We start from the raw sequence: 568609 nt of genomic DNA on the forward strand, positions 1-568609 counted from the left end.
TGAAGAGGAAGGAAGGATTGTGACATCTCTGCTGTTCTTTCCTTCTCTGTCCCTGCTAAAATACACTTTGGGAAAAATTAAAAGGGAAATGAAACTGCAAAGTGGGCTACACCCAGCTGGGAGGTGGTGGAGGTTGTGTGGGACCAGCAGTCCCACGCAGCCTGGAGGAGGAGGCGAAGCTGCAGGGCCTTGCCGGGCCCAGCTCCCCAGGGTTTATCTGACTGTCTGTTTTCATCATTTCTCTGTGAGAAGGGAAAGGGACCACACAGCAGCAGAAAGTCCTGGAAATCTGTGAGGGAGATCGTTCCCAGCTCCCTTCCCTCTGCCGTCACCCCTGTATACAATTGGCTATGGAGGATGTATGGCTCTGTATAGGTTCCAACTCAGTGAGATAACACCTCACAATTAAATTCCTAATAACAGCCAGCGAGTGCACTTTCCCAGCTCTGACCCTCCTGTCATGGTTGCACATGTGGTGGCTCTGATGGACCAAGTGGGCCAGGACTGCGGTCACCCCATCTCGACTGGCCTGTCTGCTCCATCCCCTCCATATCAGACACTGCTGTCTCTCCTCTGCTCCCGCTTCTGAGGCATCCTAAAGGTTGTTTGTGCCCTGTAACTTTTCCTTTTCTCAAAAAAAAAAAAACCACAAAACCAAAAAAACCCACAAAAAAATCCCAACCAAAAACTACAGTAGAAGCAGGGGGAGGAAATTGCTTCAAGTTTCTTAACTATCTCATGGAACAAAAATGCTTCTTAAGGCTGTTCAGGGAAAGAGAGGGTCAAATGTCTCTCATTAATGCTGATTTACTGAGAGGGCTAGGAAGTGGAAGAGAGAGACAGTCCAGCTGCCTGTTTCAGTGCACAAGGAGCTTGGTCTGGGATCCAGGCTGGGAGGCAAGGGCTGGTCTCCCCAGGATGCAATCAGGGTGGCGGGCTTACCAGCAGAAGGTACAGCAGGGTGCAGGCTGCTGTGCACCCACGCTGGGCTGCCTGCACCCCAGAGTAGACCTGACCTGCACTAATGCAGCAGAGCAGAGCTCTCTCGGCCCTCGGTTTGGAAATTCGGTGACTTTCTGAAGAGAATTGAGTCCTTCACAGGGAAGCTGGTGCTGGGTTGGGGCAGTTTCCTTGCACCAACCTCAGCCCATGCTGCCCTTCACTGGGCAGACTCCAGCCCCTGGGCAGCTGGAGCCTGGTGGAGAGAGGAAAGGGAGAAGGCTGGCCCAGATTTGAGGGTGTAAATCAGCAGGGTTCCTCTCTGGAGAGAGCTCAATTACATTGATTTACACTTGCTGCGGATTTGGTCCATTCAACCCAATTAAAACTCTAGAGGAAGTGCAGAGAGGCAGGATGTAATTACCCGCACTGGAATCCCAGTTCAGAACAGGAGGTAGAGCTCTCCGGATCAAATTAATCCCTGGTGTAACTCTGCCAAAGTTACACCAGGGCTATAATTGGCCTGAAACATTTTAACTATCTCATTTAATGTTATTCATGCTCTGCTGGAGATGAGAATGTTTATCCTAAATGAGAGACTCTAATGCTCCGTAGCAATAATAGAGTGTGAGGCTTATGCGGTTTCTCATTTACGAGGATGCTGGGGAGGCCAGATTGTCATGGAAGATGCGGCAGATCTGGACTCCCCAAATCTTTAACCATTTCTATGGCTCCTGTGGTAGCTGGTTTTCCCATTGTCCTTTCTCCAGTGTGCCCACCCTCCTCATTCCCAGGCTGCTTTTCCATCTCTTGGAGATGCTGGGGGCTTGTACCCCAGCCCCAGCCAGAGGCAGCAGTAGGAGGAGATGTAAAGCGGTAGAAAAGGGAATGGAAAGCACTGAGAGAGGCCCTTCAGGATTAAAGCTCCTATAAATCAGCAGAAGTGAGATTTCCCAGCAACCTACTTGCCTCCCCAGTGATGCTAAAAGAGGTGATTTCCATTGATGGATCCGTGGCCTTTCTCTCCATCACTCCAGGGAAGCAGCCCTCAGGCTCCTGCAAAAGGAGCAGAGTCAGTGCTGCAAGCAGCTCAGCAAGCACGCGGAGTGCCGCAGTCCCTGCTGCCAGCCGGACACCCCCATGGAGAGTGTTTCCAGCAGCCAGCCCTGGGTTACCCACCAGGCTCAGAGATGGTCCTGTGGTCATTTGAGCTGCCATTGAAGAGGAGGCCTGAGCACACTCCCCGTGGCAGAAGGGAGCAAGGAACTGTCACCTTCTGTGGGGAACGTGTCTCAGGAACCATGATCCATCCTGTTTTCCTTCCGTGGCGATGCCATTGGCCAGCCCAAGCACGCACCCTGCCACTTTGGAAGCAAAGCCTGTGGGTTACATTCCTCCTCCCTGCCACAGCTGTGCTCTGGCTGGTGGCAGCCTGCCAGGGACACAATCTGGCCCCGAACTCCCGCTGTGTGCCCCGCATCCTCCCAGAGCCAGCCCTGGCAGGTACCGCTCACTGCAGGCTCCGCATCGGCATTACCAGCCTTTTGGAGGATTGCGATTATCTGCCATTAAATTGTACTTCCACTCCCTAGGTTGTTTTTGAGACAGACCCCTGGTCTTTCCCTCTGCTCCCTTGCCAGTGGAAACCACAGGAAAGGCAGATCTGTTTGTTCCAAAGCAATTTTTAATGCCCTGTAGCTTAGTAGAGGCTTGAGCATTACAATTCATTCTGGCTCCTCTCTGTTCCTCAGAGGATATTAAATCCTTCTCTTGATACTTCCTCGCTCTTTGTAGATGTTACCCTAGTTTCAATTTCCAGGGCTTCCAGACTGTTTTTAACAATGCTGAGCTTTCAAGTTGCTTCCTTCAAACTTTCTCCAGCCATGTTTTCCCAGAGCCTAAATAGTTTTGATTATTCCCAGATGTTTTCAGTTTATTAACCCCAGAGTAGTATTGTGTAACTGCTTGGAAAGAAGACTGGTAGCAGGCATCCTGGGTTCCATTTCCTGGTTCACCAAATTACTTCCCGAGCAGAACATCTATGGGATTTATCCTACAGAAGCAATTCCATTAGTACCAGGTTATCTTGCTATAGAGAGCAGGACTAGAAGTGGCTGAAATCCTCTTACTAATAAAAATAACCCTCTGAAAGCATGGACCATTTTCTCCACCCAGTTTCTCCTTATCCTCTGTGCTGAGATTTCTAAGCAGAATGACACGTTGGGGCAACAAGCCCACAGGGAAGCCTTTGAGCAGGCATCACTGAGGCTGCCAGGCAGCACCTAAAGGAAAAGATCTTGTTCACCTCTAGACCAGGCTGGATTCAAGCTGTGGCCATCCCTACCCACCAGCCTGGCCAACAGCACAACAGCAGCTCTGCTCGGGCCAAGTTTTCCTTGGCCTGGGAGGATGTGTGCATGGATCCTGACAGGCCAAAGTGTGAGGACTGAGTTTTGCATAACTGGCTGAGCTCCTAGCAAACCTCTGCGGTCCTCCTGACTCCAGCAATCCTGCTGCTGTCATGCTTAAGCCATTGCATTGCTAAACACACATAAAAACCATCCCCATTCCTACTAGCAGAGAGCCAGGGTGTAGCTGAGCTGGCAGGAGATGTGGTTCCTCTAAACTATCCATAAATCTTCCTGAGATCACCCCAAATACCCCATATTTCTTGGTGCCTCCACCCTGCCGGATCCTTCCACTTTGGTTTCTCAGCCCAGTGGTCAGTGCTGCAAAGCCCAAGGTTACTGGGACAGATGCGAACACATCACACACCATCTCCCTCCCATATGTGGAGGACCACGCCTGGGCAGGGCAAGGAACAACCATAAAGGAGGAAAACAAGATAGGAAAAAGGGAAAAAAAAGCATCAAGAGTGAATATTCTTTTAGCAGAGGGCTAAGCTAAGGGACAAACCAACCTGCCCCAGCATGTCGCCATGACTGCAGCAGGTGAGAAGCAATCCAGCAGCATTAAGCCCTTGCGCAGTCAAAGTGACCTGCGGTACAAAGACCCTACCCAAGAAAAACATCCATGCCTCTGCCTGGGACACGGAGCATCCCCAGCACCCAGCCCCACCGTAGCAAGGTGCAGTGTAGTGCTGAGCAGTTGTGCCTCAGGCCAGCTGTGTCTGAGCTCCTCGGACCAGGGCTGCACCCAGAGAGGCTTAGAGCAGGGAGAAGGTTGAGGGAGGAGGACCAGAAAGCCAAGCTGTGAGTGAAGAGTGTCAGTGCTCGGAAAGCGCAACCAATTTGCTTTTAGTACAGTTCATGCCTCTCCAACAGTGCCTAGAATAACAAATTCCTTCCACCCTCCAAGCCTGAATGCTGAAGGAAGCTGCTGAGAAACTTAATTGATTAGCTGGATGCGTGCACAGAAAAAAATTGCCCAGTATCAAGGAAGTCACTGTCTTGACAGTTAATGCAGACACTGGTGGGAGATTAGAGAGACCAGCTGCAGTTTTTTATCACACAACCCCTTCTTTTAGTCTGGGAACAAGGCAAGGTCTGTTTTGATGGGGCAACCCATTTTGCAGCGGCATCAAGGGGGCTGGAGCATTAGGGCTGTGTCCACACTGCGCTCCCCACCCACCCAAGGCTCACTGAGCAGGCATGGCCCGACCCTCAGTCCCAGCACCTTCACCTAGGAAGGGCAGGGAAGCAGACTTCGGGCTGCCTGCACCGCTCACCCTCCCACTCTCCAGTCCCAGAGGTCCTGGCAGCCCTGGCAGCCCCTGAGCAGCAGCAGGAGATGCCCTGAGAGCAACTTCAGGGTGCAGTGGACAGAGCTGAGCACATTGGAAGAGCTGAGTTTCCAGATGCCTCACAGCATCATCCCCAAAAAAAGAAAGGTGTCCAGCTTCTCTAGCCCCTGCAATCATCTTCCCTCCTCCCAGCCCCTGCCTAGGCTTTCTGCTTTGCTCTCAGCATCTCTAGCGCTGCCCCGCCTGCCGCAGGGTCACCACCTGCAACCCTGTCACCGCACAGGATTGCTCTCCCTGTTTGGCAAAAGAAAACAAGAAGTCAAAGGCCTGCAGGGGCTGTGAACTTGCTTGTCATGTTCTCTGACAGTACCAAAACCTTTTGCTGCTTGTGTTTTTCCTAAACTGTCACCGCTTGTCACACCCCTCATTTAAACCCCTGATCCTGAAAGCTTCCCTGAGCCCGCTGCAAAACAAATGGAGAGAGCGCGGTCTGTTCTCCAAGGAGATGGGACACCACCACAAAAGCAATGAGGCTGACAATGCCAGAGCTCCCCAGAGCAGGTACAGGCAGAGCCAAGCATGCATGCCTGCGCTGTGTGGCTGCCAGAGGTGGGAGGCAGGCAGCTTGCTAACCCCTGGCTTCCTCCTCTCCCTCAAACTCCTCATCTCCTGCTTTTTGGCTTGGGGGAGGATAGAAGGGAAAGGAAAGGGCTCTGTCCTCCTGTTTGGTCTCTGCTGAGCAGTGCTGCTCTCCTGCCCACCATTTCCCCTATTGCTGCTATTTGCTATTTGACCTGAACAGCCCAGAGGAATTTTAGTCACGGTGCATTCCTAGCACAGCATCTGTTTTCTAGAGCAAAATGGGAACAGCTGCCAAGAAACAAATCTTCCCCTGACGCCTGGCACTTCTCATGGGTGGAACAAAACTTCTTGAAACCCCAGGGGAAAAACCACCAGAGCTCAGCTGCAGCAAACCCCATCCCACTCCAGCCCATCCCCTCCAGGGATTTTTACGGGGGGGGACACGACTCAGACAGAGACTAATGAACATCATGATAGCATCCATACGGTACCACTTTGAAAGCTTTGAGTGAAAGAGGAGCTAAAGAGAGATCTCTTCTTTAGCTGAAGGCAGAATGCTGTGGGAAAGAGTGCACTCTGGCTGAACCCCCCAGCCCCAGCATCCAAGTCCAACTGTGCCCATTGTCCTCCTGCCTGTCCAGGCCTGTTGTGCCTACTGTAACCGGGCAGGATAGAGTCAGGTAGATGGTGCTAACACAGGACACACCAAGTTCACACACGGCTTGCTGTGAAAGAGCTTTTGAGGCTTGTCAGGGCTAAGTGAGGTTTGTCCCCAAGAGCTGTGAGAAAGCCCAGTACTATCAGAGTCAGACTAGCGAGGAGGGATGCACACAGGGGCTGAGCTGGCTCTCAGGTTTCAGATGGAGCTGTCTATGTCCATGGGATTGCTGCATGCTTGAATAGCAGAGCTGACAGATGTACATAACCCCTTTCCCCGTGAAGGTTAATATCTCCCCCCAAGTATTAACCAAATGCCATGCCCACGGGTTTCTTCTCAGATTGCCTGGCTCAGCAGGTTTTTCAATGGAGGCTGAAGACTGACGCACAGAGTCTCTGGTTACCAGGAGGGGTAAGGACCAGAGTGGCTCAGGTAGCTGAGGCACTCAGGCAGAGCTCCAGCGATGCTTCAGAAGTGGCAGCATTACTGGGGAACAGGGAGGTGGTCAGAGATAGCCAGAGGGGAATTGAGGAAAGACTTGCTGGAGGCCTGGGACCAGCTTCCTTCCAGCTGAAGGAACAACACTTGCTCTGTAGTTGCTCACATCTTGAATGTGATAGACAGAATAAGGTCAGAAATACTGGTAACCCAGTTTCTTGGAGGGCTGATACCAGCTGACACCTGGTTTTTGCTGGTAACCTAGTTCCACCCTCGGTCATGATGCAGAAGGTAGACTTCAGACAATATCAAGACAATATGATTTTTCTTTTTCAACCTGATTGAGACCAGGGTTTATCTTGAGAGTACCCATTGCAGTTAGTGCTCAGCAGTCTTAGTCTGACAGCAAGAGGCCTGATGGAGGTTCAGCTTCACCTTCTCAGTGCATCATTTTAGCAGGATATGCTGGAACTGGCTTAGTCAGTAGCAGTGGTTCACTCAAGCAGGGGCACTGTTTCTCAGACCGTGAAGATTTTTAGGCATGAAGCATGTAGAGTTCACAGCTAGGACAGATGTAGCACCTATCTGCTAAAGCCTAAGGCAGTGACATCAGGTTAACCCCAGTTAAGATGCATTTAGGTTTTCTGTGAAGGTAATATGAAGTTCACATTGCAACACACATCACATCCTCAGTCCTTGAGAGTCCCAGGAGATTGCCGTGAATGCTGCAGAGTGACTGGAGCTACTGACTGCACGCAAGTCATGGCAGCACTTAGCTTGTAAGTTGAAGACGGCAGAAAAGCGTGATTGTTGAAAAAGGAAGAGTTCATTTGTGATCCAGGCTTTCAGGCCAGGTTTACATAGCAAGCCAGTCTCAGCAAGACTAGACTGCAGCTTCTCCTTCCGTTTCTTGGCTAGACCAGGCCGTTCTGTTATAACAACACAAGCAAAGTCCACCGTTGCAAACACCATCTGCTGAAGAGGAGGAAGGTTTCACACTGTGTCAGTCTTTTATCTCAGTGTAGGTTCTGCACAGGAGCTGGCTGAAGTTGGAAAAGCAAAGGAGACCCCAGCAACAGCTTTTCCTGGTGCTATCTGTGGGCAGTTACTCATTTGACTAGAATAGGACTTCAGAGAGGCATGACAGCACATAAGCAGGCCAGTCCCTCACACCACTCTTCAGGCTTTTGTTGAGGGTAATATCAGGGTTTTCCCTCACCAAACTGCATGAAGCCCAAGGCAACAGAAGCAGCCCCACTCAAGAGCTAAGCCAGCCCAGCTGAGCTCAGTCTTTCTGCTTTGGATCAGGTCACTCCAGCTGCAGAAGCAAAAAACAGCAAGGCTGGGACTGGCTGTATGAGGAACTGCTGCATACATCTTCCCTCCCATATCTGCACAGAGGTATGGCCATGCACAAGTCAGCAGCAGCAAGGTCAGCTTCTTAAACCATCCAACAGGTACTCAAGCTTTTCTGGAAACATCATCTTCAGACAACAGCTCAGCACCACTGTCAGTCTCAGCAGGTGAAGCAGGAACATCATTCTAGAGACTGTAGAGGAAATAACAGCAGATCAGAGCACATTTCTATAGCAATACAGTTTGCACACACCAGCCAGAGCAACCAACAGCAGAGACATCTCACAGCAGAGAGCAGCTACGCAGCTAGGGGTGCTGAAATGATCTATACCCCACAGCTCCGCATGGGGCTGAGCAGGATTGGGCCAGAGGGAGACCGGGCAAACACAAGACTGGACAGGAGCACAAGCCCTTTCCCTGGTTGGGCAGGAGAAGAGCGGGTGGGACTGGGCAGAAATGAGCCCTAACGGGGGCTGGCGACCAGCTGAGACCTCAGGCAGGATGGTGGGAAGTACAGTCCTCCTCTGCTCCCCAGGGACCTTGTTCTCATATGTCCTCCTCACAGATGCACCCTCATTTTCCCAGCCCTGAGTCTCCCCCATGCTGAGAAGGATGGCCCCTTTCCCCTGAGATCCCACACAGATGATGGTCCTGCTCCAGGGCAGATGCTTCAGGGTTTGGGATCTGGGACCCAGAGCATCAGATTTGCATGGAGGCTGGAGAGCAGCCACTGATCTCCACAGCCTGCAATACCCAGGGCTTCAGATCAAGTCCCTCTCAGCCTGGAGCCAAACCAGGATACAGCTCCATATCTTCAACAGCAAAAAGCTGAATCCGTAAAACTCATGTTGCCAGCTGTGTATCTGAACAGGAATTACACAGGGTTTCTGCTGCTGTAATGCACCAGGTGCCGGCAGTGCTACAGAGGCAGATGAGAAAGGAGGGGCAGTGGGCCAGGGACTGGGAGCCCTCACCTCTGAGGTGCTCAGAGAAAGGAGAGGCTCCTGATTCCTGCCCTGCTAATGTGCAGGCAAGGTACACCAGCAGTCAGCCAGCCCACAGCACCTTGCTCCTTTGAGCTCCCTGGCTCCTGCTGAGCTTTGACCACCGTGAACCTTAGGTCTGGGAAAGAAAAACATCATCAGGAGCACTCACGCCACTGACTCCCAGCATAGATGCCCTGGCCATGAACTGGTTTCCTACGGCACGAGGTGCTGGCCAAACCCAGACATCAAAGGTGGTGCCTGTGCCAAACTGCAGCCTCTTGGAGGAAGATGTTAGGGAAGCGATTATGAATTTGGAGCCTCCCAAAGCATGTTGGCAGCTGGATCCTCTGGATGAATAAAGCTCTGCCAAAAATTAAGATCTGTTTCTGCAAAGCTGAAACAGCAAACTTGTCTTTCCTCCTTCCCTTCCCAACCGTGTTGTTGTTTTAAATGTTTACAGAGGCCTTTATACTGTTTAAATAATGATTTGGGAGGGGGGGGATTGTTTTCACTTTTTTGCCAGCTGCTCCAAGTCAGCAGCACCACACACAACTTCCAGTAGATCAGGTGCTGTGGTTTAAGACAGTACCACCCATGCTGCCCTGGTTACCCCCACCTGAGTTTGCCTTCCCTACAGCTCATCTGGCAGAAGGAACCCCCACGACCTCCCCAACCCTCAGTCATGCCCCCACCAGGAAAGAGGGTGACCCAGAGACCAGTGAGGTGCAGCAGCTCCCTCTCTGCAGGCTCCACTGTATGTCCATGCAGGAGGAGTGCTGGCAAGGGCAGCCCCTGGTTTGCTAGATAAAGGGGTGCACGTCCAGCTCCCACCACACAGCCCCCCTCCAGCCCCCCAGCAGCACTCCCCAAGCCACAGAGCTCACCCACTGGTGCTGGTGCACACATACGTGCCGTGCAGCTGTGGTGGGGCTTTTTCCCCCATGACGTGGCAAGGAGAGGAGGAGGAGGATGCCACCACGGCTGAGTTCTCCCATCCCTGAGCACAAGTGCTACGGAAGATCAGCCATCTTCCGCGGTGCGTGTTCTCCCGCCCACCTCCTTCAGCAGCGAGGCTGCTCGAGATGACAGCTGAGGGGAGAAAGGAGAGCGCTTGAAATGTGCAGGGGGAGAGATGGCTGAAGACAGACCGACCTTTATGCAGCAGCAGACGCATTAGGTCAACAGCACAGCAGCAGCATATGTGTTGGTGGTTAAATCAGAAGGGCACAGGAGCCTCTCCCTCGTGGGCAGGTCTCCAAGAATTTGGGGGCTGTGTTGGGCTGATTGAGTTTTATATGCAACCTGGGAGAGGCTGAGGGGGAAAAGGAGTGAGGAAGGCTGTCAAGGAGAGCTGGAGGCTTTTTGCAGGATGTTTGGATTGAATGAAAGGAGAGAGGAGTACAAGCCATGCTGTGGAAGCAGGATGTGGGATAGAGAAAATGTTTATACAACCAACCGTGGGCTAATCCATGGGAGGCTTTGGAGACCATAAAAGCCATCTGCAAGTGGATAGATCACATTCTGTAGGAAACTGGTTGTTTAAAGCAATGCTACCCTCATTCTTTGATCTATTCTAAAAAGATCAGACTTGGGAGCCTGAAGAGAAGGAAAGAATAAGTAGATCCATCAGTTCTGCCCACACAGGCAGGGTGGGTAGGAAGGACCATTCACGATCTCTTCCTGTACAAGAACTTGGGGCCATCAAACAAAACTAACAGGAGCCAAATACAGAACAAACAGAAGGAAGCTGGTCCCTCTCGCAGCATGGGCTGACCTGTGCAAGTCCTCCCCACAGGGGGGAACAGCTGTTACAGGTTCACAGGGGAACTGGACAAGTTCATGGAACAGAAAGTTACCAAAATCTCCATTCGAGAGAAAACTCGACAGCAGAGGCACTGAACTGACACCTGGCTCTTGGAGATTGCACCCCTCAAATGACTGGTGGCTGCAGGGTGCTGGGAGATGTGTCATATGTAATCGCTCTGCTCTTGCACTTCCCTAGGCATCCATTTTGGACATCTCTCGGACACAGGACACTAGTCTGGTTGGCCCTTGGTCTGATGCCCTGCAGCAGAGCCCCCTCAAGGAGATGTCACCCAGAGGCTGCCCCCAACACATCTTACAGACAGCAGGAGGAATAACTAAGGGCCTTTAACCAACCTCTGTGATTTAGTGACGCTTCAGTTTACTACTTTGAACTTGGTCAAATTAGGTAGGCATTTTTCCTGCATAAAGGCATGAAAAATGACCTAACAGGTCCTGAAGTAATGTGACCTTTCATCACTCAAAGATCATCTTTCCCACTAAGCAATGCAAGTAGCAGAGATGCTATTCTTAAAAGTACCTCAAAACAATTATCTGCTTCCTCTCGTAGAAACGATGGGAAGCAAGAGGTGAGTCAGAGATACAGCATTTGCAATTCTCCATTTTCAGTCTTCAGTAGGAAGAAATGTTGGTGATTTGTATTGTGCTCTGACACTACTGCTTGACCTCTGTGCAGCTTATGCTAATTACTTGCAAGAATATGCTTGTTTGCTCCGTGCGTGCCTAGCATATTTCTTGTATCTGAGCTTGATAGATTAAATATTGCTTATATGACAGTGCAGATTGGGTTGACTGAATCAACGGCTGGTTGGCCGAGCAATCCAGGCAAACAGAAATGCTCTTTGTGATAAACGAGGACCTGAGAAGTTCCTCATTAATATTGCCTAGATATTTTTATACCAACTCACTCCCTTTCTGCTTACCATGCCTTTAATCTCTCAGGCTGACACAGAAAATAGAGAAGATCCATCTCTTTGCCCAAAGCAAGGTCAACTCTCAGTTCTTGGTCATTTTTTATCTAGCTTGGCCTTAAAGACCATCTGTGATGGAAATCTTACTCCTGGTTTTTCCTACCATCTTTGAGTGTACTTGTGTAGCTGTACACATCTTCCACCCCGGGTATGCTCTGAGGATATATATTTTAATTAAGCATATTCATCCATGAAGAAGCTGGATTCCTACTGCTATTGTTCAACAAGTGCATATGTCTGGCACCAGGATTTATCCATTCATACACCACCATTGGAACAATTTGTGTGTGCTCTCTGTTCTGATCGGTTCCTCCAAGGAACGAGGCTGTGAACGCAATCTGTCTAGCTCTGACAAGACGGTCACTTTGCCTAGCTGGGATATTAGACCTGAATCAATCAAGTCAGTCAATCACTTTGTCTCCATTCCCCTGACGTGATCTCCTCAAGCTCCATTCCCCATCACACTTGAAGACGGCACTTTAAGATTGGTTTTGTTGCACTGTGCCTAAAATTCTGCTGAGAAAAGGGGGAAGAAGGGGCAGGAACTGCTGAGGGAAGCCAGGAAGGAAACAGCGCTGGCCTAGGGCTGAGTGGCTGGAGTTGCCATTTCTTCTGCTGTTCAGCACCTTCGGGAGGAGAAAGGGAAACCTTTTCTGTTCTCCACCTGCAGGAATCCATACCATAGCCCTGCCTGCAGATGCCACCATGCTCCCCGAAAAGCCATCCCTTTGCTGCACAGATATTCTGTAAAGGTAAAAGTGTTATTCTGTGTACAAGGTTCAGCCTTTACACAGGCCCCGGTTACAGCAGAGCCTTTCTGAGCCTGCTAAAATTCTACGTAAGCACACAGGATGTGCTCAGGAGGAATGGGTTTAAGCGTGTATTTAACATTAAATGGAGGCTTAAGAGCTTTGCTGCTGAGAGGGAAGGACATTTTGTTTGCAGCATGCCTTGTCCTGCGTGGAAAGACGCTGCTTGTCTGCCTGCTGAGCTCCAAAGGGTGTTTCTGGTATTGTTTGGGACTGATCTGACGCAGGATTTGGGACCTCATGGCAGGCTTTTTTTAACACTACAGATCTTTTTTGCTCAGAAGTCTGGCACCTGAAATACCAGCAAGCAATCTCCAGCCATACCCCAGGGGACCATTCTTTGTGCACTGCGGTGCACACAGCATACGTAACAGAGCTAAGCATCAATCCAGCTACCCCCTGCACCTCAGCCTCTCCTCGTGTTTCGTATGCTCAAGCCATGCAGGGGGCTGGTGCCTGCCAGACGCAGTGAGCAATGGGGGACTCGCTTCTTAATGTGTTCGAATACCCTGGTTGCTTTCCCCAGCCATATGTCGAAGATGATAACCACAGCAGGGCGTCTCTGAATGAACGGATGCTTTGTTTCTCCAGGCTTTGTGGAACCCTGTCTGCAGGGTGGGACTGGGACAGGCAGAGGGGGAAATCAAGAGGAAATCAAATTGCTGTCAGTAAGCACAGAGAGTTTCTCCCTGGAGGGACTTACAGGCAGCCAAGAGGGGAAATGGGTGGGAAATTGGGAGGAGACCTTGTCCTTCAATTTAACCATGGGATCAAAGCCCAGCTGAAGCTGGAGAGGTTCTGTCATTGATTTCTGTTTGTCCTTCTGCCTTTCCCTTCTCTGTCACATATTCTGCCCGTTCTCCTGTTATCTGCTCTAGGGATAAGCAAATACCCCACAGCAGAGCTCAGACTTCTTTGTCGAGGGTAATGCTGTGGCTTTGCAGGACAGATACTGAAGCACCTTGAGAAAGCGGGAAGATGGGAGCTTAACGTAGCATGTTATTTGACAGGGGAAGCAATCCCCTCCAGATTCTCTGCTGGGAAGTTGACAGCAGCCCCAAAACGTTCACAAGTAGAGGATCTCCATGCCCTTTTAATAGCTTTCCTGGCTTGCTCAACCTCTCAAAGACTGGAGCAAGAAAATACTGTAACTGATGGAGATTGGCCACAGGAAATCTATCAAAATTATGTCCAAATTGCTTTTGGGAGCAGCATTGCAACTGCCTGAGGAAAGAGAACATGTTCAACCCGACGTGTTCAGACTAGACTGTAACTTCGTTCGCATCCCTCAGAAGGTTCACAGACTCTTTGGAAGAGCCACCATGTTCTGCTGACCTCTGGGAGGCTTTGCCGTGTACTGCAGCTCCCGAGCGAAGTTTGTACACCGAAAATGTGTGTGATGTGGACGCCCTCTAAAGGAGAGAGCTGAGAACTCGATTAAGTCCCACACAGGTGAAGTTGCAGAGATTTAGAGGAGCGTGGGCATGGGTGAGCCGATGATCATCTCTCTTCATCCAGGGTCTTTGTTCTGCCTCTAAAATACGCTTGGAAACATTATTCATGGTTGCAGTGCATAGATAATTACAGCCAATCGACTACACGCTTAGCTCCTGCCGTTCTCCTGAGCTTTTAATTGTTGAGTCAGTTCACTACTTGGTACCTGGCAAAGCTTATCCATTTATTTTTTTACAACTAGCAGACAGTTACTCTATGGTCTGAGCAGCTTCCACCCAAAAATCAAGATGGTGGCAAATCCCTCAGCACATCTGAGTCTAAGTCTTCTCTCCTTCCAGGATCTGAACTCTGCACAAGGGAGGATTTTAGTTGTTTTGTTTGATATTAAAAAAAACCCCTATGTCCCTTGGGAACTTAAAGGGCTAATTCTAGTTATGAGGTTTTATGTATTTACTTACTCAGAAAGTTAAAAGTAGTCAGGCAGATTGCCAGCCGCATCTTCACACAGCAAAGGCCACTGCACTGAAGGCTGCGTTAATTACTGCCATTCTGTGTCACTGCCTGCCTCCCCGCCAGGCCGAACACCCATGCAACAGGCTCCTGCAGGGCAGAAAGACGCTGAAGCGCTCTCGTGTCCTCATGCCAGAGCATGGGACTCCCTGCAGGCTCCTTCCTCCAGGCTCCTGCCCAGCCTGCCAGAGCAGCCTACGAGGCGTTCTGCAGCTAGCAAAGGGCACGGAGGGCTGGGGAAGACCTCGTAGTCAGCCACTTACGTTGGAAGTGGCTTATTTTTAACAACACATTGGCATCTCTTTACAGCCTTCTTATACCACTGTAAGGAAATAAAAAAAGATGCCTCTTGCAGTCTGTTGACTTTTTAAGAGAGATTTTCAAGAAACAACATGGGCCATTCTGGAGAGGAAAGGGCTCACGAGTCAGGTTAAATCAATGCTCTGGAAAAAAAATAAATCAGGTTCTAAAATAGGAACAAGGTCAGGAGGATCCAGGCACTAAAAATAAGCATGAAGTCATACTGCCTTTCCCTGGGAACTTGACTGCCTTGCCTGCAGAAGGGCCTCCTGGAGCACAGGGCCACCCGGTGCAGGCAGCAGCACGGAGCCACCTTGCTGCCATCAGAGGGAATCCAGGAGCAGAGAGACACCAGGCTCATCAGCAGCACTTCCCTCCAGCTCATGGCGCTCAGCTCTTTCAGATAACACGAGCTTTCACAGACTCAGCAGTCCAGGTGGCCAGGTCAGAAAACAGATGAGATGGCACATTGGACAACACCAACACTGGAAGCTCACTCTTGCTATTGCTGTGCAGAACCAGGAAATCTTCCACAAGCACATCTTTGATTCAAACCCTCCACTTCTCAGACATTTCAGGGGTGACACTGGTTAAACACAGGGCTTTCATCTGTACTCAGACTTCTCTGCTTTCAGACTCAGGTTTGCCTGCTTTCCATTTCCAGCCACAAGGGTGTGGATAAAACTTTTGGGCCAGAAAGTGGCTATTAGCTATTCTTATTTTTCTTCCCCTTGGTTCTGTTTACACATTGTTATTGTTCATAAGCTAAACGGGATCCTGCAGATTTCATTACAGGTTTTAACAGTGAAGGATAATACTAGAAGCATCACAAATTCAAAGCACGGCACACACATTCACTAACTAATCTCTGACTAATCCCCAATCTCCAGCTCATCGGTCTTTTTTGAAGTGTGCCCCTTCCTACACTAGCTAATACTTGTTCAGCCTTTTGAAGCATTTAGCATGCTAAGTACAATCATGCATATGTCTCTAGTAAACAGGGCACATGAAGAAGGAATAAATGCAATTAACAAGCAGCATGATGGTGCAAAAGTTCTGTGTATGGAGCGCAGGCCCAGCTCTGAGCTCACGTACCACCACCGAGGCTGACCCCAGCCACCTCCAGGCTTCCCTGCATTGCCTGCTGAGCCCTCAGCTGAGGTTACAGCTACAGAAGTGGCCTCTGGAAGAGTCAACTCTCACCCTAGTGCTAAATTAAACACACTTAGGTCTTTGTCTTCCTCTTCCCTCCACCCTAGCAGACACAGGATGGAGCGAGGGTATCGACCCTCCCCGTGGCCCCTGTCAGAGGCACCCCATCACCCTCACCCACCCCCTAGACGCCCACTGTCACACTCCAGGCCCACCCCTACCCCCCGAGGGCCGGGCCGGTGCCCCGGCCGTACGGAGGGCAGCGGGGCCGAGCAAGGCCGGCGGCGGAGGCTGCTGCCCGCCGCTGAGAGACGGGACTACCCTTCCCATCAGCCCCCGCGCCTCCCGCGAGCCTGGGCGGGCGCGCGCAGCCCGCGCCCCTTCCCTCTCCGCGTTCGCTTCCGGACGACATGGCGGCCGGGCTGCGGGCGGTGAGTAGGACGGGCCGCCATCGGCAGCCATCCGCGGGCACGGAGACCCCGGGGGACGCGGGGACAGCGGGAGAGGGTGCGGGGCACTCCTGCGCGCCGCCTCGGCTGTCTGTAAGGGTGCGGCGAGGCCTCGATGTCTGCCTGTGAGGACGTAATGGTGCCCCCCGTCCCCCATCCCCGGTGGGCAGAGGGAGGCAGGGCCGGGCTGCGCTGGGCCCCGCGGCTCCTGCCAGGACGGGCCTCCAGCCCTCTCCCTGAGGGGCGTGCTCCTGGCACCGCGGCCTGGGGTGGTATTTAATACAGCAGCTGGTGTGGCTCAGCCTGAGCGCTGCCATCACTACACTATGGGGGCTTGCCTTTAAGCACTCTGCAGGCAGCGAGGGTTAGGGGGCTGAGCCCGCCTTACCCAGCTCATTTGAGCGAGTACCCAGGCAGAAGGAGGCCTGCGAGCAGGCTGTACTCACCACGGGTCGCTGCTGCCCGGTGAGGAGCCGGCTAACCACAGGGTCAAGAAGAGGCTTGAGCTCTTGGGATGGCTCTGCATGGCCCAGGCGTGGCTGCTCCAGAAGCTGAGCTAGTGATGATAAAGTTATCCCTGTCTGAAATTAATCTTTCCTCTGTGGAAGCATGATTCTGAGGCTCAGCATTAAAGATGCAAAGGTAAAAAGAACCATCTGTTTCATGGACTAACTCTGTCCCTTTCCTCTGTTTCAGAGCACGGCATGTTATCAAGCAAGAATAAAAACACTCACCTGCCTGGGAAGCTGATTCCTTCCCTGAACTGACAGTAAACCTGCACAATGATGAGAAACATCAGCATCTGTCTTGTCCTGGTCCAGTTTTTTCCTGTTGCTGGGCTATGGAAGTGAGATTCATTCTGCTCTGTTAGATGATACCCTTCTATGTCCCTGGGGCTACTGGGAGGAGATGTAAAAGCTCAGTGGCTTGATTAATATAATTAAGCCAATCAAGGCTGTAGCTTTGTTGCAGCTGCCACCTGAGTGTGCAGCCCTTTGCTGCCATGGAGTACAAATTGAAAGGCAACACAGAGTGAATGGGAATTTTAGTGTTACTGGTGCCCAGTAGGGCACCTGCTTGTCAGCATGGTCAAAGATGAGCAAGAGTAGAAGGGATTAGAAGTAGGAGGGATTGGATGACAGCCCATCACGGGGACACTTGACACAGCTCATCTCATAACTGTATTTGTCACAGAAGTAGACTTAGTGAAAGAATAATTCTTCTGTTTGCCTACCTGGAGGTGCACTGAGACAGTTTCAAACTTGCATCAGGTTGCTGGGGGGTGGGGAGGTGCAGTTCACATGCACCAAAGGGTCATCCTGGAAAGGACACACCCTGAAGGTATGTGTCTGTCTTAGATCTGCTTGAATGCATTTCTCAAGATAAACCCATAGACTGTTTACATTCTGGATGAATGGATTATTCTTGCATGCAAGGAAGGAGTTAAAATGTTTCTGTATGATGATGAGGAGGATGTCTGCTTAAAATGGCTAAAAAGGGTCTAAACTACCAAAGTTTCAGGGCTGGTGGGGGTTTTTTTTCCTAAGCAAGGATTTAAATAGCATCCACCTCCCAAAGTTTCTTGTCTCCAAGTGAGACAACTCACTGGCAGACATGCTCCTTTGTCTCTGAGGGACAGGTTTCTGCTCTGCTAAGTTTGTGAGACAAAAATTGCCTCTCTCTGAATGGCAAACTTCTCTCTAGTTCTTGCTCTGTGATCCAGTGCTGGTTTTTGTCAGAAGGGGTGGAGAAGAAATGAGTGAAGGAAAAACTTTATTTGAAGTATTGTTGCTAACAGTGGTCAATGCAACTTGTATTTAGGAGGAAATCTTCCTGCAGAACCCTGGGGCTGTTACCTTCTCCCAAAGTCAGCTTTGGCAAGAGGGCAGCTGCTAAGTTGGCCATCAGGCTGCTAAGAGAATGCTTCATTATTGCATGCTGCTTCTTCTGAATTTATTAATTGGATGTCAGATCTGTAGGCAGCATGACTCATCTGCTGAGCAGAATACCTAGTCTTTGAATACTTACCAGGAAAAATACTAGTCATCAGGAAGAACACTGGTCATCAGCATGTTAGCGTCTGGGTGTCTTTGCTGTATGTAATTGTGTAGAACTTGAGCAGTTTATATAGCCAAGGGCAGGAGAGAAACCGAGCCTGTGATGTGCTGTTATCCCTGTCTGACAACTCAGCTGTGAGGGAAAAACAACTGTCCACTGAGGCTTATGTATTCCCCCGTAGCAGGTCTCCTGCCCTTGCGATGTGCGACTGCAGCACAAGTGCTGTCCCATATGCACGGGCTGTTCAGCAGCCAGCTGTCCAGAGCCCAGATACAGCAAGGTACAGGGAGTATCAGCACTGGCTGCTGTTGTCATAGCACAGTTTGGATCTACGAAGAGCTTTTAAGTTGCTTATCCAAACAGCGAGGCACAGCAGCAGGTTGAAGAGCAGATAAGAAAGGCGTTTTTATCTCGCCTGATGTACAGTCACTGAATACACACGCTGTAACAGCACTTTGTCTCTCGGTAGCTGACAGCTGCCTTCGGCTAAATCGTTTCATGCTTTATTTAACAGAATTTGTATTTGTTTGTAGAAGATCAATAACGTTCACTGACAGGCTGAACCGACAGACTTGACGACAGTGGACTTCCTTAAATTAAGGTTGGTATGTAAAGAGGAGGGAATGTACAAGCCAGCAGTCAGATTGGGTGCTCTGTCAGTACTGCTGTGTTCCAAGTCAGACCAGGCGCTGGGAAGAGCATGTGGGGCTTTTGGCTTCCAGGGAGTAAGGGGAAAAAGTGAAGAGGCAGCCTGCTGATAAATAGGAAAAGCAGAAGCTATTTGGTGATTTGGGAACAGAGAGGGGCAGGAATTGTTTCAGAACAGACTTGTTTAGGAAAGTTGTTACAGCATTGCTTTGTGGTGTCTCCCAGCTCTCAAAGGAAGATTGGAGTGGGTCTCACAAATGGCTGCTGCTGGCTGTAAAATGGCCACCTGTGCATAGCCGCAGGCTCCTCCTCGCTGCTCCGTGGTTGCTGCAACCACTTCATTGGTAAGTTCCCAGTAAAGCTGAAGAGGATTTGGGTACTAGTGCCATTGGCTTGCAGGGGGAGCAAGTTTTTGTCTCCTGAGACCTGTACTCTCAATTAAATAGTGCATATCAGGAACTTTTCAGCTTGCAGTTGCTTTGCTCTGACATTGTCTTTTTTTCCACTAGGACCTGATCTACAGGAGGAAAAAGTGGTTCCCTACTGTCTTCTCTTCCAGAATAAAATAAGTTATGGAAAATCTTGGGAGTTTAAGTTGGTTTTTGTTTGTTTTTAAAGGTTATCTGCTTGAACAGAAATGGGTTTGAGCAGGTAGGAAGGATTTTGGGTTAAAACGCTTCCTGAAATTCAAGCAGTTGTGAGCTTACCCTTCATAGCAAAACCTGCTCCTCCCTGATACCTGAAGACTTCAGTGTCTGCAGAGGCTGAAAGTTGAAGAAAAGCAATCTGTGGTAACTGTGACAAAACTGCTTACAACTAAGCTAGGCTTGGTGACAGAAATGGTTCTTGTGGTCCGCTTGGAAGCGCAAAGATAAGGGAGATGTGACAGGCAGTGGTACAGCCATGGGTTCTTTGGTAAGCCCTTAGAGTGGAGTGTGTTTAACTCCAGGGCCAGGCTACACCCTTGGCTAGAAATCCTCCCTTTTCGCAATGGGAAAGGAGGGTGTGCGTTGTAGTTCCTGACCTGCACAAACAGCTCTGCCCAGGAGCTGGATGGGATCCCTGGCAGGATGCTGTGCTTGTTTTTAAAACCTGTTCATTTTGCCCTGTGCGTTGAGGTGCTGCTGATCCCCACGTTACCTGTGCAGGCCGTGCTGAGGCTCAGCCAGAGCTGGTTCGAGGAGGTTTTTGGTGCCGTCTTGGTCGGGAGATGGCGAGGATCAGGTTTGTTCTTGTCATGAAAGAGGTTTTGCTGAGTGCTTGGAATAAAAAACAGGCCTAACAGGCTGCCTTGGTACCATTGTAAGGTGGCTCTGATGTGAACAAGCGTTAATTTGAGACCTGGGAACACAAGACAGGCTCCAAGCTAGAGATTACATCAGAAACGGGCTTACAGCCTAATCTTCTGTAATGCTCATTTGAACTGGCTGAAAGCAGCCTGCCCCGAGCTTGAGGGGCTCTGGAGGTTCCCTGGCTCATGGCCAGGCTCTCTCTCACCATCTCTGCAGTAGATCACTCCTCCCCAGCTGACGTACAGGGAGTAGCATCCCAAAGTGGAAACACCGCGCTCAGAGTTGCTCCCGCAGATCCGGGCACCAGGCCTAACCCTGCTCCCCTCCCTGCCTCTGTGGCCATTCTCCGGTTGAAGGTAGGGGGTCTCACCCCCACCCCATTTGCCAAAACAACAGAAAAGGGCCTAAAACCCCCAATCATTCAACATGTCTTTATACAAAGTGGGAAAGTGCCTTGGGTTACACCACTGCCGCTGCTGTGCCATATTGCCCCTCTGGCCACCACCAGCTGGAGTGGCCTCCCCAGCGGGTCTTCCTCAGCAGCGCTGCTTACACGGGATGGCTGAACAGTTCAAGACCTTCACCTCCCTCAGGGGTTTTTAGGAAGAAAAAAAAAATTAAGCTAGCAGGTTCCCTAACCCACCTGGCATGGGGCTTCCCCCTCAAAGCACTTGAGGGCACCACGTGCAAGAAAACCCCACCAAACCCAGTACCACATGCCTGGGCTGTAGGCCAGCTCTCTGAGGCCAGCCACGGTTCTGCTGTCCCAGCCGAGCTACGGTATCCCTACTCTTAGCTGATGGCTTTGAAGACCCTTCCTCGTCTGAAAACACCATGACCTGGAGAAGGGGGAAATGACAGGGCACACTGTGTGTCTGTCACAGGAGAGGGCAGCTGAGCCGCTGGCTTTCCCGCAGATCGTGGAGGCAAACAGATCCTTCTGGAAAGCGGCACACGTTGACCCAGAGCTGTCTTTCTGCAATCTGGGAGGGAGGTGTTCTCCAAACACACCACCTTCCTGTCACCTGGATGATCTAGTCTCCATCCTTCCAGTCCAAGGATTCATCACGCCCGTTATGGTCCCACCACGGTGACGAGCATTGGAGCTGGGGTGCAATGGCAAGGTGAAGGGTGTCTTCCATCCAGAGGCTGCCACACGTACACACCTCCAGCATCCTCTTCCAGTATCACCCTGTCCCTTCTGTGCTTCCCAGCCCTGTTCGCGGGGCTGGGAGCTCACAGCTATGTGCTGTGGAGCTTCTCGGTGCTCCAAAGGCCACGTTCAGTCTTGCTGAACCGTGAAACAAGTTGCCGGAGACTCCCGAGGAAACGCAGCATTTCTCTATACCAGCTTCATCTGGCCCCTTACCACCACCACCACCAGCCGCAGCGTGGAGGGTCTGCTCCTTGGGCTGGCTGGCCAGCTGGGGAGAGCCCTCAGGAGGGAGACGGTGGCCTTGGGGAAAAAGGAGGAGCCACCACAGAAGTCCTTGGACTTGCCCCCGTGGGCCACCGCCCGGCCTCACCGCTGGTAGAGAGTCATGATCCCTGCTCTGTGCAGGCTCCTCCACAGTGCCGCCTCCAGCATCATGTCGTGGTTAGCGTAGAACACCAGCGGTTTCTTCTCCAGCTCGTAGTAGTGGTCTGAGAACTGCTCGTAGTTGGCGGTGATGAACCCATAGGCACTGACCTGCAGGGAGGGAGGTGGGACAGACGGGTGAAGAATGGGGTGAGGGCTCAGCCCAAGATGCTCCATGCACCACCCAACCTCTGGGGACAGGGGGTAGCCACCAGCACACGCTGGTCCCCACCCACACTGGTCCCCACTAGTCACAAGCCCCCAGGAACCAAAGGGGGGGTCCCCTGGTCCCGGGGGGAAGGTGGCCCCATGGCCTCTTACCTGGTCGCAGGTGTGGAGCGCGGTGAGGAGCATGAGGGCGCCGGTGCTGGGCATGTAGAGTGAGCCGTACTGGGTGTTCAGGAGCTCCGACCGCAGGAACCTGCCGGCGGATGTGGTGGGTCAGGGGGGCTCACCGCCGGCACGGCACCGCAGCCCCCAGCACCAGACCCGGCAGCACCCAGCGCCTGTCCAGCCCCCACCGTGCACTTGGTGATGCCGGTGCCCGGTCTGGCAGGAGCACCGAGTGAAACACAGTGCTCGTCTGGATTCTCTGATGGCTACTACCAAGGTTCAGCTCTTTCGCTGCAGGTTGCTGAAAGGCACCTCCCTGCTGTTTGAAATCACCCCAACCCAGGCGCCTGCATTCATGAAAGGTAGGAAAAGACAATCCCTTTGGGCCCTGCCTCTGCTCCTGTTAGACCAGGTCAAAATTTCATCTATTTTGGGAGATGGGAGGCGAGTTGAGCACAGTCAGGCTCCCTGCCAGAAGGGGTCCTGAGCTGTGCTGCAGTGAATGGGAATGGCGGGGAACAAATCTCTCTGCTTTATCTGCAGAGAGCAGGACAGTGGTGGTTCCAGTGCCTGGGGAGGACTGGGACTGTGCTTTGATGCTGGGCAGCCACTGGTCTGTACTGGAGAGAGCAGTGGTGGGAGGCAGGCGGTCTGAGCCCAGCCTGGGGCAGAGCCGGGCAGCAGCCACGGTCCTCATCATCCTCACCTCGTTGTCAGGTACCGCAAGAAATCAGGATGCAGCAGCTTGAACTTCTCTGCAGATGCCTCTGGTCCGAAATACTTCCGTGGCCTGCAGCGGGGCGAGGAGAAGGGCAGAATGCACATCACGGGAGTCTCGGGGTACTTGGGGTCTATCCCCCCCAGGGCCAGATGTGGGGTGAGGGCAGGCAAGTCATGCTCCTTCCAGTGCGTCACCAAAGGTGCTGGGGGGATCTTGGGGGGCTACTCACTCATCCCCCTTGTCCGAGCCCTCGGGGACCGGGCTACCCTGGATGGCCGACTTCAGCATCACGTAGTCGCGGACGTCCGAGGGGATGAAGATGTACCTCAGGTCCTGCAGCAGGGACACAGATGTGGTGCTTGGGGGGTTTTGGGCACTGCCCATGCCAGCAGGGTGAGGGCTGAGGGGTCCTGAGATGGGGAGAAGGTTTGGGGGACAAGCCTGGCCTCAGGGGACAATTTGGGGTCACCTCCCCAACAAACCCTTGGGTTCTCACCTTGGCCTGGGGTATCTGGGTGAAGCCATACTCCTCGTATGCAATGAGGGAGTTCTTCATGGTGTTCACCGTGAAGCCGTAGAAGGAGATCTTGGTCCCAACATCCTCCTCGAAGCCTTTGATCACGGCACCATTGAGCCTGCAGGAAAAGGGCAGGACACATGTCCAGGGCCAGCCACTCCCCAGCACCCATGGTCCCATCCTGCCCGGGACCCATCCCCACCTGAAGACCAGGTCGTGATCATCGATCGCCTTGCCCTGCCGCGAGCCGTTGAGGATGCCGCCGTTGCCCACCACGGCGCAGCGGATGCAGCCCCTGGGGAAGGCGTCCCTGTCGAAGAGGTGCCTGTTGCTGGAGGTGTTGAGGAGCCGGAGGGTGCTGCCCACCACTGGAATGGAGCAGGATGCGGCCGGTCAGTGGGAAAAAGGTGTGCATCCACTCAGGTGAGCGTGTGCACACTTAAGCGTGCAACAGCATGCACAGAGAAGCTTGCACAAAGCACACCCAGGAGCAGCACACAAGAAAGCTCACACCATCCTCATGCGGGAGAGGGGTCTGCAGGCGGGATGGGGGATGCCAGCCAGACCATCCTCTCCCAGGCTTGGTGTCCCCCCCCTCGCAGCCCCCCCCGTACCGCAGCCAGCTCCAAACAGCAGCCACCCGAGGCTGTGCGAGGCACGGGGACGCGTCCCGACATCTCCAGCCCCAGCCCTGAGGATGCTGCTGCCCACACTGGCTGTGTCCCCTCCTGACAATGTCTCCTTGCAACTGCCACCGATTTGCTCCCCTGCACCGTCCCCAGCACTTCCCAGCCCAGGGATCGAAGCCGGCGGCTGCCGGGGAGAGCAGAGAGTGGGTTTGGGGTAGGAAGGGAAACAATCTCCATCCACAACAATGGAGCGGGTTGTCCGAGCTCCTCCGGCCCCAGTTAATAATCATGCACACACTGGAGCTTTTATTCAGGGAAAATGTCACAAGATGCAACAAGTGGCATTTGCAAAGCCGTTCCTTCTGCCCTGCACCCTGGGAGGCAGAGTGGGGAGCGATCAAGGTCCCCGGCTCCTCTGCAGGGTTCCTCTGCCTGCCCCATGCCTTCAGTCCCTTCTGCTGGGCTCGCCCCACACCCTCCCGGCGCCCCCGGCCCATCTGCTGCCATCCCCAGCCAGCGGGTCCCATACCTGCGTGGGACAAGCCTTGCCAGCCGTAGGGGACGTGTCTCGTCTTCAGCCTGTCCCAGGTCTCTGGGGTGAAGTGCTGGTCCCACATCAGCACGGGGGTGTCGAAGCGGAAGATCTCCCCAAACTTGGGGTCTGCCTTTGCTCTGGCCATCACCGAGCGGAGGCAGGTGCTGGGCTGGGGGGGAGGAAGACCTCGGTTCAGTCTCCAGCCTGGGTCCACCTTCCCCCCAACATCACCCCTCTGCAGGCACCGAGGACAGGACAAACCCAGGGACAGACACGCTCCTTGTCCATCACGTGTTCTGCTGGGTCACACGGGCAGGGCACTGCCTCATGCCTCAGTTTCCCCAGCTGCAAAACACCCTTTCGTGCCCAGCTCTTACACACATACACAAAAAAAAACCCCCAACAAACCCTTCCAGATGATGCTTCTCCTCCTCAGATTCCCCACATAGACCTTGAACCGACAAAATCCAGCAAGGAGGGGCACCGGGGGCACTAACCGTACTGTGCTAACGATTACCTGCTTTCTGCTGGGCTCGGGCTCCTCCAGCTCTGCAGAAGGCTTGAAGGACTTCCCGCTGTAAAAGGAACAAACACACAGCAGAGTTCAAGATCCACCCCTTGGGCAGAGGGCTACCAGCTCGTGCCGGGACCACCGCACGCCCCTTCCCCCTTACCTCTCTAAGCTGCCTTCAGGGGTCCATCTGCGGCTGCCGGCTTGGCGCGATGTCCCCGGCAGAGCCAGGACCAGTGGCTCTGGCTGCAGCAGGCTGGGAGAAGAAGCCAGCGGGGAGGGGGTCAGCCAGGGAGGTGACACAGAGTGACTGCACCCTGACACCCCCCCCACCCCTGAGAGCCACAGGGCAGGACCAAGTCACCTCACTCAGCACACCTCGACTGCTGCCTGCGCCCACCCAACTCCATCCGTGTGTTTCTGCAAGCAGAGCGCCGCAGATCTGCAAAACACTGGGTTTATGCAGAAAGCAGCCGCCATCTCCTGGTGGGTTCTACCTCCAGGACCCCCACGTACCAAAACCCGCACCCAGACCAGGCTGCAGCCTTGTGGGGACCCTGCTGAGACCTCCCCAGCTCTTCCCACCACCCCACCCCTCCCAAGCCCAAGCAGGAGGAGGGGGACGGGGCTAGGATGAGCCAGGCAGGACAGCAAGACATGTTTAGTTGCTACACTGGAGAAGCAATCGGGATCTGGAGGCTCTTGGGGTGTACGGGACCCCCTTTTTCCACGGGGCCGGCTGGGGCATGCCTTGATCCCCCACTCGTGCTGGGGATGGGGGCAGAGGGCTCCCTGCCCTCAGCACCTCGGGGTGCCCTGAGCCCCACGGCGGCCAGCCAGAGCAGACCCGGCCTCCGGCGGGGGTGGGGGGGGCACAGGGCTGGGGGCGAGCAGGGTCGCAGCCTGGCGAGCGGGAGGTGGGAGCCCACCGGAGGGGAACAGGCTCCCATTCATCCCCGCACAGAAGGGCCCTTCAGAGCCCCCCGGCGCCGCCTCCAGCCCAGCCGGCAGGTGCTCCGGCCAGAAGGGGGGTATTGTGGAGGAGACAAGGGCCCCCTTGTTACGGGATCTCTGCTTGGGAGCCTGGGGACAGGTAGAGGCAGGTGGGGAGCGGAGCTCTGCCTCCCCCCCGGCCCCCACCGGCGCGATGCCACCCGACGCAGCAGGCATTGGGTTTCCGTCCCCGCCACGGCCCCTGTCGACACCAGCAGCACCGACAGCCCTGCCCGGGAGTGGATCCAGACCCGTTTGCCACCCAAACCCCGCTCGGTGCCACCCCAGGGGTACGGCATGACATGGGGGGCACAGCCCAGCGCCCTGCCTGGGTGCTGGCACCAGGGACTGGAGCATCTCCCCAGGCGTGGACGGGCAGCCAGGGCCAAGCGCGCTTTAGTCCCAGCTCCCTCCTTGCCCATCCCCAGCACGGCCAGCTCTGGGCAGCGGATGGGGAGGGCAAAGGTGTCCCCCCCACGCAGGGGGCTGGGCGCTGCCAGCAGAGCCGGGCCCCTTTTAAGTCGAGCCAGTGCGTCCCATCCCAGGCAAGTCCCTTGCCTTGATGTCCCACAGAACACCAGCTCCCCAGCAAGAGCTGCTGCCCTGCAGAGCCCCTACCATTCACAACACACGCTCTCCAGCCGGAGGACAAGGTCACCCGGCTTCACCCTGCCCTGTGGCCACGTCCTGCCCTCCTAACGCGTGCAAAGAGCCAACCTGTTGCGTACAGGAGGGCTGACACGGGGCTGGCCCCAGAGCAGGGACAGGGCTCGGGCACGGTGGTGTCCTCACCTCCCCTTGAAGCCACCAGCCCATCCCTGAGGCTTGTCCCCGGAGCACCCAAGCTGGTGGAGAAGAGGGAGGGCAAACCCCCAGGAAGGTCCACCAAGGTAGGACTGAACCATCCCAGGGAGATGCCAGAGCTGCAGCTTTCTGCAGGGCCTTTCTGGTGTTATCACTGCAAGCATCTGAATAAACCCAGCCTGACCAAACTCGCCTGTTCCCTCGGCTCGGGGACGGGAGCAGAGCTGCCCTGGCAGGGTCTGTGCCCAGCAAGGCACCGGCTGGGACAGGCCATCCACAGGCTGTACGAGACCTCGCGGTTACGCTGGAGGCTGCTCTTTCAGCCCATCTCTGCCAGGAACAGGCAGCACACCCTGGCCAGAGCAAAGCCCACCCATGCAGGAGTCTTGCAGCAGCTACAAGGAGAGCTCAGCACCCTGGCTCAGCTCAGCTGCAGCGAACGGCCACAGGATCCTGCAGAGCTCACCCTCAGCGAGCTGCCCCAGCCCTGCTCGGTTCCTCCATCTCACAACGTGGGAGATCCACAGCCCACGTGCCTCGCGAGCAGGAGCTTATTGACGTTACCAGCACCCGAAGGACAGACCAGGGACCGAAGAAACCTCCCTGCTCCAGAGCCAGCTCCTGCAAAGCACTGAACCCCCTGCAGCAGCAAACCCCCTGCACGCAAAGCCCCTGGTTTGGTCACTCACCCTTTTTCTTGCCGCAGAGGCGCAGCCCACCACCGAACCCCAAGAGCTGTTCCCCTCACACACCATGTCCAGGCTCGTGCTGCCCCAGAGCTGCACCCAAACAGCCTCCCCAGCCCTTCCCCGTCAGGCTCACGAGCCCCAGCTGCACACCCCTGCCCACCCAGCCCTCCAAGCTCCCCCACTCTTGTTTCTTGGTGCAAATCCTTCCCTTTCCCCTCCCCGGCTCATCCCAGCGCCTGCAGGACAAGGCAAAGACCCGGGCACCGGCAGCGGGAGGGTGCTGTGGTACTTTCTGAAGTGCCGGGGATGCTGCGGGAGCGCCCAGGGCAGCGCCGGGGCTCAGACCCAGCTGAGCTCAGGCTGGCTGGAGGGAGGTGGGCGCCCGCAGCCCGGCAGGTTGCAGGATGGCACTTGCTCATCGCTTCTTCCAGGACTTGCGCTGACCCGATAAATCCAATCCCTGTGTCAGCACCTCCCGGCACTCGCATCCCAGCTGTTGGTGCTGGAGCCATCTCCCCAGCGTCGCGGCAGCTGTCCTGCCTGTGGCTGCGGCCCAAACCCTGCCCCGGCTGGGCCCCCCCACCAGACAGCAGCTCAGCAGCACATCGGGGAGCCAAATGCTTTGACGTCACCCACCAGGATGTGGCGAAGCACCTCGTGATGCTTGGTTGACTCAGAAGATGACAACCCTCCCCTGGACCGGCTGATGCACAATGAGGCTCTGGGGAAGGAGTGGCCCATGGCTGCCTGGGCACCAACTGACACAGCGGAACTAGCCAAGCCTGGGTATGCTCTCTCACCATCGTGGCATTCACAAATATGACGTCTCTGGTCCATGGCCACCCCCCCCTGTTTCCGGAAGATAACACGGCATATGAGTGTTGTGAGCACACAGTCTGGCCTTATCTTCAGCAAACACTCCCAGGGCCCCGCAGAGCCATTTGAGGGAGCCGAAGCAGCAACACGAGCACACTCTCAGAGGGCGTTTGCTCCATCCCACCACGAAGGGCTGAGCTCCAGAAAGCATCTTCCCCCAGTGCCGAGCCAGAGCGGCACGATGAGGCTGGCCAGAACTCCGCGTTCATCCCATCTGCCCTAATAATACAGCCACAAGCGGGCCCGGCAGCTTGCCGGCGGGGTTTCAGAGATGGCTGGGCAGGGAGCGGGACGGGGCTGTGCCCAGCCAAACCTGGGCGCTCCAGAGATTCGGCTCCCTGCAGCCCACTGACCGCAGGGTGTCTGGCTCTCTGCAGGCACGGGGCATTTCACCCATCTCTGCAGGGTCCTCACCGCTGCCACCAGCTTTGCACTGAACGGGAGGGGGGCTCGGCATCGCCGTGGGTATCTGGAGCAGCCAGCATCAGCCGCAGGCGTCAGCTTCGTCCCGACCCCCTCCATCCCTCCATAAACCTGCATGGAGACCCTGCTCACACAAACCTCTCTGCCGAAATGTGGCTGCCCGCACCGACACGTGAGCACCCCTGACCCTCCCTTTCTGCCCCAGCGGCAGGCAGAGCAGGCAGCGTGCGCTCTGCGATGGCACGTTAGCCGTGCGAAACACCGGCTGTCCCGGTTTCACCTCCAGACTCAGCCCCGCATCCGACGGCAGGGCAGCGCCGATTCCTCTGGGTGCACGGCTCAGGCTGGACAAGCAGCGATCATGGGGCGGCACGGTGGTAAACACAGGGAATCGGAGCGAACAGGGCTCGCTCTGGTTTGGCTCTAGCTTTAGCGGTTGGGTTAAAGCCAAGAGGAAAACCCCAGGAGAGGTTTGGAGCTCAGGCCAGCTCCCCGTTACCTCGCCCTGGGCTCCCCTCCTCTCTGGGGCTGGACGAGCTGACCGTCGGTCGTAGGGCAGGAGCCAGGGCTGGCTCTGCGGCAGAGGGAGCCGGTGCGGGGACAAGTCCAGGCAGGGTTAGGCAATGGCTGAGTTACCTGCAGCCTGCCATGTGGCGGGGGGAACCCGCTCCCGGCTCCCATCTCATGGGTCTCCTCCACACCCAGCTCCCAGGATGGACCAGGAGCGCACGGCTGGTTTCCATTCCCAGCACCAGCACAGTCCCTGGACACGTTCTGCTGCCCTTGTGGGCCTCAGTTTCCCCTCTCATGGACATGAAGCTCTTTGCAGGGAGCTGCTCCACACCGCAGCCACAACCTGCCCTGAGCACCGCGGTACGGGCTAACGCTGCTGCCGCCGGCACCACTGCTCACCCGGCACGGCCGAGGGTGGATGGGAACAACCCACCTCTGCCCGGGCTGCTGAGGACACCTCTGCTCCGCCAGCGCGGCAGGAGGGGATGTCCGCTCTGGGCAAGGAAAGCCCCCTGCTCCCAGCTGGGGAAGAGAGAGTGTCTGCACCCCAGGGCAGCCCAGCCAGCTGCACCCCCAGCAACTCCCAGCACAAATCTGCCCGCACCCAGCTCACCCCGTGCAGGACCGGCTCCGGTCCCCACAGCATCCTCCGCTCCCGGGCGGCACTGAGGCAGCTGGGTTCTGTCGCACCGACAGCACCCAAGAGCACCCAGCATGGAGGCGAGGGACACCCGTAGCGCTCTCTTGGCACGTTACCCCGTGCTCGCAGGAGAGGAGGGCGGCTGGTCCTGCAGGCCAAGTGCTGTGCAGGCTCCCTCACACCCTGCCTGCTCCGCTGCGCTCCCCGGGGCTCCCCGGGGGACCCCAGCACCCTCGCCCGTCTGGCACCGGGGAGACTCGGGAAGGGGCCTGGGGGAGGCGGAGGGTGCAGGCATGGCAGACGTGACCGCCAAGGGGGAGATGCAAATTGCTGGATTTGGGGAATGCTGCAGCCCCTGGGAGTTGGGAAGTGGGGGGCGGGCAGTCCCAGGGATCCGAGCAGGCTGCGGCAGCCATGCCCTCCTCTGTAGCTGGGGGGATCAGAGTGGTTCTATAGGGGCCAAACTCCCCCCCGGGGCACTCAGCCAGCTCCAGTCCTGTATCATCCCGGCGGGGACACACCGGGCTCACCGAGTCCAGCCGGCTGCTGAAGGGGGTCTGATCCTGCCGGGGGCTGAGCACCCTCAGCTGTCCCCAGCCCCAGCAATGGTTGATTTGCACGTTGACGGGCTGAACCCATGTGGGGACCCCTGCAACCCCCACGGCTCTGGGCTCCCACTCTGGGCACCCCTGGGCTCTGCTGCAGGCAGGACCCAGCACCCAGCACACCTCGGCGGGGGGGCAGAGCCTGCTGCACGTATGTTTCTCAAACCACCCAACAACCAGGGGCACGGCTGGGACCACGCACACTCAGGGGCCAGCACCAGCACCCCAATTCCCCCTCCCCTTCCCAGACCACCTTGTGCTGGATCTGCACATCCCTGCTCCCCCCCTCCCCAACCCCCTTACCTGGCCATGATCCGCTGGCCGGTGGGCGACTCCACCGTAGCGTAGTAGTGACCGTAGAGGAGCAGGGAGGACGTTAAACCTGCCAGGAGCAAAAGGCAGAGCCGTTTCCAGTGCGGGGACCCCATCCCAGGCACTTCAACCGCTGGAGCGGTGCAGGCAAGCGGGAGCGTGGGAGCCAGCGATGCCTGCACCGGGCACGCCGCCGTCCCGCCGATGCCGGAGAGGGGCCCGGCAAACTTCCCGGTCCCTCTCCCGACCCGGTGGGTATGGACACCGCTCCGGCCTGGCTCCGTCCTGCCCTGGGTGCCCAGCTGCACCTTGGAGCAGGCTGGGATATTCCTCCGGAGCGGAGGGAGGGAGGGTGTGAGCTGGAGGGAGGAGGCACCAGGCTGACTGGTTCAGACTTGCTGAGAAAAAAAGCACTTTTGAGCTGCTTTTTCTTTGAGCTGGGGATTAAACATTTACTCAAACCAGCAGGGAAACGAGCTTTTTTTTTTTGTGCCTTTTTTTTTTTCCTTTTTTTTTTTTTTTTGGCTCCTTTTCATGCCACCCACCTACAGCTCACAAAGCACGGAGGATCCCCTTTTCTGTAACTTTCTTGTTCAGCTAAAACACGCGCTCTCCCCGCCGGCTGTTTTGCCGCCAGCAGCGGGCACAGCCCACGCCAACACCGGTGACCCCGCGGGGTCGGAGCCGGCTGCCGTTTATGACAAATTTATCAGAAAATCCAGGCTCCGAAGTGAAGCCGGGGTCCAGCCCTGGGGTCCCCGACGGCAGCGCCGCGGCACGTACCCGCACCGAGCCGCTCGCAGGCAAACCTGCCGCCACGGGAGCAAATCTGGTGCAAAAGTGGAGAAAGGGGGGGACACACGCTGCCGGGGTGCTGCCCCCGGGTCCCTGCCCGCTTTCTGGCTGAACAGTTCCCCCACAACGTGGTTGTGCAGCAAACAAAACTGTTCAGGGCTTTGTGCTGAGTTCAAGGAATAGTTTGGGCTGGGGGAAAGGAAAAACGGGTTTGGGGGGCTTGGGGGGGGAATCCAAATGAAGCATTTTGATGTTTTCAGAAGGGAAGTGCTTCAGTTTCTTTCTTGAAAGAGTATTTTGACATTACTTTAGTTAAACTCATCTGAACAAAGAAAACAGCCCTGTGAATGAAAGGATATGCATACCAAAATGTTTGTTACAGCAGGGGAAGGGACTCGGTAGGGAAAACAAGCTTTTTCAGCTGATCTGCAGGGATTCGGGGGGGGGGGTGCTGGATTTTTAGGAAGCCACCAGACTCAGGGAGCAGCAGCATGGCGAGCCCTGCTCCACCCAAACCCTCAGCCCTGCGCCCGCGGCTCCCCCAGCACCCACAACTTGTTGCCCCAGGGTGTCACCCACCTCCAGCCCCTCCCCAAACACCGGCTGTTGTTATTCAGACCCAGAAACCCGGGGCCAAGCCCCATCCCTGCTCCCCGGTCGCACCCACGCACCCGCAGGCTGGCGTGTTCCCCGCTGCATTTTCCCCCCCCGCTTCTTACCCCCCAGATCCAACCACCCCCCACTTCCATTCCAGCCGCGTTTCCAATGACGCTGCTCATTCGACAGAATATAAACGCAAAAATAATTTCATATGAGTTTGCTTCAGTCTCCATTTGCTTGCAATTACTCCAAGTCCTCCGGATGCCGGCGTTGGTCCTCTGGGAATTTTGGCTGCGCAGGGATGGCGCCGTGCCGGCATCCACAAAGCGCCCAGGTCCCGTCGGTGGCGATGTCCCGGTGCGAACACGGGAGCAGGTCTGTGACACGGGGCTGGCAGTGGTGGCCTCGTCCTACTGGGAGAGCGGACATTGGACCTGGGTCACTACGAGGGGATGGCGGCCGGGCTGATTTTAAAGAAAATGGACAGGGAACAAGCCCGGCTGTCGCGCAGGGGCTGGGGAGCTGCGGCAGGCAGACTTAGCCGGGCACGGGACGTCTTGGGGAAGGAGAGAGCAGGCGAGAATCAGGAAGGCCAGGACAGACCATCGCTGCTTGGACAATGTCGTGTCTAAAGCCCAGCTGGAGCTAAAACTACAAAAGGCAAGGCAGGGAGTTAAAACTACAAAGGGCGGGCAGGAAGAGGGAGTTAACGCATACCCCAGCAGCAAAGGGCAGCTCAGAGAAACGGGGTGCACTGACGGAAGAATTTGAGGCTGTTCGCCTCTACCAGTAAAGCCTGCTCCCAGCCCCCACGACACTACCGTCGTCTAGAAGACTCAGGGTCAGCAGAGCGGGGACAAGAGTCTGGGGTGCTGCTGAAAGGTCCCCAGCCTGGAGCCTGTCCCCACCCAACGTGACTCGGGGGGATCACCCTTGTTTGCTCTGACGCGATGGATTCGCACCCTGCGACGCGGCGGGCGCCTCAACTCAAGTGCTCTTGACTCTGGCCCTCTGTTAATCACAGCTAATTATTACCAAGTGTTCTAGTAGGGCCCAAGGGACACAGCAGGGCTTGGCCCTGGAGGTGGACGACCGATGGTCCGGAGCGAGTGAGCTGGGCAAAGTCAGGAATTTGCCATCCGGAGACATTTATGGCCCAATTATGCAAACGCTGGTGAGCGGCAGGTTTGGTGCATTTGTCCAGAGGGATGGAGGAGCTGGTTTCTTCACGTCGCTCTCATCCCTCCATATCCTCCGTGACATGTGGTTTTCTACTGTTGGGGTTTTTTTTCAAAGGGTGAAAATGAGATGCGCAGTTCTTCATCTGCTCTACTTGTTTTGTGCTACAATGCATTTTGGCCCTTGCCCCAAAATTATGTGATGCTTAATTTAGAAGTTAAATAAGTGTGAAAACCTTTTAGGATGATAGCTGCCAAATAAAGATTAGGAAAAGAACACAAAAGAAATTTCAATGAAAAACAGAAAGTATCATTTTTAGCCCGGGCTTTTTATTCCAGTGATTACTTCTTGGAAACAAAACCCAAGCCATCCACATGGCTAGAGAGAGGAAAAGGAAAATAAGCACATTTTGCACCAGCTGGCTGTTGGCCACGGGTTGGTGGAGGAAAGTCTTGTGGTCTTTGCTATAATGAACTGTCCAGCTGGGAGAAAAAGACCTCCAAAAATCTCCTGGAGGATTTATATATCCCAATTTGTTCAAGCACAGGTCAGAGGTGTATTTAAGAAAGTGCCAAAAATCTGCTCATCGAAAACGTCCCTGAAATTCAAAGTCTGGAAGTAGGAATGCTTTGCTGTGTCAGCCCCGCCGGAGAACGTCAGGCCATATGGCTGCCTGCGGAGGCAAGGCCATCGCCTAATGAAAAATTCGTCAGCAGATGTCTGGGGAGGCTGACGCACAGCCCCTTCCCGACAGGGTGGGGAGCGCAGTGAGAGCGCGCCTCGGCCAAACCTCCTCTCGCCAGGTCCCCCGCAGAAACGGGGTCAGGCAAAGCACCTGCCTGCGCCAATGCTGCCTGGGCGGTGCTGTGGGTGCTCCCGGACAGTCTTTGCTTGGATTTTTAGGTGTCATGGCAACCAAAGTCAGGAGGTGCGCAGGGAAGTGACGGCACAGAGCATACTTGGACATGGGGACCCCAGCGCCCGCGTGACAACAGTGCGGTGGCAGCACTCAGCTGCGGGACCAGAGATGCTCAGGGCTGTGCTCAGCATCACCCCGTGGCAACTCTGGCTCCGAGCGAGGGGCTCTGCCTTTCTGCCTGCGCACAGCCCCACGCTGCGGGTAGGGAAAGGGCCTCGGGGATGCAGCTGTGCACCCCATCTTTGTGCCAATCTGGCAGGATGTGGCCCATTGGGGAAACACACCCTTTAGTCCCCTCCTGCTCCTCCCAAAAGCAGGCAAGTTGTGGGGACGAGCCAGGGGCTGAGGTGGCAGGTCGGGACCTCTCATGTGGTGGCAGGATGTGGCCTATGTTGGCTCGCTCCCCTCGGCGCTGCTGGGGCCCAGCCTGGCTCTTATCGCAGAGCCGTCTGCGCATGGCAGAGCCGTTGGTCAGCCCTGGACCATTGACCGGGGCCGAGATAAGCCGAACACACAACCCAAAGGCCATCCCCTCTCTGCTGGGCATGAGGCAGCCTGTGAGGCTCTGGGTTAGGCCCTGGAGGGGTGCAGAGCTGGGAAACACCTTTCAAAAATCAGGGTGACAATGAAAACTGCTGCTTTCCCTTTTCTTGCCAGCTCTGGACCAGGCAGAGCAGATGTGGACTGATCCTGCCCTGTTCTTAGCAGCATAAACAGTCCCTGAGGTCTGCTGAAACAGGGGAGCCTCAAAGCCACATGGCCCAGGGGCCAGGCCAGGCTCTGTCCCCGACGCACAAAGCTGGGCAGAGGGGACATCATCTCTGGGTGTGGGTGGGCGCCAGCCCCTTGACCGCCGGTGCAGTCCCACCTGACGCTGCAAGGCTGCGAGGGGAGGGATGGAGTGAGCCCTGGGATGTCCTCAGGACTCAGCAAATGTCTTTCCAGGATTTACCAGCCTGAGGGCTGGGTCAGACCAAGCTGGGAAAGTCCCACAGCACCCAGGGTCCTGCTGCTTGGCCTGGCAGAGGAGCCCAGACTACCACAGCCCCTTGGCGTGGGAAGCAAGGGCTGCTGCACCCCCAGGAGCTGTTTGCCTGCAGGGCCCTGCCCCAGCACCTGGAGATGAGGGCTCGCTGCAGGGGAGGTGCTCGGAGGAGGTCATCTGGTGCTTTTTGCACAACAAAGCCATGGGCTGCTCCTTTATCTTGTTCTCCCTCCCCTATTATCAATAGTTTTTCTGGTTCAACTGGATTTCCCTGCTGCCACATCCCCAACAAAGGAAGAAGGTCCACACAGTGGAGGTGAGGAGGGTGAACCCCCCAACCCTGCCTCAAACCCCTCTGCAATTGGGGAACACAAATAGCACCTGGTAAGTCAGCAGCACAGGGGGTTTTGTGCTGACCTGGAACAGGCACATGCCTCTGCTACGCTCCCACAGCACCCAGTCAGCCGCGGCTGCTCGAGAGCGACGCATCCGCAGGGAGCACCCGCTCCATGCTGGGAAGCCAGGCGCTGGTGTCCAGCTCTGGCGGCTCTGTGCCTCGGTTTCTTGCCTGGCAAGAAGAGAGACAGGAGTGACAAACTGGATGTGTCACCATGGCACAAGGCTGCCTTGAAGCCGTGTGTGGCACATGCAGCGGCTCTCCCTGGCACCTGGTTGGGTTTGGTCTTAACTGCCAGTGCTAGCAGGCACCCTGAGCCCCAGGACGTGGTGCAGAGCTCACCTCATCCCCGCTCCTGGTCAACCCAACTCTCCAGAGAGCAGGGACGAGGTGAGCTCTGCACCGCCACACGTCACCGAGGCGCATCCCCATTCCCCAGCCCAGCAAGTCCCCATCTGCTTCAGCCCCAGCCAAGGAGCTACGTGCCTGCAAACATGCAGCAGGACACAGTCCCTGCTTCTGCTAGAGAGGCAAGCAGTCACACCGCAAAAAGGGAAGAAGTGGAAACCAAACAAAATATTCAAAGCCCTGCCAGGAAGGTGACACCGCAAGAGCTCCTGGGTGACAAGTGGATTTGTTTCTCACAACATGCCAGGGAGTATCTAGAGGCTGTTAACTTCTGGGGAATTCAGGGAGGAGTTGGGCATGACTGTACTAACGGCTCACGGTACTCACCAACAGCTTCGCAAAAAAGCAGGGCTGATGCAACAGCAGCTTCCGCACACACTGAAGCACAGTTGTGTATTTCTTCCTCAAACCAGAGATCTCTCTTTAAATCAGGCAGACCCCGGAGCTCCCGGCTGGCAGTGGGGAAAGATGCTGCTGGTTGCTAGCACTGGCTACTGTGCCCAAGCATGAGGAGGAGTCGCTGTGTCCGAGGCATCTCTCGGGATGTCAGACCCGATTCCACTGTTGGTCCCTCCACTTGTGCTGCCTCCAGCGCCGCGCCATGTTGCACAAGCTGAGACTGCACCTTTGCACACACTTCACAGCTGCAAGAGTGGCACTCGCAGATACCAAACCTTCTCTACGCATGTCCCTACATACCCCGAGGAGCTCCCAGGCCATAAATCCTACAGGCAGGCGGGTGTTATAAAGTAAAAGGACACTGGGGGACAACAGTGTAGGCAGCTGCAGGGCTGTGCACGGCACTCAGACACTGCCTGTGTCAAACCTGGATGTGCCAGACACGGCATGATGCCGACAGGTCCCTGAACAGGAGCTGCCACCTGGTGGCACTGGGACAATCCCGCCGACTGCAAGGACCTGGACCCGGACATTTGGGGTGGCCTTGCACCATGGCACAGACTGCTCAGTCGTGCTGGGGAGGCTGGGCTGCTCTGGCACAGCCTGGCATTGCCGCTTTCTCCCTGGGACACACACCCAAGGTGAGGAACTCATCCAGGCTCTGAATCCTGGCTCTCGCCAAGGGTGCTCCAGCTGTAGCTGCCCCCCACAGGTTTTGCTACTCTAGTTTGTGCCGGGCTAGAAGTCAGCTGGGAAATGCCATCCCCAAACCCCCTCGACTTCCCACGGCCACTCTGGATGTGATGACACAAGGTCAAGTGGCTCTGGTGAGACGCAGCTCCAGGAGATGTGTCCCTGTATGCGCCATGCCTCAGCCAGCCCACAGTGGGACGGGATGTCTTGGTGCAGGGGGGACAGGAGCAAAGCGAGGAGGTGAACAGAACCGCCAGGCCAGAGTGCTTTTCTGGGGCCAGAGAGGATGTGGTTTGGAGCTTGCTGGGAAACTCCAGAGCACAGCACAGGCCCTTCCCAGCCAAGGTTACTCCTGACAGCATCAAACTATGCCAGCTGTGTTGGGAGGAAAGCCTGGAGGGAACAGGCTCTGCTGGTGGGGAAAGCCTCCGGGGAAGTTTCCTTCCCTTGATTCTGGGAAGCCTCAGCTGCACAGAGGAGCTGGGGGAAAGTGTGGGCTGGGGGCTGCCAGCCCATCCCTGAAGCCTCCTTGCCCACCATGATTCCCCTTGCTCAGCAGGACTCAGCCCCATCCCACTTCCCAGAGGAGAGGGAAACAAAAGAGGAGGAGGGGGAAGGGAAGGGTCTAAGAGAAACTTCTTCCAACTTCTCAGGAAGAGAAAAGCCCTATTCAGGCAGGAAGAATACCCGTGTGGAGCTGGTCACTAAGCAACTCGCAGCAATTTGGTACGGCCTGATGCACGGACAAGGAACAAAGCTGCCTCACTGCCCACCGAGAGCCCAGCCGAGTGAGCATGGGGCCGGAGAGCCTGCAGGGCCCGGGGACAGGGGACACCAGCCATGCAGAGCCACCGCAAGGGGCTGAGACATCCAGCGGGGTCCAGAGCTTCTGGGTGCAGGAGTTTGTCCTCAGTCGGCTCTGAGGATGACTGGCCTTCATCAGGCATCCCCTTCAGGGGGAGGATTTCTGGTCTGCTCCAAAGCCGGTGGCTCCTCATGGGTTTGGTGCTCACGCGGGGCTACAGACAATCATTCCCAACAGAGGCACAGTGCATTTCGGGTAACTCTCTGCTCCCACAGTGCGGGGTTTGTATGGGCACAGCAGCCAAACGCAGGCTACACCCTCTCCCAGATAAACCGAATTCTTCATTTAGATGATCAATGTGGGGGGTTGTCCTTTGCAAACAAGCTTAGCGAGACATGAGAAACTGCTTGGCCTCTCCGCACAAGGAAAAAAGGGACAAAAGAAATGAGGCCTGACAAACCCTGCTGACAATCCATGCTGAAATGCCTCCCTTGGAGCCCAGGGGGTCCCTGGAGACGCTGCTGCCCCCAGCAGAAATGCTGCACAGAAGAAAAACCACTCACAGCCAGAGCAGGTCCACTGGGACCAGTGAGTGTGCAGCTGGGCACCAGTCCAGAGCCTGATGAGCCTGGGGAGATGCACTGGACCTGCCTGGACACGGGAAGTGGCTTTTCACCTGTGTGCCGTTATGGGGGAAACAGCCAGCCCTTTGTGCATTTGTCTCCAGCATCTGAGATACTTGGAAAGCAGCTGTTGGGATAAGGACAAACTCGCCAGGTGTTTACCCACTTCCTCAGGGAGGTGTTTGGCCAGCTCTGATCCCCATCAGATAGCAAGGTGAACAAGTGGGGGACGCTCAGGTGTGTCCACACAAGCTGCAGAGCACCTGCAGATGGAGGTATTCTCATTAACACTCAGTTCTACCATTTCCTGGCTTCATCATCCACTATCTCAGCCTTTAAGCAACTGCTTTGGACGCACACTAAATAACCAGATCCCACAAGGCCGCAATGAAAAATCAGCTTGGCCAAAGTAGTGTCGTTTATTTTGCTTGCAAAACCCCTTTCAGAAGGCAAATATGCTGCAGGCTTGCTGGCTGCAACCAGGTCCCTCTCAGCACGATGGGGGACAGGCATGCCAGCCAGCAGTGAGGACAGACAGCATCCATCCCTGGACTTGGAGGACCTCCCTTGGCAAGAGAGCAAGCACAACCCTCCTGGCATAGCTGGGAGCCAAGCATGCCAAAGCCCAGCTAAGCAGAGACTCGGCACACCAGGACCGTGACATTACATTCACGTGTTCTGCAGCCAGAGGAGCCCCAGAGCAAGAGGCACCAAGTCCAGCATGCCTGCTGCACCATGGAAAGCATTTACCTGTCCTTGAGCTGATGGTGGTGCTCCTTCAGAGGTGTCGTGGCCACACTGGGAAGCAGAAGCAAGACACATTCCCTCTCAAATTAGTCACCTGGAAGTGTCCAGTTCATCCCTTTTATCTGCAGAGAGTGAGAGCAGCACCTCCAGGAATTAAGTCAACCTGAGACAGGATCTGTGTGTCCACCTCCATCCACTGGCTGCAGAGGGACCTTGCTTAGACAATACACCCAACTCCAAGAACGAGCACCACTAATAGAGAGGATCTACCCAGAACAGAAGTAGCCCCAGCCTGAGGAGCATCTCCTTGCAAAGAGAGAAAACCTGGACGAAGATACAGGACACTGGACCATATGCTACCCAGATCCATCCTGGATTCTTCTTTCCCAATACCAGTGCCTACAACCATCAGCAACAGTCTTGCAGCATAGACAGAAGGGACTTGTTTCTTGGCGTGCTGCATTTCCTTGCTGCTCTTCTCCTGGTCTTGTAGCATTTGCATATTTGTAGAAACATTGTGAGAGAACAGAGGTGCTGAAGGAGGGAAATATCTTTGTGAGGATGAAATGTGCCTGGAAGTCCAGAGCTAACCTTGGCTCTGGTGGTCCTCTTCCGTTCCCAGTGAGGTAGTGTTGAGATTTCCCAGGCAATGGCCCTTGCCACACAATCACGATCTCTGGTAAAGCTTCATGATGTTCTCATCATGAAGCTTTTTCCACACCTGCTTCTCCAGGTCGAAGTCATGGTTAGTGTAGAAAATCAGACGTTTCCAGTCCTTGTCATAGTAGTGATCTGAGTACTTCTCATGACCCTCCGTGATGTAGCCATAGGCGCTCACCTAGGGAAGATGGAGGGCTCACTGGGGAAAGGTACTGAGGACGGAGGGAGCTAAGTGAAATACAGGACAGTTCCCAAATGGGGAGGGAGCACAGGACAGGGAAGCCAGTCAGGGCCCCTCTGAGTGACCCTGCATGGGGGTCCAGAAGGACCAGACTGTGAGCACTGGCTCCAGAGAGCCTGCTCTCCTCCCACTGCCTCCCTGGGAAGCAGGAAGGTTCTCAGGCCACAGCACCCTTCACAACCTCTATGTGCACTATTTCGGAGCTGTTTCTCTTGTCTTCAACCTGCTCCCCCACAGCTGACAAGAACCCATAAGCCCCTCAAGGCAGGTAGTAGGCAGGGTCGGAGCCACTCCTGCTCTGCTGTTATCCATCCCCCCTGCCAGACAGTGCTGTGTGCAAGAGTCATCGTGCCCTTACCCGGTCACAGAGGTGGAGGGCTGTCAGCAGCAGGAAGGCCCCTGTTGTGGGTCTGTACAGCTGCCAGTAGGGCTTTTCCAGAGTTTTAGATTTTAAAAACCTGCAGCAGGAGAGAAGAAAGCACAGAGCAGTTGATGAGTGTGGTGGTTCAAGCTGGGCACACCTCATCCCTCTATGGCCCGTGTGGCATCTTCCCCCCTTGCAGTAGTTCATGGCCATATGGGGCATCTCAGACAAGCCATGAGTATGCCCACACGTTTTGGTACCACTGTGTGCTCAGTAAAGCGCAAGGCCAGCACAGAATGTTCCATCACCTGCATTGCAACCTAACCCCGGCTCTGCCCCAGCTTTACGGAAGAGGTAGGTCTTGAGGCCATGGGGATAAAGAGGGGGGGGGATAAAGGATCTATTATGTTAAAACCCACCCTTACAGCTGTCCTTTGCCTTGCAGCGCAGAAGTGGCTTTGAAGCTCCCTGGTATATTCTCCTCCCCATCCACATTCAGCAGTGAAATGAGATGTAGAAAAGGTGCAGAGGAAGGTCTCAAAACCTGCTAGGAGCTGCAGTGTTTTGTGCCAGCAGTTGTTAGGAAGGTAGAAGTCCACACCAGGAAAAAACAGCATTTGAGCCCTCTTGGCCTTGGAAAGGACCCAAGTCAGTGGGGAGACAGCAGAACGAGCAGGGAGGTGCAAGCCATCTGGCACTGCATTTGCCTTGTCTCAGAGAAGGCATAACTGCTCTCAAGGAGACCGAAGGGTAAATGCAGCCAAAGCAGGGCACAACAGGAGCTCTTCCTACACCTCCTGGTCACGTGTGGCCCATGACTGGCAGATCTTACAGTGTCCAGCAGGCTTGTGAAAAGGATTAGAGAGGTAAAGGCCTCAAGTTGTGCCAGGGGAGGTTTAGATTGGATATTAGGAAAAATTTATTCACAGAAAGGGTTGTCAAGCACTGGAACAGGGTGTCCAGGGAAGTGGTGGAGTCACCATCCCTGGAGATATTTAAAACATGCATAGATGTGCTACTTAGGGACGGTTTAGTGGTGGACTTGGCAGTGCTGAGTTAATGGTTGGACTTGATCTTAAAGGTCTTTTCAGACCTAAACTATTCTAGGATTCTATGAAAGGTTGGTCCTGAACTACAACTATTCTGGCACTTTAGCAACACTCCTCCCACATCTAACATTGCCACTTGCCCAGGACCTCTTTTGGATGCAGAAAGCCAGACTGTCCAACGGCTGTTACTTCTCCAGCTCACAGATGCTGGACGTCTACCCACCACTAACATCCCACTGCAGCACCGCAGAGCATTTTAACTAACTGCACACTGGTGAAGCCTACCCCAACCTGGTGGCGTGGCTAAACTGCAGTTACAAGGGAGTGAGCTGGGAGGAGAGAGCCCAGGGACAGACAGAGATGGTGCTGGTCAGAAAAAATAAGCCCGTTAGAGCACATAACCCACAGCTCACCTGTTTTTCATGTATCTGAGGAAATCAGGGTGAACCACCAGGTATTTCTCCATTGTGAAATCTTGATCAAATCTCTCCCGGGGCCTATGCCTAAGGACAGGAATGGGGAGACTCAGGACAAGCTCCTATATTGCATCATAGCTGGAAAGCATCAGCCCTGATGCACTTGGTGATAACAGAAGAACTACAAACACCATTACATTATTCTGCAACATTTCCCAGATTATGACAAAGCCTCCAAAACCTGTGTGCATTGCAGAGGAAGAGATCAGGGAGGAGAGGCAACAACAGGAGACAGGAGTATCAAAAGCATGTGTGTGTATAGGAAAGAACGGGTGAAACCAGGCATTCATCCATGAGTAGGCCACCACACACAGACACCAGACCAGACAACAGTGTATGTTCATCCCAAAGGACCACAAAGCTTTCTCCAAGCTCTGACCACACATCATCGAAATAGCTACTTCTGGGAAGGAGGTGTATTGGTTACAGCAGTGCTCAGAGCTGAGGAGGAAAGAAGATATTTCTCCAGCTAAATCTGCAATGGGAGGGAAGCTTTAACCTGGCTTTAACCTGGCCTGCACTTAAGCAGGGCTACTCGCTGTGGAGAGGAAGAGGGCAAGGCAGAGTTGGGGCCAGTTTGTTTTACCCGTAGTCGCTCAAGAATCCTTTGCTGATGTTCTTGTTCAGCAGAAGAGCCTCCATCCACTCATAGTCTCTAGCTCCCTCCAGGAAGTGAATGTACCTGACATGCTAAGAAAACAAGTGAGCATTAATGAACAGCACAAGAGAGACACATCTTTTAAAAAACAAAAAGCAAGCAGGCATCTAGGCTCACATCTGGGACACACATCTTTGGTCTGCAGCTTTGAACTACCCCACAGAAGCAGAACAGTATCTGATGTGCAGCTACTCCTACACACCAAAGGGATGGGGTAGGACTGACACAGCTTGTCACTGCAAATACTTACTCTGAGCGGAGCCAAGCCAACGCAGGTTCCCTCACTAGGGGTAATGCAACAGTGTTAGCTCAGCCCCTTTGCTCCGCATGCACGGCAAGATCAGGACAAGGCCACAGACTACCAGCATCCCGTCAAAGCTGTGCATGCATACAGCATGGGCGTGACTTACTTTTCCCCGTGGGATGTTGCTGAACCCTCTGTGCCCCAAGATCTGGAGAGAGGACACTAGGGAGTAGGCTGTGAATCCATAAAAGGAGGTTTTTGTTCCCACATCTTTTTCATAACCTTTGATTACAGCTCCGCTCACCCTGGCCAAGGAAATCAAGCAGAGGAGCAGAGTTAGCCGATGACCATTGAAAACCCTCACATCCATGTTTATAACAGGAAAAGACAGTGTTAGTTTGGAGGAAGGGAAGATTAGGCCCATTTTGAGCTATGCCTCTTGATCTACAGGACAACCACTTCCCCTTGCTTTGGAGATGACTCATCTGTGAACTCAGGCTCTTCCGGGGCATTTAGGAACTTTCCAAATCCTTTTTCGTTTTTCATCTCCTTGTGCCACCAGCCATTTTGGCACTTGGAAATCAGTGCAATACTAGAAGAGGTGAAGTGACCCAGCAGCAATTATCTGCTAGCCAGAATAGGTTAGCTGTGTATCTTCTAAGAAGGAAGCCTGCCTTACCGGAAGACGTAGTCATGGGAGTCAATCTCCTGGCCCATCCCAGAGTTATTCAATATTCCTCCATTCCCCACAACAGCACAGCTGATGCATGTCGGCGTGCTGCTGTTGCTGTTGGCCAAGAGCAGCTGCTGGTGAGGATTCGGGGGCAGCAGGGACATGACCTCCTCCACCACTGTGAAGCAAACATGGTGGAGAGTTAGCATCAAGAGCCTTCGGGATGGACACAGGGAAACCACCACAGTTTCCACCATGAGATCTACTTAGCCTGATGCCTTTGACAGGGAGATGCTGTAAATCTCCAGCTACTTGGCATAAGGTTCCTGTCCGTAGTTTGACCGTCCCATCCGGACACGCCCTGAGGGACTCACGTGAACGATTCAGCTCCATGAAGCCATACGGAGGTGCAAAATGTTCCAGGCGGTTCCACTCGCTATCATTGAAGTATCTCTTGTCTGTGAAGAGCATGATGTTGGGCAGGAAAAGATCTCGCAGCCAGTCAGACTTGGCAGCTTTGGCTTTCACTGATTCAGAGCAGGTCTTGAAAAACAAAAAGAAAACAATAAGGGCTGATTAGCAGGGAGCTGATAAACCTGAGTGCCAGTGCTTGCGTGCCTGTGTGTGAGAGTATCTGAAAGAAGTGTAGAAACTCCAGCAGTACATCATCCATTCCCCTCAGCGTCCCCATGAACATAAGGCATAATTTCAGCGCTACATCAATAACTAGTTGGTGGAAAGTCACCTACAAGGAAGCCAGGGTGACTTCAGGTCTCTGAGACTTTCCTCTTCAGAATAACAGGCCTGCAACGCTCATTTGTTTTCCTGGCTTTAGGCCTCATTAACTGAAGCAAATTAGTATCTGTCATCGGTCTAACCTAAACATATCAAGCAAGGCCAGCAACCTGTTGGCAATGCACCTCAGAAGGTCCTGGCCTCAGAGTTCATATGAACAAACACAGAGGAACGCATGGAATCAGATCACCATTATCACTCCCTTTAAAGATAAGAAAAATCAAGCCAACAACTTGTTCAATGTCATAAATTAATCACAGCAAAGTGTGTGGCTGAGAAGGGAATCCAAGCAAACTTACCCTCTCTAACAAGAGGGGTCACACTGCAGCAAGCAAGAGTTAGGCTGTGCGTGCAGATGGCAACTCCACTGTGCTGGATTTTCTGAGTTAATTTGGGCTCTACTTTCTTAAGGTATCTTCCCCAAATACCTACTGAAAGACAAAACAGGAGACCAAGTGGACCTGCATGCCCAGCAATGACCAGACTGCATTGCCAAAGCCTTGCTGTGTGCTCCACAGCTGAGCTGGATGCTCTGCTATGGGTGAGGATGACATCTGGTCGTAGCTTGAGGAGACAGCCCTCATTCTGCCTGTCACAACAGGAGTACAACGAGAAGAACATTGCAGAGGGTTTCATGTTGGCATCGTTTCATTCGCGGCACATTTCACGTCCAGAGACAGGGACATTCCCTTCCTGCTCAAGCTGTACTCTGTACTGTCCAAGGCTTGCTACTTCTTGTGCGCCACAGCTAGACTGGATCAATATCAGAGGAACTAGGAAAAAGTCTGATCATGTAGGAAACGAAGGAGGAGGGTGTGCTTCTAGTCACTCCCTCTCTCTGCAGAATTAGAGATCAGGTTTGGGAGTGAGACCCAACATGCGATGTCAGGATCCACATATTCACTAAAGACCCTTCTGTGCACATTTTCTCCTCTTTGCCCTATTGAGGAAGGGTTTTCCCCACTGTCTCAGCTGCTCTGCACACCCAGATGCTCTGCAGCCTCAGTTACACTGGAGGACGTTATCAGATTCCTGCTGTGAACTCTTGTCTCATGTTTCTCTGCCAGCTCCTGCTCTGCACTTCTGAGATGGCCGCACACACTCTGCAGCTCACAGGATGAGAAGATGCATGTGACAGTTGATGAGCAGGATCCTGGTGACCTAACCCACTGTGCCTACAGGCAGTAACACTGGGCAGGAGGGGTGAGGTACTGTCCCATATGGCACACGCAGCACTCTTAGCCACGTAACTTGCCCACTCCCATTTTTATTCTGGGTGCCTCAAGACCATGATGAGCCCAGGAAGAAGGATGCACATCCTGCACCACAAACTGGATCATGCGCCAGGCCCTTCTGCTGTGACTCAGTAAGGCTGGGCCAGCGCATGAGTTCAGGCATTTAACAGCCAAGTTCCACATTTAATAGGCAGAGATCTTCTGATATCTTTGGGGCCAGCTGCTCCTCTCAAGCAGCTCAATGCCATGCTGAAGAGCACATCCCACCAGCAAAAGAATGGCTTGCACTGCCAAAAGGGACAACGGGGATCAACATCAGAATATTGCCAAGGAGAGAGAACTCAAAAATAAAATATCCAAGCAATAAAACTCATCCCAGGGTCTTCATCGGCCCGGTTATCTACCTCTGCTCTTGACACATCTCCCAGGGCACCCTGGGGTCGGGGAATGAGATTAAATTTTTCAAGAGTAGCCCCTGCTCCACTGGGAGAGGTCTGAGCAGAATGACATGGCACCTCCAGCCCTGACAGTCCCCTAGAGCAACATCTGCATTCCCCCTAATGTCACATGGGAATGTGACATGCGACACTGAGACTTTAAATAGGCAAACAGCTCATCTAAAACCACCAAGCTACAACAGGCGCTTCCATCCTCTGCTCACCTGCCTACACCCTCCCTCCTGCCTGAGCACATGAGCAGTGTGTAAAGGCTACTTACACCCATGTATAAAGACCTTCCTCACTCCAGAGAGGGTTACCTGCCTGTCCAAGCCTCCCAGCAACAGGGGTGCTGGGGAAAACTGCTCTGGGTAAGCTTTACAAAGAGTTACCAGCATAAGATGGGGCACAGAGACAGTATTGTGCACCACAATCTGCCTCATCCGCTTGCTGAGAACTTTGCTATAGTTCACAACTTTCCTAAAGGCCCTGTTCCTGGACCCAAGTAATTATGAGATGCTCAAATTCCAGTTTCAATTAGTTCCAGACCCTCACAGCTACAAAGAAAAGGTCAAAAACATGGTCTGAACAAGAGTTCAGTGCCAAACAGAAAAGAAAAAGAGGCTTTCAATTCCATGGCTGTCAAAACAAACCTGATGGTGGGCACCAAACTTACCGTTTCGGAAGATCACATCAGTAATGAAACCTACACAGGCAGAGGTGATCACAAGAACTAGCCTACAGAACAACACTCCAAACAAGTAAGAAAACTGTGTAGCCATGCAAGTGCTACTGCCTTGACAGGTACAACTGTATCATTTGAGATTCTCATCTTCACCTTTACCAAAATACTTTATCTGTGCTGACCAGGCCTACAGTTGTTCCTATTTAACAAAAAGGAACAAAGCAAGACTTGTGGAAGGCCAGATCTGTTAGGAATTATTTGCTCTGCTGTGATGATGGTTCAATGCATAGCAAGAAAATCCTAGACAGCAAGCCAACATGCTGGGACCATCTGAGTTGTGGAGCTCTGAATGCGTAAAGAATCTGCCAGCTCACTACGTGTGTCTACATACGGGGTGGAAAAGGTGAATTGGCAACAGCTGGGAAAGACTCTCCTCTTGTTGATAATAAACCACAAGAACAGTAAAAAAAGGTTACTTTTTAACCATTAATTTAGACACACATACACATAGTTGAATTTTCGCCAATATTGACAGAAAACCTTAAAGATGGGAACAGTCCCCACCCTACCGCCTCCAAAGCAGGCAGGTATACGCTCATCAATCCTCACCGAACCCTTGTTCTTTGACCTTATTTTGACTTTAATACAAGCAACTGACAGCCTCTGTTCTTGTACACTGAGACCTTCCTTACCATCACTGCCAGCGTCATTCCTCAGTGCCTAGCACAGCACAAGCGTCACTGCTGCCAAAGCTTTGGGTGAACAGGCGCATGGAGGCATTCCTATTCCTGTTCCCTCACCATAACCCTGCTTGTTTTCTTTAGCTGGGCCACACAAAACAAAGATTAAAGCAAATCTGGGGATTGTAAACCTGAGTCTTCATAGGAAGGCAGATGTGCAGTTTCCCAAGAGATCGGGGGAGAAATGGGATGCCTGTACGAAGACTACCATTTAGTGTCAGACACCTAACACCTGCCCATAGGCATCACAAGACTAGGTGTGACTCAACTTACCTTAGGGTGCCACGTCACAGGGAACACCTACGCTGCATTGTGCACCTAAGTTCCCTATGCAATATATCAAGGACCCTAAGAGTGGGACCATCTTGTAGCACATCTAGGAGGAGAGATATTTTCCCCAGTTTCTGATGCACCTGAGCTCCAGAAAGGGCTGCTTGGGGTGACTTTCAAAAGAACCCATGGAAACACATGCAACTGCACTAAGTTCCCATACTGGAGCACGGTGGAGGACTGGCCAGGCTAATGGAGTCAAACATACAGATCTCCCTCTCTGCATCCCAGCAGCATCTGATTATACCAGTGAGTTGAACTACCAGCTTGGAGATTATCCTCGACTGCCAAAGGCATGCGTGCTCAGGGGACAGCAGACAAGGAGGTCAACAGGGACCCATCATTCTTGGTGAACGCATATGGCCATCATACCTACCGATGGTGGAGATGACTTGTCCAGCAGGTACTTGTCCTCAAAATCCCACCGCGGCTCAGACTTGAAGTCAGCAGCCCTCAGTTTCTTCTTTTCTGTCATTGCAGCAGCCTTTGGAACAGGTTTTACAGTTTTCACTGATGCAGGAGGCAATTTTGGCTTTGTTTGGTCTTTGGATATGTTGTTTTCAGGAGCTCCCTTCACCCCAGAGGATGGTTTCACTGCTGCCTTCTCCTTGGCTCCCTCCACCCTGGAAAGTGGTGTCACTACTCTCTTTTCCTTGGCTTCTTTCCCCTCTGGGGCTGGTCTCGTTGTTGTTTTCTCCTTATTCCCCTGTACCCTAGCGACTGTTTTCACTGTTGTCTTCTTGATTCTCTCCAACCGTGGGGATAGTTTCACAGTCAGATTCTCTTTGGCTTCCTCCACCCTCGCAACCGGTTTCATCATTTTCTTCTGCTCCTCCTTTCCTTCCCATCTTGGTGTCCTCTCAACCATAGCTTGTTCAAGCCTTGTGATGTCACTCCCCAAAGTCACCTTGAAAAAGCTCCTTGAGTTCCCGTTATCAGAATAGTTTAAACCCTGTTGCTCTTGGGTGTTCACTCGTAGCAAATCTGGGGCATGTTGGAAAGTGTTCAGTTGCCTGAATGCAATCAAAGGAAAAGCAGACACATCACACACACTTTCCACTTAACACTGAACACCTTCCAGCCCATTTCTAGCGCTCTTGACTCTGAGCTCCGTTCTGTGCTTCAGAGCAATCACTGCATACGACCATACTCAGAGGACCCTCTACTCTGCTCTTGTGAGACCCCACCTGGAGTACTGCGTCCAGCTCTGGGGGCCCCAGTACAGGAGAGACATCGAGCTGTTGGAGAGAGTCCAGAGGAGGCCACAAAGCTGATCAGAGGGCTGGAGCACCTCTCCTATGAGGACAGGCTGAGAGAGTTGGGATTGTTCAGCCTGGAGAAAAGAAGGCTCTGGGGAGATCTAATTGTGGCTGACCAGTACCTGAAGGGGCCTACAGGAAAGATGGTGAGGGACTGTTTATCAGGGAGTGTCGTGACAGGACAAGGGGTAAGGGGTTTAAGCTGAAGGAGGGTCGATTTAGGTTAGATGTTAGAAAGAAGTTCTTTACTGTTAGAGCGGTGAGGCACTGGCACAGGTTGCCCAGAGAGGTTGTGGATGCCCCATCCCTGGAAGTGCTGAAGACCAGGTTGGATGAGGCTTTGGGCAACATGGTCTAGTGGAGGGTGTCCCTGCCGCAGCAGGGGGGTTGGAACTAGATGATCTTTAAGGTCCCTTCCAACCCAAACCATTCCATGATTCTATGACTTGCCTTGGCAACTGCCACTGAGTTTCTGCAGGATGCTGTATGAATTCATTTTCAACTTCACCAAAGCGTTATTCAACTTCCCACGCCATTCTGGCCTGAATACCGCTTATCTCCCCACTGAGCAAATCCCAGAGGCTACATGCTCCTCTTTGGCACTTGGCTCATGAAACATCCACACTGGCAGAACTGCAAACCAGCAGAGAATAGCTCTGCCTTGCACTGGGCAGGATCCCTGGCAATGTCCCCAGAGCACTGCAGGACTGTTTGGGAGTTCCCAAGTTCAGGACATGGCACACACACACCATGAAGGCAGCCATCTGGTGCTCTACCTTCCTTGCCAGCAGAGCCAAGTGCTGCAGCAACGGAGCGTGAAGATCTCCTAGAATTCAGTAAGGGAAGTCTAGTAAGAAGTGGAATTCACTCCTTTACCATACATCACTTGGGCATTTAGGACTACAAGGATCTTCTTCCTCTCTTCCTCCCCCTTAGCCAGCTAATGCTATGGCATCACACGACACTTGCCAGGTACATGTCTTAAGACAGGCACTTTGAAGCTCTTAAAATACACTCTGAAGCTTAAAAATGTAAAAATCTCAGCATTTGCAGCAATCACCTATAATATTGCAGCTTCCCTGTTTCCCGATTTAGAGGCATAGGCAGGTACAAGGATATCACAGGAGGATACAGCTGCCAACAGCAGAAGAGCCACCTGCAACAAGACCGGGCTGAAACCCAGCAAAAAAAAAAATCAAGGCAGATGTGGTGGGGTTTTGTCCCAAACATTCATTCCTATCTGCTTGTGGCTGGAGCTGGCAAACAACTGCAGAAGCTCAATGATATTTACTGTCATTTTCCTTTCCATTTACAAAGCCCTAGGACAAATAGAAGATAAAGCCATGAAAATGCTGCTTTGTGTACTTTACGTTGCAAATAAAGGTACAGAAATAGAACTGACACACAGATAACCACATAAAGCTCGTGCCTAGTTGTGTTTTACTTAAGTTGCAAAAATACGGACATTTCCATTATCTGAAACTACAGCAGAATGAAATGGCTTCAAGCAGCTGGGCAGGGAGAGCCAGTTCTTCTCCCAGCTCTGCGATCAAGGACAACTCACTTCACTTCTCTACACCTCCTCCTTCTCTCCTTCCCCCCCCTGCCTCTGACCTCTCCAAATTGATAGCTGTCCTCAAGGTGTGGTCTCAAGTCACTGGAGCGAAACTCATGCCACCTCCAGAAGAGATGTAGGTGTTCCCAGCCTCACCCCTCCTGCCTGCCCCCACAGCATCAGCCCTGAAAGGTCCAGCTGAAAACTAACCCCACCAAGACAAGCCAGAGAAGCTCATCAGGAGAGCTGGGACCACATGAGGGCTGGTTTGGAGGCTGGGGAGCGGTGCTTCCTATACACAGCACGGGCACCAACACGTAGTGAGCCATGCTCGTAGTAGGAAAGGCTCAGGTATCTGCTGTGCTCATGCAAGGAACAGTGCTTCCTGCCAACAATGATGGAGACATTTTACTGCATTCTATACTGCAATTCCCTCCACAGCCATTCTTACAGGATTTACTTTAGCACTTACATAAAAAAGAACTATATATAGATCACATCTGCATGACCTTGGTCTCCCAATGTAAGTATGCAGCATATTTGTATTAGGAATCAGATGCTGAACTCACTATAAATTCAAAGGTATCCCACCAAATTCAATGTCTAGCAGACTAGGGCTGAATGAGATCCTTCTGGGAGCCAGAGGAAAAGCCAATACTACGTGGTGCCAACGTATGAAAACAGGTAGCATTAGTAAAGCAAAAGCTGCTGCTGCTACACAAGGAAACACTGGAAAGCAGCAATCAAGCAGAAGCAAGGATTTGACTGTGGATCTTCCAGCACCGTGCTCTGATTGTGGTCTGCTAAAGCAAAGCAGTCATCTAACTCAGATCAGAAGTGCACGTTTCAGGGTAAAAAGACACAGAGAGAAAGAAAGAGAGCACAAGCACTTTATCCAGACAGTGCATATCACAAGGAAGCAGGTCTCTTACCCAAGAATTCTTGTCTTCAACAAGCCAAACAAGGAGCTGAAATTAGCAATGAAGATGCAAAAGTGTGTTAAAACAATAAGCCAAATGAGGGCTCTGGGAATTTTAGGAAGCCTTCTCCTGAAAAACCACATGGTGAGATGCCCGAGAGTGACAGGAGGCTGTGCTGCTGATGCCGAGAGGCGCTCGCTAGGCACTGCTTTCCAAAGGTGTGTTGAATGAAAGGGCTGGTCTTCTCTCTGGACTTCCCTCCAAGAACACGCACACCCTCTCTCCCCACACTCCCAGACACCCTGCACACGGATCCAGTTTCTCAGACAAGACAGCAGCTTTGCACTGTTCCCATCTATCACCCTAAGCTTATTGCAACACAGAGTGGGGAAAGAAACACCTTTTACTGCGCACAACGGAAGTTCCCTATACTTTCCTCAACAAGGTTAGTCCTGTGTAAAAAGGAAAACCTTTACCTCTAATCTGGTGGAAGCATCACTGGGAACATTTAAATTATGGAAGTAGCCATAGTTACAAAGAAATCAGCTTTCAAACCACCACCTGCCCAAGGGCTCAGGCAAGATTCTAGGCATAACCATAAACAGATCTTTATTCTTCATGCAGTAACTGCTTGTAGATCCAACTGAGAAGCAATTCCTGCCCCCAAAGGCTGATGGCTAGATACGCATTCATTTAACCTTGTGATTGTTTTGAAACAAATCAAAGTAAGACTCCTTGCAAATCCACCGTAGAACAGAGGAGTTTGTGTTTAAAGGCAGATTAGAAGACAGGGCTTAGAGTCAGACAGTCCCTTCCCTCTCTAATAAAGCTGACCTGCCTTTAGAGCAACTGGAAAAACTTCAATCCAGCATTTCACTTGTCTGAAAGGTGCCAACCCCATCACAATCTAACCGCTACTGCTGACAAACTTGTTACACAGGCCTGCCAGCAGCTCAGGTTCCCAATCTGAATCAAAAGTGTGGCATTTCAGCTCTGAGTTGCTTGTACAGACAGCAACAATACACACTCTTCAGCTGCTCTTCTTTTTGAGCTCTCAGTCAAGCTGTCTCCAGTACCAACACTAGGACTGGTCTTTTACTTTTGGCTTTTGAACCATCCCATCGTTTCACATGGATCACCAAGTGGCCAGGAAATGACAGCTATGTGAGTTCAGCACTAAAACAGGACCTAGATGGATTTAAGTCTGTGGCTAGTTGTAGAATTTAAAAGAACTAGAATACCCTGGAGACCCCCCACAGTACTACCCCTTGAAATTCAGTTGGTTTCAAGGGAGCATCTAATACACCTGAATTTTTATTCCACATAACCCAAAATAAATTCAAAGTTTCTCGTATCTGTGAATCATGCCATCACGGACAGACAGACAACTGCCTTCTACACTACTGCCCTTAGTGGGACCCTGCTTATTCGGGTTTTGTACAGTACAACCAGGCTCTGCTCATCAACAGTGTTAGTTAAAACAGAGCTTCTCTAATGCCATGCGCACACGAAACGCTCCAAAGGTCAGGAATCCCTGTCGCAACTCTAGGGGTTTGCACTACACTTGATTTGAGCCATGAGTATGTTCAAACCTGGGATATGTTGCTTCTCATTGACAGGTAGCACCTGACAATCTCTCTCCCCATCCCAAGTTCCGTGAGACGTATCTCATCCTCTCCTCGTCATGAAAATCAGTGGTCTGCTGGGAGCTGAAGCTTTGGCAGTCCAGAATACATCTCCCCACCAGCCCAGGGAAAGATTAGAAGAGATGAACAGCACAGCCAGAGAAACACTTACCCGTACCACAGATGTAGTTTTATATGCTACAGCAAAGGGCTATTTTAACTCATGGGGAGCTGTTAAATATTAACCCTGACAGTTCAGGGGGAGATGGCCATATTGCTTCTCACAACATAGGCTGCTTTTGCACAGCTCTTATCAAAAATTAAGCTCAGATACAAAAAAGCTTTTGTTGACAATATCACAAATTTCAGCAGCTAACACTCACACTGTTACTGAATACACAGAGAACTGAAGATGTTTGCTTTAAGTTATAGGAAAGCTAGTCAACAGATTTCACACCTACGTTGTACCCCTCCACACCATCACAGCAAAAATCTGCAAGGATTCCCTCTACAAGGCTCAGCAGTAGCTGCATTTCTTTATTGTTCATACCTCCTGACAAGTTACTCTCTCTGGATTTAAGTGCAAGACATTGATTATCAGAGGGCCTAGGAGAGAAAAAAGAAACAATAACAGGTTTGAAAAGCCCCTGAAGAAACACAAGGGAGGTTGTTAGTCCTGGGTACAATCCTGCCTCCATCTACATCAAAATATTTCACTATTGCTCAAACTGAGCCTAGGATCAAAGGAAATCTGCCGAACAACTACAGGTGCTGACAAAGGGATCAGCCAAGATATTGCTGTATTCCCGGGCAGCCCTCACTAGCTCCACACAATTCTAGAAAGGTGGGGTACAGATCTGGGTGTGCAGCAGAAAACTAGCAACTCTGTGCCCACAAGATCTCCAACAGGACATTCTTACAGGAACAAGTATCAGTCCTGGAGCACTGACATGCAGCATACAGAGCAATGGCTTCACTTCAGCCTTCCTCTTTCAAGCCCTACGCACCTTAAGGCATACTGCTTGGAAGAAGCTGCTTGTGTGAGACAAGGCTTTTTTTGTTAATAGGGTCCCAAAGGGAAACTCTGAAGGTAGCAAACGTTTTCCTTCAACCTCCTCCATGTAACATTACTGCGAAACCAAGAGCCACAAGGGATAGCAAGATTCCTACAACCAGAAAAAGACAGCTTTCTTTGCTTTTAAGGAACTGTGCTGGCAATTGTGGAGAACATGTCTGTAGTACTCTATGTTCAGCAAAGACTGTGCTTGGGGGAATATCCAAATCTCTGGCAGGCACACAAGCCAAAAGCAGGCTATGCAAAACACACAGCTTTTCATCTTCTTGGTGTAAGACAAGAAAACCTAAAAAAACCCCTATCAGAATACTGCCTTTCACTTCCTTGGAGTATTATTTTATCATCCTCCAACCCCACTGCTGAAATCAGTCTGTCAGAGCTCAGGCAGCCGGCCTGGTTAGCTCAAACATGAGGTCAGACTGGGAAATGGGGATGTACTGTAACTCCTCAGGGATGGCCTGGTGAAAACTGAGGCCAAGAGCAGAACTGCTCCCTAATAAAGCTCTGTAAGAAGTATGATTCCTGGGATACCCCGGGCTCCCAGCCCACAGACAGGGAAACAAGTGAAGACTGCACCTAACATGGGGGTTGGCACCCTCTCAAGGGCCACAGGCCAGATGCCAGCCTCCTTTTTCAAACAAGAGGTTTTGCATGTTTCCCTGGCAGTCCCAGGAGATGCTGCTTCTCTCATGGTGCAGAGACTCTGAGCCCAGCACTGCTGCTCCATGTTCAGCATGTCCTACTACCAACGTCAATGCCCACACCAGAAGTTCTGTTCTTTAGTGCTGTGAAAACAAGACTTTTTTTTTAAAGCAAACTCTACCTGGGACCATCAAGTGATGAAGATTATCTGTTAGCCCTTTTCCATTTCCAACAGTCCATTTAATTCCACATCTACTTAATAGCCTTAGTTACATCCTGGACATATAAAAGGCAGATTTGCCTTTCTGTTTGTTTTGTTGTTTTTTTTTTTCCATAAACAAACTTTATCTCCATTAGATCTTAAGCTGTGTGTGTGTGTTGTGGGTGTCAGTTAGAGGCTGAACTATGCCAACAATTTATCTGTGTGCACATTCTCCAGAGGGCTGTGTATCAAATCTTGTTTACTTGCCTGTGCCCTGTGTGCTTTCTACTTTCCCATGGCTCTGGGCTAGGTAGGAGAGCATCACAAGATGCTTTAGGAACAGAGCTGTTCTACGAATTAATTGATCAAGCTTCACTGTAGGACAAACTTGTCTTTCCATGATGTCCACAACATACCAAAACCAGTACTTGACTGGAAGCCACTGGAATAAGGACCTGCTAATGAAACTGGGGATGTTTGGACTTGTTCACAATATTACTTGATGATCTAAGAACTGAGTGGGTTATAACTGGAAGAAAAAAAAAATGACATCGCCTGCAGCACGCTACTGCTCAGTGGTCATGCCTGTGGGTTAGCAAAGGCTAAGCTAGCAAAGGCTTGGCTTGGAAATGTTAGATTCTTGCTTTCCCCTCTCAGTTCAGTAGCCATCTTCAGAAGCACATGCCTTCAGGCTGGGGATCCAGGAGGGAAAGAAATTACAAGAGCAAATGCTGTAATCACAGCTATTTGTCTTGCTTTCACCAAACAAAACTGATAGCCCAACAACTCCCAAGTGTGCCTTAATTCCACATTCACTAGCCATTTTCCAGCAAGTCCCTTCTCTTCTGTGTTCTCTCAAAGACACCAAACACCCAGAGACAACAGCATTTATCAAGGCAAATCCCCCACCTCTTCTACCGCTGCACTTGCAAGAATACCCACAATTTAGTCCCATAGCAAAGCCTCAGAGAACTCCACCAGGAGGTGGGGGACAGCTTAGTAAACCAACTGGTCTGTGTTCTCCATGGGCTGAAATACCCCAGAAGAGAAAGAGACAGTGGCTTTCATGGTGGAACACTAGCAAGCACCTCCTCAGTGTCCACACAGAGTTGCAGAGAATGGAAAACTTGGGTTTGTTTTGGGTTTTTTTTATTAGTGCTGTTTTGTCTGCTTGGTATGCAGCTCCACCCAGCTAATGCCCCAATAAAGAAGCTGCCTTGAATCTATGTTGTAACAGCAGATGATGCGGGTCCAAGCTGGAATATTTCCCCCTCTCCCACATGGTAACGGGAACATAGGCAGGCTTCTCCAGCCAGCTCCCACGCACCAGGGAAAGTCCTTGCCTGGAGCAATCACTGGGACATGGGATATAAATGCTCTGAATTTGCCCATATTGCAGCCTCTGGTCACTGTAACTGGAGTTTGCAGTTCCTTCTGCAAGCACAATGACTACCCAGCTATTGAGCACGTTCCCTATGGCCACGGCTATAGCTGTTAACCTCTCTGCATTGAGTGAAGCAAACCAAGACTTCCATTACACTGCTTTTCTGCTTCTTGAGCTCTTCACCGTTCACCTCATCCCACTTCAGCTGCAACCATGAAATGGCTCTGGTCCCGGCATTCCTTCCTCAGATACACAAAGCTGAGAAGACTGATGAGCCACTTCATTTGAGAGAATTAAAAAAAAAAACCACAACAGAAAAATATACTCCCAGCAACAATGGCTGGAAATGTCAGCTGGTGTTACACAGGCTGGAAAGAACCAGGGCTCCTTTATCCAAATGCCTCCCTCAACAGCCTTTTGTCTGTGCCATCGCAGCAGGAAGCCCAGCATATCACCCGAGAGCTGACAGACAGAGACACGAAACTGACAGCACTTCAGGGCTAATTTGGGTTGTGGGTTTTTTCCCTTTAAAATCTATTTGATGGAAAGGATGAAAAAATTCTGTTCCTTGACTAGGAACGTCTCAGAGATGTTTCCCCAAGGAGTAAGGCAGTACTGCAGACAGGTAGAGGTAATTTATTAAACTCATAGCTAGCTGCCCCCCCATCAGAAAAAGCAACCTCTCCAGCTCCTGTCCCTGACAGCTGCCAGGAGTAGCAGCGTTCCAGGACTCTCCACTGCACAAGAGAGAAACACAAGAATCACAAAGCCCAAATCCCTCTCTGTATCCCTGGCAAAAAATGCAGGCATATTATCTCAGCACTTCACATCTGGCTGCTAAAAACAGGCCCTGCACAGATATGAATTACAGAATCACATCTGTGTGAGGGTCTATTAATTTTAGTGCCAGAAGTGAAATAATTCTTGCTAAAGGTCTTTCCCATAATCTTCCCACTGATTTAACATCAGAAACGATCCCTCTTGACATCTGGCAGGACAAATGTGCCATTTGGCATCCTTTGGGGTGAAAAGTGCTACAAGAATGCAAGATGTAAGCCTGCTTCTTGAATGGTATAAATCATCATGTCCCTGAATTACACTCGGAAAAAAGCGGCCTCACAGTGTGTTCCTCTCTGTTCCTGACTGATGGATGCGTTGGAGAAGTGCAGTCACATTTTTAGCTGCAAGAGCAGCACAGCCACAGGGTCCTGTGAGAAGCAAGATGGATTTACTGCTGGAAATCACATGCTTCTCTTCTCCCGCTTTTGTCTGCTGTCTTCTATTTAACAGTTCTCCTGCTTTATTTAGATACCCAGAGGGTCCTGCACACTATCTCCATCCTCTTCCTATTAACTTGGCAGAGGCTTTTGCCAGCCATGGAGAGAAAGTGATTCTTTGCCACCCCAGTTGCACAACATCTATCAACCTCATACTGGGAAAACCCCAGGCAAAGTAATTGGTGGGCAGGAGAGCAGCACACTGTGCTATTCTAGTGGCAATGCAAGATCCTTGTGCTCAGGAAGGGCATGCCATTCTCTCCTGATTCCCTGGGAGCTGCTTAGCATCTCTTCAATCAGGGTGTGTCTCACAGGCCTTAGATCTCAGGGAAGAACACTCCTCTTGCAGTTTCACCCAGGGCTGAAAGGATCAGCCAATCTGCTTCTAATAACGCTGCGCAATGACATTATTCATCTCGTCCCATGAGCTGCACTTCCTAAAGCTGGGTGTCACTCTAGTGAAAAGCATGGCATGGAGAAGTCAGGCAGGACATACACTGAGTGTGTTTGTTCCTACCTCTGCAGCTTGCACCTCAAGCCTTGCGTCCACATTTTTAGTTATCAAATGAGAATGATCAGGCCTACAACAGAATAGTCTAAGTTGTGTTGTTAACAGGATGATGACAAATTCAGGTGGTGTCCAGCCCTTGTGCTAATCTCCACTAGCCTGCCCTTACAGCTCTCTCCTATTTGTAGTGGGCATTTTGCACTCACTGAGACACTACCCATTCATCTAGAATGAGCTACACTGCAGAGCCACAGCAACAAAGGCTGGAAGAGACATCTTGAAAGGTCATCTCATGCAGCTTCAAGCTTCAGTGGTATCTAAACCAACTCCATGACTCCAAGCAGGTGTCAGCTGGGGCTTGTCTATCTTTCACCACTTGAGTTTCCCCTCCCCCTCCCTAGGCAATCTACACCACTGCATCACACTCCACTGACTGCCATCTAGGGTACCCCCTTTGCTCCACCCCACCATTCAACTTGGTCAATGTTTGAGTTCGTATTTACCCCTTGATATTGCAACCATAAGTAAATACAAGCCCGGTTAACAATGCACAAAACAATCAAGAGGACGCTGTGAGTTCCTTAGAAAAATAAGGGCTGTGGATAATGACTCTTCCGGTTCTTTAACTACAGGTGCTATTCTGTGAAACCATATGGTAAAGCGCTCTGAGAATCCAAGAGCAAATTACAAGCGCTTGGGTTTATAAACTTTAGATAATTTACCCTAAAGCACTTGTCAATTACCTTTTCTTCAGCTGATACTGAAAGGCGGTCATTGCTAAGAGGAATGTGAGCCATGCTACAGGACCACACACTTTTCCAGACAGAAGGTTTCTGAAATAAACAGAAAGGAGACAGAGCGGTAAAAGGCAGTTAATCACACAGAATTTAACCAACAGTCCTGCTTTTGCCCAGAGCTACATGGATGTCTCTTTGTTTTCAGCTTTCTGGCTCCACCAACACGTGCTCAGAACCCAGATGGCTGAAGCTACAATGCTCCGGCAGCTCACAAGGCTAAGGTGGGCTATTTGTTTTGCCACTGCCAAAGTATTTCACTGTTCTTCAGGAGGTCTATCTACTAAAAATACTTGGTTATGTCAAGTGCCCCACAAACACATTAAAACAACTACACTGTGTCATGGATGGAAGTTCCAGTCCTCCCTAAAACACAACTTGATTTGAGAATTAGCTTTATCTCACATCTACAAAACATCATTTTAACTCACATCTACAAAACACACATTGTCTCCTTCTCTTTCAAGATAAGTAGGTGGCATTTTCTTTGTGGAATTTCACATGGTTTGCTATCTAATCTACCCAGGAAAAAATGAATTTCCTGTCTTGTCATGTGGTTAGTCTTTGGGTTCTGTGTTATCCTGTAAAACAATTTATTGCCTAGGGATTGCAGCAGACTTGTAAGACAGTTTTTCTAGAAGGCCAGTTCCTTCAGTTGTTTACTGTTCTCTGTAGAACACTGTATTCAGCCAGCCTCTCACTTCTCTTAATATCAGCATTTGACAAGGTCTGGCCTTACAACTTCAAGTAAACCAGAAGACTGCAGTTCCATTTACACATAATTAACTAGTGCACACTTCACTAAAAAGGCCATTCGCTGTACATACCCCAGGTGCAAGTTTATCTGCTACAAACTTTGAAGTGCACCATTGGTCTCGAAAGTCAACAAAAACGGTCTCTTAAGACTGCCTGGTCTCGTGCCAGGGCCTCTGGGTGACATAAGCTCAGTCACAGATACCTGTTCTAACCTGCCCGCTCTGCTAACTGCACCCAAAATGCCAAAATCAAGACAGGCTTGGTGGTCACCAACATTAACAGGGTTTTCCCGCAGGCCAAATCAAGTCACACTCATACCTGCAAACCCTTGGTCACCAGTTTTATTAACCTGGCTTGACTCGGAGCGGAGTGATCCAGGTGATCAAATTGTGTTTCAACACTGCAATTAGCAAGTTGAATTGATGCATGGAGAAGAGATGAGCAGAACGGGCAAACAACAGACCATCTGTACACCATCCCTTCCTACGTGCACTGAAATAGAACTTTAAATAATGTACCTGTCAATACTAAGCTAATAGTAATACCAATATTGACATACCTGTCAATAATAAGCTAAGTAACCTGAGGAGCACACTCAGCACCTCAGCCACTCCTTTCTCCAAACCTAGCTGTACGCATGGCTATTTTGTGCTCACAAGAAGTAAAAGAATCAAGAACACAAGATGGGCAGCTAATGCAGAGTGTCCTGCCCTCCGGTAGACTTGTTTAGAGAGAGAAGAAAGATTTGTATGAGCTCTGCTATCCCACTACGCTGATAACCCCTAGGTTGAGGGGACAGAACCCTGCCATTATCATCACCGCTTGTTCTCTCACCTCAGGACAAGGTGGTAGATCAGTCTTGGGCTCCTAGATCCTAACTCCAAGTGTCATGTGTGTGCCCCCCTAGACATTGAAACAGTCACTTTTTCACAGCTGGGGGTGGTCAAGGGTTGCTGTGACTGCAGAGGGCAGGATAAAGCCCACCATACTTTAACACAATTAGCAAGAGGGTGTCTGCCTCATCTCTTGTTACAGAAAGGTGAAAAGGGACATCAACACCATTTTTACGGGCTTGTCAGTATAAATATTACCAAACTGTCATACATGATGCAGATCATTCCCAGGAACAGAGTATCCACTTGCAAACAATGAGGACAAGGCACCCTTTACTAAGAAAACATTTGTCACAAAAGGCTGTAGGAGGAGCTGGCAAAAAGGATGGTTGGGAGCCAGAGAGAGCAGGTGACGCTCCCACAGCTCCACGAGATCCTACCCAGACAGGCAGCATCGCTCGGCTGCAAAGACAGACCTTTGTTATGAAGGAGCCCGGGAACAGAGGGGCTTCCCAGGACAGCGCTTCTGCTAGAAACCAGTATAAAGGTACTGGATGCAGCTCCATCATCTTCTCTGCCTGTGCACCCACAGTTTTGCAGTGATAAAGATGACACCCTCAGTTGCATTAACGTCAGATTTTCTCCCCTAGTTCTGCTCTCCCGTGTGGATGTTCATTTGTGAGAACAGATAGAGAGGATAAAGGAAAGCGTGGGACCAGAGTTCCTTGCAGATCTCAGGGGGAGCTGGATCTTCCAGTTGCCTGAATGGCAGGTTAAATCAAACAGCCAAACAGAAAATTTCCCACCTCAACAGTGCTGATAGGAGTTTTTTAAAAAAACAAAGGAGATATATAGGACTGTGCCATTTCCTCGGGACATTTTAGGGAACCATCTCATCAACCCACTTGTAGCACTGCCAACTGAATAGTGCAACTGTAGAGCTGCCGAAACTGTCATGGTCTACACATAAAATGAGAGCAAAGGACTGAGGCTCAACACTCTTGAGTGTTCACAGGCAGCTTGAAAATAGCTGAAAGATAAAATTCCCCCCCCCCCCCCAAACATGTTTTCGGAACGCCTCTGCTCCTTTCTCAAGGTTGCTGGGTTCAGACACAGTGGTACTCCCCTTCACTAGCCTCATACAGCTCTATCCTGCCACAATGACAGCAGATGAGACACAGAAATCCCTCACTGCAGGACAAAGAAACACAGCCCTTACAGAAGAAAGAATCAGTAACACCCAACTTACAGTTTTCATGCAGTGCTGCCTGAAATAAAGTCTTCTTGCTCGTGCCAAAAGTCAAACTTCACCACTACAAAGTTGATTTAAGCGTGTGGGTGTGAAAATTTCGGCATAGTTTGTACAAAGAAAAGCTAGGGTTTGTATTTTCTCCACCCAGTTTCCACTGGTTTTGCCATTGCTAATATGCAGGTAACACCCTGTGTAACTCATCCAATAGCTTCACATCACAGTGGGAAAACAAACAAAACAAAGACCATGGAAGAGGAACAGACAACAGCAACCCGGCAGATCAAAACTCAAATACATCAACACACACAGAGATCTTTTAACAAAAAGCTAAAACAAAGTTCAGAGATCAATAGGTATGAGTCTCTCTCCCAGCCACTGTAACCACACAGAGATCACATCTTAGAAGTATTCAGAAACTCTAACTCCTCCATTTTGCAAAAGATATAGCTCTGACTTTTTGTGCAAGCAATAGATGCTGGGACAAGCCTAGGCAGTCAGTCATTCCACCTCCCTGCAAATCTGTTTCCCCAGGCAGTCCTGGTTTATCCATCCAGTCACATTTTCAGAAGTCCCTCTTCCCTCCAAAGGTCACAGTCATCTCCATTCTGGTTCTGATCAGGAGAAATTGCTCAGAAAATATGAGTTTTCCTATCTGTAGTCATTAGCTAAGTTTAGCCAGTCTCAGGGATGCTGGATAACAGGCAGATCATAACGTGCAGGACTCGTGAGAGATTTGCTAAGGAGAAAAGGACTGTGCACATCCTTCTTAATTCTCTCTGAAGCAAAACAGTACTTGAAGTCTTCCGTCGGAGCTATGCAGGACCCCTCCGCTGTTTGTATAAAACAACAGCACCATCCAGCGGATAAACTTGCTTTTCCTCTCCCACCACCTTGCGTTTACCTACATTTATCTACAGAAAATGTGGTATATAAATTTTCTTCTAATTGTGAGTACTTTACGGCTGCATTTACATTAACCTAGGGTAAGAAAAGGTGAGCCGTTTCAGGAGTGGTAAAAAGTAGGTTCATAAAGAACCATACTTTGTACTGCCAGGCAGCTCTGCCAGCAGCAAATTACACAGCACTGTCTCTCCCCAAGCGTGACGTTTCCTTGCACTGGGGCTGGAACCTTTTAACCACTGTAGAGGAGGAAAAATTGACCCCAACAGAGGTAAGGACTCATCACACCTCACCCTTGGATTTTACCACTGGGAACAACTCCACAGCTGCAGCGAGTCCACATGAGGCCACGTGGAGAAGGCACACAACCTCCCCTGCCACGTTGGGCCAGTTCGCACTGCCAATTTTGGAGATGTGTTGAGACTGCTTATGATTCCCCAGAACGATGTCAGTTGGCTGTTTCATCTCTTTCTATAGCGACATCCCTAACAATTTGGCTTAACGTTTGAAAACAGTTGCAATCTGTAGGTTTGCAAACAGTAGGTTTGCTATTACTATTCTCTCACAGAAAACAAAATCAATTATCCCCTTTGAGACAAATGAAGATGAAACAGACTGCAATACCTCCTCTTTGTTAGTTTATTGTTCCCAATGCAATTTAGCAGTTAACAAATGAGAATAGTACATAGCATTCCCAACAGCTGATCACACCATGACTCACTCACTACATACCCATATCTCAATGACTGCATTCCTGACCTACTTCAGAAATTAAAGCATTTCAGACAAGAGATTTTCCCCTTTAGAAAAAGGAGTGTCCCACAGTTATTCCAGTTGTTGGCTGACATCCAGTGATGGGATATGTTCGATGCACAAAAGATACATTCAAAGTTTAAAAAAAAAAAAAAAAATCACAAGGATTTCCCTGTTTTGCTCTGTTCTTGTCCTAGCAGAAAGCCAGATTCAAATCGATGATACTAGCACTCCATCTCCAGTCTCCTGAGCTTATCTTTAGGAATTCTTACAACCTAGTGCTGCTTCCATAACACAGTCTGAACACATAGTCACAGATTGGATTCCCTGCTGTTTCACTTGACATTTAGACAGGACTCCCAAGAAAGATCACATTCCTGGAACATGTCAAAACCCCTACAAAAACTCACCTTTGTAAGAAAAGCTTCAATCATATTATGGAGAAAGGAGAATAAAACAGAATTCACTTGCCACAAATAGAAGGTAGCAGACACTACTGTACGTTTTTCACCACCTCTAAGGTTCTGTTGGTCACACAACTTCCAGTGAAATGCAGGCAGAAAAGGCTACAATATCAAGGGGTTTATAGGTATTTGTCTCTTTGGCCCCTTTTTATATAGCCCTTGTGTCAAAATGTGATTCACCAGAAAAGGGTGGGTGGTAATAAAGGCAAAGCTGCCTTCTTAAAACAGGAGATGCTTATGCCATATATTCACTGCTTGATTACTACATAAATTCCTTATAGTCACCAGCTACTGCAAATTTCAGAGCTGGTTATTTCACTCTTCAGAGGAAATTATATTCTCTAAAATGGATTGTTATCTACAACATGATTTTTGAACATTGCTCCCACCATTCTTATGGGAATAAACCCAGTCTATTATAAATTCAGAGACTGTGCATTTAATTCCCTGTTAAATTCATGTAGCCTGCATACAGTGATTAAGAGACATGAGGGACTGGGGGGGGGGGGGGATCAAATCAGGAATGAGGGGTTTTTTAGTGTTATGGTAACTCCAAAACTGGTCTGGAAACTCCTACTTGTTCTCCTCTGGTGGATATTAATGAGAACTTTTGCCTTTGATTCATTCTGAGAAATGCCCCAGAGGAAAGCATTCAAAATATTTGACATAGTTTGCAAAAATCCCGTAACTCCCCTTAACAGCGCAGAAGGCAACGTAAGATGGAAAATAACCTTGTAGGTGCAAAAAGCAGAGGGTTTATGGTACGTAGGGGGCCACAGTCTTTCCCATCTATACTCCCACTTCCTTCAAAGGAAAGGACAGTGGAAACCCACTTCTTCACTACAGGATACACTTGGCAAGTTCACTGGCATGAGTCCTCCTACTGTTGGCTACACTGCTAATGCACTGGGCCAAGCCCCATTTACATAACTTACACCAGCTCTGGAGTGCAAAGCAGATGCTATCGCATCATGGAGTATAAAGTTTATTAATTCCAGAGGCAATCTATGCAAAAAAGCTCATTTAAAAGATCTGTGGAGAAAGTTTCCAAACCTGAAATCCCTATCAAAGCTACCTACAGAGCCAGAGGAGGGAAATTCTGCTTTCTCTTTCCCCTGCCTTCACCTCCCCACCTACTAAAGCTCCTTAACTAAACCATTCCAGACTTTTTTTAAACCTGGATCTCTGTTTAGCGCTCAAAGACTGCTTAAGCTTGAATGAGAAATTAAACATGTCCAAGAACACTGAGGAGCTAGAACAAAACGCTCTCATTCTCTGATCCACCCCAGATTAGATCAAGACAGCACAATCTTTTCCTTATCTGCAGGATCAAGAGTCGTAATACTAGATTACACTAAAGCATGCTTAGTGGGATGTCATAAATAAGAGCATCAGAAAAAAACGTGACTACAAAATATCACAGCAAAGATCTAGGATGAACTGTTCTTGCCAAGCCCGCCAGTGAGGGCAGCTGCACACGCTTCACAGTGCTTTGGGCACTTTTGGATGGACAGAAAATTAATTTCCCAAGGCGCCAGCGCAGGCAGATCCCAAGACCACCACTGAACACAGATCACTAAAGAACAGCTTAAACCACGGTCACCTCGACTTATCTCCCTGCACTCCCACCCCAAACCCACTGAAATGAACGCCCTGACCACTTCCATGGATTTTGGGCCTGGCCAAACACCCGGTGAAAACCATCAGCGCGCCGGCGGGTTAACCCGGACGCCTCACAACGCCGGAGCCGGGCGGGCTGCCCGCCAGCTGCCGAAGGGCTGGCAGGGAAGGTCCAACCCCTCTCCCCGCGGCACCCCGCCTCACAGGCACCGCCGGCCGCCAAACGGCCCTCTGCGGGCGGCCAGGAGCGCTGCCACGCATTCACCCAGAGCCTCCCCGCCGACGAGGCGGACCTCAGCCCCTGGGCCGGGCCGGGCCCGGCGCACCCCGCCGGCAGCAGCGCTCAGGGCCGCTCGCGACCGCCGCCATCTTCCTGTGAAGCGCGAAGAGCGGCCCCGCGCGCACACACACCGTACCCCACGTCAGGCAGGCGGCGGTGCTACGTCACTTGTCGCGCATGACGCCCAGCGCATGCGCGCTGCGCGATAACGGCGGTTTCCCCCTTTTCCCTGTCTGCCCCTCCCTTGCCGTGGCGGCTTACGGCGGCCGCCTGGGGACAATCCCGTCCCGTTTCGCGTTGCTGTACAAGTGCCCAATGGGGACACGCGTGTGTCCAATCGCGAGCGGCCTGGGGCAGCGCGTGGCTGGTTGCCATGGCAGCGGGCCCACTGGCCGGGCCCTCTCGTCCCCCGGTCGCCATCCCGAAGCGTCCGTGACAGCGTGGGCAGAAGCTGCTCCCGGCCACGGGAGCCATCCCGGGGTGGGGGGCAGACGTCGCCGAGACTGGCGCCCACAGGAGACCAGGCCTCCGTGTTATGAAGGGCCGTGAGAGGCCCCTCAGCACCGGCGCTGATTCGGGATCCTCCCACCCGAGATTGTGTCCCCAGAGCTTGTCAGCGGGGAGAGAGGTTCCCCCACGGCCCTCACAGCGTCCCCCCCTGCCCCGCTCCCCACAGTACGTTCCTACGGCCACGTTTGTACCCTGCAGGAGGCCAGGCATAAGCAGCCAGTATTCAAAGGCCAATAATACCCAGAAGGGGAGATCCTGCCATAGCAACGGGTGAAATTTCCTCTATAAATATTGATGAGTCCAGAGGGAAAAGGAAATGAGAAGCCGGCCAGCCACGTCGGGACGTCTCCCATCGCTGTGGGTCCCAGCGGCAGCCCGCGGCCTTGAGCGTCACCTCCCCGCTGCCGTCCACACACATGCCCAGCGGGCACCTCTTCATCACAGCCTGGCACCGCTCGCAGAGAAAACCCACCTTTTCAAACCCATGGGGTTTGCATCTGGACGTCCCTTTGTTTCATGTCTTGGGCATAGGCTTCTTTATTTAGCTTAATTTCTTTCTTAAAGGTGGGCCAAGTAAATGACAGGTCTTTTACCGCCGTCTTGCCATCAACAGCGTCTTAACATCTTAATATTTTGGTGGCGCTGCTCAGAGAAGGTGTGGGCAGGGCAGGTTTAAAGCCAGCTGCTCTTCCTCATTCAGCGTTAAGATTGCTGGCATAATGTGAAGCTAAGGAGTTTGAAGAATTTTTTAATTTTTTTTTTTTTTTCAGAAATGTTCCTATTGAGAGAAGGCCCAAATGTAAAAGAAGAAATATAAAAATACTTTGGAAATAAACTGTAAAGTCTACAAGACAAAGACTAAAAATCAACTAAACCTTAACTCTCATTTGCTTTTTCGAAAAGAGATCCTGCTTTCAGTTTTGAACTAGGGAGAAGTCCCATACACAAATTTTCTACATTTTCCCCTTTGGACATCTTCACAAAGGAAATTGTGGCCCAGGGACACAGCAAGCTGGCATGTTTCACATCATGAGACTCCTTTTCCCACTTAATTCCTTCATGATGAATAAGAAGAGATAATTTTCGGACATTAAATTTAGATTAAGTCATGACTGGTAGTAAAACCAGGTTGATCTCATAATAAATATGCCTTCACCTAAGTGAAAACAATTAGAAGATAAAATGATTCTTAAAAGTCAATGAGTACAGTGTTATAGAATATACTGTAGTGGGAAGCAGTGACCAGATAATGAGATATTTGGTTTCCCAGACCCAAAAGGATTACACAAAATAAAGCAAACCTAATCTTTTAAGAGATCATTGCCTAAAATTGGGTCAGAATATGTTGCCTCCCTTTGTCAGCAGTTATTAAAACGGAGAAAATCCTTCCTGATAATAAAGTATTTAACAGGATTTCGTAGGAGAGAGAAGTACACCAGAAGACATTCAGTTAAATTGGGAATGCCCATTGATTTACTCCAGCCAAACCACCAAGGATTGGTCAAGACCATTCAAAATACTTGATAAATTCACAGAGATTTCCCACATCATTTTGATATTAGGAGAACAGGATCTGAATTGGACACAATCACCCTTGTAAAAATGCCAGCCACCTTTCTGTACTACTTTTACCAGTGTCAAGAGACGAAGACATGTTTGTGTTTCCAGGCTGAAGTTAGCTGCTGTTTTCTCAGGCGTGAAGATGAGCTCAACGGGGTCAGCCGGAACCAACTTGGATTTGTTTCAAAAAGCCAGCGTGAAGGAGGGTGAAGTGTTCCTCCCAAGGAGATAAGAACGGCAGCTCACTTCTAATCGGAGCACTAATGCCTTGGCTTTGGCTATCCATTTTCTAACTGTAGGATCGGAAGCCTCTCTGCCAGGAGAGGTTGTGCAGTCTCCGTCTTTGGAGGTTTTCAAGACCTGACAGGATAAAGCCCTGACTAACCTGGCTTGGTCTCATAGCTGATGCTGCTTTGAGCAGGAGGTTGGACTACAGACCTCCTTAGGTCCCTTCCAACCTGAGTTATTCTCTGGTTCTCTTATTTTCATCTGTTTTACATAGATCATCTTTGGCTTTCTTCAGATATCAAACTGATAAAGTCTAGGTTTGAAAGTTCATTTTTATAAAGCGTGGCCAGAAAAAAGTTGTGAGTTTAACTGCTTTGTATGACTGAGACATATGACCCAGCCATAAAGAGGTAAAAATCTCTGTACGAGATGAAAATATCATGATAGCTCTTCAAGGAAAAATGATTAAAAGGGTGAGAAACTACAAGTCTTTTGAAATACATATCACAGGCCTATATGTGTTTGCAAAACAAACTGGGACTGCAAAAGAACTACCAAAACATGTTTATAGCACTGCAGCCTCCAGTGTCCTGCATAATAAGGGCCAAGATGACTTTTGGGCATAGTCTCCACTGGCTGCATGGTTATATATCATACAGTCTAAGCTGCTCCTTCATGTCTCCTTCAGACATCTCTCCAAATGTGTCACTTTTTTCCTTCATGAGCCTGAAGATGGCAGCCAGCTGCTCTCTCTGAACCCTGTCAAGAAGAAAAGGAGAAGTAGGAATAGCCAGTCCCCAGAAGGCACTTTGAGCAAGAACAGCACGCTGAAATGAAACACGAAGCCAAACGCAGGTCATTTTACAAGCCCTACTGACTGCAGGAAATCTGCCCATGTGAGATGAGAAAGAGATAGTCTCTGGTTCTCCTCCTCCACCTTCCCATCTATCCAATTATCCTGCACATCTCTCTGCAGTTCTTTAAATATGGAGATAAACCAGGCTGCTTTAAAGCCAGCTTTGGAATTTCTTAGGACTTATGTATGCTCAAAGTTTCAAGATAACTCAACCATGGAATTTCATAAAACCAACATGTCCCAGTTTAGCAGACTCCATAATGAAACTGGATTAGGCTTCATCAGCACAGCATCCTTTCATTCTGTAATGAGAGTACGTAGATACAGAGTAATTCAAGAATAACTACTAAATTTTAAGTGTATACCCTACCTTAAAACTAGAGGACTAGACTACCTTCCAGTGTGGACATGCCTTTAATCAGCCACTGGAAGATACGATCACAGGTGGAAATTTGGTTTGATTCAAGAGTTTATCTGCCAATGTCAAATGGTGAGATGGACTCGTGTAGCCAGTCCAGCAACGAGGTGTTCCCTGTGTGGGCAGAGGCTGATCGGTGGACCATCTAGCTCAGATTTCCATCCCTAAGAAGTCCCATGGTAGATGATTAACTCCCTTCTCCCCGCAACAGAGGATATCCTGATTTCTCCCTAAACCAAAGCAGTTAACCATTGGTGTATGTATGTCCTGCAGCACAAAGATTGGTATCTGTCACAGGGCTTTATTTGAAGCAGCTTTTATAGGAGGGCTTATGTTGTTCATACATCTAGTGATTGTCACTCAGGGATACAGAAGGGTGGGGAGCACAGGAGTGTCTTTGTTCGTGAGTAGCTCATGAACTGATGCAACTGTCTACAAAATCCTCTTTTAGGGCAAAATGAATGTGCACCTTGGCTCCAGTCGGGGTTGGCTGCTGGTTTGTTCTCACTGCCAGACTCCTACCTGATTGGGATCAGCCTGCAGCATTGCCTAGCACGTCTCATACCTGACTTTCCTGTGTGAGATTAAAAGAACTAATGAGGTTGTGGTGCTTTATGGCTGTATCAAGGGAGAGGCAATTTCTATTACTTCAAGGCTCATTTTGCCCCTGTGTGACTGTGGGGCCAGAATTCAGTGACAGCCCAGCAGCTCAGAGCACAGATCTGCCACAATTCCAGCTCTTCCTGCTTGGTTCATGTCTTTAGACCTCCCCTGGGCTAGAAAGACAGACTCTGGCTTTTACTTCCACATGGTCATCCTGTCAAGAGTCCTCTGTCCACATTACAGCCAGCTTTCCGCATAGGACTTTAGTACGCTGTAATTAATCCATTTAAATGCACACCATTAGTTAACCTGGGGTAGTCTTCCTGCAGGTCCTGTGTGGACAAGCTATTAGCTATTCCAGTAACAGGAGGGGTAGAAATACCTATTGACAAGCAAAACCAGGACACAATCTTTGCTTGAAAGAAGAGAGGACAGCATCAGAAGCAACCACAACATGAGCAAGATCAATGGAAGGAGACAGTCAGGAACAAGCAGAGGAGCCTTCGTGTGCTGAGCTCCTGCAGTGGGGCTCTGCATTTTCCCCTCTCCTGGGCTAAGCCCCAGCAGAAGCAGGAACAGCAGGCTGTCCTCCCAGCATCATTGCAGCAGGCAGGGCAGGAAAAACATAGATCCTGGCAAAAGAAAGCTCATTTGCCAGTTCTTTTCTATTGCAATTAAAATACAATTGTCCTAAGGCCAAATGTATCTTGGTAATGATGTGGGATGTTTTGGTTGTGAAAGCTCTGGCCACAGGCTGTCAAGCGCCTGGATTTGTCCATCTCTTCTGTAATTTTTTGCACTCACATGAGTAGCATCCAACTGCCCTTTCCAGACGAGAGGAAGGGAAGCACAGTCGTTAGCGATCAATATTTTATTTTAGATCACCGCTGGGCACCAGAGAGCACATTTCTAGTCTGGTGTGGAGAAATTCAATACACAGCTTTGCCTCGTGTCTGAAATGCATGCCAGCTAGGAGTGCTCCACACAGGTCTCCATCCCTCGCTCGTTATTTCACAGACATTAACACTGCTGAAACTTCCCCAAAGGTCCGTTTCCTTGTCTCCAAACCTCCAAAAATCAAGATCACAGACAATATTCACTCTGTTTTTTTAAGTGCAACATCAATGCATTTTGGCTCTCCCCTCAACTTTAAATATCATGACTGTGCATTTGAAAAACAGAAATAAAAAAAGAGCTGTTACTGCTGTTAGTTCTCTGTGCTACATAATCTACAACAAAGAGCAAAACAAAGATAAAGAGAGAAAAGAGCCTGGGAACAAAGAGTAAGGCATCAAAAACATGAAACTGATTACAAAAAGGAGCTTCTCCTATGAAGGGCAACCTTGTAAAACAACTTTGTCCTCCTCCAGATTGTATTTTTTTCTTTCAATGACTTCAGATCAAACCTACCCCATTCATAAGTAAAACCATTCTCCTTTCCCATAAGTGCTGTCCTCAAAACTATGTGGATTCAGGAGGTCAAACGGGATTTTACTTATTGCTGACAAAATAGATTAATTAAGGATTTTCAAAGCAGCCTAATTCTTCTTGATAGGCAATTGAATTTGCATACTTAACTCCCTTAGGCTTTTTCAGACATTTCCATCCATGACTTTTACAATTAACCAGAGGTTTGGGGCAGTGAGCCATGGGTACATTAAGGGAGAGCTGTGTTTCAGGAACTGTTAGGCACCCATGTTCACAGCAGCTGAATTCCTGGGCAGAGCTCTGCGTTTGGGAACATTGCTAATTGCTCCGCAGCCAAACAGGACCAGGATCCTGCTGCAACACTGCATTGCTCCAGCAGAAATACGTGAAAATCCCTGACTTTTGCCACTGGACTGACTATTGTTAAGGAAGCCAGTGGAATCATTTATGGGGTAAAAAGGCAGAGGAGGGCAGAATGTACCTCTAACCTAAAATCCAGATTTTCAACACAAATCTCTTGAGGAAGAAGTTGCAAGCTGCTGGAGTCACGGAGAACAAGCACAAAGCAAATAAACTATTCAAAGGTTTATTGGACCAAACAAAGGCAATTTTTACAGATTCAAGCCACTAGAATTACAGTCCTTTGTATAAGAGCCACCATCAGATACAAAACAAACAAAACAAACAAAAGTAAAAAATACCCAGACAGCCATTTGAGTTGAAGAAATAGTTTGACTCGCTGCCACTAGCAAAAATCTGGACTCAACTATAGACTTTGCTCGATGTACATATTGCCATGTAACTTAAACACAATGTATATAAGGCATTCTTTGCATAGTTGGGTGCTCAGGACACAGAGTCAGCCAGCCAGCACCGAGGGGAGACAGCGGCTGTACCAGCGGGATGTTGAAGCAGAGGGTCCAGATGTGCCTAAATTCATATGCAAACCACTAACCACGCTTGCAGTTGTCGGCTGGGAAGGGGCAGCCCAGCCTCTTCTAAAGCTGAAGCCTCCTGCTGTTCTTTAAATAAGCCCTTTTATGAAGAGTTTGCCAACCCCAGGCGCTGGAAAGGACAACTGTGTACAAGGTTTCAAGTATTGTCTGCATAGGAATTAAAAAGGAAAAAAAAAAAAAGAAAAAAGCAGCCTGTGGGTTTCTGATATGTTTGCAGTGTTAGCCAAGAGGCAGTTTTGTCCTGCAGTAAGAGAGAAACTTTGAAGGACACATCCCTACCCAGCCTGGTGTTTCTACAACATTGTTAGAGGACACGGGCCCTCTTCTCACTCTTGCAAACCAGCTGGGTTTGATTTGAAACCTCCCATGTCTGAAGCAGGTATACATGCCCAGCCAAATTAATCTTCGATACGTGACAGAGCTGAGAAGCAATGCTGATCTCTGGCTCCGGTGGACAAGCCACAGGGCTAGCAAGAGAAGAGGGCACTGGAACAGCAAGCAGGCAGAGAAATGGGGAGGGTGTCTCTTCCAGGACCCCCACAATCTCATCCTGAGCCAGAGGGAACCCTTGATGCCATAGCTACCTCCTTGGGTCTCTCCTCTTGGGAACCGGAGTAGGGAAAAGTGAGAATCCAGATATTAACAGCAGCCAAAGTGTGGTCTCCTAAACCTCCACCACAAGCAGAACAGCTAAACTATCAATCTTCGTCACTTCTCAAGTCATTCTGTCTACCTACAGAATCAGCTCTCTGCTAAAATAACTACAGAAGCAAGATTTGAGTCAGTCCAGGTCCCATCTGCCATCCCTCACTTGGACCTCACTTTCCCCCTCTGCCCCTCAGAATAAAGCAGCGTTGTACAACATTTGAAATCATAGGCAGTTCCAAACCCCCAGCAATAAAGAGGAGTTTGGCCCCAGGAAGAAACAACTTGATAGTCCAGGCTGGTCTGGGAGAGGAGCTACTGTTCGCCCACCCCAATAAAGGAACAACACAGATTTCATGGCAGCCTAATACATGATAATGAACACAACTAATAGACTCGCTGCATATTTAGTGTCTAATTTGGGTTCTGTTTGGGGGAGAAGGAGGAAGGTTCATCTCCTAGGACATCCCAGTCCCCCAAACACAACTCAAAGCCACTGCTTGGGCCCAGCCCCAGTCCATGGAGCCACACAACAGGATCTCCTCAAACTTGACACCACAGGAGTTTTTGAAGAGCTCAACTTCAGACCAAGAGGGGATCCCAAGTTTTGAGGGTTTATGGATTTCTCTTATGGGTGTGTTTAGTTGGTTTTGGTATTTCTCTCAAGCCTTTAAAGATGCCAAGGGATGCCTTTAGGAGGAGGCTAGGGATAACTTCATATAGTCTTCATTTCTGCAAAGAGAAACAGGGAGAGAAGAGAAATCATTTCAGTCATTTCACCCCTCAAGTTGGTTCATTACTATTCACATAAATGAGCAGAGGGAAAACTCAGTGTGTGTGTGTAGGAAGGCAAGACAACTTCCCACCTCAGGACAGAACAAGCCACTGTTTGCAAACCTCGTGCCTCCAAGGAGGAGGCACTTTGCGTCATCAACTGCAGCAAGATAGTTGAAACCCAATCAGAGGTATAAATCCTCTCATCTGGAACCAAATCTAAGTTACAACCCTTCTGACCTGCTGATGAGAGCTGGAGAAGCCCAGCTAATTGGAAGCCTTCATTAGCTCCAGGGGTTACTGCCTCACTGTCCTGTGCAGAGCCTCTTGGGCTGCTGGGACTCTTGACCAGCCCAGATTCCTCCTCCCACCTGCAGCCAGTCAAGCCAGGAACAAGTACTGGTTTCACAGGGCAGTGTGCCTGAACAGGTTGACCTTTCTCAATCTTCCTACAGGTGTGTCTGTTCAAGGGAAGAAGGCAAAAAACCCCAAGACACTCTGCAGATCACAAGGCTTCCTTCTGATGGGAACCTCTGCCTATGTCCCAGGGAGGGAGGGTGAGATGATCAGATGTGTTTAAGAGCGGGGACATCCTGGTACTCCCTGAGGTCTTGCAGCATGTTGTTAGAAGAGCCAGAGCTAAAAAATGTCGTCCCTTGTTCTCAGCTTGAACCTTTCAGACATTCTGCCCTTACTGCCCCAGCATCTCTCCTGGCCCAACCATCCACAATGGGAAACACCTGACAGTAGGCTGGGCAGCTGCCTACGGACACAGAGACCTGCACTGAGGTAGAGGGAAGCTACAACACACATTACCTGGGCGCTTATAAACACATACAGATGCACCCCAGCCTCATTCCTCCTGAATTCAATAGGGTTCACTGTCCATAACACCAGAACCCTATTTGAAAGTCCCCTACTCCTGCCAGCCACAGCACGAAGGCAACTTGCAGCCTCATTTCTTCCTTACTCTTCTGCCAAAGGTTGCCTTCTCCAGCAGCCTCAGAAGTGCAGCCGGCAATCCAGATCCCGGATGGAAGATGCAGAGTGAAGCATCACGTGGGACCAGGGTTACTCACGCAATGCTGTGGAGGCTCAGTGGCCAGCCCATTAGGACAAAGAAAGGAAATTCTCCGGAGTGGATAATCGCTCTGTGAGATTCGCAGCGCTGAGGATCGGATCATCCTGCTCAAGTCATGCAAGCATAATCAGATTTCACGCGCAAGGGCATAAGCTTGTTGCCACGGGGGCCCAGAAGGAGAGGTCCCCTCCAGCATGCCGCAGTTGGAGTAGCAAGGGATGGAGAATGTCAGGGAGGGTGGATGAGGCTTAGATGCAACCTGCAGCCCCTCACAGAGATACTCACCTCCAGGATAGGGCCAGGCCGACAGCTGGCATGAGAAGATCTTAAACCAAGCATGAACTTAATGGATAATGTCCATAAATTCCTCAACCTGCACATCAGGGATATCCCTTACTGCTCCTGTAGCAAGCTGTGAGGGGGAGTAGACTAAAGAGCATGAGGCAGTCCATCACTGGGGACATCAAGACTATATAACCCCCCAGGCTGAGAAGCTCTGGCATTGCTGCCACAGAGTCTGAAAGACTTAATTAGCTTGGGATGGAGGCTGAGAGCTGTGAGCCACTGCTTGTCCTCGGCTCTTCCCTCCTTTCTGTTCTCCTTGGATGATGAAATCAACCTGATCAGCGTGCTTTCCCCCAGCAGCACATCAATAAACCAGGTTAGGGTCTTCTTTTGCTGGAAGCTCAGATTCTCTCTTCAGATATAGATTATCCAAATCTCTCTGCTCTGGACCAATCTGAGGGTCAAGTCAGTGAATTGTATGATTTGTCAGCTAGACATGGTTCTGTGCAAGGAACAGCGGGAGAACGAGGAGCTCAGACAAGACCAGGTCCTTGATTATGAGAGGCGCTCAGGTACTGAAGGTCTTAAAAGACCACGCTTCTCCTGAAGTATGGAAACTGAGTGTCCTTCTGGTGGCCAGAGAAGCATTCTCCTCACTCCAGCTTAGCCATGGCATCAGCACAAAAGCACAGGCTACTTGTCTTTGAGAGCAGACAGCATCCCAGCACTGACAAACAGGGTGGACTGCTGGCATTCCCATGTGCATTTATCCCTCGTGCGTGCAAAATCCGCAGCAGGTCAGGAAATCCTGTAGCCCGTCCATAGACTATAGCTTTCCAAAGGAGTCCTGACCCACTCCAAGGAGATCCCAGAGCATCTTGCTGTAACCACCTCTGGTAATTGCTTGTGCCCTTTTCAGGGACAGTTACGCTCAGAAAGCTGATTTTCAAAAGTGAGGAGCAGTCCCAGCTCCTTCCCCTGGCAGAGGGTGCAGGTGTTTGGCTTCTCAGGAACATCAGTCCTCTGGTCTGAAACCCTGGCAAGGAGGGCAGATAGCAGTCTGGCTCCAGATGGGCTAGGATTGACCCTTTTGGGTCAAGAGCAGTGAGGAAAGGCCTGAGGTGCTGGGCAGACCTGGCAGTGGGTCAATCTCTCCCCCCAGGCAGTTCCCTCCAGTCTCACTGCTGGGTGGTCCCATCACCACCGCTTCCCATTTCTCTACCCTTGAGACAGCTACCATCTAATTTCTGGTAGTGACCATAATCCAGTCTTGTCCAGGATCAAGGTACTGTGGGAAGAATATGAGGAATGACATACTAAATCTAAGTTTTCCTGGTGGTCCCAGAAGTGTGGGCCAGTTGTTTCAGCCAATAGGTAAAACATGGAGAGAGAGGACAAATGTAGAACAGGGAGAGACAGTCAATGCCTAGAAAAGAGTGAGAGAGTGAGAGGTACCAAAGGGAGCATCTATCAACACAAATCTGAAATTCCTCCAGTAGGACAGAAAAGTCGAAAAGTACACACGACCTCGGGAAATACCCAGTGCTCCTCAGGAACACCAGGAAAGCAGTCGAGGCTGCTGGAGCCTGGGTGACCAGGCGTGACAAGTCCCATCGCCTTTAGGATAGGGGCCGGGAGGAGTCAGTTTGATCAGGGACTGCATCTCCCCCTGAGCAGACCTCACCCACCCTGTTTCAAGGCAGAATCCTCCCACATTTTCCAGCCACAGCAGCAATGCCCAAAAAGACCAGAGCACAGCCAGGAAGGTGGCTCAACCTCCTGGCCAGTTCAACCAAAAGGCCACGATCACCTCCTTCAGTTTTGTGCCCATGCCCTTGCAACACTCCTGACCCCCCCAGCTAATGCCACAACAGTGGGGGAAAGCCGTGGATGGGCCAGCCTGCACTTTCCTCCATGGCTCAGTGTTTGTGCTCCAGCTCGCTGTCTACCAGTTTGCGCCCAGCCTGGCGTGACGCCCCAATTCCCCACAGCCCTTGGTCTCCCCTGGCTGCAGGAGAGGCAGAGCCAGGCTCTCAGAGAGTTAGCAGATAGAGAACAGCAAGCTGCCCATGCTGCACAGGATTAAGCAGAAGCAGATGAAGACAAGTTGTGAGCACTGGGTGAGGGAGACATGGAGAAGCAGCCACAAGTTGGGACAATTCAGGACCTGAGCCAAAAGAAAAAACCCAGGAGCTCAAAGACAGAGTTGCTGTCTGGTCTAAATCTCATCCCAGGGCAGGGTCAGAGAGTCACACCCTGCAACGGCTGCGGGGGAGCTTGCAAAAGTTTCCTCTCTGGGATGGGAAAGGAGGAGATGGGGAAGGGGCTTCCTCGCCTCCTCTTCCCTGGTTTTCCGAGGGAGGCATCCTGAGTTGCTCAGGTTTTAAAGCTGCCGGGGGACTCATGACTCAATCAGATGCTCTATAAATAGGGCCAGAGCTCAACTCCACTGACATCTCGTAGGTCAGAGGACATTTTCCCAGGGGATATGGTGGAGGCAGGGAACAGCACTGGGCCATCAGGAGACTCTCTCCTCATACAGGCGGAGTCTGGCACCTACAGAAGGAGCATCAGAGCAGGGGGAGCTCAGCAGGGACCTCCTAACACACAGTGCCCCTTTCCTACAAGACGCAGGTGGGAAGGAAACATGCCTCATACTCTGGGTGTTTTGCAGCTGAAAGCAGCCTTGCCCATGATCGCTGCCATCCCCATGGCTGGTGGCCGCAGTGAAGCAGTGACCAACCTGACCTGTAGAGTCCCACAGCCCTAGGCTTTGCAGTCCCTTGCTGCTACTCCTCCTCCCTCAGCCCAGGACAACTATCGTGCTGCAGAAGATGAAAAGCAAACAAATAATAAAACCCCAAAGAAAGCCCAAACTTACCAGCTTCCCTCATCCAAAAGTAGCACCATGCTGGACAGGACAGGACAGCAAAGCTGCTGGGTTGGGGGTGAAGGTTAGCAGAAGAGAGGCCCAGATCCCATGCTATACAGAGGGGGGAAGCAAGCAAGCGAGCTAGGGCTATGTGATGGCAATGCAGGGGGTGGACAGGGACAGATGCAATGGAGAGCTCTCCTGAAATGCAGCCTCCCCCAGCCCAGTCCACCCACTTATTTTTGGAGGGTCAGTAGTGGAGATGTTCAAAATAGGTCAAGGTCTGTCAACACAGTCATTAAACCCCTGCAGCTGCTTCCTGCCCTTGTGTGCTCCAGAGTTGTCATCACAAGCATTGTCTCTTTCAAAACTGAGCTTCAGCACAGTTGTCCCTCAAGCCACAGCTGCATCCCCACTTTGACCCGGGACATCTGGCAGAGCAGGGAAAGGTCTCTCCTCTCTGCCGTTCCCTTAGAACCAGGGTCCATCCAGGGCATCTTTGCTGAAACTCCAAGGGTCCAAGCCTGGATGTATTCAGTGCCTCACAACCAAGAGGTACTCTGAACCCAGCTGGGGAGGAGACAGGTTTCCATTGCTAAATTACCACCAGGAAAAGGACTGAGTGCAACACTTGCAGCTATCCAATTCTCCTTGCGTGAATTCCAGCTTGCAGTTGAGCCCTAGGTTAACCTGGATTCAAGCAGTGTCTTCCCAACCCACCCATGGCTGGCCAGGAAATGAGAGGAGAGGATTGGGAGGCAGGGGGAGAATTTACTCCTGGAATGGGTCATCTGGCAGTGGGAACTGAGCCCATTAGCCAAGGAACCTGGGAAGCCATCCCTACCTTCTCAGTCTTACAGAGGCTGGACTGTAGTCTGGGGAATCACCTGCTCCATCCATGAGTGCACCAGCAAACAGTGGAGCATGTCCAAGCAGTTTGGTGCCATTCACTCAGACTTCGCTCAGGGGGTCTGCAAGGGTGCCCCAGTTGAGGCCCCACGGGGCAAATTCTGGCTCTCCACCCCCACCTCTTCCTAAACCCCAGAAATGAGAGAGGGGACAGAGAGGAGAGACCTTTCCACAGACCATCACATGGGATCTGCTCTCCTTTCTCCAGCCAACATCCCTAGTGAAGAGTGGCAAGGTCAGAGCACAGACAGCTCAACCCCTTGGCATCACCAAGGCCAACCAAGACTTGGTCAGGACACTGGAGGGCCCTTCCTCTTCCTCCCTCATCTGCACGAGGTGCTCAGCCCTTGTGGGCTGCGTCTCATGCCTACACAACTCAGCCCTGTCTGAACGGGGGCAAGTTACACCACTACAAGTCATATTTCTCAGCCTTAACGAGTGCTTTGCACCATCGCAGCTACAGTTGGCAACAGATGACCAAAAGCCTCAGGTGCAGAAGAGAAGGATTTGGGGAATACACTGTGCTGGCTTGACGAAGGGCTGCATCCTTCCCCTACACTCTTCCGCTTCCTGCCCAGAAGGAGCAAACACCACGTGCTGCTGTTCTAGAAGTACTGGCAACCCTGCAGGTGTGATCAAGCACAGCCACCACCCAAGCAGATGTGTTTGCCAACTAGATTTACTGTCCTCCTCCCTCACTGAAAAGTCTCTCTATTTTTTAAGACTGAAGTAACCAGAAGCAGGAAGTTGCATCACTCAGTAAAGGTCACATTCCTTCCCCTTTTAGTCCAGATTTAGCACTGGTTTGAAGCCACAAGACTCAAGTGAATACCAGGCAAGATAACCACAACTTCTGGAGTGATGCAGGTTAGAGCAGAAGTGGGATTTAGGTTAAATAACCCAATCTACTGCATGCCCGTCCTCTCCTGTCTAAAGTCTTACAGCTTTTCCTGGAAAAAGAAAGTAATTCCAAAATCATCGGTCCCCAAAATAGGACTCATGGACTACCAATCACCACAACAAGTAACCTCAAGGGGGTCTGAGGGACCCTATTGCATTTTTGGGAATTTTGCCTACAAGCTGTTTCACACAGGAACCTCTTGGGAAAACCGGAGGTCTGACAGGGCTAAGAGCAAAGACTAAGCCAGTGTCAGCTTTGGCTGCACACCTTAGGACTAACTACCCACTCACTCAGCAGCCCTAATTTTCCAAATCAGGAAACAGAAGTGGTCATGGGATGTCCAACTTCAGGCATCCAAGACGGAAGAGGTGAGCATCCGAACGTGAGAGCTCCCATTCGCCCCTGGGGTGCTCATGGAAAGCGAGATGGAGGCAGAGGGGAGCGGACTCATTAATCTGTTATGAGGAGGGAAGGGAGAGGGAGGTGGTGAGTGAGGTGGGACAGGCAGTCAACTGCAGCTCAGAGACAAACCCTCCCCCAGAAAATGAGACCCAAAAGCAAAAAAAAAACCACCAACCCAAAACCCCAACACATTAGCACATGTTATCAGTGGTACCACTACTTCTAAGAAGCAGCGTGTCCTTACCAAAAAGATTTGCAAGAATGTTTGTGGCCGAGGACCTAAGGTACTTGCTACAGAGATGTGAGATCAGAGGTCAGCTCAATCCTGCAACATAAAGGTGGCAAACCTGGGTCACAGCAGATCGGCAGCATGCTCAGGGTATGTGGAGCTGGGGAAAAGGATGACTCTGCCAAGTGAGAAGGATGCAGGACTGTGCTGAGCCACTGCGCTCAGCTTGCCCGGGAGCTTACCTGGCAGCAGCCCTGCCCCCTTACACCACCTGCGAGGCCTGAAATGAAGAGCTGCTGGTGCCGCAATGAAGATTTTGGGGGAAAAAAGTAAGCCAGCAACAAAGCGAGACAAAAATAATTCACAAAGCTGCCTTAAAGAAACAAACACCACAAATATGGAAGAGAAGAAAATAAAGGAGCAGTAGGAAAAACATGTTTGCCAATGGCTCTTGGTGTGGAAGGCTGCTGAGAGCCTCCGAGGGACCCCAACGTCCAGGCACTGTCCATTGGTCCTAGGTGCACTGTCCTGCCCTGGGACTGCTCCAGACAGACGTGAGCAGCAATGCCTGGGAGATCCCACATGCCCAGGAGAGGCCCACCACCCCCTGGAGCCAGTTCTACCATCCTGAGTACAAAGCCCCCATCCCACTGCTGTCTGTAGGCAATGTCCCCTCAGTGTCCCCAGGCCAGGTGACAGCAGGAACATTTGTTGCCACAGAGGAACCAGCCGAAGGCCCTACAGGACTCCTGGCCCTGAAAATCTGAGCAGCAATTGCTCAGCTGGTTTGGATGGAACTGCTGGTGCAAAGGGTTTGAATTTGCCTGCTGCAAGTAGACTTTTACACTGGTGCTTAGCAGGATCCTGAAAAGCAATTCCCATTGAGCCCCATGGGTTTCACTCACATTCATTCAGTTCATTTCACCACCACTCTCCCCAAGTGAAAATACAATGACACTGACAGACCTGTTTAGCATTTTACAGCTTCAGGCACGATAAAAATATAACAAAAGGAAGAAAGAAAACATTTTTCCTGATGTCACTAATGCAGAATCAACCCACTGCCAGAGGAAACCAGAGGTCAATTCTGTTGCTGACCTCCCAGTGCTTGCAGATCTTTGCTCCTAGCAGTGCTATAAGGCAGGTGAAGTCCAAGATCTGAGGGCAACTAGAGAGCCCAGAAACGAGGGGAGAAAGGGAAGACATCTGTTGTCAGGAAAATTGGGTTTGATGTGGAGAGAATGGCTGCAGACTCAGCTAGCGAAGGCAGCCTGCACGGAGCCCTGTGCACCACCAGAGCCTCCCCCAGGACCAGAGTGAGGACATGTCAGTGCCAGCCCTTGGGCAGGTCTCTGGATTTACGCTGTGTACCACAGTGCCCTGCTCATGCCATGGAGAGAAAGCCTGGCCAGCCAAGCCGCCAGCAACATGAAGATGTTGCCCAGAGGCCTCGAGGCCAGGTTTGCCAGCAGGATCACGTCTGACCCAGGGACAAGGTGTGATCCCTCTATCCTTGCCTTCCCTGCTGCACTCAAGTTTCCACTTAATCCGTGTCAGGCCTTTATACCATGCCAGTTGTGGTGGCATTCAAACCACAGCATCACAGGCAAGGAGTGACAAATTCCCCCCCATCATCCCAGGTGGTACACACCACTGGGCAAGGAATTGAGTCCCATAGCCCTTAGAACAGCAGCAGAGAGAACAAAATCTCCCAGGCTTGCCTCGAGCCACCACGGGGAAATTGGTTCCCTGCAGCTCACCCAAGAGGGAAGGGTACGAGCTGCACACAGGGAGCAGCCTGCCACAGAGCTTGCTTGTAGGGCAAAGCCGTCGGCTGCAGAGTTTGGTGTCTCTGGTTTAGCATGGGCTCTGGCTGCCTGTGGGTTGAAGGACTCCTGTTGCACATGAGCAGAGACTTCCCACTGGCAGCACAGACTGGCTTTGGATAGGGCTTTGCAGCTTGAGGTGCAAGGCTGGGTTTGATTTCCCTCCTATAGGCTTGGAAATCTTGAGCTAGAAAGCTTGGTTTTGGTAACAGGACAGGGTCTTCCTTTCTTCAGGCAGGGCTCAAGCTCAGGAGGAAGCTTTAGCAAAAAATGCGAGATGGTAAATTCTCCTTCTCTACCACGGCCACTACATGGCAAATCCCCACCCTCACTTACAGCCAAAGAGCCAGCCCTAGGTACAGACATTCCCAGTCTTAGCCTCGTCACAGTGAACTTTAAAACTCCACAGTCACTCACTTTGCTCCAGTATTTCTGAGCTATGCCCAAGTCCTCAGTTTGGAGACTATGCACAGGGTAAAAGGAGGGGAAGCAGCTAGAGACCAGGTCCTCAACAGATGTAAATCAACGTGGTACCAATGGGATCAGGGGAACTACATCAGTTTGCATCAGCCAGGAAATTTGCTCTAAGCATCCAGAGAAGGAGCTTGAACAGCTCCAAGGGTATATAGGGTCACAGAGTCTTCATCTCCTAAAACAGTGACATGAACTTTATTTGTTCTCATGTTTTCCTGGGTGGGAGAGATCTGGACCATGGTGCAATGAGATGTTGAGCCCAAGGCTACCAAGGTAGTTTGGGGGGGAAGAGAGGTGTGAACACACCCGGCTTGCTTCAAGAGGATGCCAACCAGATGGCCTTAGTCAAGAAGAAAAAGGAAACTCAACTTACCTTTGTTCTTCCTCAAGTTCTTCTTTGGTCATCATTGACTTGTACTGGTTTCCCCTCAGCTTTCCAGGACTGTATTTAAAAGAGAATGTCTCATCTGCAGCTGGAGAGTGGGAGAGGGAGAAACAAAGAAGAGCAAGAGATTGTGTGAGCCAGAGACCTCCCAAGAGCAATGATCAACAGCACTGGGCTTGTTCCCTTGAACTTCTCGCTGAGCCCTGCTGCCACGCATGCACCCTAAACACCATGATCACCCCAAAAAGATCACCCCATGATCACCACCAGTCAGGTCCGGTTTCCAGAAAGCCTGGGCAGTGTCGGGGAAGGCATGTGGATTGCAGTGGACAGCCAAGGTCTTGCTGGCCAGAGGACGGCAGGAGACCCAGCTGCAGCTAGCACTGGAAACAGTGAGGACTGCTGTGAGCAAGCAGGCCTGCTTGGAAGCAGATGCAAATAAATCCTACAGCACGGGAACCATATGCTATTGCTCTCTTTGCATTCAAAGCCTTGCAGGCCCATCTTGGCTTATGAAGACATGCTAATCCCGTCCTGATTAGCTCGCAGCATTTTCTGCTTCTCCTCTCCAGACCTGCATTCCTCCTCCCTCCCTCTCCTCATCCAGGGGCCCTTTCCCATGCTTGGGGCTCACAGATAGTGCCATGAGAAGAGCTGTCTCAGGCCACGCAGCCTAGCAGCTCCTGCAGCCCTCGACAAAGCTTGTGAAAAAAGGAGGTGTCACACTGCAAATCCCGGGGCTGCAAACAGAGCTGAGCCAAGGCAGCCCCAGGAGGACCAACACGGCTGGGTCCAAGTCCCTCTGTCACCAGCTGACAGACCTGAAGAGGAAACTGAGGTCTCCTTCTCCAGGCCTGGGTGCTCTTCTACCCAGCTCGCCAGCCTCAACCCTGTGCTAATTAGAGCACCGAAGCTCATGGACTGTGAGCCAAAGCTGATCCTTTTCCAATCGGATTTTGTTCGAGTGCTATTTGCTTTTAAAAACCTCTCCCCTGCTTTATCTTCCTACAGATGGGAGAAAACAACAGGAGTGGAGGTCAATCCAAAGGGCAGCCCAGGAAGAGCGGCTGCTTTGGTTAGTTGCCTTTATTGGTTATCTGTGGGCTGTTTATCTGTGAGCCTTTATCTCCCAAGGACTGCAGGACTCTGCTGCTTCACGTCAAGCACTGCTGTTTCCCCATCCACCCAGAAACATCTGCTGTTTCCACCGACCCTCGGAGCCCTGGGGATACTTCTAAGGGGTCCACAAAAGGAAGGTATTATTGTATTATCTGCATAGCCCTGAAAAATTGTACGTTATCCACAAACCAGATATCCAGGATGATACCTCCCAGCACCAGCAAGACCTCAAAGTGGTGAAACTCCCGACTTCTGTGGCAGGAGAGAAAGCCCCAACTTGTACGTAACCCATGGACCCATTCCCTGCCCCCAGCCACCTGGGAAGCCTCTTCCAATCCTCACCACTGCTATTGCGGGCACCACATTCATGAAATTCTCTCCTCCTCCACCTGCCCAAATGAAAACCACCCCACAGCCCCTCTCCTCCCTTCCTCACACCCAGAAGGATTCAGCATCAGCAGCTTCCCTCTATTTTTCTGGTCAATACTGCCCTTAAGGATTTTCTCCCTATGTCCAAGGTCAGCCGCTTGATTTAGCAATTTCTCCAACCCTAAGCTCACGCATGCACTCAGCTGCTGCCAGAGCTCTCGCAGACCTCGGGGACCCCCACGCAAAAGACAAGTCAGAGCCACATTTTGTAGATGGGGAAACTTGAGATCTCAAAAACAAGCTGTGCAAGGCTGCACGGGCAGGTATGGCACTGAGTGTACCGAGCACTGCAAGGTCGCTGCCACTAGCGTACGGAGCGTGCCCGGAGCCATGGTAGCGGGCTGGGAATTTAACAGAAACCTCCTCCCTGCAAATATCCACATTTCCTCCCTTCTTCTCTACGTCTCTGCATCCCTGATCTTGGGGAGCTTCCCTGGGAAGTCCGGGTGGATTACTGTTCAGTTACTGATGCAGAGTGTTTCTCTAATCCCAAAACACCATTGGGGCTCCCAGGGGAGCAACGAGACAGACCCTTTCCCTAGCATCTTCACAAGTGTCTGAACACAAGCACCCCAATGCTCCGGTCCTGCAGCCCCAAACATTCAGCTTGGCCATATCCCACTTCCCTCGGTGGGAAAACCCTCCGAATGGGCAGACAAACAAGTCTGGCCAGCTGGAAACAAACAGTAATGCTGCGGCTTATCAGCCCTTCGGGTGGCCATAGAAGTGCACGGAAAGAAAATTCAGCTGGCTGCTGCTTTGGGAGATATTAAGGAGAAAAACAAAAAGAAAAAAAAAAAAGAGGGTGTAACATCCTGTTTCTTACCCTGACACAGAGCAGGAGCCGTTTTGTTACCTTTGTATAGCTCGCCTGATTTCAAGGACAATTAAGATCATTTCCCTCATGTGGTTTTCTGCCAAGTAAATTGAGATTTGGGATTTTGCCTGTCCCAAAAAGGGCAGTTTAATTGCCACCCCACCAGAAAAGAATAAGGGAAGAGGGAGGTTAGGAGGCTTCCCATCTCCCTGCCCACATGTTGTGGTTAAAAAAGGAGCCAGCGTGCGGCTTTGGAAACCACTGGATGTTTTCTGAGCTCAGGAATTTTCTTTGCAGACTGAAAACAAACTTCAGGAAACACACGGAAAAAGGGAGGCTGGTTTTTCACGTGGACAGTGAAAACACTACAGAAATATGAGGTGACCTACTTCCTCAGAGCCTCCGTGAGTTCATATTAAAGAAAACATTTGTCTTTCACCTCTCTGCCCTTGCGTTGCCAGTGCCGCGACTCTGAGCTCGCAGGATGAAAGCAGCCCCTTGAACGCACCTCTGCTCCAAACACGCTCGCTCCAGCACACCCCGTGCACGCAGCAAGTACCTGCCTCCTCCCTGCCAGCTCCCTGTCCCGGGGATGGAATGGTGATGGACTGCCCATGCCATCCCCGTGTGCCCAAAGGGAATTTCTGCTCGTGGGCTTGCTGAGCAGCAGCAGCTCAGTGGCTTGAGCTGGGCCAGAACCAGGCAACGTGCAGGAGAAACGGTGAAGGAAGGATTAAGGCTGCTCCCCAGCAAAGCCAGGGCACCACTGTTATTCCCAGCTGCGCACCTCCTCATCATCAGACTGAGCTTTACTCAGTCTCATTATAAAACACCTCAGAAATGGTATAAATAATTCAAAAGAGCAGTTGGTGGCTGTTTGCAGGAGATGCTTAAGGAGGATGCTGGGCTAGCAATGACCCATGGCCAGGGACCGTCATCATCTCATCCCAAGCCACAGCCGCTTCGGGGTGATGCACAGCGGTGCTGGAGCAGCCCTGAAACAGGGCTGAACCAAAGGAGGCAGACCCTGGCAGAGAAGCGTTACTGAGCATCCATTTGGCAGGATATGTCCATCATTCCTCAGATGAGGTCTCCGACAGTCCTGCACAGTAACATCCCCGATCACCAGTGCTGTGAGGAAGCCTGATGGGGTGCAATAAGTGTCTTTTGGGAACCCTGTCTCCAAAGGCGCTTCCCCCACCTTGCAGGCATGGCACCGGAATTAAAATTCGATTCTCTGTGGCATTAGGCGTAATCCTCCTGAGCCAGGGGATTGCCACACAGCACCTAAAAAAGGGCAAGCGGAAAGTGGGGCAAGGAAGGAGGAACACCCCAAGCTCTCCTGCTGCCCTGGCTGCCCACGGGCACCCCGGGCAGGGGCTCCTGGGAACACCCCAGCATCTCCAGGGCTGCTCAGGAGAGCAGAGTCCCCTTCAGACACATACTCTTGCTTGGCACCATCTGTTTCATTTTCTTATGAGCACAGCAGTTGTCACCCCAATTAGTCAATTAATCATTTTCCAATCAACTAATTGGCTAATCAGTTAAACACAGCTCTGACTAAAGCCCCTGGAGATTGTCCTGGATGCAAAGAAGGAGCTTTTGGGGCAGCTTCATCACAAAGCTACCCCACGGCAAATAGCCCAAGGGCTTCAGGGGAAGCAAACGGGCTGCTGGCAGGGTAGGAATCTCCTTTGCATTTCCCAGAGGAAGGAGAATATCCCCAAGCACTCAGGGCTTCAGCCCCTCAAACCCATGTGTATCATTCCCGCAGGGTGCTGCCTTGCTCGGCACTCACCGTCCTCATCCTCTGGCTCTCTCACCACCAGTTTCTCATTTTCTGAGTCCAGATCTTCCTCCTGGAGGAGTTAAAAACAAAGCAGCCGTGAGGAGAAGGTGCTGTGCTAAACAACCCGTGCTCGGCCAGGGCACCAGAGCCCACAGGACAGAGACCAGAGTTCCCGAGGCGAGGGCTGGGTACCCCTTCCTTGCCTCCTTCACGGAGTAGGCCAAAAGGATGCTTGCTAACGAGCGAGGTTCGTTAGTCTGCTTTCTTCTCACTCTTCAGTGGAGGGGGATTTGGCCTTGCTTACTGCAGTCCCACCCAAAGGCTGTGAACTGCAAGTGCCTGCCATAGTCAAAGGAATATTAAGGTTTTCAAGAAGTACCTGGTAGCCCGGCATCCCCAGGTACAGTCTTGTGCCCGGGGACCAAGCCACAAGCTGCGGGGACTTCTCCTGCGTGTCCCCAGGCCAGGCTGGATGGGCCATCCCAGCACAAGCCACCTTGTAGCCACGGGCCAAGCGGCTGCTCTGAGCAGAGGAGCACTCGCCAGCCAGGACCAGTGGTCGAAGCCAGTGCTGGGGCGTTCGTGCTGGGGTGTTCGTGCTGGGACCCCCCCAGGTGCCCTCCCAGCCTTGCCTGGCAGAAACCTCCCGGGACACCGCTGGCTCCTGCCTGCAGACCCCAGCCCCTTGTTCCTCCAAGAAATGCCTGCCCACACGCGCTGCGGCGGCATGGCTGCTCTCTGGAGCACAGACAGGAGCAGTGACTAAACAGCACTTTTTTTTTTTTTTTTAAATGCCAAGAAATTTTGGAAGTTTTGGGGGCTGCTTGCCTCCTACGAGCTACAACAAGCTCTATCAAGCCCAGATTCCTTCCCCTTGCGGTACACACAGCAGAGAGTCATGCAAACGGCAAGCAGGGAGGGAGAGGAGCATTCCAGCTCTGGAGATAGGACAGGGACACGCAGCAATGCCCCCGTGTACATGCCTTCCTCCCACAAAGCGCAGCACCCAGTACCCTGGCTGCAACCCTCTGCAAACCGAGCCTGGAGGTCACCTCCCAAAGCATGCATCCTCCTGCATCCTCCTCAGCTCCACACATCCAATCCAAAGTGATGGGGCTGGCATGCAAAGGGCAAAGCAAAGCACAGGGGAGAGAAGAGAAGGAGCACAGAGGGAGCCCAGCAAGCCACCGCGCTATCGAGGGGACATGGGAAAAAGCTGGGGTGAAGGAAACCTGAGGGAAACAAAGATGGTCCAACAAGGACCCTGTGCAGAGCCGAGCGCTGGCTTTGCAGTGCACGTCTTTAGATAAACTGCTGGAGCGCAGTACGCAGCCCTGACCCAGAACTAGGTTAGTTTGTCATCGGTGAGGAATGCGCATTATTCACAGCCATTTGGCTTCCTCTCGCCACCCTCCTCTCGGGCTCCCCAGAAGGACACGTCGCCGAGACCCCCGCCCCCAGCAGCCACCACTATTTTGGGCCATGCTTCCAAACATGGACACTTCCTGCTGGACACCTGGGATTCCCCCAGGGATGGCTGGGAGTGGGACAGCACCCAAAGGAGCAGCCTCAGGAAGGGTGCGGGGAGGGGATGCCCAGCCCTGGCCCCGGGGACTTGGCCATGAGCCTGGGGCAGTGGTTCCCCATCACATCGTCTCTCCCTCTGAGCCAGGATGCCCCCAGGGAGACCCGACCCTTCCAGACCTGGCACAAGAAGGGACGTTTTATTCTGCTCCCTGCCCAGGCGTTAGGAACTGAGCATTGTTGAGCATTTAACAGTGGAAGCAAATACGAAATTTGGGTGTCAAACCTCCAAGGAAGGAAAATATCTCTGCTCCGGCCCAGAGGAAGAAACATTTGATGGGAGCCGAGGAGCAGCCGGGGATGCCAGGCTGGCAGGCGATGCAATGTGCCGCGGCTATGGCCGTGCTGGGAACCCCCTGCTCGTGGCAGCCAGTAGCTCACTGCAGCCCAACATTTTTCTGCTTGGATGGCTTAGAGGCAGATGCCAGCACCTCCCTTCCCCCCACGCTGCAGCCCCGGCCTCAACATCCCCGTCTGTCCGCTTCGCCGGGGCCACTCGCTCCCATCGCCCCCCCCACCAGAGCCACCCAGGCTGCCTTATCGTGACCCTTCTCACTGACCCCCTAGCTAGGCATCGCTCCCTGCTCAGCCGAGAAGCACGTTTGCACCTGGAGCACTAATTCTCTCCGCTTTAAACGGACCAAGCCATCAAAAGCCCACCCAAACCACCCCAGGGAGCGCAGTGGGCAGGCTTCGCCCCCTCCATGGCCGCTGCTACCCCAGGACGATGTCCCATCCACGCAGGGACACCGGCGCGCTGTTCATTGTGCCGCCCTCCCCAGGCCAGCCCTCCGTCCCACGCACCTCTGCCTTGCTGGAAAGCGCTGCGTGGCCGCATTCACCCTCCTCCGCTTGTCCCGTGTGCCCGAGGCTGGACGCAGGTGAGGGACCCAAAGGTGGTATCTGGAAAGAGGCAAAAGCTTTGAGCACAAACACCCCTGAGCCCTCCCTGTGCTTAACCACGCAGCCCCGGCAGCATCAGCACACGCAGACAAGTCTCCGGACGGCGCCTGAGCCCACGGTGCCTCCGATCCGTGTGCCAAACCATGGCATGGCTGCTGGAGGGAGGAACACCAGAGATCTTCAGTGCTCAGTGCTGGAGCCAGGGTTTGGAGCTCATGAGCTGCCCTCTGCAGCAGCCCCTTCCCACGCGACCAGGACCCTTGCGAGGAGCCGTCGGTGAGGGGGAGCAGCTCGGCCAGCACCGGGCTCGGCTGCCTGGGTGTCCTGGCAGGGCTGGAGGCAGCTGCCCGGGATGCTGATGCAGCAGATCAGGGACAGCAGGAAGAGAGACAGGAGGAACAGCACACGGTACGCTCAGTTCGTTAACGCTTGCAGGGCCTGCTCTGCCAGCTGCCTTCTCCATCACCAGGGAATAAATAGCCCCTTGAAACCCTCCTGCCCCCCCCGCTGCAATCCTGGAGCTGGGACTTCCCTGCCCTCTCAGCCCCACATCAGCTTTGAGCGCAGAATGGCCTCAATGCCCCATGCAAAACCTTCCTTCCCCTGCCCTCTCCCAGCCCAAACGCTTCTCAGCTGAACCTTTCCCCTCTGCGCCGGGAGGGCGGCCGCGGAGCAGGATACGCGTGGGCAGGGAGCGAGGACATGGTGTCCGTTGGCCTTGCAGTGAAATACCAGCACCGGGCTGGGAGCAGCCTCCAGGCTGGCTTGAAAAACTATCGCCCTGAGCCTGGCTGTGCCTGCAGCCCCTGCCAGCCGGGGCGGAGAGGAGAGCCCTCCCTGCCTGGAGCATCCCAACACCCCCAGGGAGCCTGCTCCAAATTTCAAGGCTCCTCAGCCCTGCTGTGGCCAGTGGGTGCTGCTGTGCCAGTTCCTCTCGCAGCCGTGGGGCAAGAGCAGCTGAGCCAGGGGCTGCTCCATGAGAGCAGGGCAGTGTCCTGCAGCTGGAAGACGGAGGAGGAAGGAGTTGAGGCAACGCTGGGAGACTTGGCAACCAAAGAGGACACTATGGCACCCCGGCACTGCTCTTCTACGCAAAGCACAGCTCAGAGGCAATACAGGGAGACTGTTTTGAGCAGTGGGGAGTGAGAGAAGCGAGGACCAGGGCCAGATGGCAGCAGGAGCTGCTGGAGAATCAGGGACCCGAGTGCTCCAGCCACCAGCCCATGAGCCAGCATCCCTCCACGGCTGCATGCCGACCAAGAAAGCTTCCCTGCAGAAAAAAAAAAAAAGGTGACAAGAAGCACTGCAAGGAGACTACGCATGTCATTATCCAGGAGCATCTGGAGGAGACTTGACATGAGCCGCCCAGGCCAGCTGCTGTGGCAAACAAAGATCGCATTACCGCCGGCATCGGCAAGAGGATGCGTTCGGCAGCAGCTGCCTGGCCCCGAGGCCACACGGGGCCGGGAACATGCCCTGCACTCCCTGCCTGCTCCCGCTTGCGGGCGGGATGGACCCAGCCCACTCCACAGCACATCCCGTGCCCGCTTACATCTGAATCATACCTCTGCACAGCTTGCCGGGGGCTTTGGAAAGCCCAGCGCCTGCCACCGCAGGGTTAAAATCCAACAAGTCATTTACCTTAAATACCAACATGGCAATACATCTATCTTGGCTTTTGGCAACTCTTGGCTTTAGAGCTGAAGCATTTGTTGGATCCTCAGAAACATGCTTTTGCCCTTTAGCTTCCATAGCCAACAAGTGGGATGCCCGTGCTTGAAGCTGACTGCAGCAGCAGAGGCTTTGCACCAAAGCAGGAGCGAGGACAAGACCTCCAGGGACATTTTGGGCACGGGCAGCACCAACCACAGACGGCCCCAAGTCACCCAGGGGAAAACAGCTCAGATGCAGGAGCTTGGTGTCATCCCCCAGATTTCCCCCTCGTGGGCTCTGCCGCCACTCCCAGCCCTACAGGAGACGGAGGCCGGGCTCCCCATCTGGTTTTCAGCTCATTTCTGGCCATTTCCTCCCCAGCACAAACCCCTCTGAGTAACGAGTTTCCCTTCTCAGAAGGGACACGAGGAGTCCACGGGGCTGGTGCGTTCCTCTCCCTTTCCTCGGTCATAGGGACAGCCCCGGCATCTGTGGGCAGGATAGGGACAAATGAGTGTCCCACTCCAGCTCCGGGAAAAGGGAAGATCCCAGCCTGCAAAACAGGGGGAGAAAGTTGTCTTGGATTAAACTCCCGGGCCCTGCATGTTGCCATTTATGGCTGCACTTTCTGCTCCAAGCCTGATGCAAGACATTGCAAGAGGGAAAGAAAGCAGATGGGAGACAGCCAGCCAGAAAGAGAAAAGCCAGGAGGAAAAGGGGAAGGAAAAAGCCTTTCAAAAAAAAAAAAAAAAAACCAACCCAACAACAACGTTGGGCAGAGTTTAGCAAAGCAAAGCAGCTGCTATGTCGGCAGCTCCCTTCCACCCCACTGCTGGGGCTCTCCATCCTCCTGCCAGCCAGAGAAGTGGCTGCTACAGAATGAGAGCAGTTTTCCTGCCCCAGGCGACGGTCCTGCCAGCCCCGGGGTGCCTGACGGGGCCGTGTCTCATACGGGGGCAGCGCTTCGCAGGTCTGCCCCCCCCAGAGCACAGGGAGCATCTGCCCAGTTCCCCATCACTGCTGCAAGCGAGGACGAGCCACGGAGCGGCCAGAGCCCCGCTGAAGCTCCGGGACCATCCAGCCCCCGGCGAGGGGTCAGGCAGCGCCAGGTCTGATGAGAAAAAACACCGGCACATCCCACGGCAGGGTGAGGAGTCCCGGCTTCGCAGTGCCCATCCCTGCAGGCACCATCACAGCCCGGCGCAGCACCCCCAGCATTGCACCCAGCCGGTTCGTCTGGTGCTCTCCCCCTTCTTGCTCTGGCCTCCAGCAAGCAAACACCAGAGGCATCAACACCGGGACATCTCTTGCTGCCACGGCCAGGCCAGATGGCATCCTTGGGCGGGGAGCAGGGGCAGGCAAAGCCTGCTCTCGCCTCGGAGGCTTACCCGGCAGCCGTTCATGTGGGTGGGCTCTTCAGAAGGCAGAGTCCTTGTGGCCTCTGCTCCAGCGGTGCACTGGCTCTGGGCAGGGGAGCAGGGGACTGAGCAGGGGACCGAGCAGGGGACCGACCTTCCCGAGCTGCCTTAGGGGCCACAACGTAAAGCTCCGCGCAACTGTGCCCCACACCGTGTCCTACCACCAGCCCTGTGCTCCAGCCGCACAACTGGGATGGAGGGGAGGGCATGACACACACGCAGGCTCCCCAGGGCGGTGGCACACATCCTGCCGCGCTTCCCAGAGACGATGCATTTGTTATCAGCACAGGCTGCACCGGGTGAGAGCTGGGGCACATCCAAGCAGTCGTGGGTCCAGCAGGAGAGCCCCACATCCCGCTGGCAGGGGCCTGCGCTGCTGCCCAGGCTGTAAAGAGGGGTAGCGCATCGCCGCATCCCTCCCCACTGCGACAGGAGCCCCAGCCCTGCGGCAGCACAGAGGCAGCCAGCACAGCCGCCAATTAAAGCCAGACTTAATTAGACACCCTCTCCCCTCCAGCAAGGGGAAGGCAGGCAGGAGGTATTAGAGGGGGAGATGCTGACTTCTTTAAATTTAAAGAGGGTCCCTGCCAGGAGCCGGGTGGTTTGTGCTTCTGCTGCCCGGTGTGTCCAAGGGTGCCGGGAGCCCCCACAGATTGGGGGGGGGGGGGAACGGGGGGGAACAGACACGGGATGGACAACGACAGGGGGGAACGGGACAGAGGAAAGGTGCTGGGAGCTTTGCAGAAGAGGCAGGTGACATCCCTTTCGTGCCTTTGCTATCTGGGTGACAGCACAGCACACTGTCCTGGACAGGCAGGGTTTGCGTGACTTGCCCTGGCCAGGACAAGCTGGGCACCTCCCAGTACAAGGCCCCCCCTTGACCGAATCACCTCCAGAGTTGTCCCCTCTTTCCCCACTGTCACCCACTTGAACCTGCTCTGTTTGAGCCACCAGCTGCAGTTAACCCTTAGCAAACCAGCCAGGCTGCTGTGCCCGACAGAGCGCCTGGCACTGCCCACCCACCCTCCCCATCTCCAGAGCACCCTGGCCAGGACAGCATCCCAGCAGCGGCTCGGGACCAGCACTGAAAACCCTGCCCCGTCGCTGCCATCTGCCATTTCCATGACGGAAACACTCATTAGAGAATTGAAGTTTTCTGACTGTTTCTTGTGAGAACAAGAGTCAGCAGTCCCAGCGATGCTGCAGTTCCCACCCAACGGCTTTTCATTAGGGGATCGCTTTGACAGCGCTGCCTCATCCATTAACAAGCTGGGGATGGGGATGAGATCAGACAGCGACACACTAATTAACTTTTTTTTCAGTGATGGGAGCCAGCAGAGACAAGGGGAACCACTACCAGTAGTTAATGGCAACAAAGACTCCCAGACTTCTTTTCCTGCTCTGCCACTGCTTCATTTTATAGCCATGGGCATGATGCTACAACGGTCCGTTCCCCCCGAGAGAGGGGCAGGGAAGCCTCGACCCACGCTGATTTTAGCAGCCGATTGCACATCGCAGGCTGCCCTGGCAGGAGGGAGGCTGAGCCGCAGAGCTGCCCCAGCTCAGGGTGCTCAGCAGATACGGGTTTGCGCAGGCAGGGAGAAGGGAAGGAAGGAAGGAGGCAGCGGGATGCACAGCTCCAGCCAGCCATTAAACACGCTAAGGCTGCTCTCCCTGAGCAGGTTCATCCATCAGCATTTTGGTCGAGTGGTTAATGGCTGCAGTGAATCTGAACCAGTCTGGTGCAGTACGTGCTGAGCAAACAGGAGGGGGGGGGGAAGAAAAAAAAAAAAAAAAAAAAGGAAAGCAAGCTCTCCGAGTGCCGAGCACAGCCCTCTGCTTGCTGATGTACCGAGTCAACCAAGAAGCCGGGAGCCTGCAGCAGCCTGCCGGGAGCCCGCAGCCGAGCGGACGGTGTCTGGGAGCCTCGTCTGCTGAGTCACATCAGGGGACCGCAGCCCTCGGCCGAGCCAAGCCAGGTTTGATAGGGCACGTTTCCACCAGCAGCCGCCCGCAAAGGGCTCGCTGCTCTGCCCAAGGCCAGTCCCATCCGTGCCTGTAACATCTGCTGGGCTTTGGCCTAAGCAGTGCTGGAGGAGGAGGATGAAGCAACTTTGAGGATATTTGCAGGGAGCAAAACCAGGGAACCCTGGGGAGAATCTGCAGAGCTGTGGATGGTCTCCCTCACTCTGTCCAAAGGATCGGCCCCCCCGGATCAGCAGCCTGAGCACCGCTCCCCGCTCACATGTGTGTGGTGCCTGCTGGAAACACACGTAATCCCTCCACCGTGCCACCCAGCACCACGGGACTGCCAGTCCCGGCCAGGCAGCCTGCACCGAGCAGTCCTGGCAGCTGTGAGATCACGTGCGGGCCAGCACTCCCAAACACTTACTCAGCAGTAAGAAGCATCCCTCCCCCCTTCCCACTGCTCTCCCGCCACCTCCCAGATCGCAGCCAACGCCTGGTCCCCGTCCTTCCCAAAGAGATGCTGCTCAGGTCCAGGGTGACTTGCCCTGCCTTGCTCCTACAGTGAGGGAACCATTCCCAGGAGGAAAAACCGGCCAAGACCCTACTCAGCTCTGGTGTCCCCTTTGCTCTGCTGCAAGAGGGGCTGAGGGCAGCGCAGCAGAGACCCTGGTCCCACGGAGCCCAGCCAGGCGTCTGGGGGACACAGGACCCCCCTGTGCCTTGAGCAAGGGCTCACCTCCAGGCATACAAACCCCTGTTACCACGCTGTGCCAAAGTGGGGATAAAGGAGCAGAGCCCATCCCTGAAGGCGATGAACATTGCAGCAGTGTCTGTCCAAAGAAATCGGGACTGAAGAGCAGCCAGAGGGGAGGAGAAACATTCCCGAGAAGACTCAAGCTAGCGAGACAGCAGAGGAATCCGTGAGCTCTGGCAGCACTGGATACAGCCGTCTGTCCCAACAGGGTGCTGCACTTCATCAGAGAGCGCTGGGTGCGCCCTGGGCCCCACAGCAGCTCCAGCCAGGTGGCCAACTTTGTTGCCAAGCTAGCCCAGCCGGGACCCAGCCGGCTAACGGCAGCCCAGGGGCTCTCCAGCTTGACAAAGATCCTGGTACTCAAAGGCACCAATAAATCATGAGGCAGAGGGACAGATGTGGCTTCCAGGACGCTGGGATGAGGGAGAGGGCTGCTCAAGAGCCGCACCCATGGCCAAGGGGTGCCAGAAAGGGGGAGAGAGAGCTCCAAGGCTCAGAAGTGACAAGGGGAGGTGAGGAGGGGCACGGGGAGGCAGACCCACGTCCCAGCCCCAAGAGCGGGTCAGGGCTCACCCCTGGGCGATGCAGAGCATCACGGTAACGAGGGGGGGTGCGCAACCCCCTGGGACTCGCCCAAGGCTGTCCAGTGAGTCAGTGGCGATACTTTCCAAGGCGAGGGCTGTCTGCACACTGCCCGGCAGCCTGGATACAGTCGCTGAGGATTACAAATGCTGCTAATAATAGCCAGGAGGCGCCTGGGCCCCGGGCCTGCGCTCCCCAGCTGAAACATGCTGCCTGCACACGGACGACGCATCCATCGCTCCTGGATTTCTGAGCCACTCCGTTATTCACTTCCCCCCCTTGGGACAAAGCCACCAACATCACGAGTTCGGGCACCTCGGGGTGTTACCGAGTCCCATCCAAGGCAGGCAAGAGCAGAGCAAGCTCTTTCCACAGACGCTGGGTCGCCCTTTTATTTTTAAACAAGATCCGGTGCTGGAGGAGGATTTATTGGGCATTTATAGGCATCACTGCCCCCCCTCCCCAGCCCCTCCAGTTCAGCCAGGGGTCAGACCTTGGGGCCAGCGTCCTGCTGGGGTTGGGAGGGAGGGGGAGGCCAGGCCCTTCCCCTGGGCAGGCAAGGGCAGCAACTGCGCTGGCAAGGGGACGGTTTGCTGCAACCCACGGAAAGAGGATGCAGACGGGCAGAATAAACACACACCAGCACCTGGACTGGCAATTGGAAGAAGGAGAAGACTCCCAGGGGCTGGATGCACAGACAGGAGAGGCCCACACTGACGCACGCTTCTCTTCCCTTAAATCTTCGCTATCCTGATTATTTCTAAGAGTATACCTTGGGGCGCGGCGGTGGAAAGGAGCCCAAAACACACCCACCCCCCCGCTGCCGCCCTCGGAGACAACGGCTTGTCCCCACCCGAGGTGCAAACCCCGGCTTTTCCCGGGACCTCCCTTGTTTGAGGGGAAAAGGCAGGCGCTGCGCTCCCGCTCTCCCACCCGCGGGGACGGCGGCAGCCGGGCAGGGACCGCGGCTGCGGGGACCCCAGCGGTCCCAGGGGACGGGGAGAGGCTCCGCAGGAGCCGGCCTTACCTTGCTCTCCGCATCCTCCCGGTGCCCGGGCTCCCGGGGCTCGGCGGGCGGCTGCCCGGAGATGATCTCGACCGCCGCGGGGCTGGGCTCGACCGCAGGGCCCGGCTCCGCCGCCGCCTCCCGCTGCTCGCCGGCCGCCTCCTTCCCCTCCTCGCCCGCCCCGACCTCCTCCACCGGCACCCGGCCCCCCTCGTCCTCCGGCCCCTCGGCCGGTCCCGGTCCCGGTCCCGCTCCCTCCGGCGCCGCCGCTTCTCCCCCGGAGCCGCCCTCCCGAGCTGGCTCAGCCGCCGCCGGCTCCCGGGGCCGCTCCGCCGCCCGCTCCCCCCCGCCTCCCCGCAGCCTCACGAAGACGGAGGCGAGGACGAGGGCCAGGACGGTGAAGAGCAGCGGGACGGCCAGGTACAAGTCCACGGCCACGTCCATCCTGCCCTGCTACCGGAGCCCGCCTGACCCGACTGCGCGGCCGCGGAGGGTGCGCGGCCAGCCCGCTCGGCCTGCGGCGGGGCTGGGCAGGCTCTGAGCCGGCTTTACCCGGCGTCATCTGCCTGGGCCCTGCCCACAGCCCCGGCCCCCCCCCCCCGCCCCAGTCTCCGCACCCACCTCCCGCACGGAGCCGGCAGCCAGAGCGATCCCCCCCCCCGCCGGGGATGCACACCCACCCCCGCTCCCATCCACGGGGGGGGATTTGGGCAAGGGGGAGCGGGTGAGGAAGGCTGCGTGCAAGCAGCCGGGCTCTGCCTGATGCGAGCGTCTGAGCCCGGACAGGAGGATCTTTCATTAGACGCTGCCCTATACCCAAAAAGCCGTTCCCAAACCGTTCTGCGCACACACTTGCATCGTTCCTAACTGTTTGACTTGGAAAGGTCTCTGTCTCCTCACCTCTGCCTCCTGGGGTGCTCGGTGTGGGCAGACAGGCACCCACACCTCGGTGAGCTCAGCACCGTTGCAGGGAGCTCTGTGCAGGTTGGGGGGTCCGCCGGCCTCCAGGCAGTGCGGTGCTTAATGAGCGTTTGCACCTTGTTAGCCCTTGGCTGGGTAGTGGTGAAGCTGGCAGGGCAAGGGAAGGCAGATCTGACTCTCCTTGGTGAGGAGCATCTGGCAGCGCATCTATGCCAAGCCTCAGAGCCTTGCTCCGCCTTCCCCAGGAGCTGCGGGCGATAGCAGCGGAACATTTTTGCCATAAACTGCTGTTGCACCCACAAAGTAAGCGGGTGCTGAGAGTAGCTGGGCTGCGAGAGCCTCCCCCGGGCACCTTGCTGCTGGTCTGTAAAGCAGGAGGCTCAACAAACCCGGGATGTGCCCAGAAGCCGTCACAAGCTGGCAAGGAGACTGGCCAAGGGGCTGTCAGGTCCTTCCAGACTCTGCCACCAAGGATTTCCTGCCTCTTGAGGCTGCTGGGAGGATTAGTCAACCTTTTACGAAGCAGGCTGAAATTAGAAGGCCTAAGCTATTCCTGCCAGGGTAAAACCAGCACGGAGCTTTCTCCCAGCTGTGTGTGAGGGAGCAGACGTGGGAATCCACCCCCAAAGTTTACTCCAGGGAAAAGACTTTGGAGATATCTCTGGGAGCAGAGATTTTTATTGACTGGCTAAAAACAAAACACGAACAAAGACGGGATTAAATCCCCAGGGTGGGAGGAAGGAAATGAAGCCATGATCCTCACTGCGGTTTGTCTTTATTGGTAATCCTATCAGGCAGGCAATCGTTAGCATATGGATAATTGTATTCTTAGTAACAACCAACCACGGTACTTAACTTCCCCTCTCCTGCATAGCTTTGCATTTCCTGGGCCGCCATCATCAGAGCTGCTCTAGAGCTCAGCCAAAACATCCAGGGACGGTAGCGTCACCGCGCTGTCTGGTTCAGCATCTTTATTGATGTACATTTGGTCTCTTCTTCTCCCTTCCTGTCCAAATCCACTCTTTAGCTTGGTGAAGGTACCAGCTTCCAAAAGTTTGACTCGCTAGACGGAAGTAGTGGAAAAGCAGGAGGAATGTGCCAGCCGGGAATGCTCCAGCAGGTAGATATAAATAGGGCTGGAGTACAGAGAGACTGAAATTCTCTCTCAAGCAGCTTCTGGAAAACCCTTCCAGGGGCAGAAGGAGCAAAGAGCCTCAGCCAAAGGGTTTAGGGCAGACCCTGTCCAACAGGACAGGGTGATCTTTGATTAGAGCCTGGCACAGCCTCGGGTACATGATACATCGCTGTGTGTTTGGGACGGCAGTTTGGGAATCAGCAGGTAATCGGATTTGTTTGTATTTCTCATGGGTTTAAGTAACCTTGGAGCTGAGCTGATCACCTGCAGAAGCCACAAAGGCATTACCCCAATTCCAACGCATCCCCTGCTTTCAGAGACTTGCTCCAAGCCCTGGAAATTGCTCAGAGCTACAGAAAACAATGAGGGGGGAAACTCATGGGGCTGGGTCTTTGCTCCCATGCTCACACGAACTGTCAATTTTGTGGACAAAGAGGAATTTTGGGTGAAACTGCCAGAAACTGGCCACTGGGGCCTGCTAGTAGGGTGACTTGGGGTGTTTTGGCCTCACACACTGATGTACAAGCTGTCACAGTGCCCTCGATTGCTGCCACCATCCAGGACATCATCTGCTCTTCTTCCATGGCTCCGTACGTTTGCCATGGCTCTCGGCTGGAAGCCTGTCAGAGGGTGTTTGCCCACGCAGGAACGCAGTGGCACGTGGCTTGCATTAACCCCGAGCACTTCAAGTACCCTCCCAAGCAGGATTTATCTCCACCTTACAAGAAGGGGTGCTGGCCCTCACGGCTTCTTCTGAAATCGGGATGACAGATGGGGAAACCGAATGGGAGCCACAGCCAGAGATGACCATTAGTGGCTTCTGCCTTCGGACCCGCAGTGATTCCCTATCAGGTTGCTGGAACAACTTGTAGGAGTCGTGAGAACCGCAGGGCTCAGACATCTCTGAAAAACAATGCTCCCAGTCTTGAGAGCAACAGCCAGGAGCATCAAGGACGCATCTGCAAGAACAGCTGCTCTAACCCAGCTAACTCCATACGGAATCGGCGACGGGGCTCAGCTCTCCACATCCACGCCCGGGGTGAGAGCTAGACTCTCCTGCAGAACGTGATCCGAAGGGGATGATGCCCCAAGCAGAAACCAGGCTCCGCAGGTCCCGTGTGACACCCTCTCGTCCCCTCCGCAGGTCTCCAGAGGCAACTGGATGGAGTAAACTTGTCGTGATGCAGCAAGGCTCCCACCGGGAGGCACAGAGGGTAGCTGTAGGGCTCCCCCACCAATTTACAACCCAAGATTAATGTCTCCAGCTCCCGCCACGGGACAGGAGGGGATGGATTCCCAGCCAGGCAGGCTCCCGGCCAGGGATCTCTGCCCCGCTCCTGCCCGCCAGCTCGGGGAAGGGTCGGGCTGCGGAGGGGCCGGCGCAGCCCCTGCACAGACCCTGCTGGCAAAGAGGAGGTCCGGGGGGGTGCAATCCTCCTTGAGTACGGCCCCTCCGTCCCAGCCCGGGGCCAGGCCGCCCCCCGGGGGTGCCAGCCTTGCCGTGGGCAGCGCGGAGCGGGGAAGCCGAATGAGGCGGCTGCCCTCTCTTGGGAGGAGAACAGCTCTGCACCGGCTGCGGCGGGGACAGGGCTGATGAGAAACGGCTCGCTGAGAGCTGGCCCCGCACAAAAGCTGCTTTTACAGGGCTGGGCGGGGGGAGCCAAGGGCTGGGTAACAGCTGAAGAGCTTTTACCAACAAAGGGGGGATTCAGGGGAGCCGCGGTGACAACTGCTGCGGGGAGCATCCCGCGCCACAGAAAACGCTGGGCTGCAAATCTGCCTGCGAGAGGGATTTAGCTGGGTCCCTGCAGCCCAGGCCGCTGTGGTCACAGCCCAGCACAGCTCCCATCCTCCCGGGTATAACGTGCTGAAAACCACTTCTGTAGGCACAAAAAAGACCCCATTTAGCAGGTTGCACGCTCTTACTGTCTCTCCCGGCACGTGAACCGTGCAGGCAGCGGCTGTACTGAGGTCCTCTGCTTACACAGATGCACCACTCCCACCCTAAGGGCTGAAGCCGAGTTCCAACGCCCCTCTCCTCCGCAGCTGTAACCCAAGCACGGGTCTACACAACTCTATGAAGTCAGGTGAGCAGATAACCGAGGCGAGCAGATACCTGCTGGTTTCTAGCAGGGGAAGCAGCAGCTGCTGGCTTGCGCAGACCTTAGCGACTTCAGACAGCGCCTGTTGGACAGACAATTCTGTGTTCCCAAGTCCTCCAAGAACCCACTTCCCCCCAAATAAAGCTTGGGCACAGATTGACCTTACACCTGGTCCAAACTCAGCTCATTTCTGCAAGCCCCAGTCATGCTCCTGGTCACCAAAATCACTTTTTCCTTGCCAAGAGCAGCAATGTCCTCTCTGCTTTGATGCCAGAATTAAGAAGCTCTCTCAGGAAATGTCACTGTACTTACTCTGTTCTTCAGCTGACGCAGGCTCAAAGGTCACTAACCTCACCTGGCTGTTCTTCATCTGCTTCTCCCCACCTGGCTATGTGCCAGCTTCCATGCTGCAGTGATGCTCAGAGCTGGTTAGTGGCAAGAGAGTGACCACCACCAGAGGAGTGCAGCTCACCAAGAGGTCTGAGCCAGCAGAGGGTGGGGATGGCCGTACCTTGCTCCCTCTGAACAGGATGATCCTACCAAAGAGCTCTTCTGTGAGTGCTTGTTCCAGTACCTTCTCCCTAAGCTCCCGTTACTAACCCCTTGCCTGCTAGGCCTCCGGTCTCACCCAGTACAGCTCTTCTTCCATCAGGCTAAAACTCATTTTCCAGCCTAACCCCTGAGCTAGGGCAGGCTCCGCGTTGCTCTTGATGGTCTTCAAAGTTTTGAACCAGCTGCACGATTGGCCTTGCCCGTGACAGCAAGCTGACACAAGCTGATAGTCCTAACAGTGAATCAAAAGCTCACAGATAACAGCAGCCAGTCCAGTCCTGACTGCAGCAAAACAGCTCAGACAAGACACAGCCGTGGGTCTAAACAAGGCAGCGTTGCAGCAGAAAAGCAATTCTGAAATTCTCCTCCAGCCCTGGTACACCTTCTCTACCTGCACAGCTGGGACACGGCTGCACCAACTGCTGCTCCTGCTGCCCTCCTCCTCCTCTGGCTGGCTGCAGATGCTCACTGCAGTGGCAGCCCCCCAGTTTCAGGTCCTTCTGTTGAAGGAAAGGACACACAGCAGTTACAGGCATCACGCACAGGTGGGAGCCACCAGCTTCCAAACCAGATGGGACACGGAACAATTATTTCCCTTGGAACACATTGCCTCAATTTACACTTCTCCTGAAACACAGGAGGTGCAGTCCCACAGAGGAGACTTTACATGCCTTGAAAAAAAAAAGATGAGATTCTGCAAGCATACTAATTTAATCCCAAACCCATCATAAAACATGGAGCTACTTAGTGCCGTGGCTAACAGGCAAGTAGGAATGCAACCCGGCCCCTTTGTTACCAGCTTTCTAACTGCCCCAAAAGAAATACCTGTAGTTATTTGCTTTTACATCAGACCGGAGAAGAGGAGCAAGAATGTCAGCAAGGGTGCAGCACAGACAGTCCAACCTCTGCGTTCCCACTCAGGTAACCCTGTCCTGTTGGCTCCCCGGCAGCAATTAAAAACTCAGTATGTCATCCTCCTTGCTGATTAGGATGCAATTGTCACAAAAAAGGAAGATAGGTAGATAAATCAGAGGAATAAAACCAAATCAAGTCCAGATTTCAAGACCACAGTGGCACTGATGGAGGTACCTGCAAATCAGGAGGAACAACGGGATTATCTTCAAGCTGGGAGCACACAAAATCACCTCTCGGGAATGAAGAGCAGGAGGAGATATGTTATAAGAGCATTTTGACAATAGCTCTGCATTGCTTTCAGCCACAATTCATATTGTTTTCTGGAATCGGGTCTCGTTAAATGCCAAGGACTGACACGCCTGGAGTGCCCACACGGGGAGCAGGAGCTCGTTTGTTAATTGTGGCTACATCGAGCTAGACAGCATTAGCAGAGGATGTGAACGGGGCACGGGGAGAGATCTTCTGAAGAGCAGTTGGAAAGGTGAAAAAAAATAAATTGGTTTTATAGGTGACAGTAAACAAGAAGAGTGTTTACATCAGTGTTTCGGAAGGGAAGGACAGAGGTTTATGCAGAAATGAGCAAACTCGCTGTCTGCTGCCACAAACCCATTTATCTTCCAAGGTGTTTCATCCTACTCGCATTAATATAAATATTTCAAAAGCCTCCAGGCTGCTGTCCCACACTCTGCTTCAGCTTATTTACCCACAGTTACTGGTTTCAACAAAGCTCAATAACAAAACATCCAAATTTTTCCACTACATAGCTAAACTCCTCCTGGCAGCCTCAGACTCACAGGAGAGCCCCTGGGGGCAGATCTCTCCCTGAACCCCAGATCCAGGGTGGGGGGAAACATCGGTCAGCTCTCTGCTGGGAGTCCAGCACTCCCACAGCAACTCCGCACCGCACGTTCGACCCAGGAGCTAAGCCAAAAGCCGTATGGGACACCTGGAAGATGAAACCCCCTCTCGCCAGTATGGGGTGATGAGAGATGCAGCATAAGGCTTCTTGTAATACAGCCCAGGGAGGGCAAGGAAGCAGCAACATGCACTAATTGCAGTCTGGTAACGAAGTTACGGACACAAACCTTCTCCCACAGCCCCAGCAGGTTCCAACACACCCCCCACCACACAGACATACTAATGACATGCAAGAAAGACCTGGAGGAAGACCCAAAGCACCCCATGGCTATTACCTGAACACCACCTAACATACAGCAGTACTCTGGGAAACAGAGGTGTACACCTGTAATTATTTTTTCAGATCATATTAAAAAAAACCCCAAAAAACCAGCCGACAGGATAATGCAAAATAATTGATTTTATTTAAAATAAAAAGCAAAACCACAATCATCCAAACAAGACAATTAAGAGTATCCCAGCTCTGCTGGATGGGGTGATAAAAGCAACTAAGGGCAGTGACAGGGCTTGGAGCTGACAGCGCAACTGTCAAATGAATCAGTTAAGCTCTTTCCTTCCCCCCCTTTGCAAGGGGGATGCCAAAACCTTCCCATTACAGTTAGCCCACACAGGCATTTCAGATCTGATTCAGTCCACAGTCTGGCTTCCTGCCCCACGATGGCCGGGGATTCAGGGAGAAGGGTCTAAGTTAATTATGAAAGAGGTTGCTGTCTTTCTTCTAAGCATTTGGAGAGGCTTTGCGTAACTGAGAAGACAAACTGGAGCCCACGTACCCGAGCTGGAGGAAGGTATGCCAGTGCTTCCTCGGCATCACCTGCTCCCACAGCACTTGTGCAGAGAACAGGTGCTGAGATCGGCGCGCCTGTTGGTCACATCTACGGTTCTGACAGGGTATTTACTCGTTTACTCCTGAACTGTCACAGCAGACAAGCCTGTATCAGTTACCAGACTGGAGAGCACGGCCAGAGCTCACAAATCCCTTTACCTTTCGCCAGAGCAGGCAGGACAATGACAGCGGTACGCACGGTGCGACTGGGAAGCCCAGAGTCCAAACCCAGCCCGTGGGTCCCTCAGCCTGTCCCTGGGGAACAGGGTAGCCCACAAAGCACCGGGCCGAGGCAGAGCAGCACTCGAGGAAGCGAGGGGCCCACCAGGTCTGGGTGCTGGACCCAGCAGCCTGCTACATCCAGGGGCTCTACAGTACACAACAGCAGTAGGGTGGGAACAAGGGACACGGATGCCCCAGAAGCACAAGCCTGGGGAGGCGGAAGCGCAAAACCCACTCTCCTCAGTCAGCCTCCCACAAGCACGCAGCTAGGCATGAGGGGGGCACAGTTTTTAACTTTATTCCCCGTTCACCCAGCCTGGCACGAGGGTCTGGGAAGCACCAGCTCCCCTCCTTCCTGTAAGGCCAGTGAAGCTCACTCCCTGATGAGAGATAATTTATTCTAGTCCTATTTAAAAAAAAAAATCCCGAGCTAGCAGGACCTCCTGTTTAGAGCAGGCCATGAAATGCCAACAGTTAAAACTCTGGTGAAAACAAAAAGCCTTGTTCTGCTACAATTTATGTACCACACAGCAATTCTGGAAGGGCCACCACAGAACACCACATGGCCAAGAGAGCTGAACAACATCCCCAATGTTTTCGGCTACGAAAAGCTAACAACAGGTTAGGAAGTCTCAGGTTGCTTAGGATGTCTGGAACACTTTCTGTGGGAGGACGACTTCAAAGCATCTTACACAGTAATTACATTTCAGCCTCACAACACCCCTGTGAGGTAGGTATTTTCCTCATCTACTGAAACAAAGACAGAAGCTCACCGATTTGGCTGAGGCAAGAGCCTGTAAGCGGAAGAACCGGAGATCCCAGGAGTCCAGATTCCCAGGGAGCCTAAACAGATGCACCTTTGTTTCATATTGGAAAGTGCCTCGTGGAGAAGTCAGTATAGCGTTGCTGGTATTGCGATGCCTGCAGTCCATTTCAAACACGCTGCTTTGCCAGGGATGTCAAACGAACACAGACTTCAATCTTGTTTTATTTCACACCATGGAAGAATTCATAGGCACAGAAAAACACTCTGGATCTTTCCCACTGTGCTTCTGGTGATAAAGGTGTAGCCTTCCTGGCACAGCGATCAGGTTTTCATGCACATGTAAGATTTTTAAGACTGCAAAAGTGAACCGTGCATGCCAAATGCGATTGCAAGCTACAGCATAAGCCATCTTCCTGTACGTACTAACCGTCAAGCCACCAAAGAGGGCAGCGGACAGTTCTCTGAGGGCTCCTCTCACAGTGACAGAGCTGAGGCTTCACCTCTCCAGGCCCCCACATTCTTCTAAAAGGCAGCAGCTGCAGCCTGCTCTGTCAGAGAAGACATACAGATTGTGCAGGCTCCCAGGCTGTTCAACCGAGCAGGAAAAAAGGCAACCTTGGCCAGAAATGCCAGGAGTTTGAGGTTTTCTTAAAATGAAGTAATATTGTGGAAGAATCTGCAGCAGTCTAAAGAGCAAGCGTGCTCATTTATGCCTGGCTATCACAGGAAATTCAGGAGTCTGAACAGCTAAGGAGTGTACCAAAAAAACCTTCCCCTCTCCACTTTTTTCACCACCACGCTGCTCCTATACAAAGTGACTGGCACGGAAGATTTGGTAACAGAGATCCTGACAAACGGACTTAGGATTCCCTTGTACAACAGGATATGGCCCGGTCTCCAAGAAGGGAGAGAGCATTTAAATAGGAAGAGACAAGGTTTAAAAAAAGATCAGAAAACCCAGACAAGTAATGTTCTGGGTTCCATCAAACCCAATGCGTGTAAGAAAGTCACAGTTAAGGCTGCCAATCTGCTTTTTAATTCTGCTACCAGTGCCTGGGCATTATTGCATGTTTATTACACGCACACCACCTCCGCTTTGGAGTTTCCTCTCCCAAAGAAGAACGGCTGAAGTGAGACCTAATTCCCACCTCCTAGGTCTGAGGAGAGCAGCCAAGGAAGCACCCCAACCCAGCTAGCTTCTGGTTGCGCTGTTCAGGTAGAGAAGGACATTTCCTTGCAGCACACCTTCAGCCAGACAGACCTCTTTGCTACCAGCACAAGCCCCTGCTAAAAAATACCCAGCAGCTCCAACAGATCCCTTGGGGATGAGAGCTTTACCTGGCGTAATACAAATGCATCTACGCAGACTTAAGCAACACATTGCATTTAAAAAAAAAATAAAAAAGCATAAAACAACAATATGTCCCCCTCCCAGTCCTTTAAAATTGGCACTGCAAGTTCTGGAAGTGTCTGAGCCCATAATCTCAAAGAAAAGCCATTTAGGTATGTGAACTGCACTGGCCTGAACAAGCCTACGGCCTCTAACTGCTTGGTATTTAAAGCCCAGCAACTATTGTTATCCTATGAGAGTCAGACTTTGTCAGTTGTTGCCTAGTGCTAAACATCATGCCTGCACCTAAAGGATTGTAATTACTGGCAAACGCTGACTTTTCCCCCCACAGTTTTTGCTGTGCAAGAAAATCCAGGATTCCTGCTCCATCGAGCTTCCTATTGCAAGGTGCTAGTGCATCTTTGCTACCAGTCATCGTAACAGACACAGAGCAAAAGTAAATGGACTGTTGCTGGTTAAGGTGTTGCACCTTAGATGTACACGTGTAGATTAAGACCACAAAAGATGCTTCAGGTTGGTGGTCACCTCTGCTGAATTTGCTTCAGGGTTTGGAGCATTCACACCACCTTCCCTTCCTGAAATTCTGATGCGAGATCCGCCGGACGTTCAGAGAGGCCAAAAGGGCTGGTGTTCCTTTCCTCAAGTGTACAGGACAACATGTAAACATATGACAGTGTCAAAGCAAGGCAGGTTTTTAGATTTACCTGCTGGTTTTAAAAAGAGTTCTTTAAAAACTGACCATCGTCTTCCTTGCCAGTTATGTGAACCATTAAATACTTGGCATGTCCTTACCCAAAGCTGGGTGATTAGTGCACTCACTTGGGGCGCAGAGGGGACAAAGCATTGCACAATAATGTAGAGAGTCAGGGCATTCCCCTAGAAGTTATTAAGGAGCCAACCTTTGACAGCACATAATGAAGATGGATGTCTGGATCGAGGAAGAGTGACAAAAAACTTAAGGACTGTGAGAAATAGAAGCAGAAGGGGGTAGGACAGAGCTGGCTGGCTGCTAACGGAGCTTCGATCGGCAGCTGCCTCTAGGTGGGTGTTGTAATCTCTCAGGGGTAGCTGCGGCCTCCGCAAGATTCCCTAATCCTGTCAAAAAAAGTACAACTGCCTGTCAACAACCATAGAATTTCCCCTCGTATCAGGACAAAAGATCACAGCATGCAGGTTAATTGTATGCTTGTTCTTCCTACAGAATTGTACAAGCTAGATAAGATTTTATGTTTGGAACTGTTTCTATCAACTTATCCATCACGCAGTTGGAACAGAAAGCCCACCCATCCTCACAGAGTGAAACAATCAACATACAGGAGGAAGAAGAGCGAAACCTGGAAAGCAAATGCTCTAGGCAACTTGCTAATTTTTAAAATTTAAGGTATTCAATTCAAAGTTTGAAGTGCAAACAACTTAAAAATGCACGGTATTTTCAGAAGAACAGATCTGAACATGTGCTCTGCATTTTTACGTGGGTTTTTTTTTTTTCTTTTGGTTTTTTGGTTTTTTTTTTTATTTTAAAAACAGGGTCTGCATTAAGGTTTGTTATCTCCTGCTGCTCATTCCCTGTCTGAAGTCACAACCGGCTGCTGAAATGGGATTTGACAATGTCATAACAAACAAATTGTTAAAACCCCCCACAGCAGGTCACTACAGCACTTGTATCCATGCCAAACCCGGAGCATCCAACAGCTCGGGAACTACACAGCACCCTAATACAGGCAGGCAGCTAATACAGCAGCACTGGTGAACCAAACTGGAAGGAGCTTGCTTAAGAATTCTGGCAAGCCTCTGCTGTATGAGAAAAACACTTCATTTAGCAAAGAATTTCTAAGTTCCTCCCTGCAGCGTACTCACAGATTTCCCAGTGTTTCACTGTTTTTAACCTGGCAAGTCCAGAGAACTTCCTTCCTTGACAACTTTACCCTAAGCAATATCTATTCTTGGTCTGCAATATTAATGTTCCCTCCCTCCAGACTGAGTAGAAACTTGCCTTTTTTTAAAAAAAATCAGTAAACACAGACATTTAGGATGAATTTTGCTTTTAACAGATAAGACAGTGGGCCAAATCAAAGTAATCCAGGCAACAATAAGAGAAACATACAACTACTTTAAGGTTTTCCATTTGCACAACAAGGCATCGAAACCTGAGCCTTGCCTGACCGTTCCTCATCTTTAACTGTTTATTATTCATTTGTGCTCTCTGAAGAGCACAGTTAAAATATCCAACCTCTCCCATTGGAAAAAATAAACCAAAGTACTTTCTCTCTTAATAGAGAGACAACTAGGAAAAGTAATAAAACTGTTTATTAAAATACAGTAAAAACCCTAATTTAAAAAAATATCGAGAATCTTAGTTTTCAGTTTGGAGCAATTAAAATAATTCATGGAGGGAAGACAGGAAGATACCACCACTGGCCAACTGCTTTACATTCTATAAGGGACCCCTTGCTCTCCATCCCTGATGAATCGCCCTATATTAACTCTGCCAGCTCTCCCTTGTATTGTCTTTTGCTTGTTTAAAACCCAACAGTTGCCATTGGGTCACCTGGAGGAGCTGCGTTCTTTGCTCACACAGTCGTCCTGGGAAGTTGTATCACCGTTACCCATCATACTGCATGTTCTCCTCTTTTTCCTCCGGTGCATCATCCCCTCTGTCTCAGAGCCAGAGTCACACTGAAGTATGAAGAGATGAGAACAGAATTCAGACAAACCTAGTAAACTGTGCAGTGGAATTCACTGTAAGAGCTACCTCAGCAATACTGAATAATCACTATTCAAAGAAAATGTTATTTTAGATGAGACACGTGAAATAAATTTTAAATCGTTTAAAAAATGCGAACAGGTATGTTCTTAGATTCTGTCACTGACTAAAGCTGGCTTGGGGCACTTAGGTGCCTAGAAAAGTCCCCTGTCATAACTGACAGTCTGTGTTTTGGATCTTGTTCCCCCTCCCCATTTTTAAAACATTCATTTTGCAGCCAGTTTACACAAGCACGGCTGAGCTAAATGAGCGACATATATACATATAATATAAACATATATCAAACAAACAAAATTCATTTAGCAATACAAACAGAGGCTTCAGCAAACACAACCAGTTAAGACCACAGGCTCCTCCACCACGTGGATTTATTTAGTTGCTTTCTATTAACTTCTTCCATAAGACACGAATATTAGGATGAGGACACATGATCAGGTATGGAAAAAACAATACAATTGCAGGATACGGATCACCTACTGTAGTAAAAAGCATTACCTCTGAATCAGAGTCTGAGGAGCTGGAACTTGAGGAACTGGAAGAATCGCTAGAACTATCGGAAGCAATACCAGTAGATTCCTGCAGGTCAACTGAATCAGCCAAAGCTGCCAAGTCAGGGTGTTCCTGCTTTAGGATCCTAAATACAGTTGAAATTTCAAGGTCAGCCTTTGAACAGTAAGGCTGCATGTAAAAGGGTATTTGGGGGTTTTGTTTTTAATAGAGAATACAAAAAGAAAGCTACTAAATCTCTTACCTGTACCATTTCCGTGACAATTTGGGTCTCCCTCTTACTGTCTTGTGCCACACCACGGGGAAGTTGGTACAGCTGGCAAAGTTTTGCGTGATGGCAATAGTTGTGTCAAGATTGAGAACCACATGCCACCAGCCACCTATAAATACACCATCAATGATCGTTTCTGGCTACGCTGCACAAAGCAAATTCAAGAACAGCCATGTACACTTTTCCCATAGCATAGGGGGAAATTGGACCTTATCTCCCAAACCCAGGTGAGTTTGCCACCACGTGGTCTTTCCTCAGTCTTGTTTCATCATTTGCTCCAGTGCTTTACAGATTCTTGTTACAGAAGGCTGCTCAATGCTCTGACCAAATTATCCAGCTCATAAAGAGCACTGAAGATCTGACCTGACAGCAATACACTGGCTACTGACAGCTTATTTAATAGCAAGAGCCGTTGTAACCCAGACCACACAGAGACCCTCTCTGTTAAGCTGGACAGCATTTTCCATGCTGATTTTGTAAGGTTCTTCTGACTACAGACTAACCTTTCATTTAAAAATAGATGCAAAATCGTTTCCCCACACAGGATAAAAATAGACAGTGGTATTCTTACAACCCACTTACAATCTCATAAAAAGACTAAGGCAACAGTTCCATTGAACTGTTGTTCAATGGAACCTGACAGTTACAAAATCTTAACAGAAGGTACACTGAGGAGTTACTAATAAATGCCAAGATAATCGCAAGGCACTCTTCAAACATGAAGTCAGCTGTATGTTAGAGACAAGCAACATGGATAGAAACTATGGGTGATGCTGCACAAAAACAATGCAAGATTTAGAAGCTAGAATTTGGCACTGAACTCACCCACTTTATCCACTAGCCACCTCACCTCCCAGCTATCATGGACACACAATGTGCTGCCACGTGACGAGAATGGCATCTTTACCAGATCATTCTTCGGCTTTTGATTTCAAATGCAAGATGAAGCATAACCACAGACAGGTGGGTGGAAAGCATCAGTGCCTTTAAGTAGTTCTTCTCCCAGAGCTAAGAAAAATTCCTATGCAGTCAGACTACCCAGGCTGCAAAATTCAGTCAAGAACTTGCTACAGTGTCTACCAACTCAAACATTTTTGTCTAAGAAGTTACTAGTACTCAAATGCCTCTATTATTTTGTGCCTTGATAGTTTCCTATTACTGTAATTTAATTCAGGATCACATTTCTGTGATGCTGCAACTGAGGTCCCATTTATTTTGACATCTGTACCACATGCAATCCTATGCTACAGGCCATATATGTTTCAGGACATTCAGAAAATAACTGAACGGTCTCAAAGAGAGCCTTGCAATATATAGCCCTTTTGAAACAGAGTAGTTTCTTTTGTAAGAGATGAGCCATATAAGCAAGCTGAAATATCCTCTTTCTACTGTACTACATAGGTTAAAAATATACTTTTCTCTCCCAGAGTTCCTCACTGGAGAGATTCGTACATACCTGGCACAAAGACTGTCTCGCCTGGTTTCTGTAAGATTTCCAGGGGTTTGAATTCAGGGGGCCAGGTGGGGAGCTGCGTCCTAGGATAGATGACATTGAACCAAGTGATAGCCTCGTCCTGCTGGTTCCCTCCCTCTTCTCGCGTCACTTTGATCAGCTCTCTGGGTGTGCTGGTGGGGAACAGGCACCAGCGCTTATGTCCCTGGACTAAGGCATTCCACGCACTAGTTCCCAAGGGATCGATGTGAATTCCTGTTCCAGAACGAGGTGGGCCCATCACAAACCATCTGCATGGGGGAAAAAATCCTTTAGTCATAAAGTGAGTAGCTAAGTTCTCTTTTCTTCACATCAGACAGAAAATTACAGCTCTTAATTGCACATATGGTTAGAAATCAAGGTAGTTACAGTTCCTTAATTTATCTTCTTGAGACCGTTAGGTTTACACTACAGCAAAGATACTATATGGGTTTAACCTAAAAATCAACGTGAATTGGGACAGGAATGATTCTGGAACAAGAAAGTGAAGACAGCTTTTTAAAACAAAATATAGCTATGGAATATAATCCATAAAATATATACTTATTTCAAGGTTTCTGAATGCCATTAAGTCATAACAGCCTGCATTAGAATTTTTACTATGCAGGAGGATTCTCCTAATCCTATGTTTTTCTAAAATTCACTACTCAAACAGATCCAGAACTGCAGAACAATGAGGAACAAACAAAAGGCAATATAAGTAAGGAACAGAGCAGAGTTATGCAACCCTGGCCTCCCTCTATGCCTTCTGTTCATTTACAACAGGCTTTTCATTCTAACATTTAACTAGCTGGAGCTTATCCTCCAGTGACCATTCAGGATTTGGTGTGTATATTTTCATTCCCCATTTGCAAGGGTTATTTCTCCCTGTGGAGAACTTTATCTGCTGTACGCATTTAACAGCAACAGCACCTTCAATTGCTCATTTTCCCTGTAACAGAACAATAAGATCTACCATACTAGGAAAAGCAGTGTAAGTGAGGTGACTTAATACCAGGTGTCAATAGGGAAAAATGGCAATAATTGTTTAATGGGCAGCAGAGAGGGTAGAAACTAAAGCACCAACAAAACCTCTCCATCATGTGGCTGACAGGCAGGCGATACCCAGCAAGAGGGGTTCGAAGGTTCAGAAAATATTGAAAGTCAGCAAGCTCTCCATCTCCCCTTTCCAAAGCAGGTGTCAATGAAGCTGCTTGCCAAGTATCATTTGTTAGCACCAATTGTAGGACTGTATGTTTGGCTACCAAGCTGCGCTCTTCCTACTTCACAAAGGAGCCATAAAAACGTAAAAAAGCAAGTGTTTGTCACTTCTATCATCAATTCAGTCTTTAGATTCATATTAGCCTTGGAAAGCTAATTAAACCAAGCAGAACAGTCAAAGGTTTTACTAAGAAGCCAGAAGAAATTAAACACATAAAGATCCGTGGTACACAAACAGATGCACCGTTCAATACCATTTTTCTGACTGTAACCTGAATCTACACACGCAGATTTAAACCCCCTTATTTAGCAACACTATCATTTACCAGCATCTTCCTCCAGGCGTTTAATTTACAATGAACGTAATCCAGTTCTCCACAAGACATCAAATTTACCATTAAAACCTTCAAATCCTGTAGCTTCAATTTAAAAGGAAAAAGCCCCTCCAAACTAAACCAGCTGATTCAGTAAATGGCTTCCAAAAGTTACTGCCCTTATTTTGAAAAGGAACAACTCCAATAAAGATGCTCTAAACTGCACGAGTTCTTATTTAAGATCTATACACTATCACCTCTCAGTCTAGAGGTCAATCTGTACAGTTCATATCCTGATCATATGATTAGAAAGCACCGCTTCCTGCTGGATTTTCAATTATGCTCTTAAACTGCTGGATACTCTTCATCCATTCCTGTACCCAGATGAAACCCCTAACTTGAGGGGGTATCTGTGTGTTCTCTTGCATCACTCATCTCTTAAAAAAAAAAAAAAAAAAAAAAAAAGATAACAACCTCAAACAAACCCAGATTTTCCAGAACAAAGTACAAGAATTGTGAATACCAAGATCACAAGCAAGGAGCTCAGCACGTACCCGTAGGTGGCAAGGGTGTGAGGGAAAGAGATATCAATGTAAGTCACAACTAGATTATCTATAACTTGGATAAATGAATCCCAGTTCTGTAAGCGTATTCAGTTTCTACTAGAGACTACACCTGGTGTGCTTTTGCATTTGGTGACAGCATTGTATGTTCTTCTTAGAAAAGAATTATAAAAAGGGTCTGTTACAAGACTGTAAAAACACCTACTTCAGCCATCTTCAATAGAATTAGTTTCATGCTTCACTCCTGCAAAAGCACAACTGGACTATAGAGGTGTGAAGGATGGCAAAGAAGAGAAAAGTACCATTATTCATTCCTTGTTCTACTTTATTAAAAAACCCAAAACAATGAAAAACCCACATCACAGTCTCATGTCACTCAAAGGGCAAAGCATTCTCTGACAATTACAATGTGGCTGTAAAGACTAATTACTTAGCAGCTCTTGCTCATGCTGCTATGAAGCATTACATTCACATAGACAGAAACCCCTTTTTTATCTAACAGCCCAAATACAAGGTTGTTGCATTTGATTTCAGGAATGAAGTGTCATCAGATGCAAAAAAAGAGTTGAAAAGACTACATAGATGTGAAATATTGTTCTCTCTCAAAATCATCTCAAGGGGAGCTAATAACTGGTCTCCACACTTCATACCAATCTAGCTTAAGATCTTTACCTTAAAAGGACTGACTCATAATTAAACAAAATTCCACACTGTACATAAACCACTAGTGCAAAATGCAGAAGCCAGTCCTGAGGTCCTTAAAATTTGAAAGCCAGAAGGCACGCATAGCAATAAATTAATCTTCATAACTTTCAGTAACTATGTAATTTTTTTTAAATCTAAAAAGTGAGGTAAACTGACTTAAGAAAAAAAAGAGCGTAAACTTGTAGCAACACTGGCGGCAGAACCAGAAATTGCAATATACAAATCCGCCCTTCCCTCCCTCTGGGTTACAGAGGCTCATTTCAAAAGAATGGATGTAAAGCTATCACTTTTGGTTTATATTCCTATTTAGGAACAGCTAATGAGATGGAAAATACCTAGTTTTATCTTGCTATGACTGTACTATACCTGTAGGGTGGCCTTCGCTTCTCCCCTGCATACTGAAACAGATCATCGGTGAAGAATTTGGGTACTTTGTAGTCCTCCAGGAGTTTCCTGCGCTTGGGATGCTCTCCATAACTGCTGTCAAAGATGTAGAGCGGGCTGTCATCGCGTGTGGTTTCCATATACTCTATGTAGTATTTCATCTTCATCTTCACAGAATAACCGTCATTGTCCTCTCCACATTTGAACTTCTGGTTCCTATACTTGCGTTTCAGTCGTTCCAATGTCCACTTCTCTTGGGCAGACCAGCCCACCTGAGCATTCAGCAAGACTACAGGCTTGTAAGGTTTTTCATAACGCTCGACAAATTCCTCCACTGTTAACTGCAGCGCGTCTGCCCTCTCCACGTTATCCTGTGAAACCAAGACAGAAATACAGAACAGATCCTAGGGCAGACTAGCATCCTCGGGCTGCGCTAAGTAAGCGCGGAGGAGCTTCACACTCATGCTTCGCTCCACACACCACCAGGGTATCAAGCTGCTTGCTGTTATTTTAAGCTCCCCGAGGCTGCAGTCCTATTTCTCATGGCCCGCTCCTTGCGCCCATCAGTAACAGCAGCAGCCCGAAGCCGTTCGGCACTCCTCCCCACCGAGGAGAGGCCGCCCCCGGCACGGCACGGATCCTGCTGCATTTCACGCCGGGACCCCGGGGAAGGCGGCTGGGAATTACGTGGGCGCCCCGGGACGGAGGGTGCCCGTCCCACCCCGGCGGGCCCGGCCCTGCCCTCCCCGCACCCCTCGCCACGTGGAGGGAGGAAAAAGCCGCGGGTGCTGCTTGAGCTCCCCCTCACCGCCCCGGCGTTCTCCCTCAGGGACCCCGCCCCGGCACCCCCAGGGAGCCCCGCCGGCTCTGAGGCAACCCCGGCCTCGGGAAAGGGCCCTTTTCCCCGGTCCCGTCAGACGCCCGCCACCCCCCCCGGTTCCCCTCAGGCCCCCCTCAGTGTCCGCCCCCAGGCTGCCATTCCCTCAGGCGAGGCGGGGCCGGCGCGCACCTTGCAGGCGGCGGGGCTGAGGGAGAAGGTCTCGCAGTAGTTGTGACGGGTCCAGTCCAACGAGTCCTTCAGCTCGGGCCGGGCGCTGCGTTTCGCCTCACGGATCCGCTTCTTACTCTTGTGATTCATGGCGGCGGTGATTAGCGACAACGCTGGGGGCCGTCACCATCCGCCGCCGCTGCCCTCGGCGTGCCCCAGGCCCCGCTCCGCGCCCGGCCCGGCCCGACCCGGCCGCCGCACCTTCGAGAAATTTCACCCCCTTGCCGCCGCTGTCGCCGCGACCCCGCCCCCGCCGCCCTGCCATTGGTCCGCTGCACAGCCGTCTTCCGCCACGCCTCGCCCGCCCTCCGGCGCTGATTGGCTGAGGCAGAGAAGAGGAGCCGCCGCGCCGCCATGTTGGGAAGGGAGGTGTTGCGGGACGCAGGAAGGAAACGCGGACGGCGGTCGCCCTTGGCCGCGCTGCCCCGCGCCTGCTCGCCGGCGTGGTCGTCCTGGGAATCCCCCACCGCTTCTCCCCTTCCCCCGGCGGGCCCGCGCTCCGTGCTCGCTGCTCCACTGACAGCGGCGAGCTGACCGCGCGTCACCCGGTTCGCGCGGGACTGCGCAGTGCCCCTCACGGCACCGGTCCGCGGAGACGAGCCCGTCAGGCCCCGCCGGAACAACGGTACGGGCGGGAACGGCCCGGTTTAACCGCGACGCTCGGGGGAAAGCCTCCCGCCGCGCGCTGAGCCACCAGCTCGCCGCCATCAGCCCCCACGGCGGCGCTCCGCGTGACGCCACCCCGGGAGAAGGCGCCGATTGGTCCGCGCGGCCTGGTAGCAGACGTGGCCGCTCGTGATTGGACGGCGGCGCAGCCATGGAGGAGCCGCGGCGGCGGCGGGGCGGCGTGCGGCGGTACCGCTTCAGCGAGGGGCCGGCGGCGCTGGCGCTGCGCATCCCCGAGGTACCTCCCCCGGGGGCGGGGTGGGGGGAAGCGGCACGGCGGTAAAACCGGAGCGGGGTGTCACCTTCCCGGCACCGCGCCCGGTGTGTTTCAGGTGCTGGACTCGCAGTATGGCATGTACGTGTGGCCCTGCGCCGTGGTCCTGGCCCAGTACCTCTGGGTCCACAGGAGAAGCCTGCCCGGCAAGCGAGTGCTGGAGGTAGGGCTGGGGGGGGCCCCTCGCACCGCACCCCCTCTTCCCTCAGCTGCAGGGGCTCGTCCCTCCGCCCGCTTCCCGCCTCCGTGAACACGCTGTGGTTTCAGGTGGGTGCCGGGGTGAGTCTTCCCGGTGTGGTGGCGGCCAAGTGCGGTGCTGAGGTGATCCTGTCCGACAGCGAGGAGCTGCCCCAGTGCCTGCGCAACTGCCGGAGAAGCTGCCTGATGAACCACCTGCCCCACGTACCGGTTATAGGGCTCACCTGGGGGCGGGTATCTCCAGAGCTGCTCTCTCTTGCTCCTGTGGACATTATTTTAGGGTCAGATGTCTTTTTTGACCCAAAAGGTACGTTAATGCTCTTGGGTATCTTTGTGACAAACTGCAAGGACTGGGAACACTGTCAAGAGATCAGGTGACAGCCTTTGTGCTGATGGTGTGCTCTATCAAACTTGTCATTCTTGGGGTAATGGCAGTATTGAACCACAATAAATATCCCAGAGGGTGAGAGAATAGAAAATGGAGTAGATAACTGCTTAAGGCCATGCTGCTCAGGTCTCTCGTACAGATGAGTTAGTTTTGTATTGATTTTTAATTGCCCTTTCATATAACAGGGCATATTTAACTGTACTTGGAATCCAGAGACTAACCAAGACTGCTTCATCTCCCCAAACTACACAGACTTTGAAGATATTTTAACTACAATTTACTTCTTGCTGGAAAAGAATCCACATGCTCAATTCTGGACTACTTATCAAGTCCGAAGGTAAACTTTTGCATATTTAAGGCTCAAATCTTAATTCCTGTCTTAGCTGTTAAGCAAGAGCATTAAACTTCTCAGACACACCACCACACTGATTCCAGTGAAGCTCCTCACAGGTTGTGTGAATCAGGCTGGTATTGGCCAAGTAAATCCTAGGGCTATCAGACAAAAACACCCAAACCAGAAAATAATCCAAGAACCACCAATTTACTGTTGACTAGAAAACTGTTACAAACTCCGTTTTGCGAACTCTTGTATTTAAGTTTGGTGACAGTCTCCTAGAATTACCACAGAAGTTATAACTTGGATTCTGTTTTCACACCCCGGTATTTCCTCCCCTCAGTGCGGACTGGTCTATTGAAGCCTTGCTCTGCAAATGGAAACTGAAGAACGTCCGCATTCCCTTACACTCATTCAGTGCAGACAAAGAGCACTTGGCCAGCTCTTCTCTTCCAGGAAGACATACGATTGAAATGATGATCATCTCACTAGCAAGATCAGATGGTACTTAAGTTTATTCCACTTGTTGGTTCCAATACAAGGTGACACTTAACTGTTTGCTGTAGCATGGATCTGCAGAAAACACTCCTGTTGACAGCAAACCCCATGCATGTTTTTGGGAAGCAGATCCCTTCAGCAGTAATTCTTAAAACATGCATTGTAAAAATAAAGCTGTTTAATTGTTTAGCTATGGCTTTTGAGAAATTTGTGCTGCTCCTCCTCAAAGACCACATAATAGTTCAAAGAGTCAATTCCATTATGTAAGCCACTACACAACATAGCTTAACAACCTGACAATCTACAAGATCCAACTTAAATTCACAACTTCAGGTATGAAGAAAAGTTAACTGTGCTCTTTCAAGATAAAAAATATTCCCATAAGATCTGGTTCCGAGGACTGAAGCTCTTTCCCAGAGATTCACATACAGAAGCCAGCCCCTTTGTTTTTAACTGAATCTGTGTAGACTGCCACTAGCCATGCAGTCCCAGAACATACAAACTCCTCAAATTTGTAGAAAAGTACTTTTAATCCTCAATCAAGCCAGACTGCAAGTATTCAGATGTTTCCATTCCCATTTAACATACATGCATAAAGTTAACAAGGCATAACAATAACCCTTGACACGTGATGGTTTAAGTTACAATCTGTTTGGTATCCAAATCAAGAAAAAAAGAATCATCATCACCATAAGATGAGCTACCATCAAGCAGCAGCCTGTTGAGTCAGGGCAAACACACAGCAAACGCAATTAGTACTGCTCAGTGTGTATCTTCCATAACAATGTCCAACGGACCTGTTTGATTTCTGTGTTTATACTTGCCATACAACATTCAGGTTAGTCACAATACTAGTTAAGTTTGCCCGTAGTAATTTAAAAGCAACCCCAGTGGATAAAATTTATAAGCAGTAAAATGCATTCGGTTACTATATAGAAGTTAAACATTGACAGTATAATTGCAGAAATCTTTTCAAGCTAAAAATAAGCTGACTCAGACATTAAGTTGAGAAAAGTTAACACAGAAAAATGTTTAATATTAACTACAGAGACAGTGGGTATAGTACAGAATGTCTTAAGCAAAAGATACACCAATCAGTACTTACAAAGGAATGAACCATTTCTTGTCTTAACATTACATTTTTCATATGTAAGTTCATATATGTAGGTTGGTAAGTTTTACCATTCTGGAAAAAATAAGGTGTGTATATCATCAGCTAGATGTGCTCACTGTATGCTCCATTATTTTTACGCAAGGCCCGGGTGACTGGAAGTGCAGTTGTCAGGCATTTTAATTAACTGGACAGCCATTTGTTTCTGCACGACAAGGCATCGTTACACAGGAGCAATCAGGAGAAAACAGGAAACAGCCAAGCACTCTGCACTGCAACACGCCACCTTAACAGCTAACCAGCATTACTCAACTGCTACACAACTGCGCCTAGTGCACAAAAATACATAAGAGAAGAGATTAGAATTGAGTCTGATAAAACAATCCTTTCAAATATCAATTGTCACCTGAAAAGATTTCTACCAATTTGAATTTGAAGATACTATTTGAATTCAAAGTAAAAAAAAAAAAAGAATTTACAGTAAATTTCAAATTGAAGTTTTGCAGAATTTTATTTAAGGAATGAAGACAAAATTGAGAATACTTTTTGACAGAGTTAGCTACTCAGCATATAATGGCTGCATGTTTCCTCAGTATGAAACTGGAGGCAGCAAGTTACCATCAGTTTAATTTCAAATAAAAGTCAGCACTATATAAACAAAAATGAAGTTTTACCTCAAATATCCAAGCCAATAATGAAATCGGTAGTCGTTCACTTCACTAAATTACAAGAAATTTGAATAACAGCAACAAAATGGCACATAAACTGTAAAATCTGCCACTTGAGGCGCAACTTAAACAAGTAAAAAGTTAGACAAAATGTTACAAAATAACCTTTTCAACAGCTGGTTGCTCGTGCCAGGGGTCTCTCCAAGGACTGAAGACTCAAGCGATCTTTTCCCCCCAAAGGCGTCCTTTATGTAGGTTCTCATTTATCTGATGCATCTAGGTTTGAAGAAAGAAAAGTTCAGCCAGGTTTCTACCTTGTCTCTCTTGGTTGTGTGGATGACTTCAGGTATACTTCTAGTTGTGTTTCAACTGGCTTTGCCTAATTTAAGTAAGTTTTAGGAATTTCCACAGTGTTCCACCTCCCCCCCCATGTGTTGCTTTATTTCAGAGGCCAAATGTAAGGTTCTGTCAAAGTATTTAGTTACAAAGAAGAGTAAGCATCAGGCTGTAGATCAAGCCACCATTAACTTCAATTCAGCCTGTTCAACGATAAATTATTAAAAGTTATGTAAAAGTTATAAAACTAGGACTTCTTCATAAAGACTTAACTAAACTCTAATTAGCATTCCAAACAGAAAGTGTGACTAATTTTGCTACAATTATCTAACTTCAGAGCTAGCTTAGGCCCTTTCCTTTTAAAAATAGGACCAAACAGTTTGAAGGGTTAAAGACACACTATCCTTTCCCCACCCGGTGTATCCTTAGATGCCTCTTCAAGATGTCGACTTGAGGAAAAACTAGTTTCCGTGGTTTTCTCGTTGCAAGGAATTTGCCACTTTTCTAGAACAGTTACCTCCAGTCAGTATAACGGCCACTGAACCGATCTTCCATTATAAAAGGATAGTGTATCTTTAACATTTAAAGACAAACCTGCTCCAATACACGCCCACAGAAACTGGTCCCTGGAGGATCAGCCAAATCAGTTAAAATCTGCAATACTGGCCAATATTCTTTTAGCAAACAGGAGACCGCAGCTTTAAAGGGGAAAATGCAGATGTTGGATAAATACAGTAAGAAATAGTCATTTTCATCATAGGTTGCGTCTCATACAATATTTTATTAAAACCAAGCGATTAATCTCTCAATAAAACATTTTCTCTGTAAAAAAAAAAAATTCTCAGTAGAAAGCCCTTCGGTATTAATTTCCCTAAACCAATAACGAAAAAGCACTGCTCAAGAAAAAAAAGCTAACAATGTGCCCCGTTAGGATTCACTTGGTTCAGGCTAATAACACTCTAAGAACTACCCAACACCCCATCTAAGTGCTATAATAAAGTAACATGCAACGTGTGCCGATTCTGAGGTACATTACCATGTTCCTAGGAGGATACAGCTCCTTCTTCTTCCGGAGACTTGGGAGGGCTCTTAGACCTGGATCTAGAGTTGGATTCCCTCTTTGAGGCAGGGGGAGGGCTTCTAGATCTAGACCGGGATCTTGACCTGGACCGGGATCTGGAGACGGACGAGGACTTTGACTTGGATCTCCTGGCAGACCTGGACTTCGAGGTGGAGCGAGACCGAGAGCGTGTGCGAGATCGGGATTTGGATCGACTGTAACGGGACCGACTACGGGATCTAGAACGGCTCCTGCTTCTAGATCGGCTGCGACGGCGTCTTCTAGGGCTAAAACATACCAGGAAGGAAAAAAAACCGCGTATTAAAAGTTGAACGCGGGCGGCGCAACAGACTTCAGCAACTACTGCGGGACAGGGAGGGCGGAACGGGACCCACGTGGGCAAGAAAACGAGTGTTAAGAGGGCGCCATTGTTCAGAGTGAGTGGCCGGGGGCTAAAACTACTACAGGGTGAATCCCTTCCGCTCCGAGGAAACTCCACGTGCCTTTAGTACTAAACCCCTACACCCCTCTTCCAACTCCACCGCGAAACTCACTCGGAAAAGGAAACAAAACCGAGCGGTACAGACGCACGCCTAAGCCTTATTACTGAAGTTCCGCTGCGCCCCTCCACCCGGCCAGGCGCTCACCTGCGGCTGCGGCGGCCGTAGCCACTGCTCCCGTAGCGGCGCGGCGGTGGGCCACGCCGGCTGTGGTGCGAGTCGGGAGGGCGGCCGTAGCGGGCCATCTGAACGCGGAGTTCGCGGCCATCCAGCACGGCCCCGTCCATGGCGTCCATCGCATCCTCGGCATCGCGTTTGTCGTGGAAACGGACGAAGGCGAAACCGCGGCTTTCCTTGGTGTAACGGTCCCGAGGGATGTAGACGTCGCCCACGCGGCCATACTTCTCGAAGACCCTCCGGAGCGTGTCCGGGGACGTACGGTAGGTCAGGTTGTCCACCTTGAGGGACGTCATGCCCTCCACGTCCGGCGGAGGGCGCCCGTAGCTCATGGCGGGCAATAGCCCCCGAGGGGCGGCGGTTGCTGAGGAGAAGAAACCCGAGGGAAGAGGGGCGAGTCAGGAGGCGGCGCGGCCCTGAGGGGGAAGCGCCTCACACCGGAGGGGGAGCGCCGGAACGGCGGCCCAGAAGAGTCCAGAAAGGCGAGGAGCTACAGGGCATAGGGGAACGCCGCGAGGTCCTCAGCAGAGAGGGAGGAGCAGGCACCCACCTCTGGGGTCCGGGGAGGAGGCGGCCTAAGGGCCGGAGCGGAGGCGAAGCGCTAGGACCGGCCGCCCCTGCCCGCTGCTGCGAGGAAATGAGCGGGGCGCCGCCCGCGCGCGCCTACTTAACGCCACAAAATGGCCGACGGCGACCCGGAAGCGAAAGAGCCGCCCGGCGCGCGCTGCCCCTCCCTCCCCGCGCCCGGCGCCGGCCTTCCCGAACGCGGCCTTGGCTTTGGTTTTTCTCCTTACCGGCCGTGGATCCCGGAGGCGGCCTGGAAGGGCGCAGGGAAAATCGCCCTCAAAATTAATAATTCGCCTCCTGTCGAAAGTGACCGTTAAGGCGGCTCCGCCGTGACCCGGAAGGACTAGGCGGAGGCGGGGAAATTTTGAACAATGTGTGCTGAAAACGGTAAAAAAAACGGAAATAAGGCGAGGCTTGTCTTTGCTAGGGGGAGGAGGGGCGGGAAACCCCTAGTCCCGTGGAAAAAAAAAAAAAAAAAAAAAAGCGTTAGCGAGAGGGAGCGCCTCTCGGGCGGGCGGGGACGTGACGGTTTAAAATGGCGGACGCGGAGCGGAGAGCGCTGTGAGGGGAGGCGGGTGGGGGGGTCTCGGTTCGGGCTGTGGTGAGGGTGTTTCTTTTGGGGTAGCCGCTGTGGGAGCTTTGCATCCTTCTCGCTCCTGCCGCAGTGTGTCCTCAAGCGGCCTGGTAGGCTGGTGCGGGCGCTTCTCGGGCTCTCTTTCATCTCCTACCGGTAGCGGTGCCAGGTGAAGCCTCCTCTGGACGGGCTGCTATGATGCACGCTGTGGTGTGTTGGCCGAGCAGTATAAGTGCTTCGTGGGCTGCCCTCTACCCTCCCGTTGCTGGTGAAGCGATCTCTGCCGGCTGCATCTGTGAGAGAGCTGTGGGCCGAGCTGGGAAACGTCAGAAATCCTCCTTTACACACAGCGCTCTCTGCGAGATCGTGCTTTGGCAGCAGGCGTGGTAAAATCGGAACGAGGGGTGAGGATTAGCGCAGCCCTTGTGTAAGGGTGATGAGCAGATTCCCTGAAGGTTGTCTAGGGAATTTGGCGAAAGCTGCTTCCCCCAGCTCATGAGTTGTTGTTCTATCACTTCAGGCACTGAATAAAACGCCCAAACTCCGGGCGTGAACTATAATACCAAGCTTTTATCTTACAACAATGATAAATGGTTCTGCTTAGCTGTTTTGTAATGCTATGTTAAAAAAAGAAACAAGATGCAGTTCTGTACTGATTTGTTTAATGTAGTAACAGTATTGATATGAGCAAGCAAACTCAGCTTTTAAGTCTTTATTCTTACTGTAATTGTGTTCAGTATTTTTTTTGTACTGAAGAAGTATAAAAATAAGCAGTGACATCGGTACAAACCTAGAAGCAATAGTTTGTTTCTTGCTACAAAAAAACCCTTAAGAAATCAAATAAACTAGTACTGGCTTTAACCTTTTGTATTGCTTCACGCTATATACTACTTTTTTTTTTCCCCCAGAGTATTTTGATTTAATTTTTTTTTTTATTCATCTGCTGAAGCATTTTCTCTAAGGAGAAATTTGAAGTTTATCTTTACGTTGGTTTCTGTAAAATGATGGGAGTTTCCTGTGCCCCTTATTCACTAGTTCCACAGTCACTTTGGATCAATACAAGTTGCTGTGGTCCAGCACACCAGCCCAGTTTGCCATGCAGCTAGGTGAATGTTTATGCTGGCACAAGGGGCAGAAGGCGTGAGTGGGACACAGTGCCTAGAGGATCTTAAAAATTAAATTTGTAATATAGAAAGGAAGAGAGCTTTGCTTGTGTTAAAAACAACCAACCAAAACCACCTTGATATTCTAAGTGGATCTTTGTAAAGCAGCCTCTGAATAATCATATTGACTTTCTTCCACAAGTAATAAATAAATGTGCATTTTTAGAAAATACAGCTCAGGAGTTAAAAAAGAGTTAAATATATAACAATAGCTGGGATATGGATTTTATTTAAGTCCTTTATTGTAGATAACAGAGGTAAAATTTGATTTACTTCAATTCTGTATTTCTTTCCTCTTTGGCCATGAGTTAAGTGGAGCTGATTTACCTGAATGCTCCAATGCTGACTTGGAGGCCCAACAGGATAGACACCAGAGATTAACAGTGAAACCAGCCTTTCAGTCCATGCAAGATGTGTGATCCTCTGTTTCAATTTTGCTGACATTTTAACAGACATTTTCAAAACTTAAAGTCAATTTGTCTTAAACTTATTATTTAAAAAAATACTGTGAAGTAAAATTAAGAGTATGTACTTGCTAAAAGGAATGTTGTTGTCACTGAGACTGCGAAAGGCAGAAGCCCTGTGCAGTGTGTGTTGGTGGCACTGAGAGACATAGGTTCTCCCGGGTGGGAATAATTTTCTCTTTGGAATGACTTTGTGTTTGTTTGAATTCAGCTAAGTAGTTTTCTTAGATGAGTTTCCAAGACCTGTTTATCTTGCGGGGTATTATTTAGTGAATAGAGATAGTAATTCTTAAAAACTACTATAAATCTTTTAAGAATTAGGAGAGTTCCACACTTTCAAGGAGAAAAAGAGTACTTCCCTGAAACTGCATTTCCCATGGTGCACAAGGCTGGGTCAGCTGATCTAGATTGTGAAATGTTCTTTATTTCCTGTCCAACATGCATTGAAATGACTCCTGTGTACCAATGTCTCATCTTTCCTTTGTCAGGTGATTTAAAAGCTGCGACCAGAGTTCTGATTTAGAACAATGACAAGAAACGGAGCTGCCGGAGCTGATTAACTAGCTTGATATTTGGAAAACTGCTTTGTTTGTGGGAAAGAGGTGTCCTGAAGAAGTAACATACTGCAGTCTGCCCTGTTAACTTCATGGGAAAAGGTAGAGAGAATCTTGATTTTTTTTTTACCTTCCGCACCAAACCTTTCTTTGAGGGTTTTTTTTTTTTCGAGTTACTGATTTTGCTATAAATTATTTAAAAGAGTTACCAGATTTCTTGATTGATCGATGGTTATGTCCTAGCAGCTAAAAAGTAGCCCTAAGTAATCATCATTTTTGAAGCTTTCTTTTTTGTTTTATTCTTTTTGCTTATTTCTTTTTAACAGAGTTTAAGAGGAAACTTTTAAAAGAAAATAGAGCTTTTCCAGGCTGAAGCTGAAGCGTTGGGAAGAAAACACAAAATGTCTCCTGAATCCAAAAAACTTTTCAACATAATTATTTTGGGACTCTCATTTATGTTTCTATTCACTGCTTTCCAAACATGTGGAAATATTGCGGTAGGTGGGAATTTCAAAACATACCACATTTCTGTCACAGTTATTCATCCTTTCTTGTCTTTTGTGTACTCTAATGTAAGAGTTGCTTTAATTGAGATTTTTTCAATGTGCAAAACACCTTGACATTTTGTCTCCTTTCTTTTGGTTTAGTCTTAACTAAATTAAGTTGGTTAACTGGGTAATTAAGCATGTTTTTTTTCTTGAAGGTAGCATAGCTACATATGTTGTAACTCTGCTTAGAAAGTAGAAGATTAATGAATCCTATCAAACGTTTGAACTTTAAAATAGTCTCTGTTTTGACACTTGGCAATATTTAACAATTGAATTACATTGGCTCTTCCATATTTCTGGTAATTCTGTGTAGTCCCTTTCAAAATGTTTGCCTAAGTTGTTATTATTAACCATGCCCCTAGTTTTTCCTAGATTGTTTTTCCTAATTTAACATATTTTTCTGCTCTAACAAGCTAGACATTGAGGGGGAGTATGAGGATAACATCTGACAAGTAGTCAGACTTCCACAATTGCTAGAACTGCCAAGTCACCTTCCATCTGAATAAGTAATTTACTGCTTTAGTATCGTGTATCTCTGTGCGTGCTGAAGCAAAATTGGGCGTAACATAACCCAAATTTGCTATTAAAAGCAGATTGTACTCTTACTACTTAAATTTTCGGAATCCTGCTAGACACACTCAGCCCGGATCCTCTAACTTGTGGAGTTGCTGACAGTGCTTTCAATATTTCAATATGCCTGAAGGACAGTTAGATTTCAACATACCTCTTGAGCCTACAAGTCTTACAACTTCTGTTTTCATGCATGCAAGAAGAATCCTTGCTGGGTTCAGACATATAAATGTCCTTCACTGCATTACAGAAATAATTACTTAGAATAGTTTTTGTAAAAGTCATAGTGCAGTGTGAGACTATACATAAGTAGAGCCCGGTGATCGTAGATGTTCTGCAATGAATTCACAGTATCTTGCTGAATTTGACCTAGTGATCATGCAGTCATGTAATTTATTGTCATTAAAGTCATTACAAGTGCCTTTCAATCAGATCTGCCTGCCAGTCCAACTAATTACATGGTCTCATAATGTCTAAAGCTGACTCAAGGGGAAAAAAAGGACTAGGGAAGTAACGGGAAGCCAAAAAGAATGGAAACTCTTATCAGAAGCTCATAGTTAGGTCAAATTAAGAGTATTTTGAAACTTCTCCTTTTTTCCCCACTTTTTAAATTAAAATAGTCATACTTATCTTCCTAAGAGAGGTGTTCAGTGAAACAAAAGTTTTGTGAAGTATTTTAAGGTCTCTGGTGAAATCATGTTGTAATTCTAAAGTACTGATCACTGCTTCAAACATAGACGTTTCCCTGCCAAATATCTCCTTCATCTTCCCTGTGGAGGTGTCGTGAGTCGTAATTGGCACTTTAAATTATTTTAAGTACTTTGTAGAGTCTATTAATGATTAATTCAAACGTTTGATACTGACTTCAAACTGATGCAGGTGTTCTCAAACTACAAGATATATGCTAACACATTACAATGTATGATTTTCTCCTCATAGCAAACTGTTATCACAAATTTAAACAACACGGATTTTCATGGCAGTGGCTACACAAGGTAATTTACACAGATCTTCTTACTACTTTGCTCCTTGCAGGGTGAAGGTAGTTGTAATTTCAGCTGGTAGAGATATACTCTCAAGAGATTGTAGTGTTCTGCTGACTTCACAATTTCATGACTTGCTTAAGGCAGTTTAAAAGTGGGCTTCTCACATTAACTCTAGTTCTGCAGTGAATTATTTCTAGTTGAACTATGTATTGCATGTTTTGCATGTTTTTTTTGTAGGGAGAAAAAACACCATATGGTCATCACATTCTCAGCATTTTATCTTAGGAGATGAAGAATGTGGAAGTTTTAAAGTAAATAAAACTGCTGACTAAGGCCTCGGTTGTTTGCCCGTGTACACCTTTGTGTGTTTGTGTAGGATACGTGGTGTGGATCAACTTCCAGGAAATGCTGCAACATAAATGTGAAAGGAGCAGTCAGAAAGATGAGAAGCAAAGCCACGACAAGCCATTCTGTTTGTTTATTGCTCTGGCATAGCCAAACTCGCCAAGTGTGATCAGGGACCTTTTGTACACCAAATTAAGTTGTCATATAGGAAAATTTGGTTGCTACTTTGAAGGGTTTACTATCTTAACTTAAACTAAAAATACAACTGGTACAAAATATATCTATAAAATTTCTGTGGTGTATTTGGCGGAAAATGAAAACCTCACTGATAGAGAATGTTCCAGAGCCTCATTCATCTAGAAGTACTGGGCACAAAAACCAGTAACTATTGTTAAGGCACGGTTTGACAAGTGCATATTGTAAATGACAAGACGTGCTTCCCTGCGATAGTTTGGGACTCTTCAGCAATCTAGGAAACTCTGTACACTCCTGTATTCCCATATAGAGTGCAAGGGGGGGAGGTAACGGAAGGAAGGAAATGTTTGACCGTGAAAGTTATGCAGTTACTTAAGTTATGTGTATACTTCACTTGATATTTTGGAATCAACTGAACATTCTTAAGTCAGTTGTACTTACACTCTATATTTTATTTTAAGTACTTAATCATCTCTGTTTATTTATCTAGCATGTCCATTATTTATGGAGTATTCTCTGCATCAAATCTTATATCACCTTCAGTAGTTGCGATAGCAGGACCTCAATTCTCCATGGTTATTAGTGGCATATTTTATAGGTAAGTATTAAGTTTGAATTTTTCTCTGCTTCTTTTGAAATCTTTCTTTCGTCACAACTAAGGTTCCCATTCCATTCGTGAAATTGTACTGGCTAAGGCAGGCATCTTGCAGAGATACTATCTGTATCAGTAGATGTGTAACTGCAGAGTAAATCAGCCTACTGGAAACAGAGTGTTTCTAGACTTTGCTGACTGTGGAGTTCAGGTTGTGGTCTGAGATTAATGACACTATATATATATATATACACACACAAATTCTACATGCTTAGTGGAGTAAAAAGATTACCTTTTCTCACATATGACCTAAACTATTTTCCAGTGTCACTTAGGAGAGAGTAGCTGATTTAGAAGAAGCTAAGTGAGATATCTGATTGTTAAAGAGCATTGTCCACTTTAAGTCTATATTCTATAAACTGATCTGTTCTATTCTAGCCTGTACATTGCAGTTTTTATCCAACCCACTACATGGGCTTTCTACACTGCTTCTGTATTTATTGGCATTGCAGCTGCTGGTAAGCACTTTTCTTATCCTGCTTGCTATTCTTTGGTACGTTTGTATATACCTCTAAAATATTTTTATTTCCTGAGCAATACATTGTGTATATTTCAGTACTCTGGACGGCACAGGGAAATTGCTTGACTATAAATTCTGATGAAAACACCATTGGAAGGAACAGTGGAGTATTTTGGGCACTCTTGCAGTCCAGGTAAGCTTCACTTTGTTGTTGTTGTTGTGTACACATTCTACTTTTTACGTTTTTTTGTAAGCGGGAGAAAGCATCAAAAATACTCCACTGGTACCTTGCAGTCAGTGAAGTGGGAGGGAAGGCCGGAAGCAACATTTCTATTGTTATTGTGCGTTACAGAACAACAAATGAATGTTATATATTGTGAGCCTCTGCTTTCAATGTGCTGAAAAGATACATTTCTATTAGGGGAGCATTTGACATCTGTAACAGAAATTTTGTTGATTGTGGAGGGCTGTGCTAATTTGTGTCAGAACCTGAATGCACTAATAAGCCCTAATGGCCTTGAAGAGCCTCACCTGGGGCCTCTACCACACCCTGCCCATCTGCCCATGGGCCCAGGAGCCCCATTTCAGCTCAGCCCTGGCCCTCCAGTTTCTCTGGAGCAGCATTGGAGGGCTGCTCGTCTCCAGCTCAGCTACAGCTTTGCCTGGCTCTGGGTGATCTAGACTGACTTTCCATCTTGGTTTTGTCCTGCCCTGGCACCGCAGACCTGCGTGGCAATCACCAGACATGACTCTGGCCTGTGGACTGAATTTCTGTCTTGACCTCTGACCTGCCTTGTCAACACAAACTTGTTTGATGGTCTGGACTTCTGCTTGACCCTGCCTACAATTTTTGGGTCTGCCCTGCTTGCCTCGCTGGTGTACTATGTGGCTGGGCTCTAGCTGGAGAGGTACCTTCTCTGCTGGATATGCTATCCTCCTTGACTCCTAGCCCTCCTTCCCTGAGAGAGCAGCCAGACTTTGCTGCTCCCTGACAGGTTGAACTGAAGATATTAAAGTTGGACCTGGCAATCAGAAAAGAGATCTTTGATCTTTGATCTCTTTCACAAAGAGTTCTCTGATATTAAGCTTTGAATGCTGCATCAACCAAAAAAGCCAACAAAAAGCTTGGCATCAAGATCGGTAGTGAGAACAAGGTAGTGGATGCTGTATTGTTGCCATTGAGTATTTTGTGCAGATACGGTTTATGCCTCTCAGGAGAGTGAAATGCAGTTAGGATATAGGAAAAAAATAACAAACGTGTGCAAGAAGATAGAGCTGCTCACTTGAAGAGAGACTAAAAAGGCTGGGACTCTTTCCTTTGGAGAAAAAGTGTCTGAGGAGGATTATACTGGTGGGTTACTAAAACACGAAGGCAGCAGGTGAGCTGAATGTAGAACTGTTGCTCACCAAATGCTGCTCTGCTACAATTCAGGTCACTTGGTGAAACTAGAAGAGGATTGGTTTGAAACAGAAAAGTGCTTCTTCACGCCATGGGTGATTAAACTTCTAGAACTTGCTGCTACAGGAGGGTGTAGAGTTGGATGGTGCCAGCGAGGTCAAAAGGAATCAAACAAATTCATGGGCAACAGATCCACACATGGTTCCTGAAGAGAGATACCTTTACCGCTCCTAATACAGCAGTTCTGGATATTGGGAGATAATCAGGGGAACAAATTGCAGAAAGTGGTGAGCCTGCACCAGGTGGCATTGCCAATGCTGTTGTGGGGACAGAATACTGGATTAGTAGAACATCAGTCTGAACCAATGGCATACTACTTGTGTTCCTTAAGTTTCAAGTTGCAGAATTAACATATCAGTGTGTTATCAGAGTAGCAATTTCCACAAACCCAACTAATCATGTGTTTTACAGTGAGTAAAATGCATGGCTTTATATGAGGAAACGTAACTCTAAGGCTGTCTTGAATCACTATTCATTTAGAATTACTATATTTCAGGAAACTGTAGGTAGGAACACAGAATTTCCCTTGAGCTGTTAACAACTGACTTAGCATTGCTGGGGTAATATTTCAGACAAGATACATGACTCTTCTAAGGAAGTATTACAAAATCATCTCCGTAAATATGTCAGCTTTCTAACCTATACCTTTCCAAAATTAGAGGCAACTTAGATGCAGATTTCCTAATTTTTGCTACACCTTGTGTCTTGATTGCTGAAAATGAATAGTCAGCATTATGGGGAAGAATCCACCACTGTGTGTGAAGTTTTATATAGAGTAAGCAGTTTGTGTGGAGAATGACTAGTGTCTTTATTTCTTTCACAATTGCATAGTACTGTTTTTTTGCATAGAATAGTATTACCGTGATGCTACAACCTTAATCTTACCACAAAAAGTGCTGTTCACCTTTGTTTTCCTTTTTGTTTACAGCTTGTTTTTTGGAAACCTCTATATATACTTCGCTTGGCAAGGAAAAACTCACATATCAGGTAGATATTGCTTGTTTATATGGGATGCCATCCTTTAAAATATGGGAACATGAATAAACCAGATGAAATAATGAACTAGAAAGTGGCAAGAAACTTATACAACAGCAGACTTTTTTCCCAATTTATAGTTTGATAGACTATTTTTGGAGTATGTTCTTGACTCAGAGTTCCATGGTACTCGTGGCCCTTGTATTATGTATGTTGTTTTCCTGCGTGCAATGTGCTTTGAGTACCTTTTTTTAGGATATTATCTATGAAATTATTCAGAATCCTAGAATAGGTATAGAATAACGTAACTTAAAACTTAGAATAAAGTTTTCCACAATAGCTACTCTGGGATTTTCTGTTTGCAGACATGCTTGTGCCAAAATATGCTTATTTTGGGGAAAGCTATTCTGGAATGGCTATATGTTTAATATATACACTATTCTGTTCCAAAGTAAGCTCCTGGTGTAGACAGTCCTTCTAAATCAGATTGGAGACTAATTAATCTATGAAATGAAGGAAAAGAAAGGAAAACCATCCCGGTTCACTTCATGGCTGCACTAATTATTGTGCTGGCACAAAGTAGTGAGATCTGCAGCTGGACTGAGGCTGGGCTGCTGCTGCTTAAACTGGCAGCACTGCTGGAAGAGTGTGTAAAGAACTTAGTCTTCCTTTCTTGACATAATTTATGAAGACTACTTCCTGATGGGATTGTAATTAATACTATAGGTTTTTTTCGTTTGACATCGCACTAGATTGGTAAAGAGCAGGAATTAGAGAACAGTGGACCTTATTCTTAGGAATAAGCTGGATAGTGGTTGGGACTGAGTGGTTTTAGAGCAGAGATCTCTGGCAATTGTTTAAGGCAAGGTAAGTGGGGGTATCAGCTAAGAAAACTGCAGTGGTGAAAATAGAACAGAGTCATAAGATTTTTAGTTATAAAAACTGAGCATTGCTGGAAAAAACACATTTTGTAAACAAATAGGGTTGATTGTCCCATTCTATAATGACTGTTAGAGTTTTTCTTAAAGTAAAATATCTACTAGAATGGTCAATTATTTTAACGTTTGAGAGGTGAGGATACTTCTACTGTAGTCAGTCAGGAATAAGATGTTAACTTTTAAATGATAATTATCAGGGCTCAGAAATACCGCCCTGTTGAGATGAATAGTCCACTTCATGCCTCTGTTAGATCCGTCTTTTCAGGTTCTCCACAGACAAGGGCTTGGTGTAGCGCAGCACAGGTTAATTTTTAAAAGTTATCTTCCACATTCCTTTGCCTTTAACACAAAGGTTTAAATGTTATTGAAAATATTGGAGACACTTTGAACCTGGTGGGCCTGAAATTCTGTGCATTCTAAATTTCATTGCAGAAATTCTTGCAGAATAGAGCAATTAACTATCAGGGAGTTCTGCTGTTTCATTTCCCCCCCTCTTTAGATGTCCTGAGACTCCTCTTTATTGAAAAAATGTTGATTATGGAAGATTTAACAGCATTTAAAAATCAATTCCTCCTTTCTTTTACTACCTATATAAAGATATTGTACGCATTTCAAGGTGAAGCACATACTCTCTTTTTGATCTGTAATCACACACAAGTTATTTTTAATTGACACAGAACAATTTTACATTTGTCCTTAAGCTAAAGGGGAAGTAAATACAAACGTAGGCAACATCTTCAGAATCATATGTTAGTTCAATCACAACTATTAGTTTTTTGGCTTTTTTTTTTCACTGCTTAGTATTTGTAAATGGGAGTGACTTTTGTGTTACTTGCTGGTGCCAAACAAGTCGGTTGCGCAGGGCAGCAGTTGCCTCCCTCCAGTTGCACTTGGTGTGCGGTGTCAGTGAGGTTTCAGTGGTTTTAAGGCCTTTGTAGTTCACAAGCCTACCAGTTTATGATGTTACAGCACTAATATTTCTGATGCTAGTAAGGAGCTTTTCTCTAGGGTTTTGGGGAATTTTGCTATGTCCATTCTGAATTATCTAAGTCTTGAAAGATGTGCTTTCTTCTGCTAATAATTTATGCACTTCCTTTGTTAATTGGCTCATCCTTGGTCATAACCTTTGCATGGCAGAAAATGCGAGTGACACTTGTTAATATGCCGATATTTTATTGGCATCGTTAAAGTGAGACAGGAATTTGCCAGCAACTGGGTACCTTTTGCTCCACGTGAAAGGTAAGTTAGAAAATTAGTATGCATTTTAAACACTCTTCCGTAGTATGTCTGTTTTAGTTCTTGGAAGGTAGTTGAATTGGTTCAAGTTGCTTTTGTGCATCTAGTTATGACTCTTGTTTGTTTTTCCACAGAGAGTGATCGCAGAACTGTCTTCATTGCTCTGACTGTTATCAGTCTTGTGGGCACAGTTCTGTTCTTTCTGATTAGGAAACAAGAGGACACAAAAGCTCCAGGGGAGGAAGATTCTGCTAGTGAAATCCTGGAGGACGGCTCGTAAGTGCTTATAACATGTTGTCACATACGCTCGTTTGTGCTCCTACTCCTCAATGGAACATCACGTTCACTTCCCCTCTGAACTGGAAACATAGATGTTATGAATAACCTGTAGAATTTACAGATTTAATAGAAAAGTGTCTGTACCTTAACAAGTGAGAATTAATGATCTTTATATGACATATTCTCAAGGGTGGAGTGTGGTACTGCACATTAAGTTTTCCATTAATGAGTAAGTGCCTTTGGAAAGGTATCTCTTTTTTTAACCTCTTTTCTGCACTGATTTTTATTAAATATGAATCTGCCTTTCATAGTCTATTTTGCCCTCAGTCAAGGACGAGAGGCGTGCCCTGAGGCATCAGTTTAAATATTTTTGTTTGATTTAAAGAACAATGAAAGTGTTAGAAAAAACATCAGTAAGTATGCCAGTGAAATAATCTTCAATGCTAAAAATGCTCAGAAGGAAGATTCTGTCAAGCAGGGTAATTTTTGAACAACATTCACTAGACAAGAAAGCAAGTAAGTTTTGTAGTTAGTAGTTTAGATTCTCAGAAACTTTAATAATACATTAGTATATTCCAGTACATAATGCTGGGCTAGAAAATGTGCAGAAAATTTGAAGAATGAAGCTGCCTTCTAGCACAGTGATACAATGTAGTTATTCTTTTTTCATTTTGATCAAGTCATTTATTTATCCAGGTCTGCACAAAACAAAATGATGAGAGCGGTGGCTGCCTTCAGTAAGTACTGTTTCACATAAGAGTTGTTTCAAAAAAATACTAACACATGCTTTCCAGTACAAATCACTTGGAACAAAAATTTGTGAACAGATAAGGTTTTAAGAATGCATTTCAGTTATTCCACTTTTAATATAGACTTTCAGGGCTGGCCCGCTTCGAAAAAGCAGGACAGCAGTGGTTTTCAGACAGAGATGACAGTTCACATAGGGACACAGGACTGAGGAGTTTTGAGCCTGATAGGAATTCAGCTGTCTATGCGAGCATTTGTGTTTTTGAGCCTAGCCAAAATTGAGCTTGCAACTGGAAAAGCTTGGGAACCACTGAACTACTCTGTGATCATGTTACTGTTGGTGTGCGATTGGTGTGAGCTGGCTCTCTGCACTTCACAAGTGCTCCTTTCAGGTGACAGGATCATACAAACAAAGCTTGACTGCAAGCAAAGAAAGTGAAGCAAACTTCACTTCAGTTACATACTAATACAGTCCAGGAGAAATTTGAAGGGGTGCTTCCTTGATGTAGTTTCAGATCCAAGCTATTTCACAACAGCTTCCTTCTGTAGATGAACTCCAGAAGAACAGGTCACCACTTGGGAAAGCTAGGGCATGAAAGTTTAAAAAAAAAAAAAAAAAAAATTAAGAAATGACTAACATAACAAGATAAAGGCAGAGTTATATGTTGTTTTGGTTTTGTCACCAAATGATAGCACTTAAACAACAACTTTGAACTGGAACATCTGCAGTTTCCATTGAAGTTTGATGTGGTTTGCCCGTGACTGTTAAGATTGTTTTGAGAATGTGGGGACCTTCACTGAGAATTTACTTATCCTTTCAGGAGACAATCACCATGAACTGAGAGACAGTACAAAAAGACAACGGACAGAAAATTGTCTGCTAATTGAAAACTGTGTATCCCCTCCTTAATATTCCCGGCCTTGCATTTCTTACAAAAAAAGGGTTTAAAATCACAGCATTTCTTTTAAATGACAGGTCAGGGTTGGTTTGTTGGCACTGTTTACTGTAATAAAGTCACAGTTGGCATAATTTTAACCTATTTTTGTGTTGAGCAAAGAGCAAAAGAAAGTGTAGATTATCTTAATAGAGTAATCAGAAGTTATATTAATTTCCATTATTTTGTCTTTACAGAGCAATCTATAAAGCTGAGCTTCACCAAACAAATGATGCTTCTCAGTGTTACAACAGCCTACACAGGTATGAAGCAAGCAGTGTGTGTCATCGTGTAGCAGTGTCAGGGCATTGTTTGGAATTTTAACTCCAGAGCAGGATCGCAATTTGTATCTCTGCAAAATTTACATAGCTGGCTTTTATGGGATTTGGCATTACACTATCAATAGACTGTAGGTTATGTTTAATGCAATTGCATCGCTTTTGAATTAAAATAACGTTTGTACGTTACACTTTCAGTGTCACCTTCATTAAGGCATGTGAGATTTCCAGCAGCCTTCACTTTAGTCTTGGTTCTACTGGGAAACAGTTCAGCCACTTTCAACTATTTTTGTCATTAGCATTTGCTGTGGCAGGACTTCTCTTTCTTTTTAACAGCTTTAGTTAAACCTGGTCTGCAATTGTTAGACCAAGGTATGAGTTGTGGAATAAAAAAACATTTATTTTTGCCATATACTAAAGTGATTCTTCCACAAAAACACTATAAAATGTTCAAAACATTACTGGGATCCTTTAACAGTTTTTGGGGGGTGTTTCTTGCTCCTTATTTGGCTTCAGATTCTGTTCTGTTCATGATCAAATTAAGTTTTAGGAAGAATAGATGCATTTTTAGAACCTCAACTCTGAATCACTATTATGAAAAATTGTTGTTAGCTCTTGTAGGTGAAAAGAAAGACTTAGATACGAACAAACTATAAGCAGTTCTATAACATCTGCTGAAGTTTGCAGTCAGCTTCTGGTGGAGAAATAGCAGTAGTAGCTTGCACCAGCTACTAATCTGAGGTACAGCTTACTTCACAGCATCTGAAGTGTTGTGTTAACCCAAATTAACTAATTTGAATTCCTCTTCGATATTTAGTGCGATGGGAATGTGAGGCAAGATAACAAGGGAAGGGAATCAGTCAGGTTTGTTTTGCCTGATTAATCTGAAATTTGGTTTTATAGGTAGCAGGAAAAAAAAAAAATCAGTCCAGCTTTGAAAAAAATAGCTGCTGCCATCTGGTGGCTCTTGGTCAATATTGCCACTTTATGTAGGAAAATACAAAATCCTGTAAGGCCAACACAGCCTTTATTTCAAAAATTGATGGTTGGATTATTAAGACTACTCAAAGTTCACCCCTTTTTGAGGGTATGCAGTTCATATTCCATGTTAGGTAGCCTGCTACATGTAGACCGGGATATGGTGTACCATATTTTTGCAGTAGCAAAAGCCAAAGGAGGTAAATTTTTGAACTTTGTTTTTTGAATTCCGTTTTTGAACTGTTTTTCTTTGTTTAGGCATAATGCTTTGCATCATTTTAAATATGCTTTCTATTGTGGAACTGGCATTTTTGCATTGATGGTTGCTTATAGTCATGGTCGTTGGACTCAACTATGTTACCTTTCCTCGCAGTAGTGGCAGTAGAAAGAAAGAAAGAACAGTTTTAAATAAAGAACAGTCTTTCTCAGTTTTAGTTCTTTATATATAGAAAAGTAGGCATCTTAGCTCTTTTGGTATTTGGGGGTGCAGGGAGTCTTTCTTAGGAATGCCATAACTTGGGGGGGGGTAAAAAACTTACACAGGAAATTCCAAAGTTCTTGAAAAGCAGAAATATAAATTATATGTAGAGTTTGTGTCAACAGAAGCAGTACTGAACCTAAGTACGTGTGACACTAATTAGTGACACAGTGTTTTTTTCTAATACAGTTTTTGTAAACTGGCATAGGAGCATATCATAATTACATAGTTTAAAATTCCTTAATTGCTTCTATTACACACACCTCATTTAAATATATGTATTTGAAAGGTACTTTAGGAAAAAAACAGCCTTTAGACATAAGGAATTTTTTAATAACTTTCATAATAGTTAATCTATCAATTTTGTTGGGTTTCTTTCAAAGGTTTGGTATTAACATTCTTTTCTGGAGTATACGGAACATGTATTGGTGCTGTGAATAGGTTTGGCAGTGAAGAGAAAAGCCTTATTGGTCTTTCTGGTATTTTTATTGGTGTTGGAGAAATTTTAGGTGAGTCTAATCTTCCTATCTTATAGACAAAAAAAGGATTAAGATGATGTAGTTACTCAAAATGTTTTGGGTTTTTTGTTTTATTTAACTGAATAGTGTCTTTCAAGCTTCCAGCAATGATTATGTAAGCCAAAAATGAAATATTAGAAATAAAATTGTCAACATGGCTCCTTATTGCACTGTGAATTACACTTTATGTAAAGTGAATGTGCACTAGGATGTGAAATACTGATGACTATGAATCCTAAGATTTTGCATTCTTTTTGGGTTAGTGCAAAGAAATACATAAAACTTAGAACGAGAGAAACACTAGACTACAATGTTATTAGGGAGCTTTCAGCATTGTGATATTCCGTTTTTAAATAGTATTCTGTTTACATTTTTATTATTTCTTAAGTGATCTTATAACTTTTATTAAAAAGTATTACGCTAAAGATTTCTTTCTTTAAAAAAGTTAGCTTGTGTTCAATGCGATCTGACATTTAAATAAAATTGAACACAGGTAATGTTCATCAAATTACTTTTTTTTGCTTAAACTCAATTACTGCAGTGTTTAAAAAAAAAAAAAAAAGCAAACCAAAAACCCCCCACAAAAAACCCCCACCACTGTCTTTGTTCACTAGGAACTTGGATCCACAGAGATGCATGTTTTTGCAATTAAGACCTAAGCACAAGGCTATCCATTTGCACTTAGTACTGTTGCAATGCTGAGTGGCTGCTGGGAAAATACTTGCAGAAAGGTTAAGTGTCTTCGTTGGCAATCATCTGATAAATCTCCTGCCCACATTTCCCAGACATTTATAGCAACCCAAAGGTTATGTCATCTGGCAAATGGGGCTGGCAGATCTGGCAAACTCCTTGGGATTGTGTTCACATCTGTCCATCTTGGTTATCCAATATGGGGAAGTTTATCATTTAAGCTTTCAGCTTCCCCCCCCCCAGTATTTTAAGTTTGGTTCTGTTCTTTACATCTTCAGTTCTGATTTAATTATCCAATCTTTCCCATTCATACAGGTGGAGGAATCTTTGGTTTACTGAGCAAGAATAATCGCTTTGGCAGGAACCCTATTGTGATGCTAGGCATCGTTGTCCATTTCATAGCCTTCTATTTAATTTTTTTCAACATGCCAAATGATGCCCCTATTGCTCCTATGGAAGGAACAGATGATGTTGCTTATATGATGCCAAGGTATGTGAACTTTTTCCTTTGACTGGTGTAACTCAAGACGTATATGAAGAGCTTGTTCCTGTAATAGAAAACTCCTTAAAGCTGCTTTTCTGTGTAGTGACTAACTCCATAGAAAAGGCTTCCAGGAATTCTGTTTTTGTTGAAGGTAGATATTCTGCCAGTGTGTGCCCAATTTAGGAATTTAAGTGGCATAAGACTAAAAAGCTTGAGGATCTTTTGTAGCAATTCTGTCATTGAGAACCGACATTCCTGATATCTAGTGCAATAGTGAGACCAGCAACTATTGTACTTGATGTCAGGAATTCAGTTTACTTTAAAACAACTTTGGGCTCAGTTTTGCTGCAGCAGGAAGCACCAGCCTTGCACTGTTGCACTGGTTCCCAAACTCTGAATGCTTGTTGTCAAGCCCACTTGGTCTAACTGGAGCCATGCTACCCCTGTCTCTTATACTGCTCAGTGTCAGGGGAAGAATATAGGGAGCTTTCTTATCTCATCATTGCAACTTTCTTTTGGGGTGCTTTTTTACCACTTTGTGTGAAAATGGCATTGTCAGTTTGTGGAGGCACAGCTGCTAACTTGCAGAAATAAGCATTTCTGCCTGTGCAGGTGACTATTCGTTATTTAAACTGGAGTATTTTACTGCAAAATGAATTGGTATTTCTCTGATATTCCTACAGTTTTTATGAACTCACCATGTGTGTCTCAGCTTTTAATCACTGCCTTGTGGGCTTTGTGACTCCAAGCACCAAAATGAGTTGTTCTGGTGGTTCTAATTTGGTGTAGAATTGACTGCAGGTAACAGTAACAGAAGTCTTGCATTCAAGAAATTAAAATCTGATGAAACTATTCTTTTTGCCAAGCCAAGCATTCCCAGTTCTTTTCCAGTGAAACTTAGTTTGATAACTTTCTTCCATTCTCACTTTCCAAAAAAGTCTGCCAAAAATAGTTTATAGACATATAAACTGTTTGAACGAGTGGCTTTTAAATTTGATTCACTTTCTCCTTCAGCAAAGAGGTGGCCATATTCTGCAGCTTTCTGTTGGGCCTGGGGGACAGCTGCTTTAATACCCAGCTCCTCAGTATTTTAGGATTCCTGTACTCAGAAGACAGCGCTCCTGCCTTTGCCATCTTTAAGTTTGTTCAGGTATTACATGACACAGCCTTTTGAAAGTATGACTGTTGGAATGTTATTGAAATACTGGGCTGGGTTTTTTTAATGAGCTGAGAAAAATTATGTTTCTGCAAAGGATTTCAACCTGGGTTTTTATCTTTCACAGGAGAGAGAAAAAGTTTTTTAGGTAGGAGTAGCTTTAATGTTTAGCTTGATGTGATTATATAATCGAACTGCTATTACTCACAAGTTCTGAGGGAAGTTAGAAGTGTTAGGAGTTGTAGTTTGAAGTCAAAAGGCTAGTATAGTTAACCAGACTTGGATTTTATGTAAATAACTATTTACTGAATTTATTTACTCAAAGTAGTCTTTGGCAGAGGGATGTGAGTTAAAAGGAAACAAGTTGTGTAACTAGTAGTTGAAGAGTTTGTGGATGTTATACCATATCACTGGGAGTTATCAGCGGGATATGCCAACAAAAGAAGAATTAAGTCATGTTTATCAGTCCTTAAGTTGTCAGAACACTAAAATAAATCTACCTATGCTAGCTGGAGACTTGATGAAAAGTCTTACTACAATGTGAATACAACTGCTGTATTTTGGATAGATCGCTTCACTCACAGGCGTTAATCTTGTTTGGTACCGAACTTCCTAGGTCAAGATCTGTGTGGATCAGAGTTATCAGTAGAAAAACAGTGGTGCAAAGCACTGAAACTGTTCTTGCTGTCACAGCAACAGCTAACGTGGGGAGCAGAGGTCAGAGTGTGTCTAGCTTAAAAGATGACAGCTGCTTGCTTCAAAAAGATTTTTTTTTTCCTTGTGCACTGCTCCATTTTTGTATCATTCTCAGTGATGGGTAAGAATTTGAGATAGACATGGAATATAAAGATTCTTTATATGAGCTCTAATGAAAATTTTACCCTTAAAGGAAAGATTGCAAGTAAGCAACACTGCTTGTCAAAGCCTCTAGTTATTTTGATATAGAATAGTTTGTGATGCTGTAAAACTGGAAGTAGTTTTCTGGATTTTATCTTAAAGCCTTGGCAGTGTTGTTTCTAGACAAACTATTTTCAAATAACAGAGAACTGCACTTGTGATGCTACAAAAACTTTTGAGTTTTGTGTTCATTTTCTGCAGTGAACACTATTTAAATAACAAGTAAAAGCTACATCTGTTGTATATCACATCAAGACATATGCTGAGGTATAATGAAGTTTTAAGATTATATATCTTCTGCAGAAGCATACTACTGAGGGTTGCATATTAAACTGTGTGTATGTCAATTTGATAATCCTTGTATAGTAATGCAATAGTGGATATCTCCACTGATAATCTTTTTACGTTGTGTTTTTTCTCTCAGTCCATCTGTGCTGCAGTTGCATATTTCTACAGCAACTACTTCCTTCTGCAGTGGCAACTCCTGATCATGGTGGTTGTGGGCTTCTTTGGAACAATTACCTTCTTTACAGTGGAGTGGGAGGCTGCAGCAGCTCTTGTTGCCCGCGGCTCGGACTACAGCAGCATTTGATCTAGATACCGTGCCTAGTCCAATGTGAGGAAAAACGCAGGCGCGTTTATTGTGAAGTGATGTGAGAAGGTGAAAAGATCAAGCTGCTGCAGAGGTTAAGATGGAAGAAGCTATTACTAAATCACCGTCAGTCTAACTGAATGTGAAACATGGGAGAAAAAAAAAATGCCAAATTTGAATGGCTTTTTTTCTTGCTTTAGTCAACTGAGCGTGATATGCATGTTCTTAAAAATCCAGTATTAGAAGTGGAAGGAAATGTAGAGATCTATGTATTGAACAAGTCTGTTCTGAGACATACATTTCAGAATGTAATTGCCTAATTTCACTCTACCATGCACTACAGAATTACAGTTTAGTTTTTTTCCCCTTAAATTATTTTTCCTATATTCTAGTTCTGCAGATGCTCAAATTCTTGTATTGAATGAGTGATATTTTAATAAGGTATGTTATATCACAGAGTGTGTCTGCACAACTGAGAAATCAATTTATGTCATTGACTTTTTCAACAATTAGATATGTAGAAGTATTTCTGTGGGAAATATTGCCTTAGTCTGTATCACCCAGTTTCTTGTTTTCCAACCATTTGTTTATTAATCTATTTCATCTGCTTAAATTTTAACAGATGCATGGATTTTTTTGAAGAAAGTGAATCAGGTTGTAGTGTGACACAAAAGATTTTACAAGAATTTGAAGAAGTTACCCTTAGCCATCTTAAGGATGTGATTCTGAGATCTGTGAAGTATTGATAATTGAGAACAGTCTCTTGGTTCAGCATCTCAGAATTGAACTGTGTTGGCATAGCTGCTGAAACTTTCTCAGGGTAATGCTACATGAAGGACCATAAGACATGGCTTCCCTCCCAGACTCCCAAATAGTTCTTTTTGAGATCTATGAAATTTTTCATCATAATCTGTGATGGGAGCATTGTCTAAGATAACTTTTTAAAAGTACAAATAGACTCAGAATGTGAACTGTAAGAATAATCTTGCAGTGTTTATTCTACTGCATAGTCTAAAAATACCTGAAACGCTTGATGTAAGTTGTTTCAGGATATTTTGGGAAGACTGTACTGTAATCTTATTCTACCAAATGCGAAACCAAGGATACTAGCATAGTAACTAAGTTTTAATCCAAAACTGTTATAGATGGTATAATACGGGCAGTGAAAGCACCTCACCTTGATTTTATCTGTCTACGTGACTCTGTAGTACTTGCAGTTATGTTTCTGTCTAGCAGGCAAACAAGATGCAACCGAGAGCAGGTATGGAACACTGAGAAGGCGTTTTTAGACACTCCGTGTAGCTATTTTTAGAAAAGTACTGTTCGCCAACCTTTTTTATGCACAGTCAGAATGTTAATGTCTTGTCTTTAAAGACAAGTTAAAAAAAGTTGACTTGGTATGTGTCAGTAGCTCCTGCATGTCATAACTACGTAGGTGTGCCCAAGGTTAAACTTGCTGAGGGAGTATGGTATCTCCTGTAACCTCTGCTGTCACTTTTGCTCTCACAGCACACGTAAGACACGACTCCCATGAACCACAGACCTCTTCACATGCAGTAAAACAGCAGAGAGGGATTATTTTACAGGCACATAGAAAGGGATTTTTAAATTCACTGCAGGTTTTTGCTGTGAGATCAGTAAGGTGTTAATGGGAGGATAAGAGGGCACCTGAACATTTGGCAAGCAAAGAAATCTGTGAGGATGACTGGGAAAGAAAGCCTTTGTGTATTCCCAGGAGATCTAATGAATGATGTAAAAGAGAATGAGACAGAACACGCGTTTGAGCGAGGGGTTACCAAAGCCATTCCAATTTGTCAGACAAACTGAAAAAGCATTCAGTATTCAATCAATATATATATGATTAATGTGACTAGCAGCACCCTAATGCCTCTCTCTTATCCATTCCTGTTATCCTCTAATTTGAAGCATACTGTTTTTATATACTGAGCTCTGTAAAAGGTGTAGATGATAGGATGCTGTCAGTGATTAGAATTCTCTTGTTGCTACACATTTGTATTTTCTCCCAAGTACCAAAAGGGATAAAGAGCTTTTTTAAGATAGGGAATTACTGACTTTTGTCTCCAAACTCTTCCTGGGACTTGTTTTTCTCATACATTTCAACAAGAGAAGAGACTTGAAAGTTCTCAAGGAACAATTTTGTCTTACAGTAGATGAAGGGGGGGGAGAAATGATTCTCAGGTCTTGTGATGATGAGTAACTTAGAAATGCTTTTAAAAATGCCATTTAACTGTAGCTAGGTTACAGCTCTTACGAGGTTGCTTTTTAAATTGATCCCTTTTAATGATGAACTTCTGTGATGTTCATCTGCTGTATAAGAATTATATGAACTATTTTATTAGAAAATAAAGAAAATTGCTAAGTTTATGTAGTTTCAAAAAGCATTTTGAGCCTGACTTTCAGGGATACTAATGAACTAGGACTTAAAGATTTTCAGTACCTCTGTGAATCTGATGCTTTACTTTTCTCTTTTTTTTCCCCTCTGTTCTGCTTGATCTGATAATATCAGATAATGTTAGAAGGCTGTTCAGAAGTATTTATTGGGTCATTAAAGTGAAGTATTACTGCTCTGTGACAAGTTTTACAAGAAATCGTGAAATTCTTAAACCTGCATCATGATAGCCAATTTTATGTTTTTGGGTTTTTTTTTTTACTATTGACTGTATAAGTATTGCTTTTGACATTTGTTCTGAAGAGACAGTTCTCAGTTATTCAAGCTGATGATGACACATGATTGCTTTTCACTTATTCATATTTCTTTGATTTGTCAGGAGGTGAAAAATCCACCCAGCTATACGCAGTTGTTAGTTTGGTCAAAATTTGTTGTATAGCAATATAAAGAATAGTAATGCTGACATCCATTTAGGGTTCGGTCTCTTAATCTTTTTTTCAGCATTTACCAGCCTTGAGGCTGCACCCTGTTCCTCTCACCTTGTTCTTCGAACAATTTCGTGTTAATCTGAACTGGGAGCATGCTGTTAAATTAAGTGGGTTTTGAAAAAAAGGCTTTTGCTGCATTTGTAGTATTGTGGGTTTGGTTTATATTAGGGATTTTATCTTTCTAAGTGAAATTACACATTAAGTTGCTCGGGTTTATTGAAAAGTCTTTCTTTTGTTTGTGTTTTTTTCCCCTCTTACCCTTTTAGGTTGTTACTAAGGTTAAATATCTTGACATATCACATCCCTAAGTTTTTCAAACAAATGCTAAAGAGGAAATTAAAACTGATATTCTTGACATTTGAATGCCAAAAGCTGCTACAAAGCAGTCCTTAATGCATATCATATAAGCATATCTATATTTTTGTCTTGCCAGTTGGTTTTCGTTTTGATATGTGAATGTATGGAAAGAACATTTCTACAACTATAGACCTTGCTCATGATTAAGGGATGTGCTATTACTTTTGTTGTGTTAATTTAATAAGGTACAATCTATATTAGCAAGTTGAGATAAGGAAGAGAGTCATTTACAACATGTTCTTTATAAATAATTCTAATCTATAAATTTCTGGAGATACAGGTAAAGTCAGAAGGGATATAAAAAAAAGCAAATAAACCCCAAACCAACCATAACCTTTACTGAGGTCCTTATCTTAGCAGGAAACCCTCCTGTGGTACAGTTATTAAAAAAAGAAGTCGTCTGCTGGTATAGTTCTTTCAGTTTCTGTGACCATTTTAAACTCTAATGGAAAGAGAACTAGTGGTCTAAGTTTATGGAAAAATAATTTAAATGTAGAAACCCATAGATTCAGGACCGTGTGTCAGTTAACCAGACTAGGAAACGCCATTTGACTTTTGGAACTCCACGAGTTTAGATCAGCTGGGGAAGGTGGTTCCCCGGACATCAACCTGACTAAGTGCCAGTAATTAATGTTGCAGAGGCTGCCTAGCAGCTTGCGTGTGAAAAGAACCTCAAAGATTGTTTTCTAGGGCAATGATTGATTGTTTGCTCTCAGTATAAGTCAGAACCACTGTGTTCAACGTCATGTCAATAGACACAATGCTCAGCTTTGACTCTTAATTGCGCCTGTACGTTAGTTAAGACATGACCTTACAATCACGACCATTAACTCTTCTAGAGAATTGTGTTTTTTGAAGACTTCATCTACACCACTATTTTCCTTGGAAGTCTTGTAGCTCCACTGATGCTAATTGAATGGCAGCAGCAGTTACTACTGTCTTTTCCTTGTTCCCTGGTGGGTCTTCTAACATGCTGGCAGAAATATTAACAAAATGGGAGAATTTAAAGATGGAGATGAAGTGGAGAAGTTAGCTGCTTAACAAGATACTTGCCATTCTGAAATGACCACACTGTTTCAGAAGCAAGGTTGAGACTGGCGTAGTTTTCACAGATAAATTCAGAATGATGCTTTGATAAGTTTAACGTCAGAGATTGTGTTAAGTACCACAGAGAAGCACTAGTGAGAGAGTGGAAAAAACATCCTTAAATTGCAATAGAGAGTAAATCTGGAACTGAGAATAATTCTCAGCGTGTGAAGGGGTGCTTTGTTCAATGGAGTCTGGGCATTTATAGCTGCTGCTGGCATCGACTCAATTCTTCTTTGTTTCATACTTGCTCTGCTATGTTATTTCACTGTTGATGTGTCTTCCTCCAACCTATCCTGTCTCTTTTGTTTACATTTGACACTGTAGAAGTATAATTTAAATGGTTGAAACTTTTGTTTTTACTTTAATAAAAGGTGTCTGGGTTAGAATTGGTGATAATTGAGACAGGCTCACACAATGATTATCCTAAGGAAAATGCTGACTTCAAGTGAGTGTACCTGACTCTTTACTGTATTTCTTTTCATGATCACAGCCATGCAAATAAAAGTGACTCACAGCCAATGTTTTTGTTAATATGCTTGTTAAGTGTCAGAATTGCTCTTGTTATGCCAGGGGCTTTGTAAAGGGTAAACACGGTTTTAACTGATGGATCTCAGAAGTGCTTTGTGGCACCTGTAAGGGCCTGCTTAGGAACATGAAAATGGTTTAGTGCTAAACTCTTTTGAACCACTTAATTCTAGTTGTGGCATAGGCTAGGAAAACGTATTGGGGAAATCCGGAGGGCTGCTTCAGTCCTGGCCTGTTTGCTTTCCTTGCCCTGTTTGAGAGCCTGTCTTCCAAAAACTGACCTGCTCGGCAAGAGGAGGTGTCTGATGTTATTTCTTCGTGGGTTCCTCTTCCACTATCCTTTCCCATGATTTTGGATATTTTTCGTCTAGCTTAAGTGCTGTATGTCTGATAGACTCTATAAAATTTGTCAGAATTGTGGATTATAGCTTGCTGTTTATCTAGAATTAAATATAGAGGGTTATTGTCCAGTCAAACTGCATGGCTAAAAGGCATGATTAAGTCCTGGCTTCCTACTGCGATTAAAGGGCATGGAGGGAGCAGCAGGGAACAGCTTTGCTGACTGTCGTTTGGCTGGATTGTACGTGAAAGAACCTGATTGCAGAGCTGAAGAAGCCCAGGGAAGGTAACAAGTGCCTCGTGCAAAGAGACCAGTACAGGCAAATTTTGCCTGCTGCATTTCTCCCTTGAGATTCGGTAATTTGCAGATTCATCAGAATCCACTGTGGTTCCACTAGTGTGATCTTTGGACGGCCTTGGTATTCTGATTTCTGAGAGAGAGAATCTGTATTCAATAGCTGACGGTAAAATCCTTTATGTGAACAAATAGAAAAGAACCTCGCAGGTCAGCTTTTGCGGCGCACAGCCCTTTGAATCTTTGGATAAAAGGATATTTAGGAGCTGACACTTCAAAGTTAGATCATGAAGGGGGGGGAAAAATAGGTGGTTTGTGCCTTAAATGAAAAAACATCATTCATTCTGTCATATTAAAGGGAAATTGCTATTTGTTAAGGTCACTTAGTAAAATTAGCTTCAATTAAGCATCCTTACTAAACGCAGTGGTGACTGCTTTTTGTCAGAGCCACTCATCTTGCGGTAATGCCTGACCTGCAGACTTTGTTATGATTATTAATCCTTGTAAAAAAAACAATTACACAGATAATAACCTGTTTAAAAGAGCCTCACCGCCATACATCATTATTTGTTTTGTGCTCACAGAAGTATAACCGTGGTACCGAGCTTTTGTTTAACAGCTCCGGTGCTGACTGATTATTTCCTCCGTAGCAATAAACCAGCGGGGGCTGCTCGGGGCTGCATGCTGTGCTCCTTTGCCACGGGACCGGGCGCTCGGTGCCAAAAGCAGGAGGCAGCGGAAAGAATCGCAGGCTGCTGGAGTGCCTCTGGCCTGTTCAAGCGGAGTGACTGACGGAGGAAAACACAGGCGGAGGATAGCAGTGAGTGCTCAGCCTTTTCCCTTGCTGCAATTTTTCTGTAGCGCTCATCTGAAATTTGCAGACTTCAGTTTCTAAACTTTCTTCCCATTACACATATACCTATAAAATATCTGTATAGGATATTAATGGCCACCGTTGTGTATTCCTAAGCTCAGCTTGACACAGGGTAAAACCAACACGTTTCTCAGCTGGCACTTCCATTTAGCTGTTGGTTTTTTTCTGTGTAGGTGACCCAGCCTTGCAGCACGATGAAAGTAGCTGCTTTTCCTCCCTGCAGGGCTGGGACTCCTCCTCTGCCTTGGGGGCAGCAGGCTAACAGCATGGGCATTGGGCTGATGCTCTCCCTTGGCACATTAGGGCACACAGCAGGGAATGCTAAACCCGCCAGTACAATGAGCACTTGTGCTGTAATTGGAAGTTTTGGAGAAAGTCGGGCGTGAGTGAGTCTGAAAAATGAGTGTTCGTATTCACATGCCATCCTTACCTCATTGCGGGGTGAAATAGAGCAGCAATCATAGGCAGATCTCAATGACATTTATGAATAATTATAATAATTATACTTCATAAGAGCTTAATTCTGCAAATTCTCAGACGTGTGGGTAAGACGCGAAGTGCTGCTGCCCTTTTGCAGTCAGTGGCAGAGGACAGTGCTCGGTGCCCCGGCGGGCGTTCATCAGTCGGTGTGGAGCAGCGCCTGCCTGCGCTTTCACGCTGGCGCTGCTGTCATTTGATACAGACATAAAAAATGACTGTAGGGGAAGGAAAGGGCATTATGCACACTGGGTTTCATTTCATGCAGAAAGCAATTGGATTTAAAAGTTTGCTAGCTGGTAAAAATATTTATGATGTTCTGCAACAAACAAATAAACCACCGGTCCCAGGGATTGGGAGGGGAGGAGGATGTGAAGTGCTGCAACACTGGAGCTTCGTGTTCGAGACATGCTTCCCGGCTGCGACACCTTTGTGCTGAGGGAGATCCAGGCACGGCGTGTAATGCTGTTAGTTAAGGAAAGTGCCTGTCAGGCTCCAGTGGAGAAGGGCCAGTGACTGACTGTAAATAGCCCTGAGGTCTTCCCAGGGTCGTGTTGCACCATTAAAAATTAAACTTTTTTTCAGATAGTGACAAAGTCTTAAGGTGGCGGGGCAGAAAAAAGGAGTGAGAATACCCTGGTAAGTTCTAAGCAGCCGAAAGCGCGGTTTGATGGTCAATATTTTCATGAGAGGCTATATTTAGTAAGAGTGATAATGTTCCTGGGTCACTGACTGAAACTCTCAAACGAATTTGTTTTGTCTCTGGTGGAATTAAAGGCTTAGGATATCGATAATACTTAGATGCAGAGACTGCTCGATATTTTCTACTGCAAAGTACTGCTGCGAAATACTTGATTTGTTTTTCCTCTGCCAATAAAATCCTCCCCCAAAAAACTTCATGCAGGAGATAAATATTGCAAAACAGGAGAATTTTGAAACGGAAAGTGCAGTGGTATGCCCAAGGCGACAGGCATCCTCATCGGTGGAGCTGGGATTAGCAGTTGGTTGCTCCCAGCTAATCCAGTGCAAATCTCCAGACAGCACTGCTGTCCTGGGAGCTGCTTGTAGCTGTAAAATACAGGATGTCAAATACTGTCCAAAAACTTAACACAAGCCTTCCTGCGCAAGGGTGGGGAAGTGGGATGATCCCACACCCTTCTGGGACGATAAGCAGAGGCAGGTTACAAGCGCTCGAGGGACTCGCTGGCTTGTGAAGCTGTTTGAGGACCTGCAGCAGCAGGGCCTCGGCGAGACACCAGCTCGTCCCTGGCTGGCTCATCCTAGTTCTGCTGGCCCGACTGCTGATGAGAAGGGCGGGCGTTTGGCCAGAGGGGAGCAGAGAGAAATGCACCGTATCCGCTCTGTTTGGCAGCGCTGTGGGAAAACCTCTGCAGAGAAACACCCTGAAATGGGTTTCTGCACCCAGGTGCTGTGAGACAGACCTTTGGGTCTTGCTGGCTTGACCCGGGCGCTCTTGGTGCCGGGGCTGTATGCGAGCGGTGCGTTGCCCTCTGATGAACCCTGCAGAAAGCTCGGTGCATGCTGAGTGCAAAGCAAACCGATTTAACAGGCAGGAGCTAAGGGAAGCAGCCCGGGGGTCTCCAACCCAAAGAACCCAGACTCTCCAAATCCAGGGTCTGGCTCTCCTCCGTGTAGCTGCAGAGGGTGCTCTCTACTCGCGTTGCTCCCGTCCGCCCCGACTGCTCCTGTCCTCCTGCTCTGTGCGGAGCCTCCCCAAGGTGCCCTTTCCGATCTCGCTCCCACCGCCAGAAACTGGCTTTCAATTAAATCCAGCTCAGGTCAGCTGTTGACAAGCAGCCTCCCTTGTAACTTGAGCAGGTTCCCAGCCAGCAGATTCTTGAAATGCATCTTAAAAAGAGAAAGGTTTGGGCTGTGAGCCAAGACAATTTTATTTATTTTTTTTCCCCCCCTTTCTCCTCCTTTCTTCTCTGTAGCAACTCTTTCTGCAGAGCTGTGACTCGGATGGGAGGTTGTGGGCACTGAGAGGTGATAGGGTGTGCGTAATGCTAATTAGCTGTTGTACCTGCACCACTTCCAGCATGTAAAACCCTGATAGACCTAGTTGTCATAATTAATGACCGCAGAAGAAGCAGAAGGGCTCTTAGACCTTGTGCTGGGGGATTTAAGCCAATTTCTAAGTATTAGAAACCAGGAACAGGCTTGATTTGAGGGCAGGTTGTCTCGTGTGTTTTGCAAAGGGTTTCTTGCATCCTCCTGAAGCAGCCAGAACATGATGGATGCTCTGTGGTTCAGGATGTGGGATACAGTTGCTCTCAAATATGGGCTTTTCCGATGGTGTTTCTGCATTCACCTCTGTGTCAATAATTACAATTGCCCTCCTGTCCTGGCTTTAGGCTGAGATAATTTTCTTTCTAGCAGTGGGTATAGTGCTGTGTTTTGGGTTTAGGATGAGAATAATGATAACATGTTGATGGTTTTAGTTGTTGCCAAGCAGTCAAGGACTTTGCAGCTTCTCCTGCTGCCCTGCCAATGTGAAGGTGGGGGGGCTCAAAAAGCTGGAAAGGGACACAGCCAGGACAGCTGGCCCAAACTGGCCAAAGGGATATTCCATACCATATGACGTCATGCTCTGTATGTAACTGCAGCGTTGGCTGAGAGACGGTTTGGCTTGAGAACTAGCTGAGTATTGGTTTTGGGTGGTGAGCAATTCTGCTGTGCATCAGTTGTTTTCTATATTCTTTTATTGTTGTTGTTATTATTCTCTTCCTTTTTTTGTCCTTAAACTGTCTTTATCTCAACCCAAGAGTTTTGCCCTATTTCTTTTTTTTCTTTTTTCTTTTTGATTCTCTCCCCCATCCCACTGCGGGGGGGAGCGAGCAAACGGCTGTGTGGTTGTTTTAGCTGCCTGCCACGTTAAACCACAACGCCTCTGTTAATAAGAAGGTGCTCGATACTATACAGCAGAGATGGAAGATGTGGTTTTTATTTTATTTTTGAGACCTTTGTAGCATACTTTTTACAGAGCAAAAGGAATGATGTTTGCTCTGAGGCGCTAGATGTGAGCAGCCCCATTCTCCTGTTGTCACAGGGCATAAACCTGGAATCACAGATGGGGTGGGAGAAGAATTCCAGCTGAGAGTCAGCAGGAGCCGCTGTCCCTGCTTGAACGGCTGCAGAGGCTGCAGGTCCTGGGTTCAGGGTCAGGTTGGGTGGGAAACCAGGGATCCAGAGAAACTGGGAGATGTGTGGAGCTGACCTCCTCTCCTCTGGGAAGGACTGGATTTTAGAGTGAGTCCTCCTAGCTGTGGAGGAGAGATTTGGAGAGGGGGGAGCCATAGGAAGGGATGGGGAGATGTATTGGTGGGAAATTCATGGCCAGCTGTGAAGCGACTGGTGGACAGGATGCCGGTCTGGATGTGCATTTGAGGATGAGGTTGATCCCAGAAACTTCCTCTACTCTTTGTGTGGTGGCAGCTTCATCCTGTTAGCTCAGGCAGGTGAGAGCCTCAGAGTATTATCCTCCGAGGATATTGTGTGGAATGGGAGGCACTTTGTGATGTTTTTGCATTTAATGGTTTCATTAAATCAGATTCATCAGAAGCCTGGCTGGGGAAAGGGGTTTGTGTGTGACCTCAATAGCACCTTCAGCCTCCCAGTGTGATGGCACAGGCAGCCAGGCTTGGAGCAGTGAAGCTGCAGGGTCCATGCTGGGCCTCACGTGCAGGAGGTGAGGTCCTACCTACCTGCCCTGCTTTTGGGGTGAGGATGTGCAGCAGGAATCGGTCCTGTGGCAGCTGCCTGGCTGTGGGGCATGGTGCCTCTGCAGAGCTCCTGACTGCCTTGGCAAAGCACCTGCAGATGAGTGGGTGGAAACAAGCAGGTGCTAAGAGCCCGAGGGGGGTAAAGGAATCCTTTTCTAGCTGCCTACAGCTGGCAATGAAGTCCTGAATGTAGCAGCATCTCTTCTCCCCAAGGCATCGTTCTTCCACCCACCAAGCTGGACCTGGGGCAGCCCACGGCCAGGCTTAGCTGAGCACCCAGCACTCATGTTGTGCCCTGCTAGGGCTGGCTTGTAGTAGCGCTCGCTGCCAGAGTTTATTGCTCTGTTTGGGCACATACAGCTGCTGACCTGCGTTTGGTTTCCCCCTTATCTAGTGGAGAGACAATTCCAGCCTCTGTAATTAATGAGTCTCTCCTGCCAGGGTCTTGGGTGAAGCATCAGCACAGGAAATTGGCCAGGCTAAGCTGTGTCCGTGCTTGGATCCTGGCTGTAAAGACAGACCTTAGCCAGCTGAGATGAATTGTGGTTTGGTTGCTGAATTAATTTTTCATCTTTGAGTCTAAAGGCAGATGCGGGAATAGCTCCTGTGCAGCCTGAGCTGCACACTTACCATGCTGCTCCTCTGCCTGGGCCCTCATCTGTTGCAAATATCCCATGTGCAACATGGATAAGAAAAGAAAGAATAAGGTTTGTTGGTCTGTATCTGGGCTTTGGTTTTGCAATGGCATTCGGGGACCACTCCAACACCACTCCCCAGGGAGATAGGGTTACAAGATAAGGGGTTAATTTTCAGAGAGCAAGCAGGCTGCTGCTAAAAGTCAACACAACTGCTCTGACCTGAGTTTGTTTAATCTCAGCAGCTCACCCTGGATGTTGATTTTGAGATGCTGTCGGGCTCCCAGGCACAGTGACAGTATGCACTGTGGCCATCGTTTCGGAGAAAAGCCAATTTACTTAGCTTGTAGCGAAGCATAAGGTTAAACATGCAGCAGGCTGCTTATTGTTTAGGGATGACTCCTGCTCCTGTCCCCTCGTGCTCACTGATTGCATCCTTTTGTAGGAACCTGGGTTCTGGCTGAATCCTCTCCACTGCCGTTGGGGTCAGCTGTGAAACCCTTCTCTGGGGCTGGCTGCTGCTGTGCGGTGCAGACGTGTCGCAGGAGCACCAGAGAGCTGAATAAATGACTGTGGAGTTGAATTGCCAATTCTTTGGAGCCATGTCCGTACAACCTGGGCCCTGGCTTTCCGAATGCTGTTGTTGCAATACAAATAATTACGTTGATGTGAAACGGCATGTCCTGTTGCGCAGAGCCGTGCTATGGATCTGTGGGTGGGTTTGTCAGTGAAAATGAACGTGCACTTTAGCTTTGCATCAACTCAGAGGTGCTCATGGACTGCACAGACAGGGGAGTTCTGCTCTCTCACTAGCCAAGGGTTTGTAGATCAGCTGCAAACTCCAAAAGCACAGAGAAACCACAGCTGATGAGAATTGCTGAGAGAGAAAAATCCAGAATCCATCCAGGTGCGGTTTCTGCTTTATTTTCACCTGTTGTGTTCACTTTGGAAGGGAGTAGAGGTAAACTGTGCTGGCCAGGATGGGACATGTCGAGTGGCAGCAGGCAGCTCAGGATGTGGCTCTCAGGCAGAGCAAGCACATGGTCAACACCACCTTCCCCTTCCTGCCGCTGCCCCAGGAGCAGCACTGGGAGATCCTGAAGGGAGGAAGGGAGTAGGACTGGGTTTGGCTTGGTTTTTTGCTCCCCAAAGCCAAATACTCTCTGAAATGCCATGCTGCACAGTAGACTGAGGTCAGGCTCTAGTTGTACGTGGCTGCAGTGCTGTGCTTGAGAGTGACGCCAGTACCAACAGCACAACCCTGTTCCCTGGCAGCAGAAGCAGCAGTAAAGACTTGTGCCTGTAGACAAAACAAGCAAAAACTCCCAAGTGGACTCTGGGTGATGAATGTGTGCGTTTCTTCCCTGCTTTCCTCTCTCTCCTTTACTTTCCCTGCTTCTCCTCTGCCTCCCCTATCACTTTTTTTCTTGCTCCTTCGTTCCCCTGTAGCTACTGCTTGGTAGGTAGCTGTGGTCACATCCATCTCAAAGGTTCAGCAGTGTCATCTCGTGCCGTGTCCATGCGTGGTACAGGTGAGGCAGTCTGGGGAGCTGAGCTCTGAGTTTCTAATCCTGGCTCCTTTGCTGGCCTTAGCCAGGTGCCTTACAGCAGGCAGGCTGGGACCGTTGCTAAAATACCCCACTTCTGGGGCAGCATGAGGCGTGCCGGGTGGATCACGTTCAAGGAAAAAACACTTGAAAATGAATTATTTAGACTTGCTGGCCAGCAACATGCAGCTTCAGTAGCTAGCTCTTCCCTGGGCTGGGAGCGATGTCTGCAGGAGCAGCCCTGCTTTGGGGCTGTGGTGGGACACGCTGGGGGGCAGGCAGGGTTTCCAGGTGTGATACCTGACTTCAGGCAGCCCAAACAAGCTGCCTTCTGCCTCGGAGGGGACTGGGTGTCTGCTGCTTGCCCGCAGCTCAAGGGGCAGCTGGGAGCAGGCGATGCTGCTGGCTGCGCTCGGTTATTTATGGGGGCTGCGTAAGGTAAGTGGGGAGCACCCACCTTCTCTGTGGAAGACGGGCTGAGAGGTTGACCTGCCAGTCGCACCCAGCTCCTGAAAGCCTCGTGGGCGTTAAAACCAATTCTTCACCTTATCAGGACATCTTTTTAGGTGCTGCCTGTGTCCCCAGCCCTGGGAAGAGCTGGGATCCCGTGTCCTATTGCAAGAGCAGCTGAGAGGAGTTTGGCTGCAGGGAAAGGCTGTGATGGTGCCGAGGACACAGGGGACACGGTTGCCTCTGCCTACAGTTTCTTCTGCCCTGGTTGCCTAACTTTTAAGGTGCTTTCGTGTGCCATTGTTGGCAAATAAGGATATTTTGGAGGCTGTTGGATGGCTGGGCAAGGACTGCAGCGGCTTCCCATAGCATCAGTGAATGTCTGCCAGCCCACCGCGAGGGAGGGAGCAGATCTGCTCAAGTTCCCCGAGGAGGAAAGATGCTGAGTGTGTTCAAGGGGAGGGCGGGTTTAAGCCTGTGCATGCGTGAGAGGGAAAGTGCATTTTGCAGAAGTAGCTTTTCCTGGCATTGCAGTTCATCTTGTTAATAAATCTCTTGTAACACCTCCCCACAGAGCCCCTCAAGAAATCTGCTAACCAGGAGAAAGTCGAGATCAAAGATAAGCCTCCTAATCCATTATCAGCAAATGCAATCAGACTCTCCATCTGCTATCAAAGGCCCCTGCAGCCCGACAACTGGGAGGCAGCCATCCGCTGCCTGCCTGCACAGATGCTTGGTCACCGCTGCCCCTCCGCTTGCCTCTCTCTAGATTCAGCCTGGTGTCATCTTAGATTAGTGGGCTTGTGTTCAAAGTCTGTGTCTTCTCTTGGGGAAAAAGCCAGGTAGAGCTGATGGGCTGAAGCACACACCTGCACCTTAGCTGAAAAATAAGCGCTGGGTGGTTTATAGAGCCATGCTCATTTTAGTGCTGTGGGCTCCGGTACAGAAGTAAGAGCCCTCTCTTGGTCAGGGTCGCTTTTGAGAGCGTCTGCAGGAGGAGGAGACAGAGGGGAAACTCTTGCGATGGGTTTTTATTAATGGCATGGGTGGGAGTGCTTGGTTCCTTTCCACCTCCCTCTGTGTTTGAGCTCAGACCCGTTTGGAGGGGAGCAGTGGCAGCCTGGGGTGCGCAGCTCCAGCACATCAGGTCTCTGTAGATGCTCACCGAGGAGAAGTTCTTGCCTTGGGGGAATTCACAGTCTAAGCTGAGGACCCTATTTTGCAGGTAGGGCGCAAAGGTGTTACCTGACTTTTCTACGGCGTTTGAGTGCGGAGCTGAGATTTGCAGGCAGGGGTGTGGTGTGCAGCTTTGTCCTTCCTACAAGACCATCTTTCCTGCCCTCTTACTCCTTGGGTTGGACATCACAGAATCCCGGACTGCCTGAGCTTGGCAGAGACCTCTGGAAGTCATCTGATCTGACCCTCTACTCAAGCGGGTCCACCCACAGCAGGTTGCCCAGGACTATGTCCAGCTGGCTTTTGGATATCTCCAAGGATGAAGACTCCACCACCTCTCTCATCCTCAGGTGCTCAGTGTGGTTTATGGCTGACTCCATGAGCAACATGGCAATCTGGCTCGGGGGGCTGCTCTAGTTGAAGGTGTCTGTGCTCATTGCAGCGGGGTTGGACAAGATGACCTTCAAAGGTCCCTTCCAACCCAAACTATTCTGTGATTCTATGACCCCTTGTGCCCAAGCTGCAGAAGCTTTGCCTCCCTTGGTGGCCCTCATTTGTCCCGGTGGTAGCGATGGAGCAGTAGTGGGACGGTTTGTTGGAGATCTGTCACGACTGCACCAGGCGTACAGCCGCGTGGGCACATTTCGGTCTGTGCCAACCCCATCGCGCTTTTCCCGCTGGCCACATGTTAAGGTTTGGGAACCTGGTAACGGTTCCTACTTCTTTCTCTATTCCTATTTCCTTTGAAATAGTCATTATTCAAAATAAAAACCTGTCCCAGGTAATTTCAGGATTCAACTTGCTGCACAAAATGAGCAAAGGAGTGAAAATAACAGCGGGTAAAGAATGGTTTAATTTAGTAACTCATTTTCTATAAAGTAATTATTTTTTTTTTCTAAAAACCTGGGATTTGCTAAAAGTATCACAATTACTATTTTCATTATGGCTACAGAATGGAGGCGCTCGTTTAATTAGCAAACATTTGGCATGCCTCTAAATAGGCTTTTAATTACATTAAAAGGACACTGTCAAGGTGTCTTTCATCATTTTTAATAGACCTGGATTCCCCCCCCCCCCTCGCAGTTGGATGCAACTGTTTGGGTTTGATTGGCTGTTTCAGACAAAACCTGGAGAAACTGTTTCCCTAGAAAAGAGAAATGAAAGGCTCGTTTGTCTGTTCGGAGCTGAGCTGTGGTCCTCTCGCCGCCTCTGTTTCTCCACTTGCTGGTAGCCTGCTTTGCAGCGTGCTGCAGGGAGGTGGGATCCCTGCACCCACGGCTCATTGCCCAGGGACCCTTTGGCCTTGGTGGCACCTCTCCTGCCCCAGCCAGCCCCAAGAGTCACCCCACGCTGTACACCCTGTGCTAAACCAGCAGGTTTTGCCCCATAAATCCCCCATGTGTTGTTCCCGGCCCCTCCCTGGTGAAGCAGATGCCGGTACTACAGCCTTACTGCTCCCAGCTGCTCCGAGGAGTAGCTCTCCTAATAAATCACTAGTGCTCTAACTGAGCTTGATGTGAGCTCCCGGAGGAAACTCAGCTCTGGGTGAGTTCCCCAGGCTCCTGCTTGCCTTCAGATACGCGGTGTGCTCCTTCCGCGGGCTGCAAGATGTTGTTGGCAGGGGCCAAACCTGATTAACCCTGGCCGGTGGCGGGGTGCTGCTTGTCCCCTGCCCGGTGCTGGGGAGGCTGGGCATGCCCGTGCTGTTGGTAAATGATAAATGAGGCTCTGAGCAGCAGCCCCAAGCGTGGCAGAGGCCGTTCGTCTGCATCCCCCTGGCAGGAGCTCAGGTTCCTGGCCCCGTTTTGGGGAAGGCTCTCTAATTGAAATAGATGGAAGTTGCTGCAGGCAGAGGCAGCCTGGCGTGAGCAAAGGCTTCCCGGGGTGCCCCCAAAGGGCAAGAAATAACAGCAAACCCGGGGGGGGGGTTGTGGGGGGGCAGTGCCGGTGGCAATTCCCAGCCCTGTGGGGATGTGTGACATGGGGGGTGGCACCGGGGCTGGCTGGGGACACGTGCTGGTCCTCTCTGCCCGCCTCTGAGCCGTGTGTCTGCTGTGCTCCTTGTGCCTCTTACGGGCTGAGCAACCGGACTGAGACGCCTCTGGTTTCATTTCTGCTTGTGTTTCAGTCATCATTACTGTCCTCTGAGGAGAAGGAGCTGCAGGGAATTAAAATATCTAGCATCTTTGCTTTAATATTATTGACTTTCTGCTCTGCCTGGTGCTGGCAGGGTTCCCTGTGGCCAAATCCTCCCCCAGCATGGTCTGAGTACCTCCTCTTGGGTTCCTCAAATTTTCCCCTTCTTTTTCTCCTCCACCCCATCCACCACCTGCCCGTTCTTCTTCCGGCTCCCCCACACAGTCCTCCTCCTGCGGTGACTGCCACCCCCCACGTGGCCTTGACCCCAAAGCAGATGGAGATGCGGAGCAGTGGGGAGCTGTGGGAGCCCAAGCTGGGCAGCAGAGGAGCCATGGCCTTTCCTCCATCCCTCTTGCTGGAAGGAATTGCTGCACAGCTCATCCACCCACCTTTCTGAAAGGGAAGCGATGCCCCTTCCTGCCTCCCGCCTCGGCACCAGCTCCAGTTTCCAGGGAGACAGCCGCTGGGAAAGCGCTGGAGCTGGCAGGATCGCACAGCTCCACGTCAGGCAGTGGGTACCCCAGGGGTCCCCTCCGCCCCAGCCTGTTTCTCACCCGGGGGGGACAGAGGGACCCGCTCCCCCAGGAGCAGCTCCTGTCCGTTTGTCCTGCTCGGTGTCGCTGTGTGACAGTTGCTGGGCGGAGGGGACAGTGCTGCAGGAGCTGCCCCTTTCCTGCGTCCCTCCTCGGGGCCATAAAGCCTCTTTGCTTTGCAGGAGTGGGGCCAGAGAGGGGTGCAGGAGCGGGGTCATGGTGGGAGCAGTGCTGCTGTGCTGCCTCCGTGACTGTCGGTGTCCCCTCTGCCCAGGGGTGCCTGTCCCCTGGAGCTACTGGGGGGGTGGATGCTGGGATGGAGGGGTAAAATCCAGCCTGGGCTGGTGCCCTGCGAATGTGGCTGCCCCGATGCTGCTCTGTGCCCCGTCCCTGGTGTCCTGGGGACCTGAGGTCCCCAAAGTGTAACCTGCACATCAGCTTCATCCCCACACCCACCACTGATGGAGAAGTGGAGCAAATGGTTGTGAATAACTATGATCACGGCTTTGCAAGGCTTCCATAAAATATGAATGCATGATAACATCTACATAAATTATTCAAGATAATCAGCACAGGGGATATTTCCCTGGCAATTTCATGTGGGCTCCTGGAGCTTGATTGTCCCACCCGCTGGGTATGCAGCAGAAAGGGAAGGTCCTGGGCATCCCAGGTCTTCCAGCTCCTCCCGTCGCTCTCCTTAGATTAGAAACTGTTCTCCCTCCTGCCTCGATGCACTTTCCCCCAGCTCCCAGCACTATTAACACCTCTAATTAGAGCTGCTTATTGATGTACTGCTGTTTGTCTAAGTGCAGCTGATCAAGGCAGAGAAGCTATCAAGCCTAAAAGTGAATTGCACCTCCCTGCCTTGCAGTGCAGCAGCCTGCACGCCCGACACGGTGCTTCTCAGGTCTGGGGGACCAAGGAGAAAAGAAGCAGGATAGGGAGGAAAGTGCAGAATAAGCGTGTGCTGCCGGCCAGCCGCGACTGTGCCTTGTGTCTGTGCAAGCGACTGCAGGTAATCCTGGCGTTTTCCTCGCTGGCAGTCGTTACACGAGCGTGCTGTGCACGCAGCATCCCTCCGGAGAAAGGTGTCCCTCGCGTGCATGCCTGTATTCAGTGTTGCCCCACAGGGAAAATACCCATCGGTGGAGCGGGTGCTCCGAGGCAGAGGTGTTTCTTTTGGGTGCTTACAGAAATACCTGCCCCGTGGGGTCACAGGAGCTGAGCACCCAGAAAGCAGGCCCAGCACCTGAGGATGGATGGATGGATGGATGGATGGATGGATGGATGGGTGCTCGCTGCAGGAGAGCCCTGAGCACAGGGAGCTTGTGGGTGTGAGCGTGGGGGCAGGATCCAAAACTTCCAAAGCAGCTGAGCATGGGGGTCCCCCCTGCAGCTGGGGTGCAGGGGGACACGGTCCTGTTCTCCCAGCACAAGTACCTTAAAGTGCCTGGATGTTTGCACCTCCGTAACACCACCCCCAGACGAGAGCAATTCCCGGTGCTGAGGCACTGTCCGAGGACGCGGCGGGTACTGGTGTAACTGGTGTAGGGACGGAGAAAGGAAGGTTAACGCAGCACCGTGAGAACAGGCGTTTGGACTCTGCCTCCTGCCAGCGGCTGGGCAAGAGCCGGTGCGGTGACCTGCACACACCGAGGCAGCTTTCCTGATCTCCTCGCCTTGCTTTGAACCCGCCGGCTCCTCCCGGAGCGCGCGCACTGGCGGGGGAAGGTGGCTCTTGGCTGCAGGGCCAAGCAACCGGGCGCTGCAGGAGGCAGGATGCCGGCTGTCCCTAAAGCATGGCGACCCCCCGGCACCTCTAACCATCAGACATCCTGGGGACAAGGTGGAGAGAGCGATGCGCTCCAGAAGGAGCGGTTCCCTTCCCCCTCGCCGTCGGGTTTTATTAATTCCTCACGCGGTGAAGTCTCTATTAATAATGGCTCTAGGATCTGGCTGGTAAGCTGGGTAATGAGATTCTCTACCTGCTGTTCCTGTGCTGCTGTGATTGTGTTTGGAGGACAAAATTCTATGTGGATTAATTAAAATGAAAAACAAAAGGGAAAAAAGGGGTTTGTTTGAATTATTTACTAGTTTCCATGAGACAAAGCAGTAATTGGAAGTGTCTTATTGCAGGTGTTTGGAGGGGGGGACGCTCCCTCCTCCGAGCGAGGAGCGAAGTCTGGTTATTTACTGGTGTTGGAGGAAATTTATCAATCCTCACGAATGCCGAGCACAGCTCCAATTGCTCCTCAATTTCCTGATTGTGATTTTCTCCTCTTGGTTTTGGAAATTCAGAAGAGACAGGCTCCGAGACAGCTTTGACGTGGGTGAATGTGGGAACACACGCTCCGCCAGCAGCGCGTTCTTCCCTCGTCTGTAAGTAAATGTAAGGGAAAAAACCCCGACCATCACGCCCTGAGGAGCTGCCTGTTCCCAGTTGGCTTTCCATCCCCACCAGCATCCCTCCGGGTCACATGAATGTCACCACGTGCCCCTTTCTGGATGCCCATCGTGCTGGGGAGATCCTGAGCCTGAAGCAAGGGGAATCCCCCCGGGATGGAGACAAGTGCCCCCTGGGGCTGGCTGAGGGCTCGTCCCCAACGGACACGTCTGGGACCCTCCCCCATGGCTGGATCTGACCCCAGGGAAAACCCGTCCCACCGCATCGGGGTCCCGTGGCCGAGGTGGCTTCAGCCCGGCCGGGCTCTGCCGGGGTGGGGATGGAGGGCTGGTGTGAAACCGGGTGTCGAGAGCCTTCTTCCTCCACAGACCCTCTTGGCTGATGGATCAGCAGTGTTTTAGGGAATTGCTCTGTGCTTTTACTGCTCTGTTACTCAACTGCTGTTCCCCCGATTGCCTCCATCTGTCTCCTCTCAACCAAGGTCCTCAGGAGCCACCTAAGTGACTTCAAAGGGAGCAGGACTTGTTTGAGATTGAGTTTTGCATTCCTCAGCCTCTGTGGCGGAGTGCCTGGTGACCTCATCTCCGGCTCCTGCAGCAGCTCACCTTCACCGGTTCGTCTATAGGAGAAGAATGATAGACAGAAAGAAAAATGAAAGAAAATGGTGCAAAAAATTCCATTTAGTAATATACGGTGTGATCAATATTCCTTTGTCTCCATATTCAAATTGTGAATCCTGCTGAGGAGAAACAGGTGGAGCTGCCGTGGTGGAGATGAGAAGTTAATCTTTAAAGCCAATAAAGATCTAGGACAGTGTAATTGCTTTAAGATTTGGTACTTCAGACTATTCAAACTTTCAATTTTTAACCCAACGACCTAGATCCTTGGCAATGCAGATGAGTCAAGATGAGGAGCAATGACACCTTGCTGTCCTGGAGAAAAGCCGTGGTGATGCTGTGCACCCTGGGATGCGGACCCTCGGGATCGCTCACGGCTCAGGGGTGGCAGGGGACACACGGGGGACGTGTGGGAGCTGGGTACTGCCTGTCCCCAAAGGAACAGGGGGAACAGAGGTGGTGAAGAGCGGGATGGGAAAGGATACAGGGAAAGGTGAAGGAGAATGCACAACCGGCATGGCAGGACAGGATTTGGCTGGGGGTTGGTGTTCATGAGGGTGGGTTTTGGCAGGTCCAGGCTGTGGCTGTGACGCAGGATTGCCCGGCTTCAGGAGCTCCCCTTTGCCTCTCTCCTGAGCAGGGATGCTGCTATTGCCCTGTGCATCTGCCTCTGCTGAGCACCCCCCCGTTGCACCCCGCAGCTGTGGGTGGTGGGAGTGCGGGGGCTCTCGCGGCCTCCATCCATGACGGCAGATCCACCCCGGGGCATCGAGGCTGGAGGAGGCAGAAACACCTTTCTCTCTTCTCCATTGTCCCCGCTGGGGCAAAGGGACAGGAGGCCATCCTGAAAGCAAGCCACGCACGGAAGCAAAGCAAACGAAGCAGCTAATTACAGGTGGTTATTCACCAAGGAGATTACTGGGGCTGGGGGCTGGGGGAGAGGGCTGCGACGGCTCCACATCCCTTGCGGGAAGCTCAGCCCAAGCTCCCGGACCCGTGCAAGGACTGGTCCCTTCGGGTGGCGGGGGAACAGGCACGCCGGGAAAGGTCCGGGGGGGTTAGGGGGTTAGATATCCTTTCCCAACAGCAGTTACCTCCTGGGAACACAAGCCCTGCCAGGTTGCTGCCTGTGCTGCTGCCCACGGTCCAGGCAGCCGAAGGGCGGGCAGGAGCAGCGCGGTGGGGAGGGCACCCCCGTGCTCCCCGGATATGCCCACGAGGTTTTTTGAGAAGGGCACCCCCAGATGCTCAGCGGGCGTGAAAGCCGCCCCATTTTCAGCCCAGACTAACGTTCTTGCTGTGGATGCAAAGACCTGGGTCTTGCTCCAGGCACTCTCTAGGAGAAGGTGGATCAGCCCTAACGGAGGTTGGCAAAGCACAGCACCCTTTCCCTTCCCTGCTGGGAGGCGGGCAGAATTACATCCCAATCTTTTCTGCTGTTGTGATTTTACAGTGTTTATATGGGCAGGAAGCACATTAGCGATGAGGTAGATCATTATGTGCTTACATTATCAGCAGTAAAGCAAAGTCGCTTTTAATTCCTAATTCCCCCATTGTCTGACACATTTCTCTGTGAGTTTTCTACCCGTCCATTTTTTTTTTTCCCTGGGTCTCCACTAATAGAAATTGCTTTGTTGTTAAACTCAATTTCACTCTTGACTGGATTGAAATATGCTTATTTCCCTTCTAAAATAATAATAATAATAAAAATCTAAAATGATTTCCACTCATTGTATATGAAAAGTGAACATTTTTCTTCATATGGCGTATCAGGTTTAAATGTCTGAGGGTTTCAGAGGTTTATTTTTTAATGGTCTAATTGCATGATCTCAGCCCATAGCTGGGGGCTTTCCAATTGTTGCTTTATGAATTTGAATAAGTCAGGACAATATATGATTTCCTGGGTGATTTTTGAAGTCTTTTGGCAGACAATGAGACTTCTCCCAGTCCATCCGAAGAGTGGAGGCAGTAGGATGCTCAGCAGCCTTCAGCATAGCTAGGGCTGGCGGGCACCCAAAGAAATCACCTCGAGCATCTCCCTGGAGAGGTCTGTGGGTTGATGCCTCCTCCTCAGCCCCTGGCTGCTCCGTGCTCGGAAAACCCCCAGCACCACCAGCTCCGGGGGCTGTGCCCTGTGCCTGCAGCTGACCTGACTTTCTGGATGGGGCTGAGAGGGTGAGGAAGGTGCTGGTGGGTCCCAGGGTCTACCAGGTGCTTTGTGTTAAGAGAGAGGCTTGATAACAAGAGCTGCCTGTGCTCAGTATCTGTCTCCATCAGTGCTGGGCTTGGTGGGATCCTGCTGCCGTGAGTTTTGGGGCTGCTGAGGTGCAGTAGCTTGGCTGAGCCCTGTGACAGACAGGCCTGGGCAGCATCCAGAGCCTGGGAGGGGGTCCATTCCCCCTGTTACTGAAGGGGTGACTGGAAGGAAGGCTCAGCAGGAGGTAGGAACCCCCAAATCCAGCTGGAGGTTCCTGATGTCCTTGCTTCAATGAGAGTACCCTGAGAGGGATCCTCAGCCCATGCTGGGCTCCCCTGCTCTCCCCCTTCCACCAGTTGCATCCAAAGCAGGACAGTGGAGGGACCCTGCTTGAGGCCTGATCCTGCCATGCCCGGTCCCCAGCACAGAGGCAGCCCGAGCATCCCCAAAATGCAGCTCTCCCAGTGAGATGCGGCTCAGTTCATTACTGGAGTGAAGCGCTGGCGTTTCTGCCGGGCTCTGGTGTGGTAGGACCATCACCTCCTGCATCTCCTCCTGCCAGCCCCTGGGGACCAACACCAGCAACGGCTGAGCGCTTTTCCCTGTTACCTGTGGGATAAGGGGAGTGAGACGCCCGGGCCAGTGTTGCAGAGACACCACGCGTGAATGCTCCCTTTGTGGGTAATGGATGGGTGTTAGTAGGCAACAGGGGAGTCTGTGGAGCCCCGGCTGCTGGTGGGGCTGTGTCACCTCCCTGGTTATAATGGTACAGGCTCTGCACCCTCCTCCCTGGGGACAGACAGGGTGAGAGCAATGGAACTGCTGTGGGACATCCCTGGGATGCGGCAGCCCAGGCAGCACCGGTGGAGAGCCGGGGTTTCGTTAGCCAAGGGGTAAGTGAAGGAGCGGGACGGGTTTATGAGATGTGAAATGAAATGCATGGCTCCCGTTGCAGAGCAATGCGCTCGCTGCCTGGCTGCAGAGCTGTGCTTGCTCATCAGCAGGAGAAGTGCTTTGCCTGGGGTACGGCAGTGTTTGGGGGTAACTTTGGGGGCTGCCTTGGCTGAGACAATGGAGCTTCTCTCCCCTTTGATGGGATGCACGGGATGGGGTGGGGAAGACGTGCCCACAGGTCCCCTTTGGGTGCTTGGACTGTGGCTGCTGGGCTTGGGGACACCCTGCACACGGGGCAGAGGCAGCAAACTCCTGGCAAACCCCAGCAGAAGGGCCGTGAGCACCATGTGGCAGCGGCAACTCTCCTGCAGTAATTAAAAGGCTGGAGAGTTCTTGCTCTCCTAACTCCTGACTTTATTTTCTTTAATTACAGCTGAAGCTTGATGTGCCTTGTCCCTCTTAATTTGGCTAATGCTGGTGCAAGCCTTCCAGCAGCTAACCGTGGTGACTCCCAGCTCTGGCACTCCCCGGATACGTTGCAGGGGGTGTAGGTGTCCTGCCCAGGCTTCCCGAGCTCACTTTGGGCTGTCGATATGAGCCCTGAGCCCCTGCGTAAGTCCATGCCCGTGCGGGAGGCTGTTGTAGGGGGAGTTACAAGGTCTCCCTTCTCACCAGCCTTGTGGTGCACCATCTTGCATCGTTCTTCTTTCTTGAGCTGAAACACTTCTCCAAATTGCGCATGTTGATGCCACCAGGTTTGGTGGCGATGTCATTTGGCTGAGCCTTGGGGCCGCGGGGGTATAAATTCCTCGTCGGGATGGCTGGGGGGGCACTGGTGGTCCCTTGAGACCCCCTGTATGGGGAGGCAGCGCTTGCCTTAGGAGCTCAGTGTAACGCACTAATAAGCCTGTTTTTCTTTGCGCCCTCCCCTGCGCGATGTCCTTTCGATGCTAATCCAATGGCTGAGCAACGCAGTGTCCTCCCCAGACCGTGCTGCGCTGGAAAACGCTGCTCAGCTGAGTGTGACAGCAAGGCAGAGGAGGAAGCAAACCTGAACTGGCAGCTTGGAGAAGTCTGCCTGGCAAAGGGACAGATCCAGCCCTTGGCTGACTACTTTTTTTTTTGTGGTTTTTTTTTTGTCTGTTTTTTTTTGGGGAGGTGTCTGGATCCAACCCAGAACGTGCTGCCCTGTCCCCTTCCCAGCAGAGGCTCTCTGGGGCGGTTTAGCCTCAAACAACCTCACCCAAAGGGAGGATGCTCTCTTCCCCTTGGGAGCTGTGGTTCAGCATCTCCCATTCTCCCAGCTGCTCTCGTTTCCCCAGGGCTCGGTCCCTTCTTGTTGCCCCTTCCCTGCCCGGGCTGGAGCTGGGCAGAGCTGCCCAGTGCTGTCACCGCTGCGTCTCTGTTCCCCGTGGGTGAATTGCAGCCCTGTTAATGCGCTGCGGGGATACGAATACATCTCGCTAATCTGCTGTACAGCTCTCCCTCTGTCTTTAATTTTTAATTGCTGCTCTTGTTTCCTCTGGGCATCTCCCTTTGCAGCAGGGCAGTCAGGAAACCTTTCTGACCGATAATGCTGGTTCAGGCTTTCCTTTTACCTTTTGTGTTTTCTTCTTGGTGAAGCCAGGGTCATTGCTGTTTTTAATTAACACGGTAAGAAAAATGCACTCATTTCTTTCTCCAAGAAGAGAAAGGGAAACTCAGCTTCCCTTCTGCTCTCAAAACACATAATCCTATTGGGACCTGAGGTGTGATCCTTACCTCTATTATTTTCCTCTGCTGTAAGTGAATTAGCAGTTAATGGAAGTGAAGCATCCACTGTGCTGACAGGCTTGCAAAGGCAGGAGCTTCCCGAATTCCCGACGCAGGGCTGTGCTGATGCTGCCCTGTGCTGACAGGAGCCGTAGGATCCCATGTCTGACCTGGCTGTGCACCCCCAGCCGGTACCCGAGCACCGGAGCTGTACGTCCTGTGCTGTGCTACCAGCACGGCGGGCTGCAGCGCTCCGTGGTGATTGCAGCCGCAGCCCGGCCAGGATTGCGATGCTGCTCCTGCTCCCCGAGCAGCACGGAGCGATCCGGTGAGCTGGGAGAGCCCGGCCTGACTGCTGAGGGCTGCAACCAGCCTCCAACCCTGCCCGATCTGTGTCCAGGGGATGCTGCTGGCTCTGGCCTTTCGGCTGTGCAGAAGCGCTGTGCCTCAGTGCTGGGCTCCCAGCTGCTGTCCTAGGGAAGCAGGGGCAGAGAGCAGTGTCTGCCTGGGGTTACGTTGCACCCCACCAAGACCTCAGCCGTGCAGACAGCCCCAGGGACCCTCCTGGTGGGTAAAACACCCCCCAGGGTAGTGTCAGTGACCTCTCGCAGCTGCCTTTTAGCTGAGCAGCACTTCTGGTTTTCAAGCTTCGAAGGGAAACGTTGCATCTTCTGGAGGCTGCAGTCGCAGGGGACTCTAAGACAGCAGACGAGCCTTTAACACCCATGGCTTCAGTGCTCTGGCAGCAGCAAGGCCATCTGTGCTGCTTGCTGCTGGAGGTGTTCCATCGGCCACGGACCCCCCCGGTTTCTCTTGGTCCCTTTCAGTGGTCTTGGAGACCCAGGTGGCTCCTGGGCTCCCTGAGGGTGGGGATGCAGAGGTGGCCTTAGGACACTGCCGTCCCCTCCCTGCTCTTTGCCCGCCGCCCTCTCCAAACGCTGACATAGGAGCACATTTAGGGCTGTTTTTGCTGCCCCTGGGGATAAGCAGAAAGCCTCGATGCATCGCAGGGGTGGAGCGGGGCTGCCTGTATGGGCACCACAGCCCTGTGGGAGCCCCCCGGACAGCGAGAGCGCGTCACAGCGCTGGCAGGCAGCTCCGCACCGGTGAGGCGGCTGGTGATGCTCACTGGCGCGGGAGATCGGTACCAGGCTCAAAGCCTTTCCGCCTTGTTGCTACAGAGATGGACAGAGGCGTGAATGCAGTAATTGAGGCTGAGCCAGCGATGGAGCTAAGTTGTTTTATATCAATAAAGAGCGCCTTGTACCCAGCAATGTCGCTTGAGGGGGACGGAGAAGTTACTGTGACTAAGTGATCTTATGCCCAAAGCATTTGGGCATTGCAGCTCATGCAATCAAATTATATTTCTTATCTCAAGGGCAAAATTGTGTGCAGGGAGAACTTGAGAAAGTAGCTTGTCGTAGCACATTACAGCTCAGTGGTTTGCTGTGATTCTCCTCCTCTGTGATCATTATTTTTACATGAAGACCCAGTAGCCTGAGGTTCAGGAGTAGGCTTTAAGACAAAACATGGGCAGAGTCTGAGCCCCAGGCTTTGGAAAGCACGGAAGAAGGGTCCTGGGCTGGAGTGGGGACTCTCTGGAGGGTCCTGGGGTGCCTTTGGAGCCCCAACAGCACTCAGACATTGCTCCCCAAAAGCCAACATAAACGCTGTCACCGTGACTTGTCTGGAGCTGCCCATGGGTGTGCTGCCTGCAGCTGAGCAGCTATGACGGTCAGGCTGTGCCCTTCATTGGGAGATGACATTTTAAGCTCTGTCTACGGTGGTTTACAGCCCACCTTGCATTTATAACCCCTTTTTTCCAGTTGTGGTCGTCTAAACCATGATGTTCTGCCCAGCAATGGCTGGGTTAGGGAGCTTTGGTGCTCACGGTAACATGGTTGCTCAAGACCTGTTGAAAATTGTCTCAGTGGTGCAGGGTGAGTCCTGGCTGCACGTGTCGGAGCTGGAACCCCGGAACCCCAGCTCTGCTGCGGGTTACAGGCGGGACTGTGGAGGTGGCTGGCTGGAGCCCGTACCAAAGATGCTCCATGCCTACCTCTGGCTGGGCAGGGGCTTTGACTGGTGGAAAACCAGTTTCTTTCATACCAGCCAGCTCCTGAGCTGGTTCTCACCATTCCCTGCTGCTGGCTGATTCATAATAATAACAAACATACATGTGTGTGTACACGTATAACTTCAGCATATTGATTTTTGGGGCCATTGCTTCTCAGCTGAAGCAATGATAGTTTACCGCTTTATTACCATCCTTGGATTTTAGATTTATTCCTCTAAACAGACAGCGAACTGGTAGTTAATTAAGCTTTTGTTTCCAGCAGCAGCACAGGGAAGGGACCGTCCGCTGCAGCGCTTCTCCTCGGGGGATGAAGGCCCCGTGGGGCCAGTGAACGCCACGTTCCCATCTGTGGGGTGATGGATCCTGCACGGGAACGGTGCTGGCAGGAGCTGGGAGCAGCAGAGGTAGGTCTGCCTGGCTCCCCGGCACCCTCCAGGCTGTGCGTACGGGATATGCCTTTCCCCATCTCCGGACAATCCCTCTCCCACGTGTCCTCATGGACTTGGGATGAGGCTGGATATTCTGCAACAAGAGGCAGGAGACCTGCAGCAAGGGGGGCAGTGGGCTGTGGTGGCCTCCCTCCCTCCCTCCCTCCCTCCCTTGCCTGGGCACGGAGGTGTCCCTGCACGTTGGGGATCTCCTGCTAATCGCTGGGTTTATGGGTTTTTTCACGTTGCTAATGGGGCTGTTAGAACATCAGTAATGCCTGTGTGCTGCCGTGCCGGGTAATGGACAGTTGCTGTCTAATGTGCTGGCTGGAGCCAAAATAAAAGCTTGTTGAATGGGGATTGCCTAGAGCAGACTTCTGCATTTTATTTTATTTTATATTTTTTGCTGGCTGGCGCTGCAACAGGTACCTGGAGGAAGCCAAGGAGGCTGAGTTGCCATCTGCCTGCCCGAGAAGTGGCCAGGCTCTCGGGGAGCCATTTCCAGCCCGAGGTCAGCCCTGGAGGGAGGTGTGGGGGGACACACACCATCTCCTCCCCAGTCCCTTCCTCCCCCCGCCCCCCGATGACCCTCACTCCTGAGTGTTACAGAATGACTGTGCCGTGCCTCACCATACCCCAGCCTTTTCCTGCTGGGACGCTGCTTGGCATGACCTGGCGCTTGCAGGATGCGTAGAAGGACCTCAGCACCATCCTTACAGAGGTGAGGGGGGGCTCCAGTCCCACAGCAAAATCCACCCCACGCTGAAACTCTTGTAACGCCCACTCTGCATCCCCCAGCACGAGATGCTCTGTTTTCCTCCCAGCCTCTCGGGAAGGCGCTGCCGGCTCCTGCACGCGGGAGGCAACGATTTGGCTGCTCTGTTGACCACTTCGTGTTGCGTGTTTACGTGCATTAGGAAGGATTCCAGCCCCATCGTGCTGAGCTGGGCTCAGAGCCTGCCTTCCGCTGCTGGAGTGATGTTCTCCAGAGTGGGAAGTGGGGAAACAATAGGCTCTTAAGGTGGTTTTACAGCTCGGATGGGGACGGAGGGTCTTGTGTCTGGGGAGCAGGCGCTGGGAATGGAGGGAGCAGGCAGGAACAAGGAGATGGGGTGGCAGGATCCCCACAGTGCCTTCACTAGTCTGCTGCCTCCCTCCTTTTCCAAACACCAGGTTAAGAAAACCAAGCGGTTTTCCACAGCTGGCCAGATGTGCTGAAAGACTCTCCGCTACACCTAAAATGACAAGGGCTGAGGTACCCCAGCTGGAGGTCGGTGTCTGTCCAGCCCAGCAGGTCTGCATGGTCATGTCCATGAGGTCCTCACGGGACAGACGTTGGGGATGGGTGTCCTTGCAGAGATGTTGGGCTGTTTGTATTGAAGAACAGGGAGAGCTGGCCCAAGGGTTTGAATTTGGCTTGATAGGGCTGACTGCTGCTTCTGAACCACCTTTTCTGCAAATCTTCAGTCTGTGTGTCCATCTGCCTCAGCCCAGTATTATCCTGCTCAGACCCGGTGTGGCAATGACTCCTTCCCTGTCCCCTACCCGTGAAAAGTGTGGACAAACACAAAAATCCTTTTACATTTATGAAACCCTAAAAGATACGTTTTTTCCATCTCACTTCTCCTTGACAAAAAGTGCTGTTTCATGGGGAGAAAGTGCTGTTTCATTGAAAATTTCCAGCTGTCTTTCACCTGTGAGCTCGCCTGTGGCTGATGCTGTTGCAGCATATGCTGCCTGGAGCTCTGCTGACCGAAGCCACCTCTGGTTTACATCAGGGAGAAGGAAGCAGAGTGAGTGCCTGGGATCCCTATGGAAATCAGAGTTACGGTGTCACAACAGTCATAATATGACATTTCCTCTTCATCAGCCTCATGGGAAAACAGCGGGATTCAGCACGAGCAAAGGAGCCCACAATTAGTTTATAAAACGGGGTGGTCGGCTGCTCGGTGCTGGGAGGGTGTTGTAGTTGCACAGCACTCACAGAGTAGAAGGCTGAGCCATGCCAGGTTGTTGGGGTTGGAGGAACGTTTCTCACCCGGGAAGCAAGCAGGATGGAGAAAGGCTGGGAAAGACCGTGGGAGGAGAGCATCCCACCACGGGGAAGGCAAAGGGTGGCTTTCCCCCAGTGTCACCCTGTGCTTTACGGTGCCCGCGGTGGTATCAGTTGCAGAGAGGGATGGCCAGCATGACACGAGGGGGGCTCTGTTTGCACCACTGCCGCCCCCAGACAAGAGCCTGGTCCTGCTCTGGAGCCGGCCACACGTGCACCCCGAGGACAACAGTCTCCTTCCAGCTCTCTGCAATTTTGTGCTCACCCCGTGGGGCGATGCATCCCCTCCCTCACCACCGGTGGGGTGCACCCGTGCCGGCTGGGCGCCCTCGAGTTGCGGGCTGGAAACGGGGCGCCTCTGGGCTCTGTGCGCTTTCGGCTCCAAGGCGTTGGGTGGCTTTTTGTGCCTGTCACCTTTTAACGTGAGCTGGGAGCACCTCTGCTGAGCTCAGCAGCTGCTGCTCCTGCCTCGGCTCTCATGGCCCCTTCTTTGTCTTCCCAAGGACGCCTCCCTGCCCCGGCCCCTCCGCGCCACCCTGGTCCTTTCGGCAGCACCCAGGGGTACCCGGGGACATTGGGAAGCCACGTTGCGGGCTGTGGTAGTGACGAAAACAGGGTGATGGAGAAGCAAAACTGCAGACTGGTGCTGTCAGAGCCAGACTCCAGACCCCCCTTTTCCCCAGAAGCGGGGCTCGCAGCCCCCAAAAGCAAACAGCACCCGCGGGGGCTGCACGGTGGCCTTTCTGGCGTGACCCCCGCCCCAAAAAGGGCCACCCCCGGCTCTCGAAGTCACCACGCCGGGGGGGCTGTCACCAGCCCCGGGACGCAGCCTCCCTCCCCGTCCCCAAACTGCCATCCTCCCCCGCAAACCCCGCCTCTCCGCCCGCGGGGGGCAGCCGCCCTCTTGCACAGCACCCCCCTACCCCCGGGAACACCCCCCCCCCCGGCCCCCCCCCCCCCGTTCCAGAGCCGGGCTGCCGCTAGATGGCACGCCGCGGCCGGCGCAGCCTCCGCGGGGCGGTGCGGGGCGGAGCTGCCTGCGCGGGGCTGCGCGGAGCAGCGCGGAGCGGGGCAGGGCAGGGCAGGGCGGGGCGCGGTGCCCCGTACGGGCTGCGCGGAGAGGAGCGGCCCGGCGATGGGCTCGGCCGGCAGCGGGTAGGGCTAGGGCGGGCGGGGAGGTTGCTCCGCGCCCGCTCCGCGCCCCGCCATGCGCCCCCGCGGAGCCCCGCGCTCCGCCCGCTGAGCCCCGCTTGCTGCCTCGGGGAGGGGGGAGGGGGGGGGGGAGTGCGGGGAGCCACCCCCTCCCCGCTCCCCTCGCAACTTTGAACGATGATCACAGTCAACGCGGATGGGAAGATAATGGTCAGAAGATGCCTCGTCACCTTGAGACCCTTTAGGTAAAGTTGGTGTTTTCTTGTCCCTCCTCCCGGCTCTGCCCCCCGCCTTGCTCAGCCCCTGCGCGGTGGGAAGCGGTTGTCGGAGCACATTTTGCGGGGGGGGGGGGGGCTGTGGCTCGCCGTTGGGGAGGGATTGAGCCCAGATTAGGATGTCAGGGATCCAGGCAAGTTTGCCCGCAGGTCAGCGTGCTGGTCCTGCAGCGCTCGCTGTCTGGTGGCTCCCAGTTCGCTCCTCACGGCTGTATCTTCTGGGGGTTACTTACAGGGCTGTTTGCCGCTGCCTTTTTGAATACCTGTCTCAGAGATGTTGGGGCTCACAGGGGAATCGGTTCCTCAGGTTCAAATCCACTCGTGCTGACGGGGATTTTGAAGCGCACCCTGAACTGGCAGCAGGGCTGGCTTGCTATCCGAGCCTGAAACCCTCCGGCTCCAGCACGCCTGTGCCCACCTATTGCTTTCTTCCCCTTGGTGTAACTCTCCCCATTTTTGCCTCCATGCATTCGCTTTCCCCCTCCAGTCCTTGCTCTCCAGCTTCCTTATGTCACCAGAGATGCGTTTTGGTTGCCCTCAGGCTCGAGACGTATGGGAGATACCGGTAACTGCTTGGTTTTGCTATGGGGAGAGGAACCAGAAACCCACAGAGGGGGAAGGTGCCGGGGGTGTAAAGCACAGGGTGGGGTGAGCCCAGCCTGGTGGATGCCAGCGCTCCCCGCTGTGTTTGGGGGTCGGGGATCACTGGAGGGATCCGCTTGCTGCCTTCTTGCATAGCTCAGGCTCCCGCCTGGAGCTGGGAAGGAAGATGGGGCTGTGCTCGCGCCGCTCGCTTGTGCTCAGCTTCGGAGATGTTGCCTGCCTCTTCCCTGGAGTCGCCGGCCTCTGTGCCGCTTGCCTGGAGGGATTCCTGCTGCTGGATCCCACGGCAGTGCCCTGGGGCTGGGGGACTGAGCCAAGGCGATGTTGGAAAGTGGTGGCGGGGCAGGGGCAGGAAGGGTTCCCACGGCTGGGGCTTGCTCCAAGCGTGGGGTGGGAGATGACTGAGAGAGGTGGGAAGGACACACGCACCCCAGGGGTGGCTATTTGCTTTCTTAAGTAGATTTGAAGTCCGTGGTGAGGAAGTGACTGGCCTGAGCACCGTTCTCCTCTGTGCCCCGGCCATCGCTCCCAGGGCAGGGGAAGCCCATTTTCAGTGGTGACCTGGGATCAGGCTGGGGGAGTGCAGGGACTGAGTTATAGGGTCGTCACAACGTCCCATTAGAGATGAGGATGTGTGTGGACGAGGGGTTTGTGGTGGTGGGACAGCACCAGGCTGGAGGGTCCCTGTGTGTCCATAGCAGAGCACCTCCATGGTCCTGTCTGTGTGCCCTGGGCTGGCTTCTGCTCTCAAACCAGTGTAGACCAGTAAGGGTGCCACTGGAACTAGCACAGTTACCCTGTTGTTAACCAGGCAGGCTTTCCCTGTGTGAGAGGAGAATTCTATTCATGAGACCCTCTCCTACCTGCCCCACAGTGTGCAGCTCTGCATCTCCTCCACGTTGGTGTCATGCCGAGCCTGACCCCTCTATGTCGTGGTCCTGTGTCACCTTGCTCCCAGCCCAGTGTGGGCAAGCGTTGGCACTGTGCCACTCCAGCCGTAACCCAGTGCAAATCAGCACTGCTCCCCTAAAATCAGCACTGCTCCCCTAAAATCAGCACTGCTCCCCTAAAATCAGCACATCATCTTCTCAGCTGATGTAAATCAGGGACTACCTTCAGGAGTGAGAGAAGATATTGGCAATCAGGATGGGTCCTGTAAATTGGGTGCTCGTTGCTGGTTGGGCAAAGCCTCGCTGCTCTATAGAAGCCCACGGTGTGGTCCTCTGCCTGGTGTAGATGCCTGGCAGCGGTGCCATCAGCAAACAGTGAAGAGGAAACCTGACCCTTTGCACCAAAACATTTCATTAAGCACGCTCCAGACATGCTTAGCAAAGCAATGCAAAGCCCTGAGCTGCGAAAGCACCTGCAGCAAATGGGAAGGGGAGGGAGAGAGCAAATCAGTGTAGGAATGGTTTGTAAAAATATCCAAGGATGGCTCTGACTTCATCTCAGCACCACAGGGTGTTTAGTTTGTGAGAGTGCCAGATTCGGGCACGAATTCACTGTGGAGCCCTGGTCCAGCTTACCCAGCTCTTGGTTTTGCAGAACGTGGGGAGTTCAGGCAAGTTTGTCAGCTGGAAGCCAAAGCCAGGCTCTTCTTGTGTCTATAACATTGGTCAGTAAGAGAATTCACTGTGGTGCTCTTTGTGGAGGAAGATTCCTGTGGCTGAGCACCGTTTCGACCGTGCCGCGATGGTGCTGGGCTCTGAGCAAAACAAGGTTTGCGGGAGAGGGAGCATCTTTTATTAGCCTGGCTGCTGCTGTTGGAGATTGTGGCTCAGCTTTTGGGATCAAGAGACTTGGGTGTTGAAAACTTGTCTAATAAAAGATATTACCTTTCCCTGTAGCCCTTGGGTTCCCTGTGCACCCGCATAATACTCTCCCCGTAGGTCCCAGCTGGGTGATGCAGCACTGTACCAGACAGACGCAGTGTCACAGCCCCGTTCCGCTGGGTGCTGCTGGCCTTCCTCCCCCCATCACCTCCCAGCTCATCGCTCAGACCCTCCTGGCCGCATCCAGCTTTCAGTTCCATGGGCCAAAATCTTCAATGACTGGGGCATCACTTCCAATTTTTACTAAAGACTTGGAGAATTTGGCTTCCTTCTCTTTTGGGCACCAAGCCAGAACCCAGAGCTGTAAACGTTTCAGTTTGGGGAGGGTGTGGAGAGGAACTTGGCACCAGAACCATGCCCAGGCGACAAATTAAACGTGATGTGGGATGACAGGCAAAGCCAGCATGCAGAGTAGATGTTATTTGGTCATTGGAGCTCCATGGTCTTCAGTGAGTGAGATCTGATTTTGAGAGCAGAGGACCCAGTGCATTTGATGGGCAATTTGGAAGATCTGGGGTCTGGTATGCTTTACCTCCTTCATGGTGTTTGTTTTCTGCACAGGGAGTTTCCATGCAGTTAAGGCTGCGTCAAGCGTTTTTATTCACCTGGAGAAGATCAGCATAAAGTAAAGGAGACAGGGTCCTCAGGCTGAGAGCCCATCCCTGCAACCTCCCTGCTCCCTGGAGCACTGCTGCTGGGCTGGATCTGCTTCTCTCCTAGGCACGTGAATTCTGGTTAGGCTCTGATCCGTCTTTTCTTAGGAAAAAAACATCCTGCATCTCCCCCGCTCTCTCTGTAATCCAGTCAAAATCAAGAAGATTTTGTCTCCTAATGAGATGCTAGAGCACAGATCACCTTTGAATCTTTTTCTTTACTTGCTCTTTTTCTTTCCTTCCTTTTTTTCTTTCTCCTCGGTGTTTCACTCCTTGACAGAGTATAATTATGAAGATTAAAATGCGTAAACAAGGTCTTGCATAATGATGAAGATATTGTCAATAGGAGGGGTGAGAGCGAGGAGCAGGATCAGCTCTGATTATTTAATCAGGTGATGTTTTGTTAAAATGCCCCTTGGGGGAAGAGGCAACTGGCAGCAGGATGGGGCCTTTGTACTGTGCTGTGCTCCCAGGGAAGACCCTCGGTCCTGGGGCACAGCTTGACCTCCTCCTTCAGCTTGTGCCTTCTCCGCTGTGCTGTTGTCCTCTCCTGCCAGGGAGGTGCCACGGCAGGCAGCTTTCCCCCTCTCCTGCTCTAAGGACAAATTCATCCCCCCAAGGCTGAGATGAGTGCTGCAGTCCCTGCCTCGCATTCCCGAGAGTCTCTTCCAGACCCAGCGCTGCGTGGCTGGGCGCACGATGTGATAATGGGAATGGGCCAATGTCCCCACGTCACCCCTTCCCCAAGCAATTTATGGGACACCGCGTTGCTTTGCGGCGTCAGGGGTGCTCCGCCGCCTCTGCAGCCAGCCCCGTGCCGGAGCTGGACCACAGCTCTCTGGAAACCCTTCTCCGAGGTCTGCTTTGGGAGAGGGGCTGGGGTCTGTAGCCATCTCCACGTGCAGACGCCAGAGCTTGATGGTTCATCAGCATCTGCCGGGGAGGGGATGGCTGTGCTCCGCTGGCGGCTGCTTCTAGGGCATGCCGGCTGTGCCTATAGCCAGACCTTCAGGGACAGGAGGCTGGATTAGCAAAGTGCACGATGCTTTTTGTAGCTTGTTTAAACTGCTTTCCGCCCCCCAGGGCAGGCTCATTCAGAAATAATAAAAGGGGCTTGAGCTGCTTCACTCCTGGAATGCCTGCACAGGGATGCCAGGCAATTTTACCGACGCGCTTGAGCGTCCCCTCTCCCCAGTGGGTCAGCTGTCCTGGTGCCTGGCTGCGGGTCTCCAGAAGGGTCGGTGAGTGTTTGCACTGGGGTGAGTGTGCCGCTCACAGAACTCGTTAATGCTAATGAGCCCTGGGTGTTGCTTTTTCTCTTGATTAGGAGGGAGGTAAGAAGGGGATCGGGAGCTGCACCGTGCTGCTTGTTCAGAGCCTGTGGCCAGGTGACCTTGATCTGCTGGGACCCAGCTGGGGACGGGGCAGGGTCGTTTCATGGGAATCAGGGGGACGGATGGGGGTTGGGTGCCCATTTGTGGTGGGCAGGGCTGATCCTCCTCGGAGCAGGCAGAGGAGACTCTTTGCTCTTGAGCTGCTTGATGCTGAGAGCAAAGCTGCCCTGGGTCTGGGGCTCAGGAGTGCGTCAGCTGTGTGACAGCATCGTCGGAGCTGGTGGGATGGAGGTAGGGAGCCCGTGGGGTCCCGTGAAGGCACCGTGTCTTGCCCAGGAGCCTCTCTGGGCAGGGGAAACCTGGTCATGCCGTGCTGGACCAGCAGGGACCTGCCCTGGGAGCTCCTCCAGCAGATCTCCTTGGGGAAGCCCAGTCCTTCTTGAGCTGCTTGATGCTGTACTTCAGCTCTGCACAACATCTCCTGTAGCTAACGAGTGCTTTGGAGCAAGTTACTTTATTTGCCAGCCCTTTCCAGCAACAGATAATTGTAATGCTGGCAATGTTGGAGCCAGGACTTAATGGCCGGCTCCTGATTCTCTGCCTTTTAACTACACAGTAGCGATTAGATGGAGGGCTGTGGCATTCCTTTGCAAGCCTTTCTCTGGAAAAGCCTGGTTTTGGTGTTGGGCAGCTGCGCTGTGTTTCTGTGCGTGGCTCCTGAGCCCTGCGGATAACGCTGTGAACCTGTAAAGGAGAGTTACTGCCTCCTGTCCTCGGTGGTCTGCTTCCCTTCGGCTCGGGGGTGCTGGGAAACGTCAGCGGGCACCCCTAGGGTCTTGCTCAGCTCCCTGTCCCGCATAGGATTTACCTATTTGAAGACAAACCTGTTGTTTCACAAGGCTGGCTGGCAGTTGTCTTGTCTTCTTTTCCTTGAAATTTTCCCCAGGTTTGGCCGGCCGAGATCCCCGGTGCGGCCCCGGCTCTGGGGGCTGTTGTCCGCGGCCCCTGGCTGTGGCTCTGCCGGAGCTTTGCCCCTGTGTCTGTTGGAGGATGCTGCACCTCCACGGAGACTCGGCGGCACCTCTGGGCGGTGGGAAGAGGCCAGGCATCTGTCCCTCGGCGCAGCGTGCTCCGTTTGCACGCCGGGGAAACGGGAAGGCTTGGCTTTCTGCTCCCTGATGCACAATAACCCTCCTGCTTGCACGGAGGTGCTGTCTTCAGCCTTTTCATCCCCCCAAAATGTTACTGGCCTGAATTTGGCCTGAATAGGAGCAGCGCTGAGAGCTCCTGCCAGTCTCACAGCTGGAGGTGACCACGAGCTCGGCTGGGAGCGACGTGTGGGTCGGCATCCTGCCCGGTGCATCCCTGTGGGAGCCGCTTTCCTGCCAGCCCGGACGAACAAAGCGGCGGTGAGATGGTCCCAGGCCACTGTGTGTGCGGCTAGTGCGGGTCCCTCCTGGTCCTGCTGGGCACGGGGCTGCCCGCGCCACGCGGGCGATGCCGGACACAATGGCAAATACCGGTGGCCTAGTTACAGGGGGAACAAAAGACCTTTTTTTTTTTTAAAAAAAAAAAAAAAAAAGGTTTATTTTTTAGCTCCTTTGGGAGGAAGGGAAGGTACAAGGTCTCTTCTTTCTCTGGACTCTCCCAGGAGGAAAACGGGTATTGTTTATTGTAGTGGTTCCTGTGGTCTGGGCTGGATCTAGTGGATCGTAAGGGCAGTCGTGGTCTGGCTTAGCTTTCCCACCTACGGTGCACGTCCTCCGCTCCCTCTCAAGGCTGCAGGGGTTTTGGAGGGTGTTGTCAGGCAAAACACACCTGCTCAGTGCCAAGGTTTGGGCAGAAGCATCTTGGGGGTCATCGTGAAGCGTGTTTGAGTCTGGCTGTGGTTGGGGTGAGGTACTGGTGTGCACTGGTGAGGGACTGGGGCTGCAGAGATGCTCCTTGTCTGGACTGGATGGGGTGAGCCACGGGGATGGAGCAGCTGGAAGGAGGCAGGGATTGTCCCGGCTGCCTCTTCCAGACATCCCAAAACAAAGCAGCCCCTGTTGCTGTGCGGAGGGGTTACCCCAGGGGGGCAGAGAGTGGTGGGGCTGTCCCAGGAGCGAGCCAGTTCCTCGTCACACCTCGCTACAGCTCTGCTTTCCCTCCCACAGGATATTCGTGCTGGGTATTGGATTTTTCACCCTGTGCTTCCTAATGACGTCGCTGGGAGGGCAGTTCTCAGCCAAGCGCCTGGGGGACTCACCCTTCACCATCCGGACCGAAGGTAAGCGTGGTTCTGTGCCTGTCTGTCCCGTGTGATGCTCGGTGACGCCTGCACGCGTGGTCCAGCCAAGCTGACGAGCACCAGGGATGCAGGGAGGATGGTGCTCGGATGTCTCCGTTCCCAAGGCTCCCTCCTGACCCGTTTCAGGGATGTCAGGATGGCTCAGGGTCCTGTTGGCCCTTCTTGCCATGGCACGGGGCGCTTTGCAGCCACGTGGCTAAAACCTGACTGCATTCGCATCCAGAGGTGTCCAGGCACAGCGGGGACGTGCCTGCTGGAGTGTGGATGCTGACCCTGGCTAGCAGCAGAGGGATGGGAAAACACCGGTGACTGGGGCTGACGGGATTCGGCCGCTGGCGGTGGCGTGGGTTGTGTGGGCTGCACCCGCTCTGACGTGCTGAGGGTTTGGCTCGTGTGCTTGGAGGGCTCCGTGGTTTTGGGCAGTTTTGGTCTGCGGGGAGTGGAAATTGTTCCTTAGGGGTGGGAAAATAAAAGGCCTTTGTGGTTTCAAGGAGGTACTGAAATGTAGAAGAGAAATAGTCTGATTCTTAGCAAGTGTGCTTTCTGTTACATTTTTTTAAAACACCTTTTTTGGTGAGATATGCAATCAGCTCAGGAGACAGCTTCTGTGGTGGGAGGGTCGTGTCCTGCCCTTGCTCTGGGACGATGCTGCTGCACTGAATTGAACTCGCCCTGACTTTTCCTTTGCGGTCCCAGCCTGGAACAGCACGACTGAGTCGCACAGAGGGCAATGCCCAGCTTGAACTCCGGTGAGCAGGGTGAGATAGGCTTGGTCAGGCTACTGTGGTCTTCTCCTCCGTACCGAAGGCGTGGAGGGATTTGAGCTCTCCAACCTTACCCGGAATGTGATTTTTTTGGGCATTAAATCCTTTCCTTGCGGTGCTGGTAGAAGTGCTAGTTGCTTTCCTACAGAAGGAGAGGACTAAAGCGATGGTTTTCAGAAGCTGTATGGTGCTTGTAAACTGCTTAGTTGACTTTCAGAGAGATTAATGTGCAGCCTGCAGCAGCTGGCTTTGTTTTCTCCCCCGTGGATGGAGCGCACGGCGGCTGGCGTTTCTCCCCCTGTGCTCCCCTAATTATTCCCATCACCGACTCCATTAAGCCCCTTCTCCGAGGGACTGGTGTTTGGCTGACCTCAGCCTGAGCAGGTTGCAGGATCAGTGCTTTTCGGTATTTTCTGCATGTTTTACCACGGTCAGGGTGAAGGGTGGGTGCTGTGTTGATGTCCCTGTGCCAAGCACACCTCCCCGGACGGCTGGTGAGTGCAGCCTGCTTAGAGGGGATTTCTTCCTTCTTGGGATGAGCAGCAGCACCTGAGGAGGGTGGGCAGAAGCCCCTGGACCACCACCTTCTCCAAACTTGGCTTTTGAGGGCATGGGTCCTGAAAAGATTCCCAAGTTCGGAATAAAAAGTGTCGCTTGTTACAGCTGCTTTCTGTCCCGGGAGAGCCCCGGTATCCCCAGGGAGTTTGCAGAGAACTGGAAGAAAGGCAAACAGGGACTGACTCGCTGTGGGACCAGCCCGAGCTGAGAGGCGGCACAGGTCGTGCTGCAACCAGCAGCAAAGGTTTCCAGAAACCTGCCGAAAGCCCCTGGTCCCACCCCGAGGACTCTAGAGTTGTGGTGAAATGATGGCAACGAGACAATTACTCAGCTGCTTTATGCTCTTTCTGGATGCCTTGGAGTGGAATAGCTTTTCCCGTCCTTATTCTTGTCATCGATTTAACCCAGATCTTTGAGCCTGCTGATTCCCATCCTTGCGTGTCTCTTGTTTACTGGGCACAATGTCAGCGCCGTCCTGGAGCTGGATCAAAAGAAACCTCATTTTTCAGGCTCTCACACCTCAGAATCCTCCACACTTACTGCTTTAGGTGATTAAATCAGGGTGCGTAAACGGATTCACCTTATTGCATCTGAGCAGAATCTGGCTCTGCTACGGGGTGTGCTCGAGCGCCTGCCTTGCTGGCCAGCAGGGATGCCCACTGCTTTGCTCTGATGCTGCGTGGGTCTGGATGTCGCTTTTGATAACGGCTGGTTGGACTCATTTAAAGAAGAAAACAAATTAATTATGACCTAGGTCCTCTAATTTTTCAAGCTTTTGGTCTCTTAAGGCAAGAGACTGGCTAAGGCAAGTCCTGCTTTGTTAGGAAGCTCAGAAATTCAATGTAAAACCTTTTTTTTTTTTTTTTTTAATTGGGTGGATTTGCCAAGCAAGGTATTGCTTCCAGATGAATTGCTGCAAATTTGGCTGTTGCTGTGTTTCTTGTTGGGGAAGATTTGGTTCATTTGTCGTCTCACGCACCGTTTTGAAACACGAAGCATCCTCTCTCCTGTCTCCGGAGGAAGGATGCCGTTTTGGAAGAAGGTTATATTCTTTGTCCCCGGGACTTGGCAGCCACAACCTGAGAGGCTTTTTCTAGCTCTCTAACACCGGGTTCAGGCTGTTGGGGTTCAGCCTTTCCCGTGATACTGGTACGTAGGGACTGGCCATCCTGCGCGGTGATGTAGCTGTTCTCAGCAGGGTTCCCTGCACACAGCTGCACGGGGTGAGAGACCCCGAAAGCGGAGCAGGACCAAGACCTCAGGGCATGTACAAGACCGGAGCTGGACAGGAGCCGGCCAATGTCACTGCAGACCCCTCTCTGTCACCTTTGAAAGGCTGTGGCTGTTGGGGGAGGCTGGGAAACTCGACTATCGCACCCGTGGAAAGAGGCAGGAGGGATGATGTATGCTGGGCAACCTCACCGGTGCCACTGGGAAATGGGGAGTCCAAGCCTCCGGGAAGCTGGTGAGGTGGGGAAACTCCATCCGTGGAGACTTTCAGAAGCCATCTGGCTGATGGGAGGCTGTGGGCAGCTCGGCCTGACCCCCAGGTCTGCTCCGCTTGGAGCAGGAGGTCGGGGAAGGGATGGCTGGGGTGATGCCGAGCTCACGTGGAGGAGCGCTGAATGCGCGTCGAAGTCGGTGCGGGTTGGTGGGAACAGAAATGGATGTGCTTCTGGTTAGTGCCGCCAAGTCTCGATAGGTCTGTTTGAATAACAAACTGGCATTTAATTAACATGCGTTATGGGTCCCAAGGAAACCCAAGAAATATTGCTGGTTGTTATCGTTGCCGTTAAGCGCACAATGCTGGTCTGAAGACGAGCTCAAAGGAGCAGGTTAATTTTACGGGGCTGATTAGCTCTTGATGTGAGTAATGGTGGGAATCGGGCCAGCGTTCGCACACACCTGCGCAATTTCAGGGCTGTTGGTTTCGGAGGAGTTACTGGGTGCGCGGCCTCAGGTTTGCCACGTGTTGAAGCACGGGCTTGAGTATCTCCCGGGACTGGGCTCCCAGCGTGGAACCCTCTGGAGCGCACTGGTGGTCCTGCCTGGGGAAGGCGCCTGGTCCCTGCTGCCGCTCTCTCTGCATCGCTCATTGAAGCGTCGGGTTTAACGGGCCCTTTCGAGCATTATTCGTTAATTGATTAATTTTGCATTGCAAGCTGGCAGCATGCTCTCCCTGTACGCCCTGGTGTGGGCTGCTTTACCAGCGTAGCTGGTGTGTTTAGTCGGGTGTGTTTGTGCCCAGCACGTGTCCGCTCCTGCGGTTCCTCCCCGGGGGGGATCCCGACTTTCGTGGCTGTTTGCTCTGGTCCTTGTTCCCGCGTGTCCTGCCGGGCTCAGCAGCGATGCTCTGCAAGCGGCGCTGCCCACGCGCTTAAATGCCTGCAGGGTTGGGGTGGCTGCAAGGAACCGGGGGGTCAAACCCAGCACCCGAGCACTTAAAAATCATTTGCGTTGGAGAAATCCTGTTGGGTTGTGGATAAGTGGTAAAGCTGATGGTTTGTGGCCCGGTCAAGGCTGGGGCTGTTCCTCTTTCTCCCTGGGTGTCCTGACCAGGCCAGCACTGAACCTCGGATATGGCAATCCAAGGGGAAGCTTATGAAAACGCCCCAGACTTGCCCAGAGCTTTCCTGGCTTCTGAACTGTGCGAGCGACCGATCAAGACCAAAATGAAGATAGATGTGAGGCAGGAGCATGGCAAGGAGAAATGGATAATGTCACAGTCCAAAAGATAATCTCATTTTTAATTTTATTTTTATATGTGAGTCCCCTTCTCAGAGGCTGTCTCCAAAAGCCAGGTTTCTCGGTGCGTGCCAGAAATCATTCCTCACATGGATTCTCTGCTTGGTGATTCGATGCAGCAGAGGCTTTGCGTCTTAACAATAAATAAAAAACCCCTTCTGAAATGCAAGTTATTTTATCCTAATCCGCTGCTGTCAAGTAAACACAGACAAAGGTTCCTTTGTTTTGAAATGGCCACCGAGAGAATTTGTTCTACAAACAAAGATCGAGATAAAAAAAGAGAACAGACAAGTCTATAAATTTTGAGTGTGGGAGATGCTTTGGGAAGGACTCTAGACTCGAGACACTGAGTCTTCTGTGCCCTCTTCTCTCCTCCTCTTTAGAATTTAAAATGTTTGTTGGTTTTTTTTTTTCCCCCCCAAGCATCTTTCTTTTGTTTTTGTTTTACTGCTGGAGTCAAGCTGTCTTGGGGCAGGGGGCTGATCCTGAAAAAGCACCAAAATCTTTAATCGTGGCGCTCGCGGTGCCGCTGGGGAGGGATTCGGCAGCGGTCCCTCTGCTTTTGGCGGTGATGTACATCCCGCTGGTGGAGCTTGCTGCTGCAGGGGATTAGCGGAGGAAAATAGGTTATTAAGTGTTAAAATGCGATTAGATGTGGCTGGAATATTGCCTGCAACTGCTGTAGCTAGTTTAAAAAATGGAAAGACTTCTGATTTCTCCTGCTGTTGAGTCCTGTGTGGTAGGGTACGAGGCGCTGGAGGAATTTGCTGCAGGTCCAGGGGGGATGTGTAGGACAGGTCCTCACGTCCCGAAACGGCTGGAGCCGAGCTCTGCCCTCGCTGTGGGCTGCTGATTCTTGCAAGAGGGCTCTGATTTAATTTCAGCTCACCTTGGTGGCACTTTAATACGGGTGCTTTGAGTGGTTCGTATAGATATAGATATCTCGGTGCTTGGGGTCTGCGTGCTGCAGCAGCAATTCTCGTGCTGAGGTCCTTGAATCTCGGTGCCTTTGGGAAGTGGTGGTTTGCTGAGCACTGGAGTTGTGTGTTTGCTGTTCCCATAACTGTCTTTTCAACCCGTTTTCAAGTGTTTCCTGCCTGGATTGGTGCTCAGCTTGAGAGCTCAGCACCTGCCTTTTGCCACCCCAAAACAGGCTCCCAGCAGCATCTCCAGCTGGTTTCTTGTTGGCGACCACAGTCGGGCTCCTGCGTTGCGTTTCCTCGACCGCTTTGGAAACAGGATCGGTGGGGACAGGGGACGAAGGAAGGACGAGGGTGGGGGAGGGCTGATTTTCCAGCACAAGCTGGAAAATGCAAGTGAGCGGCGAAGCGCATCCTCCGCAAGGCTGTTGCACCCTGTCCTAGGTTGCTGAGATACATTTTGGGGTCTGATCTCCTCGAGGCTGCAGGACACGGACCCTGATGGGATATTAAACAGCTCGTGGGCTGGGGGGGTTCCCAGTCCTGCGCCACACGGGCTTTCTGCGGCTGGGCGGTGGAAACTGCCGTGGCCTGCAAATCTCTCTGGAGGTGGGCAGCGCGCCGGCGCCTGGGGGGGACTTTCCTTGCTCTGCAGCACAGCAGAAGCGCAGGAGGCCAGAGAACAGCTTCTGCTGCACAAGCCGCTGAGATTTGGTCATTCACTTTTCATTTTGCAGGGAAAGAAAAAATAAATGTGGAAGAGTTATGGAGAAAGCCTGCTGGGGAAGTCCCCCCTTGCTGGGTTGGGATGTCTCGTCCTGGATGCAGGCTGTGGGTGAATCTGAGCAGCGCCGCTTTCCTGGGGCGTCAGAATGGCTCCGTCTCGTTGCGTTGGGGTACGGGGCTCTCAGGAGAGGTCCAGCAGACAACGGGCAAGGCACGTTGAACTGGAAATGGTGCTTAACATCACCTGGCAGAAATCCTGCCCTGGTCTCCCCAAACCCAGCACCCCTCCTGCGTTCCAGCTACTGGAGTGCTCTGCATCTCCCGCGGCTGTTGCTTGCTCCAGTTCCTGGAGTCTCACCTGTTTAAAGCAATTTCTTCCATCAATGAACACAGAAGAGGAGAGAGCGGGGCGATTGTTTTGGGCTGTGCAGCACAGCTGAATACTTTGGTGTCTGTGGCTTCTGTTTCTCTCCAGAGGGATGTTGGCGGAGGGGGGTGGAGGAGTGGGAATTGCGCTGCAGAAGATAACGGTGAAGGTTGCTCGGGGTTTTGTAGGGCATCTTTGCCGTTCCAGAGTCATAGTACCGTGAAGCAATGGGATCTCATGTTAGTTTAATCCCTCGAATGGCTCCCCGAGGAGTGGAGCAAAGAGGCCAAATAGAAATGTGAGAACCTACATGATCTCCTCGGAGGGGTCCTTTGCTCCTGCTCCTGTCTCTGCTGGTTTTCATTCTGCCCCAGCAGCATCCCGGCTGGGTTGGTGTCGCCAGGTACTGCTGCCGTTTGTTCTCACGGCAGATGCAGAAAGGTCAAGCTCAGATTCGCTAACGATCAGAGTGAGCTTGAATAACTCTGTCGTCCTCCCTTGCAGTCAGCCGCGCTGGGAGGGGAAGAGGAGGTCGTCTTCGTGCATGAGCCTGACCCGCTGCTTACCCCCTGCATGCGGCTCACGGCGAGGGAGGACAGCAGAGGAGGGGACGGCTTGGTTCGGCTTTGCCTGCAAGGTCCTTGGCTGCAGCGAGATGCTGCTCAGCCCAAAGCCGCTTTAAAGCAAAACACAGATGTGTTCGTGCTCACGTCCCAGTTCCCTCCGTTCTTGGGAAAGGCAATTTCCGGACCCATTTGCAAACTCTGGTCGCTGCCACTTGTGACAGATCCCAGTCTGCTCCTCAGTTTTCTTCTTGGCAGTGCACGTAGCTCTTCTGACAGGAGCTTGAGTTGGGCAAAATACCCGAAAGTTGCTTATGGCTTTGGCAGCCCCTTTTCTTACCTGACCTTGCTGGAGAGAGCACCTGGGAGCGAGAGCTTGGGCTGCTGCCTCCTTGAGACATGGCACACGACTGTACGGTTCCAGAGATGCTCACGTTCCCTTTGCTTTCAAAAAAATCATACGACTTACAAATTTATATCTTGCTGCCTTTAATGCACGGTGAAGGCGACAGGAGAACCGGTTGCAAAGACTCGTGTAACCGAATGATGGTGACGGGGGAACATGGGCAGAGCGAGCGAAGGAGCCGGGCAGACTCCGCTGTGCAAACTCAGCGCTAATTATTCCCAGTTTCTTCCCGAGCGAGTTATAACCCTCTCCCGGGCTGCTTCTGTTATGTTTTGATGTTGTCTGCTGAGCCGCTCTGGATAACTGTCTGCAGCGGCTTGTAAGCAGCTTGTCGGGATCTGCCGCTTGAGCGCGTCTCACCAAACGGCGCAGGCAGCGGACGGGATGCTTGTCCAGGCGGAGGGATGAGGCTGTTCCCATCATCTCAATCCAGAGGCTGTTCCCATCATCTCAATCCAGAAGCTGCTTATGCAAAACCCTCTCGAAAGGCAGAGGGAGGTTCCCCTCTGTGATCCCGTCTTCCCGCAGTGCCCGTGGGGCTGTTATCCGGAGCGTTTTCCTGGATCCCCGTGGCGAGGGTGTGGGTGAGCGGGTGCGTGTCGCCTCCCTGGCACCAGCTGGGACACGCGGATCCTGCGCGTCCCCAGTGCTTAGTTTTTCTGCTGCTGCATCCGGAGTTGGATTAGAGTCTCCTGCAGCCTGTGGGCCACAGGAGGGGTGCCAGCCAGGGGAGACCCATGGGGAGGAGCGTGCTCTGTGGCTCTTCGGTGCCCAGGGCTCATTTCCACCCTCGCTGCATCCGTCCCATCCAAAGCCGCTCAAGGAGCCTCGGAGGCTGGAGCAGCCAGCTGATGCAAAAAGTTGCCTGGTCGGTGTCATGCCGAGCTGGTCGGTACTGGGAGCACCTCCGTGGCAAAGAGCCGTGCTGGGGAAGATGGGCTTTTGCTTTTTCTTTCCCTGGAGAAATGCTGGGGCAGTGGGGCCAGCTCTCCGGAGAGATGCTCCGGAGAGATGTACAGAGATGCTGTGCTCTGGCAGCTCCCGCCGCTCAGGACCATTCTCTCGCTTCCTCGTTGTCCAAGCATCGGTGGGGATAAGGGGGTTAACAGAGACCTCTCTTAAGTAGATAACGCTGCAAGTGACAGCAATAATGACTTGTTATGCTCTTCCTCTTGAGTATGGAGAGGCTTCTTTAATTATAGGTTAAAGTGGTGCTCTGTGCCAAGGAATAGCTGTTGGTGATGGGTGCTGCTGGGAGTGATGGTGGGTGTCAGCTGCTCCCCTACACCCCGTGCAGCACCCCAGGGTGCGAGTGCCGAGAGGCTGGTGCTGGGCTTGCACCCCCATGGGCAACACAGCGGTGTCCTTAATCTGGATTTTTTGGGGGGGGCAGACCATTGCTTTGCCTGGGTGGAGACAGTAGGGGTTGATCAGAAGCATTGTGTGCTGTCCCATGCCTGCTGCTTCTGGTGTCCCCATGGGCCATCCCTCTGCGGTCCCCCGTCGAGTTGGTGGGTGTGTGCCGTGCTCCCATCTCCAGCCCACGTTTGGAAAAGGAGTTTGAAGTGGAAGTGTAAAGCTTTGCTGCTCTTATTAAATTGCTGTTGCAGGCAGGGAAACGAGTGCTGTGAAAATAAGGAAAATAAAGGCATCCGGGGGGGCTCCGCGTGACACCAGGGGTTACTGCCCACTTCTGCAGGGATGTACGGGGGGAGTAAAATGCAGATGGGTGCTTTGCAGGCCACAGAGGAGTAAGAAGTGTAAGGGCTGCCGTAGTAGCGGTTAAGGTTTAATCCACCCTGGGGACACATCTCTTACTGAAGAAGTGTCCGTTTGATACAATCGCTGCTCTGAATTGGATGCCTGCAGGCTTAAAAAGGAAAAAAAAAATGCCACCAAACTTATTGGAAGATGGAAGCGTGAATTCACAAGTGTTAAACTGGTGGAGCAGAGATGAAGATCTCGGTGCGGTGATGTGCACTGGCCCCTTCCCCGCCGTGTCGGAGGAGGGAGGAGCAGCATCCCACTGGCCCCGGCACTCCGTTATCTCCATAAGCAGCACCTCCCAGGGAATGATTAAATCAATTAATTGATTTTCTATAGCTCATAAGGAAGTCAAATGGCATTTCCATCAACATGTGATGAGCAAACACCCCACCACGGCCTGGAGGAATGTTAATGGCTCTTTATGCTTTTATTACCCCTTTTCACTCCTAAATCAAAATTCATCCTGAGCGCTGGAGGCAGCAGGTACTTCAGAAAATAAAACTAGCACAGTGGGAACCATAGCAGCCTCTGTAAAAGCGGGTTTTTCCCACTGATTTATTTGTTTCTCTGGCCTAAGCAAGAGACCAGGGCTCAGTTCAGCTTGGGCGGAGATTAGCTGAGGCTCATCCCGCGGCTCTGCCAGTGCCCCCGGCTCCTGCGGGCTCTGCTTTGGGCTGCTGCCCCGCGCTGCTGCCGGAAGGATCCGGCCGCTGGGCTCAGGGGAGGCTGATGGGTTTGGAGGAAGGGGATGATTTATTCGTCCCTGGAAACAGAGTGGCAGGATGCCCGGCACTGTTTGGCCAATATTTTTGGCTGAAGGAGAAATGATAAGCATTTTGGAAATGTTAAATTAGAGAGTTCTGTTTCTGAACCATAATGGTCTGGGGCAGCTGTAAATAAGGTTGTGGGCTCAAGCGCTGGATGTGCGGAGCCAGAGGGGCGATGGTGCTGCCGAGCCTCCCGAAACCTTCCTCTGGCTGATGGTGGGGCGTGCAAATCCCAGGTCGAATCCTTCCCCTGCCCAAGGGGTTTGGGCCGATTTCTTGCAATCCTTGGGGCATGGGCTCCTGATGATACAATTTTCCCCGGGTCAGCAACAAGGGCCGTTAGGAGAAGAACTAGTTGATGCCGCTGGAGAGATGCCTCTCTTGTAAAGACCAAGAACCAAAACAAGGGCTGGTGTCGGAGGGGGTCCCTGGGTCTGTGGAGCCACTCTGGGGGTTCCCCTGTGCTGCGGGACCGGCGCGTGCCGCTCATCGCCTGGAGCTGGGGGTCCCGGCTGCAAAACCGGGGTCCGGCTTTGCCCCTGGTGCCGAGAGCATCCAGCCTGGTGCAGAGTCCAGCCGTGCCCCAGGAGCCCCGGTGTCCTCTGGGCTTTGCTACTGGCAACTGCCCTTGAGCGAGCCCTGCCCTGGAGCCCGTGTGTTTTAGGAAGCAATTTAAAATCGATGTTAATCTTGTAGTTTGAAAGGCTCGCCTGCAGCGTGAGGTGTTTGGAGCACTGCAGAACAGCTTAAAATGCAATTTAAAATAGTGCTGGCTGGCAATAGAGGAGCAACTAAAAATACCCTGCTGGTACTTTAAAAAAAAAAAAAAAAAAGGTGAAAGGGGGATGAGAAGGAGGAAGAAGATGGGGTTAAAAAAATTAAATAAAAGCTGAACTGCAGCTTGTACTGGGGTTGTGTGTATTTGTCTCCTCTTCCCCAGCTACTCGCCATCCCCCAGCCCATCTCCTGGGACTGCTGTGGAGAGGAGGAGATGACCGAGCTCATTTTGCCGGGAGAGCGATGGCTTTTGGCAGGACTTGTGGGTCCGTCCCCTTGTCCCACAGGGGACACCTGGTCTCTGGTGTGTGTGTGGGGGGGTAAGAAGTAGTAAAAGTTGGGGGGAAGAGCCCTACGCTCCCTCTTGCAGTAATGAAACGCTGCTGCCTGTGAATGTAAATGTCTGTTTGTATTGCTCAGCTTCCTGCCTTTTCTTATTTATATGGAAATAGGGAGTGAACACGTGTTGGGGTGGAGATGGAGAGCCGCAGTCTGGAGGAGCAGCAGGAGCCCCTTCTGCAGGCTCAGTTTGGGGTCCCACAGCCGAAGGGCTGCCCTGAGGGGAGGAGCGAGACCCCAGACCTGGTGGGGTTGCTACAGGGACATGGGGCTGGCACCCCCATTCCCAGGCAGGAGGAGGCTGGTGGGACCTTGGGTGGGCGCTGGGGTTTGCTCAGGACCTCTCCGTGTCCTCTCTCTCTCTGACCCACCTCCTCCATGAAACCTCGTGCGGTGTCCCCCTCCCAGGGAAGGAGCTGCAGCGTGCTGGGGCGTGGGGCTGCGGAAGGGGAGCGGAGGACGGCTCTTCGCTCCTGAAGCCGATGGCAGCGCAGGAGAGCGGAGCCCAAGGATGTGGCTTCGCCGGGGCTGTCCGGGAGCGGGCTGGGATGAGTGGCGCCTGGCTGCAGCGCTGGCATGGCGCTTGTGGGAGCGATTTATGGGGCCGGATGGGATTGCTTCCCGTCTGCTGGTGCTGTTTTGGGCAACGCGCACGCCACGGCACAGCGGGCTCGCGCTTTCAGCAGGAGAACTTCTGCAGCACATCGGTCTTGCCCCAGGCACCGCTGGTGTGCGGGGGGCTGTAGGAAAGCTGGGGGGGGGTCTCTCGAGCCCGCGGCGGGGTTGCGATTGCTGTTATCGCATGGCTGCGTTAGCAGAGCCCTGGGGCTCCTGCCCGGCTCGGTTGTGGCTCGTGGCCACCAGCCCCGCGGTGCTGGAGCCGGCCGTGCAGGGCGTAGCGGGGCCTGACGGGCTCTGCCTGCCCGTGGGTGCAGTGAGAGGGAGCGAAAACATCCCTGAGGCTGCACATTTGCTGCTGATTGCACGGCAGTGACCGAGGAGATGGATAAATCCAGGGGGTAGATGATAGCAGGCAGGCGGGACATAATCTACTTTACCAGCCGGTGACTTAAGGCTGCTTAATTTGGCTGATTACCAGGGAACTACTTTGTTGCTGACCATTTCCAGCGGCTCAGCAGCAGATCGATGGTGCAACTGGAGCCGAACACAAGCGTCCGCTTCCCTGGCAGCCCCCAAGCTGCTTTGTGGACTGCTCCAGGTGCCAGTTGCTGCTGCTGGCGTGCCAGCTCCCTGTGCGGCTCCTTGTCCTGGGGCGCTGGCTAAGCAGGTCCATATTTTCTCCATATAACTTAAAATAATAAATCCGTACAAGTTTAATTGCAAATGGGTTGGTTTGCTGGAGGGAACAACTGTCTGGGTGCCCGTGCTGGAAAGCGGGTGCCCTTGAGGGGTGCAGCCACCCTAAGGGACCTCATCCATCCCTGGGGCAGCTTCCCCCCAGGGTGGGTGCCGAAGGGATGGGGACGGGAGGTGGCCAGCCTGAGCCTGGCCCCGGGCTTTCTTATTGCCAGTTAGTGCTGGGTCTCTGGGCTCCGAGAGCAATGGATTATGTGTCAGGGTTAGCTGGAGCCCTTGGCTAGTTGGCTCTTTGGTCTTTTAATCTGCTTGAATCAAAATCAATAGCGAAAGTAAATAGAAGAGGGTGGGAGGAGAAGAGAAGCGAAGGGCTGGTGCTTTATTCCCGAGAAACAGGGGAGGTGCTGGGGTGGGTGCCCTCCCGGGAGGATGGGGTTCCCAGGACAGCCCGGGGTACCAGCCACCCGGAGAGTCAGGCAGTGAGGTCTGGGTCCAGCTGCACCGCGGTGGGGATCCTCCAGTTTCTTCTCCAAGAAATCCTTCAAGAATACATTGTCCTTTTGAGGGGTTTAAGTTGCCTGGAGTTGTCCTTTAAAGGAGAAAAACAAAGCAAAGCAAATGATGCTTTAGATTGAAATTAATTCAGCTGGTATTTTCAATGGACATAAGTAATATCTTACCATCTCTGAGCAAATTCCCTTCTTGTACCGGAGCGTTCAGCTGTTGCGAGACAGCCAGGCAGGGATATGCCTTATGTCTGAGAAAGGGGGGAAAAATACCAACAACAAATCAGCCATATTAGGAACAGCGGAGATATATTGTGAAATTGCATTTTAAATGTCAGGGGGGTGTTTCACCGCCGTTCGCACCGATGTGGGTCGAGGCTGTGCCTCGGTCTCCCCCCAGGAGATGGGCTCTGGTGGCTGCCGGGTTAGGGAGGCTTTTGCTCCCGTTCCAACTGGACTGGTTTTTGGGTGGGAAAAGCTCCCTGTAAGCGACCAAGGTGGGATGCCACCTCTGCACCCGTGGGCTGGCACCGGGGTCCTGCACCCACTAGGAGGAAAACACAAGGGATGTGTTGGGCTGAGTGCTGGTGTGCAGCTCAAACCCCATTGCCCCAACGTGTTTCTCTTTCCCCATCTCGTCGTCATTAAGCCGGCACTGAGCTGTGTGAGAGCCCCCGAGCAGGATGAGTCCCAAGGATAGGGAGCTGTGCTCTGGGTCCAGCAGCTACGCAGGGCAAGGAGCTTGGAATCAGTCCAAGCGGGTAAAGGGAACGTGCCCCCAAAACGCAATTTTTTCTCCCAAAGGGTTTCGGCTCCTTTTGAAAACCTCCATCCCAGAGCCACAGGCAAACCCGTGTTACGGGGTGACATCCCGCACGCTCCCTTCGTGCTTGTGAAGTGCCGGGTAGAGATAGCTCCCGGCATGACCAACGATGGGTCGGCGTGGGGAGGACGCTCAGGATCCCAAAACGTGATGTCTGAGCAAGGAAACTCCTTCCCATCTGCTCCTTCCCCCGTGGAACAGCCTGGGCTTTGCCAGCGCCACTCCGCATCATCTCCGCTGGTCCCAGCCCCACGCCGGGCTGCCCGGCAGGGAGTTCCCCGCGCCATGGCAGTGCTGGAGGTGCTGCTCTCTCAGCTGCTCTCCGCTCCTGCGCGGTCGCCCTGAGGCAGCTGGCATTGAACTTCACCCTCGGGTCCAGGGCAGTCTGCACACGCAGCAAAACTTGCCCGCGCGTCCGTCCTGGCTCCCGTTCCTGGAGTTTTCGGTGGCAGGTAAAGGCAGGGGGTGGGACACCTGCCCAGGGATGTAGTTGCTCCAAGACGGTATTTTAAAGACAAGTGTGTCGTTAGTGAATTCCCCAGGGTTTCGACCCATCCAAATTTGAGCGTATTGGCTGTTGACTATTCCACTGGTTTCGCAGAGAAACTATTTCTTCTTCCACTAGACATCACCCTTAGGGGATGCTTTCTTTTTTTTCCCTGATTTCATCCAATTACTTAGCTGTATGCTCTTCTGAAGCACCATAAATAATTCTCCTCCCTCTGCTGTGTTTACCAGCATGTCTCATGAAATCCAGTAAGATATGATTGATTGCAATCATTATTTCCTAGTGCTGCTATGAAAACCTCTGTCAGGTTCAGTGATTGCCTTTAAAGAGTGGCTGCCACTCAGGAAAACTGTCAAAAACCTGTCATACTTTAGCAAACTCCAATGAATCTGTTGAGCAGTTTTACTTGTGTTTTCTTTCCCATCATTGCTGATTATCAAGGGTAATTAGAATATTTCTCCTTTGTAATTAGCAGCTTGCTTGCTTTTTTAAAAAAAGCAGTGGTTCGCAGGACTATTTTACTGGGGTTTTCTGCTCTCGAGTCAGATTTGGGTTTGTCCTGGCTGCCTGCAGGGCTGCTTGTGAGTCTCTTGAGGATCTTCATCGCTGGCTGAAGGGGAGACGCTGGGGGTGCCGGCCGGGCTCACCTCCATCCTCCGACTGCCCGTCGCTGGCGCGCGCTGTCAGGCAGCCGAGCAGCCGTTCGGCGGGTGTCTGGGTCTCCGCTTCAGGTTAACAAATTAATCCTGGCTCTTGCATTTTGAAAAGAGTCGCTTCAGCACTTTTCCTCCTTCCTTTTGGTTTTAATGAGACACACTTTCCAAGAGATGTAATAATCATTGCCAAAAATGTCAGAGCGTTCTTGTTATCCTCCTTAAGCTTCTGGAACAACAACACCACCAACAACAAAAAAAACCCCAGGAACAGAAAAAGAGAGGTGTTGATGAGGAAGGGCTTTGACTTCATCTCCTAGAGCCAGGGGAGGGCTGGGGGGAGATGTGCCCCGCGACAGCTCTGCTTTCTGGCAGGGTGCCCGAAAAGATAACCCAGTGAAGGCTGAGATTTTTTTTTTTTTTTTATTACTATTTTTACTCAGGATTTGGGGTGGGTTTTTTATTTCTTTATTAGAGAAGGAATATCTCCGCTCACTGTTGACAGCAGAGCTCAGAGCTTTGCTGCTGAGGAGCATCCTGGAATCGCTCGAAACCATATGGGAGATTGGATGGTGGCGGTGACACGAGGGGAAATCTCAGCGAAGCCGCGGGAGGGCTGGAGGGAACCGGGCTGGTGCTGAGGGCTCGGCTGCGGGGCTGGGGCTCGTGGCTCCGCTCGCTGCCGGCTTCTCCGGGATCCTGGGGGAAACGGTTTCATTCCCCAGTGGGAATATCCTTGTCGCTCCTTAGCGATTTGGGAGCAGAGCTGTCTTGTGGGGTGTGCTTCTGTGGTGAGGACTCGGAGCAGGCATCCTCGGCTGGATTGCCTGGGGTGTGGACGTAGCCCAAGCAGGAGGAAATCTCCATCTCCTGCTCCTGCTTGAGCATGGGGTGATCCCTGGGGAGCTTTGCCTGGGTGATGGGGACACAGACCTGAGCACCCCTGGGTGCCCGGCACGGACATCAGCTCACTGCTGCCTACTGGAAACCCTGTGTAGCTCCGTGCCTCAGTTTCCCTTGTCCCCCTGCCCAGGGCAGGACGAAACATCTTCAGTGGGGCTGGAGAGGCTCCTGGGACCCATCCGAAGCCCCTCGGAAAGGGCTTTCCCCAGGTATCCTCTGCGGGGACGAGCTCTGTACGTGCATCTGGGTTTTAATCAGGGGCCAGAGCGGTTTCTCTGCCCGGGCTTTGCGAGAAGCTATTTAAATTTCAAATGAGCTGCACCACTAAAGAGGCCTTCATAATTAAACAAATGCAGCCTGGCTACAAATGGGGGTGACAGCCCAGCCCTGAGTGGCAAAGGCAGCAGCGGCTCTCAATCATCTCCATTGCCTTCCCAGACACGATCCTTGCATCTTCCCGGTGAACCAGCATGACCTGACACCCCCCCCAAAAAAAAAACCAAGATGAGATCCAAATCCTTGGGCCAGGGGGACCACTCCATCCATGGAAACGTGGTGATTATGGTTTAAGTCCTTCTGGCCAGCTGTAGTGGTTATATCGGGTCCTTTTCCTGGCCTCCAGACTCACCAGCCAGCACAGGAGCATGCAAGAAGGATGTGCAGTCTCCATCTCCCTCAAAAACTGAGTTCAAGGTCTAAGCTCAGACCCGCTGGCAGCGCTGGGATGTCGGAGCAGGAGCAAATCTTGAGCAGAAATCCCCGTTGAGGGGGCAGGCGGATGGAGGGTGCCGGGGGCTGCGAGCCGTGGGCACGGCCCAGCCGCAGCGGGGATGTCACTGGACTGGGCTCAGTCCCGGGAGTGAAAGCCTGTGGGGAAATCACTGATGTGGATTTTCTGACTTAAGCCCATCTCAGAGCTTTTCTGTTTTCCTTGGCTGCGTCTTTGCCCGGTTTGCTCAGCTGTGTTTGGGGAGGCCCCTCTACAAACTGAGCTCCAGGGTCCAAGTTTCCGCTTTTTTTCCCCCCTAGCATCTTTTAATTGCGAGTTCATTAGCACTTCTGCCCTTTAATGAGACAGGCTGGGACTCGTGTCCCGCCCAGGGGATTGGGAGACCTTCCTGGTGGGATGGGCAAAGGTGGCTCCTGCTTTCCCAGACCCATCCAGGGAGCTCTGGGGCTGCACAGGACCTCGGGCACCCACAGATTCAAGCAGAAGTCGCCGACTTCTTGCCATGGGAATGCAGGGAGCGTTTGGGGAAAAGCCTGGTTTCAATCTCCATGAAATTTTTTTTTTTTTTTTTTTGAGGAATTGCTTTTGCTCTCAATTTTTCTTCCGTTTTGTTAGATAGCGTCAGGAAAAATAATGTGTTGCTGATAACCTCAGCCAAGCGTGGAAGACAGCCCTTGGCGAGGTCTGGCTGGCCCGGTGTCAGCTTCTCGGAGGGGTTAAGGGTTGGCTTGTAACCCTGTCTTCACGTGCCGCGCGTCTGACAGCGACAGACGGCCGCAGCGATGTGGTGGCGCGGCGATGCGATGCTTTCGTGGTGCCTGGCAGGGGCACGTGCGAGTGCTGAAGCCCCTGGTACAGCTGCGGTGCCGATACAACCCTCCTCCCAGCCGGAGAACGGAGCCCCAGCAGCTGTGGCTCCAGTCCTGCAGCATCTGGAGCTGGAGTTCGGGGGTGATTTACTGGGGGGGTGGGAAGGGAGCCGGGGCTGCGCCTCTGCAGCAGCGGGAGCCGTCACGGTGAGCCGGTTCCCACCGCAGCCGTACGCACGGCGCTCATCTGAATACCAAAGCCAGCTAGACCCCCGTTCAGGCCAGCCTCTGCGCTGTCTGACGTGCGCGGCGGCCTGAGTCAGCTCCTGCAGCGAGGAGAAGCCCGTGCCATGGCCGTCCCTGGCACCCGATGCCGTTGGGATGCCCCGCTCCATCCCGCCGCCGGGGCTGAGCCGGGTGCAGGGTGCTGTGCCGGGTGCAGGGTGCTGTGCCGGGGTGGGGGACCCGGGGGACGCACCAGCACAGCCACCCTCTGGCTTTGCAAGACCCGGGTTTGCGTCTGTTTGGGGATGCGTGAGATGTCTGTAAGTCCCCGATAGCCACCCGGGGTGTCCGGCAGCCGCTCGCCTTCCCGGCGCTGCCCGCCCGGCTCCTGCTGCTCCCTAAATTAAATATGTGCTGCCTCTTGAAAAGCACATGCGAGTGGAACGGCGGAGATAAGCTAAACGGGAGAAGTTCAGGGGATTATGCACTGATTAAGTCATTACTAACGTGAAATGAGCTGCGCTGAGATGAAACAGGAGCTTTATTTTCTGTTCCCTGGCTTCGGGCTCGGGGCTGCCTGTCACTAGACCGCAGATCAAACTGGGAGCCAGGAGCTCGTGTATCCCCCGGCGCTTTCAACGCAGCGGCGGGTCGGTGCCGTGCAAACCCGTAGGAAGCAGAGCGTTAAACGGGGCTGGGAATCGGGGGCCTTCCCTGCTGGTGGGGGGTTTGTTGAGATGCAATGCTTGAGACGGAGCTATTGCCAGCGCTGGAGCACTCACCCTGTAGCAGATATGGGTAGAAAAGAAATTTTTCTCTGCAACAGGAAAATCCCGTGCTGCTGGGAGGATGTGTTGGGGGAGGACTGCCTATTTGCTCCGTTTCCCGTGCTTTTCCTTACGCATCCCCTGCAGGCTGCAGCCAAAGGCGGGATGCTGGGCTAGGTGGGTCTCGGAGAGTGGGAAACAGAAGTGCGAAACGGCTGTTTGGTTGGTGTTTGAGAATAAAGTTGGTTTCCCGTAAGCACTCGGGACAGGCTGGATCTGGGGGACAAGTCAGGAGTTTATGCCCGGAGAGGAGGCTGGATCCGGGGCTGGTGTAACCGCTGGTGTCGGGAGCTGCAGCAGCCCGGCTGGGTTTGGGCGCAGGCAGGGCTTAACGTGTGCTCAGGCAGGACGATGGGGCTGTGGGGCTGTGGGCAAAGCCAGGGAGGGGATGTCAGGGACAGCAGGGCACCGAGCCGGGCCATAAACCACCGAGCCCGTCAGCGGGGCTGGGGAGCGCAGGACCGCGGGCAGTTTGGGGGCTGAAGCTTTGGGGAGGGGGATTTTCTCGGTCTGACACGGCGGTGCCCAGCCCGTGACCGTGTCTCGCTTGCTGTTTGTGTGCCTGCAGTGATGGGCGCGCTGGAGTCCCGAGGGGTGCTGCGGCGAATGAGCGACATGCTGGAGATGCTGATGAAGAGGATGGACATCCTGGCCAGGCTGGAGAATAGCACTGACTTCCACAAAGGGGATGAAGCGCGATTCCCTCTGGACAGGTCAGTCGGCCGCGCCGATGCCCCGTGCAGACCCCGTGGAGCGGTGCCGAGCTCGGGGGGGATTTGCAGGAGCGAAAAACCCCCTGATGTGCTCCATGGTGACGGGCTGAGCCGCTGCGTGGGGATGGCGGAGCCCACCAGGGCGTGGGGCTTGGGCAGATCTTTTGCAATCTTATTGTCTGCCATTTCTGGAACTCTTTTGAGATTTCGGAAATTACTGTGATTTTGGGGGTTTCCTGTAGCACGTGTCACAGCTGCTAGTGTTGCAGCGTGGGAGGGTGTCTCTTCGCCGCCGTGCTGCGGTGGAGCTGGAGGTGGGACTCGCCGATGGCTGGAGCAGTACTTGGGGGACAAACTTTCCAATGCAAAAAAAAAATACCAGCATAGATTTTGCTCAGACGGAGTCACGGGTGACACGTGAGCGGTGGGTGGCAGGGACGTGACATCCAACGATCTCCTCTGCCTTGTGCCGTGCTGCGGGAGCTGCGGTGCATCCCGATGGCTCCCGCCTAGCATTCCCACCTCTGCCTCCTGCCACGGCCGCGCTCGGCAGCTGTCAGGGGTTCCGGTGCCTCCTTGTTTCCATCATCATTTCCACTTCTCTCCCTCGCTTTCCCTACGAGTCTCTTTTGCGCCTATAATGGAAAATAGAGTAAGTGAGCCTGTAATTAAAGGCTGTGCTGTGCTGTACTGCCTGCACACATGAATTAAAGCTGCACAGGCAGCCTTGGAGTGCATGGTCTTGCCTTTTAAGTAACAGAATTTCAACTACTGAAAAATATAATTTACCTTGGTAGTGGCAGGTGCTGGGGATTTTGTTGTTACGAGGCTGGCTGGTACCCAAGCGTACAAGGAGGACAACAGTAATCCCAGAAAGGAATGGACAGGACTAATGCAGCCGGCAACTGGAAGGCGCTCGCTCACGTTTGATGATTTTCTTGGTGAATCTTGTGTTAAAAGAACCAGTAATTTCAGGTGATCGTACTTTCTGTACGCCAGCAGCCCAGAGATAAACGTAAAAGCGTTTATGCGAACCGGCAGCAGTCGCTGCAGATGGGGATCCCGTGTGGCTGGGGAGTCCCATCGCTCGGAGAGACCAGAGAGGGTGGGAGCTGATGGACCCAGCACATGGAAACAGCCTCGAGTTTTGTGTATGTGCTGAGATGGGCTGGAGCGGTTGAGATTCCACATGTCTTAATTTTCAGGAATAGAAAATCAGGGACAGCTAGTTTATCACCTTTTGCTCCTTATAAATTACCCCTTAAGTGCATTCCAGTCCCTTCACTGGGTGCTGCGTCAAAACTGATCTGTGTCGTCTCCTTGTTCTCACCTAGCCTCTGAAGATCGGGTTTTGGTCGTGGAGCAGAGTGTCTCCAGATGAAGCAACCACCGTGGGGGGGTTTCTTGCGGGTGGATTTTTGCTGTGATGGTCTGTAACGAAGCACTGGTAGCATTTGCAAACGCCTGTGAAGTGTTCCCTGAGCGCTCCCCTCCTTCCCTGCAGCCCCCGGATTTGGCCGAGGTCTGTGGTCAGAGGAGGCGTGTTGGAAGTGTCACAGCTCTGCTGGGTCTCAGCGGGTTTGAGTGGCTCCGTCCCTGCTGCCACGTGTGCTCTCTTGTCGGTAGTGCCTTGTCTTGGCTTGTCCCGGTCCCTGCCCTCCGTCGCGGGGTGCACGAGGCAGCTGGCAGCGTTCAGAGCCATTCCACCCCGTCTGCCGCCCTGCTCCGAGCGGAGCCTGACTCTGGGCTGACCCTGCTGCTCCGATGGATGCTCTCCAGAGCTGCCTGGAGCATCCCGGGGGGAACTGAATAACAGCTGGTGCAAAACCTGGGCTGAGACCCCACGGAGCTGGGGAGAGGTGTGCTGGGGTCCCCGTCCCTCGGGGGTAACTGGCTGCAGCCCCCACAGACCCCCTGTGCCGAGGGGGAACGGCTACCACCAACGTCACGGGAACTGAGCGGTGTCTCCTGAACCCAGATCAGCCCCGTGGCCACGCAGACGCCCTCGTGCTCTCCGTTATTAGGATGCTGGGACTCCACCGAGGGCTTGTATCCACTTCCCCTCCCTTTTTCTGTGTCTTTGATCACCAGTGACCGACTTGAAGCTGTCAGTGAGAGATAATACAATTAGAGGGTGCTAATTTCAAAGGGATTTTATTCTTTAAAGCATCTCTGGTTTAGTACGGCGGCTGCCTTGGACTCCTTCCCTGCTCAGCAAAGCCACGAGCTCAGGCTTTGCAATTCCACTTGCGCAAAAGTGGATTAATTCCTGTTTTTACAAGGCACTTTCCCACTTAACACTGGATCTCCGATAAAATTGGAAGGGCTTGGGTTTGCCAAGAGGTGAAGGCTTCGGTGGGCTTTCTGGAATAGCCCGTGAGCACTGCTTCCCCTCAACACCGCTCCGGTGGAGGTCAGGGGTGGCTTTTCCCCTTGGAAAGTGCAAAGGGAATTTAAATAAACAGAATGTCACTAATGACCTGCCTTGGAAAGCCTCCCAGCTGCCAGGGCAGGCAGCTTTACGTGGCTGCAAGTTACTCCAAGATCTTTCTCGCTCCGTAGGTGCTGTCTGATCGAATACTCTATAGGTGCCTCTCTGTGTAGCCCACCAGCCTCTTGCAATGCTTTAGGTAAAACTCTTGGAACACCCAAATGTCCAACGTCCTCCTTAGAAGAGTTGCCCGGGGGTTTTGTGGGATTTCACACTGGGGTAAGGGGACAGAGGCTGTGCCCGTGAACCAGCCTGCCGCGCCGCCGGGCATTGCTGGGTCCCTTCTCCAGCCCTCCCTGGGCTTCCCCCTGCCTGCACCCTGCCCGTGCTGGGCAGGTAAGCGATGGGTTCCCTAACGAGGGTGAGCAGCCTGCCAGTCAGCTGCAGAAAAATCAATACCCCTGTTAATTGAAGGCAACCATCGTAAATCATCAGAGGGGAAGGAAATTAGAAGTACTTACAGAAGCCTCCCGGAGAGCTGTTTACTGGGCAAGGGAAATGTTAGTTTGCAGTGGAAGTGTTTGGTCTCCTGCTGGAAAGTGCTTGGGAGGGAGGGAGGGGGTTTGAAGTGGCTGACCCAAGCTGGCACCGTAACCCGACAGCGTTGGAGCTCGGAGAAACCCTTCTCCAGGGGCCAGGCTGCCCCTGACCTGCCCCGTGCCCACGGGGGGTGGCAGCGGGGAAGACTGGGGTCTGCAGCGCCGGCAGCCCTGGTCATCTCTCTCCCACACACAGCGGTTAGCCCGCAAAGGGTGTTATTTGCTAACGACTGATTAATCTTCAAGCTTAATTACTGCCAAGGCTCAGTTAATTTCTACACACTTTAAGTATTTGTTCTTGTAATCATTACATGACTCCATATTCCCCCAGTAATTAAAAGTCTCACAATATGACACTAAATGGGTGATGTTCCTGCATCCTGCCAGCCTGGCTCTATTAATTCCTGAACTGTCGCCGTTGATAAGCTGGCTTTAGAGAAGTCACTGCCAGATGCTGCGGTCCCCTGCTATCCAGGTGAGCCCGGAGTGGTCTGGTAGCCCTCCATGCCTCCTCTCCCCAGCTCCTCGGCGAGGGCATCTGCGAGGTGAGGCTGGCGCTGTGCAGAGCGGGCAGAGCCCCGGAGCAGCCCGTGGGGAAGGTAAGACCTGTCCTGCGATCCAGCCCAGCTTTGCTGGGTTGTACTTTTGCTTGGCCGCGGGACCAGCATCACCTCTTTGATGCTACCGTGGGTGGGACTGGGAGGGGTACGGCTGGCGGGGGAGCCCAGCGTCCAGTGCTGCAGGAACCTTCCTCCCCGCTGCTCTCCTTCCTCATGGGTCCTGCAAGCTGTTTCATCCCAGCAGAGGCAGCGCGTTGTTCCTTGCCAGCTCCTGAGCACGTCTCCAGCCCAGTCCTGGGTGCTTTCGGCATTAGATTAGAGGGGATGGGCACAGCACGGGGGGTCGCTGAGGACCCCTGGCTTCTGGGGTCCCCATCAGGGTCCGGGAAGGAGATGTATGGGGAGATTCATGCCTGGCAGCTGAGAGAAATTGCTTTTCCCTCTAAGGCAGAGTGGAGAGGTGACTCTATACTGCTAGCAGGGCGGCCAGGGGAGCAGGATCCATCCCTGTGCGCCGAGGGGCTTTGGGCTCGTTGGAGAGACCTGCAGCCAGAGGGTGATGGGCATCGCCCGTGCGGCGGGGGCACAGGTGCCCGTGTGTGCCCAGGTCACTCACACCCTCCCCTCCTGCTCCCAGGCTTGTACCTCCCCCAGCACCTCCAGCTCAATTTGCTGAACCGAATTCTGCGATAGGCTTTACTTTGTGTTTATTTTGTGCCTTTCCACCCCAAAGCATTGATGCGCTGGAGGCTGCTTTATCGCTGGGCTTTGCAAATGAGGCTTCTTGATGCGTTAACACGTGGAGGCAAAGTGCTGTTGCTCGTGTTTCTGTGCCGTGGTTGTTCGCGTTGTCTCGGGCGGTTTGCACAGGGAAAGGTCTCGGCACCCTGTCCCCCAGGGCGAGGGGAGCCCAGGGCTTCGGGGGGCTGGTGACGGTGCTGCGGGATGGGGAGGAGCGTGGCGGCAGCCTGCCTTTCCCAGGCTGTGTGTCTGGTTTACCCTACAAGGATCCCGTTAACCCTCCATCAGATGTCCCTGATTTCGGGGCAGCAGGGATCGAGCAGCCCCCTCCGGAGGGACGGGCACGGGTGTGAGGGAGGGGGTGTCTGGGGAGGCTGTGGGTGCTGATGGTGGAAACACAGACTGCCAGAGTAACCCTTCCAAAGTGAAGCTGAGCGTGCCCATGAAAAACCCGGCTGGCAAAGGAAACGCGAGGCTGAGGGCTGTAGAAAAACACGGGCTCGGGAGAGCATCTCGTCCAGGGAATCCCGGGCCCTGGGGATCACGGTCAGAACCGGGTATTTTTGGTCTAACTTTTGGGTCGGTCCCTCTTAGTTGAGACTGCCGAGGCTGGCGATGTCTCTGTGGCTCACCAACGGCGGTTTCTGCATCGAGCTGCTCAGGCATGTAGGCAAATGTGTCCGATTTGTCACAGACTGGTTTGGGTGGGCAGGGACCTCCCAGCCCATCCAGTCCCACCCCTGCCATGGGCAGGGACACCCTCCGCTAGCCCAGGTTGCCCAAAGCCTCATCCAACCTGGCCTGGAACACTTTATGCCCCAATCAAGAGAAGATTACCATGCATCAAGTGATGTATGATCCCGTAACCCTCCTGTCTGTCACCCTTGGTGTTCACATAAATAAAATCCGCTGCTGCCCGGGTGTACGGCTCGGCTCGGTGCTGCTCCGGGGTCGGGGAAAGTGAAGGTTTGGGCTTGCGGCTTTGGCTTCGTGTTCTGCTCGGAGCACTTTATAGCATTCATAAAATATTTTAATGAGCAGTCTTGGTTATGCTTTGCTGGCAAGTTCTCCCTATGCTGGAGAGATGTTGGCTTTGATTGGAAAGTTGGTTTTCATCCTTTTTTTTCATGAAATTTATTGCCAGCTCGTTAAAATGGCAGCATCCTCCCCTGGGGTGTGCAGCCACGGGGTTTGGGTTAGCTCAGGGTCTGGTCCTCTAAATGCATTGGTGTGAGAAATGTCACTCACAGTAAACTGAAATTAAAATAAATGGAAGTACTTTGGTGAGTTAAATGCTCTGGTATTTGTTAACATGATTTATTACGTAACTTGGAGGAATTCAGGCAGGGCTCTGCCTGTGCATCATCCGATATTTGCTTGGGATGAGTTTCCAAGGAACACTCCCTCCCAAAACACATCCTCTGGGATATTAATTCCCAATGAGCGCAGACATGGCCAGAGTGAACTCAGGTCTTTATTCAGGTGTTCATGGAGAGGAGGTCGAGCTGTTTGCCTCAGCCCTGAGGTGTCATGGCAAAGATTTCAGTATACAGAGATACCAGAAATTGTATTGGAAGCATACGCTGTTGTCAGATTTTTAAAATATTTTTATTTATTTTTTAAATTTTTATCCAGTTGACTGGCTGGAGCTGCCCGTGAAGCAATAAATCCACTTCTCAGTTGGATGGGCCTTCTTATACGCGGTTCTCGAGGAGGTTGCGAAGCCGGGTGCAGCATCCCTGTCCTTGTTTGGTGGCAGGAGAGGCACTGGGGAGCTGAACGACCCAGCCGAGCCCGCGCTGGGGGTAGCAAAGCAGCAGGTCCCGTGCCTCAGCCCCTGCGTTTCACCAGCACTTTTTTTCTCCCCAGTGTTACTCCAAATTTCTGCTAAGCTGACAGCAGCCAGGGCTTTGGGCTTTTGCTCTGCTCCCTGGGGGTCTGAGCTTTTCCCAAGCGGAGCAGGGCACCGGAGCCTCCCCGTGCTGCCCCCCCCCCCACCGCGTAGACCACCAGCTCAATGCAAGCTGAGGTTGTTTATCCGAGCTTAGGGCAATAGCTCCAGCACTGGGGTTATGAGGATTAAAACCAGGATTAAAACCAAATTAAATCAACACAAAACATGCAGCTGAGCCTCATGAGCGGGGCACCCACCTGGCCACCGCTGCCTCTCCCACTACACCCCCCATTGGGAGCATCGCTGTCAGGGAGACGTGACCCAGATTTTAGGGAGAGCATCAGCCACCCGGTAACCCCCTTGTCTCCGTGGTCCTGTCCTTGTGCTCTCCCCCGTGGGCAGCCCTGGCTCCCGGCCTTTTGGGTGCAAGCCACCTCAGAGAGGACGCAGGGATGCGCACGAGGGCGTGGATCCCCAAAAAAGAGTTTTGCCTCCAGCGTCGATGAGGTTTACTTGGATTCTCTTACGCCAGAGGAGCAAAGGTCTTAATTGTTCCATCTTCTTGGAGATTTAAATCACTTTTTTTAGTTATCCAGCACTTGGATGAGGTCCCTGGGGCCCCCTCGGCTTTCCTTGGCTTGTCTCCCACCTGCTGTTGGGTGACACCGAGCTCATCCCACCAGGGTGGGTGGGTGGATGGGTGCATGGATGGATGGAGAGAGGAGCCTGAGCCCATGGGGTGACCTGCTGGAGATGCCCTAGGCGTTTGTTTCTCCAGGAGCTGCCTCAGCTATTTGAGTGGGCAGCACCTCAAATTCCGCAGCCAGGGTGACGGGAAGGTGCTTTTCCCCTGGCTGGGAAAGGTTATCCATCAGCTCCCTGCCCTGGAGAGCGAGGCTGCACGGGACAGGACGTTGGGGGGTGATTTGTGTCCCCGGAGCAGGGAAGCAGCGAGAGCTCAGCACCAGCCCTGGGCACCCTTCCCTGCTCTGCTTGGGTCTTTGGGGGGGGAAAAAAAAATCTTTAAAGAGGCAAATGGCAGCGCAGACATTGTAATGAACAAGTTGAAATCCTTTGGTAAACTGCTCTGTGCAAATGTTACATTTGTTGATGTATTATCTTCAAAACATCTGCTTTTCTCCATCTGTATCGGGCTTCCCAAAGTCACTGCTTTCACCAGTTAATAACAAGAAATACCGGATGAGCAAGCAAATATGTTTAGGGCTTGTATTATGAAGACAACACACAAATAGAAAGAGATTCATCTTTTCATAATGCCACTTTTATAAAAGGCAATAAAAATACAGTGCCTTGTAAAGGGATAAACAGGCTGAATCTGAGCTGCTGCTGCAGGGTTGGGGACAAGAGACAAAGTGAAGGGAACCAAATTAATGCATAAAAAAGTAAAGGAAAAACTCAACCTCCAGCTATATTATATGGCAAATGATCTGCCAGTGGGGAAAGATACATCTTAATAGCAGTTTTTGAAACAACATGAATACTGTATACAGTGCGTTATAAGGCACGGTGTGATCTGAATCTTAATCAACATGGGGAAATATAAATCTGAAAATAATAAAGATGAAATCAATATTGATGGTTAGAAGTAAAAGTACTGTATTTGCTGTAGTAAACGGTTTTAAGGTCCCAGGGAAAAATTTGTTCTAGAAAACCCATAGTAATTTACTATAGTTTCAATAGCTGGCACAGCCCCAGCGCATTTTGGTGGCATTTATATTGTCACTATAGAAAAATTTAAAAAGCAACAAGGAAGGAAAAAAAAAAAAAAAAAAGCCCGTCGCTGGTCCCCGTGCAGCAGTAGCGCTGGAACCGAGTTCTCCTTTCCGCTGGGCTGGCAGAGCCTGTGCTGGCATCCCAGCTCGGACGGAGACGCGCGGTGGGACGTCACTGAGCAGAATAAGCCACTTGCCTTGTCCTTCCCAATGCCTCCAGTTACTAAGAATAAGGCATCAAATTCTGACGAGCTGCAGAAAACCTTTTTGCGTTTGAGGTTTTGCTTTAAATATCTTATTTTCTTGTCCTCTACCCAGGTGACAAATCACTGTAATGATAGGTGATGTAACTTATGCTTAACCTTCTTGTCATCTCTTTAATACGTTAAATGAAATTTGCTGCTCAAGTGATAGCCTTGTTGCCCAGCAGATAAAAATACCGAGGCGGCTGGGGCGGTGCTGCCCGGGTAAGTGCGAACACCGAGGGCCATCGGTGCTCCCGGCGTGGGAGCACGGCTCTTCACCCCGAGCGTGGCGTCCGTCGCTCGAAGTCATGGGGATTTGGAGAAAACTAGTTTGACGAGCAAGGGATGAGCGTGCAAGTGGTGGGAGATTTGAGCCTGGTTCCTTATTTTGGAGGGGTGTTTTCTGCAGGTTTTCCATTTTCTTAATATATGCCAAGAACCACGGTGGATGTTTTTTGTGTCGCTTTGCAGTAACCCTCTGCGTTTCGGGGAAAGCCTCGCGGAGCCCGTGCGACTTGCCTGTCTCGTTTGTGAGACCTGGAAGCGCTGTCGGAGCGTGATGATCAGACAAACATTTTACGTGGAAGGGCGCTGATTTGTAATCGTTGTGTTTGGGGAGCGGCTGTAGCTTACGAGAGCTGGGCAAGCTAGGACGGACGCCGGGCCAGATCCATCACCCAGAGGAAACCGCCGCCGTGGCCGGAGCTCCGGCAGGACTTAGGCTGGCTGGGAGGCTGAGCCTGGAGGAAAGCCTTTTATTTAGGATGATGATCCCAATTTTTATTTGAACATGTTCGTGGGTGCCCAGCGCTCATTGCTGGCTGAGCTGAGGTCTGGAGGTCATCAGAGAGGAGATGGGGACCGAGGTTGCTGTTGACTTTTGAGATTTGCCTTATTACTTGGATGTTTGTGAGTGGATTCGAACCCAAGTGAGAATTGGGATAGCTTCTGGGAGGAGGCAGAAGTTGGATCGTGGGCTAATCTTGGCGCTCAGAAGCATAGGAGCAGGGCTGCCGTGCCTGTGCTCATCCTCTCCTTGCCACGAGTGATGGAGAAACCTGAGGAGCATCTCCACCGAGCCAACGTCCCTCTCCTGTTGTTGGAGGAGGAGATGGGGTTTTCTGGCTCTAAATTCACTGCATCCTTGCGACGTTTGCTCCCAAGCTGTTCCCTGTTCACTGAGCGCCTGTGCGTCACCCGCCTGGTCTGAGGCTGCTTGCCGGTGGAAAAAGGGTTGCGGAGATGGGGGGGCTGCAAGCTTTTCGGGCTGGCTGAGCTGTGCAGCCCTCAGCCCAGGAGTGGTTCATCTCCTCAGAGCCGTGCTGACAAGCAGAGCTTATCACAGGTCATTTTTGTGCCTGTTTTTACCAGGTCCTCGTGGAGCAACCTCCCTGCTGCAGCGGTTGCAGTAGCTGGCAGGATACCTGGGGTTTATTCTCTGCAAAGGTTGAAAGTTACTTGGGGGCAATGGTGTCCTCTGCGTTTAATTATTATTTCTTAAAAGCCTAAGATATGTGGCTCCCTGTGGAGGTACGCAGCCTGAATATCGATGGTCATAAACCATGCCAGAAGGAAAAACGTGGGCTGCTTGCTGCTAGCGAATGGACTTTAAATCAACAACCGAAGCAGTATCGGTTCATAAAACTAGGATTTTTTTAGCCTTGAGGACAGAGGTACTTTAAATCCCAGCCTTCGGGTTCACTGATCTGCTAGAGAACAAACATAAAACTTCACCGGGAAGGACCTGACATCAGCACATATTTTTTGTGCCAAGAGTATTCAAGGTAGCCCTTTTGGTTTTGCTCGCTGCTTATGACATTTCCCTGTATTATAATGATCTCGGCGGCAGCAGCAGGAGGAAAAACTTATGACCCAGATGCTGCAGAAGGGGGAATTATTTACTGCGGTAACTGCGCTCCTCGGGACGTGGTTGTTGTTTGCCGTGGAAATGGCAGGCGAGGCGTTGGAGGTGGAGAGCTTGCTCCTTGTCAAGCCTGGCAGGGCACCGCTGCTGACGGATTGAGTTCTCTTGCCCTTTTATATATTACACCGGGTTTTAATTGACACCCGGCCTCTTTACAGCGCTCTGTCGCTCCGTCTACGCAATGTGTTATGTAGATGAGTTTAATGGTGCTGTTTACCCAGGACGGTATTGATTGCGAGGTTTAATTCGATAGATGGCACGCGCAGCTATTCAAACCAGTGGAATCTGATCTCAAGGCTCGGTGGGAAGGTGCCTGCGGGCTTTGCTGGGGCTGCGAGACCCAGCTCAACCCCGGCTCGTGCAGCGCGGCCGACGCTCGCCCCGGCACCCTGTCCCCGCACAGCCCTCGCCGCTGCTCCTCGCCGGGGGAACTGGAAATCCGCTTGCCTAAATCTTTGTCTTATGGGCTGGCTCAGGCCATCCATGTGTCCTCCAGTGTTTTTTGTATCTGTCCGCAGTCTGCTCCTCAGCCCTCCTCTGGTTTTGCATTTCTTTGTATTTTTGGGGTTTTTCTCCCCCTTTTTTTTTTCCCCAGCACGGCTTCCTACATGCACCGCAAGGCCAATAATCACAGCAGAGGATTTTTAAACATAGCACATCTGAAATAAGAAAAACAAATTTTTCCAGCCTGTTTAATATTGCCCCATGTAAAACGCACAGATGTATCTGTGTTTATCAGCACACTGTGAAAAATGGCAGGATGCTGATTTACACGGGTTTTTAATCAAATCTCTTGGAAGGCAATGACCTCTTTGCCCGGTACACGCTGGACCGGATGTTTCCATGTTGCATCCTGGAGCTAAGTTCAAGCTGCTGGCAGCTTCCAAGGATGGCAGGTTTGCTATAAGCACCCCTGGGTGTCACCTCTGGGAGACATCAGGTTTTCAGGGTCTATTTGGTTTGGTTTTTTTACCCAGGTTCCAGCCAGCAGCCGGGTTGATGGAGAGGATCCAAGCTATAGCTCAAAACGTCTCAGACATCGCAATAAAAGTGGATCAGATTCTCCGGAACAGCCTCCTGAACGGGAAAGGTGAGTGTCCCTGGGGATCCCCATGCCTCTGACCTCCTGCGTGTTGTGCAGTTGCGATAGGGAGATCCAGCCAAGCCTACCGTGAAAAATTTGGTAAAAATGCAGGGGAACGGATGCTGGTCTGAGGTTACCCAGCTCACCCCTGTCTGCAGCACTAAGTAGGGCACCTGAAGCTCTTTGGCAGATCCAGGGGCTGTTTGTGTCCAACTCTGTGCAGATGCAGCACGTGGTCGGACCGTCTCTTTGAGGAACAGGAGGTCCTGAGTGCAGTCTGAGCCTTCTCGGAGGTTTCCAGGGCTCTCACCTCGCTATTACAGCCAGGAAGGCTGGAAAAGAAGGCTGCATAGGGAACCACGCTCCATGGCCTCTAAAAGCAGTAATCTTCTCCTAAAAGCCTTGCCTCACTTGGCCCAGGAGGCCTCGAGAGCAGGAGAGATCCATCTGCAGAGGAGCAAGACCTGGGAAACTCATGCCTGCAACGGGGGGGAATGGTGACAAATCTGAATTGCTGTCAGAAATAAATGCCACAGAATTAAATGGAGAATTAAAGATGAGGAACAGTGCCAGCACAAACACCTGGATAGAAAAATGTGGTGGTTTGGATCCAAAGCCCAGGGGCTGGGATCCAGCGCCAGGAGAGATGTTCCCATCCCACTCTGGCAGTGCTGGGAGAGCAGCTGGGCTCTCCAGGTGTTTCTCCACACGGCTGCGTGGTTCCTGGGGTTTGGACTGGCATCATCAAGTAGAAGATGCTTCTGTTACCTCTTCCACCTCATGCTTTTTCAGTTATTGACAAAGGAGGGCTTCTAGGAGGGGTGGTGTCTTTTATTTATCCAACCACAGAGGAAGAAAAAATCCTATTACCTTTCTAGCCACTTCTGTGCCTTATTCCAGGGCTAACCCAGGGGGCTGAGTCTTCTCTTGACAGCTCAGGAGGACAATTTTTGTTGCAAGTTTACACCATAAAGGCTGTCATGTGCTTCCTTAGATACTGCAGCCTGCTTACGGGTGATTAGCGGGAGCGTGGATAGGTGGGACCTGGGGTCTGGACCAGGCTGAGAGCAGCAGGGAGAAGCTATAGAGACACCTGCTGAGATTTAGGAAAGGGGAACGTGCTCTCAGTGTTGAAGTGGGGCTGGGGGGTTTCCTCTGTTTCCTCCCTGACCTTAGGAAAGATGCTTCACATCTTGGTGTCCCGCTCCATCGAGCGGGATCGGGCTGTGTGCCGGCCCAGCTGCGGTGCCGATGAACGTGCTCGGGGGCGGGCAGCCCCATCCCATCCCCTCCCAGCGTTTCTGGCTGCTCCGTCGGCATGCCCCGGCTCTCCCCATGCCCAAATTGTCTTTCTGCAGTGGCAGAAGGCAGGAGGGACCAGTGTGAGGTGCCCAGGGACCCCAAGTACCCTGACTGCGCTGGCAAAGTGGAGGTGAGTCGGGGTTCCCTGTCTGGGGGAGGCTCTCGACCTGGGGTGGAAGCTGCTGGGAAGGGCACAAAGCAACGACCCCGGGGGTTAAACTGGGACGGGCAGTGGGGAGGGGGATGCTTTCCAGAATAAAACTGTTTGCTGTAAAAGGGGAAGAGTGTGGCCCGTTGCAGGAGGAGGAGCAGAGCCAAAGTTGTGGAAAGCAAAGCCGGGCTGTGCTGCAAGGAGGAAACACAAGGGAGGTGTCCAACCTCCTCTGGGAGCCTTCGCTATACGGATGGAGCTGGTTTCTCCCAATAATAAGGCGTGTACTTTCAGTTTTAGTCGTACGAAGTACTGAAGGTACCCAGACGTGCGCAGGCAGCGGCAGAGAGACCACCTCCGCCCGCAGCCCTCCCTGCCTGTTTCTGTGTTTCACCACAGAAGCGCGGTGAGGAGAAAGCACTGTCACATCATCTTTAAATGTCTGGAGCGTTAGCTGGCGTCTGGGGAATGATCTCAGCGTTGCACAGGAGAGCATCTCGTTAAGGTGGCGAAGACCTCCGTCTCAAAGAGGATGTCCTGCCTGACCCCACCTGCGCTTTACACCTGAACGCAGCCTGGCATTTGGCCCAGAGCATGATTGCTTTGTCAGAGAGCATATTTACATGAACTAATTAAAAGCATCTCCTTCTTCCCTCCCCTTCCCAGCCTCCTGCTTCAAGCTCAGGCTTCTGCAGGGCCGAGCCTCCCTGAAAAGATGTTGAAGGGTATATTAAAATGATACTGGGGGCTTGTATTTTCCTCTTCCCCTGGTGCTAGGCATCCTTTCCTTCCACGATTTGAGTAAATTCGGAATGTAATGTAATTCTGGGAGGCTGCAATTTGATGTCCTGTCCGGGTGATTGCTACGTTTTACATACTGGGCGAAGCGACCTGTCTCCCGACTAGATTTGTTTTTGTAGTTGAATTAGGAAGAGGCTGGCAAGAGCCATTGTGGGGGATGATAAATCACTGCCTCGGTCGTTGGTTATTCTCCTTCACGTGAAATCATCCTCGGGGACCGCTGGTGGGTCCGTCTCCTTGCCCCGCTGCACCCGGGGCGATGAGATCAGCAGCTTGGCTCGCTCCCCAGCAAAGCTAACGAGAAGAAAACCCTGTGGTGTATCGTATTCTAGGGATTAATGGCCGTGCCCTCGGGGAAGGCATGGAACCAGTGCTGGAAACCCAAGGAGCCCCCAGCAAACCCTCCTGGCTTTTCCTCTGCCCCGTGTGCGCTGCACCGGGTGGGCGAGCATCGGCACAGCGGCACTGGTGCTGGGCGCACACTGGTCCGCAGCCCTTTACCCACCCTCTGCCCTTCAGTTCTAGCTCCCAGCTAGAGAAACGTGATGGAGAGTAGAGGTTGCCCGGAGCAGGGGCAGCTCGCAGGGCTGTCGCGTCCCCTCCCGGCCGGAGGACGAGCCCTACGTGTTTCTTTGCCCCCTCGCAGTGGATGAGGGCCAGGTGGACCTCCGACCCCTGCTACGCGTTTTTTGGCGTGGACGGCACCGAGTGCTCATTCCTCATCTACCTCAGCGAAGTTGAGTGGTTCTGCCCTCCCCTGCCGTGGCGAAACCGGACGGCGGCTTTGCCTTCCCCCCCGCCGCTGCCCCGGGTGCAGGTAAGGGGGGGCAGCCTGCGTGCTGCCGGTCCCGGGGGGCTGCGGGGGGCCGATGGCTTCAAGGCTGCTGGAAGTAAATGTTCCCAGAGCCAGCAGTGTCAGCATGGCCATGATGCCTCGCGTGGGTTTTCACAGAATCACACAACGGTTTGGGGTGGAAGGGACCGTTAAAGCTCATCTAGTCCAACCCCCTGCCATGAGCAGGGACGTCTTCAACCAGATCAGGTTGCTCAGAGCCCCCTTCAACCTGACCGTGAACATTTCCAGGGATGGGGCATCTACCACCTCTCTGGGCATCCTGTGTCTCGCCACCCTCATCATAAAAAAATTCTTCCTTATATCTAGTCTGACTCCACCCTCTTTTAGTTTAAAACCATCACCCCTTGTCCTATTGCTGCAGGCCCTGCTAAAAACTCTGTCCCCATCTTTCTTCTTATAAGCCCCCTTCACGTATCGAAAGGCCATGAGAAGGTCTCCCCAGAGCCTTCTGTTCTCCAGGCTGAACAACCCCAACCCTCTCAGCCTGTGCTCGTAGGAGAGGTGCCCCATCCCTCTGATCATTTTTGTGGTCCATGTGTTTCCTGTACGGAGGAATCCGGGATGTCACGAGGTGCTCTGGGTGCAACAGGGCCCCTGGGATCTGGCACGTTAAGCGGAGGAGCTCTGGTGTCAGGTCTGGTGGCATCCTTCCCTGTCCATCCAGGAAGGACCCACAGCACCTCAGCTGTGATGGGCAAAGCTCTGCCAGCCCCCATGGCAGCCCAGGGGCTCCTCTCGTGGCTGCTTTCCCTACGCTCAAAATGCAGAGCGTCCTCCTTTCCTAGGCAGCTTTCCGGAGCGACCTGGCTCACCTCCTGGAGCTGATCGGCACGGGCAAGGAGTCCCTCAGCTTCATGAAGAAGAGGATCCGGCACTTGGCCCAGCAGTGGCTGCGGGCGGCTCGGCGCCTCGAGCAAAAGCTGAAGGACCGGCAAAGGGACCAGAAACACGTACGAGCAAATTGCACGGGGGGCGGGTCGTGGTGGGGAGATGGAAGAGCTGAACCCTTGGGAACATGGGGAGCAGAGACAGCGGGGAAGCGAGCGAGCTGGAAGGAAAATTCATTTATGGAAGCGTGTGTGCCTGCAGGGTTGGTCTGTGGTCCATGGGTGTGATCCTGCGTGCGTCTGGGCTGTCGCAGGATGGGTGTTGCTGGACAGTGGGGTGAATTTTGGAGACGGGTCCTGGTGGGTGAGAGCGGCCGGCCGGCAGACAGCCATTGGCAGCGGGCAGGGAGTCTGGCACGTCTCCTCTGCGGAGGTGCCGAGGTTGCTGGCCCTCCTGTTCGTGTTCTTGCGGTGCCCTGCCCTTCGGTCCCTGCGTGCCGGGACATCAGTCGCTGGTCCGTGGGACGGACCCCGGTGTGCATCAGGAACGTGGACTTGATCCCAGGGTGCAGAGTGCCAGTCGACGGGAGCTGGTAAACTCTGACTATTGGGTCTTTGCTGATTGGAAATAGATGGCTTGTCTTTACACTCGACTGATTTCCCTGAGTAATTACAGTGTGCAAAAAGAGCTGGAGGGAATCAGGGACCATAAGTAATTTTGGGCTGGAAAACCCAACTTGTCCGTTTTCCCCCCAGCACCACCTCTCCCAGCACTGACCCCTCTCCTTGTCTCTCCAGATCTTGATCCATATCGGCTTCCTGACGGAGGAGTCGGGGGATGTTTTCAGTCCGCGGGTGCTGAAGGGGGGCCCGCTGGGCGAGATGGTGCAGTGGGCTGACATCCTGGCTGCCCTCTTCCTCCTGGGACACAGCCTGAGGGTCACGGTCTCCCTGAAGGAGCTGCAGAGGTGGGTGCTGCGGTGCTATAGGTGCGCGGTCTCCCCCAAGAGGGTCTGTCCCCTGCGCGTGTGTGGGTTTCGTCGAGGTCTTGCGTGAAACCACGAAGTCTGCAAAGGCTCGGGGGTGGCGTTTTCCCCACCTGCATCTCAGGCAGCGCTGGTGCTGTGCTGGTTGGGTGGGTGCAGACCACCAGCATCACGGCTAGGATTGATCCCATCCCTTCTGCATCCCAGGAAAGCGAGGAGGACTGATGCAAAGCAAGGCTCTGCAGCAGGGCGTTGCGTGGGGCTGATGTGGAGATGGCTGGGGCAGGGGCTCTGCCCTGCGGTCCCAGCACTGGATCGGGGCAGCATTAATCCCTTGCCGTCAGCACGCAGCATCACCCGTGTCCCCTGACACTTGCCTAGGGCTGGGCATGGGAAAGGCTCCCTTTTCCCACCCCGGTCCCCAGGGATGCTCTCTGCAGGGCCATGTGGCTGCAGGATGCAGGTGTCCTGCAGGTCACCGGCTCTTCCCACAGTGCGTGGCTGCTCTCAACCCCCGTGGCTTCACTGGTGGTGTTTGAGCATCGGCTGTGCTCTCTTCCTTCCTTCCTTTCCTCCCTCCCTTCCTGCTCCGCCGCAAGGCAGGCAGCTGGGGCGGCTGCCAAAAATAACCTGCGTCCCTTGCCGGGGGGTGGCAGCCACCAAGGAGTCCCTCCTCGGGAGGTGTCGGTGGTGGCTTGGGCACCTGGGGGGGAATTTGCTGCTGCCGGGGCACTTCTCGCAGAGGGATGGGCGTTTTCTGCCAAGGGATAAGGGGCGATGCAGGGTGAGAGTGTGCAAACGGCTACGCCGGGCCACCCTACAAGTGTCTCTGTCTCTAAGAGGGACCGATATTACATGGAAAAAGCAAGAGGGAGAATATAACTGTGTGCTATGTTCCGCTGCTGACGCAGTTCTGTTATTACCGGGCTGCTGCTGCTGCCTTTAACCTCACCAGGTTTCCTTGCCTCCTACGAGACATCTCCAGTTGGAGGGCAAGTGCCAGGGTAAATGCAAATTAGGATGGGTTATAAATCGAGAAAAGCCTGAAGGTGCCTTGGGGACTGGGCAGGTTTTGGGCAATGCTAAGCCAGCATGGGCCGCATAATGAGCCGTGCTGAAAAGGGAGTGAAAAACCCCAACAATCCCGGGAAAAAATAACCAACAAAAAACCCAACCCATCCCCTGCGGCATTCAGAATTAATGAACGGAATTAGCTCCCGACTAATTAACTCAAAAAAATAATCCTGGTCCTAATGCAAAAGGCAGCAGCTTCTCAAAGAGGCGGGCATGCATCATGGCGATCTCCACGTGCCTTGCTGAGCTAAATTGACGTGTTAAATAATATCCGTGTACTCAAGGATGAAAGAAGTTAATGGCTAGGAGGGTTGTGTTGTTGTTGTGTGGTTCTTGTTTGTGTTTTTTAATGAAGAGCCTCCCGGTAGTCATTTAACGAGGGGAAGGAGCTGGCTGAGCCTTACTGGGGGTTTTGCAGCATCCATTTTCCTCTGCGAGTGACTCTGGAGAGAGCTGCGTTGCTGCCCGTAGTATTTCGCCTTTCTCAGAAGCGTAGAAGCTCTGGTCTAAGTTGGCCGTGATGAGACCTCCTCTTCTGACGTGGATTTGGATGTGTCCCCTGGGATGCCTGGGAACGGCAGCTTCGGCTCTTCCCCTTCGTAGCTGTGACGGGCAGCGAGCCGGGCTGGGGCTGCACATCGTGCGCTTGTCTTCCCTGTCCCAGTGATAAAAACTGTCCCCACCTCCCCGAGCGAGTGTCCTGTGCCTGGCTTTGATGACATTTTAAATGCTGGACGCCCACATCGTGGGTCCACCTCTACGCTGATGGGGCTGGGGCGGGCAGAGGCAGGAACGGGGCTGTAGCCGGGTCCCCTCTGTCCCTTTGGAGACAGCCCAGTGTTCGCTGGGACCCTCCTGCAGCCCATCGAGAGATGGGTCAACGCGGGTGTCGGGGGGGGAGCAGAGGTCCCCACCGAGGGGAGGACCGAGCGGTGCCAACAATTCTGCTCCGTGCTTGCGGACCTCTGGGCAACGTCCCTGCTGTCGGGCTGGCGCGGCATTGCTGGCTCCGAGGAATCCTGAGATAAGCCTTCGCCCAGCCACGAGCGAGCGGGAGGCTTAGCAAAACATGTGTCATTAATCCTGAGTTGTGCTAATAGTTATTCTTGGGTACTTCCTTAGAGCCTGGAGGGGACTTTACCTGTAGCCGCAGCTTTGGGCAGGGGCTGGTACGCAGAGAGCCGGGGGATGCACGAGGAGCTGAGTGCAGGGATGACGCGAAGCCAAAGCTGTGTCACCATGGAAGGGTCGGCCCAGGTGATTCTTATCCCTCCTGCCCCCGTGTCACCTCCTGAAGCAGCAAAATTTTGATCCGGTGTAGACCGGGGCTAAATTTATCCTTTCCCATCCCAGGTGTCTCTTGCTGCGTTTGCAGTGGGGCAGGCACCAGCGCTGGGGTGGCTTTGGGGACATTTTGCTCCAGCAACGTGAAATGTTGAGTTCACCTCTTGTTTATTTTTCTTTGGCACCCCCTGCACCTTTCACGGCTCAGAGCTGTAGCTGCTCCCGCCCAGCACGGCCTTCACAGAGCAAAGGCTGGCGCCCATAAATTATTCAGCGTGGAATAACCTCTCTCCTGGTTTGGTTTTTGTCTCTTCAAATTTCTGAGCTGATTTTTCTACGCGTATTGATCATTGGCAAGGGATCACTGGAAGGAAAGTCTGCTTGCTTATACTTCAGCTGGTAGTTATCTAAGAGCGGTTCGTTATTAGCATCTCTATTGATTGCAATGCAGCAGTGCCCGGGGATGGTGGTCAGGATTGGGTCTGAAATGCTGGGGATCAGGCAAACGAGGAGGAAAAGTAAGTCCCTGGTCCAAAAAGCTGGTGATGGAGGCCTGGGTGTGAAAACAGGCCAGGAGTGTGACCATGTTGTGCTGGGCACCTCTCCGTGCCGGGGGGGCTCCAGTGCGGAGAGCAGCAGATGAATAGCAGAGGTGCTAAATGGTTCTTTCCCTGGTTTGAGGGACCAAAGTTAATCTGGAGCAGAGCCACGGAGCTCTGGGGATCTGCAGGCTTGCTCCACGACTTGGCCAGGCACCGTCCAAATGTCTCCGTCAGGTCTGAGATCGGAGCCACTGAGCTCAGCCCTGGTTTTCCAGGGCTAGCTTATCTAGCTTATCTTTTGCCCACTGTAGAGCTTAAAGACCTGTGAATTCCACTGCCGTGTCCCACCAGGGACTAATTTTTCTCCTGTAGTTGAACTCAGTGCAGGTCTTTGTCCTCTTTTGCATTTCCCGGTGAATTTGTGAACTTCTTCTGATGCATCTTGACAGGCAAGGGGTGAAACACGGGATTATCAGGTGGCCCCGCGGTGCAAAGCGGCGCTGGGAGGGGTGCAAAGTGCCAGGCTGGAGCAGGGAGCCCCTTTCCATCCGAGGTTTGTGCTGGGTGGGTAGGGGCAGCGGAGGGACCCGGCTGCGTTTTGAGCCCTGTCTTTGAAGCAAGGAGGGAGGAAAAATCCCAAATCTGAGTGTAAACACTTGATTCTTGCTGAAGGCTCCTTGTGCTGCTTCGGTAGCCCAAATGTGCTTGCAGGGAAGTGAGAATCAAGGCGGGGGGGTGTGTGTGTGTGTGTTGCCTGGTAGGGGAGGAGTGGGAAGTGCCTGAAAGACCTGAGCTGGGTTGTTAATGAGGCAGCTTAGAAATAGGTGTTGGAAAATTACAGGCGGCACCTTCGGAGCGATGGCTGCGCCGGTACAAAAGCCACAATAAGCCGAGCCTCTTCCTCCGCAGCGCCTGCTCAGCCTTTCCCCCCCAGGAGAAGGGGGTACGACGGTGCTGCTGGGACCTCCAGCTCCTAATGCCATCCTTGGGTGGTGGGAACGGTCATGTCAGCATCTCCAGCTGCTTTTGCGGGGGGCTAAGGGAGAGGCTCGGGGAGACGGGGTGCCGTTCTGCGAGGTGCTGGAGCGGCAGCGAGTATTGAGCTCAGCGACGCCAAGAGGTGCTTTTTGCGATGGGCCCCTTGAAATTAACTGCTCATAAGGCAGGACAGAAAGTCGAAGAAAACAGGATTTGATGCCTCGTGGGGTCAGGGCTTTACAAAGTGTTCTCGGAGCTTAATTGCTCTGGTGTCGAGTTCCGGACTCCTAATACCGGCCCTGGCAAGTTTTAAGCACTCGCGTGTATCCCGTGCTGCAGCCCTTTCCCTGCCGAGCGGCAGCTGTGGCCAGCGCGTGGTTTGGGCAACGAGCCGCGCTCTGTGCGCTGGGGCGGCGTGGACGGGCTGCGGCGGGGCCGGCACCGCGGTGGGACAGGGCTCAGCTCCTGCTGCCGCCGCTCTCCTCTCGTTGCCTGGCACATACTTAATTATAGCAGCTATTTTCCTGCACTTCCCACGGTCACCGAGATGTATTTAGGCTGCAAAAAGGGCCGTTCAAGTGGAAACATGATGTCCAGATGAAGGCATTTCTAATGATTTTCTGGCAGAAAATGTAGATAAAAACCATCTTTCTGTTTGCATCTGTTCACATGACAACTCGCGCGATGCCCTCGCCAGTTGGCACGCACGGTCCTGACGTTGTGCGGGCGAGCCAGGAGTTGCTCGTGAGAACAGCCAGATGCGACCGGTCGCGTGCGGTCCTGATGGAGCGGTGGGGAGGAAACCTGAATGCAGCATCGGGTGTTCCCGTTGCTTGAGACCGAGTGTTTCTGTAAGCCGTTAGGGCTGCTGGGTTGTTCTTTTTCCGGCCAGGTTTGATGTGCGTGCTGGGACACAGTTGCGTTACGGGATGCTGCAGGCTTTGGAAAGGCTGGATGTTTGGTTATGGGTCTCGGTGGGAGGTGAAGATGATGCCCCCAATTGTGGGTACTCGACTGCTGCAAACCCTTGCAAAGATGGAGGTGATGAAGGCTAACCCAAGGGTTACGCAAACGCCAGACACGCCGCTGTGTTGGATTCTCCAGTCCGCAGTTTGATCGGGACACATTTCCAGCAGACGTATCTTAGGTGACGGGGTCTGGGACGTTAGTGGGTACAAATTGGCTTTGCTCTAGTGGTGTCCACGTAGATTTGGCTAAATCTGTCCCTTAAGTTTGAGCTGCTGGAGCAGTTGGGACAGCAGGGGACAGTCCGAGGGTTTGCCCAGGTGCCACGAGCACGCGAGTGCTCAGCTTCTGCTGCTCCCCACAGGAGCCCAAGAATTTATTTGCCTTTCCCGGGAAGTTTCTTCATTATTTGCTGAATTTCTGACCAGGAGGAGCTGTTTGCTCGGGCACTCTCCTGTGCTTCCCCAGGGTCTGACTCTGCCCAGGCGGGAAGGTGGGTCTCACCGGTGGATCCCATCTCCTCCCCGGCTCCTCCTCCCCTCTTCCAGCCAAGTACAGCTGCTTGCAGAGTTGCAGCCATGTAGCTCCACAATTAAAAGCCAGGTATGTGGAAACAAGACTGCAAAAGCAACTCCCTTTAATTACAGCAGCTTCCTGGCAGCGCTGAAGAGGCGGCTCGGAGCTTTGCTGGCAGCAGCCAGTGAGGACCAGGGATGAGCTGCCCTGCGGGGGCGAGGAGCGACAGGGAGGGATTTCTTCCACCTTCGAGGGCTTCATTTTGCAGGAGAGGAAGGTGCATAAATTAGCAGGAATTACTGAGCTGTTAAATTGCACTCCTTCGTGAAATATGTTTATTTTGTAGCCAAATGATGATTTGCTCGCTGGCTGCTTTGCCATTGCAGAAACTTCTGCTTTGTCCCATGAAGTTTATCGTAACCTTATTAATTGCAGGGTAATTTACATAGGTGAGAGGAGGTTATGCCTGGGTTGATCCTCCCTGCGGGGACCCAGCGCCTCTCCGGGCTGGCGAGGTCGGGGAGGACGGAGGTTTCAGTACACCCAGAGATGGTCCAACCAGGAGCCCCTGGATCAAATGCGGCCTCCAGCCCCGCAGGGCTGGAAGAAAAATTTCTTTGTGAAAGAGTTGTCAAGCACTGGAAGAGGCTGCCCGGGGAAGTGGTTGAGTCACCATCCCTGGGGGTATTTAAAAGATGGGTGGCAGAGGTGAGGAGTGGGACCTTCAGCTTGTGGGCTCCGATTTGCACTTTAAATCGCTCGTGATGGGCTTGTCACAGAGCCCCGGGACCACTCGGGCTCTGCTCCGGCACCTTTCATCCCCCGGCTAACGGCCCTGTGCCTGCTGGGCTGCCGCAGACGGGGAGAAGCCAAAGGAGCAGAAAGGACAGAAGCCCTCCTCCGTTTCCCCTGCTGCAGTCTGCCTTGCTGATGACAGCAGATGCGGGCAGAGAAGATGCAATTAAATATGATACAGGATATTGGCCCAGCCTGCCAGCAGATGCCCACGAGATCCATTTAGTGCTGGACTTTTCAGCCCCAGGAGTGATAACGTGGAAGGAAATGTTGGGTTAATTCGAAAATGGGTCAATGGGATGTAAAGACAACCCCGCAGTCATCTGATTTCAGAGAGCCTGCACCGCGCGTGGGAAGGGACCGCGTCCCCTGGTTGATTAAAGTACCTATAAGGGGAAAATAGGAGGACAAGAAGCTGCTGTAGATTTATTCTGGAGTAGGCACAGCTGGTGGAGGCAGCTGGCGGAGAAGCGAGCTCGGCGCTTGCATCCGCTTGGATTGAAGCCGCTTCGGCTGCTCTCACCCGACGAGGAGCGAGCGCTGAGCTGATGCACTAATCTTGGATGTCAGGAAGGGACAAGCCACCGGGTCACCTGCAGGGGCTCTGGAGCCCGGGCACGAGCCGTTGGCCATCGTTGGCTGGTCTGGGAAGGGGAGGTTTCTCCAGGAGCTGGGATCAAGTGGTTTTCAAAAACAAATCTCTTGGCTGCGCTGGCTGAGAAGGAGGCATTTGCGCTCATCAATTTTATTTGCGTAATTTCAAGCGCCATTAATAGTACATGGCACGAGGAAAAATCAGGGAAATTTCACTCCAACCATGAGTGAAATTGGGTTTAGTAGAAAATTAGTTGACTTAACTGGCAAATGATGAAAGCTTGAATAAAGAATGTTTAAATAAGGAGGAATGAAAAAATATCCCCCACACACACTTCGGAGGTGCAGCCTGGATTTGCATGATTGGAATATTAAAATCAGTGGTTACAAAGTGTTTAGGAAGGATAAGGGGGGTAAATGAGCAAGATGCTCTGCTTCAAGGACACCGGTCCTGCTTTTAGATCTATTGCTGCCTCGCAGCCTTGGCGCTGGGAGTGTAAATGAACGTGGCAAGTCCCAAACACCCGGAGAGGGGATGTGTGGCAAATTGTGGTGACGAGGAGGAGCAGGGGGAGCCAGACCTGCTCTATCGAACCGGTGGGAAGTTTGGAGGCTTTAGTCTGAGACACGCTAATTGCTGTCTCCCACAGCCCCTTGTCAAGCTTGGTTAGGGCTTTTTAAAATTACAGATGATTTTGTAATGGAGCGGCTTGGGTGATGTGTACCAGCTAGAGGATGGGGTGTGCCGCAAGAGAAGTGTTACAGTTTGGGGATTTTTAGTTAAGTACAAGGTTTATGGATCAGCCGAGTTGCTCCGCTGCAGCACCAGGTCGGTGTAAATCAGCATTGCTGTTTGGCTGATGACTGAGGAAAAAGCAGCGCGCGTGTGTGAGCAAACGTGATATTTAGCATTGCATCTCTATAAAATAATCCTGGGGGTTTTTACTGGCTTAAAAATTCCCCTTCTGCTTCAGCCTCCCCAGGAGGGGTGGGTCTCCTGGTTTGCCCTATTTATCGTACTGAGGTGGCTGTTGGAGGTGAGAGCCTTTCTATTCCTGCCATCCTCCCAATCAGCCATGCCGTGTAAAATTGTGCAGAAAAGTGATAAAACTGCTGCCTGTTTCCCCTGCGGCTGACCCGGCCAGGCTGCCCTGAGCTGATGCTTACGTTCCTTGTGACAAGAGCAATGAAGCAGCTGCAAATGCGGCTCTTCGCCTTAAATTGAAATTCTGTGGTTTTCCTGGCTTTGGTGAGCAATGTGATTCCATGGTTACTTGCTCTTTGGAGTCACGGTCCAGGAGTTGAGGATGGAGTCAGGAGTTTGGGATGGTCAGGATTTTGGATGACCCGTCACCGCTCTCCGATCAGGATGGGCCTGGAAGAAGGATCTTAGTGCCCAACACTCAAGGGCTTGCAAGCCGTATCAGAAGAGGAGGGAGATACGGCCAGGAGCAGACCAAGAGCCCTTTAACGTAGTTACAATGGCCAACCAATTTCACTGGCCACATATGATCCTTTCTGATGACGTTGGTGAAGACTTGTGAAAGATCGGAGAGCAAACACTTGTGATACCTGCATCGGCTGTTCCCCGGGTGGGAGAGCCATCGATTTCTTCTGCAAGCAGCCATGGGATGGAGAGATGAAATGCTGCGTGTAGTCGTAGGTCTAGGCAAGGGATGAGGACCTTCTGGAGGTGCTCCTCGGAGGATGGACCGTTGGACTCTGGGTCCATTTGAGCTTCAGCTGAGTAACAGAGAAACCTGGGTAGGGATGGAAAGAGGGTTTTCAGGTTCAGAAGGGGAAATGCAGAGAAATTAGGAGAACCAGTAGGAGAGGTCACAGAGTGAAGGCTTCAAAGCCTGGGAATTTAAAACCTGACTGGACTTTTTATTCCCAAGAGAAGGGAAAATACTTACAGGGGATGGCTGGGATAAATTCCCATCTCCAAATAGGTGCTAGGAGTAAGTGAAGAGCCCAGAAGAAAACAAAGACAGACATCTTGGCAGGCAGGAGCTAAGGGTGAGATTTCACACTGTCTGAGCTCAGACTTGCAAAATAAAACAGAAATTCCTCAGCCCTGTTAGGAGGACTGAGAAAGAAACGGGGTGACTGCATGGTGGGAGTGGGGCAGAGCCCGGGTGGACCAAACGAGCTCAGCGTTTTGGTTTTCCATGAGGCTGCTGCTGTTGCTCTTTGGGGGTGAGTGGGGTTGTGGGGGCGAGGATGAGGAATTACTGTCTTTAGGAGGAAAAAAAAACCCAAGAACATTGAAACTGAGGGGTGGATCATTTGTATTTCTGAGCAAACTGGCACTCAGAAATCACAAGTACATGGAACAAGTATTTTTGAGAAACCTGCTGAAGCTGGAAGGTGTCACAGGTTTTTTTTTTTTCCTGAGAAGGAGGAAATGTGGTCCAGATGAGCAGATGGGCTGTCAGGCTGACATCAGTGGTACACTTAGTGGAACAGCTTTGGAGAGAGGAATTCATCAGTTCACAGAGGTAATTGAAAAAGGAAGGAGACATGCTGCAGGTTTACCAGCCTTGTATCATGCCAGATTAATCACATATCACCTTGGCAGCAAGGTAACTGATGATCTTGATAAAGAGATTGCAGTCGATCTAGTTTATCTGGATTTTCATAATGCGTTTTATCCGCTGGAGGATGGAAGAGGGGCTGGGTACGGCTGTTATAAGGGACTGGCTCAAAACCCCAGGGTCCGGCTGCCCCAGCTTATTGAATTATTTTATAAATGGGGGGAAAAAAAAAAAATCAGAAACATTAATGAAATGTACACAACACCCACGGATGGGCAGTGCCACCAGTATTGAGGAGAATCTGGGGTGCTCAGGGCTGTGGTGGGTACCTATAAGGACTGGGGTAAGAGAAAGGACACGTGGTGTTTGCACTGGGAGGGATATGGGACTGGGAACAGGGAGATTTAGGCTTTGTGGGCAGGGAGCAGGGGAAAGCTGTGGCTCTGCAAGTTTGTTGCTGATGTGATTGCAATGGAAGCAAAGGAAATCGGATGTCTTCAACGAGAGGTTGAGGGGGAAGGGTGTGCATCGAATGAGATGCTGGTGAGCCCTGGCTGGGAATGCTGTGCAAAAGGTTCATCATCCACGTGTGAGGAGCAGGAACTCAGCTGGAGCAGGTGCAAAGATGGGGAGGGACCAGGAGTCCCCAGAACATCTTTCCCCCCCGCCCCTAGGAAATAAAGGCTGGGGAGAGGAGCACCATCTGCCTCCCCCTCCATCAGCTGGGGAGCTGGTGGATGGCCCCTGTTAAACACCCCGCCGGGAAATGAGTGTTTGTGTTGCAGGGCTTTTGTGGTGCTGGGGGGGCTGATCAGTCCCTCCTGCTTCTCCCCAGTCATTTAGGGGTGCCTCCAGGACGGGGAAACTGCCCCTTGACCAGTCCTTTGCCTTTCGACCTGATTTACACCGACTACCACGGTCTCCAACAGATGAAGCAGCACATGGGGCTCTCCTTTAAAAAATACAGGTAAGCAAAGCCACTCCCTTCTCTTACTCTCCATTTCATTAATTAGCAAGCAAAGACTAATGCTAATGACCTTGAAGGATGGCCCCCACATCCGAGGAGTCGCACCCTTCGATTGCTCCGTTGATTTTTGCCTGGCTCTGGCAGCTGGTGCCTTGCTGTGTCCCTCGCTGCCACGGCACGAGGCGGTCTGCTCGCTACGGAGCTTCACGTGTTTCAGATAAAACCTCATTAGAAGAGACTGAATTGGAAGAAAACCCCACCCGTGCGTGCCTGCGGTGGGTGTGTGCTTCCCAGTACCGTGCCTGGTGCCTGCAGACGGGGGTGGCCATGCCACAGAGGGAAGCACGAGCCTTTTCGATTTGCAAGAAGCAGAGCCCCGTCCCTGGCTCCTTCAGCATCAAGACAAATGTCATCATCCCCTGGTACACCACCAGCCAGGAAAATATGTGATTTAATTTAGTGCTGATAGTCCTGCTATTTATTATGTTTTCTCCCATCTCTTCCACTATCCTACACAATTTTATTAGAGAGAAAAATGACAAGCGGTGTTATTGCTTTTATTATAAATGCATTTGCTCTTGCATTCAGCTTGTTTTGCTCTTCCCTTGCCTGATGCTCCCCTTCTCTCCTCCGTCTTGTGCTGGTAATGCCTGTCTCAGCATTCCTGGGATATTGGGAAAAGCATTAACAAATCTTCAGGAGATACATCATTCCTGCAGCCATCAGGGAGATGAAAACCCTGCAAGGGAAATTGCTTGTTACAGGAGGGAGCAGTGGGTCGGGAAGGGCTGTTTGGGATGTTCCTGCACCCTCTGCTCGAGGAGCAGACAAGGGATGAAGTGCCCCGGGACTCCGGACGGTCCTGGCAGTGGGACTTTCTCCAACCGAGCTCTTCGAGGTGTGACCTGTCTCCTCTCCCAGGTGCCGCGTCCGGGTCATCGATACCTTTGGGACGGAGCCGGCTTACAACCACGAGGAGTACGCCACGCTGCGCGGCTACCGCACCAACTGGGGCTACTGGAACCTACAGCCCACCCAGTTCATGACCATGTTCCGTAAGTGGGGGACAGGGGCACGGTGGGGAGCTTTTGGGGCTTGCAGACCCCACAGAAGCGGGTCTCGCCTGCTTTAGGAGGTGATGCACGGGCAGTGCCGTCCTCCCCGGCTCTGCTCCTGCTTCCCCCTGCCTGCCCGGAGCTCCCGAATCTGCTTGGCCGTCTCTTGGGCTATAGAAATGTTCTGGGGAGAGGGACCTGGCTCCTTCTTCCGTGATGGGTTGCTGGCTCCAGCACGGCCAGGAGCTTCCAGCTCCCGGGACGGGAAACACGGGGCGGTTTTGGTTGCAAAGCCTGGGTTTGTTCCAGCTGGAGTTCTGGAGATGAGAGGCAGCTCAGTGATTTGGATTTGCCTGTGGCATGGAGGGGAGACGTGCTTGTCTGGAAGGAGCCTGGTGACCCGTTGGGGGCCGGGTAACTCAACCGTTGCTTTTTCCTGGGTGGATAGAGCCCATTTGGCAGCCTTAAAAATGCCTTAACATTTAAAAAGCTGGTTGAGCAGGTTGCAAAGCCTGTGTTTTCTGAGCTGCTTGGATGGGGATTCATGCCATTTTTCCTCCAAGCTCCAGCAAGGCTCTGGAGCCGCGCTGCGACGGTGCTGCGTCCTCCACCCTGCCGAGGTCCCCGAAAACATCTGGGACACGGACACATGTCCAGCCGTGTGTCTTCTCCCCTTGGTGTCCACAGCTCACACCCCCGACAACTCCTTCATGGGCTTCGTGTCGGAGGAGCTCAACAAGACAGAGAGGCAATTAATCAAGGCCGGCAAAGTGAGCAGCATGGCGGTGGTGTACGGGAAGGAAGCCAGCATCTGGAAGGTGGGTGTCCTGGGCGCCGCGGGCAGAGCTGCGAGGTAGCAGCAGCCTTTGGCTCTTACGCCGAGCTTTCGAGGCACAGCTCTCGGTGTGTTTGTAGAGAAACATCCTTGTCGTGTTCGTAGAGGGGAAGCTGAGGCTGCTGCAGCGATGTGAGGTGGCCGGTGCCTCCGAGCAAACGGGGCAGAGGCTGGTGAGACGCTGTCCTCTGCTCTTTTGTTTAGGTGATGCTTCCTTCCCACTGGCTGGTTAGGCTAAGGATTTCATTAATCTGAAAGGTTTATGTATTAATTACAGGTTTATGCATTAATTATGATGACTGCCGTTAGGTGATTTCCTGTGTTGTCATCGGGATGGTTTGTCTCTGCTTTTCAAAAAAAGGGGTTGTGCTGCCCTCCTGCCCTCCCACACCCGTAATGCCCGGGGGAGAGGGGCGGGCAGTGGTGCGGGGGCTCTTGCTGCACCCTCGGTGGTGGCCGGTGCTGGTCCTTGCTGGGACCCCACACTTGGCCATGTTTGGTGCATCCTGGCTGAGCCCACCTCTGGGCCAGCAGACGTGGGGTAAACCCCTTCATTCTCTTCCCCCAGCCCCAAACTGCTCCTCCAGTGAGCAGAAAGACCAACCCTACCCCCAGCCCCCCGGAACATCCCCCCTGCATCTCCTACAGCGGCCAGGGGATGCGTGTACTCCCCCCTCTCCTATCCAGAGCTAGCCAGCTGCTTTTCCTTCCAGGGCTTAGAAAAAGGAGCTAATTCTCACTGTCTCTCGATTTATTTCTTTTTTTTTTCCCCTTTGTGCACTACCTGGGGCTGTTCCAGTTGCAGGTACTGTACCGCACCAGCTGCCGCTGGGCTTTACCTCTGCGTGTCGTCTTGCGAGAGAAAAGATTTTGCTGCAGTCGACTTTGCCTCGTCGTAGGCTCGGTCCTCCCGAGCTGCCGGGATCGATGCGGGGTTCACGCAGGATGTATCCCCTCCTCATCCTCACTTTTCCTGATTTAGCGGCTCTGCCCTGGCAGGGATGCCTGCGGTGGGTCAGGATCTGGCCACGCCATCTCATGTTCACGGGCGTTTGTGGCTTTTCCATCGCCTCCCATGTCTGAGAGCAAACCCCATGGCATCTGCATAGCTCGAGGGCTCCCTAAAAAACCTACTGAAACCCACTAAATCTCATTTTAGGGGAACTGTAACATTTTGTTGTCTTTTTCTACCATTTCCCCTTCCTTTCTTATCCAGACGTTTCATTTGAGCTTAGTTAGGTTAATTTGGGAAGGCACTAAAGAGAGTTAAAACCTCAGAACAGACTTTTTCCTCCACCCTTCGTGCTACAAACGTTTGCTCCTTTTAGCCAGAATTCACAGACAACATCGCTTTCCCCAAAACTGCCCCTTTGGGGTAATTTATTATTGGGTGAAGGGGCTGGGGCTGGTTCTTGCCGGCGGCTGCTCCTCCAGGCCAGGCTGGCCAGGCGTTGCTTCACGTCCCCACGTCCCCTGTAATAAAATAAGGGGAAAGAGGACATTTTCCTTACTTTGGGTGACTTTGAGGTCTAGGGAGGAAAAGACTACTTCCATTTTCTGGAGCCGGGTGCTTATTTACAAGCCTTGGACCAAGCGCCCTCTCCAGAACAGAATCTTTTTGACATTTAGAAACATTTGATTAAACCTGCCTTCCCGTTATTTCTCATTTCCTACCCCTCTGAACTTCTTGCCTCCGGCTCGCAACAGGAGCCGAAGTTTTAATAAGCTGGGAAGGGCCGTTTTCATCGGGCTGCTGCCCAAATTCCAGGGGTCGAAGCAGCTCACGGCACTCGGATGGAGCGGTGGAGGGGGTGTCCCGTGCCAGCCCCCCCCCTCACCGTGCAGGGGGCTTTGGGGGGGATCGGTCTGCCCCCGATGGTGCTCGGTGATGCCGATGGGCTATAAGCTGTGGGTCGCTGCCGTCTCCCCAGGCCCTTTGCATTAGGGAATTGCTATCGACACGGTGCTGACTGTGTGCGAGCGGCACCACGGCCGGGATTGCGCCCTGCAGCCTCATCCCACCAAAAGCATTTGGTTTTAGCCTTAGAGGTGGCCAGGGAGAGGTGGCTGAGGACAGAAATAGAGGCTTTAAGCAAAGACACAGTTTTCTCAAATTCCCCATTTATACCTCCTGATTCCCTCCCAGTCTCTGCTCTTTCGGGGCCTGTTGCAGCACTGGAACAAGCACAAAATGCAGCATCCAAAGGATGGTCCCTTGGTGGGTTTTCCTAGCAAAAAACCCCTATGCAACAGAGAAATTGTTAAAATGGAAGGCTGCTTTACAGAGTAAAAGGAGGAGAGCCTCCAAAAGAAGAAAACTGATGATGCCCTTGATTTTTCCAGGTAGTAAAACAGGATTAAACCTGAGTAACAAAATCCTGGGGACTTGTTAGTTGGAATTAGAGGCCATTAGCAAGCTCTGGTCTTTGCAAACTTCCCTCTGAATCCCCTGGAACCTTTAATTCAGCAGCTGCAGAGTGGGAGTGACAGGGCAGGCAGGGGTACGAGGTGCCGGATCCTGCAGCCGCCCAGGCTCACTGGGAGCCCAGGGTGGTCCAGGACGTGCGTCCAAGGGATGCGGAGGGGAGGGAGGGCATTTCGCATCGCGGGTGCTCCGGGACAGCACTTTGAGAGTTAAATCTGCCCCCCTAACCCAGGGTGGGGAGGGGTGTCTGTCTGCCCCATTTTCTGGTGCGGTTCACGCCTCCGCCTTCCTCCCCAGGGCAAGGAAAAGTTCCTGGCCATCCTCAACAAGTACATGGAGATCCACGGCACAGTTTATTACGAGACGCAGCGGCCGCCCGAGGTCCCGGCGTTCGTGAAGAACCACGGGCTGCTGCCGCAGCACGAGTTTCAGCAGCTGCTGAGGAAGGCGAAGGTGGGCGAGAGCCAGCTGGGACGTCTGCGGGACCGCGTCCCCCGTTAACCAGCCAGCAGTGAGGACTCAGTTGCCTTGAGAAAGAAAATCTAATTAAGTCGGGGGGGGGGGGGAGAAGATGTGTTATCTGTGCTCCTCCCAGGCTTGCAGGCGCTATCAGCAGGGCTAATTAGCCAGGAGCCGAGCAGAGCGCATCATTTCAAATCAAGATGTGTCTGATGAGTTTTTCTTTGCAGACTGTCTGCAGACAGAGCACAAAGTTTCCTGATTAATTCATTTGTTGCTAAGTGGAGTAGTTTTGGTTTGGTTTTTTTTCTCCCCACGGCTGTGATAAAAATAAATGGGATTTTCGGAGCCAGTGCGTGGGGTGCGGGCACATCCCGGTTGTCTTCAGCTGGTGTTTGGGGGAAACGCTGTTGGTTCCCCAGCCCAAACGGGTTTAGCAAACCAGTGGTTCTCCATACAGGACCAACACAATGGTCGTAGCCACCGTGAGGCCAGTTGCAGCTCCTGAAATGCCCGTTGCTTTGCACGAGAGGGCTATGGGCTGTGGAGCAGGGGGAGTTTTTAGCACGTTTAAGCTCTGGGGTGTTGAACTTGCGTGGAGCTGCCTTAGAGGCTTGGTGTGCAGGAGCAGAGCAGCAGAGAGGGCCGCTGGCGGGATATTTGGGAGACTTGCCTATGCGGTTGGCGTGTTCGCTCACCAGCACGTGGGTTTCTCCCTTGCAGCTCTTCATTGGCTTTGGGTTCCCCTACGAGGGTCCTGCCCCGCTGGAGGCGATCGCCAACGGCTGCGTTTTCCTGCAGGCGCGTTTCAACCCCCCGCACAGCTCCCTCAACCACGAGTTCTTCCGCGGGAAGCCGACGTCGAGGGAGGTGAGTCTGGCGGGAGGCAAGCGGGTGGGCTGGATGGAGCCATCCCCTTTATACTGGGGTTCTGGCCAGCACGGGGAAAGCAGTTGCTAAACTGATATTGATTTTTTTTTTTTTGTGAGATTTCCTCCAAATGCAAAAGTGCAGATACCTGCAGATGGGGTCCCCTCTCTCATCCTCATATCGTCTCCATCTGGAGCGCTTGGATGCACATGGCCCTGCCGTGGGTTTGGGGTTGCAAAGGAGAAGGTGGTGCAGGAGACTTCTGCAGACCACAAAACCCAGCCCCAACTCCTTCCCCATCAGCCCAGGTCCCTGCCTACCCCGTGCCCGGCTCCAAACTGGGGCTGATGCTTCCCCGTTCATCCTTTTGTACGACCAGAGGGACGCCGGGACCTCCGCGACGTTGCGGGGGTACAAGACCCCTCCCAGGCTTGCCTATCACTGGGAATTCAATCTAAGTGAAGCAGGAACTCTTTAAAAGTTAAAGGGCTGAGAAAATTGTCTCTTTTATTATTAATAAAGTGGATAATGCAGTGCAGTGCTCGCTCCCGCCAAGAAGGGCTTTGTTGGGGGCCCATGCGGCTCAGCCCTGCCCCAGCCCGGCTCGGCGGCAGCCCTCATGGGGTGGGGGGCACTGTGCTGTCCGGGACCCCCGTATCTATCCCATGCACCCCCCTAATTAGCTGCTGGTGTTAGCACCCATCCTGGGCGGGTGCTGTGGTTGTGCTTCAGCCCCAAGCCGGGAGGGCAGCTGGGGACGAGGGCTGTGAAATGCCCCAGGGTGTTTATGTGCCGGAGGTATATCCCCAGGAGGTAGATCCCCAAAAATTGCCTGGTGAGAGGCGGGTGGCTGTGGGATACCTGTGGGAGGGGCTGCTTTTGGCATCGGAGCCATGCACCGCTTTCTCCTGGTGCCAGACTTCCCTGGCCTTCGGTGGTGAGGGATTTTCTCTCTGCCTTGTTTCTGGAGCTGGCAAACCTGGGAGATGGTGTTCCTTCACAGACCTTTGCTGTTTTGGTCTATTTTTGCCACTCCAGACCCACAAATGGCTCAGGTCAAGGTTAAATTGTACCCGTATTGTGGAGAGGGAGATATCCAGGGCTGCGGAGGCGATTTCAGTGTTGATGGGAATGGGACATCCCAACCTCCGACTCAGCCTGATGTCGGGAGGCAGCTCAGTTCAGAGGAAACGTTTTTCCAGCACATGTCTACGTGCAACGGATTAAACTCCAACGTGTCTGTGCCTGAGCCTGCTGCTCCTCTCTGCCGTCGCGGCTGTGAGCGATAGACAGCAGCCGTTCTGGCAGGGACTGCAAAAACCAGCTCACCCTGCTGTGTGCTTTAGGTGTCCTCCCAACACCCGTATGCTGAAGACTTCATCGGGAAGCCGCATGTGTGGACTGTCGACTACAATAACTCTGAAGAGTTTGAAGCTGCTATCAAAACCATCATGAGGACCCAGGTACGGCTCGGAGGAGGTGGCGGGGCGATGGCCCCACTGCTGGGTTTGCAGGGACTGATATCGGCTGTGGTTGCTGGTGCTTGGCTCTCCCTTCTGACCATTAATTGCTTTTCTTCCCTTGCTTCCCCTTTGAAATTATTTGCACGTGCAAGGCAGGACTCCTCCTCTCCTGCAGCTTCAGGGGGACACGTGCTCCCACCTTGCTTTGGTACCGAGCATCGTAGGTGTTTCCCCAGGGCAGAGCCGTGCCTTTGAGGGATGCCCTGGGAATCCTCCGGGCAGAGCCGGAGCAAGGGGAAGCTGAGATAAGGGAGATGAGGTTTGGGAGCAGGAGTTTGAAGTCGCTGGAGATTCACGGCAGTGCTGGGACCTGGCGTGAAGCAAAGATAAACCCAGAGAGCGTCTGCCTGCAAGTACCCTGAGAGCTACAGACCTCTGCGCCTGCCGTTCCCCCCTTTCACTGTTGATCGTTATCATTCGGATCAAGCAAATCAATAGGAATAGCTCCAGGAGCTGCCTCTATGAAGGATGAAGGGATGTAAGGAAAGGGGGTGGGGATGCGGGGACCCCCCCGGGAAGGCAGCGCTCCCGCTGTGCCCGCCCTGGAAATGCACTCATGAATATTTACCTCCTGCCCTGTAGCAGGAGCCTTTCAAGTTGTCCAAATTATTAAAGTCAATTTTCCTGGAGGGGAGAAAAGTGCTGATCTCCATTTTGCTTGCAATTTGCTTCGCTTGGGATGAGCCGTCCCCTTGTGAGGACGGCGATGCACGGTGAAACCGGGGCTCTGCGTCGGGCTGCGGGGGTCCGGGGTTTGCGGTGCGATTTTGCGGGGGGACAGGGGTGATGCTGGCTGGAGAGGTGTCATCTTTGTTTTTCCCCACGGTAGAGGCTGCAGAGGTGGGTGTCTGTGGCAGTCTGGGGACTTTATTCAGCTGATGGAGCCGTCTGCCCGGGTCTCGCACCGTACCGTGGGTGATTGCCGCAGCTTTTCACCTCGGGCTGATTTTCTCTACCGGTTTGCAAAGACCGAACAAACCTGACTTCGGAAAACAGTTGTTGTTTTGCACATTCATTCCGGTATCTTGATTAAAATTAAATTAAAAGTAATTACATCCCTGCTGCTGTGCTGCCGGGCCAGCTGTCAGCGCTTGACCCTCCACCATCTGGGCTGGAGAGCCGGCCCCGAAGCACAGGCAATGCCCCGGGTGGGTGGTGGGGAGCTGCAGGTCTCTGTTTCAGGAGAGTGAAGGAAATTTTCCGCTTTTCCAGAAAGGATAAAGAAAATTGTGAAGCCTGGTGGTGCCGTGCTATTAAAAGAATTAAAAAATGATGGGGGAATTAAGCGGAGGGAAAGGGTTCTGCTGGCTCCTGAGCAGCCGCGTTGGGCTGCGATGTCGACTGGATGTGCACCAGGTCATTTAGATGCTTAATGATATTCTCTGGTTAAAAATAAAAGAAGAAAAAAAGGATTTTAGGGAAGGACTTGGCGGTGTGATGGGCAGGAGGAGCCGGAGCCGGCGTGGGGTCCCGCTCACCCGGAGCGTGCTGCTGCCGTGTCGATCCCTGCTTTGCCCAAAGACGAGCTCCCGTCTCTGCTCTTCTCCCCGCTCCCACTCTTCATGTAAATGCAGCTGCGGTGCAGTCACAACACGTCCTGCCTCCCTCCCTTAATTAACATTTCTTCAGTTGCTAACCAGCTGATGGAGGGCAGGGGGAGCAGAGCTACCAGCGTGTCCGTGTGCGGGCAGCGCGGGCAGCTGCCAGGGCGGGCAGGCAGCCGCGGCCAGGCATCCCGGCGTGACACCACGTATAGCGGGATATACGATAAACTCGGTCTCCTGTGGGACCACGGGGCAGCTAAAGCTGCCACCCATCTCTGCGGGGCCAGGGACCCCCACCCTGAGGTCACCCTCCCGTGAAACAGCCCAGCCGCTGGAATGGCCCTCGACTGCTGGGAGGTTGAAGTCCTAAATTTGCCTCAAATGAAGAAAACCAGGCGCTGACGTCCTGCGAGCATTGAAAATGCGCGGTCACTCTCGAGAGAAGTTACTCCTTCCCACCAAGAAGTGCGCTGGGTTAATCCCACAACTCACCTCTCTGGGGTTTTTTAAAGATACTGTATAAATCCTCCTGAAGCAGAGCGAGGAGTGAGTGTGAATAACTTACAGCAACTTCTTTTTTTTCTTTTTTTCCCTTCCCCCCTCCCCCCCCTTTTTTCTTTTAAATAGAAAGGTCTGCTTTATTAGAAGTGCTGTCAAAGCAATTAAGCCTAAAAACTGACCCACCTTATGGGTTTAAAAGCCTTATTATGGGCTTTGGCTTCAGGAATCCCTTGATATCTTGTCTTTAAAATACTGTTTGTCACAGCAGGAACTGAAAACAAGGGCATTAGCAGGAGGAGCGGCAGAAAGCCCGTGGTCGGGCAGTTTGGTGTTGCTGTTCCCAGCCAGGTACTGGAGCTCAGAGAAACTATTTTTCTGACTCCTCCTCTTTTTTCCTCTGAAGGCAAAATGGGGTGTTTTGTTATCAGAATATTTAACAAATTTGTCTGTGTTTCAGAATAACTACCATCAATTTATTTTTTTCACTCACAACATTTTATTTCAGCATTACTGGAATAAAATGATACGGTTTAGTTTCCCATTTGCCTGCCTTTGTTTGAAGATACCTTGCCAGTTTATTGAAAGGAAGGCTTGTATCCAAAATGATGCATTTCCCTTTGCTTCACCAACCTAAACAGATTGCTGAACCTCAAACGCAGCATTTGCCCCTCCTTGATGGGTGGAAACATTGGAAATTGAAAACTGACCTGAAACAGATTTTCTGGTTCCTTTTTTTTTTTCCTTTTCTGTTTCCTTTTTTCCTTTTTTTCCTTTTCTTTTTCCTTTTTTCCTTTTCTTCCTTTTCCCTTTTTTTCCCTTTTCCTGTGTTGCATGACTGAAAAAAATCACTTATCCCACAGCTTTAGTTTTGCATCTTTCGGGCAAAACTCAGTAAAACATTTTTGGGATATGGGATGTTGTGGGGAGCTGTGAGATGCTTTGCCTCTGCCATCAGCTCTTCCTGGCGGCAGCCGTGCCGTGCAGGTGCTGGGGACCGGCAACCGGGGTGCTGGGGACCCCTCGGAGCTACAGCCCTGCCCCGGATCGGCCGGGCTGGCGGAGCTTCCTTTGGTGTGTTTGGAGCTGGCCAGGTATTGTGCAAATAAAGGAGCTGAGATGCAGCCGGCATCCTTCGCCAACCTAGATTTGCTTGAAAGAAACTTCTTCCTTCTGGAAAGAGATCTGAATCGTGGCTTGGGTTTGCAATATGGGGGTTCTTCCCAAGAAAATGCCCCGTGCTCCCCTCTCTTGTCCTTTCGGAGGTGGCACCTGCTCCAGGTCACCCTGCAGCTTCCTGGGGAAGGTTTTTGGCAAGCCGTGCCTCTGCCTTTCATCCCCCCTTGGAGCACTTTTGGCTTTCCCTGATGGTTCGCACCCCTGGCCTATTTAAAAGGAAATTTGAAATCACGGAAGCACCAACCCCACCCCTAACCCCGGAGATCAAATCCCAGCATAGTTGCACGGGGCCAAGAGACAAATTGTGTCCTCCTGGGAAAGGCAATGCCGGGAGGATTGTCCTGGTGATGGATTACGGCCGTTAGCCAGAGGTTAGAGGCTGGAGAAGGAGAGAGGTTTGCAGACACCACCATTTTCTTGGACTTTTCATTTCAGCTTTTTCCAGTGTCAAAAATAGTCCTCGCACAAGCAATTTAATAGACCCAATATTCTGGTGTAGTGAAGGGAGAAGGCTTCATTATATTAAAGTCAAACATACAGGAATATAATGGAAAATTATACATTTCAGACTATGCTTGAAAGAGTGGTGTATTAAACATCACAGCGAAAATAGCTGGTTAAAGTGTTCCCAGCCTGCTGTTACGTGCCGGCAGAGAATTGCATTATTTTTTTACTTATTTGTATGATGAAGTTTGGATAATTTTTTTCTCTCTACTCCTTTTGAACAAGGGAGACTTATTTCTCTCTTCAGCTCTGGGATTCCTGCTGAAGACTATAAAACCAGGGCTCTCACGGCAGTATCCCCGTGGGGCACCAGTAACTCCCCATTTGGCTGATGGGAAGCTCTGGTCTTGTGCTCGGGGGAAAGAATGGCTCTTCCCCCCCGATGCCTGGGGAAAAGAATGGCAAAGACCATCGTCACTGACCCCCGCTCCCTCCCGTGGCATCCCGTGTATGGCTCCGCCGGGCAGCGGGATGCAGTGGTCCCCACCTTGGAGCCCCCCCATCCTCCCTCCCAGGTCTCCAGGGAGATCCCGAGCTCCCGGTGCAGGGAGCAGCATTAATGATGTGGCTGTCAAGAGGAGGCCAAGCCTGTCAGATTTTAATTAAACAATTATCTTCCTGAAATTGGCATTTTCTATCAGTCCTGGGTGCACGAGCTGAATCCTAACGATACCAGGAGGGAGGAGCAGGGGAATAGCGAGAGCCTTTGGGGGAGCCCCCGAGGGGTAGAGGGGGACTTGGGGTTCGGGGGCTGCAGCAGGCTCTGGCCGCAGCCTCCTGGTGCCCTCGGACCCAAGCCGGGAGCCTGTGGGCAGGTGGGATTTCACCCGCAGCATCACCTCTGGGTACGCGTGCAGACACAGGGAGGTTTTCTGCCTCCGCCCTGCTACGGACGTGCTGCATCCCACTGGGTGCAACGGCGGGTTTTGGGGGGGAAAAAAAGCTGTTTTAGAGAATGACAAATGCGTGGTGCCTGGGGTAATGGGGTCCTGGGAAAAGCCTCCCCAGCATTGCGGCTGTGAAGGCAGCGGTAAGATGAGACTGAGCGTTGGTGATGCTGAGCAAGGGGTGGTTTGTCTCCCTTGAATCGCTGCCAGGCAGCACCCAGCCCTGCTCAGGCTTCCCGCGACTGAGATGGGCAGTTCAGCTTTGCGGAGGACTCTGCCCTGGTTAACTGAGCGCCCATCAGCAATTCGGAGGCAGGATCGGTGCCTGTCATCGTGTCAGCCCTGATTAGTGTGCACATCTGCAATTAGACGGAGCAGCTGTGATTTCCAGCCCTGCTGAGATCTCAGGTGGGATATTTATGGCAGGGAGATGCTTAGAGGGATCTTCTCAGCAGACTGAGCCTTTGAGCTTGGGTTTGACAGGTACTTCAAAAGGAGATAGCTATTTTGGAGGTGCAGAGCTCAGAAAACAGAAGAAATCTGTGTTTTCCAGATGAATTATCTTTGGGATGTTTTTGCTAATAATCCTTCTTTTGCATGAAGCTCTGCAGAGATGCACGGCGGGAGAAAAGGGGTTCCCAGAACCAGCCCCTTTCATACCCCGATGTCCTGTGGCTCATGTAACATCTCTCTGGAAAAATAAGGGAGTGTGGAAAAATCTGTCTTCCCAGGGCAGAAAGTTCCTTAAAAACCCCACTTACTCCAGAGGGAAGGGGTACATCAGTGACGCTGCCCTCACGACAATGCTCTTACTGCGGGGAAAAATCACCGCTGACCCCAGGGCAATGGCCACGCACCAGCCCTGCTGGAGGGCAGCAAGCCCGGCTGCCTGCTGCTGCCTGCTTCTGCCTGCGGCTGCCTGCGGCTGCCTGCGGCTGCCTGCTCGCCCTGGAACCTGCAGTGCTGCCGTGCCGGCGACGTGCTCGTTTGGGGGATGCTGCTGAGCCGCTGTGCAGAGGAGGGGGTGACTCTCGGGACAGGGAGATGCGATGTTGGGAAGCGAGCGCAGGCAGAAGTCTCCCGAAGACCGGCAGCGTTTCGTAACCCGTTCTAAAAATACACCCGTGGTTTAAGTACTACTGGTGCTGTATAAATAGCAGGTATCAACGTGGGGGTGCAGCGCCAGCGCCGGCATCAACATTCACTCCATCCCGGTGTGCAGCCGGCTGCTGCCTCCCTGCCTTGTCCCAGCCTGCGCCGGCGGCAGCGGGGGGCACCAAGCCCCGGAGCCTGGGAGAAACACCGGCTTCCACCCCGGCCCAGCCATCCGCACTGGGCAGCAAACCCTCAGAGACGTGGCAGTGGGAAAAGAGAAATTTTTGTCCCTGTATTGTGCACAGCCAGTCTCAGCCCTGGGCTTTTCACAGGCTGGGGGGGTTTGGTGGGTCGTAGCACCGGGGTAATGAAGCCCGGAGCGTGCTCTTCCTCTCTGGAGCAGGCAGGAGCAGAGGAACAGGGGATGCCAGACCAGACCCAGGGCACCACCGGCGTGCTCTTGCTCTGGATTAGCTTGGCATCTTTACCAGTCCTAACTCCTCCCCTGTCTTTTAAAATTAACCCCCTTGCCTGCAGCTGTGGAGTGTTTCTTGGGCTGAAACAGTTCCAGCTTTAATTGGAGGTGACCTGTTACATGAAAACTGATTTTATTTTATAACTTGCCAAAAATGAAGTGAGGCTAAAACGGAACAGGGTGACTTTGCTTTTACCAAGACATGGATTGAACCCAAATTAGTCCTTCATCCTCTTTCTCTCAAGCGCTTTGTGGCTTGTGAAGTCTTAGTTTTCTGCCCTGCTTGCTTTGGTGGACAAAGGTGGGCGTCAGTGGGTGGGGAGAGCCATTGCCCAGGGTGCTGCTGGCCCGGGCCAGCGGCCCCAGGGTGGGAGGACAAGGCGGTCCCTGCTTGCTGCCTGCACTCTGCTCTTCCCCCTTCACAGGTGGACCCTTACCTGCCTTACGAGTACACCTGCGAGGGGATGCTGGAGCGGATCCACGCCTACATTCAGCACCAGGTTGGGGAGCATCCCTGTTCTCCTGGGGGAGCATCACCGTCCTCCCTGGGGAACCATCCCTGTTCTCCTGCGGGTCCATCCCTGTTCCCCTGGGGGAGCATCACCGTCCTCCCTGGGGAACCATCCCTGGTCTCCTGTGGGTCCATCCCTGTTCCCCTGGGGGAGCATTCCTGTCCTCCCTGGGGAACCATCCCTGTTCTCCTGTGGGTCCATCCCTGTTCCCCTGGGCAAAAGATACTGCTGCCCCGATGCAGGTGCCCAGCGAGGGACCCCAAGTCCCAGCCCTGTGCAGCCAGTGGCTGAATCGCAGAGAGCACCAGGAGATGGGAGCTTGGGGAGGTTTGTTGTGAATGAAGGATGCTGGGGGGTTGGCAGAGGGGGGCTGGGGCTGGATAAAGGCATTTCTGCTGCAGAGAATAAGGCAGCACTGGAAAAAGAGGTGGCTGGTGCCTTCGTTTCCCACAGCAGGAGATGCCATCCGTGCATACAGGTGACCTTGACCTGAGGAGCAAACTCAGCAGCCCAAGTGTCCTCCTGTCCCACCAGCAGCCTCTCTTCCCCATCTCCAACACCTTGCCCTGTCTCTCTGGGCACTGACCCGTTGTCTTCTCTCCCACTAGGATTTCTGCACCACCTCGTCTCCTCCTCTGCCTCCCAAGGCCAAGAGTCCAGCTATGCAAAGCCCTCCAAGCCCGCTGGCCCTGTCCCCCAACGCCACTCACCTGGTGTGGTCCCCCAGCGCCAGCCGGGACCCCCACGCCTGGCCCCCAGTGGATTCTCTGCAGGTGTGGGTGTCGGAGACCCATCATGCCTGCACCGAGACGTGCCGGCAACATGGGCTGGTCTGCGAGCCCACCTTCTTCAGGTTCCTCAACAAGAAGGAGGTGTTTCTCCAGTGAGTTGTGATCTCAGCGAGGTGGTGGTGGAGGCCATCAGCCAGATGATGGTCCTCCTGCTCCACTTATCCCAAGGACCCATTTTCCTTATGTCCTCCCTCCCAAAATCCCATCGAGGTGCCTTCACGCCCAAGGCAATGCAGGCAGGGCTCTGTCTGCAAAGCAGCCCGTTGCTTGCACGTGTTGGGCTTGACCAGCTTCATGCTTCAGAAGGCAACTATAGCCTTTCCAGGCACGTTTCCACCTCTCTCCCACCCCGTTCCTCTCCACCTCCTCCACGCTCTCTCCCTTTCTCTCGTTCCTAATGTCTTTCTCTATAAAACTGCATTTTGAACACACAGCGGTGAAGTTTTAATAGAGTATAAATCTGTCATCGGGCTCCGTGCTGCTCTGTGGGCAATTAAAATGCGAGCATTACCATTGCTGTCACGCTGGTCAGGCAGGCGCTGTGAGTCCCACTGACATTTTTATATGATAAATTAAAGCTGGGGCTTGGAATTCACTCTCTCCCCTCCACGCCCCCCTCCAGACCTTAAAACGAGCTGGATCAGGGACTCATTGTTTGCGAGGGGTTGGCAGGAGGGCGATGCTGGTGCTGCCGCTCCGTCCGCAGATGTGAGCACGGGTGGGAGGTGAGGGATGCTGAGATCCACCCCGGGCATGTCTGCGTCTCCTCGGGGCGTTTGCTGATGCCTGTTGCTGTTTTGCTGGCTAATCCCAGTTAGCAGGGGACGTGTGGGCATCCACTGACCTCGTGTGCCCTTCCAGGGGACTTTAGCTGCTGTGGGAGGTGTGGACAGACCTGTTGGTCAGCGGGGGCATATAAAAGATTTTTGCATGTGATTTCCTGAGCCCACGCAAGGGTTGAGGTGGTCTCTAGGCTGCAGTGTTGAGTTGCAAGGGTCACCCCTTCCTGCGTGGTGTGTTGGGCTGGTGACAAGCTTTCAGCATGGGGTGCCAAACGTAGCGCTCACGGTTCCTGGTGCAACCAGCAAAGATCTGCCCAGCGCTTAGCGAAGGAACGTCCCCAAGAAGGACAGAAGAGCACTAAAAACCCTTCAGTGAAACCCCAGGCAGCCTCCCCACCTGAACCAACCCACCTCTGTCTTATTCCCAGGCTCAGCATCACCTGCGACAGCACCGAGTACGAGATGAACCATCTCTACCCAGCGGTGGCCGAGAACGTCCACGAGTGCTACCTCCAGAAGGAGCCGCTGCTCTTCAGCTGCGCGGGCTACAACACCAAGTACCGGCGCCTCTGCCCCTGCCGCGACTACCGCAAAGGACAAGTGGCTCTGTGCAGAGACTGCTTGTGACTTGGTGTGCGTCCCCGTCGTGTTTCCGACACGCAACGTGCAACGAGTGGCTTTTTCTCAAAGCTTCTGCAATAGTCAAGGGAGGTGGGACAGGTCCCTCCTGGTGGGTGAGCCGGGGCTGTCAGACTCTGGGGGTTGTTTTGTCCACCAGTCAACTGTGAATGACCATGTCCTGACCTTTGGTTTCATTTTCTTCTCGAGGAGCATCATCCAACCGCATCCGAACCCACCTGGACCTGGTGGCACTGGGACAGGGCGGTGGGGAGAGGGGGGCCGGGAACATCCTTCCCCTCCTCTGGCAATGGGACAAGCCACCAGCAGACTGCAGTTTCAGGGTTTTCATCCTCTTCAAGCATCCTAGCTTGTTTTATTTATTGATGGTTTTTTTTTAACCCTTCCCCCTGACAAGTGGTAAATTAAAGGGGAAGCGACACCCAGCCCTTCTGTGGGAGTTATTGGGCAGAGCTGTGTTGGGGGGTGCGGGGGGGCTGCCGGTGCCCACCTTGGCTGCAGAGCTGGGGAGAACAAAGCCCGAGGAGAGCGGCTGAGGTGGATGGATGCAGCGGGGTCTGCACCCACGGTGCCCCCCGGGAACAGCCGGCGGGGGCTGGATGGCCCCATGCTGTGCCCAGGCAGCGAGGAGCAGGATGGGGCTGGGAAGGGCTCCCGGGAAGGGTGCTGGTCCCCGGGGCGGCGCTGTTGGCAGGGTGGAGATGCCCGAAGCGAGTTCCCCCCCACGCTGGGCCGTGCATGGAGCTGTATGTCCCTCCAGGGCCTGGCACATCGGTGGCGGGGGCACGGGGGCTGCTGGGGAGGAGGCGGAGGAGGGGGCAACTCGGCAGCTGCGAAAGCAGCGTCGTGTCTCTGCGTGCTCCAGATGTTGCAGCTGTGGTTGGTGGTGAGCTCCAAGCAACCATCTTCCATGCCCCGTCTTCACTTCTTCAACTTTTCTTCATGCTGTTCATCTTTCCTCAGGGTAGCTTTCGCTGCTGCTGCTGCTGCTTCCCCTCCTGGCACGTCCCCTGGCTGGGGTAGTGCTGCCTGGGGTGAACCGATTTGTTTTTGTAGGGTTGCTCACTCGAGCAAGGCTGTGAGTGTGTTGCTGTGAGGTTGGTGCTCGGCCCTCCTGTTGCTTGGAAGCATTCGACGGTGAGACTCCTGCATCCTGTAAAACACCTGGCTAGAAAGTTATGGGCTGGAAGCTCCCTGCCAGCCCTTCCCGGCACGGGAGAGCTCCTGGTCCGGCCGGCGAGGGAGGCTGGTGGGGTGGCAGCCTGGCCTGGAGGTGTCACCGCGGGGTCCCGGGCCCTGGCAGGCTTGTCCCTCCCTGGCTCGAGGCGATTGATGGAGAGCAGTGGTGTGGCAGGATGAGCGTGCGAGGTCTCCTCCGTGACCCAGGGGCTCGCCGGAGCTGTGCCCTACGGCCCAGGCACCTCCGGCCATCCTACCCGCAGCTTGGTGGCTTGCAGCTGGGTTTTGGGAGAAAATCCCGTTCCTTCAGCTGCGCAACAGCATGAGGCAGACCCCAGCCCCCCCCAGCTCCCCTTGCCGTCTCCCCACTCTGGCCCCGGGAAAGGGGACACCGCACGGTGCTCATGTCCTCCGGGCATCCCTTCGGCCGAGCCCCTGAGCCCACGGCGGTGAGACCGGTCGCGCCCTGTGCTGGATGAGGCTGCCGTTATCCTGGAGCAATCTGTCATCTTCAGTGCAAAATTGCGCAGGCAGCCTCCATCGTGCCTGCGACGCCAGGCAAGGGGAAGGATTGATTAAGTAATTTTTGTGTCTTGCAGCCAGCATGTGTATATAAATAAAAGCAGCGCAACCCTCTCTTGGCAGAGCTGAACAGCAATACCTTGTGCCTTTCTGTGGCACCTTTCAGCTTGGTCTCAAAGCATCGCCTGGCAAAGGCTCCCGCGCTGCTCGCCCCGGCTGCTGGGAGCACTGGATGTGCAGGAGCTGGCCCAGGAGAGGCACCGGGGATTTGCAAGCACAAACCACCAGTGATTCACTTCCCAGGGCTGTAAGGACCAAATAAAACCTGTTTTTATAGGGGATCTAAGCGAGCTTTAAAGACCAAGAGGCTCGGGATGCCTTGTGAGGCAGCGCTCGTTGCACATCAGCTCCCCGGGCAGCTTTCTCCACCAGTTCTGCTCAGCTGCTTTTAAAATAGCCTTCACCTCTCAGCAGCTCAGCGCCTGCCTTCTGCCGCAGAGACTCCCAATTATCCCCTGGCAGGAGCGTTTTTTCCCAAGCTGAAATATAAGGCGGCTGGCTCACCTTCGCCACTGTCATGGGAAATAACGATCTGTCTGGAACCTTGTTGGATCTCGCGCCAGCCTGTAAATTTGGGTGATGGGGCTGAGTAATGCTCTGGTATTACCTGTCGTGTCTCTGCCCCATCAGCCGGCACCGAGTCCCGCTCTCACTGCGACCCAAAGGGTGGGTGCTGCCTGGGGAAAAGCCTCTCTTGTTGGGCGTTGGTGACTGCACATCGCTCGTGGGTGCTGGATGTAACGGGGACCGGAGTGTGGGTGCTTGGGGCAGCCCCTCCTGCCTCGTCCTGCGTGGAACCCCAGCTGCTGGGAGCAGGGGGATGTCTTGGTCTGTAAAAAATCCCACGGAGGGGCAAGGTGGTGTCTTGGCTGGGGGGGGTAACACCGATGCTGGGTATTAACGGCGGCTTTGGGTGCAGAATTGGCACCGAATTGTTTGTTATGCGGGGGTGCGTGTGCCAGGGCTGTGCGTGGCTCAGGGAGTATCGGCTCCTGCAGCGTGGCTGGTCCTGGGCACCCCGACACGGAGGTGGCAGCGAGGGACGGGGCTGCTGGGCTGGCAGCAGCTCCCAGAGGAGCTGGCTTAAATGAGAAGGGACATCGTTACCTGGAGATGCTTTTTCTCTGCCTGTCTCTGGCCCTGGCTGTGTCCGAGCGATCGCTGGAGCATCCCGCTGCCTTCCTGAGCCCTTTTCCAAGCACTTGCCCCAGTCTCCCTGGCCAGGACACATTTCCATCTGGAAAGGAGATCTGAGGATGATACAGACATTAAGTTCACATATTTTTAAGTATGGAGCATGGAAGAGATTTAAAGGGAGGCCGAAGTGCTGCCATATGAAAGAGATTCTAATTACTGCAGCTAATTACCAAGAATAAATCCCCAGTTGGGAGGGGGAGAGAGGAGGAAACAGTGTCAAAACTGCGAATAAAATCAAACGATTAAAAATCAAACGAGGAGCTGTCAGCTACACCCTCCGGCTGCCGGTGGATGGGACAGTGTATTGAACAACCAGAGCACGTCCATGGGGAGCCCCTGGGGTCTGCTCAGGGGGACACGGACCTCCTAATGGCATCTCTGGTGGCATTGCAGCTAGCAGAGCCTCCTGGATGGTTTGGGGGTTTTTTTTAACCTGTTTTCTGGCAGCTGTGAAACCAGGACAGGCGTGTCGAAAGAATGATACTGTTCTGGAAATCCATTTTCCGTACCTAGAAATGGAGCTGGGGGCGATTTTTGTTTCTGAGCCTCACTCTTCTTAGTAATTCCACTCAGAACTTTCTGGAAGTTTGTTTTTTGGTTGTTCCCCCCCCCCTGTTTTTAATGTTGATGGCATCAAAACTTTCCCTTGCCAGTAGAACTGGGGCAGTGGGGGGGGTCTGGCGAGAGGGCGGATGGTCCCTGCACCCGCATCCCCTCGCAGCATCCCGCTGCCGGCTGGGCCCTCTCCCTGCACCAGCATCTTCCCCGGCAGAGGCTGAGCCGCCGTTGGCTCCCGGAGCAGCAATCTGGGCTGTAAATCACAGCTGGAGGGAGGTAATAGGGCTGCTCCGCTCTTATCTGGGGCTTTATTAGGAAATCGTTAAGCGGCTTTTCCCTCCTGATGCCCTGCTTATCAGCAGCCGGGTAAAATGGCAAATTGCATCCACGATGTGGACAGTCCAGGCAAAAGAAACCCATTTATTTCCCCTAACGGGTTTATCGCTAGATCAAGGAGCTGCTGAAGATGTAAGCACCGGTGGTTATTTCCCCAGGTGATGGATCTAGCTGCCACACAGCCTCCGGTAACCAAAGCACGCTGCCTGACAGGGATGTCTAATGGACCCGTGGTCGGGACTACTGGCTCATGTATTTCAAGGTCTTACTTTAATTGAGTCCTGTCTCCCTGCTGTCACGCTTTTTTTCTTTTCCCTTTTTTTTTTTATTTTTTTCCCCTGTTAGAAAGACTTCCTAAAATAAACTAATGCGTTTAAGCTCCTGTCCCCTTCCCTCATCTCTCCCTCCCTGTGGCAAAGCCAGAGCCATAAAGAAAGTTAGCAAATTGAAAATCTGTCCTCAGACTTACTGAGTGAAAAGAGCAGTGAAATCTTTTGCCTTTTTTTTTCTGTTCTTTTTCTTTTTTTCTTCTTTCTTTTTCTTCTTTCCACTAGAAAGGACTTGAGGGAGGGTGTGAAATCCCCTTTTCAAAGCTGTGGGGCTGAGTGTTCCCTTTCTTATCAGCTCAAGCAGTGACGCCCAGTGACACTCATTGTGGCTCGTTAGCGGAAAGCCATTAAAACTCTGGATCGATATTTTCTCGGGAGAGATAGGGGCCCATTCAATATTATTCCCCAGGCAGGCAGAGAAATACCAGGATCCATCCACAAAGCAGAATAAAACTGCTGAGGATGCAGCTTCTCCTGCCAGAACCTGCCAGAACAGGACGTCCCCCAGCCCGGGCAGCATCGGAGCCGAGCCAGGATCTGGCCCTCGGCATCCAGGTCTTCTGGAAAGGGGGGAAAAAATTACAGGTTGGGAGGATGGGGGGAGAGGGGAGTGTTTGGGGGGGTTAGGTGCCTCTGCGGGGCTTCACCCCCAGCCAGGGCTCCTGGGTGCAGGTGCCACCGTTGCCTGCAAAAGGCTTCAGCGGGGCAAAAATCTGTAATAATGTGGCCATTCCCAGCACCCGGCTGCTGGCTTTGGGAAACTGGGAGGAAAGGGGCTGGCGGGGGTGCAGCCCCTCTCCTCGCCGTCTCTCGGAGGGCTCCCACCGCCTCTCACCCTCTGGAACCCAGCTCCCAGTAAAGACCAGTTGGAAACAGGACAGAGATTTGCTTTTCGTTTTGGAGTGAGCTACCAGGCATATCAGCTTCTTTATAAATATAAACCAGAAAATAGGAAATAACGATCTGCCCTAATTTAGTTCCTTTCATCTAAGGATTCAAAGCATCTGACAGCATCGCTAAGAAATAAGGAAAGACTTTGCAACCTGCATGGAATTGCAGCCGTTTCAGATGTGTGTGTGCAACTTTTTGCTGAACGTTGCATTGCAACCCCTTGCTCACCAGCCCCAATTCCTTCCCAAATTACCCCAATTTCATGTTACTGAGACTGGGACCCGGCAAGTCAGCCTGGAAATGGGTGATGTTCTCGCAGCTTGATGCAGCGCACAGCTGGCTCAGCACTGTTGAGCATGGAGAATTGTTTATTTAATCAATTAATTGAATTAATTAATTTTCAAGAGAGTGTTGAGAAAAATAATAGGAAGCGCCAGCAGCTCTGCCGGCTGTCTGGCCGTGCGCGGCCGTGGGAGCAGGAGCGTGATCCGTACGTGCGGCTCAGGGGAGCGAGGCGAGCCCGGCCGCGCAGTGCTGGGGCAGGTGTGAATCACAGAATCACACAACGGTTTGGGGTGGAAGGGACCGTTAAAGCTCATCTAGTCCAACCCCCTGCCATGAGCAGGGACGTCTTCAACCAGATCAGGTTGCTCAGAGCCCCCTTCAACCTGACCGTGAACATTTCCAGGGATGGGGCATCTACCACCTCTCTGGGCATCCTGTGTCTCGCCACCCTCATCATAAAAAAATTCTTCCTTATATCTAGTCTGACTCCACCCTCTTTTAGTTTAAAACCATCACTCCTTGTCCTATTGCTGCAGGCCCTGCTAAAAACTCTGTCCCCATCTTTCTTCTTATAAGCCCCCTTCACGTATCGAAAGGCCATGAGAAGGTCTCCCCAGAGCCTTCTGTTCTCCAGGCTGAACAACCCCAACCCTCTCAGCCTGTGCTCGTAGGAGAGGTGCCTCATCCCTCTGATCATTTTTGTGGCCTCCTCTGGACCCTCTCCAACAGCTCCATGTCTCTCCTGTGCAGCGGTTGCAGCTGGGGAGAGCCCGGTCCGCACCCTTCCAGCAACGCTTTCCTCAGGGAAAGGTACACCCAGCTGCCCTGGCTGCTGCCCGGAGCCGGGGCACTCGAACTGCTGCGTCTCCCCTTTCCTGGCATTGCCTGTCCTACACCTCTGCTGCCCACTGAGCCCCCCGGGCGTGCTTTGCCCCGTGTCCTTTCCTCTCACCAACTCTGGCACGCTGGGATTTCCTTGTGCGGTTTGCCCTGGAAACTAGGGAAGATACTGCACCGGTTCTACCTGCGAGGATCCTCCATCGCCGGCCCCTCGGTGCATCAGCTCCGATGCAGCCGCTACGATGTTCCTTGGCCACCGCTGTCCCCAGGCTCTTGCAACATCTCTGTCCCTCCGCAGAGGCTCGTTCAGGTTTGGCGTTGAGGTTTGAGCCACCTTGGTTCCCGTCCCCACATCTTACCATCTCTCCATCTAGGTCAAAGGAGGAGCAGTGACTGGGTGCTGAAGCGGAGCTTGGCCGGCTGTCACCGGTGGTGGCAGTGCCACCGCAATCCCTACGTTGTCACGCGGTAGCGACCGGCCCTCTGCCCTTCCAGCTGTGGCCAGCTGTGGCAAGGCGGGGACTGGGCTTGGGAGGAAGAAGTTCATAAAAGAAATCTGGGAGGCAACGGATTTCCGTGCTTAATTAACTCAACCAATTAATCCCAATTAGAAGCTGTAATTGGGATTACAGTGGTTAATCATCTTTCCCCCCCCAAGCAACAACCGCACTATCTCCCTCAACTCTGTTATGAAAGCAGAGGACGCGGAGTTACGTGTCCCCGACACCAGAGCTGCCACCGTGGCTGCCCGGGCACACGCTGGGGGGATCGAATTGGGTCTGGTCCCCTTGTCGTGCTGCTCCCCAGGATGGGGGACAGGTGGGTGGGCAGCACTGTGTGACCCAGTGACACCCCCCCACTGCCAGGGTGTGATGCGCTGGATTGCGTCATCGCCGCTTTTCCAAGAACACTGCCAATTTGGCTGCTTGTGCTTCTGTTTGAGCATTTTCCTACCAGAAAACTAAACTGTGGGGAGATTTCTTTGGCTTTTTTTTTTTTTTTCCTTCTCCACTGTTGTTTAAAGCCAAAAAGAGCCTGAATGAAAACATCTGCTTGTTCTTCTTTTCCTGCGCACATTAATTAAGCATTGTCCTCCCGTGACAGGTTGGTCTCAGCAGGAATACGGAGCAGTCCTTTCCTCCTGCACCCCTCTTGATCCCATTTGTTGTCCCACGGGTGCCAGTGGGCTCTGGACCCCTCGGAGTCCTGGTGGCAGCTCAGGACTGAGCCCAGCCCCGGGGCTCCAAACACACCCTGCTTCCCCCCACTGCTCCCTAAAGCCCACCCAGCACCCCCCCCCCCCCGACACCTCCTCTCTGCACCCCTCTCCTGCTAGTGGGGTCTCCCGTGGGAGCATCGCGGCACGGCTTTGCTGTTACCTTGGGGAATTTGCTTTCGGGGCCGCAGGGTGAGAATCGTGCCCGGCAGCCCCAACCCCCCCCCCCCCCCCGCCTGCCTGCCTCCTGCCCGGGCACTGGGAAAGATGCTGCTGGTGCTGGTTTGGCTTCGGGTCCTTTCCTGCCCTACTGAGGACCAGCTGGGGGGCTCAAAGGGGAACTCCTGGGGAGACATCACCCTGAGGGCTAGATCCCAGCATGGTCCCAAAGGAAATGTTGGGTGCCCAGTGTCCCAGGATGCATCAAAGCAGATCGGGCAAAGCTCTATTAAATGCCCCAGAGAGGACAAACTCGGTGCAGCAGTCCCCAGAATCATTACTGCCAAGATGTAACAGCACAGAAAATACAGGATTGTCCTCCTTCTTACATTCGGCTCAGCTTTACCCGAAGCCGCAGAGAACTTGTGCACCGCAGGTCTCGTGGGGTATCTCCAACGCAAGCGTGTTTTGCCGCAGAGGAAGAGCGATGCTGTTTGCATCCTCCTCCGGCCGCCCCACGCGCAGCCGGTGCCTTCGCACCTGCCCGCCTCCAGCTCCTGCCATCGCCCGTGAGGGGCTCGGTCCGGTTTTGTAGATGTTATTTTGGTTGGGTGTTTTTGTTATAAGTGTTGTTGAACGGGAAAAATAAAAGCTTGAGGAACCCAGTGGTATTTTTAGTCCCGTATCGGTGACTTGAAATCCTCAACAGGACTGTAAAATAAAATTAATCTGCATCTGCTGTGCGTCATTTTTTACAAAGCTTGTCTCCTTCTCCTACCAGAGGGATGGTTTACAACTCTGCTTATTTTGGTTTGAGACAGCGCCAAGTACCTTCCAGGCGGCCCCAGCTACAACAGACAGCAGCGGGAAACCATCAGGGATGGAGGTGAGAGGGGGGGCAGAAGGAAGAAAAAAAATGGATGTAGTCTCTCGTTGAGTTTGCAGCAAGCTTGTGCCCCATCCGGCTGCTCAGGTACCCGGGCAGACGCTGCTCGTGCAGGTGTAGCGAGCTGCACTGGTTGTACTGGTCTGCTCGCAGGGCAGAGCTGCTGTGGGGACCTAGGGCAGATGCTGGGGACCCGGGAGGATGCTCTAAAGCTGGGAGGGGAGCTGCTGTGGGAACCCCTGAGCAATGCCCCACCACCTTGGATGGGGAGGAAAAAGTCTTATTGCCATGGAGACTGATGAGACAGTTGAAAACTGGCTGCCATGGAAACCAGTTTGGGAGTCTGTGTGGCCATCCCGCCCAGGGCTGGTCCCCGGGTCGTGGGGACGGTGCTGGTCCATGTGGCACGGGATGGCTGGGACAGTCGGATGCTCCGGAGCAGGGCTGAGCCCACACTGCATCCCCCAAAAACGAGTTACCAGAGGGCCAAACTGGAGTAATGTGGCCCCAAACTGGGGAACCGCGCAGCCCAAACTGGAGTAGCGCGGGCTGGTGGGGAAAGAGCTGATGGATATTTCTGGGCTCTCGGCCACACAACCTGCCAACACTCAGGACTGCGAATTGCGCAGAAACGTGAACATTAAAGCGGCTGAGGGTGGAAATGTGACACAGCCACATCTCCCGAGAGAAACGTCGCGGAGGCTGGGAGGGAAGAGCAGGACTGGGAGAAGGGGCCGGTGGGAGCAGCGGGAAGGACGGGGGATGCTCTCGGCTTGGCAGCAGCGAGGTGATGTGAATAGCGCTGAACAGCTCTTCCTCCCCACCCAGAACCCATAAAACATCTCCTGTTTGGGTTTTGCGTTTGTTTTGCTTCCTAAAATAGGACTTTGGGAAAACAAGGGAGGCCTCGTCACCCCTGGGCTGAGCCTGTCCTTTGCAAGAGAGAGGTGTCCGCAGTGGGGACCGAGGTGGCTTTTGTCGCCCTTCCCACAGGCTGTGCTCACTGTGCCTCGCAGCGGCGGTTTAAACATCCCGGGATGCCTCCATGCGCTTCCAGCCTTGCTCCCGGCACAGACCGGGCTGGCACGCGTGGGCTGGCGGGCTCTGAGGGTCTCCTCTCCGACACACGCGGCAGAGGAGAAGCAGCTCTGCCTTCTCCCACCCTGTCCCCTCCCCGCCTTTCCCCTGCGTCCAGCAGCACCTCCCCGCCGGCAGCTGGCAGAGGGATCCTTTGCACGTGGGTGATGAGCATCTCGCCACGGGCCGGTAATTCCCCAACCCGCCCGCGTGCCGTTTTGCGTGCACAGAACCACCCGCCGACGCTTCCAGCCATTTATCGTCTGCCGTGAAGCTGCCGGGATGGACGCGGTGCTCTGGCTGTGCCCCCTTGCTCCGGGGGTGTGGGAAGCCACCGCGTGTCAGGACATCCTCCCACCCCAGCCATGCCCCAGCCCCGTGGGGCCAGCGGATGCTCTCGCTGCAAATTCCAAGACTATCTCCACTCGGGATGGGACGAAGTGATGGCGAAGGGATGGGCGCACACAAGACCTGGGCGGGGGGAAGATGAGGATCCCTTGCAGTTATTGTCCTAAAAGCACCTTTCTGCCCTTGTTGTCTATTCCCAGGGGTCCAGCCACAGCAGCCTGGAGCTGGCCTGGCCTCCAGCGAGCCCACCCTGTGGTGCAGGGAGAGTGGGGCTGTCAGGGGTCCCCCCCATCCTGAGTGTCAGGAGCCAGGCTGAGCGGGGCCGGGTTTGTGGCCGGGAACAAAGGTTTAAGGGGGGTTGCTCCTCCTGTAACTGCTGATCCCCAAAACCTGCTCCCCATGGCAGGGGCGGGGATGGAGAGGCCGTGCCCCCACACTGCTGGGCTGGTGCCCGAGAGCTCGGCTTCCTCTTACTCGGGGCCAAACGCAGCTCTCGCGCTAACTGCAACTCAGGATGCCCTTTAATTTTTAATGCTTCAATAAAACAGTAATTACAAACGCTGCAATTTGAGGTTTTAAGCAGAAAGTATTAACTTCCCAGAGTTTAATTATTCAAGAGAAATTAATGACAGTGGGGCTGGATCCTGCTGGCTGTCTTGGCTTTTCCTAGCGGGGCTGGCATCGATCGGCTTTGCAGGGAGGAAGGCTGGGGGGGGAGATGAAGCCCATCCCTGGTGCCTCGGGGCTCTATGGGAGTGCCCGGGTGCCCTTAGCAGCCAGGGCAGAGGTGTGGAGGAGCCTGGCTGGGGGGGGTCACCAATGTGCTGGGCTTGGTCGCGGTGAGGAGAGGTCCCGGGGGGGGGCAGCGGCACCCCCCATAAATGGCTCTTTCTCCGCTCCCTGCAGGATTTCCAGCTGAGGAGGTGCAGGATCCCGGCCACGGGTGGTTGGTGACTGCTGTGATCCGAACCAACACCATGGGAGACTATGCATTAACCAGAGTGAGTGGGGAAACTGAGGCAGATGCCACCCTGGGAGGTAGCATGACCCTGCGGGTGCTCCCCCATGCCCCCCCCCAATGCCTGCACCCATCTCCTGCCTGGGAGGTGATTCGGGAGCTCCGAGTCTTTGTTTTCTGGAGCTTTCTGCAGGCTTAACTGTGCTCTGAGTTCCCTGGGAAGATTTCAGGCTTGCTTTTAATTTGCTGCGGCATGGTGTGGTTCAAAAGCACCTTTGCTGGGGGATGAGTCTGTTGAGACCAAGAGCGCTCCCAGGGGTGTTTACATATAGCAAACCAGTCGATGTCTTGGCAAAGCTCATGGATTTGGGCTGGCTGGTGTTGGACCCCCACCCCGCACAGGGTGCAGTGGGGTTGGGAAAGCCTTGATGGAGGGGGGCAAAGGATGGGGTGATAAAATACTCCTTGCCAGGGGCGAGCGGCAGGGCTGCAGGAGTGCGGGCTCAGGGCGAGCATCATGCAGAGATGGGACCTGTTGGGGTTCTCCAGCTGACTGCATCCACATCTCAGACCTCAGCCCTTTTCCCACATCCACAAAACCCCTTATCCACGGAGGCACCAGGCCGGTGCAGCATCCCATCCTAAGCAGCACATCCATATGGCGATGGCCTTTAGCAATTGGCATAGGCTACAGTCTCAGGGAACCATGTTTGCTAGAAAAGCAAGTTGTTGTTGTTATTATTAATAGTTAACTGTCATAACTTCATTAATAAGCAAACCTGCCTGATCAACCGTCTGCAACAAGATGGTAAGAATGCAGCAACGGCCAGGGCTCCTCGCGGAACGGAGACGGCTGTTTGTTGGGGCTGGGTGAACAAATTGAAGTGAGCGGAGGAGGCGGCGAAGGCTCTTGGGGAGCGGGGTGGAGTTGACAGCTCCGCTGATGAGGTGCTGGGGATGGGGAAGGAACGGGGCCTCATTTGCAAGGGAAATGAAATTACTGCCCGCTCCATCTGCAGCCCTCGTGCTGCAGAGCCTGATGAGCTGTGCGGGGAGGGTGCTGGAATGGGTGGCCCTGGGAGCACCCAGCAGCCCGGCATGGGAGCGCAGCCTGCTCGAGCCTGGTGCCCTCGCTGTGGGAACAGGTCCTCGTGCAGGAGGGGCTGTTGTACCCTCCGAGGGGTGATCTGCTCCCCACGGGGTGGGCTTCTGCCTCCTTTGCCGCCTCTCCACTTGTCAAAGCCTCATCTTGCACCCTTGGGGAAGGTCACAGCGAGGAACGCTGGCCAGTCGCTCCTGAAATAGGAGCGAAGAGGATGCTGATCAGGGTGAGATCTCCACTGAAGCAGGTGAATCCTGTACCCAGGGTGCTGTGCTGTGATGCCGCTGTCACCCAGATTCACATCCCCAAATGGGTCTCATCACACGTGGGATGGTGGTTTTGGCAGCGTCTGCCAAAACTGGGCAGTGTGAATGTCCCTTGGGGCAGGGGGCAGTGCCGGCAGCCTGCATGAAGGACAGGGAATAACCAGGTCCGTGCCGGGGCTGGGGATGCTCCTCTTCCGTAACACAAATATTTCCTCGTTCCCATCCCATAAACAGGGCATCGGGGGTCCTGGTTGGGATCACAACTCCCAGGTCTCTGTCCCTCAGGGTCATGTCTGCTGGGCTGGAAATATGAGGGAAATGTGCTTAAATGAGGAGCATTGGTGAGACAAGGATGATTTAACTGATTCAGTTAATCAGTTGTGGCAGCGCTGGTCTGGGTGAGAGACCTGGCTGCTCCCCGCTGGCTCCGCGGGGAGAGTTCACAGAGCTCTGTCGCCAGTCATTCGGGGCATTTTATTTGGGTCTTAACTTTGACTTAACTTTACTAGATTATAAAGACAAAAAGTCATTCCAAGGCGCTTTATTCAGGGGGGAAAAAAAAGCCAAAATGTAGTAGTTTGAAGTTGTCAGAATGATTTTCCACTCCTTCAAAATAATCTCACAAAACTGACCCAGATTTTACAAGGCACTCTGGCTTTCAAAGAGCTGCCTGTCTGTGTAGAAGATGGGTCTGTAAAATATATATTTTATTTTTTTCCCCCTTAGAAGTTTTACAAAACCCATGCCTTGCCTCGTTCCTGTGGGATCTGCTTTGTGGGAAACCTGGTCCAGCCTTGCAGCTCATCCCGGAGCAGTGAAGTGGCTGCGATGCTCCCGGGGAGAGGCTGCAGCGTGTCTCCACGTGCGGGAAGAACTGAAGACCCCAGGTCTGCCCTGATGCCACTAGCGATGGGCAAGCTGGAGGTGTGCCGGGGATGGGGCAGGCATCCAGGTAACGAGGGTGAGCTATAGGATCCCGTAGGCACTTGCATCTGCAAATCTTCCCAGGGCAAGCGGCTGAGTGGCGCTGGGCCAAGTGAAGCTCTTTGGGTCTGATCTCAGCTCAAAGGCATCCGACGGGGCACGTTTCGGCCAGGGCAGCAGGCTGGAGGGGCTGGGAACCGCAGAACAGGTGGGATGCTGGAGGGGGGAGAGGATGAAGCATTACAGCTGATTTCAGGGCCTCAAGCTGTCTGGAGTGGCAGGGAAATCTGTTGGCTTTCATTGAGGGAGGAGCGCTAGCAGGGTGCTGGAGAGGCCAATGCCGGGTTAATTGCTGTTTCCTTGTTTATTTAGTTAATTGGTTGGGTGCTGGAGAAGAAGGAAAAGGCAGCCCTGGGCTGTGCATCTGGAGAAAGAGCAGGGCTGGCTGCCACTGCGCTCCCGGCCATCGGCTGAGGGACCCGTGCTGCCCGCCGTCCTGGCTTGCCACAGTGCTCCCCGTCTTCTGATAGCGGTCAGGAGTTAATGATGATCGTTAATGAATCTTGCTGATCATCCAGGGGTCCTACCAGCTGCGGGGGCTGGAGGTGGGGAGAGCTACGGGAGCAATTGCAATAGCTCCAGCACTTGGATGCCCCGGGGCAGGTGAGCAGGGAGGAAGGCTCTTGGATCCGCAGGATCCAGTGCCCGTGGGGAGCCCGAGATACTGCTTGGGGCCTCTCCTGCCAGATCTGGGTTTGCACCTGGCAAAGGGCATTTCTGGGACAAATCCTGGTTGTGGGGTGGTAGTGGTCCCCACGGGACAGGACCAGCTGTGATGGTTGCAGGTGGATTTGCTTGGACGAAGCCCAGCACTGAACATCCCTCAGGATGTGCACCAGGATCTGGTCCTGTGCTGAGCAGAGGGGAGCAGGACCCAGACCTGGGTCTCTTTGGGCTCACCAGAGCCCTCGTCCTCTCTTCTTGCTCATTCTCTGGAGCTGAGCCACTCATGAACCATTGATGGGAGAAACTAGATTTGAATCTGGGATATTTTTTTTTAAACTTAATTTTTCATCTGACCTGATTAAAGTGCTGCTCGTGCTGGCTGCCTTGCATTTTATTTATTCATTTCATCATATTCTGCTGGGGCACCACATTGCCTTCATGTAGTGGCAGAGCAGTTTGCCTGTGAGCCGGGCAGCCTGGCTGCTGGGGAGCGGCATCCCAGCACCGGTCCTGTCCTTTGCCAGGGTCAGACCCTGCTCTCATTTTCCTTAAAACCTGTGGAGGTCTGAGCTCTATTTTTCTGACGAGTGTGGCTAAGGGAATAGCGTGTTACTGCCTTGCAGAAAGCGCCGAGCTTGGGACGGGGTCTGCAAAGGTGCTGGGGGCCAAAAGCTGGGTGGAGGAATGGAGGAATGATTTGTTGGTTTATTGGGGGGTGGGAGGGAGAGAAAGAAAGAAAGATCAGGTGCAGGCAGGGTAAGTGCCTGTCCCAGGTGATACTGGCTTGCAGCCGTGGCAGGGAGCTGAAGGAGGATGCTCACAGCGCTGCCTGCTTCTGCCTGCCAAGAGGCAACGGGAAAAGGGAAGTGCTGTGAGATCTTCTCTCCAGGAGCCTCCTGACCCTCCTTCCCCATGGCCCTTGGGGCAGGACACCCCAAACAGTGCAGCCATGTCAGGGCCCGCTCGAGGGGAGTGTGAGCAGCACTCGCCTTCTGATCACCAAAAAATCAGGAGAGAGAAATGGGGTGACAGGCGATGCTCATGGCAGGGGGGGGTGTCTCTTCAAATCCACAGCTGGGAAGAGGCAAGAGGTCTGGTTTAGCTGCTGGTTTTGGATATCAGAGCTTCTGTTAAAATGTCTTTTTTTTTTTTTTTTTTTTTTTCCACTGAAGCAGAATGCAGAAAAATATTTGCTGCTTCCTTAGATGGATGATTAATGACAAGGCAAACCAGGTCCGTCGGAGGGAAGGACGCCGCGCTGCCTGGCTGCTCCTTGCGTCGTGGTGCTGACAACGGGGGCTTCGCTCCAAGTGAGAGCCGGTGTGAAGCGAGCTGGTGGGGTTGCTCCTAAGGCGTGGGGAGAAAAAAGAACATTTTCAATTTGTAATAGTTCTTCATTCGTGTCCTTCTCAAAGCTTAGCAGCTTTGTAATCTACCAAACACGAAACCATCCCTACAGTTCCCTTAGCTGGCCAGGCAAAGAAAATGGCCCAAGGAACGAGGTGGGTAGTCTCGGTGTCTGTCTGTCTAATGCAGCCCGGGGGTACCAGGCACCCATCCAAGGCTGGCCCAGCTCTTCCAGCATCCCGTGCTGCTGCTCAGGGTGGCATTGGTAAAGCCAAAGACAAGGAGGGGGTTTTCTTCATGGAGTTTTGCTCAGGCACTTTTGGTGTAAGATGCTGTAATAGCTACCTGCACCGCTGTGGGGAGAAACGCGCAGCTCCCCTGGGGAAGGCTTGGGGGGTGGGAGAGCAGCGGGAAGATTGTTGCATGAACCTTTAGATTCCAGATCCTGTTTCTAAATGGTTTCTTGGGGGTTTGTGCTCCTGCAGAAGTGCACCCGTGCATGCAGGCATTTCAAGAGCCCATAAAAGGGGGTTGGGGGCATATTCAGAGCAAAATGTGATGTTGCAGGTGTCTTTGAGTGCAATGACTTAAACTCTGAGCTCATTTGTTACGGACATATACACTTTATTTCACCCTCTACAACTAAAGCAGCACAGTTTGACCTGGGAACGTGACGCCTGTGGGCGGATGGTGAAAAAAAGCATAGCTGTAGGCATTTGTTAAATGAGTGTGGTAAGGACTCTGGACGCATCCCACAGGCTGCAGCGGCTCCGTGCACCGCGCTTGCCCACCTTGGCCATGCCCTGCTGATGCTAACCCGAGCCCTGGCTGGGTGCATTCCTCCGGCAGGAGATGGAGCCCAGGAGCACCAAGGGGCCCTTCTGCCTTTAGCGAAAAAAAGATGCATGGATATTGCCAAACGAGGATGCTCTAGGCAGGCTGCCTGAAAAGTAGGCAGCTACCTTCCAAAAATGGGGAGGTGGCGGAGAGAGGAAGAGAAAAATAAGCCAGATGAAAGCAGGGTCTATGCCAAAAGTACCTTCTATTTATGATTTCACAAGGTCAACAATAATCCCCACAGCTACAAGCACATAAAAATTGATTCTTTCCTGAAGAGATTGATGGATTCGTGGCCAGGGCATTTCCTCTGATCCTGCTGCCCTCTGGACATTTCTGAAATTTATGGAGATGCTGTGCATTTCTCTGTAGAGGACTAAATAGCTTCTCGAAAAGCAAGCAAACGCTTTCAATTCAGACCCGAGGTCCTGGGAAGTTGCTGTAAATAAGGGAAACGCTTCCTCCAGCTGCTGGGCTGTATTTCCCCAGGAGCAGCTTTGGCTTTGCAGCCTGCCTGCCGTGGGTCGCAGACTCGTCCTCCTGTCCCATCCCTTGGCATGGGGTGAGCGGGGCTGATGCTCACCCTGTGGAACACACACCTCTGCTCCTGCAAGACATCTCACCTCCCAGCACCCCGGCGGTGATATCCCACCCAAGCCCAGCCCAGCGCTGAGAAGCGAGGCGGTGTGATGAAGACCCCATGAGGCTGAAGGCTCTTTCAGTTTGCCCTAATGCTGTCATGGGAGGGAAGAAGGGACGAACATTTCTAAAGCCTCCAGCTCCTTCCTCAACTCTTCCCAAACAAGCTCATCTCACTGCTCAGAAGTTGGCTGGAAATCTCCTTTGATATTTTTTATTATTATTATTATTTTAAAAATACCCCATTTTAAAGTCCCAGCGTTTGAAACCACTTTGTTTTCCGCAAGTGGCAGGAAGCTACCAAACAAAGCCCATTTATTTTTCACAGCTTCATCCCCACAGATACTATATCCTCGGCGCTATTGAATTCCTGAGAAGTTTGCCGGGTAGTGATGGGGCTGCGCACAAGTGGCACACATGAGCCGTAAGATCCCAGTAAGTAGTTTGTGCTCTTTGTATCTCCCTTCTGTTAACAAGCAGCTTTAGGTGTGCTCAAAAGACATTTCTTTGAGTCCTACTGCATAGCTTCATCATATTGAGTGCATTATATAAAATGCTGCCGTACAAAGGGAACCTAGTGATGGAGAAGCGGCGGGTTTGGGAGGTCGGGGAGGGATGGGCTGGCGGGGATGTGCAAGGAGAATCAATGCCGGGCTTTTTAACAACCATGCGTGTATCGAACAAAGCTTTTTAGAAGCCTTTCAGACAGCAATGGGCTCCCTCCTTATAATGTGCCGGGGTTTATCGTGCCAGAAATAGGGACACATGGAAATGCTGCCTGCCACGCTCAGAAAGCTCTTGGTGTTCGTCCTTTCCGTGTCGGTGGTGGTTCCCCAAATTGCAGCGTGAGGTTGGCGGGTGGCGATGGCTCTGCCGTGGCCATGAGGGGCAGAGGGACACGGTGGGTTTCCTTCATCTCTGGTGTCCGTGCTGCCTCCAGCCATGCCCTTGTGTAGCCGAAGAGAGAGGCGCGTCCCACCTCTGTGGCCAAAGGATGGGGCAGGCGGTAAATGGGAAGAGGAGCCCAAGGTCGAAGGAGCGGAGCAGCTCGCAGCCAGCAGAGATGAAAAAATGAAGTAGCCCGGGCACAGGCAGAAATGTCACGTTCAGAAATCTTGGTGGGCAACGTCGGTGTTGCTTTGATGTAGGTTGCTGACAGTGCTGGAGCGGTGCCGCTCACCTGCCAGCCTAGTGTGGGCTCCCTGCGTCCGCTCGTCTGGAGCTCCATGTGCTGGATGGCAGCAGCCCCCGTGGCGTCCCCCAGGCTGCCCTGGAGCGAGGGTCCCTTCCCATGCCCAAGCACCCTGCAAACGTGCCTTCAGGTGGAGGGAAGGAAGGCAAGTTGACTCCTTGACCCAAGTTTCAGCCTCTTTGGAGCAGTGCTGAGCTTCCTCTGGTCGGGCCTTGCAGCAACACTTGCTTTGCAACTCGCAGGGAACACTTGCTGGAGGGTGTTACCTTTCTGCATGCTGTCCCGGCTGGCAAAGCTGCCAGGGCATTTGCTGCCATCTCCTCCTTTGCAGCAGCGCTGAGCCGTCCCCGCGGTGCCCAGCCCTGCGCAGCACCCCGTGCGATCGGACCACCTCCTCCACGCAGCAGACTGCCCTTTCGCTGCGTGCTCTTGGCCCCCGGCTTGTGACCCGCTGGGAAGCACAAGCCAGGATTACAAAGCGGCAGCTAGAGGGAAATGCCACTGAGCCCCAGCCAGCCTTGGGCATTAAAATGCAGTGGTTCTTCATCCCCTGGTATCCTCCCCGCGGCGCCTTTGCTCATAACAAACCCTTCTGCTGCTGAACAGCAATCCCACACAAATCCTTTGGTATAAAGCTGCTTCCCAGAAGGGTTTTGATCAACCTTGGATGCAGCCTGGTGATGTCTGCTCTGGTTCCCAGTGCATCCCAGCACCAAAAAAAATCCCATATTTTCATCTGCCTTCAGAGAGAAGCTCTTGCAGTGGCGAGCAGAGGTCACAAATGTGGCTCTGCACTCCCTGCCAGACTTGCAAACCAGCTCTTAGTCCAAATTTAACCTCCTCCTCCTCCTTCCTACAAGCACGTAAACAGAAAAGCTATTTTCTCCTTCACCTCCAGCCCCAGCTCCCTGGGCTCCGGCTGCCAGATGGCAGCGACCGAAGGCTTTTCTGCCCGTCTCTCCTGCCGGCGTGTCACGACCGCGTGGCTGCAGAGGAGAAGCTATTTCCCATCCATCTCTCGAGTGCTTTGGACCGTCTGCAGCAGCAACCCTCGGGGCTTGGCCGGTCGCTCAAGGTGCTGCCTGGATAAGCAGGATCCTTTGTAAGTGTAAAATCAGAAACGAGGAGTGCCGGATCAAAGGCGATAGGTGTGTGCAAACGCGCTGCCTCCCCTGCGATGCAGCCAGGGCGCATCTCTGTAGCGCTGCTTCTTTTATTTATCCCCCTTCGCTTTTTTTCAGTGTCTTTTGATGGGTGTTAAAAGCAGCCTGGCCTCGGAAGACACGCTGCACGTAGCTTTTATAGGTGGCTATAAGTTATCCGCTGAAGGAGCCCTAATATGAATGTTTGCTGCCTGCAAATGCTCTTTTTCTCATTTTCTTTGAGGTTGCTGCAGCTTCACAGCATTTTGATTGACCGGGGAAAGTTCAGCCTGGGCCAAAGAGCAGCCATGCGCTGTCACCCCAACCCGCGTGGGGACATCGGGTCAGGAACCGCAGCGAGCACCCAGGGTGGCGAAATCTGTAGCCCCGTTGGGTTATTCCCAGAAGAAAATAATCCAGTTTTCCCCCTGGGGCAAGGCCAGAGCCTGCTCTAGTTTTATTTGCTTTAGTTTTGAACATTTGTTTTCAAACTGGGAAATGAGGGAAAAGCATCCTGCTGCTGAGGGGATGCTTAGGAAACACACGATATGTTGTGGTGACATCTGAGAGCCGTCATACCTGGAGCTCAGCTCATGCTCTGCAAGCAGCAGAGGAGCCGGTCCCTGCACCACAGGGAGGATGAGGGGCTCTTCCATGCTGTTTTCCCAGTTTTTAATGAAAGCTGGGATGCTACGGGAGACAGGGACGGTGCCGTGGCTGTGCGCGAGGTGCTGGTCAGGCAACACCTGCGGGATCCCCAGCCTGAGGGCAGGGACCCATCACAGGAGGAAAAACAGAATCGTGTCTGTGTCAAAAGCGAGAGCTGAATCTGCTCCGCTGATTTCCCAGGTGAGATCCCTGCCAACGTTTAAAAAGGATAAATGAGATGACCTGGATAATTACAGGCCTGTCAGCTCCACTTTGATCCCGGGCAAACTGATGGAGTGGCTGATGTGGGAATTGATTAATAAAGAATTAAAAGAGAATAACATCAGTAAATGAAAGTAAAGGTGTTAATGTCTATCAACAGGTTAAAGGCGGTAGATTTTGCAGAAGCAGCTTTTTGGGGCAAAGACGGCCAGTTTGGAGGCAGTGGGTTTGTGCGAGGTATTTTACTTGGAGGACAAAGAGCGTAAGAACGCAGAGCACGGCCAGCCCAGCAGGACACCGGGGTTTGTGTCACCGGCTGGATGTCACCGTGGGGCGCGAGGTCCCCGCACAGCCCCGGCTGCACTCCCTCAGGCAGCGGGTGGGCTTCGGTGGGTGCGCAGCACCGTGGGTCCTGGGGCTGATACCCACGTCCCCGGGGTTAAATCCTTGTCCCACCCAGCGCCCGTTGTCTCCATCCCACCCCAGCTCCACAGCACGCTGTGCCCCTCTCCGGCAAGCGAAGCGCCAAGCACCATCCAGCATCCCGTGTCCTCCCGGCCGCGCACGGAGCCAGCACAGAGCCGCTACGAGGTGACCAGGGAACAGAAAACACCAGGGAGATGTGTTCCTGCCCCGCTCATCTCAGCATGGCATATCCCCCCCCATGTTCTTCTGGCCTCCTCGCAGCCTCCCAGCCGGGAGGGGGGTGTCAGCATCCATGCAGGATCCGTCCCCGCGCTGGCTGCAGTGCTTGCCTCTTTCTCCAGTTGCCATAGGAACAGACGAAGGCCTCTAAAGCATCGCAGTGGGGTGCGCGTCTAGGTCATGCTGTGGAGCAGGCAACCATTTTATAGTGATAATAAATTCAGGGAATTGGGAATTTGGCCGAAGTAGCACACAAGAAAAGGACTTGAAAAGGCAGAATGGAGATAAATGAACAAAAATAATTTTATGACAAATGACCATACGTTGTGCTAGACCTAACTGAAATCCTTCTCCAGAGTTCAGGCAAAAGGGTCCGGGAACACAGATTGTACGGAACGATTTGTCCCTGAAGCATGAAGATAGAAAGGCAAAGGCAGCACCTGAAAGTGTTTAGGGACTATTGGATTTCAAAAACCTTCATTATCTTCAGTCCCTGTGATATCTAGATGTGAATTACTGCTGGCCAAAGATTTACCGTCCCTCCATTTGCATGACAGGAACCAGAGAGGCACCAAATCATTGGAGACAAGAGCTGGCCAAGCAGAGAACCCTTTGAAGGTCATTGAAAATCTGGTGGAAACCGCCTGCACAGGGGGATGGAGACGGATGGCTTGGTGGAGCTCTGCAGATCCGTGCTGACGTGGAGACCCCAAAGGTCTCCCAAAGCAGGGCTGGGGGTCTGGAAGCTCCCCTGGGATCTTGGGGAGTCCTGGGTCAGCTGGTGTTGGCAGAAGGCTGATTTTTGGAGCTCTCACCCATGTGTTCGTGCTGGGCTGATCCTCTCCTGCATCGTGGCGTGGGGATGCTCGCCTGCTCCAGCAGCTGAGGACACCAACCCAAGACACTGCTTGGGTGCCCCTCAACAACACGGCAAACTGCCTTCGTTTACTGCCAGACCTACGCGCCGTGCAGCATCTTTCTTGTTTGTTTTCCCCTGTTTGGTGAAGCAAAAGCAAATCCTTTGCTGAAAGGCTCTCTGCTAACAGGGGCTGGCCCAGGGGAGTCTGTCTCTGTTAACACCGGGTTTAACACACCGAGTTTCTGCAGGAAGAGTTTGGTGGCAGGAAAACACGTGGGCAGTAGGTGTAAGAGATGGTGGCGAGTCACTGACTACAGATGGCACCCATTGCAGCAGCGTCCTTACATGCCATAATGGGTTTGGGGGGTTGAAAAATGAGTGAAATCAGGCATATTAGGCAATTTCTGTGTTTTCCCAGCCGGTGGGCCAATGCAGACCCCTTGTTCACCCCGGCCCAGTGCCGCTGGCGTGGCACCAATGAAGCCCATGCAGACGTCCCCCTCCCCAAACCGCACTCCATCCTTTCCCGAATTATGCTGAGATTTGAAACACAATTTATCTCACCGTGTCCTGTTGGCTTCAAGAAGCAGAATTTCTTATGCTGATTTAATCACCTCATTATGTCAAACAAGTTAGAGTTATTTTGAGGATGGCTAATAGCTGCCAATTTATACCCCTTGGCAGCGCGAGACCCATGCTTAGCCTTAGCGCTTGTTTTTTGGCGAGGCAAAGAAAGCTTCGAGCTGGTGCTCTTTATGGTAGACAAGGCTCACCTGGGACCTGGGACATCTGGTGCTGGTGCTTTGCAAACACTTTCCTTGCCATGGCTTGCTTTCAGCTTATGCCTAGTTTGATTTAACAAGGCGGTGGTGGGAACTCAGAAATTACTGAGCTGGGATGTGGCCAGATCTCGAGTCAGGCAGGCACCAAAAGTCGTGGCAGCTCGGTCCCTGCTGCCTGCTCCTCGGGCAGGGAACCGGCTGTGGGGTCTGCACCCTCCTGGGTCTGAGCCCTTCTCAAGTTTGGGTGGTGTAAAGGTGCCTCTCCTCCCTCCCAGACCAAATCTCTGCTTACATGCTCCAGCAGAAGGAATTACACTGTCCTGGTCCTTCCGTCGTCCCATCCCCAGCAACGAGCAGCTCCCGCAGCCCTGGCTACAGGGCAGCTTCCCCCATGCTGGCTCGAGGTATGTCCTCTCTCTTTGGGGGGGGTGCAGGAGGATGATGGGGAGAGGGGATGAAGGCCTGTAGTGTTTGATGAAGGATATGAAACTCGGATGCTCAGGTCTCATTTTGGAGGCATGGCAGGGGCTGACAATGGGGACTGGGCAGGCACAGCTCGGTGTGGTCCCACCTGGAGCCAGCCTGGCTCTTGGCGTGTGGGTGCTCCTCCCAGAGGACATTCTGGCATTTTTAGCATTTCTTTCTGGCAAAGGCTCGGAGGGAGCCCCTGGGCAACATGCTCTTGGATTGCCTCTCCTTCAGACCCAGCACTCTGCCAATGCCCCTTTTGGTCTCAATCCAAAACCATCAGCTGCCGGAGGGTTCAAAGTGCCGGTGGGACCATGGGGACCACGCTGGCCGGGCATCAGGAGGGCATTGCACAGCCGTCCCCTGGTGAGGCGAGAGGTGCCTGTTCCATGGATGGAACAAGTGATGCCAAGACACGAGGCTGGGCAACATGTTGGTAGGGGAGCAGAACTGAACCCACCTTCCAAAGCAGATGTGCTGGGGAGTCCCAGCCCTGGGGTGTCACAGCTGGTTGGTGATGGTAGATGCCCCTTTGAAGCCTCCCACCTCTTCCAAGCAGGTGCTGCTAGCTGTTCCCAACCAAGAGAAAACATGAGGTGTTTCATGCTGCTTGCACCCAAGCCCTTTCTTTGGGATAGGAATGGGGAAGAGGAACGTTTGCTCTATTCCAGGTTTTCCTTTGTTCCGGAAAGCTTCTCCAGCTGCACAGAAAGTCTGCCGCTATTTTGAGGTCCCTTTCCTTCCCTGCCATCCCCAGAGGCTCCTCGCTGAGCAGTGGAATAGAAAACGACAGATTATTGCTACATCTTGCTGAGCCTCTCTCTTTCATATGAAAGAAAGATGGTTTGGTTTGCTCGGGAGCGGGGGTGTGCTTTGGAAGTGAGCCAGAGTGAGAGATGCCAGGAAGGAATTGTATTTTTTTCTGAGTATCTTCCCAGGATGCTGCCATAGCCATTGGGAAGCTGCACCGCCATGTCCCTGGATGTCCCCTGGGCTGCCCCAGGCCCTGCTAGAATCCAAAACCATCTCCTCAGACATCTCCCCATCCACTCCAAAAAAACTATGCTTCCTCGAGAGCAGCGTGAAGGACCATGGGTGCCTGGCATGGAGGGATACGAAGCCCTTGTTGCTCCGCAGCGGTGGGAAACCCATGGGTGGTGGCATGGTCATGCATGATGGGGTGGTATTGGCATGGGTGCTGCTCTGGGGCTCTGCGAACACAACGCATCCCCGGGCTCCTGGCAGCATTCTCACAGCGATGGCAGCAGCGAGGTGGTTCCCATCTCCCATCAAGGTGGGATGGCTCAGCAGATGGGACACTGCCATGGGGCTGGCATGCATCTGCTGCCCCTTCTCATCCCGTGCAGCTTGTAGGACGCCTACCTGGGAGGATCCCTGTTAACGCTTTCCTATAAAACTTGCATATCCTACCCATATAAAACTTGGGAGATGTTTATGGATTCGGTGGCTGCCAGGTGGTGGGACCTCACCTCCTCGCTTCATGGCTCTGGGCCACTCATCATTTCCTGAACATCATGGGATATGCATCAAAATGGAGCATCAACTAGCAAACCACTTCTTTTCCAATACCCCTGGCTCCCCCAAATCCCCGTCTTCTCTCCTTGACCTGTGCAGTCAGGAACAACTGCGCAACAAGCATCTTTCCAAGCGTGCGGCGTTCGATGGAGCTGGGGCTGGGAAGGATTTAACAACCCTGGGCAGCTCTTGGCACTTCTAATTTAGTTTTTTTTTAATCCACGAGAGCTCAGCACCAGCCCGACAGCCCCAGGAGGGGTGAGACTCAGCAGATCCCCTGCCACCACCCCACCATGTCCCACCACATCCCACTGCACCCCGCAGCGTGCCAGGGCTGCCCCCATGCTTCCCCAGCCTTTCCCTTTAAAGCTGAAGACTGTGGAGACGATTGATTTCAGCCACCCATTTTAATCATGAATTAAATTAGCAAAGCAGAAAGCTTGGTTTAAAGGATCAGCTTTAATCTTGTTTCTAATTGTACATTTTATTTATTTTCTTAACTCGATTCTTCTTGGTTGGTAACGACTAACCCGCAGGTTTACTTCTTTTACAACTCCTTTTTTTGCTAAGCAGAAGAAACCACTTTATGTATGTGAGGTTACTTCAGCAATTATGTATCTTAATATATATTTATGGGAATTCTTCGTGTTTGCATTTTGTTATGTTATAATACAGGGAATGATGCATTTCTTTTTTATGAGATGATTATTAATTTTGGACCCACAACGTGTGCCATGGTCCATTCAGATGGAAATTAGTTTTCAATTTAATACGCTGAAAAACCAGCATCAAAAATGGTTTTTATTAGTTAAATAAAACCATTTTAAATGTGCTAGCTACAGATGAAAAAATAAGCTTATCTGAGCATGCATTTAAAACTGATTTCCTAAACAAGATAAGTACTATCTGCAATGACGGAGCCGAGCGTTTTGTTCCCAATTTTTGTATACTTTATGGTTTTAAAATTAATATATTACTTAGGATTTATTCACAGGCAGGAAAAAGAAAGTGAGCTTTCCCATTTTTTCTCATCCCGAATTCCTCATTTTTGCAATGACTAAATTAGTGGGAAAAGTCGACGCTGAGCAGTATTTATTTTGCCTGCGCTTTCGGAGGGCAGCGATTCTGGCAGGTGCTGGATCCAGCCCTTCGGCCAGAGACTTCTAACCACTTCTTTGGTGGTTTTAGAGCTTCTTTATAGAGCTGACAGCAACCATGTGCTGCTTACCATCTTTATACAAGCTACTTAAATTACAGTAGGTTAGGTCACAACAATACACTTCTCTATTTTTAATAAAAAAGTGTACTTAAGGTAAAGAGAAACTGGTTTGAAACTAGAAATGCTCTGAAAATAAAGGTGGAAACCCAACACGGCAGAGCAGGCAGGGAACACTTCAGCTCCTAATCTTTCCAGACAGAGAAATTATTATTATTATTTGCCTTGCCATGGCACCGAGTCCAGTCCGTAACTTCTCTTTCTCCTTCCTAGGAAGGAGAATTTTTCCCTATTTGCAGGTAGGAGCTGACAGTAATTGGCCACCGCTGCCTGGCTGGTGTTTTCACTTTAACAATACCACACAAAATAAATGGCCCCGTCTTGTTATCAACAGTTTTCTGCACACCAGGTCCGGCATGGGTTATATTATCTCGTGGAAAAGAATTCTGCAGATGGCACATAAAGAAGGACAATGCCACCCTAATAAAAATATCAAATTATTAGCATCCTGCTAATAAAAATGTCCTCAGGGTGAGTAAGCTCTCATCTTTTTGAGGCTGGAGCAGTTTTCAGGGCACGTCCTGCAGCTTCGCTCCTAAAGGGCAGCGATGCTGGACGGGAGCTCCCGGCGCTGCGGCACCTGGGGTGCGGAGGAATTATTTGGCGTTTCCAGGGACTGCGACTCCTGTGAGCTCAGGGATGCCAGAGGACCAGTCCCGGTCCCCGTCTCAACCTGGGGATGTTTTGGGAGCTCCTCGTGGGTCTGGCTGCAGAGGTACCATCTGCCTTCATCCCTGGGCATTGCTCAGACTGCAAAAATGTAATAAAAAAAAAAAGGAAAAGAAAGAAAACATCAAAACAAGGCACTTCTGTGCATTCAATTCTCCAGCAATTGGCAACAGTTTAATGTGTATATATCACTAACGCTGTTTTATGAGCTCCAGTCCCACTGGCATAATTTTTTAAAAATCCCTTTTCCAGTGTAATTGCTGTTTGTTTTGTCATTTCTCAGTGGACAATTACATTTCAAAAACAAGAGTGCCTTTGAAGATGGCAAGTGGCGTATGCGGGCTTCATTAATACACTATTAATACACTATCGAAACGCACTTGAACTCTACCTGCCCGAGGCCTGAGACTTAAAAATCTAGCTTTGCAAAGCAATCATTATTTGATCTATTTAAAATACTCCCAGGATTAGCCTGGTCTCCTGGATACATTTCAACGTCAGCATTTTGGGAGGCTGAAATATATCCCGTAGGTTTGTTCCATTACTCGGTCATTCAAACCCCCCCACCCCGATGCTGCAAAGAATAATTCTAATTTTCTGGGGAGGAGGGAAAGGGAGAGAAAAATCTAACCGTGGTGTGGGACACCTCGCCTGGCTTGTCCCAGGATGGGGTGCTTCTCCTGCGTCTGATAGTGGGAATAAAGTAATGGGAAGAATAGAAAGAGATTCGATTTCCAACAAGCAGCTTTGCAGCCAAGAGCAGCCAGGGTCACCCCACCGAACCCGTCAGGCACGCGATGCCTTTGTATCGGGAGACTTTCCAAGGCCTGAAGGCAGAGCGGTGTCAGAACTAAGACGAGCTATTAGAAAAAAGGGAAATAAAGCAAGCTTCCTGGCTAGCTCTGTTTTACCGTTTCTGCTGTAAGAGAGTGTGTGCCCCCGTAAACCAGGAGTTTGTGGTACTCTCCATCCATCCATCCACCCACCCACCTGAGGCTGACTTAGGTGTTTAATTGCTCATCAGGAATGCTATTCTTTAATGAATAGAAATTTGTCATTTGTGAATAAACACGTTTGCTGAGAATTAGTGCTCAGGGCTGCTGTGAGAGCTGGGCCCCGCTCCTGAAGGGCTGGGGAGGCACCCACAGGTGCCTCATTGCTGCATCACGGCTCGCTGCGTCCTGTCCCCTGCGTCCCTGCTCTGCTGTGTTGTGTCCCGCTGCATCCCATCCCTCTGATCCCATCCTGCTGCATCCCATCCCTCTGACCCTGTCCCATTGCATCCCACCCTGCTGATCCCATCCTGCTGGATCCCATCCTGCTACATCCCATCCCACTGCATCCCATCCCACTGATCCCATCCTGCTGATCCAATCCTGCTGCATCCCATCCCTCTACATCCCATCCCACTGATCCCATCCTACTGTATCCCATCCCACTGCATCTCATCGCACTGACCCTATCCCACTGCATTGCACCCTGCTGATCCCATCCTGCTGGATCCCACCTCACTACATCCCATCTCACTGCCTCCCATCCTGCTGATCCAATCCTGCTGCATCCCATCCCATTGATCCCATCTCACTGATTCCATCCTGCTGCATCCCATCCCACTGCACCCCGTTCCATCCCACCGCCCAGGCTGCTGAGGACTCAGCCCGGAGCCCGGGTGTCCCGGGGCTGGGAGGAAGCGGAGGTGCTGGGAGCAGGAGCCGAGAGGGCGGTGGGACAGCCCCGGGGCACTCTGCTGTCTTGTTTTCCACTTCTGCAGGTTGAGATGTTTAAAAATGCATGAGATGCCCCAGGCACCACGAACTCGGCATTACTGGCTTTAGCCCTGAGTTTTATGCTTGTTGTTGCTGTATTCTTTAATAAAAAAGAAATGTGCTTTCGGGGAGTAAATCTCTGGCAGTGATTGCACAGGTTTGCAGGCAGAGGAGCTGCTGGCGCTCGCTGAAAGGGACGATGCTTCCAGGTACGTCGCCTCCCCTCGGCCTCCAGCCCCTGAGGGAAGCAGCATTACTGCCTGCGCTTTGACACCTTGGGAGCACGAGGGCCGGCTCAGCCTGTTGGCAAAAATTGGAGGTTTTTCCCTTTGGTTTTAGAGCACCTGTTTCTCACAACTGCAGCACGTCCCTCCAACCCACACTGCGATCATGTCAGACAAGAGCCGAGCTCAACTCCAGCTCCATGCAAAGCTTGCAGAAGCACCTATTGCTTTTGTAATTCATTTTTTAACAGGGGAAAATGAGCATATCTTGGGAACCTTTTGTTCAAACAGCTCCAAATGGGGACTCCAACATCACCCACTACCCCCTGGAGGTATAGAGAAGGTCAGAACAAGCTGATGCTCCTCTAATAATAAGATTTAAAGTCAAAACCACTGTTCAAACCTCTGCTGCTGTCATGCTGAGCTCCGACCTTGACTAGTTGCTTGGAGGGCAAAAATCGCTTGTATTAAAGATGCAAACAGGGCTCCAGACTTACGTCCCAAGGCAAAGGGCTTTTCCAGAGGGGAGGAAGGATTTTTCTTCCTACTTTGCACATAGGAAAGATGGCCCTAGAGCAGGAAGGAGTTTGCCCCTGGAGCAGGCGGTGATGGAGGTACCAAGCAGACGAGGTAGGAGCAGGATTAGCGAGGGGCTGCATCCCCGGGAGATGGTGGGCTGGGACGTGTGGCTGTGCCAGCCCCCCCGGGAGAGCTTGGGCATAAGAGGGCAGCAGTGCCACGGTTTAATGCCTGTGTCGGTACGAGATTTTGGGGCGTTTTTCTGTTATTTCCAATACAGTCCTGTTGCAAGGTGCAACCCTGGAGCCCCAGCAACCCCCTCCTTCACCACCCAGCATTGCCTGCGGTGGGCGGCTGAAAAGGCTGGATGGAAAAGGAGAAGCGAAAGGGGAGCTGCTTGAAAGAGCTGCCATTAAGCCGTTCTTTTAAAACTAAAAAAGCTTCCTCCAGTCAACATGACGAGGCTTAAGAGACTGCGTCTAGCAGGGAGGCAAGCAGCCCTGGAATTACGATGTAGTAATTGCTCGGTACTTAAAGTCCAGGTCTAGAAGATCTCCAAGTAATAACTCATGGGAAAGATATTGAGCTCTCATCACAAAGAGGAAATATGGTCTCTAAACAGGCAGCTAATGGCATGCAATTTATCTGATGGCAAATCACCCACGTTCATTACTCTCTGCAGCACAACCAGAAAGAGAAATACAAAATTAGCTGAAGGAGAGAGGGAAGGAGGGAAGGACATGTTTCCTTCCAGTGTTTCTCCAAGTGTGACTCCTGAAATCCGTGCAGCAGCTATTTGCACCCAGGACTGCTGCCAGCATGACCCAGCCAGGAAAAAAACACTTTATGTGCATCTTCCTCCCTGGAGACAACAAAAATATTTTCCATTATTATTTTCACACTATTCAGAGTTCTTGTTGAGAAAATCCTTAACATTCATCAAGGAAAACCTAGGACTGGTGGAAGTTTTATTGTTCTTGCTCATTTTTGCCAGAGCCGTGGCTCCAGGGGTGAACAAAGACCAGACACTCTTTTATTCCTTTCCAGCTCCTGAGCGATGCTGTACCAGGGTTTTGAACGCCTTACGGCTTCCTCTGCTTTATAGCTTCCTTCCTCCCCACTTCTTTTGCTCTCTTCCAGGTATTTCTGGTAGAGGAAATGGCTTTCTGGCTGCCTCAGGCTTTTTTCTAAGAGATGGCTAGTGTTTTCCAAATAAAGAGTGCGGTGGGTGCCTGGCCGGAAGGACCAGTCTGCAGGAGATGTTGGGTGAGCCCAGGCAAGGAACACCCCAGCTGGGCACCCCGAGAAAACAACCACCGTCTTTCTATCCGTTGTCCTTGATACAAACATAAATCTCATTTCCCACCTACGTTTCACAGGAACTGTGATTTTCCTTTGCAAACCCGAGTCGTGGTGAGGTGTCTGAGGCAGATGGGGTGGAGGGGCAACCTGCAGGAGTTTTAAAAGCCATCAGTGATGGGGACAGCGGGACTGACAGACCATGGACACATCTCCTTCTGCCTAAAGGTGATGCTTTCAGTAGAAATGTAGCTCAACACACTGGCTGATTCCAAAAAATCCTCATTTGTGCTACCAGCTGCTGCTGAACCGCCTGAAGAACTGACCCCTGCTCAACACCTACAAAGGATCCATCCCCCGTGCGGCAGCCTCCGAGGATTGCTGAGCCTTTGCAGGTTGCACACGCCAAAAGAAAAAAATCTGCTAATTATAGTTTCTATTTCTTTGCCAAGTTTCTATTTCTTTGCCTCTTTTTCTCTCTTCATAGAAAGAAGCTTCTTCATCAATTAATAATCCTTCGTCTTGGAGTTAAGGAGGAAGATTTGGAAAAAGCAGCAGCACTTCTTAACCTTAATTTGCCTTTTCTAGGAAATCAGAGGGACACAGTAGGTTGGGGTACGTTTGATTGAGGCTGCTGTTGATTTTGCCTCTTGTTTTCTGATGGCCAACAGGAAGTTATAAAACCTTGAAATAACCTTGATTGATTGTCTTGTGGGGAGATGCTTTGCTTCAAAGAATACCGTTTCCTTTCAGCATGGCTGTGAGAATGATCTAGAAACGATGTGAAACCTTATTTCCTGTTAGTCATGGACCAACCGCATTCAAGTCATCGTTTCACGCTTGCCACAGGTTGGAAATTTGTCATTTTAATGTGAGTGGAGATCCTGCTGCAGTCCTGAGCTGCCACCAGCCGGTGCGGGGCCAAATCCCCGGCGGGACTTCCCCCCGGCAGCAGCTCAGCCCCACGCCTCTCTGTAACCCTCTAATTCATCTAAATGTGCGCCTGGAAACCACACCGAATGCTCAAGGCAGGGAGGGGAGACACTTTTTTCTTCCTTTGCTTGCCCACCATCTATTTCTGGAAGGTGCTCTGCTCCTCCTGCAGCCAGGTGCCTCAGGAGCATTGCTGGTATTTTCTGCTTTTCATCACCTTTGCTCAGATTCCCAGACAACTGCTGCTGGGACAGATGTATTCTGGCAACGGACAGATGTCCGTGGAGGCCAGAGATGGGAATTAATAATTCAGTTTAATTTGGGTTAAATTTTGGTTAAATTTGGGGGCAGTTTCAACCATCTTGTTCTTGGAGCCCTTCCTAACAGGGCCGGTTGCTGGCAGAAGTCCTGCCTGACTTGGGTCATCACCAAATGTGGCCGTGAAGATCCACATGGCACCAGCCAAGATGCCCCAAAGGCTTCAACAACCCACAGCAGAGACCTCCAAGTTTCATCCCAAACTCAAAATGTCCATCAACAATTTTTAATTGCCTAGGGCTGGCCATGACCGGATCTTAAGAGACATCAGGGAGGGGTGATGCCCCCACCTCAGGCCCGGGCAGCAGGACAGCCCAGACCCCTGGGGACCGTCGGGGAAGGCAGAGGGATGCTGGCACCCAGGGTGGCTGCATCCCCTCTGCCCGGGCGTCGGGATGGGCTGGATTCACAACGTGAGCAATAATTTGCAGAGTGTATGCCAAGCCAGGAACATCAAGGATAAATCACTCATAACTGGGAAGTCGATAATAACAGAAGCCTCTGGGGAAATCTGTACTGCTGAATAGTGGATTTTTTTTATTTTTTTTTTCCTTTTTCACTTGAAGTCACTTAACGAACCCTCATGTTGATATCTTGAGAAAGACTCACCTTAGGGGGTATTGGGAAATATTGATAAATAGTGCTTGGCACTTCTGAGGCTCTCAGCGAGTGGCACAAACGTTGTCACAGCAGTTGGACTGGATGCCTCCGTGTTTCACCCCGCCATGGTCCAGTGAGAGGGCAGCATCCCCCAACCCAGCCCTCCGCTCCACATCCCCCTGCACCCCTCTCCAGAGCCTGATCCCCAGGCAAGCGGCTGTTATCTCAGCAGAAAGACTCATTTAATCCAAAACTTTCCCAAGAAGCAATATATTAGAGGTAAAGCAGCTTCCACACTTTATTTGCTAGCAATTTACAGCCCACACTGCGAGACAGTGTAATATTTGCAAACAATTAAACAGAGGATGACTCAACAACAGCCACCTCGGGTTGGATTTTCAAGTGTTCATCGTTTGTAATTAAGAGGGGATTCGGAAAAGCAGCGGCTGCCGCCCCGCTTCCCGGGAACCTCTCTGCCCCAGCAGGTCCTGCAGCCCGGCCTCAGGGGCTCCTGCCGGCACGGCCAGGTTTGCCGCTGGAGGAAGAGGAGGAATTTATTAAAGAGAGGAGGAAGGGTCTCAGGGAGCTGTAAGAAAAGTTGTCTGATAATAAGTAACGGGATGGCCGTTGGAGGCTGTCCGGGGCAGTTAGAGCCAAGCCTTGCAAGCTGCAGCCCCTCGCGCTGTGGATAATGGGGTGTGCTGGGGCTGGCACAAGGGTGGCCAATGCAAAGGGAGGGTTTCATTAAATCCCTCCAGCAGCTGCCCCCTTCCAGCCTCTGACCGTCTGCTCGCTGCCTCCCATCCCAGATGACCCGGCCAGGCTCAGCTGCAGGCGGTACACAGAAGCTATTTTAAACCCAACTAAACACTGAGCAGAGTCTGCGCGTACGAACCTCTGGATTTTACAAGCCCCACTGTGGATGAAATCGGGATGCTCCGGCACGAGGCAGGACCAGGGAGCCGGCTCTAAGCGAGCAGTGCCCGGTGCTTGTGAGCCAGACCGTGGTCCTGCTGTCAGAGCTAATTACCATCGCAGCTTCCCAAGAGATATGAAGAAGAAGTGCTCGACTTGGTTTTACAGCTCTCTGCAGAGATTCTCGCTGTACTTGGGACGTGTGACATGTCACTACCGGCACTGCCGATAACTGAGGTTAGTCTTGGGAAACCGAGGCACGCCACTTAAGCGCCACTTTAGCGTTACCCAACAGAGCCCACGGCAGTGCCGGCAGCACCCCGGGGCGTCACCCGGGCAGGGGCCACCCCAAGCCTCCCGACACAATGCAGTTTGCCTGTTGGATGACATCATGCTGGCCAGGCAGAGTGATCCCAGACCGCTCTCCTCTTCCACCCGAGGGCACGTCGCACCTTCCTTCCCTGCCCCCCGACTCCTTCCTTCCCCCCAGGACCCCTCGACCCTCCAAACTGCCTCATTTCCCCCTCTGTCGCTTATTCTCCGGATTAACCTTGCTTTGGAAAATGAGCCTGCTTTTTTCTCATCACCGCCGGTGGCAGCCAAGCAATACCCCAGGCAGCTCGGGGGGGCTGCAAAGGGAAGAGGTGGGCCAGGACCAGCACAGAGGTGCCATCTCCCCCCACACCGTCCCCTTGCTGCCTGGCCAGGGGGGCAGCTGGTCTGCAGCCAAGGGCCTGCGGGCAGGGGAGGGTTAATGGTGTCCCTGGCTCAGGCTGCTATAAAAGGGAGGGAAGGGGAAAAAGAGGGTTTGCATCTCCTTTCTGTTTTGGGGAGGGAGGAGGCTAAAGGCAGGTGCTGCTCGTGGGCAGCTAAGGGCAGCCCCAGCTGGGCAGGGCTGCCTGCCCCATGGCTTCCCCCGTCCCCACGGCTTTCCCCCCCTGCCCCATGGCTTCCCCCCTGCCCCACGGCTTCCCCCCCCCCGCCCCACTTTGCAGAGGGGCTGCAATGCTGCTGGAGGCACCCTGGTACCTCCTCTCCGGAGCCAGTGCTGTCCCCGGTGCTCTGAGGTACGTGGCAGGTGTCTGTCTCTAGAAAGGTGGAAAGATGGGAGCATCAGGGGTTCTGCCTGCTCCTTGGTGCTGGTGGGAGCTGCCTTCTCTCTTCTTGGCTGCTGAAACTGTCCTTTAGTGTGTGCAGGCTGCTGGTGGCTAAAACAGGAGCAGGGATGGGGCATCGCGAGCAGCCACCTCCCCTTGCCAGGGGAATCTGAAGGGCAGGAGGTGTTTGCTGGCTGATGCCAACACCTAACGGGGTTGGAGCTGGCTGTAGGTGATGGAGAAAGGAGGGGGAGCCTTTGCAAATGTGGGTAGTAACTGGAGAAACGTGCCCAGCATCCTTGAACCTTTGGAAGGGGGAAAACCCTTCCCCACTCAGCAGGGACAGCCAGCAGGGCTGGAATCCCCATCCCTCGGCTGGCAGGGATGGGGTACCCCAAGGGATGTGCACCCCCGGATCCGATGGAGCAGCTGGCGATGCCAGGCGAGATGCTGCTGCCCCATCCTGCCCCTCAGCAGAAAACAAACACGTGTGGAAGCAAAACTGCCTTGCTCTACCTCATGGCCCTTCCTATAAATAAAGCAGCATTTCACAGCTGAGGTAAAATGCTGGAATAAACCACAACGGCCGCAGAAGCGGGTACAGCTCCCTGGCCACAGTGGGCAGGGACATCGTCGCTGGCAGGACTAGCCCGAGCTGTCACTCCTCGAGGTGACCTTGTGCCTTTCCCCTCCTGGGGACCCCTGCTTTTCAGCTAGCCGGTGGTCCATGGCACCTTGCCTGGCAATTTCCAATGATTAACGGAAACCACAGGCCAGTCCATATAATAGCTGCTGAATTACCGGTTTTGCCATAAACCATTATTCATTATCTGTGTTTCACTGGATAACCTGGACCCTCTTGCAAAAGTGCTATTTCTTCTGCAGTCAGCTGTATTTTAATAAGTTACTTTACGGGTAAAACATCCCCAGAGAAAATCCAACCATTGTTCCATTTATCAGCCATGCAAAGTTCAGAATAAAAATATTCCAAGGTGAGGTAATGTACTGTGACATTGTGCAAGTTAATTTATAAAAGAATTAACTGTGTTTAGAACAGTAGGAGAGAGGAAGAAACTCCTTTCTCTAGCCAGCTAGTGTTGGAAATGAAATGTACTGACAAAAAAACCCCATTTCTTTCTTAAAAGATGGGCGGTGTTTTAACAAGTTCAGGTGCTAAAAGTGCAACAAGTAAAACAGGAGTTGAAGTGGAATTGCAGCTCCCTGGGCAGGTCAACCCAGTGAACTTTTGGTGTTGGGTAATTCCTGTCAGCTGGAGCACCGCTACACTGCCTGGTATCCTTGTGACTGTTAATTAAGTGATGTTAACGAGCGCTCTGGGATGACAGAGGCTCGTCTGTGCTGTGGCATCCCTGCGAGGCTGCCCTGGGACACTCGGAGCAGCCCCGGGACACTCGGAGCACTCGCCAGCTCGGGGCTTCAGGCTTCTTCCAAGCAAAGCTCCCGTCTGTCTGGCCAAGGAGCATCCCGTGCGCTCCGAGGTCCCTGAGTGGGGAGGGGACACAAGCACCACCGTGTGTGTCCCCACCGGTGGAGGGTGCTGCGAGCTTTGGGTGCCAGCTGCGAAGGGCCTGGAGTGCAGCGATCCCGGGAGATTTCCGTGCTGGACCCTGTGGCTGTGCTTCCCTGGGTGCCTTCAGGACGCGGGATCTCTTCGGGGCACGTCACGGCACCTCCTGGGCTCCTCTCCCGTCCCCGGTGCGGGTCCCGCTGTACGCTGCCGGAGGTGCGGACACATGCCAGGGCGGATCCGCGATGCCCGGGTGGGGACGTGCACCGGACCCGCCTTTGCTGGCGACGTTCCCCCGTGCGCTGGGTCTGTCCCAGGCTGCGGTGACGCACGGATCCTGCACACCCGAGCTGCCGCCGGCAACGACTGATGGAGCCGTGAAAGATCCTCCAGGGCTTTTATTCCAGTGAATGTTTGCAAATAATTCCTTCTCCCTTTTCTGGCAGCTTTCTCCTCTGCTTTGCAAAAGCAGTGAAGGAGTCTCTATTTAGTAGCTATTTTTCAATATAATGATTTATAATAGATCAAGAAAATTAAACTGCTGGAGGAAGAGAGGACCAGTTTGGGCACTCGGATGGCCTAATGAAGTCCCATCGAAGTTCCCGTTTGTTGTCAGCTATTAATTCTCTCTCTGATTCAGTCCCCAAATTACTTTCCCTAGAACTGAATCTAAATATGAAAATCAATTAAGAAGGGAACGAGTAGCTACATCTGGGAGAGGGGAGAGGAGGCAAATATAATGACAAATCACCCGGTTCCTTTCGAGCATGCAAATTAACATTTAGAGTGTATTTTGAGGAAGGGGAGCTTGGAAATGCTGCTTCACAGAAACCGCTAGATCAATTTTCCAAGCCTGACTGCTAGAGATTCTTCAAAGTTACCGAGGGCTCTGTCTCAGGATAAAAATATAAAAAAGACAAGAAATCAATGCTGATAATTAATTTAACAGAATCTATTCGTTCTTTCTCCTTCCAGTCAATGCAAAGAGAAAATCATACAGTAGCTGCATTTTACATTTCCACAGAGATTGTGCTGGGACAAAATGAATAAACGCTCATAAATTACTTCAAAAGCTCCGCTACATTGTTGGAGTGGGGCTTTTTAATTAACTGGAGGAATTTGTCACCACTTTCCCCCACTGCCCTTGCAAAGGAAAGCGATTGCCGTCAGACGTGCTTGGGCAGCTCGGGCAACTACGGACCAGAATGTGGAAGAGCTTTGAGCTGGAAAACATCAGTTCCCCGGCTCCTTTTTAGGGGGATTTTTTTTTTTTTTTTTTTTGGTTTTAAAAAGCACTGATTTCACTTGGTGCGTGGCTTCATGTGCTGCCTTTGCAAAGCCCAGCGCCCATCCTGGGAGCTCGCGTCCCAGCCAGGATCTTAACGCGTGTCCTACAAATAAGAGCTGAGAGGTGGTTTGTAAGGTTAGTAAATAGGTTTTTAGGGGTTTTGTTGGGTTAGTAAATAGTTGTTTAAGGGTTTTGCAAGGTTACCACATAGTGCTGGGCTTGGACCCTGGGGCAGAGGCGAGCGGGCAGAGCAGCGGCACAACCTCCGCTCCGTCCAGCGGCAGGCAGGCGGAGAGGAGCTGGCTTTTAATTATTCAAAACTCATCTTCCCTCCCATTAGAAACAAATGGGAAGCGGATGGACTTTAGTAATGAATCCCCAGTAGGGAACTTAGGTTTAAAGCAAAACCTGTCCAGTTAAATGTATCCTGTGGAAATGGATTTGATTGCTCTAATCTTCCAACTTCAATTTGGTGGCAGTGTTAGCATATCGCCAGACATAAGGGCTGTGCGAAGAATGTGAAAGATGGGAAATAAGAAAGAAAAATGGTCTCAGGTAGGTTTTTTGTCTTTGGTCTCAGCTTTAACGGCGAGGTGGAGGCTGGGGGATGAGAGGAGCCGGGGACCCGCGGCTGCAGCATTTCTCTGGGTTTGCCGGGCTGCCCTCCTCCCGCCGAGCGGGGTTTGCCTGCAGAGCTTCCTGAGAAAGGAAAAGATGATCGGGATTGATTTTTCAGATCTATTTAGTGTATGGTTTGCTGTGGCCTAAAGCATGCTGGGGTGAGCAGAGAGATGTGTCCGTGCGATGCAGGCACTGGGGGAAAGCCCAGGGTGGTCGTGGAAAAGGGGCTGCATGAGAAGCAGGGCTGGCGAGAGGAGGTTGCCACTGTTCCTGCGGGCATTTGGCCCCTTGCTCCATCTGTAAATTGTTCTCAAATCGACTGCTTTACACCCAAATGCCCTATATTTCTTGATTAAAGCATGGGAAACTCAGCCAAAGGTGAGGGGTTTGCTGTCTGGGGGATTTCGGTGTCTGTTGTGGGCAGTGGTTCCCCCGGGATGCTGGCCCGCGCCTCTGGTCAATCCTGGGTTTACCCACCCTCTGAGGGGCAGAAACACGGGATTTTCCTCATGTACAAACAAAACTTTTTTTTTTCCACATTGTTTGTGTACAAACACAGATATTTCCCCCTTCAAGGCAAAATCCTTTACTTCCCATTGCAGCCTAGGGATGTGGGACTGTGCTTCTGGATCTCACCGGTTACCTTGATAACAGCCGGGAAGAATTCATACACAATATCAAAATCTAAAGCATCTGGAGTCAAGTCCAGAGGACGCCGCTTGAAAACACACAAACCCTTCCAAATGCCCCCAAAACAGCGATGGGAGCAGTTCCTTTTTTAGCCTGGATGGCTCAGTGAGGAGCAGCAGCCATCTGCCCCACGGCCTCACCAATTTCCATCCTTCCCGAGGTCAGACCCAGATGCTTTGCACCAAGCTGGGAAAACAATTGCTGTGCCAGGCAGCTGAACCTGCTCAGTATTGAAAAGGTGCTTTAGAGTAGGTTTCTGGAAGAGGAAGGGCAGCTGAGGAAAGGTTGCATTTATTATCCTTGTCATGTCTTTTCTCAGCGAAGTTTTATTATGGACATTTTTCTCGTTCTGCTTTCTCATTGGTTTTCCTTAGGAGCGGCCGGGCTGTAGCCACCGGTCGGGTAATGAGGGTGCAAACCCCGTTAATTAGCGCTGGAGGGCAGGCACTGAGATATTGCCTAACCAGCCTCTTTTAAACCCTCAGTGCTCCGTCATCCCAGAACGATCCGCCATCCCCAGTTCAGCAGGAGACCGAGCCTTCCTGGGACGGGTTCGGGTGCCCTCTGATCCCAGTGCCCTTGGTCCAAACCCACACGAGCTCCAGGGACGGGTTTTGCAGCAGCAGCCCGGCATCTCTCAGAGCAGAATTGAGCCTCGCACGGACTTTTTTTTCTTTCCCCTCTCATTAACAAATAAATCTCTTGGTGCGTGAGGTTTGTGATGGATATTGGCTGTGATCCGAGTAGGGCAGGCGATCATGTTCAATTATTTTATCAGCAAGATGAGGCGCAGCACCGGCTCCAGGCGGGGTGCAGCAGGTTGGTGCTCGCGGCGGGGTCGGATGCTGCTCGCTCCGGCAGAGCGGCCGGTCCCGTCCCCCATCCCCAGGGCTGCTGAACTGCGTCTGCCCTCTCTATTGGCCTGGGCCACATGGCAGCTGCTTCAAATGAAGGAATTTATATTTTCTCTATCTTAAAAAAAAAATATAAATGATATATCAAAACAGAGGATGATCAAGGGTTAAACTTTTTTTTTGGGAGGGCGACGTTCAGTTGCCACGTCTGTATTTAGAGTTTTTGTCGAGTTCCTGCCCCCAGTTTTATTAGCATCAAACCCCAGCACGTTTGTCACAGGGAAGGGGAACATCAAGTGACGTTTTTAGGCCAGGGCCAAACGCACCACTTGTCACGCAGCTCCGCAGCCGCCTCCGTGCGTTTGCCGGGGAAGATGGAGGGGACGTTCCTGGCCCAGGTCTGCCTGTCCCTGCGGCCAGCGAGGGTGGTGGGGAACAATCCGGTGCGGTCCCCGTCCCCTCTGCCGCCATCCTTTTGTCCTGTTGGTGTTTAAGTGCATCTTGCCCAGATCTTGCCCCCCCCAGCCAGCGCCCACAGGAGCCGTCACAGCAGCCGGGGTGGGGGGGGTGTGTGTTACGGAGCATGAATTTCTCCAGCTGGGGGGAATTTGGTTCTTTCCTTGGGGGATGCTGCTGGGCTCTGGGGGGGCAAGATGTGTGCCAGGTAGCTCGGGGGCTTTGCACGCTCTGTGCAGCTCCAGCAGCGATGGCAACACGTGTCTGAAGGTAAAGCGAGCTCGTGGCTTGCTTTGCGCGCAAAGCCAAGACAGAACCCGTGCAGGGCTGTGTCACTGGGGCTGGCTGGACCCACGGGGCCGTCACACAGGAGAAGGTGGGAACCCCCCACCAGCCCTGGCTTGTCCTTTTTTCCTGCGCTGTCCAGCCCAGAGCGCCCGTACAAAGCGATTTCGGTCTGTTGCCACCCTTGAATAAACCCAAGATAGTGCTGAGCCTCCTGGAGGGCCCTGCTACCCCTGTTTTACAGCTCAGGAAAGGAAAAACCAACCACTGACTGCGTGGATCCAAGCAGGGAAGGGACACGCGTAGTCCTCGATATCGCCCAGAGGCGAGCAGCACGGAGGAGGGGAAGGCGGAGATGAAACACCCCGTTAACAACCTGAGTATTACATGCCAGGCAGCGCAGCACCCTGAAAGCTGGAGAATTTCATCAAAAAGACGTTGTCAGGCTGAATAGCATCACCAGGAGAGGGACCCGGGCTTGGCGTCGCGGTGGCGGCAGCGAAGCCTTTCCGGCTGCTGTTGTCCACACTCGCGTTGCGGCGGGTCGGTTCCCGCTGGTTTTTGGGGTGGGCGCAGGAGTGTTTTATCCCGGGGTGTCGGGGTGAAGCCCTGCAGCCGAGCTGGGTCAAGCTGCTTCCTCGTGCTGTAGCAGGTGGCAGCTCTGGGATTTGTCCCCAAGCGTTTGACGGGTCCACCCTCCACAGTGACAGCGTGGAGGTGGAGGGTGTTATCTACATGCAAGAAAGCGGCGTTGGGAAAATAAGAAACGTGGAAAGGCTTGGTAAGAGGGGAGCTGTGGTGTGAATCCTCTTCTCCCCAGTGGGAATCCCTCTGCCAAAGCCCTGGGGGATGCTCCTGCTGCAGCCAGCCAGCCCCTGGCCTGGACCCAGGGCAATCCCAGCCCGGGGCTGCCTGTCCTCCCTTCCCTGGCTGTTATCCGCAGCAATCACGGTGCTTTTTGGTGCCAGTAAAGATGTTCCAAGGGGAAACTGCCTCCCCCTTTGCTCTGCCACCCTCGCCCTCTGCCAGACCTTTCCCTGCCTGTGCCGGGGTTGAAATTACTCATCCCTCCCCTCATCTCCAGGCTCCGTAAGAGGAAAATTGGTTGATAGCTTTGCTCTCAGCTTGAGTAACGCAGTGCTAATAGCACAAGTGGTTTTATTTGCCATCAGGACGCGGGGTCGGGATGGGGAGCGCTGACCCGTGCGGATCATTATCTGCGCATCAAGATGCCGTGTAGGTGACCTTTCTGGCGAGCCAGGCTTGGCATCTCTCTCCTTTCTGCTTCATTTGAGTGTTGCTCTTGACTCTTCCACTGTCCGATGTCCCCTTACAGCCTGGAAAACCAGCAGCAGCGCTCCCCTCGCCGCCCCCCGAGATGCTGCGGGGCATTCGGGCAGTGCCAGCACCCAGCCCAGGCTGCGGCGGAGGGTTTTACCTGCCACGTGAACCTTTTGCTGGGGTTTTTCTCTGGTGCAGCGAGCTCTCAGCCTGCTGCCCTCCTTTTCAGGGCACGAGGGGCTCTCAGCAGCGGGAGGGATGCGGGGGGGGGGCAGAGCGAAGAGCGGGGGGGGGCACGGGCAGAGCTGGTGCTGGCTGCTTAATCCAGAGCAAATGCTCGGGGACATAAGGGTTTACTTGTGCCTTTTCCAGATGTGTTTGCCCCAGATGTCTTTGAATATCTCCTTTGGACTGGAGTTCAGGAAAACATCGCAGGCAAACAGGGGTGTTAGGGAGCAGCGCCAAAAGTGGCTGGAATAATAGCCCTTTGGGATTGGGGGACCCCGGACATTGAGGGGGACAGTGTCTGCGTTCAGGGCTGCAAAACCACCGTGAGCAGGGGCTGTGGGTATCCTGTGCCCTCAGGTAAGCCCCCTCTTTGTCCGCTCATGCCCTCTCTCTGCCAAAAGCCATTATATTCACACGCACAGACGTGGGCACAGTGCAACTTTATTCCCCAAGTACCTGGCTAGAGCAAGGCAGAGGCCACCGAGCAACCCAGGGTGCTCCCGGAGCAGCTAGGCCAGGAGAAATAACCTCTCAGCCACTGCAACCTCCCGGAAAGAGCTCTGCAAGGACCAAAATATACGAGATTTATCCAATTAATAACAGCACATAGCGATCATATTTGCTCAGCTGCGCCCACGTTCCCGGTACCGTGCTGATTCACAGGCAGCGAGGATCTGCGGCGTGCGCAGGCAAACAGCCGCTGCCCGCTGGGCAGGCTGCTCGCTCGCACGGGCTGTGAAACCTGCAGCTCCATCGGTGCAAACCCCGCCGCGGGTGATGCTCTCTGGTGAGGTTCCCCTGCCCTGTCCCCTGGCAGCTGGGATGGCAGCCAGGACCCCTGGGCACCCCCGAGACCCCTCAGAGGTGCCGCCTCCCCAGCCCCAAAGGTGTAAGAGCCCACCCTGGTGTGCACGAGATCCTTCTCCTCCCTTGGGAAGACCTGTCTTGCAGGGGATGAGGCGACAAGGCACCGCTCAGCTGGGATGCTCAGGCACGCTGATGCTCTCCTGTTCTCCCTGTCCTGCTGCAGCCCACCCCTTCACCCTCCCAAACACACGTAGTTTTGGCCCAAGATCCTCATTTGGCGGTGGGGAGCTGACTAGCGTCAGGGCTAAGGTGATGGGTCCCGTTTTGGGTGCGGTGTTCGGCTCCGCGGCGAAGCTGGAGATGGGTAAACCTGACCTGCAGGGCCCCCCCCGGGCACCGCGGCTTTACTAACGCTGATGGGGTTCAAGGCTCTGCTTAACGCTTCGAACCTCATCAACCCCCCTCTCAGGGAAACCACCAAAATCCCAGCTAAAGAGGCCCCAGCTGGCGTCCGGCATTTTGCTGCCTGCGCACGAGCAGAGCAGAAACGCAGCAGACAGCGAGGGAGACGTAAGGTGCTGTTAGCACATCTGTCCATGCGCTGCAAAACATCTGCCTCCAGCCCAGCCGATGGAAACCCCCTGGGACTCGCCGGACCCCACCTGGATCCGGCACCCGACCTCTGCCCGAGCCCAGCCGCTTCTCCGGCTCCGTGTCCTGCTTCTGCTTGGGTTTCACTCGGCAAACGCGGCTGGAGGCTGCGATGCTGTGACCCCCTTTGCATGCCTGTAGGTGGGGGGGTGTCCTGCATCTTAGCCAGAAATTCCTCGTTCTCCCACTCTAAATAACATATGTGCGTGTGTGTGTGTGTGTGTATATATATGCGTTTGTGTGTATATATATATAAAAATAGGCAGATTTGCAAGTTGATATCCAATCATGCCCTGTAGAAGAGAGAATTGTGATTTTGCAGGTGAGGAAACTGAGGCACAAGCTAGCTGGCTTGTACCTGGAGTTACCGGCTGAAGAAATGAGGGTTCCTCACTGTTACCCAATTACCCCAGTGAAGGGTCGGGCCCCCCCGGCCGCCCTTGTGCCGGTCCTGCCTGCTTCGTCTGCGTTGCCCATCGGTCCGGCCAGGCTGTTGGCAAATGCTCTCAGGTCACAAACCCACACCGGGCGTGCGATGGTGCTCGGGGGGTCACTGCTCTCTCACGCCGTGCTTTGGTACCATCGACAGAGATTCGGTCATTAAGCCAATCTAATCTTTATTTCCAAGGCCGTCTGCAGGCAGTGGTTATTTGGCAGTTTATTCTCTGCTCCGGCACGTCTCTCTTGTTGGGTGCAGCAGGAGTTCAACTGTGCACGGCAAACTGCATGCAGGTTGGGGTTTTTTTGCTTCTTCCTTTATTTCCGTGAGGAATGAAAGCAATAGCATCAGGGCCGCAAAGGTAGAGCTTTCTTGGAAAAAACCCAGGCTGGTTTGACATGCTGTTGCCCTGAATGACAAGAATCCAAAAAAACAAACAAAAACAAACAAACAAAAAAACCCAGAAAGAAATTCCAGCAGCCACTGCTCCTGCTCTGGCATTGCTAATCCAACAGCTGAAGGTTTATTTGTACTGACTAAGCCGAAGTGAGCAACTTAATTTCCTTTAAATTCTCGTCAGAAGGCTTCAGAAAGCCTAATAGCTGTTTTCTTGCATGCAATTAACTCAGAGGCAGCCCCCAGCCCTCCCAGGGTTCGGTGGTGGTGGCTGGGATTTTATCACCCCTTCCCAACAGCGAGTGCGACTCGAGCCCAGGAGTCGGACTGATGGAGCTGCTGAAGATTAAGCTATTGTTCCGTGCGTGCTTTATGCATTATTCAGGCAGCGATATCGGGGCTGCTCTGACTGCTGCCGGCAGGGCGGCTGCCCGGGGGCGGCACCGGTGGCACCCCACACGTGCCACGGGGCCACCCTGAAATTTGTCAGCCAGGGCTCGGCCAAATGTGTCACTTTAGAGCCTCCCCTGGTCCCTGTGGCTCCAAAAGGCGTCTCCGGGGGTTTAATACACTGCAAATCCCTCTCAGTATTCGCGGCATCTCCGTGAGCATCTCTGGGCTTGCCGTGGACGTGGCAAAGCTGCTCGGTGCTGGCTTTTCCCTGACAGCCCGGACTGCAGAGCCGCTCAGCCCCGCACCGAGACCCTCACATCCCTGCGCGTGCTGGCTAAAATCTTGGGAAATCTGGCGGAGCATCCCACCTTGCTCTGCCCTGGGTCAGCGTAGATTATTCCAGCCCATCAAACTAATCTCCATCCAGCCCTGGTGGGTGCAAGGCAATCTTTTTCTACAAGAATGCCTTCAGCAAATAGAGCATTTTAAAATAACCCAAAAAAATCAAACCAAAAGAAAAAAAAAACCAAAACCACCCAAACCACCCTCCACCCCCCCAAATCCCATATTCTTTTGCAGTGAAAATCAGGTATCTTTTAATCAGTGGGGACTTTCGGGTGGAACTCTGGGTGTGGGCCCTGCAGAGCAGGGACTGTTCCTCTGCAGCCCTCTGAGTCTTGGAAAACAATTGTAAGAACAGAAATGGGATTGGAAATTGCACTTGTATTTGAGAGGTGAGGCACGTAGCAGGTGGGTGTCGGGACTGGAAACGGGGAGGACAAAGGGAGCCCCCAGATATGCATTGAGGAAGGTTGGCAGGAGAATGGGGTTTTTACCCTCCTGAACCTTCAGCCCACAGCTAGAGGTAGTTAAGAATGTGATGTAAAGCACTTTTTTTACTAGAAAATGGTAATTTTGGGGGATATTTGCAGGGAACAGGGCTGGTCTTGATGGGGTTTGGCGGGGGAGGCTGGGGAATTATTTCAAACTCTGCCTAAATGATCATCCGCTGGTGGTGGGAAACCACTTCTCATCGGGAGGTTGAAGCCAAGGTGCTGTAATTCACTAAGTGCAAAATCAAATTGCTCCACTCGGCTCGCTAACATCCCTATTCCTCATTTTGCATGAAAACAAGACGTTTGTTATTTATTTGTGATGTTTTGATGCTGTAAGTGAGCCCAGCTTGCTGGAGAGGGGAGCTACTCCCATGTGGACGTTGCAGTTGGGGCGGGCAGCAGCAAAGCTCCCGGTCTGATTCTCCGGAGATGGAGGATGCGGGTTCAGCTTGATCGGAGGAGCCGGGTTGGGGGCTGCCCTCTGCCCCGCTCACCCCATGAGCACCCTGGCTTGGCTCAGGGCTGAGATGTGGTCCATCCCCAGCAAGAAAGTCAAAACAGCCCTTCGTGCTCGGAGCAAAACCCGTTGCAATGGTAAAGGAAAGGATCTGGCAAGAGTCGGGAAGGGGAGGATGCTTTTAGGAGGATGTTAAACAGTTGACTTGGGAAGGGGTGGATGCATTTAGGGGGATGTTAAACAGCTGATGCGTTACTGCCAGTAACAGAGATTTGAGGACAGTGCAGAGCCCAGACTCGGGGTACAGCTGACCCCACAGCTCACCCCATGCCAGCTTGCAGGACAGTCCCCCCAGCTCCCTGCATCCCACCCTTCCTTGCACGCTACCAAGCTGCTTGGAGCACATCCTTCAAAGAAATTGCCTGATTTCTTTCCCTTGCTGTTTTCACACGCCGCTTATCGCCTAACGAGGAGCAGTTGCCTGTTTTAGCTGAAGGATGCTGTCTGCTTAGTGCTGGGGATGCGGAACTGGGACTCCTGATACCCTTGGCCGCAGGGTTTGGAGGCTTCCCCCGCATCTCCCGAGGGGCCTTTGGCCCCTCGGGAGATGCGGGGGAAGCCTCCAAACCTATACCTAGAGGTGGCAGGTCACATTAGGTGTCCCCAAGCCTTGCAGGGAGGGTTAGAGGGGGATGCCCATACCCAAAGACCCCGCTTTTACTTCCCCAGCACCGCTGTCAGGATCAGCCCTTCCCAAGCAAAGCCCCAGCTCCAGTCTTCACTGACATCTAGTGGCAATGGGGACACTTGGAGCTGGCGGTGGAGTGGCCGCTCAGGAGCCAAAAAGCGGGGTGCAGCCTTTCCTGCAGGTCCCCATCCCTGATGGGATGTCACCCACTCGGGAAAAGCCACCCCAGTGGTGCACACACCAGGCAGGGACCTTGCAAATAGTGTCCCTGCCACCACCTTGGCTCTGCAGACGGGGACATCGAGGGAGTGCATGGCCTTGGCCTCCATTCCCCTCTGATTTGATCCTTTTATCCTAAGCCTATAGGGGAGGAATAAAAAAAAAGAAGCCTCATCCTCTCTCGTGCTAAGGGAAAAAGGAGCAACGCGTTCGCTAATCTGAGGCACGCAGCAGTCGTAAAATAGTCCAGGGTGAAAATGTTTTGCTCCAGCGCTTTTGGAATATAACAGCAAAGCTTTGCTGGCTGCAGGTTACCTGCTCTGTCGCCCTTCTCTCCGCTCCTCCAGCAGCCAGGAGCACGGCTGGCGTCCTGAGCAAGGATGGGGGTTTGAACCACGCTACTGGAGGCGTTGTTAGGCATGAGGGTTTCTCAGATCTTTCCCTTTTTCATCTAAAGGAATGAAAAGTTTGGGCAGGAGGGGCTAGCCTGGGTCAGCCTCGGTCTGCTCGAATTGAGCTCAATGCTGCAAAAGGGGGAAAAAAGAAGAAGCGGGAGAGGCAGCTGTGAAGAGCGGAGGATTTTGAGGCTGGAGAGGCTCGGATGTGCCCAGCTCCACAGAGATGAATTTCTCTTGATGATGGAGATGGGTGAGATGCTGTCTGGTCTTGTTGCTCCACTGAGGACGATGGATGATGTTGCTCCGCACCCACAAATCCAGTTTGCGAAACCTGACCGGTGCAGCCACCCAGCGCACCCCACCCTCCGCACTGCTCACCGGTGGAGGGGCTCTTGGGGCTGGAGCTGACCCTTGGTGCCTGGACTAATTTTACCTCCTCCACCAAAAAAAACCCAAACCTGGTTCACTTTGTTGCAGTGTAAACACACTTTTACGGCTTCTTTAATCTCCACCGTTCTGAACTTCCCTCTCAAAGTGCCACAGAGCCCAACTCAGCCTCCACGCTGCTGAGAATTGCTTGTATGGGAACACATTATTTGATAGGAATCTGCCTGGAGTATTTTTTTCTTCCCACTGAACATCTTTATCACTTCTCCTGTTGTGTGTGTACACGCAGGAAAGCGGTTCCTTCCCATTCATCTGCTGGAGATTCGGTCGACTCACCGCTCTCGGAGGACTACCAGAGCACAATGGTCCAGCCATCCCTTTTCAGCAGAACCAGGATAGAAATCAGCAGCTTGGAAGCCCCGTTCCCATCTCCACGGCAGGAGGAGCAGAGCGAGGACCCGACGCCAAAGGGGAAAGTAAAAGAGCTCGGACCCCCCTCCGTGCCCCCTGACCTTATCTAATTTGCTGATTTTCAAACACACTAACTCCCGGGCAGGTCTGAAGCCAAGTGGCTCTGCTAAAAAATAATTCTGCGCTAAGAGAAGGGGAAATGGTTTGCGAGGGAGGCAGGAGCCAGCAGCAGCTGGCAGAGGTACATTCCCATTGCTCATCGCAGTCAGAGCCCAGCATCGTAAGGCCCAAGGTGTTCAAAGCTTGAAGCTAAATGCTTTTTTAATGGGATAACATAGCCGTGATATTTATTTGAGGCTCATGTTTTGCATGCAGCATGGGTTTATTTTCCCTATTTCTCTTTTTTTTTTCCCTCCCCCCCCTTGTCACTGGGAAGAAGAAAATAAAAGCCTGTAATCTTCCACTGGCAGGCGCAGAGGAGATAAGCTGCAGGTGCCTCCCAACGCTCATGGAGGAGTTTTGTTCTCCCACCTTATCTCCACCTCCAGGTCACATCATCTCGGGGCTTAGTGTGGGCCCCGGGGAGGACGCAGAGCTGCTGTCCCCATCCCCGCTGGGGGCAGGGGGTCCGAGGGCAGGCTGCCTTCCCGAGCAATGCAGGCGGCAGCGCGTTTCCCTCCGATAAGCCTTATCCCAGCCCGGCCTGGCTCAGCCGCGACGCGCAGGTGATGCTGGGCGATGGATGTGAGCGCCTGGACCACAAACCCAGCCTGGCACGAGCGTCCCTGGAAGGACTTGAGCACAAAGAAACCAGTTTTCTCCATCTCTTCAGGTATTGTAGCTTTCAGCGCTAATTATTGTGTGTTTTAATTCATCCTTAACCGATGCGATCTTCAAAGCTTAAATGTCTTGCTCTAACACTTCTAGATCTTTATACCTTTTTTCCCTTTGAACTCCTTCAAGGGACCCTCTGGGACCCCACAGCTCTTGCTTTATGTTTGCTTTTAATCAGCTTGCTTTTCTTCCCAAAAACAAAGACAAACCATACCGCAACGGTTTCTTGGAAATCTCTCCATATTGAGAAGAAGAGAGGAAGGAAAGCGTGACTTGTTAAAGCCTGAATTTCCCGATGTCTTTCCTCCTTTTTATCTGGTTTGCTGCAAGACAAATGACTCTCTTAATTTAGCTAAGTAATTGAAAGGTGCCCGTATAATTCGGCAGCGGTCCAGCCGGCCGGCTGCCTGGGGAACCGCGGCAAGCGAGTACGGTGAAAACAAGGTGATGGGGTGTCCCATCCCATCCGATGCTGCCGGGGAGTCCGGTTCTTGCGGCAGAACGCTGCGCAGCATCGCGGCAAGAGCGGCCGCGGTCCTGGCGTGGTGACACCCCACAGTCGCTGGTGCGGTGAAACTGCTCTGGTAGGTGCCGGGAGGTTGGTCTGTGGTGCTCCACCGCAGAGATGGCTATGTGGGGTGGTGGTTACAGAGCGCGAAAGCGTCTGGAGCGCCCACGGGTGCCATTCCCGGCCAGCAGCATCTAGGGTAGCGCTGAGTTTCCTGGGGTTATTCCAGAAGGTGGATTTGTTGGCCAAAAGCACAAATCCTGTCCCCGTGGAGGCCCCAGACACGAGGACCTTGCTGTATAGATGCCTTCACAGATGAGGATGAGGAGTGGCTGGTAAATGCTCCCCGCCACCACGGCACAGCTCCTGGGGTGCAGCCCTCGTCCCCCCCGTCCCCCCCGCCTCTGGGGTGCCAAACCTTGTTACCCTGCAGCCCGGGGGGCCTCAGAAGGATGGGGGCTCACGTGGGCACGAGCAAAGGGCGACGGAAGGAGACGGGGCAGGTGATGGGTGTCCAGGCAGCCCCCCTGAGCAGCAGCTCACGCCGCGGTGCCTGCAGGCAGAGCTCAGAAACCCCGGCACCGCCCGGGCACCTGTACGGCCCGGCTGGGGCATGACCCGTGCCGGGAGGGCGTCTGAGGGCCCCTTTGCTCTCCTCCTTCCAGAGAAGCCAAGCGGAAAGTTTGGGGTCATTTTTCTGTTTTTCTCCTATTTGCTCCCTGCTGGAGCTGATTTATCCCTGCGGCTTGCCGAGCTACATCCAAGAAGGACATGTTTTGCCTTTGTAGTACATGAGATTGCTATAAATTATTAGCTTCTTTGTGTCAGCCGGAGCCCGACACAGCCCATAAAACTTTCTGGCCATGTTATTGCTCTTGAACGTGGCACCAGGCTGCTGGCGGCGAGCTGGCCCAGACCCAAAGGAAGGGGTTGCCAGCTCAAAGGATGTATTTTCCTCCAATGCGACACCCTCATTCCTAAAATCACCCGCAGACTTTATGAGTCCATGGAGCTGCAGAGGGAAGAGCTCTGTCCTCGATGTCACTCGTGGCTCCGGACAGCCACCGCTTGCTCCAGCTCTGTGGGCACCATGGCCACCCCTCCGCTGCCAACGGGGGGGTAAAGCACCCCGCAGCATGTGTTTGAGAGGGCTGCAGGTGGAAACATTATTATTATTATTATTATTATTCCCTGAGCATAGAACCAGTGAGGTTAAAAATCAACGGTCTCAAGGCGAGATTACAGCGCGTTCAATATATTATCCATAAGTAATGTACATGGGAGGGCAGTGGGAAGCGAAGGGGATCTCACGAGAGCCACAGAAACTGGACTTTTAATTTAAAACTATCCTTCACTGACTTGAGCGTCTCTCCTGCGAGGCCATTTTTTATTTCCCCCTGTGCAGCAGTAATCAGGAGGTAACAAGGGAGAAGGGGAAACGGATTGTCTCGCAGCTCTATGCGGCCGGTTTCAGTGCTGTAAATTATAGATATATATGGTACAAAGGAGTGCTGGGATATTAATTTCTGTTGTTGAAAATCACAGACCCTCTGCTTTAATTTACTGCTAAATAATAAATGACTTCGTAAGATACTCAGCAAAGATAAAGACGCCCCGGTAAATCAAACAGCTCATAAGCACTTATGGATCAGTCTATCTTGTATGTGTACTTAAGTGGTTTATATTGTTCTCACAAAGCAGAAATAAGCAGGCGTTTAACTGATGCTATCTGCCAAAATAAAGGGTGAACCCGTGAATCAAATGGTTTCCTGCAAATCTGCATTTGCATTTGCAGAATTAAATGAAGAGTGGTGCTTTAGGGATTCTGAAACATTTAGATACGAGCCCAAAATGCACCCCGCAGGAGGCAACAGATGCAGTCAGTGGGGCTGTCACGGAGAGCAGCAGGTGGGTTTATATAGGGTTTATATAGGGTTTATATAGGGTTTATCCACAGCTCAGCAGGGGCAGGAATGGAGTGCAGGGATAAGTCTGGAAGAGACCAGCATTTGGAGCCGTTTCTCCTCACCCCTCACCCTGCATCTGCAAAAACACCCCAAGAGCATCCCTTCTCATGGCACTTCATGAGAAATTGTGCAAACCAAAGCGAGAAGGGTGGCGCCGGGAACCCAGATGTGCAGAGTGACGCTGCAACGGAGAGCCAGACCCCCGGCTGTTTCTGCCTCGGTTTCCCCCTTGGATGCAGAAGAGGCCATTTGCCTCCCCGGGCTGCCATGCAGGTCCGGCTCCTGGCTCAAGACCTATTTTTCTGTCCTCCCTGGGTCTGTTTGTGCCGGGCAGCTGTGGCAGAGCCGCTAATTCCATCTGCAGGCGAGGCAGGAGCTCTCAGGTGGCCGTAAGTAAGATGGATGTTTGGCTCTCGCAGCGCAGCCCCAGGGATCTGGGAAGGCGACGTCCCCGGCGCGCCAGGCTCCAGCTATTTGCAAAGGCAAGTTAGAGTCAGAATGATGCAATTAGAGTCTGAAGTGAAAATAAGATATGGATGTGGCCAATTTTGACATTTATATTGCGTGTTTGTTATGTAAATTGGCCAAACGCTATAGGAATGTGACAGAAGGAGATTGCAAAGGGCACCAGCTCATCCGAGGCGCTTGCGTTGGGAGCGTGTCTCCTGTGTGGCTGCAGCCGTGTAGAACAGCTCGGTGGGGCGGTGGGGAGGCGGCCGGGGGCACGGGGGGCTCTGTGAGCGGTGCCGGTGCCTGGCTGGGGATGGGGGACATTTAGGGCTGTGGGTTTTGCAGAGCAAGAAGTGTCAGCGCTGGTCCCTAGAACGCAATACAGAGGAATTTCCTTGGGATAATTTCAGCAGCTGGAGCTCCGCGTGTGCCTCCGCCTGCCAGTTTGCTGTCATGACTTGACCTCACTCGCAAGGGTACGGGGAGCTCCTGGGTGGGAAAGGACCAAGTGCTCTGGAGTATTTTAGAGCACGGCTACCTGAGCACGGAATAAAAGGGATTGCTGCGGTCCCTTCAGGGCCGGCCCCAGCTGACCCCCGGCTCCGCACTGCCCAGCCATCCTCCTGCTCAGACAGGGGTCCGATGTGGTTGAAGATGGTAATTAGTGTTTGCAGGCACACGAAACGCCTCGCTGCCAGCCCATAGACCTGTCCTTGTCACACAGTTTTCATGGGAGGACCACAGGAAACACAAAATCACAGGATCCCAGACTGGTGGGGGTTGGAAGAGACCTCTGGAGATCATCCAGTCCAACCCCCCTGCTAGAGCAGGATCACCTAGAGCTGGTCGTGTCCAGGCGGGTTTTGAATCTCTCCAGAGAAGGAGACTCCACAACCTCTCCGGGCAGCCTGTCCCAGTGCTCGGTCACCCTCAGAGTGAAGAAGTTTTTCCTCATATTGAGATGTAACTTCCCATGTTCATGTTTGTGCCCGTTGCCCCTTTTCCTGTTGCTGGCCACCACTGAAAAGAGTCTGGCCCCATCCTCTTGACACCCATCCTTTAGATATTTACAAGCGTTGATCAGATCCCCTCTCAGTCTTCTCCAGGCTAAACAGCCCCAGCTCTCTCAGCCTTTCCTCATAACAGAGATGCTCCAGTCCACTCATCACCTTTGCAGCCCTCCTGTGACCAGCTGCTGGTGTGGAGTCCTGCACTGCAGGCATACAGCCAAGGAACATCATCTCCGAGATCCAGCTGTGCTGGTGGAAGGAGTTAGCATTCCACAGCTGGTCACGGCTGGATGCTGCTACCCTTGCAGATGTGCCGGTCAGGCAGTTTGGGGAGGACTCACCATCCCACTTTGTTTTGGCAACACGAAGAGGTCTGAGACGGCTGTTCTGCAGACATTACTTCATGTACGCAACGCTGAGCCACCAGGCAACAGGGCTGGGCAGTTAGTCACTGTGTGAGAAGTTAGCCAAGCTCCATGACATGCTGCTTGGTGGCTTGACGCTGTCTGCTGGAGGGTAACTAATACCTGGTGCAGCTAATATGAGGGAAGCACAGCCATACGATACTGCATCTGGCAGAAATTTTGCCACAATGAGTTATTCTTCCAAAAAGCCCTTGGTAGGTAGGAGGCGGCAGCGTGGATGTGCCACCATCAGCAGTGTGCCTGGCCACCGCGGCACTCCTCGCCGGGTCACCGGCTCCCAGTTTTGTCATCTCAGGAGCAGACGGACACCCGCCCAGCTGGCTCCACCTGAACTGCGCACACGGGCTGCCCCGCTGGCAGCGAAACCTCCAGCTGGGGACAGTGACAAGTGCCTGAGAGGGAAAACCTCTTTCCCCAGCACAGCTGGATTTGGTCGAGAACGTTTCTTGAAACAACTGAGTTCTGTGGAGTAGGAAATTTTCACTTTGTTTTTCAGGTTAAGCCAGAGGTCCTCAGGCTTTCAGCTCAGCAGCGCTGCAGCCCCGGGGTGGGACGGACGGGCACGCCTCGAGTGCCTTGGGCTCAGGGGTCCAGGTGACATGACCGGCCACACGACCGGCCCTGACACTCTCCATCCAAGGGGCACACTCGCATTTTCATCTCTGCTGGCCGCGTTCCCCAAGTGCGAGATGGGCGAGGGCAGCCCCGCTCCCAGCTCGTTCCTGGGGTGGCAGGAACCAGAGCGCATCAATGGTCCTGCTCGCACGGGTCAATGAAGTCCCTCAGGGTGAGCAGCCCTAGGAAAAGCAGGAGTTTGTGCGTGGTGGGAGCACGTACAGAGCCAGGTTTTCACGTCAGAGATACCCCAAGTACAAACTGAAGCATGGAACAGGGGCTCAGCTTTGTTTCACGCTCTGGTAAGTGCTTTTACCCGTTTAACTCAAGGCCTGGATCTCTGAGAGACCATCGTCCTGGCAAAACTGTGGAGCTGGCTACCACCCTCAGCGCTGCCCATCTCGCCAACAGGACAACACGGGAGAGGCCAAAAGGGACTTTAAAGTACTCTCAGGACTTGGTGTCCTGAAATGTTCCTCCCCTTTGCAGATCATCTGGAAGAGCTCTGGTGGCAGCAAACCCTTTGGTGCGCACTTTCTCCCCACGTGTGTGCTGCCCTGATGGATGAGCTGCAATCCCTTGAGCTGACGGCATTTCCCACCCAAAAAGAGGTGGAAAAGCAGCTCCAAAGAGGCGGAAAGCCTCAACTCCCTGCTCTCGTTTCACACCGCTGTGGCAGTGACTACGAACAGAGGAGGATCCAACCCCAGGGCGATCAGGCTCCCGAAGGTGTATGCTGTTTTGCTAACGCTGTTGAAAGACAGAGCAGCTCCAATTTGCCCTGAGCTGCTCGGTTGTAACGTGGCACCACGGAGAAGGGCTCTACAGAAAACCACATTTGACAGCGAAAGCATTTTGCTGGAGCGCAGCAAGAGAAAAACAAATTACTATGGCATAAACGAGCAAATCCATCATCAGAGGGAAGAGGAGGAGAGAATTGGTTTAAGGATCCACGTACGAGGCTGTGACAGTAATCATGTAACGGCCCTTTAAATGTCAAGGGGGATGAGCATGGTTTAATAGCAACAGAAATGCTGCCAAGCTGGGAAACGTGTAACAAAGCAGACGGATGGATAGATCTACCTATTATCTGCTCCCCAGAAAAAAAAAGGAGAGGGAGATAATTCAGGTTTATGCTTGATCTAGTGTGTAAATCTCAGAGAGGTCATGTTTTATCAAAAGGAATAAAAAAAAAAGAATGAGTTTGTTTTCAGGGCTGTCCCTGCCATCAGCCAGACGGCACAGGTTCAGCTGTACAAATGAGATACGTAACATTTAAAGCTGGTTGCGGCCCTGGCAGTATTACACAGAGGAAAAATGAAAGCGTGGGGCTGTGTGGAAGCTGATCGGTCAGTGCTGGGCGGCTGCACGGGCCCGTGGCTCCTTTCAGCTGCACCATGAGGAAGAGAAGAGACAAAAGAGGACGTGTGAGGGGAGGGGGACACAAAGGCATGCAGGGCTCTTCCACCACGCTCTGGGTGTCTTCTGGCACCATTAAAGGATTTCACTCTGATAGTAAGAAAAAAACCCTACTGAGTGTTACCATATCCGGCATTAAACCAGCAACCCATGAAAACCTGGGCTATGCTGGGAGAGAGGTGAACATCCCCCAGCTTGTGACCACTGGTCGGGGGGCAGAAGGAAAGGGCTTTGTACCCTGAGAAACACAGAAACAGGTTTTGCAAAGTGAGCTCCTCAAATCTGTGGATATTTATGTTTTCATTCATCTCTTTCTATCAGAATTCTGCATGTGTAAAATGGGGATGACAACCTCTGATTTCACAGGGACTAGACAGACATTCCTCAGCATTTATAAAACACTCCGCCTGTATATTTACAAGCACTAAAAGAAAAATCACAAGCAAATGAACAGTTTAATATTCAGCTCAGGCTCCGAGCAGCGCGCAGGTGGCACGGCACGGGCTGCGCACCGACTAATGGGTATTACCCGTATTGAATTGAATCGTATTGAATTACCCGCTCAGCCGCGGGGCGATCTGCCCTCGCGCGGCGTGGGGACAGGCTGGCGGCACAACTGAGTTGTCCCCGTGTCATCCCTGAACGTCCTGTGCCGAGAGGCCACGCTAAGGTTTTACGGGCAACCTGAAAGCGAGTGTTGGCTAGTGGTGCGGTGCTCGGCTTCACCAGCTGCTCTTTTTTGTCCAGGTTTTGCATCTATGATTTAGATCTGTATGTATATTTTATAAAAGGTCTGCTAAAATGTGTTATCGCAGAAATAAAACTAAGCGCTTATTCATTTTTTAATGAACCATCAGGGAGGAAGCTATTGCATGCGCATCGTAGTGTTTTTCTTCTGTTGGGCTATTTATACCGAAATGTCTTGGAGGGAAATTTGTGACTAAATTACACGAGTGAGATACCTTTATTCACACTGAGAAGCCTCTCTCACTTAGCCAGGATGGAGCTGCCAGCGCCGCTGAAAGTGAAGCACAATTCAACCAAAACCACCAACACAAAAACTGGATCTAAATTCCCATTTACCCGTGTTGAGGCCGGTGCAGCCCGCCCCCCCCCCCCCGCAGAGATTTTGCCTTTTGGGGGAACCTAACGCCAAACCCCGCACGGCCCCAGAGCAGGGCCTGTTCCCCGAGCCGGACGGGGCCCGGTTCTCGGCTCTGGTCCCGGCAGTTTTACGGAGGAGCCCGAGCCCCGTCCCCTCACAGCCGGGGCGGCACCGGGAGCGCGGAGCGTCACCGCGAACGGCAGCGACCAAGGCCCAGCGCCCCGGGCTGACGCTGCCCTACCGCCGGAGCACTCGCCACCCGGCTACCAGCCCCCGGGGCCAGCAAGGCCTGGCTCGGGCCTCGCCGGTTGCCATAGCGACGCCGGCCAGGCCTCCTCGGGAGGTCGCTGGCCCTTTAAGGCGGTGCTTGGAGGCCCGCGGGAGGCCGGAAGCCCACCGAGACGAAGCGAAGGCCAGAGCGCCTCGCAGAGCACTTCCGGACTTTCCGTTTCCGGCTGCGCGGGGCCTCGTGGTGGGCGGCTGGGCAGGGGGCACCGGGGGGCAGCGGGGGGCAGCGGGGGGCACCGGGGGGCACCGGGGGCTGAGGGGCAGCGGCTGGGGGGCGCTGGGGGGGCTGTGGGGGGGCGGCAGGAGAGCTGGGGGGCTGTGCGGGGCACAAACACCGCCCTGAGGGAGCTGTTGGAGCCCGCGCGGGGTGGGGGTGTGCTGGGGGGGCAGGGGGAGCGCGGAGTTGGGCCCAAGGGGTGCGGGGGCGAGCCGTGCAGCGGGGGGGGGGGGGTGCGGCCTGGCCTGGCCTGGCCTGGCCAGGGTGTGTGAGCAGCGGCGGGGGCGGCCGGACCGGGACTAGTCGGGTTTCTTGTGAAATTTCCCCGAATTTTGTGTGTCACAGGATTTCCTGCCTGGCTCAGCCCCAGAGAGGCCCCAGCCCTGAACGGTGACGGCGGGCGGTTACGGTGGCCCTCGGCGCTTCCCTTTGCGAGGTGCGTGAGAACCGGGCGAGCCCCGGGCATCTCTCCCGGGCAGGGGGCTCCGGGGGTCCGCGAGTGCGGGGCTGGGGAAGGGCTGCTGGGTGGCGGGGCCAAGAGGCCCGGCCTCGTACCAGCCAGCCTCACCCGCGCCCCAGATCAACTCCCAGGCGGGCTCCGTGCTGGGGTTCATCCTGTGCAGTAACAGGTGTGAGCATTCATGCAGCCTTTTGATGGTCATGTATGATACTGCATACAACAGGCTCCCAAGCCAAGGAAAAACAGCTTTTAGATTAGTTTCTTTAATGTATACTGATTCTTCTTTTGAAAATCATCTGGCAATATTAACCTGATACTGCCCTTCCTTTGCAGGCAAGTTTTACAGATATGGAAAGCAGAACTTAGATACGTTGCTCATATATTTTTTTCACCTGATTTATCACTGGTATTATTTGAATTCCAAAACTCGGTTCCCCACATAGTAGGGAATACTGATGGGGCAGTTTCTTTACTTGACCGAATTGTAAGGCTTTGTTGGAACCTGTGTACTTCGCTTTCTTGTTACTTCTGTGATTTCCTTTACTGCTTGGTTTTTCTCTTACAGCTGGGGAGTTCAGCTGGGGTCACAGCTCAGGCGAGCGCGTGCTCTTGCAAGCACGGGGAAGGGATGGGGAAGGCCTGTGCTGTGAACCTGGCACCAGAGCGCTTTTCCTCTTTGGTGTCGGTTGGGGGATCAGGCTCACAGTGAGGTCACTCCAGATGGTTCCTCCTGTACAACTAAGGAGCTGTCAGACGGTGGGAGGAAGCTTAAACCAGCTTTGCCATCAGACTGTGTTTTGCTCGTGGCTGCAGCCGATCTGCTGGTGATCGGCAAGCTCTCTCCGTGCAGTTTGGGATAAAATTAATTTATATTTTATTGCTGCTGAAATGGGATATCCTCCCTGCCCCCAAAATGCTTCCTTTGCTCACCTTGACCTGGCACTGGGATTTGTCAGGCCCCTCTGTGACCTGGTTTAACCCACTAAAGCAGCAAAAACAAAGGGGAGAAAAACAGGTAACTTTCTAGCATGCTAATAAGGTTGTGGGAAGAGCTAACAGCATCACAGGTTGGGAGGGAGAGGAAGGACTGTGTAGTTCAGGGGAGAGAGAACTGACTTTCCTGGCCCCCTTTCCTCCCCACCGCAGCGGCCTTGTTCTGCAGGGGAGCTGCGCTGCGCTGTGCTGTACAGACTGCGGTGTGCGCGCTGGCTGTGCAGGAGCCGTCAGACGCCGTATTTCCATCTTAAAACCAGGGGCACTGCACACCAGCAGCACCTGAGCTAGAAGGACACAATTGATGTGTCCATCTCGGGAGCTCTAATATGCTGTTGCTCTGTCTGGTTTCATCCCGTTTTAACGAGATGTGTGAACTGTCTCTGATAATTTTAGTGGGGTGTTAATTTGGGAGCATGATGGTTTAATAAGCTCGCTGTTTAATTCTTTGCATTGCACCTATTTGCTCATCAGGTGGTTAATATTTCCACCGTACCTCTCACCCAGCTGATGCTGCCAGGGTAACCACAACAGTATGAATTATATTTTTGAAGAAACTCCGTTCATACTATGCCTCCTCAGCAGAAATGAAGGAATTTCTCTGGCACGGGGCCTTCTGGTGCCAGACCTGAGCGCTGCGTCCCTGTGACGCGACACTGCTCCAGTACAAGCTCACTTTGCCGGCTCCGATGTGCTCGGACTGCTCTGGGAGGTTAACGCTGTGCTGGCAGGCTTTCTGCTGGCCACACATCTGACCTGCTGCTGCCAGTGGCAGCCAACAACAGCTCTGGGCTGTGCGTTACGGCCGTTTTGGCGGAAATGCAGTCGCGTTCCCATGCCTGGTGTGATCAGGGGCGTGCCTGGGTTGATCTGGCAGCCTTATTGTACCGTAACACCACAGGCGTGAGAGTAGTCCCTCCAGCTGGACAGGAGATGGTGTCAAAAGGGTGCTAATGTGCTGTGGGAAGTTTTTGTGGTAGAAATACTACAGGGGAGGATTTTAAGGAGAGCTGGGGGTGTGGTGCTGCTTATCTTCTATGCTTTGGTTGATGCTGATCCAGAGAAGATGGGTCTGTGTAGGCCAGCGGTGTCTAGCTTTAGCTGGGTTTCTGGCTAACGCCCTGACCGGGTGATGTCTCCTGTGCCGAGCAAAGCTGTGCTCACATCACCAGCTGAAAACCCACATTGCCACATGGAGGATTTTCTTGTCAACTAACCTTTAAACAACAAAGCATTTTCTTATTTCAGTTAACAGGTAATGTAACCGTTTGCAGGAGGACCCTGGATCACGAGCTCTTTGTGACGGCCTTGGGCACGTGCTGAGCAGCTCCGACGCCTGTGCCCAGCTTTCCTGCAGCTTGCTTGCTGCGACTGAGCGTTCCTTTTTGGGTGGCGGGACCAGGAGATCGTTCTATGGGATGGTGAGAGCACTGCCCTTGCGGTTTGGTTATACCTGTGTGGTTTTGGTAGGTTATAGAAAGTAGTTTTGCCTGACTAGATGGTAAACATGAATAAAATCTGTTTCTCGAAGTTGACTTTCTTCCTGTCTTCATATTTAATATTTGCTGTTGTGGATGAACAAGATAGAAAGATTTTTAATGTGCTGGAAGTTTGCATACAGGCAAGTAGGTGCGTAAAACTACTTCTGCACTGACATTTGTGGGTTGTGCCCTGGGCAGTCACGCCGGAGATGTGCAGCGCTCTCTAGACATGGTGCTCTGGGGATCTGTTAGGGGTAATTCAACCTTGGGTTCGGCAGTGCTGAAGGATTCGAGAGCATCTCCTCAGTGTGCCAAGCTCCCATCTCCACTAGAGGGTGTGAAGCTCTGCGCAATGGTTGAATTTCCCCGAAACTGGAAAAACGAGGTTTTCTTGCTTTAACCGGATGTGCGGGCAGCGAGGTGGTGACGGGATATGTTCCTGTTGAAAATCCTCGGTCTGCGTGTTGGCAGCAACCCAGATTGTTTGCGCGTTAACACAACTGTTAGCTGGGGCGCTGGGCACTCCATGTGATGGTGCTCAGTCCTGGCCAGTGGAATTATTCATAAGCAACGTGCGTGTGTGCCCGGGGGGGGTTGATACCGTTAGTGGTGTCTGGTACCTGGAAGAGGTGACTTGTTCCTTCCACCTGGGTAGTAAAATGTACCCTTGCTAACAGCAAGTAGTAACTTTTCACTTGTGCCACAAAGAGCCTGGCTCCTAGATTTCCTTTCATAGACAAAGGGAACTTCCATTTGATCTGCAAATCCCAAGCCAAGCCTGAGGCCAACGTGCCGTGAAATCCCGCGAACCCCGTGCAGCTCGCTGGGTTGTGCGTGTTCCCTGTGCTTGCTGCTCAGGACATGCTGCAGAAGCTGCTCAGCTCGTGGTGCCCACGCTGGCTCCTTGGCCGAGTACAGGATTTCTTCGTCGCTAAATTTTTGCCTCAGTGTCCCGTTAAGAATAAATTCCTGCGCAGAACCAAACCCAGCAGCGCTGGCTCTGCTCCAGCACTCGCAGTGCCTGAGGAGTGCCCGAAGGAGAGACGGGCATCTCCGTGAGTACGTGATTGCTGTGGCTTGAGATGCGGAGAAGCACACGCTCCTCTCCGGCTGCTGGGACCGGAGTGGGTCTGTAGACATTTTGGAGCTCAGTCTTTACATTCGAGCAGTTGTTGGCTGCAGGATGGTGTCTGCTGGTCACTGCTCTACCGCAGCCGGTCGGGTGCCGGGGCAGAGGCTGGCTGGAGAGCGATGGCGTGGTGCTCGTGGGCTGAGAGGAGCGTGAGTGGGGAGAGCAGGTGAGGTAGTGCCTGGAGGAAAGGCAGTCCTGCAACAACTTTTCTGCCTTTGCTTTGTTTTCAAGGAAATTTTACATCTTTTTGACCTTGTCCCTTCCGCAAAAATAATGTCGATGTTCTCTTTGAAGGTTTTAATTCAGAATGGGTCAGCAAGGAGCTGGTCACTGATTGCCTTTAACAAAAATGTGCTTTTCCCCAGCTTCTGCTGGGGGATGTTGTGTCGTACTACGGTCATATGCACACAACTGCCAAGTGTGGTCCCCGGCCTGTCCAGCACCTCTCCCAGGGTCTTGCTGTGAAAACAGTCCAGCGGCTGAGGTCATTAGTTGCAGTAGAAGCACCCTTACCGTAAAAGCCTCCTTGGGCTGACAGGCCCAGGCAGGACGCAGCCTCTGCCAGCTCTGTGTGCCGCGGTCTCCGCTTAACCAACATGCAAAGTGGGTTAGAGACTGCAAACAGCCTTCGTTTGAGGGAAGCACAACCGACCTGGGGGAAGTGGGGCAGTGTAACTTGCAAATTATGCTTAAGAATCTTACTTGTTTATCAGCTGAAATGACTCAAATTGCATTGTAAAAGCAGCTTGTGCCTGTCTGGACAAGGGTGATGCATCCCCTGTCCCTGCTCGCCTGCTCCCAAGCCTCGTGTGGCCCCAGGAAGACGGGTGCACCCAGGTTTGCTTATCAGTGGCCCATTTGGTTCTCCTACAACTTGAAGCTGCTGTGAGCCTCTTAAATAGGAACTGAGAATTTATTGGCAAGACAGAGTAGGCAAACACCCTAGCTAGTCAGTGTTGGTGTCACATATGTATGTTTTGAAGCCTGTGCTGGTTTACTAATTTTGCCCGCTAATTGGGCAGAATTAATCCCTACTGTGGTTAGGTCCAGGCTCTCCCAGAAGGGAAATTGGTCAACAAGGTGCTTGTCCCCCTCTCCCTCGCTGCTCTCTCTTGCCCATGGGCAAGTGGGCAATGTCAAACAGCTTGTCTTCTCCGAGGATTTCACGTGTCCCCAGCAGGTCGGTGCTGGGCAGGGCGCTGGGCGATGTGAGGGTGGCTGCAAGCCCTGCAGAGGGACCCAGGAGAGGGGATGGTGGGTGTCTGTGTGTGAGCTGCAGTCTGGCCCCCGGAGCAGTGCTTTGCCCCGGCTCTCCAAACACACGTCATTTATTTTTCCTCCCCAGCTGTGAAGGAGGTTGTGTGCAAAGCGCTTTGGCCACCACTGTGGCTCTGTGTTTTTACAAACACAACCCCACCGTCAAAAGCATGAGTAATTTTTTGGAGGAGCCTTGTCCGCCGTTTGCACCCTGCATGCTGCGATAAGGTGGAGCCACGCACTTCTTTGTGCCATTTGCAAGCCGTTCCTTCCTGAGTGGGTAAGAATAGCTCATCTCGTGAGGGCAGGAGTCTCCAGAGCAATGAGTTATCTGCTTGGACATGCTCCCCGTCCTGACAGCGAGCCGAGAGGAAGCGTGCTTTGTCGGAGCAAGGCCGTTACTTGCTGGAGGGAACGTTGCTCTTTGGCAGGTCACAGACCTGGTGGCCCCCCAAGCGCTGCTTTACCCTGCCCTGGGGCAGCGTGGTGCCTGTCTCTGCAGCTTCTGATCCGTCTCTGGCTCTGTCAGCCTGTTTGGAAACGGTTCTGTGGATGGGAGCAGCTCTAATCCTTTGCACGGGTGGGTGGGCTGCCCTGCTGCAGCATCCAACCTGTTCTTCCAGCCCCGGGCAGCTCAGCTCCCCGCTGCTCTTCCCTTACGCTCTTGGGTCCCTGTTTCCCAGCGTACGTGACCTCTCTGCTGGTTTCACCCTGTGCCCTAACGTGGTTCCTCCGGCCACTCTGAGGACGTGGGATGGGAATTGCTCCAGCAGCCCAGCGCCGCAGGGAGCTGCAGTGCTCGCTGTGCTCAGCTTGGGCTGGCTCTTTGTGCTGGTGCAACTCCCTCACCTGGCAGAAGAGCATTTTATTGTTGCTGGATTAAAGCTAGGCTGGCTCAGAGAAGGTCCCGGTGGGTGCTGGGTGAGGCAGACCTCTGCCTTTTGGCAGCGTCAAGCCCTTCTGTCAGCTCTGCGGGTTGGGGAGCTACAGGCTCGCTGGCTCTGCTTGTCCTAGCCTGCTGCCTGTGCACAGCTTCCTCCGTTCCTCCATTTCTGACTGGTGAGGTCATGCTCTGTGCGTCCCGTGGCTTTTTGGGAAAAGTTCTACCAATTGTGGTTTTGTGGGGGAGATTGAGATCCATCCTCAGCTCTCCTGCAACATAAACCCAGGGCACTGAGCACAGACGCTCTTGCAATCATCTCTCGTGCTTCTAACCACAGAACTGGGTTTTCTAATGACTTCTCAGTAGTTCTTCTTACTGCGAGAGAAAATCCTGCTGGACTCAAGGCCCTGGAGATCTCGCTGCTGAAGATCAGCCCCGAGCTCTGCCAGCGTCTGGTGCCCACTGAAGCTGCCCAGTAGCACTGCCCAGGACAGTGGGCAGCTCTGCAGTGACAGCAGCCAGATCTTCATCGCAAAAATGGGTATGTGCGCACTGAACACACGATGGCAGAGTCAGGGCACTTGAGTTTCAGGAAATATTGCCCTTTCTGACATGCAGCTGATTCCTTTTTCCTGGCAGGAAAGTGTCCCAGCCCGTGAGGGCTGCGATACCATTGCTGTCCGTGAGGGTCATCCACAGGGAATTACTTGGTTTTTCAACCCATTTGGATGTCAAACTTCTATTGAAAGAAGTAAAACTCCAGGTCAGGACTCTTAGACCAGGATGCAAATTCTCTACAGTAACTCTTTTTTTCCATAAGCGAAAAGGAAAAAAAAAAAACCCAAACCTCTCTCAATTGGAGAGCTCTGGTTGCAGATGCAGTCAAAGCAGTCAGTGCCCTCTCTGCTGTGCTTGCAGACAAGGGTGATAACAGATAGTGCCACCCGCAGCTCTCCAGCGTGGCCTGATAAGGAGGTTTGTGCTTGATAAAGTCTGTATAACCTGCTGGGCCAGAGCAGCCACATTCGTTGTCTTTTCGGACTGGTGGGAGCTAATCAGGATCTGCTAAAGGGAAAAAGAGGAAAATCAGTCTTAGGGAAGGTGGCATGGGCTGTCAGGCTCCTCTCGGCAAAGCTGGGCGCGAGGCTGATGGCTTTTGTGTGGCTGGAGCGGACGCTGCAGGTCCTCTGTGCTTTCCAAACGCTGCACTTGGAAATGTCTTCAGAACTGGAGGCCCAGCTGGAGTTAGGGGGTGAACAGTTCTCTCCTCGCCAGCCAGCATGAGGCATGGAGGACAAGCCAGAGCCAGCCACCGCCTCTGATTTTCCACATCAAGTTAGTCTTCTAGGCTGAGTAATTATTCTCTCTTCCAGACAAGGTTTAAGGGGGTTGTTTTTTTGACATGATGAGGGGGCTGCTCTTAAATAATGAATCCAGGTCACAGAGCCCCGGTCCGGCCACCTCCCGTGTGTCCCCAGGCTGAGGGATGCTGCCTGGGTACAGCAAGCTTGGGACGTCCTGATGCTGTGTTTCTTCTCACAGCCCTTCATCCCAAATCCAGTGCTCTAAAATTACAGCTTCTTCCTTTTTCTTTAAAATATATGCAAAAGGAAAACCCCAAACCCTCTGAATTTGGCCTGATTTGGGTTTTTCAGTGTTGGAATTTCCTGTGGAATAGAAAACCTGGATCTGGCCAAGGGATCATAAAAAATGTGTGAAAGTAAAACCTGCAGCGAGGCACCCCACTCTGCTGGGCTCCCTTGATTTTGGTGGAACCTGTTTTGTGCTTTCATCCGGGTTGTTTAATTTTTAACTGATCCATGCACGATGTTCTGGATTTAAAATGTGTCCTGTTCCCTGAGCGAGGGCAGCCCCTTGGGATGGAGGGGAAAAAGGACCTGCTGCTTCCTGCAGCCAGCTGCAGCAGAGAGGGGTGCGGAGCGTGAAACCCTGCGGGCGCCCAGGAGTAGCGGATGGATGAAAGCGCCTTTCCCCTGCCCGCGGGGTGGAATAATGTCCGACCCCTCTCATCTCCGCAGGGAGATGCAAGGGACGGGTCCCAGCTCTGGGGCAGGGAGGCCAGCGGGACCGCCAGCACCCCGAGCCCTCCTGTGAGATTCTCCATCCAAGGGTGGTAGTGCCAACACTGCGACCGGCTGAACGGGCGTCGGGGGGAATTAACTCCAGGGCAAACGCAGAGGCGCTTGCAGCACGAGGGCTGAGCGGAGCCGGGGCTGCAGCTGAGCCGTCTGGAGGAGGCTGGGGGGAGAGGAAAGCGAGGCTTGAGCTGTGCAGGGATGGTATTTTCTCTGCACCACTGGTCTCTCCTCGTCCCTCTCCATGTGCAGCCTTTGCTGTGCCCCGGTACTGTCTGGCAGGGCAGAGCGGGGGGAAAGGACTGCTGGGGCCATGGCGGATGGTGCTGTGCTGCGTGCAGCATCCCGGTGTGCCGGTCCCAGCCTGGGCACGCCAGTCCCAGGAGAGACAGAGGAAGGTAGGACAGAGACGGGCCGTGTCCTCCAGTGCCAGATCCTGGTGCAAAGCCAGCTGCAGAGCAGCAGCCAGGGTCATAACCCAGCCAAGAAAAATCCTTCATCGGCTGAGCATGAAATGGATATTTATGTGTGCAAGCACCAAATTAGTCAAAAAAAAATAATTGAGGAAGGAGGCAGAGGTGTTGGTATATGTGTCTGTGTTTTACCTAAACTGCAGACAGGCCAAGCCCTCAGCTCTGGGGCTGGGCTAGACGGAAAGCCGGACCCCACGAAGGGGGAGCAGGTCCCACACGGGAAGGGGAGATGTTCTGGCTGCAGCGAACGGAGGCCGGGGGTGGGCAGGCGGCTGCCAAGGTAGGGCAGGTTGGTGAGCGATGGGGAAAACTGCTTTGACCTCCAGAGCACGTCCCAGCACGGGCCTTGCTGCGTGTGAAGGTGGCTTCTCCCCTTGCACTAAGCCGTCAGTCCCCATAGCCACAAGGCCACCTCGCTCCTCTGTCAGGTCGGTACTCCAGAACCGGCCAGGAGCCTGGCCGTGCCCTGAGGCCGCATTCTGCTCTCCCTGCCCCTGCTCCTCGTTTGTGCTTAGGCTGGAAAAGCTCTGAGGTCTCTGCCTGGCAGGCTGGACCTTGAGCTGGGAGAGGAATCGGTTAATGCTGTCAGCGTGTTATGCAAAGCATTGAACTTTGCATTGTCGGAAGAGGAAATGGAAAACTTTAGCTCTGATTTGTACAGGAATTGAGAGCATGGAGATTTGGGGCTGTGGCCACTTCTGCTGGGCAAACAGCTGGAGAACTGCCTGGTTTCCACCTTTCCTCCCTCTCCACCACCCATTAAGGCTCTCTGGCAGCTCTCTTAGAGCGTGACATCTGGGAATAGTGCTAACCACCACCGGTCCAGCCCAGATCCTTCCACTCGGCATCGCTCAGCCTTTAGCGAAGGCTCACCTCTGCTAAGAGGTTGCTTTCAGCTGCTCCCTTGAGAGCCATTTTTAGGTCTGGCTGTAGGATTGGTCTTCCTTTAGCAGCAGATAAAGTCCTGTGTTTCCTGCTGGAGGGAGAGCCCAGGTTTGGGAGGGTGGGCTGGGTACAGCCTGAGCATCACTTGGGCCCTTAGTTCCCCCCCAATGCCAGGACTGCACAGACGGGGGGAACTGCGCTGAGATGATGGAAGGAGGGGGCAATCGAAGAAAGCTTAAAATTATATTTTTTCTTTAATCTGTAGCTAAGAAATCTGCCATGGCTCTAAGTTGGACCTTCCAGCCAGAGGTGAGCAGGCTTAATTTGACAGCTATTTCTTAAATATTTAAGAAGTTGCCTGGAATAAACTGAATGCTTCCGAGTAGTGACCTAAATTCCACTTGCTGTAAATTTCATTAGAAAGTGGATTTGTGTGCCTGCCAGGAGCAGGCCGCTTTGCAGCTTCATTGATCTGCCCAAACCATGTGCTGTGCAAGTGCCTTCCTCAGCAGATTTTTAAAGCGCTCACTGCTGCGTGCTACTATCCCAAAATAGGGTTTGTTTCCTTGCTTTTCTTCTCTCTTCCTCTCTCTTTTTTTTTTTTTTCTTCCTGGTGCAAATGCATCATTTGTTTACTAATCACGTCTCATCGTTAGCTGCACAGAGTCATCCCACTGGCTGTGTGGGCAAGGATATAGCAGCTGGGAAGAAAAATATCGCTCTCCTTCAGCTCGCTTGATGTGCTTTGCTCTCAAATCCCCATCCCGTGCTGTGGAGGCCACAGATTTTTGCAACCCTGGGGGCTGCCTGCAGCTCTCCAGCGAGCTCACCTGCGGTTCTGACACCCCTCGAAGAAGCTTCCTTCCCTTCTGCTGTCCCCAAAGCAATGTCTATCCCCGTGCAACCACGACTTTGGATCTTGTGGAGAGGTGTGATGGTAGCCCAGATGGCATGTACTGCATCTTACTAGGGAAAAAAGCCTGGGGAGATGTGGTGCTGCCAGACCTGTGGATGCACGAGCAACAAGCATCTCCCCAAGCCCGAGTCGGGTCGCGCAGCTGATGCTGAATTCCCTTCCTGTGGCAGCATGTTTGTAGCCCACCTGCCCAGGCTGAAGGTAGTGTAGGGGGGCTCCACGGAGCCACCACGGGGACATAGGGCCTGTGCAAAACTACGGCTGCTCCCGCGTTGTCAGGCACGGAGCAATGGCCTGCTTGCACTGAATGAATGGGCGAGGGGAAGGGCAGTGTGACCATGGAGCCCTGCAGTTGGGTACCCAGCCCTGCCCTCCATGGGCACCCTGTTCTGGGGCTGGGGGGACATGACATCCCTGTCCCACTGCTGCTTCTACCTTTGTCTCTGCACAAAGCTGATGGTCTCATGGGGACCTCCAGCCCAGGGATAGACCACATAAGAGCACAAAACCTGACGTGTTTTGGAAGTCCCATGGCTTTGCGGTGGCTTGAGGAGGGTTGTGCACCCTGGGCGCTGCATGTGGAACAGGCAGACTGTGGCTGAGGCAAAGCAGCAGAAAATAAGGGACTAACCAACAACCCTGTCCTACAGAATGATGTGCTGGCACCCAGCAGGATCTCTGGCGGCTCTTCCCAGTTCCCAGCACGTGGCAGAGCTGGCTTTCCAAGAGGAGCTTTTCTACAAAAGGACAATCCCAGCACTGCCAGGCTGGCACGGAAGGCAGACGGGGGTGGGCTTGGATTCAGGAGTGCACGCTCACGTTGGAGGTATGTCTAAGGGAACTGGTTGCACCTCAGAGGAGTGGTCTCCAAAGGGTGAGATTAGAAAACGTGGGTTTTCCTCAGCCACCTCCAGAGATGGAGCCTGTGCAGCTGGGGGTACGGGAGGGACTGAAGATACCCTAAACCTCCCAGGAGGGGTGGCTAGTGTCAAGGGTGGAGGTCGGAGAGAAATATCCCCCTCTTCTAACTGTTGTCTGTGTGGCTGGCTTATGCCTGAACATTGGGAAAAGACATCTGGGAGGGGTCCAGTGCTCCTCTTGCTGCATGGGTGATGAAAGTGGGAAGAAATCCCTGTGCCGGAGCGGTTGAACACAGGGCTTCCCTGCCTCCTGCCGAGGACTCCGCTGGGGGGGCTTTCTTGGGCTGAGTTTTGGCGAGATATTGGCAAGGCTGATGCAAAGCAGCAGCAGCCTTTCCATTGCCCCTCCCTCCGCTTTGGCTGCCAGCACAGATGATGCCCAGGCGTGGTGAACCTGGCTGTCCTCTCCGCTGGGAGAGGTGCTGCTTCACCTGCGCTGTGTGATGGTGATTTATTTTCGGAAGTTAAACCTAGGGCTTGAACAAAGAGGCCACAGCCTGGGCCAGCAATACGAGCTATCTTGGGGACAGGGTTGTCAGCATCCAGACAAGGGCTAAATTAATTTCCCATAAATCTGAAATGCTCTGCTGGTTTCCTGGCCTCTCGGCATCTCTGCTGGAGTCGCCTGTTATTTATTCGCCTGAGGTCTAAGGAGATGTGCCGTAGGTTTTGCTGAGGCAATGGCCCGGGTCCTGTTCCCTCCTGCCGCCAGCACCCTGAGCTTTTCCTTACCCTGGCCACTGATGCAGGGCTGCTCTCCTGGGCACCGGGTGGCTTCATCTGTCCCCAAGCCTCTCCTGTCCCCAGCTGCAGGAAAGGCAGGGAGGAAGGAAAATTGGAGGCAGGAGGTCTCCTGGCTCTCTCCTGCTTTGGTTTTGGGCAGCGTGGGTCGTTCAGCCCCTTTGAAGGAGGTAGGCAGTGCCGGGAAGCGGAGGCTCTGCAGGTTCACCCGCCGGTGCCCGGCTGAGAGGCGCTGGGGACCACGCTGGCCTGGCCATGCTGGCACCAGCACCTTCCCTGCTTCGCTCCCCTGCCTGCGGTGGTGATGCTGCTCAGCACCCCTGAGCCTGGGCTTCGTGGCTGGAGCAAATGCAGCTGCAGTCGTTAGTACGGAGGAAAGGGGTGGTCAGGATGTAGCTGCCGCAGGAATCTGGTTTGAAATGTCGGGACTGTTACCAAAGCAGCAGTTTCTGCAGCCCACGAGGGGGTTAAGTGAAAAATGAAATTTCTCTCTATCTCCTTCCTTGTGCTTTCTCATCTCCGCCACCGGAGCTGAAGATGGGGGAGGATTTTTTTCCTATATTTAGCTTTGGAGAAATTGCTATAACTAATCGGCTTTAGGATACTGGTCTCTCTCTTTTATCTTTTTCTGTCGTTAAGACCTTGTCATGTGGCTATGGACTGCAGCTTGCTGGCTCTGTTTGCTGGGCTCAGTTTTTTTTTCATGGAGTCAATTAATAACCCGTAAAAATAACACCTCCAGCTGTTCCACTTGCAGCTGCCGGGCTGGAGTCTAATTACCGGGCCTTGGATCCCAAATCCTGCTTTGCATGTAAAAAAGTGCCAGTGAATAGGAACAGGCGGAGGAGATGGCAATGCAAAAAAGGAATGCGGTTTGGGGTGCTATTTTTAGCCTTTTCAAGCCAAATGTAAAAAGCCCCTTAGGCTGCTTGTGTCCTGCTGAATCTGATCATATGCACAATATTGTTCCCATGGCACAGCACAGCAGCCAGGCTGGGCTGGGGTTTATTTTTGGCAGTTAGCTTGCCTACATTTAAAACCTCCTTCTGGGTTAGTTTGAGCAGTGCTGTGTTGATGTGGCTTACCTCCATGTACTAATGGGTTTTTTTGCAATCACCTGCAGTTCTCTGTGTGTTGCTGGATGTGGGCACGGCAGTGACGGGCAGGGAAGGCGCACAGTTGCTCACCCAGTGCAGAGCTTGCATCTCAAAGAGTGGTGGTAAAGGGGTGCTCAGCCCCCCTCAAAAAGTCCTTTCCTACGAATTGAGATACAAAATTAATTTAGCTGGAGCTCTGGTGGAGCAGTGATCTCCCGCTCGTGCCATCCTGTCTGTCTTGCCCCTTCCTCTGCTTCCCAAGCAGGATGTCATCTCGTGGTGAACCTGCTGGGCAGATTTGTCCTCTGCTGCTCTGGAGGCTGGGGGTCCTGCTCTGCTCGGCTGGAGCTGCCTCAACTCCCACCACTGCCGCCTCCCGTCCATCTGACCTCTTGCTTCCTCTGGGGGCTCAGGACCCCTCTCCTTTCTTGTGCAGCAAAGGCCCAGGTGCACGCAGGGTGTCGGGGATGGGGCACCAAGGAACCATTGGGCTTGTTTCCAGTCTCTGTCCAGGGAGTCGTACTGGGGCATCTCAGTTCTTTTCATCATCAGGCTCTTGTTTAATTCAGACTTGGGCTGGTTATGACCAAAAGCAAATTGAACAGAAGGTCATTAGCTAATTTGAAACACTCAGTGGTCACACGTTAGTATGTACCTATCAGCTTGAAATCACAACTGCAAATAGGCTTCCTGAGCTGGAGATCATCCCCTTCGTTAGACCAAGTTATTTTGAGACTGTTCTTTGGAAGCTGCCCTCAGAAAAAACTCCTACACATCCCGCTTGCACAGGGGTTGCAGAGCCAGTGCTTGGCTTGAAAGGCAACTCCACCTCTTCCTTCTCTGCTCAGGCTCCCCCTGTCCCATGCTGACAGCTACAAGAGCCAGGAGGTGTTAAATATATCATCTCTTGTCCATAGAGAGATGGAGCCAAACTCTCGGTGGGTATCCCTTCAGTGGAGCTCTGTTACCAGCTCACTTAGGCTATCAATCTCCGTTCAGTCTTGCCTAGCAAAGAGATTGCAAACGTGGCTTTCCATCATGCGGTACATTAGCCAAATTAATTCCAGGACAGAGAGTCAGCCAGTGGTTCTCGAGGTCGAGACAGATTAATGCTGCAGCCATGTCAAAATCAGCAGAGCTGCTGCCTGCAGCGTGGCAGCTCCCTGGATGGAGCCAGCCTTCCGCTCAGCAATGCCCTCCGCCTCACACTTTTCAGGAGCGTTGAACTCGCTGGACTCACACAAACAATCCAATCGGAAGGAACATCTGTCTCTAAATTGCGCTCTCCATTCAGGCTGCCGCCGCTGCAAGTCGGTGACATTTTTTTAATGCGTCTTGCTCGCTTTCTTTAATCTCCCGAACACAAACACGCCTGTGGAGCACAGGAAGGTTCCTCCCCTGTGATGAGGAAAAAGAAATTAGCAAACGGATCGAGCGTGTATAGCAAATAATGAGATTGCCTTGGAACAGGACCGGAATTCATGGAAAAGAATTCTGCTGATCAGAGAAGATAAGCAGCATTTCTAGGGCCTGCAAACAGCGTCATGAGACTTATGTTTCTCAAGTGTTTTCTAGGAGAACCTTGGATGAAGGCTGCCAGCACAGGCCTGATCCACAGACTGTGTGATTTAAGAAATAAACCCTGCAATAGCTATACTGGTAATTATTTTGGTGTGCAAGTGCCTCGTAATGATGTACCTCATTTTCCTTCAGGCACGGGAACGAGCTATAGAGGTACAGGCAGCGTGATGCTGGCAGAGGCTTGTCCTGAGGGAGCTCCAGTGAAAGGGTGCAGAGTTTGCAAACCCAGCACCGGTGGGGTCAGTGCGCACTTTAAGAGGAGCTGGATTTGTGAAATACTTTCAATAATAAGTAATTGTTTTTTATTGCTACTCTGGTATTCGGGGGAAAAAAAAAATTATCAACAAATTACAGGCAAATTGGGACAAAGTCTATACCTGCTGAGCGACCCAACAGCTTGATTCAACGCTTGAAGTAGATGAGAGTATTTGTACTGTCAGACTCATTAAAAAGAGGGATAGCAAACAGCCTTTGTTTTTATTTTTATGGGAAATGTATTCATCCTTGCATTTGCTATGCCTCTTGGCTGAGCCTGATATTTTTCTGAGGATTGAAAAGCGTTATTAATGAAGGGATCAGATCCAGGCAGACCTTTAAGTCACTTAAAGAGATGACTGGTAATGGGCTGTGAGCAGCGAGCAGGTCCGGGCGGCTCCCAGGCAGCGGCACAGGGGCACAGCGAGTGCTTCCAAATTGGAAGCACTTGGAAAATTGGAATTGGAAAAGCTGGGCGTTCCCAACAGCCCAGTAAACGCTTCCTCGCTTGCAACCCCAGCTCCTGGTATTATGAGCATGACATCTTCAGCAACAATAAAATAGCCCAGCAAATAAGTTATCATCCAAGTGTTTTTCCCTTTATACCAGAAAAAAAGGTGCGTGGGGGAAGTTCCCTTTGGGAATTTGCCTCCTTCTGATGTCTGAGGGCTACAATCGTCTTGTGGCGACCCAAAACGGTGTTTCCCCCTCCTCACACTCCCCAAGAAGGCCATGCTATCAACCTCTTGGGTGTTACATATATCCAATGGTATTGGAACGAGTGTTGGATTTGATGCTTCACCCAGAATATACACCCCGCTAGCTCCTCACGCTTTAATTATTTCTGTACCAGCAGCCCCCCCTGCACCACCTGCTCGCTTTTGCTTTAGCACTGCGCTGCTTGCAAGCGGTGACGCCGAATTCGCTGCAGGAAGCCTCGTATGGTTACGGACTTTACAATGAGAGGATGTGAATAAGGGCTGGGATCGTTTCCACGTACTCATCCCAATTCATACATTTTATGAATCAGGACTTGGTCCTATCTGCTAACGTTCGCCTGCGTAACCTTTGCTATGTCAGTGGTGCCTGTGCTCTGATGTCAGCTGCCGGAGTCCAAGCGCTGGCAGCTGGTGTCTCTGGCCAGCTCCCAGCCTACAATTCAATTTTCCTATCAGTCACTTCAGAAGAAAGGAAAAAAACATGTTTCTGACTATTTGTGGCATCAAAACATAAAGGCCTCCAGTCTACAAGGTCATTTAAGGCTTTTTTACACCGTGAGACGTAGGAAAGTTCAGATAAATCAAATAATGGTATCAAGTTAATACACCTTCACTTCTACTGCACTGGACTACAGCACGCTAAGGCCGGTTTAATCCTGAATAAAAATCTCAGCACAAGACTTCAATGCCTTCTACGTTTCGAACATTAACATCACTGAACATAGGCTGGTCTGGAGTTACTTTACCCTGTTCCCAATCTTGTCAATGACGGAAAACTACTGCTGAGCTAAAAGGCAGCAGTGTGTGGGGATCTGGGGATCCCCCTGGGAGCGAAGAGCTCTGGTCTGCTCTCTCATACTGAGTTACGGCATGCCTTTTAATATCGTGGTCTGTGAGACTCGATATTTATCTCTGCGCATTGAGGTTGTTAGTATGTTCCCTGCCATTACAAAGGGCTTTAAGATCTCCAGAGATACACAGAGAGACTTCTCCTCCTGGGTACTACTTCCCCAGTATGGGCCACATATAAAAAATGTGTCAGCTGTTACAGATGAACACATTCAGGTACGGGTCTGGAGGACTCAACTTGGGCATCACGGTCACTTTGGTTTTAAGAAGGAATTCAGAGCACCTCATATCCAGCACCACCAGATACTGGCTCCCTAGGCTGAGAAGGGAAAGGAAAAATTGTGACACCTAGTTAAGTACCTATAATGTGTTTAATGAGAACTGTGTGTAAACCAGAATCGTATAGCCCCAGGGCACAACCCTCCCGTTAGCTGTTTGTCAGTCATCATGCTTATTTTAGCTGGAAATGTTATCATTTGGGAACTTTTTCTTGGTTTTAAAGGTGTAGGAAGCAGGCGTTTATTTCAACATAGCCAGTGGTATGTAAAAAATTCCACTGATTCAGATGGGACTGATTTATTAGGGATGGCTCTTACAGAACTTCAGTATATCTGAACTCAAAATCTCATCCCTCTTTCACATACTTTTAATAAACATATGGCTAAGCAACGAGACCTTGGCTGAACGCATGTTGTCTCTTGAGACATTCTAACAATCATCTCCCCTTTTTAGTACAAAAGCTGTGAAGACGAGACCTGCTGGACAGGAAGAAGCCAGAACCGCTTCATTTTTATTCACTCTCTGGGATACAAGCAAAAGAAACCAGAGCAAGTCCCTGCCTGCTGAAATTCCAGGGGCTCACACTCAATTACAGCAAGGCCCGGAGGCATTTTGAATCTTTTCTTGTATACATCAGCCCCATGCCGCTCCCAGGCAATTGTACTTTAAGTTAGTTTAATATTAATAATAAAGGATTGACTACCAATAGTTCTCATTCATTTCCATGGCAATATTGCCTGAAACAAGGTAAGTGACGGGGCTTTGAGTTGTGTAACCAAAGTTCCTAACGTGAAGGAATGCAATGCAGGAAAAGTGTTCAGGCGGTGGGGAGTGACTGACCTTGCATAACCTCCCAAAGGCCCAATTTCCCTTCATATCTAGCAGGCTGCATTCCTAATTTTCTGGAAATATTGTACGGTTTGCGCTTTCAGGCTGTGTCCTCTGGGCTTCAGTCTCCTGCATGCCTCACAGCATTCCTTAAACATTTCACCCACCCATTTATTCATTTATATTCCTTCTAACGATGCACTGCTGGAGCTTCCATAGGAGAAGATGTAACAGGAATATAAACAGTAATAGAAAAATTTAAAAACATACTACTTTCTTCTTCTGCATCCATCTTCTTAAGATTATTGTTTCTGCAGAAAACAGGTGAGACACCTACCACAATTGATTTAGACATTAAATTACGGACTTTTAATGCTTTCACTTTATCAATAAACTCTGAATACCTTTAAAAGTCCAAATAAAGCTTTTCTGGTTATATGGCCATTTCTTTAAGTAGAATAGTGGCAGTCAAGAAGAATTAAGACATTTCCCAGAATCTAAAGAGAGAAATGTTACGAACAAAGAGGAATCTGAGTGGGCGTAAATTCCTCGCCCTGCTATGCTGGTAGGATTATATCTCAGGCTTTCAGAGCAGAAGAAGGATGTTAGAGGCATAATGGCAGAGAATATAAATAGATAACTAAATCTAATCACAGAGTTACTAGATTATCTGGTTAACTTCAGCTACATGAAGGCAACTGGCCAAGTGCCACAACAGAAACCAGACTTAGAGAAACAATTTCTCAACATATTAAACAACTTCTTGTTACGAGTTTCAGATTAGACAACAGACTATTCTTGATTTAACTTTAAAAGACACATGGTTTGTGAGGGAAAGAACTGTAGCTGAATCACTCATTAATAGTAACCACAAATTCAGCCTTCTTAGAGGAAGAATTGCACCAAAAGGAACAGGATAATAACCCTAAATCTTAGTAGAAAGATTTATTTTCTGAGTAGCCCAGTAATAAAACATGTTCTGGGTAAAAGAATTGCCTTAATAGAGTCATTGAAGGGAACAGAGGCACGGACCCTTAATTTTCAAGTCCTTACTTTAAAACAGTTTATGCTACACTGGTACTGTACAAAACAATTCTATTTCTTGCGTTTAGTACATCATAGTTAAGCCATGCCAGACCCGGTCTAAGACAGAAAAAAACTCTTTCAGACATCCCAAACTGCAAAGCACCCCAGGCTGGGTGACTGCTGGCTAAAGACAGAGGCAGAAGAGAGGCGGAGAGATGCTCCAGCGGTGACGGAGGCAGGCCCGGGCTGGGCCCTGCGCTCCCACAGCGGGTGCAGAGTTCCTGTGTGGGGCAGAGCTCCCGGCGGGTGCCGGTGCCCCAGCCTGCACACCTCTGCGTCCCTGCGACAGGTTCTGCACCCCCTCAGGTGATTAGCCTAAACAGGGTGGCTGCTTACTGCTAATGAAACAATACAGTACTTTGTCTCAGGAGATACCATCTGTGATCCTGGGCTGCAGTTCTTTGCCCGTTCAGGAAAGATAAGCCATGTCCCAGCTAGGCCTGTGGGCAGTTTCTGCCCCGTGTTGCTCTCCCTGGCCTGGCACCGTCCCCCTGAAGCACCCAGCGACGCCACCACAGCTGTGGCCGTTACTCTGGGCCCTCACACCCCTCCATCACGCTTGGTGTCCAGCTGGGATGCCTCAGACCCAGCATTGCTACCTAACCTCGCCTCCTGCTTCTGGCCGTACTTGGCACCCACGCAGAGCCCCTGAGGAGCCAACGGGCCACGGCCACGCCTCCAGGAGGGACGTGTATGCCAAACCGTCACACTGAGGGGAGCAATGAAGGGTTTAGGACAAAAGCGGTGCTCAGGGAGACTGAGGCAAAGAGAGATGCCCGCAGAGGATGCCCCAGCCCCGGGTACTGTCTCTGCCCGTGTGCCTACGGCTGTCAGAGCAGCTCTGCCATCGCGCTGCCGCCGGCACCCCGCCTCCCGCACTGCGCATGCGCCTCCCCCCAGCTGGTGACAGTGCGCAGGCGCGGGGACAGGACTCCCGCAGCTCCCCCCGCCTCCCCGAGGGGCGACCGCGCATGCGCAGCCCCTGGCCGGGGGCCAAGCCCCGCCCCCGCCCTGTCACTAGTAACAACAGGCGGCGGCGCCTGCCCCCACCCCCCCCCTGCTCCCTCCTCCCCCGGCGGAACCGGCGGCAGCGCTGCCCCGCGCCGGCATGAGGCCAGAGCCTGGCTGGCCGTCGTGACGGGAGGCGGTAAGGGTCGCTGCGCGGGTGCCTGTCCCTTGCGTTCTCCTACCCGTACTCCGCCGCTCGTGTTCCTTTCCCCCCTCCCCTTCCCTTCCCCCCGGCGTCTCTTCCCCTCAGCCCCACCGCCGCCGCCGCTCCCGTCCCCCGCGGCAAGTTTCCCGCCGTCCGCCCTCTGCCCGCTCTCTGCTGGCTCCCCTCAGCGTTAGCGGCGGCGGCGGGCGGGGCCCCCGCGGTGAGCCCTGAGGAGCGGACGGCGCTCCCTATGCGGTGCCGGTGGGGCGGGTTAATGGCCCTGGGGCGGGTCACGGCGCCGCCGCGGCCGCTGGGCTCTCGTCGCCCCCCTCCCCGGAGCGGGCGGCCCCGTCCGGAGCCCCTCAGGGGCAGCGTCGGGCTCTCCTGGCGCGGAGCAGCCCGCGGCGAGGCTGTCACAGGTGTCCGCCGGGTCCCGTCCCCCTCCCCGGAGCGTCCCGGCCTGGAAGGGGCACGGCGGGGTGAAGGCAGCGCTGCCCTGGCCCGCGGTGGAAAGAAACGTTGAGTTTCTTTGTTGTGTAACTCTTTTTTTTTGTTGTTGTTGTTTGAGGATTATAGAGGGTTTACGGGTTTTTTTTGCTGATTCAGGTGGTTTTTTTAAAATGCGGAGTAGTCATGGGTAAATTCCTCTCTTGAATAGGATGCCGGGTGAACTTTCTTGTGACTCTTGAATTTATTGTTGGCTGCTTCTCGTATCCGAGAAGCCGCGCTGCCCATCTGCCGGGCTCCGGAGCTGGAGTTAAGGCTTTCCAGAAGCACTGTAGATAACGTGAGAACACATTAAAAACAAAAATTTAACAGTAAAGCTAACTTATTGTAATAAAACCATTTCTCGCTGAAATGAGTTTGGCTAGCAGCCCGTGGTTTCATCTGCAAGTGTTAGTGCTAGTATTTTTTTTCACTAAATAATTGCATTCAAGAGAGTTCGGGTCGAACACTTCGCTGAGGAAAGCAGACACAAAAGCCATTGGAATAGCTCCTGTCTGTTTTGCTAGTGATTTTTTTTTTCTGGCCGTATATTGGAATGCTTGTAGTTTCTCTAAGTTTTTCTCCCCGGTTATCTCTTAAGTTTCTCTCTCAAAAGTCTTAATTAATTTGACTTGGAAATGATGAAGGAATGCCTTATATCAGTGTACTGTAGTGATTCACTTTTTTCTTTCTGAAAACAAGAGGTTTTAACACTTGATATATTTTTAACCTCCCTTTTTGTGTGTGGGGTTTTTTTGTTTTAAATACTCCTAATTCCTCCTGACCTATAAGCGAGGCAGCCCACTTACTGTGCTGGGGAACCGGGCAGTGCTTTTCTGCCTTGAACTGGTACGTGTCAATGTTTGGTTCTCAGCAGCAGCACAGGAAGTCTCACCATCCTGATGAAGAGTCATAAAGTGTGTTGAAGATTTGTTACTAAAACTGGTCTGAAAATGTGCTAATTTTGTCTCATCTTTGGAAGAAATAAGTCATTTCTGACTAAAATACACGTAGTTTTTCAGGGCCCTGTTGCATCTTCTAAAAAAAAAGTCATCAAGGAATTGTGAAGAATTTCCTGTAGAATTGCTGGCATGCTATCACACAGAATAATTGTAAGAGCAGGTTGAAAATGGCTTCCTACATTTGACAGATGGTTTTAAAAATTTCTTTTTCAGGTTTGAGTTGATCTGACTGCAGATCAACTGCAGCGATGGTGCAGAAGTATCAATCCCCCGTACGGGTGTATAAACACCCTTTTGAGTTAATTATGGCTGTAAGTATTAATCTTTGCTGTAATTTATTTCCTTGTATTGCTGAGTAGTTACTGGGTTCTGTTTGATAGGTGCTGTGGGACACACAAATCTGAAACGATACACAAAATTTGAGATATATGTGTTTTGATGGTTTCTTTTCTACCCAGCATATTTTTTTTTACATAATGTGTTCTTTTTCTCCCAAAGTTTAGATATAGTTCATAGATTTATTTTAAAGTTAGAGCAAAAATTGGCTTGAAGCATACTTCCCAGTTGATTACTGGGAGCAATCTATTCTAGCATGGGAGAAAGTGTTAAGTATGTTGATTAATAGATTGTTGTGGTTGTATCTTCATTGGTATTGAGTTTACAGGGCACAGAGAAAGCCATGAAAGCAAGGATAAGTCTGAACAAAAGAGGAGAAAGTGTTCTGAGCATGGGTAATACTTTGGGGGGAGGAAAAAAAAACAATTGCTGTGGAGGCCAGAGAGATGAACAAAAAGCTTCTTGGGTCCATGGCTGCTAATTTGTGTGCCAGTGTTACAAACAGTAATTCAAAAAAAAAAAAAAAAAAAAAAGAAAATCCTAATTAGGTTCCTTCTTTCTCTCTCCCCCTTTCTCTCCCTTTTTTCCTTTAGAAAACAGAAAGGAAGTAGGTATTTGATATTTTTAAATATATTCAGCCAAAACCACAGCTGTGTGGCTCTCATGAGTTACAAAGAGCAGCTGAGGAGAGCAGTTAGGGCAGCTTCTACCTGATAAAAACAGTTAAAACTAAATAATCTAAATAGCAATTGTTTTGTTTCACTTGCTGAAAATACTATGTTTAATGGCTTCAGAGGAGAGTTTTAATAGTGTTCATAGTGTAAATATTTAGATAGATCACATGGTTTGGAGTGCAGAGTTCCTTACAGAAGTGATCCTTTGCAGTCACAGGGCAAAAAAGTATTAGATCACTCTGAGGGGAATACTTCAATTTCTTTTTATCTTACTCCTAAAGCTGCCTCCAGTATTACACATGCAGGTCTTGCTCTTGCAAACACTTCAAGGTAGAGCGTGGTTATTTTCATGAGTGGTGAAGAGTCTGACTGTGATATGTTGTAGGTCTTCTAGGACCTACTACACTCTGACAGCTAGGCTTCTGATGATTTCTAATTTAAATTTGATTGTGTGTATAACTTTGGCCTTCAGTGAAGTATAGAGGTTCTTGTTCTTAAGTCAGTCAACAGAAATTAGTTTCTTGGACAAAAGCTTTAGCTGTTTGCTGAACTGAGGAGTCTTTATCGTGCTGTTGAATTGAAGGCAAAAATTCTTTGAAGTTATTTCTTCAAGGATATTTTGAGTTAAAATGCTGACATCAGGATTTTCCACAGTGCTTTATTGGGTGTAATTAGCAACACTTCTGACTATTAATATTAACTTTGAGTTCTCAAACTGTTCTGTAACTTGGGCATAACATTTGAAGAATAATCTTTAACAAATATCAAGTCTTCTCTTACGTGAAAGGTTTTTTTTCCTCATTTGGAAAGAAAGAGGCTATGCTACATATGCAACTGGGAGAAAACAATAGCTGAAAAATTAAACCAGTGAACTAAGAGGAGGAGAATGTTTATAAAAAGAAACAGCTGAACAGGATGCTTTCTGAGACTAGAAGTTTAGATTAGTGATAATATGTATGATTTATTTTGTCTGTCAGGGCAGCAAGTTATCATTTGAACTTGTTCAGAATGTCATCACTGGATGAACATCCTTCTCCTGCCATGTTGCTTCTGCTATTGGTTTTTAAAACTTGTAAAATTCCTGGTGGTGATCTATCAAAGCTGTCGTGCATTTTCTGAAGTATGTAGAGGAGTGCCTCCGTAAGCCAAATTTTTTAAAGGATATAAACAGTATATGATAGTTTGATGCTTTTTGTTACTGTTTTCCCTTGGATGAATAGTGATTGTGTAAGTTGATGAAGTATTTCTGGAAGGAATATTTGTGTCAAATTCTGTGCTTACTAAAGTGGAAGTACTATGTTGCATTTTCTCACCAAAAAAAGTGCTATAATGTTATTTGCACAGTGCCAGCAGCTCTTCTAAAATGAGGAACACATCCTGGTATATACCAAGCTTGAATTTAAAGCACCCAACAAATGACTTTAACAATATAATTTTTTGTTTGATTTTTCTCTGTCCCTCTCTTTTGTTTGCACCCAACCTTTGAGAGAACGTGTCCTCAAACAGAGATTTAAACCCACACATCACAGACAATCAGCTGTCAGTAAAAAGCCTCTCAAAGAAACCTTTGGTCAATGTGGCAGCAGTGTTCTTTATGCCGAGTTGTCTAACAAAAATCACTGTTTCTAGCTTGAATCTTGTTGCATGGAATCTCATCTTTGTCTTAAGGTGCTGAGTACTTTTAAAAATTTTATTTGGAAAATTGTCCTCCCTTCCCTGAGAGTTTCGTGGAACTGAAGAGCTAGTTCATACTAGAATGAAGATCACCAGTGTCAGTGAAGCCTATGTGGACTCTAAAGATTTCCTGGATGCTGTGTGTTCCAACTACAAATTGGAACTCATTAAGTCAAACTAATATTTAGCTCTCAGATAGAAAAGAAGAATTTTATGCTGATTTCTCTACAAGCAACCAAGTGAATGCCAGTTGCAGAATGGGTCATTTACACTACAAACTTCCTATTTGCCCACTTTTCCTTTCCTGGGTTTCAGAGAGGTACTTGAGGGAGAATAAAGTACAATCAGCATTCCATTCATGCTGCTCTAGGGTGTCTTGAAAGAACTTTGGTGTCTCTACGAAAGTCCTGCACATGGGTCGGCGCAATCCCAAGCACAGCTATAGGCTGGGTGAGGAATGGATTGAAAGCGGCCCCAAGGAGAAGGACTTGGGGGGTATTGATTGATGAGAAGCTCCACACAAGCCCAGAAAGCCAACCGTGTCCTGGGCTGCATCAAAAGATGTGTGACCAGCAGGTTCAGGGAGCTGATCCTGCCCCTCTACTCTGCTCTTGAGACCCCACCTGGAGTACTGCATCCAGCTCTGGGGGCCCCAGTACAGGAGAGACATGGAGCTGTTGGAGAGAGTCCAGAGGAGGCCACAAAGCTGATCAGAGGGCTGGAGCACCTCTCCTATGAGGACAGGCTGAGAGAGTTGGGATTGTTCAGCCTGGAGAAAAGAAGGCTCTGGGGAGATCTAATTGCGGCTGACCAGTACCTGAAGGGGCCTACAGGAAAGCTGGTGAGGGACTGTTTATCAGGGAGTGTCGTGACAGGACAAGGGGTAAGGGGTTTAAGCTGAAGGAGGGTCGATTTAGGTTAGATGTTAGAAAGAAGTTCTTTACTGTTAGAGCGGTGAGGTACTGGAACAGGTTGTTCAGAGAGGTTGTGGAGGCCCCATCCCTGCAAGGCCAGGTTGGATGAGGCTTTGGGCAATGTGGTCTAGTGGAGGGTGTCCCTGCCCGCAGCAGGGGGGTTGGAACTAGATGATCTTTAAGGTCCCTTCCAACCCAAACCATTCTATGATTCTATGAAGGATGAGTGCAGCTATATTAAGGCAAAAACCTGGATTTAATTCCACTTTGATCTAAACCAAGATTGACAAGACAAGTGTTTTGCAGACAATTATGATATAAAGACTTTTGAAACAGACACAGTGAAAATTATTTTTCTAAGTTGAATTGATGTTGAAAATAAGTTTCTCTCTTATGCTCCTCCACTGAAATCCAAAAATTGTCTGTTGAACCCTGATGTCCTTCTGTGACAATATACTTCAAGGCACAACCCCTTATCTCTCCGGTCTGCAAGAGAACCTGTGAAGTACTGTTGTTGGTGGGGAGTTGGGAGATCCATTGCTCCGTGCCTCTTGCCTGCCTCTATCATTAAAGGCAAGCTATGTCAAATCTAATATAAGCTAGTTCCCCTGAAGATTTCCTTTTTTTCTGGTGAATTGTGTGGTTCCAGATAATATCTAAGTTGCTTCGAAAACAGTAAGAACTGGATGCAAATCTTTTAATGAAACTATCTCCTGAACTTGAAAAGATTCTAGAATCACAGGCTAGAAATTATCATGTTTTAGCCTGACGTACCTAACAGAGGTAATATGATTTCACCAAATGGTTACCAATGCTGATGTGATGACTTTTGGCTGCTCTGTGGCGTATCTGTCATAATCAACTTCTTGAAAACTTATACTATATGTATGTATATACATATTTAAAAAAAACTTGCACAGCTGCTCATCAGACTGAGTAGAATCTCGCCTCATTTTTCCTCCTGTTTGTGTTGAAGCTTGTGTAATGCTGGAAGCAGTCGAAATGTGGAAAAATGGCTGTTTACTTAGACTCACTTGTCAAGTTACCAAGGTTAAATATACTGGAGAAAAACTGAGAAGCTGCTTTTATAAAACTTTTAAAGATTATAGATTCAATTTTTGATATTTGCCTTAAAGAGGTTTGCATTTAAAGTAATATAGGGTCTGTGCTGAATAAGTAGTTCTTAATGTTAAAAGGCAGTTAAGAACTTGAAGCTTTCTTAACACACGAGGCTAAAATTAACTTTGGAGATTCACGTTCATTTCAATCTGACATGCATTAGATAATTCCCCTTGAGCTTAATTTCCAAAGTAAATTTAAATAATGAATAATCAACTACTATGGCATTCCAAGGATGGAATTTATGCAAATGGAAAATAAGTAAGATTTTTGAAAAAAACCACATTGAATTGAACCATTGATTAGAGGGGTTTTTTTTTAGTTTCTGGAAGCTCTATGGGAAATGTATTGCTCTTCATGCCATTTAGAAAATGTCTTATTTACAGCCACAAATTGCTTGGTTTCAGCCATAAATATGAATAGTAACGTGGCTGAACACAGCAAGTGTGCTCTAAACCTGTCCTGCACGTGTAGTCAAATTAATGTAGATTTTAAGAACTTGTGCCTTTGTGAAAACTAATATTTTTGAATCTGCCTGTGGCGAGAGACTGACTTTCAAAGGTATTTTGCAGTCTTTTGAATACCTAAAATAATGTTTTGACTCTGAAGTTCCTGGCATTTGTCAGCTTCCACTGGTGCCAAACAGTGAAGAGAACTCTGTAGGTAAACTAGTCATCAATGTCAGGAGCTTGCAGTTGTGGAAATAATGCATTTAATTTCTATTTTAAAATAAAAATGGCGATTAATCTTGCACTGCCTTGAGGCTGAAAACCACTTCCTTCTAAACTGTATGCTCATCAAAATCATTTTTAAAAAAAAAAATAATTGGTCTCATGCTTTCCCTTTGTTCTGATAGAATATCTAAAGTATCTAAAGCATGAATCTTTCTCAATAACATCTAGTGCCCTTTTGATTATACTGTAATGTTTCAAATTTGCTGCTTTTGGACAACAGGCTGACTGGCTTTCTTTGGTTTTATAGATCTGAAAGAACCCCAGTTTTTAAGGTAAAACTCCATGAATTAAAGTATCCCTAAATTACAGGAAAGTAAGAAGATTATAGATGGCATAAATACGCTTCAATGATAGAGTAGATTAGAAAAAATTTATCTGTTTTTTTCAGATTGACAAATCAAAGTATAATCCCTTGATCTAGATTGTAATGAGTTTCCTGATCAGGCAGTATATCATCTTTTCATTTTAAAGGTTATTACTTTAAAATGTCATTTAAAAAAATAACTATGTATCAAGTTAAGTGCCACACCTGCTCATAAATCTCTACAATTTTTATTCCTTCTATGCTCATTTTCTTTTTCTTGGAAAAAATGCATTCCACACTTCATGTGAAGAGGGGCTGACAGGCGGATGAGAAAAAAGGAAGCACAAAGTAGGCTTTAAATGTATACAGGAGTAATTTATTCCTGCAATGCCGTGCACCTTCTTGAGAATTTGTCTTGGATAGTTACAGCCCGGGGAAGGGAGCAAACTGAGTGTCCACTCCTGAAACAGCTCAGCGGTTTTCCCCTTCTTTTGTGACTCCCAGACAGACTTTCATCTACTTTGCTTCCTGTCTTTGTTGAACATTCAGGCTTATTTACAGTTGGAAATGCATTGGTAAAACAGTGCCTTGGTGGATTTTCTTATTTTCAAATAAGCGGCTGCAGTTTAACTGCTGTTTTATGTCATTGTTGATGGTCTCCTGTGTTAGCACACATTGGCCAAAAACTCATTTGTTCTTAACAGTTGTTTGGAATGAGCCATGGTTAACAAACGTAACAGTTACGTTGAGCACTAGGGAAAAATATTGACTTAGCTGCCTGCTTACTGTGCAATTTACGTGTTATTTCATGGTGTGCTTAGATATTTCCATGGCTAGCTGTTTCCTGTTTTTTATGGGCAAACACATGACCTGACTGTAGCTGACAGCTGCAGTTCTCTGATTCACCAAATGCTTTTAGTCAGTGTTTTAACAAGTCTTTTACACTTTAAAAGCTAAACCACCACTACTGTCACGCTCTGAAAGGTGTCAATAGAAGAAAAGTCTGTATCAAAACAGTTCTTGTTGCTTTGTTCTGAAAGCACTCTAAGCTTTTCACCCTTTGCAGGTGTGTTAGCTCTGAGACTGGAGTGAAGTGCTGCTCTAGGTTCTGTTGATCAGCCAAGTGAAGTTGCCTTTGAATTTAAAATCTCAAAATTAAACACGTGGGATCCTGGCAGAAAGGAAGTGGTTAACACATTCTGCAGAGACCCAGACAGCTGTGATACTACAGTTATGATTTGGAAAAGGTATAACTTAATGCTCGTAATTTACTGTGGTTAGCCATTAAGAAGCATGTGTAAAAGCCTTCAAAACCCCGTGGGAAAGAGATAACGTGTATTTTTTTTTAATTCTAAAAACATGTCCAATGAGGAACCAGAGGTTGCTTAGAGATCAGAGGCGTCAGCTGCAGACGTAGAATGAGGTGTTTCCGTGTGGTATGGCCAGTTACGTGCGCCTCCAGCACGAGCAATCTGCGCCTCCTGTTCCCGTGGAGCTCTTGCAGCAGAATACTGGAGCCGCTATGCTTTTAGGAGACAAGCACACCATGAAGGAGGGAGTCGAAGGAGAGCCTGAGGGATTGGAAGTAACCCCTGAAGACTTTCTGTAAAGCACATTCAATTAGAGTCCAGATTTTGGAACACAGAATTGAGGGGTATTCATTGTGATTTTCCTAACCAAGATTGGTTTTGCTTTGCCCTTAGTTTGAATTCAATATGTTTCAGGAAGGAGGGCAGCGATGTGATCATAAAACTGTTGCATTCTGAATATAGAATGAATCTTCTGAGAATTTGCAAGGAACTCTGTTAATTAGCTCAAGTTAAAATTAATTACAGGTTAATCTTAAATGGTCTATTTTCTTTTCTCCCAAGTGAATTTGTCTTCCCACTTTTCATGTAGTTTAAAATTACTGTGTATGTATTCTAAATGAAGCACTAAGCTGTTAGGCTGAATTATTAACTCTTTATCTGATTTTTGTGATATAGTTAAGGTGGGTCAGTTTAGCAGCTCAGGTAAAATGTTAAGTAGGGCCTACTGCAGGTAATCTAATAATTAGGCTTTCTCACAGTCAGTTCGCATGCAGCTTGTTTCACTTGCCATCGGTCAGTGATGTTTGAGGTGAGAGTTGTGCCAAGAACTTCCGCTGGTGGAAGGTACTGGTGGCAACATGGTTGGAGAACCTGTGGCTGGCATCATCTGGGCTCTGCAGCAGCGTGGGGCAGCGTTGCCAAGAGTATAAGCAAGCAATGAGCCATCAAAATTTGAGATCAGATCCTGAGGTCCTGGCTGTTCTCTGCATTACTTTTGCCCAAGTAATACTGATTTCCGCCCAGTTCACAGAGGCTTTCAGCTTGTGGTTCATGGACTCGCTCTTAGTGTCAGAGAAACATAACCGAATATATGGTTTCCCATTATAACTAAGCTGGTGTCAGGTTTCCTGCAAAGACATGTTCATCAGCAAGCCAGTTTAGGGAGACAGGCTGGTCAAAAGCTATCTTGGAAAAAAAGGAGAATAAATACCTTGTCAGCCTGATTTCCTCAGCAGGGTCACCCCATGGACACAGGTCCTCGTCCCCCTGCCCTGTCAGTGAGCTGATGGCAGCTGGCCACAAGGAAGAGCGAGCAAATCAGCAGGGCATTTGTCAATACATGTTGCACTGCGGGAGCCCTTGATTCTGTAGGGAAATAATTAGGGATCTGCAGTTCGAAAAATGCCCAAGCTTGTTGCTGTAACAGTAAATGAAGGGGCCATTAGAAACTTGATTCATCAGTCTTCAGGCCTTGGTATTCTTTAGCAGTGCAAAGTATTTGCAAAATGTGCTTAATGGCTTGGAGTTGTAGATTCTGTGAGTTGCTCTGGCATAAAGGCAAATCTGTCCTTACCTTAGAAAAATGAAAATTAAAAAAAAAAAGATATTTTGTATGATATAATGGGGCAGTATGTGAGCTGACTGGTTGGCTGTCTTGCTTTGTATTCATGTATGAAATTTCAGATTTGAACATTTTCTGTCTTGGATTCCTCTTGGCTTTTACTTTATGATAATAAGGTTTGGGGACTGTATATCATTAAATTTGAAAATAAAAATATCACAGGACTGGCAGAACCTAACAGCTTTAACTCTGGTGACAGCAGAGGGATCGTGGGAGGGAGCAAAGAGAAGCTACCCTTTTGTATTAAAAATGAATTTTTATTTAAATGGTTTTAATTCTTATATATGTTCGGATTCTCCTAAATTAGCCTTTGCAGACACTGTCATGGTCAGTTTCATGAAGTTAAATATCTAAATCTGTAGGGTTATGTACATTTTAGATTATTTGTTATTTATATTCTCAAAAAGTTGAGGACAGGTCTTTTTTGGAATATATGCAGATCAATCTGTGTAACAGTTTGAAAACTACATTGCAGACCTTTTAATGTCTCAGCCTCTTTGAGAGTGATAACTTTCTGCCTTGCCTACTGCTGCTGTAATATTATATCATATTGCTTTGATAATAATAGATCTCATTTTGCTAAAATGAATATTTCTCTGGTGATGGTCAGGATGGCAATGTATCATTTATATTTGTTTATGCCACAACAGAAGGGGAACAGTTAGTTTCCTGATGAGAGCATTTCCTTTCTCGGGTGCATTGTGTCTCCATTTAGTGTAAAATGTGAATGTCATAGACGTTAAGTCCAGTTCAGGAACATCAGTCAGCGGAATCCTTTCCAGAGGACATTTTTCTGACTTTTTTTATTCAGTGTGTAAATTATACTACTTAATTTACAAAACTGTCTTTGCTGTGCAATTCATTGGCCTGTGGATAAATTCTTCATTACTGAATTCATGGCTCTATGAAATTACTTATTTCTATTGAAGTGTTTCATGGTCTGCATGGTGCAGCCACTGATGTTGTAATGAACAGGATTTAAAGCAATTTCACTTGAACTTGTTTGTTCTGTGTTGACTAAACTGATTCTTGCTTTTGTTTGCTGTTCTTTGCTGTAAAGGAGGGTAAAGAACAAAGAACTGATGGTCTATAATCTATGATTTTGATTGCTTTTTAGGAAAGAATCAAAGGAGTATTGACTGTTCTTTTTTAATTGGCTTATCTTTTGAAGCTAGGTGGTGTCTTTCTCTTTGTATTTTATTGGGGAGCAGATTCAGGGGGGCAGAAGTCACCTTAACATGCCAGTGATGCATCTAGCAGTGATATTACCTGGTTATTGTTATCTTAATGATGTGTTTGGATGGGGGGAAAAGGATTGTATTCTGTCTCTTGATGAGAACCACAGTACTGAATTGCACTATAAGGCCTGTCTAGCTAGTGTGCTGTGTATCTGGCAGTGGCCAAGGGCAGTAACTGCCTCTGGGGAAGAGGAGAAGAATGAGATAAACATATGGTAACACTCTCTCGGGATACTCTTTCATCCTACAGCGATGTGTCTTGACAGCCCTTCTGGTTGAGAATGTGCCAGTTATCTATAATAGCACCGCATGTGTTGTGTTTTCTTGTGCCTGCCCAATTCCTTTCTGGAGCCAAGTGAACTCTATCGTGACACCCTCCAGCAGGAGTTTGTGCTTCATGACACACTGTGTCAAGCGTTGTGTCCTTTATCTAAACCTGGCCCCTGCTCACTCAGCATCACACCACCTGCTCCTTCTGTTGGAAGAGGCAATAAAACCCTGCTCACATTCCTCGTGCTGCTTGCCCTGTTGGATCTCTAAGGCATTTCCCCCAGACTTTAAATTATTCTTTTTCATAGTGATGAGTCTTAGACTGTTTAATAGTTTATGATTCCATATGAGGAACCACTGTTGTTCTGTACTGTTGATCTTCCACCATCAATTTCTAACCTTTTTGAGGCATCTCCTGATACAGCAGACATGTATGTAAGGTTAAGATTTTTTTAAAAAATGTTACCTTCAACTTTCTAGCTTAAGAGATAAATTGTCTGCAGCCTCCAGACCCTTATGTGCCACATTTTGGTGACAGTCCATTGAATGGTCAAGATTTAATTGATGTACTTAATAAATTGTAATTGGTTTGCTAAATAGAGTATAACTACTCTCTACCTGGAAGCTGATATTTTGCTGGTCCAAAAGCCAAACGGAGACCTCTACAGTTGAGCCATGCTACTTATCTTGAATTATGCTCTTTTGGCAAAGCTGTCTTTACTGTACTGATTATACTCTTGGTAGAGTGAAATCACTCGTGCAGTGCTTAGAGGCCAATTGCCTCTGGGCCAAATTAAAACCTGGTGGGTGCAGTCTGAGACAATGAAGTCAAACCTGTTTCACTGAACCTTCATGCGGTGGGAGATCAGGAGACTTTGTTCTTTGTGGTAGTACAAGTCTTTAACCTTTCAGACAATGGTTTAATGAGGAATTCTGAGCCTATACTGTAGCAATGCTGTAGTCATCTTTTCCTCCTCCACTCATAAATTAGATTTTGTCTACGCTGTAATAGTTTTATTTAAAATACCCTAACATATTCCAGATGTTAAACATGTTTTAACAGACCTGCTTATTGAAAATGTCTGTCTGTGATTCTGAGACCAAAAAAGTGACGAATACCAGTTGTAGGACTCATGAAAGTGAGACTTAAGCATGGAACAATAGAGCGGTAAGGAATATTTGACTGTTCCAAAAATAGATCCTCAGTGGACACAGTAGGATTGAAGCTGAATTTTAAAGTAAAACTGACTGCAGAGGAACCAGACGTGCCATTTTCTTAACTGGAGAGGAATGGGGAAGCTAAGTACCAAATTCTGCTTTCAGTGTGACAGTATCCTATGTGTTTGTGAGATGCCTGTTAGCAATGCAGAACATAGTTGTCATTGTTCAGCTGCTGTAAGACAAGTAATGATTATTTAAAAGCAACAGTAAGACAAGCTTAATGGTTTACAGTCATTTTGATATGTGTATCTTAAAATTCAAAGAAAGATATGTTCCTGTGTTGTGTAAAGGTTGATACATTGCAGTTTTTAGAGAAATAGGAAGTGCTTGCTGAGAATAGCTCACATTCCCCAGTAATCACATGTCTGTCTCCAAGCATTTAAGCTTTCGCTGGCCTGTTGCCAGCCTTTACTGTGATGCTCTTTTGGAGGTCAGCCCCTTCTCCATAGTACTTTAACCTTGAGCTGACACAGTCATGTCCTGTGCAATTAGGGTCAGAAGCCAAGTTTCCCATCCTAGAAACTACTAAAGTTGACTCTGATTGCAGGGCACGTTTTGTCAAAGAAAGTGGTGTGCTCAGAGCTATGTGGCTTCAGGGCCGGAACTGATTTCCATCTGTCTTGCTTGGAACACAGGCAGAGCAAATGCTCATTTTCTCTGTAGAATAGTTTTGCACATGCATTTAATATAAACAAGTTGAAGTGAAATTGCAAGTCAGTCTGATATTGCTGCTGCCCACACTAAGTCAGCAAAGGTCTATATATACTGAAGAGCAACTTACAGCAGCATGGCTATAAAGTCTGTCCTTGATGTTCAACCTAGACCGGGGCAATACCAGTTGGGATTTTTTTCTAAGCATCAAGCTGACATTGGTCTTCCAGTCCCAAGCCAGCCTAACCTGAGTGATCCGGCTTTCCCAGCTTACTCCAAAGGAAAGGAAGACTTAAATTATTCTATTTGCCTTCAGCATGTTTGGGTTTGTAGTCCTTAATCTTTTTTCCTTGAGGAAGGAGCAGTACTTGCCCAACTTCTCTATTTTAGCCTCTCGTTTTAGAGATTCATGTCTCAAGATTGTGCAGAGGCTGCCTGCCTTGCTCACTCTTTAGTGGAGTTGCACTATGCCTTGGGCTCTTCTGGGCTCTCTGGACTTCTTGAAGGGAGGAAAAGAATTAAGGATCCTCTTGTGAGTGTCTGGGGGGCAAGCACGTGTAACTCTTAAACTCTTACACTGGCTATCCGCTTTCTCCTCAAATCCCACCCTGCTGATTCATTTTGTTCTCTGAAGATGGACGTTCAGGCTCGCACACGGAGAATCAAGTATTACACAGTTCCAGCTGTGCAAATTTATTTAAGCAAACCACAGATGACTTGTATCTGTTTTAAAGAAACCACTCTTCCAATTAAAGTACTGTTGAGGCATGCATGTGGTTATTAAAGATCATCTTTTACAGATAAAACATGGAATGTTAGCCCTTGTCTTCAGGTCAGATTCTTTATCCCCAAACTTTTTTGCCTGCTGTATCACTATACCTTTACCCCTAAAAGCTTGATTAAAGTTGCATTAAATCACTGAAAAGTTAACTTTTTATCTGGAAGAAGATTGTGTCTCTGCATGCAGCAGAATGGTTCTGATGGTTCTTAGGTTGTAAAGAGTCAGTCCGCTTCCAGTTTCATTACGTGCAGCTATATGCAACACAGGCTGCTATAATTTTGCTAGTAAAGCTTCTATATGTGACCACTTCTCTGAAAATGCCCAGCTATTGAGTAGTATCCATGCAGGAAGGGTACACTGAGGGGGATACAGTAGTGATCTGTATAGAAAGAGCCTACGTGGGTGGCTTGACCAGTCACATCCCTCATGAGAATAGAGGTTTCTGTGTCTGGCTGTTTCTTCTGGTGCAGGAAAGCAGAGGCTCTTTGCTCAGTCTGGTAAGTTAGTTACCACAATTGCATAACTCACTAGTGAATTACCGGTAAAATTCCACTTATCTGAAAGATTGCTTCATAGCCTGTTTTGAATCTCCTGCTTTATTTATAAGGTCTAAATTATTTCAATGAAAAATTAAAATATAACTTTATTCATGCTTGAAAACCCTGGAAGCTGAGCTGCACCAGCTCTGTGGCCTACACGTTTATGCTCTAACACGGAGGAAGTTTGCTTCAGTCCTTCCTGTCCCCCAGTAACTCCTTGCTCCTGCTTTTTGCCTTTTCTTTTATCCCCTATATTGGTTTGGGGCAGTTTTAAGCAAATATGTTATGGGGTTTTTTTAGTATAACACAAATTTGTCAAGAATGCTTTATGAATATACATTATCAAGTATTTCCTTGGCTAAGCTTAGAGTTTTAGTGATACTGAATTGTAGGTGCTATCTAAATGGAGCATCCTTTCGATAACCTGCCTGTGGAATCCTTTTGATGTCTGGTTTGTATGCTAGTAGAAAAATGAGCACTCCCTTGGTTCACATATAGCTCACAGAGAATGTGAACTAAAACTCCGAAACGTGTGTAAACTTTTTAAATTATTACAAGGAAAAGGGATTTTTTGCTGAAATTGTTACTATCTTCTTGAGGTTGGGTTTGATGTCTTCTATAAATTTTAATAGCTGTAGAAGATCATTAGTTCTAAATTCTGTTAATGAAAGTGATACTAATATGCATAATCCTATCTAGTCAATGCATACTTAACATGAATTTCTCCAAAGCATTCTCTGCAGCAGCTACCTAGAGGTGTACTTGTTGCAAACAGTGATGGACAGCTACAATAATATCCCAAAGTGCATGTGATTTGGGGTGATGTTTTGTGCAGTAAGGCCATTTTGATTTCAGTAGGGCTCTTAATGCTATCCCTGCATGGTGGCCTCAAAGGAAAGAAGTTTAAGCACAAGCAAGACAAACCTGTTTAAGATGGGTGCCAAAGTTTTGGAATATGGTGCGGATGCTGTGATGAAGATCTGTCTGGTTGCAGTGACTGCATTTACAAACGGCCTGGATGATACAATGCACAGTATGCTAAGTTTTCAGGCAGCACTATAGCATATTTGTACATTACACCTCCTAGGGACTCAGAGCTAGTTTACAAGAACTAGCCTGCAGGGTAGCTATTAGGGCTGTTTAAAATGCCAAGCTATGCATTTAGTCTATATTTGGAATGTACTTAAAGCCAATAGTGATCAACACTGTAACCATGGAAATGCTGCCTGAACTAGAGATGAACAGAAATGCTGGTGTTTGTGTGTTAGTGCTGTTACATTCACTTGAAAGTGCTTTGTAGCAGTGTTAACACATGAAAAAGGTCCTGTTGTCAGAAACCCGATGTGTGTGTCGTGTTGTCTAAGCAGCACTCTAACTGCAAGCTACTGAGAATAGTTTCATTTATAATACAATTTCAGTGCTGTTTCATGATTTTTGTGGCTGGCGGGGTTTATAAACTATTGTTAGGCCTGAAATTTAACATGAAGCTGTTCCTTTTACACTGCAGAAGACTTGAGAGAGATTAACTGTGAAGTAGCGTGGACTGTGTCTACAGAGCTGCGTGATACTTCCTGTTATGTGTAATGGAGCTTTGTTCCTTGTCAAAAGCCACAGGGTCTCTGTTCTCAAAGGTGGTTTTGCTTCCCCTGTGTACCTCCTGTATATGTTTTGGGTGGTAAGTGCTGGTTGCAGTGATGCTGATCCAGAAGCAAACAAAAAATTGTCTCTACGTTTTTATGGGTTCAGCTAGAGTAACTCACTTGAGCTAAAGCACAGAAATAGCTTCTGTACAGTTTCCTGACTCAAGAGAGATTTTTTTAACATATTGAATCAAAGCTCTTCATACAACATTACAAAGTAGCTATTGAATTTGAGTTTAGTCTGTATACTGGGTTATTTTGTAATGGTTGTGGGCAATGTCCTCCTTGCTTTCAGATGCTTTCTGTTTCAGGAATTTGCAGAATGGATGTGAAGGTCAGAAGCTTTCTTGGTGTGTTTCTAGGATTTGAGCAGCAAATTGCTGTGCCTGCCTTGCATGTGGCAGGCCTGTTAACCTATTTGGTAGAACAAATAGGTATTGTTTATTCTGTGGTGACATCCACAAGATTGCGAACAGATTTTCATTAGCTCTGTTCATACCATCTAGGAGCAGGGTATATTTGAAATATACAAGAAACATAACTGGATATTTATTTAACTTTGAAGTACTATGGGCTTCTAATACAGTTAAATGTAAAAATGAACAGAAATGGATCCGCTTCATACAAAGTGTTGAAACCTAAGGCTTTATATAGTTAAGCTAAGGGGTGAATTTAAATGTATTGGAATAAATCTCTCTTATCCTCTCTTCCTCTTTCTGTGTGGACATTTGCTAGGTATAAGTGGGTTATTCATGGCAGCGTAGGGTCTGAAATCCTTTTCAATGAAACCCCATTAAATCAAGAGAACGCCTTTAAACAAGTATGAGCATCAAAAGAAGACGAGGAGGAGTAGGGATTATGTTCTTCTGTACATCTAATACAAACTTTTCTTCCATGCAGAGAACTCTTGAGTGACAGAGGAGCTGTCAGTGGCAAGAATTTAATGCCTTTGGTGAATGTTTTCTTGTCCACCTCTGCTTATAGCTGATTTCATTTCCCTCAGCTCCTGGTTTCCTGGAGAATTTTTCAGGAATTTCATTTCCATTCAACAAAATGAGAGAGAGGAGGTGAGAAAGTTCAATTTACTGGCTTGACTGGCTTCAAATGCTTTTCTAGGCACAAGGATACTGTAAACAGCAATGCACCTTAGCATTTCATACTCTTAACATCAACAGGGCTTCACTTGATCTTGTTAATGAACTGGTTTCTGTATTGATCTTCAGTGTTTATAGGATTGTACAGGCTCCTTAGAGCTGAGGTTAACACCTGGGGGTGTTCGAAGCACAGGGAATACTTTGAGACCTGTGCAGGTTCCAGTGATGTCTGTATGGTCAGGGCTGATTCAGTGTGTTAAGTCTCTCTTGAATCAGTTGGGCCCTTGATCATCTGAATATAGGAGATGTAGACCTGGGCTATAAATTTGAGCACCACTTTAGTGCAATATCATAAATACGGCATTATAAGAATCTGAATATCATGCTGCAGTAAGTTCTTGAACCACTGACAATTTTACTTCACAGATACTCTACCTGAAAGCTCTGTTCACCACATTGGAGAACATCTGAGAGCGTTTTTCAAGCTTGCTTCTCTTGCTGAGAAATTAATTAGCCTTAATTTAGAATTCATTAACAGAATCTGTGCAGAGTAGATTCTTGTTAGTACTTGTCAAATAAATTCTATAATGTGTATTTGTGTGGTCTGTACTAAAAAAAAAAATTAAAACTTCAAAACCTAAAAAGCCAATGTAGTTCAAAGATTTCATGCACAATTATATGAAACTTTTAACAGCCCCCTTTATGAAAATTTTAGTCTAAACTCCATCACTTTGAAACTTTAAAGCTGGGATGTATTTCTGCTTCTGTAGAAGCAGTTGGGCCATTTTGGGCAATTACTTGAGAATGCTTTGCTTTGGTAGACTGTATATGAACTGTACAGGCGCTGCTTGTTCCCAGTGCTAGAAGCTTACATTCTAAATACACTAATCAGAAGGTCCTAGGACAATAACATTTTGTACACTTGTGTACCAAACAAGAACTTTTTAGCCTCTAAAATGAAGGAGAATGCTTGTCTTATTGATACTGACTTGTCCTCTTGATTTTTCTGTGTAACTTATAGAAGGGTTATTTATTTTATCTTAGATATACTTAATAGTCATCATTAATACTTAAGAGGCCAAACTGCATCTTGTACCAGGAAACGAAGGGTGAAGACAGTGTATCCTGTTCCTGAGTGACTCGTGTCCCAATAGGGTAAAATGTTTCTGTAACGGAGGGAAGATAGAAGAGGGGCAAAGTGAAACAAGACCAGGATGCAGTTGCCAATGTGGTAAAGTGATGGGGAGAGAGGAGAGTTGTACAGGTTTTTTGCCTGTAGTTTAGGGTAAGGGGCTGCTCACGTTTGCCAGGTGAATCGCAGTCAGTTTTCATTTTAAGAGATTCACCCAAATCCATCCCACTGCACCATGCAGCTGTCCCCTCAGAGCCATCTGCAGGGCTGTCAGATTGAATGTTCTGCCAGTTCTTCTCTGCTATTCACACCCTTCTCAAGTATAGCTCAGTTTGTAAAGGTTGGGTTTTCCTGTCTTCAGTGAAATTCTGCTCTTCATATATGGAGTGGAAGAGTTTTTCCCCTTACAAAGTTAATATATTAAAATGAAGGTGTATTCAAATGTGGGGCATTGGGATTTGGTTTCTTTTTTAACAAAACAAGATGGAACACAGAGCCTTCCTTTTAATGGACACTCGCTGCCTGCTTAATTTGTCTTGATTTTTAAAATCTTTGAAGTAGCTCTCATTCAGCTGAAGGATTATAATTTTTAATTCGACAAAGGGCTTCCACACAAGGTATTTTCTGATGTATTTTCTCATCACTTAAATCCAGTTGAGTGATAAGTCGTTACGCAAACATTTCTTTTGTTGATCTTGCTGTGATAGCCAGCAGGTTAACCATTGGTGTATCTTGCTGGAAAAGCTTTGAAGGAGCATATTGTGTTCTAGTTCAAATTTTATTTTTTAAACACTTTTTTAAGTAGAAATTGCAATGGAAAGCTTAAGCTCTCATTTTTTCCCTTTTAAAATAAAGTCATAGTGTTTTCTACTGTGTTAAGAAAAGTAGTAGGGAAGGTCATCTTGCATCTAATACCCGCTTTTACAAATACCAGTTGTGCAGTGGGTCATCATTCCAATACTTTGAAAATCTGACTATGCAATATCTTGATGGTATAGACTGGGCCAAGCTTTACAGAGAAGTGAAAAATAAGGTTGGTTAAACTACTTCATAGTTGTCAAGGACCAGAAATGTGCATATAGAAGATGTTTGTGTTTCAGATGATATACAGCCATTCGTTCATAGGTCTGAATCTGCGTCTTATGCTGGGTGGGCTATGTGTAGTATCCATAAGCCTCATTTGTAGTCTTGTGTAACTAAACCCTTCTTTGTCTTTTCCAGAGAGAGAGAGTTCTTACTACTGAGTTACTGCCAAGCAGCTTTTGTTTCCCAGCAATAAGAAAATAACCTCTCTTTGTAAAGGAGAACACTTAATGAAGTGAAAACACAGTGGAAGAAAAACAAAAAACCACTTAAGCCTACTTTGAACAAGGGCTGCTGTGGAGAGCCATACTGATGGGGGAAGTTCACTGCAAAAAAAGCAAAGTTTAGCTGTGGTGCTTGCATGGTGGCAGGGTTTGGTTTGTAGCAGTGAAGGTATTCTTTTAGAGGACCGCTCATCCTTCCAGAACTGGCTTCACAGAAATGTTCCTTTCCAAAAAGCTGACTACCTGTATATTAAAGATGTTTTTTTGTTTCCCAAGCTGCAGTCCAGTTCACTTCCCCTTTCCTGGCACCTGGGAATGCTACCTTACCAAAAAACTATTTCCAGAGCTTTTTGAGGTATATCCTCTTTACTCATCTGCTTTCTTCCACATACACGCCCTTGATCTGGTTACTAACACATGAACTAACATCCATAAGATACACTGGCATTGAGAATACACCCTTCTTTGTAGAAGTATAATGATTTTTAAACATATGTAGGTATTGTAAAGAGCCTATGAACAGCAGTATATGGGGGGTGAGAAGGTATTTGCTGATTTGAGAGTTAATCCAGTATTATTTCTTTCCAAATGCAGCTGCCAAGAATTTGAAACCTCTTGGGTTGGCCTCCCATGAGTCACTGTTTTTCCTATTGATCTACAGTGCTCTAATGCAGCGGGAGGAAGGGGATACAGTGGTACGCAGGAATGAACATGCTGCGGGAAAGATGCAGCCTGTCAAATTAGGGCAGCATCCTGCTTGAGTGTTGTTGCTTCTTGTTTCTTGTACGTTCAGGAATAATTCTGAAATTCCACATATTCAAATGGATAGGAAAGCATGGTGAATGTTGTATGCACCTGCAGATTAGTACCCAAACATGGTCAGGTATTGCAAACAGAAATTAAAGTTTCCGTGGTACACACAAAATGCAGCAGACTAGGTTCGATTGCAGGATGAATCTCTTGAGGTGTCCTTGGAGAATGTTGTGCCACTCTTAGAAGGTTGCTGTTCTAGTGATTTTTGAACAGAAAACATACCCCCCCCCCATCTTCACAGCTTGTTTCATGCAAATAAGCTATTAAGAAAGCACTCTATGCTTAATTTTCTGAATGGAACTAAAATTCCTAATTATTTTGGCAGGTCAGAAGTTCTATTCGGAGGATTTAGCTAAAATAAGAATAACACCACAGTGTAAGATTGCTTGCAAGTTTTATCAGATCTTTTTAATTCTTGTAAGCATAGAAATTAGTTTTGAATCATCTAATGGAAATATTGAACAATCCCTATCCTTTAAGGCAGGAGACTGGGAATATAGTAATCTGGCCAGAGAAGCTGAGTAACTTATTTGCATAAATGACTGACTTTCTCTACCGAGGACTGAGCACATACCTATTATCAAGGTATTTTATTAGCCTAGGCATGGTTTGAGAAGCAAAAAGCCAGAACAGAGTCTTTGGTCCTCCTGAGAACTGGGTTGGGGTCATACCTAAATGCTGTTCTAAAGGTGATATTTTGAAAGGATCCCCTTATTGCTGATATTAGAATTCCAAAATCTAAGGGCAGCAGCAAGTATAATTCCCTTGGGTATGAAAAATGACTGCACTGAGTTTAAAATACTCTCACTTTTGAATTGCTTTCACGTCTTTAGACAGCTGAAATACTAGCAAAGATAAAAGTAAAATAAATCCTTTTATTTTGACTATTCTGAACATGAGTTGCTAAGGGAAGCAGTTAGAAAAGACACTTTAATACAGTGCTATTTTGTTTGAAATTACTCTTGTCAGTGTTCTTACTGTTAACATGCATTAAGAAAGTTAAGGGTTTATATAATGAGCCCATTAAATTTGAAGTTCAAGCTGCTTCACCATACTGTGTTTTTCTTGATGCACAATGCCAGCTTCTAATATATTGGAGTACACAAATGTTCCAGAGGCTGGTGGGAAATTATAAAAATACATTATTAGGGAACAAAAGAATTGCAGGCTTAAAATAATTTTTTTTGAAAGGTGTGTACACAGATGTCTCGCAGCCAAAGAGGCGTTGCAACCTTTCATGTCAAGCCCGGTGCCAATTGTAGAGGCTTTGAGGATGAGCACGCCTGCATTTTTTTATATGTTACATACCAGAATCTCCACATGCCGTATTTTTTTAACTGTGACAGAAGAAAATGGTAAAATTAACATCCTTGCAGTATCCTTCTTAGATGCATTTAGTCCTACAGCAACAGCATTTCAATCTTGCATTGAGTCCATCAGGATTACTGCAGCTGCTCTGCTTTTGAGGAACTAATTGTCTTTTGTGATTGTATCTATACAGTAAAACTGAAATCCTGACAGAAGTGTGTAATATCTAATGATTTTATTTGTAAAAAGACCTATCGTACAGGGAAAATGTGTAGCATTTTGTTACATACTCTGCTTTATCGGACTGCTAAAGGAATATTGGATAATACAGTTCAGTTCTTTCTGGTCTGCAAAGCTGGACTTGAGACAATTTCTGGTTCAAAACACCTCAATAACACAGCAAAATCCATTCAATTCGATTATTAGAAAAGAAAAAGTAGTGTTTGATCTTTCTTTAATCTTATGCTCTTTTAATAGCTCCAGTCTTGGTGATGCATGTGCTGCTTTGGCTCATGTCTCTTACTGTGTTGTACCACAAATTACAGGTTTTCTTCTGGGGCTGTGTTGGTCCACGGTGAAGCAAGATCTCTGTGTCCTGTAGTCTTTAATGGGCTCTGCAGGGTGAGAGAGAACCGTTTGCACATGTGGAAGAGAGAGTTATGCTTAAATCAGATTGACTATTTTGATGTGGCTACGGTTTACAATAATCACTTCTTTTTTCAAACAAGGCTGTGCTGAGAAATGATGCATTACAAGAACATACTGGCAATGGTACATAAAGAAATAAAACCAGCCTAATTTAAAAGCCCAATAAAATTGGCTGTGAACAGTTTTCAGTGCTCTGTGTGCATGTTCTTTAGGGAGGAAGAATCCTGTGTTGCTGTTAATCTCTTTGAAACCTTCAAGTGCTTTGTTGCTGTAAGCATTAAGCTTGCCAACTTTTGGCAGATAATTATTTTGTTCTCTTCCAAATTGAACACATTCAATTCAGTCTTCCCATTCAGAACAACAAATTCTTGGGTGTTTTTTTTGCTCGCAGTTCAATAAGCACTTCTGAACAGGTAATGCTGTAATTTGCAAGTGTTCACTGGGCAAATGGGAAGCATTTTGAGGACTAATATGAGAAATAATATGGCATAGAGGAGGCTACTCAGATGGGGAAAATTCATTGTGATCCAAAAGTAAAAAATACTTTTAAGGTAGTGAGAAAAATGTTAGATATCTACTTCCCCTTCTCTCCAGTCTCTAAAATATTTGTTATAACATAAGGTCCTCAAAATAAAAGTATTAAATGAAGCAATCTTAAACCCAGAAGTACTGCTCAATTCTGCTGCTTCTGGAAACCTTTTCTCCTTTTGACTTAGGAAAACATTTAAGTACAGTCCCTATAGTTAAAATAGGGGTTAATTTGGAAAGAATGCTGAGACTTATTCAGTGAAAGGGCTGAGATATTGTAACTGTAAAATGTCCAGCCTTCTGTCCAGAACAAGAGCCTCATAAAAGAAATAAGCTACTTGTACCATACTAATAGGACCCATCCTCCCTTTTTCTTGAAGCTGTGAAAGGTTTTTCCCCACTGCTTGCTATTGTGTTACAACAGTAATGCTCTGTCACTTCTATTGTGCACACATCTCTGAACGCAGAAATTATTTCTATTCTTAATTTAAACAAAACCAGCTGTGCACAGATGAAAAGTTTGAAAAAAGGAGCATGTGTACCCACTCACTGGTGGTACTTCTGGTATGTTACAGAGGAGCTTTATGAACTGAGGACAATCATGCTGCAAAAATGGTTTAAAAACATTCACAAGGGGGGAAAAAAGCTGACACTGTTTTAGTGCATTGCACCACTGTCACCATAGTAACACTGTGTTCAAACTAAGTATTTTTATTCTCATAAAGGGGGAATTAAGAGACCTTTTCTCTTCCAGTGCCACCATTGCATACTTTCTGCAGCTGCTGCTGATTTTCTTCAATACCCTCTCCCTGTTGGTGCTGTTCCTGTGCTGTGACCCAGCTATACTCAGAGCAGTTAAAATTATTTAAAAGGACTGAGTGGATATTTTAGCTCTTTTAAAGACTTGTTTCATGCTCTGCTCTCAGATTTACTTTGTCTATGTTACTGAAGTTTTCTTCTGCACTAGGGCACCTTGCAAATTCTACGTGTTCATCAAAGCCAGCTAGGTTCTGATAACAGCAAAAATTAAAGAATTCAGAATGTGGAAAGAAAGCTAAAGAATTAGTTACTTTACTGCTACCACATGAGGGGAAAAAGCCAAAGAGAAGTGGAGGTACACTAGTGACTACGAAAGAAAAGGAAAAAATATAACAGTTGGGTTATATTCTCTAGCCCCTGTGATTCTAAAACTAAAACTCAACAAGTTTACTAATGGGGGAAAAAACTAAATGGGAGTTTACTAAAACTCCCATTTTTCTCTTACCTGTTTTACTGATCCCAGATTCTTAAGTACCCTTTCCGAGTGTGTCTGCATACCATCTTCTCTGTGCGTCAAGTATTTGAGATGAACTTATTTAGGTGACAATATTCTTTAACCAGAATCAAAGCTATTGCTAGCTCTGCATTATTGCAAAGTTTAAATTTTCAGAAGTATGAAGTGGCCTCATTGCATTGGAAAGACTTACTGCATGTTGTTGGACAAAATTGTAAGCTGATAAATTGTGCAGTGAAATCATTGTGAATACTGTGTGCATAGGGAGCTTGAGAGCTCTATTAGCTTAAGAAACAGACTTTAAAATGTTTTTATTAGACCTTTGGGAGCTGTATGGAAAACCCTCTAGACAGCTTGGTGAAACACCGATAATTAGCATGTGGGGTTTTTTAATCCAACACATAATTGTTTTGTCTTGTGGTATTTTAGAACTAGAGGGTCTTGTTTTCCTGTTACTGCTGACAAGGGGATTGTCATTGTACATAATGAACAATTTCCTTTTTGGAGGGAGGGGAGCAATGGAGTGGGTTTGTGTGTTGTTTTAAAAATTGTTTTACCTGGAAAGGGCTATATTAGGAATGTATTAATAAATGGATTGTTTGGAATGCATTGTGACTTTTTTCAGGTATAATGTGGCCTCCAGGAAGACTCAATCCCTTTTACAAAAGGTATGAAGGGCATTGTGCCTCCAAATGCTGGTGATGTCACCGAAGGAACCCTGTGCACACCCTCAGGAATTAATTGTGATGATAGTTTTCTTCTCTTTCCATCTTTACAGGCATATGAAAGAAGGTTTCCTACATGTCCTCTGATCCCTATGTTTGTAGCCAGTGACACTGTAAATGAATACAAGAGTGAGGATGAAGCTATCCATGTGATTGAACGGCGCTGTAAGCTGGATATAGATGCACCACGGCTGTTGAAAAAGGTGATTAGGTTTGAAGTGCCTGTTTATACTTTTGGATATCCTTTCACATGAATATTGTATCTTAACAGAATCTATGTCATCTCCCTTAGATTGCAGGAGTGGATTATGTCTACTTTGTCCAGAAGAATTCTTTGAACAGACGAGAAAGAACTTTGCATATAGAAGCCTACAATGAAACCTTCTCTAATAGAGTCATTATTAACGAACACTGCTGTTACACAGTGAGTAACAGGCTCGTGGTGGTGCTACAGATGGACTTAAGTCAGTGTTTGGATTTCAGGACTCATAAACAGAAGTTGGGTTGTTCTTCGCTTTTGTCTTGCAAGAAAAAATAACCAGCACACCACCATGAGTGATAATTGTTGGTGGTGTTAAATGTAACACACTTGCTTGAAGCACTGAAACGAGTTTGGCACCCTCTTGCTTGAGCATCTTCTCAGAGAATAGAACACAGCATAATTTGCTGTGTTTGACAGCTCTGTTTAGGCAAATCTGTGGTCTGTAATAGCAGTGTGGGGCTTGGGGAGGCTGATGATACCCTGACAGAACTGTTAAAGGAAAGTTCAGCATAGCTTATTTGCCTTCTGCTCAGCTCAGACAAATGTTCATCAAGTCAGTTCTGTTTTAACCTAATTCTTTCTGTCATGGCTGTTCTTGGTCTTCAGTGCAGACGTTTTCTGATACAAAGGAATCTGGTGGCATGCCTACTGCTATGCTCTGGTCACTTTTTTTTCTGAATGGCTTAGCCAATACTCATAGGCTCATCCAGCAGACATGTATAGCAGTAAAACTTCAAATAGATATTAAAGGTTAAATCAAAGCTAGCAAATGTAACAGACTTATTTTTACTGTAGCGTTCTTTATGGGCAGTTCATAACACTTTCTGTTGTGTACAGAACCATGATGAAAAGGTCACTGGATGTCAAACCCACTTGACACTCTTATCTGAGGGTTTTAAAAAGTTGTTATTTGTGCAATTATTTCCAAGGCACATTTAGAAATACTTTTCCACTTGCAATTCTTCTGTGAAAGCTCTGTTTAAACAGAGGGAAATGCTATACAGAAAAGTGCATGTGGTAAATATGTACAAAACAAACACTTCTCCTTGCCCTTGCTCTATTCAATCAAGACATTTGTAGGTAAATACAAAACCAGAATATTAATTCAAGAATAAATTGTTTCTAAAAGTTCTTTCCTATTAAAGTTACTTTATAATTGAATTTAAGAAAGGACAGAAAGATTTTATGTGGTGGTGTTGTTATGATTTGTACTTATTTAGGCTGTACAAGTTATTCTTGTACCCCCATTCCCTAATGCAGAAGCAGCAAATGAAATGTTATTTTTTTGTAGCTGTCCCATTATAAAGTGTTGATGCTGTTCCCAGTCAATTTTAGCATGTTGTGAGAGGGAAGGGAACCTTAAGGCATCAGGACAATTGAATGCTCAGAAATCCAGCCTTTGGTGGTGTTTGTATAACTATGAATTCAGAGCCCAGCCTGGAAATTCACTTAGAAAAGTCTTTTTAGCTGAAGAAAGTTTAGAAAACAGCTTTCCTTCAGACTAGTCTCTGTTTCAGGATCATCTCTCAGCAAACTAGGATATAAGCTAAGAAGTTGGGAGTGCTCTAAGACAGCTTATTCAGCTGTCAACCAACTGAGAAGCTTACACTTCTTTCGGTAGCATTATCCTAGGTGAACAAAGTCAAATAGTTTCCAGTCTACAAAATTCTAAGGTACTTTGTAGGTCAACAAGGCAGCGATCTATTGCAGTATGTGTGTTGCAAACATGTCTAGACTGCAGTGCTTGGAAATGCTCACACAGTACTTGCTGCAGTCTTCAAGCTGGCTAGCCTTGGTTTCTGTCTAACTTGCAGCAGCAAGTTCACTGAAGTATTTGACCCTGTTCCACAGATACACTATGGTCGCTGCCCATATCTAGAATGAGATAGTGTTAATTGTATTAATGTGCTAGTCCTTTGGCTCTTGGCTGGTGCACTGGTATTTCTCTAAGCTCTCTTTTCTTGTTAAGAAAGCTGTGCTAGCCATGAGACTATAGGAGGGCTTCTCAGCTTTTTGTCCTTTAGTGTTACCTTTTCCAAACCATGTTTTGCAAATGAAGCGACAGACTACAAATTCCACTTGAATGTTTTTGACTATATGAACCTGTAAAACAAGAAACAGTTATTCCAAGCATTGTGAGGAAAAAAATACTGAATGGGTAGCTAAACTGTTTGACCTCCTTTTAACTAATAGGTTCATCCTGAGAATGAAGACTGGACCTGTTTTGAACAGTCAGCAAGTCTGGATATAAAATCTTTTTTTGGTTTTGAAAGCACAGTGGAAAAAATTGCCATGAAGCAGTACACCAGCAATATTAAAAAGGTGAGCTTGCAGTCGTGAAGGAGGTGCCTGGCTCTAAGTTACCAAAAGACAATGCAGCTGCTGCTAAGTAACAGGCTGCTCTGCTCCAAAAGCTGGACTGTTTACTCATTAGCCTGGGGCTAATGTGTAGGTCTGTATTTTTAAGTGGAATGTTTAGAGAGGTCTGGTTGCTTAATGGGTTTTCAGCCCAATCCTTTCTGTGTCTAAATGTGTTTTTAGTAGCTGAAGTAAGTCTTCCTTCTTGAAGGGAAAAGAAATAATAGAATACTACCTGAAGCAGCTGGAGGAAGAAGGAATAACTTTTGTTCCTCGTTGGACTCCTCCTGTTGCATGTAAATTGGAGAGCAGCACATCCCACACAAGACGACCAGTTTCACCCGCTATTAATATACCAGACTCTGCCACAAAGGAGGGCTTGAACAATAAGGAGATCCTCAACACCTCAAGCAGCCCCTCGGAGCCCACAGCAGGAACGCCTGATGGTATGGTGGTCTGACTTGTTTTAGTGGGATTCTTTGTGCTGTAGAGGCTCTCAGCACTGTGCTGCTTCTCCTGGGCAGCTGAAAATCTTCACATTGGCTCTTTGTTTGGTCACGTACAGTGTTAAAGTGCAGGCTTGCTAAGCAGTAACATGTGGGATAGCTTGGATAGCTGTTACAAGCTGATCTTTTTAGTAAATGATCAGATGTGAGTAGAAAAACTCTTCACTTTGCTGTTCGTTAGGTTGAAAATGGATAGCCTACTTCTTGCCCTGAAATTCAGGGATGGGTATAACTATAGAGGAGGAAAGGGCTGAAGCTTCTCTGGACAGTGTCTTCTGTTGTATCTTCCTTCCCCTGTTAATAAGGGGATTTGGGAAAATCAAAGCTTCAAAAGTATTTCCAGAAGCAGCAAGCCCTATGGTACTGTGGATTGACAAATCTGAATATACTGGCAAAATGCTTTTACAAATGTCTGTTTTTACTCCTTTCTTAGTTGCAGAAGGAGAATTAATCATCTTGGTTTACCATTACAATGACCGTCTATGTTGCCTTGCTCATCTTTTCATTGATTCAGAGAAACTTTATTCAATTCTGACTGCCCAGAACACAGAGCAGCTGCTTCTCTGCCTCAGATATCAACATATAGGATAATTTGCTTCTTTGACTAGGTCAGTTCAAGACTACTCTAATCACATGTATGTCTCCTTTTAGACAAGCTAGATGCAGACTACATCAAGCGGTATCTGGGTGACTTGACGCCAATGCAGGAGAGCTGCCTCATTCGACTGAGACAGTGGCTCCAGGAAACACACAAGGGCAAAGTAAGTTACTGTTGGTCTCTTGTGGCTCTGTCTCAGAATGTGTGATATGCAAAGTGAACCTGATGAAACATCAGGCCACACCTCCTGTGGCTAATTGTTCCTGTTAAATGGCCCTATGTGATCAGAGTACATAAATTAAGTCTGTACAGTGGCAATAAAGTTCACTGTGACTGTCCAGCTGACGTGCTTCAATGATTAGCGTGACTGCCTCTCAGAATGTCAATAAACCAGCACAGGGGAATAACATCAGTTTTAGAAGTCTGCCCTGTTCTAGAATAACCTTATTTTCATATTTGTTTGTTTTGGCCAAACATCGTATTCTCAAATCTACTGAAGGGCAGTACTGAAAGGGAAGTGATGTGGCCAGTTAAATCTTGATAGCTAGGCTCGGGGTTTTCCAGTGGCTTGTGATTTGCATGTATGTCTCAGCTTCCTTCTAGTTAGCAAGGAAATACAGTCTGTGTTTTGTCTCTAGATTTATTTCAATTGGACTGACTTAGTATGGTCATACAGATGTAAACAATTACATGAGAGTTCATGAAACTTTTATATCCCACATACGAAGGTAGCTGTGGTACCTGACAGGGCTCATGTTTTTGTTGCAAACAAAGACTGATTTGCTTGAGTTAAGTTCCAGTGTTACATACCATTCTCTTGCATTGGTGCAGGGCTGCACATTTTTCAGCTTCTGTTGTTTCCGTTCTGTTCTTTTGTTCTTGTTTCAAACCTTGCCTACAAAATTGAGTCTGTTTTTTTAATAGATCCCAAAGGATGAGCACATTTTAAGGTTCCTGCGTGCCCGGGACTTCAACATTGATAAAGCAAGAGAGATCCTTTGCCAGTCTCTGACGTGGCGTAAGCAGCACCAGGTAGACTATATTCTAGACACCTGGAACCCTCCTCAAGTACTCCAAGATTACTATGCAGGAGGCTGGCATCACCATGACAAAGGTATGCTCTATAAGGTGGATACTGAACAGCCTTTTTTTTATGTTCTGAATTAAAGGTGATAGCTGTCCTTCTGCTAACTAGAGGTGACTGGAAAGATGGTTAGACCTTCTCAGTTATGTGCTAAATGCATTTAAATTGATGTTGCCAGCTCCTTAGTTGGTGGAGGCAGACTTCTAGGTCCTAATCTTTTTGACTAATAGTGACATATTTAAGTCTCTAAAGAGCTCTGCTTCGCTAGTAGCTTAAAGTTATTAATTGCACTTCTGTAGTGCTCCGAGATGCTTAGAAGGGTGTTATGCAAATGCTGAGTATTCTCTTTCAGCGATTAAAAGATGTTTGTAAATAAGTGTATCTTTCTAATCAACTTATTTCTGATGTTGTATAAGTCTGCTGATGGCATAAATGAATACTTATTTGGCATTACAATCAGCTTAATAATGAGAAGTGGGATGTTGCAAAAACATCAAATAGAGTAGGTTTATTTAAGAAGGGAAGAAGCTTTGGCTGAATTCCCTTTGTATGGTGAGCCATGGTCAGATCCTTAAAACATGGACGACTTTGTCTGACACGCTCTCCTATCCCTCCGCTTGCTTTATCGCGCACTGATCTTGTTGCTAATACATACCCAGAAATTAAATGTTTTGGAATTTGTTGCTTGAGGCAAGCTGGATCCTTTAGATAAGGAAATGATCTCTTACTGTGAGCGATCTGTGTTCTGATTTATTTTTTTCCTCACTAGGCACCATTGTTTGTGCTAACTCTTCCTGTTAGAAGAAGCATGTGAAGCAGGACAGGAAGCTGTCAGCAGTAGTGGCCAGGAGACAGGGAGGACACAGCAGAAGTTTAATCACTGTAGAGCTGAAGAGCTTGAGTGGCTCTCCCCTGCTGCTTTGAGTTTGGTGGATCTCAAACTGAGAAAATGGAAAATGAGAATATGCTTGTAAAGATCGTAGGGGGAAAAAAACCTGTGAATAAGTTCTCCCTTTCTGTCAGTTCCTTGTCCTTACTTTGCAAAGACTTCCTTTCTCATAGCATGTACCTGGGTCCTGCCAGTGAGTAGAAAGGTACAGAATGCATCAAAGTGTGGTTTAATGTTTTTCTGAGAAATTCTTCAGTTCTGTGGTGAACATCATGCCTCACTCCCTTCCCCTCCAGTTCCTTTGGTCTCTTTTGCAGCACGCCCACAAGTAAAGCATGGGTTTGTCAATAATGGAAACAGAATTTCAAAACTGAGCAATTCTCTATAATTTAAAACTTTAGTGCCAGGTTCTTTTTTTAAACCCTCTCTTCTAGTATTGCTCCTTTCCTCCTACATGTGCTAAATGTGCCAAACTTAAGCTAGCTGAATTCTGCATAGCTTTTAGCACTAAAGGCAGCAGTGATTATGAAGTGCGTTGTCTAAATGAGCTATTAGCACAAAAGAATAAGAGTTATTTTGCTTGTAATTAGCACAGTTTTCTATACATCTGAGTGGTTTTTATTTTGACAGGAATGCTTCAGTCAAATGTTTTTAAATCAGAAAGCTCTAATAGTGATAATACAGCACAGTTGAGACTTTCCTTCACGTGTAAACTATTAGTCTGGTTTTGGATGCGTGTGCATCTGTGAGGGAGGGAGACCTGCTATGAGTTTAATAGCACTTTTTGTTTAGTGTTTCAAAAGTTAAACAGTACATTCCAAGATAACTGTGTGCTGATGTTAAAATAACATTTTCTTTTAGACCACCTGATAAAATACAAAATAGTGTGAAATTTCATGGGGGTAGTGTCTTCACTAAGTGAAGAACTTGCCTTGACTCTGCAGTTGTGGTGTGGGGTTTTGGGTTTGTCTGGGTTTTGGGGTTTTTTTAATAGCCTATCTTGGCAGTTTCTTTCTGTGTGTCCCAAAGGACTTAATGATAATTTGATACCTCTTCTTGCAGTTGTTGGAAAGTGTAAACAGACAACAGGACTTCAGGGATATTTTTATGTAGAAAGCTCTTCCCTTCTCAATTTTGTGTCCTAGTGTATTCAGCTTTATAAGTGGGTAATTATTTAGCTTGTGTACCAGAATAGATGGAGCAAAGCTTAAAAAACACATCACAGCATTGGGAGGAAGATGGAAGCTGTTTCAGACAACTAGGTCCTATTACGAAGAGCCAAAAATGCAAGCTTTGATTCTCTGCAGTTGTTAAGCTTAATTAATGCCTTTGTATCCTGGACAGTATCAGGATGCCTCAGTCTGCAGGAAGATGACTATGAAATGGCAAGGCTTTGCATGCAGAGGGTCCATCCGAAGCTGATCTCTGGAACAGAGTCTGTTCTCCCCAGGCTTAACCTGCATAAGGGAGGCTGTGTGCCAGTTCCGCATAATATGTAATGACATAGCTGAAAGGTGTGACTCCAGCAAATGCTGCAGAAAGCCAGTCTCTGGGTTAACGCTTTGTTTCATTAATTGCAGAACTCAGCGTAGCCACTTTTCCAAAAAGGTTGCTGTCACTGATCCAGAGCAGTATTGCATCATCTATGATAGAAAGCTTACAGCCTTCATCACAACTCTTCAGTTACAGGAAAAACTAGTCCATTAGTTTATCTTAGCTGTCCTGGAAGTTAATTATAGTCCTGTGTCTTTAATTGTGTATGCAAAGATCTTGTGCATACCAGTGTACTCACTGGAAGTCCTTTGAACTTTCCTTGCAGATAGGAGAACTATGCAGTTCATTACAGACAATCTTTTGGTGGTGTTGGACAGGGTAAAGTTTATATTGCCACCTGCTCCAAGTTTTCCCTCTTCTAGCTGTACCACAGTTTGAACTGACTGTGGTTTGTTTCCATTTGAATTTTTAGCATAAAACTAGCTCACTCAAATTGTCTATCGCTGTAAAAATAAGGGATATATTTGTTCTCATTTTTCAGATGGTCGCCCGCTGTACGTGCTGAGGTTGGGACAGATGGATACCAAAGGCTTAGTGCGAGCTCTTGGGGAAGAGGCCTTGCTTCGATACGTAAGTATTTTTGGAGCCAGCAAGTTGCTAACAATGTGATATTTTCATTTAGAAATTTCCTCCTCTGCCAGAACGTTCATCACATTGGATATTTTGATGTACTCTCTGGCCGTCTGTTTTTGGTTTGAATACATCTGAAAGCTCCTGGTAGCTGATCTTCTGCATTCTTTCCAACTGCAAACTGATGGCGGAAAGGCGTAGTTCTTGGCAGCTCCTATAGTTATTGGTTAGCATTTTCACAGATTCTGCTGCAGTTTGTGCAGTGCTTCAAACTTAAGTCTCTGCATTTTTACAGAAGAGAAAATGCCATGCTCAGATCTTGTCAAGCCTGTATTCCAAGGACAAGAAAAAATTATTTTTAAAGAAAAAGTACTTGCCTGTAATTTTGCCTTCTCTAAAGGCATCACTCAGACTGTGTTATTGTGGAGCTGCTCAGTTTCCAAGCAGAAAGCTGGCAGAATTCCATTTTTTTGATTCCTAGTAATGACAGTTATAGCCATAGTAACCACGAGAAGCAGGGGCTGGATTTTACTTTTTCCTCTTTCAGTGGCATTTTCAGGCACATACTGAATTTTGTTTGTCCTAGTTCTGTTTCAAGGTTACTTTCTATGACTTAAAAAGGGGCTTGAATTTTTGAGTAAATAGGAAATTAGTGCTTAAAGAGGCAGAAGTGTAGGAAGACTTCTTGTCTGTATCACTCCTGGGTCTCAGTTTTCCAGAGGATCTTGTTTACATTTTACTGCTTTTATGGAGAGGCATATTTATTTTTTTATGAGATCAACCAATGAGGTAAACGTAGTGATTTCTAGTTCATTCTTTGGAAGAAAGCTTATGCTAGTTTGACTTGTAGTTTTAATTAGCCTTCAGATACAAACTTTTTTTCTTTATCCCATATACTGAGTTTTAGACTGTCTTCTCTAAATGACATGTCTCGTACAGGTTCTTTCTATAAACGAAGAAGGACTGAGGCGATGTGAGGAGAACACGAAAGTATTTGGCAGGCCAATAAGGTAAAATACAAGAAGTGGATCTGCTTTTTGGGAATTACCTGTTTTCACAGTGTGCGTGGGGGAGCACGAGGCAATGTGATGCTGCTGAGCTCAATTTATTAAAGGAAACAAGTGAAGGGTAGGCTCCATGTTTCTTGAGCACAGTTATGGTTAACTGAGACCTGCCGCAATTACTGCTAGAGTCAGTCTGCATGGTCAAGCCTGAGGAGAGCACAGCACCTGCTCCGGTGGTCTTGGTGTCGTGCTCGTAATGTTTCTACATGGGGGATGTTCTGCTTCGACTCAATGTTGATGTCTGCAAAGCAATGCAACCCAACTCCCATCTCTGTTTCTGGGAGATGTTATAGACAGATGTTGATACAGGCTGCCAAAAAAATCAGGCCATGATAATAGCATGGATAACCTGTCCAGTTGTTTCAGGTACTGTTTTCATGCCGCTTGTTCATCCATAGTCCATACCAAGGCTTGTTACACTCAGCTCTTGTTTGCATTCTCCATTTATTATATGTGGTTACTCAACTCCTGAGGTCAGGTCACAAGGCTCCTGTGAAACCTGGGGTCTAGTGACTTCGTGTAAAGTTTAGCCAACAATGGTTTGCTATCCTGTCTTTATAGGGATCGCTTATGAAAGTGTTAACTGCAAAATGGATTTAAGGGTGTGGAATGAATGCAGAACTGGCCCTGAAAAGAAATAGTGTTTCTTGGACTCTTTTCAATTTCTGACTCCTTCCCTTAATCTGTAAGGGTTCAGGGATGCATGGTATCTCTGCTTATCTTTTCCCTGTTAAGGAACTTGCTGTCCTAGCTTTCAGTGGGAGGTCAAATCCAAGAGATAGGTCTCCTGTGTGTAACTATGAAATTGTGCTACCTACTGGATCTGCATTTGTAGAAGTAATCCTAAAGGACTACATGTTAAACATTTAAAGTGAAACAAAGAAGTGTTTGCTGTTTCATAGAAGCCTTATGCATAATTTCATGGATGCTAGCTGGTTCAGCACAGCTGTAAATCTTGAATTCATGCCCAGGGCGAGACCTGAACTTGGAAAGTAACTACAGCATGTGCTGAAGCTCAGTATTCATTATTAAGAACATATCTCTTCCTACAGAAAAAGCTTCCCTCCCTGAGAGCTGACAGCAGAATTAGCTTGGATGTATAATGGCACTGTTACTGGACTGTATTAGTAGGAAGTCCACACCATGAATGTTACATTGCTTCGTAGCAGCAGTGTGGCCACTTAATTGATTTCCCAGTAAAAGCGGTGGTTTAACATTAGAGCTGGCTGTTGACAGGATCTTTTTTGGCTTCATATTAACCTTCACCCAGAGTCTGAAGTGTCTGTGGGAGGATGCATGCGATGTGCAAAGCAATCGTTGCACGTACTCTGTAACTGTGCTTGGCCCACTCTAAGACATTTCTAAGGATCTTAAATTCCAGTGTCTACAGGTAGCCCAAAGCAAGGAGGTAAAATAGAAGAAATCAAAGCATGCCGTGGGGTCCACACATTTTAGGACATTGCACACTTGCACAAGGAGAATTTTGATGCCATTGAGATTTTTCTTTTTCTTTTTTGTCTTTCTCAAATCCAGCTCTTGGACCTGTCTAGTAGACCTAGAAGGCTTGAACATGCGTCATTTATGGAGACCTGGTGTCAAAGCATTGCTAAGAATTATTGAGGTGGTCGAAGCTAATTACCCCGAGACTTTGGGTCGTCTTCTTATCCTACGAGCACCTCGAGTATTCCCAGTTCTTTGGACACTGGTATGTTTGTAATTCAAGGTATTCCTCAGCTCTCAGTGTGCTGCTAAATACTTGTAGTCTGTGAAAGCACTTTAAAGATCAGGCTTTATAAGCAGGAAATGTTACCATTTGGAAACATCTCTTTTACAGGATTCCTGGAATGGATTAAAAAACCACTACCTAAGAAATTGCTTACATAGTTGGTTAATTTAGCTTCTTTATAGTGTGAACTTAGTGTAACAAGGATGGTAATGCTTAATGCGATCAAACTGATTTCTTCGAAATAGACTCGAGGAAAAATGTGGGAGCCTGATCTATTCTGTTTTTCTTTGTAGGTTAGTCCGTTCATTGATGACAACACTAGAAAGAAATTCCTTATTTATGCTGGAAATGACTACCAGGGTCCTGGGGGACTGCTGGATTACATCGATAAAGAAATTATCCCTGATTTTCTTGGTGGAGAGTGCATGGTATGAATATAAACTAGTGCATATAGCAACTTATTTGTAGGGTTTTTTTATTCCCCTACTCCTCCAAACAAAGAAGCCTAGAAGTGCAGAATGATTGCTAGTGTAGTTTGGAATCCTACGATGTAGGATTCCAGGCTTAGTGTTTTCTTCTGGATCCACTCTAAAAAGAGAAATACAATACTTCTTTACCATGAATATCAAATAACTTATCAAAGTAGCCAGGCATGGTTAAAAGCCATAGCCTGTGTTAACTGTCAAGTTCAAGCAGATGTGGTAGCAGAGCACTGAGCAAGAGCTGTCACCATCAGCTGATCGGAAGAGTCTGAGTCACCTGAAAGAACTGATACCATAGGGAGCCCAAGGAAGTATGTGGCACATCTGCTAGCAGGGCTTAACAGCCAGCCAGGTCTCCTAGTGTGATGTGCACGTTGACCACAACAAACAAAAAAATTGTTTTACTGCAATTTCTCAGGCCCTTGTCGTGTGCCTTAATAGCTGTTTTCTGCCTAGACTGTGGGTGTCCATTGAATTTGTAATTTTAACATCTCAGGCATGCTGTAAGGTTTGTTTTCTCTGTAATGGTTTTGACAACACAGGCTCACTGGTGTGACTGAGGTGTAGGAGTGCGACTCAGGCGTTTTCTGGAGCCTCCATCACAGTGAAACATGATAAATTTTTTTTCTGAACTCAGCTGTGTTAAAATATAATTTCAGGCTTCCTTTTTAAGTCAATATACACTTTCTAGATTAATTTCTGCATCATTCTTGAAAATTCATCTACGTCTGTTCAAATACAGTCTCAAATTACAATGAAGTACTGTTAGACATGGCAGAGTAGAGCATGTGTTTATCACCAGTGGGCTGCTTTTTGCTGCAGCAGTACCTTTCAGTGGGGAGAGAGTTTGTGCTATCTGATTTGGAGCTTGAGAAGCTGGCGGAATCCACTGCTTAAGTAATCAAAAGCCAGTGTTACCAGAAAGCAGATTGCTACAATACTTCCTGCCGGTCACAGACAATGATAAAGTCTCTTTCTGTTCCTCTTTACTTCTGGATATTTGAACAAAAATGACTTCTCAAAGAAGTCCTTTCAATTCTCTATTGTAATTCAGTTATCGAACACTTCTGCTGCCCCAGACACTCCTATGGAACATATTCATGATCAGGTAGTTGGATAACTTCATTATTAGAGACTTCATAAAAAAAGCAGCTTATTTAGGGAAGTTGTGTAATGGGTTTCAGTACTGAGCTGTCAAGACAGTTGTAACTTGAAAACTGTTACCTTCCTGACTATGATATCCTTTTACCTGTTTGGAAACTTATTGTATCTCCCCACCATCCTTCGTCCTTAAATTTAGCTACCCCAGTTCTTTCAGGTCTCTGTAAGCTGTATTTTTTTAGACTGAGTCGCTATAGCCACTTTCCTCAGGCTTCTTAAGTGGCTCACATCTTTCTTCAGTATAGGGCAGTATGAGTGATAACTATAGCACCTGCACAGTCATTTTCTGTGGTGGCTGTGTATATACAAGATCTGTTCCTCTGGTGTCTAGTTCTGCAAGCTCACCCAAACCAGATCATTGTAAAATAAATTTATATATGTATGATGTACAAGCTATAAAATTACTTTCAAACTCTGTTCATATCTGAAGGGTACTTGCTGAATGTGAGGTTTTTGTTTCTGATGCTAGCAGGCAGAGAGCGTGACAGGGTGTGGATATCCAGAGGGGATACTTTTTAATGGCTGTTTGTGCTTTTAGTGTGAAGTACCAGAGGGTGGGCTGGTTCCTAAGTCCCTCTACCGGACAGCAGAAGAGTTGGAAAATGAAGACATAAAGCTTTGGACTGAAACAATCTACCAGTCTGCAAGTGTCTTCAAAGGATCTCCGCATGAGGTACGGTTGCAGCCTACCCTTCTCTTCTTTCTTCTCAACCCTCTGCTCTGGACTCTGATTTCTTGGACTGAAAATAGTTTAGAACTCGATTATTTAGTTGCCATGCTTCCACCTTGTTCTTCTGTAGTTCTGGTGCATAACGATGCTTTAGTAGTTGAAGTTTGTGATCATTCCTGGTATCATCTTGTTGCCCTTTAGAGAATATCACTGTTTTTCATTCTATTCAAAGCCATGTCCTTCTAAGCAAAGACAAACAATATTCTCAGAAGCTACTTGAGAGCTTCTGAAAGTCACGTGTTAAAATAAAGACACTCCATCAGGAGAGAATTTCTATCTACAATGCCTTTTTAATAGTCAAAACTAAGCCCGGCACAAAAAGGTCTGTTCTTTATCATCTTTTCTGGTAGGAGTTTCTTTAGTGAGCAAATTGCTATTGTCTAATAGGACTCTTCTGTCTCAGGTTCTCATTCAGATTGTGGATGCCTCCTCTGTGATCACATGGGATTTTGACGTGTGCAAGGGTGACATCGTTTTTAACATCTTTCATTCCAAAAGAGCCCCGCAGCCTCCTAAAAAGGACTCTCTGGGAGCTCACAGTATTACATCTCCTGGTGGGAACAACGTCCAGTTGATAGACAAAGTCTGGCAGTTGGGGCGTGATTACAGTATGGTGGAGTCTCCCCTTATCTGCAAAGAAGGAGAGAGTGTGCAGGTAAGGCTGCCGAATCCTCGTGTGGGAGCAGATGGAGGTTAGCTCCAAAACTAGATGTTCTAATTCACAATTGTTATTGATGACTGAGTGGTGATTCAGCTCCGGACTGTCTGCTTGCTTTTGGCCGACATTTCAGCTTATGTTCCTAGCTGCATGCTGCAGGGAATGGGGATAGTATTTACATGGGATCTGCTGTGTGGGGAGGTGGTCCCTGTGGCCAAGGTTCCTGGAGTGTTTTTTCAATGGCATTTGCAGCCTATCCTTTAATTACCAAGTTTGATATTACATGCAGCATGTTTACAATCACACTCTGCCACTGCTATTCCTTTTGATTTGAAATTAGTCAAACAGCTTTTGAAAAAGGAGCTCCTTAAGTCAGCTACTTAGAAGTGTTAAACTGGAAATACGGGCAGTGACCTCTTGAACTGCACTTTCTCTTTCTGTGAGGCAGGAGTCTTGACTGCTCTTTTCAGTCTCAAAGGACAGCTGTTAATGAAAATAAATGGAAAAATGGATATTGTTTTAAACAAGACCTTTGTCCTTTCAGTATATTTAAATCCTAACCCCTTCACACTGTCAAAAAGCAGGAGGATAAGCTGGCATTCTGTCTCTTATAAGCATGCTGTGTGGGGAGAGTTCACTAGCACTGCCAGTTGGCAGAGGAGCTGAACTATTGGCATTGGGGAAAAAAATCTGGGCATGTAGGCAGTTCTTCTAAGCTTGGAAAAGAAATTTTAAGCCTACAAATCTTTTTGTGTTAAAGTTAATTTTCCATTTTTGCTGCGGCTGCTTCCAGGGATCACATGTGACCAGGTGGCCTGGCTTCTATATTCTCCAGTGGAAATTTCATAGCATGCCTGCCTGTGCTGCAACCAACCTGCCTCGTGTGGATGATGTATTAGCATCTCTACAGGTCTCCTCTCACAAATGTAAAGTGATGTACTATACAGAAGTAATAGGATCTGAAGATTTCAGGTACGTCTGGCCAAGGTTCATGAAGGTCAGCCAATGTCAAGCCTTTCTGATAGTTTAGATGATCAAGCCAGTGTCCAGTTCACTTAAATACAAGTAAATTGTGAGGACTTGTGTTTTCTTAGGCCTCAAAAAACACCCAAACAAAAAAAAAAAAATTCAACCAGTACTGGCACTGGGGGCAACTATTATATAAAAGGGGTTAATTAGTTATCTCATTGCCATCATCATTGGTCACTTTGCTCCGCTTGGAAAGCGTTGTGTGAGCTGTTGGGCTTGGCAGGTTGTCACGTAGAAACGGGTGCAACTCAAAATGGAATTGAGTCAGTTCGGTTGCCTGCCAGGTGATACACCTGACTGAAACTAGTTCTCAGTCTCTTGGAACAGCATTTGTTTTTGCAAAGTGTTCACTGTCCTCATTACCTTATGTGGTGAGGCAGAAAAGCTTTTGTGTATCTGCACAAAACTGTTAATTGCTTTTTATTCAGTGTGCAAATACAATATCGGTACATAGCAGAAATCAAAATCTCTGTGTGTTCTGAAGCTTAAGGCCACTTCATTTTCTATTGCAGGGGATCTATGACCAGTCTTGAATCAAGCCACAGTGGATTCTCCCAGCTCAGTGCTGCCACCACCTCTTCTAGCCAGTCCCATTCCAGCTCCATGATTTCCAGGTAGTGCCACAACAGACAAATGGATGAGATGGCTGGACCCTCGCCTGTGGCAGCTGACTGCAATACAGCATATTCAACTGGCAATTGAGCAAAAAAAACCCCACCCCACAAAAGCCTTTTATAGATAGTAAAGTAGCTGTTTGAATTTTAAACTTAGTGGTTTTGGTTCTTGTTAGATCCAACAGCTTGTCTCTTAACTTTAACCCTTTTTCCTAACTCAGCCATAAATATTTTTGCAAGCATGCTTGCACAAATCCTAACTCTAAACACAAGGGCTCTTATTGAAAGGGAAAATAACCAGTGCATCAGTTAAGAATATTTTTTTTTTAACTGTGTAAATGTTAAATAGTAAAAAAGAGGAAAAAAAACCCTACCAAAAATGCTCTGTAGTTCATTAGAGATCAACTGCAAGTCTCCTGTCAGGACATTCCTTGCCATCTTAAGAAATCCCCTGTGATCTTCCAGTGCTGCAAACTGTTCTCCCATTGCCTCTAAGTGATGTCCGAGACAAAGAAAAGCAGTTGCTGGATACTTGACTTTGTGAGTCCACTTTTTTCAAAGCATGCCCACAGAGCTGTGGCCAGGCTGTAAACACTAATAACTTTTGTATGAGCACATTTTTTGGGGAATTTGAGCTCTGGGTCTTGATGGGTTAAAGCAATTCATTCTTTCCTTGGATTTGCGCTTGAAGCACTGCGGAGAGAGAGGCAGAGAGCAGGCTCTCCCTCACTGTGTCGTGCTGGACTGATCCAGAATTGGCCTGAGGATTTGTTCCCAGCTCTGTGCTGAAGCTTCATTCCACTTCCTTAGTACGCTCCATGTGAATTGATTTTACTGAGACTCTGTTCTTACCAGGAATTTATGCAGAGCTTAAGCTTGCTTCTTAAATCAGTCTGAAGGAGGTATGGCTTATCCTTCCTGTGCACTTTTCAATCCCTCTTGCCTCCTATCCTTCCCTGTGTGTGTCAAAAATAGCGTGCTTTAGTTCTGAGCAGCAGAAGCTTTGATGTAGACAGGGAGCACAGGGACCTCCACTGGAAGTGATGCAGTAGAAGATGCTCTAGCAGTGCCTGCTCTCGACCATTTTCACTATTGCTACTGCCAGTGGTGAACTGCCAGTTTGGATATTGTCCCTATTCTACGCAGGCCCAAGCAATCCTACTTGAACTCTTTTTCTTGAAGTCCGTTCAGGCATTCTTCATCTTTGAGCCCTCTCCCACACACAGCAAAAGGCACAACAGACTCAAGTGCCGAGCAAAGGGCTGTCAGCAGACAACTACAGACCAGGCTGGCAGTGGAGCAGAGAAGATTTCAGCCTGAAATGCAGCAGGATTTGCATAGTTAGACCCTGCTTGGTTTTTCCTTGCCCTCTTAGAGCTAAACTAGCCATTCAGGCAGAAGGAGCTACTGCGCTGGCTGCAGTCCCTGCTGGAAAGCTGGACAGGCTCTGTTCAGTCTTGGGAAGGGTTGTTCCTGCTGTGGGTAAGTGGCAGAGGAGCTGGTGGAGGTCTCACACTTTCAAAGCAGGACTCACTTAAGATACTGGATGCCCTGCCTGAGGAAAGCTGGTTCTGAACTCAGTATAAATCTTTTTTATGATGCAAAGCTTGTGCGAGGTAGCTTATACTAACCTCTAACTAGGAGCACCTCCTCCTGCGGGCCAGTTCTGGCTGTGGAATGTGGCGGACAGCTGACAAGTATTTTAGTAACAGATTTAGAGGATTTGAGGGGCCACTTTCCTTAAACTGAACCAAGCTAGCCAATTTTGTCTTTTTTGGACTTAGGAATTGAAGATGGAGGTTAGACTGGCATTTAGGCTGCAAAAGTGTGCTGTTGTGTGAGACAGGCCACCGCTTCGGTGTCAAGCAGCTCCCCACGCAGCGCCTGCCCAGCAGACAGCCACGCGCTGCAGCTCTTGGGCTGCTCGTCTCAGCTGTCTGCTGAGGAGGGACACAGCTTGCTGAAGAGGTGGTTTGATTCTTGACATGACTGGCATTCCCAGGCACAGGGAGCTGGTGCAGCAGGAACACAGTGAGCTTAGCTTAATGACACTCGGGGCTCTCTGCAAATGCCACTTTCTATTTACCAGGCTGTAAGGGTTGAAGATGGTCCCCTTTTTTCTTTCTCTCTCTCTCTCTCTCTCTCAGATGGCGATTTTGCTGACAACTGTAAAGAAACTGCTTCATTCAACACTCCACATCTGTCCAGAGGTGTCTGGCTTTGTAGACCTTTTTGAGTTGCAGTCACTTTTCAAGTCTGAAGATCCATATTTTGTTTTTTCACTTGAGCTGGCTCAAAAGTGGCACTTAGGGTTTTTCCTGCTGTTAACACATCTTCTAGAGCTCAAAGCACATGACAGCACAGACAGCTTGGGGAGATAAAATTCCAGAAAAACAATAGTTAATCCTCCTCTAAGCAAAGTGCTGTGGCAATATGACTTGATCACTGCAGTCTGACTAATTAATTTCCCATACCCTGGTCTTTCTTTGTGTGATATTACTGCTGCTCTTCCTTCTCTCAGCCAATGACTCTTCTGTTGGCTTTTTTTCCTATTCTCAGTGTCCTCCTGCACTTTCCCGTCTGTACTCATGAACTGCATATCAAATTCTGTAAATGTTTTGTATACATAATACCTCATTCTTGGTAATAAAATACAGATAGTCTTTAAAAGATTTTTTTATCGTTATCAATAAATGTGAACTGTTTGGAAAAAAGGATCAGCATCTTTATTTCATTTACCTGATTCAAGGCTTCCAGGTTATTTTATCCAAGGAATTCCAAGTCTGCCAGAGCTGTTATGGGGGGTGCAGGAGGTGCTTCAGCTCTGCCATGTGGAGAAGTTCCAGCAAAGCGGTCTGGGTGAGTACAAACCCCAGCAGGTACAAGGTGTGAGGAAATGTGGGTTTAGGGAAAACGGCCTCTGTCACATAACGAAATCCTATTTTCCCCCCAGTACACGCACGCAGGTTTCTTTACTAGTCTGCAAATACACAAAAGGAACAGAATACTGTGCTGAAAAAGTCTTCAGGTAGCCCTAAAAAGAAAACAGTTGCTTTTATGGATTATATGATGACTTTATACTCCTTTATCACAGTTTGAAAGGGAGTTCCAACCTCAGCAGTTCAGCTGATGGCAGCAGCCTCCCTGGTGGAGGGAAGTGTGTGTGTTATCCAACAGGCTTGCTCGGGCAAGCTTAGCACAGCATGGGAACAGATAAATGTCTCTCGCGCCCCTGTGCAGGCTGAGGTGTGGCTGGCCACCTGAACTGTTTTCTTTTGCACCTGCTTATTTCTTTTCACCCAGTGGCCGTGCCACAGGCTTTCTGGCAGAATAAATGTTGGACTGTATCCCTTGGCTGAGCACGTAGTGTTTTGGGAAAACCCTGGTCTGAGTGCAGGTACGGCTGTCTGAGCAGTGAACTGCCCCTAAATCCCAGTCCTCCCAGTCTTCCCAGTCCCCGAGCTCTGCAGGCCTTGCCTGGGTGAGCATGGTGAGAGCTGCTCTGCTCCCTGGCACATTTGGCTTTGGTGGATGCAGCTGTTGTGAGGGTTGAGGTTTTTTAACTGAAGGTACAATAATATTTTCTCTTGTTTAAGAATAAACACACTGATCTGTGGAGCTGCCCATACAGTGGGATTGATGCCTCCTGCTTCCAGGGGTGAGCCAGCAGTACGGTGTGGAGGAGATGGGCTGATGCCTTCTTGGATGGGAGGTGGAGACAATCATGTTTGGGGAATTAGAATTTTTTTTTTTTTTAGTAAAAGTAGACAAAGCTTTAGCTATTTTTAAAACAGGAGCCGATAAATGTCAGGCTGTGGTTTTTCTAACCCCGTGGAACTAGAGCAGTGGCTGAAACATCCATTTATGGTTGGTCTTTCAGATTTTATCCAAGCTGTAAAGTTTCTAAAATGAGAATCTTTAACTATGGTTGTGGAGGTCTGTCAGCAAGACCAGATGGCTGCCTGACCTACTTCAAGTTTTAACATGTGGCCAATGTTTTCATGCCAGTGCATAATTATAATGGACCGACTTACTGCTGCTCTGGATGTTACTAAATACAAAAGCCCTTGAAAAGAGATGGTGTGAGAAGGCAGCTTTGGCTGTTGAGCTGGGCTGTGCCTGGGGAGGCAGTGGAAAGCTGCCTTTCCCGGCCACTGCTCCTCTTGCGATGGCAGTTTAAACAGCCTCAAACCTCGTTTGAGCTGAGCAGGTGATAATGGTGCGGGCAGGGGCTGCTCTGCCATGCTGCTCCCCTTGGAAAAGCATTCATCCAGTTGCACCGTGTATTTTAGTTTTGGGGCTTTGGGGTGGATTTTTTTGAGACAAAGCAAAATTCCTGGAAGAAATTTCCCCTGCCCTTTCCCACCTGCCTCCCCTGCCAGCCCTCCCTGCTCCTGCAAAGCCGAGGGCTCCCTGTTCTCCAGGTGTGAGACCCCTTTCTCATTTCTCATTTGTAAATCTAGCTTGCAAACGAGCCTGTAAATTCTCAGTGACCCAAGGCAAAGGATCCAGAACTGCCCTCTCAAGTTCTCCCCGTGCATCCCTCGTGCTGGAGCAGGGGCTGGCGCTGACTCTCTGTCCAGCACCGCTGCCCACGGGAGCAGCCAGGACCGTTGGCTCTTCCCATCGCTTTGCGGGCAGGCTAATCCTGCTGCTTGGTGCGTACAGATGAGTTAAAATGAAGATGGAAGAAAGACTTTGATCCCTGATAGCACCCAGATGGTGCAGGATGCATGCAGAGCAATCGCTTCCGTGTCGGAGCTGAGCCGCGCGTACCTGGTGTGTGCCAGGGCCAGCCGGGCACCCTCCTGCACCCCGGCTGCTTTGCTCCAAGCTCCCGGGGGCTGCACGGTGCCGGCAGCTTTGGAGGAAGGTGTAAGGCCGGTGCAGCGCGCAGCAACTGCGAAAGCTGCTTAATGCCTCTGGGAGAGAAAAACCCTGAAGTGTTAGGTTTTGGCTGTCCTTCAGAGGTCATTAATATCCAGCATAACTCAGGCTCTAAAAAAAAAAAAAAAAAAAAAAAAAAAAATGCCATCTCCTTTTTTTTGGGAAGGGGGAGGAGATACCTTTTATTTTGCTAACTCATGCTGTTGTAAGGAGTTTGGATGCTGGGAAGTAAAAGGTCATGATTTTTTAGTCGTCGTTTTGCTTTCATTCCATCCCCTATGACCGCTGCTGAATTCATCCCGTGATGCTAAGCCGTGGCACTCTGCAGGCACGGGCCGGAGGGGAGCAGGAAGGGACCCTGGTTCTGTGGCTGGTGTCGGGTCTGATTCAGCCCTTCCCCTGCACACGTGGGGGCTGTGGAAACAGGGGCTAACGCAGACCCGCTGCACGGACCAGAAAAGTCCCCGAGGACACTGGGGAGAGGCAGAGCTGAGCTTCCCCCAACCCTCTTCCTGGCCCTATAAACAAATAAATAAATCTCACACTTTTCATGGAGCCTTCCCTTGCTGTGTGGGGTGACCTGAACGGGGCAATCGAACCACGCTGCTCCTTCCCTGGGCTGTGCAACCCGAGGGGAGTCCTGGTTCCAAAGTAAGCCGAGGAAGGTCAGGCTTGGGATGCTGCTGTGACCCAGCGCTGCCCCACACCTCGGGGTTGTGTTTTAAATTTTTTAAAAAAGGAAAAGGGAAGAAGAAGGAGAAAGGAAAAGGAGTTAACGTGTCATATACAGTCCGTCCTGCCACTACTGAGCACCAAAAGCGCACGGGGCAGCCCCAGCCACCAGCTGTTTCACCTGTAGCCCAGGTGTACGCGTACTCGCTTCTAGTTGCATTTTTGCGCAGGAAACATCCAACTGGCTGTTGAAGGCCAAGCGCGGGATGGGACCCAGCGCAGCCCCGGACACCCCCCACAACGGAGCCGCGTGCGGGAAGAGCCGTGGCCCAGCCCGGGGCAGGCAGCTCTTGCGTGCCGGATCCGAGACCCAGCACCGCGTGGTGTCTGTGGCTCAGCAGGATGTCACCCCCCGGCCTGCTGTCCCACCCTGACCCTCGGACCCCCCATCGGGGTTACCGGTCCCCAGGGCTGCAGGGGAGGAGCAGGATGATGAGCTGAGCCCAAGCGTGACGCTGAGCCGGTGCCTGGGGGAGCCCAGCTTTGCACGGAGCCTCCGTACCCCGAAAAACCCCATCCGGCACTGTTGGGGGGGGGGCACAAGGTGTTAAGGCACAAACCCGACCAGCCCCAGCCCCGGCACAGCAAACCCACGTGCCGGGGGAGAAACCCACGCGTGGGGCAGGGCGGGCTGGGGGGGCTGTGCCGCTGTCCCGGGGGGGGGTGTGGGGGGGCACAGAACTCGGGGTGCCGCAGCACAGCCGGTCCCTGGCACAAACCCCGCTAGATGGTGCCAGCGGCCCACGCACGGCCCACGGTGACTCGTGTCCCGGCTGCCCGGGGCTCGGCGTGGGGCTGGGGCCGTCCTGCACGGCGGTCCGCTCCGGGCTCTGCTGCCCCACCAGCAACCCCAAGGCACTGGTCCGTACTGGGAGGGCTGAAAACAGGGCGGGCGTCCCCCGTGTAACCCCTCAGGCACAGGGGGAGCGTTTCGCAGGGAGCAGCCGCCTGGCTGGTCCCCGGCCCCGCAGGGCTGGGACATCACAGCCCCGTCCTCACCCAGCGCGCCGTGCCCTGCACAAGCCCCGAACCGCCTGGCCTGCGATGAAGGGATGCTCAAGTGGCCTTCAAGCATCAGCGTGTCTTTTGTTTTGCTCTCCTGCTCCTAGGGATCTTCCAAAACGGTCATCATTTCACAAGACTACTGCGAAAGTCAGTCAGCACTGGAGAAAACCCTCAAGGAACTAGTGGGAGAAATCTTGCAGAAGTGGAAAAATATTCTGCTTATTGCTGTAGCCCCAGTAAGAATTGGCCCATGAACTGCAACGGGCTGGAACCAGCCACTGAAGTTTAATTAAGCACACCAGGGAAAGGGGGATGGAAAGAGGAGGAACAGCAGAGTGAAAAAGATGGGAACTGAAAACACCACATTGCTCCTCACAAAAGGATCATAAACCAACCCAGAGTGGGTATTGGCCAGGGCCACCACACCGTGTTTGTAGCAAAACTTCATGTCCCTGAGCATCGCTTCACCTGGGGCTTCGGGGACACAGGTGAGAGCTGGGCAGGGAACGGGGTCCCCAGCAGGAGCCATCATAGACCCTCCGCAGCTCTCCAGGGCCACCTGCTCTGTCTCCAGCAGCGGTCACAAGTTGAAAAGGGCAAGAACAAGGTAAAAAGCATAAAATCCCTCCTCTGAGCCTCTCTGTGCTTGTGTGCATTCACACCCACAACACGTCCCCCCAGCAAGGCGCTGGGCCCCTCCCGGGGCACCCCTCAATGCCTCCTTCAGTCACTTATCCCCCTGCCATCCTCCATGGGAGCCGGCACCTCCAGCGGGCTGGATTCTGCAAATCGGAATTTGACGTAAATAGGGAAATCCAGGCTTTTGCCCATTCCCATGGTAAAGAAAGCACAGAGAGAGAGAAATGCATGAAGGGGAGTGAATGAATAAAGCCCAGGCAGCCGAGAACTGGGAGATGCTGACAGCGGGGCTCTCTTTGGCACGTGCATTTTGGTAGTCCCAATAATAACATGACCGCGTGGTCCTTGTCCCTCCTTGTCCTACTTGGGCTGATCAGAAAAGGGGGAGAAAGCAGGAGGGAAGAAAGAGGAGGGTCAGGCAGGGGAAAGCTGGGTCCCAGAACACCCCCTTTTTAAGCATTAAAATAAATAATTGTACACACATCAGGATCAGCCCTGAAGACATTAATTAGCACTCTTGCCAATAAATTCATTTCTACACTTTATAGCAAGCAAAGCTGTTTAGCAGAGGATGACCAGCCCGTGCCAAGTGATTCTGGTTGAGTGTGGCTGCTGAACCGCGCGCCCCTCGGCTGGTGCCGCCTGGTGACACATCGTTATCGGCAATAAAGCAGCCTCTGATCGGGGCCGGGTGTCTGGTTATTCTCAGCCCCGTGGCAGGAGCAGACACCGCTGGCACGAGGCCGGGCAGTTCGGATGTGCTCGTGTCCGCTCCGGTGCAAGACTGGGGCAGGCAGCAAACAGTGTCCTGGGATGAAATGGATGGATTCAGCCCAGACTTGGTGGAAAAGAGCCCCAACCACCCTGTCCCGGGGTGAGCTGCCTCCTGGGCTCCTGGGGGCTGCCTGGGCTGTGCACCTTCCTCTCGGCATCGCTCCACCCCGTAGCGTTGACCTGCTGGGACCCCTTCCCCATCGCTTCTGCATCTGGTAGGGGGGAGCTCAGCTTGGAGGGACCCTCTGGGAAAGGGCTGCACCCTTGGCAACCCATCGCGGGGCGGGGGGGAGGGGGGCACCGACTGTCCTCTCCAAAATGCACCAAGTACTTTGGGGATGGACACCCCCCCCCCCCCCCCCCCCCCCGGCAGGACTGGGGGGGTCCCACGCCAATGTGCCCAGCAGCAGCCACGCACAGATGTGCTCACGGGTGGGAGCAGGCAGGCACTGGCCCCTCTCCCTTTCGGGCTCCTCTGGCTCCCCACACACATCGTGGGGGCCTTGGGGATGTGCCCACACAGTATGGTACCACACTGGGTTTCAGTCTTGGGTTAGTCCTGCCCTTCCTAAGGCAAGGATGCGACAGACCTGCGCAGCCATGCTGCTGCAGCCGTGCTCCACTTCATTAGCTTGTGCGCGCAAGTTGTCCCCCCAAAAAAGCCTTAAAGGAACAGCAAAACCAAATTTTTCTCAAATATTTTTCCCTTTGCATAATTGTTTGTATTCTTATAATATACTGCCTTTTGTTGGAGGTGTTAAAATAACAGCAAAGGGGCTGGAGGACTCTCAGGACCAAAATGAGTTTGCCAGAGCAGGGAGGCAGGACTTGCTCCTCTCCCCACGGCTGGCGCCAGCACTGCCAGGTCCTGGCCAGGGGCTTTACCAGTCCTGGGGAGCGACGGGCAGCTCAGCGCAGCCCCCCCTTGAAGCGTCTGCCACCCCCTCCGTCCGGCTGGAGCGGCCAAACAGTGCCAGCTTCTCTGACCGTGGCCCCACTCAAACCTCAGAGCCCATCTGCCGCGGTGGCAGAGGACACGCGCTGCTGTAAATACAGACGGTTAATTGATTGCTCTTGCTCCAGCGGATTTCCCTGAACTCCCTCATCGGCGGGTGATGGATCTGTTTCATAACAGCTCCCAGAAACCTTCTCCCATCACGGCTTGTGCCAGCAGAGCATCGCTGGGCTGCCTTCCGTCCTGGCTGTGCGGTGTAGCCCCTGCCTTGCTGCAGTTTGCATGTGAAAGCCAGCAGCTCGCTGGCACGGGGGGACGAGGGCTGCCCAGGAGGGCCAGGGACACGTGAGGATGAGGTTTCTAGACCAGGCTGTGGTGATGCTGCTTGGCCACCAGCATCAGCCCGACCCCACGCTGCCCACCCTGGGCTCAGCACCCCACGTGGAGCCGACACAGCTGGGGTGAGTGGCCCTGCAGGACCACAGCACCCATTGCCACCCCACACCAAACCCAAGCAAAACAGCCAGAAGATTTTTTTTTTCTTACCAGACACGGGGCAGCGGGGGGTGAAAGCTCCTGGGGCAGCTCTGGCCCTAGAGAGGGGCCAGCTGCAGGTGGGGTCCCCTCGGGGGAGCCACCTCCACAGCGTTTTCCCTAACAAACCCCTGTTTTCCTGAGCAAGGGAAGGGCCCATCTCTCCATCAGCCCATTTCATCAGCCCCTCCGCAGCAGTCTCGCCAAGGAGCTGCCTGCCCTCCCCTTCGTTTCCGAAGATGAAACAGGACACACTCGCATGACAACATTGATGCCCTGAGCCAGCTCTGGGCAGCCACAGACATGGTTGTTTATTTGTCCTTCACAAGAATTTAACAAGAAAAGAAGCAGGAAAGGATCGTGTGAGCTCTGCCCGGGGAGGGTTGGAGTGGGGACAGCTGCCTGGCACTGGCGGGAAGATGTCACCCCACCGCCAGCATCCGCAGGCAGGGACACCGAGCCCCTCCAGCCCAGCCAGTAACACTCCTTGCTCACCCTACAGCAGCCCAGCGTGCCGCAGGCAGCGGGGCAGAGCTGCCCTGGGCAGGACAACCCTGCAGGCAGCGGGCAGAGCTGCCAGCCCTGTCCCACCGCCCTGCTGCAGCCACCCCCGGGCCCCACGGGACCCTCAGCGTCCGAGGAGCGCGGGAGCAGGCATTGCTCCTTGGGCGGGCCAGGGGCTCCAGCTCGGGTTTGCACCATCCTCCTCCTCGCCGCAGCTCAGGGTTTGGGCTGTGCAGAGCTCCCCAGTGCCCGCTGGCCTGCAGCAGCTGCAGTGAGCAAGTCTCTTTGAAGCTATTTAATGCTCTGCTGTGTGGCACAGAGCAGTACGCCCATTCTCTGCTCGCCCCTCTGGCTCTGTCCCGAGCCCTAGATGCTGCTGAAAGGAACTGCGAAGAACTGAGAAGGAGGAGGAATGGCAAATCCCGTCCCCTGGGACAAGGGGACCTCTCCAGAGCTAAGCAGCAGCTTTCCTCCCCGCCTGGGACGAGGCAGGATCTCACCAAGTGGCAGCTGGTGCTGCTGCCCAGGACTCCTGCAGAGCAGCGGCAGGTTGGAGCCGGAGCATCCCAGCCCACGGGCACAGCCCGGCTGGTGGCCCCGCGGCCGGCAGCCAGGGAGAGCAGCGGGTGCCATGCAGACCTGTCCCACTCTGGGACCAGTGCGGCCATGGGGAGCACTGGTGTGAAGGCAGATGTACCAGACTGGCACTGTGGCCGTTGTCCTGCAGGACTCCCCCCCCCCCCCCAGCAGTTACGTCCCCTGAGGGACCTGGAGAAGTGTCACCACCCTGTGCAAGCAGATATTCCAAACCCCACTGAAACACGGGCCAACCCCCCCCAGGGACACGCTCCTGCTGGGGACGCGTCGGGGAGGGAACCCAGAGAGTGTGCCACCGGCACTGCTGGATCTTTGCCTCCTAAAATAGAAGAACGAACGTGTTCAGGCCGGAAGGCTGCAATGCCATTCCGTGTTTGCATTCCTTCGCCCTCCGAGATCGCCCTCGCTGTGGGCTGGGGACAGAGAAGTGCTGGTGGGCGCGCATCAGGCCTGCGGGGCCATGCTGCGGGGTGGATCCGAAATAGCATCCTTGGGGCCGGTGCTGGACCCCTCCCGCGGTGCTGGAGGAGCAGGGCTCTGCTGCGGGGGCCGAGGTGGGATGGGGACCGGCTGCTGGGACGTGGAAGGAGCCTGGCACAGGACCCGATGTAGAGCTGCAGGAGGAGGAGGAGGAGGAGGAGGAGGCAGCGGCGGAGGGTTAATTAGCGAGGGTCTGGGAGGGTGGGCGAGAAGTAGGTCAGTGGATAACACGCAGCACCAGGTTCTTGGAAAGCTGCTACAGTTTCGTGGCACGTCAGGGACCTGGCGGTGCCCGCAGCCGCCCCAGGGCTCTTGGGGACTGGCCGGGAGGTGCAGCACCCACTCCTCCAGCCCAGCCCAAACAGCAGCCCTACCCGCCCCAGGGGGGAGCCGCCGGGTTAAGAAACCAGTTCAGGGAGCCCGTCGGGGACGGAGCGAGACTCTGGGGACCTGGAGTGACGTTTGGCACGTACGTGCCAACCTCCCCCAGGAGAGCCAGGAGAGCGTGGAGATCCCGGGGATGGGGACGGAGCAGGCAGGGCCTCGGGGCTCTGAGTCAGGCCACCGACGTCACAAGCTGCCAGCTCCTGCGACGCTGGCGGCCCCCGCGAGCCCCCGCAGCGGGCAGGAGATGCTGCTGGGGTCAGTGCTCGCTGGAAGAGGTTGGGGGAGAGAGGCTTGCAAGCAGGGACCTGGAGAGCTCAAGCCCGGCAGGTGAAGGCAGAGCAAAGAGCAGAGCTGCTGCTTTTATCCCACCAGTTTCGGTCTCCTGGTTCAGGGAGGGCAAAGTCATACATTTCGGCTGTCTGCACTTTGTAGCTCCATGAAAAGTGCTGGGAAAAAAAAAAAAAAGAAAAAGAAAAAACCCAAACCATTTTCAGCTCTGGAGCAAGTGCCTGGCTGAGGGCAGGGGGACACTGAAGCTGAACAAGTGCCAGGCTGCAGCGGGGTGCTCAGTGGCACATTCAAGCCCCCTGACAATGCAAGAGCTTTGCCTAACCTCCTGCAGCCCCTCTTTGCCAGGCGCTTTCCAAGGAGGTTTCCTATTGCCCTCTAAAGCGCGGGCTCCAGGGGCTCACGCAGCAAAGCACGTCAGGCTCGGAGCAGCATCCCGCCCGGGGCAGAGCAGCCCTCGCCAGTGCTTCATCCCAAGCTACCTCGGCTGTGCTGGACGGGAGAGGACAGAAGCCATGTCTTCAAACACAAGCTTTACAAAGTGCCCGTATCATGCCCCGTATATAAAAATAAATATGGGGGGTGGGAGGGAGTGGGCTTTAAACAAGCCACGATGGAGCTGGCAGCAGCTAGAAATGGCGAGGAGCTTGCAGGAGGACATCCCTGCAGCCCCTTCTCAGCAGCGTGCTTTACCCTGCCGTTGCTCAGCACTGGCGCTTTGCAAACACTGTTTTTGTTTTGCAAACACTACGCACAAACAGAGCCATGTGTGTGCGAACACTGTTCCCCTCATTCACAGCTGAACACGGCACGTGAAAGACCCTTTTCTCTGAGTCCACCTGAGGGCAGGAGCAGATGCCAGCACTTGTCCGAGGCTCACCGTGCAACCATGCCCCCCCGACACCCGGGCACACGTACCGGGGCACACGTACCGGGGCACACGTACCGTGCCACCCGGAGCGTGACGCAGCGGCAGCAAGTCCAATTTATGAGGCAGCATGGCCAGAGAAATGCCAAACACATCTGGCCGTGTCAGGTCGCCCTGCACCGCTGGCGCTTGTCGTACGGATCTAGGACAAACCCTCGCCTTTGTTTTCTCCTGTTTGGGCATCACGAGTGTCCTGGGCTTTGCAGGACGGCAGCTCGGGAACATTAACTCACCGTAGGGTTATTTTGTCTTCATGCTAAACTCTTCCTGGAGATGTCAGCTGCCAGAACGTGTCATTTATGCTTCATGGCTCTGCCTTAGCATTTCGTGGAATGACAGAGTGACAAGAAACAGCATCCTTGAAGGAAGGGCTCAATCTGGATGGTTCTTCTCAAACAAACAAGTGCGAGCTGGGCTGGGCTGGGCTGGTCGCTCAGGTGACTCTGAAGGGGCCAGGGATGTCTGTGGAGGTGGCCGTGGTGGTGGAGACATGCCGTGACCTTGTCTGGAAACAGCCTCAGTCCCTGGGAGGTGCTCCCCAGTCCAAAGGCAAGACTCGGGCCGTTACAGCTCTGGGCAGACCCAGCAGCGCGATGCTGCCTGCCCACCTCCCGGCTTCTAGGGAGGCACGGCCCTGGGCAGCGGGAGGGCAGGCAGGAAGGGCAGAGTCAGCAGGGCTTGTGGAAATGAAGCCGTGGGGTGTTTCTGCCTGCGGCGGCGGCAGGTTCCTGCGCTCATGGGGCTCCTTCTCCCCATCCGTCCCAGGAAAGGGCTTCACCAGAGTGAGCCAGCCTGCAGGGACCAGCAGCCCGCGCCGCAGCCCACGTTGCCCAGCGTTCGCCTCTCAGAGCCGGGGCAGGTTCCCCCCCTCCCCCGGGGTGCCGGTGCTGGGTGCGGATGAGGCCGGGGGCACCAGCGCAGCGCTGCTCCAGCCATCAGCCTCCGCTGCCCCGGCAGGGCGAGGCGATGCCACACGTGCTCTGTCCTGCCGTGCCCTGGGGCGGGATGCAGAGCAAGAGCTGGTTAAATAAACCCGCTTGTCTCTTACCCCTGAGCTTCCAGCAGCCCCAAAGCCCCTCTCCCTGAGCTCAGGCAGGATTGGTCCCGGTCTCGCCACTTTTAAAGAAAGTTTCAAAGTGTGCGTTAAGAGGATTGCACCTTTCTGGATATTTGGTCCTCTGGTGATGGCAAAGGCTCGTGCTTTTGTCAAGCACCAAAGGAGGGATGGTGCAGAGCCCAGCAATGCTACTGCCCACAAAGTGCCACTGTCCCTGCTTTGCTGCAGCGGGTCAGCTCAGGACCCCCTGTGCCCCCTCGGGAACTTGCTAGAGGGCAGGGACGGGATGTGGGTTTGGTGGATAATTAATTGCACAGATTAACTTGGACCTGTCAGCGGTCACAGTGCAAGGAAGATGGGTCTGAGCACCGAGGTGTCAGTGAGCAGCTCCGCGGGAGGACAAAGTGCCTTTGCGGGACACCTCTGCGCGCTCTCACACAGCAATGCCTGGCATTGGGGAGCACCTCGGAGGCGTTTGGGTGCTTTCTTGGCTGGAGAAGACCCCATGCAGGGTGAGCAGCGCTGTGCGAGGGAGCAGGCTGCAGCCCTGCCTGGGCTCCGGCCCCTGTGGACGCGTCTCTGCTGCAGCCCCGGGTGGACAGTTGGCAATTTGCAGCTTTGCACTTTTATTTTCAGCTTTAAAGAAATTGCTCTGTGAGCAGGGAACACAGCAGTGCTTTGCTTTCCTTGACTCAGTTTACCTTGTAAAAAAACCCCAAACCTCACTCCTCTTCCCCTTGCAGCTGCTCCTGCAGAGGTTTTTGGGTTTTTTTTAGCAACACTGGCCTGCAGCACTCAGCCAGAGGGATGGAGCCAAGGAACCGGAGCTGTGGATTGAAGGCTGGGACTTTTTTTTCCTTCCCACGTTCCTGCTGTGAAACAAGAAGGAATTTGGCCAGCATCAGCACAACAAACCACATCCATCAGCTCTGGTTAAATACGGACAATTGTTTCGAACATCATTGGAAGGGAGAGGAGAGAAACACATGAGCTCGTGCACAGGTCATTGCACAAGGAAAATGAAGCCAGTCGGTTGCTGCGGGAGGTCCTGGCTGACCCACAGGGCGAGCATGGCCCTGTTTGGGAGTTGTGAAGAGGTCTTCAGAGCCTGGTGGTATGTCAGGATCCCCTCGCCTCCCAGTGCCACTGGACTTACACTGGCCTTGATAAAAACGAGACCTGATTTTGAGCATAAAGCAGCTGCGTGGGGTATCTTACTGCTGCCAGCTCTTCTCTGCTTCACGCCGATGCCAGAGGAGGCTGATGGAACTGAAGTGCACGTCGTCCCCCATCTTCAAAGCCACTGAAGAGCCACCGAGCTCTGCTCCAGCACTCAGGAGTGGCTCTGATGCCAGGAGACACCACGGCCCTGCGGAGGAGGGGAGCCCCGAGCCCCCCCTTTGCCCACCAAACCCCCAGGTCAGCTCACGCAACGTCCCCTGCCCTCCACTCCCCTCTTGCAAACGTGGGTTTGTGTTCTTCCTCTTTTACTCCCAGAGCATCCCTCCCCCGGCTCAGCCGGCAGTCTGTCCTGCCGGGGACAGTCCCCAGCACCTCTGCCCATGCCAGGGACCACCCCGTTACCCACTGCGAGAGGGGTCTTGTCTTCTTCACAGCTGGTTTACAGGCGGCCAGGGCATTCTGCAAACCAGAGACACAGCGAGACTCGGGCTTTGGGGCCGGGCAGAGCCCCACGACAGCAGATTCCAACCGCGGGCAGCGAGGGGAAGGTGCCATGCCATGGCTCACCGACACCGGTTCGCTTCCTTCAAAACAAGAACAACTTGAGGAAAGCAAGAGAGCTGAAGGGCTGGGTGGACGCCAGAAGTTTGGGGAGAAACACGGAGCTGGGCACGCCGAGCTCAGCGGGACGGTGTCCCCGGGCTGAACGGGGACGGTTGGGGCTGATACTCATCGACAGAAAATATGTTTTAAAAATGAAATGTCCTGACAGGCTGCGGTTGCGCTGGAGCCCCCCGGCACAGTCTGCAGAGCGGAGACGGCAGTTGCTCGAGCAGCGCTGTCAGGAGCTCTTAGGGTGACGCCGGCTTTGGGGAGAGGGTGGCTGGGGAGTGGGGACGGCACGGGGACCCGGTGGAGATTTCCTCCTCCGAACGCAAAAGGGGCAGGAGGAGAGGTTTTGGGGGCAGCCAGCCCAAAATGCCAAGACCCAACAGCTGAAGGTTGCAGCTGCCACCCCGGGTCACAGGTCCCCTGGCTCGTGGGACGCCAGGGCAGGGGACACGCAGACCACACCATGGGAACCCGGCGCGTTCGGGGGGAACATCAAGCTCCCTTGTAAAATGAATGAAAAACCTCATATTTTTTTTTTTTTTCAACCTTGCTTTCTGATGGATCCATCACATGCCTTGAAAAGGAAGCCACAGTTTGACCATAAACATGGCTGCAGCAAAAAAAAAAAAAATAATCAGCTCAGATCTGGGACAACACTGAGGTCACTTCTGCTCCGTGATGTAAAGGTTTATTTTGTTATTTAAGGACAAGGGGTCACTGGGGAAAGGGTAGAGGACCGTGCCATGACAGCCCAAGGAGTCAAGGCCATGCAGTCAGCGGGGAGCCGGCGTTCACGGGCAGTGACAGGCAGGTTCCCGCAGGCAGGCGGCATCACTGGGGGATGTTTACAACGTGACATTTTCATGCACTCTGGAAAGAAAGAAGGAAAAAAAAAAAAGTGGTTGGTTTTTCAGGGCGAGAGCATCACGTCTGCCTGCCTTTGCACCGGGGCATGATGCAGAGCGCCGCTCGCATTAAGACATGGGTCAGGGGAGGCATGGCTGCAAACGCCGCTCGGGGACGGCTGCTTGGGATCTGAGGCGAGACATGACGATGTCTGCAGCGTCCCCGGCAGCCACGGTGACAGCCTGGCAGAGCGGGGCCGTGGCCCCAGCCCAAACTGGAGGGCTAAAGACAGGCGGGGGGGGGTCGGTCTGGCTGCACAGCAAGCTGGCGGGGTGCCCGTGAACCCCCCCCCTCCGTGCTCCTGTCTCCTGAGTCTGGGGTCTCGAGCATCCCCTGCCAGCATCAGACCGTGCAGCACCCGACCTCGTGCTAATGCTGTGGATCCGCTGAAGATCCCATCTCCCCTCTGACACTGCCACAGGAAGCCATAGATCCAGCCCCGGCTCCCCAAAGCCCCTCAGTCGTCCCTCAGAGGCGACAGGCTTTCTCTCAGCTTCACAGTAGCTCTTCTCTTCACATTTAACTTTCTTGGATGATGGCAGGACCCTATGCTGTATTTCAGGGGAATCCTTACCTGATTCTGCCATTTTTCTCCTGGAAATACCTTATCTGTGCATGCTAGGACATGCATCAGTCATCCAGAGATGCCCTGCCAGATACGCCCCTGCAAGTCCTGCCCCGGTGAACGCCAGGACACTTTGTACCATTTCTTTTCACCCCTCTTGCCCATTCAGCCCCACTGCTCTGTCAGCATCCCTGTCCCCCCCCGGTCTGCTCCTGGCCCCTCTCCCTGCCCACCCCAAACCCAGGCCAGCAAGACCAGTCTTGATCTGGGGCTTTCATGCTTACAACAGCACCAGCCAGGCAGCCGAGAGCCTCCCACCGCTGCCCGGACTGATTTTTGGTGGTGGCCAGGATGAACGGAGGGAGCGTGCACCGGGGTGGCCACAGCATCCTGCCCGTCCCCAGCCCACCCATTGCCTCCGTGGCTGCAGCCGTGTGTGCAGAAGGCTCAGCCCCACGTGGAGGAGGGTCAAGGCTCAGCCCCACGTGGAGGAGGCTCAGCCCTGCTCGGAGCAGCGTGGGGGGAACCGGCGGCTCAGTGTACCTTCTAACACCCCGTCCGCTGACCAGCCGCTGGCTTCATTGGCCCTCACAGGGGGTCAGTGCTAATACGAAGCCACGTGCTCGTTGTCTAGAGAGGTTCAGGCACGTGCTGGGACCGGGCTCCCCTCCTTGGTGCCACTGCAGCGGGTGAAGCCAGGCAGAGCCGGGACCACCGGGACCGCCGCAGCCTGCCGGGGAAGGGCGCGGGCTGGACCCCTGCTCCCGCACAGCACCCTGGGGCTGCGGGGACACGCGGCTGAGACCCCGGCATCACACATTTCATCTCCTGATGAGCCGAGAGCGTTGCCGCAGAGCGTGTCACCCCATGTCACCCGGGGAAAAGCCGTGTCGGTGGCCCAAAGAGAGGCGAGCTTTTCGCTCCAGCTAATAATCCCGGCCTGGGCAAGATAAGAGATGCTGTAGAAACTCCTCCAAGCCGGAGAACAGCTGCACTAAATCCCTTTAGTCCTCAGCAAGACATTTGTTTACAGGGAGACTAGATTTTATTACCCGGGGTTGTCTAGTACAGGCTGTTCGTGGGCTCCCTGCCCGCCCCCCCGCAGCGCCGGCGCTGGCACGGGTCCCTCGGCGGGGGGGTACGGGGGCTGCGGCAGGAAACGGGGTTTGGGTCAAGGTGGGGTTTCAACCCCGAGATGACCTCTTTTGGATGAGGTCGGTCATCTGGAGGAGGGATGAGCTGGGGAGCGCCGGTGCCAGGGTTGGGTTCCCTTTGCCCCCTGTGCCCAGAACCAGCTGCCGCAGCTGTGACGCTGGGGCTGAGCACCCTCGCCCACGGCTGCACGTGTGACACTGGTTTCCAGGAGCCCAGCGGTGGGCTGGATCAGCCCCCATGGTTGAGGACATGCTGCGAGGACGCCCTGGGTTCCCGCAAGGCGGCTGGTGACGCTGGCAGGGATCTCCTCCAGGCCCTCCTCCCCCCGTGCGCGGGGACCCCCAGTCCAGCCCAGCTCTCCTGCCCCCTCCCCAGTCAGGGCTATGGGCAAACCTCAGCCCTGGCCTCTTGCAACTGACTCCGGCCTTGTGCTGCCTTGCAATTACAGCCTTTAATTAAGCCATTAACCCTGTCTGGCACTGGGGGGGTCACCAGACAGCAGGGACACAGCGGGGCAGGACCTGGGGTTGGCGTGACCCTCTCCGTGTGCCCCCGAAACGGGGCCGAGCCACAGGCTTTCCCTGCTCGGGTGGCACGTAGCCCTCGGCGGCCCCGCCAGCGCCGGGAACAGGATCCGTCCGGCAACACGCTGTTCCAGCCAGGCGGCACGGAGCACCACGTATGGCTGATCCATCTATGCATCAGGGAGGGCTGCGGCTCCCCTTTAAAGTGGGGGCGGAAGCTATAGCGGGTCAGATTTCCCCTCTCACCTGTCGCTACATCAAAGGCCATTTGGATTTAATCTCCGGGAGAGACAGGTTTAACCTTCTGCGCGGCTGGGTGTCCCCACGCCGGGGTGAGGACGTGCCTTGCCGACCCCTGATGCAGGCGGCGGGGCAGACAGGCAGCTCACCGCCAGCTCTCTCCCTTCGCCCAGGTTTTTGCCTGGTCTCCCACCCAGGGCCCATTCCAGGTGGGAGAAGCGATGCTTCACCCTGCCAGGCTGTTGCCCGGCCGTTGCTTGCAGTGATGGGCGGCAGCTGGGGACACGTTGCTCCACGGGGATGTTCTTGCCGGTGTTTCTCATTACTGACTGCTTCCTTCTCGCCCTCTCAGCTGAAACAGCAGAAAGCCCTGCTGAAAACACAGCCACCCTCACGTACACCATGAATTTAACCATGGCCAGAAACAGGAGGCAGAGGCACAAGCGGGTGGCAGGGGGGGTGGAAGCATCCTGCGGGCACAGGCTGCCTTTGCTGCCTCCGTGTCCTGTTACGGGGTGCAAAGGCATGGGGTGCTGGGGCACCGGGCACCCCGTTGCAGGAGTCGGCGATGTATCAGCTCCCAGAAGTTGGCCCAGACTCAGAAACGCATCACGGCGCTGCAAACTATTTGCCACCACATTTATAACGCTGCTCCGCTGCCTGCGAGCAATGGGCAAGGCACGCTGCTCTCGTCAGCTAGGAAAGCACTTCACCCCGCGTCTGACCGCGCTGGGCTGATCTGCTCGCCGGGCAGCGCAGGTTACTGGGGCGCTGCGTCTGGGACTGGAGCGGTGCCCAGCACTGCCTGTGCCACCGTGGTGCTGGAGAACATTGCTCTCGGCTTCCTCACATCCACCGTCCCCTCTGAACCGTGACAGCTGAGCACTGAGACAGGAGCTCCCTGAAAACACACCCCGATGCGGCGTGGGCTGTTCCTGAAGTTTGCAAATTGTCTTACTGAGGAGCGTCTCAGCACTGCAGCGCAGCCGTGTCCGGCAGCGGAGCTGGGGAGCACTCGGCCGGTGGGAAAGGTTCGCGTGCTCTTTTGGGTTCCCCCTTGCAGAATCACTTTAAGGCACTGAACATAAGGCTTGCTAGTGAAATAACAATAAATGTCTGTAAAAGATGCTGCAAAACTTGGCAGAAGTTAGGCCCTTTTTTGGAGGAGCTCAGCTCACGCCCCTCCAGCACAGGAGCTCTGTGCCCCCCGGGCAGCTGCGTGGGCTGGTTCAGGAACCACACACGGGGTCCCGCGGCCCGGGCCACAAACAGCGGCTGGGGGGGGGGGGGGGGCGTGTTTCTTGTGCAGAGCCCAGAGTTTCTCCCAAACTAAGCACTGTTGGCTTTTTCCAGGAGCGGGGGGGGTCCAGCTCCCTCCTCTGCCCTCGCCCCTGCACCTCCCCTGGTCCCTGCATCTGCCGCTGCTCCCCGGCTCTCCCGTCAGCACATGGTGGGAAGCAGCAGCCTACACATTTTCCAGCGTTCTGCCCCAAACTGCCCTCCCCTGACTACTGAAAGCTGCCCAGCCCGCGGGGGCTGCGCTCAGGCGGGGGCTGGCTGGTGTTTCAAGCTCAGCGCGCTGCCCGAGCCCCAGCACCGCTGGGACCCTGGGGACCGTCCCTCACCTCTCCCCGGGGTACCCCACTGCTCCGTGGCAGTTGGCCCTGCAAGAGGGTTGGCTCTGGGGTAAGGCTGACCGAGAACCCTCTTGTCGCACGTCTCCAAACACCCCTTGCTCCAGACATGCCTGTGAACACCGGGTGTGGGGCTCCCCCTGCCCCAAACCCACCCCCCAGCTGGCTCGTGGCCCATCCCAGCCCCTGCCCATCACCGCTGTGTCCCTTCATCCTTCCTCCCGCTGCCTGCCCTCCTCCCTGCCAGCAGTCCAGGGCCGTTCTCCCTCCCCGCTCCCTCGCAGGCAGGTCGCTGCCACCCTCCCTCCCTCCCTCCCCAGGGCGTCACGGTCCCCGCTCCCATGGGTGCACGCTCCGGCTCAGCACCGGCAGAGGCTTTGCCCCCGCCGCGCTCCAGTCCCCACGGGTGCAGCACGTGCCCTCGGTGCAGGATCCAACACTCCACCTGAGTTACTAAATCCGCAGGGACCGGATCCTGGCCGCTCCCACAGCCCTGCTGAAGCCAAGAGCCATCTCAGCTCTGCTCGCCATCTCGGCGGGTCCCCGCAGCCCGACGCACGGCACGCAGGATGCCGGGCTTTTCTGTAGGACTCATCCATGAGCGTCCCCATCTCCAAGTGCCCATAAAGGTCCCGTGAGTCTTTCCCTGGGGGAAACACTTTATAATACCTCACCCAGGCTGGCTGGCCAAGTATTTCTTCCTGGAAAAATGCAGTATTTAGGCACATCATTCTGGTCAGAAAAGGCTGCAGTGGAAAAACAAGTCACTGCATTCATCCTTCTCTGGTTTCTTCCCTGCCTCGCACGCAGTCCCCCCGCGCTTTGCTTTCCCCGCTGTCAGTGGACATAAGCTAATACAGAACGAGATACTCGTGCAAAAGGCCTTTGGAAATATTCATTGCTCATCTCTTAACAAGATTATCCCTGAAATCCTCCATTGCTCTGAGGGAGATTTAAAACCTTTCAGGCTCTTGGTAACCATAGCAGCACAGATGTGAAAACTAAGGGGAGACAACTGATGTGAAAAATCATGGGGGATGTACAGACGGGCTGTGTCTGACAGCGCCAAGGCAGGGGAGCTTCTTTCCTGCAACACAGTTCTTTTGTCTGACACAGCCGGGGCTGGCTCTTCACCCTGGCCAGACCACGCAGGACACATCTGCCCTCTGCAGAAATAAACTGCAGGCAGCGGTAGCGATGTGACCCGGTGCTGGCTCCCACGGCACCAGGGTCACCTCCCCGGCCGTAATTTGGGAAACCCTCCATGGCTGGTGGTGCTGCTCGGCATTCCCCAGCGTGTCCATCAGCTCGCGGCTCCTTCCCTGCCGGCTGCCGGCAGTAGCGGGGAAGGTTTAGAGCCGGGATGGGGTGTTTGGAGACCGGGGTCCCCGTTCCCTCCTGCCATGGGTTCCTCCTTCACCTCTGCACCTGTAAGAGAGACGCTGAGTGTTGTGAGGTTGAACAGATCCATGTTTTGAGGCCCTTCGGAACGGAATACTGGGAAAGTGAGCAGCGGTGAGGGCATCGCACAGGACCCCGGCACCTCCCGAGAGCTGGCTGAGCCCTGCGGAGCTTCGCCATAGCCAGCTGGGAGGAACCACAGGAAACCCCTTTCACCTCCTCTCTTGAAAACCCTGTCACTATGTCTATCTAAGCACAAAGAAGCATTAACCAAATTATTTTCTAATTTAAAAAAATGGGTTTTGGCTTTAAACAGCTTCCAAAACTGGGGTGAGATTACTCATCCTGCCCTGCCTCCTCGCTGTCTTTGGTTCTTCAATTCCACTGATGGTGATGGCACACCAGGCACCAAAATGTGATCGCTGCTTCGTTCACCTAAACCCGGCAACCTCTGTTCATCCACCCCTTCTCCTGGTTTTTGGCCCGCCGAGGTCCTTCGGCCATACCATCGCATCTTCTGCAGCCTCAGCTCCTTCTAACTCCTGCGGCTCAGCCCTCGGCATTGCCTTCGGGCCCTCCTCATGGCGCAGTACGTCTCGCCAGAAAGAGCTTCGTGTTGGGGAGTGAAGGTGCATCACCAAAACCCCTCAGGGGGCCGTGGGGTTCCGGGTATTTTTGGACACCAGTCCGGTCAGGGACCCAGCCTTCCCCTTCCCCAGCGCAGGCTGAGCCAAGGACAGGACTCGCTCACCCCGAGGCAATCTCTTGGCTCTCCTGAAAATAAGATCAGGTAGGGAAAGCTCTTAACCTGGCTAAATGTAATGATAACTGGGGAATTAAGAGGCAGGAATAATTCTGGTGAAAAGGGCTTTTGAAATCAACAGAATAAATTCAGCCAGAAGGAAACGCTGAAACTAGTCCTTTGCTATGGAAAGAAAATCAACTGCATTAAAACTACAAAAACCAGTCCAAAGCTAGGGAAAAAAAACCACACACGTACAAATTTAGGATAAAAACTTATTTAAACTTTTGAGCAAGTTCCCCTTGTATTTGCATAAATCAGCTTCTGAAACAAGTCTACCATGAAACAGGGGAGATGACTGCCGAGGCAACACACCCGGACGGGGCAACCTGCGCCTCTACGAGCAAACCCGCTTCCAGAGGCGATGCCCATCCACGCGGAGACGGAGACCAACACACATCTCCGCCCGATAAATCAACCAACCGTTCTGGGTCACGGCCAGCGTTCCTACCCACGACTGCTCGGCATCTGCTCGTGGAGATCGCGATGGATCGTTTTCAGGGAGATTTTTGTTCTCCCCTCAGGTTATTTCATAAAATCACAGAATAACTGACAGCCGAACGTGGAGGTTATGACGCACGGGTTTCAGAGAGATCTAATTTTTCCCCTCAGGTCAAATATTTCATATGCTCACAGAAGAGTTGGGCACGTTCGCAGCAACCCCGTCTGCAAACAAGCCCCCAGCCCCAGATAAGTGCAAGAAACGCTGCAGGTGACACCGGCCAGCCCCTGCCATGTCCGGCCATGAGCCACCCAACGGGCAGGGGACCCCCACCGAGCTCCCCTGCTGCCCGCAAGCCCACGCCAAGTTAATTTCCAGGGAGGACAAAAGGGCAGGACGGCTCACGCAGCGTGACGGCTGCGATGCTGCCGGCTCCCCCGGCGCTACCGGCAGCGGCGGGCAATGCAAGTGCAATGTGCAACGTAGCGCGGTGCTCTCCAGGGCTGGAGTGGCTTTCCAGGACTGAGCTCCGCGGATTGGCCCGGAGCACCCCGCTCTCCTCCCTCCCTGCCCTCCCTCCTTCAGCACCCTCAACCCACGGAGATTGGACAGCCTGGTGCCACATGGCAGAGAGGAACCAGGATAAAAGATGAGCTGGACTTGGGGACAGTAGCGTTCGCGGCAGAACAGCCGGGAGAAGTCTGCAGAGAGGTGGCACCAAACTTTGCCGGCAGCACCGAGCCCGTGCAGGGGAGGACGGACGGACGCCGGGGCTGCGGCCACCCAGGGACACGCGTGGGGTGAGCACCAGCTGCGGAGCATCCCGTCCCCTCTGCGCCCTGCCATGTCCCTGGTGGTGAAGGAGAAGAACCACGTGCGGTTGGTCTTCTTGGGCGCCGCCGGCGTGGGCAAGACAGCCCTCATCCGCCGCTTCCTGATGGACACCTTCGAGCCCAAGCACCGGCGCACGGTGGAGGAGCTGCACAGCAAGGAGTACGAGGTGAGCGGGGCCACGGTCAAGGTGGAAATCCTGGACACCAGCGGCAGCTACTCCTTCCCGGCCATGAGGAAGCTCTCGATCCAGAACAGCGATGCTTTCGCCCTGGTCTATGCCGTAGACAACGCCGAGTCCTTCGAGAGCGTGAAGAGCCTGCGGGAGGAGATCCTGGAGGTGAAGGAAGACAAGTTCCCTCCCATTGTGGTGGTTGGCAACAAGGCGGAGAGCGGCAGCGAGCGGCAGGTGCCGGCGGAGGACGCCCTGTCGCTGGTGGAGCTGGACTGGAACAGCCGTTTCGTGGAGACGTCGGCCAAGGACAACGAGAACGTCCTGGAGGTCTTCAGGGAGCTGCTGCAGCAAGCCAACCTGCCCAGCCGGCTCAGCCCGGCGCTCTGCAAGAGGAGGGAGACGTTGCCCAAGGAGCAGGCGCTGAGGCCTCCCATGAACAAGACCAACAGCTGCTCGGTGTGCTGAGCCGGCCGCCCGGGGCCGGGAGGAAGGTGCCGGCAGCAGCGGCACCGGCTGGAAACTCAGGTGGGCTGGGTGGGGAGAGGTGCTGCCTCGGCCAAAACCAACCCCGCTGCCTCCCATCCCTTCCCTCCCCTTCCCCACCCAGCCTGTCGGGAGCGGTGAGAGTTGGGAGATGACAAGGAGGAGGGACTTGGAAGGGATGCTGGATGCTGGAAGGGTGCGAGGAGAGGGCAAGTTCCCAAAAAGGCAGGAGGTGTACCTGGGAAACCACCGCCGGTCAGCCAGCACGGTGCGTCTGTGCCATCGTGAGCTTGCAGGCAGGCAGGCAGGGAGGTCCTCGTGTGCTGGGCGAGAGGGACAAACAACGGGTGTCTGGCTGCATGCATCAGAAGGCAGATGTGGGCATCCGTGCAGCCGCATCGCACCCGCTGGTGCCGCTCTCCTGGGTCTCGTTCGGGTCCTGTGTCACCTCGCCCCAAGCACGTGCACGTACACCCTCCTGGTGCGGCTGCGGTTACAGCGACAGACCCAGCGTCCAAAAGCAGTTTTGATTTTGTACCTTGGCGTAGAGCATGCGATAGGGAGGTCTATGCATCTCTTCGGTTTTCTCTTTTCTTTTTGTGGTTGTGTTTTGTTTTTTTTTTTTAAAGCATACCCAATAAACACGCTGTTGCAAAGTGGAGCTGGAAAACAGCTGGCTTGCTTTCTCCTGTGCTTCAAATGCTGCAGTGCCTGATATCAGTGTTTTACATTCAGACCCCTTATCACTGCATTTACTTTCCCTCCTCCATGCTCCATCCTTATCCGGAGCATCCTGGCACCGGTGGAGCCTCTCCAGCCTCCCCTGGCAGTGGCAGGACATTTGGTGTTATGATTTTCCTGACAATTTAGCCACTAAAGTTTTTACCAAGCATGAGTAACTAAAAATAAACCAGCTCTTCTCACTTCCAAGTACAGAAAAAGAACAGCAGCCATTAAAGGACAGCTGATCCATCAAAATAAAAACCATAAACACATTAAAAGGAGCCAATAAAAGGAGTGGGAGAAGAGCACAGAAGGGCAGTATTTACCATGCGCCGCACTGGTTTACTCTCCCCTTGCGCAGCCCATCTTTGCTCTAACGAGCATTTAACCTGCTCAGCAGCCACACAAACACAATAAATAAAGATATTAAAGCTTGGTGGATTAAAGAGTCATCCACCCTGGTGGATGACTTCCCAAGGGAGCTGGGCAATTTGGGGTCCCCAGCTTTCAGGAGCCCAGCCCCACAGCGCGGTGTGCCCCTGCCCAGCCCAGGTGGGCAGGCTGAAGCAGGATGGCACCCAGCGATCCCAGCCCCTGCCCGACCCGGGCAGAGGAGCAGACGGTGCGGGCAGGGAGAGCCCAGCCTCGCCGTGGGCATCCCTCGCTGGGACACCCCACTGCCACGTCCCCTGGGGGCACTGGATCAATGACAGTGACCTCGGGTCAGGCGAAGTCCTCCTCCCAGCACCCAGTGCAGGATGAGGCCTGGGGCGGGGGGAGCGGGGAGGGCGAGCAGAGGCTCCGGCAGGACCCACCGCTGCTGGCCAGGGGTTGGGGTGCCCTCAGTGCTCCCTGGCTCACAGCCCCGTACCTCGTGTTGCTGCCGCGGTGCTCTGCGAAGGCGTGCGGCCGCTCCTTGCCCAGCGCCTCGAGGACACGAAGAGCAGCTCAGGACAGAGCCATCTCCCGGAGTCAACTGGGCTCCCGCCTGGAAGGAACGCAATATGAAGGAAGTTCACTTTCGGCAGCTGACCCACCGTGGTGGCACCCTGCTCGCGGCGGGGACGGGCGTGATGGATGCAGCCACAGGTAACGCTGCACCTTGGCTGCGCCCATCACCCGAGCCACCCCGCCGCGGCCGGACAGGGACGGGGCTGTCCCTGCCAGCGCTGCCCGCGCTGCCCGCGCTGGGCACTGACCAGGGTGACCGGTGCAGCGATTCCTGCCTCAACGGCCCGATCGCTCGCAAACTATCCAGCCCTGCAGGACGTTCACAACTTGCAGAGAGGTTTTGGTTTTGGTTTTTTTGTTTGTTTGTTTTAGAGCAGGGTTATGCTAGAATCAGGAGCACTAAGCTTTTTGGTTTACAGTATTATGCTAAAATAGCACAAAAAGAAGAAAAGCTCTTTGCAGCGCAACATTAGGAGGCTGGGACGAGCACGGCTGCCTGCCAGCCCCCTCCTGCGCAGCGATCCTGCGCGTCTAGCTCCGGGATACAGCCTGGAAACAACTCCCCAGGTCTGGGGCGTCCCAGCGGCCTCCCCAGGCTGGTGTCCCCCCCCCCGGGAGGCACCATGGGCTCCCCCGTGCCCCACCGCTGGCTGCCCTGGGCAGCCCAAGCGCCCGGGTGGCTCCTGACCCCCACCCAGACCGGGGGGGTGCGGGCAGCGCCGGTGCAGGATGCTGACCGAGATGCTGGAGCTGCAGAAGACGCAGAAACAGAAGCTGGAAGCGCAGAAAATGCGAAGCCCGAGAGGGTGGAGGTGCAGGGACCCTCCCCCGGGCCCACCTCCGGGTGCCCTGCAGTTCTGGGCTCCAGCAATGAGCGGAGCCATTGGAGGAGCTCACCCAGCAGCACATGCCACACGCCCAATGCCTGGCTGCCTTATACAGCCCCCCCCCGCCCGGCTCCCGGCTCTACCAGCGGGCGGGCTTCCCCCCTTCCCCCCATACCCCCCCCGGGCCGCCCCCAGCCCCGCTCTGCCCCCCCGGCCGCGCAGGGAAGGGGGCTGGGGCCGGTGGGAGGGATGCTGTTGGGATGGAGGGCAGCAGCTCCTGCCTCTCTGCCCCTCACCTGTAACCCCCCCCCCACCCCGGGGCATTGCAGGTTTGGGGGGTTTTTGTAACACTCACGTGGGATCCTGTTGCAGGGGGCTGCTTAGCTGGGGTTACCTATGGCTGCCTCGCTGGGACGTCGGGGTTAGCCAGCGCTGGCCGTGAGGGACGTGAAGCTGGGGTTAGCCAGCGTTGGCCGTGAGGGACATGGTCTGGAAGCTGGGGTTAGCCAGCGCTGGCCGTGAGGGACTCTGGCAGGACAAGAGCCTTTCAGATGTCTTCTCCCCATGGCTCTGTGCAGGGCGCAGGGCAAGGGAGAGCAGCCGAGCCCGTGCCGACCTGCAAGGTGCCATGTTTCGCTGAGAAAGGTTGTAGGATAGCTGTAGTATCAAAACGCAAATAAAGCAGTGTGGTAAGAGCCCCTGGTGCCTGTCCCAGAGGAGCGATCAGTGCCAGACACAGCCCTGTCCTCCGAGGCCGGGTGAGCCGTACCCCGGTTTCTGCCGGTGCACGTCGGCGTGCTGGGACTCGAGCAGTGCTCCTCCTGCGACAGAGCAGGGCAAGAGGTGACCCCACTGCAAATGTGCAGGTTCAAAATAGGCAGGTCCTGTGTCTCACGGCCTGCGATGTGTTTGTGCAACCTGTGCTCAGCCTCTGAACATGGCATTTTAGCAGACAAATGCAGCTAAGGGCAGTCCCGGGGTAAGGCTGGCCTGGAGTGTCCGTACAGTGTGGTGAAGAACCCGGCGACACGTGAAATGGTTTTTTTTCCCAGACACCGCTCACAGCTACCGAACACGGCGTGTCTGCAGCATGGGAAGCCGAGTCCCGGGGACGGCAGGCGAGCGGAGACGAGCGTGAGATAGACCGAGCCGTGCACGCGGAGCTTGGCTAGAGCTGTCCCTGCCAACGTCCCGCAGGCACACGCCTCCTGAGAGGAGCCGCCGGGGCAGATGCTTTGTGCCTGGGGGGAGCAGGATCCATGCAAACATCTGCCCCGCTCCCCCCCCCAGCTCAGCTCTGCCCTGAAGCGCTTGGTTGGCCCCAGCAGAGCTGTGGGGACGGAGGAGTTAACTGTAACCCCCGGCACTTGCTGCCTGGGGGACTTCTCTGCAGGTCGGGGAACAGCAGATGAAGGGCTCTCGCCTCCAGAGCAGCTGCTCGAAGCCCTCCAGTGCGCAGGAGAGCCAGCACGTAGAGGGAAGGTCCCCGTGAATGTGGCCTAGGGGAGACCACGGCCTGCGGGGGCTGAAGGGACATCGTCTCCATTAGTTGTGTGCCCTGGGGCACAGGGTCTGGGGAGAAGCCTCGGTCCCCAGTGCACTGCTCATGGGCACAACAGCACGACACCGCTGTCCCCAGCTTGGCATCCCAGGCAGCAGCAGCGCTCGCTCTCCCGATGGCATCTCTGGGACTGGGGAGGTTTCATCACACTGGTTCTCTTAGTTAATTAGCTGCAGTTTACGTTTGGGTTGGTTTGGCATAGGTGGGCTTCTATGTCCATGCGTAGAGGGGCCCTGGTACTGGGGAAGGGAGATGTTCTGCCGGGCGTGACAGCGTGGGGGGACAGCAGGACAAGGACATGGGGGGTCCCTGCCCCTGTGGGGTGACCGTGGGCAAGTCGCTCTCCCTGCACAGGGCTGCTCTGTAAATCACAACCCCTCGGAAGCAGCGAGGTCTGTGCAGGACACGCACCACTTCGCAGTGCTGCCCTGGCTGGTGCTGAGGTCTGGTGCTGCTTTTCTACAAAACCCATTGCAGTGAACTTGACCCATTCGTGTGTAGAACCAAGGGCTGCTTTTCCCATCCCCAAAATATCAGAACGATCCTGAACGTCTTTCCATCGCAACTCTTTCCTTTCCCTTCCCTCTGCCTCCCCTTCCCCCAGTTGGACCATTTTACTCCAGACTCACCTCCAGAGCAGACACCAGCCCCGTCCCCGCGCTCACCCACGTCACCCCCCCCACGGAGAAGAGCTCCGTGTGATCCCTCCTGTTCTGTTCCACATCATGTAGCACATCCTGTCAAACCGCCGCGAGATGCTCCCGCTTAATTTGTGTACACAAACAATCAGGGAGAATGAAGATGCCGCCTGCGAGAGCTGCACGCCAGTGACAGCCGCGCTGGCCCGCGGGGGGGGGCATCAGCTGCAACACCGGGATGTGCCTAATTGGTGCTGGCTGCTGCAGTTTGCTCAGGTCCTGATGGATGTAAAGCTGGGGCACAAACACTTAAACCAAGGACACCGACCGAGAAAGCAAAACATTTTAAAATGAAAAGCGGCACTTACTTGTTGAGAGTATAATTAGTCGTATTTGTCTTTAGGGCCTTTCGCTAAGCGAGGCTCAGCACCGAGGAAAACAAACCCAGGTGCTAAGTGCTCCGGAAAGAGCAAACCTGAGAGCGAACCTGCTGCCCCCGCATCACACGAGCCCATCGGGGCTCTCCCGGCCCGTCCTGCACCCGCAGCAGCGTGGCTGGGCTCCAGGGACACCCGCAGCATCACTCCCTGCAGGAGCAGCACCCTTCCCTGGCTTTCAGTCTAATAAATGCACGTATAGGACATGGTGCCGGCTCTCCTCGCTCAGCAGGGCTTGCTCTACGCTTGCGACGAAGGCGGTTCGGTGCAGCGCGGCCTCTCGCAAACACTACCTGCTCTACGGGTTTGTGGTCTAACAGCGGCTTTCCGGCAACGCAGAAAGCCTCTGTCACCAGCACCTACACAAACTTAATCTGAAATTGCTGCCAAGCAAAGAGCTTTTTAAAATAGACGGATAAAATCCAGGCTGCTCCCCCCGGCCCGGTGTGTGCTGAGAGCAATTCCCTGCCACCATCTCGTGGGGGAAACTGGGAATTACAGCCGAGGACATTTTGTGAAAGGAAAGGGCATCCTCCCTTCTCCTACCCCACGGCCACGTTTGCGAAGGGGTTTAAGGCGACACCCACATTTTTAACGAGACGGGGGTACAGGCGGGAGGAGCGATGCTGCTGCTCCTCGGGGCTGCCCGAATCACGCACTTGATTTTGTCCTGAGCGCACGACAAACGCACGGGAACGTGGGCAAGGCCAGTTAACGCTTGGTTTTATCCCTGCCCAAGTGACCGAGGATTGCTCTTACAAATGGCTCGGAAAAGAGGACTCGCCTGGGTTTTAGGCAGAGTAGCCAGCTTTTGGTGAGAAGAAAGTTCAGGATATGGAACTGTGCGTATGAGAGAAAAATGTCAGGCTGCAGCGCTTGGAAAGCGCACTCTTGGTCAGCATAAATATGACTCTTCCTAGGAACTCTTTGGGGCACCCGGCGCTCGCTTGCACCCAGATAACCACCCAGCCGATTTCTTTTCCCAGACAGACCAGATTGCGAGAGCTCAGGGACCCGCACGCCGCAGGACTTGGAGCGTTTGCAAAGAGGATTTTCAGTGCTTTGCCTTTTAATCGACAGCTCAACCGACAGAGGACAAACGTGCAGAACTTCGCTTGGTACAAAGGGTTTTCACCATCAAAATCCTCCATTTAGGAGCTTAAACTAGTCCGGAGACCCCTGAGTTTGTTCCCTGCTTCTTTCCAGCACTGAGGATCCCGGCAGCTCCTGAATGCTCGTACCGGAACAAACCAGGGCTGCTTGTCCTGACAGGTGAAGAGAGGAAGAGTGGGGTTTGTTCTCCTGACACGCGGTGACACAGCAGTGCCTCTCCCCGCCTAGCCCCGGAAAGGCAGCCGTGCTTCCGGTGCCGGAGGAGGGCCAGCGGCATCTCCAAAACGCAGGAATCTCCACTCTGCTCGGCGTCTTCCCAGCTTTCCGTTACAGCTCTGCTCATCCCCGTTAAAGGCTCTGGCCCTTCGTGGCAGGGCAGCAAAGTCCCGTGTCGCCTGTGCTGCTCGAAGCCCCGACGTCCCTTGTCCTACAGCCTGTAACCAGTGGGGAGAAACTGAGCTGCTGAGAAGCGGTTTCCTGGTTTTGCAGACCATGAGCTTCTGGCCTCTGCCATGATGCAGAGTAAAAAACGGGATAAATCCTCTAACTTGGCATTTCTTCTCTTAGGACCCTTATAGCGCAGAAGCTGGATGGACAACTGATTCCTCTGTGTCCTACCACTGACTGTGAAAACAGCAAAGCATTGTTAAGAGCACATCAATCAGTTGTTACGCTGGGTGGAATACTGCAATTTAAATGCCCTGTACTGAGAAGAACACTAAGAATAACCCCACTTGGAAAATGGGATATTTGGCCTTTTAGCCTTGTTCAAGGTCCAAGTGGAAAAGGAGACTTCTTGAACCATTTCCCTCTAGGCTTGCTTTAGAAAGGTTTCCTTTTCTTCTCAGCTGGAGATGGTGCCCACACTGGTAAATGTCCAGTGTCTTAGAATACCTAGATTCTATAAAACAGATTTTAAAAATCAGTGTTTGAACTGTATGGTGATAAAGATGACTATCAGAGATGCCTATGCCATAAGGCAACACAATCTCTCACCTATGTACTGGATCCCATTATTTTTGGATGCTTCCTCTTCCCTTCCCTCTTCCTTCTGCTCCCCATCTAGGGACACAAGCATAACTTATTTACTTACAGTGTCTTCAGTCCCATCTTACGAGAGTTTAGTGCTTTGTGCTTAATCTCCACTCAATGATGAACAATGTTCTGCTGCAGACACAGTATTAAGCTTTATTCTGCATCAAGCCCAGTTTTCGTCTCTAATGGTCCGTGCTGGGAAGCAACGCCCAGGGGTGTCCGAGGCTCCGGGCTGGAGTCGCGGGTTCACTTTGCCGGTCCTGAGTGCTCAACTTCACTTCTTGCAGCTGTGTTCCAGAAAAGCCCCAGGAAAAGGTATTTTTCAAAGATGCAGAAGCACCCTGGGGAAACGATTTTGAAACTGCTTCCAGCTACGCTGCCATCCGGGTTATTGCACGACCCGTAATTCATAAATAACAGGCAGCAAAAGCTTAAAAAGCAGTTCAGGGAGATGGCACCAAAACATGCAGTAACCGTCCTGACACGGAAGAAATGATGGATATTAGAATAATACACTATGTTGAACATAGCTTTAGAACCACCTTACTACAGGCTCATGTTTACACACTGATGCTATAAAGAAAACCATCACCGAGCCAGAGCTATCAGGGACCTTTTCTTTTTTTCTTTGCTTTATTTTGAGCATTTCCTAGCTATTTCAGAAATAAAACTCACCTACAAATCCCCTAGATCCTTGTACGCTTCCTTCTCGCCCCGTCCCTGCCTCACTGCCCTCCTCACCCTCTTGCCTTTTCACCTGCTGCATCCTGCTTTGGTGCCGCACGCTTACGCACGGTGGAAAGCACAACTCTCCCCAGCCCGGCACGTTTTTGGAAACTAGTCAGCAACAAAAGCATCGCGAGGTAGTCAGAGCTATTTACCAAGTAGCACTCTTCCTACAATCTACTTCGCAACGCGTGATCGTCCCAGAAAAGAGAGAAGCGAGTGCTGCTTAGCTCTGGGGACTGATGTCTGTCCCCTCTTACGTATTTCAGATATTTTATGCTTGTGCTGAATCTCCCACTGACACAGGGATTGTATTTCTAAGTAGGCAACCTACGTACTTCACGCTGGTAGAAGTTGCAGTTCTTTACCTGCAGAATGATCATCATCTCTACCTTCATCAGACGTTTCCTGACATCTGTAGGGAGAGAAGGGTTGGGAAGGAGACAGACACGTGCCAAAAAAAAAAAAAAAAAAAAAAAAAAAGGGCAGAAAAAGCGGGTCTTGCTTGAAATCAGATAAAATAATGAAAAAAAATCTCTTTTTTCCTGTGGGGTACAGACAGTAAAACATAATTGTAAACCGTGAATGCTGTAGCCAAAACAAGACCTACTGCAACCATGGAAAGAGAATCTGCTCCTTTCCAACAGCATCGGTGAACAGGTCTTTAGTCTGCTTGAATACATGTTTTCAGTCTGAATTAAGAACAAATTAAAGTAAGTGTGCAAAGGATCCAGGAGATAAAACCACAGAGAACTTCTAGAGGAATCTGCCAGAGTTTTGAGTCCACTCCCCTGAACAAAATGAACATTTAAAACAATTTCATTAAATCAGGACAGCCGACAGGCAGCTAACAGATGGGGGGGATTTCTCCTCAAGAGCCAGCAGCCTCGCAGCTAGTTCAAGGCAAGTCACCTCTACTAATAATCGGATTTATTGAAAGCAAAGCAATCTTCCAGCTTGTTGTGTTTGATAACATTTTAATAACCCTGAAAATCATGACTGCACTGGGACCACGTTTTCATCAAAGAGCAAAATTTACAAGCAACTCGTTTCCAATGCATCCGACAGTAAAAACCAAACGGCGGGGGCACACACAGGACAAAGCGTCGTGTTCGTTTCTAACGGCACGCTTTTCATTAGAGAGAAGAAAACGGTGGGAGCGCGAGGGATTGAAAATGGTCAGCTTGACTGTCTTCACACAGGCGGGATGGGCCGTGAGAGGATGGAGCCGGGCAACTTGCAGCGAGCGACAGTTAACCTGAGAGATGGGGTGTATCCGCCGGAGGAAGACACCCTGACCCCACTAGAACATGGGCACCTCAGCAGTCCGTCCTCCCTCAGGAACTACGATGGGGATGAGCGTTGGAGGCGCCTCTCCCAAATTCCAAGAGCACGCGTGTGGTATTGGAAGAGACCCCTTGGGAACGAGGGGGAATGCGAGAGGACAGAAGTCGGGCCGCTCCCGCAGACGTTAAGGTTTCACGGGTACGTTACCGCCTTCGAAGCAACGCAAGGACCCGGGTGAAAGAGTCCAAGAGACCTGCAGGGAGCTAAAATCGTCCTGAGCGGTCCGGGGCCGGGCCCATGGTCTCCTTCGAATTCCCGCTAAAGGTAACATCGCGAATCACAGACGTTTCCAGACATTTAACGGAGCTGTCGATTACCTTGGGGGGTTGCGGGGAACGGAGGGTACGCCAGGCATCCGTACAGTTTACATACAGAGTTCGTTTCAGCTCGATATCCCGGTTTTTCAGAACTCCCCTTCCCTGAAACTGGCTACACGGGGCTCGAGCAGAGCTGGTACATCCAGCACACGTCCAGCGATAGCTGGCACACCTGTCGGTCGTACAATGCGTGAGCTCAACAGACACGTAGCAGCAGGTCATGCACAACGTTAGGAGACGATCCTACGGGGCAATCTCAGGTCTGGTACCACAGGTACGCTCCACACTACAGCTGCCCACACCCCAAATCCTAAAGGGTTTTGCAATTCCATTTCCAGACTCTTTCAACTCCAATAATTCTTAACATATACAGATATCCATATACATTTGTTTTTTAATGAAAATGCTCCTTCACATACACAATCATATATTGAATTATCAAGAACAATAATATATTTTTGGAGCAGAATAGCAAACCGATCTGCTCTGCCAGTGCCACCCACAAACTAGACAAGTAACTGAGAAGTTTGACAGTTCCAGACCACTTAGGAAAGAGAAATTCTCTTGGCCTACAGACAGGGGAGCCATGCAGTGAAAGTGCTATGGAGGATACAGTAAATGCAATATACAGAAAAACACAACTTGTTAAAAATGTTTTCTTGTGAAGATTCGGGAGCTGTAAGGAGAATCCTTATCATCAGGAACTACCTTTACAGTATCAGAAATATCGGATAGCATTAAAGGGGGGTATGACACTGAAAATAGAGCTATGCAAACGCTAAAGATTGATTTTGGCCAAAAGCTGTATTTCTTTCACTATGCCAGGGTGGATACTAAATTTTAAGAGTGCATCTGATTTACAAAAAGCCATCTCTGCCAACCTAACGGAAGACAAAAACTCTCGTTAGCCAAAACATCCGACTCCGTAATGGACTTTGATGTCTAGGCAAACAAAACCCAGGGATGCCGAGATGGAAAGCCCTCCTTGCTGAGGAGAAAAAAACCTCACAAAAATACAAACCAAACCAAGAAAGAATGAAAAGAGAAGGGAACTCCCTTCTGGGAGTTTCATTACAAACACCTGGAAGAGGAAAAAAAAAAGTAGGAGATGGGAGGAGAAGCAGCTCACAGTGAAAATCCGTGGGGCAGTAACGTCAGCGGAACAGACTGGGTATTTTAGCTGGTTAGATGACAGAAGATGCCCCCAAATCTGTATTTGGTAATTTTTTAACTCTATTGTATCTGCAAGCAAACTGCAAACTCTCCAGAGCTGCTTGGGGTCCCCCCAGCCCCACGGGCCTTTCTCATTGATTGTAGTTGCGGCAGCGTGGCCGATAACCCGGGTGACAGCGCGGACGGGCGCAGCGGCGGTGCAGGCAGCTGGTCAGGGCCCCGAATTGCAGCTTTATTAATCCAGTTCTTCACCTTCGGTTTTTTCCTTCTCAAATCAATGGGCAGAATGGGTTTTACTGGACAAACTCCTCTAACCACTGGAGATCTGGGACCAGACCTGCTAGAAATCACGCTTTCAGAACGTATCGCCTCTGTGCCACTACGGGGTAAAGAACTGGTTTTAGGGAGGCAGGAGGAGAACTTAAGCTCATCTTTAGCTAAGAACAAGTTTGCGTCCCTCCACGAACTTTCTGTGATTCGCCTCCCATGCCCAACGTTAGCCACTGCAAGTATGTTCCTTGATTTTAAAACCTTAAAAGGCCAAAATGAAAAATTTTTGGTGTTTCTACCTTATTTTACTTACAGGCTATTTGCCCATCTCATGAAATTTAAGAGCTGGAGACATCCAGGTCCAGAAAATGGGAGGCGATGGGGTGATGGAACGGTAGAGCTAGAGAGGAGCCTTCAGCAATATTCAAAGTGTCAACAAGTCATCTACTATATTAGTAAAGACATGAATAAACAAAAAAACAAACAAACAAAAAAACCCACAAAAAAAAGATGACAGCTTTGTACGCAGCACTCTTCCGGATGCGATATGCAAAGCGTTCGTGGTAGAAGCCGATGCGAATGCCGTCACCAACAAGCAGATTCCAAGTGTGTGACTACTCACAGGAGTGATTTGCCTGGCTGTACACTTAATTCTTGTTAGTATCGAAAGAGTTAAACTTCTTCCATCAATTGCCTTAACAGATTCAACAATATTTTAATTATTTATTTTTTTTTAGTATCCCCTGCATAAAAGAAAAATACACATTATTTGAACAGCCAAGAAAAAACTGCAATTTATTAAGTTTCAAAGAATCTTCGTACTCTTGAAAGCAACTTTCGGTGCATGTTCTTTAACAATCACATTCTATGAGGAGAATAAACATTAAAAGCCACAATTGTTGTTTTTTTTTAAATCTCAGAGTTACAGACATCTTTAATCCAAAAGGAAAGGCAAAAAAAAAAAAAAACAACCCCAAAACAAAAGCCCACCCGCTCACCCACCCCCAACCCTTAAACAGAAATTTTCATTCCCAATTTTAAAATATCAGTTTTTCTACAACTCAATGCTAAACTTCAGCATGGAAAATTGTATGTAAACACGCACATACACACATACATATTTTATATAAGTGTGTGTGTATATATATATATAAAATATATATGTAGGAGGCGTGTAATGGCAATGAGATGCAATTACTCTGAGGAAAGGTTATTCAGCTAAATACACTACTAAAACTTGAGAAAAACAAAAAACAAGTCTTGAACCCAGTTTGTGCATAGTTCATGATCCTCTATAAAACCAGCTTTTGTTAATTTGCAATCTTGCAGGACCCTTTAAATCTGATAAAACCATTAAAAAGCTAATCTTAAAAAAAAAAAAAAAAAAAAAAAGTAATGCACAAGTTTCCTGATCCAAGCAGGCAGGGAGCACAATGTTCATATAATTTTTAAAACATACTTGAAGTGTATGTTATTCCATTGTCTTTCTTCCTTTCAAAACAATCAAAAACATTGATCTTTTTTTAAACATAAAGCGATTTTTTTTAATATATAAAGCACTCTTCAAACATCTATTTCTTTTGAGTCCATTATTTGGTAAATATGTAACTGCTACACATTAGATTAGGTATTTTCTTCTTTCTTACTGTCTTTTTTTTATTTTATTTTGTTTTTTAATAATATCTTCAGTGCTAGGAGTTGGGTTTTAAAAATACATGAAATGGTGTGGAGTTGCTCCTCGGGAAACCCGGCTTTCCTGAGACATCTTCCACCATGTGCAAGATAGTGATCACAAAGTTTTCGCCACTTTGACGAAGAGGAGGAAAACAACAACAAAAATAGTACACAGCAATGGCCAAAGAAAAGAATAATACAACAACACTGTTCAATCCCAGAGCTCTGAAGTAGCATATCTTCATTCTGAAAATAGTTTTCTTTACGATGGAAGTCTTTTTTTTTTTTTTTTTGTCTTTTTTTTTTTAATTCCTTTTTTTATTTTAAAGTTTGAAGGAGAAAAAAAGGTCTGTAAACAGGTGGGAGCCAAAACTCCTGGCTCCTCCAAAAGCAGTCAAAACCTATGTCCAAGTGCTTGTTTCTGTTCCTGCTTGCAAGGGAACTATCCGCTCTTTACAATTATCTATGGCCACAGTTCAACAAGAGTTTATTTTTTTTTTTTAAACTTTATATTCCGAATGGAAAAATGGTGCAATACTCCGGTAATAATTTTCTTGCATTAGTCCACAATAAAAAGCCGCTAAAGGTAGATATACATATTATTCTCCAGAGATACACACTGTAATTTTTAAAATGCGATAAGAGTCCTTGAGTAAACATTTACACGTGAATTGTCGCCGGCCCCTTCTATCAGTTTCTTTTTTTTTTTCTTTTTCTTTTTTTTTCTTTTTTTTCTTTATAACATTATAGAATTAGCTACAAGAAGGGCTGCGGACACTCAGTGCAAAGTTAGAAGCTAATAACAATTAAACATTTGACCAATGAGCAAATAAAAAGCATATACTGAATAAAAGGAAAAAAATTCACACTTTTAGTTAAACCACACATGGGCACACACACACATGCGCACACACATACACACAAGCACGCTCACATACATACATCTGTTCCAACAAAAACATATCGTCTGAACTTTAAAAAAAAATTCTTAGAGCCTGTTTTTTGTGTACTGATGCCAACCTGGAAGTGTAATAATTAGACTTAGAAAGTGTTCACATTTTGTTATTGGCCTGCTGGATTCAAGTATTTGCATGTTGATATGTGGTTTTTTTGTTGTTTTTTTTTTGTTGGTTTTTTTTTTTGTTGTTTTTTACTTTTTATATTTTTTGGGATTAAAAAAATGACATGACAAAAGTAATGACACAAGGGTAATGTGCATAGGCAGATCCATGGGAGTAGTGGACACAGAGATACCCCAACCCTGCCCTCCCTCCCCCCCGCTCAACCTGTACAGTCAGGACTTACCATTCCGATCCGTTACTTTTCTGTACCAATGGTAAATATCACACTTCACCCTTTCTGATTATTGGGTCCGCCTCTGGTAATGTGCATAATAGTCACAGGCTCATTTTAAATAGGCTTTCATTTTCCCCTTCCCCCCCGTCCCCCCCCAGTTGATAAAATAACCCTTTCCAGCCCAAATTCTGAAAAGTGCCCTTCATGATAGACCTATTCTAAGCAGCTTTTACACTTTGTTTTTAAAATCACCATACAAACATAAAAAGACAACATAAAACAAAAAGCCATGAAAAAAATAAAACCTGTCATTAGCATGTGACACTGACCAAAAGTAGCCCATACTGTTTCATGAACAGTTCACAAGGACTTCTGCAGTTTCATATTCAATATTGGACAGAGGTACTAAAAAGGGCTGCCAGTCTGATCTGTTAAAGCTGGATTCTTCATCAAGCCCGGGACTGGAAAGGGTTACAATTCTTATTTTTCCTTTAGTGCTGATGATTGTTATTTCCATTTTATTTCTCTTGTTTCCTAGATGGACTCCCCACTGAGAAGATCACCCGGAAGAAGAGTATTCAAAGGTGTCGGGCTTCCGATAACTCTGCCGTCGTCGGTGCTCGGGGGTCCCCAAAGGCTGCTGGAGTACTGGGGCACCCCACCCCACAGCAGGTCACTGCTCCCCTTGCCCCCCAGGCAGGGAGTGTTCCAGTGCCCGGCGTCGCTGCGCACCAAGGCGTGAGAGCTGCTCGAGGAGCCCAGGCGGGTCTGGTTGGTTCCAGTGTTGGACTGCCAGCTGGAGGTGGGCGGCAGCGGCTGGCCTTGGGCTAAGAAACGGTTGACTTCTTCTTCACCAGCAAACTCGGCCAGGATGGTAGTGTTTCCCAGGACACACCTGGGGATAAAAAACAAAAGGTGCGGCCACGTGAAACGAGGGGCACAAAGGGAACTTGGGAAGTATCCGAGCACGCTCCCCCGAGTGGAATTCACGGTGAAGAGTTATGCCCCATCTGCTCACCCTTACCAATCTCAGTCTCAGTTTTAAAGCAAGACTACTCCGTCCTATTTTCTATTTACCTTTCTACATCCATAGGCAGACACACAAAGCCGTATGTGTGGAGACCACGTGTTTAACTAACGTGCGTCACGGGAGGCATCACTGTATCTTTAGGCATAAAGATACAGGCACAGCAGCATTATCAGTAACAAATGTCGCCAATAATGACACATTTATTATAATACATTTTCAAAACTTAGTTCTCTTCACATTAATTTGTCCTCAAAGAATATATTCTAGTATTTAAATCCTGCAACAGACTCAATCATTTGCTGTGTATTTTAAAATCAACTAACCAGGAAAAGAAGTCTATCTCTTTTCTTTTCTTCTTCTTTTTTTTTTTTTTTTTTTTTTTTATCTGCCAGACATATGAGCAGAATAAAATTCAGACACCTTACAGCTCAGGATGACTACAGCCAACACACTCGATGGTAACTTTTTAGTTACAGCAAAGGTTGAAATGCTGCTTCTAAGTCTGTGCTCGAGCACCTAGTAACACTGCCTCCTTTCCACACTTTTGCATAAATGCTATAGCTTTTATTATCTCTAAGCACTGGGCAGTGGGACGTGTAGTAATTACGAAGTCCCTTTGCTTAAAAAGATAAGATACAAAATATAGATCTGACAATGCTTTATATAACGCAGCAAAGCAAGTTCTGGACCATGCGGTGTGTAATTCCTCCTCCTTTTTTAAATATTCTCAGAAGACTTAGAGACTCAGAAAGATTAGAGAATCCTTCTTTTTTCACATGTAATGACCAAGTATGCTTTAATACCCTTAGAGGTCTTAGCCTGTTGCAATGTTTAACATTAACTCTTCAACGTACAGTTCAACTCTTCTGTGCCAAAGGCTTATTCCTGCTTTTAATTAAAGATATACTCGAAACCCACTGGCTGTGTTTGGAACACATTTCCAACATCTGCATTCTGAAAATCAATTTGTACTTCAATGCAACTCACCACTCATCCTACAAAGTTGAAGGTATTTTCTTCCCCGTTTCCTGAAACCTTACTTTTCTTTAACACTATGTTTAAAATTAATTTCCTCAGTATATGTTTGACAAGAATAACTGCATGACTAATGCAATGGATGTGGAAGTCTTCCAAGAACCTAGCTTCTTTTCTTTTCTTCTAGAATTTATTTTGCAACCTAATATCCTTTAAAGAAGAATGGAGGATAAATCTACCTGCCTAAACCTCCATGTCCTCTGTATTAGTTCAGTCTCACCACTGCATGGCAATGGTAACTCCAAACATACACATTAACAACTACACTTTCGCTGGAATACAGGTGTTTTTGAAACGGCTACTCCCCCTCACCTCCCCTAGCAGCCTCTGGTTTGGATGTCGTCAACAAGCTGGGTTTGGGCAAATGCTCCTTGCTGAAAATCACATCTTAAGCATTTCCACCTTTCCTAAATATGTAAGTGACAAGACACAAACACAGTCTTGGAAAACTACGCATTCTTCCGGAAATTTTAAAATAATTTTTAAAAAGTATTAATCACTGCTGCTCATTTACGTATCAAACCCCACACATGACCAGAGATGGAGTGTGTGAGTGAGCTATTCTCGTATCAAATCAGCCGGGATCCGAGACTGTTGGCTCTGCAATGTATTTTGCAGTGATCAGCTCCACATAAACATTTATCTGTGAAACAGATAGTGGCTGGTATCTCTTGGAACTCTAATACTGTCCTTTGGCTTCCACAAATCCCGCTGTATTTTACCATGACACCCTGCCAGCAAACCAAACACATATATAGCTCAACCCTTTCCATTCAGAAAGGTCTGTCCTGTCCTTGCCAGCAGTGTAACTATAGTTATGCTACAACCTATTAAAAAACACAATTTAAACGGAGGCCTTCCAAATCACCGGTAATGTAAGGACATTACCATGTACGTATTTAAAATAAGCACTTATCTTTAAACTCACATATTAATTTTGCCTTTGGCATTCTTTCTTTTACCTGCTGCCCACATTTCAAGTGAAGTAACTAAGATGGGTCAATTTTTCACCTCCAATTGTTCTGAATGCTGCTTCGTAATATTGAATTAAGAAATGGTCAACCATTAAGAAAGCAACACAGTCATTAATATAATTATTATTACTACAATTTCTGTTAATCAGGTTCATAATGGGAAAGTAGTTGCAACTTTACGTACGGAGTAACCATTGCTCCTACATCTCTAAGTACAGCGAAGGTAATCAGGCCAGTAGTACGCTCCAAATAATGTTTCTGCTATGATCAGTATTTCTCTTTATACTCATGCTATAACCTGTTAATAAAGAAAATTGCTTTCCAAATCTAAGCACCTAAGTATCCTTTTGAAACATCAGTCTCAAAGGTGACTGCCACGAACACATTATTTATCATCGTTTTGTCCTTTCTGTTGCTCTCTAAGCTAAAACCCTGTCTCATGCTCTCTTCCCTCCGAGCTTCCTTTGGAATTCTTACCACATCTAACAAATTCTTTGCAGTCTTATAGATGACAAATTCTTACTTGAGCACATTATTAATGGGGAATAGCTACTATCAAGTTTTGTAATGACCTCTTATTTGGTAGTGCATGAGTATCTAGCCTCCAATTATTTTTTTCTCTCTCCCATTAGGTAATTTCCAAAATCCGATTGAACAATCAGTTCTGAGTCCTAGCAAATAAATGCCTTAGAAAATAGTTTCTGAGATAAAACTGGCTTCATAACAAAGGAAAGAGAGAGCAGAAACGTACATATGCAGAGACTTTTGGGCCTTGGCTGCTTCTTCCTTGGAGCTGTATCGGACCACAGCATTCCCTTGCGTCAGGTTCAAGTGGAATGTTATTAGAGGGCCATGTTGCAAACACAGTGTCCGCAGTGTGGAACCATCAATCTGGTAAGAGGGAAGGGGGGAAAGGTTATCTGTAATTTTTTAAATTTTACTTTAAATGCTTGTTAACTAAACAAGTTTTAAAAGCTAAAGAGTAAGTCCAGGTGAAAGAAGGAAAAAAAAAAAAGGTTTTCTTCCATAAGAAGAATTTAATTATAGACTTATTGCTGTCCTGAGTGAGACATTCCCTATATTACAGTGCACAAAATTTCCCAATTTAGCTGAGACAAAATATAGTTATCATTAGAAGGTCACAGAAGTCCAGAAATAAGTCAACAGAAACCCACATTGTTCATAAATATAACTAAATTTTCCCCAAGATTAATTTGGATGCCTACATTGAATGCTTTGTGGCTTATGTCCTTCCTTGTGAATGACACTACGTGGAGGACTAGAAGATTTGACAGTCTTAAGAGCAAAAGAAAAAAAAAAGCCACCATAGGAAAAGCCGATTTTACATCTCCGTATCTGCTTTAAAACACCCTTCACCTCCAAACTTACACATACATGAATGGTGCACACTGAATGACTAATTACAGTCTTAAAAGTTCATACTTGATTTGACAGCACGTTGAAAACTTAACAAATTCCCTGTAGAAGACAGACACTTGTAATAAATGCAGAATAATTATTTTCCCTTCAAATGAACCAAATGACCAAGGTTGATAAATGTTCTTATCATTTCTTAAATTTGACATTCTCTCTTCAAAAGTAGTTATGTACAATTCCATTTACCTGGGGCGTGAGGTTTCGAAGAACCAGCCAGCTGCTTGTTCTCCCTGAGCTGTCAGTACTCCATGCAGAACCTACAATACAAATTCCACAACAAAACATTTTATCATGATGAGGAGAGCATATTACAAGAATAAAACTTATCTGGAATTAAACACCACACTAGCAAGTGTTATTGCTACTGAAAACGAATCCTACAGCAGTTTCCTCACATCTTGATTTATCGTCGTCTTCAGAATGAAAGGTTGCTGAATGAAAACCTCCTTTTGTTACATTTACAAGATCCGTTGCATTTTTCACATTCCCACAATAGCTATTAGAAAACTAGCGGATGCAGGTATGACACCGCAACAAACTGTATCTTCAGGTTACATTAGAATTAATTCGGAAGACCCATTTTAAAAGCAATTCAGATGTCCAAGCTCAGATTGCTGCTTGCCATTACAGATTTTTATAGCACTGCGGCAGTCTGCAATCTTGCCAATGATAGATTAATGCGTACGACTTATTCAAAACAAATATTTCTGCACTGACAATGTTCTGATTAAAGATACAAGGACATAACGAACAAAACCTGCTTTTCCAACTCCAGCCTGGTGTTTTACAATGAGAAGCTGTACAAGATTGATATTTATGAGTGACATTTGAGAAACCGCAGTACTTTGGTCATCACAGCTGTGACCACGCTCGGGCTCCAGAGGATCCTGGCACTAGCAGTAGCTTCCCACCAGGTGGGGTTTGGCAAAGAAAACCCACACAAAATAAATGGCAAGAAGAGGGAAGAACATTTAATTCCCAACTTAGTGAAAGCAGATTAATAAAATAGTCGGCTTTATAAAATAGGTGTAATACTTCGTTTTTCAAGCTGACAATACTTCACAAACAAACATGAGATATATATTTATATAGCCAGATTCATGGGTTTCTCATGTTTGTATTTAAGCACAACAATGACATCCAAAAATAGCCTGCTTGAAAAAATTAAGGCGTTCCCTGAGGGCCCAGCAATGCCATCAGGTCCTAAAATGCTTCACTTCTATGGTCCAAAGATGTGTTCCATATTAAATTCCACGGGTGGATTCGCTCGTCTGGAAACCTCGTAGGCAGTCATAGATCATACCACAAAACAAGAAACATGTTTAAAATGTATTTTTAGAAATTAAGGAAACGGAAAAAAAATTCTAGTTGGAGTGAAATTATTTGGCAATTCCTACATAAAATTACTAATGCAACCACCTGAAAGTGACAGCTTCATTTTTACAACTTAGCGTAACTAAAATAAACAGACATGAGCTTCATCCCCAAAACAGACACACTCCGCTTGTATTAAACCTCCAGTTTCTGGAGCCACCCAGCTACAGGGTGCCTCGCTACTGTAACACAGAATAAAAGCAAACAATTATAAAAAGGCGGCACCATGGTGTTATAAAAAACAGAAGTCAGGAGTACCAGAGGAGTAAGAGCTGGTCCAACCCAGGGGACTGGCACCCCACGTAGATGATGGCTTGGTGTTTGTTAAGCCTGGAGGTGGTCTCGTAGGAGCAGTAGTGTTTCTGGGTACCTTCCATAGTTCATGGGATAGAGAGGCTTGTGTGTGAGAGATTGGGCCAGAGGACCATGTAGACTTGATGTCTGACAATTTACCTGTGATTGGGGGGAAAAAAAAAATTGGGTATTTTTAGTTAGCAACAGCTGTTAAACCAAGTAGGCTGCGTAGTCATCAAGCTTCTGCATCGACTATGTTCTTCCAACTTTTCAGGACACAAAAGAACAGCATTTTGTATCATCCAGTGATGGACATCTGATATCCTTTGAACCTACTTACACTAGTATTTACATTTTCAAAGAATTTTGCATTTAATGAATGTAACAACACCTGCTAGATATACAGCTCCCTTTTTAAAAATCTTCTATTATTTCACTTTCTCGTAAGACAATACATGAAAAAAGACCAGAAAATGGACTTAAGTATTTGAAATCTAATTTCATCAAAATTATAATGAAACACTTTGAGATTGTCCCACTCAAGTTTCATAGAACTTAATGACTTTTTCTTACACGACTCATCTAATATAAAGTAACCACTACATCCATATGTTCTTCTGATATATTATTAAAACTCCAAAGATCAAAGACCAACAAAAACTGTCTTTCTGAATATTCAAAGTAACAGATATTCTTTTTTCCAGGTGTCTTTGAGAAAACTGAAGTGTTCAGAAGGTTAGACCATATCACAGCCTGTCACTCTTTGTAACTTTTTACTGTTCTGCTTGTTACTTCCCTGATCAGTTTTTAAACTGTCTTACTACTGTTCCTCCCAAATCAGAGTTTTATAAAATACTGCAAAAGCCAAGAATAACAAATACAGTTTAGCAGTCATAGTGGCAGAAAAAATTGATTCAAATTATGGATACCAAACCCCTTTATTCACCTTTAGACTTACACATCCCTGTCTTTCTTCCTTGTACCACCATATGTTGTGAAATTAGAGTCCAATTTCCTTGCCACAGCACAGTCCCACCGTTCCTAACATTAGCAGCACTAGACTGGAACGGACTGGAATGGTCACATCATTGCATCCTCTGCCAGAGCAAATGATACTGTGATTACGCTGCCTTAATGCTTTAATGTTGGCTGCAGGCAGTAAGAAAATACTTGGTCTGACAAAGTCCAAGATGCAAAAATCTTGTGATTTTTAAAAAAAAAAAACCAGATTTGAACTGGCTCATACTGAATCAGTGCTTTGCATCAAGCATCCATTTAGGTTTTTTTTAGTCCTAAAGCAAAATTCACCAGTCACCAAATCCCAGCCTCAGTTATATACACACACACTCCCCAAATTGCCTCTATTTATCTGTATCTCATAACTCAATGATTTTATACTGAGTCATAACAATTCAAGTGAAAAGGCAACCACTCTCCCATCTTCCTGCAAACTGTAGCAACAAAAATAATTTGACAATGATGATGAAGACATTAGCATGGGTAAAATGGTGGGGAGGAAGGGGGAAAGTCTGAGTTTTATAACTCAGAGCAGCTCAGCCTGCGATGTAAGACATGATACATGCACATTACCACAGATTAAATGTTGGTATGTGACTACTTCTCATGGGGTTAACACAAAGATTAAGTGACACTGCAAAACAAATAAAAAGCAAGTAAAGCAGAAATGCACGGCAGATAAAAGAAAAGCAAGCCATTCCTTTCTTTTCCTTTCATTGGAGTAAAACATTTCAAACAAATCCTTTTTGTTTTGCATTCTGCAGTATGACCTGGAGGCTGCAATTTCATTTGTTCAAAGCGGAGGGTTTTCATCGATTAGGTATGAAAAAGCTAATACAATCCATATAACAGCCCCAACACATTTTTGTAACAAACTGCATTTAGGTAGCCAGTTTGCAAGGAAAGTTTCCAAGATTTGCAGAGAAAAATGTTCCAGAATTTATAACTCATTAAAAAGAATGCAGTGATTATTTAGACCATCTATAAGCTCAGCCATATACGGGAGCATCAGGCTTGGACTGACTATTAAAAGACATTTCAGAGCCCCAGACCCAACCCCTCCACAGCCAGAGTACCTCCCTTGAGGTACTGCTAAACTTTGTCCTGAGCTGAGGATGGTTCACTTTTAACAGTGAGTTAATTAACAAAAGTTTCATATCAGCTCTTGCTGGAAGGGTCTAGTTGGGGTGCTTCTACCGAGGTCCTAGACAATAGTGTATTCATCCTCAAAGTTGCACTGGAAATAATCATTACGAGATGCTTCTGTCTATAGCAGCACTACTGTAATAACTGGGAAAGCACTTTCTAGGGCCTCTTCTCAGAATGCAGAAGGATGTGAAAGTAGAAAGGCCATTTTTCGTACCTGCAATGCTAGGTGCGGATGCAATGCTGCTGAAAGAGCTACTGTAGCCGGAGGCACTAAGCGGCCAGGCACTCGATGAAGGCAGCGTGGCATTCTGAGATGATGTTGGGGATGACCCTGCAGAACCAGCAGAGAAGCAACTAAGAAAGATGGGCATAATGATGTTTGGTGTGACATAAGCGTATCTATTATGTGCAAATACAAACCATGCAAGGCATTGTCCTTAATCAGCCTGGTGTCTGAAGTCTACGAATGAAATGTTATAGAAAGCATGATAAAGTGAAGCAGAAGTCTTTAGTAGAAAAGAAAGCTGGCACAGTAGCAAACGTACTAGCGTCTGTGCAGAAGATAAATTCTGTGTTTCCTTTAAGATACGTTAATCTTCAAAAAAATCAGTGTTAAACTGTTTAGTCTCAAGGAACAGGCTTCATTCATAAAGGTGCTCTGCCGGCTGACTTAAGCAATGGCAACTGTAGATGAGCATAGATGTGTATGATAAACTAACCTCTTACCATAGGTGATTTGTCCTAAATTACTCGAGGTAAGCACTTCTCCTACATCCTAATGCCCACAAACATCTTCAGTTTTTTGCAGACTTTCAGTAAAGGAAGGATATATTTTAGCAATCTCTTCTCAAACTGGTAACATTAAATGAAATAGCCTGAAACTATCTTGATAAATCATTTACAATCTGAGGAGCTATCTAAGCATACATACCATTTCCTTACTGGCAGCAAGTGGGAGAAACTGAACATAAAATAAAATATCTTCATTGTAATGACCAGAAGAGCTGGAAGTATTCTCTCTAGCCACCAACAAAATTAAGTGTGTATCCTAGGTGACTTATCATTCCTGACATACACGGACGGACTGTGATACTGAAACATCTTTAACTGACTAATAAAAACAGGTGAGCTCTTTGGAAAAGAGTGCTGTACTGAGGTAGAGAGGAGGAAGTAAAAGGACACTCTCATCCCTCACAGCTCAATAAAAAATAACACAGGCTATATTTTCAACCGGAAAAGCAACCAATCAAACTGTACCTTACCCAGACTCCCTGCACTCCAAAGGACACCAATACAGACATCAGTCTCAAGCAAAGTAACTCTACATCAAGGCCTTCTCCGGAAAGAATCTATTCCCCAGGCAGGAGTGAGGGAATTATATCAGATTCAAAGGCCCATATGCCCACAGAGCTGAAACTGTTTCTGATTCCACATGGCTAAGACATTCAGCTCATAGTAGCTGACCCTGCAAAGCTTCACTAGCAAACAGGGCAAAACAAAAATCCACCTACAAGCTTAGGTTTTGTCTGTTTCTAAGCATACAGTACAAGGGCGGCATACACCGCAGCCTGGCCTCTAAATGGAGATCAGCTCCGTTAATACAATCCGGGTACTTCAAGCTGCAGTATTCACAGACAGTCTCGTCCTGGCAGCACGTCAGGAAAGCCTCAATCTCCTATGGACGGGTACTGGTAATAACAGATAATTTTACCTCAGAGCAAACACCTAGCTTATACAAGCGTAAAGAAACAGATTCAGTAATTACATTTTTAAATTAAAATTATATTATTAGCAAGCTAAAAAGCTAATGAGGAAAGGAAGCACACACGGACCCCAACAGCCACTGCTTTTCAGAAGGTTTTGGCTCTCGAGGGCCTTTTTACTTCTGCAAAGATCATCTATACTGACCCTCTTCAAGTAGCATAATTATTTCTTCATTCCACAGACAGATAATACACCAATAGAGCTAATGTATACTTTCCTTCTATAAGGAAGGAAGACCTGTAGTAGGTATCCTCTAACTTACAGGTACAGCTCTGTAGGGCTAGGCTTTTGGCCTAAGGGGAGTATTTTTTGGGTGCAGCGTATCTGAACCATGACTGAACTATGTCTTTCTACTTTTCTTTTGGTAACTTCACACCATGCAGGCTGCCTGCCCTGTGAAGATTTGGGTCATTAAAAGTTAATTCAACATTACTTATGTACACAAATGGTTCAGCTTAAATAGATTGCCTTCTGGTAACCCCAGAATCATTCCAGGAATGAAAACCCTGCCTGCTCCCCCTCACGTTTCACATCCCTTCACCTGAGTTAACAAGCCCCGAGTGGGAAACCTGTTTCAAGGATAGTTCTGATTTACAATCTATGCAGGTATCACAGATGCAACTACTAGAATAAAATCCGTATTTTTAATCCTGAAAGGTCCCTCCTGACCACCTGACTGTACCGTTCCTGTGCGCATCAGAGTGCGCTTATAGAGTGCAGGCAACTTGCCTATTTCAGCATGCTGATTGCAACTAAACCAAGCCACCTTTCCCTCGATCCACTTTCAGTACATCTAGTTAACAAGCAGCACAGCCCCAATGGTTTATTGTTTTAGAGAATAGCCTTTTATTTCTGGAGCAAGCACTGACAAGACAAAAGGAATGGAAATGGCACTGGGAAATACTAGTTCACTAGTCAATTCCCTATTTTTTTCTTTGATAGTTTTGGGGATAAACCAACTCTAATTTATTTTGCTAACTGATCTTCTAACAAAGCTACAATCAGTTAGTGTGACAGAAGCCTGCTTCCTCAGCAAGAATCGTGGAACTTTTGTATTGGGCCTTTGAGTATCTCACAAAGTGTACGTAAGAGGCTGGTCGGTATGGAGAGTGAACTCTTGTTCAAAACAAAGTGTTACAGGTTATAAAAACTTCCAGTGACCACAGACATTTCTGTTACATCTCACAGCCTTTTCCAATATAAAAATATTTACATTCCCACGGAAAACCAGAAATTTACTAGTCCCATGCTTAAATCAAGTATTTCTGGATTTTCAGTGAAAGTTCAGAGCAGAAGCATTACGATTACATGCAAAAAATATACTACATCTAGTATATATGAAGTTAATTTTTTTGGCAAAAAGAAGAAAGTATGCACAGATGTGAAAGTAATTTGTGTGTTTACCTCCACTCTTGAGAAGATAGCGATTCACATCCTGTATCGTGGTGTTTATGGTCGGCCCAGTTGGAACACTTCCAGGAGTCACATCGGGGTCATTTTCAGGATCGATATTCTGCAGTCCTTTCCACGGCACTCCTGGATGAAACTCTGTTTCAAATATAATAAAAAGAAGAGTGTATAAAGTCGTAATTCTCCAAAGCTTCTGCATATCAGAAGGCAGAGGATTCAATAAATAACACCAACAATCAATTTTAAGGACATCAGTTTAACACGAACGCTTTGTATTTTGTTACCTGGTGGCCAGTTTATGCTGGAGCCATTGGAAATTTTATCACTATCGGTTTTGGCACGTGACCAGCTGTGAGGAACAGCTACGGGCGGACTGGCGGGCGATTCACTGTTTTGAATCAGATCATACCGGCCATAAGAGTCATCAATGGAGGACTTTCCCGGAGGACCAATACTTAAACCTCCAGGTATAGCACCTGTAATGAATGAAATGGAAAGGCTTTGTTTAGGAGTGGGACCAATTTTGGGTATGGAATTCAATCAGTCCCTACATTTTGTTATTATTTTCTTTTTTTTCTTTCTGTATTGAAAAGATAGATAAGAAAATTAAAATATAAACACAGTAAGAAAGGTTAAACAGCTTCTGAAGCCTTACTAGGAGTTACAGCTGTGAGATATACCACTGGTACAATCTAGACACTCAAATTCACATTACATTACTGCCAAAAAGAGACTAAGTAAATCAAATAATTACACTGATGATAAATAGGCATTTGCTGAGACAGCATACTAAGGAGTATCACTGTAGCAAGCCCCCTTCTCATCCTCCTCTAGGTATTCACTGCTGATGGGATGGATGACCTGAAATGGCCATTCTCATGCTCCTACAAACTATCAATCAACAATTTGGCGTAAGCAGTACAGCTACTTGCAGAATAAAAAAAACATTGTAAAAGACAAATAATTCATGCTGCTCATAATAAAATCCAGGATACGATAAAGTTAACAGAGCACCATGTTCTAACAGAATAAACTTGCTACAGGAAATAAAGGAATAAGCGACTCAGGATACTGGAGGTGTTAAGGATAAAGGTGTTCAAAAAGATTAGCAGTCACTTCTGGATAAATAGGAAGTTTGTGCTCCTAACTCCCAGGGTGGGTAATGAGGATTAGCTGTGAAAGGCTGATGAGATTGGAAAAACTGTTGGAGAAAGCCAACGTAAAGTTTTTTTGGATTGAAGGTATATAGATATGGAGTAAGGAGAAGCTTGTGGGACCTGTTTTGCCAACATTAATAGCTTGTTTTACATGAACTCCATGTTCTCAGCAAAAAGATTCAGCAAATGAAAAAAAACATTCCTATGCTGCACGTAGCAAGTGAGAGCTGCAAGAACTTCAAGGCATTGCTGAATGCGACTGCAGAAATCATCTTCAAAATATCATAGTCTCAAAGGGAGCTTTGTACCAATCATTTATGAACACTTACCAAAAATAGTAACGCGAGACAAAAATTACCATTGCAATATGACTCAAGTCTTAAACAGCCAGGCTGACACTGAGATTGAATGCGACATACCGTGCTTGCTGGAGTTCTGGTCAAGCGAAGAAGCAGCACTAGACAGATTATCCATTGAGTTGGGGTGTGTCCACTGAGGAAGGCGAGACTGGGACTGAGAAGTGTCCTTCACTGACAAACCACCGGTAATGTCCATGTTATTTACATTCATGTTCGGGTTCAGTCCAGCTAAGGGGAAACAGGTCGTTAGATATCCGTAATATACTGGAGGACTGAACGACGTGTTTAAAAATCCAGCTAAAGAAATTATGAAACACTGATTTACAGACATCTGTACGTATGTGTAGTAATTTACGATGCACATTTTCAACCTGCTGTCAAGAACTTTTGCTTTTATGGGAACACCATGCGGAAAATTTTAAAACCTTGCTAAAAGGAAAAAAGAAAAAAAAGATGTAGGGATAATATTTTAAAGCAAGTCAGTATTTCTACTTGCAGTCTCTTCACTTGTCTTGGAAAGACATTCTGGAAGAATGCACCAGAATGCTATGTTTAAACCGGAGAAGAATTTGCAGCATTCCATTGCTAAGCCAAAATATTCCTAATGTCTCACTAGCACACCCCCATGATGTCTGCCGTTTTATTTTGCTCACAATTTTTTAAAAACCCCGAACAAAGCAACTAATTAAAATGTCATACAAACAGCTGCTATTCATCAGAGCAGGTATTGTACTATCTGGACACATATTTTGCATACACAGAACAAAATCACTCAGGCTGTATTTCAGGAATAATTTTGACATGCTTCTGTGACACAAATCTGGGTCCTTTTTGATATATGAACCTGAATGTTAGCAGATCACAGGGAGCTTGAGATATGATAAGAACCTCTTAGATTTTGGCCTTTAATTCATAAATTCTTTTGCCTTCTGATGCTCCCTGCTATAACAGCTCACCACAGCAGTCAGAATTACCTTCTTAACTGCTGCATGGTAGATAAAGCTTGGCAATTCTATTGTACACAGCATAAAGAGAGTCACAAAGAGATTAAATTAATTCCTTTATGTCATAATGAAGTCTGTAGCATACATCAAACAATCACAGAAAACAGGTCTGAAAGGTTGTTCCGTTCACCCTGTCTCAAGGCCGAATCGATTATTTTGACATCAATCATACTTGACAGATCTATGCCTAACCTACCACAACATGACTGATGAAGAAGATTTCAGAAGTCTTCCCAGATAATGTATTCCAGTACTCCACTTTGCTTAAAGCAAGTAAGCAATCCTTAATGTTTAACTAGATCTCCTTTTATGCAACAAAAGTTTATTACCTCTTGCATTAGCCACATGCAAGAAAATTTCTTTGAAGCTATCTTTTACATTTTTGAAGATTCCTGCATGTGTCTCAAGCCTTCTCTTTAGACTCAAGTGAGCAGAAGATTTCATTTTTTCCTTACCAGCCATGTTTATGAAACATCTCATAATCTGCACTACACTCTTTCTGCATTCCTTCAAACTGATCCATATCTTTCTTGAAATACACTGACCAAAACTGATGCCTTACCGGTGCTGATTAGTGTGGAAAGAAAACTTTGCGTGACTTCCAGATGATATTCCTGTTTATCAATATGACATTTGTGTGTTTTACAACATGATCCTGTTAATTTCTATTTAGTTCATAACTAGCAACATATGTAGATAATTAATTAAGCAAATCTTCTGTTCTGGTATTTATAGGCAGAGCACAGGTGAGCAAATAGAGCCCACTTGAACAGCTACCCCATGGGCATGTAGTGCCATGGTTTTGTTTTGGCATTATTTAATAAACATATCCTGTGTATTTCTGTATTTGTTAGGCCGTAGCACAAAATATTCAGATGTTGAATTAACGAAATAGACTCCCTCTTTTTCCTATGGAACTCTTTTAATGAAGGACACTCACCAAGAGGGTAAGGAGCAAAGGTGTTCGGTGAAGACTGTTGCTCTTTGGTCTGCAGGTCAGGTAGGCCGGGAGCCTGGGGATGGGGTGAAAAGCTATCCATGGCTGATTTGCCTGCAGAGGGGTGCAAAGATAGATGTGGAGGGGGAGGCTGCTGCTTCATAAGCAGGGCCTGGGCCAGCTGGCGCTGGTGCTGCTGGATCTGCTGCTGCATGTTATTGATTGTACGTGCAACCTGGCAAGAAAAAGAATCAATAAATGCTCATTTGAACAAAAAAGACGCTAGATTTCTTGTGCCTTTCTCTACAGTGAAATAACGCACTAGATCTCTTTACAAATAAAAATTGACTGAATTAAGAGTTGAAGAGCTGTAACTGAATGCTGTGAAGCAGCTGTATTACTCTAGCACTCTTTCCTTTTCAATACTCAAGCCATGCTCTATATTATTGTTTCTAGGGATGCTTTAGCTGCTTTGGTATAATGTAGTACAACCTCTTTAAGCCACTGAAACCAAACTCTAACGGAGAGATGGAACTGAGGGGCAAACCTACTTGCTGCTCCTGTTGTCTCATGGGTCCGGAAACATTACGCTGAGCCTGTAACATCTGCTGCTGGATTTGTAAACGTTGGTACGCCTGCAAGACAGAAGTGAGAGGTTCAAGGTCCTAACATACCATAAGCCGAACAAGCTGGCTTGAATTGTTCTGGTACTTTATAAAATAGAAAAGACAGAAACACCGGACTTTTCTGAAAACAGTCAATGAAGCAAAAGTAACAATCTTGTTACGGATGTATTCTGAAACATATTTGTTTAAGTCTAGTGTTCACTGGGTTTTTTTAAACCAAACATGTCAATAAAAAACCTGATAAGTAAGTTTGTGAGCAATAAGAGTTCATTAAAGATAGGAGTCTTTTTACTTTTTCTGAAAAAATTGTAAGATGAAGCAAAAATTAAAATAGTAGTTTATAATATTATACAAATAGGATAAATATCAAAAGTTATTTTTGGTTTGGCCATTTTGAGTTCTGACAACACTTTGTATTTAATCAGTTGTGCTGCTTTATTCCCGAAATTTTCCACAATTTTAATGTGGTTAACTGCGCAGTAATTTTTTTTTTTTTTCCAAGGTGTTTCTCTGAAACATGTGAATTTAAAATCCAAAGAAGTTCTGTATAGATTTTTTTTTTTCAAGTAGCTGGGTACTGTTCAGTTATTACCATGGCATGAGATCAATGCCGTGCTCCTCAAAACTACGAAACATAACCAGAAAGGAACAATAGTATCAAACACTGTTACTAATAGAAGAGTTTGACTAGCACATTGAGATCAACAACTAAGCTAGTTTGTCATCCTCAATTTTATGTTTTAACTCTACCAAATACTGACTTACTGTTAGCAGTATCTTTTTTTTTAAAATATTCACAAAATCCGATTAAATATTTTCATACACACACACATATATGTAAAATTTGCAAATACAACAAAATTACACAACTTTTCAAAAACAAGTAGTTCTTATCACATGATGTGTTTAATATACACTCCATGAATTACAGGAAATTTACCCTACACTTTATTATTTAGTGATGCAACTGAAGGAAGTTCTCCAGGCAACTCAGGTGACCGGCGCTGCCAAGAGTTCTCTCTTGTTGTGACACAAATTTTCCAGCTGGTGAATCAGTTGCACAGGTTGACATGTAGTACACAGAGCAGTGCTCTTTGAGAATATACTGCTGTATCCATACCAGTACGAAGACAACTGATTTTTAGTTCCACTGATCAGCTGTACAGGATAATTATTCCACAAATGACTATTTATAAAGCCTGAGGCAAAACCCATGATTTTGTTTCTTTGAAAAGAAACTCTACCAAAGAAATCAGTATCTGATTGTTTTAAAGATCTGTCATGTCCATTTAAAAATTTAGTTAGCCATTCACTTACTCTATCTTCATGCCTTCAATTCTGATTTAGAGCTTATTTGCCATGTCTTTTAACTTACCAGCTGCAGCTGATAGAGCTGGTTCAACATCGTCATATGCTGAGGATTATTAATTGGCGAGGTTAACTGTGCAGGGCTGAGACCAATGTTTTTTGCTGCAAACTGCAAAAGCTGTGCTTGAACCTAAGAAAGAGCAGTGTATTAAACATTGTACTTTTATTTTTAACACTGGCAACTGTGTAAGCCATTAATAAGAATCACAAGACATCAGCTGGAAAACATTACTATTACCAGAAGTAGTACCATGAACTACCAAAAAATTAACAAGAGACCAATACAAATCTTAATAACCATACTCAAATATCCATTTATAGAAAAAGAGCTGAGAACAAACTCTTCAGCTCTCTAGAAACACTACTTTTTGTGAAAAGGAACAAGAGAGTGTGCTCACACAGATAACGTACAGAGTTTATGCACAAGAACATCTTACCTGCGTAACATGCTTACTGGCTAGTAAATAAATCAACACAGATGCAGCCAGACAACAGTAGCCGCAAAGCCTCAGAACCATGACAGAATGCATATGGGAAGGAGAGTGCATATGGAAAAGTTCCAGGGAAAGGAAAAAATCAAGAGTGGAAGTCCTGTCTAACCTGAGGGGATAGAAACTGAGGCACTTGAGCACGAAGACTAGGCTGGGATGAATTAAGAGGTTGCACTGGCGGTTGCTGCGGCTGTTGCATGGTCCTGGCTTGTGCTGCTCCGCTATTGCCAAACATACCCAGATTGCCACTCGGTATCTATAAGACAGACATTGGCATTTAAAGACATCACTAGACACATAACCTGAAAGTTACTTGTCTGTGCAGTCTTTATCCTCAGTGATTACAACAGGGAGGGATAAAGCACCCAGTACAGACAGACTGTACTGGCAATCAAGTTTAGAATCAAGCATGGCAAAGATCGCCACGTATCCAACAACATCTCAAACCTCAAAAACTTTGTACAGGTGCCTGAACAAAAGGCAGCTGCACTTGAAGATCGCTGTTCTAAGGATGCATAACCCCAGAGGGTCACAGATGAACAATGAGAAGTACTGGACAAAAATGTCTGGTTTTGTGTAGCAAGGGACAGGAGAATGGAGTCATTAAACTCACAGTATCCCAATCCTTAAATTATCTAGGCAGTTTTTATTAGTTCTTTTACAAAGGCACTGATAATGGACACTCTATTAGTGCAGTCTCCACTTCTGAAAGATATGCTTAACAGGCTGCAGGCTGGACAAATATTGCCTTTAGAAAACTAACTTAACAAGAATACATGTAATAAAAGCCACCATAGAATCATACATAGAGAGGTTTTTGTGTTGTCCTTTCTTATCTTTGCTGGAACTTCAATTTATATGGCAAAAATAACCTTTTCATAATCAACAGCAGTTTATAACCTCTCGGTCTCGTGGTGTTTATGAATCTTGCCCTCCATCTCCTTTCCCTTTCAGCACATTCTTTCTACCCAGGGGCCAAAACATCCCTTTCACCACAACACTCCATACGACCAGAGGTGCTAGAAGCACAGTTTCGTTCTTACCACCTGTCAAAGCTATGAGCTGTCTTGACACTTACAGCAGGAATAAAAAAGCCCTCATCACTTCTCACCCATCTCATCACTGAATAATTATGCCAGCCAGGAAAGACGAATTAGAGAAATGTCTCTGCCTTAGAGTCTGTGACAATTAGCAACGCCTCAGAAAAAAGAAACCTCACATCAATCAAGGCAGAGCTATACCAGGGTTCAGTGGTATAAATCCATAATACTACAGTCTCTTCTCAATGGATGTGTGTAATTAGCAGGCTAATGACAACTAAGCAGTTGTTTTATGTCCTATAGCGTCAAACGTTTACACAGCAGGTAGTTTCTCAACTGACATTTCACAGGAACAAAGACGGTGCACGCACTTTCGGTTTAAAGCAGCATTTCCCCTGGGGAAGTGACGGGCACTAGCAGTGAGTCCAAGAGAGCTGAAATTCAACCTGGGATCTCTCCCAACAGCCTTACCTGTCTAGAAGAATTCAAGTTTTGCATGCCCAGCCCTGAGGCAATCCCGCCCAGGGTCTGATTAGGGAGTGCACTGTTTGAAAGGGGGAGCTTCAGGCTTGGTGAAGGCAAAAATGGTGAAGTAGTGGGCTCTTCCACTAGGCCGCCATCCTGATTGGAGAAAGAAAGGGTGAGCTGCGTGCGGTGCCCAGGAGCAGAGAGTGCACAAAACAGAGTCCCATGGAAATATAAAAGGGCATGGATGAATAAAAATAGTAAAAAAAAAAAGTATGAATAACAGGGAATGAAAGTATGGAGTGAAGGGAGAAGAAAGAGAGAAATAGGATTAAGGTACTGTTTTTCTTTACTTTATTGCACTTAATCTACAAATGCACAATCGCCTCACCCACCTCTCCAGAAGGAAAGGAGGGATCCTAGCAACCCATCGCAGAGCTACCATGTGGTCATTGCCGCCTCCCCCTTAGATTTTCTCCTGTCTTCTCCACCAGATTGAAAGGTGGAAAGGGAAGAGACCCAGAACATTTCAGGGAAGTCTTCCGTTAGTTTGGTAAACTCTCAGCAGCAGAGCACAGACATACGACATAGCGCTTGTGCTAACCCAGAACTTGAGAAAGGCCAGATCAGCTTATTTGACACCAGTCTGTATTTGGTTCCACATCATAGCTCTGCTCTTAAAAAAGCATTTTTGCATTAATCCCCTTTCCTGAGACACGTGGGTCTCTTAATATTCACATAGCACCGAGTTATTATTATCCACAATAAAACATTACACTCCAACACACCCAATGAACACAAAAATACTTAAAACCAATAACGATAGTGTTGTCTGTGTAGCCTTCCTAGGAAGGCAATTAAGACACTGCCTGAACGTCCCCCAGGAGGAGGCAGATTTTAGCAAGACATAAGGAACCTCCTCTGATAACCGGGCTGTGAGGAACCACGGTTGAACATGGATGCGATGCACAGAAGGCAGCCCCCACGGGGGGCAAACAGCAAGTCAGAAAATAAAATAAATCATATAATCCTCAATCAAACAGGTAGATATCTAGCTCGTATTACAGTGGGGTACCGCGTTCCATCTCAAACTGTGCTTTGATGTCTGCGAAGCCTGCGGCAAGCATGATCAAATAACACTGTGTACAAAGTAGAGCTCCAAAGACAGGCAGAGTGAAAAATCTTTAATTTGCAATGTGCTGGACTGGTGTTTTTCAGACAATATATTCATTGCAAAGAAAGGCTTTTAAATAGGTGAGGAGCTAGGTTATTTCAACCAATACTTTCAACGCCCCAGAAGATTCTGAGATACTGATAAACCTCCTTTGTCATAAAAAGCAGCCCAGTCTGCTAACCAGATACCCAAACAAATGACCTAATGCCGCAAGCACGCTTGGTAAATTTTATAAGTTAATCCTGGAAAATGCATTTTCAACAGCTCTCCTTTGATGCAAAGAAAAAGTTTCTTTACTATCGGGCAAAGTGACACTTGACATGCTATCTGACTATCCTGAGGGGGACACTGACGTTTTCTAATGATATCCCCAAGGCCTTTCAGCTCAAGATATTTTACATTCTACTGGACATCAGTCACACTCCACAAACAACTGCAGCTTGCATGACAGTAACAGGTTCAAGGATTTCTCCTTAGATCACAGACATATGTTTACAATTCTACCCTTCCCCCTTTAAAGTGAAAATAATTTCAAGCTTCGTGCGTGCTCTCTCCTTCAGATGCCATTGTCTCCTATCTCAACAGACCTATTGACCATGAAAGACCAATGCAATCCCTCCCCGCTCCCAAAATTTATTCAAGTCTTGTCTCACTGACTTTTTTTTTTTTTTTTTTAATTTTTTTTCTATTTTGGAAACAGGCAGTGCCAGGGACAGCGGAGGACAAGCCACACTGGAGACTCAGGCATCTAATTTCCAGAACAGGCGGACTCTTGCTGCAAAGCCACCTTCACAAGTCTGTTCCTTGGCTGAACTGCAGCAAATGGCTTTTGTAGCAAGTTTATAACACATTGTTCACATTCACTTTGTTCTTTTTTTTTTTTTTTTTTTATTTGAACTTATTGCAAGGTGCCAACTGTGCTGCACAAATCTGTGCTCTGTAAGTGGAGCTGAAATCAATTCACTTCACAAAGTATTTCAGTCGGTCCACAAAGTACTCCTCAGTCCTTCTCAACCTGGACTAGGTGATACCTTTACTGCTGACAATGCTTTGTGACCCAGTATTATTCAGGCTCCTTTATGTAATAATTGTTTCCTGAAGAATAATATTTTCTACCTAACCTTTCCTCTTCGGTGATTTTCTTACAAATTTAAGTTACATTTCTCCCTCAGGCTAATCAATTAAACAAATCCCCTACATCGGAATTGTCAAAATCATGCTTAATTCAGCACAGCATTTGACTTTTCTGAAGGGATTGACACAACTGTAAAATCCTACTGGTAGCTGTATTTCCTTCTACAGTTATCCAACACAAAGCACCACACTGGTACTCCACAATACGTTACTTTTAGGACTTTGCAAAGTCTCTCACCATAGTCTTGTGTACCAAATATGACAGAATGCAAGCAGCACTGCTCAAAAGATTTTTTAGCCCTGTGAGATATGGACAGTTTAGCAGAGGATGCCTGGACACTTTGGCAGTCACCTGCCAACAACTGCCACTTCAGGAATCAAAATGTCCCAACAGACAGATGGGAGACTGATTAATTTCCAGAGGTCTTTATACAAAGTCAGTTACAGAAGCACTTAGTAGAAAATACACATTAATAACTTCTTAAAACAGAAAAAACCCCAACCCTTTTCCAAAAGAGGAAGTTAAAGTAATAAAATCTCACCTCAAGATAAGTTCTCTTTGAATCTGACAGGAGTTAGGTACAGGTAAAAGAAACTTGTAGGAAATGCAATACTCCAAGAAGTACTCATCGTTGGTATTTTTAATTTTGAAAACACAGGAATATGAAAGAGGTTTCAAGATTTGGAAGTTCAAAAGAAACAATCACTGGATCATAGGAAGCAGAGATGGAGGAAAGAAGAAATACTTAAAAGTCAGCCTTAAAATTCTAGTGATCATCATCTAATTGCAAGGCCTACAAAAGTATTTCCGCATAATAAAATATCCCATTCATTATCTCAAAGACAAAAAGCAATCACACTCACCAGAGACAACTGGGATCAGAACGCAAAGGACGAGGTTGAAAAAACCCAACAAACACTATGTTCAAATTAGAAACAAGGAAAAGCCTAGTCAGAATGTTTTTGGAAGAACATGATTGCAGCCAACAGGCATCAAGACTTGTAGATCTGGATTCCTCAACAGTAGAGAAGAGGAGCTGATCAATGAATAAGACAATAGTGAAAAAGAGACTTAAATTTGTAAGGTGAGGATTTCACGGTCTCCTATATGCTCAAGAATTTGGGGAAAAGTTTGGAAGCAGCATTAGGGCAAAGGAAGACGGGAGATTCTGCTAGCAGTATGGGAGAAAGCAGGAAAAAACAAAGAGGAGAGCAGGAGGGAAAACAAGTCTGCCCTGGAACTAACAGAAGCGGTGCAGAAGGCAAGCATGAGCTAATGCCAAAGGAAGCTGATGTTACTACTCTCCAGAGAGCTGACCTGACTTTTGATCACACACCTCCAATACAATGGTCCAGAGTTCAACACTTGCAATCTGACTGTGCTAAAAAATTAAGTGATGTCACTGTATGGTTCCAGATTTTCAATTACGGGGTGGTCAGCGCAGATCAGCAAACCACCACATTGTTCTTCTGAGCTTAGAACACTCGATAGGTGCAGTGAGAATACACATCAAACTTGAGTCCCAGTACTCAGGAGTGGTACCCAAGCCAAATCCCCACACTTAAAGAAAAGATCCTTTGAAGCACTCTGGGCTTATTTCTGATACTTTTCAGGATGCTTCCAGGCAAATCTTACATGCTTTTCTTACAAATTTGATGGCTCCAGAAGACATCAGATAACATCTTCAGGCAAACCTGATACCTAAGTACAGCATGCTTCCCACCAAGTATAAGATAACATGGTTGTGATCGCACATCAGGGTACTGCTAGGCTGGATCTTTGTTTCCTCGAAGCCACTGGATTTTCTCCCCTCTCCTTTTATGGTGCTACAGGGCAAGATAACATCCTGAAAAATAATACAATTAACACAGCACTGAGTGCCAAAGATTGACTCAGTGTGACACAGAATAAAGAGTATCTGCACCAAGTGTTGAGGAACAAGTGAAAGCAAACATTCCAAGGTGATGTTCAGTTGCACAGAGCATTACTAATCCAGAGAGAACAGGGAGTTCAATGGGTCCAGAAGCAAATGTCAGGGCTGGAAATGCTCTCACCTCAAATGCATAAGGTTTTTTTTAAAAAAAAAAAAAAAAAAAGTCCTGGCTTTACCTATCAGAGAAAATGCAGGAGAAAAATCACAGACTCAGCTGGGGTCAGCTGAGAGAATCAGCTGAGAAAGAGCAGTAGCAATGAGCATACTAACCCAACTTACAATTTTGTGAAAAGCAACCTCACATAACTTATTGAAGACTCAGCAAAGCCAAGCAAAAGGACAATGACCTGATAAGACGATAAGTAAAATAAGGACCACTGGCTGGAGTGCTTTGTGCAGCTCTTCGTCGACCAAGGCTGACCTGAGCAGGAAGTGAGGCAGCTCCAGGCTCAGGCTCTGAAATAGTACCTCAAAGGGCAAAAAGGTTTGGGAGAAGAGGATGTAAGGTTTGGAGAAGAGCTCTAGTAGCATGAGCTGTAAATCTGGAAAGGATTTCTTTGGAAAGAATATCTGTTCTTAGAGAAGAAACTGTATTTGTTTAATTCACTGTGCAAGTTGTGAAACATTCTGATAGCTAACAAATATTGTTTGGGATTATTTCCTTTGTTACAGTAAAGTCACTGTGACAGATCACGCCTAGACTGAAGATCTTACTTGCTGTATGAATATTAATGATTTTAGTACTCTGTTCTCAATAGTTGCATTTAACATATGTTTCCATAATTATGCATCATGCAGCACTTAACGCACCTCTCTCTGGCAGTAATTTTACTGCCCAAGGCACTGTTACCCTAGAAAATGTTAAATGGCATGCATGCATGAAGTTTATGACCTTCATCAGAAGGGAGATCTTTCAATTAACATATTCATTAAATTCTGCCATAACCAAATAGATTTGGCATAGTTAAGAATGAACTTTACATGGCAGGAATAGAAAAAGAAGGAAGAAGAGTCAGGTTGAACCTCACATTGTAGGAAATACACAATCAGTTTAGTCTGCTTTAGGGAACAACAACATAATGGATGCCACATAATTCTGATATAAGTAGGGAGCCCAGAAAGAACAAACGTTATTATTCCCCCAGAAGCAGAAAAGCAATCTAACATGTAATCTTTGGAGGAAACTGCCATGACACTAGATTACGCAGCGCTGTGGCAGCATTTGAACTATCACAAAAACTTTTGGTATGGAAGGACCCCCTAAAGCAAATTTTACATAGACGTTAATTTTTCCTTATTAATACAAATAACCCATAATTACATAAGATGCATTTGTGCTTAATCGAATTGACTTGTTTACAGTTTGCATCGTACCAGCACTAAAACTCAGCAAACTGTTTACACTGTGATGACAGCAGAGATAGTGATAGTTGTCACTTAAAGGTCAGGATTTATCAGATGCCCTAGCACAGCACCACACTGGTTTTCTTAGCGCAACACCTGGGAACCTGTCAGAACACAAACTGTAACTTTAAGGATAACACTATAGATAAGACTATAAGAAAATGCAGGGTGAAGGACTAGAAAGAGAATTGTTATTCAGGGTTGGTGAAGTTTTTAATACAGTCTGCGTTAACAAGACTAGATATCATTACTGTCTCACGTCCTGTGAACGGCTTGTGTGAAATGAATTGGTTTCAGCACAGTTTGTGAAAACTATTGATTTCTGCATTCAGAAACCCCCACCCTGCCATCCTTATGAACATTTCAAATAACCTGTGAAACAAAGAATGGCACCAGAGACTGTTCCTTATTAGTAATTGTCAGGGACATTCAGAGGTGATTTGGTGGGTCTCTTTTTACAACCTGACACACAGTCCTACAATCTCATTTCCTACTGAAGATCTGGCTGTGCTCTCCCCTCCATCCTTTTCTTTAGGCACTTTGAATCTTGGACACCAGGAACTTCTGGAGCCTTCTCCTCAGTAACTAAATGGCGCTGGGAAATTTGTCATACATGAACACAGAAAAAGCAGCTCATCAGAAAGGCTATTTATGACTGTGCGTGTCTGCTCTTTGACTTAACAAAAATACCTCAGTGCCTCATTCCTATTTAAGTACTGAACTTTCACTGAAATTTGTAAGAAGTTCAAAACTAAAACAGGAATTAGGAGCCTAATTCTTGAAGATTTTGGCCTTGGTCCTGTGTGACTGTTACTGCAGGCAAGGGTCACTGGCTCTCTGGATTCTCACAGAATAAAAGGCTTTCTACACTCCATTTCTTTGTTTTTCCCATTTCTAGTTCCACTGCATTACCGATTCCTTCATAGGTTTTCATGTAATTTCCTATCATGTTTCTCTCTACAGTTTTCTAAACAGATAGTGGAAATCATCAATATTTCTACACCGTGGGCAGTTCTGACTTGTATATCACACTCATACTTCTGAACCTACCTTGTCAAGGAAGGTGGGGCGGTCCATGGAAGACTCTTTGGAGATTGGTGGTGGGCGGCAGCCAAGGGGTTTGGTGACCATTCCATTGTAGTCGGTCACTCCCATTCCACGCTTGTCCATTTCCACCTTCTTTTCCAGCAGAGCACCTTCACAGAAAGGGGAAATGTATTGAAAAAGGTGACACGACGACAGAGAATTTGCCAACAGTAGTTCAGAGAAGTAGATCTTGCTTACAAAAGCAAGAAAATGAATATTATCAAATATATATGGGTAAGATCAAACTCTCAGGATCATGAATTGTTCCTGTGTTGCTTTAAAGAAGAAAAAAATTTAGTTACACAGATACTTACTCATGGCCTGATCAAGATTCATATTGTTGCTCTTCAAGGCCTCTTCCGCTGGCTCTCTCTGTCAAAAATATGGATTATGTTAAGAGAAAAAGTAATCATGCTTATGTGATTTTAAAGCAAACTGAGAAAACAGATATGTTCAACTACTGGATTTAATATTTACTCAGCAGCACAAATAATGTCTGCGCACATTTTTTTCCACTTCTACCAATTCCCACAACAATTCAGTTAGTTTCAGTTTGTCAAGTAAGTACCAGTTCTACAAGGTCAAATCATGCAGTTTTATTTAAATATCTTCCTGTTTTCTATGGGCAACTTAAGTATCACTATGATATGCCTTTCTCTAAAAAAAAACCCAGCTATACTCTGATTTCACCTGTTTGGTAAGAAAAGGGGAACAGGAGTGCAATTATGACTGAAGTTCAAAGTAATACCTATCGTTATAAACCCCTGAACTTCAAACGAGCTATAAATGTCATCGCACAAAGTATATCATCAAGTAACCTCAGAGAGAACTCTGCTAGATCACGGTAGATTTCCAAAATTAGAGTCAATGGCTAAACGTGGGTAACAGAACTACTTCCTGGCCTGAAGAAGAGACCGAAGATCTTTTCGTAGCTATAGCCTGAAACATGGTAGAGTCAGAACTACAAGCTACAAAAGCCAAGTCACAGGAGTGCTAGCTGTGCACACTACTCACAGGGAAGCCCATGTCTGTGAGCTGTTTTATCAGACGATTCATGATCCAGGCCTCATCTTGCTTGCTAGATGTCTTCATGCCCTTAGTAAATAAATGGGAAATTCCATTAATGGTCTGGTTCCCGTATTCATACTAGTGAGATGTACATAAAATAGATGTTAAGTTTTTCTTATTAATAATACATGCTACTGAAAGATATATTAGTACATTAATTTAGAAAGTATTGAAGAACCCTCCGAGCAACGTAACTACGATTCTCTTCCCCCACAAAGTGTACAAATTTTATCTCAGCTGAATAGATGTTCAGTGTACTATTTAGTATGTGATTTGCTGACCACTGAATTAAAGCCACCTTTGAATTTACGTATTTCATTTTAATCCTTGGCAGAAAAATATAATGAAATTAAATTTTCTGAAATAGTACAACACTTCCTGAAAAACATTCCCAAAACCGACTTTGTAACCTTGAAGTTAAGAACGTTATTCAGTGTATTTTCTTAAAAACAAACAAGAGCATCTAGATAAACACCTTTAAAAGATCTCTGTGCAGCTTTTCTATCACAAAATCCTTAAGAAGTCTCTTCCTTTCAGTTCTCCAGAAAGTACCAAGGGACAAGCGTGGATTTGTTTTGGGCTGCGGACAGTACAAGAAACAACCATACTTGATCAAATCACTGGCCTAACTGTTGGCTAATGGAATAACAAACAAACTGGATAAATGCATTCCCAATTCCTTTAAGTTACAGCCTGGCCTTCTCCTGAAATAAAGACTGTACAATGGAAAACTTCCTAACATAATTGTCTGTATTCTTGGTTGAGTGCGGCATTAATACAAGTTTGCTTTGTTCTCATACCAGTACACACCTTATAATTATCTATTTGTTACTCACAAATAGGAAATAGATAGATTTTTTGTTGAACCACTTCATCACAAACCACTGTTCGCTTTTCTACCACCACGGCAAGTGTCTGAAAGCCCCCTTAATCGTTTTTCTGTTTCTGTTAATACATTATAATGTCTTTAGAATACACGGAAGTTTATAAAACTCAGAGAAAACAAAAGCAACAACAACAAAACCTCCCAAAGCCTCTGACATGCTGAAAGTCAAAGTTCCCCCATTTTCCCCTGTAAATAGCTAGCTGTACTTGAACCACTGTAGTGGCAAGTGTTCTTGAGTTCAGGTGTAATGCAACAGAAATTTTATGACAACTGATTCTAGAAATGTCATACTAATTCCACTCACTTCTAGAGACTATCTTTATTTGCATCTTACCTTTTGAAGTCCTTTCTTCGGGGCATTCCCCCAGGAATTACAGGAGGAGCTGCTCTCTTGTGAAGCAGTATTATTCCACATATCTCCTTCCTCATCTTCCCACTGACTAGTACTGAGATTCACTTCATCCCCACCACTGCCCCAGCCTTCTTGCATAGATTTTGAAGCTGGAAGGAAAGAGGGAGAAGAAAAATCAGATTCAATTTCCTGCAAATTTTACAGAAATATCCTTTTATGCCATACCCCATACACTAACATTCGAGTATTTTCAAGAGATACAGAGATTCATCAAGTAGCTTAATTGGCATTAAATGATAAGGACTCCTTCTTTGAAGCTAGCAAAAAAGAAAAGTTCTCTAAATATTTTATGGAAGAAGTAGTCCAGCAATACCAACTCTTGGTCTCCTCAGACCAACGAACCAAAAGTGTGACCACACACTTAAGTGCAATTTTGCCTTCAATGAATCACACTATTTTAGCGGCTACAGTCTGCCGATGAACAAAGCCAAATTTTGAGGTCACTAATGGTCAGAAACTCATTCCAACCTCAGAAGAATGGGAACTGAAAGGAGCACGTGGGCTGCAAGGAACACGTTACATTAAGTGACGAGGTTGTGTCACCTCATTCTGTTTTATTCCATTTACTCTGTTTAAAGCTGAGATTACTCATCTTAAGATCTCTCACTCCTCTTATCGGGTTTTCTGGGCCTTCTATCTCTCAGTATCGTATTTTGCAGGAGTGAAGCTTAAAGACTATGACAGCCAAAACAGAAGTCTAAAACTTCGGAGGATTTTTTGTCAAATAGCATTAGCTAGGAATCATGAAGCAGTAATTTGTTCAGCATGTTCCTGAACCTGTGAATAGTTTTAAGAGCTGAAGAAGATATTCACTCCTGCAGTTTAACAGAATAGTGAAGTTATGACTAGTTGTTCTCACGTGTTTCTTTTCCTACCAGAATCAATCCTATCTTGACTGAGCTCAGTTGCTTCTCATCCTCATACAGGGGTTTTTTAGGCAGCAAGGGATAAGTATTGTTCACATTCTTCTGCAGTTTCACAGTTTCCCATGTCTCTAAAATTTATACTGTACTGCTTTCAAAGTACACAAAAATACTCTAAGGAATACCTTGAGATTTACTGGATCGATGCACTACATTGATAATTTTGTATGAATTTGGTATCTGGAATATCAAGGTTTTGAGACAGCTATGGCAGTTTTAAGGATGAAATGATGAAGACTTAAATACACAGAAAACCAGAAGCGCTGTTTACAAACCCTGGCAGAAGCAAACACACTTTGCCTTTTCCCCCAACCTCTTACGACAGTGACACCCGCATACCTGGTTTGCACAGTGCTGGGGCAGCAGCTGGAGCATTTGTTCTTCCGTATGTCCCTGCCGACTCGGCAGGATTATCTCCCCACCCTGTACCACTGCTGGGGGGTTTCCCCCACGCTGAAGTGCCATTATCAACTGCAGCAGAAGGGGACGACGGCTCTCCCCAAGAAGCTTCGGTCTTTGTGTGGACAGTAGGCATTTCTCCCCAGCCTGCTGAAGCACGGGAAGGAGAGAAGAACAGTGATGAGAGGAAAGGTTTCTTTTGTCGATGATTTTAAGATGGACACTTTTATTAAAGTGTTTGTCTGGAAAGAACATGAACCAGTAAGTAGACACAGTGATTCTAATTAAGCAGATGAAAAAAAAATCCCTTTGATTTGGTCTCAAAACCCTCTCTCTTAATGGAATTCTAATGCCAAATTGTTTTAACAACGCCAGGAGCAGTCAGGCTGCCACACGAGCACCAGACCTGGTCCCACGGGAGCAGTTGCTTCTGATGCGACTTGTCGAGCAGAGCGAAAGGGCTCGGGGAGCACACGCAGCAGTGCGAGTATCCGGGAGACCAGGACCCAAATCTGAGCTGGGCCTTGCTTCACTGAAAGATTTTAAGCTATTTTAATTCCTTTTAACTACTTACAAATTATCAAATCTCTTTTCTCATGCCCTGTGAGCGAGTATGGTATTTGTTTGTTACCACTTTCAACGTAATTATATGTTGCATGCATTCCTTAAAGCTTTTATTACAGCTTGTGTTGACTGCGTTCCCTATGTATTCCTTCATCACCGAGTCTCTACATTATAACAAAGATGACTTTTAACGAGAACTAGACAAGACTGCAGTTAGAATCTATAGTGAAAACATGAGGAATGGCAGGTAGAAGTCACTGTTTTCCTACAGAGTATTATTTTAACTCACTGAAAAACGTAAGCTACTACAAAGAAACTGTCTTAACTCTGGCTCGGCTTGAACATAATGCGCTTAAATCCATATGACAGTGATTTTAGCACTGAAGTCAAATGCGTTAGGAACAGCCATATTGCTTCTAAGTCCTCAAAAGCAACACTGACCAACCCAGCAAAAGCGTAAGTTGAATTTAAAATGACCATGACCTCTTAAAACAAGGTTTTTTCCGAAGACACACATTTGGATCGTAGATGGAGTTAAAGGTACTTTTTTAAAGTATACAAAAGAGCCAGGCACATAACAGGCAAGAAAACAGAGTTTTTACATACACCCAATATTAACCTGTTTTTCTACCATTATCACAAAAAGCATTACATCAAATGACAACCGAGATCTCAAAAAGTATTGCAGAATGCAGTGTGCTTAAAACTTCCACTGTTAATTAGGCTGCTAATTCAAGAACTTGCCCTCTTTTCATTGGAGATCAATATTATGAAGTATGGGTATTTTATTCTGGTCAACTATTGCCCCCCACAATCTGTAACTTCTAGCAGCTCACAGCATGGAAACAGATCCCGTAAGAAAGAATCTTGGTTTTGCTACTACCCAAAAAAGTCTGTCATTACTGTTTTTAACGGATTTTCATAATCTAAGGACTATATGCCTACTTTGCTGTAGCACTATTCCTTTTTTGCTCCCCAATGCTATCTGTAAAAATACTCTGGAAAGGTTTCAAAGAGTAGAACCATAACTTTTTCTGCACAAACTGACATCTACGGTAGGTAGAAAATGCCAAGGAAGTTGCCACAAAAGAACTGGAATATCTTGAAATACATTAAACTAACTAGGCAATGGTGTTACAAAAGCAGACTTCTTGCTAGACGTCTTTGCAGAACTTAAGTGATTTCAACAGAATTTCTGTTACTAGAAACTGCAGGCAACATACACCACCAAGAGTAACTCAAACACTGGTTGGGGCGGGGGGGGGGGAAGATTCCTTTCAAATAGATGGGCTCATATCAGCCCACTGCTCCAGTGTTACTCTATTACACAGTTATTTTAGGCTCTATTTCTTAAAGGAACTGCAGTTCTCTCCGATACCGATAAAAGTGCATATGACATAAAACATATCCAAACTAAGCCTACATGTTCAGGAACACGCAGCGTAATAAAGCTCTTTCACTAGCAGCAAGGTTCATTGTGTTTGAAAACACACATCTGAAACAACCCAAAATTTCACTGTGTCCTTAAATTAATTTCCATTGGAAACAAAAATACTTTGTTCTAAGCTCTATCAATGTATCTTAAATTTCTGGTAATTTAAAGTGTGGACAGAAGACCTTCTTGCAGACACACACCTGTATGTATACAAATGAACTTCTATTTAACATGGCAACTTTGTGTTGCACCTAAAATACTCATTCAGTTTTCCGCTTGTATCTTTAGGGCAACTTTATTTAAGGTACGCTTCATTTTAATTTCTGCCTCACTGCCCAGAAAGCAACCCGGTCAGACAACTGCGTGTATTTGATCATATTGGCATCTGAAAAAGATTAACTGCAGGCAAATGAAACAGAAAACAAAACATCTCTCAAGCACCAACCAGAATACAAACACAAACAGAGAGAGTGCAGAATACTAATATTTCCCTGAGTTCATGCAGCCTGTACTGGAAACTCTAAGTAATTCCACTTAGGAAATGAACCTTAATACACAATTCACATATTGAGAAGGCAAAGTGTGCTAGGTTGTAGAATAAAAATTCAAAGACCTGGTCCTCCTGTTGCTCTTCACTATAAATTCAACAACATTGATTAAAGACCACAGATGTGTAATGTCCAAGTTATTTTGAGTTAAGTGCTTTAAATGCGCTGAGCAGTAAATAATACGGGATTACAAATAATGAGGAAGCCAGTCTTTACTAAAAGATAATACTTGCAAGTACAGAAACACAAACAAAATGCATCAAGTAGAAGTTTTCTAAACTACCTTAACAGACCAAACTAAGTGCATGAAATTAGTAAATAAAACCTGAAGGCTGCTGGAGAAGTAACTTGTGCACCACAAAAATTAACCTCTGTGTAAATTCCAGAGTATTTCTCAATTATGAGCCTGTTCTCCCCTCGGTGGTAAGTACCTGCTGTCTTAATGTTATCACCTCTGTGCTACCTTTTTATGACTCTGTGTGACTATTTTAGAAACTTAAAAAGGTGAATAAAATTACATTTTTGAATGAATGATGCAAAATTCTACAGGCGAAAGACGACATTTACTTTGTATTCTCCAAAGGACATGCTTTTTTTTTTTTTTTTTTTTTTGAGTTTTCCTCAATTTTTAAAATAACCCAGTATGCTTCATATTTGAAACAGAAACAGGTGGAATACTACTTCAAAGAGTTTGTAGTCCCACCAGCTTGCCTCTGGCAGCGTGATGCCTTCCAGTGCTACCAGTTACCATAAAGGCAGCTCACAAATGGTGTTACAGTGGGTTGAATGAAAGTAAGAAGCTACTTTGAAGTTCCTTTGGAGGGAAAACACCTTCACAGTGGTCTCAAAATCTGAACCTGTCTAAAGTTTTCAAAAATCCTGCTGAAAACTTACTATTTTCTTTATGAAAATACTATGCATCTAGGCTTTCCTATGGAGAAAAGATTCCGTCCCTTAAATAACACCGAGATCTGCACAAATGTCAGTTTGCAACAGAACAAGCTCCGTCAAAGCATTCTTTGGCAAGAAAGTGAGGTTTTAATACTGAAGTTCTTAAGCACTGTTAGGATTGCAAGAAACAAAAAGATCACAGCGAGTAATAAATATGGACACATTGGCAGAGCTTTGTTTTATAGAAATAAAAACATAATTAACATTGGGCCACAGCCAACAGGAAATCCTCAAGGGAAAGTGCAATGTTAACTAAGCTGTGGCAGGATGCAGTTGTTTTCCCTCAAAATAACCCTAGCCATTTGGATGGCAGAAGTTGGTTTCCTGAAGTTGTTTGGTCCGTGATAAATACCAGAGCATATGACTACAATACAGGCAAACCAAAATATTAGAACCTTATGCAGATGAAAAAAAGAAAGAAATTAGGTAAAAAAATGAGATTGTTTACTGAATAGTCACTAGTTAGTCTGCTAATAATAGAAACCAAATAAGCTATAAGGGAGTGTGTATGTGTGTGTAAAAGGGAGGGTTTTTATTTATATATATATATATATATATATAAAAAAAAAAGTCACTGTTCCTCAGTATCACCTGGCTGTGCCCCTAAACTTGGCTGTCAGAGGGCTGAGCACCCACAACGGGATTTCAGGTTTTTACATGAGCATCCTAAGAACTCGCAGCTGATCTGGTTTCAAATCCACTCTGATGAAAGTTCAAAGTAAGGAAAACGCACCACTTGCACTCTCTGTTTCACATCAGTTCCAGGCCGTGAATGACATGCAAGTCTCCACTGAGTCTTGCAGGATTATAAAAGGCGCAGGATTATAAAAGGAACAGAGATGTTCAGAGCTTTCAGAATTGAGACCTGGTTCAGATTTTTAAAGCTTAAATTCCTTACTCTCCAGGAACCAAAAGACTTTAATTTTTGACCTAAAATCTCCTCAGGGAAACCTACATTCTCTTTTGTTAGGGTCTTTTCTCAGCTGGAGGATGGGCAGGTGGAACTCTGCCAGTCCTGACCTACCTAACGGGAACAGGAAAGCATCCAGCCCACTCCTCAGCCTTTGGAGGAAGGATCTGGTGCTGTTTGAGATCCACAAATCTATTTTTTAATCATCCCTGTTTGCAAAACCTTTCCTCACTTCTTATTCCCCTTGTACCAAAGTTGCAAGAGTTAATAGTGCCAGTAAGAATTATGAACAAGTAATTTTAAAAAAATTTGAATCTAAATCTAACCCACTAGCTTTAACTCACCGGTGGTTTGGAAGCAAGCTCTTCTAACCAGAAAGAACTACATTCATCACATTATCTAGCCGTTTTTTTTTTCCCCCTCCACTAGAAAAAGAAACTCCTTAGAGCAGTATGCATTTTCATCAAGTGTGTACCAACATCTGCTTCCCATCAATAGCTTTTAAGTTCTGTACTCAAAGAATTTTGAGAACTTCTGGGGATGGGTGACAACTTGAATAACAAGACTGTAACTTGGCCTCCATTTCTAAACTAATTTAGTACAAACTTCAAACCCAAAAGGGAAAAGAGACTGCTACTCCTTCCTGAGCAGTTAACTAGTGCTCTACAGCAAAATTTAAATTGCCTTCTTTGCGTGACTGTGCCATCTTACAGCTACGCCAGACTTCCCTACCAATACAGGAACAGAAGCCAGGGTTTGTCCTTCATGATATTCCTTGAATAACAAGGAATGATAAATTAAATGATAAAGACGATTGGCAAAGCACATCATGACCCATGCAGAAGACAAAATGCCAATGCGAACTACTGTTAGTGCTCCAAGATTTTAGATGAGCACTTAACCTTTAATTACACAATCATGTTTTGCATGGAAATACTGTACACGGAAAAGAACTGCTGTTGGATGAAATTTGGTTGTGGATTACAGAAGTCTCCTGGCTACAGGAATCTTGTCTCCCTTGCTGCAGAGGTTGGAAATGCATAGCCATCGGGACAGGGAATTGGAGTAGGAAAAAAGAAGGTTAAACAGCACGACAACAAACTATAAGCCCATGTCTGTGTTGTAGGAAAGCTGCTCCTGACTTGGTGCTCATCTTTTAGCTGTCCCACATGGGACACGATTTGTAGATGGTTTAAGTCTGTGTAAATTTCCACAAAGACCAACAGGATTACTACTCTACAGCTGCTATGTGCAGCAGTAAAAACAGGTCTCCTGCACTTTGAACGGGCATGCTAATAGGGTCATTTAAAGTTACATTTTTTTGCTCTAAGACAAACATGAGACTAGCCCCTCTCAGGCACAGTCAAAACTAAAGATGGGCATAACACATAAAGGCACAGGGGACTGCTCCTTACTTCCGTGTGCAGGTTAGACAATAATCCTTCACAATATGTCCATGTATGGCCTTTATATCTGTACCTATGTACATAATCGTAAGCTTATGTAAGCAAAAATACACAACAAAAGGCCTAACTTGTGCCTTCAATAACTTGGTCTAAATTTTAATATCAGAACTGGGTTTTAAATTGCCTTCACTGTTACTCATTTTACCCTTTCTTGCAAGCTAACTTAGGCATATTCTGAGAGGGTTTTTTGCTTTAGCATCTCAGAATCTTTCTATTGAACATTTTTGCAAGATGCACAATACCGTCATTTTAACCGAGTCTTGTGGTATCTAGAGTGGATGGTTACAAATGAATAAGCAGTTCTCTGACTGCTTAAACATAGCACTTCCAAGAAACCCTTCCTTTGCTACCGTCTACTCTCCACAGGAACCACTGGACATCAACACCAATTTTGAAATTCCATCTTCAGCATCTGAAGGATTTGGAACAGTAAGTTTTCCTCTGCAAGGCGTTAGATTATTTGAATAGCATTAACAATACATTGCTGTATATGAACAGTTGTACAAGCACAGATTTAATCACCCAAAAATCAACTTAGTGAAAAAATACCCACCCAAAACTCCATGTCAAACCAAAATAAAACCCACTTTCGTGATACCTCAAGTACAAATCAAAAATTTGAACTGTCAGTTTCACGGGTAAAGTTTTAAATATGGATTAAATAAGTTGAAGGCAAATGAATCATGATCAGGTGAACAATTGTGAACGATAAGGTAAACAATCACGTACTTTGGACTGACCAAGTACAAATCTATTTAAAGATTTCTCCTTATGGAGCACATGTTATTTTATTAAAATAGATACCTTCAACTGTTAAAATATTTGACCAGAGTAGGGAACACCAGACTATTTTTACAGAGACATTAGAGTAAGTTTGAATTATTTCAAAACATCAAAGAGAAAAATGATGGAAATAAGAGCAGGAGAACAAATCCCCCTTGGAGAAAAACATGGTTAAAAAGTCAATATTTAGCCATGACCAAGACAAAATAAAAACTTGGAGACAAAAATCAGATGAAGAATTTCAAAGAGCATTGCAAGATTAGATTTATTTTGAGAAGCCTGTGGTCATGATATAGAGCAGGGCTGCTAGTAACTTTTATTTAAATACCTCCCTCCTAAATATCTTTCTCATTTTCCCCCATTTCTATTCCTTACTGCTTGTCTATAACAGTACCATGTCTTTGATTAGAAAAATTCCTAGATGCCTAAAAACTTGTCTTTGGAAGAGCTGAAGTTAAAATAACTTTTCCCAGCCACCCCGAATATTAACATCTTTAACCAATCCAGCTTTACGAGAATCCCATAAAAGTCCAGGATACTACCCGTGCTTCAGACCTGAAGTACGGAAGAGAATCGTTTCTTCATAAAAGACAACAAACAGAAGACAGAGAAACAGCAACAGCCTGGGTTCATGCAACTGGTAAAAACCATCTGTTGCCAAGAGATATGGTTTGCAGAAAAGAAACAGATGTGCACTGTCTAAACAAGAACAAAGACTGAGCAATGGTAGCAGAAGACAAATAAGAGAAAAAAGGTTAGCAAAAAGACCCCAAACTCACAAATAGTTCATTTAAAAGAAAGTGCTAAGTAACTGTGGAAGACCTGAAGAAATAAATACGGATCAACAATCTCAGGATCTAGCCATTATTGATTGACCAGGTATTGTTTCAAGCATTTCTTATATTCACTTGGACTATGGAATTTTGTGTGTCAGGTTTCCACGGGTTCTGTCCTCAAGACAAGAAGTTAACACCACTTCAGAGTAACTGAATAAACTTATTCTATGACATAAATACAGGATTTCTAATTTTGCACTGACCATCAGGCCAGACAGCATTCAGCAATCCGTACTGGTATAAAGTATCTTATAAAACTATTTTCATACCTGGACCAAGCAGCGGGGACCGGTTCGGCTGGGCACTTGACTGGTGCGATGGCTGAGGTTCAACCATATTTGTGTTGATAATGGTGCTAGTGGTGGTGGTATTGGTTGTGGTACTGCTCTGAATTATAGGATTATTTCTATCCCACATGTTTACAGTCTTGTTGTTGTTGTAATTTGGGTCGCCCCAAGCTGAGGTACCATCATCGATTTCCATCTTGCGGCGAATGGACGGTGGAGATGGCTCCTCCCAGCCAGTTGCCTCACAGTTCTCTTTTTGTTTGGCTGGCACTGGCCCACCAACCCACCCTGACCCCGTCTGTTTTACAGAAGCAGCTCCTCCCCAGTTACTCACATTGTTGTCCTGGGGTTTATTAGCCCAATTTTGTTGGGGGCTTGGCTTTAAAGATTCCCCCCAACTTGTACCTGTATTAGCCTTGCTGTTTGTGCCATTTCCCCAACCACTGGTCCCAGACCTCGTGGAATCGTTCCAACCAGACCCTGATCTATTGTCAGAATCCCATCCAGATCCATTCTTCTTCCCATCACCCAAGTGTCCAGGAACAGATGATGAATCTGTCCAATCTCCACCTCCTGAAGTCCAGCTTGGATTTGATTTCTGTCCATCTCCCCAGTTTTGAGATTTGGGTTTCTGAGGTTCACCCCAGGTAGGTGATTTGTCCTCCTGATTTGCGGTCCCACTCCAAGCGTGGCCGCTTTTGGCAGCAGCAGCATTATTAACAGTAGTAGAGCTTGCTGACTCTCCCCACCCCCCTGGGCCATTTGGTGCTTTGTTGTTATTGTCTCCCCAACCTGTATTTGTTGGAACAGCTGCCGGTGGAGAGTTGACCCACCCAGATACTGAAGAGGTATTTGTACTGTTCATGATGGACCCATCGTTCTTCCCCCCTGAGTTTGAAGATTGAGTAGCTGCACAACCCCAGGCCTCTGTTCCATTGTCATTCTTTCGTTCAGACCTTGGGGACTCTTCAAATTCCCAGGCAGTGTTTTGCTTGACAGGGGTCTGTCCCCACCCCGTATTGGACAGGACCCTGGGGTCAAGGTCATTTCTTGGCAACTGAACTTGCCCTTGGTCTATCATCCCTTTGTCTCTCCTCCTGCCCTCTCCAGCCCCCTCCCTCCCAGTACTGCCTTCGTTTTGACTCCCACCGCTGTCGTTACTTCCTTCGCTAGCTGTGGTGCCAGATGCTGCAGCTTTGGCCCAAGAGTTTATTTGTTCATTGCCCTGCTGCATGGCAGGATTCGGACTGGTAACACTAGAGCTATCCCACCCTGCTGATCCTTTCCCATTGATGTCGCTGTTGGAATGCTGGTTTGGGGGCTTGCCCCAGTCACCGTTCACACCGTTACTGGTGTTACGGTTGGGGTGGCCCCAAGCTCCAGAATGCATGCTACCAACACCGCCGTTGCCACCGCCCCTGCCCCACGCCAGTACCCCAGGACCAGAGGGAGGCCCCGAATCCCACGCGCTCGCTCCATTTCCTTCCTTCTGCGCAGCACTGCTGGATCCATTTTGTTTAGCACTTAATGCTGAGTTCACAGTGTCTCCATTCCCCTGACTGAACCCAGAATTGCTGTTTCCTGTGGCAGGATTACCTGGGGACATCCCCCACACTGAACTGCCTATTCCTTCACCACTGCCCCCGCTGACTTGAGAAACTGATGTTCCGTTAGCACCAGGAAGGCCTTGCAGGTGGGGCGGGATGATGGCCCCCATACCAACAGCCATCCCCCAGTTCGGCAGTCCATTTGTCTGCATTGCATTGATAGGGTTTGGTGAAGAGTTCATGGGGTTAGTGTTATTTGGTCCATCAGTGTTAAGGTTCTGAGGTTGTACGCTGAAAGACACATTCTGAGAAGTGGACGTTTGTGGTTCTGTGCTCTCTTGCGGCAGCAAGTTTCCCCAAGCACCTAAGGTGCCTGTTGGGTTCCCATTCTGGTTGCCCATGTTCTGACCTATGGCACTGACTGGACTGCAAATACTGGAAGGGTTGCCTGCTCCCACAGTTCCTTCATGTCCAAGTACAGGCCAGGCAGCTGGATTGGCATTAGGGTTAAGGTTAAGATTAATGCCAGCATTCGAGTTGGAAGCACCCCAGCAGTTCTGACTTCTACCATCTCCCATCATGTTGTCCATCTTTCCATCCCCACCGCTGGCAGAGCAGTGAGCTAGGCCAGAGCTGGAGCCTGCAGCCACTCCCCACACTCTGGCCGAGTTGCCGTTACCGTTTGCTCCACCAGCTCCAAGGGCACTCTGGTTAGAAGTGCTTTGGACGAGTGCTCCGTTGGCGCCATTATTGCCATTAGTTTTCTTTGTATGTCCAGTGAAGTTGCCTTGGGCACTCCCTGTAGCCATGCTACTGTTCTCTGAGCCACAGTTGGAGGCAGAGTCAGTGTCTGTAGTACATTCTGAGGCAGACTCAGTCTCAGCTCCGGTAATGGAAGGCCACGCTTCCTTGTCAGTCCTGTCTATTATCACTTTATCCCAGCTGCAGTTGCCTTCACTCCTGAAAGCGGGCTGCTGTCCCCAGTGGGAATTCTCATAATGGTCTCCCAATCCACTGTGGCTGAGATCTGAAAGGATCCAACAAGGTTAAAAATGAGTCCACGGTTCAAGCACTGCAAAAGCCCTCTATTAACTACTATTTTACATTGCCAGTCACAATGCTGCATTCTGCTAAAAATTAGTGTACATTTTCTAACATAATACAGCAATTTTCCTTGCTACAATAAAGCTTGATGCTCATATTTAGTTGTTCTAATCTAGCAAAAAGGTCAATTAAAATAATGGAACGATTCGGTTTTAGAACAGAGCAACAGAAGTGTTTTGTATCCCAAAGTATACTAGTAAAAATAATAAGCAGGCAATAAATAAGGATAACAAATACACTAATCTATGTGAAAGATCTAAAAAGTAAATTAGGGAAAAAACCACAGAAGACTATCTAGCACACTCTTACCATTTATTTTGACACAATTCTCATTCTTCAGAGAAACACAAAGAAAGAGCATCCAATAAAAAATGTAAAGTGTCTGCCTGCCATGACATATTACATCCACATCACACTCAACACATTAAATTCATACTGCATTTACATTTTCAACCCTTCCTGTAAGTAAAGGAACAAATACTGACAGCCACCTTCACTATTCAGTGTCAATTATATATTTAAACAGCACTACTGTAACTTACGTTTTAGCAGAGAACTTGGGCATTTCTAAACAACAGACAGTTTTGTTAAGAAACTTAGCTCTTAAAGGATTTACATGCAGTTTAAACATTCTTCTGCACTTGCACATAGTCCAATTTCCCCCGAAACCAACGAAAACAATGCTATGTTGTACACAGTCTTTTCAGAGCACCTCCCACATCCTCAAACATAGATGCTAATCCAAAAAATTAAACAAAAGCTCTTGAGCATCTAATTGCTTGCTAGGGTACAAAGTAAAACTGGAAGACACACCATTTTCATGCTAAGAACTCATGCTTAGGTCAAGTTTTTGCATTTACTTTCTATCTCAATTGCTCTCTACAAGACTTCTAGTACAAATTACTCCTTTTAGTTTCTTTTGACGGGAATTTTATAGCAAGTAATTCAGTCTGATCCTAGGGATATGTACTAGAGACCATCTGCAGAACAGTTCCTCTTAAGTAGTTGTATAAATAAGGGAGAAAACTTCATATATCTAAGTTTGAAATTGTGGATGTCAATTATTTTTACTTGCTATAAATCTGCAAAAACATGACCTTTTTTTTTATGATTTGAATAAGAACAATATTCTGTGGGGAAGACGGATGCAACAAACCTCCCAAATAAGCCGTTAACAGTGGATGCCTAATATGCATTAATTTAAATCACAAATATTTTGGCGTGATTAGCTCCTCTAACTGCCTCCAATTAGAGGTGTTCCAATACTGCAAAAAAATTGTTCCAAGAATATTAAAAGCGCTCTCTCTGATAAAATCTTCTTATTCACACATTTCACCTGTAGCTGTTCAAGAAAGGGGGGTGATTACTTGATTGCCTCATGAAGATTTACCAAGATGAAGAAAGAACAGGCTAAACCAGGAGAGATTGCAGCTTTCCTTTTTTCTTTACATCAAAAAGTATGAATGTTAGAGAAAGGAAGGAAAAACAGTCTTAGCTCATCACTTGTCTTCTCACGACATCAGGAAAAGCCTAGCATTTCACAGAAAGAGCTAAATAATTGATGTGTGACAAATCTGAAAGAGAATGTGAAAGGAGCCACGTGGATTTACCTGGATTCTCTCCCTTACATGCAACGGCTAGAAAGGAAGAAACATCATCATATTCTTGGATAAAGCCAACTGGTTACATTACAGAGCTAACGAAGAAGGTTGAAAATTTACCTGATAATCTAGTTTTGCTGCACAGGTGTTAGAGACCAGAATCCTAGATAAGGCGTGGAAGGGAAAGGATGGCTGTGAAATGACTTTAAAAGGGTTGGCAGGGTCAGAGGAATGAGCCAAGCAGCATTTTTAGCAGAGCAGAAATGAACAAAGGAAAAAAAAGCCACAGCAGTCCAGGCCAGAAGATAAGAAGTTGAGGCAACCAAGGAATCAGATAAGAGGAGTTTTGTGAGATTTTTTTCAACACGGTGGGTGGTGAGATTCAGCACTACATTTCAGACATGACAGAAGATTTAAAAGCAGCTTGAAATACATTGTTCCAATAAAAAGGTCTTGTCAAAGCCGAAACCTAAGCTACATATGCAAGTGTGTGGGAGAACGATGGTGCTGCCCAAGGCGAGCGAGAGCGTGTGCACAGGGCAGGTTTGTGAAGAAGGATCAAGAGCACAGTGCAAGATGTCTCAATCCTCACAAAAACAGCACTAAGACCAACAAGGTGAGATGAAACGCAGCTGCTTGTTTAATCATTTCTTTTTCTTTCTCCTCTCCCCCAAAGATGGTGGTTAAAGCATTGCTCAAGTTTGAGAGCACTCAGGAGACAGAAAGTAAAGGGAAGGGGTGGGAATGGAAGATGACAAAAGAGCTTAGAAAGATTCCTGAGAGTAGGGAGCAAAACGGTTCATTAAATAAGATACCAGGATTTTGAGCAGCAGTCAGAGAAACAAGAAGAAAAAAAATCATTATGAGGTGGAAGAACTATAAAACCCAAGAGATGTCCATAATAAAAGTAGAAAATGGCCAAGTGCCTCAGCTTGGATAAGTACATCTCCTCCAGACAGTATCACACCAAGTATGTTTGGCTTGGAAGCAGCACCAGCAGCTCAAACCCCTTTGCTTCTTCAAAGGCTTGCCAACTCCATAGCTACTCCCTTTCATATACCCTCTGCATAGTTCCTCTTACTGAGGTTCAGATTATGCCCTCAACAATAACCACCGACTAATCTGAAAGTGGTTACTTTGGTAGGGATTACAGTAATTCCGCGTAGGTGATCTAAAAGAAGGAAGCTCCCCCTCGAGCAGCAGTGTGCCTGTGCTGCTGGAGCCAGCGGGACCATGCCGGTACCCTTCACAGGTCAGAGAGACAAAAAAAAAAAAAAAAAAGGGCAGCAAAACCAGAGACTTGCAATAACTTCTAACATCCCAATATTTACTGGACTAATTGGTTCGAACACCAAAGGCTGCTGCTGTAAAACTTGTAACAAACAGGACAGGTAAAATAAAGAGAATGAAAAAAAAATTTACAATATAAACAGAAAGCTGCAAAACTGTGACTTTGCTGCTGGACAAACATAACCGAGTTTGAGTACAGACTGATTCTGAAGAGAGAACTTTTTATATTCTTGTCTCCAGAAGCAAACAACGAAAAGACATTGTTCCCTTTTCTCTAGACTAAAAGGTGTTCATTCCTATAAATTAAATAACTAGTAACACAGTCTTACTTAATCCATAAGGACTTCAAACATTTGGGAAAAATAATGAAAGCAAAGTATTTTATATGATTAAATCTAGAGATTTGTTTGTTTGTTTGAGGGTTACTTTGAACACAGATTTCCTCCAACTTTCTAGGAAACCAATTCTTCATAGAAATTGCAAATATTTCCTTTTATTTTTAAAGCTGTTAAGACTGAAATGGGAAACTCATTTAAAAAAAAAATCTTAAGAATAAGTTCCTCTTTATTTATGCAAAGATCAGAAATAAAAGCACTGCAGTCCACCAGAAGCATTTCTATCCTTCCTCTGTGAACTCAGCAAAGATTTTAAACAAAGCATCAGGAACAGGCACCACAGGTATTTTATGTGAGCAAATCCAAGTGCTGGGACACTACAAAGTGTAACTGATTTTTAAATTAATACTTTTTGTTTGAAAATCTTAATTATGCATCTTTTATAACAACATTTCTCCAGCAGTCAGGAAGGAAAAATTAGCTAATATCAAGAATAACGGCTGAAATTTGTGTTAAACAAACATAACTTCTGTCAAATTGCAATCCTAGATGCTACCTGAAAAATGCACAGCTTTGTCGGTGTTATCAGTGAGCAGGAAGGTTTTGGTTTGGTTTTAAATATCCTTAATGGGATGAGAGGAGATTGCCAGTGTTATTACGTACTATACCCAATGTACCTTAACGACTTCAATTTAGTACTTATTAAAAATGGAAAACATTTTGGGCTGTGTTTGATAATGAATATGAATTAGTTGCAAAATCAGTTTAATGTTTACATAGATTACAAATGTAAAGTATGAGTAGAGCGAAATGGGAGAAGCTGTTGCACGCATTTCTTAGAAAAGCAAAACACTTTGCCTGCACAAGCAGTTTACCCAAAACTTCAAACCTCCTCTGAAAACATCATTTGCAGTAGTATTGCTTTTCATTTTTATTCAGCAGAGTTAAAAGTAACTGTATCTTCGTAACTTCTACTGCAGTAATTGGTTTGAATGCTACGCAGTAAAATTATGCATCCTGAACTATAACGTAACATTCAGCCGATTTAGGAACCGAAGTATTCGGTGGAGGCGGTGCGAAATGGCAACGCCTGGGATAAACTTTTATTGAGAACCACATTATTAATAAGTTTTGCTCATCCAATTTTAAATCCCATCTAATAGTGACTCCCTCCCTTACTGCTAGTTTTATTTTTCAATTCATGTTAGTCAGCGTTAACAACCAGCCATAACCATTGGCTCGTCCTGTCCTGCCCAAAGGACAGATTACAGACGACGCTGTTCTTTGCTTTGACATGCAGGAGAGAGAAAAATCCCAAAGGCCAGTGACAGTCCTACCGGGGCTGTTACTTGTCACACAAAGGTTAGTGATTCCAAGTAGGAAGTTGAGGAAAAAGGGCAAATTACTTTCTCCCCCCCCAAAAGAAATAGTTTTCAATTCAACATGAGCAGCTCTTTAAAAGACTATACATGAATTTTTCTAAATCTGAATTAAATAGAAATTGCCAGAAACATTTTAAGTGCTAGATCAAATGTAGCCTGATTTCATAAAAGAAAAAGATGAGACAAGCATCTATTCTGAAGAACAAAATATAATAAAGTAGAAAATCTGGGAACTGTAGTGCTAATATTTCAGGTTGCCTGCTACATCCAGTTCTATGCATACCCTGAGACAGAGGACAAATTTGAAAACTGTCATCTATTTGAAGCCACTTACAAAGCTAACTTACAACAAGTCTCATAGATGTTAGGAAGCTGAAATCTTGCACAGCGTGCATAATGTGGAAAGGCAGAAAAGAGATGGAAGCATTGAATAAAGCAGCTTTATTTATTTTAAAAATAAACCATAGTTAAGTACACAAGTGGGAAAGCCTGTTATCCCATTTTAATTTTCTGCACTACGACATTCAAATGTAGTTCCTTTCCTCTGATGCTGAAAGCTTTTAAATGCATTAAGAAAACAAGCAAAAATAAACAACAGTTTTCATTACTAGCAGCAATTCCACTAAATGCTACCTCTCCAAAACAAAAGCAGCAGTAGAAAACACCAAATAATTGCATTTTTCTGCTCAGTGCAACATATCTTTAGCAAGCAGCTCACTGCAAAGACGCCATTTTATCAAACCTGAAATGCAGCCAAAAGCTTAGGACGCTGTGCTGCTGCTCTCTCTCTGAAATGTTATGTAATAAATTGATTTAACAGAAGCAGATGCTATTTTCTCAGGGTTAGGGTTACTTTCTCTTTTTTTTTTTGGCTCTAAAAAGGGCTGATGGGTAATAAAATACCTGAAGAAAGGAGCCGCCCAACCATCCTAGGAGACGCTACATTGTGTGCAGAGCTGTTTCTACTCCTGCATCTACGTTCTCTCCAGGGCTCTCGGCTTCAATATGTCGGCTGTGTACAGTGTGAGCCTCATCCTGTAGAGCTGCCAAGAAAATCTCTCTGTGCAAGCGTGCGCCCAGACAACCTGCAAGCTCGGTCGGGCCTCGGTTGCACTGGCTATGGAAATGCCCTTTCCACGCACAGCCCTCCTCCCCCTTCCCCTCGCTCCGCTCCTTAACTCTAGGTGAAGGTATCAACAGAGTAGGATTTTTAAGCTTTGATTATCTAATTGCAGCTGACACTAAACCGATCTTCCTTCCTCTTTAAATTCCTTCAACTGTCACAAAACATTTTCACTACAGGACCCAGCTACAATTAGCACCCTAGCTGCTTTTCTCCCGCTTTTGAAAGTCAGCCAAGAGAAGACGCGGGCAGCTGCCGACCGCCTGCACGGGCAGCGGCTCCTGCCTCCTGCCCAGCGTCCTCCTGCCTGCACGGGCAGCGGCTCCTGCCTCCTGCCCGGCGTCCTCCTGCCTGCATGGGCAGCGGCTCCTGCCTCCCGCCCGGTGTCCTCCTGCCTGCACGGGCAGCAGCTCCTGCCCAGTGTCCTCCTGCCTGCCGCGATGACAATTCCTGCCTGACGTCCTCCTGCCTGCCCCAACGCAGCTCCTCCATAGCTCCCGCCGCTTGGCGGGCGAGCAGCAGACCAAGTCCCAGAAGTATATTGGCGCGCGGCCAAGCCTTTAATGACTTCCCTGCCTCTATCTAAAAAAGATCTAAGTGGCAAACGCAAGAGCGTATTAATCAAAGGCGCTGTTGTTTATAAACGCGGAGAAGAACCGCCCTACACAACGCGGCGCGGATCAGGGAGGTTTCGCCTCCTGCAGAAGGGGGGACCGACCATCTTGTCACAACCGCAGGCTGGAGAGCACTGTTCTCTTTAAAACACGTGAACACACAGAGGGTGAACAGAAGCAGGGTGAAGCTTAACATTTTCAGGACCTAAATATCATCACAAATTCTGGGAACGCACGAAGATAAATTTTATCAATGCATAGATACCAATCTCAACGGATAATTTACACACCAACTTCCAGTATGGCTAATACAGCCCTTTACAATTATTTCCCCTTCTTTCTCACTTCCTTGCTTTTCCTCCTATATGCCCCAAATACATATGAATTAGACTGTAAATGGAGCACATTTTAAATTTGTTGTTTCAATTCTTGTCAGGTGTTCATGTGAGCAGTTTCACCCCTTTGCACTGGATCGCACATAACTGATGTCCCTTTAAAGGTTTGGCTGCATTCTCAGAATTGCTGCCACTTCACTACCAGAGCACAATCGCTGCTGCTATTCTTGGCTCAAGAACTGTTCCACTAAAGTACTCCTGAAAATAGTTGGTTTCCTTCTGAAGACATTTATTCTCTGTTTCTTTGCAATAGCCTCTGAATACTGGACAGGTTTAACCTCATTTTAAAAACAACAGATGAATGAAAATCAAATCTGTTTGGTTTTGATTCCATTCAGAAAACTATTTCAAATGCAACCAGAAACTAAGCTTGAGAGTCAAGTTTGCAATAACTTTAAAGTGAAAATATAGTTGCTGTTTTATTACATTCCTTTAATACCGGCTATACATGATTGAAATTTCCATTAGTTGAAATGATGTCAAAACTGGAAGGGAACATAAGATACCTTCCCATGTTCCTTCTATTTCTCTTATAAGATAAACTTCCCGTAACCAACTTCAATTTATGGAGGTAGATGCTTATAAAGGGCACCAAGTCAAGGGGACTGTGTTTACCAGACAGGGCTACACAGGAAGGTAATGCAGAACCCCAGGTCAGAACCCACAACAAATTTTGGGGGCAAAACACAGCACAGCTTCCACTCCAGCCTGCGCTGGCAGAGAGCCTCTGTTCCCTTCCACGTGCCCCATCTTGTAGCAACCTCGACAGGGCATGTGTCTCATAAATTTGAAATCTTTATACAGACATGAAGAGTAAACCAGGGGATTGGAGAGGCTATGCAGACCACTTGCCCGATGTAAGCGACTATTCCCGATAATGCACTGGGACATTTGCCCAGCCCACCAAGGAAGCCTTCCAGCAACAGAGCTTGCCCATTCCCAAGCACGCTCTCACTTCTTAAGATAGGTTTCATATTGGCATGTTTTTCCTAATGTATAACCTTAATCTTCCTTGTTGAAATTTAAGCCCATTATTTCTTATCTGTTCCATCACAAGCATATAGAACATACTGTTTTCTTCCTGACAGCAGTCATTTAGGTGTTTCTGCATTTCTAATTCCAGTCTTCCTTTGACTCGGCAGCTCCAATTCCTGCACTCTTTGCAAGGCTTGTTTTGAAGATCTCTGTTGCATTCCTCAGCGCTTCTTCCAGCTGATTCACATCCTTCTGAAGGTGCAGTACCCTAAGCTGGACTCAATATTCAGAGGCCTTATCGGAAGTGCTCACGGGAAGCAATACTGTTTATATCCCTCAGTATGTCTGTTGTCTTTTCAATGGTGTGACACCATTAATCGGGTTTATCCTGTGACCAACTCCAGACCCATTTTTGCAGCATGATACTCATGTAACCATATTTGTGTATAGAGCAACTCTTGTCAAAGTAAAGAACCCATCCCTTTTCTCTATTTCTTATACAATTACACAATTCTGTCACCACTATTCCATACTGTAATTTTGTTTTCCAGTTGCCTTGTACTCTTCTCCACTTTGGTACCATTCAAAAATTTAACGAAGGCCGAAAGACTGATGCAAATATCAAAGAGTACAAATTTGCACTCTCACTCAAAACATTCTCATGTTGCCAGTGAGGCCTGATAGCTGCTCCCTGTCCACAGCTTCTGGAGCAGCTGTGACACTTCTTACTATAGTTTCGTCTTATACTTCCCAGTTATTTACACTACCATGCATCCATCATGAGAAAGTCTGTCAAAGGCTGTACAAAGCTGACTTCTAGGACGTGATTTTCCCTCCCATTTTGCAGTGCCTGTCGCACTGCTGGCAGGGAACTCTCTCCTTCGGCACGACCTGCTCTCCACAAACCCATGTTGGCTCTGGGCTTCTGTCTTGCAAAGTTCTCAATGCACAGAAATAGCTGCTTTGGTTATTTTTCTAGTATTGTTCTAGCAGACTACTCTGATCTGTAATTCCTCAGTTTCTCCTTTCTCACCTTTTACCATCGGTCGTTTTATTTTCTGTTTAATAGTTCTCACCCCCTGAAAGAACGCCGGTGGGCCAGGCTGCTCCAACCCATCCTCAGTGAAGTCTACTATGAATTTCATCACTTCCAGACAATTGAAAACATTTTATTTCCTTAAGTACTCTAGCTCACTGTAGCCTTAGTTCCAAGGCAATCACTAGTTTACAGATGAAGGGAAAAGGCATTTAAAGTATTCTGGATGCCATCTCTTAATGGTTCTCCCTGTTGAACATCAGACCAGTTCCACTGGCCTTCCTTTTGCTACTACGGGACTTATGAAAGTGTTATCTTTTTGTTCTTTGGCTTTTTTTCCCAACAGCTACAAACTTCTTTGGGTTTTCTTTCTTGCAGCATCATACCTGTTTCCTGAGACATACAAATTCAGCTTTCCAATAATTTTCACATGCCGTTTCTCTCTTTCTGCTCTTCCCAAGGACCAAACTCTTTATTCCCTGGTCACTTTGACCTCAGCTAGTTGCTTTCTACCTTCTACTTCACCATCAGAGACAGGTCCTGCTCCTTGGACTCTTCACATGCTTTGTCAGAGAACTGCCATCTGCACCTTTTAACAACTTGCCAGACTCTTTGTCTCCTGACCTCTTCCCTCCCCAGACACCCGGGCAGTTCGTGGATCTGGCTCTCCCTAGAGCACAGCCATCTACAGTGAGGCTAGAGGTGGGATGCAGTGGCCTTTGAGTCATCATGGTTTTGCACAGCTCTGCTCTTTGAAAGTGAGCACAGCAAAACTATAAAGGCATCTCAGCGATATCTGTAAAAGGGTAACTTTTTCCTTCTCCCAGTGAAATATTCTAATTCCTGTCAAATAGATTCAAAGCAGCAGATTTATTTTTCACGCTCCGCTGCCTGATGTCAGATAACATACACGATGCAGAAAAATTCATTCCAAAGATTAGTTTACTGATGAGTTTTTACCACAATTTTTCATTCATAATGCCCGTATTTGTGCTACACAGAGCTTGCCACTTCTCTATCTATATTCAAAGCATTATATGGAATTTTTGAAAATTTACATGGGAGACAAAACCCTTTACTAGCTGAGACTTACTGCCACAGACTTTCCCATTACTGCATTTCAGAAAACATTCACCACTCAGGAGTACATCCAGACAGTACCTACTGGCTAGATCCCATCTCCACATTAACTGCTACGTTTTTATCCTTGTATGATGCAGGTTTTAGCTTCCTTTTGGCTAAATGCATACCTGTCACTAGTGACCTTTGGTAACACTGCCTGATTTCCAGGGACATGTACCAGACAACAAGCACTACCAAATGCTTAAAAAAGCCCTGAGGCAAAAAAGAAAACAAGAAAGAAATGTAATCACCACTTATGCAACCTCTGGTGGGACCTGAACATCCTTTTACAATGCTAATTCAATGAGACTATTGGCAAAAGATGTAATCAAAACAAATGCTGGTAATTTCCATATTTTTTTTAAACAAACAACATAACATCAAATGTGCTCCCACTAGTAGGCAAACTCTTACGTAGCCACACTGCAGAAACCTCGTGTGTAGTGATGAGCTGTACAGTGAACTGCTCTGTAAATTATGGCCAACATCTAGTCAAGTGATGTAAAAATTCAAAGCTGTTAGAGGAGTTTTATTGCAGATAAACATTATGTGTTTGCTATACACAGCTACCTTCCACAAAGTAGTAGAAATAGCCAATTCGTGTGTTTACAAAGAAACATGACCATCCTAGTTCCTTCATTCAAGATCAACAGCCATGATACAACATTGCACATCTTCCAGGTTTTATGTAGTATACTTTTTTCCAAGTGTATTTGCTATAAAAGTGTGAAATGATATACATGGAAAATGTGCAAACAAGATGAATAAATATACTACCTAATTCCTGGTTTCTACTTTGTAGTGTTTAGTGTTTTAAATATTACATCTGAAAAACGCTGTTTATGGAAGATCCAGAATAAATCAATTTCTAAAGTTTTTTATTTTAATTCTGTAACTTTCCAACTAAAAGCAAAACCACCATGATATGTTGCCAACAAAGATACTCTGTTAGTGGAATTGCAGAGTATGGGCCCAAAGAGACAAAGTTCAGCAAATCATTTCCATAAAGGCAGTTTTCATATGTGCTTTATTCATTAAAAATCAGCCTGTTGGCCATGTCTCCAGGAAATCAAGCTATATCTTATTTCAAACTTTTGAAATGAAACTTTATTCATATGCTAGAGAACATACACATGCCTTACCTGCAGTCATCACAAAGTACAATAAGGTAAACTGGACAATTGGTCGAACATGCCTTCAGCTTGAAGGTCACTACTACTTTGCCTGGATCTGATGAAACAACTGTATGTCACAGCTTATCTGTGTTTTCCAACTATATTGACTGGTTTCAGAGGAGATATTATCTGTCCCTAAAACTTTTCTCCAAATTTGACTTTATAACCATATAAAATTGCCCTATTAGAAGGAACTCTAAAGTAACCCACAGTTAAAGGATTGGATGATTGAAACAAGTATTGCCAGACGTGATTTTAACATTAAGCAGCTGTGGTTTTTTTAATCATGCTTCCTAAAAATATTATCAAAACCAAAGTTAATACAAATGGATTTATAAGAAGAGTTAACCTGCCACAGAACAGCACTCGGCAACTTCCAACTGCCCACAACACTTACTTCAGCATGCACATACCATGCCACAAGCACAAATATGCAAACTGCAGCTAAAGAAATCCTAAAACACGCAACAAAACTTCCAGCTTCACAGAAAAGAAGCAAAAAATTCACCACAGAATCTGGCATCAGCCCACAGTAGGAAAATAAATCTCTGTAACTGCTGTCAAATTCTCACTTCCCAGAAAACAACAGATAGAACAAATTAAAAGTGTAGCTCTACAGTTTCCACAATGCTTGTGTGTTCTCTCATTTTGACTACTGCATGAATTACTTGCTTTCATTTCTTTTTAGACTTCGGAAACATATGTTACAGATCCGTTCCACAAAATACGCTACTCGCCAATACAAAAGAAGTGCAGAAGTTTCACCATGACTCCTGCAGGACACGGAGCGTTTCTTTTGAGTTGATGGATGTTGGTTTCACAGTGTTGAACTGCAGAAAAGTGAAAGGCATCTTCAAGAAAAACTGATTACTTCTTTTGATCTTTGTTCTTATAATCATCAAACACACAGTGGTTGCCTGGAGACTCCTATAAAACTTCATAATTTGTAAAGAAACAAAGAAGGATGTATTACTTGTTATTTTTAATCTCCCATTACCTTAATTCTTTCAGATCACATGGCAAAAGGATCATTCCATTAATGCCTCACACCTTAATGAGGGAAGGTAACTGCAATGAATGTGGTGAATAGTTAGGTGACAAAGTGCGGAGGGAAGAGGTAAAAAGCTCCATCTTCAAGTAAAAATAACAAACTAGACTAGATACTAGAATACTGCTCATAAATTACAGATACAGATTTCCTTCAGTGTAGTCCTGAAAAGGATTACAGAGGGGGCATGTCAAGAACAGCCTTGTAGCTTAAGATATAAGTTCCAGACACATAACTATTCTACAGAAAATGCTCTAAAGTACTACAGGAAAATAGTTGCATAATGTTTAACAATAAATAAAAGACTGTTTTCAAGGAATAAGATTTCTAAAATATCCTATGCAATTTGAAATGGTTTAATTTCTTCTCTTAACAGTTTGTCTAGTTAATGTTTTATAGATTACCTTAAAAGACAAACAAAAAAATCACTACTCTCATCCACCTCACTGATATTTCCAGATGATAAACCTAACAAAGAATATATTAGTGGTCATTAATTCCCACTTTCCTTACATTGGCAGAACATCCTTTTTAATTCATGACATTGAAGGTAGAATTCTGATAAGTGTTTTGGATAGGCCAAGGCAGTAGAGATAACAGAGACTGCTGATAAGAGAATGAAGAGATAAAATAGCGTGATTTTTACAGTGAAGAGGCTGGCAGTGTCTCTAACAACCTTTCCTTGTATCCAGGTAGTTATAAATAGGGCCTGGAAGGAATGTGGTTGCATAATTTCAAGTTAACTATGAAGGAATATGACCCTATAAAAAGAAAAGCTACAGACATGAATTTATATTAAGCGTCTTCTGGATACAAGCTGCTAGCTTACGGCGATCCTGGCTCTTTGATTAATACCAGGTTATCCATCAAAAGATATGTCACTACTGTGCTTCACGAGTATAAAGAAGCCACGTATAGAGACGTGCTTGGGCAGAATCCAGCACAGGTCTAACAAGCTGTGGTTAGGCAACCAGGTTACCAGAGAGGGAGAAAGCCTTCAGCACTGGCGTACCATTGACTGCCTCTAGACTTTGAAGATGTGTAATAACGTTCATGAAGTGATCGCTCTTCTACAACACAGGCGCTGTTCGCAGATCAAATGCCTGTTTATAAGTGGATCAGGCAGGTACCTACACTGATTCTTCCAGACAACTTTATTTTGTTTCTTCACTTCCCCAGAGAACTTTTACTTGCAAAGACTCTTCAGTAAATGAAATATCCAGGGAACCAGTCAGGCATTTAAAGGAACACAATTCCAACTGATGATAACAGGAGGACGGTAAAACATTTCCTTCTGACAACATATTGCTCAGTCAGAATCCTCATGTTTAAAGTCCTTTATTTTCATATTCACAAGAATATGACTGAGTTTGTGTTCAATTTCATGGAAATTGAATTTCATAGCTTAAGTGCTGGAGGTTTTCAGGATATAGAATCCCAAATTTTTTTCTAAGGCTAATAGTTACTCAAATCCTAACAGCTGAGCTGAAAAAGTTTTGGCCTTGCCTGGCTATTCGTACTTCTTTGCTCTTTATGCTTGTCAATGAAGATGAAGCCAGCATGAGACACCAAATAAGACTGTCATTATACGTATTTCATGGCTACGAAGGTCTCTCAGGAGTGAGATACTCTATACTTCTCTCTCGGCCACACAAAGCAGCCAGGCACACAGCTGTTGTGGTTATAAACTGAGCTAGATAGATTTATTTTTTTTCTCTTGGAACTGTTTGCAGTTAGTGAATGCACTGATGCTCCACCTGCTGGAAAGAGAAATAAATGAGCTCTAGTATTCAGCAAGTTCTTTCTACAAGGAAGATGCAGGTCTCAAAACACAACCTCTTGCTGTCAGAAGACAAGAAAATAGCCAAGCATTTAGCTTGTCTAAGATTCTCTTCCCTGCTCTAAGAACTGTGCACAGATTTTCAGGTGCCTTTGAAAGCTTTTGTTTTCACTTTACATAGTAAACAACAACCTGATGATTCTGACTCTGTGCACTAATTGCTTTCAAGTAATACTTTTGCTAAGAATTTGATAGTTAACTTGTTTTGGGCAATATGGAATAGAATATGAAGTGGAAAAGCTGCTTCAATCCTCCTCCTCCTCCTCCCATTTGTACTAGCTTTTACTCTATTCTGAATTTTTCCAACAGTGACAGAAAAGTAGCAAAAGAGTCAAAAAGCAAACTAATTCAACAGTGTAAAACATCTGCTGATAGTTACCAGGCTGAGAAACTACAGAAACAAGTGCTTATTTTATACAGCATGTTTCTTGAGATCAAACAAAGATGTTTCAGATACGTCTATAACGATGCTTGGAAGAAGACTAATACCGACCCTCAGCCAGCCACTTGAATTGCTCAGTCTGTGCCACTTGACTTGCTCAGTCTGCCTCTACCTTATCAATAATTAATAGATTTCTGAAAATAAAATAAACATCTAAATTGACACATACATATATATCTCTAACACAAAACATTAACCTGATGATTAACAAACATCTCCAAATCAAAAAGAAGCCATAAATGTCAGCCACCATCCCTGCTGAACTGTGACTTGTAAAGATGATGAGAATGCTGCTCTAACTGGTGGGACCTCATTACGTTCCATCTCACTAAAGCCAAAGACTCCAGAATACAGAAGCAGAACCTCTGCCCGTCCCTAAAAATCCAACATTTTAAGTAAGCAAACAATTGTTTTATTTTGCCTTTTCAGATTTGTGTTTCTGGGGACTAGTAGACTGATATTTTCAAAAGCATCTCGATAACCATTAAAGCTATAATTTCTGAGCAAGATTATTTTCTTATCTAACTAAAACTTCTAAGGACAACACCAAATAATTTTCTCTGCTGGAGTTCAGTATCACAGCAGCAAGAACAGCAAAAATAGTGAAAGATTCACTAATGTCCAAAGGGAAAAACTGCAGACAGTTCAGATCCAAATTTTGTGATGTCTGACAGCATTAATGAGTGATAATGAGCAACACTTGAGATCATACAGAAATCACTAATATTCAAGACATCAAAAACCCCCTTGTGACTTGGTCCAGATAACTTTTTCTAAGCCATAGATAACGTACCTTAGAACACTCCCTGCTTTGCCTAACACGACATACATACACAGCAGTGATGAAAAAGGTGATTTATACCAATTACTGACTCGTAGCACAGAAGGGCAAATAAGAAGAGAGCTGCTGCTTATTTTCTCAGCAGCCAGCCTCAGAGGAAAGAAGGTAACTAAGAGACTTACTCCTCAATACGTTATTTCCAACAGCCAAAAAAGGTGGGGGTGTCTATCTGCAAAGGATGGAATGAAGTGGTAGAAAGGCCTTGCGATACCGAATTACTTTTCCCAAAATATTATTTTCCTGATGTGAAAATAACAATTGAGAGAATAAGCAAGTAAAGGCATAAAAGTGTCACAACACAAGCAATGCTCTTCTTTTTGATTTACATATAGTTATATGCAAAGCTCTCTTTAAAGAATGTTAAAATTCCAAGATGATAGGCAAAAACTTGGAAATACCCAAATTAACAATGCTTCTATAAGAACGATCACGAAAGAAATATTTGAACGTCCTGAAGGTCATATCCATTATAACTATCAAAGAAACAGGAAAAAAACTGGGAAAAGACCCCACAGGCCTGAGCATCTAAATAAATTAGAAAACTTTTTAGAACTGAATCCTAGAAATGACATACTCTATTCTGTAAGAAAAAAAACCAGCATAGAACTTCACTTTAAATCCTCTCATTTTAAGACAACTCTTAACTTTCCTTAACTTTTTTGCAACACCCTTGCTAACAGCGCAGGGCATAACTACAGAACAAACGAATCGCTATCCCACTGGGTTTCAATTCTTACCTGTGGGGGTCTTACTGGGATGATGCTGCCCACCTGCTCCTTGCTGGGGAGGAGGACTCGCCCCTGCTTGTCCAGTACCTTGCGCTGGGCTGGTGCCGGTCAGAGTCCCCGTAGGCAGTGGCTGACCCCGCTTTAGGAGCTGCTTCTGTTCTTGCTGGCGGAAGCGTGGAGGCACCTCACGAGGCAGGTAACGGGACGCGGCTGGCTGCTGCCCATTAGCAGACGCACGCTTGCCATTGCTGCTGTTGGTAATAGTGCTGGTGGAAGTACTGGTACCGGTACCGGCAGGTTGGGGCTGGCTTAAACTGGTCTTAATAGGTTCTGGCACTACATTAAAACAAAAACAAAAATGGCTTTAATATCAGAAAAGTTGTGGGTTTGGTTTGGTTTTTTTTCCTGTAACTGAGCAAAGGGATAGTGTTTTTCAGTCTCTCAAACAACAGTTGGCAAAACATAGGCTATAAAATACGTAAAATATATTCTAAATAGAGAAGCGTTACGACCAGAACTCAGGGCTAGTTTACTATGTAAGCAGCCTCCTGAAAAATTTAACATAACAATTTTGAAATCTACATCTAAAAACCTGATTTTGTACGGCTGTAAAATTTATGTAATGGAATACAGCTGACAAAGGCTTCACACCCAACTCCGTGAGAGCCTACATGTCTTTTTTTAACTGGGCAACCCCCCAGCCTTCTCTCACACACCTCCCAGGCTGTGAGAGAACCAGCAGCACGGAACAGAGAAGTTGTTTACTGTAAGTATCTGGTACCCGCTGCATAAGGAGAGGAGAGAGAGCATATAGGCTGAAGCCAGAGCGATCTATATACACACAATCAAGTTCATGTCAACACTCCCATAGACACAAATGTGTATGTCTGTGGATGTGTCTGCGTGTTTATACCAAGTAAGGTTTTGGAAAGTACAACACGACAAAGAAAAATACCGATTTCCTATTAACTCTGCAACAGAGCAAGTGAAAAAACTTCTTAGATGTTTTCACTTCCAGCATTTCTAAGACATCTTGGATTGTTGTCAAAACAAGATGTCAAATAACACACCCCCTAGAACAGTAAAGTAAAAGCCCAGTAAATAAAAGGATGGCTAGAAATAATGGTTGTTATGCTCAAATAGTGTGCAGGAAAAAATAATATAAACAAGAAATAGTGGCACAGAATAACTGTTTTTTGAAAATTGGAAGAGTTATTAGGACACAGAAAGTAGCATACTGTGAAATTTGCATTTCAGAAAATTAATTCAATTGAAAAGGAGTGTATATTAGAGGGGAGGAAAGTTTCCAGATAATGAAAAGCTGTAAGAAAAGTTTTGAAGTAAAGATTAATTTGTGTTACTCCTGCTTTACTCAATCTGTAGACACATGTGCAAATACTTTGTACCTACAATGATGCACAAATAAATTCTATGTATTGGGATTTAAAAAGAAAATTATGCTCACTGGCAATTTATTCAATAAATAATTTTTAAGGACTTCAAAAATACAGGACTTATGTTTTCAAAAGTTATGATTAAAACTCTGGTGATAATTAGTTCCTTTCACTGGAAAGGCTGGACGACTTACACAACTCTTTTGCCACAACAAATCTATTCTGGGGAGATACTTTTTTAATCCAATGTCTTACAAAACCACCAAGTTACTGTACCTCACTGAAGAGCACAAGAACCACTGCCGCACTTTGCGAAGTCACATCCCAAGCGTTTCCCTGCAAAGCACTCCTCATTCCTGAACTGACCCTGCAGAGCGGTACCAGAAAGAAGCAAACCACCACCACACTTCAGTTTTACACCAAGCTATGCGCTTGCAAGAATGCAGGTGAACGGGCACAAGGACAAACAAGCCCACAACGTTATTTTTCCCCGTATCGCAAGCAGACTGAAGGGAAACTTGCTCATCTGTAGTAAGGACGACTCCACTCCAGCTGCAAAATGGATTCCATCGTGTAAAACATGAACATTATTTTAATCAATGTTAGCACTACTTTTAATGATAAAAAAGCTTTTGTCTTTCACAGAAAGGGGCTAATTCCCCAGTAAATGTAGAGCGCATCTGCTACAAGTACCAAACCAGCCAACTAGTTCACGCTAAGACAGAAAGAACACCTCGACATATCCCATCTTCTGATTTAATAAATGTGTTGAACAGTCTACAGGATAGGCTGAAGACATAAATTTGTAAGTGCAGTTTACATTGCAGAGAAATAAATTTATATGGTTATTTGTACATCAGTATTTTCGCATGAAAGTAACAAGCTTTCCTCAAATCTTTCAAGTCTAAAACCTTTAAACATATTAAATACTGTCTCAAGTGTTCCTTTTCCATAGTTTTAGCCTCCTCTTTACTACCAGGACAAAATACAATGTCCTATAAACACTACTGGAATTAAAATAGCATTAAGTTTTAAAAACAAGGATAAATTCTGGTTGTTCTCTACTTAGGCAAAACGCATTGCCTGTTACAGTACTTGAACCTTTTATTCCTTACTGTAACACATCTTCTGAATGGTTTGAAACAGGAGGGAGGAGAAGAAAGAGGAGATGTGACCATTTGGTATTGAACAGAACGGTCATTTAAACTGCACGGTAACCTACCGTGCCCATCTAGAGCACCCACCGCTTTTTTTTAATTCAGCAGTTTTTCAGTTTTGGCTGTGAGACTGCTAATATTAAGATGAAATCACACTGCCTATAGTCATGAAAGCATAAATTTTCAGGCTTCTAAGGATCTCCCATAAAACAAGTTCAAAGACCTGACCCAACAGCTTATTCAGTGCTCACACAAAGCTTTTGTTTTTCTCGTGGTCTTTCCCTAAACCTTTGTAATAAGCATTTCAGGACACCCTAATCTTCTACATTTGCACTCCAGGCATGTATCTGATACGCTACATACTGACCTTGCCTGAAATAAGCTGGCCAAACCCACCCTGGCGTGGAGCGGAATTTGCCGGCACAGCTTGGCACAGAGAGGTCAGCAGTGCCGAGTCCCTTTGGGAACAGCCACGAGGGAGCCGGGACAGGGGTACCGGGAGCAGAGCAGAGTACGGCTGGCCGGGAACCGCACCGGTTTGTTCAGCTCGCTTGGCAGCATCTCCCAGAGCCGCCCGGCCACACGGATGAAACCTCTGAGCTTGCTAGACACACCGACCCGAGTATTCCTCCAGCTTATCACAACCGTGTCCGACAAGCATGAATTGCATCTCCCGCCGTTATAGGTACACTATAAACCAGTACTCGGCCTCTCTCCGGGTCCGACTCACCTGGAAAACAGATCGACTTCCACACACAAGTAGGGAACAGGCAGCAAGGTGGGTCGAGGGTGGTTTCAAAGCCAGCAGGGGCTTGGACAAGCAAAAATATGCCTGGTTTGACAGCAGCACTGTGCTTCTCCAAGACTTTTATTTTGGAAGCCTAAATAATTTCACCTATGCTTACTTCTATAACAAAAAAGGAACTTTGAATATAAAGAATTAGAGAAGTACTAGTAATATCTGAAGAGCAGAGAATAAAACCTTCTTTTCCTTTTCAAAATATACCACCAGCTTTGGAACAGTTTATCCTAACTCCAACAATTAAAAAAGTAGATGAAAATGTCACAAAATGCAGAATAATTCATTTCAAATATCAAATTTACATATTCAACATGTATATGAAAACTATTTTGTTTCCGCAATAGATGTCACTCACTTGATATAAAATATTACGTAGTTTTAATGGGTCTTTTTTAAGTCCTGTCTACCATTCCACCTGGCCTTTCAAAATATTACAGTATAACCTATGAATTCAGCCGATCCTCTCACTGAACAGCAGTCCCTCCAGAGACGAATCTCCCTCCAGGTCCCTGGACAGCCTGCCACGGAGCCACGCAGAGCTCCTGCGGGTCACCACCACCGCCGGCCCGGCAGTACCGAACACGCTGTGCACGGAAAACACGGCTTGGGCTCAGGCTCTCACCGTCCAGCATCCTGGGTTTGGGAAGGCAGCAGCCCCTGGGACTTGTGTGTGCACGTATCTAAAGGCTGTTGTGCAAACTTGAAGTTGTATCAAAAGCTAACTCCTGCTTAGTTTTGCCTTCTTTGACAAATTGAAAGGATAATTAAGTAGTATCACTTTTTATGTTTTTGAAGAAAGTGTGCATTTCCATTTCATTTGAGAAATAGAGAGCAGAAATGGGAAAATTATGAGATCCTGGGGTGGTATTATTATTATTAGTAGTACTACTACTGTTACTACTGCTGCTATTATTAGAGACATAAGCATTTACCAACACTGACACTTCAAGTACTTCTGCAAAGGATGAAGCTGTACGTGATTTGCCTGCAGCCACAAGATTCGGAAAGAGCACTCCAGACATAGTCTGACCTACCAAAAATACAAAACCTTTTCAGCCAGGAAGTTTCCCCAACTCGGATACTGGCCGCACCATGCCTTGGCCCAGCAGATGGGAGAGAACAGCAAGGAAGGGGAGGAAGAGGGACGGGCAGGAGGCGGCAGGCGGGTGGGGGCGAGGACTGCTCCCCCACGTTGCCACCCCACGTCCCACCGAGCTCAGCTCAGCTCTGGCCATCAAGCACTGAAGCGCTCCCAGGTCCCCATCGGCTGGGAACAAAGGTTGGAAGGGACAATCGAATGGCAGAGTGAGAAACGATAGCCTGCTTTGATTTGCCTTTTTTTTTCTTTTTTTTTTTTTTTTAAACTAAGAAATGAATTTTCCATGGAATTCAAGAAGTGTACAAGAAAATTAAACCACAAACTGGCACCGTGCCAGCAGAGTCGATATTTGTCTGGCCCCAAGATTTTCTTAAGGAATATTAATTAATTGGAAATGTATTTCAGAGAGCAAGGCAGGCTGCTTTTTAAAAAGCATTGTATTATTCTCAGTACTGTATAGCATCTGATACTTCCAAATAGGTGTGCATATATAAAAACCCCACCACTAATGGAAGTCATAGAATACACAACACTTTTTGCTTTAACGTAAATTAACAAAGCTATTTTCATTACAAAGGTGTGGCCAGGAAAACCCGATTTCACCATTAGAAACAATGTTTCCCTCTACATTTCTGAATCATAGATGAGAGAAAAGAACAAAGAAAATCAAAATATCAAGCACACTGTAATTTAGAATAAAAATATTTCTGCATATTAATATTACCGGACTTTTTTTCTAATCAAAGTGGTTTTTATTTTGTACATCAAAATCTCTTTAAGACTAGTTAAATGGAAGCTCTTGCAAGAATACTGTGTATACAAATCATGGTAGCTGGAAAATAACTGTTGAATTACACCAGTGACAGGAAATAAAGCTAAAAGTGTGAACAACATCATAGGAATAGGCTTGATTCCCAAATGCCAGCTTCGTATCAGGCTAGAATTTAGCCTTCCAATTTAGACTTCCAACACAGCAACAATATTTGGAGAATGTATGTTACACAGACAATTCAGCTGTATTCTTTGACAAAACTCAACACCTATTTATTAAAGTCATCTTCGGCAATGTTTAAGCAGCAATTTTCATTTGATATGCACTGTGAGAAACATTTCCCATTCCAAGTGCCTACATTAAGATTTCCTAATTATTAATTGCCATACGATATTCGCTCTAAGAGCGTTTTTATAAACCATTTAGACCTCCTTCTTCCTACCACAGCTGTATTTTGAGATGAAGGCTATCACCCCTTGCAGAACATACCACGTACAAAGACATTAATATTTTAGCAAACTGCAGGCTAAGAAAGCATAACCAGACAGCAGCCTTCGCATCCAGCACGGCGGTGCCCGTGGTCAGCAGGGGCTGCCTAGAACACTGATGCTCTGTGCGCTATACGTTTAATCAGCCCCAAGGGCCAACCTGCCAATCTATAGAGGGACCTTGCCGGTCCCCGAAGGAGAAGCCTGTCGACCCTTTCACCTGAAAGGAATACACTGTCACGGCTAATGCTATGTGGGCAGCTGTCTGAAATCCAGGAATTAAAAATGTGGCCTTTATGGCAAAATTTGCTTTAATGCTAAAAAATATGATTTCAAATGTATGGGGGAAAGGATTTAATACAAAGTGATTTTCATAACTAGCACATGATTAAAGAGCTAAAGCAAAAACATTTAAGTAGAAAGCCTCTTGTAGAAATACAATTAAAGGCATAAAATAAAAGCCTTGAGATTGCTTGCTCTTAAGATGTTTGTGATGGGTATCTGCTTATTGCACATTCTGAGTGCTGTACATATACTAAACAATGAGCTTGCTTGTAATAATTATCAGTACTTAATGGTATCTAAACTTCTTAATCCAATTTTACCCAAACAAATCCAATAATTACTCCATATGCTTTTTGATGCTTACAATCTTGGGAATCCCAACTGCATAAAAAAGTGTTACAAGCAATTGTAGGTGGATTTTATTAATATAATGAATAGGATCAGTCTAACAGATTTCAATTACAACAATAGCTTTTAAGTACATTTCTATGACATAAGGAAAGAACATGCATAAATGAAAGAAACTGGTTAAGCCACATAATACTGATTTATGGCAGCTTTTTCCTTTCATTCACCTCATTAACATTTCTCTGTATTTCAGAATCCCCCACTCCAGCTCCATAAAACTTGCATTTCTAAAGCCATCAAGGACCAGACATTCCAGAAGAGAAACAGTTAAACCCAGAAATGCATTCTTGGCTGCTACTGTGACAGGATTTATTTACAGCTTCTATTAAACACAGCAGCTCCATTACAAAGTGCTGGATGTGAGAAGAATTTTTGATTATACAATGCCAATGCCTCACTGCGCTAAACATATCATGCCAGTGTATTATTTTTTTCCTTCAGCAATTCGTTCAGGTCATTGTTTGATGGGTTTATGAATTCATTACAGGAAACAGATGGATCCCATAATTCAGAGCTATTCTTCCAGCCAATCATAAGGGCATTTTTTTTTTTTCTCATCTTGCTCCCCCCTCCAAATCAACCTTAATGAAGCCACTTCCTCCATGTCCAATTCCCCGCACATACACACTGCAGCGACAACTGGTGCTTATTAAAGCAACCTCCAAACACGAAAGGCTTTCAAAATGAAGCTGAATGGGAGCACGCTCATACACAGACACCCCTATGAAGTCAGACGGAAAGCCACGAACTTACCCAATCAGGTGAAGATAACAAAAAAATACAGGATTGTAGTGGGCAAAAACAGATGTCCTGGTTAGTAAGAAATCCATTTTTATATGCTGAAAAAAGTCTTCCTTTAGGAAAAAAATGTTGCCCCCCCAATCTACTTTCAATGGATGAATTTTCATTTAGCAAATTACCTCCTTTGTCTACTAAGCGCTGGTATTTCTTATCCACAGTGACATCTACTGGCAAAGGTAAAGGTATTTCAGTAAACTATTGCATAAAACCCTAACACTTCCTAATGTTTCTATACAAAAGTAAGCAATTTTCTGTTTTGGTTCTCCCTTCTCCCAAGCACACAAACTTCTCCTAAAACCCCCCCTAAACCCAAAATATGAACAGCAGAAAAGTTAGGGTCTAAAGCCAAGAGAAATCCCAAAATTAGTTTTCAACAGTACTCATCTTTAAAAATGTAACCAGAACCTGCAGTTTGACATCAAAGTCTACAGTCAGGCTTAAAAGTAAAAATACATGCTCTGTAACTGCCTTAGAACTGTAACACTGTTTATTTAAATAAACACTTTGATTTTGTACTAATTCTTGAGCATACCATTTATTTACCGCTAAGCACAAATAAAGTCTTTTCCTGGTTTATTTCCCTCTTCGTTCGACCTGACCACAGTGCGTCTCCTCCTGCTTCCTCTTCCAGACGTTTCCTCTCCACTTCCTTCCCTTGACTTTTGAAACATTTCCTGCCTCCTTTCAACATACCACTTCTAAAGCTTCTCACCATGACCCACCCTTCCCCACAGTCTCTGCAGACTCCTCTCACTTCTACCAACTTAGACCTTCTATACAGAACTTGAAGTTTTTCCCAGGAAGTTTGAAGTCAGCCTAGGAGTTAACAGGAAGCTGCAAAGTTAATGGAAAACCTCTAAATCAATTGTTAGGATTTCTCGACCATCTTCGATAACTCGGTTTTGTATAACTTAGTGGCAAGTTCCTCAAAAAGACGGACTATTGAAACCCTCATCCCTGCTCTGGTCTCCCCTCTACTTCAGGAGGAGTGATGGTATGTGGTGTGGTCATACAGCAAATCTCAGCCTCACACCTCCAGAAACCACCTTTACTTCTTAATAATTGCTATAATTTATATATTACCCAACCTGCAACTGATTAAAACTAGTACTTTAATGCATTGTTATACACTGCATAATTAATTAGAACAGCCACAGCTTACAACTCCAGAAAAGAAAAAGAAATCAAAGCTCTGAATACACATTCACCCATCTAGAACTGCACCAGCTTATACCCAAACCACATTTGAAAAGTCTTTTTACAACAACAGGAGAAAGAAGAGTTTTTAAAAACTGATTCTGTGAAAGACAGACTTTTTTTCAGGAAATACCTACAGGTGAGGGCTCTCCTGCTTGTTTTGGAGTCTTTTTAAAGTCATGTTTGCCAATACATTCGCTGGCTGATGGAACCCTCCAACCATAAATAAGTGGTCCCGGTTTCGCGTGAGACGGTATCTATGCTAGGATGAATCCAAACCCCACTCTGCAGCTCCCAGTCTGATCTCCTCATCTGAACACATTTCACAGCCTTCATCAAGATATGAGCATAATTTATTCTAAAACTATATTCAGACATATGATCATTGCATGAAGGTAGCAGATAACTATCCACCTGTCCTGGTTTCAGTTAAGTTAGAGTTAATTTTCTTCACAGCAGCTAGTACAGGGCTGTGTTTTGGATTTGTGCTGAAGGCAGCGTTGACAATAGAGAGATGTTTCTATCTATCTATCTCACTCTTCCGATTCTCTCCCCCATCCCACCGGGGTGGGGGGTGAGCAAGTGGCTGTGTGGGGCCGAGCTGCTGGCTGGGGTTAAACCACGACACCACCATAAATTGATATATATTTGGCCCTGAAATTTATTTGTTATCTATTCAGTGGATTGCAGTTCAGTAAAAAAAAAATTTCTAATTTTGATGCTGCGAAACCTCCTTTGAAAATATGTCATCCAGAAAGATTTTACAACCGTCCGTGGGAAACCAATATTTTATGAGAAACCATAATAATTTATAGGGCCCACAGCGACAAGCCATTCACAAATCATCTTCCCAAGAGTGAGACTTCCATATTACCTCTTAGAAATTAAAGGTTTTAATCTTCATTCCTGGATCTGCTAGAACCATATAAATATTAAAGCAAGGTGGAAAGTGTATTCCATTTGGTTGCATTTCACAATTTTTGAAATATTAAATATTCTTTCCTTCAACAGACATTGGTGTTAACGGCACCGTGGGTTGTTCAAAGCTCCCCACCAGTTGACTGGCCAGCTGGCAGACTAACCACAATAGATAACCATTAAATTCACATTAAAGATTTTCCTCAAGACCTCAGCAGATAGGTGGGACAGGGAAGTAATGGCACTAAGGCACTGTCACGCACCCAGCTGCACATCTCAAGGAACCTCTGTGGATCTCCTACCAAATTTGGTCAGGATTGGCCAAGAATTTCTAAAGCTAAATGGGAAGACTGAGACAGGAATACAACCCAATCTCATAAGCCTCATCTCCTTAGGAAACTAAGCCAAAAACATACTCAGAAAATGTATTTACTAGAGCATTTTTCCATAGTTTTAAATAAAGTGTCTCTAAACCTGTGGGTCTGCACTGTTTTTGCAAAGTTAATATCGATAAATTCTGTATTAATGAAGAAAAGAGTAGAAATCTTTGGGGGAAAATTAACAGGAAAAATTAAACAAACTATAGCTACATAAATCATGGAATAATGGAGGAACTTAAGTATTTAACAAATAAGACATTTTAAACAGATATCGCCTCAGGTACTGATGGAAAACCATACAAGATCCCTACAGTGTAAGGGCCTCATTTTTCTGCAGGCATTAGGAGGCTGTGCAGACAAGACCCCTCCAAATCACTAGCACGAAATTTCGTGACCTGCTTTCTCTTAGTCCTTGTGCCTTCTCAGGCAATTCCACATTCTTTCCCCATACTACCCTACCCACACTCCCACTGTGTACTCTCTTGCCCTTCTTTTTCTCTCTCTCTGCATCCTAGGGTCCTCCTGGCCGCATATGCATGTTTCAAGTTTGTCTTAATAAACCCACCGTTGCCCCGCTTGTGTCCATAACTCTGCCCCTCTCCCCGGCACCTCTCGGCCTCACCTCTGCCTGTAAACTGGGCTGTAAGAGCTTCTGAGGTTTCTAATGCTATTTCCTTGGCTAGAACTTGGTGTCTTAATACACTCGCTTTATAAGACCCGTTTGAGATAGCCATGCCTGGCTTGAATTCGTCCCTTGTTAGCCCTTATAATCTTTTTCTCATCATCATCTGCTTTTCTTCCCAATTCATTTAATTACAGGTGTTACCTTCTTAACTATTGGCTTTATGCAAAGGTCTGAAACACAGAAACATTGATCCACCACCTGCCTCTCCTTATTTTGACTCTAGAGCAGTATATCCACAAATCTAGCTGAGCCCTAACTCCTACCCTGACACCCCTTTCCTCCTCCCTCCACTCAGACCCAGTCACCCGCTTCAGTTCAAACAAATTCTACCTGTATTCTCACATTTTCCATCCGTGACCCGCCATCCAAAGTCCTCTCTATACATCTTCACTTCTTAACGGTTTCTGACATGAAATTCTTACTTGAAATTGTCATAAGCAAATTGTGTAAATGTGAGCTAAATGTAAAATGGGTTGAAATGTTGTCTGGGAGAATCAATGATTTGCTGTCAAAACAGAAGTATGTTTCAGCATAGATTCCACGGGGACTTGATCCGAGCCTATGCTGTTCAATATTTTCGTCAACAACTGGATGATGGACTAGAGAATATCCTTATTACATCTGCGAATGACACCAAGCTAGGGAGAAAGAAGATGGGGGTGATCAGATTGCTATGTGATGGGATTGGAACTCAGCAATGATAAACTGGAGAAGTGGTGTGAAAAAGCGACTGCAATTCAATAAGGAAAGTCATATTATTAGGCAGGAAGAATTAAATGCAGAATAGCCATCAACTCGTCCCACAGCAGTTCTGCAGAAAAAGATGCAATGGCTTAGCAGATCACAAACCAAAGAGAATTTAAAAGATTGGGCTATTGTAAGAAGACAAGTGTTGTAATGAAACAAATAACCAGCTATAAGGCTCAAAGTAACCTTTCTACTTCAGTTTGGCATCTTAAAGCCTTCACTAAAGCACTGCCTGTACCCATGGGTGGCCATCTCTCTTCAAGAAAGACCTGGACCACCTGGAAAGAGCACAAAGGAAACAGAAATCTGAAAACATGAACTACCACAGCAGACAGAAAGCAAAGAAGTAGTTCAGTCTAGAAAACACTGGGTACACAAAGAAAGAAAAAAGAAAAGGAAGAAAAAAAAAAAGGAAGAGGAGGAAATAATTTGCTGCATCCCACAGTGAATAAGACAAGACTTGCTGGGTTTACGTAGCAGCCAGGGAGATTAAGATTTAAATTTCTAACAATAAGGATAATTAAGGATTATCCGCAGACACGATACAGGTTTGGTGATCTTGTCTCAGAGCAAGAGGATGGAATAGATGACCTCTCAAGAACCTTTCTAGCATTATTTTCTACAACCCTACATGTAAAATAGAGCTCCAAATCCATCTTACTTAGTTCTCCCACTTCTCTTAGCCACAATAAAGAAATTACTTTTCTCTCAAATTGATAAGTCACAGCACTCTCTCCAGCTTCTGTTGTCTTTTAAATAAGTTTAAGATATGGTCTTTCTTCATCAGCCCCACTTGTCCAGATTCCTCTCCAATTTTGTTCTTAACATTAACTTGAAATTCTATCAATACCAAATGACATTTTATCCTTCCACCAGCAGTGGGTTTGCATTCTCTTTGTAAGCCAGTCACAGCCCACCTTGCTGCAGATTTGTGTGATTCAACAAGTATTTTTAAATGTTTTCTTCAATCACATTCTACATTATCCAGGTTGGTTTCCCATGCAGTAGTCTTGTGAAGAATACTTATACTTTTAACAGCTTCTAATATTTTCCTTACTGCTTTCCTCCATGTTAGCACTGATTAGAATTTTAATTTTAAATTCACAATTAATTAGCTGTGCCATTAAAAATGGTACAGCTAATTAGGTTGATAGGTTGTCATCAACAATAGATTGATAATCCAAAGCAAATATGATGCTCTTTCACTGCAAGTCAAGCGCTCTCGTGTTTATTGAAGGCTCTGAGTGCACACACATGGTTTACCATGGCCTAATTGATGAACAGAAATTGGACCATATACATCAGGCCTCAAACTTAAAAATCCAAGCCACAAATCAAGATTCTGGGTAACGGAACAGTTAAATTACCATAGCTACATTCCTTCAGGATGTGAACTGACAACAGATGGTACCTTTCAAGACTTAACAATTCGTCTGTTTTCTTTCAAGCAATAGTTCTCCAATTTACAGGCGATGTGAAGCCGCATTTATGAATTCATGTAACTCAAATACCAGTATGAATCATGTACGTCACTCTACACACAGACTTATCCAAATATTCACCCATTGTAAAGCAATGACAAATAGATAAACAAATACATCTTGCTAGAAGCTGGTCTCTAGACTACGTTTGTCCTGAAGCCTCTGACATTTCAGCTCAGGCATATTTCATTTAACGTGTCATCACACATTTAACTTTGAATTCAGACTCCTGTAAACTGAATTCCCACCTCCAGAGCAGGACAATGCACTGACATTAGAAAGCCAACTTGCCTATTAAAAAAGGAAAATAATGAAGCTATTACAAGTTTTTAATCACTCATGTTAATAACATTAAGAAACAACAGCATTAAGAACTGTCTAAAAAGGACAGAAGGGAGATAAGAGTCATTGCTGAGATGATTAGCTCGTGTAAGAAATTACTCTACGATGAAGTGAGTGGGTGGTGTGAGGAGCAGAAAAGGCTTCGGCTCTGTGTAAGCACTGCTCAGCCGTAACAAAAACACCTCTATGTAACAAAACCATCTCTATACTATCAGCACTGCTTTCAGCACAAATCCAAAACGCAGCCCCACAGTAGCTCCTATGAACAAAATGAAGTCTATCCCAGCTGAAAGCAGGACAGAGGGCAGCTCTGAATGAAGAGAGGAATTACTCAGCTAGTGTTTAGAAACATTTGCAGAGGGGTTTTTTCAGGTTTCTGATAGAAGACTTTCCTATGAAGTGAGTTCAGCCCTCTTCACAGCTAGAGAATTCACATCTTCTGTTCCTTTCCAGAGTATTTAGAGACTCTAAACTCCACCAACCAATTTTAAAAAGACCTACTAGGCAAACACGCTAAGTTCTAGCCCACCAACAGGATACAAGAGTCTCACAAACACAATTTCAACAATTTGTTAACACAGTAAAAGATTATACCTTTTTACCAGGAACAAGTCACAGGCAAGACTTGTCATAGGGCTCCCTCCTTCACCTCTGCTCTCACCCTCCAAACCCTTCCTAAGTGTTGTTCCAGGCAATGCAACCCCATCAGACAATAAAAGAGTCAAAGACAAGAGAAAACAGCTAAGAGTTACATTACGTGATGCTGACATTATCATCACATCAGGTACTACTGGGAAAATCCAAGCATATAACAACATTAAATAACTTCATACAGAGTCGCGTAAGAAGTCTGGGTAGAACCAGCAATTGAGTCCTTTAATTTTGAGCTGACTGTGTGCATTTAATCTCATTAGACAATGTCTTACACACAGTTTTCATATTTAAAGGCTTTTTTTTTTTAAATAAATTTACAAATGGTGCTAAGCCATCACACTGGCAACATTCTTTTTTCTTAATTCCACAGGCCACTTCCAGATGCAGACTGAACAGCAAATAACTCTTTACAGTAGAAATCCACTCATTAAACCATTCACACAAACAGATAAATATGAAAATTCACAGTAATTAGTACGTTCATAAGTAATTGACAGTTAGGATAATCTCAGCGTCTACTGGTTTACTGTATACAAGAGCCTAAAATTTCATTTGCACCTTGAACAGTGATGCATCTACAGGTTACAGTTCACATGAATACGTGAGATCAACGTGTCCAGGACATGCCAGACCTACCGGGGGTGCGTGTGCCCCAAATCAACACCCTAGGGATGCCTTAGGCTATAAAGCGTGTATACACAACAACTTGTATCAAACGCACACCGGGTCTAACACAGCCTGGACACAGCAGATTCACTATACATATGCACACATTTTTGTTCTGGAAAACAAAACCACAGCTTCTCCAATTGTTTTATTTACCATTTGGGGAGGGGGGGTGCAGGGGGAGCAGGCTGCATTGTTATTTAACTCCTTTTAGACATTTCTATGAACGCATGGTGTCAACTGCTTGCAGATTACAAGTCCGCTGGTGAGATATTAAGTATAATTTTTACTGACACTGGCTGTGCTGCTGAACTCATGGGACTATGCATACATGTCAAATTGACTAGAGTTCTGTGTAAACACAAAGCCTTGGCTCTACTGTCATGTACATTTATGGTACCAAGTGAGTATTTTATGTGCAATACTAAAATAGTAACAATATTGCGGGCAACCAGTGAAAGGCCTCTGTAATTTTGGCATAAACCTTCCAGTTCACATTCTATCACAAAAGAAGGCTTAAGGGTATGTTTCTACTACAGTCCTAAAGATAGCGTAGAGATATCCAAGCTATCATTTTAAATCAGCCAGCACAAATAACTGAAGTAGTGCCAACAGAGAGTTCAGCATGGACCAGCCTCCCCTCCTCCCCAGCAGCGGGGATATATCCCAAGTTTCAGGTAGCATCTCCAAGAGAAACTCTGTATGTAGCCAATGCAACGAAAGCTAAATCTGAAATATTTTGGCCTTAGATTTCAAAGTCTGAATCCTTATTGGGCTAACTGAAGATGTGTTTGTTTATATTTAACAAAATTATTTGGAAAATCAATGTTTTGAGGAAGTAGGTTCTTAAAAACATACAAAAACCATAGGGATATCATTACCACCTTAGGAGACTGCACCTACAAAATTTCACAGATTTTAGATCTAGAAAAATGTTTGGGGTTCTCCATCCTATTTTGGATGCAGTTCCTAGCATTGGACAGACAAGTAGTCCTATGGAAACGTCACTCTTTTGCCTTCAGAAATGAGCAGCTGAGAAAAATTTGAAGCCCAACAATAAGAATGATTCTTTACTCAGATAAACCCAATTAAATTAAAGTCACACTCTAGAGAAAAAACAAACTACTGCTTAAGTCTGCATACTGATCTAGAAGTGAAAAAAAGAAACTATACTGGACTTAAAATTTGTATTTCAGTTCTTTTGATACTTCCTCTTAAATCTCAACATGGCATATAATACGCAGATAGATTTTTCTTAATGAGTTTCCCAAAGACAGCCTCTTCACTGGACATTTTTTGTTTTGAACTAAGAGTTCATCTACCTGATAGCAAAGGCTGAAGAATCCAAAGCAAACTCTTCATTTCAGATTCAACGCAGAATCTGAAGCAAACTCTCCATTAATTCAGTTTAAGCTGAACAGATTTTTCTATCTCTCCAGTGCCATCATGCATTAATGCCACATATGAAAAACAGGATTTCAATTATTCAGAAACATGAAGAAAACAGTTCCAGCAGTTTTCAGACCTCATTCTTTTCAGATTATTCAGGAAAACTTCCTAAATAAAAACAAACTAAAACTTGACTGGGATTCTGCAATCATTTCACTGCAGCTAAGATGAAGCAAAAAAAAAACCCAACCAAACCTCGGCTCAATTTGTTAAACATAATCTGACCGAAAACCCCTTTTGTGAGAAGGGTACAGCCACAGCCAGTCTAGTAGTGCCCAGGCATTCCTTAGGAAGCTTTTCACTCCTCTGGGCAGTGCAACCTTGGCATTGCTGAAGATTTAAGTGACCAAAGTTCACTAAATACCAGGACCAGAAAAAAAGCACGGAGCAGAGAGGATCCATCTGTCGGCGTTTCTAGCCTAGCAGCAGTGGTGTTACTGCAAAGCAGGGCTGGTGTATTTGTTGGTTTAGATGACAGCTCTGGTTGATCAGGCTGTCACCATAGCAACTTTCACTAAGAACTCACAATGCACCCAAACGAACTCCGAGCTAAATTAACTTATTGCATGTCACCAGTGAGAAATGACTGTTCAGAGGTAATTTTCTGTACTAATATGTAATAGAGTTAACTCTCTAAATTGAATTAAATTAATTAAATGCCACTCCCAGTAAATCAGATTCTATTACATGAATGTTAAAAGAAATTAAAGATGTTTTAATAAAGATTACTAATAATAACTTAATATTATTACTTCATTTTAATTCAAAAATTCTGCTCAGTTTATTTTAGACACATGTCTTCCCCTCACTAGGAAGGAATACCTAATTACTCCACATACATTTATTTCGTATAGGTGTGCTTAGACTTATCCAAAGGAAGTAACACCAGCATTTTAAGGACTGTTCACCTGTGAAATACAACCTGGTTTAATATGTGACACTTTAAGATTTTCCTTCCCCACACACGCTTAAGCTTTTGGTAAATTCCCACACTTTCAATGATTATGTCCGGTTTCTGAAGAGTTTTATTTCTGCTTTTTGCAGAAAAAAGGTAACTTTTTTCAACAGGTCCAAGTGCAAAAAAAGAGGAAAATACCATGCTGTGTTGGGTTTGCCTGGCAAGGTTTTGGTAGAGGGGGGGGCTGCAGGGGTGGCTTCTGTGAGAAGCTGCCAGAAGCTTCCCCTGTGTCTGACAGAGCCAATGCCAGCCGGCTCCAAGACGGACCCGCTGCTGGCCAAGGCCAAGCCAATCAGCACCTCTGTGAGAACATATTTAAGAAGGAAAAAAACAGTTACAGCATTTGCAGCCGGAGAGAGGAGTGAGAAGATGTAAGAACATCTGCAGACACCCAGGTCAGTGCAGAAGGAGGGGCAGGAGGTGCTCCAGGCACCAGAGCAGAGATCCCCCTGCAGCCCGTGGTGAAGACCATGGTGAAGCAGGCTGTCCCCCTGCAGCCCATGGAGGGAGGATGAGGGGGTGTAGCGATTCCACCTGCAGCCCATGGAGGACCCCACGCCGGAGCAGGTGGAGGCACCTGAAGGAGGCTGTGGCCTGTGGGAAGCCCATGCTGGAGCAAGCTCCTGGCAGGACCTGGGGACCCATGGAGAGAGGAGCCCATGGCAGAGCAGGTTTGCTGGCAGGACTTGTGACCCCATGGGAGAGACCCATGCTGGAGCAGTTCGTGAAGGACTGTAGCCCGTGGGAAGGACTCACGTTGGAGAAGTTGGTGAAGGACTGTCTCCTGTGAGAGGGACCCCACGCTGGAGCAGGGAAACGATGAGAGGAGTCCTCCCCCGAGGATGAAGAAGCGGCACAAACACCGTGTGATGAACTGACTGTAACCCCCACTCCCCGTCCCCCTGTGCCGCGGGGGGGGGGGGGGGGGGGTGGAGGTTGAAGCCGGGAGTGAAGTTGAGCCCGGGAAGGTGGGGGGGGAGGTGTTTTAAGATTTGATTTTATTTCTCATTCCTCTACTCTGTTTTGCCTAGTAATAAATTAGATGAATTCCCTCTCTCAGTTCAGTCTGTTTTGCTCGTGATGATAATTAGTGAGTGATCTCTCCCTGTCCTTATCTCGACCCATAAGCTTTTCGTTACACTTTTTCTCCCCTGTCTAACGAAGGAGGGGAGTGACAGAGCGGCTCTGGTGGGCACCTGGCCCTCAGCCAGGGTCAACCCACCACACACGCGTGTCTAGGCAGGCTACAAAAATAACAGCTCTTTAGTGGCTTTACAGATCGACCTAACAGTATATTATTAACTTTGCTTTTTAAAGTAGTTTCTTGCACGCCAGAGTAGGATAGTCAGCTGGGAGGCAAATCTAAGATGCCTCCAGTTTCCAGCGTCAAAAAAGGGCAAGTTATAATTGCCAACTGATGGTATTAATGCTGTCCCGATGACCCTGACTTTAGCTTTAACTCCTATTAAAGACTCACCAAGATACCTCAGGCAAAAAAAGGGCCCTGTCTAACATGAATCATCTTTCAGAATTACAAGCAACCTTATTACTTTACTTTTCAAAAAGAAACTCCATTCACGCGTGAGATGGCAGCTATTAACAGCAGGGGGAGCACACGGTATTTTCATATCTGCCACTGGCCGTGCCGACGACAATGACATCAGCCCAAGCACAAGGTTCAGTTCAAGTTCTATTAAACATCCATAGGAAAGTCAATACTTTGTTAAAAAAATATGGTAAATAAGTATGAAAACATTTTCTGAATCTCAATTGAGAAACAGGCATAAAAGCAAATGGGAAAAGCAAGGGGGCATTAATGTGGCAACAATACAACAGAATGGAACAAGGTATGATTTACTCCAGGCTGCACTCCAGGTATCAGTAAAACAGGATTATGATTTTAAGTGTTTGCTGTTACTATGTACCTACGTTGTTATCCAGAAATTTTAAGTTAGAATTAGAGTTTTTTTTAAAGTCTTAGTAGCCATAATAAGGCACCAAATAAAAAAAAATCATATTCAAAAATGTATTTTAGTATTCAAGGACCAAACTGGAGCAACACTGTATATGCTCATGGAATTGACTTAGTTATCCTAACACTGCACAAAAATATATCCGAATGGACAGCACCCTATACACCATGTATAAGAAAGTAATTTAGTATTTTGGAATCTTTAAAAACACTTTCAAATAGAACTTTCAACTTGATAAAGGTTATCGCTACTATACCTTCAACACTTTTAAAAGAGTTCTAGTTCTGTGTCAATAAACAAAACCATCTTTACTCACCTTCTCTTTATTTTCCTCTTAGAAGAACATAAGCAAGCCATACATCTACAGGTGAAATTCTGACATGATTTCTCTTTTTTGTTTGGTGCTCGTGCCCCCCGCCACAGCCAACCATGACAGCAGCTCTTCTTCAAGCTGGAGTGATTTTCATGGCAGAAGTCTCTTTCTTGAAGTGGGAATGACTTAGAGAGTCCATCTTCCCAGTGAGATCTATGCAGTTATCAACACAGTCCTTGCAACTACTCAAACAGAAAAAGGCCAATGATGACAAACTCTGCAATGGAGTTTAGGACAGATCTTTTCCCAGATGTCAAGAAAAGGCACCCAAAGCTTTTTGAAAAATCTGTTCTGAATAAGCCAGAAACTGATCCCAAATGACCACAGTGAGACGAGATGTTTTCTGGCGCAAGCCTCATTCACCTCCAGTAAAAGAGCAGAAATCTGACCTGAGAGATCAGCTGTCTTTTGTACTGGAAAGCTGGAGGACACAGCACAAGCAGTGGTCAGGCACCAAAGGCTCACCTTGGCAAATTTAGTGGGGTTTGTGTCTTTATTGTACGATATACAGGAGCTTTCACAGAGAAATCCTGGGCAGAGCTGCAGGCAGGCTCTCCGCAGCAAGCAGTACATCGTTACAACGAGGCAAAACAGATTTCTGAGAAGTTCGCTGAAGTAAAGGTGAGGCAGAGACGTGGGTTCTGGAGTTCGCTAGTTGGCAAGGGAGAAGAGGGTGAAGAACATGGACCCATGGATCCTTCCTGGGAAGGAAGAGCTAAACAATTGAGGCAGTTGAAGAAGACATTCCATTTGATTTCCCACAGTGACTGTTGGACAAGATTAGAAATAACTATATGACAAAGAAAAAAATTAAATCATTATTCTTGGAAGATGGCAGATAGCAAGATATGAATTATGGATGGAGCCTACGACGGAAACATAGCATTGAATACATTCTTTTCTTCCTACTTCACTCAGAAGACTTTCTCTTGTTGAGGAGAGTCCCTACTCAGATGCCAGAGCGAACGGAAGGGAAGGGCCTCCCTCATACGTACATCAGAAAAGAATTGAAAATGCAGCAGGACAGCCTACCACCTCCTGCACAGTCAGGAAGATTTCTCATCCTTTGTCAATCAGGCCTAAACAACTGTAGTGGAAACTCTTGGGAAATTAAAGCAAATAATACATTTGAATGTATACTTCAGAGGACTACCTGCAGAGAGAAAACGATTAGCGATCAAAAAAGAGAAAGGGGGACAGTTGGAAGAAGAAACTCCACATTATCAATTCAAGATTCTTACAGAATTAGAGAAGAGAGCATCTGAAATCTAGGAGCTTCTTAAAGCAAGCTGAGTTCAGGGACAGGTAATGAAACAAGACGAATCGGCAGTAGCATTGCTATGAAACAGCTTGGATCATGGAGCTGTACAATGGAGCAAGCCTGAAAGGCATAAAAAATAAGCCTTAGATTTTAGGTGTAAACAGCAGTAGTAAGGTTATAGCTACAGAGGTTAACTCAAAGGTTACTTAATAATCCTCCAGTTACAGGTACTGCATTTAAAAAATAATTCTGGACTAACTGGAAGGATTTCCAAAGAAGAGAAACATAAAGTATTATGGTTTGAAAAACAGCTTGAAAGGACTAGCACGAGTTAAAACTGAATGGGCTCTTAAGTAAAAAGAAGATACACAAAAAAGCCCCTGCAGAGGAGGGGAAAGATCTGCTCTCCACATACCGTGCAAATCATCCAAGAAAGAACGGGCTTAAGTTATAGGAAAGACTGTTCAGGCTGAGCACAAAGACAACTTTCCAACAATAATCAAAAAAACCACCTTCGGGCCTGTCTGACTGTGGGGAGATGGATAAGACAATCCCTTCTTCCTCATCTAAAGTGATATATCTAGTCCCTTGATTCTAAGACTTCAGTGTGGCATTTGAATTTTTAATGGAGTTGAGGACCTGTCAGTTCTAGAGTTTAGTAACTCATGTGCTTCAAAACAAAAGTTCATGAGAGCCTGTCTGGCCTTGGGGAGGTGAAAGGTCTGGCTCCATAGAGACTGCTGAAAAAAAGACAGAAGAAGCAGCCAAAACGGAAATTATGTCAGAAACGTTAAGAGTATCCTGAAAACAGGACAGATCTTCAGGAAACTCTATGATAAGACAGAGGAGAACTACTTCTGTTAACATGGGAAGAGGCAATCAAGAGCTTGAATCATGCCTCAAGTTCAGCTGTTCCCCTTGGGCAAACAGTAATAACAGCTGCTGACATGCTCGGGGCTGCTGAGGAGTGTCCAAAGCATTTAGTGGTGCTATTAAACGCAGGTCCCACAAGACTGCTTAGTATGAGCCCCTGCTCCATGCCACAAAGCTAGGGCAGGATGTTTAAAAAGAAAATCACCTCCGCTCACGGTGATCTTGGACCTACAATCAACCTCATGAGTAACCACCTCTTAGGATGCTAATGCACACTACGCTGCCTAAACCAGTTCAGGAATAACCTGAATGATCAGATGCACAATGCAAACCCGACCAGAATGCTTCAGAGCATTTACCAGAGCGTGAGCTGGTTAAACAGACATTTTAAGCAGTCCTGTAGGATTTGTAAAGTATGGGCTACCACCTTTAACAACTCAGGAAAAGCATTAAAATAATCTAGAAAAACACAGGGAAGTCAAGAGGCAGCCTAGGTTCTCAGAGTAGAAGAATGTCAACACCAGATAGTCTACAGGAGAACACAAGGTCCCTCAGGCCAAAGGCTTCACACACAGTGTAAAAGAATCAAAACACGTTTTCATTTCCTTCGTTTTCCCAAGATAGTCCTCTTCAGCATTTGTGGAGTAACTACCCCAAGAGCGTGATTAGTGTTACAGTTCAAAGCAGGTTTCAGCCTTCACAAGGAAGGGACCAAGAAACATTACAAAACTGGCATATATCTCAAAACAGTCATTACCAATCTGAGCCAATACATTTCCTGATGAACCTCTCTTCAATCTCACTTTGCAGATCTTAGAGATATTATATGTGACACAAGCCTCCTACTACAAGGTAGTAAGATGATAATCTAGTAATGGAAAGTGGTCAGCACATGGCAGGTAAATCGCAGCTGACTGGTTTTCTTGCAAGTGGCTTTACAGCCCAGCTCACCTATTTTATCAGTGTGGTCCTCCCTCTACTTTCTCAACTAAAGTCTGTCATTCGCTTTTATCCTTCTTTTAATGAAACATGTACATGAAGGCAGTTTCTTGTCTGTCTTGAGGACTGTCTCAGATCATTCTTTCGTGGGAAGCTCTGTTGGCTGCTGTGATGCCTTCTCCATGAAAACCTATCGCAGGCTCTGCTGGGTGGGTAAGAAAGCTGGGAGGTGCAGCGTGGGTATTCCGGTCTGTTAGTATCAGTAGGTACAGAACATAGTGGTGGCACGCTAAAACGGAAAAACCCATCTGGTCTCTAGTACTTGGGCATATATGCGCAGATGGCCAACAGGTATCAGGCAACACTCTACTTATAATTGGAAAATAGTTATTCGATGAGCAGACTGATAGAACAGGATACATGCTACTGGCTGAACTGCTGTGATGCCAGAAAGTTAACAGTTTGAGTGTTTCACAGTCTACATGCTTAAACATACTGCATTAGCCAATGCCCATTACTGAAAAAGCGGTCTATGACCGAGTATGAAAGCACACACTGCGGGCAGATAAATAACCATAAAACAGCATGCAGTTTGATCATAACTACCACTATTATCATTGTGTAGCTGTGTTAAAATTTATATTCTAGAATATACAGCTGTCAACAACTGTATTGGCAGTTGTTTTGTTTTTCAGAAAGCAAGCCAGGGATTTATCTGAGACACATTACCACCAAGGGGCACCCTGACAATTAGGTCTAGATGAGAAAAGCCAAACTGGTGTTATCTAATTTGTTCTTATTCTCTCCTCACAGAATACTCTTGTAGAGATAATGTCCCAGGCTTGAAATTTATTCAACAATGGACAATGTAAAGAGAAATCTGTTGAAAGCCTGTAGTCCTACTGCCTTCAAACAGGGTATCAACCCTTACAACATTTAGAGCATTTTAAAAATTCTTTCCATCAACTGTGTCTAGTGTTTGAAAGCTCCTATTTTCACCCAGTTTTAAAACTAGATGTATATAGGTCAGGCTGTTACCATCCTCAATCTGATAAGCCCAGATAATTTCCTAATTGAGGAAACTGAGAAAAGGCAAACCACATGGAAGACTAGAGCAATATTCTGTCTGTATTTATATTACAAGCACATGCCTAAATTTGCATGATGGCAAACTACACAGACTATCTCTAAGGAGGGTAAAAACTACCTCTGAGGACTACTAAGAATATCAAGGACCTCTGACTTGAGCTCTTACCTACTTTTCTATTCCCAGCCGAATAAAAAGCTTACAAGGCAACCACTGAATGGGACTGGAAGTGCTTACTTGAGCAGTAAGATGAAGAAGTAACTGTACATCAATTCAGAGGGGGCAGTTGTCCTGTAAATCCAGGTCAGGACAGGAACACATTAAGAAGAATGTACCTTATGGTTTCTGGTTTATTTTCAAATAACCCTGGAGTTTTGTGTTTGTTTGTTTTTCTTTAAGATAGATAAATGCTTTTGCCAAAAACCTGTACTAATTGCTTTGGTGCCTCATTGTCTGAAAAGTATTTATTTGAAAGCTAAAGAGTCTACAGCTTCACAAGAGCTACAGAAGACTTAAACCTTCAGAACTGCCAATCCTTGGTTGCAGGGCCTTGACAAATCCTCTTTCCTGCAAAAAGACACCAAGAGTTGTTCAGCTGGAGAAGAGAAGGCTCTGGGGAGACCTCAGAGCACCTTCCAGTACCTAAAGGGGCCTACAAGAAAGCTGGAGAGGGACTGTTTACAAGGGCATGGGAGCGACAGGTCAAGGGGTAATGGCTTTAGGCTGAAGGAGGGGAGATTTAGATTAGATATGAGGAAGAAATTCTTCCCTGTGAGGGCGCTGAGGCCCTGGCACAGGTTGCTCAGAGAAGCTGTGGCTGCCCCCGGCTCCCTGGCAGTGTTCAAGGCCAGGTTGGATGGGGCTTTGGGCAACCTGGGCTAGTGGCGGGTGTCCCTGCCCATGGCAGGGGGTTGGAACTAGATGGCCTTTAAGGTCCCTTTCCACTCAAACTGTTCTGTGATCCTATGAATGCTCAATCCCATGACTAATCTCTAGTTGGACACCTTTGACTAGCACACCAGCAAGACCAACAAAGAAACTGCTCACAAAGCCAAATATAGCTTGTAGCTTAACAAAGATTATCCATACACTTACTTCTTACCTTACATTTTTCTCCTCTACTTCATAATAGCAATGTTGATACTCATAATGTTGCTTACACTTGTGAGAGTAAAAAGCACATATTAAATAGCACTAAACTACTGCCACCAGAAACTAAAGATGGTTTGTCACAGCCATCCCACCTGAAACAATAAGCAGGAAAACAAAGGTTTTTTTCTGTACTAGTTAACTCCAAGCCTCCCAGCTTACTCTTCTTGCTTTGTCTCCTTGAATACGCAAATTTCTCCTCCTGTCTGCGCTAATCTCTTTGTCTTTTCTACTCCTTTTCACCCAGTATTATGGCAGGGACTCCACAAATTATCTTCATACTCTATTCTTTGCAGATTGTAAAATTGTAATTACTTCTCTATCAGAGAAGCAGTATCTCGGTTATAAGAAGAACAAATTCATGTTTGTTTAAAGATACTTATATTAGCAAAACACCATGATAACATTTATCAAAAAGAAAACATTTTTGTATTATAAAGCTTTAATGTATGGCAATAGGTTATCATTAGGTTATCAAATGACTGCATATTAAGATTTAATTGAAGAACTTATTACAGTGCTCCCCCTCCTCTGCAATGATGATTTATGGCACATTTTGTCACTACAATGTTCAGCAGTTCAGTACAAACACAGCACTTAACTAACAAGATGGCAGAGGCAGATATTCAAGCATAAGCTATAAATACTCAAATGAGTCAGAGGTTGTAAGTCTGCTGTAAATCATACCTGATTTGTAGACTGAAACACATTTCCTAATCTTATGTAAAAACCTCTGCTGGTTCCTACATTAATATGACACAAACTACAAAAACTCTAAACTTTTTTTAAGACCAATTGTGTTACACACTGTCATAATTCTAACTAAAATACTGATGAGATTCTCTAGAAAGTTTAGTCTTCCTTATTTCCTACAGAACTACCATGAAACATCAGTAACATCTACCCCAGCCAGAAAGAGCATATTATCAATGTACTTAAAACTGCATTTCTGTATGAGCAGAACTGAGCGTAGGTCACAGGAAGGTAATTCACACCCAAATGAGTACAAGCAGAAAACATTCCAACAGCCTATTTGGGCAGGGTAAGTAAAGAATCAATTTAAACCTATGCAACAATCTACATGCCTGATTTGGAAATGAAAATACCTGGTTTTGAAGAAAGGTATGCCACTACTTCTGTCACCCAAATAGAAATGCCAGAGCAAGGGATGGGATCTCAGGTCTTTTGTTCCACTCTTTTAACACCCATTTATAATACAGTTGACCACATTCCTCCAGATAAAATATACAGTGCTGCTTGTGGTATAAAAAAAATGCTATGCAAATTTAAAAAAAATCTGAAGAAAGTATGCCAACATTTGTGACACCACAAATGGTTTATCAAGCAACCACACACTGTTAAATGCTTTCTGTTCTTTTAAGTCCCTCAAAATAAAACGTATTAAAGTGTCTACCTTGGTAGAATAATCTCTCAGTCTGCAGACAACCTTCCTGACTCTGCAAGTTGCATATTAAAACCATCGCACAGTGAAGAGGGAGGGGGAAGCTCTAGAAACAGGCCACTGGCGGAAGGGAACGATGCGCAGCTCAGGATCCATTGTACCACTTGAACAGAGGATGGGTTGTGCTGGATGGGCTGCTGAATCCCAGGATTATCGCAGCTATTCCAGTTTCCGCACTCCTGCTTCATCCCATAAGCAGTGAGCTGAAGTTCCTGTTTTCCCCTTGGAAAGCCCACATCTCTCTCCCGGGTCCCACACCACAAACATGCTAAAGACAGACCTACAAGGATCATCAAATTCAAAGATACAGAGACTGGCCATCTCTGCTTTAGACTAAAGGGAAAACAATATTTTCCAGACTAGCATTTCTAATCAATTTACCAAAATATTTTCTATCTTAGACTAAAAATGGTAAATACTTAACTCTTTTTACTTCTATGTTTACAGATTTAACACTTACCTTCATTGCCAATAATGCTGAAGAACTGTAAAGGTATTTTGCCTTTAAATTACTGTGGCAGATATTTGAGTAACAAACCACTTAAGCTATTTTATACCAGCACTTTAACTTTGTTTCAGACAAAGAGCATAGAATGCAGCCGGGATGGGAGTAAAGCAGTCAAGGAACTAGTCACCCGCGTGCTAACTAAACCTGCAGCAAGATGGCAAGAAAAGCAGGCGGAAAAATGTGTTGGCCTCATAGTATTTATCACAAGCATAGCTCTCTTAAAAGTCCCCTGTAGTTATTAAGTAACAGCCATTTACCATACCAGTGACTATTTACCATACAGCACAAAACTCTTCGTGGTAGTTACAGCTGAATGTTTTCATTACAAAAGCCTTTATACACAAAGTTTCTTTATCAAGTGCATATAAACTGGCAAGAGTTTACACATTTAAAATAAACACTAATAGGCTGTGCTCAATAGTCCTGTTCTCAAAAAAAAAAAAAATAGCATAAAAGAACAGTAATGTGGAAGTACAATGCACAGCACGCAATAAAAACACGTTCATTTCCCACCTCATCTAATTCTGCAGCACTCCTCCCCAGCTGAACAGGAAGACTACTTTCATTTGTTTTCAAGTAATTGAGAAACATTTCAGCTACTTATCAGCTCTTTGAATCTTTTTTTCCTTTCACACATTCCCTACAATGTTGCCAACAGGGTATTTATAAAGGATTCAGCCTAACAAAAATACTCTGGCAAACAATGTTGCAGGAAAAAAAAAATTAGACACTGAAGAAGCTGCTATGTAGAGAAGACTTAGAGCTGGATCCTTGCTTAAACAGAAAAAAGAATTTGTTTAAATAGACGCAAGAGCTGTGTACAGGAGCACTTCCTACCCCTGGACCAGTAACTCCAGAAGCAGCCACATACCTTTCCTCTATTGGTGGAAATGCATGTTTATTTTGGAAAGGTTTTGTGCTCCACAACACAAATGGAAACATTCAGCTCAGTCTGAGGCCTGAGAGCAATATTTAACTGACAACACACCACATACACACACCCACAGGAAACCTCTTTCCTCCTTATAGTTTCTCTTTCCTGAGGCCTCACCAGCGACTGAACGTGCAACAGCCAGTATCATCTTACAGCAAATTATAACTCCACATACAAAGCATACGAGTTAATTATTAGATAGGACCGTATCTCCAGATTTTCCATTGTGCTAATGAAATAACCAAAAATCTTAATATTAATTAAAAAAATTTAAAAGCACCTTGATCCCACCATGAGTTTCTAGAACAGAATAAGCCACCGGCAAGGGTTAACCTGTTCCTACTGCTTATCAACTCCCACCACTAGTCCCATCCTAGCTACTTCAAGAAAGTGCCTTTACCTTCAAAATTACAGCTGAGAGCAAATAAACATTATAAACATACCGCCTCCAGTCAGCTAAAAAACAGAAACTGAAAAATCCTTCCATATCCCATCTCCAGTTGTCTAATTTATTTTTCTCCAATGACCCAAACGGTGTCAGCATCTCTCATTTCTATGGCAACCCAGCTGCAGAACTGAATGACACATACAGAAAATAAAGGAAATTTTTTTCTAAGTTACCACAACCAACTACATTAAGAAAGAGCTTTCCTACCAAAATCTGGATATAGCAATATTCTCCAAAAGATTCAGTTCCAGCCTGGTTTTAATCTTTGATTTAATACATCCTGTACCTTGGCATGCAGTACCTGCTGCAGTCAATTCACCCGGTTTTACTGTGTCATCCTGTCTTTACAATGAATGTAATTTGCTGTGTCCCAGATATGAAATAAATTAACTAAATTCAATGACAAACCCTGTATTGCCTTTTAGTTCTTGTAGCATTTGTCACTCAACCTTGAAAATCTATCAAAACAAAATACTTGGTGCAGTACTGCATTAAAGTTCACAGTCAACCAGTCCATGAAAAAAGGTCAGCCAATTTTTTTCCTCTCATTCATTTAGAATTAACATTTTCTGTATTTTAAGAAACTCCTGCTACCTATCATAAGCTTGTGTACATCCCTCCTAAAGATAAATGTTAGAGACCAGTATCGTGAAGTGGAAATTAAACATTCCCACAGACCAACCTTAAAAGCAACCAGTAGTTGCCTGCCAAAGGAAATTAAAAGAAGGGTCATCCACATGACTGTACACAACCACTACCCTCTGCACTGAACAGAACAGGAACAGGAGAGGTTTGGGTTCTCTACAGCCCAGGACAAGTCTTTCCAATGAAACCTCACTCCAAAAAGGTACATTTGTGCTTCCTGATAGATGAAACAATAAAAGCCAGAACTGTTTAATCTTTAACATAACTACCTTCATTTACTGTTGCCTTCTTCACAATTCATGTTTTATAGCAGTAGCATAGGACGCTTAAATACAAAGATAACGGACAAAAACAAACAAACAAAAAAATCAGATGGAAAAAGACAGTTCCTAAATTAAAAAGAAATGAACTCACAAGCGTACCTGAAAAAACTGGAGTTACTATCGTGCTACTTTGAAAAACTTAAACTTGACATTTTCAAGCAATTAAAAACAAAGCTGTCACAACAAAGACAGAAATAGTGATATCTCATGGAGGAAAGCAGAAGGCACTGTTTTTCAATATTAACAGAAATGAAGAGCCACTGTATTATCACGTGAAAATGAACTTACTTAGTTTGACAGCAAAAACATCTGCCGTTGAATTATGATATTAAAAAGTCATTATAATACACTATAGAGCAGTGAAACCTTTTCACACAGAAATGAGCTGATACAGAGAACAAAACATGTAATACCGTGGAAACAGAAATACTCCATTTAGACAGAAATCACTCTGATGTATCTTAATTCCGAATTTTTTCATGTACTTAAGATTTTGAGGGGCTTAGCTACTGCTGCGACCTCCTTATCCCAAAAGCAAAGTCCACTGTTACAAACTACACGAGATCTTACAGGGCAGATGCAACAGAAGACTAAAATTTTCTGATTTCACACTTTCTACATAAGAAAAATTCGGAAAGAAAAGGACAGAGTTTCAATAAATTACTTGCTACAGTTTCTTCATCATATAGTTAGACTTGATTTTTCTGAATTCAGTATTACTGAAGCAATACTTAATTTCTGCTGTATAAATACATAAAAAGCGTTTGAAACATAAGTTGTTTTGTCAACCCCATATGTTAGGCTTGGCTCTTCTCTAATTCCCAGTCTTTGGGAAGCTGGGAAGCTCTACTTGCCTGTCTGTCACCTAATTACACAGCAATAAATAACAGTGAATACTAACTCGTACAGAACTGTTCCGCAGCCCTGAGTTCTGTGTAGTGCCATGTAAATTACAGGACAGGCTAGATAACTGTAAGCCAACAGCTGCAGAAGAGAGGCATTACCTCAGCTCTCTTCCTCACCTTTTTTAAGGCCATAGCTTCACTAACATTCCTCCTAGGGTACCTAGGAGTTCACTGCCCCAAAAGGAGAATGCTGCACTTATCTCTGCTGCTTCCTAGACCATGCTGCAAACCAATTCAATTCACTTATCAAGTAGAAAACCCACACAGACAGAAAAACAGGTGGTGGGGGGAAATAGCTCTCTCGTAACTTCAATTAATTGAGTTTACTCACTCAATTGAGTTGAATCGTGCATGCAGAGAGAGAGATTTACCCTTTTTGGTGGCAATTGGTGGTCTTTGAACTAGATAAATAACTACTAACAACTAAATGGAAAACTACATCTGCCTTGACATTAGACAAAAAAGATGACATATGTTGTGATGTTTCACAGAAATTTAATCCATATATTCTTGTCAAAAAGGTGCCATACAATACCCAGCAAGATAAGCAAAGAAAAAGCTTATGCTGAGAATCCCAACGTATAGTCAGCTCCTCCAACAAAGCTTTAAGAACAGAACTATCCTAGTAAGATATACTCTCCCCATTAAAAAGATACAAATTAAAAGTACAAGCGCATTTTTTTTAAACAAACTTACAAAAATATCAAATGGTTCACAAAGTATAAACGTGAATTTACCTTTGGTTTTTTGTTCAGCAGCCTGAAAGAAGAAAAGAACAAAACAAATCAACTACTTGTCAATATTCAAAATGATACGTAATAATTATAGGGGTGCAGGCTAAACTTTTTGCAGAAACTGCTGACATAAATCAGACATTAGTTCCAATTAAGGACTGAAGAACGTCGGCTGAACTGCACGTATTAGGACTGTAAGAATGGCTGCCCTTGTCTGACTGAGGCCAAAAGCAGATGCCGAAGAGACAGTACAGAACATAGCAAGCAGTATGCCAGTACCTCCATCGACCCACCCCACCTTCTGTCACTTGAGGTTGAGAGGCTTCCTGAACCAAACAGCATGTTTATGAACCTTTGAACACTCAACAGAATTAACTTCTGTGAATTTATCCAGTATCCCTTTGAATCCATACATACTATTAGCTTACGCAGATTAACTGCACATTTTGTGAAGGCGCGTCTTTTTTTTAATCTGTTTGGAATCTACTCACTTTTTTTTTATTATTAACTGTGCTAATTTTTATACTGGAAAAGACAGTGATCGATTCCCATCCACATCCTAAGGCCCATTTAAGATTAAAACTATGTAGTCCAGAAAACAAGGCAGGAGAACGCAGACCACAGAAAATGCGCAATGGCCTCGGAATCCACAGTCACTTCAGTACCAGTTGAGACTAATCCAGCTAACTTTGCATTGACGTTGCTGAGGAACATTCACGTGACTCAGCTGTGGGAGCAGTAACTTAACATCAGGGGATGGTAAGCAGCTTGGGGAGTGCTAATGAACTGTCACAACTGCTTTTGCAGAGATTTTCAGACCGCAGCCTCACTCAAAGTCGACAGGACCGCTCAGTTGCATCAGAATTATTCACAGAAGTAAAGGCTGCAGAACCAGTATCTGTACCTTACATGTAAAGTGAATATATAATTTAAAACAGGAATGTGAACAAACCTTTTTCTGAGCACCTTCCTTCTTTTTCTTTTCTTCCTGCTTTTTCTTTTTCTTTTCTTCCATCAAATGTTCCTCTTCTTGTGTTTCTTGTTCTTTCTCCCTGATAAGAATAAAGGTTGGAAGAGCTTTTCATTAAGATGAAGTTTATCTAGGAAGGTAAATAATCCATACTTATATTGCTAACTTTATACATCTCATGTTTAAAAAAGCCCGCTTCTAATGCTGTAATAAAAGCATTTTTAAAAGCTGTTCAAAATTGAAACCAACGACAAATAAAATAGTAGGCAATGAAAATACAGAAAAAATAGATTTGGAACCTTTATTTGGAACCTCTTTCCACAATCATTCAAAAGTACTACTAAATATTAGCACATTCTATGGGAAGAAAGTTTAAAACTGAAAAAAAAAAGAACAAACCCCAGGTAATTAGTGCAAGTTCTGCTGGCTTTCAACAGCTAGGAATCACAATATACCTTTTAAAGATCATGAGCAAATACTTTATTTTCTAAGTATTTCTTTTTTTGATCAAACACATTCCATATTAATTTCTCACATGCATCGATTTTGTTCTCAGGGAGTTGTAAACTAAGGCCCAGATGAATTCAAATCATTGCATTCATCCTATAAATTCTAGCTGAAAAATTTGCATGAATACAATGCAAGACTTGTGTAGCAAGCAACTGTAACCAGTAGCATCTTGGTTAAAATTTAATCTAAGTTGTCCCAAATGAAGAAGAAAATATATTTGAAACTTCACCATCTATCCCTTCTTTGTCCATCACCGTAATAAATGGTTATAACAATGAACCTCCCCAACACCCTTCCAAATAAATACCAGTGCAAATAATTCATTTACTGTTCTATAACTATTTTATCTTCCTTGACAGCTCTTTAGGTTCTGATCATTTATCATCCCTACAGATCTTCTGAGAATACTCCTTCTGACAGGCTGAAACCATTACTATTATTATTATTAGATTTGATGTCTTCCAATTATTCATCGCGATCACTTTCAGCCTAACTTATTATTGCTTTACATGTAAGTTTGGTTGGACATTTTTTCCTTGTTAAAAAAAGGTCTTTTTAGTTACAATACTCTGTGCACAACTGTTTTATCACAACAGGCCTACTGGGAGGGAGGGCTCTTTACGTAAAGAAGAAGCAGGTAACAGTTACTATTCAGATTTTGCACATTGTGCCTTTAAACGCTCCCCATGAGGCATTTTGCCTTTTAGCTGTTTCTTTTATTTTCCTTTTAACATGTTTGCACATTCTTATATAGTTTCCCTTTTTTTAAAAAAGAATACTGTAGTCAATTTTTTGAGCTTTTGGCAGTTGAAGGGTGTTCTGGTTATCTGCTGTTCTACTTGCCTGAAAAGACTGATCTTGGCCACTGCAGGTGCTTTAATGCTTACAGAGGTGCTGCATGCTGCTCCAGACTAAACCAAAAGCAGTTTCCCTTTCCTTGTGTTACCCAAAACAATAAACATTACAGTAAGCAATTCAGAGGTCTAAAAGTAGGTGTCAGTGCCCTTTTGGATACTTTACTGCACTCAACCTATTTACAGAAGTGACAGGTATGGCAAGACCCAGAGTCTGGAATAGCAGCTGGAGGTCAGGCACATCTGGAAGTGCTTGGTGCACAACTGGAAGTCAGGACACCTAAAGTGGCATTAGATATCTGTATTTTGAATACTTGAATCACCTTGTCATGACCAAAAATGCATCACTTGCGTGACTGCTCAACTTGATGCTCATTTCAAAGGGTCACCTTTCAAATATCATACTGTAAATCAATGTTTGAGAAACATTTGCTCTGAAGAGCTGCAGGTGGGTATTTGTGCCACATACTTAACACTGCACTTAAGAAAAGGGTACTTAAAATTGTAGTTTAAATGGACTGTTCTAGGACTTTGCAAAAAGCAATGACTTAGGTTACCAAAAGAAACCGAGTTGAAACCATAATAGATTTGACTTTATTCCCGTTAGCTCCAGAGAAGAACAGAAGTCCCCAGGATTTCTGTAACTACAAAGTAACAACATCCAGTGCCTTCATTTTCAGTGCTCTCTACTCAAGTCACATCAGACTCTACAAAGCCCATGTCTTCAAGTGAACTCTCCCAAACTGTCAGACTAGTGCCAAGGGAAGTTCTAGCCTTTTTTGTTTTTTAAAGCAGGTGAATGAAACAAGTCAGTGCAAAATGAGAAACTTTTTGGTTTCCTCTTGCTAGTACTTAAGAAAAACCACGACATTACAGCAATTCCACAACACCACAATTACATTTAAATCCCTTTAATAGTCAGTGTAGTATTAAAACAAAAAAACCCCACACCACCACCACTTGACTTAATTTGCAGTTTATTTTAACTATGAAAGTATATACTTCCCAACTTTCTCGTTAAGCCTTTTTTTTTTTTTTTAACATCAAGTTCCTTTCATCACTGGCAAAGTCTTGTTACTTAGCCTGGACTCCACTATGAACTTTGCCTACTTCCAGCCTTTCTGCCTCTAAAGGTGCCTCTGTTTTCACATATCCCAAGCACTGTTAAATGTTTTCCCTCCCTTACGCAGGTAATACACCATGTCAGAGGATTTTCCAAATCAAAGGAGAGCAAACATTTTGCTCCATTAAAAACACAATGTATTTTATTACCATATTATCATATCAATTACAATATAAGAGGCAGAAGTGCCACTCCTAGCGGAAACCTGTTTTTTATTTCATTTCTGAGATTAAAATAGCCTCAGATTAACTCAGAAAATGATACTATAATTTTTAATGGAGTTCAATTTTCAAAACTGATTTACATAATGACACTTCTGAATACATGTGCGTTAAATATGCTTAAAATAGAAATAAAGCTCCAATTGGCCTCTCAGATGGCAACTCTTGCTGTCACTTCTAGGCAGAAATTAGTCATCTACAAGCAAAACAAAAGGAACACAATAAAAACATTGCTATATAAAGTTTGATTGCATTGTCAAAGGCATGTGTTACAGTTTTACTTCCTGAACAACAATTTAATCTTTATTACAGGAAAAACGCTAAAAAATTTATGAATACAAATCTCACATGATTTAAACCAGAAATGTCTTAGAATATACTTGTAGGAATTTGCCTTTTTTTATATATGGATCTGATGAATCAAAATCATGGGAGATTATTATAAGCAGAGAGCAAGCAGTTTTACTATGGCATCAAGTGTTGTTTTTAAAGACTGCAGTTAGTTTATGGAATCCAAATCTAAACCAAGGTTATCTTTAAAGTACACATGGTTAGGAGCTCTCTGAATAGGAAAGCAAGACAAAATGCAGGTCCTGGTCAGAACAACTTGAGAACCATGGCTATGTTCTGTCAATGCCTATTGCAGAAAGGCTTATTAATCCCTTTAAAAAAAAAATCTAGGCTGATTTTATTTTTTAAGCTAAGCGAGAACTTCAGTTTTCTAGTTGGTATCAAACATTGGATTTCTTTCACATCTGAAGCCACAGCTGGTATTCTGAATTAGCACTGATGTGACATTCTAACAGGATTTTGCAATATGCCTTTTGGGAATATCATATTCTTAAATGAGCTTCGAGTCTATTTGTGTTATTACATGCAAGGTTATTACCCATACGGTGGTTTATAGTTCAGAAATTCCTGCAATAGCAGAGGACTAAACAGAGACCATGTCTCCTGTCCCTGCATATGACACAGCTCCAAACGCAGCAGCCTAATGAATTTTGTTTGCATATATAAGATGCTGACGGTTTATTTATTTACATAGGAAAACTGCCTGCAATACCTCTTTAGAATAACGTTCTTAATCTTGGTCTACAGATGGCTTTGCCTGGTTTAGCCCAATGAGAGAATAGCTCCCATACCTTAATTTTGGAATAAGTCTTGTACCTTAAATTCACATCCCACTTTATGCTAGAAAAATTCTCCCTTGATAGTTGTGAAAGTTGCTGTTACTGACAGAAATCCTACAAATTGGATACAATTGCTCAAGTATTGCTCTAGTTTTGACTTCCTGCACCATATAACAGAGCATCGTGCATTTCTGAACACATACCTTTTTCTTCACACTGATGATGAGAGGGAAAAAAAAAGAAAAATCTATAAACTAGTATTGTAAGGAACTGACAAATAATTGCCTGAAGGCAGCTACCAAAGCACGCTGAGCAGGCTTTTTGGAAGGGAGTAACAGAGCCATGCATCACTACACATGCTAACAGAGAGTCTGGACAGCATAGACATGAAACACACAGTAACCACCTACCGAGTTCTCAAAATCCAGCATTATACAGTTTCAAATAGAAATGAAGAAAATTACTATTTTGAAAGTTCTTCAAGATTTGATTCTAAATGGTAAGAAAGAAGGGGCCAAGATCATGAAGACAGAAAGCAACTTCAAGGGAAGCAATGAAATGGAATGAAAAATTAACAAAAAATTAGCAGTGAATACTGGAAAGGCAGGCTTCAATGAATTTAGGACAAGTGAAAAATACTGTCACACAGGAAAAGGCAGGCATTGTTTCTTGGAAATCACCAAGAATCTAAACGAGAATTCAGATGCCCTAATGTATAGGTGGAATACAACATAAAACAAGAGGTCACCATATCATCAGCAGTCCTTGCTTTCATGACTACTAGAATGGATAAACTAAAATCCAGTCTGCCTATTGCTCTGTGACCTTTCTAGAGTAAATACCAGTGAAGGCAAGGAGCTGGTGGGACTTTAGAAAGAGACAGCTTTTTTCCCTTGATGTCTAGGCTCAGTCGTTAATCAAGAAGAGTCAAGCTGGTCCCTAATTACAAGCTCTCCAATCACCTCAAAAAAGAGAAAGCAGCACACAAAACTAGGTCATATAAATAAGAATTAGTATTGAAAAAACAGCACAAGCATGGGGACAAAAATGAGGAAGGCCAACAATCAATTAGCATTGTGCATTTAAAAGTAACAATAAATCAACCTTTAAGTGCTTCATTAATAAGCAAGAGGAAACATAAGTTTTGATACTTAGTGGGAAAGAGGGACTATTGACAGATGACCCTATGAGAGCTAAAGTGATAGTACTTTTCTTTCTGCTTTAGTCTTCACTAAAGAGGTCAGCTGGGAACAGATGGCCAAGAACGATCTCAACGGGTGCTGAGCCCGCAGATGACGACAGGGATTTCGGATTTCACAGAGGGATTTCGCAGTGCTCTTCTCTGCGCAGGGAGGCTTTGCTCCAAGCTGGTGGCAGGGGCACCAAAGAGCACATCACCAGACTGCTCCTGTCCCAGGACTTCTGCCACCACTGTTGCAGTGTTTCATTTTTGCTTCCTTGACTGAAAGGGCTGGTGAACGCAGCTCCAGGCAAGAATCTCAAGATGTGGTGTGTTTCTGAAGTCCCTTTTCCCCAAATCCAGGTAGAAGGAATGATCCAGCTTCCGAGGAAAACTGCTGTGAACTGGCAGTGGTAAAAAAGGAGATGGAACTAAACATTTTGCTACCACTCCAAATAGGAAATCAGGCCAGCAAAAGTCAGAACAGCTTTAAAAGTCCCTAGAGAAATCGGATGTTTTTCCACTGGCTGGGCCTGATGTAATTTACCATGAGAACAACTGTGTCTAAGTCATTACAGACTACCTTAAAGAATCAGCAGAAGATGGATGGCACTCCAGAACACTAGCACATGGCAAAGATTGTGCATATAACTTAAAAGGGGAAGGGATAAAAACATCAGTAACAGCTAACAAGGATTTGTGGAGGGGCAAAAAAAAGTCTGATTTTTTCCTGTGGTATGCTTGCAGGTAATTATGAAAAGGATGAAAGGGAGGCAACAGAAGTAATCTATTGACTTTTCAAGCAACATGCAAAGTTCTGTTAATAAGAACGTAATTGCTTTATTTTTTTAGGTTTTTTCCCCAGAACAAAGTAGGGAACATAAGCTAAATGAAATGAAAATAAAGTACCCACAAAACAAGTAAGCACAGCACTTCCCCTTCCAACAAGCCAGAGAACCAATGGATTTTCGTTGCAGCATGCCACATGTCCAGCAGTAAAATTTTTATTAACCACTTTGCTGCTGGAAAAATGTGTGAACTTACTAAGTTTCCAGAATATGTCAAGTCATGGGACTGCAAAACAATTAAAGATGGCAGTATTCAGAACAACCTGATAAACTCAAGATGTACAAAAAAAGTAGAGCGGAATTCACCGAGAAAGAGTGCAGGGTACTGTGTTTGATAGGAATGATCATATATATCAATACAGCACAGGGAACAACTGGCTAAACACCACTTTTGGGGAGGAAAAAACCCCAGGTGTCACAGCGGATCTCAACCCAAAGGCAAAGCAACAATGTCACAAACGGTCAGAAATTCAGCAGCTGCTGTACTGCGACCAGTTTGGGACCATCTACAGTAACAGAGATATAGATCAGCTGAAGAGAGTCCAGAAAACAGCAACAGCCCATCAAAACGCATGGGCCTGTGGAAAAAACTTTGGACTTGGATTCACCTAATCTAACAAGAGACAACCACCCTTTTATTCAAATAGGTGTTAAAGAGGTAGAGAAGAGCAGAGTAAAATCTTTCTATTTTAGCTGTGCTACTTAGCACTGATTTTAAATTGCAACAAAGCAGATTTGGATTAGGCATAAAGAAGTATCTTCCACGCTGTAGCATTTAAAAAAACCCCAACACTAAAAGACATACCTAATCTTTATAAATATACATTTGGAGGAGAGAAGAGGAAAAATACCTAAAGAAAGGAAGACTTGTTTTTATTAAGAAGTAACACTGATACAAGGCCACATCAACTCCTGGATACAAAGACAATTAGACTGGAAACAGGAGTCCTCTACCCATTCACAAAGTAAAATCCTGCAATAGCCTTTCAAGGGAATTAATGAGGCAAAAGCCCTTAGCTACACCACTGTAGACAAGGTAAGTTCATGGACGAGTTACATGTATAGGTATGATCACAGAGCTTGAAACTAAACCCTGTAATTTCAAAGTCTGGGTGCAAAATTTGTTCCTACAGGGAGTCATAAATGAAGCTTGATGAGATGTTTTGTTTGACCTCAATTTATAATTTATTAATCCCATGCTTTGGGGTTTCTGTCAAATTATGCCCAGACCTGCACCTATCACTCCTTAATACACTATTTGCCTTGACAGGGGATTCCTGCCTTCCTCTGAAATATCAAAATATCATCCACTGCTAACAACTGCGGGGCTGGTACTTTGATGCTCCCAGTATCTGGTCACTTCCTTAACATGGACAGCGGTTCGATTTCTGAAGTCATGTAGAACTTCCACCAAAGTTCCTGCACCAAAGCGGAGCACTAATACCGCCCTTGATGCTTCCTTTTACTGTACAATATAGTTTTGGCTCCAAGTCTTCTTTGGGTGTTTTTATTTGATTCATTACAGAGTATTGGTAGGTATCTTCAGGTCTATGCTGTTCCCTGGACCCTTCAGTAATTGTGAGGGATCAGACATGATCCCTACGTACTGTACTGTACTCCCTTCCAGGCTCTCTTTAAACCACAGCACAAATGACTTAAGGTGCAAGACATGCACAAACTTCATTCACTACTGAAATCTGTGCAGGAGCAGAATGTAGCTGCCATTTAAGACACTCAAGAACATTACAGGATTACTTGAGAACAGGATGCGAAAAGCACCGCATTCAATTAAAATATCTTACTGAAACTACAGGAAGATTTCAGGTCGCCCCAGAGACTAGGTTAATAACTCTGCTCTTACAATCTGTAAAATAGAAATTCCATGATCAGAAGAAAAAAAGAGCAGCTGTGCTACACACCTTGTCTCAAGGCTGCATCTCCAGCAGTACTACACAGTGTTTCTAACCATTTGGATTATTGGTTAAAGAGCAACAAAACGCTGGTATGACCTCAAGGAGAGTGCCAATTGCTATTTACTGCAGGACCTAGACTCTTGCGAGAGGTTTCCAATTCACCCTGTGTTAACTCATTGTGATCCTACGTCATATACACTTTAGGTGAACAACCACTGAAGTAAATTAGATTAGAATGAAAATAAAGCATAGATAGTTACTATCATTCAAGATTTTTTTTTTAAAAGGCACACTGACCTGGCCTTGTCTTGGCCTCTACAAGTTGAATACCAGTCACTAGAAGTGGGGAAAAACCCAGAGAAGAAAAAGCCTTTACAAATTAACTGCAAGTGGTAGGCCGGGCATAAGAAGTTTGACAAGTCCGTATTAGAGCACTGCTCAAGTCTGAGTGCGTGTTTGCAGGTTTTTGTTTTTCATCTACAGACTTCCTTTTGTTCACTTTCTCCTGGATTGTTACCAGAGACAGATGGTGTACTAATGAGAACGATTCAGGAAATGTATGTTTTATCTTCATTACTAAGTAGAGCAGCCCAATAGGAGTGGATTTGCAGAGCAAAACTGTTGGTGCAGAGGACTTCATAGCCACACTATCCCCATTCCACGTGAATTTATTACTTGAGACTAGCTCCAGTCCACTCCCGTGTGCAGAATGCTCACCTGCAGCAGGAGAGCATTAACCGCATCCTTGGAGCACATCATCCAGTGAAGCTTTATTTAAAAGGAATAGTTATTGTTTTCCAAGACCACTTTGATTCACGATGTGAATCAAAGCACAGTATCTTACAACAATCAGAAGATTTGCCTAAACATGAAACTCCTAATCCAAATTAACATATTAGTGCAGATGATCCTATAGGATGTGAAGTTGCAGTCACACAGGTATGCCACCTCTTCTGTGAGAGTTCTGCTTTCCACAGTGCAGGTCTGTCAACACATACACAAGCTCCACACTGATGCAACTTATGTAGCTGGTAGGGAAATCCAGGCATGGGCTAGAGCACTGCACACAAAGCCTCACCCTTATATACATTTCAGGCACAAAGCATACCAGAATTTGCTCCCTCAGCCTGCTAATAAAAAACCAAACCAAACCACACACAAAACCAAATCTGACAAACAAAAAACCACCCAAAAAGGCTTACATTATATTCACCACTAGAAGCAGGCTACAAACAACAAGAAACATGGTACAAACAACACCTCTCCTCCCCCATCAAACATGGACTGACTCCTCTCTTGGAAAATTAAGCTACAGCCTGTGAAGAGTACAGATAACTAGATTTACTTTCACAGCACTGCCTCCCTTGCAGGCCTGATAATATTTACCAGCAGTTGATGTAGCATCTGGTCCAGAGCTCTTCCCCAGTCTTCCTGGGACTTAACACACAAAGGAAAACAGCTTTGGAATCCAGTAGCTTAGCAAGAGCGCAGCATGTTTGTCTCTCTCCAGATACTACGTTTGCTATTTTGGTTCCTGCAAATACTTTAGAAGACAAGAGCCCTGTGCCAACAGAAGCAAAGCCCCACACTGACAAATTGTTCAACTAAGTATCATCGATTAACTGACCAAGAAGCAGAAGTGACCTAGGGACAAGTTTCTGGCTCAAATTACTGGACTTGAAATGTATGTCAGAGGAGCACTGCTTCCTGGGGCAGCTGCACAGGGATACTGCAAAGCAGGAGGCCAGGAAATAGGAACAGGAGCAACAGCTCCACAGGATGTTTTGCCACACACCACAGCCCCCGGGCTCCCTGTGAGAGCTGACCACTCCCAGGGACGGAAACTGGAGGAGCTGGTCAGTGCGTCACCTGTCCGACAGTAACAGGGTCGGGAGGGACAATGCGTGCTGCAGGACAGATGGCTAGGAACACTGCTTCTGTGTAGCATACCTTCACACCCTTCAAGCAAGCACAGCTCAGCCTTTATGCTTCTTTAAAAAAATGAATACCAAGTTCGCATAACTAAAATGCTGTACTATTTTGCCTGTAGGGATTTCCAACACCCACAGTCCTCCTCTCCCTCCTTCCATCGCAGTCACATGCCAGCACCCAACTAGTCCTGAGCCCAATCACTTTGGTATCAGCAGGCAAAAGCATATGAAACTTGCTTGCTGCAGGAGCTGAAGAGCAGGCTGGTACTCTCCCAAAGGTCAAGCTAGATGACACAACCTACAGGATCAGAAAGTAGGCAACAGAATTTATGCTGAAGACAACTATGTCTATAGTGCTGTTCTGCTTATTCTGGGGAAATAGTGGTGCCAACATATCTTCAACAAAAGACACCCAGCTCACAGCAGCCGCTGCCACATCCATGAGTGCCTCCAGTGTGTTTAAAAAGGCCCAGGAAGGTGAGGTCTGGAAGAAATACCTCTCCTTTAGGCAGAGTTCGTGCCACAGGCACAGTAGAAAAACGCACATGGACTTCCCTCACTTGCAGGGAAACCGTGCCAGACAAGTCTAAGAATAACACCAACACATACCAGCAGCATAGTGAGTAGCACCAGACGTGTTACCAGACATGCACGTCACAACTTTAAATACAGACCTGCCCGAGATGACCTCCTGAAGTCCCTTCCAGCCTGAGTTTTCCCTATGATATTCAAACTGTTTCAGAGATGCGTGGCAGAAGCCTGCAGAAACCAGACTCTAGGAAGATGGCATGCTATACAGGGAACAGGCCTCTGCCATCTCACTACTGAGATGTCCAGGTGTCACCTCAGAACACACAAGCAGCGGGGAGGTGCAGGACACCGCTGCTGCCCCAGCTCCGGGAAGCTCACGGAGAGAGACCTGGACAGGGGAGCACAAGGACCGTGGCCTCACAGGAAGGATGCGTCTCAAGATCTAGAATTAGAAAAAAAAATGACACTGTTCCTCATGCTGTAGAGCTGAGGACAGTACTCCACAGCACAAGCCCAGCCAGCATCACCAGCAACAGTAAGGGGATACATAGTAAAAGTGGGTGAATGGCATAAGTTATCTAGGAGGTGCACATAAGCTGGGCTAGAGCGTACCGGCTCTAAGAACGAGATGCTCTCCACACTGCACACGTGCTGCCTTGGAAAGCTGAAGTTCCACTACGTGGGAATATACCACCTTATTATACTTGCTCCCAGATACAGACACAAGTTAGGTGAATGCCCCGGCTCCAGACATAACAAAGCAAGATAAGATGAAAAAGGGAAAACAGATGTCAACAGAACTCCTTGTTGTAGAAACCAGAAGGGAAATAAGTTTAAAGGGAATATGAAGATGGAGACTTATGTTTTTGTAAAATGTCTATTCTTTTAAAAGATTTCAGAACACACAAACTCATAATTTCCTTCTTCTGCATTTTTACATTTGCTGGGTGAGCTCATTGAACATTCAAGTTGTTGTCTTCGAGTTTTCCAAATACCATTCTATTTAAAGGCACTGTGAATAGGGAATTCAATTTATCAAATGAATGAAAGAAGAATTCTTAGCAGGAACCCTGGTGAGCTAATCAAGAGTCACAATAAAATGTCAGGGGTCCTGGAATTCTCTGCAGGAGGTTAACACCAAATTTGATCCGAGTCAAGGAAGACAAAACATACTATAGACTAATAAACTGTACTAAAAGTTGTGTACTGCATATGTGAAAGTTTAAACACAAATGAAGAAAATCTTCTTCATTGTTTTGTGCACTTTTTATACATTCTTAGTGTTTAACTACAAAAATCAAAACACTGCCCACCATGATCATTTAGTTCAACTTAAAGACAACACATTTTGAAGCAATTTAGGTTTTGCTCCACTTCATCTCCAGCTGCAATGCTGTTTTGAAAATTAAAATAGCAACATAACTCAAGTGAGAAGAAACCTTTATATTACTCTGTACCTATCTTTAGGCTGGAAATTGAATCCACAAAATTCAGAAAAAGACTTATTCTATTGTCCTAAATTAAGGAAACAGAGAGGTCCAAGCTAGCAGCTTTCCCTCCACAAATCTACCAGAGTTTAAAAGATTGCTTCTGCATGGCTGAAAAGGTAATCCTTATTTCCATTAAGTTCATCAAATTTCAAAGTTCTCTGTTCCTCCACTTCATTTTCCATAGTAAAAGCATCTGGACACCAATTCCTGCCAATAATAAATTAGAATATCAGAGCCACCATCAGAATGGGCCATCATCTATTTTTCAACTTAGCAAATGAATAGTGTCTCCACGGGGGAAGGAAAGATAGGGTACGGGGAGAGACGGGGAAAGGAAATAGCCATAAATGATCTTCCGGGACAGAACAACCAATTGCAGTAAATACTGCTTTGGAAATCAATTTATGGACAATTATGATCTTAGTAATAAATATTTTATGCCTTCAGTTAGTCCATGAAATGCCCAGGGGAGTAAACATTCTCAGAAATATATCCAAAATGTCTCCCAGTACATTATCTGATCAGTAGATGCAGCCAGAATTCCAGAAGGATCAGCTCTTGGTTGTCTGGATGCTGACAGAGGGACAGAGGATGGACAGAGTAGGGGTGGGAAACCAGAATTTTAATGCAGTTGGACTATCAGGGTGCTGCAATATCATCCAGATAAAATAGACTGTATCTATCTGTCTGGGTTATTTGCTTCAAAAATACAGAATTTTGTTGTCACTGCAATGTTTCACCTAGAAATTTGTGAAGAATGATTGCAAGAATGAATGCAAGAAAAAAATGAAAGTTGAGGGTCTTTAAGCAAATCATTATGTAAGCATCGACCCAGTAACACAACCTTTGTTTTATTCAATTATTACACATGGTAGCACGGTATAAAGACTGACATCACTAGATAAAGTACTGTCGGTGCCCAATGAGACTTAACGTGGATGGTTCTTTCCAAAAATGAAGGACTACTAAAAGTTTGATTAGAATAGAAATAGTAAAAATTACACATTCACCAAGCTCCAGTAAGTCCCATATAATAACATCTTTTACCTGAAACAGTATTATTTATACAGAGACTCCCCCCCTCAATAGCAGCAATTCTATTACTGTGACAGATCAAATTTAGTTCCACACCTGGGTCAGACAGCTATACTTTATGACGATCATACTAGAAAATATTAAACAGCATTTAGATTGCTACCACCAGGCTCTTCTCCTTCCTTATCAGGAGATGCTGCTTCTTCCATATTTTTAAAGGCTTAAAAAATAAACATATACCTCTTCACAGTCTACATCAGCTAATGTTATGCAAAGAGAATCAAATAGTTTCATAAGCAGGAAAATGAAGAGGTATGTTATAAACAGATGTGATCAGCACACTTATGCCAATAGCTTATTTTTAACCAAGAGCAATTTTTCTGCAGCATCACAAAACAAGAATGAGGTACAATACTGTGCACTTAGAGCATTACAGCCACGACACCATAAAGAGACAAGAATGATTAGATTTGCAGAGATGTAACATCTTTCATTACATAGCCAGGGAGTAAGAGACAAACTTTCCAGTGGAGCATCCATTTCAAAGTTTGAAATGTCGAAAAAACTCAGACAACACAAACATTGGAAGCAATTCTCGTATGTTATGCAAGCTTGTGTAATTAAAAACATTAAGAGAAGAGGAAAGTTGAGACCTACAGATAGAATTATGTTAGCAGAGGGATAACGAGGAGGAATCCTACTGCAGACTGGCTTCGGTAATACACTGTGCAAAGAGTCTTACTTGATTTATCACACACATCGTTAGGCTATGCTTACAGTGCTAGCAAAGTTTTTAACTTCACATTTCATATGAAATATCATCTTCAAGGCTATTGTGAAAATACATTGAGCTCAAGCAAAAACATTACAAGCAATGCCAAAGATCATCTTCTACAGTCTTCTATTAATGACTTTGGAAGAAAATACAGGAAAATGGTAGTCAGCATCTGTACAGTTGGTCGGTTGTTTTGGGGTTGTGGTTTGGGTTTTTTTTTTTTTTTTTTTTTTTACATTCTCACTGAACTGCTCCTTTTTTCTAGAATGGCTTGTGTTAAAGCACTGGGTTGATGCTCTTTTGTTTACCAGTAACCAGCCGCTGTTTGAAAACAAGCATCTCCATTGTCAGCATCAGTGATGTTAGCATCAGCCACCAAAACATTTTGGAATTCTGAAGAACTAAAAGACCCAAGAGTCTCAGACTAGAGTATGACTGAAAAGCAGAATGACACAACATAGATATCTGGCTGAGCTTAAAATAGACTTGGCAGAAGTCAGTTTGAACTAACAATCGATATGTGTACATACTGACCACCCAGAATGGTATCCAAGCCACTGTGAGTACTCTGTATCCCTCAAACAAAACAATAAGCTCTTCCACTTCTCATCAGGAAGTCCTGCAAATGCAGTACGAGAGAGAAAACTGTAAATTTCAAGCAGACAGAACACAGGAAGGGGAAAAAAGGAATAGGAAACAGCACATCTAAAAAAAAAAACAGATACAACATTCTAGGAGATTGTTCTTGACCAAGATAGTAACAAAGGCACTACCCACTATCCCTTCAGAAAGTCATCATGGGAAAACACCCACAGACCCCAGGAACTAGAAGCTGGGGGTGGGTGGGGGGGAAGACTGGATCTGCGTCAGGAAAACACCCATTGGCAGACACTAACACTTCATAGACCAGGTGGTTTGTTTCATCGCAGTGGAAGGGAGGTGGTTGTTACCTTTTCCTAAATGAGCTGGTAGTTGCATGATAACTATTCTGAGACCTATAAACATATTTTTCTCTGGGGCTTAATTACCACTAAGCATCCCAATGGATTTGACAAGTCAATTTTTCTCAAAAAAAAAAAAAACCCAAACAAACAAAACACCAAACCAAACAAAACCCCCTCATTCTCTAGCAATTCGGATCTTACTGCTAAAAAAGCCCAAACAGCCAAGGGATAAGTATTAGCTACTTTTAATACAAAACTGAAAGCAATTGTTAACATTTCTCATAAGTGAGCTTCTAAAACATAGAATTTCCTGATTGAAATCTAAGTAAATGTGACTCTAGTTTGCAGTTTTTTAAATGGATGTACATTTCAAAACATAGAAAAAGCAAGCTGCAGATAGCTGTTTATTACAAATGACTTCCACCTCCATAGCCCTCAAAGGCAAACTATAAAGCTGTGTGCAAAGCTAGACAATCTGGGCATCCAGCCATAAAACATCACTGCTGCAGCACAGATAACTGTTCTCACTCTCAAGCCATCCTTGGCTGTAAACCCACAGGGAAGAGCTCCAGAAAGCAGACCTCACTACCGTCAAAGCTTCTAATATTTTATGAGCTTGAATTACAACTACATTCAAGACCTCAACACTGAAAGTTGCAGTGCTGACTCACATCCAGGGCTAAGACCAAAACTAAGATTTTGATGCTTGGTACCCTGAACCATGCGACTTAAGTACAGCTATTATTTTACAGATGTCTTCAGTGAAAGAAGCCTTTTTATTGGGATGAAGAGAGAGATTACATATAAAAAAACCCAAACCAAAAACCAACGAAAATAATCAGATATATATTTTAAAGTACTGATGCATTTTCTACAAGTGATACAATCTTAAAGAGCACTGTAACTATTCTGTGCAAGAATGGACATGGTATGATGATCAAATTCAGACATTTTTCTCTTGTGTGGGACATTTTAAAACATGTAAGTGGCAAGGTGGAAAGCTGCACAAATAAAGTTTCAGAAAACACAGTTATAACTGTGTATGGGAATCCACAGTGAAGTTAATCATGATTAAGTAATAATAAAATAAGCATAAGGACATCTACATCTGGTAATTAAGATGTAAAACTAAGCTGTGCTTTAGGTAGCCAATTTTCATAAATAGCTCCGATTCCTAAAGGAAGATCAAATACTACTTTGATTCCTCTGCTTTCATACATTACGAATAACCATCTTTCATTTTACCACTAGTATTTACCAGTGAAGAGTCTGTGCAGAGCGCATAGATCATTTAGTAATGCAATTTACTGTCACTTCTAGATCATCTCCCCATTCAATAAAGTATACTTCTCTTCTAAATACTATTTCCCCTGGCTGATATCTTCATAATACAGCTGAAAACCTCAAGCCATTATCACTAGAAGGAATCAGCTGATCCTAAATTGGCTAGACTGCAGCGTCACAGGCATTTAAGAGGTTTCCTTATCACTCATCTTTAATACTAAGGGATTGACAGGCTCCTACCTGCAGCTTCTGGGCCAAAGGGAAACCTTCTAATGGTATTACCGTTATCTTGTAATCTGAATTTTAAACAATTAAAACAATAGCACTTTTGCGTTGCACATCTCTATTGTAACCAAAGATGATAAATTTTTTCATCAGTTCTCATGTTCAAAGCCTTATATAAAGCACTGATTTTGAAAAAGGAAGCAATATGCATTCTCCATTTAAGTTGCTATACCTTCAAAGAGAAGCAACACAGTAACAGGCATGGAGATACAAGTAATCAGCAGAGACTACTTCATTTACTTCGGAAAGGTTTGGCCATCTTATTTTTAAATCTGCAGTTCTCGTAGTCAATACTATCTAGCAATTCTTTCCAAATGAAAGCCTCTTTTTACTAAAGCAAAGGATGGCTCCACCCCTGACCTCCTCCTTCAGCTTGTTTTGGAAAGGGGCCAGATGACAGCATTTGGAAAAGCGCATGTTTATCTCGGCAAGGCCAGCTGCTAAGTTAACATATCACCCCTTCATACGCACACCAGTCTTGGTTAAGTCTTAACAGCTAAAACTGAAAGTAAACGCTGCTATTGGGCTTTTAATAACAAACTTAACACAAAGGTGTCTACATCGCATATAGTATCTGACTGGATTGTAAAAGCGTAGGTCATTTTGAGCTAACAGCAGGCAGTAAATCCCTTACTTGAATAAAATTTCCTGGCCTTTCTGAATGAAGTAAATGAAAACCAGAAAAATAAGAGGGTTTATTTCCAGACTAATTTAAAGCTATACCTTCTATAAGGTTGCCATTCAGCAACAGTTTGTTTCAAGACATAAGAGATTATATTACAGCCCTTGCTTGACAAAACCTTTAACTTTACCCTGTTATATTGCGACTCCAGCTCACAAGGTATGGAACTTGGGAGCTTTGAGAACTTCAACAAAGAATCTTCAGGTTAAAAGTACTCTTATGTCCAACTATGTTATTTTTCATATTATAAAAATTTCATCATATTATTTTTCCAAGTCTTAAAAAGCTCCTTCAAACAAAAAAGGATAGAATTGCCTTCCTTCCCTTAAACATCAGCAGAAGATCACTAAAGTCATCAAAAGCATAACCTGTTATTTTAATAGGAAAGGCAAACCCTGGAAAAGAATTTAATCCAGAGGGGTGGATTTTTCATTCATCCCAGCAAGCTTCAGCAGACTTTGCAATAGCAGATGAAGTAAACTTCATCCCATTCACAGGTCATCAGGGGCAGATTTTGAAAGATGCAGAGACGCCAGGTCAAGAGGGTGAACCTTTAAATTACCAAACGCCAACCAAGATGCACAGACCAAGGCTCCCCACAAGTCCATTCCAAGTAAGTGGGACTAATGCCCTGCATCAATGACAGCCTAATTACAAAATAATCCATGTATGGTAACAGCTGTAACAGCATAAACAAACTAACTGTATATAATACACTACTCCATTCAAATCAGCTTTTAGCCTGATGCATACCCGTACTTAAATTGGTCGATATGAGAATCCACACATACAGAGGGCAGAAACATTAGTAAGTCCTAAGTACTTCATCCTGCAATCCAGGAGAGCTCTGGAGAGGCTACTTTGCCCTGGTTTTTTCATTACTAGAAACAAAATGTTTAGTCAAAAGTACAGAATATTGCCTAAAACACAGCCCCTATCAATATGCATCCCTCTTGCCCAGAATCAAGCCCTGCTCCCAGGCTCCAGCAGCTTTCCTGATGGCAGCACCTCTTCACCAAGGGCTGAGCAGAGACCTTTTTCATTTCACGAGCTACGTGCCAGTCAGATAACTTCAAGTCAGAAAAGATACGTTCTCCTTTGAGGATAGGGACAAAGCAACGCAAGGCATTATTACACTCCTACTAAACAGTCATGTCCACTAAAAAAAGTTCCAATTCATCTGATTTACTACAGCTTTCTTCACAGACTCAGAAGCAGCAAGGTTAGCCAATACCTGTGCATAACACAGCCTCTGTAATCTCACCCCAAAAAAACTTATGTCCTACAAATTAAACAACAAGCTTCTCTCAGACTATAGCCTTTTTTCTAACCGGTTGTATACAAGTCTGACATTGATGCTTTAACGTTCTGGAAATAATTCCAGAAGCCGGAGCAGAACCAAGAGTGCATGGGGGGGGGGGGGGGTCCTCAGCACACCATTTTGAGTTCACAAATGAGCACTGAAGTAGCCAGAAGACAGATATCCGAGGGCTTTCTGAATTTGAGGTACCGCAATTACGGAAAACTACGTGATTCGCTAAGTACAGGTCGCACCCACTGCAAGTCACCTACTTCTTCCTTTGGAATACATAAGGGGGAAGCAGTGAGAATCAGTGTCTCCCTTTCCACTACTTTTTTTAAAACGATAAAAAGTAATATTCGATGGGAAACTGCATTTTAATTGTCAGTGGCAGGTGAATCCAAAAAGCCCACCCACGGTATGTAATTAGGGCGAGATTTTAAGGACGTGACTTTCTTCCGAAGTAACACCCAAGAGCAGTGCAGATGTTCTCCTGCTCCTCTACACTTGCATTGTCCTCAGGTCCACGCAGCACCACCGACATCCACCTGATGTAAAGCTCTGCATTGCCAAGCAGCCCACTAACAGCGGGATTTATGGGATTTTTTTAATTACTTTAACTGCTCTAATGTCCAGAGCAAATTTCAGTATGTAAATTAAATTCATCAGATATACATATGCATACGAGAGGATAAATATGCAACAAACATGGGTATGACGTAGTAGATTATTTCTAAATTTAAACCGGCTGCTATATTAATTGAACAATTATCTTCCCACAGATACACTCAAGTTTTAGCAGAAAATAAAGTAGCCACAAAATATGACTAGCAGTACTATATTTAATGAAAAAAGAGGAGGGAAAAATAACAATTGAGTTCAATAAATCCCGTAATTGGACCTTCAACTAATTACATATTAAGAAGATTAACCTTTGACACAAGCTTGCGATACAAACAAAGAAGATTCAAACAATTAATAAACTTCCAGTGTTTCAAGATTTCGCAGGTTAACAACCGAACCCTCCCTATTTTCTTCCCCTTCAGCATCGCAGTTAAAAGCATCAACTGTTTAATATTCTCTCTCCCACCGGAAGACATTTCAGGTTTAGAGGTAGATCTCTCTGAATACTCAGGAGAAAATTACAGTAGTTCCCCATAATCTCATTACGTGGGGGAGGAGAGAGGGAAGAAAAACCCCACCAAACCCACGGATCTAGAGATCTCAACTTTTAAGAGAAAGCAGCCACGAGGGACAAAGATCTGCTCACCCACCAGAGCAGCACTGCTGACCATACCCACACTGCTCCTTTTCCAGGCTTGGGATCATTTCCAAAAGCTTTGCAATAATTTTCACACGTCTAAGTTATAAAGCAAGTGCAACACGGTCATGCCTGCAACAGAAGCGGCTGGGATGTCCAAGTGGCACAACGTACTTGCAAATGGCACTTCTGTTCGCTATTTTGTTCCCAACAGCTATTTGAACTGGGAAAAGGCACATAGAAAAATACCGAATTAATTTTAGTGTGTAAAAAAGTATTTCCCCAAGTTGTTTAAAGCAAAAAAAAAAAAAAAAAAGATATCTGATAAAAATAAATGTATTTTCAAGTATTTTGGGGTGTTACTTGCTTCATTGACTAACAAGCAGTAAAATAATGGTAATAATCTGGTTTAGACTTGTGAGCAAAGGAGGTATGCACTGGCTTAGCAGGTCTGTTCCACTGCTGACTTCTACCATGCCCAGATTAAGAGAGGCTATTACCCCTTCTTACCTTTTAGTCTTTTCTTTATGGGGCTCTTTGGCAGCTTTCGATTCAGTCTTGCTGTAAGGAAACAAGTGAGTATTTTGTCTACCGTGTAGGGGTCGTGCTGACGTGTTCCTTTCTTATTTTAATGCTTCTTTTCTTTTTTTTTTTTGTAAGTGTACCCGTAATTTCACAAATCTGAATACGAAAAAATCTCACACGGCCAAAAAAATCAAGTGTTTTTTTTGTTGTCGTTTGTTTACCCCCCCTTCAAAAAAAAAAAGTCTGCCACACCGAAGAAAAAAAAACAAGAGATCAACAGGAAAACACTATCCAAGTAGAAAAGCAAAGAGCTTCAGTGTTATCCAGCCCAGAGGTGAAGTGCAGCAAAGGCAGGTCCAATTCCAAAACAAGCTTTTGATTTCCAGTGAAGCAAAAAAAAAAAACCAAAAAACAAAACCAAAACAAGACCAAGAAACCAAGACAAAATACACCTTAAGGTCCCCAGCTAAATTTCTGCACAAGTGTGTCTTAAGTACAAGTTTGCTTTTATGTGTTGCAGCAAAACCCACGAAAGCCAGGATTTGGAGTTGATCGGGATGAGTTCTCGTGTGTGTGTCTTGATGGGTTCTCAGTCCACATGGAGGAGCATCTGAGGGGGTTTTAAAAAGTGCAAATTAAAAAGAGAAACTGGGACCCAGAAATAGTTTTTAAGATGGATCCCCCCCTTCAAAAAAAGAAAAAAAAAAAAAAAAAAACAACAAAACCCCAAACAAACCACGGAGCCACGGGGGGATCCGGAGTCTCACATGAGGCTCCGGGCAGGAGGAGGATCCCGCCGAGTCTCTCGCTCCAGGGAGATCCGAGGAGGGGCGGAGGATCCGCAGCAGTCTCTCAGGGGAGGAGGATCCGCGTCTCTCTGGCAGGGACCCCGGGAGAGCGATCCAGCAGCCTCTCCGGCGGGAGGAGGATCCAGCAGCCTCTCTCGCAGGAAGGAGCGAGCGCGGGGAGGGGATCCGAGTAGGAGGATCCAGCAAAGTCTTTCACGGAGGGAGGGGGGGGACGCGACGGGGGGAGTGGGGAAACCCAACAGTCTGTCTGCCTCGCTCGCACAGGGGATCCGGGGGCAGGGGAAGAGAGATCCCGCGGGCTCTCTCCGTCTCCTCCGGAGGGGTCGGACGGGAGGGGGGGGAAGGGCGGCGGGAGGCTGCGGCAGCGGAGCCCCTCGCCGGGAGGCAGGGACCCGGGCGCCCGTGCCCCCGGGGGAAGGCGGGGAGCGGGGGAGGCCGGGGGCCGAGGCGGCAGCGTCTCCCCAGGGGGCCGCAGCAGCGCCTCGGGCAGAGTCGGTCAGTCAGCCGGGCTTGCTGGCGGAGGCTGGGGGGTGGGGGGGCCCGCAGCGCCTCTCTCCGTTTCTCCCGGTCGCTCTCTCGCCTCGTCCGCTCGCAGGCAGGCGGTGCCGGGCTCAGTGCTGCCGGGCCGGTCCCCCGCTCCTCCGCGTCGCCGCTGCCGCCGCCGCCGCTACCGCCACGGACGCCGCCACCACCGCCGCCGTCCTCAGGAGCAGAGCTGCTGCCACCGCGGCCATTTTGTTGCTAACTGACAAGAGCCCCGCCAGGCAGCGCGAGACCGCGGGGAGGCTCCGCCGCGCGCTCCCCCTCCCCGCGCTGACCTCAAACAGGAAGTCTGCCCCCCCCCTCCTCCTCCTCCTCCTCCTCCCCCTCCCCTCCGGCCCCGCGCGCGGACACGTGACAGGGGAGCCCCCGCCACATGCAAATGAGCGCGGCGGCCGGAGCCAAAGAGCGGCGAGGCCGCGCGCTGTCGGCCACGCCCCCTCCCCGCCGCGGCGCGCGCCCTCCCCGCCACCGCGCTCAGCCCGCGCTCCCGGGGCGGGGGGGGAAGGGGAGAGGTGCCCCCACCCCCCCCGCGCAAAGGGGTGCTGAGGTGCTCAGCACCCCCCCCCCCCCCGCGAACGGGTGTCGGTGCGTTCACACCCTCCCCTACAAATGAATGTCGGTGCATTCACACGCACCCCGCCCCCCCCCGTGCAAACGGGTGTGGGGCCGCTCGCCCCCTCCCGTGCAAACAAGCTCCACGGTGCGCAAACCCCGGCGGGAGGGGGGGGGCCGCTCTGCGGGGCCGGGCACGGAGCGGCGGGAAGAGGCCGGCCGGGGCGGGGGGGGGGGATGTGAAACGCGGGTCTGCTGCACCCCGAGGTGCCGCCGGCCCCTAGATCCGCGTGTGCCGTGACACGTATAGCGGCGCGTGCACAGCTACCTGAGTGGGTACACCCGTATGTTCCTCTGCACGTATGTACACACGCGCACAGCCATGTACACGCGTGGTTTAGACTGTCCGTGTCCAACATGGCCCAGCACCCCCGATCCACTGCGAACGCCTCGGGTCCGGCTGGCCCCTGCAGCGCCGGGCTGCCCTCGCCATCGGGGGGGGGGGGGGGGGATGCCGATGCCCACCAAGGTGCCCCCCCCCCAAAAAAAATAATTGCTATGTTTTAAATGAAGTTGTAGCTAATCAAACCGGGGGAACCGCTGGGAATTGTGTCCCTCGGAGAGGGGAGGTGGAAAGGCAGCGTTTCAGAGGGCCGGTTCGCCCCCCCCCCCCCCCAAAAACCACGTTAACTGTTCGCAGGTGTGAGGGGAAGGTCGGGATCTGTTCCCAAAGTACCGCGGGAAGAGCGGAATGCAAAAAATGAGTCATTTCTGCTAAAAAATTGTTGTGTCTAGGCCTTTCAGCAGATCCCCTCCGGTTCTCTCTCCTCTCCTGCTTCCTCCCCCCCTTCTGCAGCCAATGTTTGGGGAACTGCAAGGAAAGCTAAAGCCCGAATCCTTATTTGCGCAGGCCGTCCCCCTTAAATATTAATTGAACGTGGCGTACAGAGCAGGGCATTTACTATTGCAAGCGGGATGACACGCACAGCAGGAGATGGGGGGAAATAAGCCCAGTACGGTCCCAGTCTGACTCCCATTCCGACTGGTGATGCCGTGGGCCAAAGCCGCCCCGCCAGCCTCAGCGTCCGGGCAAGCGGCTGCAGGAGCCCGGTGGCCCTTGACCACTGGAGGGAGCCCATATTGTGCCAGAATGCAACAGAAATACTACGTGGAAGACACACACACACAAAAAAAAAATAATAAAAAAAAAAAATCGGATCATTGTAGTCAGAACAAAGTGTCTTCTCCGGGTCAAACTGTGATCTATATATATGCAAAATGTTATAAAAATCAGATTTAAATGTCCCATTGTACTTCATCAGCACAAAGAAAGCAAGAAATTATTAAGAACAAAGATTCCCCCCCCCCCGTTTTGAATGTCAGTCTAACACCTTTCACCAGGAGTGAATTCGTACACCAGGATGGAAGCAGACCTGGACGAGCGTGAAAATGCCCTTGTGCTCCTTGGCTTGTGCGATGCCGAGGGCAGCACGGGTGCCGCTGCAGGAGAAGCCAGCACAGCTCCCCGCTTGCTCTTCTGACTTAAATGTAGGTCAGCACCTATAGACTCCTTCCTACAAAGACCGCCCCAGAGCAGCAGGAGGTTGCCACACCGCTTCTTTCGTAAGAGATTTTGCTCTTCTTGAGAAGCCAACAACCCCGAAGAAGCAGAACAGATAAAGCCGCGTGCCCTTTTCGCCTGCATACGGGACAAGCGTCCTCATTCCTCATAACGTACCTACGGGGGGCTGCCCTCCACCAAGAATTTTGCTTGGCAATTGCACAGAGGAATGTTCCTGGTCAAATGTGGCCCTAAATTATGTGTTGTGAATACGCAAATATTTGTAATTCGAAACACACTTTTAACACACAAATATTTCCAAGAATGGCTGGCTCCGCAGAATGATGCCAAGTTGCTGGAGACCCTGAAATGTCAAAATGGAATAAAACTGAAAGTGATTTGTGTACTAATATGTTTTCTTGGCCCTGGCAAAATTACCATAAAAAGCATGATGTAACCTCAGCCGGGCAGACACAGAGAGCTCGTTGTGTTTGATACCTGTGTTGTAAAGTACTATCTGTAATGGGTAAAAATGCATCGTAATAAATAATTCCCTTCTTACCCGAGCTCTTTAACCATTAAATACAGAGCTTTATCCGATGCAAATTTGATATTTTTTTCCCTGCTTTGGTCTCCCTTCGGGGTTTTGCCCTCCCCGCTCCCTTGGCTGCGCTCCCTGGGAGCTTGCAGAGATCCCGGGTGCGTTTGCACCCCCAGCGCCACGGGCTGAAGCTTTGCAGCGGCTGGGGACTGCTGGCACCACGTATGGTACGTCCGTCCCCTAAGAGCCCCCTTGTCCCCAGCTGAGCCATCGCAGGACCCCCGGCAGAGCACAGGCTCCTCTTCGAGCTTTGTTTTCCATCACTTCGGGCATCCGCTGCTGCCTTTGAACTCTCTCCTTCCCCCCAGCACTCAGGTAGTCTTTTTTTGTCACACATGAGTAAGAACAGATGTGATCTAGTGTGAAGGGAAGGAAAAGGGACATATGATGCCAGCAGTTCACTGCTCGCAGGGGAAGAGGAGGAATTCCTGCGCTTGCACTGCCGCCGCACAAGCCTCAAATTTCTCAATACGCCCATGTCCCAGGGAAAGGGCTGTCACCAAAATGTTCACGGGGGCCGGACGCGTTGAACGGATGGATGTGAGCGTGAGGAACCACACAGATATGGTCTTATCTTTGCTGAGAGTGACAACGCTAAGCTAAACAGAGGTCTTCATGCAAAGTATTCCTCCACTATAGAATTTACACCTCTTGTGTATCTTTCTGTGATCCAACTGAGTACAAAAGTGGGCCAAAAAATAGTCACCAGGCACTTCTTACCAAGCGGTAACGAGCACACACAAAATTAATCTCAAAACCTGACACCAACACTAGCCATACTTTAACGACAAATGCAACCTCATGCCTTAAGGAGAGTCTGGTGTCTGATGCTGAGCAAGATTTCCTAGAGCCCACACAAGCTGAAGCTACACCTCAAAAGCTCTCCCTTGTCTTAGCTGATGCTCAGAGGCAGGGTTTTATATATATATCTCTCTCTATATATATATATATCTATATCCGCACGGGGAGGGCAGGATCCAGGACAACACAGGCTCTTCCCCAGTATCCACACAGGGAGGGCAGGATCCAGGACACCACAGGCTCTTCCCCAGGTTTCCAAGGGAGTTATGGATGTGCAAGACACCTGCATCGAGTCCATTCCCTCTGAAGGATGCAAACACATCCCTCCTGGCCACCCTACCAACAAACCTCATCTTGAGGGTGAACGCTTACATGGACTTACAGGTCATTCTTTCTATGGAAAAACTCATTGTAATAACTTATGTTTCTCTCCCCACGTTTTCATGCAAAAAGAATAACTCTTCTTTGCTCATTTGGTGGGACCATGCCCCGACGAGAGACAGCCACATCGAGGTGGTTGTATCCAGCTATGAAATGTCCTTTCCGTGGTCTCCTGAAAACACGTTGCCCCGGGTTCCTCTCGATCTCTGGAGCAGACGTTTAACATCAGCAAACCCACTGCAGCGAGCACCTTCACAGGCGTCAAAGCCCATCTATTACCCCTAGATTGGATGAGCTGGTTCCCCTTTTTCATATAATAACCCATTGCTTCAAACCTAACATCTGGATTCGATTCCCTCCCCCACCTGAGAGTCTCTAACCTGTATTTCCCACGAGAGAGATGTAGCATGATGCTAAACAGCAATCTGGTAAGGGGGAAAAACAAGGTATTTTTTATTCTTGCTCTCCAAGCAGAGCTATTGTATAAACAAGAACACAAGTGTCCTCAGGCCAAAAAGCAAGCAAGAAGCGCATGACTCTCTACCCTGCTTGCCACAGCGCACAGCAGCTGCGATAACACGTTCTGCTTATTACCCGTAGCTGTTTAACATTAAATACCTCATCTGCCCTGAACAGAAGGGGCAGAGCCCAGGACTTGACCCTATAGCTTACCCTATAGCTTACACTGGGGGAGAGGAAGCAACGTTTTAGAGGCTGTAACGTGTGAACGCAGCACCCCGAGTTAAGTCTAGAGGCTGGAAAAATGTGCAGAGATGCATCATGCTCCTGATAGTAAAAGTGTTTCCAAGAATAGGTTTCTCTTGCTCTGGTTTTACCTTCGTGGATGTCATTTATTGTACAAGGGGGTTGGAACAAGCAGAGGGATGACACAGACTATTCTGGTGGCACAGAGGGTGCTCACCATCCAGGCATGGCTGCAGATGTTACAGAAAACCCACCACCGAGTGTGCAAACTCCCAGTGAAACGGGGAAGTCGTTACATCTGGCACTGGCGGGCTGACGGCGACACACACCAAGCCAAGCGTCTGTAATAAAAACCGTGCAGCAGAAGGGGGAAAACCGTGATTACCCAACCTTTCAGGGAACTGGGAGGAAGGTGCCAGTGCTTCTCGGCTGAAAAGGCCTTTTGGAAAAAGGTTTTTCAGAGTCTCCTTCAGATTGTTGATTTTTATCTTCATTCCACACACAGCCTCATGCATGTACGGAAAGCACTGGAGCTGTTTTCATGATGTGCTCAAAACTCAAGATGCTTTTGGTTTTCCTACCTATTTACAAGTCTCTTATCCCGATGGAAATAAAGCAGAGTTGGAGGCAGTCCACCAAAAGTTAATTTGCTGTATATACCAGTCTGACCTTTTTTGACATGGGTAGCTCAAACAGCTGCGCCAGAACGAAAAACCCAAGGGACGAAAATTCTTCTGAAACAAGTGGTAGGGAGGAGGATATCTTCTAGCAGCCCACCAGCTATCCAAACAGCGGCTAAAGGACTTGCAAATACTTAAGAAAAATAAAAAGAAACCCAAGTCCTCAGGCCAGGCACTGTCCCCTTGCAGCTTCTGCAATGCCAGTGGCAGCCGAACCCGTTTTGTTAGCACAAACAACAGCCTTTGCTGGGGTTTTGCAGCGGGACTCTATAAAAAGACACATCTGACCTTGAATGCTAGCAAGGAAACAAGCCAACTCATCTGAGTTCAGTCTCCTACAGTTCTGGTAGAGGACTTCTTCATACCACGTGCGCTAGGAAGCACGGGCATCGCCCTCACTCCAACAACTCCCGTTCCTGGGAGCTCTTTGGGGCAAAGGGTGGCAGAATGGCAAATGCTTACGGCTGCAGCTCGTTTCTAAGCAATTGCTGGGCCGTCTCCTTCAATGTCCAAGGTAAAAATAAGTTATTATAGCTCAAGAACCCGGACAAGACAAAAATAAGGTTCTTGAGCAATTTTCATGAGACCAGGTGATGGATCCAACGGTAAAAGAGTTTTCCCCAATGTCCTGGCTAACCATCACAGGAATAATGGACCGCTCTAAAATCTCCCCGTATTTTCAGAGAGCGATGCCATCCACTTCTGCCTTTGATTAAGCAGGGGATAGCGGCTGCTGCCTTCCGTCCCGTGGGTGGCCGAGAACGTTTTGACGGGGGTTGATGCCAATATAGTGTACATTTATTGCCTGCCTCGGGACCTTTGGGTGCAAATGCTCTGATGTGATGACTATCGTTCTGCACAGACGTACCAGGTATCAACACTTCGGGTTGGATTGTACCTAGGGCAGCTTCTGCATTCCTGACAGAGCTGATATGATTTATCCCTGGGGTAAGGAGGTGGGAGAGAAAGAATTGCTTGTGACAGATACTAGTCATGTTGCTTAATGAAGTTTTGCAAGGTGTTCAGAGACAGCAAGATGGGGTCAAATCAGGGAAGGTCACGCCGCCGGGAGCTGCAGTCCTGAGTCAAGACCTGGCTTCTCCTCAGAGCCTGTCACTCCGCTCCCTACCCAGCTGGGTATCTTTGCAATCGCTCAGATTGCAAAGAATTTATTGACACTCACCCACCATCCCTAAAGTTTTATGGCAATATAGATCCATTAGAAATCCATTTTACAGCGGTATTAAAATAATGAAGGTGAGAATTAAGAGAGCAGCACGCTCCTTGGAAAGCCCACTGATCATAATATACTGCTTTAAAGGAAGGTATCGTGCAGTCCCCTTAAAGAAAGTTATCAATTAGTCACTGTATCAGACATAGGAGAATTGTTCCCTGAAGAGGATTTTAGGAGGAAAGCCATTGACTAAGTGATGAATTTATCACTAGGGGTTGCATGGCTCCACGGATTAAGATGACATGGCACAGAGGACTCGGAGAGCAGACCCAGAGTCTGGTGACTCCGGAGGGGTTCGGGAAGGCTCTTGGCACGGCACAGGCATCGGTGCGGGGTGACGTGCCCTCGCTGCTCCCAGGCAGGGTGACGGCATGGTCAGGGAGGGGACGTGACACCAGTGGGGTGGATCCCACGTGTCCAGCCAGCTTGGGGCACTGGGCAGACATGCCCACAGCTGCCTGTACCTGCCTGCAAAGAGCCGTGGTGTTTGTTTGGGAATGCTACCTCATGCTTTCCTTCCCCCACATCCTTCCAGACCACCGTAACACTGTTTCAGAGGAAAGCACTATGGATTTTCTGATACAGATGCCCCACTGAAACCAGGGGACATCAGAGCGGATGTCAAACACGCACTGGTCACCGAGTGCCTCGGGGAGATTTGTCCATCCCTGCAGCTGAGCCGTGAAACGCCCTGGAGCGAACCAGCGGACAACAAAAGCTGAAGTCAAAGTACAAGAATCTGGCATCCACTGAGGCCAGTGGGAAGGCTTTAAAACTACATTTTTATACCCCGCAAGTGCTCTTTCTTGCTTTCTGCTCTCTCAGCACTCCCCTGCCTCCCTGACACGCGTGGTGCATGGGTCGACGGGCCAATAGACTCCCTCCATCACAGCTACAATCTTCATGCCAAATCAGCTACAAGGATTAAGTTTTTTTCCAGTTTTCTTTTTTTTTTTTTCATCATTTCTCCTGCAGGTACTGGGAGTATACAGCATTTCCCCACAGGAACCTGCTGTGTCCGTGCTGGTCTTCTCATGGTGAAGGGACCAAGTGGCCTGGCCACTGGAGGATGTCCCTTTCCTCTATAGACATCCCCTCTGCAACGCGCTGGAGGATGCTGCGTCCTCGAGGATGCCTGTCCTACTTGCCTCCTGCAGCTCAGCCGTGCAGTTTAGATAACTGAACATGGGCAGAAGAAGGAGCCACAGGGAAACGGCTTTTCTTGGTGACAAACATCACCTGGTAACATCACATCTAGACACGATGAGCACAAAGGAGCCCGTTTCCATCCCGGCAGTCTGGGGGAGGCAGCGCATACGAAAGAGGGTTGTAGTATGGAAAGGCTGCGAACGGTATCTGATTTTTGGGGAAAGCACAGCACCTCCATGAAATTGGAATAAACTTGCAAAATACTTTGTTTTGATGCAAATCTACATTTCTCAATGCCAAAATGCTTTGTGTGCAAAAAGCTGCCGCCCTCCTCTATGGCTGCATGGCTACAACGGCCATGGGCAGTCACCCGCTGCCCACACTTCGCTCGGCTCAGCCGAGCAGCTCAGCAAAGCCCTGACAAATTGCTAAGCTCTCCTGAGATAAATAATCACAAACAAAAATATTTGTGTTTACTGTGGGGATTTGTCTGTGCATAATTATGCATTAGTCATTACGAGGACTACAGGAGAGTTTTACACATATAAATATGTTCAGTTAATTAGACAGGACTGCTTTTGGTTTCTTTCTTCTCTGCAGTCTGATCCTGAAGTCATCAAACACTCCTGGATCATGAGTCGGGTTGTATGAGATACGTGAGAAAAATGGTTCTCTCCTTCCTCGTAATGCAGCTCTGGTTATCGATATACCTTCCTTTAAAACACTTCTTGTAGCTTTTCTGTTAAAACCTCAAGGTGCTTCACGCACGATGCAATGCAACGCAACCTTCACACTGTTCTCTCGTGTACGTGCCTTCAAGGGGAGAGTCAGAAGTATTTCTCAGGTTATACAATAAAAGACGTTATTTTCTTCTGAAACATTTTTAAGTGCAGAAGCTTTTAGTAATCTTCTAGCATCTTCTCCTATGTATGACAGAGTCTATTAATGTCATTTGCATGAGAAGTACACAATAAATCATTCATGCACAGTTTAGTACAGGTTAAGTGTAACAGCCTAACAGTGATTTTCTATAAGAAAATCAGAGCAGCTCATCAACCGGTGTAAATCAGCGTTGCTCCATCAAAGCTACTGAGTCACACAAACTAATCGCTTGGCCCAGGGGAAAGCTTTAGGCAAAAAAGCAGCAGGGGAAGATTACAGTTCCTGCCACACTTGAAGGACTTTCTTCCGAGAGCTTCTCTCCTAAAAACCTCTCCAAAGAAAATCCACGAGCTGTGGGGCCGGCGCAGCCCGGCTGCTCCAAGGTCCCCACTGCTTCGTGGAAGCCCCTTGGCTCCCGGAGGGTGAGGAGCATTTTTGGGGAGCCAGCCTGGAGGCAGGGGCCAGGGAACTCTGCGAGAAACCTTTGGCTTGCCCTGGCAACGAGGGTGGGAGGAAGATCAAATTCCCCAAGAACCTGCAGCTGTCATTTAGGCAAAAGCCTTAAACAACAGCAAAATGGGATTTTAAGATATTGATATCTCTTTCACCGGTTAGTTATCCTCCGGGTTTGGCCCGCTGACTCATTCGCTAATGGGAGGAGGATGTTACCTGCCCCGGGGCAGCACGGCAAATCCCTCGGGCAGGAGATGCCAGCCAGGGAGGGGGGACAGCCCTGCTGCACCCAGCGTGGTCCCTTAGCTCGGGAAGGGAAATTCCTTTGCCCTGATGTGGAATTTGTCACTGGCTCTGGAAATGGGCCATGTGGGCATGAGACAAGGCCAAGGGGTCCCTGGAAGGGGGGTGGTTAAGGCTTTGCACTGGAAAAAAACCCACGTTGTCCTTCACCAGCACTGATAACTTATTGTCTGTCTGCGGGCGTAGGCACGGAGCGTTTCAGCTTTGCAAACGCAGGAGGTGAATACGAGTGCAGCTTTGCTGAAAGATGAAGATCTTTCTCCTCCCACCCTCTTTTTTTTTTTTTTTTTTCTTTTCCCTCTCTCCTTTTTTTCAGTCTGGTTCTTGTTCTCACTGCGGCAGCATGTGGGACAGAGGCTCATTGTTCCCGCTGCTCAGGAAACACGCTGCAGGACTGATCTTATTAGAGCTCGGGCCATGCCCGGGCCAGCCGGGGAGGGGCCGCCCGGCACATCCTCGGGGGCTCAGCGCGGGGTGCGGAGGAAGAGGCAGCCCGAGTTCCTTGGGTCGTTTCGGACACTCGGCATCACTCGCCCAGGGTCTGATTTTTGGCTGCGGTTTCAGGGTTTTGCTTGCACTCTGGGCCTTCGAATTGAGTGCTGGGTAGTTCAAGTTGATCGGCAAAACTCAACGTGAAAATGCAGAGCTCTGCATCCAGGACCTCTGCTTTGGGAGCAGGAGGGGCAATACTGCGATGGCAAGGAATAAGCATAAACAACTCGGTTTTAACCTGATTTGCCAAAGAAATCAAGCTCATACAGTCACGCTGCCTGTTTCTTTCCACTGTCCCCTGCTCATTTTGGAAAACATTTACCGTGCTTGATAGAGAAGTCAGGAAGATGTTAAATTCCTACAAATTTTGCATGTGGGGGGGAAAAAGACTAGGGCAGAGTCCCCAGGGAGATGCAGAGTGGGTGGTTGGCTGTACTCCTGGTTTGACTGACCCCCGGCTGCTCTGTCCCGTCCCGGCCGTGCCACTGCTTGCCCAGAGGAGATGTGGGTGCTGGAGCTCTTCGAGCAGGCAAGAGATAGGGGCTTATCTCACATCTGGAGGAAAGGCTTCATTTATCCCACCGGTCCTAGAACAACTTACTCAGAAGTTACCTGAAAGCTCAGAAAAATCAAGCTGACGTCACCCATGTGGATGGTGTCCTCCCGTTCTCCAGTAAGGAGCCGGCACCAGCAGCATCACCCACAAGCCTGCCCCGTCCAGCCCAGCCGTGGGTTTCAGCCCCAAACTGGAAGAGTTGCATCTTCCGAGGGCACCTCGGTGCCCGCTCACTGCTTTCCTGCTTTGCTGCCTCGGAGCACGGCGGGAGCACTTTCTGCCCGAGCCCTGGGTGGCGGCAGCAAGCACAGAGGTACCAAAGAGATGGCAGCGCTGCCGGGTGCTCTGCCTTTGGAGCTCAGGACATCGCCGGGACCAGGAATATTGTAGTCACTGTGATTTTGCTATTAAATGTGCCTTGATTTCCATCAGGCGACAAGAGCAGGCAACACGGCATGCTGACTGTGGGGTACATGTGCTCTTTTTGCATGCTACATCTCCTGTCCCTCCAAAAGACCCAGCTCCTCCATGGGCTGCAAGGACGGGCTGTCTCTCATAGACTCAGTTTGAATGCGACAGCTGAAATCTGTCCAAGTTGCTCAGCTCTGCCTGATCTCAGCAGAGATGAATCTTCTAAATGCTCAGGTGCCAGAAGGAAGTTGCACGTTCCCAGGCTATTTATTTGTTACTTATAAAGAACATAATTTTGAATGCACTGGCTAAATAAGAATTAATTGTGTTAAAAATTCAGGTTAATGAATGCTGTAAGAAGTTGTCTTAAGGGAAATAAATGGGGAAAAAAAACTCGGGCACTAATGATTAGAGCAAAACCCTGATGTTAGGAGGACTTCGTCTCAGTGGAAGCAGGTTACTCATCTTTTCCAGAAGATACATGCATGCATTGCAAAATGTTTATTTTGTACTCTCTGAAGTGGTTAATCTACATGCGGAGCAATGAAAAGGTGGCTTATTAGGCTAATTGCTAATAAAAAAAAAAAAACCCACAGAACTACTGTGAGCAAATATTTAAAAACAGATGCAGAAGGCTGCGAAAACAAACACAATCTCGTTTTTCCATGAAGTTTTCCCACCAGAAATCACGCAGTTCAAAGAGACGTCCGGTTAATACGGTACCTCCAGGCTCCTGGCGCTGGAGCTGTTCATTAGCCGCTTTGTAATTCTGTGATGCAGAACTGGATTAATGGAAAGGTGACTGGGAAGCCACCGAGGGACCTGCTAATGATACCGCTTCGTCCTTAGAGAAGTCCTCTCTAGCCTTGCCCACGTGTGGCAAAACACACACCATCAGGATACAATGCCACATTATCACAAGAAAACACTTTGGAGAGGGGAAGAAGATGTCATCACAGAGTGGTGCTGGGAACTGGTGAAACCCAAGATGGAAAAATAATTGCATGCATGTTTTTTAATACAACAGGATTCCCCCAAGCTCATTAAAGCAGATGGAAGTTTTAAAACCTGTATTACTTCAAAAATTAATTTACAGCTGTGGGGCTTGGTGGCCCAGAGAACATTAAAATGATAAATCCGGAAAGGTGATGTGAGCAGAAAGGAGGATTACTTTGGTCACAACATGGCCTCTCGAAGCTAGGAAGGGGAGATGGTACAGTTTTGGTGGCTGCCCAACGGTTACCTCTGCTGTGTCGTTTCTGGGCTTAACCCAGATTTTAAACTATTGCAAGAAATTATTAAAATTTCCTCCTGAGTGACGCGTGATCCAGAAATTATCTTGGTGCCTCTCTGCTTCGTTAGATACCGGCTTACGTGGCAAGGAGGGTGATGTGACCCAATGCCCGCTCGCTGGACCGCAGGAAAGCCCCTGGACCTCGGCACGGGCTCACGGGACCGGCTCAGCTCCATCTTCGAGGGGCTGAGCAGCTCCGCTGCCGTGCTCCCTACCGCACCGCCCCGCAGCGAGCCGGGCAGACCCGGCGATGCCCTAATTCCCCCTGCTCGGCGGCAGCCTCCAAAGACGAGCCATGCCCGTCTGAAACCACACCACGGCAGCGTGGCAGCGTGCCCGGGGGCTGGGACGGAGGGGCAGGCATTTGCACCGCTCACGGCGTGCCGGGTCGGTGCCAGACAGGGAATCCTTCACCCTGCACAACCATCATCCTCGGCTGGGGCATCCCCGGCTGCGGGAAGGGCCACGGACAGCGGTGGGACAAAGCGAGGCAGCTCCGCCGAGCCCCGCGGGGGATGGACCATCTTTTTTTCCGCTGTATATTTGTACGATGCCAAGCGCCAAGTAATGGGGTGTGTTAGGTACGGCAGAACAAAGGCTGGAGGCAGGTTGTATTCAGCTCACACCAGCTACCTCTGTTTGCTGGGAAGAAAGGAGCTCTTTGTTTGGAAACAGCAGCTACTCCCACAAAAACACGCACGGGGTGTCTGCGTGTGCAAAAGCCCGTCTTATTGCAAAAGCGATTTTGCACAAAACGGTACGTGTTTCCCCCCGGCGGTAACCTAACGGGTGTGCACAGGCTGAGCTGGCAGGGCGCGGGCAGCGCTTCCCAATTCTCTGCAGGTTTGAGTGTGTGGTCGGGGACGAAATCTCAGCCCGGGAACGTGCCGCTTCGCACGGCCCCGGCGGAGCCCAACGCCGGCTGGTGCAAAACAAACCGGCTCCGACGGAAGGTGGGCTACCTGCCTGCATTTCACCTACCGAAACAAGAGCCAGGCTGCAGAGCCAGCTCACGCTAACGCGTATGGATAACTCCAGCGCTGGGCTTGGTGCCGGGCCTGGGGAGGCGCAGGCGCGGATGTGGCTGGGCTCACGCATCCCTGCATCCCCAGCGCTGGCATCGCGCCCCAGGGGTACCAGGGATTTCCTACGTAAAGGTGGTTTCTCCCTGCAGAGAGTATTACGGGGGTCCCCGGGCTGTGCCTGGCACCGAGAGACCCGCAGGTATAACGAACCCCGTTATTAGTGGGGCGAAGGACAGCCCTTGCCTCCGACAGCACTTCCCGCAGGCCAGCCTCTCTGCTGCTGCATTTATTATAACACGCTTCTCCTTTCCTTCTCTTACCCAACAAATTAACTTTAACAGTAAATTAACTTTATTCTTTTGCTGGTTAGCCGGTCAAACGAGAGCAAGGCAGATTTTTCCACTGGCCCATGACGGGAGGCCCCGCGCCTGGCCAGCAGCGTGCGGTGACTCACAGGGCTTCAGGCTGCCTATTGAAGGGACCGGAGCCCAAACAAAGCCCCCATTCACTCCGGGGCTCTGCTAGTTTTTTCTTTGAGCCCTCCCTGCTTTATTTTTGTTCTTTCCCAAACATTGTTGGCTAATTTCATTGACAAAATTCATAACTTGGTGTTGGAGAACTCGCTCCTATTCAGCTACGAGCGCTGGGGGGTTTTGTTTTTCTTTTCCACGCTGCCCATCTCGCCTCGTTCTCCGCATCCTGCCGAAGCCGGTTTCCAGCCTGTGCCGTGCCGAGGGATGGAGCTGAGGGACGCAGCCCTGTGCATGGCGTTTAGGCGGTCCTCAGTTTTTGGGTGGGGAAGAACAAGCACCACCGCAAGATCTGAACCCAAAGCAGGAGGGCGATGCTGGGGGCAGCACGAGCGGGACTGAAATCACTCACTGCAGAATTGAGTGACGCCTTGAAGTACGCAGCAAACGTTTAAAACCAAAAGCCTGTTTAGCTTTTATATCTGCAATGCTCTGCATCCAGTCCAGTTAATTACAGCTATTTAAAAACATCTGCATTTCATAAAGAACTAACTTTCCTTCCCCTCAGGCTGCCCCTCCTGAGACATCTCTCTCCAGGCTGCCGGGTTACACAGTAATTATAATCCCCAAGTACCTGACATCACCACCAAGTGCAATGCATTATGGTTTCAAAAGCAAGAGAAACAATATTACTCAAAATGGGTCTGAGCCAAAATCCCAGCTCCAAACACCATCTTTTTTTTTGGCAAAGTTCAGAGCCGGAGCCCAGCGCGGCAGCCGGGGCCCCCGTGTAAATGTTACAGACGCAGAACGGAGGAGTCATTTTGTGCCTCGGTAAAAAAAGAAGACGTTCCTTTTGCTTGTTGACCCAGAGGGTTTAAATACAGGCAAACAGAGAGCAGGGCACTACTGCAAACCACAGCAGCATCGCCACGCGATCAGCAAAGAGCACGTATGAAACTGCGCTGGAGGTTAGAAACAGCCTTCGCGAGAGCCAGCCCCCGAAACCAGGTCTGCCCTTCCGCCCTCCCAGGGCATCGCTGGGAGACCTGCACCCCCCTCTGCCGCAGCCCCCTCGTCCCATCCAGCCCCCTGCGCACGAGGGACCTGGTGCCACAATTTCCCAGACCGTTACTTCGGAAAGGGACCAAAAGAAGCCTCCGGCGGTGGGAGCGGGCAGGCATTACCCCGGGCATCTGCCTGCGCTGCCTGCACCAGCCCAGCGCCAGCACAGGCAAACGCCCCAGAAAGCCCGGTGCTGGGGAAGGCGCAAATGTCAGTGCAAGATGTTGCGGGCTTGTTCCCTTCCAGCTGGAAGGAGGCAGAGTCTGCCTCTAAAGAACCTGCAACAGGCTTACAGATGGTATATATATATACATACAAACATACATACATAATATACACACATCATTTGATTTACAGCCACTCAAGTGCACTCAGCTGGTACCTAAAGCAAAGTCCTTAATGGCCTTTTACGCAGCAAATCCCTTTTCTCCTCCTCTCCAGGGCAGAGGCTGGTCCCGGGGTGAGAGCACGGCTGCAGCACCAGCCCCACTAACCTAGAGGAACACCCCCGCCAGCCGCTGCCTTTTCGCTTTGCTAAGCTCTCCAGGCCAGGTCTCTTTTCTTGTTCATTTATCGGCTTGTTTCCCTGCAGAGAGGCAGCGGCTAGAGGAGAAAGAGTGTGTTTTTCGGTCCGCAGAGCAAGCAATTTACTTTTTGAGGTTGTTTGCCAAAACCGCATTCCTGCTTCAGCTTCCAGCCCAAGCAGAGGGGAGGCTGAGCTCAGAAACGAGAGCTGTGGACTGGTTTTGCTCAACCGGTTGCGCTCTCTTTGCCTTGTGCGAGAGCTGAGCTCACTCAAGGGTTGAGACGTCCTCTGCACCTTCGCATCTGAACAACAAGCAGGGAAAGAAAAAAAACCACAAGCTTTCCTCTGCAGTCAGCAATACCCAATAAATTCACAGCAAGAGCAAGCTTTTAATAGAAAAAAAAAAAAAAATCCCCCAAATCAAACATTTTATCCTATCCTGGTCTAATTGGGGAATAAACTTAACAACTAATTTTAAGGACAAAGCGAAAAGGAAAGGGATAAAAGCAAGTCAAGCCACGCGCTGCACCCCGCCGTGCTCACAAGCAGCAGGCTGGGTTTGCGGCTCTGGAGGAACCGGTAGCTCTGTTCGTCGGCTCTGAGTCGGCGGGGCTGCGGCAGGAGTCAGGCCCTTCGCTCTCCTACACGGCTGGGGGGAACCGGGTGCCTGCCCCTGCGAGAAACCTCCAAAGCCAGGCGCTTGGAAAACGATGAGTAACCTCGACTGGGAACTGTGTGCTGGGAAGGGGCGGGAGGGCAGCGGGCGCTGGGCTGAGCTCCATCTCCCTCATCTCAGGTACAGCTCTGCTCAGCTTAACGCGATGACTCCTGGCTGGTAACCGCGTACGCTGCCCTTTGGCCCCAAAGTAGCCTCGGACAGGCATCAGATGGTTTTGCACATATAAAAGGATGCTCTGGTAATGCAGAGACATTATAAGCGCCGTTGCCTTGCACCGTGACCTGCGGGGAGCCCGGCTGGGGACACAGGGCCTGACCCTCCTCTTCCCTCTGCCCCTGCTTTGGCTGCCTGCTCGGCTGCCTCCGCTTGCCTGCTGGCGTAAGGCCACAGCTCCGTCCGGAGAGCCCCTCGCCGTGGCTGCTTAGCACAGCCGAAAAGGCTGGAAGCGGGATTATTGCACGCCCGGGTTTCCCTCGGCACCTTCACTTCTTCCCGAAACCCCACTGGGTCTCTGAGCGTCACAGAGCTCTCCCAGCCAAAGCAGACCGGGAAATGCCTAGCGCCTGTAAGGGAGACGGTGCGACGAAGGCGATATTCCTGGGGTGCCTCGGACTCGCTGTGGCTGGGCAGCTCACCTGCGGCGCTCCCCGGGGCTGTGCGGGTGCCCTGCGCTGGTTCCCAGGTCCCGCAGGCACGGTGCCACCGAGGGAGTCCCCAGGGAGAAGGGGCTCAGCCCCAGCGTGCGGGGACGCTGCTGGCAGCCAACCCTCCCTTGCAACTCTCCCTCAGCTTTGCAAACCTCCTAAAGGCAGTCTGCCATTCCCAAAATGGGAATGATTCCTTAAGAAAAGATGAGAAGTCTGTACTTGCCTATCTTTAAAGAGCAGTTTACCAAAATAATCTGCTTTTGAGACCTGCTTCTGCTTTCTCCGCTTTCACTTCCACAAACCACCCCCCAGCCCTGCTGCCTCCGGAGCAGCCCGGCCGTGTGCCCGAGCAGCGCTCCCCTCCCGGGGTGCTGGCTCCCTTCTGGTTTTCGGGGGTTATACCACATCAAGGACAAACACACATTGAACGCTGCTCCTAGATGGGCTTTTTCATGCACACGATAGCTCTGGGTCCTGCAGAGACGGGATGAACAGGGTCCTGGCACTGTGGTCCATCCTTTTCACCAGCAGTGCTGCGATTTATTCTTAAATTGTCTCTTTGCTCATTTTTTTTTTCCCTATTGCCCTTCCCCTCTCCCATCTGGAATCCTTTCATCCTGCGTTTGGTTTGGTGTCAGGACCCCAGGGCACGAGCCCTCGCCCCCTCCCCGGGGTGCCCAGCCAGTGGGTCGCACCCAGCTGCGCGTCTCCCTCTCTGTTCCCCCGGTGGCACAGGGACGGGGAGGCACAGCCCGGCTTGGCAGGCTGGCGTGTCTTTAGGGCAAACACATCCTTCAAGGGGAGGGAAAAGGATTTGTCTTTCTACATGCAGAGAAGACATATATATATATAAAGCAGCTTATTATATACCAGAATACCTTCCTCCCTCACCAAAGGTCAAACTTAGATCCAATTTCAGTCAGGAGGGAGACGTCTGTCAGACAAGCACTAATCACTATTTAGTATTCATATTCACCTATTAGAAGCTCCATGCTGTAAACATGTCTATGAATTAACAAGGCATCTGGCCTCTCTTATACAATATGAGCAGCTTGGATCATGAAGTGTCTGCAGAAAATAAAAAGTGCCTTCCATCTGTCTCTCCCAAATATCACTGCTATCACCAAAGCAAACAGACCCGCTCTTCCAAAGCACCGCGCGTCCCCCTCCCCCAGAACGTGTTAGTCAAACAAAAACAAGCATTTCATGGAGAGCGCTTGACAGATCTGAAACGACTCTGAGGAGCGAGGCGCAAATTAAGAACGGGGGAAAAATTAGCTGAAAAATAACCGGAAAAAAACCTTCCTAATAACAAAGTCTCTTCTCAGCACTCTAGGTAATTACTCATAGCGCTGGCACTGCTGACACCATCAGAAGGTCAGCGTTGCCTGGCAGAAGATGCATGGGCACGCCGGGACCCGTGCTGGGGCAGAGCCACCCGTGGGAACGGGGCCGGCCACCCTCTCAACACTCCTTGCTGGGGTAGATGCAGGTTTGGGATGGGGAAAAAAACTCCCTGGCTCTTTGTCTGCAGGTGATACGGGGTGCTCCGGATGGGACCTCCTGCTCAGCCCCCCAGCAGTCTTTGGGGCTTACAGTGGAGAAGGTTGCTGGAGGAGAAGGTTGCTGGAGGATCATGATGACCCTTGGAAGGGCCAGAGACTCGCCCCAGTCCTACAGCATGAAAAAGGCAAAACCCAGCTAGTCTTGAGCCATCAAAACCGCCCTGGGTGAAGGCCACGTGCCTGACTGCTAGAGGACAACTCAGTGTGACCCGCCAGCTTCAGTGGTGCCACCACAACAGGCTGCAAATCCCAGGTCCGTGGGCTGTTTTTTCTCTCTAAATCAGACTGCTTCAGCTCCCCGGTTGTCTATAAGGAACACACGAGAGCTAACGGTGGATAATCTGTGTCTGTTCCTGATCCGCAGGGAGAAGGGGCGATTCCAGAGGAGCTGTGTCGGTGCAGGACGTCAAGGCATGCTGGCTGCAGGAGGGAAGGGCCAGTGCAGCTCCACTGCCACCCTTTCAGCCCCTGTCATGGTCCCCGATGGGTTAACGAGCACGGTGGGGCTGACTGGAGGCTGCTGCTTGTGGGACAGTGGGACCAGTGTCACAGCCAGGGCAGGAGACCTCCTGTCCCTACAACACCGAGCCGCCCCACCTTGTCTCTGCGTTCCCCCCTCTCACCGCCTTTCCTCCCCTGGTTCCCCAGCCCGCTCCAGGTTTCAGCCTTCGCTCCTCTCCGGTGCTGCCTGGGCAAACCTGGCTGCTGCCGCACGGGGCAGCTTTCTGCTGGCTCAGCTCCTGCCAGGGCCTGGGTGGGCGTCGGGGCCTACACGGGAGCCGGGGCAGCGAGGATGCCACTTTTGGTGGCAGCTGCCCACCCGAGAGGCTCCCAGGTCCCCAGGATGTCGCCTGTGCCCTTGCTAAAGCCGGTGGCCTTAAACCAACGCAGGCCCCTCTGTCTCAAGGGAAGGGAGGTCTACTCTAAATCCCGGCTTTGTTTTCCGAAGATAAATTTAAACCAAGGGGAAGGAAGAATGAGGTTCATAAATCAGGCAGGCCTGAAAATGAGGCATGAAAAATGAATGAATGGAGCGCGGGTGCGAGCGCTGCCGCCCCGACCTGCTCCGCTGACAGAGCCCACCCGCGGCTGGCAGCCCTCCGCCGCGCCAGGCTCGGCAAAGCCAAACCCTCCCTGCAGCACGGAGCTCGCCCCCGCCGCTGGAGACAGACCCGTCGGCTCTCCGATAATTTTTCTCTCTTACCCAGTTTGCATCCACACGGAAAACACCCCACTTGGATTTAAGTTTGAGCTGCCGGCGCTATGACGGGCTGGGTGGGCTCTGATCAGCAGCGCCAGGCTCTGCCTCTCTCCTTTCCCCATTCCAGGTTTAAACTTACTTTTTTTTTTTTTTTTTTTTTAACTAAAAGGCCAACTCTTTGCATTGCCTGAGATGTTAAAGCGCAAAAACAGGGGAGCAGAAGGAAGTAATGGCTTTCGGGAAGTGGTTCTCACATCCCCAATGCACACAGATGACAGAAAGAAGAAAACCAGGAGGTTTCCAGACCTCCCAGCTGCAGACAACTTAGGAATTGGCTGCGTCGCATTGGGCTCTCTCAGCTTCCTCCCTGGCCAGCTAGCTGCTCCTGTACCAGCGATGCAGAGAAGTCTGCCTCCTCCAGCTCATCCTCTGGGAGAGCATCTCTCTGGGGACGGGGCTGAAGCAGCCTGGCTTGGGGATGCACGAAGGCCACCCCGACATCGGGAGTTGGATCTGCACCTCTGCCACGAGGCTTTGGTGTGTCGGGTCCACAACGTGCAGACCTAGTTCAGATCGATGAGAAACCCTCACAGCTTGGCAGCCTCCAGAATTAGGTCTAAGTGCATTGGCAATCATGTCCGCAAATATTTGTACTTTGCAAAGCAAAAAGGCTTCGACCGAACAAACCCAACGTGGCTGCAGCTGCTGTGCTGGGACCTGAAAATGCAGGTTCTGAAAATACCCACCTGTGTCATTTGACATGCAAATATTTCAAAGAAATAATTCAACCCACATCTTGCAAAGAAATGGTGGGGGAGTGCCCGGTGGCTGAGAGGCAGCCCAGAGCAGCTGGTGTTGACCTGGAGAACGTCGGAAGGAGAGAGAAGAAAGAATAAAGGTGGGGAAATTTGGTTTTAGCTTCCTGTAAGATCAGCTGAAGTGGCCCCATCTGGGGAACCTGGTGACTGGAGAAAGGTCTCACTGAGTGTCACCATTCAGAACATCACCAGGATCCTTCATTATGTCCTTCCACTGGGGAAAAGCTTTTGAAAAATAAGTGTTTTCCTCGCCATAAGGATTTACCTACCTCTGTTATACCACGTTAACCACTTGCACTGCTGCAAAAATCTGACACAGAAGCTTCACAGCCACCAAAGCTACACTGCCAGCTCCGGGGCCAGGACATCACCTGCGTGGTCCTACAGGACCTCGGGACAGGAGCGGCTTCTCCCAGCTCCGGGATGGCAGCGAGCCCTGGGGCTGCCCTCCAGCCACGCTGCTGCCCGACCCCAGTCCGGGGCCACCAAAATCAATAGGGAATTTGTCACTGGCCTCAGAGCGGGCAGGATCGGGCTCTGCACAAGGAAAAGCTTTTGAGCATGAAAGCTAATTTAAAAGGAGCTCATCTCCTTGTGTTCAGAGACTTGGAGCAAGGAAAAAGCATGACAGATTTTGGTATATTTTAACTGAATTATTGTCCACTGGGGATTGAGCTAAGACCACAAACATTATTTCACTTTCTAGCGAGGCTGCAGTGATGAATATGGGTTTCAAAGGAGAAAAGCTGGGTGGTTCTTGTTTCTAATCTTGAGTCGTTCCTCCTCCTTCGGAGGTTAATCACAAATAACCACAGTACTCGGGCGCTGAAACAAAGACTCCCATCCCTTCGTATGGCATACGGGTCAGCAGGTAAATGCAGCAAAGCTTAAACCACACATATCAAAATGCAACAGAATTTCGCACTAGGCTCTGTTAAAAATATTCTGTTTAATTGATTTTTTAAAAAAATCTATTATGCTGCTCTAGGCACAGCTATTGATCTGCAGTGCTGGAGAAGTAATGAAGAAGCCTTCAAATCAATAAGGCCAAAGTATATCTCAAACTGTATCTGCTCCACCAGCACAACAGGGATGTGGCCAGTGAAATTCCCTAGATGGGGCCGGGAGTATGAACAAACCTGTTCCGATGACTGCAAAGATTTATTTCTATTGGCATAAACATAACTAATGAAACCCTGACGACTCTTCACTTCCGTGAAAGCTGATAATATATCGCGGTGCTCACAATGAAATGAGCAAGAACACATTTGCAAAGGAGGAAAAAAACCAACTCCCTCAACCGTGAGCTGTATTTTCTTCTTGGTGCCCTTGATTCTCCTCCACCCCCTTCCCCCAGCCAGGATAATATTTCTTCTTGGAGCTCTCGTACGGGTTTTAACACGGCTTTTATAAGTCTCCAAGGCTGGAGTTTTAGGTTTTCTTTTATCCCTCGCTGTCAGGATGGAGTAGGTAGGCAGCTAAAATCACAGGCTGATAATATTGTTTGGGGCTAACAGCCTTATCTTATCTTGTTCGTATTATTCATATTACCTTAGATAAGCCACCTGGGGCCGCACACAAGCAAGATTCAAGGAAGTGACCTCATTAAAGTTCAGACGCCTATTTACTGTAATAAGAACAGCTGGACTAACACATCCACACTTTGAACTTGGCCGACACTTTCCATCTGAGGCTTTGGCTTGATCCCTTTCATGCTTCACAGCCCAGAGGAATGGAGGAGCCGGAGTTAATCAGCACCCTGACTTTTTCCTCCAAAAGGCCTGGGATTACAAAAGGGGTTTTGCCCGCTGGCCACCAAGTGTTTTTGCAAACGCGGCCAGAGGGTGATGGCCAGGGGTGCACAGCCCAGCGAACCCCTGGGCACGGTCTGCACCCCCCAGAGCAGGGATGCTTAGCTAAAGATCCCCCCGTTGATGAAAAAGAGCTGCTAAAAATGCAATTAGCACTTTATTTCCTAACTAAAGCTGATGTTGGGAGAGAATCTGTTGGTTCTGCTTTTTTAACCCAACCAGTCAAAGCAGCACATCTAGCACAGGGGCAGGTTTGCCTCTGCATGACTATTTACTTCTGTCCGGCTCAGAGGTTGGCAGGAACAAGCTTCAGGCAGGTTTAAATCGGCAGAGCCATCGCGCTGCTGTAATTCCGGAGGACTCAGAGGGATGCGGGGTGGTGGCACCGCTGGGTGCACTGTGGGAGCTGCTCGGTGCCGCGCTGGCTCCGGTCGAGGACTGTGACAGTCACTGAACACTCCAGTTGCTTTAAACCAGCAAATTAATCTAATTTTTTTTTTTTTTTAAAGAAAAAAAAAAAGCCCTGAACCTCCGAAGTTTAAAAATATGGTAATGCAATTAGTGGCTTTGGCAGGCTAATGAAGCCACTTTAAACCCTTGCAAAAATACCATTAAAAGAGAATGCTTAAGAGCCTCTTCAAACTTTCCAAAATGAGAAGTACGTTCGTATTCAGAAGATGCCAATCTAGTCTCCTTTCTCCAAGGTTCAAGATTAATTAGGGACTTGTTTAGTGCATGAATGAGGAAACAAATGAACTCTTGGATCGCAGAGCACTGGAACCAATTTTTTAATCATTTTTTTTCTTTACAATTACATTCCTATCAAGAAAGTCTTCATTAGACTTTCTGTCACGGGGCCACATCATGTCAGGTAACTATTACAAGTGGTTGGCTTTCACCCAAAGATTGAACAATATGAATTTTCTTCAGAAATAAATACATGAGATATATATTTAACGTGGTATTTTCTCATTAAAATGCTATTGCATTTTCATAATAAATACATATAACCCTTCCTCCAAGACTCCCTCAAAACAAATGATTTAGAAAAGACCAACAATATCTTCCTCTTTCCAAAAACCAGGCTGGGTATTTAAAGATTACCTTTGAGAAATATATTAATGCCTGATATAAGAAGCGCCATACAATAGAATGAGATTACTAAGGTAAGCAATAATAGATAGGAAGAGCGTGAATATGTTCGAGACTAGTTGTTAAAAGAATGGGTTTTGCATGTTTAGTGAAGGAGCAAGGAAAAAGGAAACTGCTCTGCTTTTTTTTCAAGATCAGAGGGACTGGTTTGGCTAATCCCATCCAGAACGTGATGCAGATTTGGATCAAAACTGTACCAAATTTCAGGCATTTTCTGCTTCAGACCTAGTTCTGCTCACAGCTCGCTCTTCATAACTCCCTTACCCACACACTAGCTTTGATTTGATGTTGAGAATTTCTCCAGGAAAAAATAAAACATTAAAATTGAATAATTTGCAAAAAGGGGGAAAAAAAAAAAGCCTTGTGCACTGTCATACCAGGGTAAACCTAATTGCTGTAGTCATGCTCAGAAAGGGAAGCAAAACTCAAACAAGGTTGTGTTGCAAAGTGAAAACACGTACACCGTGGTGAGAGGAAATGTCAAAGTCACTCTTTCTGCACTGCTGGTTATAAGCTTTTACTTATTAAAAAGTTTAATTGGAGTTAGGTGAGCTGCATCCACAGTGCAGCCTCACAGCACGGTGTCAGGAGCTCCCTGGGGAGGAGAGGTGGCCTTTGCTCAAATGGCTCTTCAGGGGGACTCATGCATGCCCAGATATGCTTCCCTCATTTTTTTATCTACAAGTGATGAAGATTCAAGCAATAACCCAACACTCATGATGCGGGCTGGGTAAGAAATGGGTAATACGTAACGATGACTGGCAGATCTACTTACTCTTTGCCATTAGCACCCATTTATCATTATCTGGACCTCTAACCAGGGTGAACAGATAATGTTTTCCTAAGTGGAAAGGCAAGGGTATAATTTTCATAGCTGATTTGTTCATTTCTACCTCTCTCATGTCCTTTGAGCAATCGCAGATCAGATCTATGCTTCCCAGGACACTCTTCTATGGGTATTTATAAATAAAGTAGCGCATCACCTCTTGACCACTCTCTCTAACCTCGTTTCTGTCGGTCACCATAATAAAGTCCATGTAATAGATACTCCTGATGGAGGGGGCAGGCTGCAACACTGATTTCACTTATTGCTTCCTTAGCACGAGCAAAATTTTAAGATATAAGGGGAGGAGAGGATTTTTGCTCAAAGGCAGTAAGCACTTGCAGTATCTTTTCATAGTAACCATGGACAGACACGGAAATCCAGATTTTTTTCTTACAGGGTACACAGCACATCTCTAAGAAACCAGCAGCAGATGAATTGGTGCCGCCCAAACTGTGGGCACCCGAGCAGTGGAGAAGGTGCCCTCTTGCAAATGTCCTACCATCACCAAACCTCCAGCTGAGGCCCTTTGCACAAGCTGGAGGGAAACCCTGAGCTGGCTGGACACCTGAAGTCTTCGTTCCAAGATCTCTCCTTACGTTATCTCTGGAGATCCATATCCCAATGGCTCTCAAGTCACTAGAGGAACTCGTTTGTTGGACTTAAACCAATTCCTAGAGCTTGGATTGTCTCCATCGTAAAATCTGGCAGGTTGCAGCCTCTGCCCAGGAAATCCCAGGCATAAACATCTATTATTTTCCAGAACTGACTAGTAAAGGCTGTATGAGGAAATCTCCTGCCTATCACCCTTAGCCAATGTTATTAGGCTGTAGTAAAGACCAGATTCACTTTTGTGTGTCTTAACCACTGGGTAGTTACTCTATAAGTCAGTCTTTTAAGGTAGAGACTGGGTACTGCATTTCCACTTGTGTTTCAACCTGTCTGAAACCATGTCTTAACACGGAGTGGAGAGGGGGAAATTCACCCCAAATTGCCAGTGCCCCCAATGTCTCCTCAAAAAAGGACGCTGCAGCTTTCACCTTTCACGTGAGCGCTGCGAGTCTGGTACCACCAAGTGATGCTGATGCTGGAGCAGTGCTTTTAAATTTGTAAGGAAAGCCGAAGTTTTCAAAGAAACAGAAGAAAAGGATCTGGGATGTCGATAGAAGAGTTATGGGATAATAAAAGACTCTGCCAGCTGACAGAGAGATGCACGGAGCACTTGCACAGAGCTCAGCAAGCCGCACTCCAGGGCCGCACTGTCACGGGTCACTTGTTTGCATCAAAATGACAAAAGGCTTGATTGAAAGAAAAGAAGGGACATGCAAATCTACCATTCTTCTTGTCTCATTATAACCCTGAGAGCCTTGAACCAAATTCTGTGCAACTCTGGAGATGTTTTGCTTTCATACGAGTCCAAATTTTGCAGCTCGGATCCCTGCTTGTCATAAAATACCTGTTTGCATAAAGTAACCCTTTACCTAGTCCCAACAATAAGACTGTAAGTCAGAAAAGGATCTAAGAAAAGTTGATATTCCCAGCGAGGACGAGACTGAATGCAGGAGTCTGGAGATCAGACTAACTCTAAAGACCAGGCACAGGGTTGTTTGGGTTTTTTTTCACTGCAGATGCATTTTCTTCAGTGCTTTGTGACCACTGCTTTATTCTAAGTTGCCTGGATGGGCAAAGCCGGCGCACACCCCGAGCGTGCCTTGCTGAGAATGAAAGGTCGCATGGTAGGAAACAAGACCCAGTGAAGAGGAGCTTTGCACTGAAGGTGTCAGGCATCGATCACCACAGGGCATGTGCCCAGCATAACCCGAAAGAAGACATTCTCCATTTGTGCACATCAGCTAGTGTCAGTCTCCTGGCATCTTCCAGCGTGCCCTTTTCTTGAGTAAAACCAGGGCTGCCTGGCTTTGTCTTTAAAATGTTGGCTCCTGCCTGCGTAAGTGGAAATATTGCATATCTGCTTCTATGTTTTGCTGGGTCTCGCAGGGTTTGATCACACTGGGCATTGGCAGGTCTCGTGAACAGGTCCCTGAGCAATGGCCAGAGAACAGCAAATCCTGGAAGTGGAGCGTGGAAGGAGAATTTGCAAAGTGCTGTGCTTCGATGCTGCGGTTCAAGAATATGGAGGAACATCTACGGCTGGACTCTAAATAACGAGGTTAACTACCCTCTGCAAATAGACAAAACCTGCTGCCCTGAATCCTGCTGCTCTCATAGAGTTTTAATAGCTTCTGCAATAAAAACCAGCGAGTCCCAAAGGAGAGCTCTCTTTATTTGGAAAGATGTTCCTAAATTCCTATACACATCATATTCCACTGCTGGAATACGCGCCTCTTCCCTAGCAGCTCTCCTTCCTGCCAGCCAGGTAAAGGCAAGGTATATAATCATTTGTGTAATCTGATTTGCAAGGTTAACTGCCCTGGATCATAAATATACAGGGATTTATGACCATGAAGGTGCGTTACCTAAGGCATCAAGAGAAAAGTACCGTGCTCACACCTCCCTTCTCTTCAACTTCTAAAAACGGGAAAGAAGGATGTCAAGATCCAGAAATTACCATGCCGTAATGGAAGATCCTCAGATAGACTTGGTTTAATTATACAGTCTATCATTTCCTGAGCGTTCCCCATCCCATTAGGAAATTACGGCAGTAACTCAGCTAATAGATTCGCACTGTGCAAACAGCCGCCGGGGCTGCGGGCTCCCGGTGCGGCACATGTGCAGTAACACTGCAGCGCTCGGCCGGTGGGGATCCGGGGGTCCTCTCCTGCCGCAGAGAGGGGGTTTTCTTGCCCAGAGGAACATCCAGTGTCCCCGGATGGAGAGGTAAGACCACTTTTTCACATGCAAAGAAAAACCCATGGCTCATGCTGGAGGGAGCACTGCAGTCTGGGCTCTCCGGTGGGAAACACCCTGGGGCTGGAGGGTCCCGAGGGCAGGTCAGAAACGGACACAACATTTGTTGCACAGGGACAGGAGACAAAGGCTATTAAAGCAAAATGTCACTCACAAAAAAAAAAAAAAAAATCATTTTTTGCATATTTCTTTTCCCATGCAAGGTACAAAACTGCACAGCTGGAACGCAGAGGCAGAGGCCATGCCTCTGTTCAAGCGTGCATCGTGTGCAATACAATAGCACGGGAACTACAGAGCCAAGGAAGGCGTTAAATCAGGCACCAAATCTCTTCAAACACCACGTTTTCTGTTCAGCCTTTCAGCACTTCACTCATCCTTGGCAGTTGAGCTGACCTGGTCATTTTTCCCTTTTTACTTCTCACTGCCACTTTCCATGGCATTTTCATGAATTAACACAGCGGTGTGGTTTTGTGCTTTACAGATGGAAAAAAAAAAAAACCCCAAACCCAAACCCTTTCCTATTTAAATAGAGACATGTGGCTGCTGACATTTCTTGAAAACACTTTGACTCATATTAGGCTTTGTAAGTCCTTTCATTATCTTTAAAGACTAGTTAAAAGCATGTCTGTGACAGCAGGCAAAATGGAGGCAGGCAGGCAGCCTACCTGGGGGAGGCAGAGGGGAGCGGAGATGTTTCTGGCTGCAGGCTCCATCCCCAGCCAGCTACAGAGCTAATTCCGGGACACCCGTCACCTCCTCCTGCCTGGAGCAAAGCGGAGGGTTTATAGGCGCAGCAGCTGTAAAAGCAACAGGTCTCACCGTCCCCTTTGCGTTTAACTAAAGAAGGGGCTGGGGAGAGAAGTGGAACAGCACGAGACCCAGAGAGCGAGGGAGGAAGCGGAGGCAGTTAACCGTGCAAAGGATTTCTGTTTGTTTGCTGCCCTTCGTTGGCTGCTCTTCCCCCCAGCTGCGATCCTGCGTGGTGTGGGCACCCGCTCGCTGCATGGCCGGGGCGATGCCCGCAGGGGCCAGCACCCTCCCTCAGCGGGGACCTGCTGCCCGGTGCTGCTGAGAGGTGCTGGGGGTGCTCTGCTCCCCGCTGCCACCTCTCCAGAGCCGACCCCAGCGCTGAGCCCCTGGGCTCGACCCCAGTTTAATTCCGGAGCTGCCGAGCAGCGTTGCGTGGCTCAGCCCGGGCGCACCGACGGAGCTGGCACCGCTGCAACCCATCAAAATGTGCCCTGCGATGGAAAACATCTGCACCCTGACTGGACTCCCAAAAGCCAGAAAATTAATTTGAAAAACAAGGAGGATAAAACGGTTTCCAAAGGCGGCGACAACACTAGTGCCCACGCACAGGTGAGGGTGGGCTCAGCCCTGCCGCGGGGGTTGAAGGTCCGCGTCCCTCCCGGCCTCGTCGCCATCACGGGCAGCCGCGGCACGGCTCGTGGTGCGAGCGCAGGCAGCGCTGCCGGAAGGAGACAAACCACCGCTGCCTTCGCACAGCCTCGCCTCAGCCGCTCGCCCGGGTGCATCGGCAGTTTGCTCTGAAGCCGAGCAGGATGCGGGCCGGCAGCTTTGCTCTGCCTCTGCCTGCACCGTGCACGGGCAGCGCTGCCCGTTCCCCTCTGCTGGACTGCTCCCGACCCCCAACGCGGTTTTTTTAAGTTTCTTCCAAAACCCTAACACCACCCTTCCCTTCTAAGCCCTTACAGCCGTGCTACCCGAGGTAAGACTACAGGGCACCCAGGGAACCTGGCCGGCCGAAGAAATACGAAGTGCTGCAAGTGCAAAGGGTTGGAGGTTAAACGAGAGAAGGCGCCGTAGGAGCATGTGCCAAGCAAAGGGGAAGCAACGAGGGCAAGGGGATTACCAAACCGATGTCAGGATGGGGTCCACCGTGCTGACAGAGGCGTTTTATAAAAAGGTGATAGCGGATGTGCCGGTGGGTGATGCCTTGCTGTACCTACTCCTGTAATGACAATATCACTACTAATCCAAACACACCCACATCGCGCTCACCCGACCGCAAGTGAACGAAATAGGGCATTTTGCACATCATTGTTTTCTAAAAATAATTTAAGAAAAAAAGAACAAATGAAATTTCTATCCCTCTGTAACCATTCTCCCCCCCTCCTCCTATGTCGGACCCGTGCTGCTCTCACGGGTGACGCTCCTGGGGGCAGGGGACAGGCAGCAGACCCCCCCTTTCCTCGCAGTGTCTGAGACCGGTTTGCCCCTTGCCTAGAAATCACAAGCTGGGGATCGTGGCCGTGAGAAGCCAAAGGGAAGCTGTTCTTCCGAGCCCATCTGAGCCACTCTGAGGTTTCCTTCGGAGGCGTTGCTGCGATTAGCACTGCTTGTCTCTGACTGACTCCTGAGGTCATGCAAAAGCTAGAAAGGAGCTGCTTGTGCTTGCTGTGGACCACAGAGGGACGGAACGCGTAACTTCGTCTTTTAGGAGAACCTATTTCCTTGCCAAGGGTCTATGGCTTGAAGAGTAATCAAACCCAGCATAATATACAGGCTGTGAAGTACAGAGCGCAACAGAGAAGCTGTGTGTGGTGGGCACCAGGATGGCAGTCATTTGCCTTTGAAAGGGCTGTTGCCAAAATAAGTCTGTAAACTGTGGCCCTGCAGCCATGGATAAGGTCGATGGGGATGGTGGCAGGTCCCAGACCGGGAGCATCGTGGTGGGAGCCAGAAGCAGGATGGCAGGCAGCCCTTCTCGGCCAGGATGGTGCATGCAGGGGACCTTCCAGCCCTGCTGGAACAAGGGCCTGATCCTGATCCGACGTGGAGCCCAGACTCACCCCCTGCAGGGATGTGGCTGTGTAACAAGAGACGCAATGACGTAACCCCCAAAACGCTGCCCGTGGGCTTTCCCTGGGCTGGAGGGTCCCTGCCCGGGGGTGGCAGGAGGAAGGTGCTGCAGGCCCCATACCCAGTGCTGCCATCCCAGCCCCAGCCCCCACGTCAGGGCAGCTCCATCCCTCACGTAACCCCAGCACCCAAAGGCTGGCAGTTTGTGCTCTTCCCCACCACGCAGCAGACCTGCACGGGCATTTTGAGTCAGGCTTTGGTCCAGGGAAACGGCTGCAGACTCCCACGACCCCGCACCACCTCCCCCTGAGGCGAGGGACGCTGCTCAGGCGAAGGAAAACCTCTTCGAGAGGACAAATCAAACCTCCCCACGACCATCCCTACCAGCATCGCAACAGGATGTCAGCACCAGACCCACCGCCGGCTAAAATCCCTTTGTCAAACGCTGGCCTAGTTTATGGGCAGGATATTTGAGCGACCCCAGCTCCTCATGTGCCGCGTACAGTGCCGAGCACACTGCTGGCATCAACGGCGGCACAAAATGATGAAAGGACACAGATTTCAGTGCGAGTTTTCCAAGGGGAACCAATTAAAAATAAAAGAATCAGCAAAACTGTTCAAAGGATTGTGAAAAATCACTGGGCAATGTACTTTTAAGCAAAGATCTCACCTTTCTCCTGTGCTAGATCCTCGGGCAGCCTACCCAGCCTATTAAAGTGGGCATCAGGGAGAAATGGACAATTAAAATTTAACTTGGACCAAGCTGTTAATAAACTGAGCGGCACCAGGGCTGCCACAGCGGGGAGGCAGCATCGCCGGGGCTGGCTGGTGATGTCCGTCCCTGCTGTGCTGCTCCCGCAGAGCTCCCTTCTCCCGGGGGATCACCCCAGCAAGCAGCGCCTGGGGAAAAAAGTCTGAGCTTCAGCATCTCCGCCCTGCGTTAGGTGACCGAGGCTTAATGCCAATCCAGGGTCAGCAAACAGGGGCTTTCCACCAAGGGTTTTGTCTCTGCCTGGGTATGGCTTTGGCCGTCCTGCCTGCCCTCCTTCCAGCTCTGCCTGCTCTACAGGAGCAGAAATATTAATCAGTGCACATGTTTTCACCAAACCTATAGTGGTTTTGCCTCCGCAGTGTTAAACACATACAGAGTATCTGCCATGGAGGAGTTCAGATCAAGTTAAGGTGGTGCAGAAGCTCTCCCCGACACAACATCTTGTGCGTAGCATCGACGTCCTGCACGTGGAAGAGGCTCTTCTGTCACCCTGCCCAGACCTTTACAGCTCCTGCTGTAGAGACTGTGGGTGTCTCAAACCTGAGGGTGGAGAATCAGCCCCATCCATAGTTTGGGAAAGACAAGGTGGGATTTACCCCAGAATGGACAAACAGTTTTCCATACCTTCTGCAGGAGCCGCCAGGAAGGGTTGGAAAGCCAACCTCCCCCATGGACCAATAACCAGACCTCGGCAGAGACAGACCCGGACGCAGCCACCGAGTCGGTCCCTCCAGCGCCAGCTCATCGGCGATGCGGCGTCACACCCAGTATCCCCCTGCATTTCGAGAGTGGGACGCCACACGCCACAGGGGAGGGCAGAGGGGACACTGTACACCAGCACCAAACCCCAGAGATTTTGGGATAAGGAGGAGCTGGACCTCACTCTATCCTCTGATCTTCCACTAAATCCTCACCAAATCAGCCTCCATCCACAATATCTCACTGGTGTTTCCTTGTCACTAAGTGAACCCAGTACTGCTCCTCCTTCCTCTGGAAGGTTTGTTCATCACTCCCCAGAGTTAAAAATTGGTGGGTAATGCCTTGAGTGCTCTGGGTCGAGTTAACCCTGTCCCTGTGTGGCTCCCGCACCATGTCAGAGCATCGCGTTTTCTCAAAGTTTTATGAGAAGAACCTCATCACGCGCCTTTAGCCAAGGATGCGGCTCACAGCCGGCACCCATCAGCTCACCTTTCTCCCAACTACTGCTTTTACTGCCTGATGCTTCGCTCAGACTGCAGCTCTGGTGGCTTTTGGTCAAGGGGCCAAGCTGCTGAGCTTGTGCAGCCCCAGCACAGCCTTCACCTTATCGGTGGTTATAACAGCAAACGCAGAAAACCAAACCAAGAGCTTTCCACGACGTGGAACAACAGCTTTCCTGCGGCAGGCAGGGCTGGGGTCTGCGGGGAGGCTGGCAGCTCTCGGCTCGGCTCGGGGGGGTCAGCCTGCTCCCCTCTGCCCACCAGCACTGACCAGCTGCCCGGCTCTGCCTGCTCCCCGGGAAACCCCAGGGAAACCCCAGGGAAACGGGGGCAGACGGGGACGGTGTGAGGGTAGTTCAGCTCTTAGCAGGGTTGTGAAAATAGGTAAAGAGGAGTGAGGAAGAAAGGCCGGGGCTTTCCCAGCTTAGGACCACGTCGCTACATCAGCGGTGGGGACCAAGCCCTCCTGGAGGACATTTTCCGAGGAGGCGGTGGTGAGCGGGGGTGGACCGGGTGCTCCACGGCTGCAGCGTGACCCAGGCTCCGGCACAGCGCGGCAGGGCAGCGGCATGCTGCCCGGCACAGAGGGTTCGCAACCGTGACTGCTCGCCGCTGAGCAAAGCAGCAGCGTTTCCCAAACCGCCCGGGAAGCAGCCCTCTGCAAAGGGGGCTCTCCTGCCCACCCCCTGGCACGGCGAGGTGCCCCCGGCAGCGGGCTTCACTGTCTCCCTGCAATTAGCAACTTCTGTGATCACTAAATTCACCACCAGGACATGCTTTGGGTTTGGTTTTGGGGTTTTTTTTGGTTTTTTTTGGTTTTGTTTTTTTTTTTTTGTGGCAAACCCCTTCTAATCCCCACCTGGCTCGGTCCAGGATGTCGGGATGTCAGGAATACGTTTTCACTTGCTGCGGAGCTGCAGGTACCGCACCAGAGCTCCTGCCAGTCTGTGCCCAGCCCGTGCCATGCCCTGGGCACCACCGTCATTTCTCAGCTGGGGCTCAGGAGAGCCCAGCCTGAAGAGACTAAAGCAAATACCTGCAGGGAAATTGCGATGATAACCTCTCCCAGCAGCAGCAGCCCTTTCCTGAGAGGTCCTGGCTGCCTGCAGCGCCGTGCCTTTTGGCTTTAAGGAGGCTGCAGGCATCCTCTGCCCACCCTCTGGGGAAATTCCAGCCTCAGCAGCCGCAGGAACATGTGGCGTAGGAGCTGTGCCAGGCAATAGCCATAAAAAAAGGCTGGGGTAGTTAGAGAGGAAAAATTCGAGCTTGTCTTTTGTGTCCTTCTAAGCCATTTGCCATAGGCAAAAGGCTCAAGAAATTATTTTATGCAGCCGCTTTGGTTAAAAAGTAAAAGCAGCTCAGCTATTTAATTTTTTTTTAATTATTTTTACGTGGAGCTGGAAGAGGGACACCCAACCTGCGGTGAGCCTGGGGGCTGCAGGGGGGCTGCTCCTGCCTTTAGGGACCATCCTTCACCCAGCCGGGTGCGGGTGGGCCAGGCAGACAAGCACAACTGTGGCTCAGCACCCACCTGCAAGGGGCCGGGGCCAAGCGCAGGATCCGTGTGGGCGCCTGGTGCTGAGCTGGTGCTCGCAGCCCTCAGGAGCCCGACCGCAGGCTGCCGTCAGCACATCGGGGCACGGGCTGGTCACCAAAGCCATCTGCCGTGCCCCGTCCCCTCCAAACTGTCACAGAGGGGGAAAACGCAGCGAGGGTGAGCCCAGGAGCCACGAGCGATGGTGGGAGCTTTGCTGTCCCCAAGGGGAGCTCTGACACCCCCTCCCGCTGGAAAAGTTCGTCCCCAGCAGTTTTCAGGGCACGGTTTATACCCCGACCTCAGGACCCCCCGACTCCTGGTGCGGGACCGAGCCACGGAGACGCGGGTGCCCGTGAGCCTGCGTGAGACTCGAGCAAAACATAAACACCCCCAAAACCTCCCCCTTGCTTCACCACAAACATTTCCTGCAGCCGGGGGAGCTGCCAAGCCCTGGGGGGGGGTTGCAGCCTGTTGCTTAGAGTCAAAGGCTTTTGTTACAAATCCCAGTTTTTGGTTACTTCAGTGAAGCTGACAGTTCCCGGCAGTTCCTGCTCTTGGTTTCTACCTTGGGGTGGGGGATTTGTTTCGAAATCCCGAGCAAAAATAGCGCAGCAGCTCTCAAGAAGGCAACTGATGAAGGAGAGGTCATTTTAACAACACTGAAATACTTCCAGCCATTTAAAACAAAATCCTTCTTGCACGCTTGTGGTTTGGAAGAGCAGCAGGAGGCTGCATGGGCACCTCTGCGCAGTACAGACCATTCCCCCCCACCCTCATCTTCTGTGTAAAATCAGATCTGACAAATCTAAAGCAAGAGAAAATCAAGACATGACTATGAAGGACAATATCAGGCCAAGCCTGTTAAATTATCTCCCCCCTTTCTGTCATGTCTCATTTGCTACTGAGCTGTCAGCTCCCACCCCTCATCAGCCAGCTTCCATCACCCTCCTCTTAAATTTTCAACCTTCTGGGTTTCTCTCCAGCCAAACCAGAAGGATTCCCCTTAAAGACCTCATCTCCCTTCTTTAAATGTCTTAAATTTTCCTTGGCCAGGACACCTCCACAGATGTGCCAACACGGTCCCGGTTGCTGCCCGCGCCCTCCCCAGCCGTTGCGGTGCTGCTCCCGCGGAGCCCAGGAGCCGCGGTGCCCCCCTGGGATGGGGAAGCGACGACCCCCCGTTTCTCCTGCATCTGGCTAAATGCCGCCCTGCTCCGCAAACGCTAATTACACCGGCTGCTCTGGATTCGTCCCTGCCACCCCCTCCCAGGCCGAGGACACCCAGGCCGAGGACACCGGTCCTGCCACCTTACGCCTCCCTGGGCGTTAATCACAGGGTGTAGAAGCTTTGGGTTTACGGCATGCCCCCGTCTCCAGCAGCGAACACTGGTGCACGCCGGGGAGCTATGAGAGAGCCCGGACAGCCAGCGCCGGGTAGGGCAGCGAGGGGATGCTCGCCATGCCAGGCACCTCTTCCTCACCTTCCTCCTCTGCCGATGCTCTGTGCCCCAGGGCCTGATCCGGACCCTGCACTGGTTCCCTCGCTCCCCTCCCCTCTCCTCCCGCAGCATGAGCTGGGTGGCAGCTACGGCGGAGCAAGGATGTGGGGGACAAAGAAATGACACGAGCAAAAATATCCCGAACTGCCCTGGGGTCATGCGGGGGGTGACGCGAGACAGGTCTTCCACCGGTGAAACTCCACCGACACACACAGACACCGCTGTGCTCCTCAGCAGGGAAAATGAAATAAAAGCCTCGTATGGCTCAGTTTTAATTTGACCTGAACAGGAGCACAAGCACGTAACGTCTGTGCGTCCTCTGCGCCTTCCTGTCCCTGTTCCCGTGGTTCCAGCTCGTCCCGTTCGAGCTGCAAGGTCCGTGCCACGCCGAATTTCCCACGTGCAGGGATGGGCAATTCTCAGCAAAGCAAAACCCCGGGCAGATTTTACACCCCGCGGCTTCAAATCGACAAGAGCCGTAGCTTGTTCAAAATGTAAATGCACTAGAAAACAAGTTTCAGATGAGTTTCAGAAGCAAAACCTCTGCATACGATAGCGATCGCGTTTCTTAATGTTAATTTCTTATCTCACCTCTCCAAAGTCCTTTGCGAGGGTTTTATCCTGTTAGAGGAAATCCATCCCCCTGATTTTCCCAGGTTTACAGAAAAGCAAAGCAAAGTATTGATCCTAATGAGATAACACTGACAAGAAAAATGGCAAGAGCCGTTCCTATTTAAAACTTACTCTATTTTTGACTGGTGGGAAAAATAGATGATTATCAATTATCCATGCAAATGGGCGGTGTCCAGCCTGCTTTTCATGGTATCTGCCAAATTCCAGCTACCTCTGCATTTTTTTATGTTTTTCTCTCCGTGTTTTGTTCTTTTAAAAAAAACCAAACCAAACAACAAACCCCAAACCAAAAGTGGTCTCTTATACAAACCAAATCCCAGAACCACTGGCAGTTTCATATTAAAAGAACATTTGGTGGCATTTTAATCTCTGAAGGTAATGTAGATATTTGTCATTTCTGATCTCCCCTCTCTGCAACTGTCCACAGATGACGAGATCCGTGAAATTGCTACTGCCAGGGAGTGAAATGAGAATTAACCTCGTGCCCATCAGCTCCTCGCCACCACCCTTTCCACGCCAGCCTTGACCGTCGCCATCGGGAGAGGCGGCTTTCGGGGCCGCGCTGCCATTCACCCCGCGCTGTCTGACACATCACGGCCCCGTGTTAGCGGATAATAAACTCCCCCGCGTTAACAGATTGCTTTAAATCCAACACTTTCTTTCCCATTCTCATTTGCTTTGCCTTTCATGCTGCTTTCTCATGTATAAAAGGGGAACCGGGGGAAAAAAAGAAAGAAAAGACGCATGAACACCTGAAAATCTTTTTCATATACCTGCTGCTGCTACCACTCGGTGCTGAATCTGAATAGAAATGGACGGGAGGGAGATGGGGAAGGATGAATAACATTTCATGCCCTGTAGTCAAACATAATTTCAGGCAGGCGACGAGCAGGGACTGGTAAGATGGCTCATCCCAGCAGATAGTTAATGTGCTCTTCAGAGCCCGCTCTTTGAAGACCGGGGTCTAATTTCCAGCCTGCAATTATTGCACTGCAAATAATTTCTCAGAAAATGGGGTCACTTTCTGGGGGTGGGGTCCGGGTAGATAAGGGAGGGTCAGAGTCCCAGCGAGGGGAGGTCCTCGGGGCTTGGGGGCTGCTAGATGCGGCTGCCTGGGCACCCCTGGGGCTCTCCCGAAGGAGGACAGGTTTCAAGGAGCTGGCACACCGCTGAGCGTGCTGGCTCTTCACGCTCTTGCCTGGAGCATCTGCCTCCACTTGGTGGCAACGACTATTTGGGGGTTGTCCTTGGTGTCCTACAGCCAAGACTTTCACATAAGCCTGTATTGGAGTCTCAAAACCTGTGGCCTGATTTTCCAAAGCACCACAAAGTCCACGTTTCTCCTTCCATCAGCAGTGTTGGCCAGGAGCTCAGTGCTTTGCACAAGGATTACATGGACAGTTTCTGATTTTCAGTGGCACTGTGAGGACAGAAGGGTTGCTATTACACAGAGAGCTGCTCTGTTCATCTTTCGACAATGCAATGCTCTTGCTTGGAGGCTTTGCCTCTGCTGTTCCTGACTTGGGGCTCTGGTCCCATAAAGCAATGCTCATTATGGGCCAGATTTGCCAAAAATGCACAGCACAGATAGTGCTTTTGACAGTCGAGTCACTTTTTGTGGTATCTAACAGAGCTGATGCTCTTCTGGGAAGGGACAGACACGGGAACGCCCTGCCTTTTTGCCTTCCCCACAATAAGTCTGCAAAAAGTAGAATAAAGCAAAATGGTCTAATGACAAATGACATATGGTGTCCCTTAGCAGGGCTGGGGACCGCACTGGTCGCTCAGCTCAGATTTAAGCCCAAATAACTGTCTCCAGATGGGATTTGCTGCAATTCTGCTTTGACCCAAACTGACCACACTCTACAGCTCAGACTTGCAAAGGTTTTAGAGCACCTAAACATGCAAACAGGCACCTGGCAAAGATTTTCAAAAGCAGCTAAGAAGATTAGTTGTCCAAGTCCCATTGGGCTCTGAGAATTAGGCACGTAACCTGCTTAGGCGCTTTCGGAAATTCCTTCAGGGATTTAATTGTTTGGGTTGAAACTTTCTGCAGCAAGCGTGCGCCTCTCCAAACTGGCCCACCACCATCTTCAGCCTCTGCAGTCCAGCCATTTTTGGGGAGAGAATGGAGAGAATTATGTTGGTAGGAAATTTTCGGACAATTTTTCATGCTTTAGAGAAGGTTCTTGAAATTCAGAGAGCGGTGGCCAAGGCTTTACGTAGACACGTACTTTTCACTGTCCCGACGAGAAGCTGCACAAAGCCGAGGCAGGAGGCAGGGCTGCCTCCCCTGGGCTCTAGTGACTGCCTTGATGCAGAGTTGGGGTTAGGGGAAAAAGCCAGGGAGGGGAGGACTGAGACAGCCAGGGTGGATGGGGGAAAGGGAGGGAGGTCAGGGATGGGAGGAACCGGGCTGAGGTGCCCAAGGGGCAACGACTGGGATGGGACAGGAGATGCACCAAATGAGACAAGCTGGGGAGGTAACAAGTTCATACCAGGCTGATGGGGTTGAGATGGAAAGGGTCAAGAGAGCAGGGAAGTGGCACTGTAGCTTATGCCTACTAAATCCTATAAGCCCTCCTCAGCCTGGAAGGGAGCCCGGGGTTTCCGACGGGAGCCAGCACTCAGCTGCCAGAAAAGCCGTGCAGCAGAGCCCCCAGGCAGCCCCCCAGCACCGCTCTCTGTGAGCCTGTGCCGCCCCGAGTGCCACCTCTTCACCCCAGCTTCTCACCACTGTCACCCATGGGAACCCTGAGAATGTGAGATGTGATAGTCCAGACAATTTTTAATTATAAAGCACCACAGAAGAAAGAAAAAAAAAAAAAAAAAAAAAAAAAAAAAGCCTGTCCTTACAAATCAGAAACCTGCAAAACAAATTGCTCTCCTTTCCACCTTGTGTTTTCAGGGGCTGTCAGCAGGCAGGATGCGTGTGCCAGGAGCTGGGGCACCAGTTCAGGTCTGGGTTGAGTCCCTGTTAATTTGCAGACTCGCTCCGTGCTTTGGACAAGTTGCTTGGCCCCTCTCTGCCTGTCAGAAGGATAAATGCCTCTTCCCACCTGAGAGATGTGCTGCAAATTAGATACACTCTTAGGTGTGCAGACAGTACTGCAAGTACATAAAAAGAACAATACCTCAAATGCTTTATCAAAATCAGATAAGGTTGCAGCCAGCACAGGAGAGGGCAACGGCGGATACCTGTGTGCAGCTCCCAGGGGTATGGGCTGGGGCGCAGGTCGTAGCTGGCAGCTGCTGCGCACGTGCAAACCAAAGTGCTGGCATGAATCTGCAGCGGGTGCAATTCTGGGATGTGCTGCCCCAGCCTAACGATAGCTAAGATGTGTTGAGTTTTATAGTTGCCACTTTGGAGCAGTGTGGGCAGTTAGGAATTTGGCTCAACTTGGGGTAACACCTTGGCTTCACCTCCCTTTTCCAGTCTGCTTCAGAAGACTGCAAATAGCAAACATGGATGGGCTCAGCTGAGCCTGCACGACGGGCAGGGGATGGTGTGCCTCCATCACATGTGAACGATGGGCAGGGGATAGTGTGCCTCCATCACGTGTGAACGATGGGCAGGGGATGGTGTGCCTCCATCACATGTGAATGATGGGCAGGGGATGGTGTGCCTCCATCACGTGTGAACGATGGGCAGGGGATGGTGTGCCTCCACCGAGGGTGAACGATGGGCAGGGGATGCTGTTCCTCCATCAAGACAAAATCTTTGCAAGCGCTGCCACGTTGCTGGGGTAGGGGGGCACACGTGGGAGCAGCCCTGCACACCTCTGTTTGCCATTGGAGGGCCCTGAGGAGAGGGAACCCCACACTTCTGTCTTTTTTATTTCTCTCCTCTTTGGCATCTGGACAGGGTTCGTCCTCGGCTCTCCTTGCCCTCTAGCTCAGTCCAAATGAAACCCAACACTTTCCTCTTGCCTTTCTGCACAGCCTCGCTTCACTGTCATACCTGCAGTGAATTTATCCTTCTCCGCTCTGAGAGCTGCCTGAAGTTCATTAAATATCTTAAAGGTGTTAATGACTTTTAAAAAAAGACCCAAACCGTCTGATGTTTTTCCAGCTCATTTCCTGCTGCTATCTCCCCAAATCTGGTGGGCAGTAATGACACGTCTGAGGCAGAAAATGGGATTATGATGAACAGAGTGAACACTACTGATACGTGGACAACATTAAACATTTGCAGCCTCTTTTCTTTACCTTTCCCTTCTGCAGGTCTCTGTATAAGCGCATCCTCCTTGCATTGAGCTGAGCTGTGGCCTCCCAACGTGAAGCCAGAAGAAAGACGAAGCAAAGCTTTACGCTAGCAGGAATTTTGCCAGGGAATCACTATTTATCTGACCAGAAGCAACATGTTGGATAAAGCCACACACTTTTTTATTTCCCCCCCCCTCTGTAAAATGCTGCCAGGATGCTCATGGCTTGTCCTTCCACAGACACTGCAAATGCACATAAGAGAGAGGAACCACCCAGGCTCCAGGGCTGCATCTTCCAGACCCACAGGGTTTTGTATTTTAATTGGCAAAAGCAGGGAGTGGTGGAAGAAAAGGAAAAGTCCTGGCTCTGTTTGGCCAGGGAGAAACCAAGAGGTTGGGCAGCCTGCCCAAAGTTACCCAGCAGAAAGGGAGATTCAACCTGAATCTTCCAAGTTGTTGGAATTAAATTTCAAGCTGCGCAACTTTTGCTCCAGAGACACTTGAGGAAGAAAATCAATACTTGTCAGAGGGGAAAAATAGGCAAACCTCCCTCATTTAGTGGGAGGTTTTTTTGTGTAATTTGCAAACCCTGGAAGTAAGCGTCTTCCTGCTGACGACAACCGGCCATGAAGGAAGAGGAGATTTTCCTGGAGTTGTGCTTTCCGCTGTGAAATGTGTGTCTGGAGGGAGGGGAGCAGAAAACAGCTGGTAGTTTAGATGAAAAAAATGGATTGACCATGCTGAGCATGTGATTATCAAAGTTTCCTACCTCAGCCGAATCAAACCTAGTTTCTTTCAGAACAACGAGAACTTGTCAACGATGGCTCTTTCCAGGCCAAATTTCATCTTTTGGAAATAAGACCCTGCAAGTACTTCTCACGTATCAACAAAAAAAAAAAGGGTTTCTTATATCGCCTTCAGTAAGGCCAGGCTGTTGCAGCTGGCCAAACTGATCTTGCCCAAATATTCCAACTATTCAGCTTTGTACAGTCACCCAAACCTGGAAAAATTCAGCTTGCGCAAGAGATGAAGGTGTGGAAAAGTTATGTGGAAATTCAAACATGGGGCTAGAGGGGAGTCCCGTCCGGCCAGCCCCAGCTCTCTGCAGCCTCACACACTTTTTCCAGCTTATAATTTTGACTTTCAGCTCTTTAGAGAGACAACTATGAAAACCCACTATAAATCTGGTCAGCACCGAGCACTCTTGAATCGTGACATGTTTGCCTTCTAGGTTCCAGTGCAACAAACAGTAACAAATGGACAAACTGGGTAATAAATGGAGGAACGGATCCCTGCAGAGCTCGGGGCTGCCTGCACTGCCCGGCGGCACGCAGCGGGACCGCGGGGACCTGGCAGCTCCCCGGCTTCTGCCGTCCACCTCTTCTTTGGGGCAAGAAAAAAGTCTTGGAAAATTGGCACGGATACCCCTCCCTTCCCCACCACCACGGCCCCACGCTGCCTGTCCAGGTTATTTTCCCTGCCCGGCCCGTAACCTTGAGTTTTGCCCGGGCTCAGAGGCACGCCGGGGCAGGTCGGGCGCAGCTCCAAGCCAGCCTGGGACCGATTGCCAGCCTTGGGCAGGAGCAGCAGCAGCTTCACCCTGGCTTTAGTGACAATTCCCAAGTCATTTCAAAACCGGTCCTCAGGGATCACAGGCAGGGACCTAAAACCACACCAAAGCTGGTGAAAACACTGACATGATTCCCAACAAGGAGGAACCACCAGATTTCCCATCGCTCCAACAGCCGAGGTCCTTTTAAAGACATTAACCACATCCTTGTCCCGGGAAGGATGCACTACGCGACGTGCCCTGAAAATCATACCCGTGTTTCCGTGACAAGGACCGTGGTGGGAAATAAAGGCTCGGAGAGCTCAGCCGAGTCACCCACGGGTACGAGCACAAGAGATTGCTGCTGCTGCTGCTCCCCAAGCCGGTACGTGCTGCACCTTCCATTGGCACGCGAGACCCCCCCATCCTGCAGCGAGAACCAGGCAGGTCACAGCCCTTAACACGTTAGTTCAGCTGAACCGTTCCTGGGAGAAAAATTAAGCAAATACTCCAAGGTTTGCCACATCGGGCAAATGAGTCGCTGAAGTTAAACAAAAATAAAAGATGTTTCTCCCCGCTTTCTCTATCTTCCCCTCTCCCCCTCCCCACAAATCCTACTAAGATTACAGTTTTAAAAAGCACTTTCTCTTAAATGTGGGAGGAAGATTGCCTGAGCTTTCATGCGTTCACTGCTATATTGTATTGTTGCTGCTTTTAACATGTTTCGCTCAGTTAAATAGTAACTGATGACAGCTACACACTTAAATCCTTTGGTGTTTTTATCATGGATTTTATATATATCTGTTATAAAGAACAGCACACTGCAAGGCCTCTTACCATATCAAAAACAACAAAAAGCACCCTATTTTTGTGTAAGGTATCAAAGCAATAACGTGTGCCAGTGCAGCGGAGCCAGCCTATCAGAGGTTTATCGGGTTTTATTGGCCTTGGGCAACTCTGCACACGACGGTCTTTAGAGTGACATGGAATTTATTAAACTTTTCCACAGCCTGACAGTCTTCTCCCAGCTCGTCCCCACCCCCAAGCTCTTTTCTTTTGAAAAATGATTTCTGCCAATCTTGTGCTTTTAACATTTTCTCTCTTTTTTTTTTTTTTTTAAAAATTGCTGGTTGCTGGAGTACAACTCCTCAAGCATCTGTTTAAAGAACCCCGTTAAGGTCCCACTGCAACAACAACAACAAAAAAACCAGAGAGAGGAGCAAAAAAGCAGCCACGCAGCCCATTACTGCCTGGTTCAGCCTTATTGCACTACATTACTCGATATGACAAGCTCTGCATACATATAACACACACCAAGGGGTTGGTTGTTTTTTTTTTTTTTTTCTTTTCCTGGATAGCCTAATTTAGGCTTTGTATGGTGCCCTGTAATAAATTTCATCTTTCAGACAATAGCCTGTCGCCTTCAGCTGCCTGCCCCTTCCATAATCCGGCGCTGTTAAAAGCATCGGCTCTGCTTGCCACTTCCCATCAGTGAAGTGGATCGTTAGGGTGATGCAAGCCCGTACTGACGGGGTTAAGGTGCTGTCAGGGTTTCCATCAGGCTGCAATGCCCTCCCCCTCTTTTCCCTGTCTCCCCAAATTCCCATCTTTTTAGCTCTTCACAGCTTGGCTGCAAAAATCTCCAGCAGCCAAAGCCCACGAGCGGCGTGTCACACGGTGCGTGCGTGCACAGGCTGCAGCACACGTGCAGCGAGGCGTTACTGAGTTTCATGAGTTTTTGCATGTATTTATTTGCAAGCTTATTTGCACCCATCTCTGGGCATGCGCCCGGCAGAAGGAAGGGAGCACATCCAGACTTCAGCTGCCAGTTTGAAAACAGCCGCAGATGGTTTGCGGGCTCTGCTCAGCTGGTGGGTTAGTGCTCCTCCTGCTCTCCCGTGCCCAGGAACAAGGACTCCTGCCTCTGACCTGGGGCACCAGCCCCATTTACCCCCCCCAGCCACAAACCACAGACAGCTTGACACCAGTTTCTTGGACAGCATACTGGGATATTATTTTTTGTAACTTTTCTTGTGTTTCCTGTGTGTGAACTTCCCCCTGCAGGGCACCAGTAGCTCAGGGACGTGGTGGCTGCCACCGGGTCTTACTGAACCCACTGATGAGCAACAATCTCTTCAGAGGTGACCTGCTGTGGCATAGACATAACCACGGCCACGGATGCTTCGAGATATACCTGCTCTGCTGTGGACCTACTGACGGCCACAGACGCTTTGGGGTGCCCAGCTCCCACGTGGGCTCGTCCCCAGGTCACTGTCCCTTCGACTCGAGGTCACTCTGGAGTTCCAGCCCGTCCAGCCCAGCAGCACAGAAGCAGCAGCGCTGCCCAGCCCATCTGCCAGCCCAGGCGCATCGCCACTGCTGTTATCGAACCGTTCCCAGGCACGGCACAGAGGATAAGCGGTACAGCAGTACAGTGAGCAGCGAAAGCAAAAAGCAGCCGCTAATGAGCACTAGGCTCTAACGTACAGTAAGGCAAGCAAGCCCCATGGCGAGCACAGGAGCCTGCCAATTAATAGCTAAACAGCAATAACAGCTATAAATTTGATCTAGCACATTCCAATCAAATCTGTCATTATCTCGAACCCTTCGAGCCCCACGCTGGGTGCCAAAAAGGACTGTCGTGGTTTAACCCCAGCCGGCAGCTCAGCCCCACGCAGCCGCTCACTCACTCCCACCCGGTGGGAAGGGGGAGAGAATCAGAAAGGTAAAAGTGAGAAAACTCGTGGATTGAGATAAAGACAGTTTAATAAGTAAAGCAAAAGCCCCACACGCAAACAAAGCAAACCAAGGAATTCATTGCCCACTTCCTGTTGGCAGGCAGGTGTTCAGCCATCCCCAGGAAAGCAGGGCTCTGTCACACATAACGGTGACTTGGGAAGACAGACACCATCACTCTGAACGTCTCCCCCTTCCTTCTTCTTCCCCCAGCTTTATATGCTGAGCATGACATCACATGGTATGGGATATCCCTTTGGTCCTTTGGGGTCAGCTCTGCTGGCTGTGTCCCCTCCCAGCTCCTTGTGCATCCCCAGCCTCCTCGCTGGTGGGGGGGGTGTGAGAAGCAGAAAAGGCCTTGGCTCTGTGTAAGCACTGCTCAGCAGGAACGGAAACATCCCTGTGTTATCAGCACTGCTTTCAGCACAAATCCAAAACACAGCCCCACACATACTAGCTACTACGAAGAAAATTAACTCTTCCAGGTTCCCCAGCACCGCCCATGCAACAAACCCGCTCGCTGGCAGGGGGAGAGCAGGGTGCGAGGCGATGTTTTCAGCTCCTAGTTACACTCCTCTGAAAGACACTGAAAAGATAATTTGCTCGTCCAGGAAGCAAGAGGGGCAGCAGGATCAATAACCCGAGCTCAGGCTCCGTGCTGGGGCACCAGGACCAGGCTGCTCCCACCACTCACCTTCGCAGGAATTCACTATTAACAGTTTCTCTGCAGTTTGCCATCGAGCCCCAAACCCAGGGTGTGCCGGGGACACAGGGCAGCGTGGCAGGTACCACACCCCATCAGCTCAGTGTGCTGATGATGCCCCGTCACTGGTTTTCTCTACCCAAGGTGCAGAGATGACTGGCCCCTGGATGGGGCTTGTACTGACACTGGGGGCATGGGTGTGGGAGAGCGATGCTACCTTGAGAAAACAGCAGGAATTATATCAGCATCCTTTTCTACATGACAACACTGCTGGTTTCCAAGGGCGGATTCTGCCTCCCCCTACTCCAGACACACACAAGTATCTACATCTGCGCTCGTCAGCACAACCGCCTTTAGGAAAATGAGCACTTTTAAAGCACAATCCATCTGACCTATTTTCTGACATGCATCTTCGGATGAGATGAATCGTGCACTAGCACTGCCTATCAGCTATATGGGGAATCTGGATGAATAGCTCAGCTGAAGCTGTCTAAATTGGGATAGAGGAGTCCAGCTCTGGGTGCCGTAACCCAGCTTCTACACAGAAGCAACTGCCAAAATTTTATTTACTTAATCTATGCTCTACCACTAAAATCCAGTTTTCTCACCTTACAACCCTTCACTCGCCTGCTTCTCACGTGAGATGAGGGTGATGCTTAAAGACAAAGCACCCCTTAAGGGTGGCTGGCCAAGATGAAAAAGAGAGAGCTGAGAGGGGGAATAGATGATGGTGTGCAAGACTTGAGTCGCAGCGGTAATCACCCCGTACGATATCATTCATGTGCACTCATAACACCAGCTGTGATGTCACACGTAGGTGTTGCAAGTCCAGAATGTGAATCCAAAGAGCAATGCAACCCATTAGCTGATCTAAGGCAGTTTACTCCCAAATAAATACTCCAGTTGTGAAGAGCACATCCCCTTTGACTCAAAAAACAAATGCGTAAGTGACAGTAAGTGACAACCCAAAGCCGCAGAATCTGCACAAAGCCATAAAGCAGAAGATACTCCTGAGAGCTCATCTTCCTGCAGAAGAAAACATACGGTGCTCGACTGGGTAGCTAAGCAAAAAGAGAAATAAATAAAGCAGCATCATTAGGATATAAATAAGTCAAAGGAGCCAGCACATAGCTGTCTAGCAGCAGCTTCAAATGAAGATCTCACATTTTTCACCAAGCTCCAAAACAAAATTGATAAGAAAGAAAATAACCCCCCATATTTGTGCCGTTTCCAGCGACTCAGGAATTTGACAGTTGCAAGCAGAGAAACAACCCTTCCTGGCAGGAAAATGAGCGCTGTTCCCCGGCAGGCCATAATGACACCTTTGCTGCGACCATGTCACGCAGACGCTTTCGTGCCCAAACCAGTCCCTGTCTATATAACAGCATGATTTTTCTCCCAGTGTTACAACTTTTGTGTGATTAAAATAGCAGTAATTAGAAGACCGCACATTTAGTACAGCAGGTTATTGTCTGAAATGCCTTTATCGAACAGAAAGGAGCTGAGGCTGCTGCTGGGTGAGATCTGTGGGTGCCTCGGGCATCCCGAGCACCCTGAGATGGGGAGCACAGCCTTGCCCGGCCCCGACACACCTCCTCCAGCACTACGGAGGCACATCTGCTCACGTACAGAAGATCCCGTGCCTCGGCTCCTTGTGCCGTCTGACCAAAGCAGCCCGGCACGCAAGGCAGCCGTGTGCTCTCCAGACCGATGTCCGCTGGGCGATGGGATCTCCTCAAGCCACGCGTCCACCTTTCTGTCCCTGGTGGGGTGTGGACAGCCACAGCACTTCAACTACGGGGATAACCCCTGCGAGCCCGGACAGCCACCAGCTGGGGAAGGTGGAGAGACTTTGCCTGGAGAGGGACCATTCAAGGTCTCTTCTTCTACTGAAGGGTTTCAAACGGCACGCGCAGAAGCAGCAGCAGGAGCTGGTTCTACGTGCACCGGGTAGTTGTGCTGCGGAGCTCTTTGCCTGAAGATGCTGCAGATGCTGAGACATTACAGTTTTGGGGGAGGCAGGATGTTTAATGAAACCTGAACACACGGAGTTGTGCGGATCAAGGAGAGGGGACATAACAGCTACGGTGCCATCTCCCAGTGCAGGCAATGAGTGGGAGCAGGGCTGGACGTGACTTTTCAATGGATCCTAAGGAAAAGGAGGATCCCTGCAAGACCCTCAAGATAATCTCAGCTCAAACCACCGACAAGATCTCCTGCCCCGGTTTTCCCCGCCTCCTGCCCGCAGCCACACTGCTGGAGGTGGGAGCTCCTGGCCCCCATCGGCCCCCTGCATCGGCCCCTTCCAGCCCCCTACCAGAAGCCGGAGTGTCAGAGACTGAACTGCCTGATATTTAACAGATCTCTCTCCGCTATGTGTTTCCTTTATTAAATAAAGAAATAAACCAGCATCTCTTTGCCCTGGAGAAGCTTTCAATAAGATGGATAAATATATATAATTAGCCAAGGAGAGAGCAAACTCCAGTGAATACAATACACCCTGTGAGACAACCCTCCATTAAAAGCCTCCTTGTTTAAACTTCAATATTTTAGCAACAGTGACAAAGAAACATAAAGGAAAGCATTTATTTTTCACTTTTTATTTAATCTCATCAAACAAGTTCATCAGATAATTCCCTGACAATTTCTCACGCCTTGGATATCCCATTCCCTCTCCAAAAATTCATGTTTTCCTTTCTGAGCAAGAGCCCAAAAAATCTCTAACAGCAATTTCCCACTTGTGTGATCTGCACTGTCTCTCCTCGACATTCTCGTTTTATCGGGCTGCTCTGGAGGATGCACAGTAGAGGACAACACACACTTGAGAGGCAACGGGGCTGCGTCCCTACGGCACAGCATCGTCCAAGAGCCGTGACACGAGACCAATGACATTAACACAACAGAGCACAACATTCACAGAAGGGACCTGGCCAACCACCTGCACGGGCTGACAAAGTCCGTACAATTTATGTGCCTCCTTTTGCCGATCTGCTTTTCCAGCTTGGAGAGCTGCCACCAAAACAGCCACGTTAAGCAGAGCGGGGAAAAATATCCCTGCTCAAATAGTCATCCTGGAGCTGCGTTTCGTACGTGCGTGCTTGTGCCCACACCGGCACAGGAGCAGGTCCGAGCAGGGGAGCTGGGGCCATGCTGTTCAACACACTCTTTAAACGCTGTATTTTCCGACCTAGAAAATGGGAACAGCACACTGCAAAAGAGAAATCAAGGAGTGGTAGTTGGAGGGAGATTTGGGTTTTTTGCATTGTTTCCTTCAGAGACGAGATTTGGACTGACTGCAAACATCAGCACGCCGTGCTCCCGGGGGAATTAGATCCTGAGCTTATTCCTCCTGCCCTGGTAAACACCGCTGAGCTGCTGATGTAACCTCCAGCCTTCGTGTGCTGCAGAGGCCCCGGCTGAGGTTGTGTTATTACCAGCAGCAGCCCAGTTTTCAGGGCTGTTGTACTGAGCAGATCCAGAGTATTTCCCTAGGGAAGAGCCATTCATTCGCTTCCACTGTCTGCTAATTTAAAAATGCGAATATCCGTTCGATTCTGCATGCCAGAACTTAGCCTTCGACATTTATACCAGTGTGAAATTTAAATAAAGACGATTGCAATGTTCTCAGAGCACAGCAAGGGGATCGGTTGGTGGAAATGACGCTGCAAAGCCCCAGGTAAAAGAAGAGGATAGGTGAAGTATTCAGTCTAAATAAAATGTGCTGATACCTGCAGCCCGAGTCTTGGGATGCATGAGATCCAAATCAGATAGAAAGAACCTGGACCCTTCTAGAGGAAGAGGAGGATGAAACCCAGGGATTCAAAACTCCAAGGGCTCTAGATTAAAAAAATGTGTGTTTTTTGGGGTCTAACACGACAGTACTACCACTTTTGTAGAGAACAGACCACAGGTAAGGCTCACCTCTGAAGTCTCAACACAACCAGCCTCATCAGCCCTTTCTTGCCTAGTTCTGCATCTGCTGTACATAGAAAAAGGCAATTTCTGACATTTTAAGACCTCTATACAATCTTAAAGTGGATTATAATGACCTTAACGAAACCGAAGGATGAGGCCAAATACTGTGATTAGCCGCAATCCAGAATCAGCACCTCTCCTCTTTTATCTTAGTCTTTATTGAGTACAAAGTGAACCAAACATGGCATAAAAAATTGAGCCCGTATTAGCTGGTTTTCTGGTTTAATTTAGTTTGCATTCTGCAGGATTTTCACAAAGTTGCACTGAAAATACTATTTCCACAACGGTTTATCATTGTTATACTATTGCCACAATTACCTGTCATTACAATCAAATTTATATCAGGACAAGAAAATGGTTCCTCAGAAATTAAACAGCACTCCCTGGTGGGATAATTCCTTCTTCTGAACTTTCCAATAATGAAAACTGTAAGTAAATTTGCTGTAATTTCAGACCACAGAAGACCCTCTACTGTTAAACCGAATTCTAACGTTTTTACTAGGACAATGACTTGATGTTTAGCAGAAAATTCCCAAAGGTACCTAAAGCTCTAAGTGGGTTCCTCCACAAGATTACAACATCCCTGAATAAGTTAGGCTCCAAAATGAGACAGCTGAGGTACTGCTGCAAATTCCTCCAAAGCTTATACAATGAATGGCCTTTTGCAACTTTAGGCAAATAAATACCTTTGGAAATCTGACCATGCATGTCGCCATCAGCTGTCACTGAAATCCCAGGTGTGGGGTTTTCCTGGACACATCTCCAGGGCTGACTCTCAGGTGCACATGGGATACGCGTGGCCTCGGTGAAGGACAGCACGGGTGCCAAGCACTCTCTGGTCACACTTGGTCAAGTAAGACACAGCCAATGAGACCCTGAACATCTCAGAAACGTCCTTTGTAGCTTTGCTAGCAGCTTATGATCTCCGTAATTTTCCCCTACTGAAATGAATGCAATGCCTGATTCTCCAATGGCCATTTTCCCGCAGGGATTTTGCAGTGAACTGCACGCTGGATAAACACCTAAATGGTGTTTATCTTCAGAGTGAGATTCACGTCATGAGCTTTAAAAGTTAGATGCTTACTTTCAACCTAGATTTGAAAGCTCCCTTTAACATCAAGAGACATAAGAATCCCTCCAGAGTAATCAAAAACTAGATCACCCTTAATGGCCAAGTTGCTAAGTCAAGGCAGATGGATGCAGACTAAGGAGTCAAAAAAGGGTATTAGCCCCAGCCTGGAATGAGTCTACAAAGAGTGTTTTTAGTGCAGACACCTTCTGGACAAGGAACCTGTATGAGAATCCTCTTAGGAGTCTATATTTTTTGCTCTTCGGGTGGACCAAAGGAGCTCTGCTGAGCTATTCTACCTCAAAAACCTGAGCCCCAGAGGTCTGGCAGGTTTTCACTGTCTTTACCTGTTATTTTATGAAATGTCATTTATCAGATGCCTGAATATGCAACTGTGGGGACACAACCTCTCTGGTCAGACACCTTGCTGATCAGCCAGATCTCTGCCTCATCCCTTTCACGGATTCACCCAGCACTGGCGGAGATCTTGGGAGGGCGTCAGGTCATGCACAAAACGCAGAGACAGGCAACCTTCCCACAGGATCGCGCTGCTGCTGCCCAAATGCCTCTGCTTGCATGAGCTGAGGATGAACAATGGGTGAACTGACCTCCAGCAAGACAGAGGAAAGTATTTTCAGCTCTGAGCATCAGGGCGTTTCCAAGGACCAAAGGTTCAGGGCACTGGACTGATCTGGGGTCTTTGCTGAGACTTGTTTTCAAGGAGCATCGCCCTTTGGCAGCCTCTCCTGTCGGCCCCAGGTTTGGGCGTTCTCCCCCTTGGTTCAGACCCTGACGTTGCTGTGGTTACCAAGACTTGGCCACATCTCCTTTGCTCTATGGCACTGTGATACAGGTGAGCACACAAGCTTTACAGCTTTGGAGAACGTGGCCCCACATCTCCACAGACCTCCATCACTCCTCCTCTCCCTACACCTCTCTCCTTCCCCCACGGCTGTTGCACACAGCTATGAGACGAGCCCAGTTGTGGCCCTTATTGACAGAGGCATCCTAGGAAGAAAACTCAAAGACTACCCAGGGTTTGACAATTTTTTTTTCCTCTGGAACAGAACTCCTCGCACTGAAAACAGAGCTCCTCTGCGTGGGAAACAACCTGGGGGAGGCCAAACCTAGAGCACACCAGAAACTGAGACTCGCTGCGAACCCCACCACTTCTGCTTCAGATGCTCAGCACGCATCCCTTACCTGGCCTTCTCTGACAGAAACACATAGCAACCAGCACATTTAAAACATGTTGGGTTTTTTTAAAAACCTCTAGCCCCTACCAAAACAAGACACTCCACTGCACACGCTTCTGCCCCTGGGGAGATGATGAAAGGACAAAAAAGCCCCGTGTGAGAGCTGCTAGTCACGCTGCTCGGGGGGCTGCAGGAAGGGGCTCTGATGCCCCATGATGAACAATCCCACAGCTTCCACACTGAGCCAACACACCAGGATTTTGCACCGTGTGTGTATATACGGACACGTCTACGTGTACATCCATAGTGCAGCCTATTTATAGCACTTCATGGTGCCCTAGTTCAGCCACTCGAGATTCATGGGCTGGATCTAACCCTGCGGAGGGGTACCCGGGGAGCATTATGCTCGCTCAGCATCCCGCCGATACCTTTGGGCTCCGCCTGCATGCCTGGGCAGGAGCCGACCCTTATCTGACGGTGCAGAATTAGACCAGATGTCATAATCCCCAGCACAGAAAAGAAGGTCACAGCTCAGTGTTTTGATTCAGACCAGTTTACACCCGGTCTTTGAACCTCCCGCAGCAGCGGGGTGGGGTGGGAGCGTGGGTGTGCGGCTGAGTCACACCAGCCCATCCCCAGGGCAGCCCCAAAAGCCACCTGGGGAGAGCTGTCAGGACACAGAGGAGATCAGATAACCACAGCAACATGCTCCACCAGCCCCATTAACCTCATTGGGAGCATTTCACCGGCACAGAGCCTCCATCCTTCCTCATCCTCAAGCAGAGACCGGCCCGGTGGGTTTCACAGCCACATCATTCACCAGCCGGCATGGCAGACGCCCCGGTGCCGAGTGGCTTCACACGTGCTGGAGACGCAGCGCCGCAGGGTACGTGTACCCCTGTCCCACTGTGTCCCCACCGCCGCTAACAGTGAGCATCTCCTCCAACCCCACCAAGCTCTTCTGCAGCATCAGTGCACCCAAAATAACACCAGCACCACCAGGCAGGTGCCCCTTGCCCCAGCAAGGCAGAGGTGCCCTGGGGAGGGAGGATGCCTTTGTGACCCCCCGTAACGTAGCTACAGATCTGGGGTGCCAGAATAACGATGGAAAGGCTCCAAAACCCCGCCGGGGGAGACGGGCCAAGGTGTTTGTATCCCACACGGTCTTATCGCCTGTTGAGCTGCGATGCTCTGGGTACCCAGGTCTCCCTTCAGGCCTCCCTGAGTCCTATTAAGCTCCGCTTGCCCAGTGCTGCGAGCTAGTCCTGGCAGTTAATAGCACAGAAAATATATGTCCTGTGGACAACGTTCAACTTGCTGTCGTGCAGTCCCATCAGGTACTACTCCCTGGCTTCTGTCTCACAAGAGAGGGTGAGTACCACCGCCTGATTTACCTTCTCTGTGCCATTTACTACCTCCTCCTTTATGTGCATGGATCATAACCCCTCATATTTATCTCATCTTCAAAATAAATGTTCCCCCTCATCCTTCAGTCTCCCCTCATCAGGAAGTCTTTCAGCGTCTCTAATAATTTTTGTTGCCTATCTCTTGACCCCTTCTATTCCTGCTGTATCTTTTTGAGACAGATTGACTAGAAATGAACACAATATTCCATGCAAGACCACAGGACTGATTTATGTGCCGGCATTATAATATTCTCAGCAATATTTTTAATCCCATTCTTCCTCAAAATTTCTTTGTTTATCTGGCGGTGGCTATATTCAGAGAGTAGAGATTTGTACATAGATATCTCTGTTGACATTGCTCTCCTCTTCCCAAATGGCTGCAGCTAATTTAGACCTCATCATGCCCCCAGTGCTCCTTCCCATGTGCAGCACACTTTGTGTTTTAGCTTCTCTGCTCGCCAGCAGACTGCCCAGCCCTCCAGCTTTATCAGGGGAAAACCCTTGCGAGGTCTTCCACCTCTTTTCTTGACTAACCCAAAGACATCTCAGGCACTTGCAAATTTTGCTATTCATCTGTTCGCCTCTTTTTTTTTCCAGCTCATGAATAAATATACTACGTGGTAGCAGGTCCCTATTGCACCCTGCTGCTAAAACTTCAGCATAATTTTTTCTCCTGTTGGCTCTCAGATGGTTCCTCTCCCCCAGCAGCATCCTGCCCTTCACCCAGCTTTCCTGTAACCTCCCCTCCAGCCCAGGCTGCCGAAAGGGCAGCAATATTTCCCCACTACTGACTGACTCGCAATGCCCTGGAGAGGGACTGCCCATCTTACAGTCCACAAAGTGGAAGCTGAAAACTTTTCTTTCCTCCCTGGGATAAAAGATTTGAGACAGAACAAAGGCAAAGGATGGGAAAGAGGTTGGGAAACACTAGCCAAGGACCCTGGACTTGGGCTCCAACTTCCCTGGAGGAGACCACCCCAGCAATAAAGCACAGCGGTGCAAAGAACCGGGAAAGGATCACAACCATCCGGGGCTAAATAAATCCACTCTCCGAGAAGAGTGCTTCAATGCAACCAGCTAACGCGTCTCTGAGGCCAAGCACGGGCAGCAGACGCGTGTCCACGCTACCGGGCGTTATTCTGGCCAGCAAGGGGGTCCCAGTTCCTGCTGGGTGAAGCCCTGGGTGCAGAACTGGCTGCTGGAGACACATCTCCAAGCCAAGCCCTCTGCGTTTTTCCAAGAATTGAAAATGTGTTTCCTCCCGCACCAGGCATGTTTCTATTCAAATCAGTATCAGCCATTCTGCGAGATATTTGCCTTCCTGCATTTATTTTCCAGTAACAAAGCTGTCCTCAGCTCTTTAGGGCTGGTATTTTTATTTTATTTAGTTAATATTTTTAAACATTACTGCCGCTATAATAAATGTTAACTATTTGTGCAGAGCTCTCAGTGCCTTGGCGGGGGCCTTTATATGTGCAAAATAACAGCAAATCATAATAAATAATAATAATAAATTATTATGGTTGATTACAAGGGAATGTGCTACATTTTTATAAGCTCTAGACCACCTACAGCTCACAAAATATAATGGGAAACATTAAGCCTTTAACTGGTTTTATACATTCCCCTCCCCCACTTCCACTCCCCATGTTCTGTAATAGATTTACAAACAGTGTAAGGGGGGGAGAGGGGAGGAAAAAAAAAATCTTCCCTTATAAGAATAGCATCAAAATTCTCCTCAGCTTTCCAGCTGCTGAGTGTTTCTGAAGCCTTCAGTGAAATGCAATTAGTATCTTTTACCGCCTGCCTTCTGGGGATACTGACATTATTATCTTATTGCAGTTTCACCTTGACATGCAGATCACAAGGCAGCGAGCTGGATTCTGTCTCGAGACGCCTTGAATTGTGGCATTGCCCCAGCTGGCTCAGCGAGTCGAGAAAAGGAGAAGGAGGGAAAAAAGGAGAGAAGAGCCATTTTCTCATCCTGGGGATCTCAGCTTTTTAAAAAAATGCACAAACAAATAAGGGCAATGGGAAAGGAGAGGGGAAAAGCGTGCTCCTCCGCAGCTCCGAGCAGGGGGGGCACGGCAAAGGGGGGCTTTGCCAGCCGGGGAGCGGGCACTGCTTTGTGCCAGCCTGGAGCTGCTGGTGCAGGTTTGGGCTCCGAGCAGGACCCGCTCCCCCTCCCCTCCAACCCCCAGCACATTTCAATTCCATATGGACAGATTCCCAAATCGCTGCATTTCACTGCCGAAGGGGGGGGGGAAAAAAAAAAGAAAAGTGAGGAGGAAAGGAGGAAAAACCCACCATCAGAATCACTTTCTGTCCTCTCAGAAATGACCACAGGGACACGACGCACCCCTCCGTAGCTGCGCTAATAAGTTTGGCCCTATGCAGTGCTGAGCCATCGGATGGGGAATGTTTGCAGCCGCGCAAGTGTCTCCTCTGAGGCTTTTTGTGATCAGCAAAACGTGACATTAAGCTTCAGGGAGTAGAGCCTGTAAGAACAAGCTTTCCTATCTCTGCCAGCAGCATTTCCCTGGCCTCCAGAGCCGTTTTGGGGAAGCCCTGGGCCCGTGTCTCCCTGTCCCTGCAGCGTTTGGGGTGGGCAGCGCCAGCTTGAAACTTGCCTTGGGGACAATGAGATGGGTGAGGATGAAGGGCATTTTGAAGCCCATCCCCACGTGCATGATCTCTTCTTAAGCAACCCAAAACCTGAACCTGAAACATCCCAGAGACTTCCAGTGTCCTTGAATCTGTACCAATAACTGTGCTGTATGAAAGTAAGTGTTGCTTAATTTTATTATGCATCCGTTATCACAGTTGGGATGCAATATTTAACCAGAACACACAAAACGGATGGAGGGAGCCTGGTTGGCTTCACCTTCCACAGGTCTGACCCAGGGCAGATACGATGACCCCGATGTTTGTCAGATGAGCAAGACCCATGTTGGAGCTGCAGAAATTGTGTCACATACAGAGTCAGCGGAAAATCCAACCTGTTCCCTGCCTTTCTTCAGCCCATTCTTCTCTCTTATTACTCTTAATTAATACTAATTCTCTGCATTCAACTCTAATGGTCTCATACCCCTGAGAAACCAATATACGATAACTTTCATGTATTCAAATCTCTCTACCCCTAAGCGAGATGAGATAGGAAGCCTTGAAGGATTCATGCCCTGGGAGATCCCTCCAGAGCCGCCTCTCACGTCTGAGTTCTGGCATTTTTAATTCCAGGGGGAAATGGGAAGAGATGCTTTCCTGGTACTTGGTTACTTCAGTTCTCTTCCCATCAAAAATCACCATACCCAGAGAGATGCCAAAACGGGACTGACAAATATTCAGAACGCTTCCAAGCTTCTCTCACGCACCGTCCCTGTTCCTGGCCACCTTGCTGACTTCAGGTTGGTATTGCAAAACCCAACTTGCAGGTATGTTTACTCAATGCAGCAGCATGCACATGTATTTCAAAATTACACCTCTGCTTCAGGATATATGATTAAAACCACAAAACCCAAGTCATATAAATCTCCCTTGAACCAAAAATGAAACTCCCTACCGCTGCCAGAGCCTAGAGTTCCTCCCTGGAGAGGACCAGAGAGGGCCCAGGTACCGGGCAGATTATTTGGGGTCCTAAGGCACTGTTTCAGAAACACTGTCCCGAGCAGGTTTGTAAGAACCCGAGCATCACCCCAGCTCCCTTGTCTTGTACCATGACAGTTGCTGACAAACAATCACGACAGCCCGATCTATTACACTCTCATTTTTCCGTACAGGGGGGTTTGGGGTTATAAAAGAGGTGCTGTGCAAGGAATCCTGCTGTCTCTTGAAATTGTCGTTAAAATTTTCATTTAAAAATATTTGGAAAGAAAGGACAGTTAAACAAATAAACAAATACTAAATAAACCTCCTTGTTTTTCTGATGCTAGACTGGCATGGGCAGTGTGTAAGAATTAGCGATTCCAGAGAGCAACTGGCTAATTTCCAAGGGAATAGGGAGAGGGGGAAGTGAGGAACAGCAGTAATTTACAGCTTAACCCATTTGTATTTTCTCTTTACAGCTCTCATCTGGATTACCAAATGCAAATTATTTATCGTATTCTATTGGCAAACCCTTTTAGTGCACTGGTATGTGAAATTCCTGATACCTTGCAAAAGCCCAGTTTTGCAGCTAAGAAGCTGCATCCCTCGTGAGTCCTACTTCCAAAGGTGAATGCGCCTTCAAAACCAGAGCGGGCATCTTCACCGTTACACCGTCACGGCATCCTAGCACAGACCCCGTCTCTCATGGACAGCATCAGACAGATCTCCCTAAACTATTGTTTTCTGCTGTTGTTTCGATCATCATGCGAATGTAACACGAGTGCGAAAGGACCCAGCTGGTATTAGAGACTGTTACTTTCAAGATTCTAGGAGAGGATCAAATGAAGGAGAAAATTAAATTAAACAAGCAGCACTTAATTATGTAGGCTGCTTTTGTACTCTCCCCTTCCTCTGTGTAGTAGTTTCCACCTGAAAATCTTGAAGTGCTTTAGAGCTGGTAATTAAATCTCAGAACTACTGCAGAGAAGGATGCAAGAGAAAGAGCATGCAGTTCACTTGATCTTGTCGGTTTGATTACCCATTAACTTTGCATCTCTCCAGACCTCTGCTCTGCCAGGACACTCCTTGCAAGTTAACCTAAGGTCTGTGCAAATGCTTGTAATCATGTTTCTGAATGAGGGAGTCTATTAAAAGGGAAGTTGCAGACTGGATCAGGAGGAAGAAGGGATATATGGATGGTCCTCCCAGGCACCCAGTCCCATGGGAAAGGTGTCCTGGGGCAGTGCCTGGGATCCCTCTGCTCTGGGCATCCCACCTGCACCACCAGAAAAGTGCTGCTCCTCCAGCATTTACTCTGGTCCATGGGTACCCAACCATTGTGGTTGCAAAACCTGACATGATAATGTCAGCTTGGAAAGCCATATCACCTCCCTTACGCCATTTGGGATGTTTGAAACCAGCAGCCAGGTAAGAGTGCCAACGTGAGGGCCACCAAGAGCCAAGTTCATCCCCTACCAAAGCAATCCATGTAGGATGGTTCTGAGAAATGCCCACGATCACGTGGATACAGGACTCGGTAACACCCCTGTTCCAGTGCAGAAGCCCACAGATGCTTATGCCCAAGCATCTCACCACCTTCGCAGGTACAAAGCCAAGCACCTCATGGGGCCAAACGCTTCATCAGAAGACTCCTCTATCGGGGTGCATCTCACCCCCGTCAGCAGCCCAGGAGTGGGGATCCACCCTGCCAGCACAGCCCTTTGGGCATGACAGCATGCACACCAGCGGCGCCCAGGCTGTTTGTCATCACCAAATTGCTTCAGAGAAGACTGGCTTGGTGGCATCCGAGAAGCCGTTGAAGAGCAGCTTCAGCATAATGTGGTTTAAGATGTTATTTTCAGAGAGCAACGAAAGCACAGGGTGCTGCTCATCTGGCAATCAAAAACATTAGCAGAAGTTCTGGCAGTGGATCCCAGAGATGATAAAAATTGAAATGTCCTTGAAAGCATAAGCAGAAATCTGGTTTACACAGACGCTATTGCAGCTCCGAGACAACTGTAAAGAGAAGGATCTTCGGGAAAGTGCAGTTCCATGGCATGAGAAAGCCCTGCTCATATTTACAGCCTCCTGATAGGAAATCGTGCTTGTTACTCTTGGGTTGCTGCTCTTGCAGGAGCTTCTTGGGAGGCTGAGACAGAGACAACACCAAAGTACCTGCCTTTCCGCTTGTGCTGAACCAGGTGCTGCTCCGCAACCCCCTGCAAGCTGTGAAAGCAGTGGGGCCGGTGTCCGAGCTCGCAGAAGACACGGCACAGAGCGGAGGGGGATGAGACGCTGGCAACTGCCCCACTGCCCAGTGTGGATGCGACATCAGCCCTGGCTGCATGATTCCTGCCCATGGGATTCAACAGCTGAAAGGATCCCCTTTCAGTAGCCCCAGTATTCTCTGACAGCGAGGAAATACTTTAGGAGTCAACAGATACTTGACATTTGTAATAGCCCAGGAAGGTTCTGTGGTTTTACATTTTGTTCTGGATACCAAAGGCCTGATTTTTCTCTTATTTATTCCAAGAAAAGCAGGAGTAACCCAGCAGCATCAGCTGAGCTCCTTGAGCGTGGCTCAGCGTGAGGAGGAGGAGACCCAGCCTGCTGTCAGCCCAAACCAGCCCGTGGAGCTGGTCAGGAAGGTGGTTTTCTGTGCCACCAAAAATGCTCAAATTGAGACAAAAGCCAAAATGACAATTACGTGTGTAAAACAAAATATAAAGCTGGAAGGGAGTGCAAAGAGCAATTAGTATTACTAATGAAAGCCTTTTTATTTGTAAGCTTTTTAAACGTGACTACAATATATTTTAAATTTGATGTAGAGAAAAAAATTTGGAGTGGACTTAGAATGTCAGAACAGATGTTGTTCCTCCTCCCTTCAGAGAAAAATTTTGCCAACCGTTTTGAAACAAGATTTCGCTGAGCTCAGTGCAATTCTACGAAAAACTCCAGGTGAATCGAAACAGCCTTTTTCCCTGGAAGCTGTTCCGACAGCTGAGCTCTTTGCAGGACCGGCCGCCCACAGAGCCCCGGCTGCTGCTCCTGAGCCCGGCCAGAGCCCAGGGACATGAGGCTGCAGGGCACATGTGGGGTTTTATTTTATTTTTTAAATTATTTTTTTCCTGGCTTCCTGCCCTCAAACATAATTCTCGTGTTCAGGATCACACTGCCTGTGTGCCCTCAGCTGAAGAGACAGATCCATCTCCTGGTTACGTTGCTGGCAGAGGAACTCGGCCCATGCCTGGGGAGCAAGATCAGGAGTCAAAGCCTGGTCTCTGGCAGCCCCATACGGCATCACGCCTGTTGTGTGGTGTCCTCCTCCTCCTCCACGTAGGCCCGTGGCTGCAACTCAGCTCCTTCCCACATCGTGCTGGGACTGGACTCCCATGGAGAGAAGTGGGAGAAGAGGCAAGTCAGTGTCAGCAAGGAGGATCTCAAAAAGTGAGAGCCCATCAGCAACAGAGAGGAGGAGGAGTAAGGATGCATCTAATACTGAGCATTCAACCCCAAAGTGGAGACTCAGTTCAATTCCCTCTCTACCCTACGAATGAGGTACAACTCCCCCAGCCCGCAGCCATGTCTGACCATTGCGACCAGATTCACTGCGCTGATGGATGGAGCGGGAGGGCACCTGCAGACCTGCTGGGCACACAGGAGCAGCGATAACCTTGGGTCCCAGTCTCTACTCTCAGGGTCATCTGTGTGTTTTCCATTCATATGGCCACTCAGCAAAATATAGGACATTTCCACGAGCTGAGCGTCACCTCTCAGGCAAGCTGGAAACAAAACCTCAGGCTCTCTCATCCCAAGCAAGAAAGCTGCCCAGAAAATGATTACACAGAGGATGGATGGCCAGGGCCGTATCCTTTCAAAGGCATTTATCTATCCTTCCTAGGAGAGGTGTCTGGCTGGAGGGTCTGGAGCGGGTGCAGGCGTTATCTTCCAGATGTGACTCAGAAACCAGATTCCAGCAGTGTGCCCGGGGGTGTGGGGTGGTCCTGCTCCGTGGGCACCTCCCTGAACCGGGCGGTCCAGATTCATTTCTGGTGCACACAGCTCAGGCAGGCCTCCTGTGTCTTAGTGATATCATATTTGCACGATTTGGGTTTTGGCTGATAAGAAAATCTGTGATTTTAAGCACTCGCGACTGCCAGCAAATATAGGAAATAGGTAGGGCTGATTTGCCAGAGCATTCAGCATTTGCTACAGAGATTTCACCCTTTCTCCACCCAAAATACGCAGGAACAAAAATATAAGTAGAGAAGATTTAATCATTCGCATTGAAAAGACAATATTCTTTTTAATGCCCAGCAGTACCACCTTGGGAGGCATTTTAAGGCCAATTACAGCTTCCACTACGCAGCACTGCCCCCCAAATCCCCCTTTTCCCACCACGACCCTGATGCAAAGAGCCAAGGAGCCCATCTGAGCAGGGTCAGCCCGGGCAGAGCTACTGAAATTTCCACTTCTCCAATGAGCCCAGACCCTATTGTTCTTCCAGACTCTCTTGTAATGTTAAGGGCGATAGATAAAAATAACTCAATTGTTCTGCTATTTATACACTGAAAAGTCAACAGCATAAAGGCTACCAGCCCTTGGGCTGTGCTGGAGTTGATGACCCATTTTCCGCCTGCTTGTCCTTGTAGGTGCCATGGCGGGGGTGGGGGGGGGGAAGCAAGGATGGGGCAGAGGAAATCAGGCTGTTCGAAGATAAAGAGGCTTTTCAAAAGCCCAAAGGGCTGTTGAGCACGTAGCTGTCAGGGTAAAGAGGCCCATTTGGACCATTGTGTTCCCAATGCCAAGGAAGTCCATAACAATTCGTGGAGCCAGCCCCCGGTTGGGGGGTTGTGTTTGGGAAGGACCCAAGCTATCAGCTCCAGAGCACAGGTCTTCAGCTGGACAATGAATATAAAATCCCCGTCTTCTGGTGCTTGCCAAAGAAACAGATTGGTCTGCATACAGATGCAAAGCAACCCCCATCTGAAGGCCATCAAAGAATCCAGTCTTTCCAGACCTAAAGCCTAGGAGATAATAGGGCTTGTCAGGGAGATAAAAACTGAATTTCCTCCATGTCGTGCATTAGCCACAGGAAACAAAACTCATCTGCCAAGTCTAGTTTTGCAAAATGCCCCTGATTTACTAAGCAACAATTTTATGTTAACACTTCTGTAGGGAAAGGCACCTTATTCAGCGGATTACAGCAGCAAAAGAGACACGAAGCTGGTAAAGCATTGGCATCTGGGCAAAATGAGCATCCCCTCTTGTCTGGCCAGGAGTTAACAGGAGCTTTGTTCTGCAAAATAACCCTACATAGGAGCACCCAGAAAGACAAAGTGACCAGTCAGGTATCATCTGCGGGATTCACTGGGAAGAATGCATCACCAAAGGGAGAATTAGGCAGGAAAATTCCTTTTCAAAAAGGGAAAATGTATTCAGCTAATACAAATGCCTTTTAGAATGAACGTATGAGCTCTGCTCATTTACTTTGAAATTACCCATTAACTTCCGCACACTAATTATCTACCTTTCTGGATTCTTGTTTTGTTTTGTTTTTCTTCCACTGTAAAAATTCGTTCATCTTAAAGCCAAATAAATGCCAAGAAAATCATGCCACCCACTACATTTATGATCAAAATAACCGTTTCTTTTGATAAGTTCCAGCAGTTACAATGGCCCAGAGAAAATGTATTCAGTGTAGATCACTCACTGCTGAAATCTTTCCTCACTTCTTCCCTCAGAAAACCAGGTTGGTTTTTTTTTTTTTCTTTTATAAGCAGGGTACTTTTTAATAGGGTAATTTGTACTACAAACTCCTGAAAACATGTTTTGATTTTTTTTTTTTTTTGGTGATTCCTAAAGCCCTAGTTTTGAAACACATACAGATAAAAGTGCTTTGACGCCTTTATTTCTGTATTTCCAGATTGCTCACTGGAGAGCCAAAAGACACTCCTTGTCTTTCAATCAAGGTCTGAGTAAAATTTAGACACTTGCATAGATAATCAGGCTTGTCAGGTTATTCCATAAAAGTCAGAAAGACCGAGGCTAATATTTTCCAAAATGCTGATGTTATATGCTCTAGATTATGCAGACCTTTTTGAAGGATTTAAGCACAAATTTACCCCCGTCCACTGCAGGTAGCGTTTATTTTAGTAAAGTGTGCACTTATAGAAGAAGAGAGAAAGTTTTACTCTAAGTAAAGTGGAGTGGAATAAAGGATTTATTTTTTGATCTAGGAAGGTCCCAACCAAAATGGGGTGAAACGGAGCTATTTGGGCTGGGACGGAGCCACCTCTGCTCTCCTCCAGCACGGCTGGGCCAGTGCCCGGCTGCTCCTGCAAAACACTTTGACATTCTGTTGTCACTTCACACCTCTCATCCATCCTACCCATCTTCATTTGTCTGCTTCACCCCTCTGCTGCTTCCTGACATAAACCAGAATAGATGTCACGGAAGAGGGACTCTCTCTGTAGCTATTTGCTCACGGCATTTATTTAAGACATCTAATTTAGGAGGCGTGAGTTCCCCCAGGGACACACACCTTTCACTGAGGAATACAGGTAGAACTTGGGGTCCCAGTGTGGGTCCTCTGAATCCAAATCTGATACCAAAAGCACATGGGCGAGGGTCCTTCAATGGTGCCCCTGTATCCCTCTTGCCCGGTGCAAAGAGCCACACAAAGCCACCGTGAGCTTCCACGCAAGCAGGGATAGGGGAAAACACTTGACGTGCTGGATGGCTGAAACATCAGGATCCCAAGCACGTGCCTGGAAGGTGCTTTGGATCACCATTGCCATAGCTAAATCTTGAATTTTTTTACTATCTCCATTTGGAGGCATCCCAGAAGAAAAGGAGTTTGGTTTTTGGAGATGCAAAGCAACCGCCACGCCACTGGCAGGAGTATCATGGGCTTCTGCAGACCAGGCCACACGTGTCCCAGCTGGAGGCCCCTGCCCAGCGAGCAGAAGCAGGGAGCAGTCTCACTCTCACAGGATGCCTTGCCAAGGGACATGCAACCATTAGTGACCCCAGGATTAAACACCAGAAACTTCTTCCACGCTCTGCAGGTAACCTGGGACTAGAGACCTGAACTGATCACGAAGAGGCAGAAATACAGATTATATATCTGAAACATCACAAGTTCTGGTTCCCACCATCGTGTAAACACCCCAATTCTGTCACTAAGCACCTCAAATTTTGTCAAGATTATGCTTTACTTCTTGTAGCCATTCTCTATAGTAAAATCCAAATGAGCTCAAAGATAGCACCCTTCTCATCTACTCCGCAAACGTGTTCACTTCCCATTCCCACAGGCATCCCTTCTCTTCCACACTGTCAAGCCCCAAACGTAATCCCCTTGCATGTGGCCTTTGGGAAGGTGATTCCCAAAACATTAACAGGCCTCTGGAAACACAAAATGCAGCATCTGAACCTAACCTTCAGCTTGACATTCATCTTGCCTAAGATCTAACTAATATCCATCATCATCTTTGATGATGGAATTGGACCTAGGGCTTCTAACAGGAGAGTAGAGGAGAAGTAGTTAGGCAAATAGTTGAGTATAAGGAGGTAAAAGCCATACTAACTGCTTCCAGCTCTCTTGGAAGACCAAAACCTGTGTTTTCCCCTTATTAGGCACCCATCTGTGTCACCCAGCTCTAATTAAGCGTCTGCTCTCCAAGAGGCTAACAAGTTCTTTTGCTGATAATCCCAACCAGCTTGGCAGCATTATTTATAATACAGCCACGGTGAGTCTCTGCTCTATTCTGAGTGGCTTCATTGTTAGAATAAGATGTAACTATATCATTATTTTAGGAGACATAAAATATAATCCAATTATATGGTGGATATGTCGAATTCCCGACGATTTGAGAGCATGCCGCTTTATTGGGGCGGGGGGGAAGATTTAAAGAGACAGGTTGTCACTGGGCATCAAAGGATTTGGGATGATATTTAGGATAACAGTTTATAGACATGGAGCAAATCCTATTATAATACCACATGGCCATCAGGCTGTCACGGTGGCAGGTACACTGCACGTCTGAGAAAAGATGCCCGCCACAAGCACGGTCATCTGAGAGATGCTGCACATTCTAGTCCTGTGTTCGACGGGGAATTGGAAGGCTTTCTTGTGTATCAGCAGCTGAAGTATCTAGACAGCCTCTGTGTTATCCTCTGCTCCATGGGATCCAGCCTGCCGCCAGCAGCTTGGGCTACGGGAGCACCCTGATCCTCAACAGCGTGAGTTCAGGTTTACCCTGCAATCCCCCAAGGACAGAGCGGGGAAAGAAACATGAAGGCAAACGGAGGATTGAAAACAG

At 48.9% G+C, this 568609-nt stretch overlaps 10 protein-coding genes, 4 long non-coding RNA genes, 2 other non-coding genes and 1 pseudogene across 54 annotated transcripts; 11 read left to right on the plus strand and 6 right to left on the minus strand.

The window, feature by feature from the left end:
* The first annotated feature begins 15912 nt into the window (after nt 1-15912).
* Nucleotides 15913-16915, plus strand: LOC142604431 (uncharacterized). Its single transcript, XR_012838304.1, has 2 exons — nt 15913-16114; nt 16829-16915. It is a non-coding gene; the product is annotated as an uncharacterized LOC142604431 (long non-coding RNA).
* Nucleotides 16684-16758, plus strand: LOC142604459 (small nucleolar RNA R38). Its single transcript, XR_012838335.1, has one exon. It is a non-coding gene; the product is annotated as a small nucleolar RNA R38 (small nucleolar RNA).
* A 1028-nt stretch (nt 16916-17943) lies between the features above and the next one.
* LOC142604430 (uncharacterized) lies at nt 17944-19418 on the plus strand. The gene is made up of 3 exons (XR_012838303.1): nt 17944-18791; nt 19064-19182; nt 19348-19418. It is a non-coding gene; the product is annotated as an uncharacterized LOC142604430 (long non-coding RNA).
* Nucleotides 19419-19420: 2 nt separating this feature from the next.
* On the minus strand, nt 19421-33205 carry ST6GALNAC2 (ST6 N-acetylgalactosaminide alpha-2,6-sialyltransferase 2). Its single transcript, XM_075770951.1, has 10 exons — nt 30802-33205; nt 25119-25211; nt 24962-25019; nt 24439-24613; nt 23483-23648; nt 23260-23398; nt 22993-23096; nt 22749-22832; nt 22031-22130; nt 19421-21820 (listed from the first exon to the last, which is right to left on the minus strand). Exons 1-10 carry the CDS (start codon nt 30924-30926, stop codon nt 21653-21655), a joined length of 1212 nt encoding a protein of 403 aa, XP_075627066.1. The 5' UTR covers nt 30927-33205; the 3' UTR covers nt 19421-21652.
* A 6626-nt stretch (nt 33206-39831) lies between these two features.
* On the minus strand, nt 39832-321949 carry ST6GALNAC1 (ST6 N-acetylgalactosaminide alpha-2,6-sialyltransferase 1). 4 transcript variants are annotated; one of them, XM_075770943.1, is made up of 11 exons: nt 66188-66243; nt 59138-59227; nt 53768-53912; nt 48324-48960; nt 44100-44268; nt 43732-43903; nt 43219-43357; nt 42737-42840; nt 42088-42177; nt 40620-40719; nt 39832-40198 (listed from the first exon to the last, which is right to left on the minus strand). In XM_075770943.1, the coding sequence occupies exons 3-11, from the start codon at nt 53785-53787 to the stop codon at nt 40028-40030; spliced, it is 1602 nt and encodes a 533-aa protein (XP_075627058.1). In that variant the 5' UTR covers nt 53788-53912; nt 59138-59227; nt 66188-66243; the 3' UTR covers nt 39832-40027. The 4 variants fall into 4 exon arrangements, with proteins under 4 accessions (XP_075627058.1, XP_075627057.1, XP_010307284.2 ...); XM_075770942.1 differs by lacking the exons at nt 53768-53912; nt 59138-59227; nt 66188-66243 and adding an exon at nt 321888-321949; XM_010308982.2 differs by lacking the exons at nt 53768-53912; nt 59138-59227; nt 66188-66243 and adding an exon at nt 51694-52028.
* On the minus strand, nt 68007-97974 carry LOC104641389 (uncharacterized). Of its 6 annotated transcripts, none has more exons than XM_075770957.1 (6): nt 97432-97973; nt 89931-90029; nt 87552-87612; nt 83377-83470; nt 80719-80799; nt 72220-73982 (listed from the first exon to the last, which is right to left on the minus strand). In XM_075770957.1, the coding sequence occupies exons 1-5, from the start codon at nt 97852-97854 to the stop codon at nt 80766-80768; spliced, it is 711 nt and encodes a 236-aa protein (XP_075627072.1). In that variant the 5' UTR covers nt 97855-97973; the 3' UTR covers nt 72220-73982; nt 80719-80765. The 6 variants fall into 6 exon arrangements, with proteins under 6 accessions (XP_075627068.1, XP_075627067.1, XP_075627072.1 ...); XM_075770955.1 differs by having other exon boundaries at nt 83377-83476; nt 97432-97968; XM_075770953.1 differs by lacking the exons at nt 72220-73982; nt 80719-80799 and adding an exon at nt 68007-69103 and having other exon boundaries at nt 97432-97974.
* JMJD6 (jumonji domain containing 6, arginine demethylase and lysine hydroxylase) lies at nt 104339-116607 on the minus strand. Its single transcript, XM_075770950.1, has 7 exons — nt 116328-116607; nt 115301-115689; nt 112117-112403; nt 110634-110769; nt 110378-110516; nt 109667-109794; nt 104339-108213 (listed from the first exon to the last, which is right to left on the minus strand). Exons 1-7 carry the CDS (start codon nt 116454-116456, stop codon nt 108177-108179), a joined length of 1245 nt encoding a protein of 414 aa, XP_075627065.1. The 5' UTR covers nt 116457-116607; the 3' UTR covers nt 104339-108176.
* Nucleotides 116720-118913, plus strand: METTL23 (methyltransferase 23, arginine). 2 transcript variants are annotated; one of them, XM_075770960.1, is made up of 5 exons: nt 116720-116914; nt 117365-117469; nt 117574-117811; nt 118145-118229; nt 118570-118913. In XM_075770960.1, exons 2-5 carry the CDS (start codon nt 117386-117388, stop codon nt 118736-118738), a joined length of 576 nt encoding a protein of 191 aa, XP_075627075.1. In that variant the 5' UTR covers nt 116720-116914; nt 117365-117385; the 3' UTR covers nt 118739-118913. The 2 variants fall into 2 exon arrangements, with proteins under 2 accessions (XP_075627075.1, XP_075627073.1); XM_075770958.1 differs by having other exon boundaries at nt 116771-117270.
* On the minus strand, nt 119236-123258 carry LOC104632354 (serine/arginine-rich splicing factor 2). 3 transcript variants are annotated; one of them, XR_012838302.1, is made up of 6 exons: nt 123127-123258; nt 122547-122940; nt 121876-122186; nt 121434-121537; nt 120669-120779; nt 119236-120164 (listed from the first exon to the last, which is right to left on the minus strand). XR_012838302.1 is itself a non-coding variant. In XM_075770961.1 (4 exons), the coding sequence occupies exons 2-3, from the start codon at nt 122906-122908 to the stop codon at nt 121883-121885; spliced, it is 666 nt and encodes a 221-aa protein (XP_075627076.1). In that variant the 5' UTR covers nt 122909-122940; nt 123127-123258; the 3' UTR covers nt 119236-120779; nt 121876-121882. The 3 variants fall into 3 exon arrangements, 1 of the variants encoding a protein (XP_075627076.1); XR_012838301.1 differs by lacking the exons at nt 121434-121537; nt 123127-123258 and having other exon boundaries at nt 122547-122913; XM_075770961.1 differs by lacking the exon at nt 121434-121537 and having other exon boundaries at nt 119236-120779.
* Nucleotides 123213-157591, plus strand: MFSD11 (major facilitator superfamily domain containing 11). Of its 5 annotated transcripts, none has more exons than XM_075770945.1 (15): nt 123213-123530; nt 125833-126000; nt 126225-126395; nt 127956-128011; nt 129033-129140; nt 129573-129652; nt 129751-129847; nt 132042-132100; nt 134397-134538; nt 135238-135278; nt 136421-136486; nt 138341-138466; nt 139481-139655; nt 140664-140799; nt 142127-147169. In XM_075770945.1, exons 3-15 carry the CDS (start codon nt 126300-126302, stop codon nt 142292-142294), a joined length of 1350 nt encoding a protein of 449 aa, XP_075627060.1. In that variant the 5' UTR covers nt 123213-123530; nt 125833-126000; nt 126225-126299; the 3' UTR covers nt 142295-147169. The 5 variants fall into 5 exon arrangements, 4 of the variants coding, with proteins under 4 accessions (XP_075627060.1, XP_075627059.1, XP_075627061.1 ...); XM_075770944.1 differs by lacking the exon at nt 123213-123530 and adding an exon at nt 123640-124121; XR_012838300.1 differs by lacking the exons at nt 123213-123530; nt 140664-140799; nt 142127-147169 and adding exons at nt 148448-149787; nt 156098-157591 and having other exon boundaries at nt 125738-126000.
* Nucleotides 172849-241530, plus strand: MGAT5B (alpha-1,6-mannosylglycoprotein 6-beta-N-acetylglucosaminyltransferase B). 3 transcript variants are annotated; one of them, XM_075770934.1, is made up of 17 exons: nt 172849-173190; nt 179799-179911; nt 198501-198645; nt 209750-209862; nt 211215-211288; nt 212757-212927; nt 213752-213916; nt 214592-214761; nt 224901-225032; nt 225954-226087; nt 226775-226911; nt 229645-229800; nt 230530-230676; nt 232023-232139; nt 238807-238881; nt 239502-239776; nt 240895-241530. In XM_075770934.1, the coding sequence occupies exons 1-17, from the start codon at nt 173123-173125 to the stop codon at nt 241091-241093; spliced, it is 2391 nt and encodes a 796-aa protein (XP_075627049.1). In that variant the 5' UTR covers nt 172849-173122; the 3' UTR covers nt 241094-241530. The 3 variants fall into 3 exon arrangements, with proteins under 3 accessions (XP_075627049.1, XP_075627050.1, XP_075627052.1); XM_075770935.1 differs by having other exon boundaries at nt 226775-226905; XM_075770937.1 differs by lacking the exons at nt 238807-238881; nt 239502-239776; nt 240895-241530 and adding an exon at nt 233029-233874.
* Nucleotides 296623-300036, plus strand: LOC142604393 (uncharacterized). 2 transcript variants are annotated; one of them, XR_012838254.1, is made up of 3 exons: nt 296623-297015; nt 297394-297484; nt 299776-300036. It is a non-coding gene; the product is annotated as an uncharacterized LOC142604393 (long non-coding RNA). The 2 variants fall into 2 exon arrangements; XR_012838253.1 differs by lacking the exon at nt 296623-297015 and having other exon boundaries at nt 297303-297484.
* Nucleotides 297551-297730, plus strand: LOC142604462 (small Cajal body-specific RNA 16). The gene has a single exon (XR_012838338.1).
* LOC142604394 (uncharacterized) lies at nt 303398-315219 on the plus strand. The gene is made up of 4 exons (XR_012838255.1): nt 303398-303795; nt 303894-304005; nt 306974-307017; nt 314519-315219. It is a non-coding gene; the product is annotated as an uncharacterized LOC142604394 (long non-coding RNA).
* On the plus strand, nt 316969-360433 carry SEC14L1 (SEC14 like lipid binding 1). 3 transcript variants are annotated; one of them, XM_075770938.1, is made up of 16 exons: nt 316969-317126; nt 318794-318891; nt 342488-342637; nt 342727-342858; nt 344890-345018; nt 345266-345500; nt 346212-346321; nt 347083-347272; nt 350167-350255; nt 351195-351265; nt 352853-353024; nt 353339-353473; nt 355227-355361; nt 355822-356073; nt 356870-357048; nt 357618-360433. In XM_075770938.1, exons 2-16 carry the CDS (start codon nt 318829-318831, stop codon nt 357721-357723), a joined length of 2148 nt encoding a protein of 715 aa, XP_075627053.1. In that variant the 5' UTR covers nt 316969-317126; nt 318794-318828; the 3' UTR covers nt 357724-360433. The 3 variants fall into 3 exon arrangements, with proteins under 3 accessions (XP_075627053.1, XP_075627055.1, XP_075627054.1); XM_075770939.1 differs by lacking the exon at nt 316969-317126 and adding an exon at nt 342335-342377; XM_075770940.1 differs by lacking the exon at nt 318794-318891 and having other exon boundaries at nt 317042-317126.
* A 21093-nt stretch (nt 360434-381526) lies between these two features.
* On the plus strand, nt 381527-383051 carry LOC142604377 (GTP-binding protein Rhes pseudogene; annotated as a pseudogene).
* Nucleotides 383052-396742: 13691 nt separating this feature from the next.
* On the minus strand, nt 396743-504974 carry TNRC6C (trinucleotide repeat containing adaptor 6C). Of its 19 annotated transcripts, none has more exons than XM_075770913.1 (25): nt 504112-504974; nt 503330-503954; nt 483505-483604; nt 482556-482577; nt 452265-452591; nt 433640-436231; nt 425818-426027; nt 424478-424644; nt 423733-423837; nt 423204-423284; nt 422504-422561; nt 422154-422299; nt 415464-415637; nt 414062-414208; nt 413469-413591; nt 412019-412102; nt 411471-411702; nt 409587-409754; nt 408295-408486; nt 408005-408148; nt 405051-405167; nt 402635-402829; nt 401189-401259; nt 400317-400456; nt 396743-397421 (listed from the first exon to the last, which is right to left on the minus strand). In XM_075770913.1, the coding sequence occupies exons 3-25, from the start codon at nt 483565-483567 to the stop codon at nt 397061-397063; spliced, it is 5919 nt and encodes a 1972-aa protein (XP_075627028.1). In that variant the 5' UTR covers nt 483568-483604; nt 503330-503954; nt 504112-504974; the 3' UTR covers nt 396743-397060. The 19 variants fall into 19 exon arrangements, with proteins under 19 accessions (XP_075627028.1, XP_075627027.1, XP_075627029.1 ...); XM_075770912.1 differs by having other exon boundaries at nt 504081-504974; XM_075770914.1 differs by having other exon boundaries at nt 425818-426024; nt 503330-504974.
* Nucleotides 504975-568609: the final 63635 nt, after the last annotated feature.

This window comes from Balearica regulorum, chromosome 18 (genome assembly GCF_011004875.1).
Source record: "Balearica regulorum gibbericeps isolate bBalReg1 chromosome 18, bBalReg1.pri, whole genome shotgun sequence".
NCBI lineage: Eukaryota > Metazoa > Chordata > Aves > Gruiformes > Gruidae > Balearica > Balearica regulorum.

Coding starts and splice junctions, on each gene's coding strand:
- MFSD11 (XM_075770945.1), top strand. CDS start 126,300: ATGTCTCCTGAATCCAAAAAACTTTTCAACATAATTATTTTGGGACTC. Junction 134,539..135,237: donor GAAATCCTGGAGGACGGCTC/GTAAGTGCTTAT, acceptor TTATTTATCCAG/GTCTGCACAAAACAAAATGA. Junction 135,279..136,420: donor GAGAGCGGTGGCTGCCTTCA/GTAAGTACTGTT, acceptor TTGTCTTTACAG/AGCAATCTATAAAGCTGAGC.
- SEC14L1 (XM_075770938.1), top strand. CDS start 318,829: ATGGTGCAGAAGTATCAATCCCCCGTACGGGTGTATAAACACCCTTTT. Junction 342,859..344,889: donor ACGAACACTGCTGTTACACA/GTGAGTAACAGG, acceptor TTTAACTAATAG/GTTCATCCTGAGAATGAAGA. Junction 357,049..357,617: donor ATAGGATCTGAAGATTTCAG/GTACGTCTGGCC, acceptor TTTCTATTGCAG/GGGATCTATGACCAGTCTTG.
- LOC104641389 (XM_075770952.1), bottom strand. CDS start 97,854: ATGGACGTGGCCGTGGACTTGTACCTGGCCGTCCCGCTGCTCTTCACC. Junction 87,613..89,930: donor CGCTTTCCAGCAAGGCAGAG/GTGCGTGGGACG, acceptor TAACTCCTCCAG/GAGGAAGATCTGGACTCAGA. Junction 83,477..87,551: donor AGAGCCAGAGGATGAGGACG/GTGAGTGCCGAG, acceptor CCCACTCTCCAG/CTGCAGATGAGACATTCTCT.
- TNRC6C (XM_075770913.1), bottom strand. CDS start 483,567: ATGGAAGAAAAGAAAAAGAAAAAGCAGGAAGAAAAGAAAAAGAAGGAA. Junction 413,592..414,061: donor CTCAGTTTCTATCCCCTCAG/GTTAGACAGGAC, acceptor GCTCTTTCTTAG/GTTCAAGCACAGCTTTTGCA. Junction 401,260..402,634: donor GACCAGCTCTTACTCCTCTG/GTACTCCTGACT, acceptor TTTGTATTGTAG/GTTCTGCATGGAGTACTGAC.
- JMJD6 (XM_075770950.1), bottom strand. CDS start 116,456: ATGAATCACAAGAGTAAGAAGCGGATCCGTGAGGCGAAACGCAGCGCC. Junction 115,690..116,327: donor TCAGCCCCGCCGCCTGCAAG/GTGCGCGCCGGC, acceptor TTGGTTTCACAG/GATAACGTGGAGAGGGCAGA. Junction 108,214..109,666: donor AAAGAACGCAGCTCCTCCAG/GTGACCCAATGG, acceptor TTTTTTTGACAG/GATTAGGGAATCTTGCGGAG.
- MGAT5B (XM_075770934.1), top strand. CDS start 173,123: ATGATCACAGTCAACGCGGATGGGAAGATAATGGTCAGAAGATGCCTC. Junction 179,912..198,500: donor CTTCACCATCCGGACCGAAG/GTAAGCGTGGTT, acceptor GTGTGCCTGCAG/TGATGGGCGCGCTGGAGTCC. Junction 198,646..209,749: donor GCGCGATTCCCTCTGGACAG/GTCAGTCGGCCG, acceptor TTTTTTACCCAG/GTTCCAGCCAGCAGCCGGGT.
- METTL23 (XM_075770958.1), top strand. CDS start 117,184: ATGGAGGAGCCGCGGCGGCGGCGGGGCGGCGTGCGGCGGTACCGCTTC. Junction 117,470..117,573: donor CCGGCAAGCGAGTGCTGGAG/GTAGGGCTGGGG, acceptor CTGTGGTTTCAG/GTGGGTGCCGGGGTGAGTCT. Junction 117,812..118,144: donor TGTCTTTTTTGACCCAAAAG/GTACGTTAATGC, acceptor CAAACTACACAG/ACTTTGAAGATATTTTAACT.
- LOC104632354 (XM_075770961.1), bottom strand. CDS start 122,908: ATGAGCTACGGGCGCCCTCCGCCGGACGTGGAGGGCATGACGTCCCTC. Junction 122,187..122,546: donor TACGGCCGCCGCAGCCGCAG/GTGAGCGCCTGG, acceptor GGTATGTTTTAG/CCCTAGAAGACGCCGTCGCA.
- ST6GALNAC1 (XM_010308982.2), bottom strand. CDS start 51,824: ATGTGGTTTTTCAGGAGAAGGCTTCCTAAAATTCCCAGAGCCCTCATT. Junction 43,358..43,731: donor TCCCATGACTACGTCTTCCG/GTAAGGCAGGCT, acceptor TTCCTTGGCCAG/GGTGAGCGGAGCTGTAATCA. Junction 40,720..42,087: donor CTCAGATACATGAAAAACAG/GTGAGCTGTGGG, acceptor CTCCTGCTGCAG/GTTTTTAAAATCTAAAACTC.
- ST6GALNAC2 (XM_075770951.1), bottom strand. CDS start 30,926: ATGGGGTCCCCGCACTGGAAACGGCTCTGCCTTTTGCTCCTGGCAGGT. Junction 23,649..24,438: donor GCAAGGCTTGTCCCACGCAG/GTATGGGACCCG, acceptor GCTCCATTCCAG/TGGTGGGCAGCACCCTCCGG. Junction 21,821..22,030: donor CGCTCCACACCTGCGACCAG/GTAAGAGGCCAT, acceptor CCCTCCCTGCAG/GTCAGTGCCTATGGGTTCAT.